Source organism: Eulemur rufifrons, chromosome 29 (assembly GCF_041146395.1).
Source record: "Eulemur rufifrons isolate Redbay chromosome 29, OSU_ERuf_1, whole genome shotgun sequence".
NCBI lineage: Eukaryota > Metazoa > Chordata > Mammalia > Primates > Lemuridae > Eulemur > Eulemur rufifrons.
The window spans coordinates 8782449-9359164 of NC_091011.1; the positions used below are offsets into that span (position 1 = coordinate 8782449).

A 576716-nucleotide genomic window follows, 5' to 3' on the forward strand; every position below is an offset into this window, starting at 1 on the left:
ACCATCACTATGATGTCATTCCAGAACATTTTCGTCACCCTAAAAAAAATCCTGAAGTAACCCATTAACAGTCACTTCCACCCCCTACCCTCACCTCCTGGCAACAACAAACTCATCTACTTTCTGTCATTATGGATTTGACTTTTCTGGACATTTAATATAAATGGGATCATATTAAATATGGTCCTTTGGGTCTGGCTTTGCTCACTTAATGTATTTTCAGGATTTGCCCGCCTTGTAGCATGTGTCAGTGCTCAACTCCTCCTTCTGGCTGAATAATATTCTAATGTATGTATATACTACTTTTTGTTGATCCATTCATCTGTTGATGGACACTTGAGTTGTTTCCACTTTTTGGCTATAAAACTCTCATGTGCAACTTTTTATGTGAACATGTTTTTAATTCAGGGGGGAACATATCTAAGAATGAAATTGCTAGGTCATATGGTAATTATATGTTTAACTTTCTGAGGGACCGCCAGACTGTTTCCACAGTGGTTATACCATTTTACATTTCCACCAGCAGTATGAGGGTTCCAAATTCTCTCTTCATCCTCACTCACCCTTGTTATCGCCTGTCACTTGGATTATAGCCATCCTGTGGGTGTGAAATGGTATCTCATTGTGGTTTGGACTTGATTTTCCTAATGACTAAGGATGTTGAGTATCTTTTCACATGTTTATTGGCCATTTGTATATCTTTTTTGGAGAAATATCTATTAAAATCCTTTGCCTATTTTTAATTAGGTTGTTTGTCTTTTTATTGTTGAGTTGTATGAGTTCTTTTTATGTTATGAATACTAGAGCCTTATCAGATATATGAGTTGCAAATATTTTCTTCCATCCTGTGAGGTGCCTTTTCGCTTTCTTGATAGTGTGCTTTAATGCATAAAGTTTTTAATTTTAATGAAGTTCAATTCATCCATTTTTCTTTGGTTGGTTGTGCATTTGGTGTCATGTTTAAGAAACCATTGCCAAATCCAGGTTTATGAAGATTAAGCCCTATGTTTTATTCTGACAGATTCATAGTTTTAGCTTTTACATACAGGTCTTTTATTCATTTTGAGTTCATTTTTGTATATGGTGTGAAGTACGAGTCCAATTTCATTCTCTTGCATGTGAATATTGGTTGTCCCAGAACCATTTGTTGAAAAGAACAGTCACCGAGTTGTTCCTGCACTCTAATCTTAAATCAATTTGACCACAGATATTCAGGTTTATTTCTGGCCCAGGAATTGTTCTAATTGCTTTTACCTTATAGGGTTGCTGTGATGATTAAATAACAGAAGTGGAGAAAATATTTTGCACACTTCAATACTTATACCCCACACATATGACAAATTGTGGATACTTTCAGATATTTTCTTCACTTTGGCAAAGCATAACATTTCTTACTTTCTACTTTAATTTGTGATAACATTTGGAATTCTTTCAAAATTTTGATAGCTTATATATCAAGAACGATTATTGATATACAATAACTTTGTTATTAAGTGATATTAATTCATTAGTTTTTAAAAAATAGGCCTTTAACAAGTTAAACGTAAATAATTTAGTCCAACATTAATGGAGAAAAAGCTCACAAAGCAGAATAATGATTGGTACACCCCTCCTTTTTCAAGTTAGACATCTGAGACACAGACAGCCAAAGGACTGGCCCATTTCCAGCTGGAGAGCCCGGCACTGAGCCAGAGCCCTTTGCTCCACATCCAGGGTCCTTGTATTTCATCTAAGCAAGCTCTGCCTTCTTGTTTAAAGATGGGAGGCCCAGGAAGTCCTTCTTCACTAGGAGTGACAACGTTGTATATTATTCTCCTTGACTCCAGAGGCATTAGGCCACAGTTTATGATCGTTAGGCAGAGAGAAAACTGGGGCGGAGGATCACTCAGCAATATAGCATGTAAGGAAGGGGTATAGGCAATGGGGTGAGCGGAGGAGTCAATGATTTCTCAGCTGAATATATGATCAAGCACCTTTTGGAAATATACGTTGACATTTAACCTGTCCTACCCCATGCAGCCCCGTCATGTGTCAAAATGGCTATACATATACTTAGGACAAGGTCACAGCCAATGATCTCTGGTTACTGTGACAGTCGCTATGTGCCTCCTTGGGGGTGGGAGAGTACATTGTGTTAGTCCATTAAAAATGAATGGAAAAGATTAGCCATCCTATAGCAAAGAAGGGCTTACTTTAACTGAAGACCTGAGATTGCATCTGCTCTGACCATATTGGATGTTGGTTTGCACGGCTGTAAGGAAAGAAACCCGAAAGAGAAGCCACCAGAATGGCCACCATCCAAGACCACAGCGTCTCCCACAGCCAACCCTTGTATTCATAGGATAGGTGTGTTTTGAGCACACAATGGAACTTCCTCAAAATGCTGAGAAAGGTTTGGTTGTTATTGCTGCTGTATTGTGAGCATTTATGCAGTATCTCCTACACACCGTGCTTACGAATTATTTCTAATTCTTACAATAACTCTACAATTTAGCTATTATTTTTCATTTTACAGTTGAGAGAACTGAGACTCAAAGAAAGTTTTCCAGTGTCACTAAGCTTATAGGAGGCAGGACAGGGCTTGTACCTGTCTACCAAAGCGCAGGGTTTTCACCTTCTGTGCTTTGTGTGGTCATCTTGTATTTGGACAGAATTGTTTTGTTTTGGTTAGCTTATAAAACTTGTATTCCTCACACCTGTCTTTGTGTTCCTGGAGAGAAAAGAATGTAAGCATTGAAGGCAACAGGATAGTGACTGGGGAGCAGAAGGAATTTGTGGCTTTCTCCCAGCCAGCTCGTCTAGAGCAGACAAGAAATTCTGCACAGAGTGTGGAGATCTCAGCTGGTCTGTCTGCAGCTGTCTTCTGTGAGTGAACTGACTGGGAAGGATTTCTTTAGGGGAATATAAAACTCTTTGTAATTGGGGTTTTCAGAGCTGGCTTAAGTCTCCTGACTTCTGAGTAAGTAGGTCAAGGCCATTTCAAAATTAGCAGAATTGTGCTCACCCACTAGTAGTATCTAACACTATCCTAGAAATATTAGCTGATTCAGTAAGAGAGAAAAGGAAAGACAAATATTAGAAGTGAATGTGCACAATATTAGTTTAATACTTCTAGATAGCATGTTTACCTAAAAATGTTAAGAGAGTCAAGTAAAGATTAATTGACCAAATAAGAGAATTCAGAGTGTGGTTGGTTACAATATAAATGTTTGGAAATCAAAAGCTTTTTCAGTGTTAGCAAGAGTACATCATTTTTAGAAAGTATTCTATTCACAATAGTGAAAAAAAAATCTAAAATACCCAGGATTAAATTTAAATTTACAGAGGACATAAAATAAACAGCTTGAAGACTAAAGAGTAATATCATAATCCAGGACTTAAAAGCAAATACTACAGAATAAGACAGATAGTAAATATTTCTCAGCTTCATGAATTATGTGATCTGTGTCCCAACTACTCTATTCTGCCATGCCAGCATGAAGGCAGCCATAGACAACACATAAGTGAGTGGACATGGCTGTGTTTTAATAAAACTTTATTGACTAAAACAGCCAGGGGGCCAATTTGGCTCATGGGCCACAGTTTGCCAACTCCTGCTATGAATGATTTTTGTTTCCTCTAGCATAAAATACTGCAATGAGCATTACGCTCCTTCTAAATTGTTCTCTCTTTTGAAATATTTCCTGAGGATAAATTCTTGGAATTTGGATTACTGGGCCAAAGAGAATAAAATATACTTATGATTTGGGACATATACTGCCACATGCATTCTAAAATGCCTGCTACAAAGTGTAGTGTAACCAATTCACGAGGATAATCATTCAACACTGTCACCACTATTACAGAAATTGTTTAAAGCTTGTTAAATTAATCTTTAAAAAGGTTTCAAATAGAACTTCCATGATAATTACTGAGGGGAAATGTTTTCTTTCCTGTCAATAATTCCCCTCAATGTTTTCTGAATTATCAGGTTATATACTTTGCACCCTTACCCACTGAAGTTGAAGCATTTTTAAGAGCAAATGTGCTGTGGTGTTCTTGTCAACGTTTGCTGTATCATCTATTTTGGGCCTCCTCAAATATTTCAGTTCTTGTGCTATTTAAAGATGATCTTTTTATGTTTACTTTAAGGGATTTTCTTTGATGATTTTAATTTAGCCAAGACAGAGAGTTTGTAGACTAGCTGCTATGAAGTTTATGGACATAATTGAAGTCAGAGTTCCCTAAGCAATGTCTCCTGGCAATTCACTTTCTAGATACTTTAGAACACAGCTCTCTCTAGTCCTTGTCAAATTGTTTCCTTAGTCTTCCATTTGGCAGGTCACATGGGCTGAGCACGGGGAAATTGCCCATCGCTCTATGCCACTCAGAGTCATTACACTTATTGAGACTATTTTGATGTCTCAAGCTCAATTTTAAATGTAATTACTTACCTGTGACACCGACACGAATCCTTAGGTGATAGGAATAAGTGTTCCCTATTTCATTTCTGAGTCGTCTGTGTAGAATGAATAGGCCCATGAAAAGGACCATCATGGGAAAAAGTAACTCAAAGAAAATGTGCCCAAAATAGCTCATGTTTTTTTGAAATAAATGTAAACCGATTTAAAAATGTTGGGATTATTGGAGTAAAGTGTTACTCGTCCAGCGCCCATGAAAAGATCACTTTCCTAAAGCGCTAATGAATTACCATTGTAAGTGTCAGGTGGTGGCTGGGTTTTTTTAACCCGTTTGGGTGGAAGCATGTTGAAGTGCACCAAGTCTGAGGGTGTCTTTCCTTGGTGACTCTGTGACAGTCACAGTCATTGCTGACATCTAAAGAGGGTGCAGCTCTTGCTGCACACAGGATCTGCACAAAAGCCTATAAGGGAGACTGTTACTCACACGGCCATGTTACAGTGAAGAGCTTGAGGCAGGGAAGATAGTACCAGTCACTGTCCTGAGAGGACCACTTAGGCAGGGGCAGGCCTGGCCCAGAGCCTCACTCCTGCCCACCCCGCCATATGGCACCCTGCGGTCATCCACGGGCCGGGGGCTGTGAGGATGTGAGGGCCTCCCTGCAGGGCCCCTGCCCTGAGTCCATGGAATGTGATCTTCCTCCTCCTCCATCTGAACCTGTTGGTCCTGACCTTCTTTCAGTGGGAAAATCACATAATCCAGTTTTTTTTTAATTGTGTTTTTAAGGGGAGCATATAAATTCCCCCCTTGTGAGAGTCTGTGGCCTCCACCCAGGAGTCACAGCCAGCGGACAATAGTCTCTAGTGCGTATGACATCTATTTTTGATGCTGAAAGATATTTTTGACTCAGAACTTAATTCTCAACTCTGTCTTCAGCACAGCAGAAAGTTCTGTGTTAATTGCACTCATTCAGTGTTTCCTCCCATTAAATTTAGCTTTTTCGTGGATGTCGATATTATACAAAAGACTCAGGGTTTACCTGTCCGAGGCCCTTGCACTGAGCTACTGCGTACGGCCCCAGGGTGAGCCCTCTCCACTTCCCAGGTCTCCCCACTCCTCTGGGTCCTCAGCTGGCTTCCTCCTGGGGTGGGGCCCACTTGAACTTGTTAAGACCACCAAGACCTTCGGGTCCCACACAGGCCCAGGCTCATCTCTGTCAGGAGCCTTTCTGGGGTTCCCAGGGGCCGCCCAAGCCTTGTCCCAGGACACACAGTCGGTGGGGGCGGGGGGGGGGGTGCTGCCTCCAGGACCTCAGACGGGCTGAGCACAGCTTTGTCTGGAGTCTCTTTGGCACACAGAGAGGCCGCCCAGCTCTGATTTCAGGGAGTAATTTATCTCCAGCCCATTCCATATTTTGGATGGAGTCCCAGTTTTTTCTCTTTGGCACACTGTACTGCTTACTTGGACACCAGGGCCTGTTTTCCTTCACCTTGCTGGAGACTGGGGGGGGGTCCATTTCTCTGACCTGTGGCCCCTCAGTGGGTGCTGCAGGGCCCTGTCGGGGCCCCTCTCACCAACAGTGTGATGCAGAGGTGGGTCTCCACCCCGACTGTGGGCAACACTCCTGGGGAGAGTTCCAAAGACCTGGAGGTACCAGTCTCACTCCCATCCCCATTTCTTACTGAATTGCTCGGGGTGGCACCTAGCAATGGTACCTTTGCCGTTAGAGATGGTAGCGAGGGCGGGGACTCTATGGCAGTTTTGCAGTGGTAGCTGCGCCCATTTGCTTGCTGGTCCTGCCCTGCTTACCTGGGGCCCGGGCCAACCTTTGTTCCTGGCCCAACAGGAAGTGGAGAAGGCTGTCCTGCTTTGCCAAGTCTTTCCTGGAGTTGGACACCCCTGGAGAGCTCCTTTGGGGTGATCACCCACGATGACAGTAGTGCATATCCACCCCACTGCCAATGATTGCCTGTCCCTCACCTAGGGGGCTGCGCTCATCCCTTCCTCCCATACATGCTGGCTGGCCACTGGCTGCAGGAGGGTGGCTGGTTCAGGGACCCAATGGTCCCCCAGGTAAGTGATACCTGTCCCGTCTCAGGGAGTGCAGTGTCCAGTGGGGGCAGACTGACCACACACAGATCAGCCGAAGGGGATGAGGAGTGGGGCAGAGTCCTGTCCGAGGAGGGGGAGAGGCCAGAGAGGGGCTCAGGGAGAGGCCCAGGAGCCAGGCCTCCATGGGTATGGGCAGCTAGAGGTGGCAGCAATCAGCAATGTCACGTGCAAAGCCATGGGGGCTTTGGAGAGTGGGACACCTGTGTGGGAGCCAGGAGACCATAGTCCCCGCAGCCCGAGGGTGAGGACATAGGTGGCCAGAAGGCTGGGGGAGGCAGGACACAGGCCGGACTCAGGACCTACCACACTCATCATTTCTGCGGGATCTTCGCTCCATCTGGCCACTGGAAAAAAGGAATGGTGCACTCCTTTTCCTGGGAATTGCTCTATTCACACTCATATAAAATAAAACCACCTTTCTTTGTATCTTTCCCTCTGTGCCTTTATCATATGTCTAAGTTCCTCCAACCTGCAAAGCTCTTTGTCTACTCGGGGTTCCCAGGGATCACTCTTCACAAGCTCCTGGCTCTGTCTTGTCTCTGATTCCTGGATCCCAGCTCTTCCTCTTCCATCATGGGATCCATCTTCAGGGACATCCTCCAAAAACATTTGTGGGTCCTTCAGTGTCTAAAAGATTCTGTTCTCCCCTCATACCTGACTGATAGTTTCTCTGAGTATAGAATTTGGAAAGATTTTTCCCTCTGAACTTTGAAAGATTTGTTCCTTATCTTCTAACATACAAAATTGATAATGAAAAGTCTCATGTCAATAACATTCTTGTTATTTATGAGTGACTTTTGTCCTCTCTAGAAGATTTTACCACATTTTCTTCACTCCTGGTGTTCTGATATTTCACCATGAAGTGTAAATGTGCTGATTAAATAAGTTAAAATATGGGAAGAACTTGAAACAGTGCCTGGAGCATAACAAGTGCTCATAAATAGGTGTTACTGTTCCTGGTGGTGAGCATGGTGGTCATGGTGGTGATGGAGGTGGTAGTGATGATGATGGCGATGGTGGAGGAGGTGCTGGTTATGATGGCAGAACTGGTGATGGTGGTTGTGGTGGCAGTGGAAATGGTGATAATGGTGGTACTGGTGATGGTGATGGTGACAGTGGTGGTGATGATGGTGATGATAGTGATAGTGGTGGTGGTGATGGTAGTGATGTGGTTGTGATGTGGTGGTGGTGGTGGCGATGGAGATGATAATTGTGATGATTATGGTGGTGGTGGTGGTGGTGATGATAGTGGTGATGGTGATGCTAAGGGCGGTGGTGTGGTTGTGATGCTGGTGATTGTGGTGGTGATGGAGATGATAATGGTGATGGTTGTGGTTGTGGTGATGGTGATGTTGGTGGTGAGGGTAGTGATATAGTTGTGATGATGGTGGCAGTGGTGGTGATGGTTATGTTGGTGGTGATGACGGTGGTGGTGGTGGTGGTGATGGAGATGATGATGGTGATGATTATGGTGGTAGTGGTGGTGGTGATGTTGGTGGTGAGGGTGGTGGTGATGGCACTGATGTGGTTGTGATTATGGTGGCAGTGTTGGTGATGGTGGTAGTGACGGTGATGATGTTGGTGGTGATGATGGTGGTGAGGGTGGTGGTGGTGATGGTTATGTTGGTGGTGATGATAGTGGTTAGTGGTGAGGGTGGTGGTGGTGATGGTTATGTTGGTGGTGATGATAGTGGTTAGTGGTGAGGGTGGTGGTGGTGATGGTTATGTTGGTGGTGATGATAGTGGTTAGTGGTGAGGGTGGTGGTGGTGATGGTAGTGGTTACTTTTAGGAGTGAGACTTAATTCACACTGCTTGAAACTAGATGTTTATGTCTCTGTTTACAACAGAAATTTTCTTTTATAATGAATTTAATAATTTCATATTGGCTCTACTTTGTCTTTTATTTTTAGAAATCCTATCAACCAGCTAATAGACTCCTGGATTAATCCTTAGTATTTCTTATATTCTTATTTATATTTTTAATTAATTAATTTTTGTTCTACATTCCAAAAATTCCTTGACTTTATCTTCCAACACTTGTATTAAATTTTATTCTTTTGGCAATCTTTTTTTTTTTAATTTCCAAGAGTCTTTCTTATTCTCTGGTCTTTACTATAGTATTCTTCCATTACTTTACAGATGCAGTTCTGAGGGGGCAGTACTTAAAACTTTGTGGTTGATAATTCTTTTTCTATTCCCCTGAGTTATCCCTTTTCATCTTGTTTGTCTGATTCATCCTGCAGATTTTCCTTAAGTGACTGGTGGTGCTCGGTAGCTGTTTATATCTAAGAACCAGACAGAACAGTCGGCAACTGTGTAAGTGAGCTCTTTGTCAATTTGCAAAGTCTACCTTAGGTCAAGAAACTGACTGATTTGGAGGGGGTCAGCCAATGCCAAAATGAGCAGGGCTTGCTCAGAGTGTCGGCCTCCACAGCAGCTGCTCCAACTTTGCACACAGATTGGATCAGGTTATTTAGAGAAAGAAGCTTTCATTTGCCAATGTCTAGGGAGCACCTGCTTGGTAGAGGAAGGTGCAGTGTCAATCCTCTGACCGTGGGCCCCTCGATCACTTTCCCTACTTTGGCTGTGTACCTTCCTGTCTTCCCACTCTGCTCCTGCAGGGCTCTGTGGCCAGGGCAGCACGTCTACCTCTACCTGCCTGCCTGGCACGTGCTAGGCTGGGTTCCTCACCTCGCTGCACCAGGCAACACCCTTCCAACAGGATACCATTTTCCAGAAATGTATTGGTGTTTCCTGGCGGGTGGTGATCCAGCCCCACCTGTTCTCCACATTCCCTCCCACCATCTTAAAGAGATTTAGGATCGGGGGACAGTGGGTGGGTGTCCAGTCCTTCATTCTGAGTCAGATCCATCAAAGGGACATCTTCAAGGCTGTTTGGAATACTAGGCGATTCCACCCTAAAATTCACCTCTGAATGCTGGTTTGATACATGAGGTCTACACAGCTGAGCGACTGACCTAAGATCCTGTCTTTTCTCAGTGTACTTGTTCATGGACAGCCTGATCTGCAGTCCCTGGCACTCAGGAGGGCATCATCCAAGGCACCTGCCAGAGAGAAAGACGCAAATCATTCACTGGCCCTTAACACCTCTACCTGGACATGACCCTCATTATTTCTGCCACCTTTAAATGGGAGAGTCATGAGGCACTATCCACCCTCAAATGGTACGAGGGAGGTGCAACCTCCCTGTGCACAGAAGGAAGAAAGCTGGTAAATGCTCATCCTCTTCAGCCAGGTCCCCGTCAAAAAATTCCCCGGGTTGACTCCACATCTGGCCACGGCAATTCATGCCTTCCCCACTCCATCAGTGGGAATCCAGCATCCTCCTGCTATGACCTGCTCTTCAAGGCTGTAGCCAGCTCCTCACCTTGGATGTTTTCCGGTGAGAATCAGGAATGAGACTTCAATTGTTCTGAATGCCTGGGGTCACATGCACAGCTCTCCCAGTGACTCTCTGGAATGGTCCAGCACTCGGCTGGCAGGTTGAGATTGTGGAGAAGTACATTATCGCTCCCCTGGTAGGGGAGACAGCATGCGCGGTACACCAACATTCTCTCCAAAAACGTCTCCACCAATGTCCTCCGCTCTCCTTATGTATCCTGGAGGAGTATGAGTTAAGGGTCTCAAAACAGATTTCAGAATGTGTAGTCTTTTACCCACTACTTTCAGCCTTTGAGCATCTCTATGTGGACATCAAGGTAACAGGAAAAGTCTCACTTAATGCCCTGTTATACTTAGAATCTCAGAGAGAAGGGGCTGGAATCTCCAACTCATCTTTTCCAGGTTTCTAGAATCCTTGAATACTATCATTTCCTCCACCAAGCAAATCCCAGATTTTATAGTTCTCTTCCCTGAGCAACATATGTACATATACATACACACATAAATTAAGTCCCACCTAATCAGATATCCGACCCACCTCATGGACTGTGGAAAGATTGCTCTGGTGGGTTTGGAAGCTGAGTTGACAGAAGACAGTCTGGATGCAAAGGGTCCAAAAAGAAAGATGAACTTATCCTGGTTAGAGACTACGAGGGTCTGAGCCACGTGACAGGAGCGATGGAAACGCAGAGGGTCCAGAGAAAGGGCATGAGGGCCAGGATTTATTGGTCCTCTTAAGTGAAAACTGCAGCTTTGTAAAAATACAAGGGTAAAAACCAGAAGGTAATAATCAAAATATAAAAAGGCATTATGTTGAGCACTGATGGTCTTCCAAGTACCACACACACCTGGGAGTCCTGTGGGCTGTTAGAGAATAAACAGGGCAATAGTGTCTCATGGGAGTCAAAGAAGAGAATCCATTTAGAGGGAGCAAAAGGGGTTCCTGGTGTCAGGCAGCAGAGCTAAGCAGTTTACAGTTCCTGAGTAATGGATCTGGTTCCCAGCTTTCTAGCACTTAAAGGCAAAGGAGACCCTGGGTTACACTGATTTAAATTTTTGACAACAGAAAACAGATGCCTCCAACTGCAGAGACTAAATATTTCCTGAAATGGAACTCACACAGGAATTTATTGCATGGCTCCTTGTAGTAGACAATAAATTCCACCATGATTTTACATGAAATGCTATTGAACTTCCCAGTGCAGAACTCCATATGTGCAGAGGATGCGCCAGTGAGCACACTCGCTAGCTGTATTGGTTAGACACTCAGCCCTGTGAAGTCTGACATGCGGGATAAATCTCAGAGAGCCCAGGGAGGGGCAGTCGACATTCCCATCAGCCTGGATCTCCCAGCTTCAGCGTCCCAGAGCCCAGCTCCTACCCAGACGGGAAAGGCTGACATTGCTCAAAGGGCCTTCTCTGTTCATCAGATCCAGAAGTGCCGCCTTCCCTCTGTGAGATGGAGCCTTCGACCATTTTAATTAGAGGAAAGATAGGATCAGATATGTTTTAGGAGGATCTCTGGTTGTATCATAGATTATTAATTGGGGCAGGAAGGAGAAATCTGGAAGAAGAGAAAGCAGTTAAGCAGCTATGTTAAAAGAGGAGGTAAGAGATAGTGAGAAAAGTCTGAACTAAGGTATAGGGTTGGGATAGAGAGGAGTGGATGGATTTGCACAGAATTTAGGAAATAAAGTCAACAGGACAGAAACCAGTGGCTCATTGGATGAGTCAATGATGGAGTCGAAGTAGACAAACTAGGTGAAGTGTGTGGTCCGCAGTTAACAGAGAATGGATGCATGGTATGAGTTAGTTCATCCAGTGCGGTATTAATAGTGCAACATGAAGGAGTTGAACAGAGGTGCCTAAGGTTAAGGAGAGAGACCAGCTGAAGGTAAACTCCCTGGTGCATTGGCAACTGGCCGATGATGGCTGCAACCTTGGAAGTTGAGGCCACCCTGGGCACATGTGAAGAAAGACAAGGGCTGAGTGTGGGGGACCAGCCCTGGGAACCTGGAGCGACCAGATCAATAGGCAGTGTCGCAGCTGAGGCGGGGTCCCCAACATCCAGGAAGGCTGGAGTGTCAGGAGGGAGTACACACATGCCAAACTGCTCAAATGAGGACTGAAAAGTCAGCAGTGTGTCCTCCCCAAGGACAGATGCCCAGTGGGTTCCCAGACCCGGGCGGCGGGAGATGTTTGGTGCTGTGCTCTGTTAGGGCCGTCCACGTGGGCAGTCTCTTCCCAGTCACACCTTCCATAACTCCATGGCTTAGACACAGCTTCTCCTAACTACTGCCTCGCCCAACCTGCCACGCCTTCCTCTTTTCATTTTCCAGAGACTAATTCCACAGTAAGGGAAAGGTCTTTAAAGTAGAACGTTATATTAATTCATCAGTTCTTTGAAATGGCTCATTAAAAATATTATGATGAATTTCTTTTCAAATGATTTCATTTAATAACAATGAGATGTTAAAATCTTCAAAATTTGAAAGGAAGGGAAAAAATCATATTCTTAGACTCAAGAACAAAGTTTTGCTTTTCTGCTTACGAGATTTCTATAATGAAAGATGATAAAAATATCCAAAGAAAAATGACCATGAACGAATGCTCCTTCTGCCAATCCTCACCTTGATTTTTCTAAAAAATAAGAACTAGCGTTATGGGTTTTCTAAAAACCATAAGTTATTTTTGATATTTTTCAGTAATGCAGTAACCACATGATTAATATGAGTAAAATATGACTAAAAATTATGTGCTGCTCTTCAAAAAAGTTGAATTTTCTACTTGTATCCTAACATAAGCCAGATATCTTTTTAAATATAAGATCCCAAAAGGTCCTATTTAGTATTCCAAAATTACACATCAAAGATATAAGTAAATAATCATATCATTTGTCTTAAAAATATTTTCCATTTAATAGCTCTGTATAATCTAAATTAGATTCAAATGAAACCATTTAATCTTCAAGCGTTTCCATCTGGCCACAGGCCCAGCCACTCGGCAACCTCACAGCAGGGGCTGCGGCCCCGCCGTCCTGGGATGGTCACACGTCTTAAAAGTCAGCCTCCCCAAACGCTGCAGGGTAAGCAATGATGGGTGACTTATGAGTTATTTGGTAACACTCATTAAAAAATGCTTTTGAAAATAAAGTAACACAGAGAGAGAGAGGTTATCATAGTTTTCTTAAAAGAAAATGGACTTTTTAATTAGATGATGAAATCCACTAGATTATAGTGATTCGAAGCACATAAATGACAAGGGACCTCCCTTATCTAAATTTTAAATAATCAGAAAACTCAGAGAAGCAGACATTTCAGCAATGTTCTACAATTATTATTTAAGGGAAGGAAATGAACATTTATTAGAACTTTTACTGTGTACCAGAAATCCATCTGATCGCTCTTTTAATTCTTATAACAACTCTATAAGGCAGGGATTATTAACCCCATTTCCCAAATGAAAACAATCTGCAGAGAGCCAAAGCAGGCTGTCCATGTTAACTAAAATACTTTAGCTACCCCAAATAACCAATCATATTGCTAACATGTATCACCGACAAACAACTAATATGTAATTAATAACAAATAAAATTATATGTAGTTATTTATATAGCATATACAGTTAAGTTACTAACATATAGCCAAATTATAATTATATAATATATACATTTAATAAGATATAAGTAATTACATAACAAATTACATTCACAATAAATAGAGCTGCAAGATTCCTTAAAAATTATCTGGTCCAACATTTTTTAATACAATCACTCCACAAACAGTACTAAATTTCACAAGTCAGATATTTCTGCATGCCCCATAATGAGATACTCTTAGAAACCTCCCAGATGTCTGGCAGCACCAAATGTTGGGGAGGATGAGGAGCATCCAGAACATAAATTGGTGCAACCATTTGGAAACCACCTTAGCATTGTCGTTTTGGGGTACCTCTTGACACAATACTTCTCATCCCAGTGATGCACACGAGAAGTCCAGGCACAGGGGTCACTGAAACCAGAGGAGCACTGTGTCTAAAAATCCAACGCCGGCAAGAACCCGAATGTCCACAAGCAATAAATTGATAAACAGGCTGGATGCGGTGGCTCATGCCTGTAATCCTAGTACTCTAGGAGGTCAAGGTGGGAGGATCCTTGCAGCCAGGAGTTCAAGACCAGCTTGTGCAAGAAAAATCAGCCGGGCGTGGTGGCATGTACCTGTAGTCCCCGCTACTCAGGAGGCTGAGGCAGGAGGATCTCTCTAGCCCAGGAGTTTGAGGTTGCAGTGAGCTATGATGGCACCACTGCACTGTAGCCCAGGTGACAGAGTGAGACCATGTCTCAAAAAAAAAAAAAAATTGATAAACAAAAAGTGGCATGTTCATGCAAAGGCATACTCTTCAGCCATGAGGATGAACAAACCGCACTCAACAACATAGATGAATTCATCTTCCAAATAAAACTGAGCAAAAGACACTAGAAACAAAGGTATATAAATGAGAGAGTTCTGTTGATACACACAGTTCAAAAATAAGCTAAATTACTAAATTAAATGCTTAGGGATACATACGAAGGTAGTAAACCACAAAGAAAAACAAGAGGGTATGTATCCCCCAAATCAGGAAACTGGTTACTGCTAGGGCAAAGTCAGGAGGGGACACTCAGAAGAAACTGTTTCAGGGGGTCTCTGGCGGCACAGACAGTGTCATGGGATTCACTTGATAATTATTTGTTAAACTGCACAGCTTATGTTAATGCACTATAAGTGTGCTGTATTTCACAATAAAAAGATTGACAAAACACTAATCCTGCCCCACTCAAATATATATATTAATATATATGATATGTATATATGTACACATGTGTGTATATATGCATATATGTGTATGTATTCAGTAATATAGATATTATATATGATTTTTGTTTTCAGTTGATTTCTGTAGTTTCCAAACTTTCCCCACTGAGCAATGACTATTACCGTCAACTGAGAAGTCATTTCTACAAATGAAGGAGAATAAGCCTACCTTGAACTTACCCCGCTGGTTGTGGCTTTCAGGCTGGGATGCTGAAAGGGGGCAGCCAGCATTCCAGAGGGGGATTTATGACTGTGCCTGGACTAATAAAACTGCTCCCGGGCCAGGACTAGCCTCTGTGTGCTGTGTTAGCTGAGGAATGTTCCCTCTGTTTTGACAACCATGAGAGCCCGGCAGGCGGAGGGGTGCCCTGGAGCCCGAGGAACAGAGCCCCTTTGTGCACCCCTGCCCGGCACCAGGACGCAGTTTCCATCTCCCTCCCTTTCTGTCTGGAAGCCTTTTAGGACCGTGCCTTGATCCAACTACAGCCTTGTGGCTTCCCTTACACTCGTAGCTTCCTTCTCCCGGCTTCAGTGGCCTCAAGATCTCGCACATGGATCAGCCTCTTGGCAGCTCTGAGACCCTCGGATGCCTTTTCCTGCTCTGAGGGGAGCCTGGAGCGCCGAGGCCAGGTCTCTCAGACGACAAGGACAGAACATAAGGCACCAGAGCCACAGCTTTTCTTGACAACAAACACGCTTTTAAGAGCAACACCAAAGACTAAGCTGCTGCCACTAGTGGTTTCAGGTTTAGTTTGGGTTTCCTTAAAAATCTGAAGCATGTGTGTGTTTCAGAAATCTTTTCTCAAGTCATCCCAATAATAAGCTTAATAAAATTATCAGTAGTTTGCCCCACATTTTATAGTGGAAGCCATGAGCTAAGATATACTGAATGATGGTCTCTTAAATGCTCATCCTTGCGCATCAATTGCTAAAAAGAAACAAAATCCTAGAGTTATGAACTACATAACAGCATTTGATCAACGACAGACCACATATGTGACAGTGGTTTCATAATATCCTCAGAGAGGTGAAAAATTCCTATTGCCTAGATTTTACTCTACTACATTTTTTATTGTTATTTTAGAGTATACTCCTACTTGCACACACACATACAAAAGTGAACTGTAAAACAGCCTCAGGCAGGTCCTTCAGGAGGTGCTCCAGAAGAAGGTATTGTTATCACAAGAGATGACAGCTCTATGCGTGTTATTGAAGACCCTCCAGTGGGACAAGATGTGGGGGTGGAAGACAGTGATATTGATGATCCTGATCCTGTATAGGCCTAAGCTGATGTGTGTGTGTCTTAGTGTTTAACAAAAATGTTTAAAAACTAAATAAAAAATAAAAATTTAAAAATACAAAAAAGCTTATAGAATAAGGCTACAAAGAAAGAAAATATTTTTGCACAGCTGTACAACATTTTTGTGTTCTAAGCTAAGTGTTATTACAAGAGTCAAAAGTTAAAAACGTAAAAAGATTATAAAGTAAAAATGCTACAGTAAGCTAAGGTTAATTTATGATTCAAAAAGAAATTTTTTAAAATAAATTTAGTGTAGCCTAAGTGTACAGTGTTCATTAAGCCTACAGTAGTGTTCAGCAATGTCCTGGGCCTTCACATTTACTCACCACTCACTCGCTGACTAACCCAGAGCAACTTCCAGTCGTGCAAGCTCCATTCATGGTAAATACCCTGTACAAGTAAGTATACCATTATTTGTCTTTCATATTATATTTTTACTGTATCTTTTCTATGTTTAGATATGTATAGATACACAAACACCACTATGTTACAATTGCCTACAGCATTCAGTACAACAACATGCTGTACAGATTTGTAGCCTAGGAGCAATAGACTACATCATACAGCCTAGGTATGTACTAGGCTATACCATCTAGGTTTGTGTAAGTACACACTATGATGTTTGCACAATGATGAAATTGCTTAACAATGTCTCAGAACATATCCCGATCATGAAGGGATGCATGACTGTATATCCAAGACTGGCATACATAGTAATTTCCCCTTATACAAGAACCCCAGTAGATGTCTGAAATCACAGATAGTACCAAACCCAATTGCCATTAATCAAAACATGTTTCTGTTTATGTCTTCCACCCACCAATTTAATGCCTTTTTCACCTTACACTAGCACACACTATGACCATAACTTTTGCAGTTTGAGGTTTGACAGCAAAACTAGCACAAATTTCTTTTACTTTCATCACAATTTTATGGATAGAAAATTTGTTTTTACTATAGATCTTAGCAACTTCAGCATATGATTTTTTTTCTTTCTGCATTAAGTTGAGAGCTTTCACCTTTTTACCTAAAGGAAGAACTTTAAAGATTCTCTTTGGCGTATCCAAATTGCCAGCATAACTACGCTTGCTCTTTGGGGCCATTATCAATAATAAGGGTTACTTGAACATAAGTACTCTGTGTAATACTGTGATAGTTGATCTATTAACCAAGATGGCAACCACATGCCTTACAGATGGGCAACATATATAGTGTGGATATGCTGAACAACAGGATTATTCATACCTCAGGCAGGGTGGAGCATGATTTCATGTAAAAATGTTACAGTAAGCTAAGGTTCATTTATGATTGAAAAAGAAAAACTTTTTATAAATTTAGTGTAGCCTAAATGTACAGTGTTCATAAAGTCTACAGTAGTGTACAGTACTGAGCATGCTTAGAACAGCATGCAATTTAAAACTTATGAATTCTTTATTTCTGGAATTTTCTATTCAATGTTTTAAATTGTGGTTGACAATGAGTGACTGAAAGTACATAAAGCAAAACCATGGGTGGGAAAAGGACTACTATATTTCTATAAATAAACATAAAATACTGGAATCATTGTATTCTTCTACCTGAGTCTATTGGCTTTAATCATATTTTAAATATTTTCAGACAATTCACTCTTGAACAATCCATGGGTCAGAGAAGAAATCAAAAGGAAAATAAAAAAACATATATTCAGGATGTCATCAAGATGGCAGAGTAGGAAGTTGTGGCTTCTATTCCTCTACATAAATATTGATTATAGAAATAAAATTGGTACCAAAATACTTAAAGGAAAATTCAGAATTCAGCTAAGAATTAAAAGCATACCAGAGGAACACAAACTAAAAGCAGTGAAATTTATGTGAGTAAGAAGAGCTATTTCACTTCACTCATGTCAGTTTATTCCCCAGACTGGCTTAGTTCAGAGCCAAGAAAATCACTTTGGCCTGTGATTTCTCCTTGGCATATGGGAACAGGGAAGGGCAAGATTGGAATGTGCCCCCAGCTGCCTGGCCACCTGGTTTTTCAGGGAACCCTCAGTGAGATCAGTTTCTCTTATTTATTTATTTAGCCTCAGACCAAACAGTAAACAATTTGCAGAACTTAGTTTCCTGTAACATTTAGAAAAAAATAAAAGTGGCAGGCATCCTCTTATAGCCAATATTGCTCTCCATGATAAAGGAAAAGCACAGACCTAAGGCTCTTCCTCCAGGAGGGAGGGAAGGAAGTGAAGGGTGCATTGGCCCTAGCCACATAGTATGCTCCCCAGGGGATTGGTCTCTATCTTGCCTCATATCAAGTACCACTGACTGGTGAAGGTCTCTAACAGTCAAAACCAGTCAATAAAGATGGAGAGAAGTAGCCAGCTGCCCCTTGCACAGAAAATGTACAAGGAACATGAAAATCAAGAAAACATTACACAATCAAAGGAAGAAAATAAATCTTTAGTAACCAACTCAAAAGAAATGGAAATCTGTGAATTGCCTAACAAAGAATTCAAAATTATCATCATGAAGAAGCTCAACGAGTTATGAGAGAACACAGATAGACAAGTAAACAAAATCAGGCAAATGATACATGAACAAAATGAGAATATCAACAAAGAGATACAAACTGATTTAAAAAAAAAAACAAAACAGAAATACTGAACTGTAAGACTACAACATCTGAACTGAAAATTTACTAGATGTGTTCAAAAGCAGGCTTGATCAAGTATTACAGGAGTTTCAGAAGAAAAAGAGTAAGAGAAAAGGATAGAAAGCCTATTTAGAGAACTAATGGCTGGAAATTTCCCAAATCAGGGGAGGGAAATAGACATCCAGATTTCTGAATTTCAAAGAAGCCCAAATAGGTTGAACATAAATATATCTATGCAAGACATATTATAATAAAATTATCAAGTCAAAGATAAAGAGAATTTTGAAGCAGCAAGGGAAAAGCAACTTATTATTGTATACAAGGGAAATTCTATAAGGCTGTCAGTGTATTTCTCTACAGAAACTTTGTAGGGAAGAAAATAAAATCATATATTCAATGTACTGCAAGAGAAAAAACTACCACCAAGAAGATTATGCCCAGCAAGACTATCCTTCAGAAATAAAAGAGAAATAAAGATTTTCTCAGACAAAAGAAAGTTCATCACCACTAGACTTGCTTCACAAGAAATGCTAAAGTGAATTCTTTAAGCTGAAACATAAAGCCACTAATTAGCAGCATGAAAACATAAAAAAAGTATAAAACTCATTGATAAAGGTAATAGAGCCAAATACAGAATACTAGTACTGTAATGGTGATGTATATATTACTTTAAATTTTAGTATAAAAGGTAAAGGACAAAAGTATTAAAAACAACTGTAACTACAAGAATTTGTTAGTGGATACACAATAGGAAAATATTTAAATTATGGTATCAATAACAGAGTGTGAGGAGGAAAAGTAAAAATGTAGAGTTTTTGTATGTGATCAAAGTTAGTTGTTATCAGCTTAAAATAACTGTTATAACTGTAAGATGTTTATGTAACTCTCATGGTAGTCACAAATTCATAAAAACCTATAGTAGATACACAAAACATATAGAGAAAGAAATCAAAACATATGCTACAAAAATCATCATATCACAAAGGAATATAGCAAGAGACTAAGAAAAGAAAAAAGAAATTACCAGTCATAAAATAATAAATGAAATGGCAATAATAGATCCTTTCCTGTTGATAAATACTTTAAATGTAAATGGATAAAATTCCTCAATCAAAAGATATATAGTGGCTGAGTGGATAAAAAAAAATCTTACAATATGCTGCCTACAAGAAACATAATTTAGCTTTGAAGACACACATACTCTGAGAGTAAAGGGTTAGAAAAAGATATTCCATGCACATGATAACCAAAATAGAGCAAGCATAGTAATCTTATATCAGAGAAGATAGATGTTAAGTCAAAAACTGTCACAAGAAGTTTGTGACTTCTTACATAAAGGTTTTTTTATAATGATAAAAGGTCAATTCATCAAAATGATAAAACAATTTTAAATATATACGCATCAAACATTGAAGCTCCTAAATACATAAAGAAAATATTAACAGAGATGAAGTGATAAGAGACAGCAATACAAAAATATACAAGGACTTCAGTACCCCACTTTCAACAATGGAAAGAACATCCACACAGAAAATCAGCAAACGTGAACAAACTATAGATCAAATGAACCTAATAGATATATACTTATTATTCAATCCAACAGAAGCCAGAATATACATTCTTCTCAGGCATGCTCAGAACATTAACTAAGATAGATCATATATTAGGTCATAAAACAAGTCTTAATAAATTTAAAATCATTGAAATCATATCAATTATATCAATTATCTTTTCTGACCATACTGGTATAAAACCAGAAATCAATAACTGGAGAGAAACTGAAAATTTCACAATTACATGGAAATTAAACAAAACCCTCCTGAATAAACCAACGGGTCAAAGAGGAAATCAAATGGGAAATTAAAAAGTATATTTTGAGACAAATGCAAAAGAAAACACAGCACACCAAAATTCATGGATGCAGCAAAAGCAGTTCTAAGGGAAAATTTCATAGCAATAAATGCCTACATTAAGAAAAAAAAGAAAGATCTCAAATAAAAAACCTAACTTAACACAGGGGAAAGAAAAAAACAACCTAAGAACAAAGTTAACAGGGGAAATCAACAAAATAGAGACTAGAAAAGATAAAAATGACAAACCCTTAGATAGATTTACTAAGAGAAAAAGAGAGAAGACTCAAATAAATAAAACTAGAAATGAAAGAGAAGACATTACAAGTAATGCCACAGAAATAAAAAGTATCATAAGAAAATACTATGAACAATTATCTGCCAACAAACTGGATAGACTGGAAGAAATGAATAAATTCCTAGAAACATACAACCTACCAAAACTGAGTCAAGAAAAAATAGAAAACCTGAATAGACATATGACAAATAAGGGATTAAATCAGTAATTAACAATTTCCCAACGAAGTAAAGCTCAGGACCATTTGGCTGCATTGGTGAGTTAACACCAATCCTTCCTAAACTTTTCCAAAAAATAGAAGAAGAGGAAATACTTCATGAGGCTATATCACCCTGATTCCAAAGCCAGACTACAATACTCTAAAAAAAGAAAATAAATATCTAGACACAAAAATTCTCAATAAAATACTAGCAAGCTCAATTCCATAGCACATTAAAAGGATTATCCCATCATAACCAAGTTGGATTTATCCTTAAGATGCAGAGAAGGTTCAACATACACAAATCAATCAATGTGAAATACCACATTAACAGAATTTTTTAAAAGATCATCTCAATAGACATGGAAAAAGCATTTGGCAAAGTTCAACATCCAGTTATGATTGAAACTCTCAATAAGCCAGGTATGGAAGGAACTTACCTCCACATGGTAAAGACCATATATGAAAAGCCCACAGCTAACATCATAATCAGTGGTGAAAGCTTTCCCTCTAAGATCTGGTACAAAGCAAGGATGCCCACTTTCTCCACTTCTATGCAACATAGTACTGGAAGTCCTGGCCAGAGCAATTAGATAAGAAAATAAAAAGTCATCCAATACAGAAAGGAAGAAGTAAAAATATCTCTTTTTGCAGATGATGTGATTGTATACGTAGAAAGCCCTAAAGACTCAATGACAACAAAACACTGTTGGAACTAATAAACAAATTAAGTAAAGTTGCAGGATACAAAACCAATATTGAAAAATCAGTTGCAAGCCTATAAACAAACAACAAACTATCCAAAAAGGAAAAATTAAGGAAGCAATTCCATTTACAATAGCAACAAAATATTAAAGTGCTTAAGAATAAAATTAACCAAAGAGATGAAAGATCTGTACACTGAAAGCCACTGATGAAGAAAAAATGTAGAAGATGCAGATAAATAGAAAGACATTCAGTGTTCATAGATTAGAAGAATTAGTATTGCTAAAATGTCCATACTACCCAAAGTGATCTACAGATTCAATGCAATCCCTATCAAATTCACAATGGCATTCTTCACAAAACAGAGAAAAAAGTTCTAAAATTCTTACCGAACCACAAAAGACTCTGATTTCCAAAGCAATCTTGAGCAAGAAGAGCTGGAGGCATCACACTTCCAGATTTCAAAATATATTACAAAGCTACTATAATCAAAATGGTATAGTATAGCATAAAACAGACACACATACCAATAGAACAGAGTAGAGAGCTAGAAATAAATCAATGCATCTACATTCAACTGATCTTCAACACGTTTGTCAAGAACAAATAATGGGGAAAAGACAGTGTCTTCAATAAATGGCGTGAGGAAAATTGTATATCCCCATGCAAGAGAATGAAATTGGGCTCTTATCTCACACCACATACAAAAATAAAGGAGTTAAAGACTTAAATGTAAACTGTAAAATTTCTAGAAGAAAACTGCAGAAGCTTTTTGACATTGACCTGGGCAATAATTTTTTGGATATGACACCAAAAGCACAGGCAACAAAAGCCAAAATAGACAGGTGGGATAACATCCAATTAAAAAGCTTCTGAACAACAAAGAAAACAATCAACAGAGTGACTAGATAACCTACAGATCAGAAAAAGTATTTGCAAACCTTATGTCTGATAAGGGGTTACTATCCAAAATATATAAGATACTCAAACAACTCAATGCTAAAGAAACAATAAATAAATAAACAAATTACCTGATTAAAAAATGGGCTAAGGACTTGAATAGATATTTCTTAAAAAAGGCGTACAAATGGCCAACAGATGTATGAAGACGTGCTTAACATCACCAATCATCAGGAAATGTAAATCAAAATCAGAGTGAGATATCACTTCACACCTATTAGAATGTCTATCATCAAAAAGACAAAATATAACAGGGGTTGGCTGACAAAATTGAACCTTAGTTAAATCAATAGATTTCAAAGAAATATTTCTCCTATACCATTTAAACTGATCGTGCAAGTTGGTCGTCTCTAATATGCTGACATTGGCATGCAACACACCTGAGTGAATGAGGTTTTATTACTGTCTTTAAGTTATTAAAATATTTAACTAAATTATTTACATATACTGTGTGAAGAATTTTATATGTGCGTGTAGTCCAAATCCTTCTTTTCCCAAATGAACAATCTAAACAAGATGTGGAAGGAGCCAGGAGAAAAGATCTTCCTATCCTCTTTTCCCTGCCTTAGTCAGCTCAGCTGTTACAGCAAAACAACATACACCAGCTGGCTTAAACTATAGGCATTCTCACAGTTTTGGAGGCTGGGAAGTCCAAGATCAAGGTGCCTTCAGATTTGGTTCCTGGTGAAGGCTCTCTTCCTGGTTTTTAAACAGCCACCTTTTTACTGTGTCCTCACATGGTATGGGGAGAAAGAGCTCTCATCTCTCTTCCTCTTATTCTAAGGGCATTACTCCCATCACTGGGGGCTCTATCCTAATGACCTAATTACTTCCAAAGGCATCACCTCCAAATACTATCACATTATGGATTAGGGCTTCAATGTATGAATTTTGGAGGGGCACAGGCATTCAGCTCATAACCCCCTAAGCGCAACTGCCCAGGTACCCTGACATTTAGGGTTCTTCCCTAACCTGTGTCCTGAACATGTTTTTGGCTCTAGTTGCTTGTATGGGGGACAGAATGCCTTATCTGACCAGTGAAAATTGTTTTCTCTAGTCAGGGCTTTTTTTGGTTTGGGTTTTTATTTACAATCACCAATTTAGTCAAAGGGAACCCAGGGCTCACTGGGTCTTCCAGGACTCTTAGGGAGCTAGCTCTGCATGCACCAAACCCCAACTCCATGGCTCATGATAGTCCAAAATCTTGTGATTTCTGTGAGTTCCTGTGTGTAAATTCTCATAGCTCTGCTTCATGCCCTTTACCCATCACACTCTCTCTTCTGACCTCAAATGTCTCTAGGAGAAAAGCAGGGCTTTCCCCTCCAATGTGTCCTGTAAGTCTACCGACTATACTGCTGATTTACCAAGGAGTCTTCTACATCTTCACTACCTCCATCCTCTCTACCTCACTCTTCCTCTCTAATATCTCCTCCCACTTGAAAAAGAATTCCACTTTCTGTTTAATGTAGACCACTTCTGCCTATATGCAGGTCTCTGGGTGTCTCAACTATGGCACTTACCAAGTTTATTCAGGACTTTTCTCCCAAAGATTCAGGAGCCCTATGCAGAACTCTCAGATCAGTTGCTAAGACAATTAAAAAAAAAAAAAAAGTTTCCATCTTATTACATGGTAAACTTTAAACATACTCCATCTTACCTACTTTTTCTATTTTTTCACTTCTAAATGAATCATAAATATGAGAGTTGTGTCTCATGCTGCAAAGTAGAATGGCCAGAACCTTGAATTATTGAATCCAAGAGTAGCTGGTCACCTGCTGTCATCCCGTAAGATCCTGAGAACATTCCCGCACAGAAAAATACTTGACCAACTGGAGCTTTGGAAAAACTCATCTGCATGCTGCCTGCTACCAGGTGTTAGAGACCAGTGCACATGGGAACTGAGCATCTCCCTGTCCCTGGGGGCTAAATCCAGCCCCTCAGACCTTCTCTCCTTGGCCTTCATACTGTATTGTACCTCTCTAGGTTGGGTGCAAAGAGACGAGGACTTGGGAAAGAGTCAGAGCCATTTTCCCCAAGCCCTGACTAAGCCACTGCCACTGCTGAGCCCTGCTCAGGACCAGCAGGAATTCCAAGGGTGGGAAATCTAGCAGTTTATTACTACATTAGCCACGTGGGTGGGAAGGGAGTGAAGAAAAGGGCATGACCCGGTGAGAATACACAGTGGTAAGGAGAAGATACCTACCAGGGCCAAGAGGGCCCAGGGCTACCTCCAGGTCTAGTTACGACACCTTTTCGTCCTGCTCTGAGCTCTAATTTAGTTTCTTTCAAGACTGCGCTTGTCCATGAGCCCAAGCCCAAGAAGTGGAACTGTGGAAAATTCTGGGAGTGGCACAAATCCAATCTCCCAGCATCTTGTGAGAGAGCATCCAGATACCTAAACGGTTTCCAGAAGCCCCTCCAAGACTAAGCATGCATCCTTAGTGCTAAATGCTGACTTTAGTCTTCATCAGCATGGAGGGAGCCACAGCCTCCCATTGCAGGGCTCCTTGGAGAGCTGTGAGGCTTGCCCCCGAACAAACCATGGAGGTGTCCCATCTTCACAAAAATTCGGAAACTTTACAAGAGGGTCTGTGAATAAATCCATGGACAATTTTTTTCATAGGAGAATTAAGCCATGAGTCATAAAATTACAGGACTTGCCAGAGGCTGAGCAGCTAAGAAAGGGCAGCACCAGAATGCAATTCCAGGCATTCATAGACTGATTCCATTAATAATGTTTAAAAATATATTGTTAGAAACAAAAAAATGAAATGCTTTGAGGCTGGGTGTGGCGGCTCACACTTGTAATCCCAGCACTGTGGGAGGCCAAGGTGGGAGGATCGTCTGAGCTCAGGAGTTCGAGACCAGCCTGAGCAAGAGCCAGACTCCGTCTCTCCTAAAAATAGAAAGAAATTAGCTGGACAACTAAAATATACCGAAAAAATTAGTTGGGCATGGTGGCGTGTGCCTGTAGTCTCAGCTACTTGGGAGGCTGAAGCAGGAGGATCGCTTGAGCCCAAGAGTTTGAGGTTGCTGTGAGTTAGGCTGACACCACGGCACTCTAGCCTGGGCAACAGAGCGAGACTCTGTCTCAAAAAAAAAAAGAAATGCTTTGGTATAATACAATTGTATGCCCAGGAGAAGCCACGGGGACCTGGTAGTGGCCCATGTCTCCAGCTAGAAAGGCAGATGGACGAGTGGCAGCTGTAAAGGGCGGGCATGAAGGGGGACAATGTGTGGCCACATGGAATAAAAGAAGCCTTATCTCATCGTCCGTCAACTGCTCCCCTCCAGCTCAAGAAGAGAAAGAGAATTTGCCCTTCCTCTGCCTTTTTGTCCTAGCTGGGTCCTCCATGGACTGGGTGATGTCCACCCACACTGGGGAGGGTAGATCTGCTCTACTCAGTCCATGGATTCAAATGCTAGTCTCTTCCAGAAACACCCTCACAGACACGCCAGAAATAACGTCTTACCAGCTGTCTGGGCATCCCTAGCCCAGTCAAGTTGACACATAAAACTAACCATCACGGGTTGAGACCACATCTGTCTCTCTGATTGCTTTTTTCCTAGGCACCTAGCACTGTACTTATGTAGAAAATATATTCAACATATACTTGCTCTATAAAATGGAAATGAATATTGAATCAGACAGTTCACTCAGGGGTTCCATATCCGGTACGTAATTCCCTCGGTTTGTGTCATCGTGAAAGATCACTGTTGTTGTACCCATGAATATACAGGCATGCTGAAACTCTGCAAGGGCAAGACTTGAATCCAAGAGTGAGAGTTGAGGAACTGAGGCAGTTTTGTTCTTCCGTGCTGTTTTAGTTTTTGGTAATGGACATGAAAGACATCGATATGGATCAGATTTCCTCTAAATGGTGGAGAATGACAGGGTTTGAATTTCTCAGTGAACTTGGAAATATCTGATGGCTTGAATGATTAAGCTTATGATATCTTTTTTTAGGCAACATATTTACTCCTATGCCATAAATTAAGCCTATTAAATATTCCAACTATCCCAGGAAAAAAGACCACATCAAGCTAACAATTTTCCACGCCACTTAAAAATCGCACTGAAAGGTGTATATTGTCTTGTCTCTCAGCTAAGTGTGTGAAGTGTGTCTCGCACTCAGAGTGTGAAGCCCACAGCATCGGGGCCCCTCTCTCCTCAGCCACTGTGTCCTTGCCCTGCTCGTCATAGACAGAGGCAGCTACTGGGCAGCCCATCGTGTCCCGAGGCCGAACTTGGAGCACACACCCATCATGGTGCCATTTCTCCCCTTTGTGACAGTGTGCACAGCCACTGCCCCGGTCCGCCACCATCAGGGTATGTGTGAGTGTGTGTTTATGAGTGTATGTGAGTGGATGTGTGTGTGTTTCTGTGAGTGTGTGAGAGTATAAGAAAGTGTATTTGGGAGCGTGTGGGTGTGAGTGTGAAAGCGTACAGAGTGTTGAGCGTGTGAGTGTTCGGTATGTGTGAGCACATGCGTGTGTGTGCGAGTGTGTATGATTGTGGGTGTGTGAGTTTGAGAGTGTTTGGAAGTGTGTGGGTGTCAGTGGATATAAACGTGTGAGAGTGTGAGTATATGTGAGGATGGGGGCGTGTGACAGTATGTGTGTGCATGTGTGAGTGTGTACACAGGTGTGAGAGTGTGAGTATATGTGAGGATGGGGCAGTGTGACAGTATGTGTGTGCATGTGTGAGTGTGTACACAGGTGTGAGAGTGTGAGTATATGTGAGGATGGGGGCATGTGACAGTACGTGTGTGCATGTGTGAGTGTGTACACAGGTGTGAGAGTGTGAGTATATGTGAGGATGGGGGCATGTGACAGTACGTGTGTGCATGTGTGAGTGTGTACACAGGTGTGAGAGTGTGAGTATATGTGAGGATGGGGGCATGTGACAGTACGTGTGTGCATGTGTGAGTGTGTACACAGGTGTGAGAGTGTGAGTATATGTGAGGATGGGGCAGTGTGACAGTATGTGTGTGCATGTGTGAGTGTGTACACAGGTGTGAGAGTGTGAGTATATGTGAGGATGGGGGCATGTGACAGTATGTGTGTGCATGTGTGAGTGTGTACACAGGTGTGAGAGTGTGAGTATATGTGAGGATGGGGGCGTGTGACATACGTGTGTGCATGTGTGAGTGTGTACACAGGTGTGAGAGTGTGAGTATATGTGAGGATGGGGGCGTGTGACAGTATGTGTGTGCATGTGTGAGTGTGTACACAGGTGTGAGAGTGTGAGTATATGTGAGGATGGGGGCGTGTGACAGTATGTGTGTGCATGTGTGAGTGTGTACACAGGTGTGAGAGTGTGAGTATATGGAGGATGGGGCAGTGTGACAGTATGTGTGTGCATGTGTGAGTGTGTACACAGGTGTGAGAGTGTGAGTATATGTGAGGATGGGGGCATGTGACAGTATGTGTGTGCATGTGTGAGTGTGTACACAGGTGTGAGAGTGTGAGTATATGTGAGGATGGGGGCGTGTGACAGTATGTGTGTGCATGTGTGAGTGTGTACACAGGTGTGAGAGTGTGAGTATATGTGAGGATGGGGCAGTGTGACAGTACGTGTGTGCATGTGTGAGTGTGTACACAGGTGTGAGAGTGTGAGTATATGTGAGGATGGGGGCATGTGACAGTATGTGTGTGCATGTGTGAGTGTGTACACAGGTGTGAGAGTGTGAGTATATGTGAGGATGGGGGCATGTGACAGTATGTGTGTGCATGTGTGAGTGTGTACACAGGTGTGAGAGTGTGAGTATATGTGAGGATGGGGGCGTGTGACAGTACGTGTGTGCATGTGTGAGTGTGTACACAGGTGTGAGAGTGTGAGTATATGTGAGGATGGGGGCGTGTGACAGTACGTGTGTGCATGTGTGAGTGTGTACACAGGTGTGAGAGTGTGAGTATATGTGAGGATGGGGGCGTGTGACAGTACGTGTGTGCATGTGTGAGTGTGTACACAGGTGTGAGAGTGTGAGTATATGTGAGGATGGGGGCGTGTGACAGTACGTGTGTGCATGTGTGAGTGTGTACACAGGTGTGAGAGTGTGAGTATATGGAGGATGGGGCAGTGTGACAGTACGTGTGTGCATGTGTGAGTGTGTACACAGGTGTGAGAGTGTGAGTATATGTGAGGATGGGGGCGTGTGACAGTACGTGTGTGCATGTGTGAGTGTGTACACATGTGTGAGAGTGTGAGTATATGTGAGGATGGGGGCATGTGACAGTACGTGTGTGCATGTGTGAGTGTGTACACAGGTGTGAGAGTGTGAGTATATGGAGGATGGGGCAGTGTGACAGTATGTTTGTGCATGTGTGAGTGTGTACACAGGTGTGAGAGTGTGAGTATATGGAGGATGGGGCAGTGTGACAGTATGTGTGTGCATGTGTGAGTGTGTACACAGGTGTGAGAGTGTGAGTATATGTGAGGATGGGGGCATGTGACAGTACGTGTGTGCATGTGTGTGTACACAGGTGTGAGAGTGTGAGTATATGTGAGGATGGGGGCATGTGACAGTACGTGTGTGCATGTGTGAGTGTGTACACAGGTGTGAGAGTGTGAGTATATGTGAGGATGGGGGCATGTGACAGTACGTGTGTGCATGTGTGAGTGTGTACACAGGTGTGAGAGTGTGAGTATATGTGAGGATGGGGGCATGTGACAGTACGTGTGTGCATGTGTGAGTGTGTACACATGTGTGAGAGTGTGAGTATATGTGAGGATGGGGGCGTGTGACAGTATGTGTGTGCATGTGTGAGTGTGTACACAGGTGTGAGAGTGTGAGTATATGTGAGGATGGGGGCATGGGACAGTACGTGTGTGCATGTGTGAGTGTGTACACAGGTGTGAGAGTGTGAGTATATGTGAGGATGGGGGCGTGGGACAGTATGTGTGTGCATGTGTGAGTGTGTACACAGGTGTGAGAGTGTGAGTATATGTGAGGATGGGGGCATGGGACAGTACGTGTGTGCATGTGTGAGTGTGTACACAGGTGTGAGAGTGTGAGTATATGTGAGGATGGGGGCATGTGACAGTATGTGTGTGCATGTGTGAGTGTGTACACAGGTGTGAGAGTGTGAGTATATGTGAGGATGGGGGCATGGGACAGTACGTGTGTGCATGTGTGAGTGTGTACACAGGTGTGAGAGTGTGAGTATATGGAGGATGGGGCAGTGTGACAGTATGTGTGTGCATGTGTGAGTGTGTACACAGGTGTGAGAGTGTGAGTATATGGAGGATGGGGCAGTGTGACAGTATGTGTGTGCATGTGTGAGTGTGTACACAGGTGTGAGAGTGTGTGCATGTGTGAGTGTAAATGTGTGAGCACATGTGTGTTCTCTGCTCTGCTCTGATCACTTTCTTTCTGGTCTCTCCCTCCACATCTGCCCTTCCCCGATCCTTTCTCCACACAGCGTTGAGCCTCTATTTGTAGAGCTGAGAACATCCTATCACTGTCCTGCCTAAAATCCCGCAACGGCCCTCCCCTGAGCTCAGCATAAAACCCAGCTGCTCACCACGGCCCTCACACCCACTCGGGAAGGTGAGTCCTGCCTGCTGCTCTCAGCCGCCTCTGCCCCTCTCCCTCCTTCTTGCCCCAGCCACAGTGGACTCGTGTCCAGCCCAGGGTGGGCCAAGCTCTGTGGCACTGCGAGGACTTTGTATTTCCTCCCTGCAGTCCCCCGGAGCACCCCGTGCCCTGGCAGGTGTGGACGTCAGGAAAGCCCTTAAATTCAGGAGGCCTTTGGTCTCGTCAGCCTGGACAGTCTCCCCCACTTCCAGAAGGTACGCTCATGAGGCAGAGCCTGGGGGTCCTGCCCCCCCAGGATACCCCCAGGTCCTGGCATACAGCAGGCCCCCAGCAGGCCCCGAGAATCTGCAGGAAGGTGAGTGATGTGTGCAGCTGGCTGGGGACCGGGTCTGCCCATGGGAAGTGCCCTTGGCCAGCATCTTAGCCCCTCTGAGCCTCGGTTGTCCCATTTTTCATCCTCCCACACCCTCCAGGTGCCTCCTCTGCCCAGGCCCTGGCACTGCAGGAGCCAAGGTGTGCAGGCCTGTGGGGTAGTTATGGGGTAGAATCCCATAACATCAGGGGCTACAGCAAAAACAGAGCGAATAGACTGCCCAAACGTGTCCCTCCACAGGCTTCTAAAGCACCAAATTTCCGTCAGGTAAATGGTGCAATGCTTAATTTCATTCCCACTGTGCTTGCACTTGGGCTAGTTCAGTATGCACAGAAACGCACCTGCATCCACCGCATTGATCCGTCACCACCCATGCCCACTGGAGGGGAGCAGTTGACGGACGATGAGATAAGGCTTCTTTTATTCCATGTGGCCACACATTGTCCCCCTTCATGTCTGCCCTTTACAGCTGCCACTCGTCCATCTGCCTTTCTAGCTGGAGACATGGGCCACTACCAGGTCCCCGTGGCTTCTACTGGGCCTTTGTCAGCTGCCCCTTTGATGTGCTCTTTCTCATCTGTCTAAACAGCACCGGCTGCAATCCAGAGACCAGCTGGGTGGCCTTGCTTTCTTATGCAGAAGTGTTGAGAAAGACCTGTCAAGCTCCGGGCATAATTAGCCTTTATGGCTTTTCATTAAGACGCAGAGTGTCACTCAGCACGAGGTGGGGACAGGGATGGGGCAGCTGCTTCTCTGGCCTCCTGCACCTCTCTGTTACCTGGTGGGGAAAATCCAATTTCCATCTCCACATTCCTTAGGTGAAATGTAACAATAGTTCCCCACGTGATGAGTTTATGTATTTCCTTCAGGGAACTTAGAACCTAAATGCTAAATAATGTGGTTTGGCTGTTTGAGGATAAACAACTGTCAACTGGGGGCAGAAGGTAAAATAATAATTATAGGTTTACAAACCTCCTATGGTCAGACTGATTGGTACTGACTTTTCCTTTTAGCTTTTTATCTGGAGATAATTATAGATCCACAGGAACTTGCAAAGATAGTACAGAAATGTCCCACGCACCCTCCCCCAGTTTCCTCCAATCTTCTCTAACTGTAGCATAATATCAACACGGGAAATGGTCACTGGCTCGGCCTGTGTGTGTGGCTGTGTCATCCTGCCTCACGTGACTGACGCAGCACCACACGGATCTCCCTCTTGCTTCCTCCTTAAGGTCTACCCCTCTACTGCCCTCCCAGCCGGAACCCCTGGCCACCACTAAGGTGTTTTCCAAATATCACTATGAAGAAAAGGAAAAGGAACACTCAGTGTGGCCAAAAGGCATGAAGAGGCATCCCACCAAAGAGGACATGCAGGTGGCAAACAGGCACATGAAAAGATGTCAGCATCCTTGGCCATTAGGGAAGGGCAAGGTGAGACCACATGAGGCATCCCCTCTGACCCGTCAGACTGGCTGAAATAAAGAACAGGGACAGCAGCGACACTGGATCCCTTGTGCCTTGTCCGTGGGATGCCAAACCGTGCAGCCCCTCTGGGATTTACTTCCTAGCTTTCATTCTGTTACACAAATCTCCAAATCTCGGGTAATTCAGCCTTGTCTATGACCAGTGCTCCTCTGGATTCAAGAGCATCAACAAAAAAGTCCCCACACCATCCCGGGCTGGTCTCGCACTGATTGTCAGGCCCTTCAGGGTCCTGCGGTGCAGCCGGAGCTGGCACCACAGGTGGCGGCAGCTGAGTTTGATGCCTGAGGCTCGAGGAGCCAGGCGCCTGCCCTCGTTCCCTGCCCCACAGACGTGTGCTCCGTGGACTCTGTGCCTGGCGCCGGCGAGTTTGTGCTGGTCCCCAAACGCCACGGCTGCTCACCCTTCCATGCCGTCCACACCACTGTGACATTCAGAAGCCCCCAGCCCCTGCCTCAGCAGACTCCAGCCCATCTGCCCCTGCCCGGAGCAGTGTGTCCCATGCCCCGCAGAAAGCGTGTGGCCACCTCCTGTGCCTGCTCCCAGAGCACACCCCTCACTTTCCCACTGCACCTGCCACTTGGAATTTTGGTTCCTGTGGGAGCTCCTCTCTTCCCCGCTGGACCCTCGAGGGCAGGGTCTACACCTGACTCCTCCCGTGCGCAACCTCAGGCACACGGACGGTGCTCAGCACTGTAGGTGAGCCAAGGGAGCTGCCGAGGAGAGTAGGAAGCAGGTGGAGAGCTGAACCCTGGATCTACAAGGAAGACTTTTCTCATGCCGAGAAAATGCCTGCCCGTTGTGGAAAACTCAGAAATACACCCCAGAAAGTGACAGAACATTTAACCCTACACAATCCCACCACCACTGCCAATACATCACGTGTTGTAACTTTCCAGATGTCTGTGTCAGCCTTCAATTTGCGTGTTGCTGTTTAGGCTAAGAATAAAAAGAACACCGAAAATGCAAGTTCGGGCCCAGGTGTGAGTCCTGCTCAGCACTCACGTGGGCTGCACCTGCCTGCACGGCCGCTCGTGTCTGCATCCTGGAGAGCCCGCTCGGCCCCTCCCTGATGTCACATATCTAGAAAAAACACCCACTCTGTCTGGAAGGGGAAAGAAGAATAGAAAACAAACACTGGGAGTGTTCCTGGCTGAACTATATGGACGCTAAGGGCTTTAGGGGTAAGAAATGAGACATAGCATCCAAACAGGAGTCTATAGACCTTTTCTCTGATGGTCAGGGAGTAAATGGACTCCATGAACCAGGCAGTCTCTGCTGAAAATACTCAACTTGGCCACTTTCGTGGAACGAAGTCCATGGCCAGCATGCAGATGAATGAGTCAGCGCTTCCAGCAAGGCTGCATCTTAGCAGGAGAACTGGAAGCAGAGTTAGAGCCGCTTTCAGACACCCGGGTTGGCACAGCAGCAGAAATCATCAAAGTAATGTGTACTCCAAACTTTCCGGACTCTAAAAAGATGGAATAAATTTACTCACCTGCTCACTCTGATGGTATGCGCTCTCTATTTCTTATAGAGGACTTTTCTGGGAACTTGTGTCACTTCAGTGTCACCCAGGCCTTGGCACGGATACTTTGAGCACACGTTTTATAGAGTGTGACGGCCCCTTTGGCCTGGGAGGGCCTGGGGCAGGGAATATAACCTTGAAGGGAAAATGCAAGTCCAGGAAGATGGCACCAAGTGTGATAGCATTTCTAGAAAGCCCCACACAAACCTGACTAAGCAATTGGTTATTTGGGGGGACAAATGCATGTTGCACCTTTTTTTAGCGAATATCAACGATAAACACAGATTTCAGGCCGGGAGCAGCTGTGAGAGCAGCTGGCGGCGGGTGCTAAGGGCCCCTCAGGCTCAGGCCGCAGGCTGGCTTCCCTGCTGGGCCTTGTGATGCACACGTGCTTCGTATGGTCCTTTACCCGTCTTCCGAAAGGACACGATGTCCTGTGAAACCCAGCTCGACGTGCCCGTGCAGTTTCTGTAAGAGGAGAAACTGCAACCTGTGCTCTTACCTTGTATCTTTCAGCAAGGCTGTGCACTCTTCGCCCCACTGCCCCGTCCCCCTGTTTCTGCTCTGCAACACTCTGCATGCAGGTGTCTTTCGGGAGGCCAGGTGGGCACCAAGGTCCTTGAAAAGCAAAGCAAAGGGAAGCTCAGCGCTCCACGGCTGGTACCAGAGAAGGCTAAGCTGTGTGCCAGCTTTGGAGGGTGTGCAGACAAAACTGTGCACTGACTCAACTGGTTTTTCTTAACAAGGTATGGGCTGTGTCACCCATTCCTGCTGCCTCCTCTGGGAAGGCTTCCTGGACAGCCCCAGGCTGCATTGGTGTTCTAGACTGAACTGTGTCCCCCCAAATTCCAATCTTGAAATCCTAATCCCCAGGAACTCAGAATGTGACCTTATTTGTAGGAGGGCCTTTCCACAGGTAATTAAGGTAAAATGAAGTCATCAGGGTGGACCCTAAGCCAATGACTGGTGTCCTTATACTGGAGGAGATTAGGACACACACACACACACACACACACACACACAGGGAAGACACGGGGAGAAGGCAGCTGTCTCCAAGCCCAGAAGAGCCTCAGGAGAGACCAGCCCCGCTCAGGCCTTGAGCTCAGACTTCCAGCCCCCAGGCCAGTGGGAGAACACGTTTCTGTTGGCGAAGCCCCCGTCTGTCATACTTCCTTATGGCAGACCCAGGAAACTAGACATGCAGTTGCCTTTCCCCCCTCTCCTGGGGGGCAGGGACAGACCCGAGCCACGGTTCAAGCAGGCCAGGGCTAGAATCGTCACCCCACTGCTTCCTGCGTGGCCTTCACTACATTCTTCAAGCTTTCAGGGCCTCAGTTTCCTCATCTGTAAAATTGGAATAATATGACTGCCCTCATGAGGGTTGTGACGAAGATTAAGTGAGTTAATGTGAATTTTAAGACAGTGCCTGACACAGAGAGACACTCAAAAATTATGTTGGCTGTTATTACATGAAGACTTTTATTCAGTAAGCAAATATGTATTGAGTATCTGCTATGCCCTAGGGACAAACAGGCCTAGGTGAGTCTCCCTCTGCATTTAGTCACGTGAGTCTGGCAGACCCAGCCCTAGGTGCTACATGGCCTAGAAGGGACCTGTCAGCATCCTCCTGGCTCCGGGACACCTCGAGGCAAGGACACCTAGCTTTATCCGTCGCTGCACCCCAAGGGTCTGGTATACATTAGGTGCTCAACACTTGTATGGTGAATGAAAGATGGAGGGTTGATCCGCCTTCGCAGAGTCCAGCCCTTTCCTCCCTGTTGTCCATACAGGGTTCAGGACCACCCACAGAGCTGCAACCCCTGCTCCCTCGGCCCCCAGGGCTGAGTGGTCCCCACCCCCATGCCTTCTTCCTCTCGAGAGGACCACGGCCCGGGGGAAATGAGCCCCCATTCCTGGTCTTTGCTACATTCCTTTATCCATTTGGCTCACTTGTTTAAGGGAAAGTGGCCCTGTGCTTCCTGTATGAGCAGCTCATTCCCTCAGCAAATCCTGCTGAGGACCTGCCAGGCGCCTCACCAACCCGAGAAGCAAGGCCTGGCGCTGAGGGCTGCCGGTCGCAGGGGTCACGGACACAGCGCCCTACGTGACTCCGGGGCTGAAGTCTCCTCAGGACGGCGAAAGCCCTGGGAGCAGGGCTGGGGGGGGCCTCCTCGTACTCAGGCAGTGGGAAGATCTGCACCCGTCACCCAAGGGTGATGTTTGGTCTGGCCTGGAGGGAGGGGCTGTCTGGGTTGGAGACATGGAGAATCTTCCACAGAGGGGCGCAGGCCAGGGAAGCCTGAGAAAGCCCGGGCTGTTCTGGGGAGCAGAGGCTGACTGGCTGGGTCTGCAGGGGCTGTGGTCGCTGTGTCTGCTGGGGCTGGGGGGGTTAGGCTGTTTGTGATCTAGTCTCTGGTCAAACCTGGCAGGCGGGCGTGTGCGGACTGCTGTAATCTACATCCTAGCACAGATAGTTGGCATTTGGCTAATCAAGACGTCCACGTTCCGGGGCGGTTCATACGGTGGCATTTAGAAGGCCCTGAGCAGGAGCCGTCTCGGAGGCAGCATTGCAAGCCATCCAGTCATTGCCTTTCAATTCACTCTGGAGTGTCTGTTCGCTCATGTGTTAGAAATACTTTTCTGCTGGTGACGCGGTGCTGTTTCAGACGTGCGCAGGGGCTGGACATACTCTCAGGCAGCCCCAACCCTTGCAGGGACAAGGAGGGGCTGGGTGAGGCTGACGCTGTGGAAGGGCCTGGGATTCCCACAGGGCCTGCACACACCCTCAGTAGGGGAGGCGGACCCAGGCTCTAACTAGAAGGTTAGCTCATCCTGCAGCAAAAGTGTTGCAACCTCCTTGAGCGAGCCTGCTCACAAGGACACGTGGGAGCACCTGCAGGACAGAGCCGTAGCTGGGGCTTCCGGGACCAGCACGTGCTGTTTAGGGCCTGCTTGGGAGTGTCTGTGCCCCGGAACCCAAGGCCCTTGCTGCGAGGCCCTGTTACTCATCAAAAAAGAGACTCATGGGTGGGAATGGCCAGCATGGTTTATTCAGGTCTGTGCTGCAAGGCTGACAGCCACGTCCCACCTTCAGCCAAGCTGGGCCGGGCCCAGGTCTCCACGTGAGGAAACCAGAAGAACCAGTGCCCTGGGCTCCTGGGAGTCGAACCTACCATGGGACCGCCCGGGCCTGGGTCTGCCCTCACGGTGGGTGCGCTGGATTGCAGCCTGCAGAGCTCACTACTGCACCGGCCGAATAACAACCACGGCCACTGCCACAACCTGAGCTCGGACTAGTTTCAAGAATGGCTCTTATTTTTCAAAGGCTTTTTAAAGTGTGATTTTTTTAAGGCTTGGGTCATTGATAAGTTTGTCATGAGATGACAAAAATAAATAAGCAAAAAAAGAAACATCTTATTTTTAGAGAACTGTACCCTCTTTGTACCTTAATGTCTTACCAGAGCTGGTTGAAACACTGAAACCCCTTCAAATATGTGCACTGTTCAGAATATTTTGCCAGAATGTATAACTGACATTCAGATGGAGCCAACATTTCCACAGGCCCCTCTGGCCTCAGCCACATTACGCACACGCGTTACAAAGGGCCCATTCAGCAGGGAGAGCCCCGGCCTGGCAGCCGGTGGGAGGCCCGCAGCAGGTGAGGGGGTTCGTTCTGGTCTGATTTTGTTCCGCTGCCAATCTAGTGCTTTCTATTCGAAAGAAGAAGCAAATTTCCCAAAAGAAAACCAGAGAATCAATTAGCTAAAGGTTATATTTTTCTTTAGAAGCAATTTCCTATCCTTTCTGGAACAAAGTGGGCACACATACCTACGTGTATGGTAATGTGCTTTGGCTGGTGAATTATGGTGGTCAGTTTCTCTCACTTCTTTTCCATCAGGCAAACTATAATCGTTCTCATCAAATTTGTTACAGAAGAAATTGGTTCAGTGGGAAAGTTTGTTGCTGTTGCTGTTTTTACCGTTGAGTGGGCAGGTCTTTGGAGGAGGCCTGGAGAGGACAGGCGGGCAGAGGTGGCCCCTCGGTCCTTCTGCTGGTCCCGCCAGAGTGAGCATTTCGCAACGGGTTGGGCTATGCTCACCTGGGCGTATCCCTGGGGATCCGCCCGTGTCTGGCCCTTAGTAACTGCTCATACTGTCGATGAATGAGTGCATTGATGAAGGAAGGAATCGGAAAACTCAGTTTCCCCAGTCCCACCAAATGCCACTTTCCAGGCCTCTTCAGCCCCTGTCCAGACCATCAAAGAGCAGGACTTGAGCCACAGATGGTGACTCGGATTTGGGCAGCCTGGCCCTATGAAAGGCTCCAGCTCCCATTCAGAGCTGGCATAGGTGAAGCGAGAAGTCCCAGCAAAGTCCTTCTCGATAAATTAACCTGTTTATTGAGACACCTATGCCCAGTTAGTTCCATCTCTTTCTTCTTTAAATAAATAAACATGCAGAGAGAAATGAGGCTGGGAGAAATGGCTCACGTGCTGGCTGATGATGTCCCTGTAAGTCTCCCTGGACCACTGAGACCTCCCCCAGTGCACAGTTCAAGGTCAGGGAGGCCCCAACTTCCCCACGCTGCCCACACGGCCTTGCCTGCATTGCCATAGTGACTTGTGCCCCAACACTTGCTCCTCCTAAGCTCCTTGGAGGTATCGAGCACAGCCTTGACCCGACATCCCTGTGTCTTTGTGCGATGTCTGGCAGAGTGAAAATTTAATAAGTGACCATTAAATGATAGGATGAGTATCTATTCGTTGGATTGTGTTGTGAGGGAGATGAAGGTCTCCATTCTCCATTGACATAAGAACTGTGCTTAGTCAACTTGATACTGTTAGCACCTAGAAAACCACCTGGCTCAGAGTTGGTCTTCAATAAATAGTAAATAAATACATTCATCTAATAAACACTTATCAATGCCTTAAAAGTGGGGAGAACTTTAGGGAATAAACCCTAAAACCCAAAAAACCTAGGTTAAAAATCTCATTTCTTTGTGGGAACTCGGTCACATTGTAAGACTCAGCCTCCCCAGCTCAGAGCTGGACAGAGCAAGGTTGGGAGAGCCCCGGAGAGGCTGTTCCATGGAAAGTGAGCATCTGAGTATCTGGAGGAATTCAGCAAACTTCTCGGAGTTTTAGTTTTCTCCTGTGTAAAATAATTCCTACTATTGTCCATGCAAGAAGCAGTGGGTTTGCACAGCTGGCAACAGGCACAGCAGAAATGTAATTCCTCCCGGGCTGAGTTTCAGTCTCCTCAAGTTAAAATAATGAGTTTGGACCAGATGGTCTCTAACAGTCATTCCAGCTCAACAATCTCTGATTTCCTAAGAACTGAAGAAAGGAGCTTGGAGTGGGCTTGGGGGCGATGTCTTGCAGGACAGAGGGGTGTGTGTTGGAGGGGGTGTCTCCAGAATATCAGATGTAGTCCCTGGGGAGTCAAGGTCAGGCCTCAGTTGTATTCTTGCCCGTCTCTGCCCTCTGCCTCCGCCAACTATACATATTAAAATGAACACCCTGTGGGTCTGTTCCCAAGCTGGATATGCTCATTTTGGGAGCTCTGACTACCTGAGATGTGGCTCTGGTGACCCCGTCTCCAGAAGTGCTCCAACTCACCAAAATCTAATAGCTGCTAGCAACCGGTATTATAAAAATTAGATTCAATTTCAACCGAAAGCAGATATTTGATACTTTAATGGGATATCATCACATTTATGAGTTCCAACATGCTTTTAAAAGTATTTCTTAAGGAGTTTAAGAGATCTTTTTTTACTTTTATGGACCCATAAGTGTATGTGTTAGCTACTCATGCCCTGGCAGTTCACTGACTCAGCAAAGCACGTGACATCGTGGAAAGAATTTAGACCTGCCGTGTGAAGGAAAACCCCAGGTTCAAACTTCACTCTTTCTCCCACTGATTCATTACCACTGATAATGGTTCATTACCACTCTTTCTCCCACTGATTCATTCAGGTCAGTTTCTTCACCATGGAAACAGACCTTACACAGCACACCTGTAGGATGCCCTGTGGCTTCAAGGTGACACTGGTCACACACCCAGCCTCAGGCCTGGCACATCACCAGAGCTCTGGAGTGTAACTGTGAGTTCTGCTGCCTGTAATTGTGCTGTTCTCTGCTCATAAAAATATCTGTTATCACTGTGCAAAATAAGTGCAAAAATAAACAAGAAAATGGTAATTGCTATAATATGAGCATCCATATTCCAAGAGTGTTAATATTTCAGTTAATATGCTTTCAGCCTTAGCAGAGATTTTTTTAATAGCTTGAATTGTGTTCTATGGACAATTTTTTCACTTTATGTTGTGGGAGGAATATTTGTCCATATGATTAAGAGCATTTATGAGCATCACTCTGATAACTGGGTACATCTTATCTTGTCCTACCATCCTTATACCATGATGACTGAGGTGATCATTCTCCTATTGTTGAACATTTAGCTCTCAATTTTTAAAAATCTTGGATTTTGTGAATAACTCTACAAGAATTTTCTTATAGATAGATCTCTGAGCACAGTTTTTATTATTTTCAGATTTGCATGAAACTCATTGTTCAGTCAGAGTTAAAGCCTTGGACACCAGTTGCCATGTTGTTTTTCAGAAATGAAAAGCCAGTGTTTGCTCCCCCTTAAGGTTACTAAGATGCACAGTAACTCTAAAAATCTTTGTTAAAAGTATAGGGAAAACACGATAGCTCATCGACACTTTTAACTTGCCTCTTTTTGAATCCTATGCTTCCTGACTTCCTCTGCCGTTTAATTGCTAAGTTTATAAACTGGCATCACGCCCTAGTTTGGACAAGAAGAATCAGCCTCCTGGTCAGGAAGTTCCTTTCCCTGTGGGTTCATGGGGTGGCCAAGGACTCTCCAGATGGTCTAGTTAAAAATAGAACACTGCCATTCTGTGCAACACATTTCCTATCCGTATTTAGGATGTTGCAAAAGCGTCACTATTTATATCCAATGGACCAAGCTCTGGAAATGGTCCATCAAATTAATCAGTCATTTAATTTGCTTGGGATATAGTTTTCATGATCACATCCTCCTGAATAAATTCAGGACTAAAGAAAGTCTGAGCATGCACAAATTTTCAATCAACATAGCAAGTGCTGTAAAGTATTAAATATTTTTAATAGCGGGATCCCATTCAAGTGCCAGGAGACTGTAAAGGGGGTAATATGTGTTGTGTATCTTGGTGCATTCTAAATGCAGTGAAGGTTTTTTTTTTAAACAGGAGAGTAATATGATCAGATTTACATTGCGGAATGATAATTCTAGCAGCTGTGTTGGGGAAGGATTAGGGGACTAGATGAAAAGGAGAGGCCAGTTGTGAGTTCATGGCAGTAACAGAGACAAGAGGTTACAAGGACTCTAACTCAGATGGAGGCAGGAGAATTCAGTGTAGATTTGCTATGTCACCAGGAGGCAGAACTGGGGGGTCTGCTGGATGACTTGAGAAGGGACCGAGAATGAGCACTCCGGCTTTCTGGTGGGGCTCCTGAGAGGCTGCGCCGTTCACCAAGAAAATGAACCTCGGGCAAAGAAGAGGAGTGGTCCCCAAAGGAGGGCTTGTAGGATGGAAGGGAGCCGAATAGGTCATGGGCGAAAAGACAGCGTCAGTAACACAGAGAGGGAGGAGAGGGAGGGCAGATGGGAAGCAAGGAGGGTCACAGAGCAGGTCCTCGAGAAGGGAAGAAGGGCGGAATCCAGCTCAGGGTCTGGGAGAGGCTGCACCAGGCCCAGTAGCAACAGGGACGGGGAGGGAAGGTGGCCAAATCTGCCAAAGGGACAGGCGAGCCTCCCCAAGGAGAAGGCCCTGGGCTGGGCGCCCGAGCTTGGAGAGACCCTAAAGGCAGAGAGCAGGTGGGTGAGTGTGCACGGTCCCAGCTGGGAACAAACCAGCCCCAAGGCCGAGGTGCAGAGAAGTGTGTAGACAGAGGGGACTGCAGCCCAGGCGCTGGGCAAACTCTAGATTGTGGGGAAGGCAGAGTCATAGCCCCCCAAAGATGCCCACGTCCCAACCTCTGGAATCTGTAAATATGTTCTTGCGTGTGGCAATGGGACTTTGTGGATTTGACTAAGTTAGGGATTTTGCAATGGGGAGAGTATCCCGGACTCTCCGTGTGGGCCCTGTGTAGCTGTAAGGGTCCTTACATGTGCAAGAGGAAGCCAAGGGGTCAGAGTAGATGTGACAATGGAAGCAGAGGGCAGAGTGGGGCTATTGTTGGCTTTGAAGATGGAGGAAGGGACCACAAGCCAAGGGACACAGGTGGCCTCTAGAAGCCAGAAAAGCCAAGGAAATGGATTATTCCCTAGAGCCCTAAGAAGACACACACACACACACACAGTCTTGCCAACACCATGATTTGAACTTCATGAGATCCATGTCAGACTTCTGACCTGCACAACTATAAAGTAATAAATCCGCGGGGTTTTGTGAGCCACTACATTTGTGATAATTTGTTGTAGCAGCCACAGGAAACTAGTATATTGCCCAAGGTCAAGACCTACTAGGTTAGAGAGAGTACAGGCATGTGAATTTTTAAACAAATTACGAGCATTTCCGATGGGCCCTCTGGAAGAAGCCCTGGGACTGCTGAGCTGCCAGGAGGGTGTGCAGGGGGCAGGAACGAAGGCCACTCTGGGGGGTATAAAGGCAGAGGACCTCCAGGGACCACACAGCACAGACTTGCCTATCAGGGCCCCGCTGCAGGAGGAGGCCCTCTCCAGAGCATTACTCATGACAGAAAACTTTTTTTTAGCCACTTTTTTTGTTACTATTTCTATAACTTATTAGTATCCTTCAGGCAAGAAGATAAGGTGTAAAGTCGTGGGTTGGACTGCCTGGTCTGGAATATGCCCGCCTACGCGGGTTGGTGAATTTTGGCATTACCTGAAGCCCCTGGGAGTGCACTAAAAGCCCAGCTGTTTACATCCAGTTCAGACAACGAGGGATTACATGGCTTAAAAAAAAGAAAAAAGAAAATTACGCATTATTTCCCATCTTGTGAAACAGTCACTGAACACGTTTGTGGGCTACACTCGAGGAATAATACAGCCAGAATAACCAGTTTCTTAGTAAGAACATCATTCTTCAGAGGTGCCGTCTAGCTCAGTAGCAGGATTAGAGCTGCATGATCCTAGGGAAATCTATCTCCTGGGGCTCAACCCCTCCCAAAAGAAAACCCTGCCCCCAAGCTAGTCTGCAGGGAGGGGCGCTTGGCAGCGAAAGAGGACAGCTTACAGGCAGGAAGGAATGTTCACGTTGCTGGGGAGACCGTGACCCACACAGTGAGTACCGGGCGGTGGCACGGCTGCTCACAGCACATTTGGGAGTCCGTTTCTGCATTCATTCAACACGTATTTAGTGCACACCTACTAGGTGCCAGATGTGGATGCTGCAGATGGAATTCTGAACCCAGCCCACTTGCTTCCCACCCTCCTCTAGGGAAGTGGGGGACCCAGAACCCAAATTCTCAGGTGTGGCCCCTGCATCCCTCCCACCCACCTCCCCAGCCCAGAGCCTGCAGGAAGCCGGTGTGTGGAATGATCACCCCTCCCAGCCCCGTGTGTTCTAAGCTCACTTGCATTCCCAGCACCTGCTCAATCCATTTCAATTTAACTGAGCAGGATTTGAATGCAGATAGGTTTTAGACAATCACTTTAGTTGGGAGCAATAATATTTATTTGATGGGACCTCTGTGCCTAACTGTGAGCTCATGCAGATGAGTTTCTGCTGGCGTCTGGGAGGGAGAGAACCACGTGAAGACGTGACTTGACAGAGTCTTATGAAGGATGTAGGAGGGGAAGGACAGTGGGGCCCGGTCCCTCCTGAAGGGGACAGAGCAGTGCTCCAAGCTGAGTCTAGAGGTGTGAGCAGGGCACTTCAATAATGTAAACCTTTTCCATGTCTCAGAAAGTCAAAGTGTCAAGGTGCTACTCTCCCTAAATTATTTTCAGGATTGTTTGTCATTAGCTGTGTACTATGGATTTGAATTCTCTCCATAAATAAAATAAACTCCAATAACCAAAATACATTCTTTAAAAAACTGAAAATGATGAGAAAAGGCTTTGAACTGAAAGGAAACAAAACTGGAAAACCGTGGGACTGAAACGAGCACTTTCCCGTGAGTTAATGGGGCAGTGCTTGCAGACGCTAGAAAAAGCAGGCCCTCGCCACCTGCACACACCTTTTAAAAGACGTTTCAGGTCATCTCCTTCTGGGGTGTCATAGGCGAGCCAGCCCAGGCCACCCCACTCCGGTCTTCCTCTGGGGCTCGGCACCCCAGTGAGCAGATCGCTGAGGCTGGGGTACGCCCTTTCCAGCCTAGACCGTCATCTCCCCTGCACTGTCAGAGCAGGGCAAGTGCGACTCTGCACCCTCCCTGACCTCAGGGAGGCCACCAGCAAGGAAGCTGCAATTGCAGGGGCAGGGCAGAGGCTGCCTTTTCCAAACAGGCAAATAGGACAGCCTGGCTTCTGGCAAACCCACCCTTGGGTGAGGTAAATGGCCTGTTCCACCTGTTGTCTGGCAACTCCACCATGGCAGAGTGAAGAAACGTCTCCCTTCCCAGACAATGCAAATACCAACTGCCTTGAAAAGTAGTAAAATGGATATTCCGTTTGGTGACAAATAGAGAAAGCATTTTCAGTGCCTGGGATTCACTCAGGAACTCTGAGTCCAGCAGTGAGCAAAGCTTCACAGTGGTGCTTTCTCTGTACCATGGGTATAACAGTGAATACATAAAACAAGCTAGGTGTCAACAGCAGGGAAGGGAAATAAGGAAACTATGGAAATTCTACACACTGAAAGTTTATGCCTTAGCTAAAAATGATCGTGGTGCCACGACCTCTAGCAATAGAGGAAAACACTCAGGATAAAAGTAACGACAAATGAATAGTACACCTGCCTAGGAACAGGTCTGAAAGGAGAGGTGGCAAAATTTCTCCCCTTGGTAACATATGGGTGATGAGAATCTGGGTGAACCTTCTTCTATTAATATTATCTGAACTTTCAGTGCATTTATTAGACTGTTCTTACATCTAATGAGCAGGGAGAGGAAGCTGCAAGGACACTGCAGAACTCTGCCTTTACGGTATGTGCACGTCACAGGAATTAACGTAATCTGCCTCCCTTATGTAGTCAAATGAGAATTGTGCTTCATGTATATGTTTGAAAAGATGTATAGGAATGTATTTTTTTAAAGTGCTGCCAACATCAGCTGCCCCTGTTTTTCAATGTGCACCTTGCCTGTCCCCCCTCATACACACCCCGACCCCACCCTTTAGGCTGCCCCCATTTCACAGTCCTCTGGGGACCACCCTGGAGTCCGTGTGCAGGGTCCTGGGTGGGCAGAGTCAACTGAGACTGCTTGAGAGACAGGGCAAAGGGGCAGGAGTCCGCGCCCCTCCTGGGTCCTGGGTCCCCGGTCCCCGTCCTTGTCACCACCCACGCTGCCGAGAAGCCTCCTTCCTGTGGTCGGTCTGGGCAGGGCCCCTGGGAGGGAGGCCGCGCTGCGTCCTGCGAGCTCCCACCGGCCAAGGTCTGCTTGAACTGGGGTGGCGGCTGGGGCAGGCACAGGAGCACCAGAGGATGGGGCTCAGGCAGTGCTCAGGGGAGGACTGTGGAGGGGGCCCAACGAGGGTCCAGATACCCCTGGGTTGGGGCATGGCTGGGCGCAGAGGGGGGGATGCTGCAGGGGGTGCAAGGGGCCGTGGCTTCCTGGAGAGCAAGCGCTGCGCTTGGTGGCTCCAGCTTATCAGGCCCGGAGAGCCAGAGGCCAGCGTGGCCATGACTCGCGTAAGCAGGAGGCATCTCCTGGGTGGGCAGGGGTGGGGGCTGCTGCCTTCTGCACCGTCTGGGCTCTGCACGGCTGCACAGGAGCAAGCCCTGCGGGAGCTGACTGCCTGGGCTCCAGGAAGGAGGGTATGTGCTGTGGGAGCATCTGTCCGGTCCTACAGAGTGTCCCGGCTCCAGGCTGAGCCAGGATATCAGTGGCCGTGGGGGTGGGCCGTAAGCAGCCAGGGAGCCTCGTGCACCAGGGGACCCTGCCATCCCGGAATCAGGAACTGAGTGCCCAGCCAGTCTGCAGATTGTGGTCACCCTCGCCCAGCTCAGCCACAGAGTTGTCCCTACCCAAGTGCCCAGGGCATGGAAAGTGCGTGGGATCCGAGGGCACTTGCCCAGAGTTAGACACCTGGGCTTCTGCGAGAGCCACTCTGAAGAAAGTGGCCTCAGGACACCACCTTGGGCTCCTGGGAGCTGGTGGGGAAGCCTGGGCTCAGACTCAAGAGGGTTTGGCTGTAGCTCCACACCCCCTGGCCAGGGCCCTCATTTCTTCCCTCCCCCTCAGGGCCCCCCTTTCCTTGTGTGTAACTCACAGTGAAAGTGTCCCATCCCAGGCATTCTTCCAGGGACCAGTGAAAGGACTTGTGTGAAGCACTTGCACTGTGCCCGTCCGAACCCCGGCCTTCCCTGAGTGGTTCCATGTGAATTCTAGGCGAGCCCAGCCTCTGTGATTGCCTTGAACAGAAACAGCGGCTCCCTGGTTCCCCACCAGGCTTTGAACACTAATTGGGTTTTTTAAATGCTGCCTGCCTTCCTCTGAAGAACTTCAGCATCATGTGTGAGGCAAGAAGAGGTATGATAAATCCCTAACCTCGCCACCCCCTCCAGGACATGTCCTCTGCCCCCCATGGAATTTACAAGCAATGAGTAACAAGAAAGAAAGAGTGCTGGCTTTGGGGGCCCCTAGCCCTGGACCCAAATGTTACCACTTTGATGGATAGCTGGGTGACCTTGGACAAGTTGCTTAACTTTGCTGAAGCTGTTTGCTTACCTGCACAATGACAAGCAAAGCATTTAGAAGAAGGTTAAATGGAATAACATACATTCCACTGGAAAGGACTAGGTATAATGCCTGGTGATCATGACCTTCCTCCCTCTGAGACCAGGGTAGCCTTTCCTGTAATCTCCAAATGGGAATATTTGGGATAAGCCAGTTGAGGATTCTTATTTCCATTAGACCATGAAGGGAGCACACTGATGGCCTGGGACAAGACTGCCCGTTCATCAGCCACATTCAAGGGGAACCTCTTATGTGCCAAGCCCTGGATGTTGCACTGGGAATACACAATGAATATGGCTTCTGCTCTCAGGTAGTTAAAGGTCTAGCGGTGTGGGATGGGGACACAAAAAGGTAAAAACCAACTAGAACACAAGGAGATAAATGCAGTAATGACAGCCGTACTCACCTTGTGCTTAACTTGTGCCAAGTGTTAAATACTTCCCGTAAATTGACTCAGTTAATGATCACAACAAACTTACAAGGAACCCATGATTATTAATCCCATTTCACAGATAAGAAGAGTGAGGCACAGACATGTTCCAAGTTGGACAGCCCGAGTGGCAGAGTCAGGTACAGACCAGGCCACCCTGCCCTTGGCCACTTGTACCAAATGCACTTCATTAGGTCAATAAGCAGGTCCACAGACCTCCAGAGGAGGAAGGTTTAATTCTACCTGGTAACCTGCCGGCTGCGTTTAGGAAAGTGGATAGGACTTTGATGGACAGAGAAGGTGGGAGAGGCACTCCAGAGAGAACGCACCATTGAGCAAAGACGTAGTGTCCAGAAGCTGGAAGGCCTAAGGCCAAGTGGAGGGGTAGGTGTGGAGGGGATGTGAGGAAGTCAGGACGGGGTGACATGGGAGTGGAGGCTTCCCGCATTCAGCTCCCTTCATTATGGGAAAAGCAGAAGACATATCCTTGGAAATGCATGTTTCTGGGAAGCCATTTCTCTCTGGCACCAGAGACCCCAATTAAAAGTTCAAATCCTGTTACAGGAGCCCAGCCTCCCGACTCCAAGCTCCTCTAGCTGAACAGCCGACAACTTGCCAAGAATTCCCTTTTCCCTAGACTTATCTCAGAGCTCCTGAACCGACTTTACCGGATTCGGTTTGATGTCTGTAGATGAAATCACAGTTCAGCCAGTCAGAGATAAAGAAGTCTGAGAAGGAAAGTAATTACTCACAGTCACAGAGAAAGTGGGTGGTAAAGACAAGACTGCAAGGGACAAACCTCCTCCGCATGCCTTCTGAGCAACAGTTTGGTGTTTCGAGCACAGGAAGTGGAAGCATTAGAAATGTTAGTGTAATTTCTGTTCCAATTTTTTGGATTAGTGTGGTTTTTTGATAGTGGGCAAAGCCATAAAAATTTTTTAAAAAATCCAACATGAGTAGTTTTAACCAAATAAACCTCCTGGTGTCTCTAGCCTTGCCTTGCAGAGCTTGAGCCTTGCATAGCAGGGTTATTGTGCTGGAGGTTTTGGAGGACCAGACACTTTGCTTTTAATGCCCACAACAATCCTACCCAGTAGGAATGTCACTAATGGGACACTGATGAAGAGATCACATCTATGAGTGGCCAAGTAACTTTCCCAAGGTGGCTCAGCTTATAGCGGCTAAGCAGGAGTAAGAAGGCAGGTCTGCGGACTTCCAAAGCCCAGGTTCCGTCCAGGACGCCAGTCTGCCTCTCCTAAAGGAGCACATCCTCTACTCAAGGGAGAAATGGAACCCTGACTCCTGGTGAGCAACCCATTGCAGTGCAGGTGTGTTTGTAGGACTCCCTAAATCAACCGGCCGCCAGATGCATTTCTTCTCCTTCTCTCCTTAGCACTTCCCTCACCGTACCAGGCGGCCCATGTACCTCCCTGAGCTACCACGCATTTCTTATCTCACTGAGCACTGGACTAAATCAGAACTTCTAAATCACCTGTGGAGAAGGGCTGGTCCCTCTTTTAGTTTTCAGTCCATCGCATATCAATATTGTTATAATATAATAAATTTCCAGAGAAATAAAATGAATGAAAAGCAAAAACATACAACATACCAGGCCAACATGTTTAAATTAATTACTTTTTGAGATCACTATAGATTCATAGGCAGTTGTGAGAAATAACGCAGGGAGACTTCATGTACCCTTTACGCATGTCTCCAGTGGTAACATCTCACAAAGGGTAATATAATATGTCAACTGGGATATTGGCAGTGGTACAGTCAAGATACAGAACATTTTTGTGACCACAGGGATCACTCCTATTGTTCTTTTCTGGTCACACCCACCTATCTCCCTTCCCCTTCTTCCCTAAGTCCTGGCAACCACAAATCTGTTCTCTGTTTCTATAATTTTGTCATTGCAAGAGTCTTACATACTATCCAGAGAAATTGGGCAAGATAAAAAATAAAAGGCATCCAAATTGGAAAGGAAGAAGTAAAAAAAATCTCTTTGCGAATGATGTGATCTTATATGTAAAAAACACTTTCTCTCCCATACACACATATACATGAACTGTTAGAACTAATAAACAAACTCAGCAACCTTATAGGATACAGAACCAACACACAAAAATTAGTTGCATTTCTATACACTATCAATGAACCATCCAAAACAGAAATTAGGGAAACAATTCCATTTATAATAGTATCAAAAAAATAAAATATTTAGAAATGAATTTAACCAAAGAGGTAAAAAGACTTGTATACTTAAAACTACAAAATATTGCTGGAAGAAATTAAAGACACAGATAAATGCAAAGACATCCCATGTTCATGGATTGAAAGACTTAATATTGTTAAGATAGCAATACTACCGAAAGCCATGTACAGCTTTAATGCAATTAAAATATAATGTTTTTTGCAGAAATATAAATATAAATCCTAAAATTAATATGCGGTATTGAAGTACCCAGAATAGCCAAAATAATCTTGAAAAAGAACAAAGTTGGATAAGTCACACTTTCTGATTTTAAAAGTTCCTGCAAAGCTACACTTAATCTTAAAAGTTAGTACAAAGCTACACTAATTAAAACATTGAGAAATTGACATAACGACAGACATTTATACCAATAGGATGTAATAGACAACCCATCAATAAACCCTCACGTGTATGGTCAAATGATTTTTTACAAGGAAGCCAAGACCATTCAATGGGGAAAGGATCATTTTTTCAACAAATGGTGTTGGAAAAACTAAATATCCACATGCAAAAGAATAAAGTTGGAACCTTACCTAACAGCATATACAAAATGAACTCAAAATGGATCAAAAGCCTAAATGTCAGAGCTAGAATTATAAAACTCATAGAAGAAACCATAGGGCAAAATATTGATGATATTGGATTTGCTATGATTTTTTGGATATGATACCAAAAGCACAGGAAACAAAAGAAAAAATAGACAAACTGGACTTCATCAAAATTTAAAACTTTTGTGCATCAAAAGACACTATCAACAGAGTAAAAAGGCAACCACAGAATGGAAGAAAATATTTACAAATCACATATTTGAAAATGGGTAATCTACTCCCCGAGAACCTGTGAGACCCCAGATGTCAGGCCAGTTCTCATCCCTTTGTCTGACATGTCCAGTTTCTTTACTCCTTTAAGCAAATTAAATACAACTCTGAGGCCTCCTTGGGAAACCTGGTCTTGCCATGCTGGGGTCTCCCTCTACCCACCTGGACATTACTCAGGCCCTGGGAGTTTTCCAAACCCTGGTGGATATGGTACATACAAAGAAGGGCACAAAATATCATAAATTATCACGAAATGGACACATGCATGTAACCACCTGCCAGGCCCAGGAAGACTATGAACAGCTGTCCAGGACCACCGCACAGCCCTCCAGCATCCACCACTCCCGGTCCCCACAGATGACCACCGTCCCGACCACCGCATCTCTCCCGGAGGCCTGGCCGGAGCCACCGTCCTGTTGCTGATTCTGTCAGCACCCTCCTCATCCTGCTGCCTGGACGGCCCATCTGCCAAACGCGAGAATTGAACAGGAGATGGGTCTAGGGCACTGCATCCCAGCCACAAACCGCAAACCCTGAAGCAGGGGCTTGGGACACACAGATCTGGGTTTGCCCAGGGTTTCTTGGGTGTCCTTCCTGGGGCATAGGCTGCTGGTGGTGAGAACCCTGCCTGGGTGTCGGGCGAGCTGTACTTCTGCTCCCAGGAGGGACAAACCCCCGGGTTCGCCTGTGCGTAGGGAGCGCAGGGGTACTTCCCACACTCAAGCATTCCCCGAGCCAGGGCTGGGAGCCTGTGGGAACCTCAGCAGTCCTACAATTTCACTCAAGTCCTGTAATTTTCAGTGCCCCACATCTATTTTAGGGACCCGTTGCTCAGAAGGTGGAAACGCGAATGTCGGCTCACTGTGTTGCCAACACTCCCGCGACCTGCAGGGCAGTGATTATGGATTCCGTGGGTCGTAGGGGTGGCAAACTGGATCTATAGCATACTTTTAGCTTACTTCTAAATCAGGAACAGCATTAATAAAAATCCTGTGCCTTTCCATTCATTTTAACTTTTTTTTTCCCCCACCGGAAAAAAGAATATTGTACTTCCTAACAATTTGTGGCTGGAGCAAGAAGAAAAGAGAGATCATTTCAATAGTCAATGTGTGAGGAATGTCAGAGGGATCTTAGAAAGGACCAGTGTCCAGACCATCTCTGGCTCTTTCCTAGCAGTGGCCCTACTCTTCCCCCCAATTTGGGACATTTTAATATGTTAATATGCTCACTTTGTCCATTCAACTCCGTCATTCCCAAAGATACAAATATCATTCAGATACTGCTCTGATTCATGTGGTAAGACAATGTGCTTTAGATACAAAGTGCTTGAAATCCACAAACTTGTCTTACGTAGCCCCCATGGGCTGAGCAGGGCAGCAGGGCTGGAGGGCAGGGTGGCTGAGTCAGTGTTCCTTCCCGGAGCACCTGTGCAAAAATTAACTGCAATGTTCTCCTAGATGGGACAGAGACCGAGGAGCCCAGAGTTGGCTTAAAGGACATCAGTGTGTGCCCAGTGGGTGACGTGAGTGAGGCTGGTAGCACTTCACATTTGTGCTGCATCTTGCCAAGAGTCCTGGCTTCTCAGCCAAGCCGCCTCAGGGCAGCTCCACCCAGGCCAGGTGGTCACCCGGAAGGAGAGCACAGGACCTGGGGCCGAGGAGGACAGAAGCCCTAGGAGAGGGCAGGCTCTGGAGTCCGGGAGACTGGAGGGAGACTGGAGTTTTCTCTGTGGAATGAGTGTGTTGGAGAGTACTGATGGGCTGGACCAGATAAGAGAGTCTCCAGGTATAAGGAGTAGGCGTGTCTGGTTGGGGCAGCAGAAAAGGACGCCGGCCAGGCCAGGCCGAGCTGAAGCCACCACTCTGACCTGAATCCAGAGGGTCCAGGGCACATGGTGGAGACTGCTCGCATGGCTGAAAGGTGTGAAGTTGGAAATAAAATATAAGAAATTAGATAATCAGAGAAAAGAATGAGTAGTTTTCCGAGGACTATGCCTGTTTATTCTTGTTCAGTTTAACCTGGCATGGAACTGGCTCATTTGTAGGTGAAAGTGCAAATGCAAGAAACTCCAGAGGACTGGGAATTCCATAGTGGCCACTGTCTGCCTCTTAGGATCCACCGAACACCGTATGCAGAAAAGGCGGTCCCATCCTTTACTGTACATCTCCATTTCAACATGCTCAAGCTTGGCAACAAGGCAAAGGCCAAGAAAGAAAAATGGGAAGTTGCCTATTTTAGAAAAAGAAGGAAGAATCCATATTTGTGGCGAGCTTCACGTGCATTTGAAAAAAATTGAAACCTCACAAGTACCCTTTGAAAAGAGCCTTGTTACTCTGCTTATAGATGAGAAAATTGAGCCTCAGAGATTCTAAACAACTTCCTCAGGGCCAGAGACATGAGTGACGCTCGAATTTGAACCCAGCATCGCCTCAAGTTCCACGCTCAGCCTCAACCCCATTCCACCTTTTAAGCTTCGGTCTGATCATCAAACTTTTCCCGCAGAGAACCCCTGGTTCCCGAGGCTCTGGGGACGGAACTGAGCGTGCAACTCAGCTCTGTCCTCCACACGCATGAAATACTTTAGACAACGCACGCTTCACTTTACAAAATTCTTGTGAATTGGGCATTTAGTCTATAATTCATGTGGGTTTATTTTGAGGTTTTGTGTTGAAATGCTTATCTTAATGGTTGGTGTTCTGAGAAAAGTTGCAAGTGTTCAGACGTGACATTCTGGAGCCTGCTCTCTCTAGGGGGCAATTGGGGGGGAACTGGCAAGGGTAACAGGGGTCATCCCAGGGCCCTGGGCACCCGTGGGACACACTGAGATGGCCAGTCTCAGGCCCAGAGGGGAAGCCCATTTGGAGGACGAGGGGCACAGTGGCTGTGTGTCCTGTGGCCCAGCCCCTGGGAGCTTTGTGACCCTGGATGAGTTGCTCTGTGAATCTCAGTTTCTAATCTGTTAAATGGGGCTAATTACCCTGCCCATATCTTGAGTTTTTGAGCAGGTTAAAATGAGATGGCATGTGTAAAACGACCTCAGACACAAAGATAGTATACCTTTGATTATGACCCCATGGGGTGACGGGAGCCTCTAGTCACTCAGAGTAGGCGACAGAGGCACCAGTCCTGCTGGGAAGCTGGCCACAGGCACGTCCCACTGAGCCTCACAGTGGGGGCAACAGGCAGGAGTGCTCCTCCCAGGGTTTGCGCGGGCCCTGGGCAAGGTGAGGTGATGCCACCCCCTATACTGTTGGCTGGGTAAGGGTCCCCACCCAGGAGGGTATGACAGCAAGTGGGGTGGAGGGGAAGGAGCAGCCTGAGATAAACTCAACAGAGCTGAACCTGGTTCCTAAGGCCCCTGGTGTAAGGAAGGAAGGGAAGCCGATTAAGTGCCTACTTGATGCCGTCCCCTTCCTAATTGTCACAGCACTTATGAAAAAGGTACCTTTGTCACCTTTTTAAGCTGATGATGCAGAGATTCAGAGCGACTGTTACTCACGCAGGGCATGTGGCCCTTCTGGGTCTCAGCTCCATGTATTCAGCTCAGCTGGAGATGCGTACGGCCGTGAGCGAGCCGGTATCTGGCTCAGATGGGATACATGGGGGCATGTGCCCCCTGCTCTCCAGGGGCCCCCACAACAGGAGGCTGAGGGGATCCCACCCCTCTCACTGCACCCCACCCTTCCTTGGAGTGGGACCGGCACCTGGACAGTGAACCTGGTCCCCAACCAGAAGCCTCCAAGGCCTCTCTAGGCCCAGACCCAGCCCCCTTCTCCAAGGAGCAATGTGTAACTGGAGACCCTGCTGGGACCAGACCAGTCTGGCCAAACGAGAGAGAGCAGACTGCGCAGGATGGGGTAGCTGTGGGGCTGGAGAGCACAGCATGTGGGGCTGCTTACAGCGTCAGGAAGCTGGGAGCGTCACCAGTCACCTGAGATGGGAGATGAGGGACTCTAGCCTCAGGGTGAGGGCAAAGGTGCCCCGGTGATCCCAGTGGTTTATGAGGGTGTGCACCAGCCAGGCCTCTGTAGTGAGGATTTGGAGCTGACCCTTCCCTCAAATAGGCCCAGGTAATTATGACTATGGAGGGACATTTGTGCTGATGGAGAAATGCCTCATCCTCTTGATTTAACTGCACTAAGCCCTTGCAAGGCTTGGAGGGGCTGCTGTTAGGACCAAAGACAAGTAGGACGTGTCCCGCACCTGGAGGAGCAAAAGTCCCGCTGTGGTCAGCCAGAGGGGAAGGCAGGGTACACGCATGATTCCCCACTTACAATGTGTTGGTTCCCAGCACCCTTCCAGGTGACAATGAGTTTCATTTCTTGTCATGATGAACTCATGAATTTTAATGTTATTGACATGCCCTAGTCCAGAGCTGGTTTTTTTTTTTTTTTTCTTTTTTGATGCTCAAACAAATCTTTGGCCATCATGAGCTCTTTCAAGTTGAGTTTTCAATCTTTTGACATGCCCCTGGGAGTCCCAGAGAGCATCCTTTTTCACTCATAGTACAGGATGTTCCAGGCTCAACTCAGGTCTGGAACCAGCCGTTCTTTAAGGTGTTGTGGTGCTCGTTAATGGGAAATGGCAACTGGAGAGCATGGCTGACTGCAGCCCGGCCCACCTGGAGACCAAACCCACCCGGACACCTTCACACCCGCAATTCTCAAAGTTTTCGGACTAAGTCCCTGTAGGAAAACCACTTAAAAATGCACAGTATTGGGTTCCCCTCAGAAACTCTAATTCAGAGGGTTGGTACCCAGGATCTGTGTTTTGAACGTGCTCCTAACTCATTCTAGTGGACTATCAAGAGAAATTATCTTCAGCAAGAAAGACCCTCCGGAACCATTCAAGGCTGTTGGTGAGGGAGCATGTCAGGGTTTTGCTTTCGACCTTTCAAAGGAGCACAAACCTCAGGAGATTATTAATAGTTACCGTGTATGACATTATACGCTGGACCCTGGAGTCAGCATTTCAAAAGGTTTTCTCCCCCCTCCTTAGATAATTTTCTGTTTCCATGTTCCTGGGGTGTTGAAAGAAGTGGATAATTTATCTATTTCTTATAAAACCCAATTTTCTCATCATCTCAAAACACCCTGAATGTATTTCTGAATTAGGTGGCAATCTTCAGATATAGACACAGATATATTTTTTAAACTTTAGTACAACTTTCTCAACAAAAATAAGAGAGAAATCTTGGAATGAAAACCCATCTGTCTCCTGTGGTTTGGTTTGATGGAGTCGCTCTGAAATACTAAACCCACACATCTGTCTTGGGTGAAGCACGGCCACAGGACCCGGAGTCCCTGCCAGCCTGTCCGAGCCTTTCCCATGACTCTGGTGTCTCCAGATCTGCCTGGAAATTAGGGATTTGTAGCCATTTCTGTTTTCAGTGGGTTTTCTTGTTTTGTTTTTTGCTATTTCATAATCCAGAAACATGCCAGCTACTCTCCTCTTGTGTGGTATTGTCTAGAGGATTCGTATGGGGCCAACTGGGACCTTCTAATTATGAAACTTCACTGGCACAAACAAGATTTTAGAGACTAAAATAGGCCGCTGGAAGACGACCCGAAGAGGATGGCCCCTCCCCTCTCTTCCCTAAAACACGTTCCCTGGGGCCTGGCACATCCTGGGTGACCCGCTTCATCTGTTATTAAGTCAATAAATGAATCTGGCCCTGAGACCCTCTCATAACCCAATGTCCACTCAGCTCAGTCATGGATACTCACTTCACCTGGGATCCTGCGCTGTGCATAGTGTTTGTTTTTAATAAAGGTGTCTTAACACCCTATTTCCAAATTTCTCATGGTAACAAACACTATTTAGACAGGGCCCTCCCGATACGGGGCATGATCAGGTGAAGAAAGGCAATGCTAAGGAAGGGAAGGCCCCCGCCCTGGGCTGCTTGGAAGGGAGCAGCAGGGCTCGGTCTCCTGGATGGGGCCATGACCTTCCGTTTGCTGTCGTTCCCTGGTCCTGGGCTGGGTAAGAGGCAGGAATGACAACTGCTTTCCTGTGATCACTGACACTGGCTATCAACTCCTTTTGCACATCCCATGGACTTAGCTGGTCTAGAGGAAGAACATTTTTCCAAATCAAAGCCACACTGGCAGACCCTTCAGCCCAGGGACAGACTAGTGTGCTGTGTGTGGCAACTCCCTGCCCCGTGGGTGGTCAGAGACCAAGCTGCTGACTCGACATGCCTGCGGCTGAGCAGAGGAAATGCAGCTTTTCACTCAGAGTGCACCTGTGGATCCTCTGTTCCCAGCCTCACCCAGCCCCTGCTCCACCCTCAGACCCTCACACTCTTCTCACAAGCACAACCCAGACACCCATTCTTGGCTGGCTGACTCCTGGGAGCCGTACAAGGACAGCTTCATGCAGGAACAGAGGACTTTCTGGTGCCTACTCTGACACTTACTATTTTGGCCTCCACCCTGCAGTACCTCTTCCGTCTCACTTGACTGATTGACTTACAGATGGACACACATTCCTGCGGGAGGCTATTCTCTGCTCCTCTGAGGGCACTGCATGGGAGAGACCCTTCTTCAATAGTCACTTCAGATTGGCTGCCTTTGCAGGGCTGAGCAGGACAGCTCCAGCATTTGTTATTCAAGGCACAGCTTGAATAACTTAAAATCGTTTCTAATGAGGGGTGCTCTAGGATTCCAAGTATTAGCCTGAGGTTTTGGAATGCCTTGAGAGAGTCTAGGAGTTGCATTTAAACTCAGGGTGTCTTCATTATGAAGGGAAAGTGCCTAGAAACCCTGTGCCTCTAGTCTTTGTATCTTTAGTTCTAGATTAAGATTTTTTCCCCCCTCAGCCTCATAATATAGGAAAGGAAGCACATAGCTTCACATTCAGAAGACACTAACCAGAGATCACTTTGAGCTGGTCGTCTCCCAACCTTGAGGCTATTATGATCACCATCAGAACATACTCAAGTCGTGGTCCACAGACCAGCAGCATCCATTTCACTTCAGTGCTTGTGAGAAATTCAATATGTCAGGTCCCACTCCAGATCTCTTGAATGATAATTTGCATTTTAACAAGATCTCCAGGGGATTGATGTGAATGTCAAGTTTGAAGAGCACTGCCTTAAAGGACACAAAGAATTAGACTTGGACAACTTGGGCTCAAGTTTCAGGTCATCCACTTTTTCGCTGTGCACATTGGGTACTATAATCTCTCTAAGATTGAATTTTATTACCTAAATAATAAGGGAATTTATCAGGGCTCTTTAAGTTTGCAACAGATGAAACAAAACTCAAACAGGCACAAGCAGGGAGTGAAGTAAGCAAGATGGCAGACTGGGTGGCTCCAGGCCCTTTTTCCCATATGGAAACATCAAAATAACACCTAGAGACTGGCTAAAATAACTTCACACGAGCTCTGGGAAACATGCAAAGGTCTTCAGCAACCAAGTGAATGCCCAGTCAAGAAAAAAACCACATTCAAAACAGCAGGAGGTTTTGTGGAATGTTTACTTGCCTTTGTCCCACAGCCTTCCTGGCACAGTATGTTTGAAGAAAACCACAGCCCAGCTCCCAAGTCCATCCATCAGACTGGAGGGGGCAGAGAAGACTTTATTTGCAATGTTTTAACATGTCTGGGGACTGCCTGAAGGACTGGTCTCTGTTTTACCTAACTCACAGCTCAGATACAGGAAAGTGGACTAGCTTGGATGCCAGGCTGGGAAAAGCCACAAGAAGTGGCAAGCACTGCTCATGAAAACTGGAAGGGGACTGCATACCTACAGATGCACAGAGTGAGGGGAGGGGAGGTTATGGATAAGGGAATACACTAGGACATCTAAGAGCCTGAGAAGAAGCTGGGGTAAGACTCCTTGGGAAATTAAGACATTTAAGAGCAGTCGTGCATATGGGGCAATCAGGGAAAAAGCACACACATGAGAGACCCAGGGCAGACACAAGCCCAGAAAAGGCCTGAGATAACCTTATGCCTTCACCCTGGATCCCCAAACTCAGAACTTACCTTGTTAATTAGTGAAGGACTCCTCATTCTGCAAATCTGGGAGAAATGGCTCTTTTAAAGAATTCCCATTTAAAAAAAAAAAAAAGGCTTACAAAGTAACAGGAAATCATAGCCCATTCAATGGAAGAAAATAAAGTGTCAGAATCCATCCCTGAAGAAACATTGGCACCAGATTTACTAGATAAAGACAACAACTCTCTTAAATATGCTGAATGAGCTAATAGAAAATGCAGAACAATGAGCTAAAGAAAATTGGGGAAACAGTATAGAAAAAATAACAATAACAGCAAAGAGAGAAATTATAAAAAGAAACTAAATAAAAATTCTGGAGCTAAAAAATACAATGCCTGAATAAAAAAATTTACTAGAGATGTTCAGCTGCAGACTCAAACAGGCAGAAGAAAGAATCTATGAATTTGAAGACAGGTCGTTTGACATTATTGAATCTGATGAACAAAAAGAAAAGGAATAAAGAAAACTGAACAGAGCTTATAGAACCCATGGGACATTGAGCAGATCAATACACTGCTATGGGAGTCCCAGAAGGAAAGATAGAGAAAAAGGGACAGAGAAATTGAAGAAGTAATGGCCAAAAAAATGTCCCAAATTTGAAGAAACATAGGAATATACAAATACAAAAAACTCAGTGAACTCCGGATAGGATACTCTCAAAAAGGCCCACACTGAGACACATTACAATCAAACTGCAAAGGCAAATACAAGACAATCTTGAAAGCAGCAAAAGAAAAGTGATTCATCCCATACAAGGGATGTTGATAAGATCATCAAAGGATTTCTTAGCAGAAATCTTGTAAGCCAGAAGATAGTGGAAATATATATTTAAAGTGATAAAAGAAAAAAAACAAAAACAAAAAAATGTCAACCAAAAATTCTAAATCTAGTAAAACTGACCTTCAAAAATGAGACATAAATATAAAAATTCCCAAATAAACAAAAGCTGAGGAAGTTCATTTTTATTAAACCTGCCCTACAAAAAATGTTAAAGGAAGTTCTTTAGGTTGAAATGAAAGGACACTGGACAGTAACTGCAAACCATATGAAAATGTAAAGTTCTTTGGGAAAGGTAAATATGTGGGCAATTATAAAAGCTACTATGATTGTACTTTTAGGTTAGAACTCTACTTTTTATTCTTTTATAGGATTTAAGAAACAAAAGCATGAAAAATAATTTAAAATCTGTGCTAATGGCTACACAATATGTAGAGATGTAACATGTAACATCAATAAGATAAGGAGGGGAGGGCAGGGCTGTAAGTAAAGAGTAAACTTTTTGTATGTTAAGTTAAATTGGTATCAATTTCAAATAGATTGTTATAACTTCAGCATGTTATATTTAATCACCATGAGATAACCACAAAGAAAATGTTAAATATATGCAGAATATATATGAAAGGAAAGGAGAAAGGAATAAAAATGTATCACTACAAAAAATAAACTAAACACCCAGGAAAGCAGTAATAGAAGAAATAAGAGACACAAAAGCTATGACTTGTGTAAAACAAATTATAAAATAGTAATCTAAGTTGTTCTCTATAAATAATTGCTTTAATTTAAATGGATTAAGCTCCTCAGACAAAAGAAAAGATATGGATTGGCTGAATAGATTAATTTGAACAAAAGTGAACAAAAACCACATGTTGTCTATAAGAGCACGTCATATCTAAGGACAGGCATAAGTTCAAATTGGAAGTATAGAAAAAGATATTCCACACAAATAGTAACTAGAAAAGAACAAAGATGGCAATATTAATATTAGACAAGATAGAATCTAAGTCAAAAACTATAACAAAAGACAATGAACAGTATCATGTATTGACTTTTTAAAAGTTAATTCACCAACAAGATACAATAATTGTAAATATATGTGTGCCACACATCAGAGACTCAAAATATATGAACTAAACATAAAGAGAATTGAAGGGAGAAATAGCTCTTCAATGATAGTAGGAGATTTCAGTACTCATTATTTTCAATAATGAATAGAATGACTACACAAAAGATCAATAAAGAAACAGAGGACTTGAACACTATAGACCAATTGGACCTACCACATACAGAGACAACACCCACCTACAAAAGCATACACATTTTTCTCAAGCGCACATAGAATATTCTTCAGAATAAATTATGTCTTAGGCTACAAAACAAGTCCCAATAAATGTTAAAAGATTTATAGTATTTTTTCTCATGAAAATTGTATGAAACTAGAAATCAGGGCTGAAGGAAAATTGAAAAATCCACAAATATGTGAAAATTAAACAACACACCCTTAAACAACCAATAGGTCAAAGAAGAAATTTTAAAATATTTAGAGACAAATGAAAATATAACATAACAAAACATATAGGATGCAGTGAAAGCAGTACTAAGAGGGAATTTTATGGCCATAAAAGCTTACATTGAAAAAAGAAGAAAAACCTCAAATCAACAACCTTACTTTATATCTTAAGGAACTAGAAAAAAAACATCAAATACATAAAATTTCACGAGATCCTCATCACACTTAAAAAAACATTGGTAGTTTCTAGGACAACTCATTCCTCTGAAATTTGATAACGTAAAGAATTAAAGCATATTGCTTATATATCAAGATAATGAAATACTTGATGAAAGGAAGTTCTTCATTATACATAGATGCAGAAAGCATGATATATTAAAAGTAGCTATTTTACAATGAATGCCTAATAAAATAATAGATCTAGGCAGTCATGATCAACAGTTGCCAAAAGCCATTAGGCTGACTAGGAAAAGGAGTCATCAGGCTGACACCACCTGAAGCTTCTTATCAATCTTAGAGTGTGCAACAGCCAGATGCTATGTACTCAACAATGTCATGTGGTAGGAAGTACATGCCATCGCCTTTGAGGTGGTGTCCAAAACATCAATTCTAAATTTCATCTCTAGATCCATCTGTTAGTTTTCAAGAAAGACAGAAAGTTGAGGGACAATTAAATGTCACAGGAAGAAGTCATTAGCTAACTCTAGAATGAAGGATTTTCCATGGGACAAATGATCTGGGATTTTCAGCAAATCAACGGCAGGGAAATTAACAGTGATTTTCAGGTCCAATCATAAAATAGAACCCACTCAAATAAGTTCAATGGAGGTAATTTAATACGACAACTGTTAAAAGGTGTGGAAAAGCTAAAAGGGATAATAGAGAGTAGTAACATCAGGAAGATACCTCCATCTATAGTGGTGCAGCAGAGCCCAGGAGTGGGGAAGGAGAGATGATGGGCCACCTGTTAAGAGAAGAGCCACCTCCTACGAGGCAATTGTGTAGCCACCAGTTAGAAGTTAGAACCATCATTTACTTTCTTATTCAATTCCAGAATAATAGCTATTTGCACCAGTACTTTGAAGACATTACACTATTGTTTTCAGGATCTTTTGTTGCCGTTGAGAGGTCTCTTGTTAATCTAATTATATATTCTTTATCTCCAGTAGCTTATAAGATGTTTCATTGTCTTGGATGCTCTAGGTATGACTTTTCTAGGTATGAATTATTTATATATGTTTTTCAGCTTGGTAATTCAATTCTGGAAAATTCTCAGCCCTTTGAATTCTTCTTTTAAATATTCTTCTCTTGCATTCCTTTTAGCTCTCATTCTAGAATTCCTGTTATATGTAATGAGAATATTCATGATGTTCAACTGTGCTTTCATATTCTCCATGTCTCTATCTTCCTCTTTGCTATAGTCTGTGTGATTTCCTCAGATGTATTCTTCACTTTGCTAAATCTCTTATCAGCTGTGTTTAAACTACTATTTATTCCTCTCCTTGGATTTTTAATCAAGAACTATATTTTTAGTTTTCAGAAGTTTTATATGGTTTTTTTCTCAAATCCTACTTTCAAATAATACTTCCCTGTTCTTTCCTTATGTTATCTCTCCCTTTTTTTATCTCTTTTTTTATAACATCAAGCACACTAATTTTTATCTCCATTTCTAGATTATCATATTATTTCCAGTTATTGGAACACCAGTTCTGATGCTGATTTTCCCTTCTGGTGGTTCAATTCCTAAGGTGGTTGTGATGGTTAATTTTAGGTGTCTCCTTAACTGGATTAAGGGATACCTTGATAGCTGGTAAAGTGCTATTTCTGGGCATGTTTATGAGGGTGTTTCTGGAGGAGACTGGCATGTGAGTTGGTGGACTGAGTGAGGAAGAGTCACGCTCAATGTGAATGGGCCCCATCCAATCACCTGCGGCCCAGACAGAAAAAAAGGCAGAGAAAGGTGAATTTGTTCTCTGTCTTGAAGCTGAGGCACCTTTCTTCTCTTGCCCTTGGACACATCAGAACTCCAAATTTTCTGGCCTTTGGACTCCAGATCCAGCACCAGCACCCACTCCACCCACTCCCTAGTTCTCAGCCCTTCACCATCTGACTAAGAGTCACACCATTGGCTTCCCTACTTCTAAGGCTTTCGGACTTGGGCTGAGCCACGCTGCCAGTATCCCTAGGTCTCCACTTGCAGACAGCCTATCGTGGGAATTCTCACCTTCTATAATCATGCCAGCCAATTCTCCTAATAAATCCCCTCTCATATATCTATATCTATATCTATATCTATGTATTGAGATGGAAAGAGAGAGAGAGAGAGATCCTAGTTGTTTTGTCTCACTAAAGATCCCTGAATAATACAGTAATCCAAATACCTTTTTAATTTTAAACTCGTCTTCAGTGGGGTTGTTCATTCCTTGTGAGTTCTGTGTGCCTTGGGTAGTAAAATTGCCTCTACATAGCCATACGGGGCTTGCTTCTGTCCAGAGCCCCAGGGGACTTAAAGGTTTTGCTCCTGTTTTTATGTTAGTGTCTCAGGTTAGAAGTTCCTCTATTGTGCAATAATATAAATTCAGACCTCACACCCTGTGCAGTGTAGACCAAAGTGGTAACTTCTCAAGGGTGAGTTTTAAGCTAAAATCCACAGAAAGACTGCCAGTTTTTTCTCCATTCATTTGTCATCTATGAGGACAGGGTATACCACAAGTCTCCAGGCTTCATGTAAGGTGGTTGCTGCTCCTCTGGCCTGTCCAAGGATAGATAATGTCTCTTCGTCTCACACGAGCCTTGTAACTCCTATCATCAGATCCTGGGGCCACTGCTGGGTGACCTTTCTCTTATAGCTTTGGCTTTACTGTGTCATCTTTGCTTCCATCTCAAAGAGATGCACCTTTATTTTCAGACACTTGGCTATGAAGCTGTTTTATAATATTTTATCTATTATTTCTATATGCTTGTATCCATAGAGTAGCATCAGCTCAATCTACCATGCTACTGGGAGTTTCCAAAAATAGATACTTTAAGATAAAGAAATGCAATGAAGAGTAGAATATTTGCATAAATGTATATATATTCTTAATTAATCAGATATTCAGTGAGATGTGTAGCTACTTATTTGCTACTTACTCTCAGTGTTGTTGGAGTGAGTGAGAAATTGTCCTTGCCCTCATCACCTTGTAATGAAGGAAGACAGACATGCACACAAATGGCGAGGGAGCAAATAAATAGGAAGGAAGAAAAATGTGCAGATTGTGGGTATGAGACTCAAATCTCAGCACAGCTCATGGTGAAACCTTTCCTTTGAGTGGTATAGACACGGGAGGTGTTGAGATTCCTGTAGAAGGAGGGCAACTGACAGAGGCTCCAACCCAGGTCCAGAGGGTATAAAATGAAATCATTCTGTTGGCTCCTGCATTATGCACGTCCACCTCAGTCTGTGCAGATGAATTTCTAAAGAAGTTGCATGCAAATGCTGTTCTCAAACTTAATCATACTTTAAATGGCAGAAGCATTTGGGCTCCAAGGCAGCTCTCGTCCATGGCAGCTGTGTTGTCCACTGTGCAGCTCTGGCCTATCCCTGGTCACTGATTTTATTCCTGTACCCCTAAGAGCTGACATAGGATGTGACACACAATACACGCTCAGTAGACAGTTGCTGATCGACAAAACGACCACTCTCTGGGTGCTCATGCCTGGCTTCATGTGCCAGGGACTCCTCAAACACAATTTGTTAGAAGGCCCTGTCACTTTCTGTCCTACAGAACACACAGGAAAATATCTTTTCCTATGGACAGCCCAAGGCCCTGATGGCTTCCCATAGAAGCTGCTGAGAGACAGCAGGGATTGGGGTCTCCAGATTTTCCACACCCCACCCCTACTATTTTTCCCAATCGGATGCTACCAAAGTAAAGAGGAGTCATTGCATTCACATGGTCCCCATGCACTGTCCTGCACTGCAGAGGATGCCCAGGTTAGAGTGGGAGGTGGGGGCTTGTTGCTGGGCCAAATGGAGCAAGTGCGCTATGGAAGGGGTGTGCCAAAGCCAGGCCATGAGCCAGGGACAGGGGGCTCAGAAAAATGAGGAGTGCACACTTGTACACACACACACACACACACACACACGTACGCACACATGGGGGAAAGGGGGATATAGCAGGAGGTTTATTAGCCCCCTCCTCTGTGCCAGACTCCACTACGTGCTTTACTAGTGTTGTCATTTCCTTGTCTTGGCAGTCCTTCAACATGCATGCTATGAACGCCTATTGTGCAGTTTAGGCTCAGGCTCCAGGTCCCAAAACAGTGAGTGACAGCTCTGGGCTTCACCCAGCTCTCTTACCTGGCTCTCTTTTCTGTATCTGCAGCTCCAAAGTCTTATGCTTTATAAATGTACATTTTGCCAGTATCTTGAGTCTCTCTGCCAGTTGTTCAGATGTGTGCTGCCCGTTTTTAGAGAGTGGCTCCTTGACATCGAGATCATTGGGCTGGTGTTGGTGCCAGCCTATTCCAGAAGGAATGTTTTTGCAATTTATGCAGAACAATCATCTTTACTCAGAAACGGGCTTCCCCCACTGGGCAACCATCAGACTCAGGCCATCATGATCTCACATCTGTGGCCAGGACGAGCTGTCACACGGTGGGCACACAGCTCGGGAAGCTCGGCTCCCCTCTGGCCCAGCATTCAGGCCGCTGCAGCCCCACCTCAGCCTACTCTGTTGGCTCCCGTCCTGCTAATGTCCCGTGCTTGCCCCTTCGGGCCAGCTGAACAGAAGCGTTCCTTGCTTCCCACGCAATTCCAGCTCCTTCCCATGGCTCCTATTTTTTCATCTGCATGAAGTGGACACAAAGAGGCAGAGGGACCAGGAGGACCTTCACTCTATATTTATAGATCCCTGAAGGGCTTCAGAGTTACCCTCCTCAACAGGTGCCATCAGACACACGCCGCCCATTGAGAGCGGCCATCTCCCTCCGACTGGCCACTCTCTCCAAAAACACGACTCTTGCCTGCACTGATTGAAAAACAGTAAGTCAGAATCTAAGGAAAAGAAATTTAAATCACAACCACTGGATAGGTTTGTTTTTGGTTTTGTTTTTGTTGTTGTTATTTTCTGAGACAGGGACTTGCTCTATTGCCCAGGCTGGAGTGCAGTGGCATCATCATAGCTCACTGCAACCTCAAACCCTGAGCTCAAGGGATCCTCCCACCTCAGTGTCCAGAGTAGCTGGGACTACAGGCTCACACCAACATGCCTGGTTAGTTTTATTTTATTTTTTATTTTCTGGTAAAGATGGGGATCTCACTATGTTGCTCAGTCTGATCTTGAACTCTTGGCCTCAAACCTCAGCCTCCCAAAGTGCTAGGATTCCAGGCCTGAGCAACTGTGCCCAGCCTATGGGGTAGTTTTGAACTCCTAGACCTTGGTGGTGAACCTTCACCATCACACACCCCCTGACCTCCACCACCACACACACGTGACCTCCACCACCACACACACGTGACCTCCACCATCACACACACATGACCTCCATCATCACACACACGTGACCTCCACCATCACACACTCATTGAGCTATAGTTTCTTGAGCAGCTGCCATATTTCAGCCTGTCATGAGGAACCAGGACACCAAAGCAAACCACATTCTGACCTCCTTCTGAAGAAGGGAAATTGCCTGAAAGGAAAATGAACAGGGGACTCTGCATAGGAAGGCTGAATTGCCAGGAAAATATGGAAGATGCCCAGCTTCCCGTTAATCCAGGGAAAAGTATACGGACATCACGGTGTGATACCTTTCACGTCCATCAGCCCGGCAAACGTTTAGCACGTGGTAATGCTAGAAGCTGATCCCACGTGGATAAACAGGCACCCAACACAGTGGTGAGGTGCACAGCAGAACACGCAGCGAGATCTGCTCAGCATCACCTTGAAACAGGAAGAGGGTTGCGGGGTCCCCATTCTTCCACTCCTGTGTGCCCCGGGACTCCGGCGTGCCTGCTCAGGGAGGCGGGTCCGCGAACGCGTCCTGCAGCACTGCCTCTGAGAAAACCAACCAGCCTCTCGTGGTCCGCAGGGAGATGCGCGTGAGCAGAACAAGGGAAGCGTGCCGCAATGTGCTGCAACAGGAGACACGCTGCACTGAACGCGAGAAAGAGGCCCGGCTGACAACTGGGTTAGAAAAAGCAAATGCAGCTCTGCCAAGAGAAAGAGGAAAGAAGAGTGTCCCAGAACAGGGAGCCGTGACTGTCAACAGAGGGAGGCATGAAAGAGCTCGTTTCAGGGCAAGTTCAGTGTGGCTGTGTTACCCGGGATACGAGGGAGGACGTAGGAGATGAGGCAAGACAGAGGGGGTGACAGGGGATGTCAGGGGATGGTGACAGCTGGGATGCCAGACCTCACCCTGCAGCCTCAGTGCTAGGATTTCCTAGGTTTCAAGGTGAAATCCTCAGGGGGTTGTTTAAGAGAAATCGTTCTGGGGGCAGGGGAGGGTGACCAGCTGCAGATGGAGCCAGCGGGGCCCATGGTGTGGACAGAGGCCGTGAGAGCAGAGCAGGAACAGCTGGGGTGCTCGGGAGCACAGCAGACTGCAGGTGGGACCTCTTCCTGGGCGAGCAAATGGCAAGGATGCCAGGGCTGGTGTCTCGGAAACCCAGTGTCACAGGGAGGGTGCCGGGCACGGAGACTCCGAAAAGGGAAAACCACCAGCTCCTGTGTGAATGTTGTGAGATGCTGCTCCACGGGGAAACACCGACTCTAGTAGACATTTTGCGTGCTATCGGGAAATTTGAATATGGCAGGAGAGTGGATAATATTAGGGGAGTGTGGTTAATTGTTTATGTATGATGACATTATTTTGGCCATGTAAGAGAATGTCTTTATTCTCAGAAAGGGTATGTTGAAATATTTAGGTCTGTAGTGTCACGAACTCAGTAGTTTAGTTTCCAATGGTTCAGGAAAAAAAAAAAAAAAAAAAAAAAAAGGATCACTGGGGCACAGTGGCTCACGCCTGTAATCCCAGCACTTTGGGAGGACCAGGCAGGAGGACCGCTTGAGGCCAGGAGTTCAATACCAGCCTGGGCAACATAGTGAGACTACGTATCTACAAAAAATAATTTTAAAAAATAGCCGAGTGTGGTGGCACGAGTGCTGTGGTCCCCATGCTTTGGGAGGCTGAGGGGGGTGGAGCTCTTATGCCCAGGAGTGTGAGGCTGCAGTGAGCTATGATCACGCCACTGCACTCCAGCCTGGGCTACAGAGCAAGACTTTATCTCAAAAAAAAGAAAAGAAAGAAAGAAAGAAAGAGCGAGCAAAAGAAAATAGAGAATGATAGTGGAAAAAGATATGGCACAATGTTATTAACTGGGGAATCTAGGTAGAAGGTATAATGGTACATATTGTGCTATTATTTCACATTTTCCGTATGTTGCAGTTATCATAATTTAAAAAATGGAGGGAAAATGACTGAAGAATGCAGTATCATGCATTTAAGGATATAAAATTAAACAGACGTTGGCTGTTTTCATTCCTGACTGGGCTTAGGTCTCCACAATTTGTTTGTTACTATACAGTTTCCTTAGGAGTAATTTTAAAAGCTCTTTTGGGGCTCGGCTGGGAGTGGCAGAAAGTGGCAGGAAGGTGGCGGTGCTGGCCCCGTGGGAGCAGGCGCCTGCCCAGGGACGCTGGAGCCGCCACACACAGAACGCGTAACCATAGACGTTTAAATGGCATCTCTATCTCTAAACTTGGCTCTTTCTATTTTTGAAACTTTTGAACATAAAAGAGTTGGATTTTAAATGGGCTGTTCTAAGTCGGCTGAGCCCGCCCGGCCCCAAATCCAGCACAAACACAGCCAGCGCCTGGGGGAATCAGACACAGAGATTTCCATTTGCCTCTAAGTGACAGCCATAGCTAATGCCAGGGCGGGGAAGAGGATGCATTCCATGCCACCGGGCGGCCAGGGACGTGGAAAATGTTTCTGCTTGACATCACCATGAAAAAAAAGAATGGAAACGTCTTGGCCTATACAGGCCCAAGCGGGAATGGGAGCAGAGGGCTGCTTTTTAGCTCCGACACCGTTTGGCGTTGCTTTGCTTGGATGACTGACTGTATTAAAAACTGTTTCCCCTCAGATGCAGTTCTTGGATGACACCAAGGGGGGCTCCCCAGCCAGAATTCCTGGGCTCCAGGTCCCCAGCCTGGGATCAGAGGACCAGAAAGGTGTCCCTGCAGTGGGGTGGGCAGCTGGCGGGGAGGTGAGTGGACGGAGATGGCCCACCCAGCACTGAGGAAAGTCCCCGACACTGTGACCGCTCTGTGGCTTCCAGGATGGCCGGCGGTCTGGCCTCGGCTCTCAGCCGAGTGTGCTGGACCCAGCGCACCTCAGAGGCCGGGCGGCTGCTCCGCTGCAGGGAGTGTGGGCCACGGGGGGCCAGAATGTCCTGTGTAGAAACAGAGGCCGACGATCCCTGGCTGTGTGTAAAGTCTCTTGATGTTTAAAGGTTGACATTTAACTGGACTAAAAACAAAAACACCTCAAGATTGCAGGGCCAAACCTCGTCCACAGGCTGGATGCAACTGAGGGCCACTGGCTTGCTCCCTCTTCAGCTGTGACCAACCGGCTAGAGTCCCCTTTCTGCCACTTTTCAGCCTCTTTTTTTCACTTGAACAAAATGGCACTAACACTGCCTCCCCAGTGGGGCTCCTGCGGGGACTAGGATCACTCCGGAGGGTGCCTGGCCTGGGGCTGGGGCTCCCCGGCTCCTCTCCTCCCCTTTCCCCTCTCCTGTCTGGGCCCTGAGCCTTCTCCCTGGACTCCCAAGCCCCACTCAGCCTCCCCCAGCCCCAGTCTCCGTCTTCTCAGATAACCCAGCACAGCCCTGGAACCGCCTTCCACAGAGGCAGCTGCCCTTGTCAGCTCCCTGTCAAGGGGCCGCAGGCCTTTCCAGGTCAGCTCACTAATGGTGGTGCACTTCAGCTCCTCTGTGTCAAAAACAAACACCCTCCCCCTGGCCAGCCTGCTTCTGGCCGGCTGCCCCGCCCCTCTGCCAGGCTTTTCCCAGAGGACAAGACCTAATGAGCTCATCGGTCCTCGTCCTCATCAGCCGGATTCCAGGCAGACTGTGTGGGTGGGGTGGGGGAAACCTGGGCTCAGAGACAGTGCAGAGACAGCTGTCTTCCTCTCTTTCCTGGGGCACCCAAGACCTGGTCCCAGCTGGGGGCCAGTGCATGGGCTGCTCCTAGCAAGCATGAAGTTCGAGGATGAGAAATGTATCTGCCACTAGCCTGCTGCAGAGCAGGTTCATGGAGCACATCGTGCCCGGTGCTCTCTGGCAGTGGAGGAGCAGGGAAGGAAGGAGCCCTGAACTTGCATGCAGAGCTCCAGGCTCAATTCAGGCCTGCTTCTGCCCCTCCCCAGCCGTGTCCTCTGGGCATGCCACTTCCCCTCCCTGAGCCGCTCTCCTCCTGGAGGAAGTGGGGTCATAGCAGCATCATCATACAGGAGCGTGGAGGGGTCTAAATAGCCATGCACAGGACACACTGCACACAGAAGACACAGGGTCAATGGCGCCCATGCAGAGAGCTTCAAGCTGAACATCATTCTACCTGCACATTCACTTCCTCAGAGACTTTATTTGTTCTTGAGAAATAGAATGCCCGATACTGGATGCCTGTGTTTCCCCCAAAATTCTTATGTTGAAGCCCTAACTCCTGATGTGATAGCAACTGGAGACAGTTTGGATGGGATTAGGGTTAGATGAGGTCAAGGGAGTGGGGCTCCCATGACAGGATTAGTGCCCTTATAAAGAGAGAAAGAGGGAAGAGGTGTCTCCCTCCCTCTCTCCCTCACTCCCTCACTCCCCACAGCACAGAAGAAAAGCCGTGCAAGGACGCAGTAAGAACGCAGCCATCCACAAGCCACGAAGAGAGTTCTCACCAGACCCCACCGTGCTGGCTCCCTGTTCTTGGACTCCTGGCCTCCAGAACTGTGGGAAATAAATTTCAGTTGCTGAAGCCATCTGTGTATTTTGCTATGGCAGCCCAGGCAGACTAAGATAGTACCTAAACACACGTCGTTTAAGCAGTAGCTGGCATGTCTGACTTACCAAGATGAGCTGAGTGCACACTTGGCTAAACTGACCCTTCATCCCGGCTAGGCCCCTCCCCCAGCGACCACCGCCTGAACTGACCACTAGTGGCAGTGCTTGGTCCTGTCATCTTAAAGGAGCTTCCCCAGGAGCAATGAGAGGGCCAGCAAGTGTCAGAGTTGATAATATCGGTAATAACAACTACAGTGCTCTGTATGGAGCAGCTATGATGAGCCAGGGCTGGGGCTGAGTGCTTTGCATTCATTATCTTGTTTAATCTCCACCGTGACCTTGTGGATAAGGTCGTATTATCTCTATTTCACAAAAGAGGAAACTAGAACTCAGAGAGATAAAATTCCTTGTCCAAGTTCACCCTGCAAGTGCCAGATGACCCAACCTTTGTCTCTCTGACTTCAAGCCTTATGCATTCAACAAAAATGGAAGGAAAAAAGTCATTGACCAAGGTCTTATTCCTGTCTTTCTTTATTTCTTTATTTCTTTCCTTCCTTCTTTTGATTTATTTGGTTGGTGGTCATGGTGGTTTTTTTTTTAAAGAGGAGGCAAAAATGAACGTTAAACACAAAGAAACAGAAAACGCTGTTTTACCATTTTGGAGAGAACAAGCTTAGGGACAGAAGGTTTGAAGCTCTGGAGGAAGAGGTGAGAGCGCTGCGGGGGTGGGCGCAGATCTCTGCCATGGGAAGAGGCTTCAGGGATTCTTCCCCAGGTGAATCCCCAAGCACCTCCCGCCGGCCTCACTTCTGCCCTCATGGCGCTTGAGAGCTGCCTCCTGTAAAAACCCTGTCAGAGAATAGAAGCTCCGCTGTCACTGTCACTTAGAATTCAGCAGCTTTTTTCCACTGCCTCCTGCTCTTTCAAAGAAGTGACTGCTGAACCCAGAGCCCGGGCCCACACGGCAGCCCCAGTGCTGGAGCCTGGCAGAGCTGGCTTACATTCAAGAGAAAAGGTAGGAAAAGCTCTTCTGGATATTGGCCTAGGCAAAGAATTTATGATTAAGACCCCAAACGCAAACATAGCAATGACAAAAATAAATAAATAGGTCTCAATTAAACTAAAAAGTTTCTGCACAGCAAAGGAAATAATCAGCAGAGTAAATCAACAACCTACAGAATGGGAAAAAATATTGGCAAACCATACATTCGACAAAGGGCTAATATCCAGAATCTACAAAGAACTCAAACAAATCAGCAAGTGAAAAACAAATAACCCCATTGAAAAGTGGGCAGGAGACATGAGCAGATTTTTTTCAAAAGAAGACATACAGATGGCCAACAAACGTATGAAAACATGCTCAACATCGCTAATCATCAGGGAAATGCAAATTAAAACCACAGTGAAATACCACCTTAGCCCTGGCAGAATGGCTATTATTAAAAAGTCAAAAAACAACAGATGTTGGTGCAGATGTGGCAAAAAGGGACACTCATGCACTGTTGGTGGGAATGTAAATTAGTACAACCTCCATGGAAAACAGTATGGGGATTCCTCAAAGAAATAAATGTAGATCTACCATTTGGTCCAGCACTCCCACTACTCGGTATCTACCCAAAGGAAAAGAAATCAAAAAGACACCTGCACCCGAATGTTTATCACAGCATAATTCATAATTGCAAAGATATGGAACCAACCCAAGCGCCCATCAGCTGAGGAGTGCATAAAGACACTGTGGTATATGTACACCACGGAGTGCTACTCAGCCATAAAAAGGAATGAAATAATGTCTTTTGTAGCAATTTGGATAGAACTGGAGACCATTATCCTAAGTGAAGCGAATGGAAAAACATACCACATGTTCTCACTTATAAGTTGGAGCTAAACAATGGGTATATCTGGTCATAAAGTGGCATAAGGACATCAAAAACCAAGGAAGGGGGAGAGTGAGAGGAGGAGGAGGGATAAAATATTACCTGTCAGGTACGATGTACACTATTCTGGTGACAGGTACCCTAAAACTCTGACTTCAGCCTTATACAATTCAGCCATGTAACAAAAAGCACATGTATCCCCTAAATCTGTTGAAATAATTAAAAATATATAAACATTTCAAAGCTCCCTGTGAACAAAGAAAAAAAAGAGGAAAAAATATATATGAACAAAAAACAAATAAATAAATTTGCCCTCCCGCTCTGCCCCTGCTCCTCTCTGAAGCTGATCTGCGAAGTGGGCAAATGGGCTGGAAGCAGCCACCACCGCGTCCAGAGCGTACGGAGCCTTCCCAAGACACCAGTTTATTGCTCTCTTTTGGATGGTGCCTTCCTCAGCTTGGTGTGGAAGGCGGGGGATGTGGGGAGGTCTGCATCTTCCAGGGAGCATTTTGTCATAGACGGGAGGGGTGGGGAGAGGCGTTTGTATATGAACCCAAAGTTGAAACCTGCCCATTTCATGATTGTTGCCCATAGGATTAGGTGTTATTCTTCGTTCCCTCCCCGTCCTCACCCCTGGCCCGCCCTGTGCAGCCCACCCCCGTCTGGCTATCTTCAGTCTGTTCTTAAAACATCCTTCTGGCTCCAAGCACTCTGATGGCTGCCGTCACCCAGGCATGAAGCTCTCAGCCTCCACTGGCCCAGTGCCCCCTGCGCAGCCCAGGTGGCCTTTCCAGCCTCCCTCCCACCCCCACACACCCTGAACTGTCCCCTCCTCTGGGGAGGCCTCCCCACCTTGTCTCTTCCCCACCCAAAGACATCACAGACTTGAAAGCTCCCCAAGGCACCTAACCCAGGGGACTTCAGTCACTTCCTCCTCAGTGTCCCCTCGCAGTTTGTACATCCCTCAACCAAGCATTCATAGCACTGTGTTGTTTACCCACCTGTCTCCCGGTGAGCTGAAGGTCAGAGATCGTCTTCAGGCGGTGTTCATCACGTAGCAGGTGTGCAGATGATGCGTGCAGGAGAACAGCCGGTGAAGGGTCTGCCCAGCCACCCTGCCCAGTGCCTGGTGGCCAGGCCAGCCTAGACCCTGATTCCTGGTTCCTGCTGGTACCTGTGTCCCTCACTCCACATTTCCTCTTCCCTAAGAAACACTTCAATGTGCTGAGTCTCTTCAGGTGTTAGCATAAGTGGGTAGATAAAGTACAGCTTGGGTGTATATCCTGCCTTCTGTGCATATAGTCATGTGTCACTTAACAGTGGGGATACGATCTGAGATCTTGTTGCGTGAGGCTCGCTGGTGGTTCTAGCTTGGATTCTCTCCTGAGACTGCGGTCAAGCCATGAGCAGGAGCTGCCGTCGGCTGGAGGATTGCCTGGCACTGGAGAATCTGCTTCCGAGCTCACGCTCGTGGCTGTTGGCTAGAGGCCTCAGTTCCTTGCTGCACGATTCTCTCCGCAGAGACCCCTTGGTGTGGAGGCTGGCTCCCCCAGAGGTGGCAACCCAAGAGGAAGAGCGACCAGGACGGAAGCCACATGCCCTCTTCTGACCCACTCTCCAAAGTCACACACTGCTGCCTCTGCCAGAGTCCTTTCTTTACAAGTGAGTCACCAAGTCCAGCCCCTCCTCAAGGTATGGGAAATTAGGTTCCACCTTTTAAGGAAAGAATATCGAAGAAGTCATGTGCCTACATTTATATCCACCACCACTAGTTCTCCTGGAAAAAGCGAATGTGTGTTGAGTGAATTAATGACTTCATACTTTAAACTTACTGAGCTCCGGCTGTGTTTCATGGATTTCAAAAACATGCCTTTTTGCCACATTTGAACACCTCTGAAATCAGGAGGCATCTTTCACTGGTGCAGTGAAATGCAGTACTGCGGGCCCCCCCGCCCTGCATGGCTGCACTTGACCCTGTGGCAACACTAAGAGTTAGATATTAACACGACCACATTGCATATGGGATCCCTGGGTGTTTGCTGGAGAGAGAGGGTGACTTGTCCGTGTCCAACGCATGGACCAGGTTAGAGCCAAGGGTTCAAACCCCTCGGGCTGACCTCCATGGCCATCTTAGCACTGTGCTGTCATTACTCAGTGAAGTGAAAAGATAAATTGCATTTTGAAGGCTTCGTTTCAAACACTGCTTCCTATCTTGCTCTTTCAACCTCCCTTTTGCATCTCGTGGCAATATTTGGGCATATTCTGTTAGCTTTCTGGCCACTTTCACTTACTCAATTGTGGATTTCAAACTCAATGACATCTCATCTCTTCCCTTCCCCTAGAGCAGATGACTGGTGGCTTGAGAAAGGTGCGGGGTCAGGACAAGGGGGAGAAATGTTGTTCCACACTCCCCACAGGAACCCTGGACTTGGGTGCTCAGAGGCAGGGCCGTGGTTCTGAAACAGCTCATCCCACGTGTGTTCTGGATCCAGCTCTTCCCAGAAGAATGGAAGAGGAGAAACATCTCTTTTTCAACCCCCTGGGTGCTGGGACATCCTCCCTCTCTGTTCTCACTGCGTCTCTGAGCAGTGCTCTTGGCAGTTGATTCTCTATGTGCAGCAGGCGTCCCAGGGCTGGCTGTCTCCCTGCACCCGCTCGTCCCATCGGGGGGGTCACCCCTACAATGGGGCCCCTGCTCAGCAGTGCCTCAGCAAGCCCGGGGTCGGGGGCAAGGATCCTTCAGCCCATGCCCCTCCACTCCCAGCCCTCGTCCCTCTCACTGTCCTTCTCCCCCAGGGACCAGAAGGGGTGGCCTTCCCTCCTTCCTGTGGGTCACATCCTCCTCTGACCAGAGCAGAAACCCTCAAAGACTCAGGACAGAAGGAAGGACCATTATCCTCCAGGTAAAAGGGGTCAGGGCATCCTCTCTCTGTACCAAGCCCCTTTCTCCTGCCAAGCCTCATGGCTCAGCCTAGAAGGACAAAGCCCGCCAGGCTGCCAGGCTGCAGGGGTCAGTGGAGAATTATTAAATAAGTGCTACAATTTAATATTTGCAAACTGTGGTCCCCTTTCAGATGTAGACTGTGAAGAATAACTGCTTGTAATGGTTAGTGAAACCCCTCAAGCTAGTAAAGTTCAGCACAAACTTTCCTGTTTGAACACTGGGATTGTGACTGGTGACACCGGTAAGGGAGAAAAGTGAGCCCGGATCATCTCGCACGGGTTCCTGTTAGTGCATATTCAAGATGGACCTCGAAAATACGTAAGGCTGTAACCCAACCCTCAGCACATGAAATCTCCCCAAATCTACAAACTTGTCTCTGGGTGTGAGACCAAGGGAGAAATCTTTTCCTTCTTTCTTCTCTTCGGGCATTCCAAATGTTCTATAATAAACGTGGTTTGTTTTTAAATTGGGGGGAAAAAAACTCATCATCAACTTATTGAACACGAGTGTAAGAAAAAGCCCTCTGCATGATTTATAGGGAGTTTTACTGTTTTGTCATCAGAACTCGGGTTGCAGGGAAAGCATCACTTCCTGATCTGGGGACGGCCAGCCCAGCGCCTGGGAAATGGCAAGGGCTGGGGTGCACTTCCTTTCCTCCCCTCCTGCCACCCCCACTGTCACTCTGCACCACCTCACCCACCTGGCTGGCCTCTGGGTGCAGCTGCTACAAATTTCAAAGGCAAATGGGGGTACATTTCCCAAGGCTGTTCCTGCATCCCCAGGAGGAACTGGCAGGGATGGCCAAGGGACCGAGCTATCAAGATGGTCCTAGGTTTTAGGAGGAGCACCACTGTCTGTGGGCAGCCCCACTGCACTGCCTCACGGAGTCTCACTGTGGGGCCAAGCCAGTGAAGCCTCTAAGAAATGTAAACAGTTGCTGTGAAGCCACGTGATTTACTCTATGCTGGAAAGTGAGGCCGCTTAGGCAGGGACTGTCAGGCTCCGAGGTTCCTGCTGTGAGCCTGTGGAACTCAGCCTAATGGTTACATGAGATAAGACAGCCGCTTTTGATTACAGAAATGTCCCCAAGCCCAGCTGCAACCAAAGCGAATGGAAGTTCAGGCCGAGCTGCATTTTCTCAGACACCCAGAGCATGTTCACGGCAGCTTCGTTTCTTCCACAGCCTTCGCCTCCTGTTTCCTGCAGAAACCGAGCCCTGAGTATTAATCCACACGGATCTCTTCTCAGGCACTTCCTGACCTCATCTGCGGAAAAAAACCAAGATGTTTTTAAAATCCTCAAAGTTTGAGAGAAAGATCTAAAAGGGTCTGCGTCTGACAAATTCCCAGCACTGAAAGGAATTAATGTAACTTTGCTTCCGTGTTAACCCTTGGCAGTCTGCGTGGGCTTGGACGGAGAGAGGAGAAAGAGACACTGGGGTGGGTGGCAGCAGAGAGAAAGAAAGAAAAGAAAGAAAAGGAAGAAGGAAGGAGAAGGAAGGAAGGGAGGGATGGAAGGAGGGAGGAGGAGCTGAACTCTGTAGGCACCACCCGTGTGAGGCCAGGACTTGCCCGTGGAGCCCTCTGCCCAGATAAACTTTCTCCGCTCAGCCCAGAATCCTCTTGCTCCCCCACCTGCTCAGCCAGTGGGAAATAAATCTTTCCTTCTCTGGGGGGATTTCAGGAGCTCTGGCACCACCCCCTGGGCCTTGTTCAGGTAACCAAGCTGGGCTGCAGGGGGCCTGAGACCCCCATCTCCTGCCATGACCTCTGGCCCCACAGCCCTGCCTGGCTCCACTGTCCCCAGCGTTGTTAATGCAACAGCCATGCCCTCCTTCCCTGCTAAGAGAGCCCAGTTTTGTACAGGAACCTGCCCTCCTGTGCCTCAGGGGGAGTGGGGCTCCCTGCACATGGCAGATCTGGTCAGATCCCCTGCTGTAGGGACCTCTGGGGACACTTTCCTCACCCTGACTGTGTTTCCAAGGACAGACACATCTTCTGCAGCCTTTGCCCATTACTGCCAGTGTGGGAAGACCAGAGCAGCTGCTCGGACTTCCCAGTGACCATGAGGGGACCAGCCCAGGATGCTCAAAGAGAACCAGGGAAAGATCCCCACGTCTTGAGTCACCAACCTCCAGAGCTCCTGGTATAATTCTGCACATGGAACAGGCAACTGCCTCCTATTGCCTCTTACTCAGATGAGTCTGTAAACCAACAGTAAATCTACTGTTCAGTGCAGACCAGCCGGAGCCCGGGAGGTGGGCATCCATTTCACCTGTGGGGTGGGAAAGGGGAGCTGGAGTCCGGTGTCTAACGGAGACTGGAAATTGGCTGAACACAGTGGAGTGGGCGCCCCTGCGTTCCAGCGGGGGCCGGCTTGTGGGCAGGTAAGGAGGCAGGGCAGTGCACAGTGTTCTCGAGGCTGAAGCGGACGGAGGGAACATGGGGAGAGGAAGCTCGGAAATAGACACCGTCAGACCAGCAGGGCTCATGGCATTCTCATCCCCCAACCCGGCTGTGGGAAGCTCCACACAAGTTAGTCAGTTATCAAAAAGCAGGCATATTTATGTCTTTAACAGATGTCTGCTTTAGTTTTTATTATTTGCTTTTATTTACAAAGACAAACACGTGCTCAGGAAAAGCATTACCCACCTGCAGACCTAGCAGAGATGATGCCTTCACACCCACAATAAAAGAATATCACCCCCAAGTTGATGTTGGAGATTCCTGCAACTGGAAGTATTGCAGCTTGGTGTGCCCCAGTATCTCCAGTTTCTTAAACAACCTGAGGCCTCCATTGGCTGCTTCGGGTGAGCTTCAAGATATCTAGGAAATTTTTTTTTATTATTATTCATTAGAAACTTGTTAAGTACATAGCTTGTATGCAAGGCTTTGGGGACACAAATGAATAACTAAGATGTACACTTTTCCTTCAAGTGGTTTCCTGTCTTAGTTTCTTCTGGCTGTTATAACAAACTACTACGGACCTACAGGTGAAGTTTACTGCTCACAGTTTTGGAGGCTGAAAGTCCAAGATCAAGGTGCCAGCAGATTTGCTGTCTGGGGAGGGCCGCATTTCTCGTTCCCAGACGGTGCCTCTCCCTGCGTCCTCACATGGCGGGAGGGGCAGGGTGCTCTCCAGCATCTCTTTCTAAGGGCACTAATCTGCTCCATGAGGGCTCCTCCCTCATGACCTAATCACCTCCCAAAGGCCCTGTCTCCCAGTACCAGCACTTTGGAGGTTAGGATTCCAACATACAAACTTTGAGGGGACACAAACATTCGTGCCATTTAGTGGTGGTAAATAGGCATGTGGAAGGGCCCCTCCTACAGGGGTTTTTCTGCCACACTAAATAGAGATGTTTAGGTATTTTCTTAGTTTGTTCAGGCTGCTGTAACAAAATACCTTAGACTGTGTAATTTATAAATAACAGAAATATATTTCTTGTAATTCTGGAGGCTGGAAAGTCCGAGATCAAGACACCAGCGGATCTGGTGCCTGGTGAGGGCTCATTTTCTGGTTCAAAGAAAGCATCTTCTGGCTGTGCCCTCACCCGGCAGGAGGGGAAGGCCGCGCTCCGGGGCCTCTTTGTAAGGGCACTGGTCCCATTCACGAGGGCAGAGCCCTCGGGACCTAATCACCTTCCAAAGACTCCACCTTCTGATACCATAACCTTGTGATTGGGTTTAAACATGTTAATTCTGGGGGGACACAAACATTCAGACCGTAGCAGGTATGTAAAAATAGTGGCTATCATTTATTGAGGAGTTAAATTCCTGGTGCTAAGTGAAACCCTTTCCACAAACTGTGTCTAATCTTCACTACACTCCTTCCGTCATCCCCGCAGCAGGTTGTATTTTCCAAAGAGGACGGCTCCAATATAGTTATCCTGCCCACGTGTGCTCGTACCACGTGACCACAGTCCTCCACACAGGACTTCCTTTGCATCTGGAAAGTAATGACCACTCCAACTAGCAGAGAGTGGGCCAACGGGTACTAGTAAATGTTTGACAACTGGCTCTCTGGAAAAAAATTTTAAAATCTTGACTTGTACACGTGTCACTCCCTGTGGTGTAAATATGCCAATGGCAGGTTTCAAGCTACTATGGTGATGTCACTGAAGGCACCGTTGGGAAGAGATGTGCCCGAGCACGTCATTATATGGCAGCTCCACCCTCCAGATACAACAGACGTAGGTAACCCCAAGTGCGTACGTAATGGTAATACATAGTAAAAATAACTGGGAAGTGATAGGTTCTGAGAACTTACTGTCTTTGTCTTTACAATGATGCATTTAACTGTCAGTTCTTACGAAATCTTAATGAAACCTGTGTTTAATAACCAGCTGACAAAATCCTCGAAAATTTAACGATTGGCTCATTTGGCTCTTGGGGGCTCACCCTGTCTGGCTTGGGTGTGCCCCCCCCCCCAGGCGAGATCATGGGAACACTGTGTCCACACAGCTCGGTCTCGCTCAGGGCGTGTGCTCTGAGCCTACCGTCTTCCTCTCAAGCCCAGTTTCTCTGAAGCCACCATGCCGAGGGGCCACATGGAGAGAGAGAGAGAGAGAGAGAGAGGCGCCTAAAAATCCCCAGCTGTTGGAGTCTTCCTGTCCAGGTACCACACAGGGAGGGGTGAGCCTTTGATAGGGCCCAGCCCCGGCCCCAGCCCCGCTCTGAGTGCAGCCACTAAACGACCAGAGACCTGAGAGCGACCTACGTGCCTACCTGAGTCCACCAGCACCTGGGACTAGGAGAGAGAGTGTTAATAAATTGCTGTTATTATTTACAGCCACAAAGTTTGGGGTTGGTTTTGTTACTAAGCAATAGATAACCAGAACAATCTTGGGCTCACAGACGTGGAAACAGAGTCTCAAGGTGAACACGAACCCTTCCCTCAGCAGTGAGTGGTGAGAGCCACGTTCCCATGAAGTCCAATGACACTGTTGTCCCGACCTGTGGCCGCTGGGCTACCACCTTAAGGCAGCATAACACGTTCAAACGCTAGGTGAGGTTATTGCAAACGTTACATTAGGCTGCCGGGGACTGAGCGGGGCATGCGTCCTCACTCTTTAGAACACTCAGAGAGAATGCTGGTCTGTGCAACCTCAGACAGAAAGAAAGAGCCTCCAACCTTCACAATTTCTACTTTTTCCATTTATTCATCTTTTTTTTTTTTTTTTTTTGAGACAGAGTCTCACTCTGTTGCCCAGGCTAGAGTGAGTGCCGTGGCGTCAGCCTAGCTCACAGCAACCTCAAACTCCTGAGCTCAAGCGATCCTACTGTCTCAGCCTCCCGAGTAGCTGGGACTACAGGCATGCGCCACCAAGCCCGGCTAATTTTTTGTATATATATATTTTAGTTGGCCAGATAATTTCTTTCTATTTTTAGTAGAGACGGGGTCTCGCTCTTGCTCAGGCTGGTCTTGAACTCCTGACCTCGAGCGATCCACCCGCCTCGGCCTCCCAGAGTGCTAGGATTACAGGCGTGAGCCACCACGCCCGGCCAAGATGTCCATCTTTGAAAGTGGGCAAAGCCATGGAAGATGTCCGGGACAGGGGTGACGCTAAAACCCAACGTAACTGTACGTGGAGCTGGTGTCGGGGCTGAGGCGGGTCTGACCTCTGCTGTCCTGGAAAAAAACAAACTTCATCTCTTTCAAGTGTTTTTTGAGATTTTACATAAGGTTTGTCCTAGTAATCTTCCACGGGGAAAGAAAGTATTCTCAAACGCAATCCAAAAAATGGCAGGGCGTGGGACGTGCCCTTTAGAGCAAGACAGTCACCAGGGTATCACGTGCAGTATTGAGAGAAATCAGCAAACGCCCACCATGAGAGAAGCCGGTCGGCGGCTGCTGTGCTGGAGGATTGTGCTCCGTTAAAGGATGTTTACAAAGAGCCTGTTTATGTTACATTGGGTGAAAAAGCAAGATTCAAAAATCAAACACACATTAAGCTCAACAGAGTCCCAGGCAGCAAACTTGGATGTTCACTGCTGTTTAATCTCTGTGTGGTGTGAATATGAGCAATTGTTATACTGTCTGCGTTTGCCCCATTTTCCATTATTATTAAAACCAATCTCCCAGACATGGCAGCAGAGAGACTTCTGTGGAGCCCTGAGAACAGGCTGATGAGCTGACAGTGCTGTCCGAGTGGGCTTCCTGGCCTGGGATACCCCGGGCCCGGGCCTGTCTCACAGAATGAGGGGTCCCGCACCAGACTCCCAATCTGTGTCTGCCATGGGCTCGCCATTCCAGTCTCCCTCTCCCTCTTGCCATCCAAAAGCTTAGATGACTTTTGTCTCTAGGGAAAGCTATTACCCTTTAACTACCAATTTACAATTCTTCGACACACCCATCAGATAGCAAACTAATATCTAGAGAATTTGCCTCTTCAAGGACAAACCTTGAGGACTCCGTGCAAACATTAGGCCTCCTCTGCAGACAGACCCCGCTGCCCGGACTTGGCTGATGGTCCTGTGTGCATTTGGCCTGTCCTGTGTGCTGTCACCCATTGCTGGGAATTGTTCCTGACGGTGGCATTGTAAAACATCAGAACATTATAGAGTTGGAGAAACGCAGTGCCTAGGACAGGACGGGCAGCTTTCTCCCGAGGAACAACCACTTGGAGTGTTCTAGGACTGGAAGGGGCCGGGGTGGGGCAGGTTGCAGTAGCTGCCTGTCCTCGGGGCCCGGGGGCACAGGAGTGGGGGCGCCCACTAGAGACGACGAACTGCACACATTTCCAGATTGCTCCTTAGAACCACAAAACTGAAGGTGGTGTGCACCACTAGCTGGAAACAGTTTATGTCCAGGACAGCCAGGAGTCCAGAAAGATGGTGCAGGCAAAATCACGTGGACAGGGAAGAGACTGGCCTGGCAGAGAGAGCAGCTGGTTAAGGAAATCCAGCCTGCAGTGAGATTCATCTCAGTAAACAATCCCCAGCTAGGAGATCATAACCCCGCTCTGCAAACAGAGCTGCTGTTTTCTACTGTTGCATAATTACAGAGATCACCCCACTGTTTGGGAGAGACCACACATTACTCTTCCTGTTGTGTAAATATAAAGGAGCCGGCAGCAGTTAACAGAGCTCCTGGGGGTATGAAGGAGAAGAGGAGGGATGGTGAGGGGTGGACCTGCGCCCGGGGAGGGGCGAGGAGGCTGCTGCCTCTGTGTGGAGAGCCCCGCAGCCTGCTTGTGGATCTGAAAGGAGTGATGGGGTTTTGTTTTGTTTTTTTTTTTTTTCTCTCTCTTTCTTTCTCCTCTCTCTCCCTGCTTGGGGCTTTGGAAGAATTAGATCAGTTGTGGAAATGGTGGCCCTTTTTCCCTGTCCCCAGTATGCACAGAGAGGGAAGCAGAGCGCTCAACCTTCTTCCCAAGGTTCAAGCAGGGCAGTTGGTGCCTGGCTCGCCCACCCCGACGGGGCTCCACACAGTCCCAGCCCTTCTGCGAAACCCTCTGCTTAACGAAAGCCTCGCTCACAGTGTTTCGTCGGATGCATCCGAGCTCTCTGTGCAGGTCAGGCCGTGCGAGCTCTGCTGACAGACGGAAGCAGACGGGGTTGCTCTGGAGTCACCCTGAGTGCCCTGGCCACGTCCACGTCAGGGCGGGAAAGGGATTTCTTTCTGTTCCCCATCTTCGGGTGATCGTCAGACATGAGCAACTGTAGTGTAGGTATTGATGACCATTTGACCTTGGGCAGGTTAGGAAATTTGAGGAAGGGAGATGCGGGGGGCATGTGGTGGCTTGGGCTGCGGAGTCAGCCTCCACCTCCGTACCCCAGGTCTGCTCCCGTCACCTGCAGGGCTCTGGTAAGTACCTGCCTCTGCACTGTAGTCTCCCAGCCATAGCTCGGGGCACGGTAAGAGGCCCCTCTTCACAGGGGTTATGAAGGCCGGAGCAGCTGATGCACACAAGCACCTAAGCAGTGCAGTCGTCCAGTATGCTCATAGTGATCAGTAATCGTTTCTCTGGGATTCCGTTTAATCACTACGTAGGGTTAGGGGCAGAGTTAGGTGAGATAAATCCCATATGGAGCCAGGTAGAAATGAGCACATAAAGATGGTCATTCCCAATTACTTCTTGCCACAGAATGGTTTGCTCCTGTTATTAATAGATCAATTAATAAAATTTTGAAGTGCCCCATATGGAGTCTGGCATGGGAAAATTGACTAATAAATATTCATTTACCCTGCCTTTAAGAGAAAGGAGACCGAGAAACCTATTTTAGTTCCCAGAAAACATTTGTGGAAAAAAAATCTAAACAAAGAATTCCAAATTTCTGAATGTTACAAGTTTCAGCAGCATTATAAATTGACCTTCTTACTCTTTCACCTATTGATTTTTCTGACTTAATTAAATAATTTACCATTTTCAAATAGAGGGCCTGCAAAACTTTTGATCATGTAAATGCTTAACATCTAGATTTTAACAGTCTACAAACTTGAAAAATATCTGGAGCAAAACCCTCCACTTCCACTCCCATAGAATGTGCTCTTCAGACTGATGGCGTTCTTGCATGGACACAGTGCCCACGTCCAGACTCGCCACTGAGTGAGTCAACGAGAGGCCTGACGATTCGGGGTTGGCCTGCTCGCACCAGGGCTTGGACCGGCTTCCACCTGTACACTTTGCTCACCCATCATGGAGCCGCTTGCTGAACACTCAGGGAGAGAGAGGAGTGGACAAACATTTGCCCTGCCTATGACCATCTTGGCTCCCTGATGTAGCTGTTCTGAGGGTGATTCTGCTCTGATCACTGGTGAGCTAGCACAGGTAAAGGTTTTACCTTCACGTGGTTGAACTGGCTTTCCCACCCAGGCCAGGTTGTCTAGGGATGATCAGAAAGGTTAAGGACCTTCCTCGAGGGCGCTAGCTGCACGCCGCTGGTTAGGTGATGGGTGACATCCACTCTGAGATGGCATGCTCAGCAAATGCACCACTCGGGCTGGGTCACTTGAGGACATGTGTACAGCAGATTCAGATGAGAGACTCCTGGCTCTGGGACCCCAAAGACAACTGTCCCTGAGAGTGACTCAGGTGCTTGGATCTCTATACTCATATGTTGAATGTCACAGTACAGGCCTGCAGGCTGGGGAACATCACTTTAAAGTAGTAAATGGTAGGTGTGGCATGGAGCAAACATACAGAGGATTTAAAGAAAATGCATATTTTATGCTTCATGTTTGTATTTTTTGCTTCATGTTTGTAGTCTGCTAAGGCTGCTGTAACAAAGTGCCACGAACGGGCTGGCTCAAACAACAGGAACTTACTCTCTGATCGTTCCGGAGGCTCAAGTCCAAGAACAAGGGGTCAGCAGGGTTGGGTCCTTCTGAGGTCTCTCTCCTGGCCTTATAGGTGGCTGCCTTCTCCAGGCGTCCTCCCTCTGTGTGTGTCTGTGTCCTAATCTCCTCCTGTTGTAAGGACACTAGTCAGATTAGATTAGGACCCACTCTAATGACCTCATTTAACTTTACCCCCTTTAAAGATCCTATCTCAAATTCAGTCCCATACTAAGGCACAGGGGGCAGGACTTCAACATACAAAATTGAGGGGACACAACTCAGCACAGAGCAATGTTCCAGTTCTCTCTCTCTCTCTCTCTTTTTTTTTTCTGGAAAATGCCATTTATAGATTTAAAAAGTGAGTAAGCACATGACAGGCGACAGGAACCTGGGGCAGAATCCTGGCTTATCTGTCTCTGTCTTAGTCAGAGACACGACTTACCCACAGGCGCTGGCCATCTGACCATCACAACTGCGATCAGCCCAGGCCCGCGGCTCAGGCTGGTCCATATTCAGCAAGAGGACTGAAACACAGCAGGAAACGAAGCTGACCAGCCTGGTCACTGTGCCGTCCTGGACGTTTCTCCTGCCTGCGGGGTCTTCCCTCCCCCACCCCCGCCCAAAGCCCTCTTCATCTTCACGCTTTGACGAGCCCTGCCCTGCCGCCCTCAGACCCCCGACGGCATCTGGGCTCCTCCACCAGGAGTGCCCTGAGCTCCCTGACCCAGCCGATCCACCCAGGCAAAGACGCCACCCCAGGTCCTCAGCGCGATGCCGTTTTATTTTACACACAGCACTGGAGAAAGTAGCCTCCTTTCTCGATGTTTAATTTAATAGTTGGAATTCTCAAGCGTTCAATCCACCGCAGCACACAGGATGGAGGACTGCCGCGCTCCCCGGGCCAGACTCAGGGTTGGGAGCGATTTCACCCTTGACTTCCGCCCAAGCACACACATTAACGTGAAAGGGAGCGAGAGGCCCCTGGCTCGAGAAATCACTTGGACTTGGCTGTTTCATTATTGTTCAAGTAAACTTCCCTCATCTCCAGTAGTTTCTTATTTGTAACAAACGGCACTGCTTAAACTCACACCAAGGGCACCATGAGGGAGTCTGGAGCCGGGATCCCCAATGTCACATACGTGCACTGTTCACTGCAGGGCCACACTGGAATGACTCTGTGCAGAGTTTATAGACTGAGTAGCATGAAGAAGTTGGAAGGCTCACCCCAGAAAGGAATGTTGGCAAGGGAAATTATTTACTTAGAGGTTGAAATCTAGGTTGGTTGTTGGGACTTTCCATGCTATTTGAAAGAATTTTGGTATCTCAAATATGTGGCAAGAGCTGACCAGGGTGAAAAAGCTGCTTCATGTCACTTTTGTTTAGAGAAGTGAAATTTGCTTTTCTTGGAAACAGTGTCCACATTGAAGTCAAGCAGGGATTAGAGAAGGTTTCGTGGGGACAGCAAAATCTAGAGTAGCCCCTTCCGTGATCTTCCAAGAAGTTCAGAAGCTGATGGGTCCAGTACTACAATATATCATTTAAAAACATTGGCAAGTATCATGGGTTTTTTCACATTATCAAAGTAATATAAACCCATGGCGAAATATTAGAAAACCAAAGAAAAGTCTAACATGAGATTAACAGTTGTCAGTAATCCCACCACCCAGAGATAACCCTGGTTATCTTCGTTAATGTCTTTCCTTCTTCCAAGCTTCCTTCTAAGCATGTTTTTATATATGAGAGCATGTCTTTTCTGCACGACTTTGGAGAGTTTGAGCAAAATCTCATGCTGAGAAAAAGATCTCCAAAGCCATCATTTTACATGGGTACTCAGCATTCTAATCACACGCGGCTAAGTTCAAACCCACCTCCTGGAGTTCCAGCCCCCACCTGCCCCGTGAAATAGGGGCAATAATGGTACCGATCTCACAGGCCCTGTCTTAGCTCCTTTCTGCTGCTGTAACAAAATACCTGAGACAGGATAATTTATAAAGAACAGAAATTCATTTTCTCACAGTTCTGGAGGCTGGGAATTCCAAGGCTGGGGAGATCAAGGCTCCGGCGGGTTCAGCGTCTGCTGACAGCCCGGTCTCTGCTTCCAAATGGTGCCCTGCAGCAGCGAGCTCCAGAGAGGAGGGAGGCTGTGTTCTTCCAAGGCAGAAGTGACAGAAGGAGTGAAAGGGGGAGCGAACTCTCTCCGTTAGGCCCTTTTACAAGCGTACCTAATCCTATTCATGACTCAACCACTTAATACAGGCCACACCTCCAAACACTGTTGCGCTAGAGATTAATTTCAACATGAATTTTAGAGGGGACACAAGCATTCAAACCACAACAGGCTATTAAGATAATAAATGAGTTTATTCCTTTAAAGCACATAAACTGCTCCTTGCCCATAGTGTATCTTTGGAAAATGTTTACCCATTGTTATATTTATCATAATTATAAACAATGCTGCTATGAACATCTTTGCAGTTAAATTCAGGCTGTCTCTCTGCTAACTTTATTGGGATTGAATCCTGGCTGCAGTTTCATGGAGGTCCTGTATAGGATTCAAAGCAGGAAATGGCCTCATTCTTCCAGATGTCAAAATGATAGACAAAATGGAAGAGGAAGTGGCTTAATTCAGGAGAGCAAGTGCCAGAGGGCAGACCTGCGGCTCCCTGGAGGTCATGGGGCCCTGTGGTGTCCTGAAGGGGCCCTGTTTCAGGAGCAAGTGGGGGGACTGGGCATCGGACCACGCTACCCTCCGTCCAGCTCAGGCTGTGGGTCTCACTCCTGCCTTGTTTCTGGGACAAGCAGCAACAACAGGACACCCACCTTTGCCTTCCCCCCGGACCACGATGTGATGAGGGTCCATCAACCCCGGGACCTACTTCCCCTTACTCTCCCCAGCTCATGTCCTTGTAGGTGGCTTCTCCCACAGCTCATGGAGTCCATACCCCACTCTGACATCTCTCCTGGGCAGGTGTAAGAACGCAGACTGCAGGACCAGAGCGTTGGGGCTGGCAGCTCCTAGAAGGTTTGTGCCATGCAGAATCTGTCCTCGGTCAGGTCTGGGCTGTCCCCAGAGGATCCCTTGATGGTAGGAAGCTTCATGGTGTTTCGAACCAGCTGGTAATTTGGGCAAAGGTCTCCAAAGGCAGCTCAGACATCACCATCTCCATGGCTATATCTCTAAACCCATCCCAGTATTGGTCACTCCCTTCTCTGGGCCACGCTGCACCTGGATTTTACCTCCATGTCAAAGTACACCTCTTCCCTCCTGGGCCATCTCCTCCCCTGGGTGGATGGTCTCCTGCAGGCATGGATGAGAGTCATCTTGATTCGCCCAACCTGCATGCTCACGTGTAGAGCCACTAGCCCACACTCCTGTCCCAGGGGCAGGCGGCATGCACACGCCATTCCACGCTAATCATGCTCCCTGCAGTTGGGCAACAGGGGAAGCACTGATTTTAGTGCTCAATAAACAATTTGTTAAACTGAAATGAAATTAAAGAGAAGTCTTATTCACCTCTTGCCCTTCCCCTTGAGGGTGGAAGTTAGACCCATTCAAGGGGAAAGGCCCTGTCATATTACAACCACTTCCACTTTTTTCTTTCACTCAACACTTTTAGGTTGTGACCAAGGGGGCACAAAAGCAGTGTCCCCTTGCAGAAGGTCTGCAGGAGTTATCATTGAATCCCTCAGAGTGTGACACTCAGAAGTGTGGCTTTAATCACTGTCAACAGTGACCAGTGGCATCAGCAATAAACGCCCAGGCCTCGCCCTGGGCGAATGATCAGAAACCGAGTCAGGAAAGAGGCTGGTGGTGGAGGGAGGAGCTTGCTCTAACCTGGAGAAGGAACCCAGAGCCCGTCTTGGCTTGGCACTCCTGTCCTGAGGCCCCAGTTTTCTCACCTGTGGATCACGCCAAAAGAGCCATAGATTCGCAGTTTCTAGACATTTTAAAAAACAGAACCTTTTAATCAACCAAATTAATACATACAAGAACTCCAGTATTGGAAAGACAAATCTGTCATTCATGTATATAAACATATATGTTCAATTCAAAACATTTCTTCTGGGCCAGGCGCAGTAGCTCACACCTGTAATCCCAGTACTCTGGGAGGCCCAGGAGGGAGGATCGCTTGAGCCCAGGAGTTTGAGGTTGCTGTGAGCTATGATGACTCCACAGCACTCAGCCTGGGCAACAGAGCGAGACTCTGTCTCAAAAAAACAAACAAACAAAAAAAAAGTCTGCTCGGGCTGAGCCCATGAAGAGGGGTGAGGGTGTTTGGCCAAACACAGATGCAGGCGACCTGGGGAGAGGACGGCTGCAGGCAGCTTGGCCACTAATTCATCCCTCCTTTTTGTTCTGGTAGCTGCAATTTTGAAAGGTAAACTGCAGCAGGTTCGGAGTTAGCTGTTTTTACTTTCTGTGGCTTTCCTTTGCTTTCCTTTTGGCTTTTCCTTTCTGAGACTTTCCTTTCCCTCCACTCAAAATGAATCCTGAAGCTTGCAAACTTATGAAGAAAGTTTTATTTTCATCGTCAATGCTATCCAATGGCTTGAGTTTCTTTTAAAAAACATTTGACTCGTGAGAGTCTCACAGTATCAGCCAGAGGTCCACAGAGAGCTTTGGCACTGCAGGGGTGCGTGGCCGTGGGTGACCCTGCTGTGTCTGGATTCCTTGGCCCTTGCCTTACTTGCTCCAGGGAGCCAAGGGCAAGGGCAAGCTTACTCTTTTGTAAGTGCTGATGGGCATTTGGTAGGTGCCTGGTTCCGAGAAATTATTACTGCTCTTCTTGACTGGGGCTTTGGACAGGGGAGGGGGAGGTGGGTCAGAGGTGGGGGTACTGTGATGTTTCTTCACGCTGGACTCTGAAGAGTTTGAAAGTGGAAGGAAAGCAGTGACGTAGCTGGGTGTTTATCTGCTTATTGAGAAATAAAATGAATGCTGCTGAGGAAACACCCACCCCGACAGCAGCAGTGCACCAGCATCAAAAAGGCCAGGATGGCGTTCGGCCTCCTCATCAGTGACTTGCTTCCAGGGAGTTCAAAGACACACAGAGAGACAGCAAGAGGGGCTTTCATTTGGGGTCCGCAGAGTGTAAAAGTTGGCAATGGACACGTGGGAGGGTGATGCTATTTTTTATCACGATAGTAAAAATATAATCCACAAAATAATCTGAGTTCGCCCTGGAGGGAGCCTGGGGCTTCTCAGGGTGCCGTTTTGCAGCCTCGAAGCCTCGGAAATGACTTTGCTCATTCTGACCAGGGGGCTCCGAAGGCCCCTGAGGCTGGTCCTAGGGGGTACTGTGAGTGGCGGGTGTGTGAGGAGACAGCAGCACTTCCACAGGGACTCAGCCTGGGCCACGCACGGGGGAGACTCTTCTGCCCTTTGTGGAGAATGTGGACTTTCAGTGGAGCGCCTTCAAAATCTCTTCTTTGAAAACTAACGCATTGTCTCTGGTTTAACGTTTTCGATGCCTCTCGGATTGTAACAATCTATTCCATTGCTGGAAGTTCGATCCCAAATCCATCCTGAGGTCCAGGCGCGTGAGTCTTGCAGTGAGTGCAGCCAGCACTGTGATCTCAGAGCACCCAGCACAGCTAAGGAATTTGGCAGATCTGAATTCTCTCTTTCGAACTGCTGGGAATATGTCCAGCTACATTCTCCAACTAGTTTAGAAGCTGCAGATTTTTCTCCCCAATGAAAGACGGTGGAGGTGGGTTAGTGAAGCTTCAGGATAACAAAGCACTCCTCTTAAACATACACATGTTCCTTTCCTATGCAGTAATGACAAAAACACGGAGGCTTTTTTTTTTTTTTTAGCACATTCCTGGACCCAGCCCTGGAATTTAGAGGACCTGGGCTCAGGAATCTGAATGTTTAACCGCCCCTTCCCCCCAAGTGATTTTGATGAGGAGCCAGGTTTGGAATCCACACCTGAGGCAGATTTTTTTGGCTTGGGGAGGAGCAGCTTCAATTAGTGTGAAGTGAAGCCAACTTCTTGTACTAGGAGATTGCTTGCTGCTCTGCTCCCTTGACAACCGTAAATGAGTGTCCCCAGGTTCGGGGTCTGGGCTTGTCCCAGGGGAGCTCTGAGGGTGAGACAGAGTCACAATGGCTAGCATCTGCACCAAGTGCTGGACACGCTCCCTCTAACACGCATCGATGAACTTATTTAGTGTTCCCAACAGCCCGATAGAATCGATTCTGTTGTCATCTCCATGTTTTACAGAAGAAGCTGAGACACAGAGAAGTTAATGAACTTGCCAAAGGCACGCAGTGAGTAAATGGCCACTGTAGCATTTCAAATACAGGCAGGCATCCCGGCCCCCGGCTGTGCACCCGGGGAGCTCACAGTCAGGTGGAGGAAACAGACCTGGGGCCAGAGCTGATTGACATGCCCAGGGCCAGGAGGGGATGCAGGTGCTCACAGCTCTGCAGAGAGCACTTGAGCACAGGAAGGCTGAGCTGCCTTTACTGTAGGCGTAGGTGTGCCCATCAGCCACCACAGGGAGGGCCTCAAGCCTCACAAGCCAAAGCCACCGGAGGCGCAATGCCTGGGGTCAGGGAAGTGTCCACGGGCAGTCTGTGAGCAAGGTCCCCAGATGCATTCCTGAGATGTTGCGTGTGCATTTTTTTACACACAAATCATATGCCATATTTTCAAAGGAATATATATTTAGAGGTAATCTTACATTGACTAACACTTTGTAAACTGGTACCATTTTATAAATAATTCCTGGAACATTGTGTGTGTGTGCGTGTGTGTGTGTGTGTGTGTGTACATGCGTGTAAATCCACAATTGTGTATACTGGGAGCCTGAAAGCAAAACACATCTGCATCGCTTCCCTGTTTAAAGAGATCTCTACTAAGGAGAATATATTCATCTCTATAATGCACCTCTGAGGACGATTATTTAGTCATTTAATTCCCTGCCTTCCTCCTTCCTTTTGTCTTCCCCAAAGCATTCCAAAATTTAAGACCGTCCCTCTGAAGACAGAACAGCAGGGCAGAGGCCCAGGGTAAGGCAGGATCAGAGGGGCCGGTGGTGGGAATGCTCTCGGCAGAGCACAGCGAAGCGCCCTGGCTGGTGTCTGGAGATGGGGTCATGGGACGAATCCTTGACAGGTTTACTAAGGAGGATTTGGGATCTTAAGTAAAACACCGTATGTAATAACACTGTAAAGAAAGCCCTACTCAAATATTTATTGTCATTGTTCATGTGCAAGACCCCAGTCAGATTATTATATTGTCACAGCTTATTTATCTGTGTTTCATAGATTGCTTTGGCCGTGTTATCTCTTATTCATCACAACCTGCATGATGAGCGAGGGACAGGCATTTTTCTCCTCAATATCATAACTGAGGCCACTGGCTCGGGGGGGAAAGGGAGGGTCCTGCTCACTGCCAGAGACTGGCTGAGCTGGGGCTTGAACTCAGATCTGTCCACCAAGAGCCAGGGGGAGACCAGGCAAGGTTGCTGTCCCTTAAGACCTCAAATAAAGATGACACACAATGTGTCCTCTGAGAAGTAATTCCTATCATTGTCATCCAGTTTTTATCTGAGTCCTATAGCTCTTTGGGTAAGTGTTCTAAGAGAAAGGAAAAGAGAGAATGAGAGAGCGGGGGAGAGGGAGAGACAAAATGAGAGGGGACAGAGAGAGAGAGAAGTAGAGAGAAAGAGACAGGGAGAGAGGAGGAGAAAGAGAGAGGAGGAGGAAGGAGGAGAGAGAGCGAGCGCCCGCTCATGTAGGTGCCCCACGCCAGCGCCCACTCTGGTCTCGTCTCTGCTCTCAGGCTCCGAGGTGCTCGCTCCTGCCGCCCAGGCTGTGCCAGCGGGGTCCCTGGCTGAAGTTTGGGAGTGAGTGGGATGCTGACCCATCGCCACAGAGTCTTCTTCTCCAAGTCTGGCCACAGCAGCGAAGGTTCTGGAATCCCACCCTGAAAAACCTGAAGTTGGGTCTTGCTAATTTCTTTTGATGGTACTTAGGGAATAAAATCTGGATGAGTCTAGATGATAGTGTTTACTTGATTCAAGGAGTTTTTTTAGCTCTCAGTGTATATGAGGAAAACTTACGCAGATGCAGAATTGAGAGAAGTTTAAAATAAATTATCATGGTGCCCGCATCAATATTAGAATAGGACCTGAGCCCCCCGCAAGCTCTGGGTGGGCGGGCATCTCAGGCACTTGGTCCCAGGGGGGTGGGCAGTTGCTGGACTCCCCAATCCTAGGATTCATTTCTCGGCAGAAGATGGCATCGTTTCCCTGAAAGGTATGCAACTATAGTCTAATTTTTAGAAACCATGTTATGTTGTGCAAAAGACATACAGCATGAGAGGTGGGAAGGAGTGATTCAGGGATGAAAATCACTCCCAAAATGTGTTGGGCTCTGAGTTGGGGCCGGTGTAGGCCAGGAGGAGAAGACATACTAGTGAGAAGTGGGGAGCGGCCAGGCAGGCTCCGAGCCCGAACCTGGCATAAGGGGAGAAGAGGCCCTTCTGGGCACAGCGGCAGAGGGACCCCGCAGGGCTGGCTCTTACACGGGCCCAGCTGACACGTAGCCACAAAGTGCTTTAGGGTCTTGGTGGACAGACATGCAACATCTGTGAGGATGTTCCCTTCTGTAACTCATAATTATTTAAATGCAAAAATCAAAGCAAAACCACACAGCCCCAAGCCAATGGCCTGGCTGCTTTGGTCTATATTTCTGTGTGTTCCCCCAAGGCACCAGCCACCTGCCCCCCTTCACCCCCCAGGGCCAGCAGTTGTTCTCAGACCAGGGCCTCACTGGAGGCTGGCTGGCGAGGCTGGCTGGCGAGGCTGGCCGCTCTCAGTCTCGCCTCCAAACGCTGTGTGGTTGGGATCGGCTCAGCTCTCCCTATGCCTCAGGCACTGCGCATAGGGCTTCAGGCGGCAACCTCTCCAGTCCTCATAAAGACAGCGTGACTTTCGTTTTAACAGCCTCATTTTACAGATTAGAAAACTGAAGCCTGCAGAGGTGATTGTGGTGAGGCTACAGGATTTTTACTCAAAACCTACCTGAATTCCAGAGGCCGGGGCATTCCCTGTTTCTCCAGCCCAGGCTCCTCGCAGTCTCCCGTGGGTGCTGCCACCTCCTGTCTCCATCCCTCCAGCCACCTCCTCGCACTCCTGGCACAGGCTCAGGCACTGCCCCTCGTGCCCACACTGTGCTCTCAGGGGGCTTCTCGCGTCGTGCCTGCAGTCCGCCCTGCTGCAGCCACCTTGTCCCAGGAACCTCCGCCCTGCAGGTGCCCCTTGTGCACAGCTCCCCCAGGAGCCTTCCCCATGCTCCTGTGCCCTCACGGCCCTCGGGTGACATGTCCTGGCCTCATGGTAGTATCGCAGCTCTCTGAGAGAGGCCTTCCTGCCAGGCAGAGCTGTTCCTCGGCAGAATGGGCTGATTTTACAAAGCTAGGCCAGCCTTAGCACTGGAAGCACTCAGGCATGCATCAGGGGGAGTGACAGGGACAGCCTGGCATGGAGGGTGGAGGCTGAAGGCTCTTCTAGCTGGAAGGTTCTGGGGTCTAAGATCCACCCAGCACAGCAGACTGTGACCTCACTCAGGCTCTGGTTTCTCACTGCAGAGATCTCAGAAGCAGAACACCTCGGGGCAGGTACAGGCTGAGGGAGGGCTCCTAAACGTTTGCTAGGTGAACACAGCACTCAGGAGGGCGCTGCTCCTGTCTCAGGGCCCACTTCCAGCGAGCCTGACCTGCGCTCTAAGAGGTGAATCTGTGTCCATGCAGTGGGCTCCCAGGGCCCGTGTTGGCGGAAGCTGGCGTGCCAGTGCATTTTTGGGAAACAGGATACCATATTAGCCAGGGTTCTGCAGAGAAACAGAACCAACAGGACATATGTAAATACGTAGAAGAGAAGATTTATTGTAGGAAATGGCTTACGTGATTATGGAGGCCAGGAAGCCCTGCATCTGCTGTCTGCCAGCTGGAGACCCAGGAAGGCTGGTGTGTATAATAACTACCAGTCAGTCCAAAGGCCTGAAGACCAGGAGCACCAATGTTTCAGTGCAGGAGAAAACACACATCTAAGCTCAAGAAGAAAAAGAGAGAATTTGCCCTTCCTCTGCCTTTTTGTTCTATTTGGGCCCTTGAAGGATTGGGTGGTGCCTTCCCACACTGGTGAGGGTGGGTCTACTTTACTCAGTCTACTGGTTCAAATGCTAACCTCTTCCAGAAGCACCCCCACAGACACACCCAGAAATAATGTTTTACCAGCTATCTGGGTATCCCTTAGCTCAGTCAAGTTGACACATAAAATTAACCAACACAGACACCAAGGTTACACAGGTTCACAAAAGGTTCTGGGACACAGAAAATGTGAGGCACTCCTAGCCACGCCTGGCAAGTGTGTGAAGCCCACATCACTGAGTTGCAGGCAAGAATGTGCGTGTTTGGGGAGAGAAGGAAGAGAGGAAAGGCTGAGGTGTTCCAGAAAGAGTCTCAAGGGACTCGGTATCTGAAGGCAAAGCACAGGTGGTGCTCACACTCCAGCTCTCCAGCTCTCCTGCAGCGTTGTAGAGCTACGTCACTCAGCCGGGATAACGTTTCACGCTACTTCTTTCAGTGGGTCTTTGGAGAATACTAGTTTTCAGTGAAAGAAAATAAGAAATAAGAAAAATATTCAAGTCATTGCTCATGTACTTCCCTTGATCTAGGGAAACAAAATTGTCACAGTTTTGCCATGGTGAAAACAATCTTCATGGCAATGACAAGCTTCCAGAAAATCTTCTAGAACTTCTGTGGGGCAGGAGCAAGAATGAATCTGAGGAGAAAGGCTCAGGGTGGTTCCTGCCCTGACTAGCCCCCTCCCCCGCTTGGAGCATTGGGAGGGAGAGGCCACTTTTGGCACATGGCTATGTTTTCTTCAGCTAAATTGGCTTGAGACTTTTGTTTTCAAATTTGAGATATTTCTGGATGGCTAGGGATGGAAAAAATGCACGTTCCGTTTTTCAGATACTCATGCCCTATTTTTGTTTAATTTCTTGGAAACTCAAGGCAGGCCTGTGAAGTAGAGAGGCCCAGGGCCCAGGAAGGCGCCCTGAAGCAGAGCTTTGGGAGGGCTCCAGGTCCAAGCTGGGTGTCCAGAGGCTGCCCTGCATGTGCCTCTGGACAAGGCGTGGCGAACTCGGGGCCAGCCACACAGGCTGACGCAGAGCGCACGGGAATACCGGAGTCCAGTTTTTCTTCTCCTTTCTTGGGACTCTGCCAGGGAGTTTAAGGACAGACACTGCTTGAAAGGGCACCCAAGTCATAATTGTTCCAGAAACAAGGGTGTGGCTGTGCCCAGGGAGGGCAATGGGGGTGGTGGGGCCATCTGGCTTGGGTGAGGGTAGCAGTGTGGTGAGACTTTAGGAGAGGTGACCCGACAGAGGGACAGAGAAGCCCAGCCCTGCAGAGTCTTCCTCACTGCGAGCTCTTAGGCACACTTAACGGTATTAGCTCCTGCAAACAGGTATCCTAACAGCTCGTGAAGTTCAAATTCAGTCATTCAGGCAACATGGATTTTGGCATTGTGACACTTGCTATGATGCAAGCTGATGGCACATGATTGGCTCCAGGTCTGAAGGTCACCATAGCCTAGTGGAAGGGATGTATGAGCACGATTTGGTGCAACCGACTGAGTAGATGGGGTGAGCAGGCAGCTGGGAAGAAGTTAGAGTAGCTTGGAGGCCTGATGGTCCTGGGTCCTTAGCATGTTCTGCCCCAACCAGCTGGCAGATCATGGGTAAGTTACCCAGGGTTTTGGAGCCTGTTTCCTTATTAGTACGAAGGACTGGCCTCACCCCCATCTCTAGGTCGGCTGGCTGTGACCTCCCCCCTCCCTCCCCTATGGCTTCTTTCTTTCCCTCTTTTCTTCAGCTGGTGTCTCCTAGAGGGCAGGAACAATGTCTGCCTCATCTCTGAGCGCCTGGGGCTTGGTGCTCAGGAAGACTTCGCCTCAGGGAAGGAATGGGGATGAGCTCGGTCTTCAGTGAGAAGCAATGCTACCCTCCAGAGCATTGCAGGGGTTGTCCCAAGTCCCCCAAAGCCGCTCTTCTCACTCTTCACATGGTGGGAGCGAGTCAGAGCGTGGTTCACGCTCTGTGTTCCCAGTGATGAGGTGCAGTGTTGGCTGTGTGTCCCCTCCAGCTGACTCTGGATCCAGAGCCTCAGTTTCTGCTGGCTGCTTTTAAAAGTCTTTTCAGGGATGATTTTTCTTGCTCCCTTTCTCTACTATTCGGAAAAGCTGGATTTTCCCTGCTTCCCCAGCTTTCCTGCAGGGGCAGGAGGGGCGGGGCAGGTCCCGAGGGCTGGGGGTGGGTCAGGGCATTATGTTCCTGAATCCAGAACGGTCGTTGGTAACTGCACTCCAAGAATTGCCCTCAGCCCTGCTCCAGATGGGATTCTAAGACCATCTGCTCCAGGTTGCAGAAGAAATCTGTGTCCCTCTTCTGCGGGATGCTGGGGGGTGTGGCGGGGAAATGTCCGCTGATGAAACTTCTGTAACCTCCCAGGAGGAACAGCACTTCCGATTTCTGCAGAACTGTGTGTGTTTTACAAAGAGACCTGCAAGAGCATGTTGTCCATTCCCCAGATTTCACAAAAGGGGAAACTGAGGCTAAGGGCCTGAGTGCACGGCCATCTGAATTTCAGGGATGGACAATCTCTAGGCCTTTCCTCCTCTTAGAATCTCTCTACTCAGGATCTTCTCTCTTGTGTGCCCCCGCCTGCCTAAATTCTGCTCATTTGTCCAGGCTTATTTTAAGAAGTCATGTGACTTCTAAAGTCTTCTCTGACCCCCTCCCCCATTATCTGGACGTGCCAACGGCTTCCAAGGTACCTTGGGCTTTCTTGCCATGGCTGTGCTGCTTTTCTGATGCACGACCCCCACAGACTGTAGGCTACAGGCGGGCGGGTAGGTCTTGCTCCCGGAGAACACCGTTTAACTATAGGCGCTGAAGGAAAGAATGGACTGGTTGTGCAGGAACCAGGACTCGAACCTGTCTCCCCAGGTACTCTCCGCTGCCCTGAAACCTGCGAATCTCCAGAACACTGGAACCTGGGCTGCTCAATGGGTCTAACTCCTGGTCCCCGTCGCAGCCAGCGAAGAGGGGTCCCAGGGGTGCATCTCGGCAGGGCAGGGTGTCCCGGCGACCTGCACCTGGAAGCGCGCCCCACAGTCTGGGTGAGGAGGCCAGGTGACCGGCCGGGCCCCGAGCGCGGGCGCGGGCCGTGGCGATTGCCGGCACCGCCTCGAGGGGGCCCTGCCGCGGGCGCCGGCCGCCAGCCAGGAGGACGGTCCCGCCCGCGCGCTGTTTGCGCCCAGCCTCGCTGCGGCCATCGCCCTGCCGGACCGCGCCGCGGGCTCCCCCAGGTATGGGGCCGGGGAAGCGAGGGACGCGGCCACGCGCCGCCGTCTTCTTTGTTTCGGGCCCGGCGCGGGCGTCTGCGCCCTGGGCCCGGGGACGAGACTCCGGGCGTGAAGGGATCTGGAGCTGGGGCGCAGAAAGCGAGTTCAGGGCGCGCGGGGGCGGGAGCTCGGGGCGCGGGGACAGGGCCATGGGGGGGGGGGGACTGTGGCTGGGGCGCACGGGGACCAGGGCTGAGGGTGCGCAGGCACGGGGTTTGGGGCGCGCAGACGACCGGGACTTGGCTGGAATCCCAGGACAGGGGCTGGGGCGCGGGCTAGCTCGGCTGGAATCTGGGGACCGGGACGCTGACTGGCTAAGCCCGGGCTGGAGAAGGGGCCGGGGCGCGGCGCCCAGGCGCCCTGGACGGCGGGCAGGGGCCGGAGCGGCACTGTTGCGATCTCAGTCGGGGCTGGGCGGACTTCGCTCCCTCGGACGCGGTCCGGGAGTCCAGGGCGGAAAGCCTAGCTACTGGCTGCAGTGAGCACGCTCAAGACCCTCTCTCGCTTTTCCGGCAAACTTCCTGGTGCGTCAGTCTCGTTCCCTTTCCCTTTGGTGGGTGGGAGGCAGGGGGATCCATTTGCGACTCTTTCCTTTTTTTTGATGGAGGAGGAACTGGGGTATCCAAGCTGGGAGCCACCTGTGGCACGTGCCTTCTGGCATGCCGACGCTGTCGTTGACAAGCAAGAGGAGGGAGGGTCCCTGGCGCCCCAGGGGTCCCTTGCTGGTGTGGCCCGCGGCCTGACAAGTGAGCCCGGAACCTCAGCTTGGAGTGATTTGAGAGTCTGTGTGGCGGGAAGAGGCTCGGGAGCTCCACTGGCATTCTTCACACTGTGTGGGAAGGTGACCTGGACTCTCCTACGTGGTTGAAAAACAAAAACCACCATCCAGGCCGTGGGGTCAGCAGAGAGCACGGTTGAGGGTGGTCATAACCCACTGGGAAGCCCGGGGCTCCCCTGGGGCCCATTCACAGCTTTGATCCTCTGAGATGGTTTTTCCCTAATTTGTTTCACTGCTTGCTGCATGAGAACGCTTACAATGTACTGAAAAGTATGACTGCAAAAATTATCATCGTATTGACATTGCCGTCTCAGCTAACTCTTTGACATTTTGGTATATTTTCTTGAGGTTGGTGGTCTGTTCATATGCATTTTTTAAGGTGCTTTAGCTCTTTCCCTTTTGAATGGGATTTGCTTGTCCTTGTGATTTTGGTTCTTCCCTCTTTGGGGCCTGCCAGGTTATATTTGCAAATCAATCAACAAGTATTAAGAAAAGCTCTTCTGTGCTGAGGCCTTGAGGGCCAGGGAGGGGGTGGGGAGCCACTGCCGCTGGGGGGTGGGAGGGCAAGGCCACTACCAGAGAGCGAGGTGCACAGGGCCAAGGGCGGCGTGGCAGCAGGTCTCTGTGCACCGGAGCTGACTGGGGGAGCTGGCAGAAGGCCAGCCTGACTCCCGACCTCCGACAAAGTATTAGTAATAATGACCTCAAAGACAAAGTAACAGGGCTATAAGGTGTGCTGATTGAGTGTGTGCTTGTGCTGAATGCTTTGCATGCATTAATTTCATTTCACCCAAATAACAACCCTTGGAGGGAGTTGGGATTATTACCCCATTTTATAGGTGAGCAAACTAAGGCAAAGAAAGGCTAAGTAACTTGCCCAAGATGATGAAACACAGTGGTGGTGCAGCCCAGGATTCCTGGACAGGACTGTGGGGTTGCAGAGCCCTGTTCTGCTTGCTGCTCCGGAGCACGCCCGGCTGTTGATTGGATTCTAATGCATGTCCAGACAGCAGTTCCTCAGCTGAGGCTGCCAAAGCTATCAGCAGCTCAGTTGAGTTATTTCTTTGAAAACCACAAAGAAGATAGAAAAAGTAGTACCCTCAGGAAACTGCCTATTCCTGAAAGCAAATTGATTGGCTTTTACAAAGTGTCGCTTTAGCACCTAATGTCTTGAAATTGTGCTACCTGCACATGTGACCCTGGAGCTAAAGGGCACAAGGTGAAGGTATGTTCCTGGGCTGCCGGAGGTGTTGCTGATGGGGACAGCCAGGACCTGAGGAGGAAGCAGTGAGGCAAGGACAGTGAGTGGAAGAGGCTGCTCTGGAAGGCTCGGCTTGTGTCTGTCCCGGACTCTGCACAGGAGGACCCATTTTACAGATGAGCAAAATGCCAAGAACATTTCTAAAGTCCAGGAACAGTTAGGGGTCTGAATGGGCTCCGTCGTCTGGCTCTATGTGCCGTGTTCCTTCCTGAGGATCAGCCTGTTCCAAACCACCATGTCCAGGGGAAGCCTCGTGTTGTTCCCTCCCTGTGACCCTGTGTGTGAACTTGCGTGGGAGAGGTGCCTGGCGACCCCATAAGAGAACTTTCTGTTTTTCTGAGGGCTGAAAGCTTTGTTTAGATCCTGCCACCTACTAGGCCAGAGACATTTGCTGACTGAGTGCACTCTTAGAACTGAGGCTTTGAGGCTTCCTTTTGAGATACTTCCCCCCAAGTATCTTTCAGGGAGGGGGCTCCTGTTTTGTGGGTGGGTCTTGTGGGCCTGCTCCATGCAGTGGGGGCTGCAGTGGGGTGCGTGGGTCTGGGCTGATGCTCTCCAGGAGGTGCATGGACCCTGGCCCCCACTTCCTGCAGGACCCCCTTCCTATAGGATCCCGGTAAGCATGGGAGTCATCAGTTAGCCCCTATCAGCAGTGACCGGGGTGACCTAGAGCAGCCCCAGCTACCCAGAGTCCTGTGCAGCTGTCCCTGTTGAGCTAGAATGAGGGGTTCTGGTTAGTCGGTTTATTAAGTAGGTGTTTGGTTAACTTAGAAGTACTCTTTGTTCCTCACAGTTAGCAGAAGTGTTAAAAACAACCAAAACACAGAACACAGTTATTTCTTTTATCCCTCGCGCGGTGAAGCAGAGAGGGAGGTGTTACGTGGTCTCTTAGCAGGATCTCCATGTGGAACTGGCATCTAAACGGCTGACTGTTGCTCACAAGGGGTGTGTTGTTTCCATGCTGCCTCACCGCTTCCAAACACTGCAGTAATAAAAATCGCTTCTGCCCACTGCTGCTGGGCGTGTGTGAACTTCTCTTAGATTCAGAAAGCATTTTGAATCTTAAAGTATGTAGAGTCCCCATACAGGCATATGTCCCACTGTACGGTTGGTTCTTTGTCCGTTTCTTGTAAAAGCAGAAAACTAGAATCTGCAAGTTTCTTGAACTTTCTGTTTGTACTCCGTGAATCAGGAATGAGTTTTGTGTAGTCCCACCATTGCAGTGTGGGACACAGTGCTCAGCTTGGGGGTCCCTTGAGGTGTCTCCGATGTCCAAGTGGTAGGGCCTCCTTGGAGGACATCTCCTGACCTACTGTGAGCTCTCCGGGGACCCCCAGGCCCCCACTGTGCACCTGGCCCTGGCACAGCCCTGTCTAGGGCCCCTCACTTGGTGCCCCAGACTCCCGCTGGGGTCTGCCTCTGCCTGGCAGGAGGGAGGAGGCCAGTGAGGGTGACTGACGGGTGGAGCCCTCAGCTGGGGGATGCAGCACTGCAGGAGCGAGCAGCCCTCAGGGCACCCCACTGTGCAAGGAAGGGGCCCATTCCTGATGGTCCTCATAACGACCCCTAGACACTTAAAGAGAATTATGCTGATTTTCTAAAAAAAGAAGACAGTAATCTAGTATTAATATGTTTTGTCTCAAATGGGCAAAATGAATGAAAGATTATGCTGAAGGATTCTGTGTCAGTGATCTAGAAAATTCCCTCCAGTGGAACATTCCCTGATCGTGCCAGGGAGGTGCTCCTCAGAGCCACCCCACGGGGAGTGAGACCTCTCTCTGTCCCCGTCTCTACCCCGAAGAAGCCCTGGGAGCCCTCTGCAAACAGCCTGCCGGCCCCCAGCCTGATAACATGGCTAAGAATGCCTTCCCTTCGCTACTCTGTTCCCGTGCTGGCTCAGGCATGTTTCTGTCCCTGATCTGTCGCTGAACCTTGCAATCATCCCTTTCCTGGAAGAGGGCGCTGAACTTAAGTAACTTGTCCCTGTTGTGGGGATGGCAAGTTCTGAATTTGAATCCAGGTCTGACAGCAATGCTTGGGTTCTCACCAAGACCAGGGGTGAGTGCGGTTCCCCCGCCCTCGGCGCAGCCCCTGCTGGAGTGGGCCGGCCACGGCCTGGGTGCTGTGAGGCGCCTGCCCTGCACCGCAGCCAGGGCGCCTGCCCAGCTGCTTCCTCGCCCGAGGATGCCTTCCTTTACTCCTCTTCCTTCCTCCCTCAGCTCTAATTATGGCGCATGTAAGTTGCTGCCCTTCCTCTTCCTCTTCTCTTTTGGGGAGAGATAATAGCACTTAATATGTCCTTTGCAGGCCTGGCTTCGTTTCTGTTTTTAAGATATCAGAAGACATCTTCAGGAATCCCTCTTTCAGCTCCCCAAGCAGCAAACTCTCCGCACCGGGGCGGGGGTGTCAGCGCAGGTGCCCCGCTGCCTGCCATGCCACGCCCCCGGCACTGCAGGACACTTCCAGGTAGACGAAAGGTTGTCACCTCCTTCCATTGTGTCTTGGCAGCCACGGAGTGTGGCGGGCGCCTCTTGTGTGTAGAGTTTATGCAGTGGCTCACGGAAAGTAGAAACCAATTCCCTGATGCTTTGAATTCGCCAGAACGCACCAGTTGCAGCAGTGGAAGAAAGAAAGTGCTCTGGGAAGTGGCTGGGCCAAGGCCGTTCAGTGCTGTCTGCAGTTGCTTTTCTTTTTATAGGAGAGCCCGGGCCCTGCTCCAGGGACCCAGAGCCGGAGCTGGTTATTTCTCACCAGAGGATTCAGGAATGTGAGCTCTTCCCGTTACCCTGGATCACAGCTGCAGTGTGTAGCATTTCACTAACTTGGGGCTGCACGATAAACGGTGCAGGCCCACATCTGGCTTTCCGAATTGAGCGGGTGGCGAGTGGGCCCTGGGGCCACGCTTTGCCATTAGCAGGGCGTCTGTGACCCTGGCTGTGCACATTCCTCCCTGGAGCACCCGGGCTGGCTTCAAACAAAGGGCCCCGTCAGCCTGGTCCTGGCATTCTTCTCCACTTTGTAATCCATCACCTTTCTCAGAGATTTCCCTGGGCGCAACCCCCTCCCCTGGCCATTTGGGAGGTAGATCAAAGGTTGGTTCAGGCTGAGAGGCAGCGAAACAGGCCAGGCTCTGGCATCCCACAAACCTGAGGCAAAGCCACTCTTTGTCCCTGGGAGGTTCCCTATGTCACTGTGACGTCTGTGTCATTCCTCACCTGCGGCCTGGGATGTCACACTTCTGTAGGTCCTGAGCTCAGGGTGGGCGCCATGGTGGGGTGTTGTTTCCCTGGTGTCCCTACCTGCTTGCTGGCTCTGGGCCCAGTGCCGCTTTGGTCCTGCTGAATTTCCATGGCCCCAGGGGTCTGAAGAGCGCCTCGTGGTCCTGCTGGAGAACCCCTTCCCCATTCCTGGAGGGAGCCGGTGTGATCGCTGGGTGACCCAGGGGAGGCCGGTGTGATAGATGAGTTTCTCTCGATGACTGGGGACAGGTGTGTTTCCAGTTTGTCTCCTCTGGAGAGACCTGCAGAGGCCAGTGGTGGGGGTGGGGGAAGGGGGCCTGTGTACACATGTCCTGGCAGGGCTGGGTGCTAAGGGAGGCAGGAGGGGCTCTGAGCCCATTAGGAATGCATTTTTCTGGTGTCCTGCACCTGGGAGGGAGGGGAATTTGTAATCTGTATTGCTCAGGGAGTAGCAGAAGGCTCCCCAGTAACGGATGTGTTTTTTCTCCCCAACTTGCTTTTTGACTATTTTTCTGTAAAATAGTTTTCATGTATTATGTGCTCACTGTAGACATGGAAAAGATAGAAAAATGCTAAGGAAGCAGGAAAAATTTCCTTCTCATATCACCACCCCAGAGGCTAATATTTTAGCTGGCTTGTGTGCCATATGTTTTCTGTGAGATCATACCATATGTATTATTTTGTATCCTGCACTTGAAAGTCAATGTGGCAACGTAAGCACTTCCGCATCTACAAATAGCGCTGCATAAACACCACTGCTGATGTCAGTGTGACACTCCAGGGTGTGCGGTACCACCAAGTGTCACTCTTTGTCCATCGGCCACTTACATCCTGTGTAACCTTGCACATGGATCTCTGGGTAATCCTGACTAGTCGTGTTCTTGGAAGGATTTCTAGCAGGCTTTTTGAGGTCAAAGAACACAAGCTTTTTTTTATTGTGGTAAAATACACATAACACGAAGTTTATCATTTTAACCATGTTTCAGTGTACAGCTCTGTGGCATTGAGTTCATCCACATTGCTGTGTGGCCGCCACCGCCATCTGTCTCCAGAACCCTTTTCATCTTGCAGGACGGAAATTCTGTATCCATTAAACACAAACTCTGTTGCCTTCGTCCCCCAGCCTCTGGCCACCACATTCTGCTTTCTTTCACTTAGCATGATGCCCTCAGGGTTCATCCATGTTGCAGTATGTGTCGGAATTTCCCTCCTTTTTAAGGCTGAATACTATTCCATTGTGTGCGTGTGTGTGTGTGTGTGTGTGTGTGTGTGTGATCTTGTTATCCATGCATCTGTTCACGGACACTTGGGTTGCTTCCACCTTTTGGCTATTGTGCTTCGTGCCGCTATGAGCACGGGTGCACCAGCCCCCGCTTTCAGTTCTTCTGAGTGTGTATTCAGAAGTGAACCCACAACTGTTGGAGCCCCTGGGTATATATGGTCAAATTGCGGTTGAGATGTAGGGTGCTCACTGGATTCTCACAGTGTCCACCCACTGTCCCCAAACATGTCCCTAAACATGGTTTTGCCCACAGGGTAAAAACTAGGCCTGCAGGAGAAGGAAGAGGGCGACTTCTTACCGAGCTTTTTTGACAGATTGTGTAAACTCAGTGATTAATGGAATGAGAAAGCAGGAAGAATGTCTTTCATTTAAAAAAAAATAAAGAGCTTTTGGGGTTGCTTGGTTTTATTTTCAATTAAAAGGGCCTGATTTTGTTTCTGGAGAATGGTTTTAATTTGGATAAATGGTTCAGTCTGGGAACCGCATGCCAGAGCCTATGATCTATGAGTGCAATTACTCAGGGTTTCCTCGGCTGCTGCTCTCAGGGAACAGCCCAGAGCCCGGCTTGCTTTGGTTTGAGTCTGTTAAATGGCGATGTGGGCCCCCGGGCGCTTGGAGCGAGGCCGCTTTTCTGATGAGTCCATGAAGCTGGCCAGGCCAGCCGTGGCTGGGGCACAGCCTTGATGCCCTCCCGGGCTGACGCTGGTTAATTTTTACCCTCTGAGAATGTGTTCACAATTCCAGGCCAGGAATGGCAATAAGCAGGCCCTCTCTTTTCCCCTGGGAACACCTTGGACCACAATTACTGGCGTCTTTTCCAACGTGGGCATCTGCAGAACTGGTCAGATTTGGAGGCAGGAGGAGAGAGACTCATCCTTACATTAGCCTGCGATTCCTCAGGGGTTCTGTGGGCTGGGTGGGGCAGAGTCTGCTCTGTGGAGGTGTCTGCCACGGCTTCCAGCCAAGGGGATGCTGGGCAGAAGGCGGTGAGCGCGTAAATCCTGGGGGCCTTCGGAGAGCAGGAGCCGCCTGGGGTGCTCCAGAGTAGCATTGGGTAATTGCAGAAGGTGGAGGGGCAGTGAAAGAGGAGACAGGGCATGTCACACGTTAAACTATTAATAGGCAAACAGTGGCAGAGCCTCAGCCAGCTCTCCATGCTGTTTACAGCAGCAGGGCTTGCAGACCCGCCACCAGCACCTGCTGACTTTGTGGGCTGGTGGGAGCAAGCGTGGGGATGACAGGGGGGTCCCCAGGTGGGAGGTGGAGACAGTCTGCATGGAGAGTTCCTAGACTGCAGCCTGCAAAGGAAAGAGGTTTGCTCGATGAGGTGGCTGAAGCTAGAAAGGATTGCCCCTCTGGCGTGTGGCAGGGTGGTGGGCTCCTGGGCCTCCAACCAAGGGCATGTAAGGCACTTGGCTGGGGTCTGGGAGGAGTGGCAGGGAGGGCTCCAGGGCTGGGGCCCTGGCCCCCCTTTCCTAAGGGAGGGCCGGTGGGTGGGCCTCATTTCTGGAGCCCCAGCCTGCGCTGGGAATGCGTAGTTTGAAAAATGTTCTCCCAAAGCCTGGGCCACACATGCCCCTTGATTTCTAGGGCAGGCCTGATGGCAGCTACCTGTGTATCCCCGGGAGACCTGTCTCGTTTCCCACAGGGAAGAATGCAGTTTTAACCAGATTATGCTGATGAGGACCTGCCTGAGACAGGTAACCAGCAACACACAGAGCTGATAGATGTTGCTCTTTAATCCCCCCCCTTCATTTAAATAGGAATAATCCAAACCGTAGGTGATCACTAAGAGCATACTGCACTTTTAAGGCAGTTTGTTAGTCATTAGATAAAATGATAAAATATAACAACTTGATTGGTGTACTTGATTGGTGTTTGCACTTTTAAGAGGTTTATGCACTTTTAAGAGGCTCACTGTTCTCACACTATAATAAAACACGTGATCATCTTTCCTCTTCCCCTCTAGGTGTTTGCAGGGGTCGGTGTTAGAAGCATAGTGTGTATGCAATTATTAATACCATGCTGATGGTTTTCCCAAACCTGTAGCCCATCCTGAGCATTTCCTGTATTTCTGTATCTTCTTCACATTAATGACTGTAATGACTTCCTAGAATGCCCTAGAGCGATAGCCACACTCTGCACAGTCTTTCGGCTGCTGGGCTGGCTGTTTCTGAGTAAATGATTCTTGTCAATGCTGCTTCTTTCAGAAAATGCCAGGTCCACTTCAGCTCCAGCCTGTAGGTGTCTGGTCGCCTGTTTGATTTTTCAGGTAGCCCTTGGGGGTCTGTGCAGCCTCATACCCAGCAGTGAGGTGGCCCCTCTGCCCTGAGGAGCTGCATTCCTCTCCCGGCTGGGTTCCAAGGGCAAGGGCAAGGGCAGGGCTGCCAGGACCTGCAGGGGCGGGAGACGCTGGGTCTCCTGCCAAGCTAGGTCGTCACAGCCTGGGTTAGTCCTTTTGTCTGCAGTGGCTCCCTGGGACAGCATGCACAAGGGCAAGCACAGCAACCTGTGGCCAGCTGCATGCTGACGGGGCTAGACGTGCTGACCTTGGCCCTGTGAGCCTGTGACCAAGACTCTTGGTGAGTGTCCAGCTGGGACCTGTTGGTGCTGAATTCAGCTCTGCAACCAATGACGTTCCAGCTGAGTTCCAGACAGGCTCGGGCTTCAGTTTTCAGTGCCAAGAGTTGGGCAAATGAGCCCAGAGCTGACAAAGCCTTTTGGCCAGCTGTGATCTCCATTGTCCCGCGTCCCCTTGACCCCCGGGACTTACTGCCTCTCTTTTCATCTGTACATACCGGTTTTTCCGCAGTGTCCTGCCCACAGAGTCCTGCCTCCCCCGTGAGCTTTTCGGTCTCTCATAGTGCCAGATGGTTTTCAGCAAACAAGAGGGAGGACCTCAGCTCGTGCACTGCTGGAGACGCGTTGGTCCTGCCTGCTTCCCCTGGGGGTGAAGCAGAAAGGGAACAGGCTTTGCAGGGACGGAGGTGGCACCCAGTCTTGCCTCTGCTGCTTACTCTCCATGTGGTCCCCCAACTTCTCTGAAGGTGTGCTGAGTGCTGAGTTGATATTAAAGACCTCTCTGAGCTGTCAGGAGTACCCAGTGACTTTATGTGCCTGAGGCCCTCTTGAATAAAAACAAGGTGTCCTTGTTATTCCTTTCCTTTCACCTGTAGTTATTCACCCTTTTGAAGAGCTCTGAATGCAAAAGCAGCATTTTGCATATAGTTCCCCCGCACTCCACCCCGCCCCCTCCCCCTGCAGTCCCCTCAGACCACCGGGGAAGGGGGTGGGGCTGTGGGCCTCCTGAGCCCTTCCTGGGTCCGGTCCCCTCCAGGGTGGCCCACCGGACACTGACCATCCAAGGCCCAACTCTGTCCTGAGGCTCAGATAGGCATGTCCTCCATCTGCTCACGTTCTCTTGCATTGGGTTGTGTAATTTTTGTTTATATCTCTCTGTACTCACTGAAATCTGAATAAATCCAAGGACAAGAACTAAGGTTGCTGCTGCTTTTTTTTTTTTTTTTTTTTTAATATGATGAGAGGTTTGGAAGGAGCTTAGAGTTAGCTATAAGTCCTTGATCAAGGTGTGACATCACTCGGAGCCTCCATTTCACCCTCTGGACAGCGGGGGGCTTGGCCCTCCAGTCTAACACCTGCCCGGCATGCGTCTCGCGGGAGGGGACAGCCCCACACCCTGATGGAGACATTCTAGATGTGGGTTCCCACTAGGAGAGAGGGAGATGCTGGCACATTGTCCCAGGGTTTCGTTGATGCTTTCGGGGCCACCTTTTTCCTTCCTGGAGTCTTGCCGTGCAGCACGCTCCCTTCACTTTCAGCACAGCCCTTCGCACCTTGTCTCAGAGACCTGAGAATCCAGCCTGCTGTCACTTCCCTGGAAGACTGCTGGCCGTGTTTCATGTTGTCACGCTATTGAAAGTTGATGACACCTGCCTGCTAGGAATCCATGCAGGCTCCCAGGCGAGAGCTGCACCTACAGAGCTGTTGCTTTACTGTTCTTGTAGCCAAGAGAATATTCTTTGTGGACAGTGTGTTGTGGGGTTTGTTTCCTTGAAATCCATACTGAAAAATGGCAAGAATTATTTCCTTTGTCTCGTTCTCAGAATGGACCCCAGTCTTGATACAGGCCCAGCAGCGATGTGTAATCCCTTGTCTAATATTTAAATGCAAGTCTTGTTCTTATGACGATGTCGGGCATCCCTCAGACTCGTCCTGAGAAAAGAGTCTTCTGTCCCCCTTATCTGCTTTCCCCGAGGCTCCCCAGATCGTGTTCACGAGTTCTGTGTTTGGGACTGAATGCACAGAAGACTCCGGCCAAGTTTTGGAGAGCTGCGTGGATCTGTGTAATGTAAATGCGTGGTGCCTGGAAGCACATCGACTGCTCAAATGAGCAGCTGCTGAGACAGCCGCTGGATGAGGGATGGGCGCGGTGATAGTGGCCGCGCTGCGGAGACTGCGGGCTTTGTTCGCCGGCCTCGGTGGGGAGATAGTGTGTCCGGACGAGTTATCGCTCTATCCGCAGATCCATCTGTCCTTCCTCAAAGACGCTGCAGCCCACTTCAGGGCCATCGTATCAAGCAGTTGGCATTTGGCCTTGGCCCTGGGTGGAACACACGTCACGGTGTCACGTGGTGGCTGCCAGGACTCCGCACATCTGCTGGCGTTCCCGTAACCCGCTGCTCTGTTTCCAGCTGCCTGAATGAGCAGCGGCCCAGCGCGGCTCCGGAACCTGCGGCTTGTTGCTGTGCACGGGAGGGGCGCACCCGGGGAGGGTGGTGGCAGGGAAGTGGCTGGTGTGAATTACTGACTGCGTGCCAGGCCCTGTGGGGGAGAGTCATTCGTTCCTTCTGTCGTCCATTCACTCACTCACCCCTTTCACGCGGCTGACTTCCCCGAGCGCCAGCTGGGTCCCTGGTACATTCAACCCTCACAGACTGGGGAAACTGAGACGCAGAGGGGGCGAAAGGGCTGCCGCCATCTTAGCCTGCACTAGGCAGGGCAGGGGGTCCAGATCCTGCTTCTCGGACCCAGACTCTGTCCCTTCTGTTTGCTCCTGAGCCCCTTGGGTCTGCCCACTGCACCTCACGGGGTGATCAGATGTCGCCAGCGGCTGCGGTGGCCAGCTCCCCTGCAGCCCGGGCTCAGACCCCCGGCCCTCTGGAGTCCAAGGCACAGTTTTCTGCTGACCGGCCTCTCCTTTGAGTGAGACTGGGCTTCCTGCGCCGACTTTTCAAGGGCTCGATGTCAGGGCAGCGTCCTGGAGGGTCTTGGAGGAGCCCGCAGGGGTGGAGCTTGGCTGAGGCGCTGGTGGGCACAGACAGCAGCAGGGTGGAGGCAGCTTAGAAATAAGCGCAACCCCCGCATCGGGCCAGAGAATCGGGGACACTCCGAGCTTCTCTTGCCATTTTAGGGGGCAGCTGATAGACGAATTCATGTCATGTTCAGAACCACATGTTAGAGATCAACATACCCAGACCTGGCCAGCCTTTGTCCCTCTTCTCGGTGGGCCCTGCCCCGGAGGTGAGGCCCAGCGCCAGTGATCGTGGGCGCTCTGCTCTTCCCCGTTGGTGTCCTCAGACGTGGGCGGATTTCATGCCAAGCTCAGTGCTCTTCATAGATGCAGGGAGGGACTGACTTGGTTGCCGTCTGTGCCCACTTTGCTCTGGTCCCAAATCTCAATCACTTCAGTGAGCAAGGAGGCGGTGTGGCGGTAACGCCACCAGGTTTAGATTCAGGCTTGTGCCTGGGTTCACTGGGGGTCTGTCCTCTGCGTGGCACTGGCCCAGTCCACTGCCCTTCTGATGTCAGTTACGGAGGGAGCTCCTCGGAGCAGTACAGCCAGCGTGGTGAGGACCGAAGAGTTGTGTGTGTGGGGGTCACTCCATCACCGAGGGGTTAGGGGGTCCTGAGACTTGAGGTATCCGGCTGGGGGGCCCCGATGCATGAGGGATCGGGCATCCTGAGGCTCCACAGGCTGGATCAGGGGCTGACCACATTTTTAGGAAAGTTGAAAGAATATAGTGAACCCTCTTGTATACTCTTCAGATCCATTTGATTTTTTTTTTTTTTTTTGCCATTTTTGCCACATTTAGTTTATCCGTCTTTATGTGAAAACAGGTTGTCCACATCAAAAACTGCAGCAGAAATACTTCAGCCTGCATTTCCTCAGGACAAGGACATTTTCCCACACCCTTCAAGATTATGATCACACTGAGAAACGTAAAATTGATTGTGTGACAACAGGTGATATCCAGTCCTTACCCAGATTTTCCCATTTGTTCCCCAGAGTGGTTTATAGCTAGTGTCTTAATCCATTTAGATCCCGTGGTGGTTTACATGGTGCATGGACTACCCATTTATGCTCTGAGATCTGACACAGTCCCCTGCTTTCTTTATTTTAATATTATTATTTTTATCTTATGACATTGACGTTTTTATTTCCAAAGACTTGTTTTAATTAATTTTTAAATTTTGAGACTATTTGCAGACAGTTTTAAGAAATAACACAGAGAGATCTGTGTACCCTTTACCTGTTTTCCTCTAGTGGTAACATCTTGAAAAAGGTCACAGCAGAATATTGACACCGATACAGTCAAGACACAGAACATTCCATGACTGAAAGCATCCCTTGTGTTGCCTTTTTGTAGCCACCCTCACTTCCCTCCCATCCCACCCTCCTTAACCCCTGGCAACCACTAACTGTTCTTCATTTCTATGGTTTTGCCATTTCAAGAATGTTTTATAAGTGGAATCATGCAGTGTGGAACCTTTTGGGTTTGGAGGTTTTTGGTGTTTTTCACTCATTGTTCTCTGGAGACTCACCCAGGTTGTTGTGTATCAGTAGCTTGTTCCTTTTTATTGCAGAGCTGTGTTCCACGTACCACAGTTTGATTAACCACTCACTTGTCCAAGGACATCTTCTATATGTTAAGTCTTTCAATTCATGAACATGGTATGTCTCACCAGTTATTTATTAATAGATCGTCTTTCAGTTCTTTCATCAGCATTATGTAGTTTTCAGCATACCGGTCTGATATGTGTTCTGTTAAGATTTACACCCAAGTGTTTCTTTTTCTTTTCTTTTTTTTTTTTTTTGAGATAGTCTCACTCTGTTGCCTGGGCTAGAGTGCCCTGGTGTCAGCCTAGCTCACAGCAACCTCAGACTCCTCTGCTTAAGTAATCCTTCTGCCTCAGCCTCCCTAGTAGCTGGGACTACAGGCATGTGCCACCATGCCTGGCTAATTTTTCTATATATATTTTTAGTTGTCCAGATAATTTCTTTCTATTTTTAGTAGAAACGGGGTCTCGTTCTTGCTCAGGCTGGTCTTGAACTCCTGACCTTGAGCAATCCGTCCGCCTCGGCCTCCCAGAGTGCTAGAATTACAGGCGTGAGCCACTGCGCCCTGCCCCAAGTGTTTCATTTTTAAGTGATTGTAAATGGCCTTGTATTTTTAATTTTATGTCTATATGTTCATTACTAGTACATAGAAATACAGTTGACTTTTGTATATTTGTCATTTATCTTGCATCCAGTGACCTTGCTAAATTTACTTATTAGTTCTAAAAATTTTATAGGTTCTCTGGGATTTTCTCATGTAGATAATCATGTCGTCTGAAAATAGGGACAATTTTATTTCTTCCTGTACATTGACTTTTTGATAGGCCCAGGCTAGCTTCCTTGCAGGTTGTCATATGGTATGGATTTGTCTGAATTTTTTTTTTTTTTTTTTTGAGACAGGGTTTTGCTCTGTTGCCTAGGCTGGAGTGCAGTGGCTCAATCATAGCTCCCTGCAGCTTGAACTCCTAGGCTCAAGCAATCCTCCTGCCTCAGCCTCCCAGGTAGCTGGGACTACAGGTGCGTGCCACCATGCCCAGATAATTTTTCTTATTTTTTGTAGAGATGGGGTCTTGCTATGTTGCCCAGGCTTGTCTCAAACTGGCCTGAAGTGATCCTCCCACCTCAGCCTCCCAAAGTGCTGGGATTCCAGGCATGAGCCCCTGTGCCAGGGCTGTCTCATTGTTTTCTTGTCATTAGATTCAGGATAAGCAGTTTTTGCAAAAGGATTGCATATGTGTGAGGTACCTCTGCTTGCCTCACATGAGGAGATGTTTGTTCCACTGTTGGCCAGCTAAGTTTGATCACCTGGCTAAGACTATCCGATCCTTTGATGTCAAGGTACAATTTTCCCTTTGTACCTTTGAGACTGTTTCCTAACAACTTTTACTCAGTGATTTTAATGTCCGAGGCTGATCTTTGCCTGAATCTGTTCTCATATCAGGGGTTACGAAATGGTAGCCCGTAACCATTTTTAAGCATTTTAGAAACACATATTGTCTTGCAAATAATCAGATTGTTACTTATCAATCCCTCTTACCTGGGTAGCAAGCTCTTCAGTCTAAAAGGCAGAGTGGAACAGGAGAGAATTTTATTTGTTTGTTTATTCTGTACGTGGTTTGTAAAGCCAAGGAAACAAAAGTGCTTTTCAGTTTGCCTTTCTTGAGACCTTAACTCTGTAACAGTACTCTGAAGTGCTTTTGGGGAGCATCCTGTGCAACCTCCATGGAAATGCTGATGTAGCTGCTGTCACAGCCAAGTGACAGATACCTGCTCCAGGCTCACCTGCCAGGTCAGGCAGCTGTTTGGGAGCCTCTGCTGAGAGGGAGCCCAAGTTTTTGGACATTTGTCTTAGGTCGACGGTTCTCAAAGTGAGGTCCTGAGACCAGCATGGGCTCCTCCTGGGATCTGTTAGAAATACCGGTTTTGGGCTCCACCCCAGATTCTTGCATCAGACACTCCGGCTTGGGGCCCAGCGAGGTTCAGAACCACTCATCTAGGGTAATCCTTTCCTGGTAGGTAAACCCCATCTGAAACCCCAGTGGAGCTGTTGAGTCTTTAAAGGTCTGTGTGGCTTCGCAATAATCCACACATACCATTGTATCAGACTGGCTGGTTGCTCTTCCAAAGCCTCTCCGAGGCCGTGTGAAGAACAAAGCTGTATTTCCCATCCTCTTGCTTAGGAGGACTCCTTTTAGCTCCCTGAACTCCAGAGTGAATTCCTGCCCAAGATTAGGAAACCCAGCAGACTGTAAGATTGGAAACCGAGGTTGATGCTAACAAGGGTAAATTTGTGCATATTTTCAGCATTTGTTCATATTTAACTTTGTCCCCCACTGACTGGTTTATTACCTTAAGGAATGAAAAGGAACATTTTTGGAGGTCAGTGCTTTTATAGCCAGCTCAATTGGTTGAGGATTAGTTCCTCTCCTTCACCGAAGAGATGTAGACTGAACTGCTTCTGTGTGCGAGACAGTGTGTTTTCTTGCAAAGTGGAGTTGAGGTCCTTAGAGCTCAGGAGCAGCAGGTGGCCACATGTACACCTGGCCCTGGGCTGTGAGCAGGCTGCGTGTGCACAGAGCAGAGGAAGGTGGTGTAGAAACTGAGAGCTTAGGGGTGTTCATCAGTCATGGTTCTCCAGGGAGACAAAACCTAGAGGGCATATATTTTATTTTTACATATCTATCTATATCTCTATATATGCATGCATGAATGAATTGGCTCATGTGATTTTGGGGGCTGACAAGTCTGAAACCTGCAGGACGGTCTAGCAGCCCGTTAGGTGCAGTGCGGTGTCTGGAGATGATCTGGAGCACAATCTCTTCCTCTCCTGGGAATCTCAGTGTTTTCTCTTAAGGCCTTCGGCTGATGGGGTGAGGCCCACCCACATTGTGGGGGGCCATTTGCTTTGCTAAGAGTCCACTGGTTTCAGTGTTAATCTCATCTAAAAATACCTTCATAGCAACATCTAGACCCATGTTTGACCAAACAACTGGATACCACGGCCTCGCCAAGGGGACACATAGAATTATCACAGCAGGGCATCTGGGGCAGACTGTGACCGTGGCAGAAGAGTGGGAGATTTACCCAGGCTGGCAAATGGGTGTGGGAAGAGCCACCAACAGTGTTCACCTTGCTTGGCGGCCTCACCCCAGGGCTGTCATGAGAAAACACACTGCCCGCCTCATGGCTAGTGCCACACAAAGGTGCCGTTTCCTGGAGAAGCAGGGCAGGGTTTCTGCATGTCGATTTTGAGGGGCCCCTGGGGGTGATGTCTGGTCACCTCGGGACAGGGCTGGTGTCCTCTGCAGGCAAGGGGCCCGCTGGCAGTAGAGGCAGGCACCTGGTCTTGCCAGTGTGTCCTGTCCCATCACTGGCCCATGACCCAGGAGCTCGTCGCTGGTTTCCCTGTATCTCAGTGCTTTTCTACCTAAAAACCAGTACAAAAGCTTTCAAGGGTCATCTTTCAGAGTGAGCGTCCAAGGAGATGACAGTGAAGGTGTTAGGGTGCCTCTCAGCGAGGGATGCGTTCTTGTGTATTTGTCTCACTGTCCAGCTGGCACAACTATTGGCTTCAGAACCTTTGTCCTTGGCTTAGGTTTGAGAGTCCTTGAAGGAGGACCCATGCAGAAGTGGCTTCTGTGTTTCTGGTGGGTCCCCATGCATCTCCTGGCCTCGAGTCCTCAGTCTGCCTCAGTCACTCTGGGTGACCCTCATGCACCACGGAAGAGGGCCTGGCCCAGGGTGGTGCCCATGAGTTTTGCTGGCTGTCAGCTGGCGTAGCTGTTAGGAAAGCTGTTTATCTTACCCAGGCAAACCAGGGAGAAAAGTCTCTTCCCCGTGCACGGCCAAGAGACTGCCTTGACCTGTTCTGTGTGCAGTTCGGGATTCCACTGAAGAAGACATGGCCATGCCAGATCTCCGTGGATGTCCACACGGCCAGCTTGGAAAATTTTTCCCAGTGGCCCACTGCAGTAGCAGGCACCTGGCCGGGCTGAAGGGTGTGGTCATTCAAGCATTTCTCCTGTCCACCTTTCACCAAATAATTCTAATTCCATTTTTTCAAGTCTATTTGAAATAGCTATAAGTGATAAAGATATTCTTTGTGGAACCCCATTGGAAAATGGGCTGGCCTTTCCATTTCTGAGATGATCTCCAGGTAGGAGACACAAACTGGTCAGCTTGTGGTGGTCCTGCCGTGTGTTGCCCCAGTGGCGGCCACTGCTCCTCCCAGTGGCGGGGCTTACAAGGGATTTTGCCATCATTGCCAAAATGTGTATTTCCATATCGAACTGTATTGCCATCATGCCTCGATTCCTCGCCAGCCTGGGGCTGCCACTGAGTCCTGACTTGGTGATGGAACCAGCATCTATTGTGATGCAAACCACCCCAAGACTTAGTGGTTTAAAGGAAGGTGCGTTCCTTCTTGCACTCCCGTGGGCTGGCTGTGTGGATTTCCAGCCGGCTGGGAGCCGGGCCCAGCTGGGAGGTCCCACAGCCGGGCCTCTCTCTTTGTGTGGCCTGAGTCCTGCGCTGCTTCTGAGAAGGCTGGTCTCGGGTCCCCCAGTGCAGAGGCGGAAGCTGCAGGCAGAACCCGCGGTTCCATTCTATCCATCAAAGCGAGATCCGCTTTGATTCATGGGGTGAGAAATAGACTCCACTTTCTGATGGGAATTGCTAGAAAAATCTTGTGGCCATGTTTTTCATTCTCAATTGTTGCTTGACTCTCCCATTTAGTTATTCAGCAAATTTTGTTTAAAAAACTGGCCTGTTGTTGATACCTTCGGGGTTAGGGCTTCAACATAGGAATTTGGGGGGAACACAAACATTCAGACCATAGCAGTGATGCATAAGAGCTGTCTTAGGATGGGTTGCTCTTGCAGTCCTGGGGGCTGGGTGGGTGTGTGGTCTAGACCCGCTTTCTGCTTTGGAGGCCACGGTTGGCCCTCAGGGCCACATGTAACCCTTCAAACTAGATGTTATGTGTGTGGATTGTCATTTGTACCCTCATCAGACCATCAGGGTGCTCTGCACCCTGAATGTGAAGACCAGGGTTTGCACAAAGGAGCCCGGCGCCAGCGTGGAGGGCCAGTGGTCTCAGGTCTTGTTCCTATGCTGCCTGCCGTAAGCAAGAGCACCGAGGTGTCTGTTACGGTTACTACTACTCTTTGCCAATGTAAGAAAGTCCCACAGGTGGTAGTGAGGCCCCAGCAAGGTATGGCAAGAGCCTCGGGGAGCTCGAGCTGCGTGCACGTGTGAGGGCTGAGTGTTACTGCCTGCCGTAAGGAGTTTGACTTGCTTCCTCTTTACAAAATCTTTCATTGTGAAAATCTTCAAACATGCCCCAAGTAGAAGGAATACAATGGTAAAACTCATTGTCCGGATTGAAGGTTTATTAAGATTCTGCAACACTTGCTTCTTCGTTCCTTCTTCCTTTCCTCCCTGCCTCCAACCCCTTCTCCCGGCCATGATCCTGCACAGCATGTTTTTCCACCTTACACACTTACGTGTATGCACTTTCTAGAAAACACAGAATCTTGGATTTCATAACCACAGTGCCTTCCAGGCACCTGAATGGTGACAATAACTCTTCAGCAGCATTACCCAGTTGCCATTTATCTCAACAATGACTTTGAGCATTGGTTTGTTAGACTCAGGGTCTAACAAGGCCCCACGGGCATGTGTAGCTCTGAGTCCCTTGTCCTACTCTACAGCAGCTCCCTCCTCGCATCTCGTTAAAGAAGGGCTGGAGCTTGGGCCCGGGGTGGGCGAGTGGAAAGAGGCAGGTGCGGAGATAGACAAGGCCCTGGGATGCCCTGGACCTTGACGGAGGCCTCAGAGCTGGTAGAGCTTGGGAGCTGGCCTCCCTCAGGAGGAGATTGGCTTGTTTTGCCCCCAGTTTTAGCCCTGTCCAGCCCTTGTCCCTGCCTCTAGGTCTCCATTCTCTGCGTGGACCTGAAGATGATGTTAGGCAGCTGGGGCACCACCTGTACCAGAAAGTTCCTGGGGCTCACCAGGGGCAGACGTTCCTAAGACTGAATGTTGTGAAGTTGCCTCTACAGTCCCTTGGGGAAGTCATCCACCCCCGTTATTAAAAATCTGAACAGGCATCCAATGTCTATATATTTATTTAAGTATGCATTAAACATGGCACTTGAGGCATGACATAAGAAATCCATATACATGGAAGTTGGGCTCTGGGAGATTTTTGGCTGGTTTTCCCATGCCCAGGTCCATGGACGGGCTCCTGGAGGTCATGTGACACCCCCTTCTCCCTATTCTTGGACATAACCTCAGGCCCGTAAGGAGGGCTTGGGCTGGTGCTCTGAGTTGGATTTTCCTGCATAGGGGAATGTCCTGTAGGATGGCCACCAGGGCAGAGCCTGCCCTGGGGAGGCAGAGCTGGGGCCGGCTGCAGAGGGAGGAGCTGATGGACCCTGTCCTCTCGTCACACGTGGGAAACCTGCCCTGGGAGTCTGGGTTCTTTTGTCCCAGTTTTTCCAGCTAGGAAGCAGGAGTCAGTTGGAATTTGCAAGTATGTGAAGGGAGAGGTGGGCCTTAACCCAAGCCTTTCCTGGTGCCTGCACACACGTGCATCGCTGCAGGGCAGGGAGGAGCTGGGGTCGGCCTCTTTGAAGTAGGGCTGACGGACACCTCTGGGAAGGTGGGGGCACCTACTCCGGGAGGAGGAGAGAGTGGGACCCTCTGCTAGTGTCAAGTCAGCCTGAAAGAAGGCCTAGGTTGGGAGCTTTGCTTTTTGCCCCTGGGTAAGAAAAGAGAAGAAAACAATGCAGGCAGAGGAAGCACTACTGGCAGGATTACCTGGGAGGTGGCGCAGCCTGTTTGATCCTCTGCTGCCGGGCTTGCCGCGGCTTGCTTCCATCAGGACGGCAGATTCCCAGTTTCCTTTCATGTTGGGAACCCACACGGGGCTCTGTCACTGGACGCAGGCTTCCTCGTTCTTGCCCAGTGTCCTGTCTGCAGGGCGGCGGTACCCATAAGGGGGTCCACGGTGGAGGGTCTGCCCCAGCCAGCCCTGTGTGCTCAGGCCTCATCAACAGGGGTGGGCGTGGTCCAGAGGATCCCATCAGATGGATGGAGAGACGCACAGGCAGGCAGGGCGGATGTCCTGGGGCCTGCTCACTGCCTGGCTCCTACCCGGACCTCCTGAAAATAGGCCATGCTTCCAGGTTGTAGACTTCCTCTGGAGAATTCCATGAGACACACTCTCGAGCTGTGGAGGAGATCCCTCACTGCACGGCCCAGGGCATTTTGGGTGGAATAATTCTTTGTTGGAGGAATTGCATAGCCTCCTACCTCCTCCCACTAAACGCTAGTGGCCACCCAGTCCTGGAGGTGATTGAAGAGTCCTTCCATTTCCACATGCCCCCCAGCATTTCCAATCATTAGTAGGCAGAGAACTCAGTCAGTGCTTAAAAATAATGGACTAGAATGAAAAATCCCAGAGAGTATTCTGCCAGTCATCACAGTAAGTATTTTCTGTGAAACTTTTTCAGTATTTAAATATGTACGGGCTTTACTGAGTCACCGGTTAAAACATATTTCTATATATGTTGCAAGGAAAGGCATTGCAGAAAGGACAGGGACATTTTAGTCACTGTACATTGTGAGTATTCCTTTCCTGTGTTTGAGAGAATCACAGCTAGCCTCCCTTGGATGAGGAGGTTGCGGGCTGGGTTAGATAGCCAGTGTTGGGTGAGAAGGTCCTTTGTGAACTCGTCACAGGGGGTGTGACGGTTGTGGTGGGGGTAACTTCTATGGCCCCTAGTTGTCTGAGCCTCTAGGTGTGGTTGTGCGCACCCTCTGTGCCTGTACACTGATGATGAGGGAAGGACAGTCAGTCTGTCTCTTAAATAAGACACTTGGGAACTTTCCCAAATGCATATTTGGCCTCAAGGATCAGTCGGGTTGTGGACATTTGCAGGTCTTGTCCTAGGTAGGTCTGAGCCTCCTGGCCTGTTCTAGGCGGAGACCAGGGTCAGGGGCTGTGTCACTCACTGGCTGGTGGCAGATGGGGACTGGGCCCCTCTGTGCAGCTCCTCACAGCCCCTTGCTCTCTCCTACTCCTGGTCATCCTCCCTGGGTGGCATCTCAGGGCAGAAGCAGGAGGCGGCTGTGGCCTGCCCCCCTGCCAGATGGGGCAGCACCCCTGCACTGAGAACCGCGGGCGCCATTCCTGCCAGGCAGGCTGAGCCCACTGCACCAAAGACTTGTGGAGTTGTGCCTTTTGGGTCGACAGGAGGTAGCATTCACCCCAGGCCTGCCAGGAAGAGTGGGCAGGGTCTGTCCCGGTGCCTGCACTGCAGCCCTGGGAATCTTGGCTGTCACACCTCTGCTTTGGGCTGGAAGTGATTGGGTCTGCTGCTTTCTTCTGTCAGCTCGGGAAGCTTCTTTCACCCCTAACCCAGAGACTGCCTTAGAAACGGTCCCACTGACCAGAGAAGCTTTTTGGTAGCAAGGTACAATTATGAGGTTAAAGAAAAGTCAAAACAATAAAGGAGCTCTCTTGTGGGTTGGACCTGGTTGGTGAGGGAGCCTCTGTCATCCTTGGTTCTCTGCCTCTGAGCCAGACGCCCAGGCTCCGAGTCTCCATGCCTCCTGCCTGCCCTTGGCTGCTGTGGTCTGCGGGGCTGCAGGATGAGCAGAGCACCCATGGCCGTGGGGGCACAGAGTGGCCCCCCAGACAGCCAGGAGAGACCCCTGTCCAGGGGGTGTTGGCCCTCAGTGTGTCTTGGAAAGGGGACTCTCAAATTAATCTGGGGACTTCCTTAGAGTAGCCAACTTTTATTTTATTAAAGAGAATTAAAAAAAGACACTTTTTGATTTAAAATTGTCCCCAGGATCTCCTGCAGTTGACGTCATTTTGACTAGAACCTCTCGGTGCCCAACGGTCAGCGGAGTTTATTTTACAAAAGAGGGCACCAGGGCTCAAGGAGAATCTGATCGCAGGATTCACATGCAGAACTTTACCTGGTCATCGCCGCCTTTGTGTGTGTGTGTGTGTGTGTGTGTATGCATGTGTGTATGTGTGTAATATGCATGTGCCAAGCACACATTTGTGTACATACATGTGTGCACATGGACCTGCAAGTATACTAAGTGTGAAAATAACATTATGTCTAGAAAAACAGTGGACATACCTGAAATAAAAAAATACTTTATTGCTAAAAAATGCTAACAGTCATCTGAGCTTTCACCGAGTTGTAACCCTTTTTGATGGTGGAGGATCTTGCCTCGAAGTTGATGGCTACTGACTGATGAGGGTGCTGGTTACTGGAGGTCGGGGTGGCTGTGGTAATTCCTTAAAATAAGATAACAGTGAAGTTTACCACTTCGATTGGCTCTTCCCTTCCCAAAAGATTTCTCTGTAGGATGCAGTGGTGTATAATAGCATTTGACCCAAAGTAGAACTTTCTTCAAAATAGAGTCAATCCTCTCAAACCCTGCTGTTCTGTATCAACTACATTTATGGAATATTCCCAATCCTTTGTTGTCATTTCAACAATATTCACAGCATCTTCACCAGGCTTACATTCCATTTGAAGAAACTGCTTTCTTTGTTCGTCCATAAGATGCAACTCCTCATCCGTTGAAGTTTTTTCATGCGATTGCAGCAATTCAGTCACATCTTCAGGCTCCACTTCTAATTCTGGTTCTCTTGCTATTTCACCACATCTGCAGTTCCTCCTTCCACTGAAGTCTTAAACCCCTCAAAGTCATCCATAAGGAATCAACTTCTCCCAAACTCCTGTTCATACCGATATTTTGACCTCCTCCCATGAATCATGAATGTTCTTAAATGTGTCTAGAATGGTGAATCCTTTCCAGAAGTTTTTCAGTTTTCTTTGCCCAGATCCATGAGAGGAATCTCTATCATTGGTGGCTATAGCCTTATGAAATGTATTTCTTAAATAATAAGACCGAACATCAAAATTACTGTTTGAATCATGAATTATAGAATGGATGTTGTGAATGCATGAAAAAAATATTCATCTCCTTATACATCGTCGTCAGAGCTCTTGGGTGACCAGGTGCAATGAGCAGTAATATTCTGAAAAAAAAAAATAATAATAATTTTATTCTGAGCAGTAGGTCTCAACAGGGGGCTTAAAATACTCATTAAACCATGGTATAAACCGATGTGCTGTCATGCAGGCTTTGATTTCCACTTCTAGGACATAGGCAGAGTAGAGTTAGCATAATTTGTAAGGGCCCTAAGATTTTCAGAATAGTATATGAGCATGGGCTTTAACTTAAAGTCACCAGATTCATTAACCTCTAATAATAAGAGAGTCAGCCTGTGCTTTGAAGCTTTGAACCTAAGCATTGACTTCTTTTCTCTAGCTGTGAAAGTTCTAGATGACATCTTCTTCCAATAGAAGGCTGTTTCTTCTACACTGAAAATCTATTGTTTAGTGTAGCCACCTTCATCAATGACCTTAGGAAGGTTTTCTGGATAACTTGCTGCAGCATCTATACCAGCACTTGCTGCCTCACCTTGCACTTTTATGTCACGAAGTCAGCTTATTTCCTTAAACGTCATGAACCAACCTCTGCTACCTTCCAACTTTTCTTCTGCAGCTTCCTCACCTCTCTGAGCCTTCATAGAATTGAAAAGAGTTAGGTCTTTGCTCTGGATTAGGCTTTGGCTTAAGGGAATGTTGTGGCTGGTTTGATCTTCTATCTAGACCATTAAAACTTTCTCCATATCAACAATAAGTCTGTTTCACTTTCTTATCATTCATGGTTCACTGGAGTAGTACTTTTAATTTCCTTCAAGAAGTTTTCTTTTGCACTCACAGCTTGGCTAACTGTTTGGCACAAGAAGTCTAGCCTTTGTCCTATCTTGGCTTTCAACACACCTTCCTCACTAAGTTTAATCATTTCTAGCTTTTGATTTAAAGTGAAAGACATGCAACTCTTCCTTTCACTTGAACACTTAGAGGCCATTGTAGGGTTAATAATTAACGTAACTTCAATATTGTTGTGTCTTAGGGAATAGGGATGCCAAGGAGAGGGAGGGAGACAGGTGAATGGCTGGTTGGTGGAGCAGTTAGAACACACACAAGATTAAGTTCACCATCTTATTAATATTCGGGCGCAGTTCAGAACACTCCGAAACAATCACAATAGTGACATCACAGATGGCCATAACAGATATAGTAATAATGAAAAAGTTTGAAATAGAGTGGAAATTACCAAAATGTGACACAGGGGTACGAAGGGAGCACATGCTGTTGGAAAAATAGCACCAAGAGACTTAGTCAACAAAGGGTTCAGTTTATAGAAAACTCAGTATCTAGGAAGTGCATGCAGTACAACAAAGTCCAATAAAACAGGTATGCTTGTGTGTGTCTTGTTGGTTTCTGAAATGGAGGCAGAGAGTGGTTTTTTGTTGTTATTTTTTCTTCTTGTTTCTTCAGGCAAATTGTTTCTCACCCTCACTCATGTGCCAAACTCCAGACTGCTTCCTGGCTTGGCAAGATTACTGGTAAGGCGCCCTTAAGCATTCCTTTTATTTGTCAAATCCCTGTTATTTTGTTAGAATCTCTCTTGCAGCCAAAATAGCCTCAGGAGAAAAATAATGCAAAAAGAAATGAATAAGGTGTGTCAGAAGAATGTGGGCGGGGCTTCTGCAGATAATTATGCGTGGGTAACCACCAGCTCTGTCTAAATGTTTCCATCTTCCTTATAAAAGCACTCTAGCACGTGAGGCGCCTTTGTAGAGAGGCCAAGGACCGCGCCCCAGCACACCCGAAAGGCAGCCTCCGCCATCCTTGCTGGGCTCCTCCGTCCCTCTCCACAAAGACAGTGTTAAAACACACTGTGGAATTTCTGCTTAACTGTGGACATGCTGATTTGTAGCCCCCGGCACCTGTCAACCTGCCTTAGCAGAAACCATTCCTTGTTATTATTTCATGGTCTCTGCAAGTGCAAGAGTTAATGGTTTTACAACAATGTTTCCATCCCATGGGGCCGCTGGCTCCTCACTCTGCCATTCATCTAACACACGTTTGTGGAATGAGGACCTCAGTCCGTGGGCTCGACCTTCCCTGGTGTTGAATGTTGTTTCTCTCCCATTGGTGGACACTTCCTCAGTTGAGATTGACAGATGCGGAATGAGCAGGGTCAGTGGTGTGACCATTTTTGCAGTTCTCATTATAGATCAGCCAGAGACTTTCCAAAGTGCTCCCCAGTTCATGAATCATCTCCCTGGAGTTTTCCTCGCCCGTGGTTGTGGACCAGGGCCTGGACAAAGGCCCCCCTGCTCCCAGTGGCGCTGCTGGAGCCCCCTTCAGCCTGTCCTGAGGCAGCTGTGCCCAGGGCTCTGGCCACGTGGTACTTCATACCCCCACCTGCCTCACCCGTGGTCTCCCCATTTGCTTAGGGAAACACCTGGAGACAGACGGAACCATCCAGTCCATGGCAGAGCTCCGTGGGCCTCCACCTGCAGGATGTGCCCGGGGGCCGGCTGCTCCTGGAGTCCAGCAGCAGGACATGGACATGGGTCTGGCTTTTGCCCAGAGGCGAGGCGGGCGCTTCAGCCTGTCCGCCTGCTGGGCGGCAGGGACCCTGCTGAGACAGACGCAGAGGCACTGTGAAGAGATGCTTCCTGGAGGGACCAGGTGTTTTAGGAAGATTTTCCTGGTGCTCGGAGCTGGTCTGGTGACTGGCATTCACACCAGCTCCCACGAGGCTGGGTCCGTCCTCGCCCCTTTGTGAGTAACTAACTTCATGCTCCTCGGCGGGGTCTCTGTCACCTACAGTGAAGTCTTCCTCCAAGGCTGTTTGGGAATGACCAAAACTTAGATCTGTTTTTTGTTTTGTAACTTTCTTGCTATATCATGGGTATTTTCCACGACAATGAATATGGATCTGATTATTATTTTTATTGACTGCATAGTATTCAAATACCACTCTATGTTAGTACCATAAAACAACCAGAGCCAAGTTGCTGGATATTTTAAAACTTCTTCCAGTTTCTCCTGTTTTGCATAATGCTGCAAAGAGTGTTCTCCCATCTAGATCTGTACATGTGTGCTTATTGCCTTAGAACACGTTTCTTGTAGTGGCATTGAACATTGTAGTGAGTGTTTTGAATGGAAACGTAGGGTTTTGTTTGCATGCATCTTGCCCACTGAGACCCTGCGATAAATGTATTGTGTCTTTGTGCTTCTCTCTCCTGGTTCTAGCCGTTTTGTTGTGGGACAGGGGTCCCCATGGTCTGGCAGCCAACCGGTTGGTTCTACATGTTTAACTTTTGCAAAGGGCTGCACAGTTCACCAAGCTGTCCCCATACATCAAGGCTTACTGTGGATGTTGCTGGCTGCAGAACCCTGGGGCAGTGTCTCTGTTCCCATTTCCTTCCTCCCCCCATCTGTCAGTTCAGCAAACAGGCATGGCATCCTTCTCACTCTCAGTCCCACGGATAGGGGAAGGGCAGGGTGCGGCTGCGAGGCATGGTGGTGATGTGAGCACTGTCATGGCCTGGGGGCCAGAGGACCTTGCTCAGGAAGGAGGAGGGAGGAGGCCCAGGCATAGGGTGGGCACCCCTGTCAGGAACCAAAGGCAGTGGCCGGACTGTGGGGATGGAGGTGGGGAGGGCAGGGACGAGGGGAGATTGATAATGCAGACGTTCTGATGAGGACATGAAGAGCCTTGAATGGGCTGGTAAGGGGTCTGTGTGTTGGGGCCCATCCAGGAGTATCATTCATTCATTCATTCATTCAGCAAGTCCTTAGCCCTGCTCTAGGCATGGGGAAGTCTGTATGAACCAGACATGTCCCTGCCCTTTTGGAGGTGACTTTCCCATATACAATGACTACAGGACATCATTTTAGGTAGTGACAAGGACACTAAAGCAAAACAAGGCAGGGCAAGTGGGGGGGCGAGACCTGGCAGAGGTGGGTGGACTGTTTTCCGTAGGGTGTCATGCAAGGCCTCTTCGAGAAGGTGGTGTTTTGGCAGACATTTGAAGGAACAGAGGATTAAGTTGGGCAAGGGCCTGGGGGAAGTGAGTGACATGTGTAGGGAGCAGCAGGTGCAAATGTCCTGAAATAGCAACCAGTTGAGCAAGTTGGAGAATAGGCCAAAGGTAGGCAGGGGCTAGATCAGGTTGGGCTGTGGGCCCATGAGAAGAACTTTGGATTTTGTTTTTAAAAGATTGTCTTTGTATTGGTGCATGGTGTGGACTGGCAGGGGAAAGGGGGAGAGGAGACCAGGGCACTGGGCCTTTTGGGGGTTTTATTTTGCAGGGCTTGCTGATGGATCGGCTGTGCACTGAAAGAGAAGGAGCCCCCAGGTTTAGCCTTGACTGTGCAGGGAAGCGGGTTCTGCTTGTACCGACAGGGGAGCAGGGGAGAGGCACGTTGGGGAGAAAACTGGGAGTTGTGGTTTGGAGGGTTGAAGCTGGCGATACCTCGGGGACGACGGTGCTGTGGAGGGGGAGCAGGTGGTGCTCGGGTCTGACAGGCCGCAGCTGGCTGGTGACTCATGGGCAGTTTCAGGAGTCAGGGGGTACCGGGGCAGTGACTATCGTCAGCCCTTTGGGGAAATGTCCTAGAAGGAGCAGAGAAGCAGGCCAGGAATGGGGTGGCTGGGTGGGGGTCCAGGGGTGGTTGTTTTTTCAGAGATGGGGTGTGTTACGGCAGGCTGTATGCTGCGGGGAAAGCCAGTGCAGGGAGAAAAAGCTGGAGAAGTCAGGAGCAGGAGAACAAGAGCCAGGGTTGTGGTGGGACTAGGCCAGGCAGCTGCTATGCACCCAGGGTTAGCACGTGACGGTGCCGTGCATGAGCTGGGCCACCCGCAGCGGGTCACTGTGTTCTGGACTGCAGTTTGCTGGGAGGTTTGAGCTCCTGTGTGTTGGTGCACAGAGCACCCATGCACTGATGGGTGAGGACTGTGGAGGGGCGGGCGGCCCTGCAGACGTAGGGCGGCACTGTGGGCTCCTGGTGGGCCCTTCCCGACCTCAGGCAGAGCAGGTACACAGTGTGGACCCAGCCAGCTGATGGGACCATGGCCAGAGGTCTGGGAGGAGCAGCTCCCTGGCCCCTATTATTATAGGTGTCCTCACATCCAGTTTGATACGCCCACATCCCGCCCCCCAATTTCAGCAACATCACCTTGCAAATCTAAAATCTTTATCCACAGGGCTCCACTGAGTGCTGGTTACCCTGGAGGTCCCCGCCTATCCTTTGCCCTCCAAGCCCCCACACTGGCCCCTTATCTCCCTTAATTCCCTGCCCAGTTGGAATCATCACAGGTGCCCACTGAGAATCCGCCCTCAGTTCCTTCCTCTGCCCTCTGTCCCGCCCCAACCCTGTACTCAGGAGGCCTCCAATTCCCTGTTTTCGCCAGGGCTGAGTCTGCTCCTGAGCCTGGCACACAACACCTCCCTCCCTCCTCTCTCAGAGAGGACGTGAGTTTATCTTCTCTCTGCTCCCACCCACACAGTAAACTCTGGAATGAATGAATGGACAGATGAGCCATGCCTGGAATAGTTGTAAACCAGCTAATCAGAAACTCAAAGGGCAGCAGATAGGGCCCACAGCCCAGGGCGTTCCAAAGGCCCAGCCCAGGGTGTGACCTGGGGTGTGGTGGCTGAGAGATAGTGGCCTTAAAACGGGGGACTGTCTTTGTTGATTTACAGGCTCCTTCATTCCATTAGCAATGTTTGTCCAGCACAGCCATGTCCCAGGAGGCTGGTGCCGAGTGCCTGGAGTTTATAGCCTGAGTGGGGGCGTGAGACACAGGAACGCTCGGAGGACAGCAGCGATGGGGAGATGCCCCAGGCCAGAGTCCTGTCCCTGCCAAGCTGGCCGGCAGTGACGGCTGCTGTGGCAAACAGGGGTGACGTGGGACTTGAACTGCCTGTTTCTTTGCTTGAGTAACTTATTTTTGTAAATAAAGGAGGAAAAGGATTGTGAGTACTATGCTATAAATATACCGTAGTGTTTTTTAAATTATAAGGACAATACGATGAGCCTTTCAGGAAGGCGGGAACAGCCCTGTACAAACGGCCCTCTGCCTCACCGTCCCACCCTCCCGGCTGCCCGCGGAGGGGCCTTGCAAGGAAGGCTCTTTCTCTGGGCATGCACAGGGCTGGGAAGCGGGAAGAACGGGCTGAAGCAACTTTCTTCCAGCTACACTCCAGTGCTGGGAGCTCTGTCCAGCTCTGGAACGGCAGGGCCTCCTGTGCGGTGGCCGTGTGTGGGCCCGGGGGTGCCCAATGTGGATGCCTCGCTGGACAGGTGGCTCAGGTACGATGCTTCAGGTCTGAACCTCAGCTCCTTGCCCGGGAAAGGGAAACCAAGTTCTGGCTGATTCTGGGGTTCCTGAGCTCGGAGCCATGGATATGCTCGGAGCACCCCAGGCGGTGAGCTGCGTTTGAGACTAAATTATGAGTGGGTGGAAGAATGGTACAAACCATGCGGGGCCCTCCTTCCTGGCGGAGGTCTCGACCTCCTGCTGCGCCTCCCAGTGTGGTCGGGGCAGTGTCCTGGGCAGTTGGTGGTGGCAGCTTCCGTCTGGAATGGCTTGGGGGTCCTTGGGACTACGTGTGTCCAGCTGGCCCTGCCCAGGGCCTCTGCAGTCTCCTGACAGTGCTGCCAGGCAGGGCCGTCTTTGCATCCTGGAGAGACCGAGGCTGGAGGACACTGGGTCCTGGCCAGGTATGTGGCCGATGGTGAGGACAGACCAGTCCTCTGCCTGTCAGCACAGCCGATTCTGGCTTGCATGTCTATTTTGGTTTTTCCTTTATTCTGAGTAGGAGATGCAGTATTATCTACCGGAAATGTGCTTTTCATGTACTGGACGCTTCTTGGGGTTAGATTTGAGTACAGTAGGGATTACGTCAAGGCAAGGGCATCATTCATTGGTGGCCGGGGAGTCCCTGCTGTGTGGCAGGGCAGGGACACCTTCCACTCAAGTTCAAATCAGAGGCATTTAATTATTAGTTCCTTTGGAGCACTGTGATGGGACCAGAGCCAGCCTGGAGCTTCCACGAGGGCACATCTGCCTGTGCCGGAAGACGGGGTTTCGAAGCTGACCATGTACAAGTGGGGGCCCTGCCCTGTGCCCGGCTTCTCCAGAGCAGGGTCTGACCCGCCTGCCTCACTCCATCCCGGGGATGAAAATACTGACGCACAGTAGCAATGATAACAAAAACAACTCTCACAGCCCCGGTGTGGGGGCTCACGCCTGCAATCCTAGCACTCGGGGAGGGCGAGGTGGGAGGATCGCTTGAGGCTAGGAGTTGAAGACCAGCTTGAGCTGCTTAATGAGACTCTGTCTCTACAAAAAATACAAAAATTGGCTGGATGTGGTCATGTGGGTCTGTAGAGTCGCAGCTACCCAGGAGGTTGAGGAGGGAGGACTGATTGAGCCCAGGAGTTTGAGGTTGCAGTGAGCTCTGATGATGCCACTGCACTCTGGCCTGGGCAACAGAGCCAGACCCTGTCTCAAAAAACAAAACAAAACAATAAAACCCCCAAGCAAACAAACACCCCCCCCAAAACAAGAAACTATTAAAAACCAACTCTTGCATTTTAAAAAACTTTAATAATAAGTAGCTAAAATTTGTTAATGTTAATGGAAATAGCCCAACTTTGTAAGAAACCATATGCTATTTTTCCAATGCTTAGGCAGGGCCTCCTACCTTGGCCCCCAAAGACTTATGGGCTGCATAGGGCCTCTTAGCAGGGAAAGAAGGGATAGCCGGTGGGCATTGTACCAAAGCCCTTTCATGCATATCTGGCATAAGCCTCATAAGAAGTCTTTGAGGTTGGCTGCAGTTTTATCGTCCTCATTAACAGATGCAGAAACTGTGGCCCAGAGTGATTCAGGATAAACCCCCAGACACAATGGCTAGCTGAGCGGGGTCAGGGTCTACCCAGACACTCTGGCCCACTTCTGTCCGGGCCCCTAGGGGGTGCTCCAGGCCATGGGGAGAGTGAGGGCACCTGCCTTTGTCCCCAGGTCCCAGGACCAGTGCTTCTTAACCCAGCTGCAGGCCAGAGCCCCTTGGGGGGTGTGGAGAAACACAAAGGCCCAAGACTGACATGGGGATGGTTAGGGAGGGGTGAAGTTGGGCATGTCTTTAACCAGCTGCTCTGGGGGTGCCGAGGGGCAGTGTTGGTGGAGAACTGCCCAGGCTGCCCCTGGGTGGGACCCCTAAGGCTGTGCTACCCTAAGTTCCAGATGTGGCCCCGCCGTTACCATCTTCTGATCTCAGCCAGAGAACGTTGGGGCAGTTTGGGTCCAGAGGTCCGGGGAGGCATGAAAGGACCGACCCTGATTGAAGGGGTTTCCTCAAGGGCACTGGGCACTGAGGTGGCGCTCTGTGGGGTGACCTGCCTCCCTGCCCCAGTCTTGCCGCGGGAGCCCACAGAACAGGGGAGAGGGGGCCAGGGCAGGTCCCCTCGCCCTCGGCACCCTGCCTGGAGAAGCAGGTCGTTAAACCTCCCGGGCCTCGGTTTCATTGTTTCCCCTAAACTGGGTAACGCAGGGGAGGGCGGAAGGGCTGCAGACCGCCCGGTGTTCACTGCGCTCTCGGGGACCAGGGGCCTGAATGAGGCCTGAACTGCCATCTCATTCTTCCTCAGCGTTCTAGAAAATGTTCTCTTTAAGCCCACCTCAGTGTACCGCTGTCGGGGAAGAGTTTGATAAGGCCAGACACAGCACTGACACCAACTGTTCCGTGCTCTCCGCCCTCGGGAGGAAGTGAAGCTTCCCCCGCTCTGTTTCTAGGGATGGTGGTGCTCAGAGTGGCAGAATAAGTCCCAGGACTGTGGCTCTCTCGCACCTGTGCGGGCTGCTTCTGTTTGGAGTCAACCGGATGGTGAAGAAATGCTTGGCAAGGCGTGGAGAAGTCAGTGGGGGACGTCTTCCACCCAGGCCCCCACTGATGAGGAAGTTTTGCATTTTCTCATTTTCAAGGTGGAATAGGCAGGCTGCTTGCTTGTGGCAGGTCTGGGAAAGCTCTGCTGCCCCTTGCCCAGGTCCCTGGGAAACCTGTCAGTAAGTAGCACTAGAAGGTCTGTGAGCTGGACCTGGGGACTTGAGGGATCTGGGCTTGGGGTTATTTAGGTCCGTGACCCCCGGCAGGGCCCTGAGTGTGAGAGACAAGACACAGTCACCCAGGGCCATGCGGGCTGGAAATTCCCTTCCCCTTGGTCCTCTCAACGTGCAGAGAGAAAATTCCATTTCAATTGACTGTATTTAGTAATTTGATATTTATTGTTTCAACCCCCCATCCCCCTTCCTGCAGATATTTATTTCCCTGGGGAGGGTGAGACTGTGAGTATTTGGTGGCTGTCTTAACCCATATGGGTGGCTACGGCGGCAAATCATAGACTGGTGGCTCAGAAACAACAGACATTTCTTTCTCACAGTCCTGGAGGCTGGAAATCCAAGATCCAGGCTCCAGCGGATTCAGTATCTGGTAAGGGCTGGCTTCCTGGTTCAGAGACCGCATCTTCTCACTGTGTCCTCACGTGGCAGAAGGCTTGACAGATCTCTCTGGGGTTTCTTTCTCTCTTTCTTTCTTTTCTTTTTTTTTTTTTTTTTTTTTTTTTTGAGATAGGATCTCGCTTTATCATCCAGGCTTGAGTGCAGTGGCGTCATAATAGCTCATGGCAACCTCAAACTCCTGGGCTTAAGCGATCCTCCTGCCTCAGCCTCCCGAGTAGCTGGGACTGCAAGGCCCGCACCACCCTGCCTGGCTAGTCTCTGTTTTTTTGTAGCGATGGGGTCTCGCTGTTGCTCCGGCTGGTCTTGAACTCCTGGTATCAAGCAATCCTCCTGCTTGGGTTCCCAAAGTGTTAGGATTACAGGTGTGAGACACTGAGCCCAGCCAGGGTCTCTTTAATAATGACATTAATCCCATTCATGAGGGCTCCACCCTCATGACCTAATCACCTCCCAGATAACCCACCTCCTCACACCATCACCTTGGGGGTGAGGATTTCAACATAGGAATTTGAGTGGGGAACACAAACATTCAGACCACAGCAGACCTTGAAAAAGGGTGAGGTGGGTGGGCCTGGCTCACCTCTCTGGCTGGCACCCTCCCTCTCCCAAGGGGTAGGGGCAGCAGCAGAGATGCTTCTGTTTTCAGGGGTTCCTCCTGCAGCTCCTCCTCTGAAAGGAGGAAGGGGCTGGATCCCACCCAGGGACGGAACTGCCTGGGACTGGGGGTGTAGAGAGGGACCTTCAATTTAACACTTTCTTTTGCTCTGTTCTGCATATTCTTTCATGAAACAGTTGCTGTTTTTGAGCTGGGAAGGGGAAAAAGCATCTACTGGAGGCAAATTTTGTAGGGAAAGCATTTTTTATTTACTTCTCAATGTCAGGGGGAAGGAACTACACGAAGGGCCAGAGAGGAGGGGAAACAGAGAACAAATGCTTGTTTCCTCCACGCTGGCAAAAACATCATGAGAAGGATGTCAGAAGTCACCATCTGTTCCTTAAAATAAGCCTGAGAGGTGACTGTCACAGAATGATACTTGGGTTGGGCTGGGGACTGATAGCCTGAGCCATGCGACCTCTGTGGGCTTTGTGGTGGGGGAGGTTGTGCTCTGTGGGGCGGGGGGAGTGGTCCTGAACTTGGTAGCACATGGAAACATTGTGGTTAAATTGGTGGAATAAACATGCTCCCCTTGAGGCCAGTGGACTCTCATTCATCAGGCCTCTACTGAGTGGCCAGGGTGATTTTTATGAGAAAGGGTGTCATGTAAAGGACAGAGCTGTAATGGGGGGTTGGGACAGCCGAGCTGCAGCCCTGAGTGGATAACTCCTGCCTTGGGACCATCCTCTGAGGGTCAGGCCCCAAGCAAGCAGCCTCTTTCTCCTCATACCAGCCTGTGAAGTGGATGTCTCTGGGTTACGTGACATGCCTGGGCTCCCCTGGGGGACTGTAAGCCACCTCCCTGGCTCTCCAGTCTTGGGGGCCGCCCCCACACCCTGCTTAGCCCCTGAGCCCCTGGGACCTTGTCTCCCCTCTACCCCATCTTTTCTCTCCCAGCTGGCTCCGGGAACAGGTGGGGAGATGCCTCCTGGACCGGCTCTGCCACTCTTAAGTGAGGTGTATGTGTCTCTGAACACCTCCTCTGGATTCGGTATTTCAGAATCAGGAAATACTAACGTGGTTAGGGCCTTGGGAGGCACACTGTGTCCCTTCTGGATGTGGGACGGAGCACAAGCTGGCTACACAGGGAAAGGGAGGAGGAGGAAGGTCTTGAGAGAGGATTTGTCAGAAGTCTGTGCTTGGGCAAGGCCTTGGGGCAAGACCAGCCCCTGCCCTCGTGGTCCCCTCTCCAGCCCTCTTGCTCTCTGAGCTCACCCCTAGCTCTCCTCCTCCTCCCTGGCGTCCCCGGGCGGTGCGTGGGGGGTGCTTTGAGACCAGGTAGACTTTCAGGATGGTCATTTATTTGCTTCTATCAGTAGGAATTCAAGGACTCATGGACTCCTGCTGTATTCAGTGGGTTGTAATCCAATATTATCACTATTTATTTTGATGTCCAAATTGTGCTTTGTCCAGTGGGGGCCTCTTCAGCCTGGCTCCTGTGTCCTTGTCGTTCTCTGAGTGCTCCCTTACTTTCTGGCCAAAAAGAAAAAACTTGGGACTTACTGGGTGTGACCATTGCTATTGGGGCTGCTCCAGGGAACCCCCCCAAACTCCCAGCCTCCGTGGACAGAACTGGGAGTGTCTGCACGTGTGTGCATCTGTGTACGTGCATGTGTGTGTATGTGCACTTGTATGTATACACACACATGCATGTCACCTGGATTCATTATAACGCCCTCCCTTCCCACGGCAGCAAGCCCCTGCCCTACTGTATGAGAACTGGCTCCCACTTTTCTTCCCATAGCCCCTACTGGTCAGTCCTGTATGAAACCAGTCTCCCATCACCTGCCCCCTCCCACGGCCCTCCTCTCCCCTCTATAGTTAGTAGTATTTCCAGGCCAGCCGCTGAGTTTCTGTTTCCACTCCTGCCGCCTGCAAACTGTCCTCCCAGGGCTGCCAAGTGATCCTCTGGGACGCAAACACGTCCATGGTCTCTTTTCTTATTGCTGGTTAGAACCTCCCTCTGTCCTCAGGCCAGCCGGGCTCAGTACTGTGGCCTCTCCCCACCCCCACTGCGTCCTGCACCCTGCTTACCTCCCAGCCTTGCTTCCTGAGCCCTGTCTGCCCCAGCACCCAACACACCCTCACCTTAGCCAGTCATCGTTGGGACATGTCACCAAAAACACCGTGGTTGCCACCCTGGCCTGAGCCCCTCAGCTCTTTTCCTGTCTGGAAAGTGTCTGCTTCTCCAAGTCATACTCCTGGAGCTCTCCCTGTGATTTTTGGACTCCGTGGCCCCCTCCTAAGGCTGTGACACAACCTTTCTCCCTGATGCCTGGTTCGCTGATGGCTGCCTTAGCAGTCTGGACTCTATCTTCTATAGGAAGAACCTCGTTTTGTTCCCAGGCACCAGGTGCAGCCAGCCCAGGGACCAGGTGCAGCCAGAAGCCAAGGTGAGGCAGCCTGGCCAGTAGGAAGCACAGAGGGTTGTGGTGAAGCAGAAAGGAAGCCGGAAGCTGGGCAGAAACACAGAGCTCATTGTGACTTAAAGATGGGGCGAGGCCAGTCTGCCACTCAAGTTTTGGGGTGAGAGTCTCTTAGCGCCTGGAGGGCTGGGCTCCACACCTGCCCTGGCTTCTGGGCACCCCACATCCCCAGACTGTGCTGCCCCCAGACCCTCAGCTTCAGCTTGCTTCTGAGGGGGCTCAGAAGGGTGTGGTCTGAGACTGGTGGGGAATGACCAGCGTGGATGGCATGGAAATAGAGCAAGACAGTGTTTTTATTCCTGCACCAGCATTTATTGCTCCTTCTCGGTGTTGTATGTGGAAAATCCCAGATAAAGGTTATACCTGCCAATTGGAGGCATGAGACAGATGACCACACTAGAGCGTCAGGGCTCCAACCATCCTTGGTCGGTTCAGGGATGAGGAATGATTAACCAGTCTGGGAGGCTGAGTGGGAGGCGAGTCTTCAGCTGAGCCCAGAAGGGCAGTGGTTTTCAGCCTGAAAGGAGAATAAGACAAAGAATGAGACAGCCAGGAGAAGCCCTGAGCGAGCCCTGGGGCACAGAGCAGAAAGAACCTGGAGTGTAAGAGCCCAGGCTGGGTAGCCTGGCAGGAGGGTGTCCATGTTGCAGGGGTTGGGCAGCGGGGCTGGAGAGGCGGCTCCGGAAGTTCACCCATCCAGCAGTGCTCCGACTTCGGGCAAGAGGCTGTGTCTGTGATTGCTTCTCACCACTGAGAAACCAGTTTGTTATTGTCATCTGGGAGGTTATCACAGGCATGTAATTTGTTGCTAGTAATAAAGTGTGAGAGTTTTGTGAATGGTGTACTCTTTTACATAAGTAAGAGCAGAATTCAGGGTATCCCTATAATAAAAAGCCACCTTCCACCATTTGCCTTCCAATATGGCAGGGGTGGGCAATGGAGTGTCTGTGCCCTTGACCCCTGCACTGAGCAGTCCCCGGAGAGTGTGGAGCCTTGCACTTGAGTTCAAGGAGCTTTATCATGTTGGGGGCTATTATCTGTTCAATGCAGGGTTTATATTCCTTCTGCTGGTTTTCCCGGGCACAGTGGTAAGTGTGGCGGTAGATCCACCTGACTCCTGGGAGAAGTGTGGGCACTGTGTGCCCCCTGACAGCAGAGTAGCATGCTCTCAGCCCCGCTTGCAGACTCTCCTGTGTGCCCGGTCTTGTGTTAGACGCGGAGGAATCCAAAATGAATACAATACAGATGTGTTCTCAGGGAGAGATGTTTGAAAAACCTGAAGTTTGAATAAACTGTAGAAAAGAAATGAATGATGATGAATGAATACAGAAAAATGAAGGAATGTGTATAGAAAAAAATGAATAATAAGGTAATTTGAGGAGTGCGGGAAAATGAGAATGCATGTGTGTCTGCCAGGTGATAATTTGGTGAGGAATCTGAATCCAGGATGGTGTGTTTTAGGCGGGAAGGGTTTTTTTTTTTTTTTTTTTTGTAGTTGAAAGTTGAAATGCAGCTTTGCTGTTCCACTGAAGAAACAGAAAGATGGATATTTGGTGCCAGAACCTGAGAGGTTAACATCAGCCAGTTGAATTTGAATTGATGGCTGGAATTTGCACATGTGTCAGCTATAAAGGCCCTGGCTGAGCCCACCCAGACTGCTCTCCAGATTCAAGGCACTGGGAGTTGCGGATCTGAAGTTCTAGAGGGTTAGAGCCACAAAGCTGAGCTCTGGGACATGGCAGGTCTTTAGAACTAACTGCACATGGCTGGGCCTGGAGGGAAGGCCAGTAGGGGCCACTTTCTAGGGGTCCCGGTAAGCTGGCCTGAGGCTCCCTAGTGGTCCCTGCTCTGGGGCAGGGGTCTCCCCCACTATCCCCCATAGACTCCAGGCAGTGGCTTCAATTTGAACATGTCCATGTTTGAATCAGCCTTTTAGTTTTCTTGAAGTTAGACTTGCCACAGAGCTTCTTGTAAACAGCCGAGACCCACTGCCCAGCGAAGGCTGGTGGAAACCCCACAGGCACTGGAAAGGAGCTGTTCCGCCTGCAGGTCATGGCCACCCTCCCCTCCTGGGGTTTCTAAGTGACCCTTCCTTCAGGTTCCTGGCTTGCTACCTTCACCTGCTGAACTCCAGGCTTCTAATTTCCTTCTAACGCCACAGACCTAGAAAGGAAAACGAGACCTGGGATGTGCCCTGATGTGCCAGGCACAAGGTGGCACTAGGACAGGGAGAGGGCGGCCCAGCCCCCAGGTGTGCAAGACCCTAGGCCGTCAGTTGCTCTGCTCTTTGCTTGAAATCCCCATCTGGTCATCGTCCTTCTCTAGCAAGGCCAGGCTTCTTGTTTTTCTTAGTCGAAGTGGCAAATTGGGGCAAAGAAGCCTTTCTGCCTCGGCGTTTTGCTGCTTCCCATTCCCAATGCACTGCCCGCTGGCGGAGGTCACCGGCGCACACTGCCCATCCCAGATGCGGCGTGCCTGGATAATATTCAGGATTTGGAAATTCAGAAAGCCAAGGAGCCTGCGGGTTTTGATTCCTCTAAGTCCGTGGGCCAGCGTTCTTAGAGAGGTCTGAAATCCTAGTAAAGCTGAACCCGGGGCCAAGCGCGTCGCGTCGGTAATTCCAGTCAGATGGCGGCTGCGGGGCTCCGCTCCCCCTGCCTGGAAGGCGTTTCTTCACCCACTTTCCCGGGGTTTGGCTGAGCAGACTTTGCCTCCGCGCTCGGAGCTGCGGTCTGGGGTGGGGGAGGGAGGGCTAATTCGTGTCAGATGGAGGGACGCCGCGCGGGGACCGTGCGCTCGCGCCTGGCTTTTGTTCCCGGCGTCTGACTTCTGACGGGCAGGAGTGGCCGTGGAGGCGGCGGCGCGCGGCTGGGACCTCGGCCCGCGGCAACTAAGAGCCCTTTCGGTCCCCCCGGGGCCGGCCGTTTCCCGGGACTTCTGCACGCAGGGTGCTCAGGAGGCATCTCCTGCCCGGACCGCCGCCGAGAAGGGGTGAGCGCCAGCCCGCAGCCGTCCTCGCCTGGCGGGGCGGAGGCGCCATGCGGCTGCGCGCCCTGACCCCGGGGCCTCCGGGAGGGTTCGCGCGCGGAGCCCGGGCGCGCCGGCGCCGGCACCAGGTGAGTGCTGGTCCGAGCTGGGGCGCTAGGCTGGGGCGCCTTCGGTCTGCACGCACGTGGGCCCAGCTGGGTGAGCGCGCGTGCCCGTGTGCGGACCCGCGTGTGCCCTTGTCAGTGCGCGTATGGCCGTGTGTGATCGCGCGTGTGCGGGTCCGCGCGTGTGTGCACGGGTGTGTGTGCTCGCCCGTGCTAGTGCGCCCATGGGGATTTGTGAGTGCACGTGCGTGTGTACCCTTGTGTGTGTGCGCTCAGAACAAGGAGAGAGAGGGCCAGTGGGGCTTTGCCTGGTTGGGGGCAGCCCCCGGTCAGCGCACATCAAGGTGGGAGACAGCGCAGGCTTAGCTCTTTGTAATCCAACTGCCTCTTGAAAACGCTTCCTTGGTTTCCTTTCCCTGGAATGGAAGTGGGACACGGGCCATTGCGCAGACTCGCTGCCCCGCGTGTGTTTCTTGCAAAGGTAAAGGGTGTTTTCGCTCTGCACTGATGTCCGGGATGCGCTGGGACGCAGGACTAGTACAGGTTCCCTGGGGACCGCAAGGGTTCCTGCGATGCCCTGTGATCCACAGAACCGTCCTCCCTGGTGTTTAAATTAAACCCTGGGTTCAGCCACCCTTTCCCTAAGTCTAACAATTAGGCATTAACTGCATTCATTTTACTGAAACCTCCGTTAAGGTTCTGAGGAGTGAGAAGTGGTCAGAATGTCAGCTAGTTTAGGAGACTTGAGTTGTGCTGTATTCTGATTTAAAGTTTAGCAGCCAAACAAGCTGTTGCTTGGAAGTGTGGGAACATGTTGTGTGTGTGGAGGGTGTCCCTACTGCCCTAGGTTCCCGCCCCCTGTCTGGTGGGAAAGGTCTGGGAAGTGTTTCTGGCTGTGTAATTTCAGAGTTAAAGCTGAACTGGAAATGGGGTTTTGAGCAGTGTCTGCCTCCCTAGAATGCCTCAGAAGGTTTCCCAGGTAGTAAATGCTCACCTAACTCCTGCTACTATGGTGGGCTGAGTAATATTTCCTGAAAGGACAACACAGCTGGGATTGTGCTGATGTAGCTTTGCACTTTTGCGTGTGTAACCATTTTGCCACGGAGACCTTTAGCCAGGAGAACCTATCGGAGGGGTGGGTGCAGTTTTGCATTTCCGCAGAGTGGAGCATTCATCTGGAGTGCCTCCCTGCTCAACCTCGCAGAGGTTTTTCTTGCTCAAAAGAGACTCACAATCAAGACCAGCACTAATTGCTGTGTCCCCCTCAGGGAGTCCTTGTGGAACCAGCAGCCTGCTCTCTTCTCTTCCAATATTTTGCTCCTAACAATTAAGTGCAATTTAGATTCCTGAACTGAGCCTGCTAAATGCTTCAGCATTGCTGCCGCCTCTCCCCCTTTGGGAGAAATGAAAGCACAGTATCAGGTGAAAACAAGGGCAGGCTAATCCCGTCTAGTCTCATTTCACAATAGAGATGTTATGTATAGATGAAGCGTGAGCAGATGTTATTACACTATCTTAAATGAACTCTTCGGGGATCCAGCAATTGAAATGGCTCAGCCCTCCCAACAGTGCCTCTGCTGTTTCCTTTGCTGACTCTTCTAGCTGTGGACCAGTGGGCAAGAAAACTGCAGGAAAACAGTACCTCTTTCTCCCTGGTTGGAATAAAGGTATTTGTAAGGAATAAAAGGTCACAGTATCTGTCCTTGGCCCACAGACTATGGCCAATTCATTTGGTCAACAAATATTAATTGAGGGTCCATGGTCCACTGTCTGCCAGGCACTGGGCAGGGCCTTTGGAGGACAAAGGGGAAAGAGCCTGGTGTCCTGCATCTAGGAAATGGCAGTATAGCACAGGAGAGAAGGCATGTAAGCCAATAACTGCAGTATGACAGAGAGAAAGTATATGCCAACTGTGACATTACAGGAGAGGGATGTGTTTGTCAGATATTTGAATGCCTTCTCCTGAGTGTGAGGCTGGGGGTTGAGGGATATGGGGCCTGAGTCCATCCCTTGGCAGTGTGGGCTCATTCTTGCATCTCACCATGCCTTGTGTAGAACAGTGGTGATTATGGTAATGACACAGAAACACGCTATTAATGTCACGCACTTCATGATTAGTCGCCTCTTTACCCTTCTTTGCAGGGCGTTGAATACACGACCTCTGCTGTCAAAAACTATGTAACCTCTTTTGAAGAAACCAGACACAAACATACGAACAAGTACATAATAACAGTGCCTTCAGTGTACATAGATCCTTATATACCTAGTGTAGTCTGTTATATAGAGTGGTGCTTCTCAGTTTTGGCTGCAGATTAGAATCACCTGGGGTTGTTTGAAAACTTTCCAGTGTTCTGGAATCTACCTCCAGGTAATCTAATTTAATTGGTCTGGGGTGGAGCCTAGGCCAGTGGTTTTAAAAAAAACTGCCCATGTGATTCCTAAGGACATGCCATAGCATTTGGTCATTTACAATAGCTCTGTTAAGAGACAGGAGGGAAGGGTATCCTTTTCATTTAAGAGAGGTTGTGACTTGCCCAGGGCCACAGAGCTTGCACTGCAGGTGACAGAACCCATGTGAAGGCTTTTGCGTGTTTCAGGACACTGTCCTTTATTTGACAGTCTAGACCAGATCAACAAAAAGACAAGGAGATAATTGGTGAAATGACAAGACTGTGATAGGACTGCTGAGGAACCTGAAGTGGTCAGGAAGGGCTGGGGGGAGGTTGGGACTAGAAATGACCACAGTACAAAACTGCCAGTTACCAGAATTGCAGACAGCTTGTATTCAGGGCAAAGATGGAGATGGTCCTGCAGCATGCTTTAATGTTGGAATGGCAGGTGGGAATGAGACCTCTGCTAGTCCCAGTTCATTGGTAGTGGCTCTTGGAGTTCTCCACTGAGAAGGATTCTAAGGCCAACTGAGAACAAGAGCCATGATTGATTAGTTATGTCTGCCATGGGTGAAGCAATAAGGAGCTGTGATCTGTGTGTTTTCCCCTTGAGAGAGTAATCAGATCTCAGGTCAGAGTTTTCTTTGTTGAAAAATCACAATTCAGATATTCACTCAAAACTCCTGTGTTCCTTCATTTTGTAGGATCCCAAGAGAACTTTTTAATTGACACTCAACTGAGTACTAAAGACAGATTGTCAAAATGTATTAGAAACCTTGGTTAAATTATGCTCTTAAATGTGTGCAGTCCTCACAGTTTTGACAATTCTAAGTGCTTTGCATTTATACGTGCGGTTTAGAATCAGTTTGCCAATTTTTATAAAACAAAAATCCTGTTGGGATTTTGATTGAGATTGTGTTGAATCTATAGAATACTTGGGAAGAATTGCATCTTAATTATACTGAGTCTTCCAACCTATGAATATATCTCTCCAATAATTTAGGTCTTCTTTCTTTCAGCAGTTTTCCAGTTTGTACTTTATAGGTCTTTCACATCTTCTGTCAGATTTATCCCTAAGCATTTAATATTTTAATGCTATTATAAATGGTAATGTTTTTTGAATTTCAATTTCTTAATATTGATTGCTAGTATATAGAAACACAATGAGTTTGTATATTGATCTTGTATCCTTCAATTTTGCTAAACTCACTTGTTAGTTCTAGAAGCTTTTTGTAAATTTCATAAGATTTTTCTACATAGGCAATCGTGTCCTCAGTGATGAGACAGTTTTACTTTCTCCTTTCCTAACGGGATGCTTGTTATGTCTTTTTCTTGCCCGATTGCATTGGTTGGCGACTCTAACAATGTTAATTGTTAGAAGTGTTGATTGCAGGCATGTTTGCCTTGTTCCAGAACTTAAGAGGAAAACATTCGGTCTTTCATCATTAAGTATTTTATTTGCTGTAGGTTTTATGTAGATATATTTTATCCAGCTGAGGAAGTCACTTTCTGTTCCTACTTGCCTGAGTGTTTTTATCAGGAAATGAATATTGGATTTTGTCAGTGGTTTTTCTGCATCAACTGAGAAGACCATACAGTTTTCTTTTTTAGTTTATTGATTGATTTTTGAATGTTAAACTGACCTTGCATTCCTGGAATAAACCTGGTTTGTCATGATGTATTATTTAGAAATGTATTATTTAGTTCCCAAATATGTGGGGATTTTCCAGAGATCTCTCTGTTTCTGTTTTCTAGTTTAATCCCACTGTGGCCAGAGAACTTTTTAGTATGACTTGTATATGCTATTTACTTAATTTTATTTTATGTCCTAGAATATGGTCTACCTTGGTAAACACTTGAAAATAATGTGTATTCTATTGCTCTTGGGTTAAATGTTCTATAAGAGTCAGTTAGATGAAGTTATTTGGTAATGCTGTTCAAATCTTCTGTATTCTTGCTTATTTTCTGACTACTTGTTCTATTGGTTATTGGGAGGGTATATTAGTTTTTCAGGGCTGCCATAACAAAATACCACAGACAGGGTGACTCAAAAAATAGAAATTTATTGTCTCAGTGATGGAGGCTGAAAGTCCAAGATCAAGGTGTTGGCAGGGTTGGTTTCTTTTGAGGCCTCTGTCCTTGGCTTGCAGACGGCTGTTTTGTCCCTGGTCCTCACATGGTCTTTCCTCTGCGTGCATGGATCTTTGGTATCTTTTCCTTTTTTTCAGAAATACACCAGTCATATCGTTTTAGGGTCCCACCCTTATAAACTCCTCTAACCTTGATTACCTCTGTAAAGGCCCTGTGTTCAAATCATGTTGGAGGTTAGGGCCTCAACATATGAATGGGGGGAGGGGACAGTGTAGTCCATAGCAAGGAGGAATGCCATTTCTGATGGTATTTACACATTGGTCTATTTCCCTTTGCTTTTCTATCAGTTTCGTTTCATGTATTTTGAAGTTTTGTCATCAGTGTTTAAATATTTAGAATTCTTATGGCCTTTTGATGAATTAATACTTTTATTACTATAAAATGGTGTTCTGTATCCTTGGTAATGTTCTTTGATCTGAAGCCGACTTTGCCTCGAAGTTTTCTTTGATTAACGTCAGCATGGCATTTTTTTTTTAGGCTTTGTCTTTTCTTTTTTAATCTGACAATATTTGACTTCACTGAAGTATTTAGATTAGTCACATGAATGTGATTATTGACATGGTTAAGGTTTGACTCTTGTCACTGTGTTCTGTTTCTCCTGCCTGTTCTTTGTTCTTCCTTTCTTCCTTTTCCTTTTCTTCTGTCACTTTTAGACTAATTGAATATTTTTGATGATTTCATTTTATCTCCTTTGTTGGCATATTACCTATAATTCATTATTTTAGTGGTTATTTTAGGCCTTATAGTATACTTCACTAACTTAGCACAATCTACCTTCAAATAATATATTACTTCATGAATGTTATGGGAGGCTCATAATAGTGTTTTTCTTTTCTTCCTTTCCTGAGCTTTGTGCTATTTTATCATACATTTTACTTTGACATATGTTAAATGTCACATTACATTATTTTTTTTTAAACTGGTAATTCTCTTTTAGTGAGCTTTAAATAATAAAAAAAAATCTTGCATATTTATCTATGTTAGTGCCGTTTCTGGAACTCTGTATTCTTCGGTGTAAAGCCGTGTTTCCATCTACCATTGCCCTTTGATCAAGGACTATGTGTTAGCTGGTGATGAACTTTTTAAACTTTCAGCTTTTGTACATCTTAAGAAGTTTTTGATTCACTTTTAGTTTTTGAAAAATATTTTTGCTGAGTACAGAATTCTAGAGTGATGAGATTTCTTTCAGTATTTTGCATTGTTCCTGACTTCTCACGTACGTTTTTTTTCTTTTTTTTTTTTAAATAAGAAATCTGCTGTTATCCTAATGGTTGGGCCCTGCATGTAATATGTCTTTTTCTCCCCTCTTGCTGTTTTTAAGATTTTGTAACTAGGTTTGAGCAATTTGATTATCATGTGCCTTGGTATAGTTTGTGCCACATTTCTCGTGCTAGGGATTTGTTGAATTTCTTGAATCTGTGGGTTTCCAATTTTCTTCCTGTTTTGGAAAAGTTGAAGACATTATTTCTTCAAATACACTCCCTTCTCTGCCCTTGCTCTTCTCCAAGGACTCCAATTGTATGTGTGTTACGTTGTTTGAAGTTCTCCCATGGCTTACTGATGCTTGTTTGTTTATTTAGGGTGTCTCATCCTGCGCTTTATTTTGGGAAGTTTGTATTGTGATGTCTTTAAGTTCATTCATCTATTCTGCAGTGTCTAATCTGCCAGAAATCCCATCCAGTGTATTTTTCCCTTCATATTTTTACATTTCCTTCTATGGATTTTTAACTTGGATCTTTTTATATCTTTCAGGGTTCTACTTAACTTTTTGAACATACGGGATACAGTTATTAATATAATACTAAATCTCAGTATCCTTGTCTGCTAATTCTGACATCTCCGTCAGTTCTGGTTCAGTTTCAGTTGATTCATTATTCTCTTTATAGATTGTGTTTTGCTGTCTTTTTGAGTGCCTGATAATTTTTGACTGGATCCCAGACATTGTGAATTTTACCTATTGGATACTGGATATTTTTATACTCCTTCAAGTATTCTTGACCTTTGTTCTGGGTTGGAAACAGTTTGATCCTTTTGGGTAGTGCTCTTCAGATAGAGTGAGTGGAATGGGGCAGTGTTAAGTTCAGAGGCTAACTATTCCCCCTCTAGTAAGGCAAGATCCTTCTGTATTTTCTATGAAATACTCTGTGAATTTTGAGGTTTCCTGATCTGGCTGTGGGGATAGGCACTATTCCCAGCTCTCTGTGAGCATTGGGCACTGTTTCCTCTATCTTGTCTGGTGGTCCTTTCCCCAGCCTTGGGTAGTGTACACACACACACACACACACACACACACGTGCTTATCAGTACTCAGCTGAATGCTTGCGAGGGACTTTCTGCAGGTAGATCTAGTAGTTGCATGCAGCTCTCTGTTCTGTGGCACTCTGCCTAGCAAACTTTTGCTGCCTTCTTCTTCCCGGACTCTTAGCTCCTTCTCCTTAATGCGGGCAGTACACTGGACTCAGCCTGGGTTTCCTTCTTCTCTGCAGCCTGAACACTCATTCAGTGCAGTAATCTGGGGCAACTGTAGAGTTCACCTCATTTTTTCTTGTCTCTGAGGGAGGTATCACTATTTTTCATTTCCTGATGTAGTATCTTAAAAGCTGTTGTTTTGTATATTTTGTGCAATTTTTTTTTTTTTTTTTTTTTTGGTTATTTCAGGTGTGAGGATAAATCCAGTCCCTGGTACTACATCTGGATCAAAAGTAGAAGTTCCTATAGATATTTTTTAAAAAATAAAAGTGTGATCACATTGCTTGACATTGTTTTACCAGATCTTTACCAACATTTTTCCAGGATTGTCTCTTTATTAACATGTATATTTTTACCTTACATGTCTTTAGACAGCAAAATGTAAATAAGCACATAGCTTAATGACTTTAAATGTGTTCACGGCTGTAACCACCATGCAGAGTGTGAAGTAGGACCCTCCCTCCACCCAGAGAGGTTTCACACTCCAGCAGTCACTACACCTACCCCTAGAGGTAACCCTCATGACTTCTTTTCGCACAGAGCAGTTTGCCTGTTCGTGAATGTTCTAGAAATAGAATCACTGTGTACTCTTGCGTCTGACATCTTTCAGTCAGTGTCATTAATGCTTTTGATGTTCATCCATGTTGTGATGTGTATTATTTGTGTGTGCTTGTGTATTCCTGAACAGTATTCCATTGCATGAATATACCATTTTTATCCATTCTCTGTATGATGGACATTTGGGCTATTTCCTGTTTGGGGCACTTTTAAATAAGGCTGTTATGACCATTCTTGCACAAGTCTTTTGTTTAGATAGGCATTTATTTTTTTCTTAGTGTATGTAGGAGTGGGATTACTGGGTCATAAGATAGGTGTATATTTGAGTTTATAAGAAATTGTCAAACCTTTTTCCAAGTTCATCGTTTCTTCCACATTCTTGATACCATTTCATCTTCTCAGTAAATTTTAATTGTTCTGATGGGCCATTAATGGCCTCAGTTGAAGCCATGTGGCTATTAGGTCCTGATAGAATACACTGTCACATATCAGCAAACAGGTGTCATGATTGGTATTTGATTTCTGAAAGCAAATTGAATTCTTACAAGGTTATCAGATATAGTATGAGCCTTGATTCTGCAAACATGAATATGGTGGAGGAGTGGTTAATTTCTGCCTAGTTCTAATGCTGGTAACTGTGTTTAAGGAGGAGCCACATGTGTGTCATGGGCTGGTCTCCGACTGTTCCTTATTCTGCAGAGGAGTTCAGAGAGGCTCAGGAACTTAGTGGTGATTGTAGGACACCTTTGAACCAGGAAAACCAGTCAATTTCCTTTTAACATAATGGTTCTGTTTGCTAATCATTTCATCTAGAAGAGAAAGCATTAAGACTCTGGAAGTGTATATGGATTATTTTGTCATGGAAGTAAGTGGTTGTACACCTCTGGTCTGAAAGAGAGTAAATTGTCACGTAGTGTTGATTGACGTGATGCTCCCAGGGCACTCCGTGGTGGGGACTCACAAAGTTGGGCGAGAGTGAACTTCCACCTGGGACTCTGGATTCAAGAATGCTGACAGGGTATCTGTGGCTCGCCGTGGGAATTTTAACGTAGGATGGTTTCTTGTTCTCTGTTTGCTTGGTAAAGTTCCTGTTTTAGTTCTTTACAAACTTAACTAGATTTATCATCTCCTGAAAAGGAAAAAAAAAAAAAAAAAAAGAAACAAACTATAAATTGAAGTGTTGACAGTTTCTTCCTTTACTTTTTCAGCTGGGAGAATTAACCGCGAGTCTGCACAATTTTAAGAAAAAGGCCTTTAAAAAATCCAAAGTCTGTGGAGTCTGCAAACAAATTATTGATGGTCAAGGTATTTCTTGCCGAGGTAAGTCCATGTCTATGATTCTTTTATTGATTAAACCAAAGCAAAACAGACAAAAAACAAAATGAAACATTTTTCTTAGAGTTTCCAGAAGTTAAATCATGGAATTTCCCTTCTTAGCCTATGTCCACCCCCAACCCTGCAACTGGCTGTATGTGTTCTCGGGGCCATTTTTCCAGAAAGAGCAAAGCTACTCAGATGGGAGAGGAGACAGCAATTAGTAATTCACTATTTATTCTCTGGTCTGTTCTGTAGTGTCGGTAGCTCTGTTTATTCAGTTTGACTTTCAGATCTCTTACCAAAGTTTGCAAGTGAATTTCTTTCTGTTCTTTAGAATTTGGGTTCATTTTGGTATGGCCCCTTGCAGATCCGGCCAGCAAACAAAGCTACCCGCTTGGCTACCTGAGGCTCAGACATCACCTAATTAATGGAACTTGCTAATTTTTTTGTGATTGCACATTAGTAAATCTGCGTAATGATCATGTAACTGTAACATCTCGTGTCCCTTGAGTGTGGGCCGGGGGTGCATCACACAGTGGGGGCAGGCTGGCATCGTTGCCTCTGTGGGGTTTGGGATTTCCTCTGTGGAGAATTTGCAGGGTCTTGGCCTGTGGGCTTCTGTGACATTGGGACCTCCACTCGGCCCCCTCTTCCCTGAAGTCCACCTGGCAGTTGGTTCTCGAGGGCTGCTTTGGAGAGGGCGGCTGTGGTGGAAAGATGCGCTAGAGTTAAACCTCTAAGGGTCTCTTGGGAATCTACCAAGTTAAAGGGCCCGAGTTCCCCTGGGGGCCAGTGGGAAGGCTGGGTTGCCCGTCCTCTGATGCGGCCCCTTCCCTCGGCAGTCAGTGCTGTGGAATGTACTCGGTGAGTGGTTGGCACGCCACCCTCTGCCGCCTCTCCTTCCCTCACTGCTTCCCAGTAACTCCCTGGCCCAGGCCTGCCGGACCTCTGCCTCCCTACCTGCCCCTGCAGGGTCTGCGTTGCAGAATCAGCACCTTGAGGCCTTTACCTGCCTCCCAGAGCGCTGGGCGTCTCCTCCTTCTGCCCGGACACAGCCCGGGTGGCAGGGCTGAGGCTCCTAGTCCCCGAGACAGGATGGGCTCAGTTGTGGGCAGCTGAGGAGGTGTGCATCTTAGGCATTGGTCAGGCCCCTCTTCTCCCACCCCAGTGACCTCACACGCACCTACTCTGCTGTGCCCCTCCTGTGGAAGAGCCAGGCTCTTGGCCAGAGGCTCCCCTGCGTCCCCCGGGTGTGAGTGTCGGTCCTGATGACCAGGGGTGCGTGCTGACTCTGAGGCTGACTCCTCCTCTGTGGCACTGTGTGAGCACACTCGGGTGGGCAGGCCCACCCTGCATGGGCAGACTCATGGGTGTGGGAGGACCATGCAGAGATCATGCTGAGAGGCCACTGTGAGCTGTTACCACCCCTTGGCCTAAATAGAAGAGGGAGGGTGCTGGGGAGTCGGGGGTCTTGAGGAGAGCAGGGGCCTCTGGTGGGCCAGCAGCGGTGACCTTGCGAGGAGGGCACCCTCACCATCCTCTGTGACTGTGGCTCCCCCTGGGGCCCCCCCACCCGTGGCTGAATGCAGTGGGATCCAGAGGCCAGGGAGCTGCCTGAGGAATTCATTCAGACCCTTCTCCAGAGCAGAGAACGTGCCCCACAGTCTGCTCTGAGTAAACGGGGGAGACGTCGTGTGATTCAAAACTTCTTAAGCCCGAGTTTGCAAACAGGCTGCACTGGGTGACAGCCCCGTCGCCTACAAGAGCAGTGGCCCGTCACCAGGCCATCCTCCTGCACGGTTGTCCGGTTCAGGAGGGCCGTGTCAGCCACCGCCTTTCTGCTTGCCTGCTCACTGTGGCCCGTAGACACAGGGTGGTGGGAAGGAGCACCGGTGCCCTCCCACTGTTGTCTTCCTCCTCCAGGCCTGCTCCTCGGGACAGCAGCCTCTGTGTCCCACCCTCCGGGGTCTGGGAGGGGCCCTGCACCCCTCTAGGAAGACCGCAGGGATGGGGGGCCCAGGAAGTCTCTCATTTGAACCCCATTCTCATAGTAGTGCTCGTGTTTTGGCTCCCAAATACGGCTCTTACGTGTGGAAAGATGGGAGAGGAAAGCGGTGTTGAATCTGGAGCCGTGGAGCCGGCGCAGCAGAGAGCCTGGGAACGGGAGCTGGCGGGGCTGGGCGTTGACCTGAGAGCCCTGGTCCTGTGCCGGCCGGGCCTCTGGGTGGCATGGGGAGAGCTGCTGTGGAGCCGTGTGGCACTGGCAGGGGCACCGTAGGCCTGTTCTTGGCTTCCTTGCCCCGCAGCGACGTCTGGGGCAAAGGCACAAACCCCAGGGTTCCCTGGGAACTGACACCTGCCTCTTATGTGCTGTGTGGGGACATGTCTGATTTAAGAGCAAAGGCGAGGCCAGGGGAGCTGGGCTTGAGTCCTGGCCCTGCCCCTGACAGTGGCAAAGTCTCCTCCTACTCCAGATCTGGTGGGTATAATGACTTTACCCTGAGGGCTATTGCGAGGACTAAAAGAGGTTGGCGTCCAGTACATGGCCAGCTTTGCGGCATTTGGCTTTGTTGCCCGTGTTTAGGATTGTTTCCTCGGAATGCCCCCTGAAGAAACTGCCCTGGGTGGTTTCATGCGTCTGGCACCACGGGTCTTGGGCTGGCCTCTGTACGCAGGTGGCTTAGCTGTAATGCGGTCGGTCGAGGGCTCTTTGCATTTTCCAAGATTTGCAGCAGTGGCTTGGGTTACCCTATACTGATTATCCTTCTTGAAGAGCAAGTTTTCCTTCTCTTTGCACAAGTGAGGTCTGAGTTTCCCCAGAAGCTATCTCAGACATCCTTTTCAGTACCTCAGTATTCTGCTCTTACCACCTAAAAGTAGTATTTATTATTTTCAAAGTAAATGGAATCAATGACACAGAACAGCTTGGAGAAAACAGCACCCCAGCATCCAGGCCTGTCCCCCTACTCGAACTGGAGGCTGCTCCTTGTCTTGGCACCTTCCCCTGGTCAGGGCTTGTGTCTCCCACTATCCTGCAGTTGCACAGACTCACAGAGGCCGGAGAGGACCCCAGATGGATCCTCCAGTTCCAAACACACTCTTTTGTGGGCATTTTTAATCTGTGGTATGTGAAATACTAAGGAGTGTCAAGGGGGCGTGTCAGAACAGTGTGGATGTGTAGGTGGTTTTGTGTGCCTGAATATGTGTGTGTGCTTGTGTGTGCCTGCATGTGAGTGTGTAGGTGCTACATGCATTCCTGTATGTGTGCACGTGAGCATGTGTGGGCACATGTATGCATGGTCGCATGTGTGCAGTGTGTGCATGCGTGATTGTGTTCGTGCACGGGAGTGCATGTGATTGTGTGAATGCATGTGTGTGTACATGCGTGTTGCTTGGATGCTTTTGCTTGAGCACACAGATACTCGCTGTTGTGAGGGCACGTATGAGAGCATCCCTGCTGTGCAGGGCACTTGGTAGAGTTCAGCTGCTGTACGAGGCCCATTATCTTATCTTAAGAGAGATGGGGCGGGGCGAGGTGACTCACGCCTGTAATCCCAGCATTCTGGGGGACCGAGGCGGGCGGATCCCTTGAGCTCAGGGGTTCAAGACCAGCCTGAGCAAGAGTGAGACCCCGTCTCTACTAAAAATAGAAAAAATTAGCTGGGTGTGGTGGTGTGTGCCTGTAGTCCCAGCTAACTCAGGAGGGTGAGGCAGGAGGATCACTTGAGCCTGGGAGTTTGAGGTTGCTGTGAGCTATGATTGTTTCACTGCACTCTAGCCCAGGCAACAGAGCGAGACTCTGTCTCAAAAAAGAAAAAAAAGAGAGAGACATGGAGAGAGGCAGAGAGCGCGAGTGTGTTTATGGGAGCTGCTTTTCTTCTTGAAAGTGAGGAGGGAACAGTGTTCTCTCTGGACACGGTGCTCAACAGGCTTGTCTTGCTGCGTGTCGTCTCGTTGTTAAGGAAGATGCAGGGCCCAGCAGGACGGCCCGAGGCCCATCCATCTGTGTCAGCGAGTAGTAATTATGATAATAAATAATAACTACTGTTTTTTTTTTTTAAATGTTCAGGAGTCTGTGTTCCAAGAGTCTCTGAGACATGATCTTTTTCATTATCTCTTTAATTATGTCAGTGTATGTGCTAGAGCCTGTGCAGGTGTTCCGGGTGGTCCTGAGCCTGCCTCTGAGAGGTGCGGTGGTCTGCCAAGGACGATGCCACCTGTGACAGGAGACATCATGGCGCGGGTGGAGTGGGCTGACATAAGCCCCCATCATCAGAGCTCTGGGGACGGGAAGTTCCAGGAGGCGATGAGGCTGGCCGGCCAGGCCTAGAGGGTGCGGGTGGAACTGACTTCCTGTGCAGAGGCTTGTGGCTCAGAGGCGGGCAGGTCTGAAATGCGTCAGGAGGACAGGACAGGGAAGGGAGCATCGTACTGCAGGAGCCACTGGACTTTCAAAGGGTGTTGAGGCACAGAGGCTTTAGTTTTCTGACTTAGTGCAAGCGGCAAAGCTAAGTTCCTGCTTTCCTCCAAGGAATCTGGGGGATCCGGCACCGCCACCTCTGCCTCAGAGGGGGCAGGTATCCCAACCTGTTGATACCTGGGACCCAGATCTGCTGCTCCTAACAGAGACAGTGTGACCGGGACAGCTCCCAGCCAAGCTCGGCCCCAGCCCTGCCTGCTGCTCTGCACTTGCTGGCCGCCTCCCTGCAGACTGGGCCCCCACCGCCATTGCCCGACCTGGGGCTTCCCATTTCTCCTTCCTAACCCGGCTTCCCTGGACTGGAGCCTTTGCCCGCCCAGGCTGGGATGCCCATGGGTCCACACTCCCGTTTGCACACTCTCTCCTCTCCTGTGTGTGCTGGGAGAGCAGCTCTGGGAAACCGAGCCAGCCAGCAGGAGGAATCCGCACCTGTGTCCTTCACGGTGGCCCTTCTGAGGCTGGCCCTCCCGTGCGGTCTACCCTGACTCCCCCAGGCACTGTGAGCGGCCAGCCCCACACTCTCCCCCGTGTGCTAGGCTGCGCCTCCCCGGCCAGCTCCCCTCGCCCTGTGGGTTTCAGCTCTAGCACCAGGTCCTCAGGAAGGTGCCTCCCGGCCCCAGCATGTTTCCCCGCACTGTCCTTTTCCCTCCAGAACTGTCAGCAGCCAGCCAGGAGCTAGCTGTCTGGACGTTAGCTGGAGGGACAGAGGTCTTGCCCCTAGCCGGAACCCAGGAGGCCTGAGGGGCAGGCTCTGCCTTGTGGGCCCGGTGCCCCTGGCACAGGCAGATGCCCCTGTCCTCACGCATAGCGCTTGCTTGTCTGACAGCACAGGGTCTGGCAGGCAGGAGCAGTAAGTGGGAGCAGGATCCACGTGAAGAATCCGGGGCAGAGGTGTGTGCAGGTGCCATGTGAGCACAGTGGGGGACTGTTAATTCTGGGGAGGTTGGGGGGACGGGGGCATGGACATTGTCAGGAACTCGCTGTTTGGTTATTTGTTCACGGGTCTGTCTGCTCCCCTGGGCTGACGGCTCTGATGGCTCCTTCGCTGCCCTCTGGTCTCTTGGGTAACCCAGGTTCAGCAAAGGGCCCCGAGCCCAGGAGGTGCCTGGGGCTGCAAGTTGCGTGAAAATCCACACGCGATTGCGCAGATGAATGCCTGGCTCGTCCACCTGTTCTTCTCTGGTAAATCCCTGCGAAGTGGCTCCAGGTGTTACATCCAAACACCTTCCCAGGTGATAAGTCCCCCACCCTGACTCCCGCTGGGCACCAAGCTCAGCCCTCCTGTCAGATCTGCCCCGTCCCGAGAGGGACAGTGTGACAGAATCTTCCAGAAGCTCAAGAAGAGGGAGGAGCACCCAGGCCAAATTCCATGTGCATATTTTCTGGCCGATGGCGGTTATTTGATGGAAAGCAGCCTCCCGTTCTCTGAATCCTGCTCCCCTGTACCACAACGCCACCCTCCTCAGCCGCCTCCGCACAGACCTCAGTCGTGGATTTTGACTGAAATCCTTCCTGTTTTCTGACCTGTGGCTGGAAAGAAGGCCTGGATCCCTCCCAGACGTTTCTCAAAGGTCTGGGTTGTCAGGGTTGAGGTTTCCACATGCCTTGGACGTCTGGGTTGTGCAGTTGATTTTACTGGCAGAATTTGGTTTTTAAAACTCACTGAGTAGGGGAGCCAAGATGATAAACCCAAGTGTTTGTTTTGCAGTAACTGCGATTGGAATTTTTTTAAATTGTGGGACTGTTGTTTTGCATAGTTTTATTTAGGTGGATGTCATGTTGCTCTCTGGGTGTTCGTGGTCTGCCTGGGCCACTGCCTTGGGAACAGACCAAGTGGCAGCCCAGGAAGGGGCAGTGCTCTGCTTCACCGGGTGCACGTGGGGACCGGCAGCGTGGGCATCCGCTGGCCTGGGTGCTGCCGAGGAAGTCGAGGAGCCCTGTTCTGGAAGATGGGATCGAGGCCCGGTCTCCGTGGGACTCACCAGGCTGAGAGTAGACGGGCAGGCTTCCCCATCATCCTCACCCCACTTCCTGTTGTCTCCCTGTGGCCAGCGTGGGGCACCCAGCACCAGGCTGCTGGGCCAGTGAGGACAGAGAGGTCCTGGACAGTCACAGCCACGTGGGTGGGGGACTGGGGCCCTCGGGAGGGTGCCCTTGGCCCCTCCCTGATTGTCTGGTGTTTACGTGGCCATGGGTGGTCCCATCACTGAGCACGGATGTCTGGAGGTCTGCTCACATACACAGAGGTGTGGGGGGCTTGAAATAGACAAGTTCTAACAGGGTTTAGTGAATTAGACTTTAGATTTTTGTGAGGGACTGGTACTGTCTCCTTTCTGACCTTTCATTCTGCAGTGTTTTATAATGTTACACCTTCGGACACCTGATGTAGATGCAAAAAACTCTCCTTTGCACCACGTGTCGTGGGATGGGGGTGTTTTGAGCAGGGAGCAGGTTGAAGTTGGGGATGGGAGTGGCTGCCTGGGGGAAGCAGCAGGTGGGCCCCAGCGGGCCAGGCCATCTGGGCTTCGTTCTGCAGACCAGGAAGTGGGAAGTGGGAGGTGAGGCTGGCCCTGCTCACAGCAGGTAGGAGGAGGATGTGAGTCAAGGGATGTCGAAGTATTTTGTCCACTCCGTAGTGCCATAAAAACATCATTCAGTGCTACAGCTGATCCAGTGACCTGTTCGTGAAGATTGGAGTCACCTTGATTTATTTATGTATTTATTTCTGAGCAGCTCGAAGGTTAAGCCTGTGGTCTTCGTGACCAGACAGATTTGAGTTCAGATCTCAGCTCCACTGCAGGCCATGCTGTGCCTCAGTTTCCTCATCCACAGCATGAAGACAGTGACTGAAGCGCGGGGAGGGGTCGATGTGAGGGTCTCAGCCATGTGGAAGTCTGAGAACCACGCTGACGCTCTGAGAACCCCTGAAGGGGTTAATGATTATTTTCTGAGAAAAGAAAGTCCGTAAGTGGGAAGAATCAGAAAGAAGGCTAAGATGGAATTTCTAGGGATAAAAACGTCGAGTGTTCTGGGGAGTGTCTTGAAGTGTGGCTCAGCATTCTCGGGCAGATCCGGTGCGAGCTGATGATCTGTGATGAGAGTGAGCACAGCAGATAGATAACGGCTTGGACCCGGCTGCCCCATGTCATCTGATGGGGGCTGAGGAGGGTGGGGAGGGTGACCATCCCCTGCTGTCTGTGCCGGGTGGGGGCACACACAGGGCTGGGGGTGGTTTGACTGCAACAGGAGCATCCTGAGCTTCAGCCCTTATCCCCGAGCACATGTTTGACAGAGCATGGTTTTGGGACTTAGCTTCTCTCCTCGGAGGTGCGTCATGCAGTCAGTGACACAGTGGCTCAGGCTGGGCACAGCCAGGAGTCGGGCGTCTGCACAACCTTGAATTGACCTGCCACAAAGCCTTTGCCAGTGCAGGAGTTTATGAGTAGTGTCCATATTGGTTGATTGGTTATTGATTGATCGATTTTGGTTATTGCCCTTGACAGCTCATGCACAGCTGGTCTACCCGAAGCTGCATGATCTGGCTCCAGGTCACCTTCTCACCTGGTTGCTGCCATTTTCCTTCTTGTCCCTTCAGCCCTTTCCTGACCCCCGGTAGAGAATGTGAGTCTGGACCTCTCCCTCCACTCTGGGCTCCCGCTCTGCCTCCCTGGCCCCGTCCTCCTGCAGCTCAAGACATCCTGACTCTCTACACTTCCTGACTTCCCTTCCCTCTCACTGCAGAGGACATTCAGGGATGTTTTCCTTTTTTTTTTTTTTTTTTTTTTTTTTTTTTTTGAGATAGAGTCTCACTCTGTTGCCCAGGCTAGAGTGAGTGCCGTGGCGTTAGCCTAGCTCACAGCAACCTCAAACTCCTGAGCTCAAGCGATCCTCCTGTCTCAGCCTCCCGAGTAGCTGGGACTACAGGCCTGTGCCACCATGCCCGGCTAATTTTTTCTATATATATTTTTAGCTGTCCATATAATTTCTTTCTATTTTTAGTAGAGATGGGGTCTCGCTCTTGCTCAGGCTGGTCTCGAACTCGTGAGCTCAAACGATCCGCCCACCTCGGCCTCCCAGAGTGCTAGGATTACAGGCGTGAGCCACCGCGCCCGGCCCAGGGATGTTTTCCTTGTTCTCAGACGTATCCACGTCCAGATCAGTTCTTTCCCTGTCGTAGGTGCCTAGGACATGTTTATGGAATTAAGGACTGTTTCAGTTATAGGTGTTCCTGAATACCTGTGGAGTTCATGAGGGAATGAAAGGTAGAAAACGTTTGGTGTGGTGCATTTGAACTACTGGTTAGCTTTGCACCTTTAAACAGCTGGCTCGTTGGAGAGGGTGAAGGTCCACTGCAGGTGAGCCACTTCCCCTTACCTTCCCCCGACGAGGTTTACCTGAAGGAGAACACTCTTGTCCTGTGGACAGGTTAACGGGCGAAGATCTGTAGTGACACCTGTTCCCTAGGTTTCCTTGGTCGACTGTGGGGCTGCAGGGCACTGCTGGCCTATGGCCCTGGTAAGGTGAGTGTGACTTGAAGAGGGGCTTGTGAGACCATCCAGGAAGACAGCACAGCAGGGCTTGTGTTGTAAGATTCGGCCTTCTCATCTTTGGAGAATGCTGGCCAGGCTCCACGGGACCACAGAACTGGCACGCCCTGTGGTATTGTGAAGGGAAAAAGGCCTAGGTAAACGTACCAGTCTAAACTGGGATAAAACATTTGAGCCAGATTTTTAATATGTGCTCCGTGTGTGTGTGTCATCATAGGAAATCATTTTAGCTGTTGTTCTTGTCAGCATGCTCTGAGTGGATTGGCCTGGCCTCTCCCCATCTGTGCTGGCCTACGTGTAGACGTCGCTGTGTGTGACTCTGCTCCCTGAGTTGGAGCCGGGCACCAGGCAAAGTCCCGTGGTTGTAGATGGGGCAGGATGCAGGGTGCTGCTCCCTGAGTTGGAATTGGGGTACTGGCGTTCACTGTGGGTGTAGACGAGGCAGGATGTGGGGCCGCTGCTCCCTGAGTTGGAGTTGGGGTACTGGCGTTCACTGTGGGTGTAGACGAGGCAGGATGTGGGGTCGCTGCTCCCTGAGTTGGAGTTGGGGTACTGGCGTTCACTGTGGGTGTAGATAAGACAGGATGTGGGGACGCTGCTCCCTGAGTTGGAATTGGGGTACTGGCGTTCACTGTGGGTGTAGACGAGGCAGGATGTGGGGCCGCTGCTCCCTGAGTTGGAGTTGGGGTACTGGCGTTCACTGTGGGTGTAGACGAGGCAGGATGTGGGGACGCTGCTCCCTGAGTTGGAGTTGGGGTACTGGCGGTCACTGTGGCTATGGACACAGGGAGCCTGGCACAGTCAGGAATTGGCTCCTCTGCAAGCAGCTGTGGCCCTGGACTGTTGAATCCTGCTTCTGTTCCTCAGCGTTGTGATCTTTACGGTTTGCTTAAAGGTTGAGTTAATCTCCAGCATCTTCTCTTTTTCTCAATACACTATATAAAGATCATGAAAAAAACAGACAGTTTCATAGTGTTCTCTACTTACAATTTGCATATATGTCATATACATTTTCATGTTGATCCCTGTGTGTACACGCTACCTAGAGACAGCAAGGTATGCCCTTCAATAGACTATGCAAGTCATCGTGCATAAAAGTGATGTGATGTTTCGGTAGAAGTGTTCTTTGGCTCATTTCTGAAGAAGCAGCAGAGCATGGGGGAGCGTGGACTGTGGAGATGGTCTGCTGGGGTTCCCGCTCTGCCTCTCTCCGCTTGAATTTCCTCTGAGAGTCATTGTGAGGAGGAGCAGAGTAAATACGTGTGGAACACGAAGCACACTGACTAGCTCACTGAAGCATTCGGTAGTGTCAGTGATGGTGATGGTGCTGTTATTGTTATTAGTAATGGTGATAATGGTGACGGTGTGTCATTGATGGTGATAGTGATGACAGTGGTCACACTGGTGATGATGATGGTGATGACAGTGTGATAGTGATGGTGATGGTGTAATTGGTGGTGATGATGGCAACAACGATGGTTTAGTTGATGGTGATGGTGATCACGGCCATGGTGGTGATGGTGACAGTGATGATAATGATGGTGATAGTGAGGACAGTGATGATGATGCTAGTGTGATAGTGACGATGACGGTGGTGATGATGGTGATGACGGTGAACATGATGATGGTGATGGTGTGATTGGTGGTGATAATGATGGTGACGATGGTGATGGTGTTGATGATGGTGATGGTGTGATTGGTGGCGATAATGATGGTGACGATGGTGGTGGTGTTGATGATGGTAGCCATGGCGATGGTGATGGTGGCAGCCATGGCGATGGTGATGGTGGCCATCATGGAGATGGTGATGGAGATAATGATGGAGATGGTAGAGAAGGGTTAGGGGTATATTCTGTGACATAGGCCAATATTTTTATTGTTCCTTTTCTGGTTCATTCTTAACCTTCAGGTCCCCTATTTTCATAAATTACCCTCTTGTTTCAATGCAAATTTCCTGTGTAGCTAAGTTAGAAGAAAACATTTCATGGGTTTTATAAACTATGTTAACATGCAAAGGCTCCTTTATCTGTCCTTGTGGAACTTTAAGAAAGGGAAAGAAAAGGTGGACGCAGCAGTGAGCGCTGGGGGTAAGTGTCTGCTTGTGGCTTCTCTTACCTGCTCAAAACCTCGCTGGCATGCCTGTGCCATCAGTTAGGACTCTGAGGTGGCCTGTCTCACTACATGTCATTGAGTTTTCTTGGGTGGTTTAATATGATCCAGTCGCCGCTGATACCGTTTTATGAACTGAAGTTGGGAGTATTTCAGATAGGGCAGAGGAAGGCACATGGGCCAGTGAATCTTGGAGTTCTGGTGTTAGTAGAGTGAACCTCGAGAGTTGAAGTTCTGAGGAATTTGGTCCCTAGAAGAAGGTGGATCCAGAGAAGATCCAGCGTCAGACCAAGCAGGCGTGCTCCCGAGGGAGAGGAGGTTGCCTGGATCAGTGTTGCAGTAGGAGAGAGCACGGAATGGAATGGAATAGTGCAGAATAAAGAAACGCTGCATGAGAAAGACAACTGTAGGAAAGCCCAGGGGAAATGAAAGTTGAGAAAGGAAGCAAGAAACGAGACCAGAGGGAAAATGGGATGGAGGGAGTTTTATAGGAAAGACTTGGTAATGAATTATTCCACTCAGTTAACCCGGGATTATTAAGCACCTGCTAGGAGAGAAAGACGAGAGTGGTGTGTCCTGTCTTGGAGTCCATTGCAGTAACAATTTGCTAAGTGATGATAGATCAAGGTTTGGAGATGGAAGGGCAGGTTGGTAGGTTTGTGTTGTTGGGGGCTTGCTTTGTGCCAGGTGCTGTATTAGGACTCTAGGACATGGTAGCGATTCAGACTACAAGCCAACATCGGGACAGCGTGGCCAACAGCGACTGTGGGTGTTGAGCAGGCCTTGTATGGCGGCCCTGTGCTGTGGGCATCCCTCTCTCTCCTCCTGCCTCACGGAGCCCATTCCTGGGACACAGAGAGGCTGGTGCACTTGAGGGTGGGCGTGCGGAGAAGCAGAGGGTGACTTTTCAAAGGGGCTCGTTTATGACTTGGTCAATATGTGTAGAGTGTTATATAAAAGGTTCTGACATCTCTGTAAGACAGTGGCCTGGATTCCCAAGGCTCCTGGAGACATTTTGAAGAACAGCAGTTCCAAGACAACATATAAAAATGTTGGGCATTTGCGAGCCAGACGGCTGGACTGTAGCTGCTGCAGAGGGAGCCAGGATTCATAAACATGACTTTGGAAACCTCCATTTGACAAGCGAGCTGATGTGTGGTTTGCAGACCCTCAGCTGTGGAGCGAGTGCTCAGGCAGATGGAATCTGCGAGCCTTCAAGTCCAGGAAAAGCCATGAGTAGCGGCTCACCACACACCCGCTCAGATGCGGGGGTTAAGCTGGGCTGGAGAAGGGGCGGGTTCCTCCCTGGAAGTGCTCTTGGTGGAGTCTGCAGCATTGAAGGTCATTGCCTCTTTCTCATGAGATTCTGTGGCTTTTTCTTTTCGTAAGGTAATGGATGAAAAGTGGCATCTCCTTTTTATTGTATTTTTTTTCATCTGGTGATTGGGTGAGATTGAATATCTAAAAAGATATAGGAAAGCTGTCTGCAACGTTTCTGTTTATTTAGCAAACTAGCCTTTAAAATCCTTTGCTCACTTAAAAATTAGATGATTTTCCCCCTTGATTTCTAAGAATTCATTACATTATGAATACCAAATCTTTTTTATCCATTAGGCAGAATTTTTGCTCATTTTTGACCTCCAACAATGTCCATTTCTTGTTTCTCTACTTTTCTACGTTGCAAACATTCTAGTCAATTGCTTGTCTAATTTTGTTTGTGGTATGTTTGTCATGCAAAAGTTTTGAAGTTTGGTTTGCTCAGATATACCCATATTTTCGTTGAGTTTATGTTCTTGTTCCTTATTTCAGAATGTCTGCTCTTCTCCAAGGTCACAAAGATGTCCTGTGATATTTTATCCTAATACTCATTTTTGCTTTTCCAATTCCAATCCAATTCCATGGTGGATGCATCTGGAGTTCATGTTATTTGTGTTATTATAATTATGTTTTTCATGGAGTAACCCATTTTTCCAGTTCTGCTGTGTGGCCCTCACTTCTGTCTGAGTTGTGACGGAGTTTCTCTCTCACGCATGTTCTGTCCTGTGATGAGCCCACGCAGGGTCTGTCACAAAGTGTGTTTCGTACTGTACTTGGCACTTTATATCTTTTGGCCTTGCCTAGTATAAGCATTTTTACATATTACAGTTTTACAGATCATGATTTTTCAATAGCTACCTATTATTTTATTTGTAGATATTTAATTTTTTCTTTTTATAGCTTAGGTAAACATTCTTTTCTATGTTGGGTAGTACAGGACCATAAATACAACTGAAAGTTGCCCAGCATTGGCTAAAGTCCAGATCTTAAAACAAAGTACGGCAAGCTGCCCGTCGCGGCCTCCGTGAAGGAGGTGAGTCAGAGCTGCGGGGAGTCACAGTGAGCATGTGCGTTTTGTCTCGCGGGGCCTGAGCGCTTTGGGGATGCGTTTGGGTGGGAAGTCCTGCTGTTCTTTGGGAGCTTCCCTTCTCGCCAGCGTCTTCACAGCCCAGAGTCCCCTGGTAGTGCCCAGGTAACGAGGACCCTGCTGTGTGTAGCCCTGCTGGGAGTGGGCTTCTGAAAGCAGACCTGCAGCAGGTCAGGGTCCGTGCACATTGTCTAGTGGATGAGTCCTCAGGTCTCACCCACAAGCCCAGCCTCCATTGGTAAAACAGGCGAGGATGAGTAGCTCCTCCTAGATGCGGTGAGAATTTGGTAACACCTGTGCAATTAAAGCTTTTAGGCGCTGCGTACGTCAGCTCCCTGTTTTTGCTGCTAGTGTTGCTATTGTGAGGACCTCGTGATGCACAGCACAGATATTGTCCCTCGCAGAGCTGGCAGCCACTCGGGAGAGAAGGACACGTGGAGATTGCCCTGCGATAACAAGTGATGGGGTCAATGGCACAGTAGGGTGTGGAGACCTCCAGGCACGGAGGCAGCTAAGCAGGGCCCAGGAGGTGGGCGCAGGGCAGAGTGGAATGCTATGGCGTGGGGGGAAGGGGAGGTGGGGGCTTTCTCCTGTGGGTGGCTGGATTTGAAACTGGGCCTGGACACTGTCCAGTGGGCAGTGAGCGTACTTCTGGATGCAAAGCTGGACCCCAGACAGGGACGGGCTGGAATCCCACTGCACGGGCCATTGCGGCTGCCTTGGCCGAGTCACTCCCCCAGTTTCTCCCTGAGGGGCTACTTGGGAGGAGCGAGTGTGGAACCACACGGGAAAGTATCGTGCCCAGGGCCTGGCACGGTGCTGACCAGAGCTGGCTGCAGGGGCTTGACACCTGACTTGCCACCCTGAGGACAGCCCGTGTTGCTGGCATTCAGGTGTAAAGTTTTAGTCCAAACATCCGTAAAACTTTTAGGGTCATCTGCCTACATAGCAGAAACAATGGCTCCACCTCTTAGGATCACAGCCTCAGCACCTGGGCAATTTATATGATTTCACTATGATTATTGAATTTCACGATTTTGCCCTACCATGGCCAATGGCTCTCTTGTGGCTGAGGAGGCCGTCTGCCATGGATGTGTCACACCAGTGCCACCCTCCACTCACCACTGTCCTCTTTTGGGCTGAATTGGCACGTCGTATTAATATCTTCTGCTGCATGACAAATGACCCCAAAAGTTAGTGCTAAGGCACAACATCTGTTATTTTTCACCATTTCTATGGATCAGGAATTTGGGACTTTGGTGGCTGGGCAGTGAAGGCTCGGCAGAGGCTGGTGGCCCACTGCCAAGGTGGCACACACCAGTGGCTGGCAGGCTGGGGCTGGCTGTTGACGAGAGGCCTCCACAGGGCTGCTTGAGTGTCCTCCCAACATGATGTCTGGCTCTCTGATCCAGGTGACTAGGGCAGAAGCCGTGATACCAGGTTAGCCACACAAATCACATGCCATCCCCTCTGCCATGCAGCGTTGTCACACAGACCAGCTGATTCGCCGTGGGAGGGGACTGCACATGGGCGTGGGGGCCAGGAGGTGAGGCTCACTTAGGCCGTCGCCAGGGCTGGGCGCCGAGTGATGTTGTGGTCCAGTCACATGCTGCTGAGCGTGGTGGGGACGGGAGAATTCTCCCTGTGGGCTCTCACTCACCCAGGGGCAAAGGCCTCCCAACCGCCCTCTCCTTATCTCAGCCTTTCCCGCTGGCCTCTGCCCCGGGCTGGTGTCTGTCTGGGACTTTAATCTTGTGTGGAAACCCCTTTTTTTCCAATGGCAAATCTATCTTGATTCTAAAATCACTGATCACCTTTGTGTGTTGCGCTCATTAGATGATGTATAATAGAATAAATATTTGTCTTTGCAAATAATCTTGCAAACCTCAGAGGCATAGAAAGACAATTCAAACAGTAGATCTCACTGTAAAAGGTGACAACCTCACTGTAAATACCGGAGTCAGGTAACTGCCAGGCACTGGACAAATGACCTTATCTGTCTCATCCTCATTCAGCCCTACACGAACCTTAACGATTTTGGTAGTTCACAGAAAGCAGTGCGGAAGATAGGGAGTGAGAAGTTCGTTAAGCTCACAGGGCTTTGAGTCACAGAGCTGTGACCTGGGACCCGTTGCCCTGGCCTTCGAGCCATGTTCTCTGTGGTCCCACACAGTTCTGCACGTGGACATTGCTCTGTAGTTTCAAAGCAGGGTCCCTTGCGGGACCCCATTTCTCCCATAATAGCTCTGTGGGAGGAAACAGAGGCCCAGAGTCCTGGGGCCCTGCCTGGGGCAGCCCAGCTAGAGGGGCAGAGCCCAGACACGAAGCCCCAGACACGAAGCCCCAGCCACGGCCCCCAGCCTTGGTCTCTTTCCCTCCCCCGCAGCTGCTCTCGTGGGCCGGCCAACGTGGGGAGATGAGGGAACTTGCCAGAGCTCACGTGGGAGACTGTGCTGAGATTATTTGGTGCCGTGGCTTCATTGCAGAGTGTCTCCTGTCCTGCAGGGACTCTTGCAGCACGCCTGGGGCCGTGGTGGCGGCGGTGGTGGCAGCGGTGGCGGTGGGGGGTGGTTTCGTGCCTCAGCATCACAGCTGCAGCCGCGGGGCGGGAGGCCTGTGAAATCCGCATTGGTTCCAGCTCCCCATCCGCATTGTCAGGCCCCGAACTGACACAGGACGCGCTCAGTGCACACAATGCCCCTGTTGAAGGATTCTCCTGTAGGAATTTAGACGTGAATTTATTCTGACAGTCGGTTCTTAGGTTGCCCGGAAGTGGAAGCAGTGCAGAGATCTAACACATGACTTTCTCATTAATTTAAAGGCTCTAGTCTTATCTATTGTTTTCAGTCCTGATTCTTAAGGGGCATTTTAAAAATTTCTCTTTTTTCAGGGATCAGCTATAATTTCTAGGCACACATGAGTGCTTTGAACTGCTCCAATTCCCTGCCTTTCTTGTCCAGCACTCTAATTTGGCCCATAACGCTGCTCCCGAGACGTCTCCACCTGAGCCCTGTTTGCTGTTGCTAACGGAGAGCGGTTGTGACCCAGCTCCTGCTCACCGTGTCCCCACTGCCTGCTGCCCAAATGCTGCCTGTGGCACGAGCGAAAGCCTCCCTCACGTCAGGGAGAGGCCGCCCGTGGGCTCTTCGAGCTGGACTTTGTCACTTTGCCAAGGACGGAGAGAGTTTGGAGATGTTCGGTCTTGCTGCAGAGACTGCTTGACACACACATTCTTTCTCTTTTTTTCCAGCCTGCAAGTATTCCTGCCACAAGAAATGTGAAGCCAAGGTAAGCATGCCGTTGCTTTCCCGTGGGACTTTTTATAGCTGAGTTGGCCTTCGCTGAATGATAGGCGCGGGAGGGGGCCTCTTTGGATGGTGGCCACAGAAAGGAAACACTGAAGGAAAGAAACGGCTGGTAGATACTTTTCGACGGGGTGTATCCTTTTCATCTCGAGAACAAACCAAAGAGCTTTGAAATCTGTGGTTTTAATTATAGAAAATAATTCTACAGAATTTGATTTCAGATAAGAATTCAGTGATTTTCTCCTGGCTGTGTCACTAGCTCCTTCTCTGTGACAGTCAGTCCCTGGTGTCCCATGGCACTGGCACGCTGCTGCTCGGGGCAGGTGGGGTGGGCAGAGGGGGTCCTGGGCATTGCCTGGCCTGGAGGACTTTTCTGACTTCACTTTGAAGATGCTTGTGCAGAGATGGGTTGGAGTTTTCAGCTGTCCTGGAATTCTGGGCACCCGGGGGTAGGGGCAGTTATGCTGAGCCTCTGCGTCCCTGGAGAGGTTGGATTGCCCAACGGCCCCCGGAGTGCTGGACACCTGGCTTTGCCCCACTGGGATTAGGGCGCTGATCAGTGGGGAAGTGAGGTGGCCTGGAAGTGGTGGGTGGCAAGTGGCAGACACCCCAAGGAAGGAGGACGTGGGTTTCTGCCCTGTCACGGTGTCTGCATCCCCGGAGTTTCTAGATCTGGCATCTGTATCCCCAGATATCTTAGGTATGGCATCTGCACCCCCAGATATCCTAGGTATGGCATCTGTACCCCCAGATTTCCTAGGTATGGTGTCTGCACCTCCAGATTTTGTAGGCATGGTTTTGGTCTGCAGTGGGGCCTCAGCGTGTCACCCCATCGACTGTCAGGCCTGTGGGGCCGGCCAGGCGTCCTGGTAGGCGGGCTGCCTGTGGCCACAGGTCCAGGGAGATGGAGTTGTATTGGGATTTTGCTGCTTTGCAGACCTCATGGGTCAGCTGCTGCTGAGAATTCCCAGCCTGTCCTTGGGCTCTGAGCGGAAGGCTGTGATGGAAACGGACTTCATGTTATTATGAACTCGCTGCCTGTGGGTGTGTTTTCCATGTGGGCACTGGGGGCTGGTTTTCTCCACCCTCCCCACCATAGGCACACAACATGTGCACACACACATGTGCACACACAAACACACATATGCACAGACACATGCTCACATACACATATACATACGTGCGGGGGCACACATACAGAAGTTTGGAAGAACTGGGCTAGTCCAGCCCTATTTCTTTTCCCAAGAGATTAAATGGCTTTTCTTTTTACATTCTTCGCTATGGAGACTGCTGAGCAGGTGCAGGAGCAGAGAGGCTGGCACAGGCTCCTCCGCCCTCCCTGCTCCCCTCCTCGGCCTGCCTCTTCCCAGAAGCCACGTGGGTGCCCTCCACAACCTCAAGGGGGCTGCTCGGAGGTTCCTGCTCTCTCCAGCCTGCCTAGAGAAAGCTTCCCCTTTTTCCAGCTGAGGCCGGGTTTCTTGCCCATGCACTCCTAGGCGTGGCTAATTTCCGACCTCGCTTTACTTTAGGTTGTTCTACCCACAGACAGCTGCTCTCTCAGGGGTGCCATGCACCTCTGGTCTAAGGGACCTAGTGGGAGCGGTGCTTTCAAGCGCGGTGGTGAGTGGGGAAGATTCCACCTTGGGGGAGTTTTTCAGACTTGGAGAGGTTCTCCCTCCCCAGGAGGACTGAGGCGTGCCTCTCACCCCTGAGGGTCTCCGTGGCGGTGGCCCCTGCAGGGTGGGAGGAGGGGGTGAGCTGCTTGTCCCAACCGGCTTGCTGGGCCTGGCCACCTCCGAGCTGCAGCTGCGGAGATGAGCCGCTGTTGTTCCTTCCATTTCTTCAGCGGAGCCCCTCGCGGGCTACGTAGGGGATTGAGTTCTTTAGTTCAAAGAATATTCCACAGGCCTTAACTCTCACTGAATATGGAATTTGTAACTGCAGCGATTGCCAGTTTGCTGAGGGACGGATAAGCTTGTACTCCTATCAGATCACAGTGTGGGGGGGAAATGTATCCCTATTCATTTTTTTTTTTTTTTTTTGATAATACAGCTTTGAACGGTAGGCGAGAATGCCGCCGGCAGTAACAAAGCACCTTCTCATTCCAAAACTATAATGCCAGCGTTGTTGGCGATATGAGGGCCATAAATCCTCAGCAGCTCCCGCGGGGTGTGTGGCTGGGGGAGCAGCTTGGTCTTCAGGGAACTGAAATGTGGCTGTGGCTGTTCCCGCGTTACCGCACGCAGGGTTTGGATTTTTGATGACTGTGTGTGCGGGTGTTATCAGGAGGGCTCCCTACGCAGTGCACACCCAGATTCTTGGGCGACTGCGACGCTTTGGTCTCCCGGCAGACCCGTGACAGGGTGAGGGCATGTGCCACATAAACCTTCTCGTCAGCGTCCCCATCTGTCCCCTTGGGAGCACTTGCGCCTGTGTCCGCAGGCCTGAAGGAGTCGTGGAGGCCGGGGCTCTGTGTGCTCCCCAGAGCCTGTGGCCGGCGTGCAGTGGCTAAAGGCCATGGCCACTCATCTGTGGCCATAGTGCCCCCGTCGCAGGCTGCCTTCCAGGCCGTGAGCTGCCCCCTCTGTGGCGCTGAAGTCACGGAGGGACCACCCTGCAGAAATGGGGACTGAGCCATAGGTGGGACTCTGGAAGCCCCGGTAGATGGAGGTCACTCTCTTCCTGAGCCATCGGACAGCATGTCTCCTCAGGCCAGGCTCTGCGGCTCAGTGGGCAGACAGAGCCAGAGACCTGGGCTTTGCTCCCAGTGGGGCCTTTTGGTTGCTGAAGCTAGTCTAGCCCCCCTGGCTGTGGTCTGGATGTTTGTGTCTCCCCTAGATTCACATGTTGGAACTTGACTCCTAACATGATGGTATTTGGAAGTAGGTCCTTTGGGGAGGTGATTAGGTTATGAGGATGGGCCCCCCCTGAGTGGAATTAGTGCCCTTATAAAAGAGGCCCGAGAGAGCTCCCTCACCCCTTCTGCCACTTGGGGACACAGCTAGATGGTGCCGTCTGAGAACCAGGAAGCTGGCCCTCACTGGACACCAGATCCATTGGCATCTTGATCTTAGACGTCCAGCCTCTAGAACTGTGAGAACTAAATTCCTGTTGTTCATAAGCCACCGAGTCTAAGATATTTTGTCACAGCAGCCTGAATGGACTAAGGCCTTGAGCCTCAGTATCTTCATGTGTAAAATAGGCAAATAATAGTTCCCTGTGATACACAGAAAAATGATTTTCTCTTAGCTGTTGATTATGATAACATTAATTATATAAGTTTTAGGGAAGTCAAATAATTTATGTACAATACTTGAAAGTTTTGGATTTAAAATACTTTGCTTAGCAGAGTGCTGTGCTTACTCATTGAGCCACATGGGCTGCTTGGGCATCGTGACTTGTTTTTTTCCCAGCCGTCAGTTGACTCATTGGCAAGACTGAGAAGGGAAGTAGCAGAAATGGGGCAGTTTTAGGAAGCAGATATTGGGAAGAGATACAGGGAGGAAGGGGTGCTGGGCGGTGTCCCCTCGAGGGGAATGAAGGGGGTCTGTGGAGCTTGGGCAAGGGGTGGGGAGCCCCAGGACACGGAACCCCATCCTTGCAACCTGCATCTGCCGCAGCCCCTGTCCCCTGCCACTTCTGCCCACGTGTCTGCTCCTTAGAGGGGTACTTTGTGTGTAGGGTGTTGAGTGTAATCTGGAATCATCAGAGGTTAATATATAGACCTCCAGATAATTTTTTTCAAACTTAAGACCCTGCGTAGGGACCAAACACAAGTTAGCCGAGCTGGAACATGCACACAGGGTAAGATTGAGGGGCCCCTGTAGCGGGTCCTTGCGTGAAGCCAGGAAGAAGGCCAAGCCTCCTGTCCTTTGGGCTGCAGAGGTGCTCTCAGATCCCTCTGGCCCGTCCTCAGCCTTTGCAGCCAGCTGCCGAGGCCCAGCTTGCCGTCCCTCTGTCTGGACGTGCCTTGGTTTGCACCCTGGTTGGACGTGCAGTACAGGAGCACTGGTGCTGCCTCCCGTGGTGAGAGGGAAGCCGCCTTCAGGCTTTGCAGAAGGCGAATGCGGTGCAAGGAGAGAAGTCCTGGGCTCTGTCCAGCTTCTCAGCCCCTGCAGGTGGCCTGTTTTTCCCAGGCCTTGTGTTCCATTTGGGTGGTCGCCCAAGCCAGGAGCCTTCACCTACCCTCCAGCTTGCTGCTCCAGGCAGAGCTCTTTGTGCTAGGCTTGCTGCTCTTTTCCCTGCAGAGAGAGCATGTCAGACAGGCCAAGCCTACCCTGAGGTTCTGGGGAAGCCAGCAGAACCCCCTTCTGCCCCCAAGAGCCGTGCAGGGTGCGCCCTCGTCTCCCGCTGCCGTGGGGGCCTTGCTGGCCTCTTGCATCAGGGATCCCCACGTTCTGGCTGCAGGATCCTCCTTCACTTGTACCGGCCAGGCCTGAGGTGAAGACTGGGTCCTTTGGGTGGTGCCTCTCTGCCATGGAAACTGCAGGACCCAGGGTTTACGGCTTCCTCAGAAACCATCCATAGACATTTGTCCTGGGCATCAGCAGGTATCCAGTGGCTTAGCTGGCAAGTTTTAACCATTGACTTGTATTTCTGATAGTTAACCTTTATCTTCAGGTAGTTCCTCATCTCTGAGTGATCGGCACTACAGCTGCCAGTGTTTGGGGCTGCTGTATCCCGGGGCTGACAGTCTAGGGGACAACCACTGAGACCGGGTCCACGTGTGGCTCCAGCCCACCTCGCTCTTACGCCTTCGGAGCCTGCTGTGCCTCCTGCAGGCTCCAGCGCTCGGCCAGCTTCTCTGAGACGGCAGCGGAGCATCTCCCCCACCTGGCTCAGGGCTGTCCCTGGGCTGTGTCTCAGTTGTTTCTTTCCTGCAAAGGATGCCCAGGGACTTCTCTGACCCCCTCGGGGCTTAGTCTCCTTCTTCCCCCCGAAGGCTGTGCTCATCTTACCTCAGTGGCATCTGTCTGAGACCCCCCCCCACCGCAGCCCTCCGCTGAGACACTGGGCTGGGGCAGCATCTGTCCCCTCTTCCCATAGCTCTTTGTTGACTGTGCTGCGGGCTCCCTCGGCTGTCGCAGGTGTGTGTTTCTGTGTTGGGCGTCCTCACCTGTGTGCCGGGGAGGGAGGCCAGGAGGAGCCTCTGCTTTGTTGAGTGCTGAGGTCTTGGCCACTGGGTGTCCCTGTGCTGCCCGGTCTTACGCGTCCAGACTTTGCTTTCCCCACAGCCCCAACGCCCCACTCTCCAGAATCCCACAAACCGCGCTGTTCTGCTCGGGGCAGGGGCCTGCCTTTCCTGCGGTGGGAGGCAGGCGTCGGGCTGCCATCCTCTCGCCCCCTTCGGCAGTGTCGGTGCACCCCGTGCTCTTGGTGGAGGAACGTCATTGACACTCAGTGCCGCCGCATTTGAAATTGGGGTGTCTGCCTTTACCTCCCCAAGGGCGTAAGTAAGTGGTGGGATTTTTCATGTTTTTTTCCTGGGAACAAACCACCTGAGTTTGTTAGTAAAAAGGAAGGACCAAGAAATTTTTTATAACTAAAAATGCACAGCCTGGCCCTGCATGCATAGAGCTCTTCTGTTGGTGTGTTTGTCACCACCATTCACCTGGCCCCATCCACACCTTCTGTGGCTTCAGGCAGCATAGTTCTTCTCCCCGAGGCTCACCTTCTTCATCTGAACACGGGAGGGGCAGTCACAATTCAGCAGGATGTTTTAGGGGTGACATGGGATGCATATCTCAATGTCTAGTCGTTGACTGGTTCACGATATGTGTGCAGAAGGAATACAAGTCAGCCAGCACTGCTGAGGGATTCCCAGGGACCTGCGGATTGCTTGTCACTCGCCCCACTGAGGGTCCTCTTCTGTCCCCTCTTACAGTGACAGATACGGGACTGAGCAGGTGCACCTCCTGCCTAAGGCCAGCGGTGGTCTTTCCCTGGCCCCACCACCAACTCGGGCTCTGCCTGTCTCTGCCATCTCCATCTCAGCAGATGTTCACACGGTGTCCTTCCGCCTCCCTCCCCACCCCTTGCTCTCGGGGTGGTGGTGGTCAGTTTTAAAGCCGTCTAATTCCACAAACATTTCCTGAGTTTTGCGCTAGGCCAGGCACTGAGAATGGGAGTCTAGTTCTTCCTGAAGAGTGCAGGTCTCCACCTATGTTTGCCAAATTGTGTGCGTGTGTGTTTATGTGCTTAATATTTGACAACTGACTTTTAACACAGTTTTTGAAATTAATAGAGGTTATTTTTAGAGCAGTTTTAGGTTCACAGCAAAACCGAGAGGAAAGTGCAGAGAGCTCACACACACGTGCACACGTCACAGAGACACAGACTGTCCTGCTCTCCGCGTCCCTGCAGCAGAGCAGTGCGTCCGATACAGTCTGTGAGCCAGCTCGACCCATGTTATCACCCGAGGTCCTTGACGGTGGAGTTCACTCTCCGTGTTGTGTGTCCTGTGGGTTTGGACAGGTGTATGTATAGTGACATGCACCTGCCGTTACGTTAATAGTGTCACAGAGTAGTTTTACTGCCCTGAAACCCTCTGTGCTCCACCTTTTCATCCCCCTCCCCCAACACCCAGGTACTGGCAACCGGCGATCTTGTTTCTGCCTCCGTAGTTTTGCCTTTTCCAGAATGCCATGGAGTTGGAATGGTCCAGTGTGGAGCCTTTCAGACTGGCTTCTTTTACTTAGCAATATGCGTTTAAGGTCCTCCATGTCTTTTCATGACTGGATAGCTCATTTTTCTGGATGAATAACCTTCCATTGTCTGTAAGTACCCTGTCACCTGCTGAAGGACGTGGTGGCTTCCATGTCTGTTTTTCTTGGCAAGCTGTCACTGATGCCAGAAGAACCGTTAAGCATCTTTAAATTCTGCTCTTTTGGGGGTGCTTTTGTCCCTTATAAGATGCCATTCTTGGTAGACTGTCTTCGCTTATCTTTTTTTGACCGATTCTAAGTAGAAGACCAAATCACTCCCCCCGTGTCACCTCCCTAGAGATGTGTTTATAGCTGCGTCTGCTTTTCTTCCAGGAATTGTTACTCCCGAGGCTTGGAGTCTGGGGGACGAACGACCCCCAGTGAAAATTCTCACCAGCAGGTGCCGTGACATGGGCTCTGGGTCATGCTCAAAGGCAGCAAGCCCCCTGTGGCTTTTCGTATCAGCAGTTATCGTTTGTATAGGAATTACGGTTTTTAAATCTAAAATAACCTAGGTCCTAGGCAGCAGCACTGATTGTGGACTTAGGGGGTTTCTTGGATTTGAAGGCAGTCAGTGGGACCAAGCTACTGTTAACGGAGTGTGTCACCCAGGTGACCCCAGCTGTCAGTGCCTGCAGCCTTGCCCCTTGAGACACTCCATGAGACGCTCCTTGCAGCGTCTCGGTGGGGCCTTGTGGCAGCCCTGCCGGGCACTGCTGCGAGGCCACTGTGTTCTCTGTTTTACAAGAGACGAAACTGAGCTTTTTGATGCTGGTTATGACATTTGCCCAGGCTGACAGGATGATGTTGGCTTGTCTAGTTGAGTGTAATTTTCACTGCAGGATGATAGATTTGTTTTTTAGTGTGGCATAAAGTTAACCTATATTTGTGTAAGATGTACTAGCTGTGCCCCAAAAAGAGGCCAGAAAGGGAATTATACTATTCTTTTAAAGTCACACATTGGTTTTAACTAAATAATATGATTTAAAAATCTGTCCTGCTTTTAAAAAATTGTCAATTTTTATTCCACATTGTGTTGTAGCAAATGAAGTAGACCGCAACACACACCTGAAAGGAATCTGCACCCATTTGCCATGTCCCTGGACTGCGTGGCGAGTCACCTAATCAGCAACAGCGTCCCTCTCCCGTGCGGGAGGCCGGGCGGTGCAGCCCCCTGCAGGCGTCTGTAAAATGAGGATAACTGTCCATGGCACTGTCCTGTGGTTTACTGGGAGGGTGGGAGGCATAGGACTCTATGGGTAAGAGCACGCTGTGGCTGCAAGTGTCTATTGTTTAAACTAGGACTTTCGAGGTGCCCTTGGAAACATACTGCTGAACTCCATCCCCGTGACTCCAGACCAATTCTAACTTGAAGAAGATGCTTTTCCTGCAGACCCCCCATTGCTCGAGCGATTATTGGAGCAAGGGTGCTCCTTGGTTGAGATCCCCCCAACCTGCCCCGTGGGATGTTGTTGGGCACTGGGAAGGCTCCGGGCTTCTCAGTGGGTCAGTGTCAGCGCCTCTTCCCAGTTCCCTGGCACCAAGTTCTTCTTCCCTGACCCTGCCTCCCCGACTCTGCGGGTTAGGAATCCATTTGTCACAGTGAGTAGGCATGTCCTCACCCCTTTCCCCAGCCTGAGACGGAGGAAGGTGTGCTCCAGTCAGGGAGCCATGAAGATGCCTGTTCTCTTTGGATGTTCTAGATACTATTCACAGTGCCTTTTCTTTAAATTACCAGGCAGGTTTTGACTATGCTTGTCCTTCCACATTAATGCCTTTTGCTCTGCATCTAGCCACGTGCTCCCTGCCAAAGTCCACCTCAGGGACTTCCCTGGCAGTCCTGGGCTGCAGCTCTGCCTGGGAGACTGCGCTCCGTCTCTGAGCCTAAGTTCCCAGCGAGATCTTGTCCCCAAGGTCACCTCTCTACCTCCCAGTCCCTCCATTGCCTTCAGGCAGCTAGAAGCTCACCTTCCCTGTCTGGCTAGGACACCTGGTGGGCTGGAGAGACCTCTGCAGGTCCCATCCCCCCATGCCACTGTGCCTCGTGGTGGCCCCCAGAATCCCCCTCGTGTTGCTAGCATGTGTGTCTGTGGACAGCCACTCCAGCTGGGTCTTAGCCTTCTAGAACACAGGACAGAACTTAGTCCATGGCCATGAACATGGCATGCTTGTGCTTTCTGGTGGCCACACGTGTGTGTCTGGGGTGTTCTGTGCTGGTCTCTGTGAGTGGACCTTCACACCTCTCATTGTGAAACTGCTTCATGTGCTATGTGGAGAACATTTCTAAGCAAGCTGCTGGCTTTATTTTTGTGTGGCTACCTCTGGAGGATAGGTTTCCTATTAAAACCCCCATTTCTCCTTCTTTCAGCCACATTTGTAGCAGCAGGGCCAAAACCCATAACTGAGCATTTGAGCCCCTAGTTCCAAATTTTAATTTGTAAAATAAAACTTGTGTTTACCCATGTGCTCCCCTAAACCTCCTGTAAAGCTTTTAATTTTAGTCAGGGATTCAGGAAGTGCCTACCCCCATTTTGTTTCAAGCACAGAAATAGCTCCTGGAGCCTGCTCTCCGCCTCCTCCCTGGAGCAGCTGGCACGGTTCATTTTTCTGTGTGTCTAGGCGGTTTGACTCCTGCCTTCTCGCGCACGGCTAGTCTGTGTGCCATGCAGCTCTGAATTCCCCTGGAACTTTCTGAAGCCCGCAGGTGTCCCTTCTGTTCTCAATAAAGCCATGTGCAAGGATCTGGGTTGTTAACCCTCTCTGCCACTGGAAACGCCCCCCTGCTCAGAGGGTCTTTAGAATAATAAACTCACAACTGTCTCTTTTGGGGGAGGTGGGGAGGATAGAATGGCTGCAATACTGTGACGTCGGAACTTCTGCTTTCAGAATCTTTATCTGAAACCTTCTGTGTTTTCAGAGGTTTCTTTCCTTTGCTTAAAAAAAAAAAAAAAAGGTTTGGAGGGAAGTCATTGGACTTTAGGAGGTTGGTTAGAAAGCTTAGTGCTGCCCCGTGAGAGCTGAGGGTGGTTTGACCTTGAACAAGGGAAGGGTCAGTAGGCAGCAACCTTGTGGGTGTTTTCCAGGTCAGCCTGTTAGGACTGGGCTACATACAGCACGTGGGTCAGAGGTGGTGCTCCTGGCAATTCTTAGGTTTTTAGTTCAGGACACTGGGAAGAAGGGAATACCATTAGTAGGATTTTGTGAACAGGGGTGGAAGTTTAGCTTTGGATAGCATGAACTGGTTTGGGTTGTGTGGAATATGTTTCTGTGGACATTAGAGTTAGTTGGCCATTTACAGCATAATGCTTAATTTAAACATTTAAAAAAATTGATGATAATTTGTGAACTATTAGGGTTTCTCAATTTTTTCCTTTCTTTTCAGCCTTCCCTAGTTCAAAGGACAGTTGGTGAAAACCAAACTATTCATCCTGCTATTCTTAGACACTTTTGACAAAATGTCTTTGAGGGAAATTTCCTCCAGAGCTCCCTTTGTGGAATTTACCGTTTTCTTCCTCCAATAACTCTTGTATGTTTGTGCCTTTTCTTCCATATTAAACTGCATTCCTGAGACAACTACTAATTCTTTCTCACCTTCGAGTGCCCTGAGGTCTGACGTTTGATTTCGTCATTCTGCAGTGAGTACATGAATGACTTAAGAAGTTGAGACCACTGACCCAAAAAAGAGTTTGGAGAAGTGACCAGCTCACTTATTGCTGCTATTCCTTTTCTTTACTGACAACCACTGAACATTGATATTAATAGCAAGAGACCCACACTTTACTCCGGAAGGGCATTTTTATTTATGAGATCTGCCGTCCCCTCCCTAGGGTATCCACTTTCCCTGCATTGCCATTGGCGAAGTGTCAGGGGAAGTCAGGACTTGGTGTGCAGAGCCTGTTTCGGGTTTCAGGGGGAAACCTCAGATGCTGCGTGGCCTCCTCGGAAGCAGAAGTTGGGGTGATGTTCTGTTTGCTTCCCGTGAGCTCGACGCCATCCTGATGAACTGCCCGGGGAGCAGGACTCACCCCCCACAGGGGCCGGGACCCACCCTGCTCAGAGACCCCTTGACCGAAGCCCCCTTCCTTGGCTTGAAGCCGGCCTGCCTGAAAGTGCACACGTCTGCTCCCTAGCAGGTGCTGTGTGCCCACCACTCACTTTAAAAGCCCCTGAAAACAGTGCTTTCTTGAACATTACTGCCTCCTTGGACCTTTTGCTTTGAAACAAGAACAGAGCGTTATAAAAGTCACAGGGACGGGGGTTGTATCATTTCGATGCTCTACTCTTAAGACCAAAAGCACGTGCTTCGTTTGTCCGGAAACTTTGCAGCAGTCCACCATTCTCTTCCTCCTCACTCTGTTTCCCCGATACAGAGCCTAGGTGGGGGTACCACAGCTGCCCCCGTGGAAAGCCTGAGCGGCTTTGTAGCTCTCTCCTTGTCTGCAAAGAAGCCTCGCCAACACGCTCTTTCATTTAAAGGGTGTGCATGTGCGTTATCACAAGGGAGATTTTAAAAAATTTCGTCATCATTAAAAATGCTGGGCCACATACGTGAATAACCCTCCACAGTGGGGGCTGTGTGGGGGAGGGGGACAGAGGCTGGGTGTGGGGAGAGCACATCTTACTCATGTGTCGCCTGAAGAAGGGGCTTCTCACTGGGCCCTGAGGCAGGGGCCCCTGCCCCAGCAGGAGTGAGCAGGTGGCTTTCTAGCCTCGTGGATAGGGAGGTGGGGTCGGCCTGAGGGAGTTGATCCTGGGCTAGTGTTGGCCGGAAGTGAGGCTGCGTCTCCCGTGAAGGCCTAGGCACCAGGCACGTGGGGCCAAAGTCCAGCCTTCCTGCTGCTGGCCAGGCAGAGTGCCTGGCTGGGGGGGTGGGGTGGGGCCAGGCAGGTTGCTTCCACCATGGGGGTGCCCTTTCTTCCCTGATAGGAAGGCCCCCCACCTTTCCAGGGAGTGACAGGACCAGTCCCTGAGAAAGGTTCATTCGGCTGCTCCGGGAGGTGTTGGTTTGGGTTGGGCAGGGTCGGCCAGAGCATGGGTCAGAGAGCCAGCGTCGGAGTGGGACTAGGAGTTGCTGGCGTGTAGGTGGGAAGGTCGTAGGTTCTGGCGCAGATAATTAAGGTGCCCTTTCAGTAGTCCTCGTGTGCCATCTTGAGAGTCTGGCATTTTAACTTGGATGTTAAATACGAATAAATTGAGGCAAAATACGTTCCTTATTTTGCTTAGACCCCCAGTGAGTGACTTAACTGCTAACTATGTCAAGCATGTCATCTGGACCTGTCCTTCCAGGGGCTTGTAGGGTGGCTCTCAGGAGCTGGCTGTGATGGATGGGGACATGTGGAAGTCAGCGTGATCATGGGGCTATCTCTCTAGGAGTGACTCTCAGGCCCTGGGCCTCCCGGCCTCCTCCCGGTGAGCAGGGAGGTCCAGGGAGATGTCTGCCCTCGCCCTGTTACAGTAGCGTCTCAAGTCAGTCTTGGTGCTGCGGCCCCGTCGTCAGGAGGCTGCCCCGGGAAGCTCCCCGTCTGGATGCTGCTGTGGAGTTTGTGTGTCAGGAGAGACAGGCGACGTCCCCCTGGCCCGTCAAGACTGTTTTCCATCATCCTGCTGTTGTCTTCTGAAGGACGTGGGATCCCCCCCACCCCCGCTGCATAGCGTGCGTTTTACACGCTCACCCTGTCAGAGGCTCTCCTGTGATCCCGAGGTTCACAGCCACCCTGAGGGACTATCATCCCCAGAGATGAGGAGACGTGAGCTCACTGAGGACGGCTCTGTGAGCGGACCTGGGCCAACCTCGAGAGGCAGAGCGCGCTCCGTGATTCCAGTCTCTCCACGCAAAGAGCAGACTCTAGGATGGCGTCAGTGTAGTCCTGAACCGTCCTGACCAGGTGACAGAGGAGCAGAACTGTTCTTTTAAGAACAAGCAGGTGGCCCCAGGTGCTGCAGGTAGAAGTGTGAAGGCCCATCTGTTCTGTAAGGTGACCCTCGCTGGCAAATCCAGCTGTTCCTGTCCCAGGGCGAGTGCGCGGCTGGTTTCCCCCAGGGTCGTGCTGCCTCCGCAGCCAGGGACGCAGCAGGCCCAGCGATGTGCCCCTGCGGCTGCTCCAGCAGCGGCTGCTGTTCCCATAAAGGCCAACAGTGGCAGTTTGGTTTGCCAGGGCTAAAGGTGTCTTGCCCACGAGTGAACAGGTGGTGCTACTTACCTGAAGGAGCCACAGCAGGAGGAGTCTGTTTGAACAGACACCGGAAATCCTCCAAGGGTGTACACCAGTGTTTGTCTCCAGTGTTGTAGTCCTTGTCCGCGGGGACCAGATGAGTTTCACTTTGGTCCTTCTGTGGCTTCACCTGAGAATGATGGATCCAAGTGGGTATCCTGGGACCTTAATAGTGGTTTGGGTAGAAAGTAAGACTGGATAGGGACCTTCCACACCAGGGCTAGCTGGGATGTGGGGGACTCATCCTCCCCCTGTTTGATGAGTGCCCAGTTCCCCGGCTGACAGGACAAGGGGAGGAAGGGTCTCTGGACAGTAGCTTGCATTCGTTCTTGTAACATCTGCAAGAACTGAGCTACTTGAAGGCATGTTGGTGTCTAGCGTTTCCTGTGAAACTAAGGCAGGACCGTTGTCACCATGTGAGGACTGGGGGAGGCTGAAACAAGATATGATGTCCTCCAGAAGTCTTCGGGAAACTTCAGTGGCCTTTTCAAGTCCTATAAGGAAAAGCTTCAACCCAATGAGTAAAAGTGTCAACAAACACTAATAAGTACTTGAATCCTCTGTAGGGAGGCGTTTGGGTGAAATCTGTCTGCCAGTCCTCGCCAGGGTATGCCCCCTTTCATTGGGCCAGAGGGGCAAGTTTTGCCCTTAGAAGCCCCTTGAGGGTTATTGGTTTGGCAGGTGGTACTAAGTGAGGTGACTTGTAAGAGGCTGGGTTCCTCCTGAGGGTAGAAAGAACCCACACTTGCAGTTTGTAAAGTGAGTTGTGGCCTAGCAGGTTGGCAGGACAGGATCACATCCTCCCACCAACAAAGCAAAGGGAGAGTAAAGAATTGTTTGGTAGGGACCCCAGAGACTCTGGTGAGCACAGAGGATTGAGTGCCCAGTTTCGGTGATGGGAGCAGCTCCTTCGTAGTTGTACCATGATCCGGTCTGGGGACCAGGTCCCCTCTTGGGACCATCCCAGGAGTGTGGTCCAGTGACCTGTTTGATGGCACTGACAACAAGGGGACTTGGGTGACCTGTCCTATTGGAGCAGTTCTTGGCCCAATGCCCTTCCCATGGGCAGATGTGGCACTGGACATCCCTTCCTTTGGTGGAGGCTTTGGCCGTTGGTTCTAATGTGGTGCCAACGCTGCCACTAACTGGGCAGGCCCAGCCTCCTTCCTCCACTCCTTCTCCTGAGCTGAGACCCAAGCTCAGAAGTTCTGTTATAGAAAACAGAATTAGTGGCAGCCACTGTGTCGTCCAGGGGGGTGGTAGGGTCCTGGGGAAGCTTCTGGAGCTTTTTCCTAATATCTGGTGCTGCTTGGGTCAAGAACTTGTCTTTTAATATCACTCATCCCTCACAGGAGTTGCGATGGAGACTGCTGTGTCTCTCTGTTGCCTCTGGAGCTGATCCAGGACAGCCGTGGGATTTTCCGTGGGTCCCTGGGCTGCGGCGGTGACCCTGGAATAATTGACCGCCTTTTTGCCTAGCGGCCTTGAGGCCAGCCTGGACGCATGCCAGAAAGTGTTCTCTCGCCCATCTCTCTTCTGAGGAACTATTATTCCACCCTGGGTCAGTCACGGGCAGCGCTGTGTCACCCACTGGACATGTAGGATCTGAAAGGTGTAATCCGGTGGCAAACTTTTGCACCTCCGCTAACACTCTGGATTTCTCAAAATCATTTAAAGTCTGGCTTAGAATAACATGGACATTTTTCCGAGCTAAGTCATAGGCCAGACCAAATGCTGGAATGTCTCTCCATACTTATCAGAGTGATCAGTGTAGCTTCCCAGACCCTGTTTTATTCATTTTAACTCTATTAAACTAAAGGGCTGTGGACCAGGGTTGGTCCAAACTCCCCCGCTGCTTCTGCAAAGGCAGGAGCCCAGCCACTTTTCCTCCTGGTAGACGTACAAACAGCATCACCTCCCCCTTGTAGGGCCCCCTTTAGGCCTTACCGGGTACGGGGCAGCTCGGAACAGGTGGGAACCTGAGGAGGCTGTCTTAACACCATGGTCTTACTTGGCTCTGTGCACACCTGTACCACTGAGAATTTTCCAGTAAGTAAAGAAAAGCTTATATGTATATAAGGTATTTGGCCTGTTCTCCTTCCCTCTTGCAATAAAGGTCCAGCTATAAGATGGGGGGTGATTTAGAGTCCCACGTGGTGGCCACTGTTCTCCGCTGTTCTCCGCTGTTCTCCACTCTACTGTGGCCAGGTGGTTGTGCAGAATAAGATCAAATGTTAGATTGTCTGGATCAAACTTTTCCTAGTTTGAGGAAGAAGATGGGGGACTTTTCTAGCTGTCGTCAGTCAGAGCTGGGTGTCCCCAGGTGACGACCTGGACCACATGGCCGAGGGGCGAAGGAGAAAGGGGAGAAGCTACACCCACTGGGGTCTGTTAGAGCTGGGCATCCCCAGGTAGCAGCCCGGGCCGTGCGGCTGAAGTACTGGTCTCGATGTCTCTTTTCTGATTCGTAGGAAGGGGGCCGAGCACGACCCCTCCAACCTAGGAGCTTCTCACTGTTGCCAGAACAAGGATATCTGTTGGTAAAACAACCTGGTTTGTTTGTAAAAGCAGCAGTGATTGGGTGGCAGCCACAATAAGGAAGGCGCTTCCTGGGACAGAGTGAAAGTAGCTTGAGGGTGAAGGAGAAAGACCCAGTAAAACCAGGGGAGTGGTGTTGACTGTGCCCCACGTGGGAGAGACATGGTGGGGATAGACGCAGAAGTGCTGCCTCAAGGTAAAGGATCTGTCCATGTACAGGCACGTCCACAGGCTGTGCCAACCTCGGGTCCTACAGGGACCCTAGCAAAGGAGGCACCGAGTCCCGCTTTGCTTATGAGCGGGCGTACAAGTTCACTCTGAGTGAACCAGGCAGTGCTGATAAAACCAGGGGTAGAGACATTATTTGCCTTGACATGGGAAGGAGACTGCTCTTTCCCATCAGATCGGAAAGAAAATTCCACTGTCAAAACCAACGCAAAGCCCAGCAACACAAAATTTACAGCACAAAGCCCTCTTCCCTAAAGAGGAACAAAATGAAAGATTTCTCCCCTGCCGCGAGGGACGCGTTCCCAAACTCCTTATCGCACACCCAGGTTTAGCTGAGAGCTGGGCGGTGTGGTCTGAGAAATGGTGAGGGTGCACAAACAAAGGCGAGCACCAGCACCCCTCCATTCTGGCTGCAAGGCGGGAAAGCCCCAAAGCGGGGTGTTATCATGGAGAAAGGCGAGCCGGCTCGTCTGCACAGAAACGCCCCGAGTCGCGGAAATGGCCAGTGTGGAAAAGCGAGAGCAAGGGCAGGAAAACCCAAAGTGAGAGCGCGGCCATGGAGAAAGCCTTGCCTAGGTAGAAACACCCGAGTCACAGCACCAAATATGTCAGGTTTGAGTCTGAAATGTCGGTTCTTGGTGTGCCCATGGCTGAAGAATGACCAGACACTCCAAAGTTAGGCAAGCAGGAAAATGAGGCATATTGAAGAGAGAAAGATAGCATTATAGGGCAAGAGCAAGATACAGGTTTACGTGGTACATACGCCACAGATGACGACCAGACCCATAGTCACAGCAAAGGGAGAGCAAAAGGAAGGGCGCAAAAAGGGGACTTAGTTATGGTCTGCGTCTTGTTTTATAGTGCCCAGGTTGGGACCTCCCTGGTGGCTCAGACGTCACTATGGAACCACTGTGATTGGACAGTTGGGAGTTGCATGACCTGAGGCTTACTGCGCATGCAGATCTCCCATGAGCCTCTCTGAAAGCCCATGTTGGGGAGGTGTGAATTGCAGCAGCTCCCACTTTCGTCCTTAGGGGGCCCAGAATCCCTCGCTATGTACCTATCACAGCCACTTTGAGAATTCCCAGGACATTCTTCCAACAATAGATTTAGGGTTAGGCTCGATTTCTGATCTGGAACAAATAATGGCAACGTAGTGGATGCAGAGCAGTATTGTTTTGTGTTAATTCTATTCTATTCCCTACGAGTGGTGACTTGTTTGCCTGAAGACAAGGCAGACCTGGTCCTGCCTTCCGAGTCCCGTGTCTCAGCTGGGTAGGGGGACCCAGCGCTACACAGTGACACAGCCTGAGTAAATGTGTGAAGGAGAGGGTTCCAGCAGGTCTAGCCAATCCCACTTGGGATAGGTGCACAACTCTTTTCTTTTCTCTAGCGATTATTGCAGTCACAGAGCTGGACTGAAAGGAAACTGAGGCTTCAAGAGATGAGGAGGCTGAGACCAAGAACTGAGAGAGCCTGGGACAGATTTTCTTCTTTCTTTCCTTCTTCCTTTCCCTCCTTCCCTCCCTTCCTTCCTTTCTTCCTCTCTCTCTCTCTGACATGGGCATGATCTTCACTAGCTGCTTATTAAGGAAAAATATAATGACCTAATTCCGGGAATTTTCCTCCTTTTCCTCCTCCGCTCCCTGTCCAGTCGTGGCATGCAGGCTGAGAAGGTCTAATGGCGTCTGCAGGGAGGCATGCTTTCTCATGGGGATTAGAGCAGGCTAAATTGGGCTTTAACGCTTAGCGGGATAACAGAGCTTCCTGAGGAATGTGAACCTAATTAGGGATTTCAGGGTCAAGCTGGACAAAGAGGACACTGAAGCAAAGTTAGGGCGAGCTCTTGAAGGAAGCAAAGAAAGTTAATAAAGTCTCAAATGTCCTCATTTTGCGCCACTATCCTTTGTATAGGTCCATTATTGTTTGCAGGCTTGTGTTGAAAGTCTGACCCCGAGTCTCTCTTCACCCCTCCACCTCTCCCTCCCCCGAGGGACATTTTAGGGGCAGCCGTGACTGCAGAGCAGTGCCACCCCTGCCATGTCGTTACCCCCAGGCCCCGCCTGGAGGACCCAGCCCCTCTCGGTGTCCTGAGAACATTCTGGGTCGACCTTCACTGGTCCTACCTGACCTTTGACTGTCAGTGTTGGGGGCTGAGTTGTTTCCCCCACCCCCAAATTTGTATGTCAAAGTCCTAATCCTCAGGACCTCAGAATGTGACTGTATTTTGAGACAGGGTCTTTAAAGAGGTAATTAAGTTAAAAGAGGGTTATTACTGGCCCCTAATGCAGTATGACTGGTCTTCCTCTAACAAAGGAGACGGGGACACAGACCACACGGAGGGACGGCATGTGAGGACGCAGGGAGAAGGTGGCCGTCTGTAAGCCTAGGAGAGAGGCCGCAGGAGGAACCAGCCCGGATGACGCCTTGGTCTCAGACTCCATCCTCCAGAGCCGTCGGGCATAACGGTCTGCCGTGTGAGCCGCCCACTGCCGTATTTTGTCTGGCGGCCGAGCTGACTAGGACTGCTGGAGCTTGAGCAGGTGGCACCGCTGTCAGAGTGTCAGCACTGGAGACGAGGGAGCTTCCCTCTTCTCATTATTCTGCCCCCATTTGTGATAAATGATAATAATGGTAACCAAACAAATGAACAGTTTATCTTTTCTCAGTCTTATGCAAGGGGTTAATAAAAACATCTTTCTATTTTATTGGTAACATCCACTGTAAGACGTAAAGGCTGTGATGTGATAGACGCGCCCTTCAGAAAAGCCCCTGCCTGCCTTCCGATCTCGCTGCTGCCACATGCAGAGACCAGAGAGCTGTCCTGCCCCTCCACTATATCGCACGGCCCGGCTGGCCGCAAATACTTGGCGTCTGTATGTGTTTCCCCCTGGCCTAGTGCAGGGCCTGGGGGGCAGGTGCCCCCCGACTGCTTTTATGATTTGAGGAAGCAAGTGCTGTCTTGGCTGCATTGTGACGCTTCTTCGTAAAGAATTGCTTTTTTAGAGGTTAAAAAGTACACTTCACTTCCAATGTTGTGCAGCCTATCGTAGAATTCAAATTTTGATTAATTTTGTGTAACCGTAGAACTTGGGCATAAAGCGATGTCTCTTTACTTGGCTTAACTCAGTAACTTGCTCTCGCACCTGTCTGCAAGGCCGGGGTGGTCAGTGGCCTTGTTTGCACTAGTTTTGTGCCTGGATGGCGGCCCATGGATCTGTGTTTGCTCTGTGTGCGCTTTTATTGGATGCATTTTAATTACTGTGGGTTGATACCGTCGAGCTGATCCACTCCTTCCGAGTCCTGGCTTGAGCAGGGTTGGCCCGTGCCTACTCCATCGCGCTGTGGGGAGAGGTCACGTACGGGCTGAATTACCTGGTGTAAGCGGGAAACGGTGGCAGGAGCAGAAGCCGAGTGTCCCACGGTAGCAGCTGCACATGTGAAAATGTCGAGCGTACTCTTTCCACGTCTCACTGCAGATTTCTGGGAGGTTCGAGGAAGCTCATTCATGGGACCCAACACAATTGGAAGTTTTGATGATTCAGAAAAGATTGAACTCAAATTTACCTTTATTCTCTGTATGCAGTGATATATAATGCATCCGTTATACCCAGGCATTTTTAGAAAAACTGGTGGAAAAATGTCACTTTCCATATGGCTTTGTCCAAAGTAAAATTTAATAAAAAACTACAACAAAAGCTGAGTTCATAGTTTTATTATATTAATCAAAGGGAAAATAGTGTCTGTGAAGCACGTGGAGAATTGAATTATTTTCCCTCTCCCAGGACTTTGAGCTCCCGGAAGTAAGCAGAAAGGGACTGGATCAGGTTTTGGGAGCTGGTCTCACCCCTCTGAGGAAGATCTGCCCCTGAGGCCCTGGGTCTCCCCGTCAGCCCCAGTGGTGGTGGTGACAGGCCAGAGCTGCAGTGAACACACCTTCTCAGGCAGACTGTGCTTGCTGGCTAAGCCCCGCCCTTTGCCTCGGGAAGCATAACTGCAGGGCTGGGCTTTAGTTCTCGTGCACACTCACTCACAGAGGGACACACACAGACACAATCCCATGCACAGATATGCACTGTCTCACACAGGCACACACTCACACAGACACACTCACACACACATACACACACAGAAATACTTACACAAACTTAATGACTTCAAACATGCACACTCACACATTCACACAAGGTGTTCACACAAACCCAGCCACTCACTCACCTGCTGATACTCACACATACTCGCAGCACACTCAAATTTATAGTCACTCACACTGTTGCACGAAAGAACACATTTTTATACGTTCACACTTGTGCACACTTAGATACACTGACATGGGTACACTCGCCCGCACGCACACTCACAGTCCCAAGGACGCAGGCGTGACTTGGTGGAATGCCCCCGGCCCCTCTGCCTGCCGTGTAGACCCGCTGGCCCGGAGACAAGGTTGCTGATACCAGGGCAGCCAGGCGCCCACGCAGCCAGATGCGGGGCAGGTGCAGCCTTGTTTGTTTGTGGTTGTCCTTGGTGACGGGAGATTAGGCCCAGATAGAGCCGAGAGAAGGCCATAAAGTGGCTCTCGAGCAGGCTTCTCAGAGGGGCCCTCGCCACTGTCACCAGAGGGATGGGCCCCAGGGGAGCCACAGCCCACCCTTGGCCTGTGGCCCACTCTCCAGTTTTCTGTAGCCACTAGTGGGAGCTGCTTGGCTCCCAGCCCCATCTGCTATTGTCACCTCTTGTCACCCTGACTCCTGACAGGAGCACCCTGTGGTGAGCGAGGAGTATAGCTCCTACCGGGGAGGAGCGCGGAGCTTGGCCCAGCTGGTATCTCTCTCTGTGAGAACCTCGAGGTGGCCACGTGCTCTAAGACTTAGCTCCTCACGCACAGAGCGTGGCTCATCATGAGAGCTCCAGAGAAAGGCCTGCAGACAGGGCACGGGGCCCTGTTACACGTCGTCCCGCTGATCTGAGCCCGCACGCCAGCTGGGCCGGGCCTCCCCTGGGCGCCTTGGCGCAGGGAGCACTGCCCCGTTCTCGTCTCATCCTCTCACTCCCCCGAGCCTCCCTCAGCACCACTTTCCAGGGCAGGCCAAATGCTCGTCTGGGGGCGCCTGCTCAAACACCCAGCCACGCCACGCTTGCCTCCCTGCCACGCTGCCTGTGCACTGCCAGGGCCAGCACAGCCCAGGGGCTCCCGGGCAGGGTGTCTGCAACATGGTCGCGGGAGCTCCAGGACCCTCCCCAGCCCTGTCCACTCCATCTTCAGCTCCCTCGGTCAGTCGGGACTGGCATCTCAAGAACTAAATGTTAAAGAACCATCAGCTCCTTGATGCTCATTAAGGCCAAGCCAACCTAGAGGTCCCGGCCACGGCGTTTCCCTCTGCCCAGTGGAAAGAGCAAAGAAGCCGACAGTGCTCGAAGCATTTGCTCAGATCTGGAGTGGGAGGCATGGAGAGCAGGCAGGTGAGCCCTCGCTGGGTTACCTGGCTCTCCACGTGGGGCAGGGGTGAGTCTGCAGGTCAGAGGTGCAGGCACAGAGGCCACAGTGAGCCCCAGTGCTAAGTGCGCCCCGGTGGGACGCAGCCCTGCCCAGGGAAGCCATGTGCCTCTGCCTGTCTGCTCAGGCTGAAGAGCAAGTGACACTTAAGCGTCCAGCATGTGCAGCTCAGCCCTCACGTGTTCCTTGATGCCGACCAGTTGGTCTGGGATAAGGACACACAAGCACCTGGGCCAGCAGCCTGTCCCATGGGCTAACTGGTCAGCTGCCTGCTACAAGGGTCGGAAAGTACAATGGAAATAGTCTCTTTTTAGGAGGTCCCTGTCCTGGGAGCCACACTGAAGGAACAAGTGCCCAATATGCTCGCTTGGTCAGTTTTTACTAAATTAGATGTTTGCAGTTCTTTGTAGAAATAGGTTTCTCTTTATCAACAGGTGGCTCTGCCTCCAGAGCGTACCTGTTTGTCTGGGTTGGCACTCCCTGTGCATTTTCATTTGCAAGTTCGCTCTCACCTAAGTTTAGTGTCTCACACATTTACTGTCTGCGTTTTATAACAGCCCACCTGAAAACAGACAGCAGGACTGTGGCCCCTGTTCTCAGAGGAGGGGTTCTAGTTGGCAGGATGTGGCCTGGGGGTGCAGGGCGTGGTTTACTGCCATTTGCTCTGCTGAACCAGGGCTGCTCACCCTACCTGTGCCCCCAGCATGCTTTCTTATAAACCAATCGATTGATGCAGGCTGTGTTGTGTGAACCATAAAGCTCTGGGGATGTGGACTGGTCTGTTTACTAAAGTACAGTGAGTCCTGGCAGAAGAGGTGCTCCGTAAAAAGGTGTTAACAAGTGATGGATTAGACAAGGTCGGGCGAGCCATTTGCAATGACATCAGCCGTGGATGGACCGAGGGGCGGTGGGGCATGGGCAGCCCGGCTCACAGAGCTCACCTCCTTTTCTGGAGGATGCCGTCGGGCCAGGCAGGGTGGGCGGTGTTATTGCAGCCCATCTGGCCGCAGGGCGACATGGGACACACGGAACGTACCTGGCTTCTGGACCAAATCCCTAAGTGGCTGCCGTTTTTAAAACTCCAGTTTGTGCTACTGCATAGGGCTTTTCTTCTCATCGTTCAACAAGCACATGCTTCCAGACAATGAACTTTTCTTTTTTTAAATAGGCTTTATTCTTTAGAACAGTTTTAGATTTATAGAGAAACTGAACACAGCCCCTGCCCCTCATATAAAAATGTCTTATTCCTGTGGTACATTTTTACACTTGATGAGCCAATACTGATACCGTACTAATAACCAAAGCCCCTGGTTTACATTTGGGTGCACTCTGGGTGTTGCACATTCTATGGGTTTGGACAAATGCATAATGACAAGTGTCCACCCTTATAGTACCATGCAGAATGCTTTCACTGCCCTCAAAGTCCTCCGTGTCCCTCCCCCAAGCCCTGGCCGTCACTGACCTTTTTACTGTCCTGCAGTTTTGCTTTTTCCGGAGTGCCATAGAGTTAGAATCATACAGTATGTAGCCTTTTCCAACTGGCTTCTTTCACTTAGTAATATGCATTTATTAATACCTCTCCTCCATGTCTTTTCATAGCTTGATAGCTCATTTCTCTTTGTCACTGGATAATTTCCCATCACATGGGATACAGATAATGACTTTGTAAAGGCAGCACTCTGTTTCTTTGCACATTTCTTGCCTGCATGTCACACATGTGGTGAGGCACCATGACGCGTGTGTGTGTGTGTGTGTGTGTGTGTGTGTTGGGTGCGTACCCTGCTTTGGGTGAAATAAATCACAGTGCTCTACTAGCCGTGGGGTCTCCATGTCCGGCTACCACCACCGTCCCACAAGGTTCTGTCTCCAACTGCCTCTATTTCCAAAGCCACTTGTTTGTTTTTTGCTTTATGTTTATTTGTTTACATATTCTCTCATTCACGCGTCAAACTTCAGTGTCTCCACGTGGAGCTGAGGACACACAGGTGAATAGCTGTGTTCCTGCCGGCGGCTGCTGTGTGTGCGTGGAGGGGGCGGCTGGGGGGAGGGGCCGGGTGCCATGAGGCAGGACCCTTGCTCCAGACTCGAATGTGAGTCAGAATCCTGGTGGAGTGATGATATGTCCCAGACAAATGAATGACCGTGTGTCACATTTTCTTTGAGGCACTTACTGCGTAAGATAAGCAAGAAGGCTATAAATAGCCGCCCGGCAAGAACCAAGGTCACGCCGCCGCCCACTCCAAACCACAGGGCCAATTAGTCAGATCCCTGGGATTTCTCTTTCCCTTGCACATTTTCAGAAGACTCTTAGAGAATGGAGCTGTTAGGGGTCGGGAGCAGGGAGCGGCAGGAGCAGGCTAAGGGGTGAGGCTGCTAGGGGGAGCTGGATGCTGTGCGCGGGCGCCAGGGTCCTGGGGGCCCTCAGGCAGCATGAAGCGTCTGCTCCCCTCGGCCGCTCTGCTCAGGGAGGCTGCGTGTTGCTGTGAGCGGGTGCCCTGCCCTGGGCCAGGTACTCTCTGAGCTCACACAGCGTCCCTGAGTCCTTACAGCTACCCTGCAAGGAAGGCACTGTTGTTACCTACAGTTTTCCAGTGGGGAAACTGAGGCCCCGAGAGATTTAAAAGCCAAGGTCCTATAGCCAGCAAGTGGTGGAGCAGCGATCCTACTGAAGGCGGGTGGGGTCTTCAGCTCTGTAGGGTCAGCGGCCCCGCACCTGCATCGCCTCTCCCGACCTGGCTTTGGCTGTCTGTCGTCACCCTGCCTTGTATGTCTGTCTGGGCGAGCTCGCCCTTCTCCAGACGGCTGTGGCAGAGTCGGAGGCAACAACTCTGTGCTGCCCGGGCAACCTCGCTGACATTGCCACATGCAGACTCTGGTTTCAGTTCCACTCGTAGAAACAGTTCTAGAAAAGTCTGCCCATTTGGTAGAGAATGTAGTGCCTGTGTGTGGGTGGGAGGAGCGGGGCAGCCTGAAGGCCCAGGCAGAGCCCCCCACCCCTGCCCGTGGGCTGCTCCCACGCTCCCCAGGGAGGAGGGGCCTGGGCCGGCTCAGAAGTTTCTATCTTGGGAGTCCACCAGTTCTTTGAAATTGGAGGCAAAAGTCTGTATCTGTGGGTGACGTGCATTTTTCTTGAAGGGGGAGGTTCTATGGTTTTCATGAAATTCTCAAAAAGGACTGGGACTTTCCAAAAGTGAACAAAATCCTGGACTCTGTTAACTCTGGGTCTTGTCAGCTTTGTGACCCTGAATGAGGTTAGAGGCAGTTGCAGCCTTTGGGAGTCTGGCTTGATTGTTATGCTAGTTTTTTCTGGAGAATCCATTTGCTTATCTGTTTCTTCTCCCTTTAAGGTGGTGATTCCCTGCTGTGTGCACGTCCAGCTGGAACAGGTGAGTCCTCTGCGTTGCTTTGGGGCCGCTGTGCCATCCTGTGTGACTAGGTCTCTTCCCGCAAGCTGTGCCCCCTCCCTCTGGGATCCACACCCCCCTCTGACCTGGAGCTTTCCCAGAGCAGCTCATGGGGACCTTTGACCACCCCGCACTGGCCATTTGCATGGTTTTCCTTTTCTGTGTTACTAGAAAGGTTTCTTTTTTTATTTCAATAGATTTAGAAGGTGAAGTGGAGTTCTGTTACATGGACATGTTGTAAGATGATGAAGTCTGGGCTTTAGGTGTACCCATCCCCTGAATAGTGTCCCTTGTACCTAGTAGGTAGTTTTTTATCCTTCTCCTCCTGTCCCCCGCACCCACCCTGCTGAGTCTCCAGGATCCATCACATCACTCTGTGTGACCACGCACACCCTAGCTCAGCTCCACTCACGTGAGAACAGGTGCTGTTTGGTGTTCTGTTCCTGAATTACTTAGGATAATGCCCTCCAGTCCCATCCAAGTTGTTGCAAAAGACAATATTATTTCATTCCTTTTTATGGCTGAGTAGTATTTCATGGTATATGTATTTAATACTGTGTCTTCTTTTTTTTTTTTTGAGACAGAGTCTCACTCTGTTGCCCAGGCTAGAGTGAGTGCCGTGGCGTCAGCCTAGCTCACAGCAACCTCAAACTCCTGAGCTCAAGGGATCCTCCTGTCTCAGCCTCCTGAGTAGCTGGGACTACAGGCATGTGCCACCATGCCCGGCTAATTTTTTTTTTTTCTATATATATTTTTAGCTGTCTATATAATTTCTTTCTATTTTTAGTAGAGATGGGATCTCGCTCTTGCTCAGGCTGTTCTCGAACTCCTGAGCTCCAACGATCCGCCCACCTCGGCCTCCCAGAGTGCTAGGATTACAGGCGTGAGCCACCACGCCCGGCCCTGTGTCTTCTTTATCCAGTCCTCGGCTCATGGGCACTTAGGTTGACTCCGTATCTATGAGATTGTGAATTGTGCTGTAATAAACATATGAGTGCAGGTGTCTTTTTGACATGATGGTTTCTTTTCCTTTGAGAAGATACCCAGTAGTGGAATTGCTGGATGGAATGGTAGGTCTACTTTTAGTTCCCTAAGGAATCTCCACACTGCTTTCCATAGAGGTTGTGCTAATTTATATTCCCCAACAGTTGTAAGCATTCCACTTCACTGCATCTGCGACATCTATTTTTTTTTTTTTTTAACATTTTAATAATGTCTGTTCTGATTGGAGTAAAATGTTCTTGTTTTCTGAAGAGGAGAGCCTCCAGCCTCCTTTGCAGGAACCGCCTTTTGGGTCAGTGGTATTATAGTTACCTTCAGGGGTTCGTCTTTCTCAGCCTGAGTTTTCTTGGCTGTAAAGTTTAGACACCACAAGTCCATCATCTTAATGATAAAACATGGACAATAGTGGTGCCTGTGTCACAGGGTGGCTGTGGACAACGTGGTGCAATGGTTTGTGGACATCCAGCTCTGACAAATGCTGTTCTTACCGGATGGAAGGTAAAGGTATGACAGCATTTTGTCTTTGGCTTTTTATTAGGTAAATTTAAATTGCTGTCTGCTTTTCAAATGAAGCTTCTTCAGGTGCCGTGGTGCCTCCTGCCATTTTCTCTGCCCCACCTTTGGGGATGAGGGGTTAATTAAGCCTTGTTTCTGAGGACTTACTAGCAGCTCACAGGATGCCCGTGGGGCTCAGTGTATCATCCAGTCCAAGACAGTAGGATACGGAACCTCCTCTCTCGTTGCAAATCAGAAGCGACTCCCAGGGAGGCAAGTGTGAAACACTCTCTTGCTGCTCGCGGAGTGTGTGCACGTCCCAGCCTCACCTGGGAGGGAAAGAAACAGGTGCGCCTACACCTGTCAGGTGTGTTCCCCATACTTCCCAAACTGGATGGGGCTCCATGCCCTTGGCCCTCCCTGGTTTTGCTGTAACAGAATCCAGAGAGTTCTGCAGGGGATTTTGCCCGTCTTTCTGCCTTCCATGTCTCTGTGGGCTGAGAGCGCAGCGGCCTCCGGACCAGGCTGGTTCTGTCGTGGGGTGCAGGAGAACATGCTCGGAGGGCCTTGGCCGAGGGCCGGCTGCTGCGGCAGCTTCTCTGTTCTGATGAAGCCAAGTTCAGGTCCTGACTTGGCCGCGACTGGCTGGGCACCGTGTGAGCCCCTGCCCACCCTGTACCTCGGTCTCCTCCTTTACGTGGGGTCGGGGGACAGGGGGCTCCCTAACTTAGCTGAGGAGGAAATGAAAGAAAAGGGAGGTACAGGGGATAGGCATGTCACAGGTGCCCTGTCCACAGTCCTGGTGTGGTTGTTATGCTCTTTTAATGCTGTCACGTGCGGTGGCCTGTCTGATTCTGGGCGAGTAAAATATGCATTTGAGGTCATAGGAAGGTTAAGAAATACTCACTCAAAACCTGAAATGTCTACAAGCTGTGATAAACATGTTGTAGCATCAAGAGCTGAGGCCAGCAGGGCCTACCTTCCTTGGGCCTGTCACGGGCCCCAGGGAGCCAGGGGCTGAGGCCCAGGTGGCCCCTGTGCTGTGTGCCCAGGACCTGGCTGAAGCTGTTTCCCCAGCAGCAGCTGCGGTCACTGTCCTCTCAGAGGCACTCTTGTCATCGGACTCGTCGGCGAGCCCTGGACATCGGTCCCACAGGAGTGCCGAGTCTGTGTGCCACGTCTGAAGGCGTGGGCTGCGGGCTGTCAGCAGCCTTGGCAGGCAGAACCCCAAGGGCCCGGCCCGGCTGCTGGGGTGCTGTCACTGTGTCCCCAGAGGAGCCTCACAGGCTCTTGGGGCACAGCCCACCCTGCCATGGGACACTGCCTCAGCATTGCCCTTTCACAGGTGTGGTCACTGAGAGCCTGGCGCCCACACGCTGCGTACGTGCTTATTATGCATGTACTTGTATGTATACGAATAAAAGCATACATGTTATGTATATATTGATAACACAAATACACACGTATGTGTAAAATTGTATGTATATGAAGGTTTGTGTGTTACATATGTAGTTTTTATCTGTATGTGAATGTATATGTGTGTTATGTAATCGTTTGTTTCTGAATGTATATATGTGTGTATTATGTATATAATTGTTATGTGCATATGAATGTGTGTATTATGTATGTATTAATAATTATTATAGTGACTATATGTGTGTTATGTACTTTTTCTATGTATATGAATGTATATATGTGTGTGGATTATGTATGTAACTGTATATATGAATGCCGCATGTGTGTATTATGTAATTGTGATATGTGTGTGAATGTATAGGTGTGTGTTGATATATATATGATTTTTATGCGTATATGAATGTGTGTGTATATTTCCTGAGATGACCTTGCACAAGCCCACTCTGTACTAAGCTCGCTGTGACCTTTGCGAATTGCTTTGACCGGAGGCCCCCAGGGTGGTCCCTGCACAGTGCCGCAATGTGGCGTGGGTGCCCGTTAGCAATGCACATTCCCAGGCCCTCGCCAGTCCTGCTGAATTGGGACCTGGGGGGCTGGAGCCCAGCGGTCTGCGCTGTGGCAAACCCTCTGCAGAGGATGATGCAGCTTGACTGAGACTCGTGGCTGTGAGCTCGAATGGTGCAGGGGCCCAGGCTGTGCCTGCCTTCCTGGGCTGCCCTCCTCCGTGGCAGCCTGGGGGCCCAGAGAGGGCCTTTGTCATCGAGAGACCCAGCTCCCTCACATCTCTGTCCTGCGTGTAGCTTTCTCCCTAAAACAGGGCAGTGGTGTCCTCCTCCAGACTGGAGGGCTGGAGGTGGCAGCCCAGCCCAGCCTGTGCCCCTCCTGCCTCCCTGTGCCAGTGGCCTCGTTTAACAGACCCTCCTCTGCCAGTGGAGCTGAGATGGGGGGTTTCTTGCACAGTGTCGGTTCTCAGGGCAGGTAGCATGGAATCCTTTTTTTTGTCTCCTGGCCCTGCATGGACTGAGAACCTTCCAGCACTTTGAGTGGGCATGGAGGTGCCTTCAGGTAATACTGACATCTTGAATGTCACCTTGGGAATCACGGGGCCCTGGTGGTCCTGGCCAGGCCACCCGAGAGCCATTTTTAATTTTCTCCTTGTTGCTGTTCATTGAGTTCCTACTCTGGGCCAGATGCTCTGCCTGTGAATTCACCACGGGGGCTCAGGAGAGGGAAGAAACTTCCCAGGTCACGCCAGCCCAGTCTTGGCGTCCTTTTTTCTATACTCTCAGAGACCAGACATCTTTGTTGATGTTGCTTCTAATGTTTTCATGGGCCACATTTTAAAATCAAGAATAAGTGGTGTATGAAAAAAAAAAAAATCCTCGCTCTGTTGGTAGAACTTGGGAGGAAGTTAGCCCGTGTTTCAGGGTGGGCTTGGTGTTTCTGGGCCTCTGGGCCTCGTCAGTTCTCAGAACGTCTCTTGATCTGGCCATCATGGGTAGGAGCCGCTGAGCAGCTCCCCACGGGTTGCCTGCTCGTGAGCCAGCAGCAAGTGGAGGTCCTGACTTCAGGCCTCGTCCCTCTGGGCCTCGCCACACCACGCCTGGCCTCTGCACTGCCTGAGCCGTCACGTGCAGGAGTCCCTACACGGTCCCTCTGGTTCCCTTGCCCTCCCATGCCAACCTTCTGTGTTGTTGGAGATCACAGTGACTCTGTTATCCTTGCACTCTGGGACTCCTCAGCCTTCCAGGTTGGGAGCAGGTGGACTGCTTCCTTTGGACGTTCCCCCTGATACGGGGGTTGGTGGTCAGCTCCGAGTTCAGCCCTGCTGTTCTCTGGGGTGTCAGTGCTCCCCCACCCCCCGTGCACCTCTGCGACCTGCCCTCAGCTGGGCTGCTTTTCTACTTTGTCCTGTGTGGTGGCCCCTCCTCCACCTGGCCTTCACCTGGCCCCTGTACTGCCTGGCTCTGCTCTGCAGGTGTAACCTGAGGGCCGTGAGCCCTCTGGAGAGGTTCTAGGATAGTTTCATCCCCGCATGTTTAATGTTGTGAGCTGCCAGGTCTGCCAAAATTCCTGGGGTACCACTGGCCAGGGAATGGTGGTTTTGAAATTCTCAGGTGTGATTCACTGGCAGAGAGAAGGCACGGTGGGTGGAGCTGGCTGCACTTGCTGACAGCCGACAATGGACTGTAGGGACATCTGTCACCATTAAGGTGACATTACACTTTGTGAGGCTTGTTTGTCTTCAGGGACAGGGTGCCTTTGTGACTGCCTGGTGCGGTTAAGGATGAGGGAAGAAACATTTTCCATGTTGCTCGTGCCGCTTGTCTGTGATGCCCATTTTTCTGTTACTTTTCTAGTAGCAGAATCTTCTGCAACGTTTCACAAAGTGGGATGTGAGGTTAGAGTAATTCATGGACTAAAAATGGCACAGTGGGGTTGAGAAAGGAGCTGGGAGGCAAACCTCTTTTGTAAATGTTAACTTAGCCATTGACACATGCACGCAGGGTTTGAGTTTCCTGGGAGCTGATGTGAAAAGGAAATCCAGTTATTGGCATGTGCCTTGTCTGAAAGGAGGGAAAAAACAGGAATCAGCAGAGAAGAGATGTTACGTGGAAATTATGGAGGGTGTGGACTGAGGCATCGTGGGCATCTCCGGAGCCCCAGCTGTTCACAGGTGGAGTGGGATCGTCTTACAGGGAGGTCAGAGAGGAGATGCTATGGTGTGGCTTCATTAACGCCTGTGGCTTTATGTGACCAGGGCCCTGGATGCAGCTTTTAGAACTATAAAGGGACAACTGGGGGCTTTATCTTCTGCTAACATCAGCTGGTGCCACTTCTAGGGGGCGTGTCTGCTGGGCCAAAACGAGGATGCACCACGTTGTTCTAGGGAACTACGATCCTTAGCAGTGGGAGGTGGCCGGGCTCCTCAGGATGGAGTCTTGGCCTGGGATCCAGCTGTTCTGTGATCTCTGTGTACATGTACACGTATGTGCTCACATGTAATAGCAGTTATAGGCACAGACTAGAGTCAGGCTGGGTCCATCCAGGCTGTAACACTAGAGAGTGTGGGACCTTGCACTGCATCCTGTCACTTTTTTTGGGCTCTACCTTCCTCTTCTGTAAAATGGGGACAATACCACCTTCCTCTGGGGGTCACTGCAAGGAGCGAATGAAACGATGTATCTAAATTCTCAGTGCTGGCCCTGGCACGCAGAACCCACACAGTGAGCGGGGAAGCCTGTTTCCCTGTTCTATGAGTTCGAGATCCCAGTAAGGTTTTTTTAGTGCCCCCAGGCTTTGCTGCTGGTTGTTTGTTTTTGATCTTGTTCTCCTGCCATCTAAGGAGAGAGAACCGGTTCCATGAGTTCCAGAGCAAGTCCCCTGCTTCCTAAGGGTGACAGCACTGAGTGACAGATGTAATACATTGACTCCTGTGATCCCGCATTTGGGGAGTTAGAAGGGACCAGTCAGAGCGGGGGGCGGGGCGCGTATGTGAGTTTGTCCTTGGTAGTTTCTGGTTTGCAGAATGTTTTCATGGCACAGTGGCCTGACAGTGGTCTAAGCAGTGGCCTGATGGCTTTTTATTGAAGTTCACAGGCAGAGTGTCAATGGTTTTTTTCTTTCCACCCTACCTCTGCCTTCATACCCTGTCCAAGGACTGGTGCGTAGCAGCGCACCAATGATTCCTGATGGCCTTAGGTGCAGGCGCAGCCTTCACTAGGACACTCTGGGTCCCTGTGTGTGAGCCACTCCCTGGCCAGCCTCCTGGCCAGCCCCTTGGAAGTGCTGCCTGTTTACAGAGGGGCCACTGTCCTTGAGTGGGTCCCATGTCCCTGCCTTCCAGAGGCCATCTCCCTTGGCGTGGGTGGTGTTCAGGGCAGTGATTCAGCTCGGGGCAGGTGCAGAGCCCTCCGTGCTGCTGCACTCGCGCACCGGTTGTTTTTGCTTGGCCGTTGTGATTTCTGACCTTGGAGGAGAGGTTGTATAAGAATAGTTGCTGAGTCATAATGGCTTTATTTCTCTTTGTTTATTAAAATGAAGGCAGTAGGCTGTTTCTGTCAAAGGTGACATCAGGAGCCACATTACACAGTGTGTGACTGGAGCTTTCAAACTGGGTTTTGCTAACTACACTCATATATTACTGTGCACGCATAGGCTGCGTGTGTATGTTGTGTGTCATGGTGTGTGTTGCATGTGCATTTGTGTCGTATGTGTTTTGTGTGTATGCACGGTGTGTTTGTGTTGTATGTGCATGTGTGTTGTGGCATCTGTGAGTTGTGTATCTGTGCATGGTGTGTATGTTGTGTGTCTTGGTGTACGTGTGTTGTATGGATGTGTATTGTGTCTGTTTTGTGTACAATGATGTGTGTTGTATGTGCTTTGTGTGTTTGCTTAAGTGTGTTGTGTGTGCATATGTATTGTGGCATGTGTCATGTGTTGTATATGTGTGTGCACATGTGTTGTGTTTGTCATGATGTATGTGTGCTGTGTTGTAGTGCTGTTGTATGCACGTATATTGTGTTGTATGTGTGTGATGTGTTTGAGTGTGTTGTGTGTGCATGGTGTGTTGTGGTGTGCGCATTGTGTGTGTATGGTGTGTGTATGGGTTATGTGTGTGTTGTGTGTGCATGGCGTGTGTGCGCTTGCACGCGTGTCAGGGCCTTGTTCAGTATGGTTTGCTCAAACTCACAAACCCACTCCGGGGAAGCAAGCTGAGCGACAAGACCCGCACAAGGACAGACCGAGCCTGTCCAGGAAGCCTGCACAGGATCACGTGCTGTCATCCGTGCATCTCCCACCCGTGGCCGTGACAGAGTCTCTCAAAGGCATTGAATTACTTCAGAAAGAAATCTCCTGAGCTGAATCATGCTCACCAAATGGAGCTTCAGATGAATGAAAAGAAATCACTTAAATGGTCTCCCTTTTATTTCAGTGCAAATTTACCAGCAGCGAAACACCCAAACTTCCCATCTGCCAAACACTGGGTTGGGGGTGTTGTGAAAAGGTGCTGAGCATCCGGTGATGCTGGACGGTAGATCTGGGTGACCTGGAGCTCAAGGGCTACATTGGTCTCTTCGGATGGCCCCGACCCATAGTGGCCTGTTTGTGTGAATGTTGTCACAGAAGACTTCACGGAAGTCTCTTGGTGTGAATTTCTTGTCCTTGTAGTCCGTAAATGCAGTATTTGTAATTTTCTGCTCATAGATGGTTTAACTCCAGAAACACACAGACATGGATCTACAGATTGAGGCAGAGTCTTAGCTGAATGTTACCTGCGTGTGTGCACTTGTGCACACACCTGGTGTCTGGACCCACAGCCGCCCCTGCCAGATTCTGTGTGTCTCGTCAGGAGTCTTCACACCAACACATTTGAGCAGAGTCACAATGAAATTGAGTTGTAGCAGGTCCCTTAATCTGTCTGATCTCCAGGAAGCAGAGAAAAACGTCTCAAGAATCCCATTGGTCAGAGGCCAGGTATTCCATGTGGTCAAGAGAGCCAAACACAACATCTATGGCTTTGGCAAAAGCTGGGTGAGAGACAGCAATGAAATGTGAGCCGATGCTGCATTCCCCGAAGCTTCACCTTGCCACTCCGTCATCCCAGAGTGGTGTTTCGGTAACCTGCTTGCAGCACTGGGGCGTCAGGGGGCACTGTGGAGGGTCCTGTTGGAAGGAAACACGTGGGGAGGATGGACCTGTGGACGCTGAGCAGCTCGGGGGGATGAGGGCTGCGTGGGCAGGTGCACTCAGCTCAGAGGGTCGTCATGCATGTGAGGTTGTGCCGCTAGAAAGCAGGGAAGGGATGAGACCAGCAGGGTCAGGCGTCTCCATTGCAGGGGTGGCCCTTCTCTCCCAGCAGTGACTCTGGAGGGCATGTCCCGGCTTGGGGATGACCCTCGGCCTGTTTTGCCAGCTGCTGTGGCCTAGGCAGCCGTGGGTCCTGGTCATGGTCCTGGTCCTGTGTCCTGGCTCTGAGCCCCAGCTTTGGGTGTGGGTGCTGGCGCCGGCCGGTTCTCTGTCTCCTTGGAGCAGGTGCATACCGGCCCGAGTGTCCAGGATTCACTCTGTGGGAGCCAGTAGGACAAGGTGAAGATGGGCTGTGGTGTGGGCTGAGGCTCCTTGGTCCCACAGTTCATCTGCACCCCATGGTCCAGACGCCACCAGCACCCCGGGCGGCCAGAGCAGGCCGTGCTGCCTGGGCTGGGTGATGCCCTTATCCGTTCAGTGCATTTCTCCATTCCTCATTTCCTGCATTCCTCTCAGGAGCTGGCGGGGCACAGGGTTAGAGCCACAGTCCTGGACTGCTCTCAGGTTTGCCTTTTCTTTTTTTTTTTTTTTTTTTGAGACAGAGTCTCACTTTGTTGCCCAGGCTAGAGTGAGTGCCGTGGTGTCAGCCTAGCTCACAGCAACCTCAAACTCCTGAGCTCAAGGGATCTTGCTGTCTCAGCCTCCCGAGTAGCTGGGACTACAGGCATGCACCACCATGCCCGGCTAATTTTTTCTATATATATTTTTAGCTGTCCATATAATTTCTTTCTATTTTTAGTAGAGATGGGGTCTCGCTCTTGCTCAGGCTGGTCTCGAACTCCTGAGCTCCAACGATCCGCCCGCCTCGGCCTCCCAGAGTGCTAGGATTACAGGCGTGAGCCACCGCGCCCGGCCTAGGTTTGCCTTTTCTTAACTCTGTGTTTCACCCCTCTGAAGGTTCTTCTGCTTTATTTCCTTGCACACGTGACTTTGTCTTGACGGGAGCAGAGCAGGTATCGGGGAAGAAGGGCAAGTCCATGGGCACCTTTCACAGTTGAACTCACGCCTGCCTGTTGACCTAAGGAAACAACGTGCAGGGAAGAGAACATTAGGCCCAGAAACAAATACCTGGTGCATCCTTTCTTCTCAGGGACCGCACAGAGCAATCTGTAGGGTAGGTGAAGTTGGTAGAGTCGTGTTCCCCCAAAATTCACACCCACTTGAAACCTCTGTGGAAATATGACCTCTGCATACATAACGATGCAGATGAGGTCATACTGGCTGGATAATGTGAGCCTAAATTCAGTGACTGGTGTACTTAAAGAGGAGAGGACACAGAGACACACAGGGAGAAGGCCATGGGACTACTGAGGCAGAGATGGGAGTACCGTGTCCACAAGATAAGGAACCCAAGCGTGTGGCAGCCGGGAGAAGGTGGGAGAGGCAAGGAAGGATCCTCCCCTAGAGCTGCCAGAGGGGCGTGGCCCTGCTGACACCTGGATGTCCGAGTCTAGCCCCCAGAGCTGGGAAAGAATAAGCGGCTGGTTTTGAGCCGCCCAGTTTGTGGTGCTGTGCTATGGCAGCCTCGGGAAATTAACACCGCGGGCAGCTCCCTTCTCTTTCCTATTGCTCAGTGTTCCCTGGGCATTTCTGGAACTTCTCTTTGGCCCATGGAGTAACGAGGAAGCTGCTGCAGTCTCGTCCGGGCAGTGGGACAGCCCCTCAGGGGAGAGGGTCTGGTCCATAGTGGAGGAGGCTCCCTTCGAGGCTGGCTGTGGCCCCTTCTGTAAATTGTCCCAGATGGAACAGATTTTGAGAATGTGCAGAGGAACAGCATGAGATGTTAGTGGAAATTGTTTAAAAGAGGAACCTCTGTCATTGGATTGGGCAGGATTATGATGTCTCCATCACCCCAAGGCTTTCTCGGCAAAGGGCTGCAGAGCCTTCCTGGCCTGGGGGTGCCCTGGACCAGCCTGCAGTGGCTTGGTACAGTGTCAGTGTGAGCCCCAGGCTGGAGGGGAAGCCCCCCCATTCCTTCCTGAAGGGCTCCATGGTGAGCGGACCCCGGGTGGCCGCAGCTCAGCGCCCAGGACGGTTCTCAGAGACACTTACAGGAAAGGGGCCCTGACCTTTGCCCCCACCTTCTCTCTCCAGCTGTTCCTCAAAGCATTTGCAGAACTGCCCTGTGACCCTGCGGGCACAGGCTTCCTGGGATGTCTGTGGCTTCCTCACCCCTGCTAACCACAAGCTAAACTTTGATCCATACTTTTCTTTGATTTCACCATCCTGTCTCACACCTAAAATAACATCTCGGCCTTAGGCTATTTCCAGCTTTGGAGGGTGGAAATCGCCTGGATTTCTGGGAAAGGTGCCCCAGTGTGGAGGCTTCCGGGCAGCATTTGCATTTCCTTCTGAAGGAACTCCTCCCCCGAGCCAGGAGCCTTTAGGTCTCAGTTCACTGACCAGCTGAGAAAGAGGGAAAACCCTCAGCGAATTAAAAAACACCCAACAATGCTGAGCCTCCCACGAACAGGCTACCTTTGTAGCTGGCTATGAAAGCCCAGGGGCTGGAGACTGTTCCTGAAGCTTTTGTCCCCACCTCTGCAGGTGGAGGGTATTGTGAAGCGTCAACAGCAGGGAACATATTGACACGTGGTGTCAGCTTACATCCCCCGGTGAGCACAAAGCCTTGGCTAATGATTAAAGCGGCCCTGGAGGCCTGGGCTGCAGGCCGGTCACCCCAGCAAGGATTTGTCTGCATCTGTGCCACCAGGTGTGTGGCACACGGCACTGGATCCCCACCCGCCCTGACCGCTACCTGCTTCTGCCGGTTTGGGGTTGCTGCTCTCCGGGCCAGAGAGGTAGGGCCCAGTCAGGGCCGGCAGCTTGAAAGGCACCTTCGGCTTAAATATTGACATGCTGTCCCCAGCGCACACAGGCAGCTTCTCCCCCAGGGACCTGCCCCAAAGCAATGTTTTGAATGAATGAATGCCGCCAAGTCTGACAGCTGGAAGTCCGCAATGGATAAGAAAAATCTGGCTGAGTGGGTTCTATCTTCCCCTTCTGTCCCCTTCCTTTTCTTTCTTTTCTTTCTTAATGGCACAGATTCTATAGCAGTCACATACTTTGAATGTGGAGAGGCCCTCGAAGGCAGTGGCTGTGTGTGATGGGGAGAAAGAGCAGCAACTGCTGAAGGGGAAAATCAAATGCTTATTTTCTGTAAGGCCCTGATTTGAGAGAAGTCAGTGTGTGATGAGGCGGCATTGCACCTCCCAGGTCAGGGGACGCATTGGATTGGCACAGCATTCACATTGCCTGAGTGTGTTTTACCTGCAGGAGGGCACCCAGCAAGAAACCCACACACAACGGCACCCCCATCCCCACCTCAAATCTGCATCCACTCAGGAGGAGGGTGAGCGTGGGGGTGGGGGAGGGAGCTGGCTGTGGGTCGGAGCCAGGACCCCAGTCTCCGGTTCCTCCCTGGGCTAACGTGGCCTTGTTCTCTAGCTTTCCGTTTTATCTTCAAATGTGAGGGTTGCTTGGCTGTGATATGTATGGTCTGTGGCTCAAAAAGTCTCTGTTTAGAGAAGTAGGTGCCTGCAGCAGTTTCCTCAGGTCACTAAAAGCACCTCTGGGGTTTTGGGAGGTGACTCCACTTGTGCTTGCGTGAGGCTGGAGCCCGAGTGTGGGGTCGGCCTGCCAGCAGCACTGCACCTGCATTGGGGCCAGAGGCTTCAGTGGCTCGGGGTCCTCACAGGTGCTGTCACAGGCGTCTGATTCTCCTAGTGCATTTACAACAGGCTCGTTAAAAATCCACTTTCCCTAGAGTATAGCAAACAATTTTTGTAAAAAAAAAAAAAAAAAAAAAAAGTTTTATCCTCTCCTTGCTACAAACGTCACATTTGGAGGCTTAAGTATACAGAAAGAATAAGGAGTCATGTTGAATTGTGTGGGTATGTTCAGTGAAAAGTTTTCTCCATTTACTAATACTTCTTTTCCCAGTGTGTTGGCCATGAACACCCTGACCTGGCCCCTGCTGGCCCTCAGGCACACATGCGGCAGCTGGTGGCCTGTCTTTCCAGAATGAGCCTTCTGGAGGGCAGCCTGGGGTCATGGAGGGTCAGGGACCTCAGGGCAGGGTCGGACTGGATCCAGGTTGTGACACCTGTTAGCTTTGTACTTTGGACTGAGACATAATGTTCTGATCTGTACAACAGACTTTAAAAAGTATTACTTCAAAAGCAACAACAGAACTCCTTAGTTACCTTGGGGGGATGCTGGGGAACCAACTCATTCTGAAAACTGCTAAATAAAGAGCAGCAATTAAACATTTAACCTTCCTTTCTTGTACAAACTGTGTCTCAAGGTTTCCAAACAGAGGAAGAGGGAAAGTGTTATTGAAAGAGGAATTCCGGCTAATAAATATTGAAAATGTGATAGAGTTAAATAAACCATTGCCCCTTTCAAATCCCTGATAAATGAATGGCTCTTGGCCCTGATCCTCAGTGACCTGCATTGTCACAAAGAAGTGGCCACTGGCCACGTGCCTCTTGCTGGAAACACCCGATGCCTCTCAGCCATGTCCTTGGTAGAAATCAAACCAGGATTGGACCCGGCCTCAGATCTGCCTGCAGCTGGCCCGACACCCAGGGCAGAACCATCTGTGCAGCGCTGCTGGGACGTCCGCAAACTCCAGAGTTGGGGAGATTCTACTGGGCAAAAATAGCCCCAGTCTTTTTAAAATGAATTGCAGAAAGAAGACAAAGAATCTGCCCCATAGACGAACTGGAGACAGACATTAAACAAACATCGTAAGACTTTATTTGGATCCCGATTGAAACTGTAAATCAGACTGTAAAAACAAAATTTAAAAAACCCAAAAAATGTGTGACAGAGAAATTTGAACATGAATTGGAGATTATGTGATGTTAAGGAATTGTTGTTCGCAGTCCTGGTAGTTTGTTGTATTTTTTTAAAAAAGTTCTTATTTTTTAAAGATGTATACTGAGATATTTATGGATGAAGTGATGTGGTCTGGGGTTAGCTTTAAAACGGCCCAGTGAGGGGGAGGGTGGGTGTGTGGATGCAGTTCATTTGGGGATGAGTGGGTAACTGGAGGCTGGGTGGGGGTGGCTGGGGCTCGGGTTCTGTGGATCCTCGTCTCTGCTTCACGGGGGGGCAGGGGGGGGGACCACTCTGCAGGATGCGAGGGTGTGTTCGAGCACAGAGCGTGGGCTGGCTGCGGCCGATGCCTAGCGGCCAGATGCTGTTTTATCATCATCACACGAACTGCACACCAGCGTCCCCAAAGCACTGCCCTCTCCTCTCGCACAGTTATCTTCGGTGACCTCATGGCTCAGACTTGCCTGCAAGGCTCCGGCGCGGCCTTGGCCTGTTGACTTCTGGGCAGACGTTCTCTCAGCGGCACTACAATGTATCTTATTTGATGATGTTTCGCTGAAAACCTGCTAGGTTCTCAAAACGTGACACAAAGTTCACAGGCTGTTTTGGAAAATGGCAACATTTGCTTCAGAAAGCCTTTAAAAACAGTCGTTCTCAATAAAGCCTTGTTCCACGCCAGCCAGGTGTATTCTTATTTTTTGCCCTGGGAAAATCCTGCGGCTCCCTTGCCAGAGGGATCGCGATGCCGTGGTATGATTCGCTCATGGAAAGAAACGGGGCCCAGGCGCAGACTTGTAGAGAGCAGATTGTGACTCAATAGAACGAAAAACTTTGGGAAAGTGAGACAGTTAGAAGTGGACTTGGACAGGTATGAGGTTCTGGGCTCCCTGTCGCTGGTGCTGTTCAAGCAGTAGCTGGCGGTGCTGCGGTGTGTGTTCCCAGGGCGGCTGGGGGCCGAGTGTGAAGGACGGCAAGCGTGCTGTCGTGCGGCCGGCATTGTGGTACAAGTGACAAGGCTGCTAGCACGGTCCAAGCTGATGCGCGGATATTTTGGGTCAGTGGATCTTGTACTGTGGTCCCATAGCAGCAGCACCGGCATAAACCTGGGAACATGGCAATACAGATTCTCTGGCCCCACCACAGCCCTATTGAATCAGGAATGCTGGGGTGGGGCCCAAATCTCTCTTCCACCAAGCCCTCTGGTGGTTCTGGTGCAGGCTGAAGTTTGCTGAGCCTGTTCTAGAAGGAGATGTCTTCCGAGGGTGGGGCTGCAGCCCTGGGCCACCTTGAGTAAATATGGGGGTGCCTGAGGGGGCTGGGGATGTGGGGAGTACTGAAGGCTCAGCAGCCTCTGGGGTCTGGGTGACCTGTCACGTACGATTTCCTGCCACCCGAGAGCCTCTCGTTCCCTGGTTGGTGCCTTTCTCCTTTCCATCCTGAGCACAGGACTGTTGGGTTTTCTCATTCATGCTCCAGAAAACCTCTGCGTGCCAGATTCCTCAGCATCTCTGCCTAGAAAATGCTTCAAGCTTCTCCGTGCAAGGCAGTGGCACATCAGTAGAAATCTTGAGGTGGAGAACATCCATCTGGAGGAGAGGTGCATGTCTTTGGAAGCAGAACTTGGCATCCTGAGCTTCCTTCTAAGTGGAAGGATTCCTCCGAGGTTTTGCTTCGGGCAGGAGCATAACCCATCTTAGGTATAAAGAAATAGTCATGTAGTTGACAATTACAAATGGACGAGGCTGTGATTATGATCATTTTAATAATGCTGTAGTGACAGGTTTATTATTTGGGGACATGAGAATTGGCAAGTTTTTGAGGTATTTCTCAAGTGAATAAAATATTCAATGATCTACAAATTTATAGATTACATTGCAGTCGATCCTTGTTATTTATAGATTTTATATTTACAAATTTGCTTACTTGATAAAATAACATTTGTAACCCCAAGATCAATAAGCAGGACATTTTGTGGTCACTTGAGGACACGAGCAGAATGGCCAGAAGTTGGACTTGGCCCGTGCACGGTCTCAGCTGACTGAGCAAGGCGACGCTCCGCCCTCCTTCAGCTCGTACTGTACACAGCTGTCCATTTCGAGGGCTGTTTAGTGCCACATTTTCCCCACCTTTGTGCTTTTGTTGGTGACCTTGCTGTTTAGAATGCCCCCCAGTGCGTTGCTGAAGTGCCGTCCAGTCCCCGAGTGCGCGGAGCCTGTGGCGTGCCTTCCAGAAAAAAGGCGTGTGTTAGAGAAGCTTCGTTCAGGCATGAGTTGCAGCGGTGTTGGCTGTGAATTCAGTGCCGCTGAATCCACAGTATGTATAAAATAAGGTGTCTTTAAGCAGAAACACACATGAAAGTAGGTTGCGTGCTGATCAGTTGATGAAAATGTGGCCAGAGGCTCGTAGGAACCAAGCTCTGTATTTCCCTGGGGGGCAGAAGCCCAGCATTGGCCGAACTGTGCGGCGACTTTATGGAACACAGCTACCTCGAATAAGGAGGTCCAGCTGTCATTGGCTGGGTATTGATTAGGGGTCTGAAAGAATCTGCACCACTGTCAAGTTGTCGCCTTTTGCCTGACCTGGCTACGTGACAGAACAGACCCCAGCCCACTTCCTGGCTGCCTCCCTGCGAGCCTGTTCTCGGACATTCTCCTACAGACCTGAGGGGCAGGGAGAAGAGAGCCCAAGGTGGGAGGATCCCTGGCGGAGGGTGTACCGCTCTTGGCTTTTGGAGTGGTAGGGAGGTAGGAAAGTAGTAAAGTAAGTAGTAGAAGGGAGGTAGGACTTGATGGCCCCTCCCCGTGGTGGAATAAGAGCTCAGACAGGACCTGGTCTCCTTCCAGGGCTCCACTGATGGCCAAGCCAGGACCTCAGCGCCCTTATTCGCCAGGTGGGGATGATGAGGGTTCCCAGCTCAGCAGGCTGCTGTGGGGATGGAGGGAGAACACGCATAAACCACGCTGCATCGTGTCCTCAGTGGCGTGAACGCAGAGTAACTGTGACCACGGTTGTTACTGGTGTGATTACGGCGGCAATGAGTGACTGCCGCTTGCGCGTCACTTGCTACAGACTTGCTTGCACAGCCAGCCAGAACTTGCCGCCTAAACTGATCAGAACTTTACAGGAGGTTATTGAAATATCAGTTAACTTGTGGAATCCCGAAACATTCACTGTAGCATTCATTCCCTTGTGTCTGACAACAGGTGAAAGTAGCCGTCTGTCACTGATGTGCCCCCCGCCCTGTCTGTGAGTTTGGTCCAGGGACTGGGTTCTGCGTCCTGCTTTTACATAATGAACATCCACAGCGAACCCACTTGGTTCTCCTCGAAGCGCAATGAAGCTTAAAGGTACTTATGGAATGATCTGAGCATAGGAATCCTCTGGACCCCCCTTTTTTTAACAGCTGCCTTACATAAGTGTGATTAAATAGTTTTAGTGACTGTGCCTTTCTCAAGGCTCTTGAACACATTGACATCAGCGTTCATAGCAACAACGGATCTCTTTTTTTATCACCACATGTCGTTGGTTTCTGCAGCATTTCATTAAACTCGATACAACTGGCGTAAGCAGGTTTACGAGCAGACTCAGGGATCACTGGTGAGCTTTTAAGTCACAGAGTAAACAGAGTATGGGCTTGTGGAGCGCAGCCGGCTGGCTCGGGGTGCCGTGTGCTCTGGGGAGCAGCCGTCTGCCTCCAGAGTGAACGGGGCGTCCAGCACATCAGTGGGTGGCGGGAAGCCTGCAGAGCAGTTTTGGAGTGACCTCATTTATTTGGTTCTTGGAGGGCAAGACGGAGTTTGATTCCAGTCAGTAAAGCAGACTGATTACTCAGCAGACTCAAATGCTAATGCAGCTTTTGTAAATCCTCCAGCCTCGGCTCACCTTACTCATTCACATGTGCCTGTCCTTTCTGCATGTTCTACATTCCTGGACAGTCAGCATTTCATTCTGCAGTCACCATCTTATGTTTACACGCCTCCCCCCTTCTCTCTCTCTCTGTCCCCCTTTGCCTTTTCTCTCTGTCCCGCTGTAAGCTTCCCGAACGTGGGAAATAGACTCTTTCATGGTTTTTCAACTCCAGCATTTCCAGTGGGGCTATACACATAGCAAGTGCTGGAAAAAAATATTGTTGAAGTTAATTGTTCAATAAATTACCTTCCTCATGGAGGCATCTGTAGACTCTGTGATATTAAATTATATGACGCACATAAAACCTCCTGTGACAGTCTCTGATTTAGCATACATCCTCAATCAACTTTATTAGAATTTACTGGGTGGAGGAAGAGCTGAAACTGGTTGGGTGTCCTGTGTCTGCCACTCCTGTGTTCCTCCTCCAGTATTTTGTGACGTCTGTCAAACGGTCCAATCTTCCTAATTACATTAACCGGTTTCACTTACAGGGTCGTTTTCTCCTAGCGCCCCCTCCTCCGCTTTAAACATACATTCAGGAAGGGGAAGACGACCTTTCACATGGGGGTCAGGGGCCATCTGTGCCCCCTTGCTCTGGTCAGCTGCACACAGTCAGCCCTCGCTTCTGGGGGGAGAGGGTGAGGCCAGGGGCGAGCTGGGCAGTGGCCGGCACCTCTGGGCCACCGGCTCATCCTGGGAGCCCAGGGTCCCCTTGGCAGCAGTTTCTTTCAAACCACGACCAGGCTTCTCAGCCGTCAGATGGTGTCCTAGGCAAATCCGGCTGCCCCAACAAAGTGCCACAGCCTGGGTGGCTTCAACAACAGCTGGTTCTTTCTCACAGTCCTGGAAGCTGGGAGTCCGTGGTCCAGGTGTGGGCAGGGCTGGGTCTCCTGAGGCCTCGCTCCTTGGCCTGCAGACGGCCATCTTCTTGTTGTGTCCTCACGTGGTCCTCCCCTCCGTGTGTGTCTGTGTCCTCATCTCCTCTTAATATAAGGATGCCAGTAAGATCGGATCGGACCCACCCAAAGGACTTCCTCTGAGCCAGATTACCCCTGTGAAGACCCTGTCTCCAGGCGCTGTCACAGTCTGAGGTCGTGGGGGTTAGGACTTCAACATCCCAATGTTTGAGGGAATTAGCAGTTCAGTCCATGGCCCACGGTACCGGGCGCTGTCATTCTTCAGGCGGGAGGGGAATGGTGCCGCGTCTGCCCGGTTCTGAGGGCCATACATCATAATCTTGAAGTTATGGTCTTGATCATGGGAAATGCTGTATAATATTATGACGAGTGCTCCCATCCACTCCCCTGTCCCCCCAACCCCCCCATCAATCCATTCAGTTTGTGAGTATTCGTGGCCTACAAGACGCTACAAGTCCTTCAACTTTGACAAGACAGTTTCGTTTGGGGAAGGGGATCAGATATACTCAAACAGAAAAAACGGGGTGGGCTTCACCTTTCGGATGTTTCCTCTGCTCCGGGGTGATGTGTTTGGTCCTGGAGGTCCCAAGACTTTCTAGAAGTTCTAGTGATGTGGACCCCAAAGCAAATTGCACCTCTGGGTGTTTATCCTGAGGCAGCCACAAGGGATGTTGAGCATTTCGGACTATAGAGTGATTCTCACAGTGTCATTCGTAACGGTGGAAATGGGAGACCGGGTGACATTCAGATACAGGGGCGTTCTGTTCCACTGGGCAGTTTGGCACCACACCACTGTTAAAAATTACAGCGCAGGAGAAAATTCAATGATACAGACATGCAACACCATTTGGCTTTTGAATACGTATGTGTGGAAAAGTCCGGAGGGCTCCGTCCGTGCGGCTGATGTTGGCCATCTTGGGCTGTGGGAGGGAGGGGGAGGCAGATTCCACCGGCTTCTTTTTGTAGGAGTCTACTTTTTAAAATTTTCCACAACAAAATAACTTTTATCATAAGAAGGAAAGTGAGTACTTGTTTTTTAAAAAGTCCCAGCAAGTTCTCGGAGCCAGCCCCCCAGTGACAGGTGGGACCCTGGTCTGCAGCCACAGGGGGCTGCACAGGGCTCCTCAGAGGGCCTGTGTCCCTGTGCCCTGCCTGGGGTCTGGCTCCGGCGCCATCATCGTGTGCCTATAGGAGGGGACGGGGGACGGCTCACTCCGCATGCACAGGCTTCCTTGCGGGCGGCTTTTGCTCGCTAGAGATGGCCCGAGCAGTCCTGCTGTCCACTGCTCATCTCAGTGCAGACTGAGATTCTATTATTTTCAGATCCAGTTTGCACTGGACATCTGACGTCTCTGAGAATAGAAAGGGGGAAGAAAAGGTTGGGGCTTTTAAGAGGCACCTGGGCCACTGACCTGGGAGGCACTCTCAGATTGAAGGCGCAGGGTTTAGAGGACACATCTGACACCTGATCTTAATGTGATGTGAGGTGCCCAGGGCTCAGCTGGTGGTGTCACCCTTTGGCAGAGCTCCAGGTGACCTTCCCACAGGCACGTGTGTGGGGCTGGTGCTGATCTTGGGCAATTGTGGCTTCTGGTGACAAACCAGGTGAGCTTGGACCAGGTCAGTTAGATGCTGAGAATGTTATTTCTACACCTGCCAAAATGGAACATTTCGGTGAGGAATTGAGTAAGATCACTGTGTGATTTTTGTGTGATATACACGTGGTGTACCTGGTGTATTGGCATTATTTTGGGATGAGACTCATTGTGTTGCTGGGTCTCAGCTCTGATCCGAGAAGATGTGTTTCCTGATGTTTATCTTTGTGTCCAGTGCTGTGTCCTCTGCTCAGAGTCTTCCGATCGGCCCTTTCTGTTGTCAGGACAGGGTGGACAAGAGTCGCAGTCAGGGCTCCCTGGGCACAAAAGCCAGCACTAGTCGTAGAAACCAACAGGATGTCTCAGGATAAGCTTCTGTTTGTGGGCTGCTCGGAGCAAATGCTGTGCTCCTCATGACACTCTGGGTCTGTGTTAGTGTCCCGCTTTCTGTAGCCGAGGACACTGACTGGACAGGGCCCACTGTGCAGCCCAGAGCACCCTGCTGGTGGAGACAGAGCTGGGATTTGAGCTGGGTCTCCTGCCTCTGGGTCCTTCCCTGTGGTCTTTGCACTGTGTTCCACTGCCTCTGCAGAAAGGAGGGGGCAGTGGCAGATGAATTGGGGGTGCTGTTTTGGGTGGTGGCTGGAGGGGGATGATTTTGAGCTCCCTAGAAGTAAGAAACCATTCTAGGTTCTTGAGTGGCAGAAAACCATGATGGTGAAAATAAAAAGGAACATGAATTGGGGAGCGGCCACTTCGGGGCTGTTGAAGCTGTTCTGGGTGAGAAGGGCCTGTCCCTGGGGGAGTTTGCTGAGCGGCTCCCGAGCACGTGGGGCGCACATGCCAGCTTTGTCTTCAGTGGCCTCACGCAGTTGACGTCGAATCCACCGCAACGGAGATGTTTTTGCTGCAGGAATGGGCAGGGGCTGCAGATGAAGGTGGTTGGCTTTTCTTCTTGACGCTTTATTTCCTGTAGCGTCTGTTGTTAAGCTTTTGCCAGGACATCTCCAGGGAGCATGACATTGGGAGGAATTGGGCCCACATTGCATATTTTAAGAGACATCTTCATAAAGAAGGGTGAGACTGTCATTTTCTTAAAAGAAAGGAGGTAAGCAGGAGAAAAGGGGAGAAAGTCACTGGTGCTGACTTGTCCTTCACAGTGGGTGTCCTTGGAAGATGGTCTCATTAGTGTCATTCACTGATTGCCGTAACTTCTTGAAAGAGCTGTCAAACACCCGAGGAAGAAGAGTTGAAAGAATCCTTGAGGAACTCTGACCCATCATTGCCTGGGGTGGTTTTTACTCTCAGAGTGTCAGATCTGGGGAGGAGCTGGCCGGAGGGGAGCCGCGGGCACAGGTGCGGTGTGTGTCCTGTGGGCCACGTTGCGTGGTGAGGACATACCGAGTGCCAGACCCGGTGTTAGGCACTTTGCGTGCATCGTCCCATTTGATCTCCCAGCACTGTGCGTCACATGCCCCCACCGTCCTCATTTCGCAAGTGCCGAAACAGGCTTCTGGAGGTCAAATACCAGTGGCATGCTGGTAAATGTTTAGCAAAGACTTTCCGGGGAAAAACCCTGTCTTGCAGTGTTTGCTGATTTCCGTGGTGTAAATACTCCATTGCTGATTTCAACCTCCCCACCTGACGCCGGGGAACCTGGGGCTGGGGGAGGGGTGCACACGTGGCCCCCGGAGCCCGTCAGAGCTGCTGCTGCTGCCCCACGGCTGTGGTCAAGGCCAGCAGCTTCTGTGCTTGTGCCTGACTCGTCCACCCACCTGCCCTGCGTTCCCCTTCGATTACTCTTGCTGCTGCCACCACTACAGCTTGTTAATAAAAACACAGTTGGGATCCTGTCGCCGCCCGCTGCAGAACCTCTGGAGGGCACCTTCAGAAGCAACGTTAATTCATCCTCTAGCGCTTGGGCTCCGTGAGCTGTGACTTGAGCCCCTTTCTCTTGCACCCCGTGGACATGGCACTTGCCTCTGCGTCGCGCCCCCCACTGCTCCACCCAGAGCACGCAGTGTGCGTCCTTCAGTCCCCTGCCCAGACTTGCTCTGGAGGAATTCTCCCCTTCCGCCCTGGCCCCGAGCACCCACTCTGTATCAGACACCCCTCACTCCTCCCAGCATCTCTAAGAACTGCCCTGAGGCATCCCCCAAGTGGCTGCTGTGTCTACAGCTGGAGCTGAGCTCTGCTTCCCCCGTGCTGTGGCCTGTCACCGGCACCTCCGGCACTGCCTCCTGTCACTTTCACGGGGTCTTAAATGTGTGTCTGCCCTACGCCTTCGGCAGGATTTGTCTCCTCATCCCTCCTGTCACACTCACATTCTCCCCATGGTGCCTGAAATGGAGCTGACCCTCCTGTAAGCCTTTGTCTGCATTCGCGGACATGAACGGTAAGCGGGAAGGTGTCTGAACAGGTTGGAGATACAGGAAATTATCTCCAAGGGGCTCGCCCTACAGAGCTTGCCGTGCCCGGCGGTACGACTGCCATCGCTGAGGGTCTCAAGTGTCCTGTGTGTCCCGGCATCGGGGACAGCCTCCAGTGACATGAACTGAAGGCCTGCCCCTGCCAGGCTCCAGGCACTGAGCGTGTGTGGGAGGGTTGGGGGTGCTATGAGAACGTGTGAAATTATTTTTCTGTCTTACCACCTGTGCTTTTCGTGTTGTCTTTTTGTCTAGAAGTTGGAAGATTGGTCCTATTATAAGTACGGGTTGCTGCCTCTCTCGTAGTCGTTGGTATTAAGACATGACAAAAAACTGGGCCCTTGGATTAGAGGGTCAGCCCTGAGCAGCCCGGGCATAAGCGGGGCCATCCGACCCAGCCGGTGCCTCCTGCACCCGCGGGATGCAGGGCCAGCGTCTGCAGCAGCCTTGCTGGGAGGGAGTGACTGCCTGCTGCCTCCCCACCCGGCCCTGCCTGTGCCCAGGGAAGCACGCCCGCCTCCCCCAGAGCCGTGCCGGCTGCTGCATCTCCACCCTGAGCCTCCCAGACCTCAGGGGTCCGGGGGCATGGAAGGGAGCCTTCCTCTCTGCTGAGCAAGCCAAGCTCAGACTGGACTTCTCGCGGTCCGCCCTCCGAGCGCCCAGCCCCTTCCCTCATTCCCATGAACACACCCTGGCGCTATTGGGAGGCCCCAGCTCCAGTGACGCCCCTGCCTGTCTGCAGAACTGGCAGCCGAAAGCCCAGCCGAGCCTGGTTTTGTTCAGAGCCTGCCCGGAGCAGATGCTCGTGGACCGTTGCTGGGTGAACGTGAGGGGCCTGGCACCCCTTGGGGGGCTGGCGTGCAGGGCTGCTTGGAGCCCTGTCTGCTTGTTCCTCCCAGGTCGTCCTGTGAATCTGAGTATTCCAGGCTGAGTTCCAAGTCCAGGCTGCACTGTCTGCGTCATACCGTCCGTTCACTCTTCATTCTAAAGGAAAGGCCCTGCTGTGCCTTCCTGGGGCCAAGGAAGGTGCCGTCCTGGCCTGAATCATGTGAGTTTCAAGACCACCCTCTTGGTGTTCTCTGGGTATCCCCTTCACTCATCGGGGCAGGCCAGCTGGGGGTACCAGGCGCTTCCTCGGCCTCCTGAGCGCTGTGCTCCGGGACAGCTGGCTGTGGGGCCCGGGCCTGCATCTGTGGCCCTTGTTCGCCAGCGTCTGGGTCTCTGACCTCCTCGGAGGCTTTGCGGCCCCCTCGCCCTGACATGCCACATAGACAGGACCTGGTGTCTGCCCGTTCGGGATTTGGTGGGGCCGTCGCAGCGGGGTGCCTGTGCTCTGCCCCGCAGGGCTGGCCTCCGACTCTCTGCAGGGCGATCTGCTTGGATGTCAGGGAAGGACAGGCCGAGGCCTGCAGGGCACACCGGAGGGTGGGCTCAGCTCCAGCACAGAGCTTTCCGACGGCCGGGGAGGCCAGATACTAACACACAGCTGCAAACGTTCTCTGCCTTCAAAGGGAAGCTGCCGCCTCTGGAGCTGCCCTCGGTGCCGTGCTCACCTGGGGCTGGCCAAGCTCCTAACTGGCCACCACCGGCAGTTGAGGACATTCCTGTTGGGAGTGTTTGTGGGGGGGAGCTGGGGGCCCAGGGCTTGGCCCGTTTTCTGCCACCGTGAAATAAGGAGTAAACTGGGCTGTCCTCAGGGTGCCATAGTCTGCCCGGCTGCCGCCCTCCAGAGCGCTCTTCCGCGTTTGTAGTGCAGGGGTTGGGCTGGAACCAAAGCCCAGAGCCTTCCCTCCGTGGGCAGGCTGCAGAGGGTGAGCAGTGCTGGGTCTTGGTGCATCCCTGGCATCTGCTTGGTCCCGCAGGGATCCTGGGAGGCTGGTGTTATGTGCCCATTTCACAGAGGTGGAAGCCAGTGCTCAGCAGAGGTAAAAGTCCTGTTTGGCGTCTCTCAGTCTGACGACTGTGGCCGGTGAAGGGGCAGGTGGTCCTGTTTCGAGCCCACCCTCACTGGTCTGCCTGCCCCTGCCATCCTGAGGTGCTGAGCCGGCCCGAGCAGGGTGACGCGGCTGATCGTTAGCTCAGGGCCCCCCTTCGTGTCCTTCCTGGAAGGAGACACCACCTGCCCCCATGGAGCAGGTGCCCCCGGACACTGTGCCCAGTGATGGGGTTGTGGGGGCCTCCCCTCCGCACCTCCCTGTGGTCTTTTCTACGTGAAAAAATGTTTTTGTTATGAAATAGTTGATGAAAATAAGAGAACATAAGTACACGTAAGACGTCATCATAGGAGTGCACACAAATCTCCCTGCCAACTTAAGGGCTGAGACTGACTGTGCAGTCCCCAGATGCAGTGGAACAGCTGCGGTGTGTGGGCCTGGCGCTGAGGACACGGGCTGGTCTGGGCTGGCCACCCCTCCGCTCCCAGCTCCCAGCGCTCAGTGACCGATTAAACCAGCCTCAGGCAAGCCGGGGGCCTTTGAAGTCCTGTGTCACCAAGATCTGACCAGGAGTGTCCAGCCTCCATCTCCCTTTTTGTTTTGGCCTCCAGGAACTCAGAACCAGTTCTTCGAGCACCTGGCTGTTCTGCAAGCCCCTTTCTATCTCTCTGGCCCGGCCACGCTGTCTTTGACCCTGTTTTTGTGTGTTTGTTTCTTCCCCACCCGCCCCCAGAATTTTATGTGCAGACACACATTTTAGTTACATAATTTGCTTTTGTACAGTTTGAGTCAAAGTTGTAAGTGTGCCCTTCGGCCAGCAGCGTGCATTGTGCATTGTGCCCACCAGGTGTGACTTTACCCCTCCCCTCCGCCCCCCGCCCACCTACTAGAATTCCCTCGAGTTTTACTTCCATATGTGCACATAAGTGCTGATCGCTTAGTTCCAGTTTAATGTTCAGTATGTGTGGTGTTTGTTTTTCCATTCTTGCGATACTTCACTTAGAAGGGTTTATTTCTTGGTTTGGTTTTTGCGTTAAAATTTTTGTTTAATTATATTGAATTCATTTGATGAGTCATCTCCAATTCTATTTGGAATGAGGTAGAACAAAAATGCACTAAGGAAGGAAGGATGGAGGGACAGAGGGAGGGGTGGGAGGAAGCAGGGTGGGTGGGCACCGGGCGCCTGCCATCTGGGATACAGAGGGGGGTGCCTGCCCCCACGGGAACTCACAGCCGGTTTTGTCTCCCAGGGGAACTTTTGAGAAGCTGCTTCTGTGCCTGGCGTTTCTGACCGCTGTGGAGGGCGGGTCTCCCTGGAGGCCGGGTCTGGGCCGGTCCCCAGGAGGGCACAGCCAGCTCAGCTTCCTGGTCATACGGCTCTCCCGGAGAGCGCCGCTCTTGTTCCTGTCCCCGCGGGCCCTTGGCAGGCTGGCTGTCAGCCCAGGCAGACCTGGTCCTGTGAGCTCCGTGCGAGCATGGTGCTCACCTGGGGGCCAGGCACACCTGCCCGCTGCCCCTGGCTGTGCCCTGGAGACTCCCGTGCCCGCCGGGGCACTCCCACCTGCTGAGCTGCTCCAGCTGCCTCCCTCATGCCCAGAGCGGAGACGTTAGCAGGAGGAGGGGTGCCTTTGACTGAAAAGCAGGGAAGCAGCCGTGCAGAGGGAGGAGCTGCTTCTGGAAGGGAGAAGCAGCCCGGGCCACGCAGCCCTGCACAGGCCCAGCACAGTAAGTTCCCGACTCCCCGCCGTGCGGCCTCTCCCCAGGCTGGCACTGAGCGCTCTGTCCCTGGCCGCCCTCCTGTTGGCTCCCGCACGGGCTGCTTTGCGGCTAAGCGGCGTTCCGTGTTGCGTTTACCCCGCGCCTGGGTGCTGCAGATACGTGACGGGCCCTCACACTGCTCCCCGAGGGCCGCGCTTCTGAGGCCCCTCTGCCCTGCCTGCCCCTTGGGAAGTGTATTGCGAGAAGAGCAAAGGGGAGCGTCAGACTTTATTGTAAACCACACGTCGTCCCCTGTCACTGCCTGCCTCTCACCTCTCCCCAGTTGCTTCTTTTCCTCCGTCTCCTCCTTCCATATGGTTCTGAACCAGGCGCAGCTCCTGGCCGGGGAGGCAGGATTCTGCAAACAGTTGGTTACAAATAAACATAGACATGATCTCGGTCTGAATGAGACATTGTTTCTCATGTTCAAACACTGAGGGCAAAATGATGCTATCTCAGTTTCCCAGCCTCCGTCAGGTGGTCAGGTGTGTTTGATTTGGCAATTCCTGATGATTGCCGCTCACGTTTAAAGGAAAATATTAAGCATTGGCAATGCTTATAATTAATCTGTTTCCAGTATTCTAGTTCTGTAAGGGAAAAATGTCTTGTTAACTGTGTGACTTTGGGAAAATCACTTACCCTCTCTGAGCCTTGTTCCTCCTGCTGTTAAGTAGGCGCTGTCACAGCTAGTTTTATGAGGAAACTTGTGAGGAAAATGTGTTTCAGGGTCCCGGCACAGGACTGGCACACAAATAAAATGATGGAATAATATTTATTTGGCACTTATCACTGGCCAGGCACCATTCTAACCCTTTTACGTCTTCCTTTATTTAATCCTGGCAACAATGCTGCTGTTATCTCTCCATTTCAGATGGAGAAACTGAGTCACAGCGAGGGTCCAGCAGTGGAGCTGGCCTCAGCCCGGGCACGAGTGCTCTAAGCGTGTGAGCTCACCCCCAGCCCTGCACGCCAGGTGGTGGAGGAATGAACAAATGAATGTCTTAAGTTTGTCGACTGAACGTGTTTGGTTGTTGCCTTTGAAAAAGGCTTTAAATGTATTTTTTCTCTGTTTGCACAGGGGAAACAAAACAGAATGTGCAGAGGTGTCCCAGCCCGGTTCCTTTAATCGTCCTAACCCCGTCCCCAGCCCAGCAGCTGTGATCTGTGTGCGCGTCACCAGGCCCCGCGCAGTCCTGCTTCCTTGTGGATTTGGCAGCAGCTGTGGTTCTGTTTCACAGAGCTGTTTACGCTGCGGGTTTTCAGTGCTGATCAGGCCACCAGAACAATGCAGGGGCCCTGGCGATGCCGGGGAAGCTGGTGTTCTGCACGCCCAGGCCTGGCTGAGACTCCTAGCAGGGCATCCACGAAAGGGCGTCCTTTACTCACTCTTCACTAAAAGCCAGTGAGGATGAGGAGGGGTGGGAAGTGGCTCCTGTTTCCGTAGCCTGCTCTGGCTCAGGGCTCCGGGTGAGCAGGAGCGAGAGCCGGTGTTGGCTGGTGCTTCTCGGGCCGGCCCGGGCTGGGCCCAGCGGCCTGCGGAGAGTGGAGACCTGCTCCCTGCCAGGGGCAGGGGTCCTCCAGGGCAAGGGGGTACACACGTCTGCTCCAGGCTCCTTGTCCTAAGGAGGCCCGGATGCTAAGGAGACTGCTTCTCGAAGGGTAGCCTTGGGGAATTACAGGAGAAAGTGCTTGCAGGAACACGTGTTACTGTAGCCAGCACCTGGGTAGGCGCAGGATACTGGGCCCAGCTCAGTCAACCAGAGAAACCCACAGCCACGGGGATCCAAGCCACACCGCCAGCATCTACTGAGCTGCCGCAAGTTGGTGCTTAGGCACATCGCTGTTCAGTGGGGGACGTCTTCCTCCATAAGCCCCCGGTTTCCTTTCTGCCACGTGTTATACTCGGGAAGGGGCAGATGCTAATGCTTTTCATCCTGCTCTTCTTTTAGGTAGGTCTGTTAAAGTCACTTAAGTACCTTGATTTTTTTGTTACCCTAAAACTAAAGCTACCTAGATGTCTGTCACCGAAGTGTAAAAGAAGTATCCTCATGTGCCTTACAACAGCCAGATGACTCCTTAGACACTTTGGGGTCGGTGGTTCATTTCTTCCTTTCTTCCTCTCGTGGACTGCTGTGCTCTGTGGCTGCTGCATCCAGGGCGGTGCCCTGAGGGCTGGAGCTGCATCTGGGGGCTGGACCAGCGCCCCTCTGCCTGCTCTGCATGGCGGGCATGGAGAACTCAGGCAAGACTCCACACAACTGGTTCTTTCCATGCAGTTGCAGTCAGCGCAGTAAAGAAGACCAAGGTAAATAGGAGCATAAAGACAGGGCCTCATGCAGGTGAGGCCGGGAGGTCAGGCACCACTCTGCTGGGGAGGTGCCATCCGAGCTGAGAGTCCTAGGAGTTAACCAGGTGGAGCTTGGATACGTGAGTGGGGAATAGTTCAGGCTGTGCGTGGTATGTGCAAGGGCCCTGGGGCAGGAGGAGTGACGTGTGTGAGGCAGGGACAGGGCATGTAGGAGGCACAAGAGGAGGCAGGGGCCAGCTCACCCAGGGCTCTGTGGGGCCGAGTACAAGCCCTTCACCCCACAGCTGTGGGATGTCAGTGAAGGACTCTCCATTCGGAACTCTACCCTAGCATTAGCCGCACAGTGTAGGCTTGGTTTGCTGCAGGCAAGCTGTCTGCTCCAGACTGCCCTCCCTCTGTGGGCACACGCCCCATGCCAGGCCCACAGAGCGTGTGTGACACGTGCTGTTGCATCTGCAGGATGAAGCTCCCAGCCCCACCCCCGCTCCTCCACAGCCTACTGACTGCTTTAGGACACTTCCTCCTGCCTTCTCTTTCCTGTGACGATATCTGATAGATTCCCAGAGAATATGCCGTAGATGCCGGGGATGCATTTGCCCTGTGCCAGGCCTGCACTGCTTTTATTTCCACAATCAACATATGGAGAAGGTTGCTGTAATTATTTGCCCATTTTATGGATGAGGAGGCTGAGGCACAGAGGGTGAGGTGCGTGCCGATGGTCACACAGCTCGTGAGTGGTGGGACACGGATGCAAACCCGGGCTTATGGCTCCAGGTCGCAGGCGCCTCATCACTTGTTCTACCACCGTGTCTGCTATGCCAGGTGGCCCTGCTCTCTAAGGGCCGGGGGTCTGTGTGGTATGTGGTTTCTGGAGGGAAGCTGCTGTGGTCTGGGTCACTGGGGGACTGGAGGCAGCTGATCCTGGCCCTGTGTCCGCAGGCCGTCCCCAGATGGCCCCGCACTCACGGCCTTCAGGGTTGGATGGGACTCCAGGAGGCCCCTGGAGGGTGGGTGTGGTTGAATGGCGTGGGTGGTTGGGTCTGGCCCCACTGCCCACCTGTGGTGTGTCCGGGGCATGCTCTGAGTATCTTCAGCAGGTGGTCCTCCCGGCCCTGCCTGGGCACTCAGGGCCACCAGGACTTGCTCCTGTATCATTCTCATGTTAGATTTTCTTTGAAGCATCGCTTTTCACAGGAGGGTATGGGAAGCACATGGGATGCTGCGCTAGATGGCTGTTGGGAACCCAGAACCTCAGCTGAGACAGACTGTTCTCCTTCTTGGCCTGAACGCTGGTAACTTAGGTGTGATGACAGCACTCTGGTCACACAGGTGTCTTTTCTGTGAAATGAAGGTAGTAGGTAGCCCACAGTACTTTTTGCTTCTTGCAGTAAGATTTTCAGGGTGTTTGTCTCAAGCACCGTATTGACTACACCCTCATGCCTTAAAAAGCACTGGAACACCGTGTCCACTAATAATAGTTGGCATCCTGCTGACGAAGCACAGGTTTGGGTCAGGATTCAAGGCAGTGTAGGACGTTTGACGAGCAAAGGTTTTGGAGTCATCCTGGCGTGGCTCCAACCCCAGCTGCTGGGCCATGCCGTGTGACTTTGGGCCCGTCACGCCGTGTGATTAGAGTGTTTCATGCTTCCTGCTGGGGCTCGGGGCAGGTGGCCGTTGGGATTCCCCCAGCCCCAGTGTCACTGGCTTTGAGCTTCTCCTGCCTGGCCGGCACTTACCTGTCCGAGCTCGCGGTGTTTTAGCTGTGCAGTGGAGACTCGCATCCCTTCATTCCTCCCTCGCAGTTGCCAAACCCCAAACAGTGACTTCCCCAGGGAAGGGCGCTGCTGTGCGGTTCAACGTGGACGTGCCCATAATAACAGCCAGCCCAAGGCGAGGTGAAAATCTACAGTGAGCAAGGCTGCCTTGTCGTTAGCATCAGGCAGGCACCGGACGTTTTTATCTGTATTCCGTGAACAGCCTCACAAGGGGGACATCATTGTCCCATTCGACAGGTGGGCCCATGGATGCCCTGGCCCAAGAGTCTACAACTGGCGGGTGGTGGGACTCGTGACCATACCCAGGTCTACCTGATGGAAGCTTTTGATTTGTCAAAATAATCAGTCAAAAAGGACATAGGTAAAAACAAAACGAAATTCCCACTAGAGTTGGGCTGTCCTTGATGACAAGCTGGCCCCAAAGCTCACCTGCCTGTCAGATCCTCACCTACAGAGAGGTGCAGGAAGGAGCTGGGAGCCCACCCCACCCCGGGGTACCAGAAAGTCTTCCTGGGGCTGCGTGAACTCCCTGGGAAGTTTTGTTGCAGAGGGGATGGTGCCCCCGCCCTCCACCCCACGGCCCAGGTGCCCGCCATGTGCCCCCCATGGGTGAGTGCCATCGACCCTCACGGATGCTTTTGGGGAGTGTGTGCCCCTGCGTGTTCCTGCCGGGTGGCAGCTGATGGCTGTTGAGGTCACAGCCAAGGGTGCAGCTCCGGTGAATGCTGCTTTGGAAATGCTCTTTGGCAGTCGCCCCCGGGGAGTTTCCAGTGACCTTTTCACTCCCCAGAGTCCCCGGGCCCCCCCACCCTTCCCTGCATCACCTGTTGTGCTTGGCTGTCCCCCAGGCCTGCTCCCAGGTGTGCAGAGAGACTGTCTGAACCCCAGGCCATCGTGCTGACTGGGTCGGCCCTTCCGAGAAAGGAGCTCTAGTTGCCAATGGAAAACATTGTTCCTCTGGAGATATTTGCGCTGGTATCACCAAATGTTCTAGAGCTACCCTGCTGCTCTTGGCAAGCGGCACGCTAGGAGGAGGATGTGCGGGGGTGGTGCTGTAGGAGGGCACCGCGGGGCACTGTGCGCGGCAGGTGTTCCCTGGAGTGCTAACCCGGGGTGAGGCAGGGACGTGAGCACTGTCCTGGAAAGAGGCGGGAGATGAGGCTGAGGCGGGTAGAGGGTCTTCCCAAGGCTGCAGGTACAAGGTAGAGCCTGAATTTGGGCCCGGACAGTCCGACACGGAGCCCATGTGCTTTGCCGTAAGTTTAGTCTAGTTTCTCCCAAGGAAAGGTGTCCTCACGTTCCTGCTGTCCAGTCTGTGTGCCCCCACCCTGTGTGTAACATACTACCAAGTGTCTGGTTTAATGTCATGAACTGTGTGTCGACCCACGAAATCTCGTGGTTGACAAGTGGTCATTGTCCCCTCTAGAGAGATGTCCACGTGGGCTTCTATCCCACAGCTGCAAATTGCTATTGCTACATTTGTTTCAAATAATAACAAAGAACCTCTTTAGCAAAATAAATCAATATTAATAATTTCAAAAAGTATGCTGAGCCAGAGAGCCCCTCTGGGCAGTTCATCTAGTCCTTTATCTGAGGGACACTCTTCACTTGTCACTCATGGACTCATGGAGTCCGGGGCTAGGATGGCCTCCAGGCGCTGGGTCCACAGCTGTCATTTTACCGGAAGGGACGACCAGGGAAGTTAGTGACCTCATTGGAGCCTGCCGGGCCACTTTGTCACGGGCCAGGATGAGCTCCCAGGCCCTGCAGGGGGAAACGCCTCCGTGGAACAGCACGGCCCGGACGGGGCGGTCTCTGCCGTTTTCCTTTTGCTGTTTAACCTTAACCACACATTCTGCCGGTGGCTCGTCCCTTTTCCCTTCTTTTCTCTTAGTGCGTGTGGGAGTCGAAGGCTGTGATAAGTGCATGCCAACAGGGACACAGGTGAGGGAGGTGTGGGCTCGGCAGAGGCTGGGCGGGACACGTTGCTGCCTGGATTTTCACCCTGGAAAAGGGAAGAGAACAAAGGAAGCACCGTGTGCTCGTGTCTCGCGGGAACTCTGCTCAGCAAGGACTTGGGTTTCATCGCCCCGGTGATGGGCACAGAGCAGCACAGCACGAGCAGGCTCCCCGAGACGCGAGTGGGCAGTCCTTTCGCAAACACCGAGACACAGTGAGTTCGCAACACAAATCTGCAGCACTGGCGTCCACAAGAAGAGAGAGGTTTTTCTAGACTCACTGCAGGAGAGTAGGATTCAGGGTGTCTCAGGAGCCAGGGCCCTTCTTTAATCAACTTTCAGCAGGTTAGTTTCTCGGTCGCCCTTAAGCTGTGAAATGCATTGTGGCGTACAAGGAGGGGTTTAGATCGTGCTCTCAAGTGTAGGTATAGTCTTTACTTTCACATAAAGACTCACAGCGACATCATGTCCCTGAGTCACCTCTTGACAAGCGTGGTGTTCCAGAAACTGTCCGCTGCCCTTTCAGCTCAGTGTGGGGTTTGGCTCTTGTCTTAGTTCATGTCAGAGCAGCTGAGCGTTGGGTTCTGTCCCAGTGTATCGGGGGCCTGTCTCAGGTACATCCTCCACCTTGTTCCAGCTTTAACCCCTGAATGATTCGGGGGGATTTTGGTGCACAGCAGATCTCGGAAGCAGGCTTGGGAGTGATGGATTAGGCGGCGTTGATCTCTTTGGCACAGGGCTAGACTAGCTCCTCCAAGCGATGGTCCCTTGATGTCATCAAAGATCATCTGATTCAGAGGCTGACCAGAGGGATAGGTTATTGGCCACCTGAAAGCCGGGAGGCTGGAGAGTCCAGAGTTTTGGTGTCAGAAGGTGCTATGGCAGCCTAACTGTGGGATCCTAGACACATCTGTCTTACCCAGTCCTCCTTTCCTAGCCTGCCAGACAGGGATGGTGAGGGCTGCCGCTAGGGTTTCTGCCAGGCTCCGTGAGATGCGCCCCGGGACGTGCCGTGGGAGCTGCCCGGCACCACATGGGCTTTGGGGGTGGCCAGGCCTGTGTTTGCCGTCTGGGCAAGAGTTGTGTGGTGGTCTGGGGCTGGGGGTGCAGTGGGCTCGGGGCTCTCTGTGACCTTGAAGGACGGCCCCAAGATGCTCTGGGTCTCCCCTCAGTTTTACGTGGGTGTGGACTCACACAGAAAGTTGGCTACATGAGGGGGCCAGGCTGAGTTCCTCCTTCCTGCCCCCACTTGTGGCTGCAGAGGTGAAGGAAGGAGTTCCTGTGGCCAGTCTTGGGGTACCGTCCATGAAGCCTGTATTTCTGAACACTTCACATAAGCAACTTGTGCAATTCAATGCTCTTTCTGACTTTTACCGTCTCAGAGGCTAGGGCCTCCATGTGTTGATGACACAGTTTATAGTTTCCTCCTGTTGGCCCTGACCTTGAAAATCATGTAGTTGTATAAGTCTCTATTTTAAAAAAACTTTTGGCAATGGATGCAATTAGCATGATTTCAGGTTTTGAGTGTAGAGTTATTAAATCAAGGTGTGTAATGCTGAATTCGATTCAGAGAGTAGAGTTTGTGCATCTGTCTGTGACTGAGGAAGTGGGCCCTGGGCTCCCTCGGGGACAGCAGTGTCCTCTTGCATCTTGAGACCTTCACTCTGGACCCCCTGCCTCCAGGGCCCTGCCTGAGGGAGGGTGACACCGCACTCTCTCATGTTGGTACAAATATGAGGATTAAATGTCTTTGCCAATGCGTTATCGTAATGCTTGTGTATACGTCGTTATATGACAGTATGCTTCATGGTAAATGAAAAGCGTGACTTCGGTTCTGAAACTACAGAATACGTGCAGGAATCGGGCCCGTGAGTTCCCACATGGCATTGCTGTGTGGCATCTGCAGTCTGGGTGTGCGGTCTGGACAAGATGTAAACACACGGTCAGATCACGGGGTTCCTGTAAGACCCGGGGCCTGGCAGGTCAGACCCCTTGCCGTTTTCCCTTCAGAGGCTGCCTGAATGTGGGAGTACTGAATACTGTGGGAAGTAAGTGGAACTCTTTGTTAAGCTAAGAGTTGCTCTGTGATGGGGTTCGCTCCATTAGGATTGTATCTGTGCTGCTTTAAGTTTAGTCTTTCAAGGACAGATCGTGTGAATTAACCTAAACAGGTTTTCAGTGTGTCATTTTCTTGCTGCCTTGGGGAGTTCGTTTCAGTGCATCCAGTTTGGCCCTGGGGTTATTGTATATGGAATTCTTTTATGCACACTGACAAGTTGTCCTCTGAGGTGTTGAATCAGTTTGCACATCACCAACACTTTTAAAAAATCTTTTTGAAATTTTTAGTTTTGCAGTTCTGATAGGCAAAGGAATAATCTCGTTTCTTGGAGTTCCAGTCTGAGCTGTGGCAGGCTTGGGGGCAGGTTCAGGAGGATCAGTGGCGCAAGTGTGGAGCATCCTGTGGCTTCTCAGGCCCGGGGAGGGGGGGGCGGTGAGCGGGGAGGGGTGGCCCAGAAGTCAGGGGTGGGGAAATGGGGGCTGTACAGACCGTGGGACTTCACTGGGCCAGGTCTGCAGGGCCAGTGGCCCCAGGGTCCAGCCCCGGACCACGCTCTCCAGCACCTGGCCATGTAACTCTAGGGCATGCACTCTAATTCCTGCCCCTGTTTTGAGGCCGAGAGGAGTATCTCTGTGGTTTTGGAATTGTCACTGGGCTCTGTGTTGCTGTGATTTAAGGAAAACAGTCTGTCTTGGTGATCTCTGAAGTATCCGTAGAATTTATTTTCTGTCATTTTATGCTGAGGGAGCCCAGGTGAGCAACATCTGCCTGAGTAGGACCCCAGGTATAAGTCAGGGGTGTCGATACGTCTGAGAAGGGTGCCTGTGGGCCAACATTGACGGGGAGCAGGACTGTGGGAGGCTCTGCCCCAGCCCCCAGCTCTGGGCCTCCTGCCCGCTTTGTCACCTGGTGTCACCTGACTTGGGGTAGGAAGAGCATTCCTTGTAGGGGGATGTCTGGGTTTCTCCTCCTACCTCTGCCATCTCTTGGGAGACCTCTCACCTCTCTGCACCCCACTTTCCTCACTTCCGAAATGCTGGAGATGATTCTGACTCGTAAAGTTGCTGGACGTGTCTCCCAAGATAGCTTATCTGTGTGACCTCAGTGTATGACATAAGCCTGTCATAAGGTGCATGAACGGCCCGTGCCCGCACCACACAGGGGCGTGTAAACTGTAAAGTAATCACAACCTGAGGCTCGTCTCCCTGCTGAATAGGCTCCTAGAAAAAGAGTAGATATAGTTGAGAATTCCTGAAAGTCGTTCATTAATTGATTCTTTCAAGGAAGTAACAACAGCAATGACAGTCACAGCAGCTACTGTGGACTGAGTGTCTTCTGAGTTCGAGAGCATCTGCCAGCCTCGCCCTGACGGGAGGGTGGTTCCGATGTCCCCTTGTGGAAGCCCGTCTTGCTGCTGGCGCATGGAATTGTGTCATTTGGTGACCTGAAACACATGATGGATGTGTCACTTCTGAGCCAGCAGTGACAATGTTTGACTTACCATTTATGATTAAACTGGGACAGCTGTCACTGTTCCCTCTCGGTGGTGAATGTGCCACGTAGATTGGCAGGGAAGGACACTTCAGAATGACCCTGTTTTGTTATTTACAGGCCCCGAGGAGCTCCACGCCGTCTGCTTCCCTCTGCTGTGACAAACCGTCCAGGTGAGTGTCTGTGTGGGTCGCACATGCCTGTGTCTCTGGCTGCGGGTCAGATCCCCACGGAGAGCACTTGGACATGGTGTTGTTTTATTTTTAATTTCTTTTTTGATTTTAAATATTAGTAATCAAAGGTGAGACATATCAGGTTTATATCCATTTTCTATATGTAATCTTAGGCATCAGAAGCCCAATTGTACAAACACGTGGGATTGTCTTTCAGTAACTAATTCCATTGCCGAGGCCGGCTGTGCCAGGGCAGCTTTTGGGGGCGGGCTCCGGGCTGAGCAGAGCGCCGGTGGCAGCGCCCATGAGCAGGTGCCTGCAGGGACCACCCCCGCCAGCGCCCCGCACGCCGGTCTGTCCGGTCTGTCGGACAGTCCGTCTGTGTGCATTGCCATGGCGAAGGAGGCATGTTACTTTTCTAAAACCAGTGTTCAAAAACTCAGATTTTTAAAAATAATCAAAACCCCTTTGCATCCATGCCTGATGAATAAGGTAGAGAGAGAGAGAGAAAAAAAAAAAAAGCCTCTGGGAATTGTTTGGATCCCGATTTGAACAAATCAACTGTAAAAAATAAATTTATGATATCGGATATTTGATGTTATTATTTCTTTGTGAGGTGTGATAAGGGCATTATACATATTTTAATTAAGGAGTGTCCTTATCTCTTAGGAATCAGCACTGCAGGATTGTAAATCAGATGATATGTCTGGGGTCCCTTTAGAGCAGCCGCGCGGGGGAGCTCTGGGGTGTTGACGGGCGAGGGTGGGCCACGTGGCGGTCATCTCGACGTGGGGCGATGTGTACGTGGGGGTTTGCAAAACCACTTTTTATGGTTTTGAATATTTACAAAATTAAGAGAGAGAGAGAGAGACTCATAGTAGTAGTGAAAATAAAGCCCCAGCGCTGGTGGCAGTACTGGACGAGCACTGGAAGCTGCATCCTGTGAACCTGCTGTGTCCCTCCTCTGGCTTCCCCTCGTGGTGTCACTGCAGGGAAGCCGCAGGTGTGATGGCCCTTGTCTCGAGTCCCTGGGCACCTGGCTCCCACACAGCCAGGCCCTGCCAGGTCCTCACCTCCAGCCTGCTGGCTGTGGCCCGGCCAATTCTGCCTTCCCCCCCTCCATGTGTCTTTGTCTCACTCCTGGGTGCCTGGTCAGGCAGCCCGCCCCACCTCCATCCCCCGTGCGTGGGGCTAAGCAGGCGGGGTCCCGCAGAGCCCCCCAGAGCGCTAGGCCTTCTGATAGAAGCCAGCCCAGCTCCACTGCAGTGAATGAAGTGCCGCTTTGGTTACGCAGTGGCTGAAATTCCCCAGCTCATCCGCTCTCCAGGGTGAGCTCCTGCCTTGCTCCCTGGGCCTGTGGGTCCTCCGTGACCCAACCGGCCGCTCAGCATTCCTGTCCTTGGCCGTCCCTGCCCAAGGGGCTGCTTGCTGGTGTCTGGCAGCCATGGCCTCTGCCCACACCATCCTCCCTGCACAAAATGTGCTTCCTCCCAGCTGCCTCGTGCTGGCCCTGACACCTCGGGGCGGGTTGAGGCTCCCCTCAAGGAGTCCAGTCTCAGAGCTGCTCCTGCTCTGGTGGAACCGCCAGGAACCCTCCCACCGACACCCTGCGCCCTCATGCCTTTCTGTCCCAGCCCCTGCATCACTTCTCTGAGCTGCTTTTCTCTACGTGTTCCCCGCTAGAAGCTTGCAGTACCCAGTCATGCCCTGCAAGGAAATTGAGACTCGTGCCCTCCTGTGATTGGAAAACAGTGTAGAGAATGTAGCCGTAGATTCCTGTAGCCTGCCACTTCAGGTGCTGATGTGACAACCTGAGAAGAGGAATGTCCTCTCCCTTCCTGCTCTTTAGCCCATTGGCTGAGCAGCGCTCCCCCCATCTCTCGCAGGCCCGCCGTCCCGAGCCCCGCCATGGAGGAGGGCCACGAGCTCGACCTCACCTACATCACGGAGCGCATCATCGCCGTGTCCTTCCCCGCAGGCTGCTCGGAGGAGTCCTACCTGCGCAACCTGCAGGAAGTCACACGCATGCTCAAGTCCAAGCATGGGGACAACTACCTGGTGAGCGGTGGGGCTGGTTCTCAGCACCTGGGGTGGCCCAGGAGCCTCTGCAGTGGGTGCTGTGTGAGGAAGCAGCTCCGGAGCCTGGACTCACACAGCCATGTGTGGAGGGCGTTAGTCCTTCGCTGCTCTCTGCCACCTGCCGCAGGAGCAGTGTCATGCCTCACCATAGGTAGCTTTCAGGGACACGAGACAGCCGGCCACTGCCTCATCCTGCCCTGAGGGGGCGTCACTCGTCAGTAACGCTGGCTCCATAGTGGCTCAGGACACGGCCCCGCCAGCCACTCCTGCAGGTCTCATGTGGCATCCCTGGTATCAAAAAGCAAACTGACTTTCTTCCTGAACAGGAAATTAGGAAGACAAATTAAGTGGATGTCCAAGAAACCAGGGGCTGCCCTGGAGACCAGTAGGCAGCTCAGTTTTCAAAACACACATGTGTAGTTGGTGGCGGAGCCCCCAGTGGAGGAAAAATACAGAACAGCCTCTCACTAATTCTCACCCTCTGTTGGGGCCCCTCGTTTTTGCTTCCCAGGGTTGCTAGCCCTCCCCGTCCTCCTCTGCTGTTCTGGTCACTACTGGGGTCGAATTACAGCTCCCTAGCACCTTCTCTCTACTGCCTCCTCACCTACAGCAAGGCTGATCTGTCCCTGAAGCCAGCAAGGCTGCTGTTGTCTCCCTTGGGGATCTGTCCCCGCGACCAGACTTGGGCTGCGAGAGGTGGACCCAGGTGGCAGAGTGGGATGCGGCCCCCGTCTGACTCCAGAGCAGCCCTGGCCGAGGCCTCCTTCTCCCCCAGAAGCCCGTCCTGGCTGTGACCTGGACGTGGACAGGGAAGAGGTGTGCAGGCCCTGTCTGGTGGTCACACCTCTCATCCGGGCCCCCCTCGCCCCCAGGGCTTCCTCGTCTGTCGCAGAGGAGGTCTGCTCCATAGGACCATGGCCCTCCTTTGGGAGCCATGTGCACTGTCAGCACGTCCCCAACCCCCCTCTGGCCACCTTTCCCTTGTCCCCTGGCCCACCCTCCCCAAAGAGACCATGCAGAGGGCCCGGACAACACTGGGCTGGGTCTGGGGACAGCTCTTACCCTGACACTGTGTGGGGCCTTGTGAGGGCCAGAGTGCGCCCTGCCAAATGGCTAGGTCAAGGGTCCACTGCTTGTTTTGGGACAAGGACCTTTTTGAAAAACCTGAAGAAAGACCCATGTGCGTGTCTTGTATAGACCCTCAGTTGAGGACCGCAGGGAAGGCTCATCTCTGTTTCTCTGTATTCATCCAGCAATTAGGTATGAAAATAAAATGATGAGCCATTTATGGAGGATGTCAGGGCGATGTGTCTTATCTTGCTGTAGTGTCCTGAGCCCTCGGAGGAAGGGCCACTGTGTCCCTGACAATTCTAACAGGGCTGGGATGGGGCCAGCATCAAGTAGGCACAGGAGACAGCTGGTGCCCGGGTTAAGAATGAACTGTGGGCCAGACACAGTGGCTCACACCTGTAATCCTAGCACTCTGGGAGGCCGAGATGGGAGGATCACTTGAGGTCAGAAGTTGAAGACCAGCCTGAGGAAGAGCGAGACCCCATCTCTACTAAAAATAGAAAAATCAGCTGGGCGTATTGGTGTGTGCCTGTAGTCCCAGCTACTCGGGAGGCTGAGGCAGGAGGATTGCCTAAGCCCAGGAGTTTGAGGTTGCTGTGAGCTAAGCTGACACCACGGCACTCTCGCTGGGGCAACAGAGTGAGACTCTGTCTCAAAAACCTCCAAAAAAGAAAAATGACCTGTGGACCCTGCGCCAGGGCAGGAGCACCCTCCTGTTACAAGCAGGCCTTGCTGGGTGACCGGACAAGCCCCTGCTCTCCTCTTTCCTCACATCCTGTCTCTGAAATGTGAGGGATGTTTAGTTCATTTTTAAGGCCCCTTTCTGCTGAAACATTATTTTTTTCATTTTGCTTTACTTGAGGATTTAGCAAGCAAAAACCAGCTCTGATTGTTCAGTGAAGTTGGGACGTGGCTCTCGGCGGGTCCTGAACTCGGTCCTGTCCAGGCCTGTCCTGCAGCACCGTAGAGGGACTGTCCTTTGCAGCGTGTGCCTCCTCTCCTGAGAAGTCTCTGTGTTCCGGGAGCAAGCTAGGAAAGTTATGGGGTGTGCGTGTGTGTGTCTGTGTGTGTGTGTGTGTATACACATGCACATATACACATGTATATATTCTGTATGCTGGAATATAAGAATAAGACATTAGAGTAAAAAATAACACGGTAACATGCCTATTTTAATGCTAGTTAATATATAGAATTTATGTAGAGTTTGTGCATAAGGATGCAGTATACCATCTTTATCTTTTTTTGTATTAATTATTATTATTATTATTTTTTGGGACAGAGTCTCACTCTGTTGCCCAGGCTAGAGTGCCGTGGCATCAGCCTAGCTCACAGCAAGCTCAAACTCCTGGGCTCAAGCGATCCTCCTGCCTCAGCCTCCTGAGTAGCTGGGACTACAGGCATGTGCCACCATGCCCAGCTAATTTTTTCTATATATTTTTAGTTGTCCAGCTAATTTCTTTCTATTTTTAGTAGAGACAGGGGGTCTCACTCTTGCTCAGGCTGGTCTCGAACTCCTGAGCTCGAAGGATCCACCCACCTCGGCCTCCCAGAGTGCTAGGATTATAGGCATGAGCCACCTCGTCCGCCATCTTTATCTTACTGATTTTGTTTTTTGTTCTGTGATAATGCACGTATCCATCTCCACATTTCAGTGTTTTATTATCATCAATACATTGAAGGTAAATAGTATATAGAAATGGATTGTATTTTCTCCTTTCATCTCTGGGGTTGGATGGTTCATCTAAAAGCTGTATTTCCCCCTCCTTTGTAGGTATTAAACCTTTCGGAAAAGAGATATGACCTTACAAAGCTTAACCCAAAGGTATGGACTTCATCCCTTTATATTCTGAGTTTTGTTAAATGTAAACAATACTCTGCTTGTGCAAAAAGAGTTTGTTACTAGTCTTTGTAAATGGTATTAGAAATTATTCCTATCCGTTGGTTATTTTCTTAAATTAAAACTTTTTTTAGTTTGAAATAATTATAAATTCATAGGAAGCTGCAAAAATAATAAAGAGAGATTTCATGTGTTCCTCACCCAGCCTCCCCCAAGGTTAGCATTTTGCAAAAGTGATAGTAAAATATCTACACTGGGAAATTGACATTGGTACAGTCAGTAGACCTTATTCACACTTCACTAGTTTTGCATACACTGCTGTGTGTGTGTTTCTCTGCCACCTCATCTTGTGTGTAGACCTGTGTAACCACCACAACCAAGACACAGAATGTTCCATCACCAAAGGGATCTCTGTCGTGCCACCTCTTTGTAGCCAACATCCTCCATTCCTTCCACGATTATTTTCAATAGCAAAATTTGGGAGACAATTTTTAAGACTGTGTAAGCATAAGTTATGGTATATAGATGTATATATTCTATATGTTGGAATATTTTGCAGCCATTAGAGTAAAAAAAAAGATGATAAGCTGCCTATTTAGTATGAGTTAACAAAAGTAGAATATAGAATTTATGTATAATAGCATCTCGATTATGCTAAATGTACGTAGAGAAAAAGACCGAGGGACTCATCAAAATGTCACAGTGGTTTTCTCTGCTTTGTGAGAGGGTAGTGACTTTTCCTACTTCCGGGCAGTTTTCTGAAATTTCCAACTACTTTCCACTATGTCTGCTACTATAATAGCAAGTAGTAGCAATAGCTCTGCGTCCTGTCTCCACTTACCAAAAGGAAGTAAAAGGAAAAGCAACATCACCACGTGGCCTGGGGTTGGTGTCAGGATGCTCAGAGGTGCTGTTCTCGTGCACAGAGCCACTGTGTCCTGATCACATGACGGTGATTTTTTTTGTTCATACACCAAACTGAATCGAGGTTTGAAGGTGTTTCCTTCTTCATGGGCACATTCCTGTCTTTTAAGGAGTTTATTGCCCTTTGCCTCTGAAGTGTTGTGTCTGTACAGCGTGTGGGGAGTGGCTAGCTGCATTTCCGAAGCTTTGATTTTTAGCCTGAGTATAGGGATTTTGGCAGCAGCTTGGGGCAAGGACTCCTGTTTCAGATCTCTCTGGGGTTCAGACCCTCCACACGCAGCCCTGTACCATCAGCAACTCTCCAGAGGCCTCTGTGGCATTGTCACCCCAGCTGCAGTGGAACAACTGAGCCCTTGGAAGGAGAGGTGTCACATGTGTACAGCTGTAACTATTTTTTTTCCAGTGAAGGAGGTTGGCCATAATGCAACATCGTACTTTACTGCTAAATGAAGTATGTTGGTGATGAAAGAAGTCGTGAGATGGCCCAGAGGGCGCTAGGAAATGGAAACTAAGGAAGCTCCCCTGTCTCATTGCAGATCATGGACGTGGGCTGGCCGGAGCTGCACGCACCGCCCCTGGATAAGATGTGCACCATATGCAAGGCACAGGAGTCCTGGCTGAACAGCGACCCCCAGCACGTCGTTGTCATCCACTGCAGGGTGAGTGTCTCTGCCTCCCGGCGCTCAGGGGTCTGGGGGTCCGGCTGGGCTTCAGCCGTTGGGGGAAATGAGCTGGAGACCAGTTCTGGTCCTGTGGTGAGCTAACAAGCTTTGTCTCCACGATGTGCTCCCAGTGGGTTCAAGTAGGTTTTCCTACTTGTCCTTAAAAACAGACAAGCAAACAAAAAGTTACCAAACCTCCCCAAGTTTGGCCTTAGGATTTATAGGATTGAGGTCCCTGAATGTGTAGTTGTACATTTTGAAACTGATGGTGTATGGTACTGAGAGCAAATCCTTTTGTTTCTATTTGTTTTTGTTTCTCATGTAAAGCTCTTTTTCAAAAGAGAAAGGCACTTTTCCGACGGGTGGCATCAGACCTGCTGTGATTAGGCCAATAATTAGCTGATGGACCCGTGATGATGTCGTGATGCTCTTTCAGTAAACACTTGGTCCTTTCCAAGCGGAGCCTGCGTGGGGGAGACGTGGCCTGTGCGTCTTCACAGGTGGCCGGTGGCCCAGGTGTGGTCGGCAGGCATTCCTCCCGGCTGCTACCGGCCTCCTTCGTGTTTCTTCCTCTGACCTCCTGCAGTCTCTCCTTTTAACGCTCAGGTTTCGCAGCTGCCTATACTACCCTGATTCCTCAAATGTGATTGGTGTTGAAAGGACCCCTCCCTCCATGAGGCACTTTGTTACAGGAGAATAGCTCTTACCCCAGATACTTGAGGAATCCTTTGAGAAGGGGCATTGCCAGCTGGTGTGGTCTGTCCATCAAGGGACATCCACTGCTTTGTTTGTTCAATACTGCAGGCTTAGGGCCATCAAAACATCTAGGAATGTTGACATTTCAAGGTGGAAGTTTCTTTTTTTCCCCCAAGTCTTTGCACTCATAAGTTGCACAAAAATCCATTGTGTTATGGACTTCAGTTTAAAGGAAAGTTCCCTTTGATGTCATACTTTCAGTATAACTGTCCTACAAAGGCGCTGAGATCTGCCCATAGACTGAGGAAGGACAGCTTGCTAATGTTGTTTACAGCTGCCAGGCTCCGGGCGTTCGGTGATCACTCCACGAGCAGAAATCACCCAGCAGGTGCATCTGGGTGTCATTTGCTTCTCTCTGGTGTCATCTCTTTTCTTGTATCTAATTTGAACACACTCCCCCAAATAGACACATGTACCCATTAGTACTTGTACCAAATTATCTGTGTTAACCTGACCTTTTTAAACCATTGTATTAAACTAAGGAGCCTGCACCCAAATTTGTGTTTTAGTGCAAACCGAAAGAGAGAAAGAGAGAGACTTTTTAACAAATATGAGTCTTGTCAATTACAACAAACTAAGCTCTTCAGGCTTGGCCTGGTGACGTTGACACAGCGAGCCTGATACTGATGGGTCACCATTGCCCACGGTGACTTAGCAAACCATGAAAGCAGCATCGCTCACCTGCGGGCCCAGGACCGGCGGCAGCAGCATCCAGCATGTGTGAGAAGGGCAGGTTCTGGGGGTGTCCACACCTGCCCTCCACCAGCCGCGTCCTCAGAGGACGCACCCTTAGCTGACCATTTCATCTTAGTGGTTCACCTCAATTTTTAAATGAAATTGAAAGAAATTATCTAAAATACATGGGTCCCAGTGATGAAGTTACCGCATAGCGATTTCTAAACTGCATCTTTTCTGTAAGCCACCCCGGGCTCTCTGACAAATCTTGCTAGTGGAATCCTTCGGGAACACGTTGACACTTATCTGAAGCGATGTGCACATCACTTGCACTGTTCTGGTGTCATGTAAACCATTTTTGAAACACTTAGAAAACGTGCCAAGAGAGATAAGCTCTCTTTTAGTTTGAAATTGCTGATGTGGATGTTAACAGAAGTTCATCGTCATCACCGCGGGGTGAAACCGCTGACGTTGGCGGGAATCTGCGTGCTCCGCGGAATGGCGTTTCCTTCCGCTCATGCCGGGAATTACTGGCATAGCTGGGCCCGGCTCGGGCAGGAGCAGGGTGAGGGGCGGTCCTGCCGTGTCCCGGGTCACCTATTTCACGTGAAGGGTTGTGTTCCTGTGGGTGTGTCCTGTCTCCTACTCACCCGTCCATCCCCTGGTTGTTGATTGAGCAGAGATAGCCTTGGTTCTTTTGGAAAATTTCGTCCACACCACACCTTTTACTTCTGAGTCCGTGGTGAAGGATATCCACAGCAAATTGTACAATCAGGGATTTGGGGATTTTTGTTGAAGAGAAGATCCAAACCATTCAAGTCCAAATGAAAGTTGCTTGTCCTAAAATACAAATGCCCTCGGCCAATTGTGCCCACCACCTGTTTTCCTACAACCTGTGAGGCAAGAGTTGTACTTACATGAAAATCCTGTGAAGTTCAAATGTCAGTGTCCGTGCATAGAGTTTGGTGGGAACCCAGCCTCCCCGTTCGTTTATGTTCATCCTCAGCTGCTTCCACCCCGACTGCAGTGGCGGGTTTGAGTATTTGCAGCAAGACCTGGTGGCCTGCAAAACCTAAAGTACTTACGATCTGGCTCTTCTAAGAAAAGACTTCGTATCAGGGTAATGCCTTGTAAAATGAGTTTGGAAGTACTCTCTCCTTTTCATTTTTTTGAAAGAGTTTGTCTTAGTCTGTTTTCTCTTGCTTAAAACAGAATATATGAAATAGGTTAGTTTCTAAGGAAGGGAATTTATTTAATACTTCTTATAGTTATGGAGGCTGAGACGTCCAAGGTCAAGGGCAGCATCTGGTGAGGGCCTCCCTGCTGGTGGGGACCCTGTGCGGAGTCCCAGGGTGGTGCAGGTTATCACAGGGCGAGGGAGCTGAGCATGCTGGCGCAGGTCTCTCTTCCTCTTATCAAGCCACCAGTCCCACTCCCGTGACAGAGGATTAATCCATTCGTGAGGGCTCCGGTGACCTCTTAAAGGCCCCCACCTGCCACATTGAGGCTTAAATTTCAACATTAGTTTTGGAAAAGACAAATATTCACACTGTAGCAGAGTTTGAGAAGGGTTGGTATTCGCCTTTCTATAAATGTTCAGTAGAATTCACCAGTGGGGCCCTCCGGTCCTGGGCTTCTCCTTAAAGGGAGAGTTTTTATTACTGATCGAATCTCCTCTCTTGTTATTCATCTGTTCAGATTTTCCTTTTCTTTATGATTCAGTCTTGGTAGATTGTATGTGTCTAGGAATTTATCTGCTTTTTCTAGGTTATCCAGTTTATTGGTATATGATGTTCATAGTGGTCTCTTGTGATCTTTGTATTTCTGTGACATCATTTATGATGATTTTTCTTTAATTTCTGATTTTATATGAGTCTTCTTTCTTTTTATCTTAGTCTATCTAAAGATCTTTTCAAAAACCCAGCTCTTAGTTTTGTTGATTTTTTTTCTATTGTCTAATGGGACTTTTCTCGTCTCTATTTCATTTATTTCTGCTTTGATCTTTGTTTTTTCCTTCCTTCTGCTAACTTTGGGTTTAGTTCTTCTTTTTCTAGTTCTTTGAAGTGGAGCATTAGGTTTTTTATTTGAGAGCTTTCTTCTTTTTTGACACAGGCATTTAATGCTATAAACTTTCCTCTTGGAACTGCTATTGCTGCATCCCGTGAGTTTGGTATGTTGTGTTTCTTAAGATATGTCCTTAAGATATGTCCACATTTCCCTTTTGATTTCTTCTTTAACCCGATGGTTGTTCAGGAATATGTTGTTTAATTTCCACATACTTGTCAATTTTCCAAGATTCTTCCAGTTATTGATTTATAGTTTCATACCATTGTGTTTGGAAAAGATACTTGATATGATTTCCATTTCCTTACATTTGTTAAGACTTGTTTGTGGCCTAACGTCTGATCTAGCCTAGAGAATGTCTGTGTGTACTTGAAAAGAACGTGTTTCTGCTGCTCCGAGTGGAATGTTCTGTACATGTCTGTGAGGTCCATGAAGTGTAGTGTAAGTACACTGTTTCCTTACTTATTTTCTGTCTGGGTGATCTGTGCATTGCTGGAAGCCGGGTATTGAAGTCCTCTACTGTTACTGTATTACTGTCTCTCCCTTCAGATCTCTTACTGTTTGATTTATAGATCCATAACTAGTGCCTCAGAGGTTATTGATATCGGGGGTGAATGCCACCACCACCTGTGCCTGTTTGGCTGAGGTGTTGCTGTTTCCCTGTAAGTGAATTTCTGTCGATACAGTTTTATGCAAGAGGCATACTGGCGGCCGTACAGCGAATAACTGCGTGTGCCAGGATCCGGTGGCACGGGGCTCATCGAGCGCCTACGCCGAATCTCTGCAAAGGACGCTCTTGACTTTTACCGGAGAGAAGAGTGCTCTGGGTGACATTCACTACAATTGTGGGTTTATCAGAATTTTGGTTTGAATTTGCTCAGTTGTTCCTTTTCAAGAAGTTAGAGAGCTACACACGAGTGGCCCTGCCATTGTGGCTTCGTGTGATTCCAGATCAGAAGTTGGCAAATGTGCTTTAAAAGAGCCAGATAGTGTTTGACACGTTGCCGGCCACATGGTCTTGCTGCAGCTACCCAGACCTGTCCCTGTAGTATGGGCAGCAGCAGCCCTGGAGGTATGAACAAACAGGGGTGGCCGTGTTCCCGTCAGACTTTATGTACGGACACCGAGATTTCAACTTCAGTGAATTTTCACATGCCATGAAATCTTACTCTTTTTTGATTCTTCTTCAGTGATTTAAAAATGACTCTTGGGCACATGTTTAGGAAAACAGGCAGTGGGCAGAACTGGCTCCTGGGCTGTGGTTTGCCGACTAGTGTTATAGGTCACAACCGTATGTTCTAGAAAGTGGCGATCTGTGGTTCTGGGTGAGGGTGGCTTGTCACATAGCTTCCCCTTCTGCTGTTGATATTGTTGGCCTGTGGGCTGGGCTGTGAGTGTCTATGGTTGCAGTCTGAGTGATTCCTTTCCCAAAATGCCTGCCTGGGACAGTGGTCCTGTGTGTCACGAGGGAGGCTGTCAGCAGGCTGGACTCTGCGTCCCATCCCACTCAGCTGCGTGTGCAGCCCCGACCGGCATCAGCCCTGAGCCCTGAGCGGCATTCACTTCCGGCTCACCTGGGCAACTAAGTCATGCTAATTGCTGCCGCTCCCAGCACGACATCTTCCGGCCTAACTGGGTGAACCATGGGCCGCTGCTGTGTCCATCTGCCCGGGAAGACTTCCGGGGCCGCTCCAGTTAGCACTCGCTCCTGCTGTTGGAGCCTGTCATGCAGGTTCCCTGCTGTGGAGGCTTCGGTTGCACTGGGTGCTGACTATTCCGGAACAGGGAAGCCGGGCAGTGGGGGTAACACTGGTCTGCCCTCTAAAACAAGCGCTCTGTCATTCTGTCCAAGGGTGAGCGTTTTCCTGTTCTAATTACACCTCTGCTGTGGGATTCCAGAGAAAACGAGCTCCTCTTTTGTTTCCTGCAGGGCGGGAAAGGACGCATAGGAGTGGTCATATCATCCTACATGCACTTCACCAACGTCTCGGCCAGGTAGGATGAAGATGTCAGCCTGCTGTGTTGAGCTGTTGACAGCTGGGACTGCCCGGGGCGGGAGGCTGTCAGCCTGAGAGCAGCCCTGGATGGAGTCTCAGGGGCGCAGTTGACCTGTGTCCCCCACTCCCCAGTGCCGGGGTGGTTGGGACCCGGAAACCCAGCTTCTAGATAAGGGTTTACACTTGTGAAAAAGACATTTTCCTGGTTGGGCAGCTATGTATGATTGATTCTAAAAACTTCCATGGAGACATTAAAAAAATAAGTGAGCTCACTGTCATTCTCTAATAGAAATAACAGAGTTAAATGTCACCGTTACGAAAAGTAAGAACAGAGTTGTCTCACTGGATCAATTTATACCTTATAAATAATGACGGTGACAGCCACTGTTTTTTGCATGTGCTGGCCCTCTGGGCAGTACACTGAATATTTTCCTTTTCTCCCTGAATTTTCCCAAGTAAGCCATGAGGGGTTGTCGTTGCCGTTGTACAGATGAGGAAACTGAGGCTCGGGGGGCTAAGGCAGCTTGCTCTCCATCTCACAGCCTGTGCACGGGAAGCCAGGTCTGGGCTGGTTCTCACAAGGTAGAATAGTCATTGTAAGGGCCTTCGAGGTACGATTGGGGTCCCCTCAGCCAGGCACAGTGGGCACAGCAGGGCCACGAGGACCGCAGCCCTGTGCCAGCCCTCCTGGCTCTCTGTAGCCGTGGCATCCCCTGATCCGCTTCCTAGAGCACAGATCTGCACTCGCGCTGGGATTCGGTTTGGAGAATACCATTCTTTGTGGGTTTCGCATGTGCGTGCGCCCCGTCTTCTCAATGCCCACTTTGTGCAGCCCGAGCTTCCACTCCGAGGATATAGAAGCCTATTCATAGCAGCCAGTAAACCTTTTCCTTTCTAACACCAAGGAGTGAAATTTGACTTTCCGAGTGTTTTCCCTGGAAACAAATTGGGGAGCTAGTGCCTGCCAGGGCGGAAACCCAACCCCCGACTGCAAATCAGATCCCCTCTGGTGAGAACAGTCGCCTGTGTGTGCGCCAGACAAACTGAGCTTCCCCTTCGCATCCAGCCGCAGTTACACCAGAGACATCGGTTGGGACCAAGCTTAGCCTGGCCCGTTCTGGACAGAGACCCCCTCAGCATTCCTGCCCTAACAAGGCCGTTCTGTCTGAATCAAGGTTCTGTGTGCTGGGACTGGGCCTGGCAGTTTTCGGGAAGATGGGAGTCAGGGCCTGATTCATATAAAGCGCATCTCTGACGCTCTTTCTGGGCGGTCTCCCCTCTCCACGTAGTCAATATGTAGCTGCGTGTGTCAGGCAATTTACCTGAGTCCCTTTACGCCTCAGCGTCCTCACCTGGGAAGTGGGAATAATAGGAGTGTCATTACACCTAAAGCACTTAGAACAGCCTCAGTGCTCAGGTACTGGCCGCTGTTAATGCTGCTGCTGTTGGCAGGAGTGACAGTATTAAGTGCCATTCAACTCAGTGGCTGACACTACACACTCTCTGCAACTTGCCTCTACCCTGACACTGTTCCTGTGCGTCTCCCCCAGCCCAGTCCAGCGGCTGCAGAGCACCCCCTTCGGTGGGTGTGATGGTAGGTATCTAGCACTCACCACCTGTGCCTGTCCAGGTTGCTTCTAGCCTTTCTTTGGAATCTAGGTAGCTTCCGACGATTCTCCACTCCAAAGCTTGCCGTGACGGACACGTTCTTGTATATACATCTGTGATCATTTCTGCAATGTCCCCTCTTAGATCATATTCCAGAAGTAGACTAATCACATGTTTAAGGCCTTTACCACAATCTGCACAAACAGAACAAAACAGAAACTGAAAGTCACAAAGCAAGAAGAACATTCTCGTGTCAGTGCCATAAAAATAAGAGTTCCTAAAGACAAAAAGCCAGCACTCGTGTGAATACTAATGATATTATACGGAACATGACATTGGCCAGAGTGTATTCCCAGCATTTAATAAACAAGTCAATTCCAGACAAACAACTACTTAAAAGTCAGTGAGTGGACATGGGAATCTAGTCGACATGTGAAATGGCCGGTGCCTAAAGGGACCCTCTGTCTGTGACAGCCACCGGCCGGCCCCTGGCTTAGGCAGAGCCAGGCGGCAAGTTACCCATTTTATGGCACTTGATGAAAGTCAGCACACATTAAACTTAATTTTAAATATTTTCCTTTTTTTCTTCTGCCTATCCCTGCATTTTTTTTCTGGGTCTTCATGATGTCAACAATTCTTATATATATCCTTCTGGAGGGACACACACACAGTTTTCTAAGGAAAAGGGCCACACTTCTATCAGAGTTTGAAGGAAGCTTTTGGCCCAAGCAGGTCTGCAATATTAAGACTATTGCACTCAGATTCCACAGTTTATGCTAAAGTGGTATCAGGAAAACCCACGAATGCCCTGCTGTGAGGTTTCTGGAAAGCTCTGCTAAACACTCCATGTGGGCGTTATGGAGCTCGAGTTTAAGGTCAGGCATGTTGCTGGAAGGCAGGGCTACTTTCTGTGGCAGTCACTGCAAGACACAGTTACGCAGCTTGAGGCCTCAGACGCCTTCCCAAGCCCCTATGGCGCTGCCGCGTCCTGCACCTGTCTCAAGTGTGTTCTTAGACGTGACCTCCTGACCGAGGCACGCTGGCCCACGTGTGTTACAGACACGCCACGTGGGACGTGGTGGGTGTGCACTGTCGTGCCCCGGGCTTACTGCCCACATCCTCATGGCCCTGCGACATCTGCAAGCCTGCGTGTCACACGCAGAACCCACCTAAACCGGCCTCCTTTTTTTGGGAGCTGGGCTGGCCAGGGACAATGTTGGACTCTGGCCCTGCTGCCTGCCTGCTGAGAAAGTCCAGCAGTCCTCCTGGGGCCGGGTGTGCGGCGCATGTAAGTGTCACACCCTTAGATAAGGTGCGGGTATTTCAGACGAGAGTTCACATCCTGCAAGTGCGGCTCCCGTTTTGAGTGGGCCACGGTCCTGCAGGGGAGGTGCCGTCTCAGAGGAGATGGACACACTGGGAATGCACAGGTGCAGCAAGACAGGGACGCTCCCTGTGGGAGCTGGTCACGATGAACAGCTGCGGGACACCTGTGCCCTGTCACCCAGCCATGCAGCAGGACTGCCACTTAGCTGATGCCGTTTTTCTTTCTCTCTCTCTCTGCTTCCCCAGCGCCGACCAGGCCCTTGACAGATTTGCAATGAAGAAGTTTTATGATGACAAGGTTTCAGCTTTAATGCAGCCATCCCAGAAAAGGTATGTGTGCATCCTACCTCCCCGGCGCCGGAGTGAAAGGTGAATGGGATTTTACATTTAAACATGTGAAAACAGAAGAGGCAGCTCCTCTGACCTGACCCCAAACGGTGTCCTTGTGTCATGCCAAAGAACATGAGGGAGGGGCTTGTTCACGCCCAGAGGCGAGGAGATGAGCCCTGCTGGGTGTGTGCCGTGAGCCCTCCGCAGGCCGGCTCGCTCCACGAGAGGCAGGCCAGGACTCCTGTCCTCACCCGCAGCAGTTGGGGTCTGGCTCTCTTGCAGTGAGTGAGTTTTGATTTCTCTTATATTGGAACTTGTTTCTATCTGCTAGACCAGGGGTCAGTGAAGTTTTGCTGTAATGGACTAGAGCAATGTGCAGTCCACATGGTCTCTATCACAGCTGTTCTAACATGAAAACAGCCGTAGGCAATACGGACGTCAGTATTGGCTGCATTCCAATAAAACTTTATTGACACAAACACATTAGCAGGTTGCATTTGGCCAAACCTTGCGTTAGCCCATCAGCTCCCTGAGGGAGGGAGCACTTCTCTTTAATACTGCCCATCTCTCCCCTCTTCCCTGCTCGGTGCGGCACCTGCAAGGTGCTTGGTAACTGTCAGGGAACAGCCGTGGGGGAGCAGAGCTGTCTGCTTCTGCCATCTGCCCCATCAGGCTGAGGTCAAGAACTTGAGCAGGGCTGGGTGAGAGACAGTGAGAAGGCAACACCGGGAGCCAAGCAGGTAGCTCTGTTGCATTTTTATTCTAAACCAAACAGCAGGGAATTTGTACAAGAATTACCAAGGCAATTGCCAGATGGTTCTGAGTCTTGAAGGCAAGGTAGTTGCAAGCTGACCCTGTGTTTTCTCTGGTGCATCCCAGGGCTTTGTCAGCAGACATGGGGTAGGCTGAAAGGCTGCCAGAGGCACCTTCTCCCTGTCTTGCTGTTTCCGGTGTCCTGGGTCCGTTTCTGCTCCGACTGGGTGTGTAGGAGGAAGGTGGGCAGAGTGTGGGGCAGTGGGGCAGCGCCTGGTGGGGCCCTGCTCTCAGCAGCCGGCCTCACATGGAATGAAAGTCGCTTGCAGAAACCCCAGCATTTTATTAGTATTGTAGTTAAATGGCCCCTTGCTCTGTTTTGACCATTGTGTTATTTCTCTGTTGAACGGTTTCCAGAATGATGACATTCACACGACCTTCCTCAAGGAAGACGAGGCATAAATAGGGACTAACCCATGCAAAATGCTTAGCTCACGTTGAGGAAGCACAGCTGCTCTTGGTTCCTTCTTTTTGTTCTTGTTACTTACCGTAGCAGCAGCCTGTTAATAGCATTAAAAGACTGTGGGGAAAAGGGGGGAAATCACCTCATTTTAACACGCCCAGGGGTTTCCTGCGCCCTCCCTGTCCCCTGTCGTTGCACATTTGAGGCTGTGGCATTTACATTTTTTAACAGTGTAATTGAATGGATTCCATTTTGCATTCCAAGGTTAATCTCCCTGCACCCAGGATTAGGGAAGTGCCCTGATTGCTTGCTGTTTTCCTGTTCCCCTGCCCCGTGCCTGCATTAAAGGTGCTCACCTAGTGGTCATGAGCGAGTGCACAGCTGAGTGAATGCATGAGGTAGATGTGGAGGAACGCTTGCTTGAGACCGGATGAACGTGCGGTGGCTGCTTTTATGGGAACAGGCTCCGTGATGGCAGCTTCTCTGTTGTCCTGAAGGCCCCGGGTGGGGTGCTCTGGACGCTATATTAGGACTGAGCTCAGAAATCATTTCAAAGTCAAACTTGTAAGATTCACTCTTGAGAGTGATTAGTTAACTTGGAGTTTGTGGCCGAGAAGCTCCAAAGTCTCACAACAACCTTGATGGGAGGTGAGTTCCCTGTTACTTTGTTACATGGAAAAGCCACTGAGCTGTGAGTCCGTGGAGCCAGGTCAGCCACGCCCTGTTGCAATCCCCTGCTTTAGCAAAGCTTCAGAAGCAGCTTGTAGGTGCCCTGGTGTGGCCTTGTGTTGTGCTGCCGTGTTAGGGAGGCGCCCCTGAACGCCCCTGAACTTGGAGGCCTTCCTCTTTGATAAGTAATTTAAAAAAATATATCCTGGTATAGTCTTAGTTGATCATCAGCATAATGAAAGTGATGTATTAAAATCATTGAAGTTACTGACCTCCTCTTTTATTCCTTTTCCACTTTTCCTTCTGAGAAGGAACAGAGACCGCAGCACTCATTTCTTGGCCCCGTCACTTTGAGTGAATGGGGAGAGTGGCAGGTGGCTCGTTCTTTCTGGGAGAGCTGACATCTCCTGAGTGTCAGCTGCAAAAGTGATCCTGGGAGGTCACCTAAGACCACCACGCCTGTCTTCTGGGCACTTGTGGGTATTCCTTTGAGGCGAAGGGAAGAGAGAACAAACAAATGTCTTGGCTTGCAGAAGTTGTAATCCTAGAAATTATCCTAGCATTATAGCATTATTTGGCTTTTGATATTTATGTCATTTTTGACATGATGTCTTGGGTGTCTGAAAGGACACCTGAAAGATGTAAGGGGAGTGGGTGTCCACATTCTCCAAAGGATGCTGCTGCTCAGGGACCACACCCCCTGTGGCGCTTCCTGCCCCTGTGGCCCTCCCCAAGCACCTTCCTCATCACCCCTGGCCTGCAGAAGTGCACACAGAGGAGGGGAGGATTCCTCAGGGAGGCACACACTTTGACTGGGCCTGGCCGTCCCCTCTAGGTCACCAGATTTGTGGGCGAGGCCACATACAGTCTGGCAGTGTCCCCTGGGGAGTGTGGAGGCTGTGACTCCATGTTGTTGTCCACTCTGCCCCTTACATCCAGGCAACTGGCTCATCTTTGCAGCAATCCCAAAGCACAGACCCAAAGGTCTCTAATTCTCCCCAGTACAGGTGAGGGAAGGGGGCACTTGGGACCGTTGAATGGCAGCCCAAGCTTGGTTCTCACCAACAGGGCAAAGCTCACCTCTCCTTGCCAGTTTGTGCGTCCCTGCAGCCGTAGCTGACGCTGAGAGCTGGGAATATGGAAAAATGTCCTGTCATGGTGGCTCCTGTAGCTTAGGCAAGTGGCATTTGAGTGCTGAATTTATATATCCACATTTTCAGAGAAGTTTAAGCTTATGTCCAGTGCAACTCAAATGTATAGGTGTGCAGGGAGATTTATGGGAATTCCAAATGTAAGTTTTTTGCTTTTATAAGTGGTTATAAATAATGCAAGCGGCAACTGGAAATTCCAGGCTGCTCTGGGACATGGCTGAAGCAGGTGCTCTGTGTTGATTCCCTGACAACTTACAGGCAACTCCTCGGTTTTAAAACTTACGCACTAGTTTGAGATGAAGCATGGAAAACATCATCCCCAGGGAGTCAGGGAGTTATTTCCCAAAGAGAAAGAAAAGATCGCAATGGGAATATAATGAAGCTATTTTTATAAAATATCTGGCTTCTAATCTGTGCAGCTGTGAAAACTGTGTTTACTAAGCAGAAACATTTTATTTTTGATAAGGCTTTTGAGACGGTCTTTAGAGGGCGTGTAACACTCTGTTGTTTTTTTCATCCATTCGTTTGTTCCTCTCTGCCTTTAGTGCCATAGGTTAATACCATGTGTAGAAGGTTAAAATCGATTCTTTCCACCGTTGGCTGGATGAAGCTGTGAATCCGTTCCCGTTATTTTTGTCTCCCCTCATTTTCACCCACGGTCTGAATTTTCCTTTCTTTGGTACTGACGGCCACTGTCGGGTGGTCACTCACAAACCCAGGGCTGTGACAGGCGGCCGGTTACCTGTCTGCCGTCTCTACAGCGACAACTACAGCTTATACTTGCTGTGAATTTGTGTAAGGCAGTCCTACTTTTTTATGTCATGTATTTATTTGGGACTTAGAGTAATATTCTTTTTAACAAAATTTTTCCTTATTAAGAAAACATGTGATGGAAGAAATAAGTTGCACTTCCCTTAACATTTTGCCTTTCATTTACCTGAAAATATGAATTCATTAAAAAGTAGTTTTCTAGAAACGACAGATGAGAGTTACATGCCCAGAGGGTATTTTGAAAGTGTTACTTTTCGATTGGTTAAGCTATGAGCTGAGCAGCCCTCTGTGGACTGATGGGGAAGCTGGTGACTGCTGAGAGCCAGTTTTGGGGGGCAAGTCTCCGGAGCCCCGGGTCCCAGGCAGGAGGCGACCTCCTTCCCTTCCTGTCTGCCTACAACTGAGCGTGTGGCCCTGGACTGTGGCCTTCCTTAGGGGCTTGCGGCAAAACAGAATTATCCTGCTGTCACCCTGACCCTCCTGGTCTGCAGGAAACTACGTCTTCTGCTCGCTCTGGTGGCATGGGTGACAATTACGGCCAGACCACATCAGTGGAAATGAAGGCTCTGTGACGAAGTACGGGACAAAACCCGGGTCAGGGAGAGGCCTCAGTTTCCCCATGGACAGCTGTTTGCCCCCCGTGGGACGTTGGCACTCTGGACTCAGCCAAAGTCAGACCCCCGCCCCCATTGACAGGCGCCCTCAGGCACAGCACCGCCTAAAGTTCCATGTTTGCATGACAATGTACACCAATCGCCCAGTCCACCCAAATGCTGGGTCCGGGTGCACGGTGGGCTGAGAACAGCCACGGGGTAAATGACCGGCTCACCTGTGTGGTGCCTGCAGAAGGCCGTGAGCCAGCGGCTGGCGCGGTGGAGTCAGCCTGTCGCCAAGAAGCGGGGCCAGCTGAGGAAGCGAATTCCCAACATCCAGGGCTGCCGGTGCTTGAGGGAGCGAAGACCTGCCCCAGACGGGGTGACGCGGGCTCCTCATCCAAACATCTGCAATTCCTCATCTTTGCTTAATACCAAGGAGCCAAAGAACCTATGAAATCTGTAATATGTAAAATTTAGCTAATGAAAAATAGATGATTCACTCATTCCTCTGTCTACATGCAGCACAGAGAAGGCAGGAAGTCTTGTCAGGGTAGAAGATACCCGGCAGGGAAGGGGTATGGAGCCGTCCGCAGGCTCAGCCATGGTCTGGTCACTGGCCGCCCGGGGCCCGAGAGTGTCCAGGGTGAGTGTCCGGCCTCTGCAGCTCTGCCCCTGGGGGCAATGACTGCCTGTGGCCCGGCTGTGCCGAGCTGTGGCTTCGCTGGACGGGGACAGAGGCCTTCAGGTGTGGGGTGCTTGAGGTCCCAGGAGGTTGCTTGGGCTTCAGTGTGCCTGGTGCCTGGTGCACAGTCAGTGTGGGATGTCCCCACAGATGCGTGGGGGTGGAGTGCCGTGCCGAGACCCGCCTGGTTGTGAGGCAGGACAGGTGCTCTCCCCGAACCCCGGGCGGGGCGGGTCTGTGTTCCTCCCTGACTGCGCCCAGGGCAGGCGCCCAGGCACTCCGGGGAGTCTGAGCCGGCCGTTCCTGTGCAGGTACGTTCAGTTCCTCAGCGGGCTCCTGTCTGGGTCGGTGAAAATGAACGCCTCGCCCCTGTTCCTGCATCTGGTCATCCTCCACGGGACCCCCAACTTCGACACCGGTGGAGGTGAGTGTCCTGCATGACGTGGCGCCTGCGATTTGCTGGTCCAGACTTGGGGCTGGCCCTGCTCCCTCAGTGTAGACCTGGCTCCCTCAGTGTAGACAGGTCTCTTTCCTTTGAGGGCCCAGGATCTGCTCCTCAGCCTCCCTGGTCGTTGACTGTGGCCCCTCTCGAGGACTGAATGCCATCTTTGTGGGGTTGGGCCAAGTTAGGGGAGGGACAGGAGGCCAGTGGGGGAGACGCCAATATCCCTGTGTCCTGTGGACAGTGGCTTGGGCAGGCACAAGTTGTCCTGGGCTGTAGCCCTGGGAGTCCGCTGTGCAGTGGCCTCGAGGTCACAAGTCATGAGAGAAGCGCAGCAAGAGAGGCATGCATGTGACCTCCCTGACTCGTCTCCTGAGCCCATCTCCTGTTCACCTTTAACATGACCCCAGAGGAAAGCACACAGCATGAACCTGGGGTCAGGGCCTGTCCCCTCCTCCCGGTCCCACGCAGGCACAGCACGTTCCTGAGTTCAGGATGTTGTCCCTTCCTGCCCAGTCCCTCACAGCTGCACACGGCACCTAGCTGGGGACAGGACGCCGTCCCCTCCTCTCTAGTCCTGCACCGTTCTCGGTCATCAGTTTCTTTTGTCTGTAAAGTACATCTGTGCCTTCAGGTCCCCCTGGGCATCATGGCCAGAGTGTGACCTTGCTGAGAGGCAAGTTGATCATGAGGTGGCCTGGCTGGATGGTTCAGTGTCCTGTGTCACGCTCTGGACAAAGGTCAGACTGTTGCTCTGCAGGCTCCTAAAAGTGGATTTGGCTTCAAGCTGAGGCCTGCCTTTTCTGCAGCAACGCCGTGCCTCCCTGATCCCGGGTCTGGCTCTGGCCATGGTTTTCCCAGACCTCGGCGACCGCCTGTGTGGTCTCCTGGTACGGGCACCTTTCTCCCTCTCTGTCTGACAAACTCCCGTTTGTTTTGTCCGGGTTACACCTTTACAGACGGTTGTGCCTCTCTTTCAGCGTGCCGGCCCTTTCTGAAGCTCTACCAAGCCATGCAGCCCGTGTACACGTCAGGGATCTAGTAAGTGCTGCTCCTCCCAAGGGACTTGTGCACAGCCGGGCATCGCCCCAGAGCCTCAGCTGCTCCTCCTGCAGGAAGGCGGGGAGGGAGGAGGGCAGAGCATGCCAAGGAGCTAGAGAGGGTCTGGAGGGGAAAGCCATGGGGCGGCCTGCGTTCTGGCATCCCACCTCAACCCTCCCTCCTGCCCTGAGCCGGTGTCTTGTTGCTGTCACAGCAGTCGGCTCCGTTAAGGGGCTTGGGTGCTGGAGCTTGGAGGGGAGAGAGGGCCGTTCCAGGCCCCCCGTGGATACCCCGACCCGCAGATGCTCAAGTCCTTTATTTAAAATGGCGTAGGATCCGCACATAGCCTGCGCACGTCGTCCCCGCACTCATCCCTAGACTAGTTACAGCACATAACACAGTGTAAATGCTACGTGAATAGTTGCTATACTGTGTTTTTTAAATTTTTATTCTTTTCTGTTGTTACTTATTATTTATTTTCCTTGGTATTTTTGATCTCAAGTTGGTTGAGTCGAACCCATGGATAAGAAGGGTCACCCGTAAACGTGTTGGAGAGAGTCCTGGGACTGCGTGTCCTTATGGTGTTTCTTTCTCTCTCTTGGCTTTTTGGGTACAATGGAGCCACAAGTCCTCAGAATTTTTATGAATTTCTGAGGCTTTTGGTTTGCTTTTTTTCCTGTGGATAAGCATTTTATGAGTGTTCATGGAAACTGAGTGAGGGTGACGAAGGTTCTCACCACTCAGAGCTGCTGTCACCTTTCTGGGTTCGAGTTGGACCCTGCACATGCTGACGTCACTTTGGAAGTCGCACCTCCACTTGTGACTGAAGCTGCGGCTGTGCACGCCAGGCCCCCTCCTCTGACTGCAGGGTCCCCGTGCCCGGGCCCTGGGGTCGGACCTTAGTCACTGTGGGTCGGTCACGGACCACGATGATGCTGTGAGGACCCTCCCTGGCCTGGGAGCTTTCCTTTTGATTAATTTCCATAGTGTAGATTCCCAGGAATTGGATTCTGAGTTAAGTGGGACGTTTTGTGTAATTTCTAAATTTTTAATTGTAGTGTTGCATTTCTCAACATGTGCTCTTCCCATGAAATCATGGAGTTGCACAGTGACCACCTTCTTGTTTATCCCAAAGCAATGTTGGCCCAGAAAGCCCCGGCAGGATCTGCATCGCCATAGAGCCGGCCCAGCTCCTGAAGGGGGACGTCATGGTGAGTGCCCGCGTGGCTGGGGCATGGGCCCCACCCTCCCAGGAACAGTGACTCAAAAGGGAAAAATGATTCTATTTTAGAACAATAACCACCCTCCCCCAAAAAACCCTGTAGGAGGAATGAAAAGTACCCTTAACCAATGACCGTAAGGAATTTGGTTAATTTTCTGAGTAAAGCTATTTTAATTAAAGGGACAGAACAAATCTTTGTCCTTGCTTCTCTTGCATCATAGAGCCACTTGACACGTATACATGGGACATTAAAGTCCTAACTCAGCCACTACACTTCTGGGGGTCCCCATTTTCTGGCAATAATTTGCATTCTTAATATGATCATAGGCCTTCTAGGGTGTAGGTGTAGAAATACAATATTTATTTACTAGTAATAGCCAAATTGTGAAATATAAGTGGTGTCATTACAGCTTGATTAATGATCGAAACTGATTTCTTCAGATAATTTTGACTCTTGGGTGTGTTGGTTCTTGGAGGAGATTAGCTGTCGCATCTTTGCCTTTTATTGATCTTGAATACAGAAAAATTCATACATTTAAAATAATTTTAGGAAAGGATTTGTCTAAAATAAGGAAAGCCTTTATTTTTTTATTATTATTTTTTTGTGTGTGTGACAGTCTAGCTCTGTCACCTGGGCTAGAGTTCAATGGCGTCATCACCGCTCACAGCAACCTTCAACTCCTGGGCTCAAGCCATCCTCTGCCTCAGCCTCCTGAGTAGCTGGGACTACAGGCATGCGCCACGATGCCCAGCTAATTTATCCTATTTTTAGTAGAGACGGGGTCTCGCTCTTGCTGAGGGTGGTCTCAGACTCCTGAGCTCAAGCCCTCCTCTCGCCTCGGCCTCCCAGAGTGCTAGGATTACAGGCCTGAGTCACCGCACCCGGCCAAAATAAGGAAAGCTTTTAAAGTGTATGTATGGCTTTCAGCATGCGTAGAATCATTTACTTGCAATCTTTATACTCGCTTTGATAAGAAGATAAGATGATTCAAGAGTTGGATCTCCACTTTATTATAAACAGCCCATCCAAAGTCTTTCCCCTGAAAATTTGGATTTTAAAATGCTCTCTTAGTGGATGGGCAATTCCTCACCTTGCCCATCTTGGATTTGTACAAAAACCTAATCAGGAGGACATGAAGATGGAGACCTGTGGATACAGCCGAACCTGCCGAGTTCCTCTCAGTCCCAGGGCCCCAGGGTCTGTCCTGTGACACGGCTCACGGCCCTGAGGGTGGATTCTGCAGGTTAGTGAGGTGGCCTGGGACCGCGGCCACACGGCTGAGCCCTGCCCTTTGCAAGGCATTGCATTGAGCGCTTCACAAACATCGTGTCTTCTGCTTCACAGGTGGGGAAACTGAGGCTGGGGTGCCTCAGACATTGCTGCAGGCTCTTCCTCAGCGCCCTAGTCCACTGCTCCCCTCTTCAGCGTGCTGTGCTTCCGGGCCTGGTTAGGAGCAGAGGGAGGGTGAGGCGGTGGTGGGGGGCTTCTGCTCCTGGGCTCCTCATGTCTCCTGCCCCTGCTGAGTGTAGCCCTGGCCTGGGTCTTCCAGGACCTCCTAGGGATTTTGGGCAAAGGGCTGAGCCTTTATTGAGCACCACTGTGTGCCAGCACTTCACTCTGCCAGTGGCTCCGGGGCTGGGGCCAGTGTTCTAGCTTTAAGGAGAGGCCACGAGGGGCTGGTGGTGATGCTGGCAGGATTTGGTCTCTACCTGCCCCGGGAGCGGGCTCTGGAGTTGGCATCTCCAACGTGGGTGCTCCCTGTCTTCAGGTCTTCAGTGACGAGTAGTTAGGGCCATGTCCCTTCATGATGACCTTCGGGATTTGGCCAAAAGACTGAGATGTGGATGGTGAGTCTCAGACTGGGGTGCATGGCTCCCCAACCTCTGGAAGAGCACAGGTAGCCTCTCACCTCACCATGTGTGGGCTGGTGGCTGCAGGGTCTTCATGAGGCCAGAGGGGTGGGGGCAGTCGAGAGGCTGAGAGTCCCCTGGGACGCGGCCAGCTGCCCCCTCCCCTGTCCTCCCCCCCTCCCTCCCCCCCTCTTCTTCTTGCCTTTCCTCCCTCCCTTCCCCCTCCTCCCGCCCTTCCCCCTCCCATCACTATTTCGGACCACTGCTCCCTCCTGTCGTCATCCGTCCAGTCGGCCTTTTGTGAGAGTTTGGTGCGTTTCTGAGTCCCTGTGCTTGGCCTTCGCTATGAGAAGGAAGGGAGGGGTGCGTGACATCTTTGTCCTGGAGGAGTCTGGTGGGGACATGGGCTGTTGTAGGAGGGGACACACAGGTGCTGTGAAGCCTACGAGGGCCACGGTGGGATGGGTGGGCCAGGCCAGGTGAGGACTCAGATAGACGTGACCTGTGAGTCGGTGCCAGGCTGGAAAGGGTGTCACACATGGAAGGCACAGTGTCCCAGGCTTCAAGGTCCCTGCTGGAGACCGGTGCCTTTGTTAGGATGCCTCTCTGTGAGGAAAGCCCTCGTCTTGGAAGGTGGAGGCCAGGTTTTGTAGGACTTGGATATTTGTGTAGTTTCTCTTGGGAAGTGTGGACCTCTGCCCAGTGAGGACCCCGCTGAGGGCTTGGGAGGATTAAATGCGCTCACTCACAGGGGTCTCCCAGGACAGCCCTGGCAGAGGGTGGAGCTGCGTCATTGTGAGCCTGGGGCATCACCAAGGCCACTGTCACCCACCAGAGCAGACGATGGCTTGGCCTTGGGGGTGGCCACCACCTCCTCCTGCAGGAGGGTCCCTTGCAGGCCCCCCGTGTGGTCTGTCCCACCCACAGTGGGCACCGCAGCCCGAGCTCGAGTCTGGGCAGACATCACGTGCACCCCCATCGCAGCAGCTGACACGCGGCTTTGAGCAGGGGGTGGCTGTGATCTGGAGGGGACGTGGTGGGAGGTGGCGGTTTGGCACTTGCTAACCGAGGCAGGTCCAGGAATGGGGTGGGGCGGGGAGGAGGCCGTGAGCGGGTGAAGGCGGCGCTTGCCGCCGGGCGTGCTCGGACTCGCCCGTTCCTGCGCGCCGTTGGCTGCGGTGAAGGCCCTGGGAGTTCCGGCGCCTGGAAGCTGTGTGTTGCTCAAGCCCAGGAAGGCACGGTCCTGCGTCTTTGGGTGAAAGACGATGCCTTCTGGGCATCCAGAGGCCACACGAAGGCACCTCTCATGGCGTGTCAGCCAGTGGGCCGTGGTTATTCAGTTATCGGTACAGGTGGTGCTTTGTCCATCCACTAAAGAGGCCATTCCCACTGACGTCCACCGGCCACCCTGTTGATCCACTGAGTTGATCCCGCCCTCTATCCCTAAGCCCTGCTGGTTTCTGGAACTGCCCATCTACCCCGTCCCTGAACTCCAAACTCGAGCTTCGCCCTGGACATCCCCTTGCCCCACGTCTCACCTGCTGTGCAGATTTGACACCCCACGAGTCCTGCCTCTGGCTGCTGTGACGCAGGCTCCATGCAGTCCCCTCCTCCCCCCAGGCCGCTGCCTGTGCCCTGAGCCGTCCTCCAGGCAGTGCAGCCGGAAGCTCCCATCTGGCCTTCTGGTTTCCCCGCTGCAGCCCAGCATCTGTGGGAGGAGGTCCCTGCGCCAGTCCTCCCACCCCCCATCATTCAGCCCAGGGAGCCTGTGCTGATGGTCACTCCGGGCACTGTCCCCTCGTCCTGCTCCTCTGTCTTGCTCAGGCTGCTCACCCACGTCAGAGGGCCAGCTCTGAGCTTCCGTGACTCCCGGGCTATGGCTGTGTCTTCCCCGAGGCTGGGCTCTGTGCCTGTCTGCACTTTGAGACAGGCTGGTTGTCACTTGTTGCAAGCTCTCTAGAGTCTGTCATGCTGCTCCTCAGAGCGGGACGACACTCAGTGGGCATCTGAGATGTTCAAGAAGAACAGTAGGGCCTCCTGATTGGTATGTGCCCTCAGGGGCTGGTGCTGTGCCCGGTGGGTTGTTATTGCCCCCACCCTGCAGACAGGAGCTGTGGCTGAGGCAGAGCACCGCCAGCCAGGGCCACACCCCAGCACGGTGGCCGTGCCAGAGTCTCCAAAACCCACTTAGACAGTGAGCTGTGCGCCCCGGGGGCTGCCGGCTCCTCTGAGAGTGGAGGTGGCTGGCTGGGTACAGCTTGATGTTGTGGTGACACATGTGTCCTGGGTGTGTCCACATCGAAGCCAAAGCCAAACGTGCCGGGAGAATCCGGGAGCGTGGGAGTTCTGGAATTTCGGCATCAGGTTTAGCTCGAGGGGGTCTCTTGAGGGGAATGCTTCCTGCCGTGGGGGCCCCTGGTCCATGAGTGATTTGTTTCCATTAGACATGCCAGCAAATAGAAGATTCCAGATCTTTTCACAAGAGATACTTACTTTGATAAAATAATTTCCTTCCTGCACTTTTATTCCTTCCTCACATGGAATATTTTTAGGATTGCATTTTGATTTGGTTTGTGCTTCCTGTGTTTACCATTCCTTCTTGTACACTCTGCAGTATTTTCGGCAGCGTTATCAGATGGGAGGAGGAAGATGTGGTTAACAGCCGAAAAGCGTATTTTTCCATCGCAGAGGAATGTTTTTCCTTGCCCTGTTCATCGAAGTGATTAGCTAAGAGGTTTAGTGTGGTTCTATATCTCTGAAAAGCCTAAAATACTTTAACCTGCTGTATTTTGCCAGAGCTGCGTAACAGAGTAACCCAGAAGGGGCCTTGGTCTCAGCTTAAACGACAGAAGGTCATTCTCTTGCAGTTCTGGAGGCTGCAAGTCTGGAATCCAGGTGTAGGCAGGGCTGGTTTCTCCGGAGGCCTCTGTCCTAGGCTTGTAGATACCGTCTTCCTCCTGGGTCTTCCCGAGGTTTTCACCTGCATCCTAATTTCTTCTTGAGGAGGGTCAGGATCCCAGTTATAATTCATTCAGTCCCACCCCAATGGCCCAGTCTAACTTAATTACCCTTGTAAAGACCCCATCTCCAAACACAGCCACATCCTGAGGCCTTCAGCCTGTGAATTTTGGAGGGACACAGTTCAGCCCATAACACCTCTGTTCATTAAATGCACCTGTTCTAGAATGTTTGGTAAGATTAGTGACAGAATCGAGTGCAGCTGATCTCCCAGCACGTTTGGCTGTGGTCTTCACCAGTGTGCGCTTGGGAGCAAGTGACCACAGCCTGTGCGTGGCCTGCGCTGGGCACGCAGCCAGTGTGCTGGGTGTGCCAGGGGGCGGTGCACAGGTCCCGTTCCCGGGAGTTGAGGCTCCCGTCGTCCCACTAGACGAGCAGGCAGATCACTGTAGTGCGCACAGAGCTGAGAGCGTTGGGTGTGCACGGAGATAGGACTTGAAGGTCCGGGTGGAAGAGACAGTTTCTGGAGTGTCAGACGAGGACCAGCTTCCAGGCACAGCTGAGGGTGGGGGTGGTCGGCCTGGAGTGCAGAAGCCCAGGTGTCACTGTGACACTCAGATCAGAGTCTATGGAGTCTGCCTTGTGCTGACACCCAAAATCCTGTGCTGTTGACTCCCCCTGAAAATGATCTCAGGGATCCACACAGGAGGAGAAATGCTGTAGCATCGTCCTTGTTCCTGGCAGAGCACCCTGGAGAGGCCGTGAGCGTGCCCTTTCCTACCGTCTAAACTGCCGAGTGTCCTGAGGGTTCGTGACACAGTAGTGCCAGTGCCACATTCCTCTTCTCCCGCCACGGCCCATCTCCAACCGAACCCAAACTGCCACACAGGGCACATGACACCCACGCTGCCTTCACTCTGTCCCTTCCTCCTCCAGTTTTGATCTGTTGGTGCTGGATGTGCACCTTTGCGAGTTCAGGGAGCAAACCTCGGGCGGAGAAGGCTCAGATGGGGCAAGAGGCCACAGGGCCTTCCTGCATAAAGTGCAAATATGCAGGTGGTTTCATTTCTTTTGGCAACACTCTTGCCTTGGAAAGGCTCCTCGGGAGCAGAACACGCTTGCACCGACTTACCGCCCGGGGGCCGCGGGTGTCTCGGCGAGCCCTCTCTCTTAGGCTGCCTCTGTGCCTTCGAAGGTGGAAAGTACCTTCCCAGGCTGGCTCGCCAGCCTTCCTCTTCCTCCTTGGAAAAAAAGCCTCTTGTCCTCCTTAATTTCCCCCTCCTTGGTTTTGGCAAATGTCTGCCTTGTCTTCGGGTACCTCTGCCCGTCCTTCCTCAGGAGGACTGTGCGTGAAGAGACGTGGGCAGAGATAACAGAGGTCGAATTCTTAGAGAAGGAAGGGCCAGAGTGGAGTCTGACCGGCTGGGAGTGCCTTGGGCTGGTGGGACTCTGTTTGCTTTCCTTTGACCCCAGGCACTGGTGGGTGGTGCTGTGACTGGTGACAGCAAAGTTGACACTGACCCGCTGTCTGCCTTTGCCTCAGCAGGGCCAGCCCAGCCCCGCCGGCCCCTCCCAGCTGCGCTCCTGCCCGCCCCATCTCTGCAATGTGCCTCTCGCAGAAGGTCGGATTCTTAAGCCCGCGCCTCTGCAGACGGGCGGGACCTGGAGAGGTTCGGTAAATGCCATGTCGTCGGGCAGGGGGCAGCGCCTTGGTGAGCGCAGCCGAGTCGTTACATAACGCGGCTCAGGACTTCTCGCGGGCAGCAGCCCCTCAGGCGTCTGGCGGGGATCCTGGGGCCTGACCCGGCTTGCCCGCCCCACGGGGCCCCGGGGCTCCGGGTCTGGGGCTTGTAAACACTAAACACCTCTCCGCCCGGCGTGCTCCGTCTTGCTGCCTCACCGGGGCAAACTCACGGCCACTTGAGTCATGTGTTCACGGTTGCTGGCTCTGTGACTTCACTCGGATGACCTGGCTTGTAAACAAAAGTGATGCCTCCTCACGCAGTGCTCACAAATGGCACTCTCGTTTGCTGTTTCTTACTGAGGGCACTTATATAAGGCCGGGGCAAATGAAAGTGACCTGAGACTTTGCCCCAGGCGAGGTCTAGACAGACCTCTGTTGTACCCAGCACAAACATCATCTTGTGGTTGTCTTTCTCCCTTACGATCATGTGAGTCTTCCAGACCTGCGCAGGTCTCAGTCCCTGCTGTCATCTCAGCATGGTGGACTTAGTTGTGTTTTCACTTGCTGCCAATGTCCACTCGCCTTTCAATTGTTTTTAGGTCATGCCTGACAATATTGCGACCATGTGAAATCACGTTCAGCTCCAAGTGAGATCGTGGTTACCGCTGGCCTTGCATGATGTAAGTCTTTGACTTGTGAGGCTTAGTTATCAAACTTTTTAACCTCCAAATTTATGGTTGTAGCCCATTCCTTGAGGAAAGAGATTCACTGAGACTTAGTCAGTAGGGGCTGCCAGCAAAGCACGGAACGAGAGTGTGACTCTCTTTTCTGTTGGGGGTGCTTTGAGGGTTCTGCCATGGTGCTTAGAAATTTTAGGGGAGGTTGGGGCTGAATAGGGTCTGGATAACCCTGACACTAGCTGGTGCAGGGGAGGAGGGCAGGAACCGATGACATTTGAGGGTTGAGTTCTGAATTGGGGGCCGGTGTTCCTGGGGCTGACACCTTAAAGCTTGACACCCTTGGTCCAAGGTGCTTTTTCTTTTGATGATGGAAAGTTTGAAATAGAAACACAGCCATGTGGCCCGAGGATTAAGCAAGTCTATTAGCATGTCATTTATTTTGTAACACCAGAATGATAACTTCTTTGAGAACTCCGTGTGCCTGCCTTTGGACTTGGCCTCCTCCAGGGACAAGTGGGATCAAAGCGTGGCTCATGCTTGGCCACCCATGACTTGTCCCGTCCTGTGGAGGGCACAGGTATATTTTCATGCATCTGTTAGAAAATAAAGTTGGGCCAGTTCTTCTGAATTGGTTCATGAGACTGAAAGAGAAGCGTGCAGAGCTTCCCACTGAGGCCATTGCTCACCCCATAAGGCATTTTTGAGTACCACTGAACCCTCTGTCTGGAAGCTTATACCCTTTAAATAATATATACATATAAACATATCATCTGTTGTTGGATTTACAAATTGTATTAATAGACAGGGCTAATTTAATCTTTAAAACAAAATAGCAAGGTTAATATTATAATACCATTTTGCAGTCAGAGAACATAAACTCCAAAGAGGCTGCAACTTTCCCAAGATCTGAGAGCTCCTCAACAGCCCATGTCCACGTGCTTTTGCTGTGGGCTCTGCCATGGCACAGTGACGGATTCTGTGCATCATTTGGTGCAGTGCTTACTATTTCTTATTTTATTTTTCCATACTACAAAATTGTGACTTCAACTCTTGGAATTGTTGTTTTAAATGCAGATATTCTAAAATCTGAAGGCAAAAGATCAACGTGTTCTAGAAACACTCTGGGGAGACCCAGGTAAATAAAACTACTACAGCCAAAGGGATGAGGGAAAACCACAGACTTCAGTCACTCTAAGCTTTGCAAAATGTGTGCGTTACTCTATATTTTAAAGAGAGCCATTTGGGGCCCTTGTATTAATATCAAGCACAGTGTTTTGACGGTTCTTTCTGTTAGGTGTTAAGAGCATAATTCTGATCTCTGGCCACCAGTACTAAAAAGATTTATTGACATAGGTAATGAACATTTACTGCATGCTCTGGAGGCCCCTGGTGGGTGAGTGGGTCTGGTCTCGAGGTCTGACCTGCTGGACTGATGGTGCCTGCCGGGAGCCCCGTGTTGGGGAAAGTCCTGCCATTTTCCTGTCTTTCTGGGAGCTGGCGTCAGTTCTGAGCTGTCAGGGGGGCTTCATGGGGGGTGTTTGCCTCCTGGATCCATGGGAAAGGCTTTCGGTATGAAGCGGAGGGAGGGGCTAGATCTCAAGCCAGCAAGCAAAGCCATTGTCATAATACCCACAGAAGCCTCTCAGGAGAGGGTGACCGGGTGCAGGGCAGCAATTGTCCCTAGACATGACGTTGGGACAGACCACTCCATTTCATGGACCAGCCCTGGGGTTACTTGAGACCCTGAGCTGTGCAAAACAGGAGTCTTTCACAGGAGAATGGCCTAGGCCCAGAGAGGTCCCTGTGCCCTGAGGGCATTTGGGAGCTGCCCAGCCTGGGACCCGCAGATTCCCGTCTCCTTCCCTCCCTCACCCAGGGCACCAGCATGGCCTCTTCCTCCCCGGCCTGCTGGAGGAGGGTTGGGATTCCTGCCCGCTGAGTCACTGTGTTGTGTGCAGCTGTCGTGAGGAGAGTGGAGCTGAGGCACAGCCTGGGCTCCTGGAGCAGGCGGGCAGGACCTGGCCAACAGGGAGGCCCAGAGTAGGAGTGAGCTGTGCCCATGGTGAGCGCTTTGATAAATTGGGGTGGGTAGGAGAGGAGCTTCCGTCCTGCAGGGGGAAAGCTCCCCGGGAAAGGAAACAGGGGTGGCATTCGCTGCCACCCCCTTCTGCAGCCCTGCGCTGGAGCCCGCAGTGCCCCATGCTCACCTGGGACACTACCTGCCTGTCAGGTGCTCGCCCTCAGGCTGCCGCCCGAGAGGGGACCAGGCTGTTGTCCTTGCCCTTGCGTGGCTGCGCTGGGTCTGCCTCCCTCACCGGCTGTCAGCTGCTTAAGACTTTGTTTTTACTGGTTAAGTCTTCAGTTCCCCTAAGTGTTTATGAAATTTGAGAGGAAGACTGGCTTGAACCTGGGCCTCTCTTCTCCTTTTCCCTCCCTAGTATTTTTTCGTTCCCCACTTTCCCGGTGACTAGTGGGAGAGGACAGACGGGGATGGGGGTGCCCACAACCAGCCTGAAGGGCTTCCTCCTAGAGGTTTCCACTGCAGTATGACCTGGGTCACAGCACTTAGTGGTGGTTAGAGTCGTGCGTGGGGAGCTCAGAGGAGGGGCGAGGGTCCTCTCAGAACATTCTGGAAGCAATGCTGCGAGATTGTCCTTAGCTTGAGTCTTGCTGAGAAGTTGGAGGTTCCCAGACAGGTGGGAGGAGATCTGTGGCCACCGTGCCATTGGCTGTTGGAAAACAAACTGAGGTTTTGACGTTCCTTCCCGATTTCGCATGCAGGCCAGGCCCGGCTCTGGTCCCTGTGTTTACAGCAGCCCCGCCGGCGCCCGGCCGGGCAGCGAAGGCTCAGCATGTGTTTGTCAACAGGGACGTCCCTCTGCGGCCTTCTTTCCATTTATTTATCGGACCATTTCCTTACAGATAGCACAAAGGTAAACAGCTTCCGGGTCTGCCCAAAGGGTCGCAGTTCCCAGCATCCCTGGGCGGAGGCCACTTGGGCCTTGTCATCTGGTGGAACAGTTTCTCTGCCCAGTGGAGGACAGAACCTTCGCTTGGGGAGTCCTCTCGCGTTGCCGGTCTGGGTCCCACTTGCTGCAGCTGCTCCTCGTATACCTTGGTGAAGTGAGTGATATTTTAAGGCCATCTTTCACCAAGAAAAGTCTCTTGCAAAAAGTGGCTACCTCTGAAAGCTGCCCCTTCTCCCAGGCCTGCCGTGGGCACTGTTTGACCTGAGAGCAGAATCCAGCCTATTTCGGGCCCTGGACCCCCTGGGGGCCCTGGAAAGATGCCACCACCTGGGTGCCCTGCCCCTGCTGTCTGAGTGAGGGGTGTCCTGTCCCTGCAGTACTCCCCGACTGTCACCTGAGAGCCTCCATGGCCAGTGCCACACTCAGGCAGGAGACGCAGGGAGGCCCCAGGTGTAAAGATGGGACAGGACGTTCGGGCTCTGCTCTGCCCACCATCCCGGTGCCGAGTGTCTGCCCATTGGCATAGACACCTAGGGCGCTTGAGCTGCACCCCAGGGGCCTAGTGAGCCCCCAGCTCCAAGGCCGGGGCATCACAGCCCGTGTTCAAATCCCACTGGGGTGAGTCTGAACATGTGTCTTAAACAACCACTTCCAGGACCTCCGGACAGCCGGCCATGGGAAATTAAATGCCACCCCCTCTCTCAGCCTCTCTCTCTCTCTCTCTCTCTCCCCCTCCCCCTCCCTCACCCCACCTTCCTCCCTCTCTGTCTCTAAATTATAGCATGCACATATCCCTTAGCATGTCATAGACAGTAATGACCAGCTGCTGCTGCTTTTGTGAAAACAAAGGTTTTAAGTTGAAACATGGAGTGTTTAAATGAAAGAAAAACTTCAGGCCACTGTCATCCCAGCACTTCGGAAGGCCGAGGCAGGAGGACTGCTTCAGGCCAGGAGTTTGAGATCAGCCTGAGCAACATAGGAGGACTCTTTCTCTATAACAAATAAAAAAAAATTAGTCAGGCCTGATCTCTGCAGTCCCAGTTACTTTGGAGGTTGGGGCAGGAGGATCACTTGAGCCCAGGAGTTTGAGGTTGCTGTGAGCTATGATCGCACCACTGCACTCTAGCCTGGATGACGGAGGAAGACCCTGTCTCAAAAAAGGGAAAAACAAACAACAAAGAAACACAATTGATCATCTGTGGCTATACCACCCTGAACACGCCCGATCTCGTCTGAAAAACTTCATCACCATCAGTTGTTAAAATTTAGAAAAAAAGAGGCTGTGGAATTTGATTTTTCAGGTGTCTTCCAAAGCAGGGCACATTCTCGTTCTCGTGGTCTGAAAGGGCTTAGGTGTGGCCCGTCTGCAGGCCAAGCACAGTGGGATTTCAGAACTGTGGTTCCGTGGGGACAACACAAAAGGTCTACTGAGGTGTCTTGTGGAATCACACACCCAGTGGCAGCAGTGTGGTGCCTCGGACTGCCACGGTAGCCATCTCCACAGCCCACGCCAGGGTCAGAGTTCCAGCCCGCGCCGGACTCCTGCCACGTGGCGCCAAAGGGGGGCCCTGCTGCACCTGCCTCCACAGAGCGTGGTCCCTGCCGGGCGGCGTCCCTACCAGGCAGCGTCCCTGCCGGGCGGTGTGCTTGCTCTGCTGCTGCAGCGGCTGTGTTTCTGCCCTCCCTCTCTCCCCCAGGTGAAATGCTACCACAAGAAATACCGCTCGGCCACCCGCGATGTCATTTTCCGCCTGCAGTTTCACACGGGGGCCGTGCAGGGGCACGGGCTGGTGTTTGGAAAGGAGGACCTGGACAACGCCAGCAAAGGTGAGCGCGGCGGTCCTCCTCCTCCTCCTCGGTGGTCCCTTTCGCTGTCCTCCCTTCCCCTCCCCAATATTTAGCCTATTGACAAAATTGTTACCAAATCAAGAAAAATCGATAATCGATCTGGGGAAGAAAAAAAAGTATAGAGAAATAATGAACTACTCATATTTCTGTGTCATTGGGTGTTTCTGTCACACATTTGGCCGTGGTGCCACACTGGTTGGAATGTGAGGACAAAATCAGTCCAAATCATCTATAAACGTGGTGGAATTCATGTTTTGTTTTTTTTCAGATGACCGTTTCCCTGACTACGGGAAGGTTGAGTTAGTCTTCTCTGCCACACCGGAGAAGATTCAAGGTGGGTGGCCGGGCAGAGCGCGGGGCGGTCCCTGTCGGTGCTGTTGGAAGGTGGTGAGGGCTGCCCTGGGGTGGCTGTGCTAGTCTCCCACCTTTGCACACGTCTGGAAATTTTTGTGATTAGTTTTCTTGAAAAATAGGATATTGGACAGGGGAGAGGAGGTGGCTTGGTGACAGGAAGGCCCCGGAGGTAGCGCGACTTGCTCACGGCCCCTCAGCAGAGGAGGGCCGGGAACCTCCGGGACGGTGGCTGCCCACTGGTGTCCCTGAGGGCATCTTCCATCTCCTGCGAGATTGCGCTAAATTTTTATTTCTCCCTTCAACAAACCACCATTTTTTTTAAAGAGAGAGTAGAAGTATATTGGGCTGTGAGTACATTTTGTATAAAACAAATTCTCCTTTCTCCTAAAAATACATATAAAAGTAAATCACTCCCTTTATCGTCAAAGTATATTGTTCAGATCCATCACTGGGGGCCACAAGCATGAAAGGTTTATTTCCATTTTTAATAGCTATAGAAAATAGTCACCTCTTGTCTACGCTCATTGCTGTAGATTTAGGTGAGAACCTTTAAATGCAAGGCTCGTGTGTTCAGAGTCCTCTCGGCATCCTTAGAAAGACTGGCGGGAGGACCGTGGATCTGGGAGCCCGGAGCCTGGGCTCAAATCCGTGGGCCCTGAGACTCAGGGGTCCTCGCTGGCCTTCTGCGTCCTCATCGCTGAGGTGAAGGCTCCTGTTTTGTAGAACTCAGAGTCTGCACCTGGCGCGAGGTGGGCCACAGGCCGATGCTCGCCTTTCCTCGCCCTGAGTGGTTTGAACTACTGTTCGATCTGTGGCAAATCGTCCACACTGTCTCTAACTAGTGCCGCGGCTCGTGGGGGGCGGCAGTGGGTGCAGTGGCTTAGCTGCCCCACTCAGGCAGCTCCCCGCCCGCATGGTGGCGTCGGGGACAGAAGTGCTGGGCTGCACCGGGGCTAACACTGCCGCCTGTGCCCGTGCAGGGTCTGAAGATCTGCACAGCAACCACGGAGTGATCGTGGACTACAACACGGCAGACCCCCTGATCCGCTGGGACTCCTACGAGAACCTCAGTGCAGACGGAGAAGGTGCGTGCAGGTGTCTTGTGTGCGGAGTTGCCGAGGAGAAGGGTGTGGGCAGGACAGCCTGTTCGCAGACCAGAAATGTTCTGCAGGCTACTCAGAAGATGGAAATCTCCCTGTTTTCTCAGGGGTGCTGAGCCACACCTTTGTGTGACAGGGTTGTGAGTTTTGAGGGTGTCCATGAGAATCAGGTATAAATTTGGGTCAGGACTTTTACAGAACTGTGATGGGCAGGTGGCTGGTCGCCGGCGTTCCCTCCAGGAGCTTGTCTGCCAGACGTGAGTGTGTTCACTGCCCGGGTCCGCCCCCCTCCCTCCTTCCTGGCTGCAGTGGGTGTGCCCAGCGCTGCTCCGGCACCCTCCCTGCTGTCCCGCGGCCCCACGGGCAGCAGACATTCTCGTTTCATTCCTGTTTGCTTGTTACCCTGGTGTCCCTATTTTATGACCTGTCATTTTAATTTTGTTTTTATGAGTCCATCTCACTCAAACATGCCCTCTGTCCATCGACAGAATTTACCATTTGGGTCACGTGTAGAAGCATGAGGAGGAGAGACACACAGGGACAGCCATATGTTGGGGTCACCACAGGAAATAGCTGGAGGTTTATTTCAAAGATGGGGAGTCCAGGCTTGTTCCTGGCCCGTAATGCCTGTCTTTAGTCTTTCACAACCCCTGCCTGAGCATCAGATTTGATTTGGGAGAGAAATTAAAATGCCTTTTGTGAAATCAGTACCATCCAGATGTACAATATCTAAAAGCAACTGTGGGCAGTGACATTACCAGCGTCCCAGCTTTGTGGATTGCTGACCTTCCAGTGACTCCCCCAGAGGGGCGGCTGTGGTGGCAGAGAGGGGACACTGATGGTGTGTCCCCAGGCAGCCCGGGCTCCTCTCTGCTTATGCCGGGGGAAAGCATGCTGTTTTGGGGGCCGTGTGGGATGAAATTTCAACTCCAGAAATTATTGGGAGCCCAGATACGCCCGGACGGAGGTGGAGACCCGCAGACTGAATGTTAATGCTGAGGACGGTAAAACTGGGGTGAAGGCTGGGGTCAGGGGCAAGGTGTTGTGGAAGGGGAGAGCCTTTCTCTGGGCTGTGCAGTGAACAGAGGGTTCTTTCCTGGTGTCAGTTCTGCATGGCACCAGTCCTTCACGGTGACCCCCATGTGAAAAGAATTGCAGCTGAAAACTTTTGGAAAAACTGCGCATTGTATCTTAAAAGGTCTGCAGTGCATGTTGGAATCTTAAGGCTGTGAGAATGACCCATTTTAACATTATTCAAACAAGGGTTATCAAACTTTTGGCCAGAGAGCCCTTTCTCCGGTGAGATCTGTGAACTCACTGTGTGGCTGTTTTCTGTTCATCTCACTGTGCTGGAGAGGAGAGGGGGGAAGGGATGGCTCGTGGAGAAGTGGGTGAGTAAGCACCGATGCAAGACGGTTAGCGGAGCTGATTTGGAGAGCTGGACAGCTGACCCGGATCCTGGCTGCCAGGCCCGGGAGTGGAGTTGATTAAAGAAGTCGTGCGCCCTGCGGGCAGTGGCACGCAGATGATGTGATGAGGTGGTGAACTGGCGGCTGTTCGCAGAGTCTACCGCGGACCCAGGGATGTGGCCAGGCAGCCCGGCGGGGCTGTGGCAGTGCTGGACGGACACTCTTGTGGTGGTGGCAGTTTCCTTGCTTGCTGAGGGAGGGGCGAGCCCGGGGTTATTGGCCGTGGGAAGGCAGGGTTTCTAAAACCGTGGGGCACAGGGTGGGTGACCGGTGTGCTGACACCGTGGAGGGGAGCAGGGGAAAGTCCGGGGGTGGCGGGGAGGACCCCAGCTCCTGATAGGAGAGACTGTGCTGAGGGCAGCTCTGTACTCGGCTCCTCTGTGGACACCCCGGCCGTCCCCAGCCAGCTCTGGGCTGAGCCTGTGACCTATCTTTCCCACGTCACAGCCAGGGAGCTGAGGGCCGACAGGTGCCCAGGGCCAGGTACCTCAGAAGTGGTAAAGGATCCATGTTGATTTTACATGGAAACATCAAAACGAAAAAGACAGATGAGTGTTCATCACCCTTTAGGGGTTATGTGTAAGTTTACAGAAAATGTATAGACGTGTGTGTACGAGCATGTGTGTTATAGAGCAGCGGCCCCCAATCTTTTTGGCACCAGGGATTGGTTTCATGGAAGACAATTTTTCCATGGATAGGGGTGGTGCGGAGCTCAGGTGGTGACGCCAGTGATGAGGAGTGGATGTAAATACAGATGAACCTTCGCTGGCCTGCCCGCTGCTCACCTCCTGCTGTCCGCCCCAACCCCCTGCCTTTGGTTCCTAGGTTTCACGGAAGACAATTTTTCCACAGACCGGGTGGAGGGGTGGCAGAGCTCTGCAGCCCGGTCCCTAACATGCTGCAGACTGGTACTGGTCTGCGGCAGGGGGGTTGGGGACCGCAGTTATAAGAGGACTTGCCTTTATAGCAGGTCGAGATAGTCACAGAACACAGGAGAGCGGAATTCAGCATTAAACACCCTGGACCACAGGAGTTGTCGCCCCCTGAAGATATAGAGGGAGATACTTCTTTACTTAGAAACTGTCTCCATCTGTTCAGGCTGCTATAACGGAGTAGCCTGGGTGGCTTAACCAACAAAAACCTGTCTGTCTGTCACAGTTCTGGAGGCCGGGGAGCCCAAGACCAGGGAGCTAGCGTGGTCGGTCGGGTTCTGGCGAGGCCTCTCCTGGTTGCAGGCTGCTCCCTTCTCATGTCCTTGTGTGGTGGCAGTGGGGGAGGAAGCTCTCCAAGTCGTCTTTCATAAGGGCACTAACCCTATTCAGTCGGGCTCCACCCTCATGACATAATCACCCAAAGGCCCCACCTCCTAGTGCTGTCCCATTAGGCTTCAACGTATGAAGTTTGGGGAGATGCAAATATTCATTCCATAGCAGATACTCAATATGCGTTTGTTGAATGAATGGTTAGAGGAACAGTTTGAGCTTTAAATGTCTAAGGCCCTCATGTGACAGATGACAATTTCTGCTGGTGTATTTTTCACTCTGCTTCCTTGAGCTGCGGGGGTGGAGCAGGAGGATGGCCCTGCGCTGCAGTCTTTGCCGTTGGTGGCACCGGGCCACGCGGGTGGACAGTCTGGGCGGCAGGCATCACTCAGGGACTCTGCGCAGCTGAGCGCCAGGTCTGGGCCGAGCAGAGAGGGTCTGGCATTGCCACGCAAGGAAGGGAGCCAGTTGGGGTGGATGCACCAGAGTCCTGGAAAGAAACCGAGAGGAATAAGGAGAGGGCCGGGGGGACACCCGGGAGAGAGTAGTTCCCAGACTGGTGGGCGGGGAGTGTGTCGAGGGCATCAGGCAGCCAGGCACGCTTGCAGCCAGATCTGCAGCTTCCCTGTGATTATTGGAGTCCCTGCTTTAAACTCCACTTTTCCATGAACTAACTTTGCTGTGTGAAAATCATGCGCTTCGGGGGCTGTTGAAGAATGAATCGAGTTCTGTGGCAATCGCCCTGCCTGGCAGTCTCGGGGTTCTCCTGGGCCAGGGCTAGCTTCTGTTGCTCTTTCTTCAAGGTCTCGAATTATCGTCTCCAGCGCAGCCAGGGGCGGGCGCTGCTGGGGACTGCTCTGACTCCAGCAATTTCTGTTAACTTCAGGACATTTGTGGGGGGTGGATTTGTTGGGAGGCGATGGGATGGCTTGCAGAGGGTGGAGGTTTTAGAAAGGACAGCACCCACACCAGCCACTCCGGGCTCTGGGTGGCAGCCCCCAGGGACCCTTGGCAGGGACCAGGAGTAGAATGAGGGGCCGCAGCCACTCAGCCCTGGCGTCTCTCTGTAAGAGGAACTCTGCGTGGCATTGCTTGGCTCATGTGCTCAACTGTGGCCAGGGTGGGCAGGGCACCCCACTCGGCCTGCAAGCAGGGACGGGGCACAGGGCTAGTTTCCCAAAAGGAAATCCAAGTGTCATCCCCGAGCAAGGAGAGGTGGGTGCTGAGCCCGGCACAGTAACAGACGCCCACTTCAGGGAAGCCCACAGCTTCCATTGGCTCACTGGGTGGTCAGCAGCAGGGAACACGGAGCCGTGCTCGTCGTCCCGAGGCGTGGCTGTGTCTGTGGGTTCAGCAGCACCACGGGGATCACAGGCTCTGGGGGCCACGTTCTCTGAGGGCCTCCAGGCTCCGGAAAGCAGCAGGGTCACGCCCAGGCTCCCACAGATGCGGTGAGTGAGAGGGTGGCCCCCGCCGAGTGCCTGATGGGGACGTGTAGCCTCGACAGCCCCCAATCCCATGCACACTCCTGGGGAGCACAGCCAGGGGGCCTCAGAGCCCCCACACAGCACCCCAGTCCTCTCCCAACCCTGGATCTCGAGACCCTGCCCTCGAACGACTGCCCGAGCACTCCTGGGGGTGTCTAACTCCCGCAGACAAGGGGTCTTTCCTGGGAGCTGCACTCTTCCTCCTGAAGACAGAATCAGTCGTTATCAAGCTGTCTGGGCACCTGATGCGATGGAGTGAGTTTTATGGTTGTCTTTTCTTTTTATAAATAAATTTCTGCTTGTATCAGTGGTGTTTGAAAATGCAGACTGTTGAAAAGAAAGAAGGAAAAATTCTGCCCCCATCTTACTATCTAGAGACAAAGCACTCATCTCTGGTGTATTTTAGGCACGATTTCTAAATACCATGTTAATATTTCACAATAGGATCAGCCCAGGCATTGTTTTGTAACCGGAATTTTTCACATAACCCACCGCTTGAGCGTCTGTGCACATCTGCAAACATTTCTTCCTGTGCCCTGCCCGTTGACTACACTGTCTTCCGTTAGAGGGACCATCGAAGTGTGCCTGAGGGCATGGCTGAGCTCCTGTGGGGTCTCCAAGCTCTCACTGTTCCACAGAGCTCGGTGGAATCCCGGGGTTGGGGTCCTCGCGGGAAGCTGTTCTCCAAAGAGAGCAGTGGCCCTCGGAGGGGAAGCTTGTGCTTCTGGATTCCTCTCCTCTCTCCCACTCCCCAGCCCTGCGCGGCCCCAGGCAGGGAGGGAGGGTGGCGGGTGTGTGGGTGAGCTCTTGCTGCAGGCGGCCCTCGCCTTGCCTGTGGCCCGCAGTGCCTGGGTCCCCAGACGGGACACGCCCGTGGGCGGAAGGCAGGCTCCCAGCCACGTTCTCCCCAGCCTGAGACCCCACCCAGCTTCAGTCCTCAGCCGTCCAAAGCTTTGAGGAGTTAAGGAAGGTTTGGCAGCCTCTGAAACGTTTTCTTTTAGCTGGAAAATGATGTATTATGGCACTCTCCACCTCCACCCTCCTCTAGTCCCTGCTGGTTAAAAAAAAACAAAAGTAGAAATGTTGACTTAAGCTGCATTTATCTCTAGAAATCCTTGCCGTCCTGGAAGGGAGCCCTCCGCAGCTGTCTTCAATCAGGGCCCGTGTTAGGAGAGCGCCTGCTTTGATGTGTGAGCGCGACCCCGTTCTGCTTTCTGTGCTAAGAAGGGAGCCGGGGTTGACTCCCTGCCAGTGTGGGCAAGCGATTACCAGCGTCCTGTCTCCGGCTCAGAGGCGCGCATGGTTGTGGTCACACCGTCGCCGTGGGCCTGTGGTCCTGGTGGGACAGTGGCTGCATCAGCATTTCCTGGGGTGGTCGCTGTCCCAGAGGAGGGGGAAGAGTGTCTCCGGGCCCTCAGTGTGGCAGCCTGCCTGAAGCCTCTTGGTGCTATCTTAATCCTCGAAAGAACCTGTGAGCCTGTTTTAGAGATAAAGGTTGCAGCTCCCAAGAAAAAGCAGAAGCTAGCGCTGGTGATGGGCCCTGGTAGCCTTCTAGGGTTGCAGTCTGTGGGTGATGACAGCTGTGGCTCAGTGGGTTGTCATGTGTTCGAGGCCACACAGGACAGAGCTCAGGCTCTTGCCTTTCCTCATTTGGGACTGTGACTGCTCAGAGTTAGGGTGTGGCGCTGGGGGTGGGGAATAGGGGCCTTCTGATACTCAGTAGGCAGATGAGTAAGACTCTGGGACAGATTCAAAGGGAGGGGTGAGGCAGGGAAGCTTCCAGAATGGCTGCGGGTTGGACGTGAGGGCTTGCTCGACCGTTCCTTTGCCCTTGGTTCCCTGCCTTGGCCTAGGACTTCGTGGCCCCAGCCCAACCTCTTGCCCACCCAGGGGTGAGTATCGTAAGGTCATGGCATCGCCAGGTCTGGGCTCTGCCACTGTGAGTGAGCAAACATTCCCCAAGTCCAGGCCCCAGGGCTCCACGGTGCTGCTGGAGCAGGCAGCCTAAGGGGATCAGATTTCCCTGCTCCCTTCGCAATAAGCCATTGTCCTGCAGGGCCTGTCCCACCCTCTCAGGACGCCCTGCCGAGCTCCCAGGAACGGGCTGCAGGGAGCACAGGTTGGCTTAGGAAGCCCTGGCCGTGCGTGGAGTTGGCCAAGAAGTGCTGCAAGTTGCAACCATCCAGGTGTTGCCATTCCAAAATGGATTTGAAAGCTTTCCTCCCCGGAAATCGTTGCTGGATTCTAAGATTTGGAAAAGTGAAGCAAGTTTTGACAATTTAGTGGGAGGAGGGGGCTCCTGGAATCTGACAGGTGAAACCCCACCTCCTGGCTCTGCTCTCTGCCCAGTGCTTGGCACGGCACCTCGTCCGGGGCTCAGACTCCAAGTGGGCCAGATGGGGATACTGCTGCCCGCGGCCAGAACTGCCCTGGGGCACCTCTCACAGTGACTGGTTTGTGCCCCAGACAGCGATATTTCTCTAGATCTTGCCCCCAAACCACTGCTTGCTCAGACAAGTGAAAAGCCGCTGCCGTCAGGCAACTTACGTAGTGTGAAATGCAGATGGGCCAGGTGGGCATCTGGCTGGCCCCACTCTGGGCCTCGGAGCGCCCTCCCTGGGTCTTGGTTGGCTGTGAATTGAGGTTGTAGCTTCTGACCTTCCGGCTGTGATCCCATGACCCAAACAGCGGAGAAGGGATTTCAGGCCTGCCTAAGAGCGCAGTTGGGAAGGAGGGAGCGGCTTCCTTTTGTCTGAAGGAGAGGCTCCTGCTCTGTGCGAAGCCCACGGACAGGACCTGTCAGAAGAGTAAAGGGCAGAGTTGGGGGCAGCAAAGGAGTCATTCCAGGCCCTGAGCCGTCATCTTATTAAGGGCTCGTTACTCTTCTAATCCGAGAGGAGTCAGAAATTGCCTCAAAACGTATGTCATCCTGCACAAGTGTGCTTAAATTAGCCCCCGTGGCTCTCGCGATGGTGGCCCTGGGAGTTAAGTCGCATCAGCCCCTGGGACAGATGGTGAACGGAGGCCCTGAGTGTTGGCTGGCTTTGACTCGGGTCCTCGGGGGTCTCCCAGCCCCCAGCCTGCACACAAACCTTCAGCCTCCTCTGCCTCACAGGAGGAAGCAGGGGAACTGAAGCCATGGGACCCCTCGGGAAGCCCCCTCATCCCACTGGAGGGGTGTCCTGTGCGTGCAGGCGGGCGTCTGGAGGCAGATGACCTGCTCGCATTACTGCAGTTACTGCGTCTTAGAGTCAAGGCGGCCGTGCTGCTTTCTCTCACTTTCCTCGCTGCTGTTCGTGAGCGTATCTCCACTGTTCTGTGATGAGCGCGCCCACTTAGCCAACACGCACACGGTGATTCACACTCCTGCCCTACATGCCACCCCAAAGCTGCAGATCTCTGGACTCCAGTAACCACCTGTGGGGACTGACAGTGTGGTTATCACTGAGACGTGGAGCTGGGAGAGGGCTCCAACCCCACCGTCTCCCTGAGACCCTGAGCCACACAGCCTCACGCGCCCAGGCTGAGCTGCAGGGTGCCTGTGTGGACCCTGGCATGGTGAGACTCGATCCTCATCCTACTTTAAGAGCTTGTGCCCACACCTTTTACCAGGTTATATCTAAGTCAAGCCCCTCTTCTCGGGTATGCTCTTTCCACTGGCCCCTGGTGTGGGCCGGTGCAGTTGGTGCCTAAATGACGCCGGGATCAAACCTGATGAGTTTGCATCTGTGTCCTCGGTGGGGAGAACTTTTCTCTTCATTGCCAAGAAAAGGCAGGGTTGCAATTGCATTTTCTCTCTCTGTGGAGCCTGCAATTGCATTTCTGCTGTGTTGGAGAAAGAGTACCTACTGACTTTAAATATTTGCCAGTCAGAACCAACAGCATGAGGGGCTGGGATTGAAGAAAAGCAGTGCCCCTTCCTCACGTGCACATGCTATGTGTCCCAGCACGCCTGGGTGTCCGCAGCGTCCTCCTCGACCCTTCTGGAGGAGGAAGACTCATGCGTGCCCACTCTCTTCCCTTTCAGGCTTGGAAAACGTCTGGGGAGGCCTTTTAGTTTATGCGTACAAGACTGTCTCATATACTCCTTTCTTTGGCAGGTGCTGTGAAGCAGAGAGGAGCCCGAGCCCCCTAGGGTAGGAAAAGGTTGCCAGTGAATTAAGAGGAAAGGGGGGGGGGCATTCACAAAATAGGGGCACCAGGGATAATGTCTTTGACTTGGGCCTTTTTGTCTCTGGGGGTAGACAGCCCATACACGGAGGGGCTCTCTCTTGCCCTGTGTCTCTGGCCTCGTGCGGGCTGTCTGGGCTAAGACCACCACCGTCCACATGCACATTCCCTTTAAGCAAACAGTTCCCTTGCCATTTGTGGTGATGTTCTCTTGGTGCTGTGTTGATCTCGGCAATGATGATACTCTGCGGTCAGGAGCTTTCGAGCTCTGTGCTGGTCGCTCCAGGATCCCAAGTCGGTTCTGGGGGAGCAGCCCCAGCCTCTCCCCATCCACCCTCTGCCAGAACCCTCCACGCCCCAGCCCTGCCTTGACCTTTTCCTATTTTTCATGTTGGAGTTCTGCATAAAGACTTATTTGAAGATCAAGTTCTGTTATTGAAAGTTGGAAACCCCTACCCTGTATAGCTGTTTCCGGGGCTGTAGATGGCTAACATTGTATTTAAGCTTTGACAAACAAGATATTTGATGTTAAACACACATACAGTTGCATATAAGTAGTCTTTTATTCTCCCGATAGGTCCAAGACAGAGGAGGTGGTAGTTGTTTTACTCTGTTACTGTTCTGCAGGACGTCATGAGGACAAGGTGTATGAAAGTAGAAGGCAAATGTGTGGGACAGCCAGTGGGCTATACCTGACGTAAATTATCTAAAATAGCACAAACTGCAGAGGATATTTTTTGTAAAGCATCCAGCTATTCTTGAAAATCGGGGTCTCTGTAATACAATATGTGCTATTAAATAAGAAAATGAGATTCAAGGAATCTTCAGACTTGGTCGGTTTATCCTGTGGAAAGCAGCAGCTCTGGCCAACTTTGTAGATGAAAGCTGGTTTCCACTGTGCTCTTTCTCCCCGCGGACGCCGCGCCAGATGGAAGAGGCGCTTCAGGAGGGTCAAAGCTGTGGGACCGCCCAGGTTGCTGCCCCGGCACAGCGATGTTCCCAGACCCCCGTCCTCAGTGGGAGCAGCCTGGCACGGAGGTCCGTGGGTGGGAGACAGGCTGGCCACTTGATCACGTGAGCCCAGGGTGTGATCAGAGCAGGCTACAGAGAGGGGCTGACACAGGGCCAGGCAAGGGTGGGCTGGCAGAGCAAGGCAGGTACTCTGACTGGAATTGGGAGCCCAAACTTAAATGGCGAAGGCTTGGGAGGTTGACAGGAACTGCAGGGAAGCCACTGGCCGCAGGACCTGGGAAAACAGGTCTCTGTGGACAAGAGGAGGGAGTCCCAAGCAAATGTCCCATGCACACCCCACCTGCAGTCCGACTGTCGTGGATGCTGGGGGACCTCTGTCCAGTTGACGGGCCGTGAGTGGGGTGGATAGTTGTCCCTAGGAAGTTCTCTTCTACATACCAAGAGCCACAGATGTGTTTGGTATTTTCTTATGTGTACATAGTAATGCTATGTTAACAAAGATGATGACCGTTTGACATAGTGGTCTTTGGGACTTCATTATTTAAAATTGAATTAATTAAGGATTCATGGTGCTAAAGTTCTATGGAAAATTATACCATGAAAATTCAATGGTATTTATTTTTATTAGTATTGAACTAATTTTGAATTAGTGAGCTAATTTGTTACTGGAAATCTATTCTCACTGAAATTAGGCCAAACGGTTAGAGCAATAACAATATTTGATGTTGATTGTGGGAATTCTGCCCAGATTTCTACAGCCATCCTTTGCCATTGGCAGTATCATAGTAATATTTAGCCTTTGGTGGTAACACAGTGAAACTTAGCCATTGGTGGTATCATAATGAAACTTAGCCATTGGTGGAATCACAGTGATACTTAGCCATTGGTGGTATCAGTGGTGATGCTTAGCCATTGGTGGTAGGTATCACAGTGAAACTTAGCCATGGGTGGTATCAGTGATACTTAGCCATCGGTGGTATCACAGTGAAACTTAGCCATTGGTGTTATCATAGTGATACTTAGACATTGGAGGCACTGGCGGTGATACTTTGTCATTGATGGTATCAGTAGCCATGCGTTGCCACTGGACTGGGAGCAGGTCCTGGTGGGCATGGCGTGCTGCTGCACTCTTGCCTGGGGTGAGGCAGGATGGAAAAGAGGAAGGGAGCCACTGAGAGTTAAGACTCAATCTGGGTTCTTCACTGAGTGGAGGGCTATGGCTATGAAGAAACCATCTTCTCTTAGTATCAGAGGCTCATTCTTTGTTGCTGTGCATATAAAATACTGTTCCTCTTTTTAATCCTAAGTCAGAGGATGTGGGCAGGCCATCTGGGGAGTGAAGGCAGAGTGGTCATCTTTTGGGGAGTGCACCAGAGAAAACCGGAGGCTGTGTGTGCCTGTGAGGCGGGCTCTGTAGGACCCTGGACACAGGGTCTTTCTTCCTCCTTTCCTCCCTCGCTCCCTCCATCATTGAGCGTGGGCAGTGCCAGATGTCGCAGATACAGAACTGAATGGGCGGGCACAGCCCCATGCAGGTGCGGGGAACCAGGCTGTGCTGGCCGGTGGCTGTTACCATCAGAGTGCTGGTCCTGAGCTGTACACTGCTCTGAGTGTGTGGCTTGCATTAACACAGTTGATCTTCACCATGACCGCAGGGGTCAGACGACTAGTGGGTGAAGCTGGAGTGGAGGCTTGGCCAGCCGGCTGTGACATTCCTTCCCACCACGTGCAGAGGTCGGTGCAGGCAGGGACTGACCTGACAGCGGCGGGGGGCTGAGGGTGCGCTGGGTGTGTCCAGGGCAGGGCGTGCAGGGCCCAGCTCAGGGGTCAGGATTCAGAGAAGGGAAGGGAGGCCTGGGGATGAGTTCACCTGCAGTGGGCTCTCTTAACCTATGCGCAGCATGGGAGGCCATCTGCTCAGAGGGCAGCAGACAGGGCGGTGGGGGTTTGGGGGCCCAGGAAGGCTTGGAGAAGCCTCCACTGGCAGGGGGCGGTTGGTGGGGTGGCAGCGTGGTGTGCCCAGCAGTGCCATGGCCGCTGCACTGGTAGGGCCTCTGTGTTGGGGGTGTGCACATCAGCACAGGGGCACGGGCAGCAGGTGAGGCGGACAGCCGTGCCCGCGGGTCCAGGCGGGTTAGGGAAGAAGCAGTGGCCCCGAGTGGCTGTTGACGTCCTAAGCACAGTGCTGGAGTTAGATATGGGTAGTCGCCCCAGCTCCCCCGTGCCGAGGGAAGGACCCAGCGTGTGCAGAGAAGAGCGGGAGCGGAGGAGCCGCCGTGGCCGCGTGGGAAGGGCAAGGGCTGGCCGCTGTGCTTGGGGAGCTCGCGGTTTTCAAAGTTTGCTGGGAGTCAATTTCATATCATAAGAAATGCTAAAGTCAAACCAAAGAAACTTCCCTGAAGTCCAGAGAGTCAAGGCCAGGGCCCCAGTCAAATATCGATTGCTTCTCAGGGGACGCCTCAGAAATGCCTGTGATGGGGTGTCTGAGCTCGGACCGAAGCTGGCCGTGGGTCAGGATGGGCTGGTGAGTGGGGGGCATGGGGGAGGGGGCACAGGTTCCCAGGGGGCATGGTTTTGGAGGAGTGGCCTGAGGAGAGGGCAGCTGTGGGGCGGGCAGGGGCTGCCCCCTGGCTGGGTCTGCCCAGGTGGCTGGGGAGGGGTCCGACGTTGGAGCAGGGATCCCATGGGCTCGATGTGGTGGCCCTCAGGGTGTCAGCTTGGCGGGATGAGTCTTGGAGAGAGTCCAGAGAGTTCAAGCAGTGGCCGCAGCGGGGAGGGTGGGTGGTCAGCGGGCCAAGGGGTCTGCACTTGTTTAAAGTCAGTGGTGTCATGTTTCAATGTCAGGGCTTTCTGCCAGAAGCTATGCTTATTTAGACGCCACTTTCATGCGCTCCTCCGTATGACAAGGGACTCTGCAGAGCCCCTGCACGTCCCCTTCTGGCCTGCAGTCCGAGTGCAGCTCCCAGGGAGGTTGAGCCCTGATCCTTCCAGATGAGCGGCTTTCTTTTTGCCTAAAACCCTGCACTGGAGGGGGATCTGTCCCCACCTTTCTCCCTGGCTTCGTTCTGGCGACCAGTGCACAGAATAGAGTGTTTCTCCCTCTGGACGTTGTGTGCCCCAGGCCCTGTTGCAGAATCCCCAGTCTACCTGGGGTTAGAGCTTGCCTCTGTGTCCCCCCGGCTGCTCTGCATCTAACCTGAGCGCTGTGCGTGCTTTGGAACAGTTACCGTTGTTTGCTAAGTGTACCTGCGTCACCATGTGGTTTCTGGCCTTAGGATAATCTTATTTTTTCTTGATTTTTTATTGAGATCAGATTCATTTCACATAAATTCACTATTTTGATCATTTTAAAGTATACAATATACTGATTTTTAGTATGCTCACCAGGTTGTGCAACTGTCACCATTGTCTAATTCTGGAATGTTTTCTTTACCCCCAAATGAAGCCCTGTCCCCATTAATGGTCACTCCCAAGCAGTCCCTCCTCCAGCCCATGGAAGCCACCAATCTGCATGTTTCTCGTAAATGGGGTCGTGCCGCTCATCTAAGTGACTCGCCTCTGTCACTTGGCATAGTTTTCAGGGTTCGTCCCTGCTGCACTTCATTCCTTCCTGTGGCTGGATACTGTGCCGTTGTGTGGATGGACCACGTCTTGTTTATTCACTCGTCACCCGGTGTGCACTTGGGTCACTGCCACCTTTGGCTACTGTGAGTGTCGCTGCCACGGACATTCCTGTGTACCTTTCGACCTCAGGATGTTCTCGTACTGCTCTGATCTCTTCTTCAACTCTTTGAAGTTTCCACATCTTTTACCATCCTTCTAATTGGTTTCCATTTCTGGAAGTTTCTTCTGCCTTTCTGGAGTCCCAAACAGGAGTCACACTAAACAGTGTGCAGGCCTCCTACCCCTCTTGGCCACCTGCTCTCAGAGACGCCATCAAGTCTTCCCTTCATTGGATGTACGGTTGACCCTCGGATGACTCAGGTTTGGACTGCTGGGGTCCACTTCCACGCAGGTGTTTTCAACCAATGCAAATCAAAACTACAGTGTTCGCGGGATGCGAAACCCGTGTCTGTGGGGGCCTGCTTTTGCTACGCTTGCGTTCTGCGTCCTGTAAGACTTAAATATGTGCAGATTTTGGTATACGCAGGGGTCCTGGACGCTGAGGGATGACTGTGTAGCTGTGCACAAAATCACAACTCCTCAGGGTGAAACGTTTGGGGCCTTTCAAGGCACTCTGAGCCACAGTGCTGCCTTCTGGCCAAACATCAGCAAAGCTTCAAAAGACCCTGTTTCAAGACAAGTTAATACCAACAGCCTGAGCAGGCTCCGTGTAATGCAAACCCACTAGCAGGGCACCCGTGGAAAGTGAGCGTGTTCCGAGCGTGCCTGCGCAGTGGCCGGCAGCTACGCAGACAGCAAGGTCTGAAGACCAGGGGGTGCCGTTGCCCTGTATTCCTGACGCTTCTGGCAGCTCATCTGTGATGCCGTCATCCACATGGAGAAAATTCCCCCCAGCCACCAAAACCGCCCCCCAAAACAAAACAAAACAACCCCAAATCTAGCCCAGAGTGATATTAAAGGAAATGCTCCTTTTGAACACATACCTAATCCCACAGCTTCTTTAGAAACAGAGAACAGAAACCACTGGTCAGTGTACAGATGCTTCCGTTCTCTTGCGCATTATTGGCACCACAGCTGTTGCTCTTCTTGCAAAGGTCTGATTGCAAGACTTGTGCCCTGAAGGAGGCTGGGAACTCCCCTCACCCAGCCATCTCTGGGCATAGAATTGAGTACAACTCGGCCAGGCACCAGATGCTCAGGAGAGACACAGACATTCTTTGCAGTCCTCAAACCAGATCCTTCAAATATCTGCTCTTAATCTCTTTTCTTTTGATGTGTCTTCTTTGCAAAACTGTTTTGTGGTAAAGTAGTCACTGCCTTTATTGCAGTGACGATGTCATTTTCATAGTGGGAACAATAATGTTGCTTTGCGGGATAGGATGGTGGGTCAGTCAATACCCTTTACAGGATACCAAGTTTAATAGAACTTCTTGCACAGGAAGTGCATCGTGTCCGTCATAAAAGAGATCGTTTCTCGGGGGGATGAGCTGTCATCTTGGCATCCTGTAGGCAACGTGCGCCTCTGTGGGCGTCTCAGGTGATTCACTGAAGATCTCTTACCCTCTGCCTGCACTCACAGCCCAGTTCTGTCCTGTCAACCCTCAGTGGCTGGTTGAGTAGTGACATTTACAAGGGGTTCCATTCTACTGTGGGAATCTGAAGGCATCAGCGTGGGCTCTGCTTGTTTGCTGTGGTGTGTTCTGTCCATGTAACGAGTAAAAGCATGTGGTGGTGCTGTGACTGCTGTCAGGCGAGGTGAAGGGGACAGTCCTTGGCTGAAGCCCACCTGCATTGAGTGTGAGGAGGCCTGAGATGACACGGATTTGCTGCACGGAACACAGAGGTCTGGGTGTGCAAGGCAACCGCGCCAAGCATGCGTGTGCAGCGAACACGAATGCTGCACTGTCAGCTGCGTGGAGCACGAGGGACAGAAACGTCTCCCAGGGCCGGGAGGTGTGTGTGTGGCAAAGGTGTTTGGTTGAGTATTTTGAAGAAAGCAAATGGAGGCTGGAACAGTGCTTTGTAAACTGTGCAGGTTGATGCTGGCTCCCGACGCCAGCTGAGGAGGTTGGGGAGTGAAAGCAGAAGTCTGGTGAGGGACTCCTTAGAGGAATGCTTTTCCCCGCCTCCCCAGCCTCCAGAGTTCAAATTTCACTAAACCTGATTGCACCAAACCCCACCCTCGTGTTTACATTGCACTGGCTGTTGTGTCGGAATCAAAGTCCCTGCTTAGCCCAAGTCCCTGCGTAGCCAAGAGATCTTTCACGTTCCACACTAGCTGGAGAGGGAGGCCAGGTGCCCTGGGAGGGAGGCGGCACCCCCACCCTGCCCCTGCCCCCGCCCCCGAGTGCTGCTGTCGCGGCTGAAGGCTTTCTCCAAGGAAAACCAGGCTCGTGGCTGTGGCCGCAGAGCAGAGAGCCACTGGGCTGTTTTGAGGGAAGGTAAGCAGGGAGCGTGCGTGTGTACGTGTGTGCGTGTCTGTGTGTGCGGCTTCTGCAAGGCTGTAAAGTCCTGGCACTGAGACATGACACTTGCCACCTTGCCAAGACTGATGTCCAGGGGGAGAGGGACGGACGGTGCTGGCAGGGAGGAGGGGGTCGTGGAATGGAAAATCCGCAGAGTGAATTGTTAACCCTGCAAGAAGGGGTGTCCTTCAGGATTAGTCTAGGAATGCCTTTATGTGTTCGTCAGCTAGGAGTCTAACTTCACCTGCTTCTTTCTGGGGAAGAGCTGGTGATGGTCTGACACGGAGTGTGTGTTGGGAAGCTTGGCCACCTCCAGAGAGCTGGCCGGCTGGCTCGGGTGGCCTCTGAGGAGGCCCACGGGGCCTGCTGTTTTCCTCCTGGCTCAGGCCCGAGTGGCTTTCGCAGCTAGGAGTGCCCGAAAGGGAACTGGGTGGCCTGGTGAGAAGCCTTCCAGGATAGGCGCCTGCTGTATGCCCAGCCCGTGTCGGGGCGCCTGCATGAGGTGTGCCTGCATGAGGTCTGCCCGCAGGGCCGCCCGGCCCGCCTGCTTATTGTGCAGCTGTCAGGGGCACCTTGGGACACGCCTGTCGCAGCCCCACTCGCCTGGCGCTGCTTTATCGCAACATTCCGGAGCCTCGCCCAGGAGACCAAGGGAGCGCCTGGAATCTGGCGGCTCCTGAGCTGCTCCTGCCTTGAAGTGGGACGCTTTCCTTCCCCAGGAGGCGGTCTGTGGCTGGAAGGCTCAGCTCCTGCTCTTGCTTTCGGTATTTCTCTGCCGCTGTTCTCCCAGCGGCCTGCCTCGTCCCCAGCATAGAGCACGGAGCTCAGCCTTGCTCCAAAATGAGGGATTTTCCAGCACTCTCCTGGACGGTCTTGGCAAGGTGTCCTGGAGCCACCACTGCCAGCCTCGTCCTGCCCCCAGAGCCTCCCTGCCTTGCAGCTCAGGGAGTGGTTGTATGTTTGGGGTCTCGGGAACAAACTCACTCTCCAGGTGAGGCTGATGCAGCAAGAGAATGTTTGAGAACAGAGTTATTGCTGGAACTACTGAGCAGATTGCTGAGCAGAGAAACAGAGGCTGCCCAGGCAGAGTAGACGTTTATTACCATCTTTTATTTTTTGTAAAAGCAGAAGATAAGTTAGAGGAAATGGGCACATTTCATTCCACCCAGAAATATATCAAAGTCACAGAGCTTCTGATTTAGGAGATTATGCAGTATTTTGGAAGGCCCACACATAGTCACCATTTCTTAGCTTTGATTTTCTCTGGAGTATAAAATGATCCAACAGAAACTCTGGGGACCCTTAATTAGCACAGAGGCAGAATTTTAATAAAAGGAAACCTTGTTTTAGTGAGAGGTTATAAATGCCATAATTATAAATGTCCACATGGAAAAAGAGTGATTTTCACCTATGTGACGGGCAAGGTGACACCCAACTCCCCTTGAGAAGGAACCGTTTGGCTCAGTCATCTCTTCCTGTCTGTGAGGCCGGGTCCTCCCGTGCCTGTCACCCCCACCAGACCCCTGAGGGAGCAGGTGCTCCTGGGAAAGTGCTGGGGCTTCCGCAGCTCCCTCTCGCCGTAGATGCCAGAAGGCTCATTGCCCTGTTGCTAGCCCCGTTCAGCCTGGTATGTGCTGAGGGCTGCAGCCTTGTTTTCAGCCTGCCTGCCTTGGTGACGGGCTCGCCCACACTGCAGAGGTGGACGCCAGGCACTTGGGCAGCACCCATCCTCACCAGCACCGAGTCACCCTCCGGCTGCTCCACGTCCTGCAGGGCCAGACCCATCAGCTGACGGGGCTGCTGGAAGGTGCATAGGTGCAGTGCATGGCCGTGGCTTCATCTGGCACTGATGCAGCAAGTCCGGGAGAAGCGGTCTCTCCCTGCAGGCGAGAGGTCATGGGACGCAGGGACAGGGCCCCTGGGTGTGCGTCGCAGGATCGCCTGGCCCCTGCTCCTCTTCCTGTGCAACCCGTGCATGCCTCAGTCCCTCTCGGTCCCTTGACCTCGTGTGTTCCACAGAGGGGAATCCTGTGCCGCTTCTGGGTTTGTTTTGAGCCTCAAAGGGGGCAGCTCGTATGAAGTGCTTGCAAGACAGTGGTCGCCCAGCTGGCGTATTCCTGCTGCTTTTGTCATTCTTGTTGTCAGTCACCAAGGAAACAGTCAGAAAAAAGCGTGGGAGTGGACAAGTTTTATAGCTGGTAAGAACTGGGCCGAGGGCTTGCTGTAGAGCTGTGCTGTGTGGATATTTAGCAAAACTGATGCCTGGGACAATTTGAGTCCTGTCAAATGATGACTGATGGAACTTTTGGAAAAATTTTTAGAAATCTGTCTTAACTATAGACTTATATTAGAAAGCAGTTCGTTAATGTAATTCCCAAGATGTGAGGTCAGTGGACCTGAGTTCTTCTTTTTTTTTTTTTTTTTTTTTTTTTATTGAGACAGAGTCTCGCTCTGTTGTCTGGGCCAGAGTGCCGTGGCGTCACCATAGCTCACAGCAACCTCAAACTCCTGGGCTCAAGTGATCATCCTGCCTCTGCCTCCTAGTAGCTGGGACTACAGGAACGCATCATTGCACCTGGCTAGTTTTTTCCATTTTTAGTGGAGACAGGGTCTCATTCTTGCTCATGCTGGTCTCAAACTCTTGATCTCAAGTGATACTTCCACCTCGGCCTCCCAGAGTGCTCGGGTTACAGGCGTGAGCCAGCGCACCTGGCCTGGACCTGAGTTCTGTGCACTAACTAATAAGGTGCTTGTGGAGCACTCCTATCCCCTGGAGCACTCCTATCCCCTGGCTCTGGGCTCAGAGGGGACACAGACGCGAATCAGAAACGAACTGTGGGGATTCTCCACCTGACCAAATAGAGGGAAGTGCAGAGGGAAGGTGTCCCCGGTGCCTGCTGATGCCACCACATCCTTCACGTTGGTCCCATTGAATCGCCACAGTGGTCCTGGGGGATGATATCGTCAAATGCCCCTTCCCCAGGTTACTTCTCTATAGACAGAAAGTAGGCACAGAGAGGTTGAGTAGTTCACGTGAGTTCACACAGCTGTGGGTAAGCCGGGACTCAAGCCCAGAAAGTCTAGACGGGGAGAGAAAAAGTGCACATAAAACCAGTGTCACAGTGAGGCACAAAGGGACCATGACAGTTACCCCAAGGAGAAGAGGGTTTCTGCCACCGCACAGAATCTCCAAAGAAGAGGGAAGAAGGCCTTTAAGAGGTACAGCAGGAGGAAGGGCAGGACGGGAGGCGGAAGAGGGAGCCACAGCAGGGTGGGGCTCATGCCACTGTGAGTGTGTTTCTGTCTCGATCTCATGATGGTTTTAATTGAGGTGTAATTTACATGCAGTAAAATTTAGTGTAGAGTTGTCAGAGTTTGACATACTTTGTGCCAGGACACTCCCACCGCAATCAAGGACAAATATTTTCATTGCCGAAACCATCCCTCCCACCTTTGCAGCCTCCACTCCCCTCCTGTCCCAACCAGGCGCACCTGTGTCCAGACCCCGTTTCTCTGTCACCACGGTGGAGTCCTGCCGTGGGGCTTTTTGGTCTTGAGACCCTCCCACAAGGCAGCCTGTAGGTGAGCACTTGCTCTTGAAAGCGAAGCCCCTCCTCCCCAGCCACTCTTCCTGGGGGGCTGTGGTTGTCCGTCCCGCCATGAGGACCTGTGGTTACCGATGTCGTCCACGGCCTCCAGTTATTGGGGCTGTTTGGATCAGTGAATTGACTCAGCTGGGTGGCTCCAAGTGAGTCATTTGAGGGCGACCTGGAGACAGGACTGTTAGTGGCCGTGTCTGGATGAGATGCCTGTGTTCCCTGTGGTGGTTTAGGCATTGGTGGGACCCTTGTGTGTCCAGGGCTCCTGACCCCGGGGGGCTGGGGGTGCTGTGGGCACATGGGGGACACTGAGGAGTCCACGAGGGGAACAGCACCTGAGTCTGTCAATTGTGAGAACAGAAATGCACCTGCATCACTTAGGAAACGGAACATAGAACCGTGACCGTCAGTACAACTGCTGTGGAAACACAGGGTTCTGTCCCAAATAATGAATCATTTCAGGAGTTAGGGGGAAAAACACAAAGTGCTTAATAGTTTCTGAAGAATGAGCGTGTGTGTGTGTGCGTGTGGCTTGCTCTAGGTATTTTTTCTATGGAAACTACAGGGGAAACATTCAGGTGAATTCTTTCCCAAAGTTAAATTTGTTAATTTCCTATAGAAGTGGTTGGTGAGTATTAGAATTTCATGGTTTTGAAGGAACCTGAAGTATGGGTTTTGGAGTCAGGAAGGTGGGTGTGAATTCCAGATGCTCTATTTACTAGGCTTTTTACAAAATCTTAAAAGTTAGCACAGACTCTCTGAGCCTCTGTTTTCTCAGCTGTAAAATGGATTTTCCATTTCCTGCTTCACAGGATTACTTTGGGGATGGAGACCCCTGGGGTGTGACACTGTGCCTGGCGTATGTCTCACACAGCAGCCTTGTCTTTGCAGTGTCTGCTGGGTGGCAGGAGAGGGGCATTTCCAGAATCCTCTCTGTTTCTCTGGTGATGAAAGTGCTGACTCCTGCAGCCTCACCTGGCTCACCTGTGAGTGTTACTCCTCACGTCCTGCTCCATCTTCCCTGTGCCTCTGCTGATCGATCGGTCTGTCTGGACACTGTGAAATGTGCCCACCACCCCTTGCCTCTCCTGTTCCTCTCTGTCCCCAAGGCTGGCCGTTCCCCGGCACACAGCAGCAACTGTGCTGAATATTCCTTTCCAATCCTCCCAATCACAACTAGCAACTGTAGCAAGTGCTTAGTCCACTCCACTCTCAAGGAGAAGTTTCTGGTTTCTTCTCTGAAGACTTGCAGGGAGGATACTGTTAGCTCTTTTGAAATGAGAAGTTCCTGTTAAGCAAACCTGTCACAAAAATAGAAACGAGATTCCTATGGTCAGTACAGGGGAGAAGGAAAGATTGCACATAGCTTCCTAAATCCGTCACGTGTGTCCTTTCCGCTGGAAGCAGGGCCAGTGGACAGTGATTAATCATTTCATGCCAAGTGGTGACGTTGGAAAGAGGTGACAGGTGAGGTCAGCCTTCCCTTTGGCCCACTGGTTCTTACAACACCTGTGAGCACAGTGGGCATCGGTTATCTGTATTCAGCTGGCACGGGGAGGGATGTTTTCATCTTTTCCTTTTTTTTTTTTTTTTGTTCTTTCTTATTTTCTTGGATTACTTTGGAGATATGTTATGAGTGCCTCTTGCCTGCGTGTTTCCTGGCGGGAAAGCCACCTTTCGGAAGTAGGGCTGGGGTGGCAAGGGAGTGATGGCCCCGCAGGTGGCTGTGGGTGGGGAAGGCTGCCGCTGCCGGTACGGTACTGTCCTCTAACAAGACAAGAATGTCCGCTCTGTATTTTCTTCTTTCTGGTTCTTTTCCAGACGATAAACCTCACTGGTATGTCACGCAGCGGAAGTCGTTCAGAGCCATATTTATCTGTGTTTGATTTTTAACTAGGCTGCAGGGAAATCATTGCCAGACAGTGGCCCTTTGAAAGGGGGGCCCTTGGTCCTGGCTGGCTGGGGTGGCAGGCGTGCAGAGGCAAAGCAGGCGCGGAGTGGGGTGGTTTGCCTTGGACTTGGGAAGGTTCTCATCCTGCATCCGCAGCTGAAAAGCTGGGGGATCCTGCAAGTCAGTTCCCCCAACTCTGGGGTCAGGTTCTGCGTTTGCAGAATGAGGTTGACTCCACCTGCCTCCTGCTGCCTTTGACCCGGAAACAAAAAGTTAAAACATCTCATTTAATTATATGAAAAGATGCAAGGGGGGTGGGTGAATGACTGGTTCTCACCTCTCAAAGCCTCTCTGTCCTGGCTCCCATGGCCCCTTCAGAGCAGCACGTCAGGGTCCAGGGCCAGAGCAGAGCCTCAAGGCCTCCCTCAGCTGAGGGGCTCAGGCTCTCTGCCCCGAGGGGCTGGTCAGGGCAGCTCCTGCCAGCCACAGCCGCGCCAGGGCCCACAGGTGGGAGTTTGGGAGGCCACGTCAGTTTTCTGGTCTAGGGGAAGGAAATGACTTTCTGTGTCACTTTTCTACACTAGAACCATATCGTAAGGAGCAATCTGCCATCAGCTTAAGAAGGGTATCCATTAATGGCAGACCAGAACCTTTGGGGGATTCAAAAACAGGGTGTGGACTCCTGTTTTGTTTTTCGTGTAGAGACTGGCAGTCGGCCATGCAGTGACCCTTCTTCCATGTCCCCCAGTTAAGTTTCATTTCTAGTCACAATTCTCTTTTTATGCTCTTGTCCTGCAGTGTTTGCAGGGGTCCTGGAAAGCAAAGCAATGGCAGAAAGTGTTTAGATGAGGTAGCCCTTGTTCATGTGCACGGTTTAGAGGCAGCAGATTCGCAGGTGAGAAGAGAGATGATACACAGGTAAGAGGCATGGCATGGACCGAGTTCTGCCACTTGGAGCTGCGTGGGTCTGAGCCGCAGGACGTCCACCTCACATGCGGCCCGAGGATAGAGGAGACTGGACGTGGCGGACAGCCTGGTGCCATTTGCTGTGCACCTGCTAGCCAGGGCTCCGTCCTCTCATCTTCATGCCCTGGCTCTGAGCACACTGTGGCCAGGCACTGTTCAGACTGGACCCTGCTTCCTGCTCCATGGACGCGTGGATCACAACTTTTGCTTTCTTTGAAACTTTGGAACCATTAAATTGAATGCTTTTAGATACTTTTCCAATTTTGTTCTGTGTCATTTGAAAACCAGCCAGGTGAGTGAGGAGCAGAGGCCAGCCCTGCTCCTGGCTCTCAGGGATGGCCAGATGTGGTCATGCTGCCTGAGAAGAGGTGGTTTTGATGGCCAGAGAGTAGGGGGACCTGGGGTGCAGGTGGGCAAGGGCTACGGGGCACTTTCACATCCTCGTAGGTGTATGTTTCTGGTTGGTTAGTTTGCCTTTTTTTTTTTTTTTTTTTTTTTTTTGCCAGCTAAGGCAGTGGAGCTTTCCAAAATAGCTCCCCGGGTCTTGTCATGTGAGAAAAAGCTAGAAAACTAGTCCCTCAGTTATGCAGTGTTCACTTGGTGCCAGGGGCCATTCTCTAATGCTGGGCATACCTGAGGGAGCAAAACAGACCTAGACCGATGCCCTAGTGGGGTTTGGGCAGTGCACGACCCCTGGGTGGGTGCACGCTGTGGATAGAGACCTGGCGGCGAAAGGTGAAAGGCGCGTCAGGGGAGGCTTGTGCAGAGGAGGTGCGGGCGCCAGCCACGGTGCAGGGCCCTGGAGGCAGAGATGGCAGGAGCAAAGGCCCCAGGGCAGGTGCAGACCTACAGTGGTCTGGGAGCAATAGGACAGTGAGGAAATGGGTCCAGGGAGGGGACGCACGGCCATGTCCACCCTGGAAAGAACTTTTAATAGTAATTATGGGTACCCTTGTTAGGAGCCTCTGAGCTGATGCTGTACATATATTTTCTCTAGTTCTCATAACTTCATTCAAAGATGGAATAATTGCCTTTTATAAATGAAGAACCAGGGGTCTGAACAGTGTAAACATCATGATTGGGAACACACAGAAGGAATGGCAGGTTGGGAATCCTATCTTTGAGGATAAAGGGAAACTGAAGTATCTCATTTGTCCAAGTGAAGTTCAAGTCCTTCCTCTTGCAAAGTGGTAGCCCCTTATCAGAATGCAGGGGAGGAAGAGTGCGTTCCGGAGGCCCCTCCTCCTCCCTCCCCCTGAGGCTGACTCCTCTGCCCCCCACCTGAGATCATAGACTTATGGGTACAGGGTGAGAGGTGTCTGTGGAGCTTGTGGAATAGCCCCCCTGGAGCTCTGCACCTTGAGAAGATCCGTGCTTCTAAGAAGTGACTCAGAAGCTTGGCTGGTTCTGTCTTGGGAGTCACTTGATTGGTTTCATGTATTTTTCCTGTGGATTAACATTGGTTGGGCATTTTCTTTCTCCCTGCCGCACCCTGCCCAAGGCCAGCTGGACATTTTCTGATGTAGAAAGTTATCTTTGTGCGTAGCGGGAAGTTTAGGAAGAGTCCAGGCTGGTCTTGGGCACTGGACAGGGCTGGATGGGACCCCTCTCTGTCCTGTGGGAGGGTGGCCGTGTGCCACCTGGGCTTTCAGGATTTCATGAGACCCTGCCTAAAATGCCCACAGCTGAGCCTGGCATAGATCTAGTGTTTGATTAATGGTAATGGAAACGGTGTTGTTTTTAATGCATTTATTATTACTTTAAGATTTCTACTATTAGTAAAAGTAATAAGTAGGATGATTGTTAGGAATAACAGGATTGTTCATAACCCCCCAGCCAAGGGACTATCCTGTTCTTTACCGTCTCTCGTACAGGCCCTTCCTTACATACTGTTCTTAGCATGGGACTAGCCAAGGATTCTATCAGAATGATTAGTAAGCACTTTCTGGCAACATTCCAATTTAAGTGAGAAGAATATTTTTACAACGCATTCTTGAGCTCCTTTTTTTTAAGTCATTGTGCTAGTTCATTTTAATTCAGATTTAGGGGGAACAGCATAGAAGTCAGAAATGCACAGTCTTAGCAGCATGAACTCTGTCACTATAATGAGCCGACTCATGCCCTTGGCCGTGTTGCCCAGTGGTCTGTACTCTGCCGGGTGAGATGGGGCTGACAGCCATGGAGTCCCCTCCAACATGGTGGGGCCTCTGTAGAATCATTTATCAGCACCCCCTCCTCTTCTCATGCTCCGCAGAGTATTATAGAAGGACCGATTTCCCAGGTCTTATATTAGTTGAGTTTTTCTGGCAACAGAGGATCTAAACAGAAGCCAAATTAAGCTGGTGTTTACTAGAAAGGCACTCACCTGTGTCCTGTGCCATTTAATTCTCAAGTCGACTTCTATGCAGAAGATCTACCCACACCCGTATTTTTTTTACAGCTGGAAAGTGGAAGGTCAAGGTGAAGGTACCAGCTGGTAGAACTCTGAGGGAGGTTCCAGGGGAGAGCTGGGGATTTGAACTGGCGTCCATCCGATGCCCGAGCTTCTTCAAGAGGCCATTCTACTGCACAGGCCCTGATGATTGAACATGTGGATTGCATTTCACTTTCAAAATCGTTAGAGGTGATATGTGTAAGTGCCTTATAATTTAGGGCAGTCTTCCCAGGTATCCTTTTATTTAATTTGCACAGAGCTGGGTACAGGAGGTGTTTCCGTCTCTGCCTGTTCTGAAGCCTTGCCCAGGGTCACTCACTGATCCCTGGTCAGAGCAATGTGATTTCAGTGCCACCTTCTTGTGGACAGGGCCACTGACGGAGCCCTCTCTGAGCAGGTAGGCGGTGGACAGGCAGGAGCGCACGGGCTTCAGGGCCAGCACTCCTGGGTTCTGGGCCCAGCTCTACCTCCTAGCAGCTGCCTGACCTTGGCAAGTTATTTACTCTCTTTGGGCCTAGTTGTTTATAGATAAACAAGGAATAACAATGCAAGTTAGCTAGTTAGGTCATACTGTGAAAATTAGAGAAAATGTGCTATGTGCCTGCCCTGGCAGGAGGAGGTGCTCAGTAAATAGCAGCTGTCACTGATGCTGTTACCTTAAATCAATCCCATGGCCACATCCAGCAGTCTCTTGTCACCAGTCGTAATGTCTTGAAGACGAGGTCTATTTACAGCATCTTGTGTACCGTTTCTACTCCCAGACCCTCCTTCCCACACGCTCTACTTAGGATGACTGGCGGGGCCATTCCAGACTGGCTCTCCCCTGTGTTCGCTGTCCCCCGCCCCACTTCTCTGCATGCTTCCCTTGGACACAGCTGAAACAAGACAGAAGCCCTGGGTGTGCGTGTTCTCAGCACAGCACCCCATACCTCTCAGGACTCTGTCCCAACACAGTGTCCTGGTGTTTCCAAGAAAGCCAGCAGCCGCTGACCATGGCGGTTGTCCAGCCTGGAGCCCGGGGCCTCAGGGCACATGTTCAGGGCAGATCCCTTCAGGGGGCTCCAGGGCCAGGCTCCCTGGCCAGGAGGTGGTGGCTGAGTCACGTCTCAGATTCCAACCATCAGCAGCTCCCTTATTGTGGAATGTTGTGGAATGCCTGCAATTTCACAGCCCAGAGAGTAGAGGAAGGCGGAGGAGGCATGGGGTGAGGGATGTGCTGACTACAGGAGTCTCGGGAGTCCAGGAACGCTGCAGCCAGGGCGTAATTAATAATAGCAGCAGAGGGTCGGCGCTTCCCACCCACACTTTAGGCCTAATTTTTGTTGTCCTGATATTCCATGTTTGGAAATCAGTGCATGCAGGTCGTCCACAAGTGTCCTGTGGTCCTGACATGCTCATCTCATACCTACTTGGTGCAAAGATGCTAAACTAATGGGAAGGCCCAATATCATTCCTGCGCTTTCTCTTTTCATTGCGTTTAGCAGCTTTTCAGATGCTCAGTTTAACAGCAACGTGCTACATGGCACCTCGCCAGCGTTCAGCCAGCGTGAGACAGGGACCCAGCTGGAAACTCTCCTTTGTCTTAGTCACTTCTTGGAGATTTATGAGCTGAGCTGGGCTCAACCTGCAAAATAATGACAGAATTAACAGTGAGCCCTCAAGGCAAGATGACTCAAGAGGGAAGAATTCCAGAGCTTCTCTAAAGGGTAATTCTTTTTGCACAGAAAGGTAGAAATGATTTCTAGCGCTTTAAGATGTTTGATTATTGGAATTGCTTTTCATTGTCTGGAGTACACACAGCACTTCTCAGTCTTAGAAGAGTGTTTATCCCTGTTTACTGTAAGTCATACTGTGAACTGTGAACTGGCTTATTTGCTCAGACAAAGCTTGTGCCTGTCGAGAGTGCGATGCGCCCTGTCATCCCTGACCTAAAGCCTCTGTCTCCTGTTTCCTCCCCCGCAGTGCTGCACACGCAGGGCCCTGTCGACGGCAGCCTTTACGCTAAGGTGAGGAAGAAAAGCTGCTCGGATCCTGGCATCCCAGGTGGCCCCCAGGCCGTCCCGGCCACCAGCAGCCCAGACCACAGTGACCACACCCTGTCTGTCAGCAGTGACTCTGGCCACTCCACGGCCTCGGTCAGGACCGACAAGACCGAGGAGCGCCTGGCTCCGGGAGCCAAGAGGGGCCTGAGCGCCCAGGAGAAGGCCGAGTTAGACCAGCTGCTCAGCGGCTTTGGCCTGGAAGATTCCGGGAGCTCTCTCAAGGACATGACTGATGCTCGCAGCAAGTACAGCGGGACACGCCACGTGGTGCCGGCCCAGGTCCACGTGAACGGGGACGCGGTCCTGAAGGACCGGGAGACGGACATTCTGGACGACGAGATGCCCCACCACGACCTGCACAGCGTGGACAGCCTCGGGACCCTGTCCTCCTCAGAAGGGCCGCAGTCAGGCCACCTGGGCCCCTTCACCTGCCACAAGAGCAGCCAAAACTCCCTCCTGTCTGACGGTTTCGGCAGCACCGTCGGGGAGGATCAGCAGGGTGCCCTTGCTCCAGACCTGGGCCTCGGCATGGGCCCTCTCTACGAGCAGGAGCGGACTTTCGGGAGCCGAGAGCCCAAGCAGCCCCAGCCCCTGCTGAGGAAGCCCTCGGTGTCGGCCCAGACGCAGGCCTACGGGCAGAGCAGCTACTCCACGCAGACCTGGGTGCGCCAGCAGCAGATGGTGGTGGCCCATCAGTACAGCTTTGCCCCCGACGGGGAGGCCAGGCTCGTCAGCCATGGCCCAGGGGACAATTCGGGCCTTGTCCAAGCTCAACCCAGGGTCCCGGTCACCCCCACCCGCGGGGCCAGCAGCAGAGTGGCTGTCCAGAGGGGCCACAGTGGCAGTGGGCCACCTCCCCCAGACACACAGCAAGCCTCTCCTGGCAAAGCGTTCAAACCCAGGTTCCCAGACGACCAAGTCATGAACGGAGCCAGCCTGGAGCTGAGCGCAGGCCCCTCCCCGGGCTCGCCCACCCTGGACATCGACCAGTCCATCGAGCAGCTCAACAGGCTGATCCTGGAGCTGGACCCCACCTTCGAGCCCATCCCCACCCACATGAGCACCCTGGGCAGCCAGGCCAACGGCTCCGCGTCTCTGGACAGCGTGGGAGGCGGGCTCCGGGCGAGCGGCAGGCTTCCCGACACAGGAGAGGGCCCCGGCAGGGCGCCCGGGCGGCAAGGTGAGCTGGCGTTCCCCAGGGTGCTGACCCGTGACATGAAGTTAGCCTACAGGAGGCTGGCTCTGGTGAAAGCCACAAGGGAGGGACATTTCTCTTACAGTTTCTACTCTCATGAATCTTGACCTAGGATCAAAATGTGCCCATGCTAGCGTGGGCCTTGGTAGCAGGTTTGGAGGGTGGGAAGGAGAGACAGAAGGCTGGCTGTTAAAGTCAGCGCAGAGGCAAGGGCTGGGGCCCCACTGCAAAGAGCCGTGTCTTCGCTTCACACACACTGGTCAGTGTCTGTCTCAGGGTGCAGTGAGCTCATCAAGAGCACAGCTCAGAAGCCAGGCCACCTGGGGTGGACTCCCTTCTGCCATCTCCTACCTCTGCCATTCCAGGCCAGGTACTTAACTTCTGAGCCTCAGTGACCACATCTGCAGAATGGGCTTAACAAGGAAACCTTTTTCACTCTGGCAATGGTAATGGATTAGCCAAGGGGGCATCCTGACCTCTGCCCATGTGGTACAGGTCAGGCACTTCAGTGGCCTGCAGGTTGGGGAATGAAGAGGACAGCTGGGCCCTGAGGCAGCCTTGAGGGGACAGGGAAGTGATTAAGCAGTCACCGTATATGAAATGTCCCCATTACAAATACAGGTGTCCAGGTTGGCCGTGCACAGCGTAGGTAGGCGTTATCTTCTGGCTGCAGCAATGCAGTGGGCGTGTGTTGGGTTCAGGTGACTATAAAATGGTCTTTGTGTTGGGGAGGCCTGATGGCTGAGGGGCCTCAAGAGCTGGCCGTGGGTGGGTAGGCCAGGGAGGAGGCCCAGCAGGCAAAGAGGGGCACTGGCATGGAGCAGGGGTGTCTGAGGCAGGGGCCTGCATGGGCAAGGGCTGCAGGGAGAACGTGTGGGCTGGACGCCCCCGCACAGAGACATGCTGGGACGAGGTAGCCAGGCCACGGCATTTGTGCCTGTGGGACCCCGGGCAGCTACCAGAGGTGGAGAGATGGAGATGCATTTTGGGGATGAAATGCTGCCAGGCAGGGACCAGGACCTGAAAGGCCTGAGAGTGTGGCATCCGAGGGGTGCCAGGCCTCCCATGTTAGCATATTTGGGTGTATTTGCATGGGGGGTTGGCTGGCTCCTTAGGGGGCCCTGCCTCTAAAAGTGAAGACCAGAGAGGTTACAGATGGGAGAGGGCACTCCCAAATGACACCGCAGGTGTCAGATTACCGCTTTGTGCTAGTGATACGGGTGAGAGAAACTGCCATTCATGCCTGGCGTCACTCTGGGGGTTTAGGTGTGGTAGCCCATTTCACTTTCTAGGGACACTTGCTGCAGGGACTGATCCCCATCTTCCGGTGGCATTCACGGAGGTTCAGTGGGATTGCAGGGACCCTGAAGATCAGAGCAGGAGTCGGTGCCCTGCAGTGTGGACCCAGTGTCCCTGCCCTCTTTGGAGTCAAGTGAGGATTGAAGTCCCCCATCACTCAGGTCTAGGATGGGGAAGGAACACACTTTGCAGATACTGGTCCTGGCTTCAGGGCTGAGTGTGCTGCTGGCTGCCTGAGTGACCTTGGCTCGTAAAGGCGGAGCCCCTGTGAATTTCCCTTTGCTCCATCTGTGAGCAGGAAGCCAGATCCCAGTGCCTGACTGAGGGAGCGCTTGCCCACATTCACCTCTCAGGTCTTGGGACTGGGAATGAGCATGCAGGTGGCATCCAGCCTGCCCGAGGGACTCAGACTTCATGTGTCATTAACTGGGAGTTGGAAGGAAGGAGCTCAGAGAGTCTCCCGTGAGTAGATTATCAGACTCTACCATCCAGCCGCATAACAACCACAGCCACCACAACCGTGATCGTAGCAATGACCGAGTACTAGGTGCAGGTCGAAAACTTTATGTATATTAACTCATTAATCAAATACTTTCAGGAAATTCTGACTTTATAAAAAAGGTTTTGGGGGAACAAAACTGTCTGCATTAGAGCATTATCACCCCTGACTTAACCTCACCAAACGTTCTTCAAAGAAATTACTTGGAAAAATTGAAATCAGAAGTTTTTTCTCTTGAATTAAAATATCTCTTTTGAGATTTGGAAGAGGTTGGAGTTGTGTGAGCCCATGTGGAGAAAAGGACTCCAAGGCTCAGGTTAACACACAGTGGCCTCCTTACGTTAATGTGTCATCCAGTTGGCTGAATTCACTCCTCCGTGATCGCTGTCTCAAAACAGTTGTGAAGCAAGGGATTTTAGAAAGTCACTTCATAGCTCCCACCCTCATGTTGGCCATTTTTAAATTACTTGATAAACTCATCACTTTAATAACTAGGATTTTGATTTTAGATCCTTTTAATTAATTCCTTTTGTTATAAAAATAATTGCAATTTTGAAATTAAAGGACTTTTATACTTCAGCAATAGCCCGGTAAAATTCAGTGTGCATATTTGGCTGTTGATCGCACAAATTTAAAGTAGTTATTAAGCCATTCATGTTTGACAGATGTCTTGGACCATTTGTCAATTTCTTTCATACCTTTAGAACTGTAGAGATGTCAGAGATTAGATATAAACAAACTGGATACTAGTCTCCCGAGACCTTTTTAAAATTTGGAGATGCCCTTCTCATAAGAATCCCATTACAAGGGAGCAGCAGTCTGTAAGCAGCAATTAATGGACATTGAAGGTTTAGTCCCAGCCCTGGGGACAGGGCAGAGGAAGCCGCGTCCTGCCTGGGAGCATGGCTCTTCCAGGATGGGCCTTCTGTTCCAGGTGAGTGGGGAAGGGAGGGTTTCTCCACTCCCTGGCAGGTATAGAGAACACTGGAACCCTTTGAGTAACATTTAAATTTCAGTATTTGTATCCTCACTTGGAAGAGGCTAGATTGGCAAGCAACAGAAAACAAAAATCCCTAGACATGAGCAGGGAAATGCACGAAAGTGTGGCAGCTGACCAGCGGGTTCTGAGTTCTGGACCATCGTCAGAAGGTTTGGGGATGCTGGAAGGTGTTCCAGGTCCCCCAGCCCATATCCGACCCCTCTGCTGGCCAGGGGAGGTGAGCGCTGCTGGGCTGGGGTCCCCCACTGCAGCTCTCAGTTCCATGTGCCAAATAGGAAGGGGCCCGGCAGGTCTGAAAGGCTCATGACATGCCTATGATGGTGCCGTCACCACCCCCCCCCCAAGATGCTTCATTCCCACATCTGAAGCATGAGGCTCAGGCCCACAGATGGTGTGACAGTGCCTGACCCACCAGAGTGCACCTCACATCCTACTCACGAGGGGAAAGCGTGGACTGGAAGTTCTGAGAGCACGATGTCATCTACACGAGCCCCTCCTTCCTAGCCTGCCTTCCATCTCATCCCAGACTTAATTCTGCTGTAGATGAAGATTTGTCATAGAGACCTCAGCATCCTGAAGTTATTAAAATCCTTCGCTCGTTGCTGATCATGTCCTTAAAGTGAGAAAGACCACCAGTTGTGGTAGGGAGTTGGGAATGTCCTCCTGGGGCCTGACACGTGTCCTGCAGAGCTCTGCAGCTCACCATTACCAGCTCCGCAGGCAGCAGCACACTCTCCACGGCCTCGTTATTTCTGACATGAAAATTACATGTGAAGGCTGAGCATGTCCTGAGAAAGTCTCTTCCATCAAGCACAATAATAATAATGGTGATGGTGATGGCAGTGACTATGTTGGTGGTGGTGAAGGTTGTGACAGTGATGGAGATGGTGGTGGTGCTGATGCTAACAGTGATGATGGTGATGGAGATGATGGTGGCGGTGGTGGTGATGATGGTGATGGAGATGATCATGATGGAGATGGTGGTGGTGATGCTAACAGTGATGATGGTGATGATGATGATGATGGAGATGGTGGTGGTGGTGATGATGCTGGTGATGCTAACAGTGATGATGGTGATGGTGATGATGATGGAGATGATGGTGGTGGTGATGATGATGGTGATGATGATGAAGATGGTGGTGATGGTGATGATGCAGGTGATGCTGACAGTGATGATGGTGATGATGATGATGGAGATGGTGGTGGTGGTGATGATGCAGGTGACGCTAACAGTGATGATGGTGATGATGATGATGATAGAGATGGTAGTGGTGGTGATGGTGAGGGAGATGGTGGTGGTGGTGATGATGATGGTGATGCTAACAGTGATGATGGTGATGATGATGGAGATGGTGGTGGTGGTGATGATGCAGGTGATGCTGACAGTGATGGTGATGATGATGATGATGATGATGATGACGGTGGTGATGATGCAGGTGATGCTAACAGTGATGATGGTGATGATGATGATGGAGATGGTAGTGGTGGTGACGGTGAGGGAGATGGTGGTGGTGGTGATGATGCAGGTGATGCTAACAGTGATGATGGTGATGATGATGATGGAGATGGTAGTGGTGGTGATGGTGAGGGAGATGGTGGTGGTGGTGATGATGATGGTGATGCTAACAGTGATGATGGTGATGATGGTGGAGATGGTGGTGGTGGTGATGATGGTGGTGATGCTAACAGTGATGATGGTGATGATGGTGGAGATGGTGGTGGTGGTGATGATGGTGGTGATGCTAACAGTGATGATGGTGATGATGGTGGAGATGGTGGTGGTGGTGATGATGGTGGTGATGCTAACAGTGATGATGGTGATGATGGTGGAGATGGTGGTGGTGGTGATGATGGTGGTGATGCTAACAGTGATGATGGTGATGATGATGGAGATGGTGGTGGTGGTGATGATGGTGGTGATGCTAACAGTGATGATGGTGATGATGGTGGAGATGGTGGTGGTGGTGATGATGCTGGTGATGCTGACAGTGATGATGGTGATGGTGGTGATGATAGTAAGAGCTGCCACTCTGAGTGCCTACGGTATGTCAGGGACCTTCACTCCCACCCACATGCCTGGCAGAGCCCCTGTCTGTCTGACTCTGCATCTCATGGTCATGCCCTTATTGCACTGAACTCACACTCTTCCACCAGCCAGAAAATCTCTTGAGGGCAGTGCCTGTGACTTACTTATTTTGTTTGTTGGCAAACAGTAAGAGCTTGATAAATGTTGCAAATAGAGGGGCCTGGGACAGTTGGAAATACACATGATGCTCCCAGCTCCGGAGAGGCTCTGCTGAGTGGGCACTGAGGTGAGCTTTCTCCCCAGAGAGTGTGGAGCAGCCCTTCCCGCCCACAACATGAGAGAAAGGCCATCCAGAGGCGGGTAGGAGGTGGGGGGTGGTGAGAAAGCTTTGGGTGGCCGAGACCTGGGTGCTCTCTGTGCCGCTGAGTGCAGTAGTGTCCTCTTATAAAATGCAGTGAGGTTCAGGAAGTTGGTTTTGGGGCATTTTGCTCCCTTGGAGCCCCGCCTGCCAGGGCGGGCGGCTCCCTCACTCTTCTCTGACACCCTGTGCCCTGTTTCATGGAGGGCCTGGCAGTGCTGCTGTGCTCACTGCCCCGCCCCCGCCGGTCTCCCAGCTTGGCGTCAGCGAGCACGTGGGTGGGTGTTTTGGATCACATTCTTTAAGTGGGGGAAGATTTCAACTGGTGATATCTGAGCAATAAAAGAAATGATTCAACCTGTGAAATTTACAATTCCACAGATGGCAAAAAGCCTGCTCTGTTTTTTTCATACCTTGAGGGCTCCTTGCTTCTTGTTGTCAAAATATTTTATTCATGTTCTGTCAACCTCAACTTCACAAGGGCAGGAGCCTGGCAGGCCTGTTCTGCTTGCAGGGAGCGAGTGTTGTGACATTCCTGCCAGGCATTCAGTGTGCCTCCCAGACTCGGGCGTCTGCTTCAGTAGTGCTAACCCACATCTGATCACCTGTTTATACTGAAGAAAAGTCACAGCATTGGAGAGTGTCAGCTTTTAGTTATTGATAGTGGAAAGCCCATTGAGTTAAATTATGTGTTAAACCCCAACGTAAGGAACCAAAGTGAAGCTGGAAGGGCACGTTAGCATTCAGAAAGCAGCTTGCCCTGCAAGCGCTGACTGCGTGGCGAGAGGCTCATGGACTCGCAGAGAGGAAACGTGCAAACCCCCCACCTCACTTCAACACGGTGCGACCTCTGCTGCCACCCGGCAAGTCAGGGAAGGCGTGAAGGGTGCCCAGCGGGAGCCCCACAGCCAGGCCACAGAGGGCAGAGGGGAGCCTGGAGTCTGGGGCTGGCCAGGGCCGCAGCCAGGCTCGCTTGTTTATTTGCATGGTCACTGGCTCATTGGTGGAGAGGGCAGCTCAGAAGGTGGCACCGTGCCTGGGAGCTCCATAGGGGTCCAGGGATGAGGGAGGGGTGGCATTCGGGGTGGGTGGGATTGCCCTGGGGTGGCACTTGCTCTGCTGTGCGGAGAGAGAATGTCATGAAGGAGGGAGTGAGCAGGCTGCAGTGCCTGTGCCCACAGCAGCCAGGTGTCCGGAGAAATAAGCGCACCTGTTGGATTTGGTCTTTAGTGGTCTGAGAGTGGGGGGTTGTGCTATGCTCGGGACACAGGGCATCTGTGGCACTTTCCAAAGCTCCATGTGCAGTTATTTGTATACTGTGTGTTACAGCTGAGCAGTCCGCAGCTACAGGCTTGACACCGTGAGTGTTGGGCCCTCTGAACGTGGGAGACACCAGCATGCACAGCTTGAGGTGGACGGACGGAGGAGTGGCCGCAGCGCTAGGCATAGGCGCTCCCTGGGGAGCCCACGTGGACTCGGGCGTCAGCAAGATGCCATGGCTCACAGAGAGCCTCCGCCTGTCGGGGGCTGTCTCCGGGTGGCCCTGCTCAGCCCAGGGTCACTTTTTCTCGGAGAGGCTTCCCCTCACTGCCCTGTCCCAGCAGCTGGGTGGGGTCCCGGGACCTGGGTCTTACAAGAGGGACTCCCTTGTCCGCATCAGAGAACCTGGATAAAGGAGTTCTGGGAACCAACAAGCCAAGGCCAAGGGTGCTGGCCGTGTGTCCATGAAGGGCTCTTGCTCTCTGTTGGCTGCCATGGGCAAAACCAGGCTTTTTATCAAACATCAGTGAGCTTTAGTCCCTGAGGTGGTTGAGGAGATGGGATATTTGTGCGTCGTGAGAGCTCTGAAAAGAATCTTGCCCAGGGGCTAGGACTGGCCATGGGTGTGGACAGGCCATGTGTATGTGAGCACACGTTTAACATCTGAGTCAGCCCACTGCGCTGCAGAGAGCTCTGTGCCTTTCCAATTCGGAAAACATTTTAGATTGAGAAACACGGTGTGCACTGGGAAACTGTTGCTGTAATTACTTTCTCTTATCATATAAAACCAACTTCGAAATTTTAGAGTTGATGAGTCATTTCCGTTTGCCCAAAAGGTCCTTATTCTACGAAGCAGGTGGATTCAGGTGGCCCACACTGTCACCTTGACAGGCGCTCTGCAGGTGTTGCTGAGAGGCCAGGGACACAGAGAAGGAGGTGCCTTCCAGGCTTGGATTCCAGACCACTTCCTGCTTAGTCTACACTGCCTGGGTTGACCTTACCAACAGTTCTCAACCTGCTCAGGCCAAAGTTCCGTTTTCTGTAACAAATACCTTCCAATGTCATCTTTTCTATCCTGAAATGAAAGTCGTAACTGATACAAGCTGCTTAACCACATGTTAAAAAATAAATCTAACACCCTAACATTCATGTTAAAGGAGACATAAAGAGAAAGTAAATCGTAATAAAATAATATGCTTTTCAAAATGAAAACTTTTGGTCTGGCCCACCTAGAAAGCAAAAATCACTGAAGATTTAACAAAAATTTATTTTACTTATATATTTTTTTACTGTGGTAAAATACACGTAACATAAACTTTAGCATTTTAACCATCTGTAAGCCTGTAGTTCAGTGGCATTAAGTACATTCGTATTGTCGCACAACCATCAGCACTGTTGAGTGTCAGAAGTTTTCCATCACCCCAAATGGAAACCTCATGCCGTTGGCAGTCAGTCCCCATCCACGCCTGTCCCCAGCCCTGGCACCGCTCAGCTGCTCTCCCTGTGGCCTTGCCTTTCTGGACGTTTCATATAAATGGCCTCATGCAATATGCGCCTTTTGTGGTTGGCTCCTTTGACTTAGTGTGATGTTTTCAGAGTTCATCACTTTACTGCCTGCGTCTAAACGGCATTGCTGTTCGTGGCTGAATATTCCACAATATGGACAGAGCACAGTGAGTTCATCGTTCGTCTCTCGACGCTCCCCCTTTGGTTTTGTGAACGGTGATGCTGTGAACAGGGTGCACACGTGGCTGTTTGAGCACCTGCTTTTAGTCCTTTGGGAACCTGCGAGTGAGATTGCCGGGTCACGTGGCACCTCTTTAACTGTTGAGGAACCGTCCAGCAGATGTTTGAAAGTCACTTTGCAGACTGCCTGGCCTCCAGTATGGGCAGCTCGTCTCCAGAGCTCTGGCTTAGGTGTGGTGGAAACAGAGTGGACTGTCTGACCTCTAACAGCCTCTGTCTTGGCAAGAAGGTCACCCTTGCTCGGGGAGAACTGCAAATTTATCCAATCCTGGGTAGACAGCAGTAAAAGTTTCTCTGTGTCAGGATGGAGAAGATATGACAACTCCACGGTCTCGGGGATGTAAAGCAAGCAACATGGCTTTATTTCTGACCGTGCCACGTGTTCTCTGCATCATGGCTTGATGCAGGCCTCCTGCTGGGACCTTGGCTCAGGACGAGTGCTCCCTGCAGCTACCCGTGCAGGGACAGGGCTGGAATCACGCCCGGCTCCCAGGATGTTTGCCAGAGCCAGAAGTCGAGTGCTGCGTCCCTCCTCACGGTCCACACCTGCACTCGGCGCAGCCCACTGTGGCCCTGGGGGTAGACAGCTCCGTGTCCATCCTGAGGTGCGGGAAATGCTATAGTTGCTGAAAGATGCAGTGTTTGGGGAGGAGGCCAGTAAGATCACGTGACGGAGTGGGTAATACAAAAAGAAAAGAAATTCAAGTAAACAGCAAGGAATTGAGGCTGGGTCCTGAAACCCTCTTGGTGGGGTGTCCAGGGGAGGGGTAGTGTGTGAGGCTAGCAGGGATCGCGCCCTCTTGTGGTTTGCAGCTTTTTACAGCTGCGTTGTAAGTTACGGTTTATATATAAAACATGGGGGAATTGCTAACACTTGTACTGGAAGGGTACGTGTCTTAGTTTTTTGGACTTACCATTTCCCTTTCAAATATGCCTTTTTAGAAGAAATGCCACCACCTAACTAAGTATCTCAGTGTGTCCCACTGGAGAGAATTTCCAATTTTGCAATCTGAAAAGTAGGATTCTGCTTCCTCCACCCGTTCTCTCAGGATTGGGCTTGGAGCCCACCCGTTCTCTCAGGATCAGGGTTAAAATCGGGGGCTCAGCAGAGCACGGTGGCCCTGCGTGGGGAAGGCTCTTCCCGGGGTCATTCTGGTATGTCAGTTGGCCCTGTGCCTAACAATTTCCTACCAGATCCTGTTGTGGAGAGCTGACGTCACAGCTCTTCAAGAATACGCCCCTGGGTGGAAGGCACTGGGGAAACGATTCCTATTTCAGTTTTGGGGGAGAAGCTTAGAACGGTTTCAGAAGCATCTCAGCTGAGCGAGTATCTAGGCCTCCTTGTCTCACTGTCCTGTCTCCTTTCACACTTGCTTGTGAGAAGACACCTGGGTTTATTTGAATTAGCTGAAATCGGGGCCTCAAAGCCAGTGGGAAGCAGGCTTCGCCCTTTCTTTGTGGTCACTCTGAGGAGCACAAGGGTGTTTCCCAGGCACACTGCGCGTGCCTCTGCGGTTCCGCTTCGCTCTTACCTGATCATAGAGCTAAATAAGTGGCTCACGGGTACTGTACTGGCTAGTGGCCCAGATAGAAAATAAAAATCAGGTTTTAAAATAGGTGATGTGCTAGCATGAGTTTTCAACTGTTTAAAATTAATTCATTGTGTATATTTAAAGTGTTCAACGTGATGTTCTGTTATATTAATACATATACACAGTGAAATGATCGCTGTAGTCAAGTACGTTAACATATCCATCACCCCACATAGGGGTGTGTGTGTGTGTGTGTGGTAAGACCACCTAAAGTCTACTCTCTTAACATTGTGTTCTCTACTGAAGATTTGCAAAGAGAGTAGATTCCATCTGTTCTTTAGAGCAGGAGTTTGACATTGTGGTTGCACATTGGTCACCCAGGGAGCTTTAAGAATGCAGATGCTAAAAATGCCCATGCCTGCTTCTACCTCCAGAGGGTGGCCGCTTGGATTGGCTTGGGTGCTGGCCCAGATGTCAGAATTATTTTAAACACTGACCAAGTAACTCGAGTATGAATTCGGGGTTGAGACTGGCCATGGCTCTCCAGCTTGGTCGCATGGTGGAAACGCTGGGGAGTTTAAAAGAAAAAAAATCTGACATCTGGGTCTCACCCCTGGAGGTTCTGATTTCACGAAGGGTAGGGGGTGAGGCCCGAGCTTAGGATTTTAGCAGGTTAATTATGGACAGCCAGCTTTGAGAACCACTGTGCCATGCTTGTAGTTCCCAACTTGGGCGTGTGTCCCAGTCCCCTGGAGAGCTGGCCCTTTGCTCATTGAGGCCGGAACTTTCCCCAGGGTGATTCTGTTGGGACCAGAACTTGTGACCCTGCTGTAGAACTTAGAGGACAGCCAGCAGTCATGCGTCAGTTATCAGAGGTGGGCAGCCCCACGAGCTGCCTCCCACCGTGGGCAGTGGCTTTATTTCACCAGCACACAGTGGGTGACGTGACCCCGTGGTGGAGAGGCTTCAGTGACATGAAGTGCCTGGGTGGGCAGCACAGCGCCTGCTCCTGGGCGCTTAACCCACCTTCCTTCCCTTCCTTTTTCCCGCCTCCCAGCGGCATCTTGCCTGGGTCTGCTGTGTGCCAGCAAAGACCAGACAATCGCCAGGAGAAATCTGAATCACACGTAGCATAATCAGGGAATACGCAAGTCCTTCTGAGCTGTCAGGCAGGGTGTGTTATTTCACACTCTGGATTAGTTTACACAATGGGGAGTTCAGTGCGTTTGGATCAAGGTGCAGAGTTGTCCGGGACCTTTGTGGGTGGCTTTTTTTTTTTTTTTATCACATAATTTTCCGGCTGAGTGGTCCCCTCTCACCCTTGCATCTGCTCAGGGTTGAATCGGTGGTCACAGAGTTGACCCCTGGGCTACCCGGCAGTTGTGGCCTGACTTCCTGATTCTCCAGGGCCCCAAGGGTGACGCGTCCCTTCCCAGGAGGTCTCAGGGTGCCCCTGGACAAGGCCCAGCTCTCCTGCTCTTCCCTCAGAGCACCTGCAGGTTTCCCGTGACCCTCACGCACCCTGTCCCCTGGATAAGGTGCCCTGTAGACTGGGTGTACCTGAGGTCAAAGCTGACTTTTGTCCTGTCTCCACAGTGGCCCCAGAACCCCACGGGGCACCTTCCCTTGTGGGGCCTGAATGGCTGAGCATCCTCCTGTCCCCAGGCTCAGCGTCCTTCTGCGTCCCATGTGCAATCCCAGGTCCTGCTGGGCTGGGCAAGGTCTGGGGTGACCTGGCACAGCCTGCTGGCCCGACAGTGCTCTTTGCCCTTGACCTGAGCCCCAGCTGTGACTGACAGTGGACCTGCTAAATGAGGAAATGTGCTCCTCACTGGGAGTGGCAGGGAGGGCACGTGTCCCATTTTACAGCTTGAGGTCAGGTGCATCCCAAGGCCCTGGGTGGGGAGTGCCCAGTGTCTGCAGGAGAGGAGGCTCCTGTGAGGACATCTGAATGCCTGGCATAGGGACCAGCTGGGGAGGTGGGTGACATCTAGTCGTGTAGCCATCACAGGTCAGGTCAGGCTGCCATGTGTTGGTGGACAAGCCATGTCACCAAGACAAGAGGAGCATGAGACTTTGTCCCTCCCTCCACAGAGACCCAGCTGCGTGGAGTGTGCACAGAATGGGGTTGTGGGCGGGGTTGCCAATCACCTGCAGATACTGCGATCTGTGTTCACTGGGGCTCTACAGGGGCCCGAGATATTTGCACTGGGAACTCACGACCTTTATAACCTCTGGTGTGGGCACAGGTTTTTTACTGGCTGGGACCAGGGGGAAGCAGGTGTAGACCTCCCAGCACCTGGGTGTGAGGTAGGGAGCTGGGAGGGGGCAGGTGCAGGTGGCCCCTCCAGGGCTCCAGGACTGCTCTTTGACCCCACATGTCCCCTCGTGGGAGCTTGGGTTTTGTCCCCTGTCCCCTTGGTTTTTCTCAGAAGGGGCACACTAGGGAGCTGGGGTGGGAGGCTGGGTTCCCCAGAGCCCTGTAGGTGCTCCCCAGTGCTGGCACGGTGCCTCTGGTCACTTGTCGGCCCCGTTCCCAGAGGTGACAGCCCTACTGTGTAGTAGTCTACGTACATGGCCATCAGACGTGGGAGACTTTTCAGAGATCAAAAAGGTTATTGATCAAACACGTGAATTTGTGGAGATAAACGTAGGAACTAATATTAATGCAAAATTAGAGAAGGATTTGGGAAAATTCAGTATAGGCAACACAGAGAACTTCAAAATAAAAGAAGCTTTATTCTTCTCCAATGTAATGTGTCTTGTTTTTCTAATTTTAAAAAGTAATATATGTTAGTGAAAACATTGAAAGATAGAGACATTTATAAAAAAAAATATGAATAGTTCCTAGAATTCCACAACCCAGAGAGAACCTCTTATAAATATTTTGGTACATTTTCTTAGTTTTTTAAATCAAAATGAAATCATACTACATGTGCACTTTTGTACACTGCCTTTTGTCACGTAATGTTTTAGTGTATTGACCCACTTCAAGTTCCTTAAAACTTGCTTTTTAGTGACTAAATCAATAGTCCTTCTTGGATTGTGGCTGGTTTTAACATTTAGCACGTACTGTGCATGTACCGTGTGCTGAGCACTAGCTTTTGCTGCATTGTCAGTTAAATCCTCCAAGCCAGCCTTTGATGTGTCTCCTTGTTCCATCCCCAAGACGGCTCTGGGGACTCGTCTCCCGGGTGCAGGGAGGCAGCATCCACCCCTGGCGGTGGTCCCGGGCTGGCCTCTGAGCAAGCACCTCAGGGCAGCTCCCCCGGCCCAGGCTGTGGGTCAGCCACACTGTGACAAGTCTCCCTCTGACTTCTTGTCTGACCACCCCGGCAGTGCTTCTCAGACAGGAAGGACATGAAAATACCACCCTTCCTTCCTCTAGACTGCTCTGTGCTCAGACCCTCTGGAAATGCGCCCCTCCAGGTTCTGAGCAGACCGGGTGTTTTAGGCGGATTTCCTAAGACTGCAGGAATACATTGTTACATCTCAAATTCGCATGAGAGACAGAAGAACTCGAAATGCCTTTGTTGGCTGCCCCATCCGGTTGTGCCCAGCAGGAAGAGTCCCCTTGCTTGGGGCATGGGTGGCCTTCCTGATACCAGTGGTTCCTTTGTCATCTGCTAATTATTATGCACCAACAGCCACAAGGCTGGGGCAATGCCTCCCAGGGCCCTGGTGGGAACGGAGGGAAGAGGAGGGAAGGCAGTGGTGGGTGAGGGAGAGTGAATCCAAGGAGTACGGTTTCCAGTTGTGGGTTTTAAAGTCAGATGCATGTGGTGACAAATCCTTGCTCTCTGCTGACTTGCTGTGTGGCGTGGGGTGAGTTCCTGCACGTGAGACCCCCATTTTCCTCGTCTGCAGAGTGGCGTGCTGGGCCGCCCTAATTGAGCGACGACAGGCTTTTCTCTAGGAGAGCAGCGCCCAGGCAGGGACTGTCACTGCTGCTGGGTAAAAGTTGGTCTCCGTTCTGCTTTTCTTTCTTCTGTAACTACGTCCTGGGCAGATGTAGGTGCGTCCTGGTACATCATGGTCTTGTGCTGGGTCTTTAAGCCTGTTTTATTTTGCCTTGTTTTGCTGGCGTTTCAGACTTCACATTTACAAGGTCTACAGTCTAAGAGGAAGGCAGGATCTCTGTCGCCCCAGAGAGGCCTGTGCCTTGATGACCTTGTGGGCCTGTGTCTTTTTTCCTTTGTGGATGTAAAGCAGGACGCTGCTGGGCTGAAGTGACGCTTTCTGTGCAGACACGTCCTGGGAGCTGGGCTGTGGGTGGCATTTTTGCAGGTTCCTTGGCTCCCCATTCTTTCTGCTTTTGTGGACCCCTCTGAGGCCATGACCTTGGTGGGTGCCGTTGCTGTGTTCCCTCAGGTGTGGGAACAGCCTTCCTGACCGTGTCGGTGGCAGGACGTTGGGAAGTACGGACCCATCCAGAGGGAGACACACAGCTCCGCCTCACCAGGTGCAGCACACACAGATTTTAGCGCAGGCACTGGGGGTGGCGTTTGATAGTAAGAACATTTTCCAGGAGATATATTTGAATAAAGAAAACCCCATTTTTTATTGTAATCTGTGAGTAAGAGAGAGAGGAAATCGAGAAACAATTGCGAATCCGTGTGTTCAGCAGGGACATTTCTGGGGCCAGCTCACGGAACGTGTGTCCCAGAGCCCCCTCCGGTGGGAGGAGCCCGGGGTGCAGCCGGCTGCCAGCTCCGCAGCAGCTGATGCACAGACCCTATTCCCTAGCTGCCCTGAAACCAAAGTGTTCAAGTTTAGGAGGTGTCTACGCCTCTCGCTCTGCCCTGAGACTCGTGCTTCAGTTCTGTAAATTCCTTTTTGGGTCCTGTGCCCATCTAGACATACTTTACATAGAAGGGCCTTCCAGCTGCACCTGCAGGGCCCTGCTGGTTTTAAACTAACACTGAGGGGGCCTCAGTTTCTGAAGCAGGTTGGTTTCAGCTGCCCACCTATGGCCCACGTGGGCTGAGGTCAGGGCACATTAATGTTTGCTTCCAGGTTGCCTTCCCCAGGTCAAAGGGAACACCTGACACAGTTTCCACACTTTTCTTTGTTATTATTTTTAATTGACACATAATAATTGTACGTGTTTATGGGGTACAGTATGGTATTTCCATACATGTATACGATGTGTAATGCTCAAATCAGGGTAATTAGCATATCCATCTTCTCTGTGTACATCATGCAACAAAGCACATGCAACATCATGTGTTGTCATGATATCAATGTGTCATTTTTGACAAACACCACACATTATCTTGCATATTGAATAGAAGAAGGAAGTAATATTCCTTCTTCTTCCCAAATCACATCTCCAGAAGTGACCTCTGAGTTTCTAGGCTGGGAGTGGACTGTAGGTGTCAGCAAAGGGCAGCAGAGCCCCCAGCACAGGCTGCAGAGAGGTCTGGGCTGGAATTATTTTCCCGATGCTGGCAGTGTGGCTGCCTTTTCCAGGGAGGGGTCAGGCTCTCAGTCACTTGCTCGTGGACACAGCACTTCCTTTCCATCAGTAACACCCGTGGCTGTCGCCTGCCACCTGGACCGCTTTGAGGACAACATCCCACGTCTTAGCGGGGTACCGGGTGGTGCACGGCCAGCCTGCCTTTGCGACCTCACGCCTCCTGCTCTGACCTCTCTACACTCGTTCCTAGAGTGCCTGCAAGTGCATGTCAGGGGCAGACCCATGGCTCTTGCTGCAGTGAGCATGGTCTCCTCCCTGCCCTGTCCCTGGAGGGCGATGAGCATGAGGACAAGGGACCACAAGGTGTAGGACTCCCAGACACACCATTTCACTTTATTTCATCCTCATCGCTGTTTGGGGGGGAAAAGAAACCAGGCATTGCTCTTTGTCTACCCATAAAGAAATGGGTGGAGGATGTCCCACGGCTGGTGAGGGAAGCACAGCAGATCCGGCATCCCGAGTCCTGACATGCTCCTGCTCCGCGTCCCTGGCGCTGTGGAGGGGGCTGCTGGGAACAGCGGCAGGAGGGCAGTAGGAGGTGGAACGAAGCTTGCAGGGACCTGGGTTTGGATCTCGCACGCCCAGTCACGGCTGTGTGGCAGAGCAGGCATCCCGTGGGACAGGGAGGGAGGTGCCCGGTCTGGCTGCAGCCCAGGAGCCAACTCCCTCCAGGTGGTGCCTGGAAGCTGGGAGGGTCGGTCAGTGGAGTCTGTGCTATGGTTGGACACAAGGGCCCTCAAGAGACTCGCATTCCCCCTCTCAGGCAGACAGGCAGGTTGATGCCCTGTCCCTGTCTCTGGTACCTTCCCTTTGTCACGACAACTGCTGCATTCTCCTGAGCTTCGTAAGAGTCTGGATGTGGGAGGAGAGACAGGGAGGTGGGCAGTGGCTCAGCACCACAGCGAATGTGGCTATCACGATATAGTTCCCTTGGGAGAGGGCATCGACCGAACCGGAACAAAGCTGTTCAAAACGGAGCCCTGTGTCTGCCACACACATTGGTAGTTCAAACCCTGCCTTTCAAGGAAACATCACTGTGAACCTCATGCTTATAGGGATTGGGTATTTGTTGTTTAAACTGTAGGGAACGTCACTGTGGAGTCTAATTTTCAGACGACATCATCAGTAAAAACATTCTTTTTTTAATAGCCTGCAGCAGGTTTTTCCTAAATGCCCAATCATAAGAATCACTTGGGGCCAGGAGCATGGCTCACGTCTATAATCCTGGCACTTTGGGAGGCTGAGGCAGGAGGATTGCTTGAGACCAGGAGTTCGATACCAGCCTGGGCAACATAGTAAGCCACCGTCTCTACAAAAAATTTGAAAAAATTAGCTGGTCATCGTGGAGCATGCCTGTAGTGCCAGTGACTCGGGAGGCTGAGGCGGGAGGATCACTGGAGCCCAGGAGTTTGAGGTTGCTGTGAGCTATGATTGTACCACTGTGCTCCACCCTGCATGACAGAGTGAGACCTTATCTCTAATGAAAAAGAAAGAAAAGAAAGGAAAGGAAGAGGGGAAGCAGGGAATAATTTGCAAGAGATTTAAAAAAACTACAGGTTCCAGTCCCTGACCCCCATTTACCTCGAACATAACGAGAAGCAGATTTAGTTGCACGAGGGAACCCTGGGACCGTGTTTCAGGAATAAGCCTTTGGCATATCTGGCAGGGACAGTTTGTGATGACAAATGTTTATTATTGATGCTTGAAATAGAATCTTTTTTTCCCTCTACAATTTCTCCTTGCTAAGGTTCAAACTATCATAGTAGGGCCACAATCTGCCTGGAGTCACCACAAGTGTGTGGCCGTCGGAGTGCTGGGTCCTGAGCAGGGCACTGGGGGCTGACACACACGCCGTGGGGCTCCCTGTAAGCACGGTCACCGTCGGCCCGACCCAGCTCTGCCCTCTTCCCAGCATCGGGCGAGTCCTGATGCTCGTGCCGTCCCCCAGAAGCCTGTTCTGAAGGGAGCACACGGGCCTGCAGGCGCTGCCGGCTTCCGGGGCGGCTGCTCGCTCACCCTGGGAGTCCGAGAAGGCCTCAGGCTTCGAGTCTCTCTGCAGCAGCTGCCGCTCTGCGTGGAGCAACGTGGACCCGTGTGAGATATGGCATGCCTTTGACAAGTCCAACATTCCGGATTTCTTTCAGGGTCACCTCACTCTGCTGTCTCTCTCCCAACAGGCTCCTTGGCTAATGAGCCACTGGGTGGAAGACTCAGGAAGCTGAGCCTCGGACAGTATGACAACGACGCTGGCGGGCAGCTGTCCTTCTCCAAATGTGGGTGGGGAAAGGCCGCTGTGGACCAAGCCCCGAACCTGGCCCCTTTCCCCTCCCCAGCAGATGTCAAAGAGGTACATGCTGTGGCCCCATCCCAATCTCATTCCCACTCGCTGTCCTTCTGGAGCTCAGGGCAAATGGGTGATCGCTGGGCCTGGTCCCTGAATACAGCCCGTGACCCTCAGCACCCACCTCTCCTCCTTGTCTCACAAACATGGTTCCTCCGCGGCAGGCAGGTGGTGTGGTTGGGGGAGAGCCTGTGTTCTGGTCTGTAGAACCGGCATGAAGTGCACAGTATGCAGCTGGGCTGTGAGGGTTCAAGGTGGGCTCCTACTGGCCTAGTCTTAGTGGGGCTGTGCAACTGGACAGCAGCAGCCAGCAGCAAACACAGATGTCCTTCAAGGTCATCACAAGGGCTCAGATCCTCCAGGACCTTCACAGGAGGTGGCCCAGCAGCACTGGCCACGGACAAGAGCTTCTCCTTGCTCTTCCCAGAGACGTAGTTAAGGCTTCTAATCAGAATCAAAGTAAGGTAGGTCAGTGTGCCCAAAGCGATTAACCCTTTTAAGTTCAGTTATCGTTTCTTCTCAAGTTGGAAAAGTTGGAACTTACAGAATAGATGAGAAAAGAAAGTTGTTCACAGTCTTGACTCATGAACAAAACCAGTGCTAGTGTTTGGAATGTGTCCACCCAGCCCTTTTTCTGTGCTGTGTGTTCAATTTACTGTGTATTTTTATGCTGTGATGCTCATTTCTCCTGCTATTGCAAACTCTGCCAACTTCATTTATTAGCTGTATAGTATTATATTAAAAGGACAGCCCATAAGATACTTCCCTCTTCCTTTTCTGTTGAACCCGAAAGCGTTTTCCAGTCTTCTGTGTCTGGGAGAGGCGGGCTGGTTTGTGCTGTGGATCCAGACCTCCTCGTCCCACTCAGAGGAGGGCTGGGCTCCAGGGGCCATGCTCGGGGCACAGCTATTGGGGAGGGGCCTTCCCTTGACTCTGTTCTTATATTCTCCTCCTGTGCTGATTTCAGACGATGACGGCTGCGTATCCCCCCGACCTCAATATGATCGATGGCAGGATTCTAAATAGCAAGGAGTCCATGTGTCCCACACCGGCATTTCCTGTGTCTCCAGAAACACCGTATGGTAAGAAGGCAGTAAAACCCTCTGTGCGCAGCTCGATGCCGCAAGGAGGAGAGTGACAACAACCCCTCGCTCTGCTTTCTTTTCCAGTGAAAACACCCCCGCGTTATCCTCCGTTCAGCCCACCCGAGCCCCAGGTGGGCAGCCCGGCCAGCCTGCGCAAAGGAGGACGCGGTAAGAAATCCACCCGTGTGTCACAGGAGCGAGGCAGCTCGGTACTGCGTCGTGTGGTCGCCGTGTTTACAAAAGTGTCCTCTTAGGCAGAAATATTTCCATTCGTGTGACATCTCAAAAGCCTGGGGTGAGGACAGATCTTGCTGGGGAAGATGGAGGGATGTGACTGTGAATCCACTGGGTGGTGGCGCCCCGTACCCAGCAGTGGTGATAATGACAGCGAGTTTCATCTTCCCTCTTTCTCCAGAGCAAACCACGTTTGTGAGTCATGGAATAGTAGGGCCGTCTTTCTCTTAAAGTTTCCTTTGTGGTTTCGGGACTGTAAATGCCTCTCTTCATACACAGCGAATAGCAATTAAACTGCCCATACTTTTCTGCAGGAGGGACTGAAATTTAAAGTAAGAAAAAATGTGCACAGTGTTGCTGCATTTCCGATTGTGTGTTATGTGAGTGTTATATGAGATGTGTGTTCCAGTGTGCATTAGTATGACAGACTCACACATACAACCTTGCATGTGTTCTTCTGTATATTTATCATTTGATAGAAGCAAAAAGAGGGGCATCCCTTGCACCCCATGCAACCCCCTCGTCCTAATGGAGTTGTCTGCACTGGACCTAACTGGAATGTTGTTATTGGATTTGGACTAAAAACCACTCTGTTCATGGGGTGGAAAACTCAACCTCGTAAAGATGTCAGTTCCCAAATTGATAGACATTTTTACAATTCCTAGGAAAATCCCAGCAAGATTTTTTTGTGGGTATAGACAAGATAATTATAAAGTTTAGAAAGGCAAAGGAACTAGAATAGCCAAAGCAATTCTGAAGAAGAATAAAGTTGGAGGAATGAATTTACTTAATTTCAAGACTTAGTAGGTGGCTACAGCCATCAGGACCTTGTGGTGGTGGAGGAAGGACGGACACACAGGTCAGTGGAACGGAGTAGAGAACCCAGAAACAGACCCACACACATATGCCCAACTGGTGTTTTGACAGAGGGACAAGAGCAAGTCACTAGAGGAAAGACGGCCTTTCAACAAATGGTGCTGGGCAGTTGAGCACCCACAGGTGAAAAAATGAACAGTGACCACAGTCTTACACCTTATAGAAAAATTAACTTAAAGTGGATGATGGACTTAAGTGTAAAACATAAAACTTTAAAATACAGCAATGACAGCTGGGGATTTATAGCCAAACAGCGAGTGAGAGGGTCGGGGTTGATGGAAAATGCAGAGGAGACATTAATGACAGGGGCATCTTTGCTAAATGGGAGCAGCGAGATTCCCACTAAAGGTGGGACCAGGGCTTAGACATGACGGGTGAGGGATGAGGAGCTCCATCAGACGTCAAGCGTGGGGGATGGCTAAGCAGGATTCTGGCTGGAACCCAGGTTGCCAGGGACAGATGTGGATGGCCGAGGTCGAGGCCCTGGTGGAGCAGAGGCTCAGGGGAGCACGGCTAAAGTTTGGTCAGGGAGAGTCCTTGCTGTAGGACAGGCCCGTCGGGTGACTGTGAGTGCAGCGTTGCTTCCGTCAGGCCTCACGTGTTCCTCTGTGGGCATCAGCCAGGTCCCGTGGGGACTTGGTCTAGCCATGAGTGTCCTGGAGCCTGCGGGCCCTGCCTCTGCACGGGCATCCTGTTCCCACCCTTCCCAGGGACAAGCAACTCTGCAACAAACAATAAACAGAGCATACAGAAAGCAAACCAAAGCATCCTCCAGATTTATTAATAGATGGTGAATTAAAGGAGCCTTTTGTGAACAACGTGAAGAACAAGAGTCAAGAGGGATGAACGCCCAGGACCTGCCGCTGCTGCCAGGGCCCAAGAGCGGCTGCCGAGGTGTCGGGAGGTTCGTGAGCCAGTTGACAGGAGTCCGTAGCTTGGGATCTGCCAGGGTGGGAAAGTTTACGCCACAGGGTTTAGCAAATGCTATGAATCAACCCCTCCCCTGGCCCCAAGCTTCTCTGTCCCCCTAGAGTGGTAACGTACTGCCTTCTCGCTGTTCGGTGTTACCTAACGAGTCATGAAGGACAGAGCCTAAACGGACCAAACAGATCTTTCTGCACTTTCGACATTCACATGTTTTGAAACATTTCCAGCGTCTGGCATCTGGATTCTGGTCCCGCTGCCAGGCTCAAGCAGGCTCTGTCAGTGACGTCCTGCTGTTGGAAACCGCTGTCTGAAGCGCTGCTCAGCAGGCAGGGAGGCCTGGGTGCACGTGGCACAGTGGTGGCAGCTGTTTCTCTCCCGACATGCGTCCCTCTCTGGGTGATGCCAGACGCACATGCCCCTCGGCTCTGACGCTTCCTAGCGGGTGAGCTCAGATGGGTCTCGGGTCCTCTCGGAGCCCTGGTCTCACGTCCTGCACAGCAGTCGTCATTCCTGCCACTCGCGGATCCTGTGAAGATTGAACCAGAACGTGGAGCTCGGGGACCTGGCCCACACCCCGTCGGCGTTCAGCAAATAGTGGATGCCGGGACCGTTCGTAGAACAAAGCAGCAAGAGGAAGGGCGATGCTGTAGGTTGGGGAAGACGAGTGTCGGTCGTAACTCGAGGCGGTAGCATGGAGCGTGAGTTGGGGCAGAGAAGGTTCCGGGCGCCAGGCCCTTGGTGAGTGTACTTGTGCCCATCACGCTCACCTTTTAAATCACAGCACCTGCTCCAGGAAAGGGATGGATATTTTAAATATTTGTTCACATAATTAATATCTAAATATGAATTCAAATACTGTTTAGTTCCCTCAAGGGTGTGTTGGAATTTGACAGAGGTCCGGGTAACATGAAGGACTGGGGACAGGTACAGGGTGGCAGAGCAACTGGGGACACTGGGAGGACAGCCGGGGTGGGGAGTCGGACCCGTATTGAGGGTCCCTGAGCGTCCCCTCCGTGTCTGATGTGGTACCTCCGGCTTCGTGAGGACAGGACCAGCCAGGCCTTACCCATCTGGGACCCTCCAGCACGAGCCTGGAAGGGCTGACGTCACGACAGTCTGTCCGTTGACTGCCTCACCCGCACAGCCACGTCACACCCCAGGACGTTGGGGGAGAGTGTCCCCAGGTGTCTCAGAAATGCCAGCTGGGAGCCTCAAGAGGAGACGCTTTTCTTACAGATGAAAACATCTGTAAAAATTTGAATAAAAGGGGTCATTTCATCTCAATCCCCGTACGGGCAAAATAGAGAAAATTATGAAATGTAAGATGTAAATTATTCTGTTGTTTCTTATCAGATACTTAAACCTCCTTGATATTTAAAAAAGAATGGGGAAAAAAGTCATGAGAAATGTTTCATTAAAATAGTCTCATGCTTCTAAGCTATCTCAGCTTCCAAACTATTCCATAAGTTTTTTTTAAGTTGAGGTAAAAATTTGTACGACATAAAATTAGTAAACAGTTGAGTGGCGTGTAGTACATTCACAGTGTCATAAGACCACCACCTCTGTGTAGTTCCAGAAATTGCCATCACATAACAGTGTTACGAGTGGTATTTAGAAAGCATCTGGGGACTTCTGGCGTCAGTAGACATGATTAACAGTTCGTGTTAGTTTACTTCAAGAGAATGTCTGTACGTATTTTGCAGCTTCTATTTTGTGTGCAGTTGTTCTGGAGAGAGCAGGGCGTGGTCACTTTAGGGGCCTGGCTTCCCAGCGTGCGGACTCTCCTTGCCATTGACGGGAGGCTTCGTGAAGGCCTGGGAGAGAAGGTGTTTCCGTCCCGCGCCTGTGCACGAGAGTGACAAGCAAGGAGAACGTGTGAGGTTTTTGTCATTGGCTCAAGAGATTGGACAGAGGGGTTTGCTTGGTGCTGTGTGGACCCCGTGGATTTGGCAGGTTTCAGAGGGCCGTGATGTTTGCCAGAGGGAGGAAGAAAAGGGAGTCCGGAATAGACAGCGAGAGAGCAAGGAAGAGGAGGGAGGGAGACAGATTATTTTGAGGCAATGCTTTATTTCTATTTAAAAAGTTGTCACCCTGGAAAATTTGACAAATTATAAAACACTTCTACCAGTCTTCCCCCTTCCTTCCTGTATCCAACTCCCTTTTCTTTTGAATTTTTATGAACTTTTAATGAGAATGTTTATAACAGGGACAAAAGTATGTACTGAATGTGAGCATGTGTGACGTTTATAGAGGCCCTTGTTTACTTTGAATTTTCTAGAACTTAAAAGGCACGTGCATTTCTATGTGCATTTCTCCATGTGTTTCTGTCTAGGTCCACATGCATATGCAAATGTGTATAGGACCGTCCGTGTCTGGATACGTGCCTGTCATACACTTCGCATTCCAATTTGTGTCAAATGTGTCCTGGTGCACGGTGACCCAAATAACTGGTGTGGGTTCACAAATACCGCAGCCGCCCCTCACCCCGCACCCAGACTCACAACATGAGAAGGGAAAAGCTGACTGCTTCTAAATATATTTAAAGTCAACACCAGTGCTGGTCCGTGGAGGTCAGCGGAAAGCACTGGCCTGTGAATGTGCTCTCGGAGTCTGTTGAGACGAGAACGTGAGTTCACTTGAGGGGGACGCAGCTCAAAACAGAGAAGGTGTTGGCATCTGCACCGACACCTCATCCACACCGCGGGCCACCCGACAGCTTCTTGACCGTGCTGAATGCGCGTTTGTTTGCTTGCTTTGGGTTTAGAGGAATCTTTGTTTTACTAAATTTATTTGTCAGCTCATTCCATTCCCCCCTCCAACTGCTCTTGAACCTTAGCTTGTAAAAGTTATTCTGAAGTGCTGTCAACGGGATTTTTACTTTTATCATGATTCTAAACCCTGCAGGATGGCCCTGGGGCGTGGTGACAGATGTGGCTCAGGCCCTGCCACTCTTATCTCTGTGATCTTGCACAGGTTGCAGAACCTCTTCAATCACCTTCCAGATTTAACCCAGACAAGACTGTGTGTGCTGTGTATTGTGTTGAGGATCGGCCTCTTAACAACGAGGGTAGATTTCGGCTTATGTATATGATAGTGCAACAAAAATTTGTCTTGAAATTTACTTTTTTAATTCAAAATGTGCTTCCTCCTTTCAGCATTTCCAGAGCCCCTTTGTCTATTAAAATTGTACTCTGCCCTGGGATTGGAGAAACAGGGCAGTCCTGGCCGTGGAGCAGCTCTTGGGCTGGGGCCCCTCCTCAGTGGCCTGTGTCCAGCGTGGGCAGTGCAGCCAGGGTAGGGCACCTCTTGTAACTGGGAATGGCTTGGAAGAAAACGCTTGGGAAGCCCCAGCACATAAAACTTTCGAGGATGTGTCCTTTATTGGAAGCATTCACCCAGTGCCTCTTATGTTTTTCACTTTCCTCCATGGCTGTCCCCTTGAAGTCCACCTCACCCAGCCTCGGCCCCAGCCCCTGTAGACAGCAGCCTGCCCTACGGTGGGGTTTGGCCAGTGCCAGATGCCCAGGAGTTTTCTCTGGAGCACCCGCTGCCGCTGCCCCCTCAGGCTGGCCTTCCAAGCCACAACGCTCTCATTGTTCTTGACACACTTGAGAGGATTTGGGATCGTAAAACTTGGAAAGAGCTGGATGTCTCGAGTCACTGAGAAACCTGAAGACTGAACATGCAGTCTGCCTCTCGCCGTTTGTTACTGGGGGGACCAGGCCCAGTCGGAGCCTTTGGAGGTGTTAACAGCGGTACCTGGTGCCCCCAGATGAGGGTCCCTCTTCTACAGAGAGGCATTGGCCAGACCCACCCTGTCATTTGTTTAAATCCTGTCACGTTTTAGTATGTATATGTATCGTGCCCGTATTACATGGCACACGAATGTGTTCTGTGTACATACACATTCATGGTTATGCCTGGATTTAGGTATTCATCATTTTTTGAACAATTCTTACGTGCCATGCACTTACAAATACACACACAGAGAAAGAGCAAGTGAGCAAGTTTACAGAAAAACCAGAAGCCAGGCAAATGAGAATTCCATCATTCAGAAAAAAAATAAAACTCTTCCGATACTCTGGGGCCAGCCAAGCTCCCGATGGGCACCTGATTGTTGGGAGTAGGACTGTCCACAGTTCCCCTTTGTTGTGTGGGCAGCTCGACAGGAGCGTGGGAGGTGATGGAACATGGCCCCCACAGGACCCGTGAGGCCGGTGGGCAGGGAGGGTGGGCCGGCTGGAGGGCTGGCCAAGGAAGAGTCGCGTGCGGCCGATAAGCCCGTGCCTCACGAAGGGCACCCCCTCTACGTTCCCTCCACAGACAGCTCGGCACCCTGATGCTCCTGTCCCTGTTGCTTTCCTGCCACGTCTCTCACATCGCGCTGGTGCCCGAGTCTTCCTGTGTCTTCCTCCTACAGGGAAACTCCATTGCGCCCCCCTCCCCCCATCTGTTTCCCTCCCTGTCTTCCTCGCCCTCACCTGCATTGGTGGGACCGGGCGGGGACTTGCACCCCGGCCTGCCCCCTCAGCCTCAGGACGGTTCCAGGCGAGTGTTCACTGCATTCCCAGCTCCTAGCACAGAGAAGCTGGTGGATGAAGGTGCGTTTTGTTTTCTAAGGAGTGGAAGGAGAGACGGCCCCTCAGGGAGCCCAGCACATCTGTGAAGGGCCTGGGCCCCAGGCGTGTGTGGAGGGAGGGCCCTGCGGCGGCCCAGCGTGGAACCAGCACCCGGACTGCAGAGGGGAAGCAGGCGTCGCCAGCGGGGGCCCAGCTCTTCTCTCCCCGAGTCTGATTGGCACCTCTGCTTGCTCTCAGGATCTCACTAAGGTGCACTGGGTGGTCCCGGCTGGTGCGGACCCCAGTGTGGAGATTCATGGTCCTTCCTCCCTGGGTCCACAGTTTCAGGGAAGGATTTTTCCAAATGTGTCTTTTTATCGGCAGTGACTTGCTGCCATCCAGAGCCCAAGCCCCAAATCACCTGCGTCCACGGCACTGCACCTGAGCAGAGAGAAGAGAGGGAGGAAAGATAAACAGACCTGCAGAAGGTCCTTAAATGTCCGTACAGCTCCACTCAGAAGTGCCAGGTCACAGCTCTGACACCGGCACAGAAGCAGCCAACCCTGCCCCCTCCTCTCCTCCACCCGTCCCTCCCTGTGGGTGTGCCCCAGACCCATGGAGCCCGCAGCACCTGCAGAAGGAAGGGGACCCACCCTCAGGAGCCTGGCTGCAAGTCATGCTACCCCGTGCCACCTTCCGCTGCTCAGGGAGTGACAGGCCACGGGAAAGGCCAGTCCATCCGCCTCCGCTGAGCCTGCTGCAGCTGTGGTCAGGCATTTCCGACAGCGTCCTTTGCAGGAGCTGCTGCCCTGCGAACACAAACAACTGGGGAGGAAGTGCCTACTCAGACCTGTGGGAGGAGGGTCCCGGGGATCTTCCTGGCCATAACTCAGGGAGGTGGCCCCCAGGGTCCCAGGCAAGCCCTGTCTCCTGGTGAAGGGCATTTACCTGTTCACTTTCACCAGGCTGAGAGCGTGCCACGGGGTTGCACAGGGGGCTGGGCAGGCTCAGCGCAGGCCGATCAGCAGGCTGCTCCTGGAGCTGGTGCGTGTGCACGTGCGGGACAGAGTGCCGGGGGCAGAGCCAGCCATGTGCAAGAAAGGAGGCATCCCAGGAGGAGCATGGGCCTCTCTTCCGGGGAGAGCTTTCTGGGGGAAGCAAAGTCAGTACTCACTTTGAGAGTAAGAGGGACTTTGCCAGACCCAGAAGCCAGGAAAGGCCAGGGGGTGAGTGCCCATTCTGCGCTGCCCCTGCTGATACAACCCTGAGTAACGTGCCGTGTCTCAAAGGCTGACACACATGACAGGCCCCTGTGCTTGCTGTGTGGATTATGTTACAGTCAGGTTTCAGGCCACTGAACAGAGCACCTCACTTGACTGAGGGTGATAGTGTTCCAAATCCTGTAGAAATGTGGAGTTGTTTGAAATGGGCTTTGAGGAGTATATAGGAGTTCTTCCCTCGTTGGCTTGGAGGTTGGCCTTTTTAGATAGAGGGAAGCACGTGAGCAGAGCAAAGGGGAAGACGAGACACAGTGTGTGGAGACGGCCAGCAGCCTGTTGGCACGAGAGGCTACCAGCCAGGGGGAACGGGCAGAGGTGTTGGAGATCCGGCTCTGAGAGGGGGTCTGGGCAGGGTGTTGGAGCCGCCTGTGGCCGAAAGGCTGCGGGGTTTGAGCCGGGCAGTACCAGGGTGGGATTTGCACGGGACTGTCCCCTGGGCTGTTTGTGCAGGGGATGCAGTGCAGGGCCTCCAGGCCGGTGGGTGGGCGGGATGAGAGGCAGATGGCCCCCTCCAGGGGAAGGGGACAGGGATGTAGACTCTGGCAGGGGGTGTGCGGGGGAGAGCACTGGCCAGGGACACCCTTGGGCTTCCATTTCCTCTTGGCTCCAGCTGGTTGCTGGAAGCTTCTCCGCACTGTGAGTGTGGGGTCCCAGGGAAATCGGTGTCTGACTTTGGAGGGGCAGATTTTGGGGCACAGTGGGCGGGTGCTGCTGCTCGTGCCTTGGGCTAAGACTAGGCTGTGATGGGTTTCAGCAGGGAGGTTGCAAGAGATTAAAGTGGGGGAAGGAAAAAGAGGGAAAAGAAATGAAAAGGAAGCAAACCGCGGCAGCGAGCGAGGCGGGGCCAGGGCCGTCTGGAGGCACTGACTGGGCAGGCCGCCCGTGACAGCCCGCAGCAGCCCAACAATCCCGGGATTCTTTCCTCGGACGCTCTCCCTGCTGCCCTCTGAATGGGCCTCTTTGGAGGTGGCTGCCCCGCCTCCCGCCCAGCTCCCTCGGGACAGGCCGGAACACAGAGCCCTGCCGGGGTGGGTGGGGGACGCCACAGCTGGGACTGGGACTCAGGACGCTGCTCACCACATAAGGCTGCTGGGCGCAAAGCCCTTGGAGTGCCTTCCATCCGGCCCCCGTCCTTCCAGGCCCTTCCATGGACTGACCAGGGCCCCGGGTGCCCAGGTAAGCTGGACATTGAGAATTGTTGCTTCTTCCTGCTCAGCCCCAGCGCTCCGGTGTCTTCTGTGCTCCTGCTGCCTCTGGCCACGTCCAGTTGCCCGTGCTGAAACCTGATCTTCTGGACGGTGGGGGAGGGGACGGGCTGGGGGTGGGGAGAAGATGAGGTGGGATGCAGAGGCCAAGGGGCCAGGAAGTCTGGAAGGGACTTGGGAGGAGGACTGACTGTACCCAGAGGCCCCTTGTCACTTGGTGACAGTCCTCAAGTCCCCAAGGCTTTGGGACAAAACACCCCAGCCCCTGAGCCTGGAGAGCTTCTTCCAGAAGAAAGTCATGGTTTGTCTTTGCTGAGATTCATTTGGGGCCAACAAAAGCCTGGTTTACAGATGTGCAGCTTTTCTGGAGCGAGACTACTTCCCAGCACAGTCTTTTTTTGCTGAAACTGATAAAGTGAGCCTGCTTCATTCCAGGGCTGTCACCATTCACCCCCGAGCGCCCTGGAGGAATCGTGGGCTGCCCTGGGCACCTTCAGAGGCCCAGAAGGCTGCACATCTGAGCCCAGAGCGAGCGCAGCTTCCTAAGGGAAGCAGTTATTCCTGCTAAATGCTGAAAGCAAGTGTTAGGAGCTGACGTCGGGTTTTAAACTGAAATGTACTGTTGTCTCTTCTCTGGTTGCAGCAGTCAAAGAGAATTTTTCTAAACAAGTCTGTGACTTTGAAACAAAACATGTGCTCACTGAAATAACCTGCTCAGATTATGTTAACAGAGCTTCTGGGCCGAGACGTGTCTGTTTCTTCACTGTTCCTTCCCTCCAAAATCTCCAAACTGGGGCTGAGGCTGCAGCTGCCTCCCCCACACGTGTGGGACCCTGGGGGAGTCAGCCGGGCTCTGGAGATGGTAAGGGCAGGGCCCACGCCCGGGGCTGGTGTGGCCTCCTGGGGCATCCGCTCCATCCTCCCTGTGGCTGCCACAGCGCCCTGTGTGTGCCTCAGCTGGAAGGATGGGGAGGATTACAAGGGAGAGAGAAGAAAACCCAGAACTTCACTGTGGCAAACGTGCTGCAGTGGCCCTAAGACAGGCCCGAGCAGATCAGAGTCCACCTCCTCCACCTTCCCAGGCTAAATGTCTTGTGTGCTGGCCATTCCAGGATGGAGAGATTTTTCTGCAGTTGAATGGAAGATAGTGTCTTTTTGAAGGTTTCTCGTCCATTTAACGTAGCTAACGTACAATAGTAATTTTTCATGATTTCCATATGTATGTTGATATATTAGAAATTGTCTGGTTAGGATGGAAATATTTCTCTAATTCTCAAGGTGAGAGTAAAAGAATCTTGGTCCATGTATGTCTAGTGAGAGGTTATCTTCTCCCTCCCTCAGCCTGTAGCACTGGTGGCTGGTGGGTGTCCTGGGAGCCTCTTCTGCTGGGGCTTCCTAGGCTCTGTGCGGGAGCCGTAGTTAGTGGCTCTGAGTTGCTTACAAAGCACCCCTGTCTTCCCGACACTCAGGGCAGACCTGTGCACACAGTTCCTTGCCCTCTCCAAAGTGAGTATTATATTGTATTTGGGGGAAAAGAGGTAGTTTCAGTAGAGGAGAAGTGATTTTATTAAATTCAGGCTGCTGAACGTGAGACCTTGCTGATGGGAGGCAGGGATGTCTCACGGCAGGGATATAGTCTGTGAGTCCAAGAGAGGAGCTGGCTCCCTCTGAACAAGTTTCTTAACCTCCTCTTTCAGAATCTGTTTCCCAGTCCATAAGAGAGGAGCAATAATTTGCCCATGAAAATGTTTTTATGGGAATTAATCAGGTGTCGACTGTGTGTGGCTCAGCAAGGTGCCTGGTGTGCGGTAGGCACTCAGCAAAGAGCAGCTGTTATTCTCATTGCTATTATTGTTTTCTTTATAAGGAAGGTCCATACATGCAATATAACCAGGATTTTACAACAGTTCTGGAAAATGTGTGATTAAAAGCTGTTAACATTCAGATCCGTGCCTGAAGCTACGGAGCATTGCTCTGCGAGCACAGTGACAGACGGGGTGGAGTCTGGGACTGATCCCTGCGGTTCTAGGTGAGCAGTTTGCACGGCAAGGACTGCGAGTCAGCAGCAGTCCTCCCTGCAGCCCACTACACCTCTCCTCTCCATGCTTCGGCTTCCACCTTCCTGTGTTTTAGAAAACAATAACATCCAAGGTTGTGAAGCTGCCCGGCCGAGATGGGATCAGGACAGGAGGGCTGCTGGTGTGGTACGTGGAAGCCGGTCTCACGGTGTCAGACGCAGGTCTGGGGTAGCTCCCAGTCCTGTGGTCTGTTGAGAACCCCACGTCCACTCCCTCGCCTCTGGCCCACCTGAGACCACCTTTGCTCCACCCGCCCGCCCTCTAGGAAGGACTTGTGATTTTGAGATGATGCAATCCCTTTGCAGCAAGAGCGAAGAGAGCAGAAGGTCCCTGTCACGCAGCACACTGTCTCCTTACTCTGTCCCACTGCCCACTGTGATTTTGCCAGGATATAAGATAAAGATGTAACTTAAGAACACAGGACTAAGAAATCGTTGGAATGCCACCTTCCAGTTCTACCACTAGATAGCAGGGTGGCTTGTGGCATTCCTTGAGCACTGTTCTCTGTTGGACATCTGTTTTTTTCAATTTTTTGTAGAGACAGGGTCTCACTCTATCACTCATGCTGGGGTGCAGTAGCGCCATCATAGCTCACTATAATCTTGAACTCCTGGGCTCAAGTCATCCTCCTGCCTCCACCTCCCGAGTAGCTGCTAAAAGCATGTGCCATGACGCCCAGCTAATTTTTTCAAGTTTTCGTGGAGACGGGGTCTCATGACCTAGCCCAGCTTGGTCTCAAACCCCTGGCCTCAATCGATTCTCCTGCTTCAGCCTCCCAAAGTACCGCGCAAGTACAGGTCTGAGCTACTGCACCCGCCCAGGGCTTCTGAGTTTTGATTAGCCTCAGTTGAGCAGGCAGAAGGCTAGGTGGAAAAGGTGGGTGGGTACCTCTCAACTAGGTAAACAAAAATTGAATAGGATTCTACAAACTCAGGCTCAGAGAGAGAGGAATGAGGGCTCAGCTGGCTGGAGGACCAGGGTCACCAGTGGGACAGCTGGCTTCCTTGGGTGACTGAGTAGAGATAGAAAAGCTTCTGGAATGCTGTGGAACTCCTTTAGAGCACTGAGGAGGTAAGAAAGAAGAGTCCAAAGATAAGGTTTGGTTCTGGAAGATGTGGGTCTTAGGACCGGCTCGTTGGGACTCTCTTGGTAGGAGTAGACCAAAGTCACAGGGTCCACCTGCTTCCAGGTAGACGCCTCCAAGGCTGATTTCCCCCTTGGTCCCGTCAGTTCTGCAGCCTGGTAGACTTTCTGTCCCTCACAAGGTCTCAGTTGCCTTTGTAGCTCATGCTACACTTAGGTTGGAGGAAATGATGTGGGAATATCATGGTGGCAATTGAAAAGAAATTTGTGTAGTAAAGTCACTCACAGATTGTTTAAAATGACATTTTTTCTCAATAGGGAAAATTTTCAAAGTTTATTAAGAGACAGGTTAAAAGATAAATAAGTGGAGAGAGGTGCCATGTTTGTGGATAGGAAGAAAATGTCATAAATATGTTGATTCTTCCAGATTTCACCTATGTATTTAATTCATTTCCAGTCAAAATGCCAACAGATTTTTTCTTTCGTGGAACTTGATAAATTGATTCAAAATTTATACAATAAAGTAAAAATCTTGAGTAACCAGCACACAGCTACCAGATATGAGGGCTTACCATGAAGCTGGAGCATTCAGCAAGTTTGGGTTGGCACAAGGATGTAGAAATAGACCAACAAATAGACAAGGTGCAGAGCAGACCGGCACGTGATTGGAGCTTTGGTGCCAGATAAAAAGGTCCAGGTCATGGCCAGGTCAGCAGAGGAAAGAGGGGCCACCCCAGAAATAGAGCCGAGGAGGCTTCCTATGTGGAACAGGTAGAGTCGACCCCCTTAATGCCACGTGCAAACAGCAGTTCCAGATGGATCAAGGACTTGAACGTCTACTACAGTTCTTAGTAGAAAGTCTGGGTGCATGCTTTTTCTGTCCCCCCACCCCCGCCATTTTCTGCCCCTCTGTTTCTCTTTCTTTCTTTAATAAATCCCTGTGGATTTATTAGATGTGGGGGGGATTCCATCTTGATTTATTGATAGCGCTTTTGAGTATATCCCTTCATGCAGTTTTCTTAGTGGCTGTTGTAGATATTACAACGTGCGTATATGACTTGTCAGTCTGCTGGCATCACGGTTTTATCCCTGGGAGCAAAGTGTACAAACCTTTCTTCAATTTAGGTCCTTTTCCCCTCTCCACTTTTAAAATATAATTGTTTTAATTATTTTGTCTGTTTACATTGAGTACCACATGTGGTGATGATCTACCTTGTGCTTCAGCCGTCAAAGTGATGTAAGAAACTCAGGAGAAGAAGGGTGGGCTACTTCACTTACCCTACTTTGACCATTCCAGTGTTCTACTTTCCTTTTGGATGTTCTAAACCTTAGGATTTTCTTAATGTTTAGAAAATTTCCTTTGGCCATTCCTGAAGGGTAGGTTTGCAAACCTCAAATTCTCTTAGTTTTCCTTCATTTCTAAATGTCTTTATTTTTCTTTCATTCTTGGAGGATATTTTTGTTGGATATAAGAATTCACGGTTGACAGTTCTTTCCTTTCAGTACTTGGAAAATGTTGTGCCAGTTCTTTGGCCTCCTTTGGTTTGGGCCTTTTTTGACCAATCGAAGATGCGTTGATTGTCAGAAAAATTGTCATTTTATGTACTACTAAGAGAGGGGAAACAGTGCCAGGTAAAACATGATGCACCACAAGTGAAAAGATACGCACAGATTTCAGAAATGTGACTTGGTGACAACAGGAGACACAGGATTGGGGTGACAAGGCCTGGAGCAGCAGTACTGCCAGCCCTAGGCCTGCTGCAGGGCCAGCCTGGAATGTGCAGAGCTATGGGTGGGCTGGGGACAGGGTGCCCATCAGGTGCTGAGCCCTCAGCAGGTGACCCTTCCCTGCTGGCCCATTCCCAGGCTGGCTCTGGTGAAGTGACAGTAATGAGACACAGCCTCACCCCTGAGGCATCCCTGCAGTCCCAGTGGAGCACATTACCTGCTGTGTGCTGGGAAGGGCAGGGTTTGCGGCCACTGAGCCTCTATATGGGGGTCGGGGAGCCGCTCTTGGGGCTGCAGGGGGGGGCTCAAGCCCCAGGTGGGGCTTTCTTGGTTATGTGGGCGCTCCAGTCCTTCCAGCCTGGACACTCGACTCATGGGAAATATTATCACCAACTCAGCAAATGTAGCCACTCCCTCAGTCTTATGTTTGTCACACTCAGACTTTCACAAACCCTTTTCTCCTCCTCCTCTTTTTCTTCTTCCTCCTTCAATGTACTGTTCCTGCTGAGTGTGTATGTATGCACTTTTCACCTTGCTGTTTTTGCCCATTCTGTCTCAATCTCACACACTTTCCCAGTGTGTTTGTGTTCTTGCTGTTGCATCCTGCTCCCTTCTGTAGGTCGAGGCTGTGTACTGGACCAAGACCCTGGTCCTGGGGCCAGGGGGCCAGCTCTGAGGGCTGTGTGTTTGGTGCCCTGCACTTCTTTAGGCCGTCATCTCCTCCTCCGTAGACCAGCAATGGGACTGCTCCTTCCAGGAGACCTGGAGGGTCGAGAGGCACTTGGTGAGTGTTCGTCGTCACTGACACACTGGGGACGATGGACAGGAGGAAGCTTCAGCAGTGGGTCTCCCACCCCGAGCCACTAGTTAGAAAGAGGTGGGGTGTTTGGACAAGGAGGTGTTTTATATTCTGCTGTGGATTCTAACTGGCTGGTCTTTTTGGAAAGAAAACATACCGAGTAAGATCAGGTCAGTTTGGTCTGTTTGAGGGGAAGATGTTTCTGCCCCCTTAACTGTTCCCTCCTTCCCCTCAAAGCAAAATGATCATTTCCTGAATTTAGTTCCAGTGGGACAGGAGGATGCTGGGCAGAGGGACTGATGAGAGCTCCAAGCATTGCCGGCTTCTGCCCAGGATGCCCCCGGGAGGGCTGCTGCGGCGGCAACTGGAGACGGCTGTCAGTTACCGTATTAATTGGAACGTCAGCTGTTATGTTTGGAGCGACTTTAATACATTCAGATCTTCGCGGGAAGCCCAGCCAGATTCCTACGTGTGCTGCTCGTGTTCCAGCAGTGCTGGTGGCCTCCGTGGTCATCAGGTTTGGGCTCCAACGAACGGGGCTGAGCTTGGCAGCACTGTTAGAGCCTGGAGCCAGTGGCGTGCCGTGTGACCGTGGAGCTGGGCGCGCCCATGCAGCCGCTCCTGAAGAACATGGAGCCAGCCCAGAGGAGAACGGCACCACCAAAAATGAAGGGGTTGAAATGAAGACCCTTGCGTCTGTCAAAGTGAGTGGCATGGCTTCGAAAGATGAAGAGTTAGAAACCTTAGCGGAAAAACACAGAAACAGAAGCAGCAGGGGTTGGGAAGGCCACAGTGCACCGCTCAGAGCCTCACCAGCTTGCTCCGTAAGCCACCAGGCTGGAGGTCGGGGCATCGGGAGCCCAGAAGGACGCATGCGACACCGTGCCGTCGTCCCTCCTCCTGCTCGAGCCGCGAGACACAGCCTTTCTGGCATAGTCGGCTGCTCCTAGAGTTCTGCCACAGCCTCATCAGAATTGCCGTCCCCCAAGTGTCAGAAGGGACACGTTAGCAATCCTGTGTGGTCCCTGCAAAAGCCACATGCCTCCTGCCAGTTTTCACTTCTCACTCGTTGCGACTGGCCTCTGCAGAGCTTGCTGGGGCCAGTCCCTGCTGTGAGCATGTTTCGTGTCCTAACTCAGTTTTCCTCCTGGGAACCCTGAAGTAGGGCCTTGTCACTGTCCTGCCTCTCCCCAAATCGTACACCTCATGTCAGGGGATGAATTGCAGCCCCTCTTGACCCTGCAGATTCACAGTGAACGAAGCCTTTACCTGAACCTCAGAATGTGACACTATTTGGAGAAAGGGCCTTCACGGGGCTGATTAAAGTGAGTTAAAGTGAGTCCCTAAGGGTGGGCCCTGGTCCAGCAGGACTGGCATCTTTGTAAGAAGAGAAGACTAGGACAAAGAGGAGTAACCATGTGAGGACACAGAGAGGAGATGAGAGACCCCAGACATTTCAACCCTTGATCCCAGACTCCGGCCTCCAGGACTGAGAGGGGTACATTTCCATTGGTGAAGCCACCCAGTCAGTGGTATTTGTCACAGCAGCCGAGCTGACTGATACCACGTTGGTGGAACACCAGGATTCCAACCTGCAGAGCCGTGTAGAGTGAAAAGGAAAGAGGTCGTGCTAATGATGACGAATCATGTGCAAATCGCACTCCAGCGGGCAGATGTGCGTGAGCTCCGCTCCAGGGGCGGGTGAGGGAAGGCTGAGTCCTCAGACACCTCCCGCGTGAGGATGGAGGAGGGCGCACACCTTTACAGGTTGTTCTGAGGGGCAGATAAGCCCGTTAAGTGCCATGCAAATAGTAATTATGAATATATCTTAATAATTTGTGAAGGCGGCTTACTGTTTCTGGAAAAAGATAATGCATTTTTATTCTCCGCTCATGTTGTGAAAGTCCAGCGGAAGTTCATCAGCAAGGGTATGCACTGCAATGGAGTGCATGTTTTTGTTACGCGAGAGAGAGGTTTAACCGAAGCTGAGGTTCTGAATCCCTACCTAAGAGGCAATTCCCAGCGTGGAGTTCGTTATTCCTCACAGGGGATTTAGAAGTACTGGGCAGAGACCACTGTCTGGGGAAGGTCTGCCTTTAGAGTTTGACCAGTGATACTGTCTCAAAAGCAGCAGTCTTTTGGTTTCTGAAACTACACGAGAACCCTCCCATTAGCTGCCTGTGGTCCTGGTTACTTTATGGGGTGTGGGGGGGTGCATAATGGGTGCAGGTCCCCTAGCAGTGCGGAGAGGTGCGGGTGCTCTCAGGAGGTCTTTCCTTCGATTCGTGTCCACTGAAATCTTGCACAGTGAATAAGAGTTCCCAGTCACAGCAGGAGGCTTCTGAAACTGTAGGAGAGGTTTGCACCTGTGGGTCCTTGGTTTGAATGTGATTTAAACCTCCATGGTACAATAATTATAGGAGAAAAGTATTATCTTGGATCAAGACTCCTCAGAGTTTCGTATGTCAAGGGATCTGGCACCAGGCTAAAGTCATCTTTTCTTAGAGGGGCCACAGCAAAATTCAGCATATGTAGCAAGACTTCCTATCCTGTGGACCCATCCAGTTATGGGACTGGGATTATCCTGGGGACTGAAGACTCTGAACCAAACTGGGCATGCTAGGCACAGCCTCTTCATGGACACAGACTCCGCTGGTGTCCTGTCATCGTGAGTAGTCTGTGCCGCCTTGAACAGCCGGCACGTTCCTGTGTAGATCTGGGTGCACTCACGGCTGCCACTGCCACCATCGCAGCCGGCCCAGGGCTCTCACACAGGTTCTCCATCTACTTGGAACATACTTCCTGTGTGTGTGTGTGTGTGTGTGTGCGTGCGTGTGTGTGTGTGTGTGTGTGTGTGTCTGCACGCGTGCGTTTGGCTTGGCACCAGGGAGGCTTCCCTGCGGGGATTCAGACGCCTCCTTCCTTCTCTCCGGTGCCACTCTGCACGTGCTCTGCAGAGCCTGGCCGCCTTCTGATTTAACCCCGTCTACATCCTTCCCCCGGATTGGAAGCAGCTTTGAGACAAGCATCTGGTGTCACTGCGGCCGCTTTCTGTCGCAGGTAACCAGTCCCAACTCAAACTGGCTAAAGGAATAAGAAAAGGGAAATGTAATTACTCGTGATAGTCAAAAGGTGGAAGCTTCTGGGTGTCCACGGACAGGTGAATGGATGAATGAAACAACATGTGGCATAGTTGTACGGTGGAATATGTTCAGCCGTAAGAAGGGAGGAAATTCTGACACAAGCTACAACATGGACGAACTTCGGAGACGCTATGTTCGGTGGAGTAAGCCCGTCACAAAAAGACAAAGCCTGTATGATTCCACTTATGTGAGGTCCCTAGTATCATCCAACTGGTGGAGACAGAAAGGAGAGTGGTGGTTCCCAAGAGCTGGGGGAGGGAAATCAGGAATTATCGTTCAGTGGGGACAGAGTTTCATTTCTGCAGGATGAAAAGCCCTGGAGATGGTTGGTAATGATGGTTGTACAACAGTGTGAATGTACTTAATGCCACTGAACTGTGCTCTTAAAAGTGGTTAAGGTGGTAAATTTTATGTTATGTGTATTTTATTATAATTTGAAAAAAACAATGGAACTGGCCCTGAGCAGCCGTGAGTGGCTGTGGCCTCAGATGTTGTTTCACGAGGACTCCTCAGCAACTGGCGGGTGCGTCCCCCTCTCTCATTTCTCTCCCGCACACCCCGGTTTCCTGTGGCCTCTAGGTTGCCTCAGTAGCTCCGCCCCAGTGTCATCTTTCCTTAAAGTCTAGCAGGAAGGAAGTCACTTGTTTTCCTGGGAACTCAAACCAAAGCACATTTTCTACGCAGCTCATCCCCTGTGGGCTGCTGAGGAGCCTCCTGAGCCCTGGAGGACCCGCCTTGCCAAGTCCATCCCAAGTGCAAAAACCGCTTCGCAAACCCTCTCTGGGAAGAAAAAACTGTTCTCACTGTTTCAACATTAGAATTCTCCACACAGCACCAGCTACATTGGGGAATGCGTTTTCTTTCCGGTCTGTTTGGATCAAAACCTTGAATATCAATGGGACATGCTCAAAGAATAAGAGAAAACAGGCCCTGATTATAATGAGCTATTTTATTTGCATTTTCTGGTTCCTTTTGTATTATTGGTTAAAAGGAAGACTGTGGCGTGTTTCCTTTGAAGGGGATGATTCCAGTTGGGATGAGAACATCACAGGAGGGTCACCTGGCTGTTGGCAGACAGGAATCCCAGCTCCAGCGCTGGCTGGGGGCGGGGGGCTGCTGCCCCACGGGGGCAGTGAGAACCTTGCCTGCTTCAAGAAGGCAGAGCCAGTTTACCCCTGCGAGAGCATTCCTGGCATTTACTGAAAATAGGGACCTTAAGTCATTGGACTAATTTATATTATGTGATTTTGACAGCAGGATTTACAAAAGAAAAGGCTCCACACCAAGAAAGCATCCATTTATCCCTTTTGTCTCTGTCTATAGAGTCTCTTCAGGGCCTGAACTGCAGGACTTTGATTCTCATCAAAAACTATGAAAAGGGCTGTGGGTGGTGGCTCACGCCTGTGATCCTAGCACTCTGGGAGGCCAAGGTGGGAGGATTGCTTGAGCCCAGGCGTTTGAGGTTGCAGTGAGCTATGCTGATGCCACTGCACTCTAGCCTGGGTGACAGAACAAGACTCTTAAAAAAAAAAAAAAAAAAAATGAAAAGGCTTTTTCAGTGTTTCAGGGGTTTTGCTAATTAATTCTCATTATATCTGGCTGCCTGCCTGTTTTTTCCTTGCTTTCAAGGAGATTGGTTAAATGGCCTGTTGTTCATAGACAAATAACAGAAGAATTATAAGGACTCTCTTAAAAAAAAAAAATACACTACTGTGGACCCTCTCATACAATGTCTTGCTTTTTAAAAATAGAATTTTAAAATTCTGAGCTAGGAAATCACCTAATCTGATCTCAACTAAAGGGAGCCGGTAGCTGACGAACATGGAGGCCCAGAGGTTGAGAACGTGCCTGGACCCCGAGCCTGGGGCAGAAGAGCCGGGACTAGAGCTTGGAGATCCGTGCCGCCCCCTCTCCATGGCCCCCGATTCCACACCTGGAAATTCAGGGACAGAAGGAGACAGAAAAGTCACAGACGTTTCAGCTTTTAGAATTCTGTCAAATGATAGATAAGGAAACTTCCTATTTAACTACATAATAATCCTGGGTTATTACCAGGAGAGAAGGAAGGAAGGAGATAGTCAATAGATATCAGAGAGATAGAAATGAAAAATAGATACAGGTGATAGATGCATAGATGGATGCATAGATATTAATACACGGATATGGAAAAAGTTTGTTGTGAATATACCTGTATATTTATGGGCCAAAGATAAAGATTGAATTTTTAGTAGTTAAATAGCAAAACTCAGTCTCCTCCTTGGTAGGAGACTGTAATATTGACCTCAGCTAAATTTATTTTATTTTTCATTAAAGATGATGTAAAAGGTTTAAAGGCAATTTGTAATTATTAACTAATTGACACATAAGTGAATCATTTTTATGCTTTTGTAAGATTTTTTTCCATGGAAATTAGAAAGACAGGAAAATGTTGATGTTATTTATTTATTTATTAATGCCACAAGTCCTGATTTTTGTTTAGTAAGTTGTGGTTCCTGCATCTAAGATAAGAGTCACACCCCAGGGATGACTTTGATGCTTGGCTGCTCATGAATCTTTAATTCGCCTGGCAGTTCCTTCCACATTTAGCTGCAGGTCTCTGGCCAGGCTCCCAGGCTTCGGAGAGTGAGCCTGGCTATCTGTTCTTCCTGGTCACTTGCATGTCGTGTAAATAGTGGCCAGTGGAGAGCGAGTGGTGTCCAGCTTCCCACAGAAGCTTGGACGACTGCATAAAAATAGACCGTTTGGAAAGGGGCCGGTGACCCTCACTCACCCCTGTTCTGGGTAAAGGAAGTACAGGAAACGGGCCGAGAGGAGATGAGAGCAGACATTCCTGAGATCCCAGAAGGACGGGCATGCACCTCCCGGTTCCTGCTGGCCCGGGGCCCTTTCCAGGCACCTCACCTCCACAGGCGCCGGGAGCACCAGCTGGCTTGGGGGCAAACCAGCAAGCAAGACGAGATTGGGTTTCCAAACACACTGACAGTATTATGCCTCTGGGTCTCAGCAGCAAAGGAAAAATGTGAGAATACTGTGCGAACTAAGGACAGAACTGACACCATGCCAGGAGGATGCCGGGGACTAAAAGGAGGGTCTGTTCAGGGCCCGAGGTGGGAGCGGGGCAGCAGGGTGCTGGCAGCATGCGTGCGGGTCTAGAGCAGCGTCCTGGCATTGCCTCCAGGGCCTCCCACGTCGTGGAGACACAGCTTGAGAGGGGAGGGCTGCATGGCCTTGGGAGTGTGGCAGTGGCCTCATAAGAAGTTCGCCTGCCCTGGAAGACCCTCCATGTAGTTGTTTCAAGGGACCATTATCCTCACCGTGGTGTCCTAGAGACAGACTGCCAGAGGCTCCGTGAGGAGGCCCTGACTGTCACATTCCCACTCTGAGGGCCGCAGAGTTAACGCCTCCACAAGTGTCCCTGTCCAAGACGGGGGAGGTCCTGGCTGTTCCTCATCCCGCCCCAGCCATTTCCTGGGCTTATTCTAGGGGCACAGCTAAGGATAGGGGACCGACATTCACTTGTAGTTTAACTGTGAACACATGTACAAGTTAAGCAACAACATTTCTGCCTGCTCTTACAGGGAGCGAATTCCTGGAACCAAAGTGAACCCATGCAGGAGGGTTTGCAGTCTGGATCGTACGCACTTAGCTGGGGCCTTTGTCTGTTCTTGGATTAAGATTTTCCATGTACTTCCCCCTGCCCTGTGGGCTTCCTGGTCTCTGCTCTCTGGATGGCCAGCAGGGGCCACGGACAGGAGCACTTAGAAAGGGGACCCAAACTCTCTCTGCTTCCTCCCTTCAGCTGCCAAGCAGAGGCAACATCTGTGGGGACTGCACAGGCCAGAGGGAAGTGGAGGTGGTGGGGGCCGAGCCCAGAGCCTGCCTGCAGGGTGCAGGCCTTGGGTAAAGTGGAGCTGCCATCAGCGTCCTCCTTGCTGTCTGCCATCCCAGTCATTGGAATTGGCAGTGAGTCCTCTTACCTGAAAATGTCACCTGGGCCCCACTTATGTGTGCATGCCGAGGCCCAACTAATAAGTGGATTAATTGCCGTGGCGTTAAGGTGTTTGGTGTTGCTCGGAGCACAGGCAGGGGCCAGGGCCTGCAGGAGCAATGGCCCAGGAAGCTCAGGTTTCCCTGCGCTGACCTCTTTGGAATAAACAGGGAACCCGATGCTTTGGGCAGCCCCTTCTCCAGATAAAGGGTTAAGTCCTGACACCCGGTCAGGGACTGATCTGACAAGAGGGAACAACACAGCCACAGAGAGTTGGTGCTAATTGAATGATAAACAAAGCCACTTTCATGGGAAGTGCTAGGCTTGCTGTTTTCTGGGACAAGCACTGTGATAACAGGAACAAAGTGGGATTTTATTTTCTTCAGCCTCTTTTCGTTTGATGAACATCCCAGGTGCCATCTGAGTGTGTTCAGGGCTTCTGAGTCGTGGCATGGGTTCCCCTAGAGCCCCGTGGCACTGGGACTAGGCAAACAGATGCGCACCACCGGGGATGGCCCCTGTGGCTGGGTGGGGACCCCAGATAGCAGCATCTCTCGCAGGAACAGGCGCTGCGTGCCATGCTCGGCACACGTTCTCTCTCATGCGATCCCTCTGATGTTCAAACAGCTGTAAGGGGGATGTGTTAGACTAGATTAGCAAACACAGGTTTTTTAAATTCCAGTTCTGTGCTGCTCCTTGGTGCGGGACGCTAGGGGCTGATCAACACTGCCATCTGCCCACTCCTCTGGGCCAGCCCCCCGAGTCATATTTCCACATCATGCTCTGAACTCGCCCCTCTAACCTCTAAGACATTGATAATTCATTCCTTATTTTATAATATGAGTGACCTGGAGCTCCTACAGGTGCCAGCTCAGCGCTGGGGACACAGCAGTGCATGGTGGGGGCAGCCTCTGCCCCATGAACAGAGAGCCCGTGGAGTCATGCTTGTCACATTTGTGACGCATATTTGGTCCATCAGAGTCCCACCCACACTTTCAGGCTTGTAGCACATGCCACTTCCTCCAGGAAGCCTTCCAGGCTCCCTCCAGGCAGAAGCAAGTCCTCCTGTGGGTCTCTCTGCAGCTCGCAGGCCACACCTCACATGCTCCTCGCTGCAGCGTGGTGTCTAAAAAGTCTTTATTTTGCCTTCACTTTTGAAAGATATTTTCACTGGGTACAGAATTCTAGTTTGACAGTACTTATCTGTCAGTACTTGAAAGATGTTGTTCCACTCTATTTTGCTTGCACTGTTTCTGGTGAGAAAGCTGCTGTCCTCCTCATAACAGCTCCTCCAAATGCAGCCTGTCCGTCCCCTCCCCCCCCAACCCCCGACCCCGGCTGCTTTTTAGACTTTCTCTTTATCACTAGCTTTGAGCGGTTTAATTATAATGTGTCTTGGTATGGTTTTGTTTGTGTTTTTTATCCTTGTGGTTGGCTGAACTCATTCTATAGGTTTATACTTTTCATCAAACTTGGACAATTTTGGCCATTATCTCTTCCAATATTTTTTCTGTCCCCTTGATCTTCCTCCTTCATAGATTCTAACTAAATGTCCATTAGATCACTCGGAGTTGTCTCCTGGTGGCGCTCTGATCATTTTTGTTAACTCTCATTTCCCTTTGTTTCATTTTAGATAGTTTCTTTCGCCATGTCTTCATGTTGACTAATCATTTCTTTATAATGGCTAATCTGGACATTATAGATTTCATCTCAGACATTGGAGTTTTCCTCTCTAGAAGTTTGGTTTGGGTCTTTCTTAAGTGTTCTATGACTCTACTTAACTTTTTGTACACATGGAATATAGTTAAAATAACTGTTTTAGTGTCCTTGTCTGATAGCCCCAGCATCAGCGCTGTGTCCTCGTCAGTTCCGATTGATGTGGGTTTTCTCTTTGTGACATTGCATATTTTCCCACTCCGTTGCATACCTGGTAATTTTTTATTGAAAGCCAGACATTGTGAGTTTACCTCATTGGGTGCTGGATATTTTTGTATTCCTACAAATATTCCAGATCTTTATTCTGGGATGCAGTTAAGTGGCTTGGGAACAGTTTAATCTTTTCAGGTCTTGCTCGTCAGGTTGGTTAGGCGGGACTGGGGGTGTGCTCAGTCTAGTGCTATTGTCCCCCACTCCTGAGACAGAGCCTTCCGTGTGTCACTCAGTGCCCCGTGGGTCTGGATGTTTCCCTCTCTTCCTTGTGAGAACAGGCTCCATTCCCAGCCCTGGGTCAGCACGGGGAGCCTCTCCCTCGAACCTTTTCATCTGGGTCTGTCCCTGTTCTGGGCTGTCTCCCTCCTGTGGGTGCCGATCAGTGCTCAGGGACACTCACAGCGGCTCCTCTGCAGGGCTGCACAGCTCTCTCCTGCAGGGGTCCCCTCTCCATCCTGCCTGCCGTCGTGGTCCCTCTGCACGGTCAGCGCCATCCGCCCGAATCCGCCTCCCAGAGTCCACCGAGGTTCCTCTTGCTGCCTGGAAACTCTCTCAAGGTGGTACATTGGGGAGCTGCAGGGCCACTGTGTTCATTTCCTGTGTCCCAGTGATCACCGTCCGTCACTGCTCCATGCCCGTCTGCAAACCGTTGTTCCGTAGGGTTTGTCTGTGTTTTGTTTCTCAGTCAGGGGATAAATGTGGTCTCTGTCACTCCACTCTAGCCTGGAGTGTGTGTCTCTCGTCTTTCATATTTAAAGGAAGAATAATTCACTGAAATGAAAGTTAACTAAATTATAAAATCATTATATAAATTATTAAAGTTACTCTATAAATTAGTATCCCCAAGGCTTAGGGTATTTGAGATGAAAAAGAGCAAAGGACTGGAACATATTCTGTAAGAATCATGTGTAAAATGTAACTATGGAATTATAAAAGCAGCTCAAGATGTGGAGTCAGAAGCTTGTGTCTGAATCTGGGGTTACTGCATTGATTGTATGAATAAGGTAACTTGTTCCACCTTTCTCAGCTTACTGCCTCACCTGCAAGTGGGACTAGTACTGCTACCCACCCCAGAGGGTCACGTGTGGACTAAAAGGGAGGATGAATGACTTACACAAGCATTTGTTGTGATTACAAAATAGGAAGAGGCTGAACAGTCTTTCATACAGAGAGGCAGAGGAGACCTGAATGTTGGATTGTTCGCTGTGGGTCCTCGAGGTGGCAGAAAAGCATGCTTGTCAACAACCTAGAGACTCCATAATTGTATATGCTTGAAGATTTCCATGCTAGCTGCTCTCAAATTATAGCTGGTAATAGAGAGAGAGAGAGAGGGAGAGAGCACGCGTGCGCGCAGTATCACTTTCAGCTACAATGTAGGGGCTAAACTCCCACTGAGAACAATTGTGAAAGCTCTTAGAGAAAGGACTAAAATCAATAGTTTGGAGGCATTTAGATTTCCCAAGGTGGCCCAAGGCTTCTTGGGCCAAAATCTCCAGGGAAGAGGATGGCATTGAAGTGAGTAGGAAACCCACAGCGGTTTCTCCCCTCAGCCCCTGGCCCATTTGGGAGCATGGGGTGTGGAGACCAAACTAGTGGTCAGGGCTGTGATTGACACACATTCTGGGGAGATAAAAATTGGAGTTCAGAGCTGCCAAGGCAGCCAGGACAGAGGGGTCAAGCTCTCAGAGAAATGGGGACTGCAGAGGGGTGGCAAGCTCTCTGAGCATATATCCCCTCGGGGCTTTTCTGGGTCCTGGGCTGCAGAGGCATGGGGCCAAAGGCAGAAGCAGCTGCGGGAAGGTGAAAAGATAAACAGGCATCTTGGCAGTCCCCGGGTGGTGCCAAGTAGCAGAAATCAGCAGTTCAGGATGTACCTAGGAAGGGGCCATGCAGGCACCACAAGGTTCCCAGGTGAGATACTTGAAAGGCTACAGACAGAAACAAGAGCACCAGAGACAGATCACTTTGATGGGCCCTAAATAGTGAGCCTGACAGAAGAACTCTGTCCCCTTGGGGAATATGACTCTCTCCAGAGCCTGCCTCTGTCTGTCTCCCTATATTTTTTTGAAAATACAATTTCAAATATTTAATTAAAAAAATTGATCAGCCATGTCAGGAAACATGACAAGTAAGTAAAAACCAAGACCACACAACGCATACACACACACACACACACACAGACATGGACACACATACGATGAAACAAATTCCCATAGCAGATTCAGAAATTGGAGTTAAACAGATTTTAAAATAACTAAACTTGATATGTTTAAGAAAGCAGAAGAAAAGATAGAGAATTTCACCAGAGAAATGGACTCCATTCAGAATAATCAAATAAAACCCCTAGAACTTAAAAACAAAATAAATGAAATTAAGCATTCAGTTCATGATTTTATTTGTGGACTAGACACAAGAGAAGAAATAATGCGTGAACTGGGAGATAAGTGAGAAGAAAATTTGCAGCCTGAAGCACAGAGAGGCAGAAGGATGGAAAATAGAGAAAAAGCAGAAAACAAAACATACAGACATATGAGACATGATAAAAAAAATTCTAACATATGTATAATTAGAGTCCAAAAAGGGGTGGAGAAATTGAATGAGGTGGAAGTAATATTGGAAACTATATATACTGAGAATTTCCCAAAAAAGACTCAGGAAATCAAGCCACAAATTAAAAAAAAAAATTTTATAAAACCCAAACAGGATAAATAAAAAGAAAACTACCTACAAGCACTTAGTAGTAAAACCTTTGAAAATCAAAGACAAGACCTTAAACACACTGCCTTATCCATTTTGGGGGGAAGGATGGGTCACCAATTTCAGTGTTAATTTTTTCAACACTTAACAAACTTTTCATTATAGAAAAGCCCAGTGCTAATGTTCTATTTGTATAGACTACACTGTAAGACTTTTGGGACTGGCTTGGTAAACAGTCTGTGCCGTAAATATAAGAGCTGTTGTCCATTATCTGTAAATTCCAACAGCAGATGTAGTCGTGTGATCGCTCACAATTGTGCGACTGCCCCTCCTTCCGGTATGACCCACAGTGAAGGTGCTCAAATAAGTGTTTGGTGAATTACTTAACTAACTGCATGGTCTTCAAAGCTTGTCCCTCGATTCTTTCAGTAGAAGCTGGGGTAGAAAAACAAATACACATGGGATTTCAAACCGTCCCTCACACCCTCACTTCTGTTCCTGATAATAAAATGATTTATCTGCATTTATGTTTACGTATACTTACTTTCCATTTAAGATGTCTTTGCTGGTTACCAACTACTTGTCAATATAGTCTAGACATGTGGGAGGGTGAAAAAGAGAAATATATATCCAACCATTCCACTCCTGGGTATTTACCCCAAAGAAATAAAAGTATATGTCAGTACAAAACAGTGTCTATGAATGCCCATAACAGCTTTATATGTAGTAGTTCCATAATGCGAGCAAACCACATGTCCATCCGCAGGTGCCTGGATAAACAAAATGTGGTATATCCATACAATGGAAAAGTACTCACCGCATTGGAGTGAAGTATAGTTTTTAATAATTCCATTTGTGAACTGATAGTACAAATTTTGAAAAGAAATCAATTTTTTAAACAGACATCATATATTGCATGTTGTGTGTGGCAGTCATTCGGGCGAGAGGTCAGTGGATTCCTGTGCTGTGTGGACCTGATTCCTCCCTGGTCTGAATAGCCTGGGCTCTTACTGACACCTGGACTAATGCGAACATCTAGATCTTTCCTTCTTCAGAGGTCACATATGCTGTTGATAATTCCTTTTTCAGAGTTTTCTCAGCAAATGGCATTTCTATAGAGTTTGATTCTGGTGTTAAATTCTATTGTTCATTTTTATTTGAAGAGAAATGAAGGTAGCCTTTATTCGGTATAATTAAAATAACATGTATTTCAAGCATAATCCTCTAGGCAATAATCCTGTGAGCTGGGGGCTTAACACCCTCTTCAGGAACCGAGTAATATGGACTTTTTTCCACTTCATTATTCTTTATCAGTCCTCCCTAGTTTTAAAGCAGAAAGCAAAATGACCTACATTTCTAATAATTTTAGGATATTGACCATGGCAAATTTGTCTGCTTCATAATGGCTAGTTAAAAAAAAAAAAAGAAAGAATAAAAAGCCAAGATTTTTTAAATATCTAGAAGTAATAGAGACACTGGGCAGGACGCGAAGCAGAAATTCCATCAGAGAAACGCGCCTGTGCTCGGTGCTGGGCCTGCGAGGGCGGCTGCTGCCCCTCGCGGTGTGGCAGCCCCAGCAGGAGACCAGAAAGCACACGGCACAGGTGTGCGCACCTGGAGCACCTGACGTGCAGCAGCCGAGTGACCAACTCGGGAGGGTGGGAACAAAGGGGGGCAGAGGACACTGTGGCTGCCTGGGTCCTGCACTTAGGGACAGTGGGTCCTCCGTGGAAGTCGCCTGCTGGTTTGCAGAGCAAAGGCCGTGCCCTTCCTACAGTGAGGAGTGGCCTAGACCATGAGAGTGAAGAGTAATTAGTTACAGTATGTCGGCCTTCAGTTGGTGACAAGCCCAGGAGGACTGGCCTAGTGGTCCAGGGTGCATCTCTCCTGCGTGGCCACAGGGCTACTGCTGCTGGCCAGCTCGTGGTAATGGGTCGGACACTGTGTGTGGGGACTAAATTAGGCGTCTTCCCTTTCGGGAACATCGATGGCCCAGAATAAGCCTGTGCTTTGGGGCCTGGAGCCGCCTGCTACAGCTGTTATGAACAATGTCTTGTTCAGTGTGGCCACAGATGACAGAAAGGCTCAGCAATCAGCACCCTTCCCTGTAGAACACACAGATGAGGTCACGATTGTGACCCCTGGCCCCTGCAACTAAAGTTTCTCTGCTTTCTGTTTTCTCGCTGTAGAACCACGAGGCTGCCCCGAGACTCTCGGTCACGCAGTGGGGATGTCTGAGAGCCCCGTTGGACCCAAATCCGTGATGCTCCGGGCCGACGCGCCCGCGGCGTCTTCCTTCCCCCAGGCCTTTGCGTCTTCCTGCACCATTTCTAGCAACGGCCCCGGGCAGAGGAGAGAGAGGTAAGATGGGTCTTTATACCTGGCACAAGGTCCCCTTAAAGACCCAGAATGCTGAGCTGAGGAGGAAAGAAGGGTTCGAGGGGTCAGCCAGGCCTTTCTCTCCAGAGGTGCCGGAGCCAGGCCCAGGCAGGACTGGCATGGCATTGGGGGCGAGGCAGGACCCCTGGCTGTGTGCAGGACAGTGCTGCCCACGGGGACAGGTGTATGTGCAGGTGTATGGGAAATATAGGCAAACACAGGAAATAGAAGAAAATTGGCCTTATAGGGAATATAAAAATGGACAGAAAGGAAGGGAGGGAGGAGGAGGGGGAGGGGCAGGCTATGGACAGAGCATGATGTCTTGTTTCTGCTTTACAAAGACACTGCCCCTGAGGAAATCCACTGTGGGACGACTCCTCTTGCCCAGAGTAGGAATAAGTCTCCTGTGCTTTACTGTGTGGGCACGTAGCTTTCCATCAACTTCCTTAATTCTGCTCCTCTCTCCTTAAAAGGGGGGTTCTCACCCTAGGACGTGGTATCGCACATAGACTATGTACCCCATAAGTGCTTGCTGATGCAATGTGTGTACGTCGTGTGGGGTGCTTTCCAATGTTGCTCCGTCTTCCTAAATGTGTGGGCATCCCTTAATCAGCTGATTCACCCAGCAAGTATCTACTGGGAGCTGAGCGCATGTCAGGCGCAGGTGCAGGAGATGGGAGGCAGGGCAGGCTCTGGGAGGGGAGCAGGCGCACGGCGAGCAGACAGCCCCGCTGCACAGGGGTGAAGCAGCATGGCGTCCGTGCCGGTGGCTGGGCCCAGAGGCAAGGACACTCCCAGTCCCCAGTGTGCACATGTACGCTGCCACGGGTACTGGACAGGGGCTGGCTGGGAAAAGGCTTCAAAGTTGGAGATGCAGTTGGGCCTGGTCTTGCGGGAAGAAAGGGACTTCACCAGGTGACGGTCGAGGAAGGGCAGGCCTGGGGGCTGTTACCAGAGCTTGGGGAGGACTGTGCGGGGACAGCTTCCTCAGTGCCCCAGATGTGGGGTCGAGCGTCGGGTATGAAGTGGGGGCTCGAAAGGTGAGCAGCATGAGCACAGCAAGGGCCTGAATTCGCATATTCTGGAACACACCTCCTGTGCTACACAGCGAGCCTCAGCACCCACCTCCTGGCCCTGTCTTCCCCATGGGGGGTGGCGCTGCTGATTCCGAGGTGTCTCGTACCTGACGTGCTCTCTCGGTTGTCTTGCCTTCTGAACAGCCCGTCCGCAGAACGCCAGTGGGTGGAGAGCAGCCCCAAAGCCACCATCCCCCTGCTGGGGAGCAGCCGGCCCACAGGAAGTCCCCTCGGTACTGAGTTCTCTGGCCCCGGCAAGAACTCCCCGGTGCTGTCCTGCTTCCCGCCGTCGGAGCTCCAGGCCTCTTTCCACAGCCATGAGCTGTCCCTGGCTGAGCCGCCGGACACTCTGCCCCCCACAAGCAGCCAGGCCTTCCTGGGCTTTGGCCCCACCCCTGTGGGCAGTGGCCTTGCTCCCGAGGAGGACCTGGGGGCCTTGCTGGCTAATTCCCACGGAGTGTCACCAGCCCCCGGCGTCCCGCTGACAGCGACAGGGACTGCTGACAATGGCTTCCTGTCCCACAACTTTCTCACGGTGGCTCCCGGACACGGCAGCCACCACAGTCCAGGCCTGCAGGGCCAGGGAGTGACCCTGCCCGGGCAGCCACCCCTCCCTGAGAAGAAGCGGGCCTCCGAAGGGGACCGTTCTCTGGGCTCCGTCTCTCCCTCCTCCAGTGGCTTCTCCAGCCCCCACAGCGGGAGCACCATCAGCATTCCCTTCCCAAACATCCTTCCGGACTTTTCCAAGGCTTCGGAAACGGCCTCCCCTTCACCAGGTAGGTGTGTTTCCCTCGGGCAGAAGGGCCACTCTGTCCAGTCACTCAGCAGGGGGAGGGCCCGGGATCTGCAGCCGGAGCTGGCGGCGGGCACGTCCCCGCTGCTGGGCTGGGCACCCTGACAGAGAGATCCAGGACCCTCGGGGGTCTGTTCCCCTTTGCTGGCCCAAAGCCAGACACTTGCCTGCTTCCCAGCTACTCTTCTTGGCTTCTGCATTTAGCCACTTTAGATTCATTCCACTTGCAGGAAGTGCAGACATTTCTGGTGGTTCTATTTTCCCTTTCACTTGGGAACATCACTCTTTGAAAATAGCTTTCTTTTTCAAATTAAATGAATTCGTCTGAAATGTAATTATGAAATATTTCAAGTGTATAAGAAGTAATACGACACATGCTGATTAAACAACACAAGCTTTGCTGTTTGCTTCCTACTTTCCTAACTCTATATTTTTAAAATGTGCTGCAAAGTCCTAATCAAAACATCCTGTTGTGTTGTTCTGTTTTACGAAACAGTTGCTGCCTCCATCATTTTGAAAGTAGGGCTCCTTCCCCGTAGAACATTCCCACCCTCGCTCCCCTCTGCGTGGAATTTGGACTCCTAGGATCATTGCGGATGACAGGCGGCAAAGAAAAGCACCACCCTCCACAGCCACTGTTTCTAAATTTTGCTTTACAGATAGTCCGGGTGATAAACTGGTGATCGTGAAATTCGTTCAAGACACTTCCAAGTTCTGGTACAAGGCGGATATTTCAAGAGAACAAGGTACGTGTGGAGGCTGAGGGCCTCGTCGGGCATCGGTCCCACTGAGACTTAGACTCCTGAGTGAGGACAGGCCCTGCAGTGGGGACATCAGGGACCCACGGCCTTGGTGTGGACGGAGTTCGAACAGGGCCCCTGCTTTATTACATGCCTCCTGGGGAAATGCTGTGGCCTGTCCGTTTTCACAGGAAAGCTTAGCACTGTGAGGGATGCGGTGAGGAGGGGGTACCGGCCCTAAGCATTGCAGCGCGTGGGGTGTGACATCTGGCTGATTCCACCCGCCCGTGATGCCAGCCCACAGCTGCTGACTGTGAGGAGCAGACACTCTCTCCTGGCCTCTCCAGAGAGGCCCAGAGCCACAGAGGATGAGATCCCCAAGGAGGGAGATACAGCTTGCCCTGTGAAGTCAGGGACCCCGTGCCTTCGTGAACACCTGCGTTGGTCCAAGTCCGGAAGAAAAGCACTAAATCACGAGCCCCAGTTGTGGAGGTGACCGAGTGCCTCACACACAAACCAGGAAGGGCCTCTCTCTACTTGGTACGGCCTTAAGGCAGTTTTAAAAATTTTGAAATCATTAATATTTTGTAGCAACGGAGTAGGACGTCACTTTTTAGTGGAAAAAGAATAGAAGAGATGTGGGAGAGAGGAAGGGTGGCCGTCCCCCCTGGAGCCAGCCCCAGGCAGTGGCAGAAGTTGAGTCCCCCTGGGGTGTTGCTTTCCACACACAAGGCACTGCCCTCCTCACTGGAGCTGGGAGGCAGCTGAGTGCGTCTTCCCCTGGACGCCGGACCTTCCCGGGACGGGCCTCAGAGGGCTGGTGCGTGCGTGGCTGGGGAGGGGAGGGCTGGACGGCAAACGCAGGGTTCCTAGGAAGGGGGCCCAGTCCCAGCAGCTGCCTGGGCGGTGTGGAGTGAGAAAGGGCGCGGGCTGGTGTAAGCGGTGAGAACGAGTGAGCTGCCCATGGGCCTCAGGAGCCCTCCTTGTCTCAACTTCAGGAGAAAATCATCCCATTCTCTCCTTGTGACGATGTCTTAGAAATGCGACATGACAGTCGAGGGGCTAAGACAGCCCCAGTTCTCTCCTTGTGACGATGTCTTAGAAATGCGACATGACAGTCGAGGGGCTAAGACAGCCCCATCCGACTGTCACTGAAATTCGGCTATTCCATTGTGTAGATAATAGAAAATGATAAGAATGTGCATTTCTGCCCATGAGCTCAAAGAAGCTATTGTCATTTTAAATGGAAGAGAGAAAAAAAAGAAGCCCATGGCCTGGGAAGACTTTGACTTGCCTGAATTGGCCTTTGTGCAGGCTGCTCACCACATCCCGGGGCTCCACTGCGGCAGGATGCCGTGTTCTTGTCGTGACCATCCCGACCCTGCTCCTGTCCCAAGAATCCCCATGACTGTGGCCTCCAGATCCTGGGCACCCCCTCCCCCAGCTGACCAGACCGGGAGGTGCTTATGGAGCACCATGTTCTAGAACATTCTGCACAGCCCCTCCTACTCTGTTGGTACTGTCTTCTAGACCAGTGATGTGTGGGGCTGGGCTGCCCTTTCTCTCTCTGTGCCATGTCCTTGTAGCAGAGTGGCCTCGGGAGCCGGCAGACTTGGGTTGGGACACTGTTGGGATCCCCGGCAGGGCAGAGGCGGTGGAGCCCGCCGCGCAGGGCCCGTGTGGGCAGCAGCTGCCCTTGCCGGCACTGGGCAGATACGCAGTGAGTGGGGGCTGTGCTCACCCCCTGCTGGCCTTCGGCACACATGTTTTAAAAGGTTCGTTTGGGTGACCCCATCTCAGAAGTGCTAATACGTACGTTGGATGTTGATTTTTCCACCTGATCCCTAAAAGTGAAACTTCCTCCGTTTTCTGGATGTTTTGTTTGAAGACACCTGTGCAGAGCCACATCCCACCGGCTGTGCCCACTTCTCCAGGTGGCAGGTGGCTGCCCGTGCATTTTGTTTGTTTTTAACTGTCCGATGTGCCTTTTTCTGGAAAAGCTATGAAGACATTTCAGGGCGATGCAGGAAAAAGAGCCATCCAACCCGATAACGTCTTTGGAGTGTGATTTGTCACACCTTCAGTGCCTTGGGATGTCCTCAGGGAGACATAAAAATACCTTGGGAGGAAAAGGGGAGCCCAGAGCGAAGCAGGGACCCAACGCTGCTGCTCCGGTTGTGCTTTCTCAGGGTGTCCAGGGAGGGCAGCAGTGGGGGGAGGGAGCATGGACCTGCCGCCCCCGCCCCATCGCGTCTTCACGGGGACTGAGTGTGGACGCCCGGCAGAGCGTGCGGCTGCTGTGTGCAGTGTACAAACACTCGGTTTCATAACTTCAGCACAGCGAGCTCCTCAGCTCATTTCTGTTCCAACACACGATGAGTCTGAAATTCTCCCCAGGTTCCCTTTGCCGGTCCGTGAGAACTCGGCACTGCTGTGCCCGTGCAGCCCTGGTTTCTGGGGCTTCTGTGGGACGCGGGGCTGCCCTGGGCCTTGGGGAGAATCGGCCAGAGCAGAGCTGGTGTTCCCGCTGCCGGCCCCGTGTTTAGCCCAATATCTGAGTCCCTCAAGGCTGCGGGGGTTCATTTACCACAGAGAAGTAAGAACACGACTGAACAAAAAACATGCTTTGGTGAGGTATATCACCATTCAAATAGGAATTTCTGTAGGTGATCTTTTCTGCTACTTCAAAAAGCGTAATACATGATCAGGGCCCAAGTTTAGAAAACACACTATGAGGAAAATTGCATTGGCATGTGAGATTGATACCCACCCCAGGAGGCCCCTGTGCCAGCCCTGGGCTGTCCCTGCGTGGGGTGGCTGCTGGCCTGGCTGCCTCTAATGAGGCAGTGCCATCCTGCCCCTGTCCCTGTGAGCTCCTCCCCTGTGGCCTCGTCCTGCACACAGGGCCATGGTGCAGGGCGTTGAGAAGCGCACAGAAGAGCCCATTGGCTTCATCCTGCAGCCAGACAAATGCCACGCCCGTGAGCCAGGACAGTGGCGTGGGGGCCTCTGACAGACGACACCGCGGGGGTGTTTACTGAGGAAGGACGGGGCTTCTGCCACTTACTAATTTACGTTCTGCACCCTGAGCTCTTCCAGACAGAGCTTTGACATTCCAGAAAGGCAGTATTTCCATAGCTATAATTATTTACAACTGTATACTGTAAATCCCTATTTACTCCTTTTTTTAGATAGAGTAAACATCTATAAAAGAAATTCGGAGATTTATTCTAGTTATCAGAGCAACTGGCAACCTCGGTCTGGGCAGCACCAGGTTGAGGTTCTAACACCCTGTCCCGTTCCTCTCTCCTCCTGTACCGTGAGGAAGGACTGGGAAATGCCAGACTCTGACCACGAAGGGGAGGGTTTTTTTTATTTAAAGCAGTGGTTATGATTAGCTAAATGCCTCCCAGCCGTACTGGGAAGATGGGCGATCCACTGTGTCAGGCCCTTGATTGGTGGTGGCCACATGGAGAAGGAGTCCATAGCCCTGTCCAGGCTGGGCTCACCTGGCCACGTCTGCTACGGAGCCACAGACAGAGGGCCACCTGTGGGACACGTTTTTGCCACCCCCTGGGGTGAATCTTAAAATATGTGTTAAATATTCAGTATCTCTTTATGTAGTTACAAAATTCTGTTATTGTGTTGACAGAGTCCATGTTCTAAAATCCTTAAGAAAAATGCCACACTGGAAGACAGCCCCCAAGAGTGGCAACCACAGGGTGTGCTGTGACAGCCCCCTCCCACGTCCTAGTCCACCGCTGTGGGTGTGTTTGGATCTGGTCCTCTTTCCCACGCTGCACGAGCCTTGGTTTCCTGGGCTGTTAGGAAGGGACCGTCATTTGCACGTCACAGGTGCTGTGGGATTAACAGAAATCACATGCTATATCCACGGAAGCGGCCAGGATGTGCCTGACACCTCCATTTGCTAAGGAGAAGGGTGCCCTCGTCCCCTTGGCCTCCTCACAGTCAGGCCCACCCATGAAAAACACACGACACCACAGAGACTTCCTACGGACTGGGCACGTTGTTCCTCCAGCTGAGCAGGGGAACCCTGGCCAGCTCCCCACTGACCCGGTTTGCAAAAGGAATAGGAGAGAACTCATCACAAGGCCATGAGTGGACACAGACCTTTGTCCACCCAGGCAGATGCTCATGTCTTTCCTCCCTTTCTCTAGCCATTGCCATGTTAAAGGACAAGGAGCCAGGATCGTTCATCGTTCGGGACAGTCACTCCTTCCGAGGGGCCTACGGACTGGCCATGAAGGTGGCCACGCCGCCCCCTTCCGTCCTGCAGCTGAACAAGAAAGGTAGGCGCCCGCAGTTGACCTGCTGGTTTGTCATTGTCCTGGTACGACAGACAGCTTATCACCGTACTCACAGGTTTTCTTCTTAGGATATGTATTTTCAGGTATATTTTATTAAGTGTTCTCCTTGTTCAAGAAAGAACGTTATTTTTTTGTAAATATTATTTTCTATTGTTTTGAATAAGTAATTGGTTCCAGTGTTCAAAAATCAGAACAAGAGAACAAGGCATCCGCCAAGGGCATTTTGCTTGCATTTTAGCTGTACTGACATGACAGTCCCCTTCCCTCCCTTGGGTACGTCACATTCGTGAGACCCTCTTGTGTGTCTGTCACCAGTTGTCTGTCCAAATGCAGGCAGCTATGTGGTTGCCTTTTTTCTTACATGAAAAGCAGCACAGTATTGATACACATGCTATTCTTATATCTACCCCCAGTAGACTGTTTTTAGATTGATTAAAAGTGATGATAGTATAAACCTTAGAGTCGTTAAATGGTCACTTCTCAAGGTGAAGACTGTGCCTTCCTGACCCCTGTGAAGTGAGGCCGTAGGGCGCTCTCCTGTCGGGTCTCAGCGCTGGTGAGGACACGTGCCACCCTCCCGTGGGGACCGCGGCTTCCTGACTCCTCGCCCCGACACAGTCCACAAGGCAACAAATCATGTATAGAGTCCCAGTAATATTCTACTTAGTCCTTTTTTACTGCTTTTTGTCATGCAGCATAACCGCACACAGCAAAGTCTGTTACCGCCTCCATGCACAGTGAAACGCAATTGACTATAAAGCAAACACGCGTGTAATTGCAGCTCAGGACAGGGAGCCCTGCCGGGAAGCCCCTGCACACCCCCCGTGCTGTGTTGTCATCCGTCACCACTGTCCCTTCCGTCTTCCAGCAGTCCTAGATTTGTCTCCCTGATGCCCTTTGGGCGGCCCCTGTGTCCTTTTGAGACACCTTCGTCAGTCTGTGAGCAGCTCCAGCTTCTGAAACGGCAGTCGTGTTTCTGGCTTACTTTGTACTTTCCCTGCCCCGGCCGTTTCTCTCCAGATCCTGGTGCTGTTTGCTGGAGAATGGCATCTAGAAGCCAAGGTCTGCTCGCGAGCCAAGGTCTCCCTGCTGTGGAGTATCACTGCTTCTCGCCAGTGAGCAGAGCTAGGGAACATGTCAGTTTTCAAACGTCATGAGCTCATGCTGATACCAACAGTTCAAACACAGCATCACCAGGTTCCTTCCCGCCCTTCCCAGCCCGTCTGTGTATCTCTTCTCTCACACTGCAGACCGTGCTCCCAACCAGATCGTATGTTTACTTTCTTGCTCTATTTCCCAATATGCCCAAAGTAGTTAGAATCGCTCTATCAATACCACTGCAGACAGTAAATAGTAAACTTACTCTGTAAAATGAGAAGTGAACATTTTTAGATTAACCATCAAAATGTGAATCTGTAAACATTATAGTTTTGTCTATTTTTTAACTTGAAATAAGGAAACTAATCGAGTATGTATTCTTTTGTGTCTTGCTTTGGCTCAACATTGTAAGATTCCTTCATCATGTTTCTAAGATTGCCTGTAGCTGTTGTTCTCTTTCCATCCTATACTACAGTCTAGTTGTCTGTTCTATCATTGGTGGACTTTTTGTTCCTTTTTTCTTACCCTGCCGTTTCTGGCCCTGTACATACTCATCTTAGTGTGCTGCTATGCCACAAACTCTAAGGAAAGGGAAAAGATTCTCTCACCCTCGCTTTCCCCCCAAAATGGAAATTGTGGATGGAGGGAACATCACCGGGTCATTGGTTCCCCGTAAGGATATCTGGCTCGCTAGGAATGGGATGAATCGGAAGAAGCGCACATGTTGAACTCCCTGTGTGTACAGAGAAGCGAGACACCCGCCTGGGTCTCTTGTGTTCCATGCCTGGTACCTGCGAGGATTTATCCAAATCCTTGGATGAACCTTTGCTTAAAGCTTCCTGGAGAAAATTGCCTCGCAGAATGTCAGATTTGGTTGCCAGGAGGTCTGGCCTCAGGTATAGCTGCAGTCTCCAGGGAACATGGACGGGTTAATTCTGGCAGAGGTAGCTGTGTGCGTGGAAGGCCTAGCGAATGGGTGGGGAAGGAGCCTGGGCCTCGGCTGGAGCACAGTCCTGACTCGTGGATACTGACTGTGTCTGGAAGCGAAGGGAAGGGAAGGCTGTGTAGCAGAGACGGAGCAGGTGACCCTTAAAAAGTGGCATCTCTCAGCATCCAGAACTCCAGCCTGAAAAGCCCAACAAATTGCTACTTTCAAGTGGAAATGCTGGCTTTTGTGGCGAGAGAGCTGAATCAGACCCGATTGTGGATATTGTTGGAGCCGTATTTGGAAGCAAGCTGGGTAATGATGAGAGCAGGAGAAAGGGTCTCAGAACGAGACGACCTGGTGACTCTGTAGAGATGAGAGATTAACTTGGATGGAGGAACGAGAGATGGCAGCTGTTGGGTTTTGCTCGGCTCCTTGGTGTCCGTCCGTTTAAAGTTTTAAAACAAGGACAACAAAACCTCTGTGTACGTTACCTCCTTGGAAATGCAGATGGTGGTGCCTGACTAGTCTTACCTCCAGCAATGCATCCTGCCTCTCAGGCAGACTTTAGACTCAGTGCTGAGATGAAGGTAACAAAATAGAGGATATTAGAATAGCAGACTTCAGGAAACCCAGCGCTGTTGGTGTCCTCTGGGTGAAATTTTATCGGGCTGCTGTGTCTTCCTGCTCCTGGATTTGACATTTGGATTTTGCGGTCCAAGGATAGATTTGAGAGAAGAGTTCACCAACTAGTAAAGAGCCCCAGAGAGTCACCGCACCACCTCCCGCAACCTGGAGAGGGGACAGCCACAGACATTCATGATGTTGTTCTCCAGGGAATCTCTGCCAGAGGGTTTCTCACTGAGCCACTTCTCACAGGTGGCATCCAGACCCACACTCGGTGTCCCCAGCCTTTCATGGAATCGGATCATCTTTTTCTTCTGCAAGCTTTACTGCCCTTGCGAAATGCTGACACTGTTATTGACATTTGTCACTGTTTATAAACATCCTTTCATAGCTTACTGGGGGCCAGATGCTGAGGACCAACCCAGCTCCAGCAGGTTCTGCCTCCAGGAGGTTTGCAATGTCAGAAATATTGGAAGTTCCAGCAGACACGCTCCCATGGAGGGTGATGAAGGAGGCCGCAGGGGGACAGAAAAGCAGCCCCTTGTGAATGTCTGTTGGATACATCAGCACAGAGCAGTGACTTCGTTTTCTTCATGTTACATATCTGTACTTTTCCACCGTTGGACAGTTCTGCCATGTAGTGGCTTTTTAAGATGCACTCTCTTTGAATTCGTGGGTTGGCCTGAGCGCAGAGGTTGTGCTTACTGGCAGTGTGGCAGAATGCTGTTCCCATGCAGCGGTGCTTGCTCTCTGCAGGGGTTTATGTACCCAGGCTCCTGGCCAAACCTACCCAGGAGACTGACCTCTTTCCAGATCTTTTTAGCAGTTCATTACAAGCTATCATTTCTCACTTCTCTTTGGGAGAAGTCAGAGCTGAAGTCTGTGGTCCTCTCCCTTAGCTACAAGCTCATTCCCTTCGCTAGGGATTCTTGCAGAATGTTTGGGGGTCTCTCCCAAGGACCCCTCCATCCCTGGCATCGTCTCTGCTAGGGTTCCCACTGTCCGTGTGGCTTGTGCCCACCCAGCCATGCTGCAGCCCGGCTACCACTCCTAGAACGGTTCTTGGCAGCCTCCAAGTGCGGTGTGGCTGGACTCCTGCTCGAGGGTAGTTCCTGGCTTCAACAGCTGTTCTCTCTCTCTCTCTCTCATCCTTCCATGCTCTCATCTTTTTTTAAAAAAAAAAAAACAAAAAACAAAAAAAACTTCTTCTTTAATTTCTTACCACAGGTGGAGATTTGGCCAATGAACTCGTTCGGCACTTTTTGATCGAGTGTACCCCGAAGGGAGTGAGGTTGAAAGGGTGCTCGAATGAACCCTATTTCGGTGAGTTGCTTGAGAGGCTGCCATCAGTGAGCTGAATGCAGGAGGTCTGGGGCTCCCTCTGCTCGCCGACCGGAGATTTGGGACCATCACTCTCATGGTGGTTCACTCGTATTTCAGTCCCCAGTTCTGAGATCCCTCTCATCTGAATTATTATCTTTAAGATAAACTGCATATGAAATTGTTCTTAAGAGTTTTGTCAGGATCAAACAAATGAAGAGCACTGTGCCAGGGCTAGAAATCGTAGACGTCAACAAGACCTCATCCTGGTTGGCAGGGAGAGAGGTCCTGACAGGATAGGAGCCCCCATGTGACCCCATCCCACGGGCACAGGGAGGGGCCCAGAGCCCCCAACAGAGCCCCCTTCCCTTCCTCTGAATGCAGAGCCTTCCCTACCTCCCAGGCTTGTTGCAAAGGTGACTTGAGCCAGCCACATAAACCACAGTGTGAACTTAAGGCATCCTCATTATCATAGCCCTTTTAGAAGCATTATGCAAGGTGATAAATGTGGTAAAAGTTATGTTGATCCCAGCCCTCCTAACTTTGAATCAAGCAAACAGTATGGCTTATTCTTTATAATTTGGTAATGATGTGTCTATGCTAAGGATCATCTGCAGTTTCCTTTATTTACCTCTGAATAGTTTTGTTGAACTTCGAAGTTTTACGCCAAGCCCCACAACACTCTAGGATGTTCGCTGCTCACACTGTAATGCTCAGACTCTGCAGCAGTTTCATTTCAGCTGATAAAGTGGCTGAGCACGAAACACAAAGGGCAGTTGTTGACTCTGTGCTGTTTGTCCTTTCCGCAGGGAGCCTGACGGCTCTGGTGTGTCAACATTCCATCACGCCCTTGGCCTTGCCCTGCAAACTGCTCATTCCGGAGAGAGGTACGGGGTCCTCAGTGCTGGTCTGGCTCTGTGTAGGATCACCTGCAATTGCCAAGGCACACTGGCTTTGGGGATTCATAAAGATTCATTGAGAAAAATCAGACTGGTAGTTAGTACTTTGTGAGTAAACCCAAGAAAGGGCTGGAGATCACGCGAGTCAAGGACAGAAGCAGAGATCGGCTACACCTGGCAGCCTCCAGATATCTTTGATTTTGATGAAAGGTTTCCAGAGAGCAAAGCTTCTGTAGCTTAAAAATATAAAACACTCAGACTAAGTGACCTTCTGGATCATTTACATCTAATGTTTATGATTCTAAAAATGGGCAAAATATTGATGCTGTTAACTTAGGTGATGGGCAAACTATCGTTCTTTTTACCTTTATGTTTGTTTGAAAATATCTGTAATAAAACATTTAAAAAAATAACACCCACAGCACATCGGGGTGTTTTGATGTATGTCCCAGCTTTCCTAAGCAGTCTCAATCTCACATCAAGATGATCTAATTTAAAATAGAGGTAAATCTGATTTACCTCTTAAAATTTAATTATTCATACAGAGTAATTCAGAGATCAGAAAATACTTTGTTGAACCGTGTCATCTCTATTTTTGTTCAGAATGTGATCATAATTTCTAGGGGATGGATTGCGTTACCCCAAGAAAAACTCTCAACTCTGCAAAACCAGTACATGTCACTGTCTAGGAATTCTGTCATCGGACCGTCTGACTTTTTCCTGAGGATTCTTTGTTGAGAGCAGGACTCATTTCCGTGTGTTCTTGCCCTTCCTACAGATCCAATGGAGGAAATAGCAGAAAATTCTCCCCAGACTGCAGCCAATTCCGCGGCTGAGCTTTTGAAGCAGGGGGCAGGTGAGTAAAGGCAGCTTCATTTTCACGTCTCCTGGTTACTGGGGAGAAAAAGGAGTCAGTGACACAACTTCCTTTTGCACGGTCATTATGCAGGTTTCCTTTCTTTGTGAGCTTCCGAGGAAGTTTCCTTTTATAGAAGCTTACACAGAGCTGGGTGGGGCACTACTGCTGGGAGGTGGACCAGGGCTCCTCAGGCTGGAAATATTGGTCCGACTTGAACAAGACCAAATTCAGTGGAATAAATGTCAAGTCCTGGATTTAGTTTGGGGAAAGTGTAGTAAGACAGGATGTGGGTGACCTGCCTGGCCAGCTGTAAATGTAAAAATATTCCGGAGATGTGACTCAACAAGTCACTTGACATGAGTCAATGCTTTTGACCCACATGGAAACAGACACCACCCAAGAACCAGCTCTCCAGAAACCGAGTCACTTTTTAAAAATTTTTTTACTAATAGATTTTATTTTTTAGAGCAGTTACATATTCACAGCAAAATCGAGAGGAAGATCCAGAGATATATCATACCTTACTCTCAGCATCTCCCAGCAAAGTGGTTAATTTATTACAATTGATGAACCTGCATTGACACATCATTATCACCCTAGAGTCCATGGTTTGTTTCCATTAGGGTTCACTCTTGGTGTTGTACATTCTGTGGGTTTGGACAATGCATTGTTATGGCAAGTGTTACAGTGAGTGGTCCCGAGGACAAACCGAGTGGCGCACGGAGAGTCAGAGAATCAACGTTTATTCGACAGCGGGCTCAGAGGGGTCTCGCCACCAAATTCTGAGCACTGTCTACCTAATTTTTCCCATTTTTATTAAGTTGGGGTGATCCAAGGGAAGAGGGGTCTCAGGTGACAATGCCCACCAGGTAATAAGTTTAGTGTCTGCACTAGGCAATAGGATTAGTGTTATGCTGATGTGCCAAATGTTAGGTTAGTGATATGTTAATGTACCAGGTGTTAGGTTAGTGATATGCTAATGTGGGTCCTCCGTGAGGGGTGGGGGTCTCAGGCGGCCACTGTGCCAAGTAATAGATGGGAGTTTTCCTTATCAGCATGATGACATGTATCCACCATTACAGTATCATGGTGGATAGTTACACTGCCCTAAAAATCCTCTGTCTCCCATCTGTTCATTCCTCCCTCTCCTCAAACCCAGGCAACCAGTGACCTTTTTACTGTCTCCATATTTGTGCCTTTTCCATATAGTTCAAACCATACAGTATATAGCCTTTTTAGGTCGACTTCCTTCACTTAGTAACATGCATTTAAGTTTCCTCCATGTGTTTTCATGGCTTAATCACTTTTTTTTTTTTTTAGCACTGAATAATATTTCATTGTCTGGATGTACCACAGTTTATTAATCCATTCACCTGCTAAAGGACATCTTAAGTGCTTTCATGTTTTGGCAATTATGAATAAAGCTGCTATAAACATCTATGTGCAGGTTTTTGTGTAGATATGTTTTCAGCTCCTTTGGGTAGATACCAAGGAGTGCAGTTGCTGGATTGTATGATAAGAGTATATTTCAGTTTTATAAGAAACTGACAAACTGTCTTCCACAGCAGCTGTACCATTTTGCATTCCCACCAGGAATGATGTTACTCCACTTCACTGGAATTTGGTGTCTCACTGTTGCTTTAATTTGCCTTGCTCTGATGACTTGTGATGCGGAGCATCTTTTCATATGTTTATACACCATCTGTACCGGGTCATCTTTGGTGAGATGTCTAGTAAAGTCTTTGGCCAACTTTTTAATTTTGTCTTTGTTTTATTATTGAGTTTTAAGAGTTTTTTGTATATTTTTGAAAATAGTTCTTTATCTGATATGTCTTAAAAATATTTTCTTTCTTCTGTGGCTTGTCTTTTCATTCTCTTATACAACAGAAATTTTTAATTTTAATGAAACCTAGCCTATCAATTCTTTCCTTCATGGATTATGCCTTTGGTGTCATATCTCAAAAGTTGTCACCAAACCCAAGTCCATCTTGATTTTCTCCTATGTTACAGATTCATTTTTTTGTGTGCCGATGTCCAGTATTCCTGCATTATTTGTTGAAAAGACTATCTTTTCACCATTGTGTTGCCTTTGCTCCTTTGTCAAACATCAGTTAACTGTATTTATGTGGGTCTATTTCTGGGTTCTGCATTCTGTTCTATTGTCTATTCTTCCACCAGTACCATGCTGTCTTGGTTACTGTAGCTTTGTAGTAATCCTTGAAATTGTGTAGTGTCAGTCCTCCAACGTTGTTTTTCTCCTTCAGTATTGTGCTTGCTATTCTGGGACTTGGCCTTTCTATGTAAACTTTAGAATCAGTTTGTCAGTAATCACAACAAAATTTGCTGGGATTTTGATTGGGATTGCATTGAATCCACAGATAAGTTAAGAACTGACATCTTGACAAAGTTGAGTCTTCTTGTTCATGAACGTAGACTATCTCTCCATGTATTTAGTTCCTTGATATAATATCTTTCATCACAGTTTTGTAGGATTCCTCATATAGATCTTGTATATAGTTTGTTAGATTTATATGTAAGTAATCTTGGGCGTGCTAATGTAAATGGTATTGTGTTTTTAATTTCAAAATCTACTATTCATTGCTGGTATGTAGGAAAGCAATTGACTTTTGTATTATATATTAACCTTGTATCCAGCAACCTTTCTGTAATCACTTATTAGTCCCAGGCCAGGTGACTTTTGCAGCATTAGATGCCGTTCTGGTGGCCCCAGTTTAAGAGGGTTGTGGACAAGCCACACCCCACAGGGCTCTTGTGGTTCCGTGACTGTGAGAGAGGAGCACAGCTAGAGAGGACAGTGGGGCCCACTGACTTCAAAACCAAGTTCCCCCCACTGGAAGTCTTTCATGCAATGCAGATATTTACTGTCAGAAATGTTGGGAAAGGAATTTCTAAGTATAAGATTGGACTAGAAATACCTCCATGTGTACCTCATATCTGTAGAGTATTTTATAGCTATTACTCCACAAAGAAGGTATATGAAATACATAGGCATTTGCTTATTCCCTGTGCACTTTGTATTATTCTTCTACATAGTTTTGCTCTCTAAAGTTATAGATCACTGTGCCTATTAATCTGTTAAAGTAAAATCACTCTGTTTTTTAATGGAATGTTCATAGCATTGAACTCATTTTAGACTCTCCTTAAAGGATAAGTTATCTGAGGCCAAAACACAGATGATAAGAACAGGCCCAAAATAGCAAGTGTGCTAAAATCCAAAGCTCCAAATGAAAAGTGTAGCTGTGGTCATGGGTTTAAGGCCAGGCTCTGCCATTCAGAGTTTTGATCTCTGGCAAATCACTTAGCCGTAGAGACCTGAGGTCTGTATCCGGTCAGTGGGGATACCCACACAGTGGTTGCAAAGACCAAATGGCTAGGACGTTGGAAAACGCTGTGGGAGCTGTTTTCCTGGCCTAAGAGGAATGTCCTTGCCTGGGAAACCAGCCTTGAAATTCTAAGATCCGGATTCTACCTTTTAGTATGGCCTGGTCCCGGGCCAAAACCATGGCGGCTAAGTGAGACAGTGGGCCCCCATGCCAGGGACGAGCTCACAGCCCCCGAGTTTGTTTTAGGTGGCCTTTGGAGCCCACCCTGGCTTGTAGCCTCCGTCTATTAAAGCAACAGTGTGGCTGCTTGTCCCTGGTCCCAGTGTGGTATCCAGGAGGATGTGGGGATTTGCTGCCGGCCTCTGTGGTGAGCAGCTCACCCGCACTCTGGACCTAGGAGATGGGGCTACAAAATCAGGTCCTCTCTGATTGGTTTGTTTCAGTTGTACCTTTTAAATACTGACATTTTGAAAACATCTAATTATTGGCTTTTAAACTGCAACTCACGTATCAGCAACATTCGAGAAAAACCTTGAAAATGATCACGGGGACACTCTCAGAGCTCTTGCTCCTGTGCAGCTCGTTAGCCCGCCCCTCACAGGGCCTCTGCAGGTGGCGTCCCGTCATCCTGCCTCACACACGGAGCACCCAAGGTGGTGGCTCGAGCTCCTAAGTGGCAGAGCCAGGCCCAGCGTCCAGCGCCCGTGTCTGGGCGCGTCTGCGTGGCTCAGGCACACCCTGCCCTCTCAGCCCCACGCGGCCAACGCCAGGGCTCACACACCGATGCGTTCCGCTCTTCTGGCCTAACACCTCGTCGTCACGGACAGCGTTCGTGTTTCCTTAAGCTTCCCAGTTATCCAACGCTCACCCAATAAGTGCTGAATTACTAAATGGATGGGTGAGTTGGTTGGTCATGATAATGTACCATGATAGCCCTTGTTTTTAGATGCTGAAACTTTCACTTCTGTCCTGGCTTATCATTTTTAAGTACACTTTTCCATCTTTTTGAATAACATGAAATGTGTCAATAACCCTAAATGTTTTTATTTATGTGTGGGTCTTCTCAGAGATGAGACTTTATTCAGAACCTTGAGGCTTTATCTAATCATCTGAGTTGGCATTTCTATATGAGTCATAAATTATGAGAGTCTTGAGCTTCTTTCCTTTAAAAATCTCTTATTTCTAAAACACATTAAGAGCTGTGAATTTCCACACATCATCACACTGACAAGACAAGGAAGTGGAATAGCAGATTTGACACCAGAGGAGTGAGGCCATCACGGTGACCACCCTCAGCTAGTGCCTCCTCCACCTGGAAGCCTGGCAGTGGTTGTTTGGAACAAGTGCAAAACAGCCGTTGTAGCAACATAGTGGAACGATTCCAATCCCTGATCGCCTCAATTAAATTGAGTGGTTTTTTTCCTCCTAAACTGAATTTCATTTGTTGTCCTAATTCACTTAGACTTCTGGACATGCAATGGTTCTTTAAGACGATTGTGTACAATGTCCTCATTGTAAAGACGGAGGAAGCCACGACTCAGAAATACTAGCAGAGTCAGACAGCTCACAACAATGGGAATAAACTTTCAGTTCTATTCAGTTTAATCCCTTTTCATTTGATACTAAGGCTATTAAGCCTTTGTTCCAATCTCTAAAACAATTTCTATTTATGTTTTAAGCCTCCGTTCTTAATTGTTTTTTGTTGAAGCAGAGGAATGTAGTATAATCCCAAAAAGAAAGGCTTTTTTTAAAAAAAACGAGACTTCTGATAGATTTCCCAGAAATGTTGTGGTTGTGCTTTTTAACTTAGCATATTGTAGGTATAATTTCTTTATAAACTCACATGTGTTTTTTAAGTTTAAAGAAAGGAAATGGGGGGGTGGGGAGGGAAAGTGAATTGCTCGTAGACCTGTTAGCCTTGCACACCCGAGTGTCGGGAGGAAGAGTGGACAGCAGGCACGATGTCTCCTGCCCAGAGACCATGCGTGGTGGCAGCCAGATTCCTTCACGTGCTCCCTCCAGCCTTGTACGTGGAATGATGCTGCATGTACAGTTCTTTTATATTTCTTTTCTCTCTTAGCATAATTAGTTTACCCATGGTTTTTACAAACATAATGCTAGTCTCATTTTTAACGCCTATATAATGGTTCATCTTGTAATTCAACTCTTTATGTTCATTCATTGTGTTTCTAATGTTTCAATACTACAAACAATGCTTAGAGGATAGTCTTTCTGCATTATTTTTTTTTTTCTGATTCTAGATTGTTGCCTTAGGACCAATTTCCACACATGACATTACTGGGCTAGAACATGTAGACCTAAGACCCTTCTGTGTTGTAAAGTCCCTTTCCCAGAGTTGCCTAGGAATTTGCAGAGCTTCATACCATGAGTGTGAAGAGCACCCTCCTTGGTAATGCCTCGCTGGTCACCAGAGCTCTGAATCTTCACGCCTTGCCAAACGCACTTCCCAAGTGCAGTTGGATGGTCTGGGACGAGGCCCAGTTGGACAACCACAGTGTTGACCCCGCAGGCACAGGCCCATCTGTTTTCTGCAGGACAGAGTGGGGCTTTGGGGCACTTGGTGTTGGAAGACTGAGTTGTCTTCCATAGAACTGCCACCAAATGCAGGTGGCAGCTTTTCCTTCTGTGTTTGGAGCAATAACAGCATAGCTCCTGCATTTGAGAGAGATATTCCCCAAACTCCAGACTGCTACCAGATGCCAGTCAGCAGGACCACTGCGTATCAGAGATCCACCGTGGTGCCTGCAGGAGAGCACAGGTCTGCGCCATGGTTCCATGTGAACCCATCCAGGTTGTGCCAAGTTTGTGGAATTTTCATGGTAGTTAGATCAAAAGTCCCCTTTTCCCCTCTTTATGATGGCATGATCGGCATGACAGTAATACTAATGAAATCAAAGGCAGAATATTCACTCTCCTAAAATCTGTTTAAAGTTTTCCAGGCTTCCAGCCAGGCACAATGGCTCACGCCTGTAATCCTAGCACTCTGGGAGGCCGAGGAGGGAGGATCGCTCAAGGTCAGGGGTTCGAGACCAGCCTGAGCAAGAGCGAGACCCCGTCTCTACTAAAAATGGAAAGAAATTATCTGAATAACTAAAAATATACATATAAAAAATTAGCCTGGCATGGTGGCACATGCCTGTAGTCCCAGCTACTCGGGAGGCTGAGGCAGGAAGATTGCTTGAGCCCAGGAGTTTGAGGTTACTGTGAGCTAGGCTGACGCCACAGCACTCTAGCCAGGGCAACAGAGCGAGACTCTATCTCAACAACAACAAAAAAATTTTCCAGGCTTCCTTTTAGCTCCTCTTCATAGGCACACATGCTTTTTATTTTCTAGTTATAATCATAACAGAGATAGTTTTTATCCTGCCTTCCCAGTTGACTGCTAACAACATTTTTCCATGTTGCTATGTGATTGTCATGATCACAGCTTGCTGGTTGCCTGGTATTCCATCGAGGGGACTAATTTAACCCTTGCCTTATTTTTGGGCATAATCTGTTTCCAGGTTTTCCCACTATAATGAAACTGTGACACACATATCTTCCCCTGTAGGTTAGTTATCCCATGTGGTCATGGAATTTTTCCTTTCTGAACCTTCTCAGAGGTAGTAACTTTAGGCTACTTCTAGGTGTTTCTGATCGGTCTGATAAACATTATCAAGCTTTCATCCACAATGGCTGAGAGGCTCGCATCCTCAAAGCATCTCAAAATTTAAACATCATCTATGAATTATGGCCTTTTCTGTGGCAAGAAGGGATGGCCGAGCTGCTCCTAAGTGGCCTTGCACTCTGATACCTAGGGACATCCTAGCCCACGTGTGGGGCTGTGTGCCAGCACACCCCCCAGCTCACCTACGAGGACATCCACCAGCGCACCTGCCAACACGTCTGCCAGTAGGCAAGGCCTCTGCTCATTCTGCAAAGCCGGAGTCACAGGCAAAGAGCAGGTAGAGCTGCTCCCAGGAGCGTTCTCACCTGAGAGAAAACACCGCCAAGGGAAACAGGACAGTAGACAGCAGACCGTTCATTCGAGTGTTTGGCTGTGTTGGTGTGGAAGCACTCTTTTCTGTTTTGTGAAACTCTAGAGGCCTTTAAACATGGAATCAACACCCACACGCTCACACAGAGAGACTTGCGTAGGGCAGAGACAGGAGCAAGCAAGAGCCGTCCTGTTCCTCGGGAGGAAGCCTCCTTGGTCTCCGGCCGGGCGGGCCTGGTTGCATGCAGGGAGTGAGCTTCCAGCTGGGTGCGAATCCTCATGCACGAACACCCCGACTTTGCCCACACCCCAGAGTCCCACGTGCACTTCAGCTCGAGCTGCAGGGACGCAGGCTAAAAGGGAGAGCAGGATTTTTACAAAGCCTGGTCGTTTTTCTTCCCTCAAGACGGGGTGGCCTGGGAGAAGACGTAAGCCTTTCCTCCACAGACGGGGCGCTGGGATACAGGTGAGGCCGGGCCGTTCCCGGCTCTTTCCAGCCCACGCTCCGAGCGCGCTGCCGGCCACTCCCCCAGCATCCTTCCGGGATGCTCGCCGCTTTCACAGCCCCGTGCAAGGCAGCTACTTGGGATGCCAGAACACATGCTTTTCCCACAGAAGTTTCTCGGGGGCCTCTTGGCCTCCTTACCTATAAAGATAGTCGGGCTTCTGTGCTAACGTGACTGTCATTTAGACCCACACTGAGACCAGCCAAGGTGCCTCAGGCCTCACCAGGACGCCAGGGTTAAACTGCAGCAGGGCAGATACAGCACTTCTTCTGGCTGGTGGGAAGGCAAAGCCACGCTGGGTGGGGTCTGCTTTGCTAACTTGTTCATTCTCACCTTGACATGGGAGCAGGCTCATCCTTGGGGCACTTACTCTCCACATGTTCAGAATTAGGGTCAAAGGCATTTGCCTTTAAATGCACCTGGCACAGTTGTGGCTAACACACATCCCCCTTGGTATCTTGCAGCCTGCAACGTGTGGTACCTGAACTCCGTGGAGATGGAGTCCCTCACTGGCCACCAGGCGGTGCAGAAGGCCCTGAGCATCACCCTGGTCCAGGAGCCACCCCCGGTGTCCACGGTCGTGCACTTCAAGGTGTCAGCCCAGGGGATCACCCTGACGGACAATCAGAGGAAGTGAGTGCCCAGACGGGGATCCTGCAGCAGGGACAGCACTCCTGGTGACAGCAGGGCGTGTGCCCCTCTTGCCCTTCTCTAGTGTGGGTGTCATCTGGGTAAAGCCTCAGCCGCGAGGTCGTGAGGCATCCGGCGTCTGTGTAGGCTCTAGGCTTCTTTCTGCCCGTTCAGTAGGTCCTAGGAACCACATAGAAACTATTAGCATCTGTCCTGAAGGCTTTTTTCTTAGAAATCAGTAAAATTTAAACAAAAAGACATTTGGTGCTTTGAACACACACACACACACACACACGCACACACAATTTGCAAATGCGAAAACCTTTTAAGTTGTTTCTTTAAAAACACTCTGAGACTGATGAGAATTCACTGATCTTTGTTTTATTTAGCATAATTGGGAGCCCTCTCATTTCAGGTGAGAGTATGACCTTAATACAGATTATTTCCTTTGGCCGCTTTTGAATGGCTTTCATCAGAGTTGTTCATGACTCGGTTACGCTGGAGCAGATGTTCCCACCGCAGGTGCTAACTGGACCCCCAGCGTGAGCACAGAATGGCAGCTTGTCCCTCCCACCCCTCGGCCTCCGGAATCAAAGGCATTCCCAGTGCAGTTAGGAGGCACTTGTTAGGGAAGCAGCCTGGGTGGTTAAGGAGGGAAGTCAGTATCAGCCATGGGAACAGTGCAATGGCAGGAGCCTTCGAGGGCAGACGGGCCAGGAGGGCAGCGCCCAGCCCGGCCTGAGCTTCCGCCCACTAGGACGACAGCGCGCCCACCTGCGGGGGCCCCACCCGCTGTGGTACCTGCTCCAGAGCGTGTCCCCTGATGGGGATGTTTTCTTCATCTGCTCCAGCTGCCTGGAAGGCTGAAGGCAGAGTCTGCTCCTGTGTTGCTTTAGGATGAAGCAAGTTTGGGCAGCTTTTGCTCGTAAACCTACACCTGCTAAGAAGAGGAACGTGGGGCAGGACGTGGGCTTTGCTGGTCACATCTGAGTTTGTGCCCCACCCCCAACACTGAGCAGTGGGGTGACCCCGGCCAAGCTCCTTAACCCCACGATGCTCTGTGTCCTCACCTGTCAAACCTGCACCAAAATACCTACCTCAAGATTTAGTGACTCGAATGAGAAGAGCACCCAGTAAGCGCCCTGTGTGGCTCAGCCGCACGGTGGACTCAGGGTCAGGGTCAGGGATGTGGCTCAGCCACAGTGGCTAAGGGTCAGGGTCATGTTTCTTAAAGACTGTCACAATGTTGACTCTTCTCTTCCACGCTGCCCTTGGAGGATCCGTTATTTTTCACAGGATCTTTTTTATGTGCCCTTGTTGAGTGTGTGTTTCTTCTGTAACTCCTTAGTTTCCCTATTTCTTATAGACCCTGGAGATGGGTCATGTCCACATCAGTCTAGATCTTTCATATTGCAAGAGACAGAGTTTGAGTTCAGACTGGCTGATTTTGGACAAATGGGGTATATTCTCACTAACAACCAGCCTTAAAGGGCAGCTGCTTCGGGGTGGGAGGGAGCTGGTGGCTGCAGGGTCACCTCGAACTGATGTACGTCCAGGCTCTGCTCTGCCCTTGCCCATCTGCTGGCTTCTCTCTGCTTCTCCAAGCGGGCTTTCTCCCTGTGCCAGCACAAAGCCACCAGCATCTGGAGGCAGGACTTTACAGGGTAGCGCAGTGTGTTATGATGGGTGTCCCTAGGGTACCACATGAACTGGGTGGGCAGCACTCCCAGGGGAGGAAAGAGGGGCTGGGCAGGTGAGCCCAGACAGAGGACTCCCTGGGGGTGGTATCAGTGACCGTGGGCAGCCCTTCCCCAGGAATGTAACGTGCACAGCCCTTTAGAGTTAGCTCAGTGCTCTGAGATCTGCTACTGTATCTGATCCGGGAGCCTGTCCTGCGAAACGGGTGGGCTGTTGTCATGATCGCCTTTTCACAGGTTAGAAAACCAAGGTTCAGAGGTGGTTTCCCCACGATGTTGCAGCCAACAGGGTCTGGCAGGGCCTGTCTCATGCCCCCCAGCTCCTCCGGTCGGTTAGGGCTCCTTGACCCAGCTCCCGACTTCCACGCGGCTGCAGTTTCAGTCCACGTGGCTGAGCGGTCCTGTTCCGAGGACCGATCTGCACAACTCTGTTGCCTGTGGACTTCTAATGGGCACATGCTTTGTTCTCCTCTCCAAGTTAGGAGTAAAAGTATAAAATAGTTTCCTGCTCCCTGAATCTTAACATGGGGGGAGCCTGCCCCGTGCGTCACCCCAAAACCCCAATAACAGGAACCATCCTCTCTCCCCTGCGTTCCAACAGGCTTTTCTTCCGGAGGCATTACCCCGTGAACAGTGTGATTTTCTGTGCCTTGGACCCACAAGACAGGAAGTAAGAAATTTGCATTTTTATTAAGTAAGGCATATGTTTCGTTTTACCCTTTAATTTTAAAAATTAACATAATTCTCTTCTCTTTAATTTGCAAGGTGGATCAAAGATGGCCCTTCTTCAAAGTAAGTTGCCAGGATTTCCTTACATTCTTTGTTTACAATCATGGTCCAAAGTTGAAATTTTTTCCAGATTTCTATAAAGGATGCCTTATAAGAAAATGACTACGACCTGTCAGTTACTTTTTAAAAAAAAGAGAAAAAAGTAAAAGTGTTCTCACTACATAACGTGGCCAGGGCCTGGACGGTGTTGGCCTTCCCGCTGGCTGTGGCCAGGTGTGCGGCGTTTGCACGAGGCACTGTGGTGTAGACGCAGCGAGGAGGGCGGCTCAGCCCCCGCAGCCATCTGGGAGGGGCTGCAGCGCGGGGTCCGCACAGGCAGAGGAAGAGCTCCCTGTGAGCAGGATGAAGCTGGTGTCCCGAGTCGACCAAATGTGAGGGCGGATGGTTTTCATCACCCCCTTGCTCCGCAGCAGGCCAGGCACCCGCTAGAGGTCCCTCTTCACAAGTGGACCTGTCCCTGGTTCTCCAAGAACCTGTCCGTGGCCATTCCTGGCCCAGTGCTGCCGTTGGCAGGCGGAGGGATTCATCCTACCCTCCCGCTCACAGGCATAACTGGCCGAGTTCCCACAGCTTAGTTTCCTCTGCGTTGTCTAGATTCAGTGACAGAGAGGGTCATCACAGGGTCCTTCCCCAGGGTCCCTGCTTCACACTGGCATGAGTGTCAGGAGCTGGTGCGTGCCCGAAGGGCCTCCCCTCAGCCCCTGTGGGGATAGGCTCTGGGCGCATTCCTGCTCTCTGGCTGGCAGGGAGGACACCGGGTTTCCATCTGCTCGAAATGTGCAACTCCATCGGGATTACTTAGGTGTCATTGGCCGATCCTTTTCATGGTGTGGAAACTGCTAAATTTCAACAACAACAACAAAATCCTTCATTTTTCTAAGAAAAGAGAAGGAAGACCCTTGCCGGGGATTTGGATAGGGATAGTGGTCGTTATCGTGTGAAGTTTAGGATTCATGAAAGCCTGTTAACAGAATGGCTTTAATTCTTCTAAGAGAAGTAATTAGATGTGCTGTTCTTTTTGAACAACTTCCTGAACTTTTCCTAGTCTGCAACCCAGGATTACAAGGCCCGAGAAGAGTCCCTGGTGTATTTTGGGTCCCAGTGGGTGGGAGTGTCCAAGTCCAGGCAGGGATTGGGTGCGTCCGGCATCCCCTCTGGTGTCCCTCCACCCCAGCCCCCCTAGGTGGCTCTGGTCTAGTACATCAGAGCGGGACCCCGAGAGTCTGCACGGGACCCTGAGAGTCTGCACGGACAGGTCCTGAGGGATTCTGGCCCCAGCGTGGGGAGCATCTGTGGAAGTAGCTGAGTCTCCAGAGCTGGGGCTGAGGGCACTCCCCTTCCCCCAGGCTCAGGGCTTACCTGCAGGCCTTGGAAGGCTGGACAGGCGGCCAGCAGGGTGTTCGGTACAAGGTAGATCTTTGACATGTAGGATTTAAAGTTCCTCCTGGCAGTCTGCTGGTGGCCAGAGGAAGCAGACATTGAGTGCTTGGCGGGACACTGACCACTCTAACCTGGATTTTGCCTTTGCAGAGTCTTTGGATTTGTGGCCCGGAAGCAGGGCAGCGCCACAGACAATGTGTGCCACCTGTTTGCGGAGCACGACCCCGAGCAGCCCGCCAGCGCCATCGTCAACTTCGTGTCAAAGGTCATGATCGGCTCCCCAAAGAGGATCTGAGAGCCCCCCTCGCTGCCTGGACCTGCCAACACCTCTAGAGGCTCTGGAGACAGAAGTGGGGTGAGAGCGGGGCCCCACTTCATACAAACTGATAATCCTAACATTCCAGGCCTGGGAGGCAGAGAGGACCTCCGAACTCTACAGAAACGAGAACAAACAGCCTCACCATGGATTGGCCTTTCCTCATCCAACACATGTCTGCAGCCAACTGCTTTTTGGGTAGGAGAAGCTGGGCAGGGTGCTCTCACCCAGAGTCTGCGTGGGAAGGGGACAGGCAAGGGAGCAGCACGGAGCATGCGGAGGTCTCCACGTTCCTGGCACACCAGCATTCGGGGCAGGAGGCATGCGCAGCCCTCGAGGCAGAGGTGCTGAGTGACCGTTTGCTTCACCTTCTGCCAGCGCGCTCCCGCCCAGCTGACACCCAAGGCCGGTGGTCTCTCTCACCTCGGTCTCCCTGAGACAGAGACGCTAATGAAACCGAGAAGGGGGCGCATGTTTGAGGAAGGTTTGTGCAGGTCCGGCCCTTCTGGAACACAGCAGGGTCCGAGGAAGGGGACTTTGCGATGGGCTGCGGGGATGAGGGTGTGGAAGCCTTGTGGCGTTGTGGGAGGAGTGTGCCGCGGCAGAGAGCCAGCCTCGCACGTGGTGCCCATCCGTGCCTCCTGCTCACGAGTGGCCAGCTGGGCCGGGAGGGCTCATGAGGACCCCGAGAGGAGAAACAAGAAGAGGGAATCACGCCATTTCTATATAATTTATATTTTACTTATGCTGAGTTATTTATAACAATTTGCCGTTGCTATACTGTACCAGTGTCAAATGCTGCAGCCTGCCAAGCTGTGATTTCAGGAGGCTCGTCCCCGTGTAGGACGCACCGCAGGCACATGGCTGCAGAGACAGAAGGAGTGTGGCAGGCTGCGGCAGGGCTGTTGAGTCCCCTGCTGCGGTGCCGCCCATGGGGGCTGTGCCTCGAGCAGCTGATCCCTGCGCTTTGCACTACGTGTCGTCCCTGATTGTGGGTGGCTTCCTTGCTGGGCTTAAGCTCACAGCCCCTGCCTCGCTCGGCTCATTCTGGGCCATCTGCAGACCCGACAGGGCATGACCTAAAGTGCTGCTGGCCTGTACAAGCTCTCGTCATGCTTCTCCCTGCCACCCCTGGGCTTCCCGTGGGGACCTGTGTGACGTGATGTGTGTGAGCAGAAAGCAGGATGAGGAAAGAGAGGGCGAGTCCCAGTGCTGACGCGCTGTGGCGGAGTGCCACTGCTCTGCATTATCTCGGCCCCGGAGCGTGTCATTTCATGCGCATGTGAGCACTCCGATGGCGTGGTTTCCCGCCTGGATCTGTCCATGGTAGAGGTTCAGGACAATCTGGTGACGCTGGATCCTCCCCAGAGTGAGATACACGGCTGGGCCACCTCGAATGAAGCCTGGGCCTCCACCCCTCACAGCCCGGGGCGCTCTGCGGGCACCTGGCTGTCCCGACTCTGAGCCACTGGAGGTTCCCGCTCTCCTCTGCTGTCAGGTGTCAGATCTCAGCTCTTAGGCCACCGGGGTATCACAGGCTCCAGTCCCCAGGCTGGACTTTGGAAATGTGCTTTGTGAACTCTGTTTTAAAGTGAGGGAGAGAAGGAGACTTAGCAACGAGCAGAGCTGGGACCAGCCGAATCACAGTGGCGTTTGTGTATGTGTGCATGGGTGCCTGTGTGTGCATGTGTGTGCATGTGTGTGTGTGTGTGTATGTGTCAAGGCAAGTGGACCACTCCACTGTTTAGCTCCTATTGATGCACCAAACGTTAAGTGCCTCATTTCTGTGCCAAATGTTTGCCTTGGTCTTTGCCGACCTCCTTCCCTGACACGCAGTGGCGTGGCTGTTCGAATGTGCTGGTGTTCCTCTCCTGATGTCTTCGGCAGAGGCTTTTAGTGTTGCCGTTTTTCATCCACTGCGGGAATCCAGCTGAGCGGAGCAGAGGCTTGTGCTTCCCCAAGACGAGCCTCATCCCGAGACGGTCTGACCCAAAGATCGCAGGCCAGGTCTCTTCTCCTCCTGAAAGAGGATGAGCAGGCTTGTTTAGAAGTCAGAGCGAGATTGGGGTGCGGTATCAAGAAGCACAACCTGACAGTGAATTACAGAGACATCGGGGCGTCCCACAACCACAGTGGTCCTCGTGGCGAGCATTCAAGAAGCCATGAAAATTTCCTTTCTGAACTGACTGATCAGGTGTGATTTTTACTCAAGGTGAAAGCGGTCAAGGGCATCAGGGAATTTGTCCCGAGCAGATAGCTCCCTCTGAGGAACCAAAGGAAGCGAGTGTCCGTGGTTTCTGAAGAGCTGGTACGACAGGTTTCTTCCTTTCTTGTATGTTACATGTGCATGAAACAGAACAAGACGAGTCCGCGTCGTCACAGACTGTACATGGGCTCAGAAGCCGTGAGTGAGCCCCACCGCCGGCGCAGGCTCGGGGACACGGAGAAGGAACGTTCCCAGGCATTTGCCTCTGGGGCTCCCGTGGGGCAGGCGCGTGCTGTCGGGAGTAAATGCGGCGAGTTCACAGTAGCTGTGCCCAACACCTAGTATAGCCAGGGTCCTACTAACCTACTCAGTAAGCGTATTGTTGTATTCCTCCAGTGTTAAGCTATAACCGTGTTAAAAGTCACACTGCATTTATCCTCAGCATCAAAGACCTTGTAATGTCTTCTTATCTGCCTTACCTTTTAGTGCATATTTTTACTTTTCTGATATTGTAAAGAATATATCCAGTATGTAAATGTTCTATAAATCCTTTGTATAGTCATTTTCTCTGCTCTTTAAATATCATCTCTATTCAGAGTATAATAAAATTATGAACTTGGTAAGCCATTTGTGTGCCCTGAAGTATGTTGTGTGTTTGTATGTGTGCGTACATTAGTGTGTGTGTGTGTGTGTGCATGAGTGGGCATATACATGTTATGTTTGTGTACATGTGTATATCTATGTGCACATTTGTGTGTATGTGTGCATGTGTGTGCATGCACATATGTATGTGTACATGTGTCTGTGTGTGCTCATACACATATATGTGCCTGTGTGTTTATGGATCAGTGCATTCAGTTGTAAATTCACATATGTTTTGCCTTCAGGAATATATTTTAAGATTTCTGCCCAGAGACCTTTTAAAATTTATATTCAGAGATTTTTAAAAATTAATTACAATGCACAGTATTGATGATGGGTACTGATAATTCTGCTATAAATACCTCTGCACACACCCTGGCTACAGGAAGACACTCCTGGAGTGGACCAGCCCTAATGGGACCTCCCAGTTTCTACCCAGGTGGGTACTTAGCCTGATGTTGAGTCTTGTGGATTTACTTTTACTTCAACCGATGCTGAGGGCAGCACTGCTGGGCACTCCAGGCTGTCACGCAGGGCTCATCCCTGCATCTTCCATACCCCCAGCCAAGGCCCTGCCTTGGGGGAGTTTGCTCCTTTTTGCTGGCTTTCTGCCCTCTCTGGGCTGTCTTCCTCCAGAGGTGACAGGACACAGGGACTGCTGCTATCTTGTTCCCTCAGCTCCAAAACAGGAAAGAGCAATATCTGGGGCTCATTTGATCACGGACAGATAATAAAGATTTCGATTAGCTGCCACTGCCCCGAGCACAAAGTTCCTGTCTGCATGGTTAGCCCTGGAGGCTTAAGCCTTCCACTCTGATGAGACACAAAGGAGGGAAGGTTGGGAAGGTGGGTTGAAATAGTCCAGGTGTTAGTGCCCCAGAGCAGAAGGGAGAGTGGGCAGTGCAAGTTAAATCTTGTCCAACAGGAAGTTCCTGACAAGCCTTTGAAGCAAATCATTGCCCAGGTTCTTAACCAGTGTCACAACAAGGTGAAAGGTGGGCGGGACATTGATTTCATAAGAGTTTACAGACTGCGATTTCCAAGAACACAGTTGGCATGCATCACAGTTGCTGGGCTCACAGGGCATGCACATGTCCCTAGGTCCCTGGCCAGAGGCATCCTGGAAGACTGTCATGGAGACCCAGTGACCACAAACCCTCAACTGGACAAGCCCCTGCCACATGCTGCAGGTGGGTGTCACAGGTTCCCTGTTTATCTCTCAGCAATGTTAACATAACGGGTACCTGTGCCCCACCTGCTGGGGTCATCCATCTACTATGCGATGGGCACCTCGGCCCGCCCACTGGGGGGTTATTGATCTATTGTGTGATGGGCACCTTGGGCCCACACACTGGGGGACATCAGGTCTATACCTCATTCGAGCTTGTGTGTCTTGTCCTAGAGATTTGTATTGCCACTAGGGAGGTGAGATGAGCTGCCCCATGGCCTTGGAAGACCATACTTCACAGAGCAGGGGCATTTGAACCAGTCTAAGGGGGTAAATTGGAGTTTTCTAGTTGGACTTGGGGCCTGGGCAGTACCAGGAAAAGACCTTTCATGACACAGGAATTGGCCATATCAGGACACACCTTGCTGCTGGGATGAATCATAAATGGCCTTAAAGTTCCTAGGAAATCAGGTGACTGTGTGAAGCCTGGCCAGAGGCAACAGAAGCGGGGTAGAGGAGAGTTCACCAAGAGCCTGTCACCAACCTAGGTGACCAGGAAGTGGGGGCAGCACAGGGATTCCACCACAACAATTAATCTGGCCCAGGAAGCCTCTGTGTCCCCATAGATCTGAGACTTCCATCCCATCTCAGAGAGTCTGGGGTCGCTAGGGGAACCAGAGCAGTATCCCACCACAACAAGCACCCAGCCCCACCTGGAAAGCACTCTCCATCTCCTGCAGGCAGGGGGAACCTGCCACAGCACATGCTATGCCAAGGAAGCCTCTTCATAGCTGTGGGCCTGCAACTCTCCTCCCTCTCCCCCACCGAGATGCCTCTTACGTCCCTCAGTTACCATCAGCAGGGATCAGTGGGAGCCCCAGAGTCACCAGATAAACCACGCAGACCAAAGTAGCACTGAGGAGCTCTGATGATTAAACCATCAGTGGGACCACAGGCCAGGACCTGCTTGCTAAACACAATCAAGACAACTACTTGCTAAAATAAAAGATTTAAACAGGACCCAGAGTTTCCTAATTTAATAGCTAAAATATCTCAGATACAATAGAACATTACCTGTTATGCCAAGGACCCAGAAATTTGCAGCATGAGTGAGAAAGGCCACGGATGCCAACATCAAGATGAATCAGATGCTGGAATTATCTGGCAAGGATTTTAAAGTATACATCATAAAAATGCTTCAACAAATATAAATAAAGAAATAGAAAAACCAAAGTAAATAAAGTTATGAAGAAAAACTAAATGGAAATTACAGAACTAAAAAGTATAATAACAGATATGAAAAGCTTACTAGATGGATTCAATAGTGGAGTGAAGAGGATAGAGGATAGAATCAGTGAACTTGATGACAACTCAATAGAATTCACTCAATCTGAACAACAGATAAAATAGACTTTTAAAAAATGAACAACCACAGGGACCTATAGAACAATAACAAAAGATCCAACATTTGTATCATTGATGTATCATAAGGAGAAGAGAAAAGGGGGAGCTAAAGAATATTTGAAGAAATAATGGCTTAAAACACCACAAATTTGGCAAAAGACAGACCTGTAGATACAAGCCAATTGAACTCCAAACAGGATCAACAATAACAACAACAAAAATCCATGCCAACAAATAATCATACTTAAACTTCTGAAATCTAAAGACAAAAAGAAAATTGTGAAGGCAACCAGAGAGAAATGATGGACTGTGTACAGGCATACACCAATTTGAATGACAGTGCATTTCTCCTATTAAACCAGGGCAGCCAGAAGGAAGTGACACATTTTTTAAGGGCTGAAAAAAATTATACGTCAACCATGAATTCTATATTCAGTGAAATTGTCCTTTATGAATGAGGGGAAATAAAGAAATTGTCAGATGAAGGAAACTAAAATAATTAGTTGCTACCAAGCCTACATTTAAAGATTAGCAAAGGAAATCATTCAAACAGAAAAGAAATGGTAAAAACAAAACAACAACAACAAACATTGGAGTATCAGGAGGGAAGAAAACAATGGAAAGAAGAGAGTATGGGTCATACAATAATAGACTCTCCTTTTCCTCACAAGTATTATAAATCACATTTGATAATTGAAACAAAAATTATAACACAAACTGATACTCAAGACAATGATATTAAAAAGTGGGTAAGACAGGAACCTAATTGGAGGTGAGATTTCCACACTTCCAACCCAAATAGTAAAATGTCAATAGACAGTAATAAATCACATATTTTATTACAATAACCAGAGCAACCACTATACAAAAGATATACTCAATAAATAAATCAAGATGAAATCTTTAAAAATATTCTAGGTATCCACAGAAAGATAAGTAGATAGAAACAGAAAACCAAAAATGAGACAAATGAAAATAAAATGTCACATTTTATCCCTAACATACTAATAATTCCCTAACCGTAAATATTCAGATTACATCAGTCAAAAGACAGATTGGGGTGTGTCTGTGTGTGTGTGTGTGTGTGTGTGTGTGTTGACAGATGACACAATTATGTGCAGTTTACAAGAAACTTCAAATCCAGTGATATAGGTTGAAAATAAAAGTATACAAAGAGATATGCAAACAACCAAAAACCAAGAGTCAGTATATTAACACTAGATTAAGTGGACTTAGAACAAAGAAAATGACTAGAGTTGAAAAGGGATATTATACGATGAAAAAAAGATCAACAGAAAGACATAAAGATCCTAAATGTATGCTCATGAAACAGAGCCTTTATACAATTAATATTCACTTAACAGCATTGATTGCTTCCTGGAAACAGTCACTTTAAATAAAATAACCTACAGCAAGCCCTAGAATATCATCATTTCTTTACAACACTGGTGAGAAAAAAATGGTTGCTCTATATACCACCATTTTTCGTAAAGCCGCAGTTTTCAAGAACCTAGAGATGACATTAAGTGAGGACTTACTGTACATAAATTAAAACCTGATAGAGTTGAAAGGAGAAATAGACAAATCTACAATTTTAACTGAGGACTTTAACATTCCCCTCTCATCAACTGATAGAACTAAGTTTTGGTTTAAATGTGTGTGCCCCGCCCCCCCAATTCGTATGTTGAAACCTAATCCCCAATGTGATGGTACTAAGAGCCAGGGCCTTGGGGAGATGACTAGGTCATGTGATTGGAGCCATCATAAATGAGATTAGTTCCTTTATAAGAGGCTCAAGGGAGCTTGTTTGCCCCTTGCACCATGTGAAGGAAGACACAGCTAGAAGGCACCATCTATGAGGAATGACCCCTTATCAGACTCTGAATCTGCTGCTGTTTTGATCCTGGATTTCTCAGCTTCTAGAACTATTGGGGGGAAAAAAGCTTGTTTTCTATAAGCCATCCCCTCCATGATATTTTTGTTATAGCAGCCCAAATGCACTAAGACAAAAATTGGTACTAAGGAGTGGGGGTATTGTATAAGAAATACCTTAAAATGTGGAAGCAGCTTTGGAGCTGGGTAATGTTAAGAGGCAGGAAGAATTTTGAGGTGCACGCTAGAAAAGGCTGCATTGCTGTTAATGGACCATTAAGGACGATTCTGGTGAAGGCACAGAAGAGGAGAGCCATAGAGGAAGCTTCAGTCGTCTTACATAATGCCTAAGTGGTCGTGAACAGAATATTGATAGAAATATAGACAGGAAAGGCCATTCTGATGAGGTTTCAGCAATCCCAGACAGGTACAGCCACCAGCATGCACCTCCAGCCTGGGAGAACCCCAGGCATGTGAATCCAGCTCATGAAAACTGCCATGTGGGCTGTGCTCAGCAAAGCCATGGGGTCGGGGCTGCCCAAGGTCTTGGGGGCCCAACACTTGGCCCAGTGTGTCCAAAAGGTGTACACCAAGTTAAAGAAGATTATTCATAAGCCTTAAGATTTAATGTCATTTGCCTTGTTGGATTTCAGATTTAACTTAGAAACTCTTACCCCTTTTTACTTTCCTATTTCTCCATTTTGAACTGGCTATGTCTATCCTATGCCTGTCCCTCCATTGTATTTTGGAAGCATATAACTCGTTTGGTTTCAGAGGTTCACAGCTGGAGAGCAGTGTACCTCAAGATGAAACATACCTTTGAGTCTCACCCATATCTGATTTAGATAATATTCATAGATGAGACTGGACTTTCGACTTTCGAGTTGATACTGGAATTAGTTAAGACTTTTGGGGCTAGGCGGTTGGAATGAATGTATTCTGCATGTATGTGAGGAGGACATAAATTTGGGGGATTCAGGGGTGGAATGCCATGGTTTGAATTTTCCTGTACCCCTAAAATTCATGTGTTGAAACCTAATGCCCAGTGTGATGGCACTAAGAGGTGGGGCCTTTCTGCCCTTATGACCGGGATTAGTGTCCTTATAAAAAAGGCCCAAGGGAGCCTCTTTGCCCCTTCCACAATGTGAGGATACAGCTAGAAGGCACCATCTATGAGGAATGGACCCTCACCAGACACCATTTGATCTTGGACTTTCCAACCTCCAGAACTGTGGGAAACAAAAGTTTGCTTTTTTGATAAATCTATGATATTTTTATTATAGCAACCCCAATGGATTATGACAAATTCCTAGATGGAATATCAAAAAGGATGTAGAAAACTGAACAAACCAAGCAACAAACAGAATCTGATATATAGAATGCTCCACACAATAGCAGAATTATGCATTTTTAAGGTATCCATGGAACATTCACCAAGATCATGTTCTCAGGCATAAAACAAATCTCAACAAATTTAAAAGAATTGATATCATACAGAGGGTGTTCTCTGATTACAGTGAAAATTTTAAATTTGAAATGAATAACAGAATATCAAGAGAAAAAAACTCTAAAAATGTGGAAATTAAACATTCTTCTAAATAATCCATGGTTCAAAAAGGAAGTCTCAAAGGAAATTTTTAAAAATACATAGAACTGAATGAATTCTATAGAAAATAAAACATACCAAAATGCATGGGATGCAGCTAATGCAGTGCTAAGAGGGAAATTTATAGCACTAAATGCTTACACTGGAAATAAGAAAAGGTCTCAAACCAATAACAGAAGGTAGCTTGGATTGAGTCAGTAGCAGTGAGCTTCATTACCTCCTTCTGCCCTGGGCGGCCCAATTGATGGGGCACACAGTACTGGAAGCACTGTGGTGTTTTGGTGCCATGTGATGCCTCAGACGGACTTCCCTATGGTAAGCACGTGTGAAGCACACCTTGGAGAAGGCTTGGAAATGCCTTAACAGGGAGAGGGCTGAGACATGGTGGTCTAGGTGCTATCAGTTTCTACACACAACAACACAGATGGAACTTAGACATAACCATGAGCCAAAAAAGCCAGGTGCTAAAAAGTACTTACTATATAATTTCATTTATATTAATATAAATATCGCAATCAGACAAAATTAACCTAAGGCAGTAGAGTGTAGTAGAATGGCAGTCTTCGGGGAGGAAAGAGATGGTGGTATTTGGGAGGGGACTCTAGAGGGTGGCTTTTGAGGCCTTTCTGTTCTGCTTTTTCATTTGGGTATGTTCACCCTGCAAATTAACTGAGCTGTTCACTTATAATTTGTGCACTTTTTTCTGTATCTATAATGTGGTTTCATTTTATCCTTAAAGGCTGGTGAAATTCCAAGCATCTACTTTTCACTGGGAATGTTTTCCAGACCGACGTGTAAGGAAGCCAGGTTTAGGCTCCAGGGGCACCTGGGCAGGTTCACACCTGACACCTGTCACCCATCACTCACTTGCCGGCTCCACTGCATGGACAGCCCAAGGCTGTCTCCTTGCAGGGACTGGCTCAACACTGAAATGAAGCTGACTGTGGCTGGCTTGTGGTTGAGGGCAGGGAAGGTAGAGGTCGGGAAAATGTCAATCAAGGCATCTCCTTTCAGGCAAAGATCAGAGGGAGACTTGTTACATGCCTCTATCAGCATAGGGTAGATGCTGGGAAAGTGCCTCCTCCTCGGGGAAGCTTCGTGGTTTCACAGGCCATATCAAGTGGCCTGGATTCTGGCACTGTATTGAACGGATCTGGACAGTAAAGCAGACACTGGTTGAGTGCCTACTGTTTGCCAAGTGCAATGCATGCACCTGCCATGTAGCATAGTTTCAAGCTCCCCTCTTCTGAAGGCAGCCCAAGGAATCTCCAGCCCGGGCACAAACCAGGGCGGGTGGTGTCGAAGCATCCTTCCTGCCGCCTGGGCCAGGACGTAGGCCTCAAAGATGAAGTCACGTGAACCACCCTGTGTATCCTGAGCTGATAAGTCTGCAGACAGCCTCACCCTGGCGCCACAGGCGCTGGCTTATGATTAACTTGCGAGAGCTGCAACGGCAGAGCCTACATTTACGGGATGGAGAAGAGTGGGGTGACCTTAGCTGCTTGGAAGTGACCAGTGGTAGGGACCACGGTTCTCACCGCGGGCAGGGGCCTGAAGCCCTGCTGACTGGTGTTCCTCTTCTCTGGGGCTCTCTTGGCAGCGGCCATCCCATTTCACAGATGATGAAGCTCAGGAGCAGAAAGGTTTAGTGGCTTGGCCGCAGCCAGGAGACAGGCATGGAGAAATAGGGAGAATTTGTTGTTTTATGGTCCCCCTCACCCCTGCCTTTCTCCTTTGGTTGAATTTCTTTCTGTCCCAGAGCACCTGGCCAAGCAGCCCAGGCCCAGAACACCGCAAGAACTCAGCGCGCTGGATTCCAGAGCCTTGTCCTTGCTACGGCACGGAGAGGGCTTCTGTGCACGCTCTCCCCCGTCAGCAACTTCCTGTGAAGCGGTTCCCTCCCTCTGCACTTCGCCCTCCATTTTGACAGCAGATTCCCGCGGACCTTCAGTGGTCAGCGCGGGGAGTCCTAGCAAATGGAGGGAGCAGCTGAGAACGCCGTGGGGCAGTGCCTCCCCCTAGTGGCTACCGCTGCTTACTACAGCGGGTCGTGTTGACAAGCTTTATTTGCAAAGACCAGGGCTGCTATGTTAGTGGCCAGCTTAGAAATGGAAAGCTAGTGAAATGCAAAATATTAAGTTGATTTAATGACCAGGAAAGTGGATGCCAGAGCCATGTTGTGTGGCTCCAAATCTGGGCTCTGCTCTGTGTCACTCTAGTACAGTGACAAGTTACTTCACTTCTCCAGTCCCCAGTTCTCCCATTTGTCAAATAGGAAAAGTAATTGTGCTTACATGCCAAGATCGTGGTGAGAATCAAATGAGTTAATACATGTGAAGTGATTAGAATGATGCCTGGCAAGGAATCATTACTTAATAATATCTAGATAGAGTTATCTCTAAAAATTGTTAATAGAGTGAAGTCTATCTACAGTCCCCATTAGGTCGATGGACAGGATTTGTAGGTCGATGGACAGGATTTGTGGGTGTCTGGCATTTCAAACTCTGAGAAATTGATACCAGTTTCCCACAAAGTGACTAGTTATCCTCTGCAGTAGTGATTGCCTAGGACAGGGGTCCGCAAACTTGTCTAAGTGAGGGTAGGGTGCTGTGCTGGCTGCAATGGCAGGGCTGCCGTGAACCCCACACTGCTAGGGCTCATTTTCAGCCCCCAGAACTTGATCCCAGCGGAGGGACGGGGGGGTACTTGGCAGAGACTTGCCTGACCTCATGGTTAGTTGTGGCTCAGGCCTGTCGTGCAGCCCCCATAGAGAGCTGGAGGGCCTGGTGGGGACACTGGGACATGGGCGAGAGAGAATCCCCAGGGCTCCGGAGGGCTCACCAGACAGAGGAGCCCAAGACAACCAGGTTAACTGCAGCCCCACCTCCTGTGGGGCTGAGTCCACTGACAGGCTGCCTTTTCTGGTCACGGCTGCCTTGACCCCTGGCCAGATCTACAGGCCGGGCTCCATGATTTCACCTGGAGGGATTTGGAGGTGGTCAGGTGACCAAATTAGACACAGTCATCCCCTTGCCGGCTGATCTTACATGGTGCTGTTATTTGAGAAGTGAAGTCAAAAGGTCTATTTGCATGTCACGTAATGGTATTAGAAGGTTGACACTGTGTCTACAAAGTCAGCTCCTTAGTATATACCTTCCTTCTCCAGGGGCACACTGGCTGGTTTATCCAACACTGGTTGAGTTTCTCACAGGGCTGGCCTATGACTTAAACTTCATTTGGTGTTGTGCACATTTGTTTATTAATTACTCTCTCCACCAGTTGCCTAGACTTTACTAAGTGCCAGGCATGATGCAAGATGCTGAGAGTGTTACAAAAACAAACATGATTTGTTTCTCACCCTCAAAGGTCTTGTAGCAAAGACAAACACGTAAGTAAATAATGCCAACTCCATGTAGCCAAGGCTGTGCTGATGTTTGCATGGGATCTGTGGCTGTGTACCACAGACAGGAGAGAGCCAGACAGGGGTGTCTTAAATCTTGAACTGTGCTTTACAGCCACTCAGCAGGATAAATGGGTCTCAGCAAGGAGACACCGTAGGCGGCCAGGATTTTTAGGGGCTAAGGAGGGGCAGTGATTTCCAAAAGAGAGAACCTGTGCCCTGGTCCAGGGAGGTGCAAAGTAATGGGGCATAAGCTCCAGACCCAGTAGAAGCCCCCAGAGAAAGTTCTGCCTTTGCCACGGGCCAGGTGAGCTCATAGCGTCTGAGCACTTTTCCCTTCTTTGTTTCCTTTTCCCTTCCAAGACTTCTTCCAAGGGCCCAAGTTCCAGCCAGCTGGAGAGGGGAGGTGCACAGCGCTGAGTCAAGTTGGACACTTGAATTCTTACAGGCCTGCACATCCTCAACACTGAACTGGATTGTTTTCCACAATCAAGAGTGACGTAGAACATGTCATTATTTTAAAATTCCCGGAGAAGTTGTCGGGCCTGCCTGAGGTTTCCCCCAGCAGCTGTTCCCCAGAATAGACCTAAAAGGAGCAAGAGGGACAAAAGCAAGGCTGCTTTGGGGATGTTCCCACGAGTCTTGCATGCTCCATGTTCACTTGCACGCCCTGGCTGTGGCAGGGAGGCGAAGGGCAGGAAAGCCTGTCTCTACCGGCGGGTGCCCCCAGAGGCCCACCGCCTGGCCCGCCTGGCAGGCTGGAGAGCAGGGTGACGGTGGGGAAGGATGGCCTTCCTCTCTAAGATGCAAATATCAAGAAAACCACCTCCCTGGGTTGTGGGGAGGAGCCAACCAAGAAATAGTTGGGAAGGCACCATTGTTCCCCGTGGGCATTTAAGAACAAAGAGAAAGCCAAGTAAGGAAATACAGGTACTTTGAGAGTGTTTAGGTGTCAGTGTTGGAAGGAATGGCTGCTCTGGCTGGTAGAGCACCACATGGCGGCGTGTGTTAGGTCTCTGCACCGATGACCCTCCTTCCCTGCGGCCCTGCATGTGACAGGGGTCAGGCTGGTCGGTCTACACTGTGTGATCATGTACATGGGACTCCATTTCTTCAAAGGGTTGCTGTGAAGATAGAATGAGATTATGTGTAAGAAGAGCCAGCGTAAAGCCCAGGACACAGTGAACTTTCCACAGATGGTGCTATATCTTCATCACCATCATCATCATCACTGCTACAAACAACAAAAACTGACAATACCAAGTGCTACCAGATGCAGAGCAACTGAACTCTTACCCATTGCTGGGAAGGATGCAAAAATGGCGCAGCCACTTAGGAACCAGTCTGGCCTTTTCCTGTAAAGTTAAACATACATTTACCATATGTAATCCGGCAATCTCACCCTTAGGTATTTACCCAGTGGAAATGAAAACTTATGATTTACCCCAAAACTTACTACGTGAATGTTTATGGCAGCCTTATTCGTAATTGCCCAAAATGGAAATAACCTAATGTCCTCAATTAATGAATGTATAAACAAACTGGGGTGCATCCATGTAATGGAATATTGTTCAGGTGAAAAGAGAAAGTTATTGATACACTCAACAACATGAATGAATCTCAGAATTACGCCGAGTGAACGCAGTCAGACTCGAAAGCCTGCACACTATCTGATTCCGTGTATGTGACACTCCGGAAAAGGCGGAGCTGGCGGGATGGGGATCATCCCAGGTTGCAGATCAGGGAAGAGCTGGATTTCAGAGTGATGAGAAAGATTTTTGAGGTTGGGGGAACTTTTCTGTATCTTCATTGTGGTGGTACAAGACTCCATGCGTTTGTCAAAACTCATAGAATTGTGGACCAAAAAAAGAGAAAGGGATTTCTTTGTGTGTATTCATAAATTAAAAAATAAATATAAAATACCCTGGGTTTACTGAATAGAAACCCAATAAATCACGCAAGCAATATTAATAATTAACCCAATTAATAATTAACCTTATTAATAATTAACACAAAGCATTTCCTCTCTGCTAGGCATGATCTCATGAAGTTCTCAAAACTCCCCACTGAGGTAGGTGTTACGGGGCGGGGCCCACTGCAGAGCTGGGAGAGCTGAAGGAGGCTCAGAGAGGCAGTGCTCAGCACAGCCCGAGCCCAGCCCCAGACGGGCGAGGCTGCAGGGCCTGTGCTGGCCCCCGGCTCTACAGGCTGGGGGCTGTAGGCCTCCCTTGCCTCCCTTCTCTCCTCTCTCCCTCCCAGAGCCTCTCCCACCTACGAGCACCTCCCCACCCTGGCCACCTCTACATCCTTCCCAGAAAACCCTTCTTCTCTTTTTGTACTTCTTTGATCTAAATTCCAGGGAATAGGATGATTTGACCAAAGGCATGAAAATGTTTCTGACTTGATAAAATTTCTGTCCCATATCCTTAAATTGATTTGTGACCAGATGGTGTCATACTGAGAGACCTTGGGTGCTCAGGGGGAAGACATCCCTTTATCCAGAAAGGCCCCTTCCTTCACCTGCAACGGGGCATCGCTCCTTCCCACACTCCCATGGGGACAATTCCCCACGTGCAGCCCCTCTGTGCCCTCACCCCGGCTGCCTCTCCTCACTCTGTCCTCAGCTGTCCTTATCTCCCCAATCAGCAGAGTGGATCTACAGTCCCATCCCCTCCTCCCTGCTCCCCACCTCCCTCTCCTGGCCCCCCAGTTCTCAGCCTTTCCTTGGCCCTCACTCTTTCTGTCGGCTGGTGTCTCCCAAAGGACACTCCTTGCATAAGTTTGATGGTGACTCCTTTGAGAGGAAGGGACCTACAGCTGGGAAAAGGGGCTCCTCACAGGGGGAGGCAGCAGATTCCCAGAGCCACCGACCTTGGGGACGACCCAGGCAAACACCCACCAAGCCACCATGTCACGAGGCATCCTTCCCCAGGGAGGTGAGGAAGGCACATGTTCATGCCAAGTACAAGACAGGGAGGGTGTAGTCTGCATAAACGCAAACATTACCAGGGTAAGAGCGTGGAAGGAGATCTAGAGGATTGCTTGTGTTTTGTGCTCTATATCTTGGAGAAATCCTTTGTGCTTCCTGTATCATGGGGCATGCAGGGCGGGCAGCAGAGCTGCCGGGAGATGCCTTCGCTTCCTGGCCTCGTGGAGGCCCCTGCTCACAAGGGGGTTGTGTTGTGAGCCTCTGGTTTGGCCTCGAGGTCTCTCTCATGGGGGCGGCTATCAACTCTAGCCCTGTCCTGCCCCAGGGATTTGGTCATGGATGTTTCCAGTGTGACTTTCATGAGATGCTTCTTTATCCTGGCGGATGGACCAATGCCTAAGTGTCACCAGTGACCAGGTGTCCCTCTCACGGGAATCTTGTTTATACCGGCGGACGCCCTTGTGGCTCTTGTCTCACCTGTGTCCAGTTATTCCACCGAGACAGCCGCTCCCTAGGCCGGCCCTGACCAGCAGAGACATTAGGCCCAGGTGTGCGGGGCAGGTGAGACACAGAGGGGCCACTCAGTGAAACACATGACATAACAGAAGCAGGTCCCAGAGAGAGGAGGGCAGCACGCCTCACGGGGCCAAACGGAGGGGACAGCTGCACGGGAAACACACGCTCAGCCAGCAGGCGGGGAGCAAGAGAGAGAGCCAGGGACCTGGGGGCCAAGGCCTTCATGGGGGTCCAGGACATCACCCAAGCAGGTTTCCCAAGAGGACCCCTAACTGGTGTGTTTAGAGCAAGCAGCCACCAGCTCCGTGGAGTCACGCTGTGACTGAGAGAGGGTCACTGTGGCTCAACCGCACAGTCCACGCAGGGTGTGGGGTCAGCGAGGTGCGCTGAGTAGGTTGCATGGAGCTGTCCCTTAGGGAGCTGGTCGGCAGGAGGCCGCTGTGGAAGACAGACATCCGGTCAACCACCTTGAGGAACTGGCAGGAGGCCGAGGACTGGAAACGGAGTCAAGGGTGACTAAGCCCTGCCTCTGGTACGAGAAAGTTAAACCTATATACAAAAAGGATGCCAGGGCAACATGAAATTTTAAGAATTCACTACAAGCTGCATCCCAGACCTATCTTTCTTCTACCCTGGCCACCACAGGGACCTGGTGACCCTGGGCCAGTGGGTCTGCGTGTAGAATTGTGCATTTTCGTGCATGTGCCTGTGTGTGCTGTTTGTGTGTGTATGTATGCATGTGCACGTGTGTGTCTGGGGTCTCCCTTACCACCCTCAGACCCCAGCAGGCTAGTGGTGAGCCACGGGCCTGAGCAGCCGGGGCCTCCAGGCTCCTCAGTGACACAGCAGGGCCCAGGCAGGGTCACGCTGGAGGAACACCTGGGGACCCAAGGACTCCCCTGTGGCCCAGGCAGGCGAGTGGCAGGAGAAGCTAAGGGAGCCTGCACCCAATAAGGACCAGAGGGCGTGGGCTTGAGGTCACACTCACCTCGATTTAAAGAAAATAAAGTGCATGACGTCTTCTGCCCAGTGGGACTGGTGGCTGCCTGTTCCCGTAGGCTCCCAGGGCCGTCACGGGCTCAGTCTGTCCAGCGTATTGTCTGCGGGGACTCCTTTTGGCCCCAGAGCCGGAAACATTTACTACATGGCCTTTTCCAGAAAAACTGTGCAGGCTCCTGGACTACACTGTCATCATTATTGCCCCTGTGCGGAAGTACAAATACAGAAGGAAGATCTGAGAGAAAACACAACATGGTCATTACAGTTGTGTTAGAGTTGTTAAGAGTGGTAGGACATATTCCTCCTTTTTTTTTTTTTTTTTTTTGTACTTTCAAGAACGGCCATAATGCTAGAATTGTATATTCCAACGAAAACACCTACAAGGAAGCACGGTCTGCGAGGCACTTGCTGTGCGGAGGTCAGGAGGACGGGGTCTCCCCCAGCCGCGCCCCCAACACTGCCCGAGCGCCCTCCGCGGGCGCCGCAGGTCCCGGAATGGCCGGCAGGGGGCGCGCGCGCCCTTCCCAGCTCACCGGCCCGAGCCCTGGCTGGGCAGCTCCATCAGGCCGGGGTTGGGGGAAGTCGCTGCCGCCCCGGCACTGAGCCTGCGGGGCGTGAGTGGGGATGGGGGTGGGGGGGTTCCTGCAGGGGACCCAGGGCCGCGGGCGACGGCGAGACTCAGAAGGAGGACAGGAATAGACAGGACCGTCGGGAGCAGGCGCGGCGGACCAAAGGCCCGCGCCCCCAGGACCCCGGGGCCCCGCGCCCACGCGTCCCGCAGTGCCGCCAGGGGCGAGGACGCGGCGGGCGCCTCCACGCTTCCCGCGCGTGCGAGCTGCTTGGGCGTGCACTGGCTGCTTGCACAACTCACAGCTCCTCTGGATCTGCAAACAGGAGAGGGGCCGCGCGGCCAAAGGGGCAGGCCCGGGAGCTAGAACCCCCTCCCAAGGACAGAGTCTGGTGGGGTCTGCCCCCAGGACGGCCCGACCTGAACCCCACTCGTGCGACTGCTGGCTTCTAGGGAGCTCAGCCCCCCAACTCTGTAGGTGAAGGGCGACAAAAGTGATTCCTGAGAAGTGGTGTGAGTTTTAAATACATACACACAAGGGGAACAGTTGTAAGCAAGCGATGCATTGGTGTAAAGTGGTACGGGGCTCGCTTTCTAGCCAAGAACCAGGAGATGTTATTCTTGCTTCCTCACAGTAAGGGCATTTGTAAATTTGTAAATCTCGCAGAGGCAGCCAGTCCTCGGCCAGTCGCTCGGCATGCGTGTGCTGGCGTGCACACCTCTGTGGGTTGTATGTTGAATGTATGAGGGAGTTGGCGGGATCAGGAAGGGGCCGAGGGCCTGGGCCGGAGCTCCGGGCTCCCCAGCCCCAGCTCTCTTCTGTTTGGATGACGCCTCGCCCTCTCGTGCACAAGACCACACTGCTCAGGAGACACGTGAGCCCTTCTGACCGCGCAACGTCCTTCCTGGGTAGTCCCCTCCTTACCCGGGAGGCGGGCTCAGCTCAGGGATAGCTCAATCAGCGATGGGACCTGGTGTCATGGTGCTGCCCAAGCTGGCCACTGTGGGCGTTCACGGGGGGCTCTGACCCTTCCCCATGAGGACTTTTGTCAAGCCGGATGGCTTGTCCTTAGCCATCCAGTTAAGCGCCCTGAAGTCTTCTCTGCGGAGATGCCACCCAGTGGACTTAGGGTGTCGCCCCTGCTCCCCTATTTCTAGTATTAACACCTGCCCCAGGACACCTTAGACCATTCCTTTTATGAAAAGTAAATACCTCTCGGTATAGTAACTTAGGGGTCACAAAATGACAATCTTCTGTATTTTTCCTCCGCACGGACTGGCTAGAATTACACTATTTGTTTACTTTAGGTGTTCACTTGCTGGAATCATTGATTTTGTGACCCCCAAATGTATAGTTTTTTTTTACAGAAGAATCAGGATAAATTCTTGATTCACTGCCCCCTTTTATTTTTACCGTTTTTAGGATGAGTTTGTTTTTTATAATCCTCCAAAGGTGATCAAGTAGGTTTGTTTGTTAAGGAGTACCTTTCTGAACGCCTCTATTTTTAACATATGTGTTTCAATTCATTGCTGGATTGCTTGATTTTAACCTTACGTAATGTTAAAGACAGCAGAGGACAACTGGGTAGCGAGCCGTGGCAATGGACATCCCTTCCTGCTATGTTTCTGAGAATCAACCCTAAAGAAATCATTAAAAAATGGATTTGCATAAAAGCATTACAAACAAACGTATTGGTTGAAACATTTAAAATAATGAAAGTTTGGGAAAAAAATCTCATTATTCAATAGTTATTCAATAGTTGCTTAGTATAATGTAGCATATCCATTTGATGGAATATTATATAGCAATTAAAATGATAATTCTTAAAACTATGTTAGAGTCCTCTAGCATCTTTTTTGAGGTATAATATCCATACCATAAAATTCATCCAATTGAAAATTTACATTCAATGACCTTTAGTTTTTTATACACTTGTGCAACCATCACAATTCAGTTTTAGAACATTGTCATCATCCCCCAAATTTCCTCCTGCCCATATGCAGTCAATTCCTGTGACCATTTTTGACCCCAGGCAACCACTGACCTGCTTTCTGTCTCTATAGACAGACGTTTCTAGAACTTTCATATAAATGAAATTTTACTACACATTTTCTTTTGTGTAAGTTTATGAAGTTCATCTGCATTTTTGCCTGTATCAGTCAGTATCACCTTCATTCTTATTGTTAACTAGTATTCCATTGGATGGTTATACCATATTTTGTTTATGCGTTCATAAGTTGATGGATGTTTGGATTGTTTTCAGATTTTGGATATTATGAATAATGCTATTATGGAACATTCACATTCAAGTCTTTGTGTGGATGTATGTTTTAATTCCTCTTGGGTATATACCTAGAAGTAGAATTGTTCAGGATATGGTAAGTGGATATCTAACTTTCTAAGAAGGCACCCAACTTTTTGCCAAAGTGGCTGTAGCATTTTATTCCTACCAGCAATGTATGAGGGTTCTAGTTTCTGCATATACTTGCCAGCATTTAGTGTTGTCAATCTTTGGATTTTGGCTATTCTAATAGGTTTGTGGTGGTACCTCATTGTGGTTTTAAGTTACATTTCCCTAATAACTAATGGCACTGAGTACCTTTCGTCTCATTATTTACTCATATATCTTTGGTAAGCATCTATTTAAAACCCATTTTTCATTGGGTTGTTTATCTTAACTATTTTTAAACTGTAAAGGTTTTTCATATATTCTAGACACAAGTACTTTATCAGACATGTGATTTGCAAATATTTTCTTCCAGTCTATGGCTTGTCTTTTCATTCAAAAAGAAGTAATGATATCTTTTGCCGGGAAAATTTTTGTTAATTTTGATAAAGTTCAACTTACTAATTTTTTCTTTAGGGATCATGGCTTTTGGTGCTATGTCAAGAAATCTTTGCCTAACCCAAGATCACAAAGACTTTTTTTTTTTTTTTTTAGAAGTTTTTCATTTCACATTTGGGCCTCCATACCATTTTGAATTAATTTTTGTGTAGGATGAGAAAGAAGTATCTAAATTCTTTTTTTAAAATGTGAATATACAGTGGCTCCTTCAGTATATGTTGAAAAGTGTGCTATTTCCCTATTGAAGTATCTTGGCACTTTTGTCAAAAATCAGTTGACTGTATCTACTTATAGATAACATGAAAGCACAAGCAACAAAATAAAAAACAGACAAGTTGGGCTTCATCTAAATCAAAAGCTCTTGTGCATCAGAAAGCATTATCAAGAGAGTGAAAAGACAATCCAAAGAATAGAAGACAATATTTGCAAATCATATATCTGATGAGGGTCTACTAATATCCAGAATATATAAAGAGCTTCTACACCTCAATAACAGAAAGACAAACTCAGTTAAAGAATGGGCAAAGAACTTGAACAAACATTTCTCCAAAGAAAATACACAAATGAACAATAAACATGTGAAAAGTTGCTTAATGCTATTAGTCATTAGAGAAGTGCAAATCAAACCACAGTTAGATACTGCTTCAAACCCATTAGGATGGCTATTACTTTTTTAAAAAAAATAGAGAATAGTAAGTTTTGGTGAAAATGTGGAGAAATGGAACTCTTGTACATCACTGGTGGAAATGTTAAATGGTGCAACCACTGTTGAAAACAGTTTGGTGGCTCAAGAAGATAAATGACTTACTATATGACCCAGCAATTCCACTCATAAATACTCCAAGGAATTGAAAACAGATGTTAAAACAAAAACTTGTGCGTAAATGTCCATAGCAGAACTATTCATAGTAGCCAAAAGTTGGAGACAACCCAAATGTCCATCAACTGATGAAAAAACAAAAAAAATGTGGTCTATCCATATAATGGAATATTATTCAAACAGAAGAATGAAGCACTGATACATGGTACAATGTGGGTGATCCTCAAAAACATTGTGTCAGTACAAGAAACCAGACACAGAAGATCACATAGTGTATAATTCCATTTATACGAAATGTGCAGAATAGGCCAATCCACACAGACAGAAAGCAGACTGGTGGTTTCCAAGGGCTGGAGTGGGGGGAAATAGGCATGACTGCTTCTGGGTATGAGTGAAAAAGCTCTAAAACTCTAAAAGAGAGGTGATGGGTGCACAAGATTCTAAATGTACTAGATGCCACTGAATTATACACTCCAATGGCTAAAACTGTTAACTTTATGTTCTGTGTATTTTACCACAATAAACAAAATCATAAATGGGTGGGTTTTAATAAAGTCTTTTGAGAGAGAATGCAGGTCAGTGAAAAGACCCAGATTTCAGATGTGGTAAGATTGACTGCAACTCTCCCACTTTCTCACTCTATGGCCTTAGGCTCTTAGAACTGATTTCTATATCTGGAAACCATGGCCAATCGGTGTCATATCATGGATTAAGTGCGATGACATAACTGACGTGTATGCACAGGCACTTGGCACATTTGAAGAGGCCAAGAGTCGTCATTTACAGGAGGCGGAGAAGAAAGAGAAAAAGGACAAACATGCAGGATGGTTCTTTGGGTGGCCTTGGACCAACCCAGTTTTCCTCCCTTTGTTGTAGAATGTAACATCCTGAGAAAGGGAGAGACTGACTGGACCAGTCCTTTCCTAGAGACCAGATGTCCTTCAACCCTTTAGCCCAGCAAGTCATGTAGCCCTTGAGGTGTAAAACCCAGGGCAGGCTGCTTTCCAGGTCCCTCAGCTGCACTGCAAGTGGGGCACAGGCAGAAGAGACTCCATCTGCCCTGGGCAGCTTTCCTGAGCTCTGGGGCATGGCAGGCAATGACTCCTGGGCTCCTGTTGTTTCTTGCTCTCTCTCTGCACTAAGTCTGTGTCAGGTGATTTGCTGTGTGCATGTTCTGTCTCACCAGACTCAGGCAAGCTGGTAATCAATGCACAATGAACCTGCTTTACAATAAATATGGTGCCATGAAAACCGCAAGGCATGAGTGGGGGGTTCTCAATGATTATAGGATTGCAGGTGGTCATGTTGGCTCTGGCCACACCCCCTCAGTCCATCACCCCCATCCCCAGCTGTGTTACTTTGGAAAAGTTGCTTAATTTCACTGTGCCTCAGTTGTCTTAGAAGTATAAAATTGTTCTGATAAATGAGATACTTCCCACAAAATGGTAGCATTGGTATATGCCCATGTGAGTCTCTTTCACAATAATGAAGAAAGGAAAGAAACATACATGTAAAAATGATGACAGCCTCTGGGATGGTGAATGATTTGTTAAACTTTTTATCGACTTAAAAGTTGTTTTAAAATTTCTGAATGACATTCTGGTTGGGAACCATTGAGCCCTTTGGGAGAGCCTTGAGTGCAATGGCCATGGGCCTGAGGTGGGCGCCCATGCTCTGGCTCGGGCTGCCCAGGGCAGCCAGGTTCATGTTCTGGTCCCCCAAGAGGAGAGTTAATGGTGCCCCTTTGATGCTCACAGGGGTCCTGGCCTGGAAAATAAGATATGTGGCCACCCTACTCAGAGTGAGGACAGGAATAAATTATTTTTGTCACCTTCCACTGAAGTTCTACTAAATGTTATTAGAGCCAAAATTGTCTTGAGGGGATTGGTATAGGGCAGCTCCACACCTGGCTGGCCACATAGCTGTGGGAAGGACCCTGTCCCTCCTCAAACTTTCTTGTGTGGAAGGGAAGGAAAACGTGCCACTAATGAGGGAAGATAGTAATAATGATTACCTATTACCTTATTTTTAATAACTTTAACATTAGCCTGCCTCAGGTGGATGATCCCTCCAGCAGGGAGGTGAGCTCTTTACTCTGCCTTCTTCCATGCCACTATGAGGGCTTGTCTGAGCCTTGTCACCTCCCTGCCTGCATTTACACAGGAGACTATTTCTGGGAAACTGGGGAGACGCCCCTTGCATGGTGCTATTCAGGGTCCCAGTGCTCCTAGACGGAGCTCCCTTCCCATCCTCGTGTGCTCATCTGTGCCTGCTGTGTGCCTATCTGTGCCTTCTGTGTGCCTCATGTCATGTCAGGTGCTGGGGACACCCAGGGAAGACCACACAGACCCTGACCCTGGGCCGGAGAGGCCTTGGTTCAGCGAGGGGAAAGGCTGTATTCCACATACTGTACAGTGAGATGCTTTTTCTTTCCTCTTAATTCTTTTCTGGAAATATGAGATAGAGTTGAGGTTTCTCATTTGACTTCCCCATCTCTTACCTTCTCCTTATTTGACATTTTTTAAAATCTCTCTGTGCTCTCTTTCCTCTGTTCTCTTTTCCAATTCACCGATTCTCTCTTCGATTGAGTCCCATCCACTGCTTTTAGGGCATCTATTGCATTTCTAGCCAGTGACTGTATTTGACCATTCTGCAGTTCCACCTGATTCCTCTTTCTCCTCACCCATCCCTTCTGCCTCCTATATCTGCCATTCTACACACCTGCCTCAAGCCTCCTTCACGTTGCTCTGTTACCTGCCTCCTCAGGTATGGTCTTGCCCAGGTGCTGAGGCCTGAGGCTTCCTAATATGCTGTCTCACACTTGTCTGGGAGCCTGTCTCCTGGTGGGCTTCCCTCCCAGGTGTGCCTGGCCTTGGCTGTCTCCCTGTGGGACAGTTTCATGGGCCCCTCGATTTGGGTGATATGATGCTCATTGATTCCAAATCAGTTTTACTTTGGGTTCCCGGGGGTTTGTGCACCATGGCAAGGGTGAGAATTCGGGCCCCACACCGGCTGCTGGTTGGCTGTGCATTTGGTTCTGGGGAGGATCAATGTCTATACTGGGGCATTGTCCCCTGCACCATGAATTCTGGCTTGTCCCAGTCCCCGAGGGCTGGGATGCACTGGCTACATCAGCTTCTGGGGTTTTCACTTTGTTTCTCCTCTTTTGTCTCATATACAGCGCATCTTTTCTTTTTTCTGAACTGAGATAGTATGTCTGATATCAAAAAAGAAATTTTCTCCTACATTTCTATGAATTTGGAAAGGGGTTCATTTTGGAGGAGGGCATTTTGGAATGTGCTCAGTCTTCACTGGGACCTGGCAGCCTTAAGCCACTAGGGCAAGGGGAGCTGTGGGAGGCAGCCAGCAGGGGAATGACAACATCAAACGCGTCACTTAGGAAGAGGGCTGTGCTGGCCTGGCCTGGACATTCAGGGACTGGAGCACCCTCTGGACACCCTCCTGCAGCAGGTCAGCTGTCCTGTTCAAAGTCAGGAACCTCTTCCATGGCTCATAAGTGGTTCTAACTTCAGTTCAGGCTCATGTGGCTGCATTAGACTTGTAGGTTTTCCCTGTACCCCTGAGGCTGCCATAAAGATTGGGATCCACAGTGACCTTCCAAATGAAACCTCCAAAAGCAAAGATCTTAACAGGATCTTTAAGCTACTTTTCCCATAACACAGCTATTCCCTGTTTGGGCTGCTCAGTGCTCTTGCATTTGTTTACACCTTACCCTCATTGGCTCAGGACTTCAAGGCATCGCAGAGAATGTGTTTCCCAGGCTCCTGGTGTGACTGGCTGTGGTAGGACAGCCTCTCCCCCATGGCCCTTGGCCCTTCTGGCCCACTCTCAGTAGGTTCCTGATGTCATTCATCCTAGATGCCTCAAAGTCTCCTCTTGAGCTTTGCACAGTTTGAACCAGGTCCTTGTATTAAATTCCTTCTCATGAAGTACCTGGAGTGGCCCGTTTTTCTGCCTGTACCCTGATTTTAACAAGCTCTTGGTGATTTTTTTTCTTACATCAGCTTCCCCTCCAACTACCTTATCAATAGATTATACTTATTTATAATTTTGTTACTGTTGGCTATAGAGCTACTCAAGTATTTATGATCAATACACAATGCTCATAGTGATTTTATCTACCAGCGCACCAGCTGGGTCAGGTGGGAGGTGGCCCCTCTGGTGGCTCTGTGTGTGAGGGACTCTGGCCATGGTGTGCCTGGTCCATGAACTGACCACAGAACACATGGTAAGAAAATTTATCCAGCTATTTATTGTCCTTTATTCTCTTCGATATAGATACTTTTCCCTCTTCAAACAAAGTAGCCAAACATCTGTGTTCCTGTGCTTAAGGGTATTTTAGATGGTGGAATGGAAAGCAGAACTTGCCAGAATGTGCTCCCTCTGCTGGTTTGTTTTCCAAAGCTTGGGACCATTGAAGGAATGACGTTAAGTGGCCCCAGAGGGGCAAGGAGAGTACATTTGAGGGGTGACCCCAAGACCCAAGGCTTGGTAGAGAGTCTTCATGTTTCCCAGCTGAGCTTGAGGTGGGGACTTGGAAGTGTCCTCGCAGGGCAGGGAGCCAGGCTCAGCACTCCCTGGCCACCCTGCAGGAAGATGTGTGGGCTGCTCTGTGGTTCTCAGCCTGCTGATTATGGCCTGAAGAAGCACCCACATCCCAGCAGCATCCAAGGAACATACGGCCTTGAAGTGCATTCAGCAGAAACCGCCTGTGGGCTCAGGCCAAAGGGCCATTTCTCAGTTGTCTGCACCGCCTAAGCCCTCTGAAATCACTGCATGACATGTGGGGAGGGAATCCCAATATCGATGATGAATTTCTTGCCTGCTTGGTAGGATGGCCCCCAGGCCCTCTGGACACTGCTTCCCACATGGCTTCTTGGCCTGGCTCTCTGGGCCTCCCCTGCACATTCTTCTAGTGAGTGGAGCCACCTTTGTGGAAATAGCTAACAAAGCAGTCCTGTGGGGTGCATGTTGGAGACTGAACTGTGTCCAGAGCTGGGGTCCACACACAGCTGGCTCTCTAGTGGAAGACCCCCTCGGCGTCCCCTTGCCACCTCTTGGGAGTGCATTAAGGGAGGAAGGAGACAGGTATGGTGAGCTCATTCCAGGGACAAGGCCTCCCTGGTGGGGGGTGGGGGATACACTGGGCATGGCAAGGGGTCTGTCTCATGGGCTTTTCTCCAGGCCCACGCACATGTTGTGGCTGCTTCCTAGGGGTGCAGGCAGCACCATGGGTCACAACAGTTGCACTCAGAGCTCTGTGGCAGGGAACACTGGCTCAGGTGACCAAGTGTCACACACAGGGAGGAAGGCATCAGCCGTCTCAGAAACTGGCTATCAAGGATCATCTCTGAGGATCAGAGTGATGGTGACAGTGGTCTCAGAGGGCAGAGCCCAGGAAACCTGGAGGCACCTCGAGGAAACTGCTATAAGGCTTGGTAGGAGCAAGAGACCTAGCACAAGTGGCCATGGGCTTGTGGCAAGAAACTAACTGCCCGTGTGGCCGGGCTTGCTGGTGAAAGTATTTAGGGCATGTCAGGGGACTTTGGGAATAATTGCAGAGATTTGGAGGAGAACTGGGACCCTGAGCCAGTGAGCAAGAGCAAGTTCCAGGAACCCTGGATTATACGGGGTTGGGGGATGTGTGAGGGGGAGAAAGGGTCTGGGTCGCTGCCCTTGGAGCCAAGACCCCGAGAGAGAGAGGGAGAGGGGAGGATGGGTCCCCCCAGAGCAGGGCCAAGCCCTGGGCTCTGCCTCCTCCTCCCTTTGCTTTAGAATCATCACCCCTGCAGGCTGGGCTCTTCCCACAGCAGGTGGCCCCTCCCTCACGTGACCGTCCCTCCTGTCCTGGCAGAGTAACTGGGAGCCACTTAACCCGTCGCCTCCCAGGAAGCTCTCTGGACCCCAGGCTTCTCCACAGTGGGCTCCAGGATTTTGTGTGAGAAGGCGTAGGGAAGAGGACACGAAGAAACTGGTCTCAAAGCTGAGTTTCCATGGAAGAAATTTTAATTAGATTATTTGGGGTGTTTTGGGGCTGTCGGGCAGTTATGAGGAAGGGGCATTTCCATGTCTCAGATACCCTCACCGTAGTGTTCCCCGCTCAGCAGGCTGCACGTGGGACCCGACCCCACAGCTCCAGCAAGATCATCGCCTCACCCGCCAGTGACCAGCAGTTCCTGGGGCCTCACAGGAAAACAGCGCCGACCTCCCAGGAAGAGGTCGTGGAATGTCACCGTGTTTTGAGGCAGGTCGCTGGGGTTTCAGCTCCTCTCTGACCAGGACTTGACTTGTGAGTTTAGGCGGTCTCAGCCCCTCTTTCCTCATCTGTAAAAGATGAAGGCTGGGCTCACTAATCTGCCAGGGGCTCCCCCTCGCGTCCTGGGAGCTTAGCGTGGAGACGAGTGCTGCAAGCTCAGGGCCTTGGAGGAAGCAGGAAGCTCCACACGCGGCCCCGGGGTTTGGAAGAGCCTCTCAGCAGGTCACCACCAGTCCTCCCAGAGCTCCTTGGTGTTTTCAATTCCATTCTGGGGCCAATTATTTTTCTTTTTTAATTCACGAGCCGTAGTTCTTCTGGTGAACCAGCGCTGTTCAGTGTGCTTGCTGGCTCCGTGGCACTTGGCAGCTCTCCAAAGGCCTGTCATTAGCCCGGGAGACATAAAGAGAGACGGCTTCTACTTTTCCTTACCCTAAAGCTTTAGTAACAGGCTTTTCTCGTGTCTTGGCCTCTTTTCTCATGTTTAGCAAACCAATATTTCTCAAAAGCCACCAGTCTGTGGTATTTTTTTCAGTAAGTGCACATTTTAAGATGGCAGCTCTTTCTGTCCTTGATGGAAACACTGAGTTGGAAATAGTGAGGGAAAATGTTTGACCAGTTTCAACTATTTATTTTTTTATGACCTATTTCTGCAAAGTGTTGATTGCTAATGCAGCCAGTGAAGTTAGTTCTGAAAGTGATTTCTGCCGAGACAGGGGAGGCTCTGAGAAAAGCTCTGGCCGCCTTCCTGGCTTTCTCCTCTGGCTGCAAGGAGAGACCCAAGTGGACCGTCATGAGGGGCAAGGCCTGCTCCTCCCGGGTACAGCTGGGGTCTGGATTCGCCAGCTGGTGTTGGCTGACCCAGCGGAAGCCACCCAACGCCCCTGCTCAACAGAGGCGTAGATCTCACCGAGGGTGGCCTGTCAGCTGCAGGGCAGCCACGAGGGCGGCTCCATTCCTTGTGGTCCTGCTCCACACCTCGTGGTTCCAAAGTCAGTGACAGGGGTCCTCTCTGGTCTGGACATTGCATTCCCAGAGCAGAGAGAAAAGACAGCACTGGAACATCCCAGCAAATGCCTTTGACAGAGTCTGCTTGGATTGGTCATGGCAGGTCACCTGGTTCGAACTGTGTCCTGGGGCTGGGAAGCAAACCTTGTCCGTGCTGTCCACGTGGTAGTGGGCAAGGGGTCAGAATCCGCATATACAGAGTGTGGTGGCGGTGAATTATGGAGACAATAATGCAAGCTCCCCCATGCTCTTTCAGGTGCTTCTGACTGAAAGGCCAACCTAAACTGCCTTAAAGAAAAAGGAAAAAAAAAGAAAGCAAAAGGAAAGAAAAAAGAAAAAATAGAGGCACATCCTACTCAAAAGTTATTCTGCCTTTTTGCATGGTTTGACCAGGAATTAATCACTGCCGCCCAGTCACTGCTATTTGCACAGGCCTGTTCCCCACGGCGTCAGTCACATAGACCCAGCATCCTCTCATCTTTGAACTTGCCCAGGACGAGAATCACTTCCCCTAGAGCCCAGAGTCTCTTGGCTTCTCGTTGATGCTGATTGGGTCACCTCTCCCTCTCCTGGACCCATCCGTGGCCAGAGGAAATGATCGGATTAGCAAGGCCCGAGTCACCACCACTGGGACCTGCAGTTGGGCAGGGGTGGGGGGGGGCGTTGGTCTCTGAGCGTAATGTGAGAATAAGGGTGACTGGGTCCCGTGTACCAAGAAAGAAAAGAATGAAACCCACAGCTAGTGTCCTTAGTCCCTGAAGTCAAATGACCCATTTGAAACCGGGCAGCCCACTTCTGACGCATTTAACCATAAATATATCTTTAAAGATTCTGTCTCCAGATACAGTCATATTGGGGGTGAAGGCTTCTGCCTGTGAACTTTGGGGGCACGTGGTTCTGTCCACAGCAGTTATCAGCAACGTGGTACCTTTCGAGCTGGGAGGAGTGCAGGGCTGCAGCTGACCCTAGGGGAAGGCCCCCTGTGGAAGACCAGTGTCCCCCAGTGGAAAGGAAGGGGAGACTGTTTCAGCAGAGGAGCCACGGGTGCTAAAGCGCAAACGAAGGAGTCTGGGCTGCAGGGGAATGGCTGGGATGGGATGAAACTGGGGAGGGAGGGGCCTAGTGTGCTACCTGTGGACACAGGGACACCCCCAGTGTTATACCTCGACAGGGGTGAAAATAATCAGCCAGATCGCTGCAGGGATGGGTCTAAGGTTCCTGGGGAGCCTGAGCATCTACGCATGCGCTTCTGCTAGGCAGCTCCCCCGAGCAAGTCCAGAGCGTGGCAAAAAGAGCTCAGCTCCAGCCCTTCGTGCGGCACCACAACCACCACACCACAATGCTCCGGAACCCTCAGCTGGCAGCAAAGGCCTTGGTCCCCTAGCAGCTTTTCAAAGAAGTTGCAAAATACTGCATCTGCCTGTGGGAACCCAGGCCTCTCCCACCTTTCCTTTTTTGTAAACAAAGAAATTGCCAAAATGGAAACTATCTCCCTTGTCCTTCTTTCAAAGGATGATAATGTGGACCATCCATCATTTTTATTTCATGTGGTGAACGACCACAGCGAGACCCGTGCTCCTTCCTCTGTTGGCCGGTGCACTTTTGTCCCCATCAGCAATTGGATCTGGCATCTGCTAATGTTTATTCCAACTTCATAATTAAAGAAGAATGTTAAGTGTGCAACTCAACTGTATTCCAAATGCTGGAGAGATCTGGAAAAATGTAACCCCTTGAGAAAAGCTTAGAGAGAAGAAACACATTTACAGATAATGAATTTGGAAATAACAGAGCATCTTAGTTTGGGATACATGCAAGTTTCCTAGATTGTCTTTTTTTTTTAAAATAAGGATCTTCTGAAAATCAACAAAAAGAGTTCAGTTGTAGTAACAATTTCAGAATAACCATTAGAAACCAAACAAAGGAAAACATCTGGAGATGATGGATAAGAGGATATAATAATTTGTATAAGTATTCTTTTCAAAGTGACTGATGAAGAAATATAAAATGCAATCTCACAACTATCCCTGTATACTCATGGATGCTCAATTAAAATATTTTACCATAGTATTTTATAGAGAGAGGAGTATTTCTTGCTGTTTATTATGCCCAGCATCATCTCATTAAACTCGGCCACAACCCAGGAAGATTACGTGTCCTGGTATTGCAGAAGTTGAGGAATTCTCCCCAAATTGTGGGGTTGAGGGATCTGGAGCTCACTTCAGCATTTGTCTCTCTGGGCTGCAAAAAACGTACATCTCCCTCCTATTCTACCCTGGACAGCCCTGTCCTGCCAGGGCAGGAAGCAGGCAACACTCCTGGGGGGAGTTCTGGGTGACTTGGGGAAGGCACAGCTTTGCCCTGCGTGCTGACCTCTCTCTGGGGCTGCTCAGGCCCAGGGTTTGGTCCAATGTGGCGACACCTGCCACAGATCCACTCTGCCTGGCTCTCAATGAGTACTAGATGGAAGCCATCTGTTATGAGGGGGAAGTTCTCAGTGAGGTTGCAGTCATGGAGCACGGCACATATTTTCTCCATGCATTTCTCTGTGTATGTTCTAGTTGAAAATATTCTCTTCTCTCGGTGAGATGAATGGTAGTTCAGCCTACTTGACAGCATCACAGCACCATCAAGAAACCAAAACACATTTTCCTCAAGTGAAAGACTGCACAGACACATTCATATTTGAACAATCAATGAGGACCTTGGTCAGTCTGCAAATGCCAGGGGGTGGTGGTGCTAGGGACCAGAACTCCCCTCTTCCCAAGTCAATGTGAACAGTATGAATCCTCCTAGGGAAAAAAGCACAGTGTTAATCCAGGCAGCTTATCCTGACACTCACTGCCATTCTTGTAGCCCCTCCTGCCTACTCTTCTGTGTCAGAAGGTGGAGGGATACAGTATTGCCTCCTGAATCCTCCTTGCTACTGAGGATGACACAGGACTCAGTTCTGGCCCATAAGATGCAAGAGAAAGCCCACAGGTGGGATCCAGGAGAGCCTTCTAGTGGGGCTACCTGGTCTACCTCCCCCTCTGGCCTTTGGGCTGTCTGCCCCTCTCCCCACCTGTACGGAGGGCATGCTGGCTGGAGGTGCCATGCCCAGCTCACATGCACAGTGATTCGTGTGCATGCTGGTGATGCTGAGGCAGGGCACAGAAGGGGCCTTGCCCTTCAAAAATGCCCTTGGCTTCTGGACTTCTAGATTCTGTGTATTTCTGTACACATTTGGACCAGCTTATCAGTTGCTACAGAAGAGCCTTCTGGGATTTTGGCAGGAATTGGATTAAATCTATAGACCAAGTTAGGGAGAATTGCCATCTTTAACAATATTGGGTCTTCCATGTACATGGGATGTTTTTCTATTTATTTATTTAATTTATTTCATCAATATTTTATGGTTTTCATTGCATAGTGTTAAATTTATTCTTAAGTATATTTTTCCTTTGGATGCTATTATAAATTGAACTATTTTCTTAATTTTATTTTCAGATTAGTCATTGTTAGTATGTAAAAATAAAATTGACTTATATATATTGATCTTGTATCTTGTAAGGATAAGCTAGTTTAGTATAATTTTTTTTATTTTTGTGGTATCCTTAGAATTTTTCACATAGATTGGAAGGTTTTTAACAAAAATTTAACTTATTTAATAAATATCATATAAGACTACACAGGTCATTTCTTCTTGACTGGGTATTGGTAGTTTGTGTTTGTTAAGGAATTAGTACATTTCATCTAAATTGTTAAGAATATAGGCAAAGAGTTGATCCTAGTATTTTATTATTACCCTTTTATTGTATGGTCTGAGTGATATATTCTTTTTCATTTCTGATATGGGTAATACATGTCTTCTTTATTCCTCTGTCAGTCTTTTTAGGACTTTATTGATCTTTTCAGAGAATCAGGTTTTGTTCCATTGATTTTTCTCTAAGGTTTAATTTCACTGATTACTACTTTTATCTTATTATTTCCTTATTTTTGTTCAATTTGGGGTTATTTTGCTTTTCCTTTTCTAGATTCTTAAGGCAAAAGCTTAAGTCACTAATTTGAGAATGTTCTTCTTTTCTAATATAGGTGTTTATTTTCCCTCTAAGCAGTGCTTGAGTAGAATACAACAAATATTTATATGTTGTATTTTCAATTTCATTCAATTCAAAATCTTTTCTAATTTCCCTGGAGACTTCTGTTTTGACAATTGCATTGTTTAGAAATGTGTTATTTAATTTCTAAATGTTTGGGGATTTTAACAAATTTCCTTTTGTTTTTGATTTCTAGGTTAACTTCACTTTTGTTAGAGAACATTTTTTGTGTGATTCAGATCTTTTACACTTGTTAATATTTGTTTTATGGAGCTGGATATGTTCTATTTTGGTGAATGTTCCATGTGCTCTTGGAATGTGTATTCTGCTGTTATGAAGTAAATTGTCCTGTAAGTAGCAATTAAGTCAAGTTTGTGGATAGTGTTTGCAAGGCTTTTATATCCTTGATGATTTTCTGTCTCCTATTTCTATTGGTAACTGAGAGTAGAGTGCCAAGTCTCCAAGTTTAACTGTGGATTTGTCTCTCTCTCTCCTCAGTTTTATACACTTTCACTTGATATATTTGGAGCCTGTTGTGAGGTGCATCTGCATTAACGATCATTATATCTCTTGGTAAATTCATCCTTTATTGTTATGTTATGTCCATATTCATCCCCGGCAATTTTCCTTGTTCTGAAGTCTACTTTTCCTAAAGTTAGTATAGTCCGTTCAGCTTTCAATCTTTTAAACTAAACAATTTACTTTGGAATAATTTTAAATCAACAGAAAAGTTGATTATTTATATGTCAACAGCAGTTTTACCACTAACATCCTTTTTTGTTGATGTTCTCAAATCCAGTTCAAGACACCATTTTGCATTTGGTCACCATTTCTCCTTACTCTGATCAGAGACAGCTTCTCACTCTTTCCTTCTTTTTAAAGATATTGGCAGTTTGAGGAATACTGGTCAGGTATTTCGTAGACCGTCCTCCCATTTGAATTTGTCTGGTGTTTTTCTCATGATTAATCTGAGGCTATGAATTCCATTTTTCTTATGATTAGCGTTATTTATATCATTAAATTTTAAATGAGCCCCCCCTCCCAGCTTTCTTGAGGTGAAATTGGCAAATAAAAATTGTATATATTCAAGGTGTGCAACATAATGTTTTGATACACATTACACTGTGACATCAAGCTACTTAATGTATTCATCACCTCACAGTTATCTTCTATAAAATGAGTTACTTGCAGACAGCATGGAATTGGGTCTTATAATCTCTGTCTTATAATTGGTATGTTTCTATAATTTATAGTTAATGAAATCATTGCGATTTAGATTTATCATTTTATTTTTCAGTTTGTCTCCTCTTCTTTTGTTGTAATTATTGTTTTTCCTTTCATTACTTCTTTGAGATTATTTGAATATTTTTGCTGTGCCTTTTAAATTTGTCTGTTGGCTTTTGGGCTCTCTCTCCTCTATTTTAAGTGGTTGTTCTAAAGATATAATACATGCCTAACTTCTCACTGTCTACTTAGGGTTAATTGAAGTAAAATACAGGAGTCTTACAACCACATACTTTCCTTTACAGTCCCCACTTTGTTATAGTTGTCACATAACAATGTTATAATTTTTGCTGTCAATGATTATATAGATTTTTAAAGCATAAGAAGAAAAAATAGCCTGTTACATTTATGCAGATGTTTATGATTTCTGCTTTTCTTCCTCAAGTCCTGAAATTCCAGATTTCCCTTCAGTATCATTTCCATTCAGTATGAAGGACTTTCTCTAGCATTTCTTTTGAACAGGTGGGTGACAAATTCTCTTAGTTCTCCTACATCAGAGAATGTCTTTATTTCTCCTTCATTCCTAAAGGATATTTTCACCAGATGTAGAATTCTGAGTTAGCATTTATTTTCTCTCATTACTTGAAAGATGTTGTTCCACTCTCTTCTGGCCCCCCCTCCCTGGTTTCTGATGAGAAATTTGTAGTCATCTGCATTGTTGTTGCCCTGTATGTAATGTGATTTCTCTCCTCTGCTTTCAAGAAGTTTTCTTTATCTTTGCTTTCCAGCAGTTTGATCATGGTGTGTCTAGGTTAGGCATGGTATTCTTGGAGTTTATCCTCCTTGGAGTTTTCTGAGCATATTAAATCTGTACATTTATGTCTTTCATCAAGTTTGTGAAGTTTTTAGTTCTTATTTCTTTTATTAATTTTCCTGCCCCAATCTGTTTGTACTTCCAGAGACTCTAATGATATGAATGCTATATGTCTTGATATTTTCCCATAGGTCCCCAAAGATCTGTTTATATTTTAATCTTATTTCTCTGTATACTTAAGATTGGTCAATTTCTTCTGCTCTGTCTTCTTTTATTGGCTCCTTTCTTTGTTATCTTCATTCTGTAGTTGAGTCCATTCAGTTAAGATTTTGTTTTAGATGTTATGTTTTTCAGTTCTACCATTTTCATTTGGTTCTTTTAAAGATAGTTTCTATTCTCTGCTGAAAGTTTGTATTTACCTAGTTGTTTCAAGAGTGGTCACCTTTAATCTCATGAATTATGATTATAATGGCTAATAATTCCAACATCTGCATCATCTTGGAGTTGTTCTTTGATTGTTCTTTCCTTTGAGACTTGGCCAGATTTTTCTGGATTTGGTACATCAAGGAATTTTGGATTGTACCCTTAACAATTTGAATTGTTATGGGACTCTGATCCTGTTAGATTTCTCTGGAGAATGTTGGGGTTTTGGTTAGAGCAGGAAATCAACCTAATAAAGTCCAGACTTCGAGTTCTGTCTCAGCTTCTGTGAGTGGTGGTGCCAATATCAGTTCAGATTTCAGTCTTCTCTGTGTTATTTGGGTCTGTCATTCTTATGCCCCATTCAATTGACCTGAAACTTGGGTGGTAGTTTATACTATAGTTAAGTTCCCAAAGTCTTTGCTAAGCTTCTTTGCACATGTATGTCTTCAGGGTGAGCCTGGTGCTTGTGCTGGTTCATGCACAGAATTGGGGTTTCTCTTTTCCGGCTCTCTCTTCTCAGAGTTTTCCCCTATCCTGTCTGGTTCTCAGAGGACTCTTGTCCCAGTTCCTCTGAAGGAATCTAGAAAGATTAGTTTCTTTTAGCTTAAGTTTCCACTTTATTTCTCATTTCTGCCCAGTTGGGCTCACACTTGAGTGGAGAGATAAAAGAGAGAAAGAATAGGGATACCCCACAACTTTTCACATACCGGGGGCCTTTTCTTCCCTGTTCCTCTGTCCAGAGACATGGGCTTTTCCATCAGAATTTTAGGTGATTTTGATGTTGCTACCACTGAGGCAGCAGATCCACAACTGGGCGGTCTTGGGGAGGGAGAGAGAAAAAAAAAATGAAAATAAAGTAAGAATTCTCCTCACACTCTCCAGCTTGCAGGATTTTTTTTTTTTTTTTGTCTTAGTCCTATGGCCAGAAATATGTTCTCCTTTTGGAGTTTTTACTAGCTGTACCCATTACAGTTCTAAATCCAACCTTAAGTTAAGGCTGGAAGGCAAAAGAGGAAACATATCTAGAAGGAAATTGTCACTGTATTGGTCATTCCTCAAATTTTGACTTCCCTTTGGAACCCACCTGCTGTTATTTACTTTATAGTCACCTTTTAACGCTATATACACTGTTGGTGGGAATGTAGAATGGTGAAGCCACCATGGAAGGCCCAAGTGATACAATTGAGTTGATCTCATGGACATCTCTTGGAGGCCAAAGGCACATATTTGCACGGGGGCAAATATCGGAAGTACCATCTGAGCTAATGAGGTGTCCTCTGACCCTCTGCTTCTTCCCATATCAAATGAAAATAATGTCCTTACCACACTGGGCTGTTATGAGTTTTAAATTAGGTAACATGTGTGAAGCAGCTAGCACCATTTGCTTGGCATTTTGTATGGGATAAAAAACGTTTTTAGTTTCATTTCTTCAAGGCATTTGATAGCCTTGTTTATTTCTAGTGAACAGATCCACTGTTGTAATCAGTACACATCGTTCTTGTTTTTAGGTCGTTGTCCCCTGGGTACAAGTATATCTGGACATATGATAAAAAGCCTTCCAGGAAAATCTCTGTCCACAATGTTATGATAGAAATTGCATGAGCATCTGACTGGCCACAAAAGAATATTGTACCTAGAATAGTTCTGATTTACTCAAAATAATTCAAACTTTGAATGTATCAGAATAGGATGGGAATCTGTTCAGATTTCTCTTTCTCAAGTTCTGGCTCTTGTTATTCTGGGGGGAAATACTATGAATATAGCTTCTGATGAAATTTCGACACCTCAGGCTACAGTAATTACTTGGTCTGTGGAAAAATAAACTGCTCCAACTCCCTGGATACTTCTTGCTTTGTTCTTTGCACTCTTAGATGAACTCATCCTTTAAGCAGAGAACAACGGTCAAATGACCACACTGATCTTTTCTTGACTTCTCAGTGTCCCCACTAATACGACTGTTCTCTGATTTTCAGGGGGAGATTGAGCAGAGTGAGGAGATAGACTTTCATTACTGCAATTTGATCATCACTCATCTCAGAGTGTGACTTTTAGTGATTTCTCATTCTCTCAATGGCCTTGCTCTTTGGAATGTCATTATGTCCCTATGTGGAGCTCTCTCTGAAGAATAAATATGGTATTTTGACCCACCAATGTACATTGATAAAATACTGGGGCTAGATGGAAAAGTGAAGTATTTTGCACAAAGTTACAAAGTGTGTTTAGGGATGAGTTAAAACTAAACAAGTTTTCTCTCAATTTGGTTCAAATTTTTAGATATTTTATACCTGAAAATTACTGCCATTAGAACACTTCTACCTGTTCCCTCCCACCACCTGCAGCCAGCAGTAATAGGCAGTCATTGTAGTAGCAGTAGTAGTAATACAGGGAAGCAGGAGACTTGTCTGCCTCATGAAATTTGGGACATTTTCTCATATTATAATATGTATTGGCACCATTGGAGCAGACTATGTGTATCTCAAGCATAGCTCAAAAGGATATGTTTAACTAAGGCTTTTGTAAGTGAAAAATTCTTTCTCTCATTGAAGATTCTATACTATCTTAGCCTATAACAAAACATGGAGGTACTACAGGAAGTCATAAGTATGTCACTAATTTTCCTTTAAATCCAGAATTTTTTTTAACATCTTCTTGGGTTTTTCTCCAAGTCAGGTTTAACAGACCAGACAAGTGTCAGAATTATGGAATTCACATGTCACCTAAGAAAATTATTGCTAATTCATTTATTTATTCTGTATGCTTCATTAATTACATAGTGCCATGATCTCTGCTAGACACTGGGGACAAAATGGTGAGCAAAAGAAGACAAGAAACCATTTACATCCCATGCACTATTATGAACCAAATGTTTGTGTCCTTCAAGTTTGTGTCTTGAAGCCCTAACCCCTAGCATAGCTGTACAGTTGAACAACAGGGTGTCAGGGGCACTGACACCCCCCACCCCTCATGCAGCCTAAAATTCATGTATAATGTTTGACTCCTTAAAACATGACTGATGATAGCCTACTGTTGACTGGAAGCCTTACTGATAACCTAAGCAGTCGATTAACATATATTTTGTTTATTATATGCATTATGCATTGTATTCTTAAAGCAAGCTAGAGCAAAGAAAATGTTATTGATATAATCACAAGGAAGAGAAAATATCTTTACCATTCTCTAAGTGGGAGTGAATCCTCATAAAGTCTTCATCCTCATCCTCTTCACGCTGAGTGGGCTGGGGAGCGGGGGGCGGGGGGCGGGGAATGAGCACGGGTTGGTCTTGCTGTCCGGGTGTAGAGGAGGTGGAAGAAAATCTATGTTATGTACAAGTAGGCCCGCACAGTTCACACCCAAGTTGTTTAGGGTTCAACTGTATTTGGAGATGGAGCCTCCAAGGAAGTAATTCAGGTTAAATGAGGTCATGAGAGTGGGACCCTGATCTGATAGGATTAATGTCCTCACAAAAAGAGCTCACTGTCTCTCTTCTCTTTCCACACGACCACAAAGGAAATGCCACGTGAGGACATAGGGTGGAGGTGGCCGTCTGCAAGCCCTCACCAGAACCTGAGTGTGCTGGGACCCTGATCATTCAGGCTCCAGAACTGAGAAAATGCATTGCTGCTGTTCATGCCACCCAGTTTGTGGCCTTTTGTGATGGCAGCCTCGGCTGACCAATACATGGCCTTAAAGTGCAGCAAGGGTGGTTGGGAGATTGGGTGAGAAGAGTTGAGAGGCTGATAGAAACTTAAACAGCTGTCACTGCAGTTGAGGTAAGAGGCAATGAGAACTAACGCAGCCGGACCACTTCTTCCTCTTCACCTACACGCGAGAAAACTGAGAACCAAGTCACACGCTGGAAAGTAGCACAGTTCAGTGTCCCATGCTTTCCACTGCCTTTGCACACTGCAGCCGACTGTGGCAGCTGCCTCCGTCATTTCTGCCTCTTTCTGCTCTCCAAGGGTATGAGTAAGGGTATGAGTATCAAAAATATTCTCAACAATCTTTCCTCCTAATGTGTTTCATTATTAGTCTTTTGTTTTTACTTTATTAGAAATATGTGAAATGTTTCTTTAAACTAGTGAAAATAGTTGACACTTTGATACAGTCAGAAAGTACAAGTAACAAATAGTTCTGAAAAATCAATGTGCCCCATGCAGAAGGGAAACTAAACAGAAAAATTGGATGTTAAAAAGCAAGCACCTTCTAAGTTGTGGTTTACTTTGGCACAAATTGATTTTGTGCTGAGATTCCTTTAAACACTTTTGACGTGCAAAGCTGGTTCAGTTTGCTGAACACAACATCCCCTGAACAGAACCATCCGATACTTACCTACAAGTGTAGGTGGAGAGGTGGGAATTTTCTGATCCAATATTATTGGTTTTAATGAAAACTCAAATGTTTAAAATTATTTGCTTGTCATTTAAACCTATTTTACTTTTTAAATCAAGGTGCATTCTTTGGTGCATTTTGAGTATTTCTTTGAATTCTCTAAATAATGTTTTAAATCTGCTCAGCTTCCTGTTTTACATTGAAAGTTCTTCAAAATGAGCATACAAAAGTATCAACATGGATCTTGCTAAAGTTCAATAAAATATGCTTAATTTATATTCTTGATGAAATTTAAAGTCCTCATAGCCAAACATGTTTAATATGTTTTCTAACTCAGGGATCAGCAATCTACGGCACATGGGCCAAATCCAGTTTGTTGCCTATTTTTTTAAAGTTTTATTGGGACTTAGTCATGTCCATTTATTTATGTCTTGCCAGTGGCTGCATTTGTGCTGTACTGGCAGAGTTGAGTAGTTGCAATAGAGACTGGATGGCCCTCAGGAGCTTGGATCCTTTCTTTACAAAAAAGGTTTGATGAACTCTGTACTAGAAACATTTGAGAAAAAGCAAGAGAATTTGACGGCCATGTAAGAGTAGCAGCTCTTTGCTAAATGGCTCATATTATTGTGGAGGGTCTTTACATACTTTATTTTTTTTGAAAGATAGTTTATCTTTATTTGGGTTACCAGCTGAACTTGAATGACCACCCTCTCTCTGCACACTTAGCATTCATATTTTCTTTTTTTTTTTTTTTTTTTTGAGACAGAGTCTCGCTCTGTTGCCCAGGCTAGAGTGAGTGCCGTGGCGTCAGCCTAGCTCACAGCAACCTCAAACTCCTGGGCTTAAGCGATCCTACTGCCTCAGCCTCCCGAGTAGCTGGGACTACAGGCATGCACCACCATGCCCGGCTAATTTTTTCTATATATATTTTTAGCTGTCCATATAATTTCTTTCTATTTTTAGTAGAGGTGGGGTCTCGCTCTTGCTCAGGCTGGTCTCGAACTCCTGAGCTCAAACGATCCGCCCACCTCGGCCTCCCAGAGAGCTAGGATTACAGGCGTGAGCCACCGCGCCCGGCCAGCATTCATATTTTCGAAGAGGGGGAACTGACTGGGTTAATTTCATTTGACTGAATGAAGGATCTCTATTGTGGAGAGCTTCATGCCATCTCAGAAAGTTGACCTTTCTCATACTCAGTCTAACCACACAGGGTTGCTGTTGGCTGAGGTATCCATCTAGTTCCAGTTATTAGTGGTTAACACAGCATGGTTGGTTTCACTTAATATACAATGACATGTGCCACAGCTACATTGTGCAGAAAGACCATCTATCCTCACAACAATGTGGTGAGTGTTGCTGGCACTCCCAGGCTTTCAAAATGAATATGGTCCCTTTAGAATAGTTGCTTCATGGGAAGTTGTCTGTATTTGTATTATATTTACATACTTTAAATCATTTAATTGCTCCTTAGAAGAGTTGTGTTGGGTGGTTGTTATTAGCCCCATTTTACAGATGGGCAGACTGAGGCATAGGGTGGGAGTCTACCCAAAGTTATTTAAATAGTATGTGGCAAAGGCAAAATTCAAACCAGAGTTTTCTGGTTTCAAACCTCAAAGCCGTGTGCTGCAGTACGAGGCAGACCTCTATGGGTATTGAATGGACACTTCCCCCATTTTCTATAGGAAGAGACATGATATTTTCCAAGCTGTTTTCAGTTGAATGACATGCACCAGAAGATGTCAGCAGTGTTCCATGAGGGGAAAATGGAGCATGAACATCAGATGCCGATTTGTGTGCCACATTTATTAATTAAGCATTAAATTTAGATTACACCATCTATTGTATCTCAGTATTTAAACACGTACTTGGATTAGCTTGCTGGGACTGCCTTAACAAAGTACCAAAGTGCCGTGCCACAAACTGGGTGGCTCAAACAACAGAAGTTTATTCTCTCGCAGTTCCGGGGGTTGGAAGTCTAAAGTCAGTGAGTCGGCAGAGTCGATCCCTTTGAGGGCTGTGAGGGAGAATCCGTTCCGTGCCTCTGCCCCTCGCTTCTGTGGTTCGCTGGCAATCTTTGGCACTTCTTGGTTTTGGGCAGCATAACTCCAATCTTCGTATGGCATTTTCCTTGTCTCTAGTTCTGTTTTCAAATTGCCCCCTTTTTATAAGGACACAGTCATATCAGATTAGGCCTGACCTATGAACCTCATTTTAACTTGATCATCTGCAAATATCCTATTTCCAAATAAAGTCACATTCACAGGTACTGGGATTAGGACCTTAACATCTTTTGAGAGGACACAATTGAGCCCATAACACTTATTTTTGTGTATAATTTATAAATCATACCAAGCAACTACATTTTTGTAATTTTTTGCAGCCATTTATTCATATGGGCCCTTTAGGTGTTTGTTTCGAGGACTTTACCCCTTTCCCTGCCAGGGTTCTGCCCATTCATTGTCATGAAATAAAGAACTGCCTTGGAATCAGTTACCGCTTTCCCCCTCTTTGGTCTAGTTTGGCTCCTTCCCGGCCCCTCCTAGTTTTCTAGCAAGTGGGCTGGGCTGGCTTCTTTCCCAAATCCTTTGCTGATTTGGAGCTCATCGTGTTATACCCACCTTGGGTCGACAGTACGTCGTCTGGAGGCTCCATGTGCCTCCTGCCTCCTTCCAGCCAAGGTGTTCAGGAAGGAGGGTTGGCCTGTGTCTCCCAGAGAGCTGACCGCCTCCTTGTCCTCCTCTCAGCCTGTGCCAGCCACGTCGGTCCCGGGGGTGGGTAGGAGTGAAGGGTATTTCACACCTGTCCTGCTAATGCTCAAGTGTGGCGTGATCCAGCCAGGGCCATAAGAATTCTGGCTGGTCCTCCTGGGACTGTGCCCGTGACCTATGCTCCCTACCTGGGCTCCTGGAGGGCTGTTTGCTCTGAGCCTTTGGGATGCTGAAGTTACGCCTGTCTGGACAGGTCTTCCATAACAAAAAAGAAGGTGGATCCTGCAGTCAGAGGAGCGCCTTCAAAGCCCAGTTCTGCAAGTGCATCCTCTGACTTGCAGTTTACTCATCTGCAAAATGGGTTTTGCGTGTTTAGTAAGTACCAGACTGAGACTATTATCTGTAAAGCACCTAGCTCTGTTCTGAGCCAGAGCAGACGTCACCACGTGTGAGGGACGCAACTGCGGACATAACCGCGGTCACTTCGTGTGCCGGGAGTCTGCTTTGGGCCTCAGCGCTTGGCCTGTTTCTGGCACCTTGCTGAGATCTGCTAGTTTTTTTCATTTGATATGGCTGATTTTATTTTATTTTTTTTATTTTTATTTTTTACTTTTTTAAAATTATTTCAGTATATTGTGGGGGTACAAAAGTTTAGGTTACTATGGCTAATTTTAGACAACATATTCTGATACTGAGCTAAAACTTACCTCTCCATACCTCACTGTTACTGTGCTTGGAGATGCAAATAATAAACCTAATTATCTTTTTTTATGGCAGTGTGTCTCCTTTAAGATCACTTCTCTGGGTTAACTGTCTCTAGCTTTTAAACTGCTGTGGTTGTAAGATTGCAGATATTCTCATTATGCTAATCCCTCTCTTCAAACGTCATTTGACAATGTCCCCTCATTCCATGGTGCTCCCAAATCAGTGATTCCGACAGGAGGGCTGGAGAACGGGCTCTGGAACACACACACACACTCACACACACACGCATCGGACTCACTGATGATGGTCGCTCCCTTCTCCCTCCTCCTTAGCTGCACCGGCAGCCCAGGTGGGGGCTTCCGTGTGATTTGCAGTCAGGACTGAAGCGCCGGGTCGAGGGGCAGACGGAGGGAAGTTCAGCAGTGCAGCCGCCTGGGGTCCAGGTGGGGTGCCGCTGCACACCCCCCGCGGAGCACAGGGACCCTGCCTACCCACATCAAGTGGCATCTTATTGTTATTTAAATTTGCACTTTCGTGATTACTAATGAATCGGGGTTCTCTTCACATACTTATTATTTTACAGTCACTCAGGTGGCTCCTTCCCTCACTGGACCATTTTTATTTTTTGCTTACTTTTCTACCATATTTCTTCTCTTTCTTTTTTGATTTTTAAGAATTACCTGTGTATTTTAGGTATTGGAAATGTCAACCTAGACGAATAAAGCTGAGGCAAAATTAACACAGAGCGTTTATGCGGGCCACACTTGAGGGCAGCCTGGGCCAGGCTCCCAGCCCTCTGCGGGGAGAGCTCCCCTGGGCTCTGTCACAAGCAGGTTTTAAAGGCAAAGAGGGTACATGGAGTGGGCTGATAAGAAGTTGTTCATCAGGGATTCTCACTGGGGTTTGCAGAAATAACACTGGTTAGTGATTGGTCTACATTGTTGGGCGTGTGGGTTAGTGTCCAGCATGCTGCGTTGTTAGGTCAATCTATAGCGGCTTGTGGCAACAGCAGGCAGTTTTAAGAGATTCTTACGTAGCTCCAGGTGAGTGGGGCAAGTAGGACTTGATCGTGGTCTCATTTTCAAGCCTCTCTGAGCCTGATAATTTAAAAGGGCTCACATTCCTCTGATAAGAAGTATTTATGTTCTTTTCTTTCTCATGTATATCTGAATCTAGATATTAACTGTTTGCTGTAGACATTGAAAATACCATGTCCCAAGCAATCATTTGTTTTCTAATTTTGCTTTTGAACAGATATTTTTAATTTTGATGTGGTGAAATTCATCAGTAAATATCTAGTGTATTGTTAGGTGAGTTCTGAGCTTCTCTATAGTTTTGGTTGGTATTTTGAATGTGTAGCTTATTTCTAAAAGTATTTTCTTTGTTAAAATCAGTGTGGAAAACTGCTATTAATTTTGTATATTGACCTTCTATTCAGAAGCCTTGCTGAACTCTTTTGCTTTTTTCAACAGTTTGTTTGATGATCCTCTTGTGTTTTCAATGTACATGATCATCTCCACACGCTGACAGTTTTGACTTTTTCTTTTTACCTTTTTGTTTTCATAAGGAAGCTGTTTTCCCTTCTCCCTGTTTTTCCCTTTTACCTATCGGCTGGGAAGTGGAGATCAAGGGGCCTAGGGATGCAGGCCACATGCGGAGGAATTTGGAGCTGCCCTAGCAAACCTCCCCTGACCTTGGATTAGACAATGGTTACTTAGATATGACCCCAAAAGTATTAGCAACAACAACAAAAAAGTAAATACATTAGATTCCATCTAAATTAAAAAAATTGTACTTTTAGGACACTGTCAAGAAGGTAAAAAGACAACTCACAAAATGGGAGAAAATAGTTGCAAATCATACGTCTGATAAGGGTTAAATCTCCAGAATATATAAAGAATTCTTACAACTCAACAATACAAAGAAAAATAACCCAATTAAAAAATGGGCTAAGGATTTAAATCAGCATTTTCTAGAGAAGAAATGCAAATGGCCAATAAGCATATGAAAATCTGCTCAACATCATTTGTCATTAAGGAAATGCAAATCTATACCACAATGAGATACCACCTCATATGCCCTAGGATGGCTATAACAAAAAAGACAAACAATAACTAGTGTTGATGAAGATGTGGAGAAATTGGGGGACTCAGCCAGGGCTGGTGGGAATATAAAATGGTGTAGATTGGAAAAGAGTCTGGTAATTCCTTAAAAAGTTCAGTATACAGCTACCATATGACCCCACAATTCCACTCTTAGGCATATATACAAGAGACTTGAAAACAAATATTGATACAAAACCTTGTACATGCATGTTCATAGCAGCATTATTCATAACAGCCCAAACTGGAAACAACCTGAATATCTATCAATTGATGGATACATAAAAAAGTAGTATATCCATCAAATGGAGCTATAAAATTCAGCTATAAAAGGAATAAAGTACTGATACATGCTGCAACATAAATGAACCTCGAAAACACTATACTAAGTGAAAGAAGTCTGACACAAAAGTGTCTTGTATGATTCCATTCACAGGAAACATTCAGAATAGGCAAATCTATACAGAGACAAATTAGATTAGTGGTTTCCAAGGAATTGAAATGGGGAGTAAGTAATGGTGAGTGATTGCTAGTGGGCAGGTGTTTCATTTCAGAGTGATAAAAACATTCTGGAATTAGATAGTGGTGCTGGTTCTACAACTTTGAGACTATACTAGATCATGCACTTTAAAAAGGTAAATTTTATGGGTGTGAATTACATGTCAGTTAAATAAAAAGGAGTTCCAAGAAAAGGAAGATGGAAATATTTTAAGGAAAGACTCAGAACTTAAACTTGAGCCAAATTCTTTTCTGACACGGGTAGAAAACTAACCTAATCATATTAGATTAATTTTTAAATAAAAATAATATTAATACATGACATATCCTTAAGAAAATTAAACATCTTTATCAGCACAATGTGCTGTTTATCAAATGGGTAAAGGGAAGACTGTAACCATCCCTTTCATAACTATTTTTAGAAAGAGATTAGGCATTTCTTTGTCATTTAGGACAGAAACAAATAAAACCAGGGATATATCTCTAGGTCATTGATTCTATATTGGAAACAAGCCTTTTGCTGTTTATTTTCTTCTATGCTTATTAATGAAATTAATGCTAATTATTGAAAATTAAAAAAGCATATAATATGAAAGGAAGTAGAAGATAAATCACTCATAATTTCACTACCCTGAGATAATAATTGTTAATATGATGGTAAATTTACTTCCAGTATTTTTCTATTCCTTTTTTTTTCCTTTATATAGTTGAGGTCATAGTGAATACAGAATTAATGTTCTGCTTACCTAGCTTAATAATGTACCATAAAAATTTTCTAGGCATTTAAAAATTTGTTGTAACTATTATTTAACGGTTTGCATGCTATGTTACCTGGGGGATAGCTATTAGTATTTTTCTGATTATTATTACTGCATAACAAAATGTAGTGTCTTAAAAGAAAAAAATCTGTCATAGTTTTTGTGGATGATTGCATTCAGCTGGGTCGGTTCTTCCCTGTGGTTGCTTAGATGGTGGCTCAGGCTGGTGTCATCTGGAGGTTCAACAGGGTTGGGTGCTGAAGGAGGTTTATTCTCATGTCTGGTATCTGAGTGGTGCTAGTGTGAACAGCTGAAGGGTGGCTGGGCATCATTCCCACTCCTTTCAGCCTTTCATGTGATGCTTTGGCTTCCTCACATTATGGCTGTCTTAGGATAGTCAGACATTGGATATGGCAACTGGTTTTTCCCAGAGTACACCTTCTAAGACATTGAGGAAGATGTTCCAATTCTCCTTATGACCTAGACTGAAAGTCACTGAAATCACTTCAGCCTCACTCTATTGGTTTCACAGGACTGGTCAAGGTTCACTTGGGAAATGATTACACAAGAACACAAATACAACAAAGCATGAGTCATTGATGGACAGCCTTTGAATACTACCTGCCATGTAAATTTAGTTTATTACCTTTATTTTACTTTATTTTCTGCAACAAAATCTTTCTGTGTAAATCTCAGTTTATATTTCTGTTTAGAAACACACTTACTTATAGGATTGTGATCTAGCCATATATTAATTCATCAGAAATTTACTATTGAGTATATTTCAGGCAGTGTATAGACACTAGGGATATGAAGATGAAGATGAATAGGATGCAGTTCAGGTGCTAAAGGACTCATAGTCTAGACAGACACATGCATTTATTTTAACAAAAATTATGCTCCATAAAGCTGGGGACCACATACCTCTGATTTACTGTGGAACCCTGTGTCTAACACAGCATCAGCCAGTACCTCCTCAGTATTTGCTAAAAGAATTAATATGACAAAGTAGCAGGTGTTTGTACAAAGCTGTAGGGGCCCAGATGGAAGCCTGAGGAATCTTCACAGAGAAGAGAAATTTCATAAAGTCCTTGAAGTAGAGCAGAAGTGGAAAGGAGGAGAGAGTGTCCCTTGTGGAGGAAATAGCAATGATACAATTTCCCCCATATTTTTGTTACCCTTTATATTTTCTCCTTTGTTGACTATTTATATCTAATTTTTATGTGTGCATGGATATGTGTGTTTCTTTTGGATATTAGGGTGTAATGAATTTTGTGTGAGATTTCTTTACATAATTAGTGCCTTTTTGATATATGAATAGCAATTTTTTTTCAAAAAAATTTTGGTAGGTATTTATAATATATAAAGATGTTTAAAATTCTTATGACATCCACTGTATCATTTTGTCCCTGTTTGGATTAATTTTATTGTTTTATGGTTAGCATGTCCTTCGCCCACCTGAAAATAGTCACTTTTAGCAAATTCTAATTTGATTGAATGCTTGAACCTATTGGAAATTTATTTTGGAAAAAGATAGAAGAATCTATTTCTTGGTGTTAAAAATTAAAAGTCATTTTCCTAACATAATTTGTCCCATGTTTCATTTTTTTCTAATGTATCCTTTATCATGTGGAACATATCATAAGGTATGCAATAATGCATAATACATGCAAATTCTTATATATATGTATATTAAGGCCTACGCTTTGCCCATTATTCAATTCTATTATTAAAACTTGATATATTGAAAGAAGGGTCTGAGGCTTCTCTTTTTCACTTTTAAATCCCTTTTACAAGAAAGGCTCAAACAATGGGACTTGCACTGTGATTCTAAGACAGCCCCACACACCCCCTCTAAGAGGCCTGTTTGAGAGCCCCTCCTTCACTCCGGTCCTATAAAAACAATCACAGCACTGGCAGATGCAGATTTGTGTTCCCATCCCTGGACAACCCATCTTTCCTGAGGTGGTTTATAGAAGAAGAGTGAGGCTGGAGGTTCTCAGCTCAGCTCTCGTCCCCAACGCCAGGATTGTACTCAAGGGAGAGCCAGAATTAGAGAAGGAGTATTTTTCCAGAGACAGCCGGCTCTAATGCTCACTTTAAAAATAACTTACTAAATGCTAGAAGGGGCTGAAGCTAATTAGGGACAGCATACAAAGCCCTGGGGCTGCGTTCAGAGCTGGGAGCCTGTGCAAAGACACGCAGCTTTCAGTGATATGGCATTGTCATTGTTCTACCACAAATAGTATTCCTGGAATCAAGGCTGAAGTTCCTAGAAATCAGTGGTTTAGGGCAGGCTTCCTTCTTGCTCCAAATTACTGTGATGGGTTATAGCTGCCTGTGGTCAAGTTGCACAAGTATGCAAGGGCCAAGAGGTGGGGGTGGGGTGAGGGGCAGTGCTGTCGCCTGGGGGCGGAAGGGATAGTGCCAAGCATGGCTGTTGGCCAGGTAAGCCATGGGGCTGGAGGCAGGCTCTGCAAATGTGAGTGTTATGTTTCCTTTGCCCCTACCCCCGGCAGCTGTTTGCCCTACCTGGGTCAGGCGTGGCATTAGGCTGTGGGGACCTTGGCAATATCACAGGAGCAAGGACTGGACCTGGAAGGAGGAAGGAGACTGACTTCCTTAGAGGGTGAGGCCCGGCCAAAGGGAGCCCAGAGCATGGAGATGCACAAGCATCTCTCTTTGGAAATTGGAGGGTGGGATGAGGGGATTACTGAACAACCGCAATGTGCAAGATTCTGTGGTGGACACGGCTCATACACTTTCCTCCCCCACTCCATCCAGGAGACATGGGTATGACAACCATGTCATGGTTGAGGAAATGAGGCTCAGAGAATTGAGCTAACTAGTTCAACAGGAGGGAGAGGTGAAGGCTGCTCTCTCCTCTGGGGTGTCTGGCACCGGGGACAGAAAGCTGCCTTATCTGGACCTGCCACCTCCACCAGTGGACTCCTGGGCAGGTCTGCACCCCCTCCGATCTCAGATGCTCCACACCAGTGCTTACTTTTACTGTTTGGTCTTAGCAGGTAACACTTCTCTTTGCTACAGACACCCGCATACCTTGAAGTTTCATTGTAAGGATGGAATGAGCGGCTGAAGGGCTTTGCATCATGACTGACCCATGAGAAGGGGTCCCTAGGTGGGAGGCACTCTCTTGGTGCTCTGGCTATTCCTGATGACCACAAACAAATCTGAGTGGGCCTTTCAGACACTGACGCCTGACAGTGGAACCTGGGAATCTGCTTCTGTCGCCTCTCGACCCTCTTGCTTGGGCAAGCTTGCCCCCTCCTACTGGCTGCTGGGCCCATTGGGGTGCCCTGTGGCCACACTCACCCAGGGGTTAGGACAAGCACCAAAGACCCATGAAGTCACAGGGGGATTCTGCAGAACCACAGTGGGGTGAGGTGGCAGAAGGACAAGAATGGAAGACATTGGCCACCCTGTCCAGAAGTAAGAAACTGCTGAAAAGCGGCTCTACTGCTGAATTTCTGAAATGTAAACTATTCTTGGTCTCTTTAGGAAAAGGCTGGAGGAAATGAATTTCCAAATATCATTTGCAAAAATCCTTAGGATAATGGGCTGGATGCAACATTTCTGGCTATAATGTATGTTAACTGGTGTTGGCCTGTTTAAAAAAATTTTATTTTTAATTATTATGGACACATATTCATTGTACATATTTATGAAGTACATGTGATATTTTAAAACAAGCATACAATGTGTAATGATCAAAGCAGAGTAATTGGGGTATCCATCAACTCAGCATTTATCATTTGTTTGTGTTAGGGACATGCCAATTCCACTCTTTTAATTATTTGGAAATATACCATAAATTATTGTTAAGTATCATCACCCTATTGTGCTACTAAACACTAGATCATATTCCTTCTATGTAAGTGTATTTTTGTACATTAATCATCTTCTGTTCCCCCCCCCCCACTACCCTTTCTAGCCTCTGGTAACCATCATTCTACTCTCTGTCTCTGTGAGTTCAATATTTTTTTAGCTCCCATATATTAGTGAGAACATGTGATATTTGTCTTTCTGTGTCTGGCCTATTTCACTTAACATAATGACCTACAGTTGCACCCATGTTGTTGCAAATGACAAAATTTCATTCTTTTTATTGTTGAATAATATTCCCTTATGTACATATATCAGATTTTCTCTACCCATTCATTCATTGATGGGTACTTGGGTTGATTCTCTATCTTAGCTATTGTGAATAGTGCTGCAATACACTTGGGCATGCAGATAACTCTTTGACGTACTGGTTTCCTTTCTTTTGGATATACACCCAGCAGTGGAATTACTGGGTTATATAGTGGTTCTATTTTCAGTTTTTTGAGGACCCTCTATTCTGTTCCCCATAGTAGTTATATTAATTTACATTCCCACCAACCGTGTACAGGGGTTCCCCTTTCTCCACATCCTCACTAGCATTTATTATTGCCTGTCTTTTGGATAAAAGCCAACTTAACTGAGGTTATATGATATCTGATTGTAGTTTTAATTTGCATTTCTGTGATGATTAGTGATGTTGAGCATCTTTCCATATATCCGTTGGCCATTTATATGTCTTCTTTTGAGAAATGTCTATTTGGATCTTTTGCCAATTTTTAAATCAGATTATTTGCTTCTTTCTGATTGAGTTGTTTGAGCTCCTTATATACTCTAGTTATTAATCTGTTGCCAGATGTGTAGTTTGCAAATATTTTCTCTCACTCTGTGGGTTGCCTCTTCTCTTTGTTGATTGTTTCCTTTGCTGTGCAGAAGCTTTTTAGCTTGATGCAATCCCATTTGTCCATTCTTGCTTTGGGTGCCTGTGCTTTTGAAGTCTTACTCAAGAAATCATTGCTCAGACCAATGTCCTGGAGTGTCTCCCCAATACTTTCTTCTAGTAATTTCATAGTTTCAGGCCTTAGATTTAAGTCTTTAATACATTTTTATTTGATTTTTGCATATGGCAAGAAATCAGGGTCTAATTTCACTCTCCTGTGTATGGATATTGTTTTCCCTGCAACTGCTGTTGGTCTTCAAGAATGCTGTGAATTTCAGTTAAGGCACATTCAAAGGTTTCCTCAGAATTTTTCCTAAGGCAAAATTAATTTGTTCATTTGGGAAAAGGGACCTTGTCATTTTTGTTTTATTTTTATTGGTGTCCAACAGGTGAGAAACTCAAATTGAGAAGTTTTACTTGATAGACTATCTCTCATGTGATGATCACTTTATCACCCAGTGCCCATTTAATGGGTGCCTTTTTGCTAGAGTTTGTGGTTAGGGATAATTTTTTTCTTTGGGTTCTTAGTTTGGAATTTTTAAATAGAAAACTAAAGAAAACATGAAAACAGAAAACAAACACTTCTAAAAGATAATCCCAAAGGAGATAAAAAGGAAGGATGAGGCCAGCACTGTAGGAAAGGCCAGCAGCTTGGAATTGGCCAAGGAAAAGAAGTCATGGAAGAGGGCAAAGAACCAGGAAACACTGGTGCCAGGAGGAGATGGGCCGAGTTCCAAGAGGGACTCTCCCAAAGGGCCTCCCGGACCAGACTGAGTGTGGCACCTGCTCAGTGGAGGTGCTGGATGTGCTTGGGGAATTGAACTCAGACTGAGTCGGTAGAGAATAAATACTATGATTTTGTGTTTGGCACTAGCTATGAGCTAAACCGTGTACGCCCCCAAATTCCTATGTTGGAGTCCCAACCACCAGGACATCAGAATGTGACTGGATTTGGAGATGGGGCCTTTTAAAGAATAATTACTCTTTAATTACTCTGTTATCAGACACACAGAGGGACACCATGTGAAGACACACGGAGAAGACAGACATCTGTAAGCCAAGGAGAGAGGTCTCAGGAGAAACCAACTTTACTGACACCTTGATCTTGGACTTTTCAATCTCCAAAACTGTCAGCGAATGATTATCTGTTGTTGTAGCTGCCCAGCCTGTGGGATTTTGTTGCGCAGTCCCAGCTGACTGAAACAGTGATATAAGGTCATTAATCAACTTTGACCGAGTCTGGGGAGGGTCAGGTTATAGGGAATTAATCCTTATCCCAGGATTTTAGTGAAAGTTATAATTTGAGTAAGAGAATTCTCTTCTCGGGTATGTTGTCGTACAATCTCTCTCTTTTAATCTCATAGTACATCACTGGCATTTTTTTATATCACCCAGCCCCTGGCAAGGCACTCAGTCCAGACCTAAGTCCCAGGACGGGCTTGCAAGCTTTCGGGACGTGCTGCAGAACGGCCAGGTGCCTCTGCAACCGCGGCGGGACCTACTCGGGGTCCTCGAGACTCTCCAGGCCTCGCTGCGTGGTCAGCAGGGCGTTCGGGGGCGCCCCCTCCACTGCGCAGCCTCAGTCGCCCGCTGGCCCTTTCCGGGCCTGGTTAGCCCGTGCGGCTCTCGGAGAGTAACTGGGAAGCCCTCGGGCCTGCGTTTGACACCTGGGGCGGCACGCTTTCCGGGCCTCAAAGGGCTGCGATTTCCTGGGAAAGTGGGTGGGGGCTCTTGTCGGGATGGATGGGGGACAGGGGACAAGCAGGAGGGAAGAGAGGCGTTTTAGATCGAGGCCTTAAACTTGCGATACCCACGAATCTCGACAAGTTCCCTGCGCAGGAGGCAGGGCGGGCGCAGGGACAGCGCTGTCCAGCTGCCTCCCGGGTCCCTTCTGAGAAATGCCACCCGCTGGGCACTTCTGCTAGGGTCTCTGCACCAGGCAGGGGCTTTGTAACCATGCTTTTTTGCCGATTTGCGTGAGGCTCCATCTCTGTAATCTGAGGAGAGTACGATGTATAAAATAGAGACAGAATTTAAGCTGTAAAATACGAAGAAGAATGCGGTTGACGTTAGCGTATGTGCCAACATTCTTACCTGCCCAGGCTACAGTCAAGTTCAAGTCCGAGCTCTCACGTGAGAGAGGCAGACAGGCAGACATGTGAATATACATAGTAAAAAGAAATGTTGATAAAATAATAGAAGTTGGAGAAAAGTTATTAAAGCAAAAGTGCTTTTAGAATTGAGTAGAAAACATGGAAGCACTAAAATACATGACAAAAAGGAGGAATAAAGCACAAAATGTAAGAGAGAATTAGCTAGGTAAACGTCTCCGCAAAAGCAGGGAAGGATGATCTAGTGAGATGGAAAATTGATCTGGAAACAAATCATGCAAGAGAGAGAATTCGAGGGTAGAGGAGAGAGAACATTACCTGTGGGGCTGAAAAAGAGCTCTACGAATGGAAAGAACTGTAAACAAAGGCTAACAAATATGAAGAGAACTTTTGTCATGAATAGATTGAAAAAAAGGAAAAGGAAAGACAGTAAACTTGAAGATTAGCACGATGGATGGCAAAAGGGAAAGCAACTAAAACAGCATAAATCAGAAGCTCAGAGTACACCAAACATGGCAGTGTTACAAAGGGTTGAGTGTTCTTAAAGCAGAATAAATATATCCTCAAGGATTTGGAAAGAAAAACAAACAAATTGAAAGAAAAAAACCCCAAGTTGAAAGCCAGCAAGAGGAGCGTGTCCTCAGCTGGATCTCTGAGCTGGGACAGCTGCTCAGAGCCGGCACAGAGCTGGGGACAGCCCTGCCCAGGTCTCGACCCCAGGGCTCCACCTGGCACATGACGCTAGCTCAGGTAGTGCCTGAAGTTGTCAGAAAACTGAAAGAAAAAGGAGCCCACATGAGCAGAGGAACACTTGCAGCGCCGTTTTGCACTGTCCTCTTAGCACAGGGGCTGTGATGGTTAATGTCACATGTCAACTTGGCCAGACCGCAGTGCCCAGATGTTTGCTCAAACACTGGTCTAAATGTTGCCACGAAGGTATTTTTTAGGTGTGATTAAATTTAAATCCGTGGATCTTGAGTAAAGCATATGACCAGCTCCATAATTGGGTGGGCCTCCTCCGCTCAGTTGGAGGCCTTCGGAGCAAAGACTGAGCTTTCCGGAAGAAGAAGAAATTCTGCTTCAAGACTGCAAGATCAAAACCCTGCCTGTGTTTCTTGCCTAATGGGCCTCCCCTGTGGACTTCAGACTCAGGACCACATGGGCTCTTACCTGAACTTCCAGCCTGCGGGCCTGCCCTAGAGATTTCAAACTAGCTGGCTCCCATGATTGTGTGAGCCAGTTCCTTAAAGTAAATTAATCTCCTCGTGCATGCATGCTCTCTCCCCCACTGCGCCCCCTCACTCTCTGAAAATGAGGCTTGTGGAGCTTCAGAAGGTGCCATGGCGCCCTCAGTCATGGTAGGTTCAGCCGACATTGAATCCTGGCGTCCCAGCGATGGGACCTGTGTTGGTAAGCACTTCCTGAGCAGTCTGCAGGCCTGACTGTGGATCCTGGCTCAGGACTTGCAAGCTTAAGAACTCCTCCCCTTCCAAGCTGCTCTTTACTTACCTATAAAATGGGGATTCCAGCATTCCTGGCTTCCAGGGAATTTGTGAAGATTACAAATACTGTGCTTGACGTGTGTGCTGAATGCCTAAAAGGCTCCCAGTGACAGGTGCCGAGTCTTGTGGCTTTGGATTCTTTTCCCAATGCATTGTAACAAGATGACATCATGAGAGGTTAAAGTAACAGGGCACACCAACTCAAGTTATATTTTCATTGTTCCTTTAGAAGAATCCCTCTGGCCATCGTTGGTGACATCTGAGACCTACTATCCCATTTTTTTTGCCCTCAGGAGTAATTTCAGTGGGGGGTGGGGATTCTCCATTTTCCAGGTCTGTAAGACCCTTTGCAGAAACCCCAAAAAATGGACTCACAGAAGACTGTGATGGTTTTCAAGTAAGAGGAAGTGTAGCCAGACGCTTTGTGCATGATGGGTTCCTCTGGATGGGACAGGAAATGTGGCAGTGGGTTCCACGAGTCCTGGAGTTTGACCTGGGACAGAGCAGAGACAGACGATGCCTGTGGCATCTGTCACAAGCATGTTATTCTAGGAGTAGTAACAGCACATACAATTTGGAAAGAGAGGGTCTCCCCTCAGCCTACCAAGGGCAACAGTGTTTGACCTAGGGTGAGGGAGGGGCTTTGAACAAGCACATTTGGCATCTGGAGATGCCGTGGTCATGAGAGAAGGTCCTACACTTGTCCAGAAGCAACTGAGCCCAAGAGTTCTTGTGCCACCCAATGGAAATCACAAGGAAGACAAGGGTGGTTCTTGCCGACCTTGGAAAAAGGGAGCTCATTTTCCCTTGGAAAATGGGATTCTTTTAGAGTACTAGAGATGAGGTGTGCATGAGCAGGTATCTCCCGGCCCCAGACACTGGCCACAGACTTTAAGTTCTTCTCCCCAGTGTCTTAGTATTGGTGATTGCCGATATAATCTCCCGCACTGATCATGTGCTTGTTGATGAGTGTAAGTAAAAGTGGCTTCCAAATACACTTGTTTTGAAGATCAGGGGACCAGGCTGGTGGCAGAATCCTGGGGGACTGGCAGATCCTTCCAAAATGTGGGAGAATAGGTAAGATAAATGCAAGCCAGAGCCCTGGAGAGGCAGCTGCAGATGCTGGGCTGGACTCTCAAGCCGCAAGCCAAGCACACCCTGGCACCAGAAGGGCTGGACATGGAGGACCATGAAACCAGCCGTAGGGGGAGGAACCCTGGCAGGGGGATTTGCAGATTATCCTTATGGGTAGGTGAGCATGTGGTCAGGAGTGTATCAGGCTGGGTTAAGGTGGAGTTTGGAGATGCACAGGCATCAAATTCTCTGTATTGAGGGTTTCTGTGCAAAACTAACTAGAACTTAGAAGGCTGGAATCTATAATCTGTAACCACATGGCAGGATGTATTTTAGAACTTTTTTTTTTCATTTAACAGTGTTACTACTAAATCAACATAATTACTGTTTTAAAATATCCCTTTTCTTCCAAGTGAATATTAAATGGAGGCCATTCTGTAACCCAAAGAATTAAGTTGCAAAATATGTGAAAAGCAGGCTTTGTTCTGAAACTAAAACCACAAATTAAAATGATAAGGAAAGAAGTGTTAGAGAAATGTTTGACACTCGGCATGCTCATGTCATCAGGGACTAAGCCAAATAAAAGTTTAACTCGTTCGTGTTTGTGGTAGACATCCCAAATGCTCACTTTCTACTTATACTCTTTTCTCCACTCCTTGATGGCTCTTGGATGGCTCCCATTCCCAGCCCCCTTGCAGGTGGATGGTGTCATGTCACTGTCTTTAGCCACCAGGCTGTGAGTGGAATACTCAGGTGTCACTTCTGGCCTGTGGCAGTGAAGAGCTCTTACCCACTGTGGCAGCCACAGGAGTGCCTATTGGGATGACAGACTCATTCTTTGGAAGCTGCCTGGATCTCAGAGTTTCTGCTTGGACAGTGGCCGCACTGTGCCACCAGGCACTCCTGCACTTCTATGGAAGTGATGAATGAATTTTTGTTGTATGACGCCACAGAGATATTGGGGAGCCTTTGTTATCAAGCACAAACTAACCTATCTGAACCAATGCAGTTTGATGAAATGTCAGGGGTGTATGTAACAATCACTGCTCACTACTTAATTGGAATTCATTCTGTTGGCATTCCTTATTCGTCACCTCTTCTTTATTGAATAGACTTCTTAGCAAGACATTCAGGGAACTTTGTACTGTATTCCCAACCTACTTATTTTTTTTTGTCACTCCAACACTAATGCTCCCTAACCCAACTCTGCCACACGCCCTTTCCTTACTGACACATTCACTTTGTCACTCTTTGGATGCCACCTCCGCTTTTCTCCTCCCCTACACACCTTTGCTCTTGTTGTGCCTGGTGCTTAGAATTCTGTCAGTACTTCCTGCAGTGTTTACTGTGTTTACTGAAAAACCATTTCACCTTCGAAGCCAAGTTTAAACATCTGTTCTTCTTTGAAGCTCCCCACCATGCTCAGGATTGATTTCTCAGCTCTTTATGTTCTCTGAGCTATCAAGTTACACTTCCGTTCTGGGATTGATCATACTCCGTGACAGCTGGTTAATGGTCTGTTTCTCTTTTCCACTCTACAGTGTGTTCTGCAAATAAAATAGGAATACCAATAAGTGTAGCATCATGCCTGATCCATGAGGCATTTAATAGTGGTTATATTTAAAGATTTTCTTTTCTTAAGGTTTTAATAAGGTGTAGAAAAGTGGTAGTCATGGGTTTTATCATTATTTTTAGACATCCTTTCTACCCTCAGGTATCTCAGATCAGGTCTTGGAGTTAAGGCTGAGTCAATCGCAAAGTTTAGTTGTGCAATATTGAACAAGTTAGCTTCTGTGAACTTCAGTATTTTAATCCACAAAATGGGGAAAATAATACTGACTTCATAGTATCATTGTAAAGGTTAAATATTCCAACATGGTACTTGGTACATACATTTGTTAAATTGTTATTTTCAATATATTTGACTATGAACCTAGTCTGGAGGTGACAAAAGGGGACCTTGTATGCTGGGGGTGAAGGAGCCCTACTGGGTCAGAGCAGACACAAACCTCTTGGAGTGACAAGTTCCTAACCCACAGATGCCAGAATCTGGGATGACGAGTTAAGTTGTCCTCTGAGTGCGCTGAAATTCTGGACTGCCAAGGTGTTCCTGGGACAATGTACGGAGTTCAGAAGTCAGAGCTGTCCCCTCTGTCTCTTTCTTCCGGGCCAAGCGTACAATGTGGGGTGGGGTAATGTCTGCTCCTCCCTCCCAACTCCAGGCCCCCCATGCTTGTGATTTGTTTCAGCGTGGATTGGGTGGGGATGGCTGGAGAAGGGGACCTTCTAGAACACAGATAAACATCCTGGAGCAGTTATTGCCCTGTGAGCAGCAGCTGTGCTCTTGGGAGTCCTTTCCTCCTTGGAGTCACTGGGAGGACCTTGCCAAGGCGCCTGGGAGGCCCGCTGCCTTCCACGTGGGTTTTGGAGCTAGGACTAGTTGATATCCGTGCTCAAGCCCTGTGATCTTATCCTCTCTTCAGCCTCAGTTTTCTGGATTGTAATGTGAGGATAATACCACCTATTTTGCAGGGTAGACGTACAAATCCAACCAAATAATTCAGAACGTGCCTAATGCATGCCTGGGGGTTGGAGAGGCTGAAACCTCGTGGCCACTTGATCAGCGCTGCGTCTTCTCCCAAGAGTGCTGCTCAGCAGCCCGTGCACACGGTCCTGGGGCCAGCAGGGCTTGGCAGGAGGCTGCTTCTCTTCTCCCTCAAGGCGGACAACATGGGCGGAGAAAAGTTCAGTGAACTTTTTTCTTATCTTGAAGGTTTTCTTTATTCAGTACTAAAGGCTAATCAAATACAAGGTCCCACATAGTATTCTGGGTGATTACAAACTCAGACTGGTGCCATTACTCTTCCATTCCCCATGAGTCTTCCTAAGCTCAACCAAAACTGTACCATAACTGTCAGCAGGGCTACCAGCTCTGTGGTGGTTACTTTTATGTGTCCACCTGGCGAGCTCTGGTGCCCAGGTGTTTCAACACTCGTCTAGATGTTGCTGTGAAGATGTTTTTTAGATGAGAGTAACACTGAGATCAGTAGACTTTAAGGAAAGCAGATAACCTTCCACAATGTGGGTGGGCACCACCCCATCAGTTGAAGGCCTTATAAGAAAAGGCCGTGGTTCTCTGAGGACGAAGGAATTCTGCCTCCAGACTGAAACATAGGTGTCTTGCCTCGATTTCCAGCTTGTTGCCCTGCAGAATTCAGGCTCAAGACTGCAACATCAACTCTTTCCTGAATTTTCAGCCAGCTGGCCGGCCCTATAGACTTTAGACTTGCCAGTCCTGTATCATGGGAGCCGATTTCTCAAAGTCTCTCTCTCTCTCTCTCATACACACACACACACACACACACACACCCCTCCTGTTAGTTCTCTTCCTCTGGAGAACCCTGACTAACACACCATCTCTGCCTTATGTTTTGTCTTATAGCTGCCATTTGCCATTTATTTATTTTTTTTTTCATAAAAAGTTAGTCATTTCCTGCTATCACATGTGGCCTGGACATGGCTGTTTGCCTATCCAGCAACAATTCATGCTTTGCCCTTCTTTGCAACACCCCAATTTCCTTCAGGTGAGCACTGCTCCACCACCAGCCCATGGCCCAGGGAAGCTGGGTCGGTTACCCATGGCCTGGCTGACCAGTCAGCTCATAGTTCCCCCTGACAACCATTCCTGGCTCAGAGGTAGTGACATGTTTTAAGTTGGCCTTATCTAAAAGAAGGAATAGGCACTGCATGGTTCATGGAGAGATTTTCTCTCTGGTGTGTGGAGTGGAGTGTAAAGGATGGAGCACGTGCTGTTGACAGCTATCTGACACTGTGGAGATTCCACCTGAGGATAAAGATGACAAGAAGAGAGGGGCAGGGACAAGGTGTCTGCAGATAAATGGGGCCAGAGTCTGAACCGAACATCTTCTCCCAGCGTGGCCATACTTATCCTGCCTTTGGATTTCTGATGATGTGAAATGATAAGCCCACCTGAATCAGGCTTTCTGTTATTTATGGCCCGAAGTATCCCAACTGATACAACGTGTAAAACCTGGGCCTATGGAGGTACTAGATGTGTGCATATGCTTACTGCTCCATTCTCCCTTCAGTTGTATCTCCTTCCATTCTTGCCCAGACTCATCCTGTCTCCTGCATGTTGTTGCTGCATTAGTAGTCTATTCTTTCTCATTGCTGAATATTATTTCATTGTATGGATATCTTACAATTTGTGTATAAATTTGCCTATTGATGGACATTTGGGTTGTTTTCAAATTTGGACTTTTATGCATAAAGCTACTGTGAACATTCAAGTTCAAATCTTTGTATAAACATATATTTTTATTACTGTCTAATAGAACATATAGGATTGAAATTGCTGGTCAGATGTGTTTTCTAACGTGGCTCTACCATTTTTCCTCTCAATAGCAATGCATGAGATTTCAATTGCTCCATATCCTCACCAGCCCTCAGAATTGTCAGTCCTTTTAATTTGAGACATGCCAGAGGGTGTGGATTTAATTTGCATTTCCCTAAAGATTAATGACGTCTGCTTAAAAGTCAATTGTATGTCTTATTTCATGAAATGTCTATTCAACTCTTTTCCCATATAAACCAAAAATAAAATCCTAAACCCCCAAATGACTGAATAGACCCCCTCTTGGCCAAGGGGATTCCAGAGACACCTGAAAAACTGAGTTCGTGGCCGTGACAGAATGGGAGGTCAGACATAATTCATTATACCCCCTCCCTTTCAGATATAACAACTGATTAGCATTAATATTAAAACAGAGATCATAAAATTGACAGAATGGACTCTTTGCAGCAAGAAGATACCAAATTATAAATAGGACCTAAGGCCATGCCAGGCAAGGATTAAGTCATGCACCCTTGCACTTAAAGAATAATCCACATTCTAACCACCAAAAGGTTTTCCTTTTTCTCTAGCAGCTAAACAAGCACTAACCTCGAAATAATCAATGTTAAAACAATTTGCAGCTTCACTTCCAGATGCTGACCCCTACTCCAGTTCTACAATCCATACCTACAGCTTTGATTAGACAAGAGATTGATTTCAGTAACTTGCTCCTGATTAATAGACCACTGACTATGGGCTGGTTCTGGCTGGTTTTATAGAGGCTGCGTACTTCAGTGCCTTTGTGTCCTTTTGATGTATAGGACCTAACTCTAATACATTTAAATGTCACTTCACCCCAAATTGAACATGGGTCACATGTGACATGTATGTTTATTCAGGACACATGTATCAGGACCACCTTCATAAATATTCATTGCTTCTCCTGTAACCTGCTGAATATGTAAGCTTGGCCCACCTGTTCAGCTCAAATTCCTATATTACCCCTCCTTCCCTGTCTCTGGTCTTTGCTGGAGGCTACGCTGCCCAGCCTTTCAGAATGGCCACCTTGCAGGTTGTAACCCTGTATAAAAATTAAAGCTCTCCCTTTCTAAATTTATAGATCTTGTGATTTTTTAAGTTAACACCCTTTTCTTTAAATCAGGTTGTTTGTCTTATTATTGGTATTCCTTTTTTTAATATTTGGAAGAGAAGTTTTCTATCAGATACATTTTGCAAATATTTGCTTGTGTTCCGTGACTTGGTTTTTAAATAATTCAGTGTCTTTTGACAAGCATAAGTTTTTAATTTTGATGAAATCCAACTTATCCATTTGTCCTTTAATGGATTATGCTTTTTACGTGTATCTAAAAAATTACTGCCTAACCCATGTCACAAAGATTTTTCTGCTGTTTTTCTTTTAGAATTTACATGCAGTTAAGTCTTTGATCCTTTTTTCAGGTAATTTTTTTGTTTATGGAGTGAGATAAGGATTGAAGTTTGTTTGTTGGTCCAAATCTATACCCAATGGATCCAGCATCATTTGTTGAAATCTTCCTAAATTGAATTACCTTGCTCCCCTTTGTTGAAATTAATTCACTTTAAATACATGGGTCGCTCTCTCTCCCCTTCCCCTTGTCTCCCTCTCTCTTTTCTCCTCCTGTGTGAGGACACAGGAAGAAGCTGGCCATTTGCAAGCCAGGAAGAGGGACTTCACCAGAATCCAACCATGTTGGCATTCTGATCTCCAACTTCCAGCCTCCAGAGCTGTGAGGAAATAAATGTCTGTTGCTTAGGCCACTCAGTCTATGGTATTCTGTTATAGTAGCCTGAGTTGACCAAGATAGTTAATTGTAACAACAGCAACATGAATAATAAATAACAGCAGTGAACATTCGTTGAGCACAGGGTTGCCGAACATTAGGATAGCACTTTGTGTGGGTTCACCCACTTAAGCCTCACCACAGCACTGCTCTCTCTGTAGGGTTGAACATCCCTACCCTGAGGTGGTCAGTTGGCCTGAGAGAGTCAAGCTGACTTAAGCTACTAGAGAATCAGATGACACTTCCCAGGAAGAGGTTCCTGAAAGACAACGTGTGTTGATTAGATGAAAAGTGGGTCAAGGTGGAGGACAGTTAGGCTGGAGAGCAGGTGAGAAGCCAAGAGCAAAGAGAGCTTGTATCAGGCCATGGGATGGGTGTGATGGGGATATTGGGAGGGAGGCTACAGACCAGTCAATCTTCCCCTGAAATCTACTGGGCATGATTAAACTGTGCTGAGCAGGAGGGTGGCATCAGAACAGCATTGGAGCTGTTGCCCGGGACTGAATTGGAGCAGAGAATAAGCCCAAGTAGGAGGCCATCACAGTCATCCAGTCCTCAGGGAGAGTGAATTGGGCCAGACCACAGACATTAAGGAAACAGAATAAACACAAGGTGGGGGTCCTCAGGGGTCATCTAGTGCTTTGTTCCTGGTTAACCAGCAGTGTGGAAGTGCTGAGGACTGGGTGGGCAATCAGTCTGAGGGAACAGAGGTGATGTGTTTTGTCCTGGATATTTTTCATTTTCCTGGGGTACTCCTAGGAAGGAGTTGGAAATGCTATTGGGGAGCTGGGAAGGAAGATTGGACTTAAGACATAGATGGTCAGTCATTCATGTGCAGGGGTGGCTGACACTAGGGCAATGATAAGGCAATCGAGGGAGCATGTATAAGAAGATGAGGAGAAGGTCACAGGGAAGCCCATGGAGTGTGACATTTCAGAGCAGGAGGGGCACTGGCTAAGGTATTGGAAGGAAGAGGACACAGGTTTAGGATAAATCAGAAGGGTGTGTGTGATCCTCTCCAGGTGGGCTCTCATGTGCTGCAAAGTAACCCATCTCTTCAGCTGATACAGAATTCCTTTCTTAACCCCCACTGGAATTCCAGACATTTTACCTACTTCCCACACTCCCCCTCTGTCTTAGTGGGCTCAGGTGACTGTAACATAATATCACAGTCCGGGTGGCTTAAACAATAGAAATTTATTTTGTCACAGTTTTGGAGCACAGATGCCCAAGATCAAGGCACCACTGGATTGGTTTCTGGAGAGGGCTCTCTTCCTGCCTTGCAGACGGCACCCTGCTCGCTGTGTCCTCACATGGCCTCTTTTCCGTTCATGTGGGGGGAGGTGGTGGAGAGAGAGATCTCTGGTGTCTCTTCCTCTTTTTATAAGGCCACCAGTCCTAGTGGGTTAGGGCCCCACCCTTATGACCTCATTTAACTTTATTTACCACCATACTGACCCTATCCCCAAATATAGTCACATTGGGGTTTAAGGCTTCACCATGTGAATTTTTGGGGAAATCAATTTAGTCCATAATACCATCCATCTCACTCAATTTTGGTAGGTGGTCCCACCAAAGAATTGATCAAAAGAAATGTCCTGCAGGGATGTAGGAGGAAATAATGTCAACTGTACAGGTGAGTGGAATTAGGCTTGAAAATAAGGGACCGTAACTCCCTGAGACAGGAGGGAAGAGAGGAAGTGAATGAGAACAGGCACACATAAGGAGAGCAGTGAGAAGGGCATTTGGGGGCTTTCAGTTGGGATGACCCTCAACTATGACCACATTGCAAAAGGCCTCCTCTACTCCAGTGAATTTTTTTAAATTAATTGCCTAAATTTTGAGTTTGTAATCCTTCCCTAGCTCTGTATTCACTCATCCTTCATGGTAGATAATTTATCCCGGGAAGGTCTATTCTGTGCCAAGTTCTGTGATTGGAACTTGGGGAGGCACATAGGTGTCTCAGACACATTACACATTTCTTCACATTACAAATTCACAGATTCATGGGAAGAGGGCTCAGACATGTAAAAGTAAATTACAGTATGCTACAATTGGCCCTGTAATACAAGTGTGTTTGGAGAAATGGTATAAATAATTGTTAAAGTCTAATACTAATGGCATACAGTCTCATAATTCAAATAGGAAGAGAGCTTCCAAGGCTGCCTTCACCCTGCTGTCTGACATCATGGTGAAGTTCCATAGCTGTGAATGAAGGAGCACTGGTCCGAATTCCAGGCTGGAAGGTTAGAAGACCTGTTTTCAGATCTGGAGATAATGTCTACTGATAGGATCTTTTCACTTTATCAACTCTTTGAAGAATAATGAAGGCAGGAGAGTTGAAGAGTGCATGTCTCCCCCAGATGGTAGACAAAATCCAGGTAGTTTAGGAATTGTCGACACTTAATGTGGGAAGTCATGGCTCGACTGGAATAGCAAAGAGGAAAAGCCGCTGGAGAAATTCATTGGGGTCCTCCTGTTTGTCCATTTGTCTCTCTCTGTGTGTGTGTATGTGTAGAAACTGGAGGGATGCAGTATATAGAACCTCCAGGAAAATTTTGATTTTGAATTAGACTTATTTCACGACCCTTATTAGACTCTCATAGGCTTTTGGCTGTCACCTGCTAGTGAAATTTCTGAAGCCCGTGAAATCTAAACAGCTCTTGTCTTATTTTACATTGCCCAGGACCCCCAAAGACCACAGCTCCTGGGGACATAGTGGATTGAGTGCTGTGAACATAGGGAGAGGAAAGATCACATGGGGTAAACATGGCAGGCCACCCATGGAAGGCTGTATTTTAATTGTGTGTTCAAGCGTGAGTACCTTACTAAGGCTGAGCTTTGAAATCAGGTGTTCTCTGGCATCTTGACCTTAGCACAAATGGGACTACACTCTGTCAGGTTCATTTCAGTGATTAAAATTCCCATGAGTTATAATAAGATGTTAATGGAAGTTCGCTTGTTCTGGAAGTTTCTCCATGCTTGTTCCCACTAAAAGTGTAGATGAATAAATATAAATGATAAATTGGAACCCAGTTTTTGAGTTCCTTCTTATGAGCAATACCCAAGATGTGTTTTTCTAAAATCAGGACTTAAGCAAATGAAAAAACACACAATAAAGTGCATGATTGATGATAACAGAACCTTCTTTATGGAATGAATTACATACAGTTGTCTCTAAAAGTGGTCCCCATCCTGGAGCTGCTATTCTCTCACAGTATCCTGTAGTTCATCACCCTTCTTAGCTCTGAGCTCCGCAGGGGCAGGAGCCATGTCTCCTTTGCTTTTCCACCCCTGAAAAAACTATCTTTGTAAAAATGAATGAATCAATGGCTAAGTGGATGGATGAGGTGAAAGTGTGGTTTCAGTCTTTCCCACCTCTGTGGCGGTCAGAACCTGAGGGGTGGTGTTCTTGGTTCTCTGTTACCAAAGAGGCTTGTTGCTCCCACCTCTGCTTCCACCAGCGAGACACCCCTGACCAAGGATGTGACCCAGCCTGTGGGTCTCCTGTTTGTCGTCCCCAAAACAAAGATAATAAACATGTTTTCTCAAAGCTGCAGTGAACATGAGAAGTAACACATGTGAAACCCCGAACCCACAGCTTGATAGACGGCAAGTGTTCAGCCACGAGAGACTCATAAACCTCTCACACATCGGGAAAAGTGCAACTTAGAACATGGGGCAGTCTTATCATAGAAGACTTCAGACTGGAGGAATGAAAAAATTTCTGTAGTGTCTGGGCATCTGTATCAGTGCATTTCCAAGTGTACATACAACTCACGTGCTTGCAGGAGGAAGAGGTGGCCAACATGGATAGCGGTGGCTAAGTTGAGTGGTTTCCCGGGGAGTGTACAACATGCAATTCTGTTTCTGAGATCTCATTCCTGCCCCACCACCAGAGGTTTGCTTGAGGAAGGGCTCCCCAGTGCCAAGGTGAGGGGATCCTGGTAGGCCATTTTAAATAGCTCACCTCTGGTTTTGTTTCCATCCCTGACAAGGTTTGGGTTAAACCTAAACCTCTGCCTTCAGCTCAGTACAAACCCCTCCTGCTGCAAGGAGAATGATAATTGCCATAGTTGACATTAGCTGTCCATCTGGAGCCCTGGACATCAGTGACAGCAAGAGGCCTGGGGTCTGGGGATCCTTGGACCTGTGCCAACTCAGAATCGGTATGAGGCTTTTGGAAGGCAAGGCCACCACCTCTGGGGCTGCTCAGCTCAGCACCTGAAATTCTGCAGCCACGATGGGACATCTGCTTGCTCCCATCATCCCCAGGAAGCTTCCAGGCTTCTCCAGTGGTCAAAATGAGGATTAAAGGGCCAATCTCTACCTGTTCATCTAACAGCTGAAACATTAGCTGCCAATATTGTTCCCACTTTTTCTGTACACATCAGAAAAAAACCCACAAACTGAATGTTAGCTGTCATGGAAAATAACTTACATAGTAATAAATAAATATGGCCTTTCTGGTTTAGCAGGAACATGCAAGTTCTTCTAGGCTGCTCAGCCACTCTGAATATAAAATGCATTGAGAGTCAGTTTTGCAACTTGCTTCTTAAAGTCCATGAATTCATCTGTGTTCAGCACAGTACTTTACCATTCTAGCTAATAATGTTTTAAATATATGGAAAGAAAAGTGTTATTTTGATTTTAAAAACGTACGAGTGGCAAATGATACTGATATATCCGGAGAGACTACCAAACCCTCCCACACACTCTACTTGCTATGCCAGGGAGTTTTAGATTTGTTCCTTATTTAATCCACTTCGTAAGAATGTAATTTTTTCCATGTGTCAGATGAAGGAGGCTATATCTTTCTGATTCAAAACCATGAGCTCTTTCCCACATACGAACTGGCCAATGGGATGATGGTATTTAACTTTCTTTCTAAGCCACACTGAGACCAACGTATAGTATCAGTTAGGGTTAGCTTTGGCTGCATATAAAAGGAACCTGAATACAGTGGTCCGAAGAAAAGGTATCTTCACCCATAAGATAAAGTCCAACCCATAAATTGCTTCGGGCCCACAGATAAGTTCTTTTTTAGCTGGAACCATGTTGTTTTGTGATTTACAATTTTTGAATTATCACCACATTTTAACAAAAAAACACATATCTTACATAGAAATATGAGTTTTTAGGCTCCTTCCCAAATAGCAACCACTGGCTGATGCTACCTGCACAGTGACTGCCCTTTTAGCCCGTGCTTAGCCTTATAGGAACCCTTCATTCCTGCTCTGTCACCCCAGTGCTGAGACCTAGGGTCTGTGGCCATTTACCTACTACATCTACTGACCTTGTCAGCCAGAACCCTGCTGGCCTCTGGTTTGCAGCCTCTGGCTTGTGCTTCACTTTCTTCATTATTTTCCTAGGACTTCAATAACAAAACGCCACAAAACTGGGTGGTCTGGAACAACAGAAATGTATTGTCTCACAGTTCTGGAGACTGCAAGTCTGAGATCCAGGTGTTGGCAGGGCATGCTCCCTGTGAAACCTGTAGGGGAACGGTCCTTCCTTGCCTCTTCCAGCTTCTGGTCGCCTGCTGCGTTCCTTGCTTTGCAGATGGCCGTCTTACCCCTGTGTCCTCACATCATCTTCCTCTGTGTATGTCTCTGTGTCTCCATTTCCCCTTTGAGTAAGACACCAGTCCTATCGATTAGGGCCCACCCTAGTGACCTCATTTTAATCAGGTCATCTGCAAAGACCCTATTTCCAAATTAGGTCACATTCTGAGGTAGTGAGAGTTAAGACTTGAATATCCTTTTGGAAGACACAAATAAACCCATAACACCTTCCATGTCTCGTTTGATCTTTTAGTGTTTTAATCATTTCTCCCATTTTAGTATTTTTGAGTATTTTAAATCCTGGCCTTTCTCATGGTTCCAGTTATTTATACCTTATCATTCCCTGTTTGTGGCCGTTCACTTTTCTGTTAAGGAAATTTCAACTACAATGAAAATGGCTTCTATTGGTAACAAAAAAAAGTTTAGCTCCATCTAGGATAGACTTTATTTATCTTCAATAGAACCTTTTGGGTGAGGATGGGAGCCTAACTAACCTAAGGGTAACACATTTGCCTAATCTCATGGTAGTTGCTGCCTGGATCTGTGTGCTGAGAAGGATTTGGAGGTCCTATCTAGTCTTGGTGGCTGGGAGTTCTGTGATTGACTGGTGATGTCTACTTAGGTGCGAAGGAGCAGGGTGGGTAGTTAGGGGAAGGTACTAGGCAGTGCCCATCTTTGGCTTGCTCTATGTTAAGCATTTTCTTGATCAGTAAGGGTTCAGTGATGAATTATAGAAGGGTACCTACAGTTATAGGTAAAGAAAAGACCCTGGATAACAAATAATTATAATATAGTGTATTAAGTGCTATTGTAACATAGGGGCAGACGCAGAAAAATAGAGTGTGGCTCAAATAGCATTCTCTGAAGGAAGCTTCTAAGAAATAAAATTGTCTTGGTCGACATGTTGAAAATCTGAAAGAAGTGACAAAAGTACTCCTGGAACTAATAAGCAATTATAGCAAGATTGCAAGATACAAGGTTAATATTTAAAAGTCATTCACTTTCCCATATATTCACAATGAAAAAGGAGAATTTGAAATTAAGGGCATGATACCATTCAAAATACTTGGAGATTAAACCACGCAATTCTAAATAGAACATGAGTCAAAGAAGAAATCACAAGAGAACTTAAAAAGTATTTTGAACCAAATGAAAATGAAAACACAACTTATCAAAATTTGTGGGATACAATGAAAGCAGTACTTAGAAATTTTAAACAATGAATGCATATATTAGAAAAGAAGAAAGATCTAAAGTCAGCAATCTTAGCTCCCATCTTAAGAAGCTAAAAAAGAAGAGCAAATTTAATGCAAAATAAGCAGAAGAAAGGCAATATTAAAAACTAGAGCAGAAATCAATGAAATTGAAAACAAGAAATCGATAGAAAAAATCAATAAAACCAAGCTGATTATTTGAAAATATCAATAAAAGTGATAAACCTCTAGCCAGGCTAACTAAGGGGAAAAAGAAGAGGGGGCACAAATTATTAATATCAGTAAATAAAGATGAGATCCCATGGAAATTAAAAGGATAGCAAATAAATACTGTGTACAACTCTATGCCCACAAATTTGATAATCTGGATGATATGGACCAATTCCTTGAAAGACACATCTGCCAAAATTTACACAAGAAGAAATAGATAATCTGAATAGGCCTATATCTATTCAAGAAATTGAATCAATAATTAATAACCTTCCAAAATAGAAAGCACCAGGCTCACGTGGGTTCACTAGTGAATTATATCAAACATTTAAAGATGGAAATTATACCAATTCTCCACAATCTCTTTCAGAAGAAGGAAGCAAAGGGAATACTTCCTAACTCATTCTGTGATGCCAGCATTACTCTAATACCAAAACCAGACAAATACATTACAAGAAACTACTGACCAATATAGTTTATCAACATAGATGCAAAAATTCTCAATAAAATATTAGCAAATAAAATCCAACCAAGTATAAAGAGAATTATACCTCACAACAGAGTGGTGTTTATTCCAGGTATGCATGACTGGTTTGGCATTCAAAAATTGTTATTAATATAATCTATCATATCAACGGGTAAAGAAGAAAAAAATCTCATAATTACATTAATAAATCCAAAAAGATTGACAAAATCCAACACCCTTTCATGATAAAAGCTCTTAGTAAACTAGAAATAGAGGGTAAATTTCTTAACTTGATGAAGAACGTCTACAAAAAAACTGCAGCTCACGTCATACTTAATGGTGAAAAACTCAAAGGTTTTCCCAGCAAGATCAGGGACAAGGCAAGAATGTCCCCTCTCAATACTGCTCCTCAACTCATACTGGAAGTCTTAGCTGATGCAATAAGACAAGAAAAGGAAAGAAAAGGTAGACTGGGAAGGAGGAAATAAAGGAAGCTGCTGGCCTGCCTTTCTTTACTTTATCAACTGTGCCTTTTTATCACTATTATTATTTTACTCTACTTGGATCATGTATATCTTTATGGCAGTAGACAGATCATATCTGACTACTTCAGGCATCTGGAGAGCTCCCCTCACTCAATGTGTTAGGAAGGTATCAAAAATGATTTTTTTTTTTTTGAGAAAGAAAATGATTTCATATGGACAGTATCAGTCATTACATGTACATTATAAATGCATTATATAAGGTCTGTATGGAAAATGTCCAGCCATTGTTAATAAAACGAGAATGGTTTGCACTATACTGATGTAAGCTGGTAGCCAAGAAGAGTGGACTGGGATGCACATGCGTGAACAAGAATGACTTCACCTTACTAGTCAGTGGGGCGCTAGACGCCATTGAGTGAGCACGTGCACTATGTGGCCGTCACATTCAAAATGACTGAGCGAGCAGAGCAATGAATCTGCAGCAAATTTTGCATTACACTTGAGCATTTGTCCACAGAAACTATTTGGATGATTCAGAAGACTTTCAGGGATGATGCAACAAGTGCAGCACAAATAAAAGTGTGGCACAAATGCTTCAAAGATGGTCAAGAATCTGTTGAAAGTGATCCACATTCTAGAAGGTCTGCAACAAGCAGAACATCTGAGAATGTTGAATGTGTACAGTTAGGTTAAGAGACGCTCAGAGAGCTGTGTGAGGTCCCAAGGTGCTTACTTTGAAGGGGTCTGAGGCAACATTGTCCTACGTACAATGTTTCTTGTATCTTGTATCTTCTTCAGTAAATGTCTCTATTTTTCATATTACACGGCTGGATACTTTCCAGACAGACCTCCTATATACATATATACATTATATATAGATTATAAATACATTACAGAACGTATTGTGAGCTCTTAATCCAAATTACACTAAAGGCAAGAATGTGGGCACAGGTCCGAGTGTTAAGCCATCACCGAGGACCTGGAAAAGCCCATGCCCGCTGGGCTGGGGGAGCAATACTGCAGATCAGAGGCTCCGTTTCCACAGGCATCCCCTGTGCATCTCAGGTTCTTTTATGCTTTCTGTACTAGAATGTCCATTTCTGCTTTAAGGCCCTTATAATTAAGTCCTGGTGTTTTCTTACCCACTCAAAGCACAGCCTTTAAGCCATGACTTTATACACGGATGTCCCCAGGAAATGTTTCCCTCCTATTTTGTCTGCAAATTTCAGGTTGTCTGCCTTACCTGATAACCTAGGAAAGGCTGTCATTCTGTCCTTTGTCATGTGGCTTCTGTGCATTCCATGGCCACAGGTGGCAGACAGGACATGCTCTGGAGCAGGGTGGGGTGCGGCTGAGACACAGCGTCAGGCCCCAGCATACAGAGCTTCTCCATCTAGAGTTTAAACCCAGGAGAAACAAGGTGAGCAACAGCGCTCAACAGCCACAATCACACATCGCCCTGCTTCTTTGCTTCCTGGGCTGCCCAACAGACCCTCACCACCGGTCTGCTATGTATCCTTCCATCCCTTCTAGGCCTGCCTGAGGCAGCCCCATACTAGCCGCTTGGCATCTAGTGCTCTAGATATAAGCCCTAGGGATTTATAACTGGGTCTGTAACTGGTCCGGGTGCCTTGACAAACATGCCCTTCCCTGGGGCCCTCTCTTAGGTCCCACTGCAGAAAGCCTGGATCCTTGGGGGTATGTGAGGGAGATTGGACCCTACTCACCTGTCTTGGGCTGGTCAGGCCATGGATTTCTTCATGCTGCTGGAAGCAGCTTTATTACAGCTACTGTCAGAACAGCATTGTGTGCCTGGCCTGGGGTCTGAAGCATACGTTATGGTCATAAATAAGAAATGAATAAAGGGGTCAGGACGGGGGATCCAGGACCAGTCAGTGAGGGGTGGGCAAGAGGGTGCCCCATCATCAGCTCCTCCCGGTGACCTCCATCCTGCCAGCACCAGAAGGAACGACCTCTCTGTCCTCCCTGCAGGGTTACAGGGAGGCAGGATGAGAGACCCTCCATGGGAGAAGGTGTTCCTGGATCTGCAGCCACACCCTGGGCTCCTGACTTCAGTCCTGTCGGGAACCTACTGGGAGTCATTAGAGATGTCAGCCTGTGTCCCAGGCTCTCAGCTGGGTGTGGAAACACGGCCTCTCCCTTCATTTCCTACAAAACAGCTCAGAATAAGCTAGAATAAATTAGGCAAGACTTACTGAAAACCCAGAGTTGACATAAAGAACCGCCCAGCAAGTGACCAGAGGCTCAGCCGGCTTTACGGACTTGCAGACTGTGTTCCGCCCTCCCTGCGCAGAGGGAAACGGTTGTAACCAGGCCTGCCCATGTTTCAATTCCTCCACCCTCCTTCCTCACACACCGCCCTTCCAGGGCTAACGCATGGCTCCTTTGGTGACCACATGGGGCGAGCGTTGTGGCTAAGGGGCCTCTCTGAGCTCTCAGAGGGTCTCCTGGCCAAGGACTTCCCCTGACGGCCATTGGTGGTGCTGGCTGTCACACATCGTCATGGCACTTCTTCCTGGGCACCTTGCACGCTGCCCCCACCCACTAGTAGTTGAGCCCCGATACTGACGGCGGGGCTCAGTCGGGTGTCGGCATGCGGCCACTGCTCAGGGTTAAGTCTTGCCTGGTGCTGCGCATCAGCTGGGTTTGCACGAGGCTGACCAGCCACTCCCTGACGGGCCGGCCTCCGGGCTGGTTTGGTCTCCCAGCCCCTGCACCCTCTCTCCTGTGATGCCCCTTCCTCTCCACTGGCCCTTCTCGTTGAACTTCCCTATGCAACAAGTGTTCCGTATACAGAAGAAAAAAAGAAATAACAAAATTGTCTAGATTTGGGGCACTTTGAAATTTTTAAAAAATTATTGAGGTGAAATTCACATAATATAAAATCATCATTTTAATGTGCATGAATAATTCAGTGACATTTTGTGCACTCACAATGTGGGATTTTAATGACATCAATAAGTTAAAATACTGACCCAGGTCCTAGGCCACGTGCTATGAATTTGACATGAGTTGTGTCATTCACTCTTGTCACAGACTCTACAAAAGCAGTCATCACCCCCTGTATTTCACTGATGAGGAAATTAAGACTTAGCCTTGTCCAAAGATGCATGGCTACAAAGATAGAGGAGAAATTTAAACCCAATTCACTGACCTCTAAGTCTTTGCGTTTTTAATTTTTTTCCTACAAGACCATATTGCCTTTTGGGATAAAGAAGCTAATTCTCTGCAGGTTTCCAACCTGAAAGGAGGCAGGGTGCCAGCCAAGGGGAAGAGGACCAAGTCACTTCTCGTCTCTGGCCTTCTGCTGCGCCAGCCTCCCCAACCCCGGGTGGGGCCCAGGCAGCGCCTCTGAGTGCTGAGCACTTTGGGGTTGTGTGGACTCACCTGCCTCAGAATTCTCAGGAGCAGAGCTCTCGAAGGAGCCAGCACCCAACATCTGAGTCCACCCAAGAGTGGGAACCATCCCCGACCCCAACTGTCCAGGCCATTCCCCCTCCATGTGGGAGAGGACGGGGGCAGGGCTCTGCTCAGGGCTACCCTGCCTATTACAGGCCTGGAGGCGCTGGGCTGTCTGTGCAGCTTCTCTTGGCTCTGATGAATTGTAGAACAAAGGTCATTATGGGCCACAGCTGGCCTCTGCCTTGGGCCGAAAGCTTATCTCCGTCCAGTCCCTGAGAGGCTTTCAAGGGGTGCCCCCCCCCCCCCCCCCCCGTGAAATGTCCCCAAGACCAGCAGGCAGCTGATGTTCCTGTGCTGCCTAACCCTGACAGCTCATGCAGATCACCCCTCTGGGAAGAGGCAGCGTTGCCGATGCCGACGTCAGATGGCCGGGCTGACTGCACAGCGGAACAGGCGTGGGGAGGGTCAGATCAGATAAGGAGAGGAGTCGGGGAGGGAAGAAGAGTGTCCTGGGTGTCTCACAACAGAAAACCAATGAAGCCCACGTGGAACCTGGAGCCCCGAGGGCAGTGCTAGTGTGTAGGGGGCACAGTAATGTCATCAGTGGGATCCACTATAGAATAAAGGGGACATTTGACCAAACCTGCCTGAGCAGAGCTGCACCAGCTCTAGGTGGGGTCATGCTGGAATATGGGCCTGCTGTCCTTGTCCACTGAGACCCTAGGTCTTGTCTTTTCTCTTCTTTTCTTTTCCCTCCCCGCTTCCCCCACCACTAGGAGGGAAGGAGTTTGGGGAGGCTCTGCTGTGCTGGGCTGGCAGCTCGCACCTGTTAGGGTACAGCTAATCCCTTCAGCCCATGGCTTTTGTGGCTAATGTAATGCTGCATTTCCAATTATTCTGGAGACAGTGTGAGGGATCCGGGGGCCAGAAACAGATGTCTCCACCTGGGTTGAAGTTCTGGTCCAAGCCGGGAAGCCCATGAGACAGCTGTGGTGGCTTAACACACCAGGAGGCCAAGCTGTGCCCAAAGGCTGGGTAGTGGGGGTGGGTCAGGGAGGGGGTCTGTTTCAAACTTGGTGAGTCACCAGATTTGCTTGGAGGACCCTTGGAAGGAAAACCAAACAATTTCATAGGAAATTGAGGGAACATGAATTTACAGGTGGGAGAATCATCTAGAAACTTGCTGATGAATTTTATGCAACGGTATCTCAATCCATTTTAACTCTTTTTACTAGTAATAAGACAATAGCCATAATCGCAGTAACTCCAGGACTAACCCCAGTGAGCTGTCTGGTCAAGGTCTCATAGCACACAAGGGTGGGTTTCACGCGCGCCCAGTCTTGAGCTCGGACTCCAGCAATATGCCATACACCAAATTCCAAAAAGGATTTTGTGTGAGGTCGATGTGAAAACTAACTGCCCTCCAAACCTAATACCAGTAGTACTAAACGGATGATGATTTAAAAGCCAAGTTTAATTTAGTAGTACGAAATTTCTGCCTCCTCTTATCTGTGGTAGATGTGATACTCTCTGAACTCAAACTTAAGACATGTGGTGTGAAAGACCTTTGTGCTGCTTCCGAGTACAAAATGTAGCACAGAAGATACAATTTAGACATACGATGCTAAAATCTAGGAGACATCCCTGGTACTTAGAGCAAAAATTGCAAGAGTGCCCAGCAGAAATGGCACGTCCTCCACGCAGATGGTGGGTGTACCAACCTGACAGCCAGTAGCTGAGGGGCCAGCTGAGGGGCCATAGGTCTGCCCCAGGGGCTGGGCTGGAGTCCAGACATCATGCAGGTCCCTCTAAGGGATTCAGAGACGGGGCTGAGGCCCTGGAACACACATAAGGGAGAAGGGGAGAACAGAAGCCCTGGGGTTTAAGAAAGAGCTAAGATCCTAGTCAACCATTCGAACCGAGTCACATGGCTGGGGTGGAATTCATAGTGATGGCGCATGGCATGAAACCAGGTCTGATGGGGACACTCGCTCCCTCAGGCCAACCCCTGGGTGAGGGAGGGAGGCAGAGACAGTGGAGAGCTGTGTACTTTGCCCTAGTGGCGGCCCCCTCTTTGTGTGCAGGATCTCATCTTTTTGATTTCCACTTCTGGTGCAAATCAAAAGGGTGGATTTGATTGTGTGAAAAGATGAGTTTGTACTGATTTTCATTTTATAACATGACCCCTTTGCCTTGCCAGCCTCCTGCTCCTAACCCCCTAACTCCATCTCTCTCTCCCTCTCCTCTCTGTCTCTATCATCTCTATCTCTATCTCTGTCTCTACCTGTCTCTGTCTCTATCTCTAATCTGTGGATATTTTTATTGGACCCTGTGACTGTCATGGATTAAACTCAAGTCTTAGATGAGGCAGTACTTCTTGCTTCTGGAAAAGAAGAGTTCAGGGATTTGAAAGTGCTGGACTTTATAATAGATTCACAGATGTTTTGGTTTAAATTTTCTACTTGTTCTGCCACTTTCCTTATGAGCTTTTTATTACTACTTTTCTTTTTTGGAGTCAGCTGAGAAACAAATAAATGGCAGATGCTTTCTCAGGAGATAAACACATCCACCTCGAGTGAGCGCAGAGCCTCCCGACACTGGGCTTGCGGGCGTCCTTACCCTCAGGGACGCAGGCTGAGAAAGAAAGCAAGCATAATGGAAATGGCAGAGAGACTCCAGCCAGGTCACGGAGTACACCGCAGGAACGGGCCCTTGGATGTGGCGGGTACATTATCTGACGAGGGAACTGGGGAGCGAAGGCCAGAGAGGGAAACTTGCTCACAAAGTCAAGCACTGAGTGCAGGCAGTTGAGCCATAAATTAGGTCTTCTGATCTCTCATCCAGGTTTCTCTCCCACACTATCAGGTTTGTTTACCAAAGCCCAGGCTGGATGTGGTGTGTAGGAGGAGGAGCAGATAATGGTTTGCATAGCTCTAGGGGTGCGGAGAGAGTCGCCATGCTATGTCATTCACGTGTCCATTCACTTGTTCATTCTATCATCCAACAAAATGTCACTAAGCACCTTGTGTGTACTGGATACTGGGGTATCCACTCACCTACGCAAAGGTGAGTGGGATGTAGGGTCATTCCCTAAGGAGGCTGCTCTCGTGGAGCAGGTAGAGATGCAACCAGCCAATGAGAGCACAGTGAGAGAAGTAGCCTGAGGTAGATGTGGAAAAATGTTAAGGTTTCATAGAGCAAGGGAAACTCATTCTTTCAAGGGCTTGGAGGTGATTTTTGCAAAAGGTCTAGAGGTTTGCTGGGTGGGAGATCTGGGGAAGAGAAGACAGAGCCTGGCTGAAAGTCCAGACATTTCCAGAGATGGTCTGCAGAGACCGGAAGTGGTTCACTGGGGCTTTTTGGTGATGAGGCAGGAAATGTACATAGATATTGTGATGCTCAAAGATCACAGTGAGATTTTTATTCCTTTGGCTTGAAGCTGTCTCCTGTATTAAAATGCATTAAGGATATGATATGCACACATCAACAATTTCTATCTCAGGGATAATAAATCTCCGGAGGCTATTTTGAGGCAAGATTTGATAGGTTTAGGGTTAACACAGGTTAGACAAGGAACCTGAGAGATGTGGCCCTGAGAAGGGGAGAGGCTGCATGACAGAAGTTAACCCACGGCCTCCTGAAACCCGGTGCCCCCAAAGCCATGAGCAGAACTGCACCCAGAGGGAAGGAAGAGCTAATGGTGATGGAGAGACCAAGGGACAGTGTGTTCTGCCAGAACACCAAGTTCTGAACATGACCCTCCAGGTCCCAAAATGGGCAGTTTTGTTCACAAAAAAGAGAGTTTTCTGTGTGCGTCATAAGGCAAAAAAGCAGGAGTAAAGTGGCCATCGTTTAACAGTTGAGTTAAGCGTGTGCTGTTGGGATTCTCTTTGACCAGAATGTCCTCCCACCAGTAAGAGGCTGGGGGCTCCCAAAGCCCCCTTCAGTGGCACCTGCTCCGGGAGCCTTTCCCCTCTTCCACGTGCCTGTGGTCCTGCCTCCTGGGCCCCCAGATCTCAAGCCCCTCTCGGCCAGACCTGAGACACGGGCTTTCCATCTGTAGGCTTTGTGCCCAAGGCTTCCAACCCTGCTTGAGCAGATTTCCTCCCAGAACCTGGCCCAGAGAAGCCAATAGCTGTCAGTGAAATGAAATGGACAAGTGGCAGGACATAGAAGTTAACTCTCATGAATCACAGCAGATAATTTCAAAAATCCTGGCAGTTTAGTTCAGCATGTCAAGCTCAGGAGACTCTGAAATGTTACCCAAGTTTCCCCAACGTTCAGGCCAGAAAACATTCTGAGTGCCAGAATATGAAAGCTAATAGAGCAACACAAATACTAAGTAAGAAATGGCAAATGGGGTTATAAAACAAAATAATCTCTGTGTATCTGTGTAGCAGAGCAAGGTTGGGAGCAGATCTGTATGTGGATATGATTTCCATCCCCGCCCCTCAGTCTTTGTTCCTAATTTCCTTTTTGTAGAAGATAATAATTAATCATTGAGTCTTACAAATCTATTTATAGTGTGTTCTGCTTATGTCAGGAATGTTCCAACATGAAGGACTCCAATTACTTTTGTGTTTTTAACTCCTTAAATTGTCAAATGTCTTCTAAAAAGAAGAGTATATAAACATATATGTATTTTTTAAAGAACATGAATACTAACAATGACTAAAATTCATCCCTACAGAATTCCCCACACAATATTCGTAAAGCTCTCTGACTGCTCTGCCCCCTGCCCCCCACCCCCAGGTATTCCCGATGTCTTCTCCTCCCCACCCCAAAGGCCCACTACCCTGAATTTCATGTTAATCATATTTCTTTGCTTTGTGGCCAAATGTCATTCATATACCTCTGGAAACAATACATTGCTTAGTTTAGCCTACAGTGAACTTTACGTACCTGGAAACACACTATGTCCATTCTTCTGCAACTTGCTTTTTTTAGTCAATACTATGTGTTTGAAACTTATCCTTGTTGATGTAACCATAGCGCATTTATTTTTCTGCATTGGTTGATTTAGTCTTAGGATTTTTTTCTTTAGCCTGTAGATGTGGTGAGTTAATTTACTTGTATTGTTCTATATTATTTCATGTATGAAGAAGATGCCACAAGCTGTTTATTAATTTTACAGCATTGGGCTGTTTCCTTTTCTCCTTGGTTTCGATTGGGCGGAGGGCTATTCTGCACATTTTGCAGTCTCCCAAGCATGAGGGCATGAATGTTTTTCAGGTGCAATGACTGTGTTCTCAAGTCTGTACATGCTCAGTTTTACTAGATTTTGTCAAATGGATTCCCCAAGGGGTTGGACCAAATTACCCTCCAGGCAGAAATGAATGGGGGTTTCCACCAAACTTTGGTGTTATCAGATTTTTAATATTTTGCCAATTTGACTATTCAAAAAGGCACTGGATGGTGGTTCTAGTTTACATTTCCCTGATTACTAATGAGTCCCTTGAGAGTTGCTGGAGGGACACAAGGAGTGACTGCAATTGTTGGAATTAGAATCTGTGGGATGGGGGAGGAGGGGAAGGCGGCGGCAGGGTGGCGGGGTAGGAGAAGACATGGGTCTGGTGTACACTCTTTCTGCTTTTTTACTCTGTGTTTGTTCCAAGTTCAGCCTCCAAAGATCATATCAATTCTGACTTGTTGTTCTAGTGAGCTCCGTTTTCTAAAATTTTTCTGTGAAAATCTCCTAACCTCAGGAGTTGTGATTTTTCTCCAGGATTAAAGGTGAGCCTTGTTACCTCCTAACAATCCGGTCCAGTAAATGGTAGTGCAGGAGATGCCTAGGGCCTGTGGGTGAGGCTGGGGCACCACCCGGACAGATTCCTAGCTGCAGACATGGGGACGGAATGGGAGGTGCGCTCCGGCACCTGCCTCATGGCCACACCGGCCGCCTGGGACTCACCCACTCCCCTCTGCTCCCATTGCTCCCTGGATCAGGTGGGCACCAGAAGACCCAGCCTGTGGCACCTTATATTCTTATAAAGTTACCTTTGCTTAATCTGTGTTTATGAATGGTACTATTCCAGCTTGATAGACGCTGGCTGTGAGGTTCCTGTCTCCTAGAATTATTCTGAGAACGTCTGATAAGGCATGTGAGCTGATCTGACCACACAATGGGTACTCAGTAAAGGGTAGCTCGTATCAATCAAGGCTTTGTTTTATTCAACAATTATTTATAACTAATTAACATCCTAAGTGCCTGGCATAAAGTGATGGATAAAACAGTCTCTTGTCCCTGGAGCTTACATTCTAGTGAGGCAGAGAGCACATACACAACACATGAACAAAAAAGACAATGTCAGATCACAACCAGCCAAACAAGGAGAACCAAGCCAGAGGCACAGCGGAACACAGGCCGGGAGGGAAGCAGCCCTTGGTGAAAAGGGGAGGGGAGAGAGTGCCCCCGGCAGAGGCAAGAATGCCTGCAAATGCTCCCTGGGCATGAGCTCCGGGCAGCTGGAGCGAGGGTGAAGGTTGGAGGTCACAGAGATGCCTGCACTCCACAAGGTCTGTTCCCAGCTATGGGCCATGACACAGAAAGGGAATGTGCTCTGTTTTTGTCTTAGGTCAACATTCTGTGATGGAATTCAAAGTCATGCTCCCTGAGTGCTCTCACCCCTAGATCCATCAATACGGTGGGTGCTAGGGAGGCGCAGGAACTTCCTCCCTCTAACCTGGGCAGGAAGAACACTTTTGATGTCTGCCAGGGGGCGACCTTGGCCAACTGAGCACACTCCAGCTCCTGCCTCGTGTCCCTGCTTGCATCTCGTCAGTGGGACCCCAAACAGCTCTGGGGACCCTGGAGGGTGATGTGCCCATCACTACTGTGCTGGTCCTCTGGTTGGCACAGAAGTGAACCACTGCCCAGCCTAAAGGAGGACCACCTTTTACCTCTGCCTGTGTCAGGGATCTGGGGCTGAGGTCCCCACCACTGGGCTGGGGCTCACATGAGTCATGCACAACACTGGGCACACACTTAAGGGTGTGTCTTACACATGAATGCTGTATGTGCCCCCGTGGAAACAAAATTAAAAACTTGTTTTAAGTTTTTTAATTCTTTGGATCATTTCACAGCACCTGCATGATAAGCATTGCAATGTTCTCACTGAATGTGCATTAAATAAGGTCATTTTTTGAATATAAGTTTTTTAAAGATGCTGAATTAGAACTTGGCAATAGCAAAGTACTTTTCCCAAATCATCCCCAACTGTCCATGGATGGTGGCTCCCTTCCAATTTGGAATGGCTTCAGTTGAATTTGTTGTTTGCATTGGTCTTTGTGTTCCCAGTCCCTGGCGAAGGTGCTCATGAATTCAAAAGCAGCATTTAGAGAAAGAGAGAGAGAGAGAGAAGAAGGGAGGGAGAGAGAGAGAGGAAGAAGGGAGGGAGAGAGAGAGAGGAAGAAGGAGGGAGGGAGAGGGAGCAAGAGCGAGCTGTACTATGTTCTCTCTCAGAAAGTACCTGGCAAACTGGAAGCAGCTCATGTGCCAATATTTGAAAGCTATAAATAGGGTCCTTTGGGATTGGCTCACATGAATCGGCAGAAACACCAAGCTTGGGAGGCTGGTGGGGGAGGCAACAAGGAACAGTGTGCTCTTCCCAGGGCAGGTGACGCTTCCCTTTGGTGCAGCAGGGAGGGCCCTTGGAAGAATGCAGACAGGAGGGGCTCAGGTAAAGGTACCCTGTCAGGTCAGACATGTCTGTAACCTGGCAGGAAAATTCACGTGTTCAGCTGCATATGGCATTTGGGAAGCAGCTGTTCTCCATGGCAGGAATGACCAGCCCCCTGCAGCTGTGGCGTTCAGGGGAGGACTCTGGGGCAGGGGTGGGAGAAGGCTGAGTAGGGAACTGGACTGAGGGGTAGACTGTGACATCACGGATCTAGGCAACCCTCTTAATTTGATGATGGGGAAACTGAGACTTAGCCTTTTGCTCTTTTTCCTACCCCGCAGCCATCTTTCACAGGGCAAAGACTGGTTTAAAGGCGGTTCACTGAGATTCTTCTGCCTGGAAGTGGATGGGTAGGGGTGGCTGTGGGAGGCCCCGTGCCCAGCTCCCCCGACCTCCGCCGCAGCAGAGAGCGCCCGGCTGGCTTCTCCCCAGCTCCTCAGATGGTAAAATGTCCCACTTGGAGCTGTCCCATGCTTGTCAAAATATGTCAAAGAAAAGCCATGGAGACAAACGACGTGGGCATGCTTCCTTCCACGTGTGAGTGATCCATACTGTTCATCTCATCCTGGGCTGAAGCCACATCATCAAAGAGCTCTGGGGACCACATGGCTTTCTTTTCTTGAAGGACTTTCCTGAACATTCCTAAGATGTAAGCCTACTTTACAGGGGCGTTCTAAGAGACAGCCTGGTGGAACACATCACTTTATTCACCATGAAAACATTGGTGATGCCACCATTGACTATGCTACATCGTGAGCTCTGCATAAAGGCCTGGGGCAGAAATCTCTGACTTCCATCTGACTTGCTGCATTTCTCCTTAAGCAACCAACTAATCTTTACGTTGTGCTCAGTAAGCTGTGTGACTGGTCCTGTGCCCCTGGATGCCTTGGCTGTACTATCAGCCCTGGGCTCCTTGCAAGTGTGTGGTGTCTGTACTCATAGTCAACAGCCGATTTTTTCCTTTCTGGACATTGTGAATCTGTCCAAGGGCTCTGGCTTTATCCTGAGACACTCTGGCGAGGGGGGAGAGTGTTTGGAGGCTAGTTTCCACCACCAACCTTCTTTCCCTCCCTCCCTCCCTCCCTCTTTCCCTCCTTCCTTTCTTTCTTCCCCATTTCCCCTTCCAGGCTCTCACTGCCTCTGACCCATCATGGGGGATCAAGGACCTTTGGTCTGTGATTTAACAATCCAAGAGCCCAGTCCCAGTTCTACCACTTATTAGCTGGGCAACTTTGTGTTTGTGGTTTAGCCTCTCTGAGCCTTAACTGTCTAATCTGTCAATTAAGGCAGACAAGTAAGTGTTCTACTGAGGGCTAACCCAGGGGAAAGCGATAACCCCTAGGCGGATGCCTTAGGGTTGTGCCAGAAATGCCAATTTCCTTGTCCATCAATGCCAAGATCACCCCCTTCTGCATTAATCAGAGCCCACCTGTGCTACTATTTGTTAGGATTCAAAACCAAAATAAAACAAAATGAAATGCGGAAGCCTTTGGCCATCTGCCTGTCCAGCAGATGGCGGTCTCTGACCAGGAATCTCATGGCCTAGCCACCATGGGACACTGCTGCCCTAAAAAGAGAAGATTTGTCCAAGAAAATTCCAATAAAGAAATGTTATATATGATTCTCTGTGGAGAATTGTGCAATGAGAAGGAAACACTTTCTCTCAAGCAACTGAATGTGGATTTCTCTTTGATTTCTGCAAAATGCATGTGATCACCCTTGAGGTGAAACTCCTCTTGTTTTCCTGTTGTATTGCCAAAGTTATAGGGCACACCTACGCTCTCTCGGAAAATCACCCCAAGCAACATTTTATTTAAGGTTATTTAAGAGATGTCTTCTGCTTGTTCTTCCTGATTTTTATCTTGTCATTTTCTTAGAAAAACAAACAAACAAAAAAGGCATTGTGTCTCTGGTTACTGTGACAGCTGTGACTAGGGTCACAGGTGGGGAATGGGTTAGGTTACTTTTCAGAGAAAAAACAGAAAACATCTGGTGCTGACATGCTGATGAATCTGCCCTCAGCTGCACTGGAAAATCTGGGGGTGGGGTGGGGGTGGGGACATTCTCCTGGCTGGTGTAGAGGAGGGAGTGGGGGCTGGGGCTCCTTTCTGGGTAGAACTGGGCTCTTCTGCAGATGGTAGGGCTTCCCTCCTCCCCTCTCCTTCTCCCCTCCTCTCCCTTCCCTGCCCGTGCCCTCCTCTCCCTCCCTCTGTACTCACTCACTTTTCTATCCGCATGCAGTGGGAGCCAGCCAGGTGGCTTCCCCGTACCTGCAGAGTTTATAACTGTAATATTAGCAGTGAAATAGGATTTCTTCAGCGTGGAGTAGGATGCTCAGTTATATCATCTGTTTCCCCCATGGTTGGAGGGGCTATGTGCAGGGGGAGGGGCACCCTTCTAGAGAGTGGCGTGCAGGGTGGCTGTGGCACATACCTGTCTGAAGGGAGTGTACACAGCCTGCTTATGTCACCTGAGCTGCACCTGGCTTGTACAGCTTCCCTGCTGGGAGACGGGCTCTGACTCCCACCAAGATGTGTGTCCGTGTGTGTGTGTGTGTGTGTGTGTGTGTGTGGGAGGTATTCCTCAAACCCCAGAAAGAGGAGCAGAAGCTCCACAACCCCGCACACCCCTCCCCCCACACATAAGAGATCACAGATGTCCTCTACAGGCAGTAAGACACGTCATCTTCGGGCCCAGCCATTCACACCAATTCTGCACTCTTCACTAAAATGGTCTTAATCCAAGCAATGCACTCTAGTCATCTTCCAAATGTGCACATATTTTGTCCCTTGCCTTTTGCTTCTCCTGCAATGACGCAGCCTCTGGGTAGCCACGTTGGTCCTTCCCATCACCTTTCTCTCGGAGGAGTCTTTGAGCTCTCCCTTCCTTCCAGCCACCAGCAAGAGAGATGATATAAAAGTATTTGTTTCCACTCAAAGAACTAAAAGTAGACCTACTATTTAATCCAGCAATCCCACTACTAGGTATTTACCCAAAGGAAAAAAACACATTTTATAAAAAACACACCTGCGCTAGAAAATTTATAGCAGCACAACTCACAATTGCAAAGATGTGGAGACAAGCCAAGTGCCCATCAATACATGAGTGGATTAATAAAATATGGTACGTGCATACCATGGAGTTCTACTCAGCCATAAAAAACAGTGACCTAGTATCTTTTGTAACAACCTGGATGGAACTGGAGACCATTCTTCTAAGTCAAGTATCATAAGAACAGAAAAACAAATGCCACATGTATTGAATACTAAATTAGAACTGATCAATCAACACTCATTTGCACATATGGAAGTAAAACTCAACGGAAATCAAGCAGGTGGGAGGAGGGGATGGGTAAATTCATACCTAATGGGTACAATGTACACTATCTAGTGAAGGGCACACTTATAACTTTGACTCAAACTGTACAAAAGCAAATTATGTAACCAAAACATGTATACCCCTGTAATATTCTGAAATTTAAAAAAAGTCTTGGTTTCCAGATTTTCTGGAGCTTGCAGAACATATCAGGGGTTGGGATCCTGACAAGTGGAAAACAAGGGCAAGGGCAGTTTAGGTTAAGCCTTTCAAGTTTCTTTCTTTTTTTTTTTTTTTTGAGAAGCATGTCTTGGCAAGTATTTTTTATTTAGGAAAAATATATTTTATATGCTTTTTATTTTATTTTTTATTATTTATTTCAGGATATTATGGGGGTACAAACATTTTGGATACATGTTATGACTTTGCCACACCCAAACTATGATTTGGGGTGTGCCTTTTCCCTCCTACAACACTCACCGCGTCCATTAGTTGTGAGTTTACCTACCCCTAACCCCCTAATCCCTGGAGAATATTACTATTGCGTAAGCACCACAGTGTTGATCAGTTAGTGCCAATTTGATGGCGAGTACATGTGGAGCCTATTCTTCCATTCTTGTGATACCTCACTTCAGAGGATGAGCTCAAGCTCTATCCAGGAAAATATAAGGGGTGCTAGATCACCGTTGTTTCTTATAATTGAGTAATATTCCATTGTATACATATACCAAATTTTAATAATCCGCTCATGAATTGACGGGCACTTGGGTTGTTTCCACATCCTTGCAATAGTGAATTGTGCTGCCATAAACATTCGGGTGCAGATGTCTTTGTTATAGAATGACTTTTGCTATTTTGGGTAGATGCCTAATAGTGGTATTGCTGGATCAAATGGTATTTCTATTTTTAGCTCTTTGAGGGATCTCCAAATTCTTTTTCACAGAGGTTGCACTAATTTTCAGTCCCACCAGCAGTGTAAGAGTGTTCCTGTGTCTCCACATCCTCACCAGCATTTGTTGTTTTGGGATTTTTTGATAGGGGCCAATCTCACAGGGGTTAGGTAATATCTCATTGTGGTTTTGATTTGCTTTTCCCTAATGATTAGAGATGTTGAGCATTTTTTTTTTTATATGTTTGCTGGCCATTATTCTGTAACTTCTTTTGAAAAGTTTGTGTTCAAAGCAATCTTAAGTAAAAAGAACAAACTGGGAGGTATTAGTCTACCATACTTCAAGCTGTACTACAAGACTATAGTAACTAGAACAGTGTGGTACTGGCACAAGAACAGAGATATAGACCTTTGGAACAGGACTGAGAATCCAGGGATGAAACCATCCACATATGGTAAACTAATCTTTGACAAAGCAGCCAAAAATACACACTGGGGAAAAGAATCTCTTTTCCAATAAATGGTGCTGGGAAAACTGGATAGCTACATGCAGAATATTGAAACTGGATCCTCACCTCTCACCTCTTACAAAAATCAATTCAAGATGGATAACAGACTTAAACCTAAGGCATGAAACCTTAAGAATCCTAGAAGAAGATGTAGGGAAGACCCTTTCAGACATTGCCCTAGGCAAAGCGTTTTTGAGGAAGACCCCCAAAACAATCACAGCAGCAACAAAAATAAATAAATGGGATCTGATCAAATTAAAAAGCTTTTGCACAGCCAAGGAAACTATCATTAGAGTGAATAGACAACCTACAGAATGGGAGAAAATATTTGCTCTCTACACATCCGATAAAGGGCTGATAACAAGATCTATCTAGAACTTAAAAAAATCCACAACAAAAAATCAAACAACCCCATCAATAAATGAAAAAGGGTCAAGTTTCTTTTTTGATGTGCATGTTTCATTATGAACTCATGGATTTTCATGTATATGCTCTATGTTTTGTAGTTATTTGTCGCGCTGCAGTTGCCAGCAAGTACGACACGACCAGTTGGAGTTCTTCCAGCAGTAGTTTAATGAGGCACCTACAACAGTTACATGGCGAGAGACCTCGAACAGGAAATGCAAGCTGCTTTTATAGCCCCGGATAGGTGTGTCCCACAAGCGTGTCCCACAGGGATAGGTGGAGGGCCTGACTATGCATGTCCTGGGCGGATACACTAGGAGGCCTAGACCGCTCCCCACAGCTCCCCCTTTTGTTTTTGCCTCATGGTGAACGGAAGCCCCAGTCCGGATCTAGGGTCACAGTTCACCAAGGGGCGTATGGTCACCACTCTTCAGTGCAATGAGCGAGAGCTCATGAAGGTGCAAGGGCTGACCACAAAACAGGGGTCGCGCGCCCTTCCCGGTGCAATGGGGACAAGCCCTCGGGGTGCAAGGGCCACGCCATGCTGTCAAGGGGAAAAGCGGTAGTTGCCGTCCGTATGTAACATGCTTATCCACACTCCAGGAGGAGAGCCCTCATGAAGGGCAGCAAAGGCTTGAGCCATGACCACTCGATCCCTTTGTTGCTGCCAACGGACACGCATGAGCATCCAGAACACGAGGCCAAAAAGCAAGACATCCCAGCAGGCCCAGGGATCCAAGACCTGCCCATTCCCGAACCCCGTGTAGAAGCAACAAAAAGGTGGGGAGGAGGCCATCAGTAAGCATAGGATCTAACCGGGTAGAATTAATATGGGTGATTTCTAGTTGTAACTGAGTGGCTAGCTTGGAGAAATTGGCAGACCAAGAGCCCTGTAACAGCCGAGAAAGCTCTTTAGAGAGATTGGCCGCCTGGGAAAGGTTAGAATATGGGATCGAAGTAATACACAATCCCGGCAGTCGTCGCTCGCAACCAAGCTGGGCGAGCTGTACCAAACTGTCCACCTGTTCTTGAACCAAGTCCACACGTTGATTTAGGAGCATAATCCCTCCCGCCAGGTGTGAGTTGATAGAGCTTTGTGTGTCCAAGGCAGTTGCTACCGTTGCTGACAGGTTATTTAGGACCTGTGCCGTTTGTACAGCGCCCGCCGCCGCGATCGAAGCGGCGGTAAGGGCCGCAGCGGAGGCCGCTGCAATAGCAAAGACAAGAGCTGTCACGCCAAAGTCCCTACGATGTCGAAAGAGAACCAACGAATCCGGTGCGTCAACCGGCCAGGGGACGTACCGGGGCATGCGTGCAACCACGGCCATCCTGTGTTCTGAGGCATTCCAGCAACGTGTATACGTGCAGTTTACGGTTGAGCAGTTAAGGGTGGCCGTATGGTTTTCCAGGCGGGCCACAATCCAGATGAATGGAGGCCAGAGACAAACAGGCGTGGGACCGAAGGTCACGTTGGAAAACTGAGCGCCTGACGCAGCGGTCTCAAATGTTCACAGTTTTGTGTAACGCAGGCCACATCCCTGTCACAAAAGTCCCATTAGCAAAGGTCCCGTTGTGGGGACTCGGCCGGTCCACCCAAGCACCCGTCTGGTTGGCAAGAAGTATACAGGACAGGTTGCCGTTAGTCGGGATAATGGTAGTAAAGCACAAGGACCCAGCAAGGATATAGGATTCATTGCCGGGAACCGCTCCAGACTCGTTGGACCACGGGAGGTAGGGAAGTCCTAGGGAAGCATTGGTAATAAAGAACCGGGGGAATATCTGCGAATCATGAGACACCGGCAGGGGTCTCGGGAATACAGGCAGGATGGCCCAACAACGTTTCTCCCTGGACAGCACTCCCAGGGCGAGGAGAGTCATGGTCAGGGAAAGCAGAATCCGCCACAACAGCATCGTCGTCAGGAGCCGGCGAGGAAGCAGCAGGATGACTGAGGCGTCGCGTGAGGCGTGTCGGAACCCAGATAGGGTCCGGGGCGTCCTGTGGAAAAACACAAACAGCTCCCCTGGATCTGCTGAGAATCAGATCCGGTCCTTTCCACTGATTACAAAGCACATCTTTCCACATCACCCGCTCGGAAAGGGGGGGGGCCAGGATCCACGTGGCGATCTGCCACCGAGCGACCACGGTCATCCAGCAGCAAAAAATTTAAAGTATATAGAGTAAGAGATAGGGCAGATTTGGGAGACCTGCCACCGCCCAAAGCCCCAGCCTCCCCCTTTTGTTTTTGTAAGTAGACTTTGATTGTGCCATGGGCGCGTTCTACAATGCCCTGGGCTTGGGGGTTATAGGGCAAGCCAGTGCGATGGGTAACGCCGAGACGGCGGCAAAATTGTTGAAAGGCCCGGGAAGTATAGGCCGGGCCGTTATCAGTCTTAAGGACCTCAGGCTTGCCCCAGGCAGCCCATGCTTCTAGACAGTGCGTGACGACATGACAGGCGCGCTCTCCAGCTAAAGGAGTGGCGTGGATAACCCCAGAACAGGTGTCTACGGACACATGAACATAAGACAACTTACCAAACATGGGAATGTGAGTGACGTCCATCTGCCACAACTGGAGAGGCCGAAGGCCCCGCGGGTTGACGCCCACGGAAGGTTGTGAGCGGAAAGGTGCACAGTCCGCACACTGGAGGACCACTTCCCGCGCAGAGGCACGGGGGAGACCAAATTTAAGGCGTAAAGTACAAGCTGGGACATGGTACAACGAATGGAAGTTGCGGGCACTTTCCAAAGGAGAAGCAAGCCAACATAATTTCGTGGCCCGATCCGCCAGGGCATTGCCGGCAGCCATAGGTCCAGGCAAGAGCGAGTGGGCCCGAATATGAGTGATAAAGAACCTCGCACTGCGCGAGTGGATGGCTGACCGGACAGCACAGAATAAAGAGAATACCGTGCTCCGTGGGTTCAAGGCGTGAGACACCTCCAACAACCGAACAGCCTGAACGACATAGACAGAATCAGAGACAATGTTGAGTGGTCCTGGGAAAGTACGGAGGACCAACTCAACGATGGCACATTCCACATGCTGAGGGGAAGAGTAAGGAAAAGAAGCGGTGAAGGCCTGGCCATTGACAACATAACTACCCGTACTATTAGAGGACCCATCAGTATAAACTGTAGTAGCATTGGGAAGAGGGTCAGAAGACGTGACACGGGGGAAGATAATCTGATGTCGCAGAGCAAACTGAAGAAGAGGGTGCTTGGGGAAATGATTGTCTATAACACCAGAAAAAGAGCATCGAAGGACTGCCCAACTGTCTACCGAGGCACAGAGAATCTGTACTTGAGCTCTAGTATAGGGGCAATGGAGAACAGAAGGATGGGCCCCAAAATGAGTTAAGGAGAGTTTAAGCGCAGACAACGCGAGATCAGCAACCGCGGTAGGATAGTGCTCAATGGCCCGTCGCGGAGAGGTATGCGCGTGAATCCAGAGCAGAGGGCCCTCCTGCCAAAGAACTGCAGTAGGTGTCTCCAAAGAGGGCAAAAGGCAAAGAGAAAAAGGCTGATCAGGCTGGATCCGAACCAACTGGGCGTGCTGTATCGCCTCCTCGACCAGCCGAAGGGCCTGTCGTGCGTACCTCCCCCGCCATCAACTGGTGGGGGAGGGGCGGAGGCATACGGAGGCGGGCGATAACGCTCCGCCTCATACGCCGCCGCCGCCTCCTCCAAGTCCGCCTTATCGGCCGGAGAAAGCTCCGCCTCCCTCTCGTGAGACGAGGAAGAAGAGCGGGACAAAGAAGAGGAAGAAGAAGAAGAAGAAGAAGACAGATGGAGGGCGGCCATTTTACAAGCCACGTCCTCCCTAGATAACGGGCCGGGCAACGGGCGTCCCCGTCGCCTTCCTGAGCGCCCTCCCTTGCGGGCGGCTCCCCGCTTTTCTTCCGACCGGGTTCTCGAACGCCCCGGCCGGTCCGGACCACCCTTATCCCTTTCTGACATACTATCTTGATAGTCACTCAGAGCCTGCTGCCCCTGCTGCACTTGAATACTACAAGGAGAGTCCTCTAGGCAGGTGCGCACCAATGCCCAAATAGGAAGGACGCACTCTCGAAGGAGCCCAGTAGCATGGGCACAGCGAAGGTCCTTCTCTAATTTATCCCAGCTCGGAACGGTGAAAGAGCCCGAGTGGAGAAACCATGGTGCCACACGATCTACTTCCTGCATAAAATGCCGTAAGACACGCTCGGGGATTTTCAACTCTCGTGCAGCCAAAAGCTCCTGTAGAGCACGGAGCAGCTGGGCGCTCGGGGAATTTCCCATAGTGAAGCACGATCAAAGGTGGGGGTCCAACTCTACCTCTACTACTGCGGTTCTGAACTCACCTCTAATGAGGTTGTCTCCGCCTGGTGCGAGAGTTCCCGGGTCTCGGCACCACTTGTTGCGCCGCAGTTGCCAGCAAGTACGACACGACCAGTTGGAGTTCTTCCAGCAGTAGTTTAATGAGGCATCTACAACAGTTACATGGCGAGAGACCTCGAACAGGAAATGCAAGCTGCTTTTATAGCCCCAGATAGGTGTGTCCCACAAGCGTGTCCCACAGGGATAGGTGGAGGGCCTGACTATGCATGTCCTGGGCGGATACACTAGGAGGCCTAGACCGCTCCCCACAGTTATTATTCGTTTGATTCTCAAATTGTTCCATCCTTGGCCAGTTGACTTCCTTTGACATAATCCCAGTAGCTGTGACAGCTCTCATGCTACCTGGGGGACCAGTATGTTCCAGGCTCCTCTTATGCATTTCCTGCATGAGGAAAACTGAGCTTGGTTATTTCTTTCAGGAGACTTGATTGCTTCCGTGGACAAAGGCACTTTTAGACCTGGTCTGGACATGGGGCAAAGACCTCTTCTTGAGTGAGTTGAAGGAGTCTACTGATGAGTCCATGTAGCCACAAATCAAGTAGGCAGAAACAGGAGTGTAAATAGGAGAAACGTAAATAAACAAACAGAATGAAAAGGGGTATGGCAGCATCTGGGAAAGGCACTGGATTGAGACTTGAGAGACGTAGGGTCCAGGCCCAGTCCTGCCACTGACTGATACGATGCCTTCCCATTCCGGAGACTCAGCTCCCTCACTGGGAAATGGTGTGTATGCGAGTGGGGAATGGATTCCACCAGCTCTCCATCCCTTCTGTTCAAAAATTTCTCCAACTTTGCCTCTAGAGTTTTTAGAATAAACTTTATTTTTTATAACAGTTTTACAGAAAAACAGTGAAGATAGTGCAGAGCGTGCTCACAGACTCCACATCTGGTCTCCCTCACTTACGAATACCTTGCATGCATATGGTGCGTCTGTTACAATTAACAAACCAATATTGATTCATCGTTAACTAGAGCTCATCCTTTACTCAGATTTTCTTGGTTTTTCTGTTTTAACATATCATCCAGAATGCCACATTACATTTAGTTATCATGTTTTTTTAGGCTTCTCTTGGCTATGACAATTTCTCAGACTTGTTTCGTTTCTGATGGTCTTGACGTTTTGGGGAGTACTGGTGAACAGTTTTGTGAAATAAGATGTGTCTACTGTTAAAGAACACCACACAAGAAAAATTCCATTTTCATCACATCATATCAAGGGTAACTGCTGTCAACAGGATGTACCATTGATCACTGTTATGTTGACTTTAATCACCAATTGCCAAGTTGTTCTACCACCATTTGTTGAAAAGACTATCACATCCTTTCTGCATTGAATTTCCTTTTTTTTTTTTTTAATGAATCGAAGTATATATATATGGGTCTATTTCTGGGCTCTCTATTCTCTTCCATAAGTCTAGGTTTCACCAGTATCATGCTGTCTTGATGACTGTAGCTTTATGGTAAGTCTTGAAACTGGTACTGTGAGTCTTCCAACTTGCTGTTTTTCAGTATCATATTGGCTTTTCTAGGTCCTTTGTCTTTTTATTAATATATAAACATTAGAGTAGATTTTCTGATATCTACAAAACAGCTTGCTGAAATTTTGGATTGGGATCACATTGAATCTATAGATCAAGTTGGGGAGAACTGACATCTTGGCACTGCTGTACCTTTCAATCTGTGAACGTGAGTATCTCTCCATTTCTTTACATCTTCTTTGATTTCTTTCATCAGAGTTTTGTAGTGTTCTGTATCTAGGTCTTGTTTGTATTTTGTTAGGTTTATATCTACCTATTTTTGGTTGTCATTGTTACTATTATAAATGGTATTGTTTTGTGAATACCAAATTTCCATGGTTCGTTGTTGATATGTAGGAAATCAATTGACTTTTATAAATTAAATTTGTATCCTATGACCTTGCTATACTTGCTTATTAGTTCTAGAAATATTTTTTGTCAATCCTTTGGGATATTATGTGTAGATAATTATGTAATCTATGACTAAAGATAATTTTGTTTTTTCCTTCCCAATCTATACATCTTTTCTTTTCTTTCCTTGTCTTACTTGTATTAACTAGGACTTTCATTAAGATGTTGAATAGTGCAGATGTCTTTTTTATAGAATGTCTTTTGTTCTTTTGGGTATATACACACCTAATGGGTGCGGTGCACACCATCTGGGGGATGGACAAGCTTGAAGCTCTGACTCGGGTGGGGCAAAAGCATTATATTTTACCTAAACATTTGTATCCCCAAAATATCCTGAAATTAAAAAAAAAAGGAAAAAAGGAAAAAGGTAAAAAAAAAAAAGATGTTGAATAGGAATAGGGAGGGAGGACATCCTTGCCTTGCTCCTAATATTAGGGGGAAATTATCTAGTCTCTCATCTTTAGGTATGACATTAGCTGTAGCTTTTTTGTTTTTTAAATGTTCTTTATCAGGTTGAGAAAGTTCTCCTTTACTCTTTTTTGAGAGTTTTTATCATGAATGGGACTTAAATTTTGTTGAATGCTTTTCCTGCATCAATTGATAGGATCATATCATTCTTCATCTTTGGCCTGATATTGTGATAGATTATAATGATTGACTTTCAAATGTTAAACTAATGTTTCATACTTGAAATAAGTCCCACTTGATAATGGAATATTAATCTTTTCATACATTGTTTGATTCAATTTGCTAATATTTTGAAGAGGATTTTGCATCTGTGGACATGAAAGATATTGGTCTGTAGATTTCCTTCCTTGTAATGTCTTAATCTGGTTTTGGCATTAGGATGATACTAGCATCACAGAGTAAGTTAGGAAGTAATTTCTCTGCTCCTACTTTCTGGATGTAATTGTGGAGAATTCATATAATTTTTTCTTTAAATGTTTGGTAAGATTTACCCCTGAAATTATGTGGGCCCAATTTGCTTTGCTTTATTTTGGAAGATTATTAATTATTGATTCAATTTCTTCAATAGATATAAGCCTATTCAGATCATTATCATGTAAGTTTTGGTAGTTTATGTCTTTCAAGGAATTGGTCTATTTTATCTACATTATCAAATAACAAATAGAGTTGTCCAGATATTCCTTTAATTACCCTTTTAATACTCAGGAAATCAATAATGATCGCTCCTCATGGATTTCTGATATGGATAATTTGTGCTCTTTCTTTTGGTTAGGCTGACTGAAATTCTATAAATTTTCATGAATTTTTCAAAGAAACAACTTTGGGTTTCATTGATTTTCTCAATTGTTTTCCTGTTTTCAATTTCAGTTATAAGTGGTCTAAATGTTATTGTTTCCATCTGCTTGCTTTAGGCTTAAGTTGTTCCTCTTTCTTTAGTTTCCTAATGTGAAAGTTGTTTACTATAGGTTTTTCTTCTTTGCGGGTACTACTTTGCTGTTTCCCACAAATCTTGATAAATTATATTTTAATTTGCAATTAGTTCAAAATATTTTTAATTTCTCTTGAGACTTCTTTAATTCATGTGTTACTTAGAAGTATGCTGTTTTATGTCCAAATATTTGAGTATTTTACAGCTATCTTTCTTTTACGTATTTCTAGCTTAATTCAATATTGTCTGAGAACATCCTTTGTGTCATTTGTATTCTTTTATATTTGCTAAAATGTTTTATGAACCAATATGTAGTTTGTCTTGGTAAATGTTCCATGCCAACTTGAGAAGAATGTGCTTTCTGCTATTGGAAGGAGTAGTCTAGAAATGTCGGTCAAATCATGGTTGTTGATAGTACTTTTCAGGAAAATCATGTCCTTGCTGACAGTCTGCCTGCTTGATTCACTGATTATGGAGTGAGGGATCCAAAAGTCTGCAGCTATGTCGACAGAGTTGTCTATTTCTCCTTTCAGTTCCGTTGCTTCATGGATTTGATGCTCTGTTGTTAAGTACATAGACATTAAGGATTTTAATGTCTTCTTGGAGAATGGACCCCTTAATCATTATGTAATATGGTTACCCATGAGCATTTTCCTTGTTCTGGAGTCTGATTTGTCTGAAACTAATATAACTACTCCAGATTCTATTTGTATAGCATAGGCATGGTTTATTTTTTCTTTCTCCTTTTCCATTTCACCTGAGTATACTTAACGTGGGTGGATTTTCTTGTAGACAACAGAGTGAGGTCCTTTTTTTTTTTTTTTTTTCTTTTGAGACAGAGTCTCACTTTGTTGCCCGGGCTAGAGTGAGTGCTATGGCGTTAGCCTAGCTCACAGCAACCTCAAACTCCTGGGCTCAAGCGATCCTACTGCCTCAGCCTCCCGAGTAGCTGGGACTACAGGCATGCGCCACCATACCCGGCTAATTTTTTTCTATATATATTTTAGTTGTCTATATAATTTCTTTCTATTTTTAGTAGAGATGGGGGTCTTGCTCTTGCTCAGGCTGGTCTCGAACTCCTGACCTTGAGCGATCCACCCGCCTCGGCCTCCCAGAGTGCTAGGATTACAGGCGTGAGCCACCTCGCCCGGCCAGGTCTTTTTTAAAAATAGTATTATGGATACATAATAGTTGTATATATTTATAGGATACATGTGACGTTTTGACACAGACACACAATGTGAATTCATCAAATCAGGGTAATTGGGGTATCCATCACCTCAAGCATTTATCATTTCTTTGTATTAGGAACATGCCAATTCCACTCTTTTAGTTATTTTAAAGTTTACTCTAACTTGTTGATTATAGTCACTTTTTTGTGCTATTGAATATTGTTCATTTTATCTAACTATCTAACTATATTTTTGCACCCATTAACCATCCGCAATTTATCCCCCTCTAATACCCATTCTAGCCTCTGGTAACCATCATTCGACTTTCTGCCTCCATGAGATCAATTGTTTTTAATATTCAGGTCGCATGTATTAATGAGAACATGTGAAATTTGTCTTTCTGTTCTTGGCTTATCTCACTTAATACAATGTTCTCCGGTTCCATCCATGTTGTTGCAGATGGCAGGATTTCATTCTTTCTTGTGGCTATGTAATATTCCATTGTGTATATGTACCACAATTTCTTTATCCATGCACCTGTTGATGGACACTTAAGTTGATTTCAAATCTTGGCTATTGTGAATAGTGCTGCAATAAACATGGAAGTGCAGGTATCTTTTAGATATACTGAATTACTTTCCTCTGGATATATACCCAGCAGTGGGATTGCTGAGTCATGTGGTAGTTCTATTTTTAGTTTTGTGAGGAATATCCATGCTGTCCTCCATAGTGTTGCACTAATTTACATTCCCACCAACAGTGTACATGGGTTGCCCTTTCTCCACATCCTCACCAGCACTTGTTATTGCCTGTCTTTTGGATAAGAGCCATCTTAACTAGTGTGAGATGATATCTCATGGTAGTTTTGATTTGTATTTCTGATGACTAATGATGTTGAGCTTTTTTTTCCATATACCTATTGACCATTTGCATGTCTTCTTTTGAGAAATGTCTATTCAGATCCTTTGCCCATTTTTAAATTATTATTTGATTTTTTCCTTGAGTTGTTGTTGGAGTTCCTTGTATATCTAGTTGTTAATCTCTTGTCATATGGATACTTTGTAAATATTTTCTCCCATTCTGTGGGTTGTCTCTTCCCTTTGTTGATTGTTTCCTTTGCTGTGCAGAAGTCTTTTTATCTTGGTATGATCCCATTTGTCCTATTTTGCTTTGGTTACCTGTGCTTTGGGGGTATTACTCAAGAAGTCTTTGCCCAGATCAATGTCCTGAAGGCTTTCTCCAACATTTTTTTTTTTAGTAGTCTCATATTTTCAGGTTTTAGATTTAACTCTTTAATCCATTTTGATTTGATTTTTATATATGGTGAGAGGTAAGGGTCTAGTTTCATTCTTCAGCATATGAATATCCGGTTTTCTCAGCACCATTTCTTCAAGAGATTAGATTGTTCTTTCCCCATTGTATGTTCTTGGCAACTTTGTGGAAGATAAGTTCTCTATAGATGTGTGGATCTATTTTGGGGTTGTCTATTCTGTTGGTTTGATCTATGTGTCTGTTTTTATGCCAGTACCATGCTGTTCTGGTTGTTCAGCTCTGTAGTATAATTTGAAGTTAGGTAATATGATTTCTCCGGTTTTTATCTTTTTGTTCAGGATGGTTTGGCTACTCTGGGTCTTTTGTGGTTTTAAATAAATTTTAGGAGTATTTTTTCTATTTATGTGAAGAATGTCATTGGTATTTTGGTGGGGATTGCATTGAAACTATAGATTGCTTTGGGTAGTATGAACATTTTAGCAATATTGATTCTTCCAATCCATGAGCATGAACTGTCTTTCCATTTTTTTGGTGTCCTCTTCAATTTCTTTCATAAATGTTTAATAGTTTTCATTGTAAAAATATTTCACTTCTTTGGTTAAGTTTATTCCCAGGTATTTTGTTTTATTTGTAGCTATTGTAAATGGGATTACTTTCTTGGTTTCTTTTTGATATTGTTTACTGTTGGCATATAGAAATGCTATTGATTTTTGTATATTGCTTTTGTATCCTGCAACTTTACAGAATTTGTTTATCACTTCTAATAGTTTTTTTTTTTGTGGAGTCTTTAGATTTCCCTAGATATTAGATCATATCACCTGCAAACAAAGATAATTTGACTTCTTCCTTTCCAATTTGGATGCCCTTCTTTTCTTTCTCTCGTCTGATTGCTCTAGCTAGAACTTTCAGCACTATGTTTAATAATAGTAGTGAAAGTGAGCATCCTTATCTTGTTCCAGATCTCACAGGAAAGGTTTTCATTTTTTTCCCCCTTTTGGTGTGATACTCACTGTGGGTTTGTCATATATGGCTTTCATCATGCTGAGGTAAGTTCCTTATATACCCAGTTTTTTTAAAGTTCTTATCATTAAAGATGTTGAATTTTATCAAATACTTTTTCCAGCATCAGTTGAAATGACCATATGGTTTTTGTTCTTCATTCTGTGTATATGGTGTAAAACATTGATTTATGTATGTTGAATCATCCTTGCTTCCCTGGGATGAATTTCACATGATCATGATGAAAGATCTTTTTAATGTGGATTGAATTTGGTTTGCTAATATTTTCTTGAGGATTTTTGGATCTATATTCTCCTTAGATATTGGCCTATAGTTTTCTTTTTTTTGTTGTGCCTTTGTCTGCTTCTGGTATTAGGTTGATATAGACCTCATAGAATAAGTTTGGGAATATCCCCTCCTCCTCAATTTTTGGGATGATTTAAGTAGGATTGGTATTAGCTCTTATTTGAATACTTGTTAGAATTCATAAGTGAAGCCATTGGATACTGAACTTTTCATCAATGGGAGACTTTTTATTACTTCTTCTATCTTGTTATTTGTTATTAATTTATTCAGGTTTTGGATTTCTTCCTGGTTTAATCTTGGTAGGTTGTATGTGTCTAGGAATTTATACATTTCTTCTAGGCTTTCCAATTTGTTGGCATATAGTTGCTCATATTAGTCTCTAATGATCCCTTGGATTTCTGCATTATCAGTTTACATGTATCCTTTTTGATCTCTGATTTTATTTATTTGAGTCTTCTTTTTTTTCTTAATCTGACTAAAGGTGTGTTGATTTTATTGATTTATTCAAAAAACCATCTTTAATTTGGTTGATCTCATATTTTTTATGGTATCAATTACATTTATTTCTGCTTTGATCTTTATTATTTCTTTTCTTCTACTGATTTTTGAGTTTGGTTTGCTCTTGTTTTTCTGTTCATAGTTCTTTGAGATGCATTGTTAGGTCATTTATTTGAAGCGTTCCTACTTTTTCGATGTAGGCACTTATTGCTATAAACTTTCCTCTTTTTTTTATTTTTGTGAGACAGAGTCTTGCTCTGTTGCCCAGGCTAGAGTGCCGAGGCATCAGCCTAGCTCACAGCAACCTCAAACTCCTGGGCTTGAGCAATCCTTCTGCCTCAGCCTCCCGAGTAGCTAGGACTACAGGCATGCGTCACCATGCCCGGCTCATTTTTCTATATATATTTTTAGCTGTCCATATGATTTCTTTCTATTTTTAGTAGAGACGGGGTCTCGCTCTTGCTCAGGCTGGTCTCGAACTCCTGAGCTCAAACAATCCGCCTACCTTGGCCTCCCAGAGTGCTAGGTAAACTTTCCTCTTATTACTGCTTTTACTGTATCCCATAGGTTTTAATAAGTTGTGTTTTCATTTTCATTTTTTTTTTTTTATAAATTTTTAAAGTTCCTTCTTAATCTGTTCATTGACCCACTGGTCATTCAGGAGCACATTGTTTAATTTCCCTTGCTAAATTTTCCAATGCTCCTCTTGTTATTGATTTCTACTTTTATTCCATTGTTGTCAGAGAAAATACTTGGTGTTATTTCAGTTTTTTTGAATTTTTTGAGATTTGTCTATTGGCCTAATACATGGTCTGAGAATGTATCCATGAGCTAAGGAGAGGAACATGTATTCTGGTAGCTGTTGGATAAAACATTTTATAAATATGTATTAGGTCCATTTGGTCTATCATGCAGATTAAGTCGAATGTTTCTTTGTTGATTCTATGTCTGAATGATCTGTCTAATGCTGAAAGTAGAGTGTTGATGTCACCAATGATTATTGTTTTGGGATCTATCTCTCTGTTTAGCTCTGATAATATTTGCTTTATATATCTGAGTGCTCCAGTGTTAAGTGCATATGTATGTGCATATATATTTAGATTTCTTATATCCTCTTGCTGAAATGACCCTTATATTATTATATAATGAACTTTGTGTCTTCTCACAATGTTGTCTTGAAATCTATTTTATCTAATAGAAATATAGCTATTCTTGCTCTTTTATGGTTTCTATTTGTATGGAAAATCTTTTTCCATGCCTTTATTTCCAGTCTATGTGTGTCTTTATAGGTGAAGTGTGTTTCTTGCAGACAACATCTATTTGGCTCTTGCTTTTTTATCCATTCAGCCACTCTATGTCTTTTGATTAGAGAGTTTAGTCCATTCACATTCAGTGTTATTACTGATAAGTAAGGAATTACTCTGGCCATGTTTTTATTTGATTTCTGGTTGTTATGTGGTTCCTTCCTTCCTTCCTTCCTGAGATTTTCTCTGGCAGTGTGTTTTAATTTCTTGCTTTTTTTTTTTTTGTAGGATTTTTGATTTGAGGTTACCATGAGGCTTGCAAAATATATTTTATAACCAATTATTTTAAACATATGATGACTCTGTGACTCTGCTTATAAACAACAAAAAAATAAACAAGTAAAGAGAAATCTTGCAGAAATTCTACACTTTAATTCCACACCCCACTTGTTAATCTTTTTTGTTTCCATCCACATCTTTTTATGCTACCTCTTAAAAACTTGTTGTTGATATTTTTGATATATTTGTCTTTAGTCTTACTACTCAAGATGTAAGTGGTTTACAATCATAATTACAGCAATAGAGTATTCTGTATTTGTATACTTAACTGTTACCAGTGAGTAGTGTACCTTAAGATGATTTTTTATTTTTCATTAATGTCCTTTTCTTTCATATGGAAGAATTCCTTTTAGCATTTCTTGTAGAATAGGTCTGGTGTTGATAAAATCCCCCAGCTTTTGTTTGTCTGGGGAAGTCTTTATTTCTCCTCCATGTTTGAAGGATATTTTGCAAGATATAATATTCTAGGGTTAGGGTTTTTATTCTTTCATTCCTTTGAATATGTCATGCCACTCTTTCCTGGCCTGTAAGATTTCCACTGAGAAGTCTGCTTCCAGACATATTGGAGCTCCTTTATATGTTATTTTTTCTTTTTTCTTGCTTCCCTTAGGGCCTTTTCTTTATCTGTGAACTTTGGGAGCTTGATTATTACATGCTTTGAGGTAGTCTTTTTTGGGGTTAAATCTGCTTGGTGTTCTATGACCTTCTTGTACCTGAATATTTATATCTTTCTCTAGGTATGGAAGGCTCTCTGTTATTATTTCTTTGAAAAAAGCTACTACCCCAATATTTCTGTCTACCTTGTCTTTAAGGTCAATAACTCTTAGGGTTGTCCTTTGGGGACTATTTTCTAGATCTTGAGGCATCTTTCATTCTTTTTTATTCTTTTTTCTTTCTTCTCTTCTGTCTTAAAGCTTACTAATTCTTTCTTCTGCTCAGTCAATTCTACTTTGAGAGTCTTTGATGCATTTCTCAGTTTGTCAATTGATTCTTCAGCTCCAGGTTTTCTACTTGATTTCTTTTTTCATTATTTCAATCTCTTTGATAAATTTCCCTGATAAGGTTCTGAATTCCTTCTCTTTATTGTCTTGGCATTCATTGAGCTTCTTCAGGACAGCCATTTTGAATTTTATGTCATGAGGTCATGATTTCCTGGATGTTCTTATTGCTTATGGATGTTTGTCAATGTCTGGTCATTGAAGAGTTAAGTTTATTTTATTCTTCAGAGTCTGGGCTTTTTTGAACCTGTCCTTCTTGAGAAGACTTTCCAGATATCCAAGGGAATTAAGTGTCGTGATCTAGGTCTTTGGCCACTGCAGCTGTATCAGCATTGGGGGTGCCCCGAGCCTAGTAATGCTGTGACTCTTACAGACTTCTGATGGTGCCACCTTGGTGGACTTGGGTAAGACATGGGAGAATTCCTTGGATTATCAAGCAAAGTCTCTCACTCTCTTCCCTCATTCTCTGTGTTTGGCTGGTGGAGTTGGGGGAGGAGTGATGAGGGCACTCTCTCATGGCCACCAATCCCAGGTTACACCTGAAGCCAGCCTAGTCTCACCTAAAGTTAGTGGTAACTGCTGCCTCACTACCTATGATGCTCAAAGCCCAAGGGCTCGTTAGTCAACAGGTGCTGAATCTTGCCAGGACTAAGTCTTTCCCCTCAGGGCAGCATGGTTTCTTCTGGGCCAGGGTGGATACAGAAATGCCATGCAAGAATTTAAGACTGGACTCAGGGGCTTCAGGGATCTTCTTGGTACTTTATTTTTCTGTAGCTGAGCTGGAACCCAAGTTGCAAAACAAAATCTCTAAACTTTTCCCTTTCCTTTCCCCAAGTGGAAGAAACCTTTCTCTGAGCTGTACTGTCTGATGTTGAGGGAGGGGTGACACAGGCACTGGCTTGACTGCTGTGGCTGGTGTCTCACTGAGTCACCTGCATCCCAAGTCCACTGGATCTGAGCCAGCACAATCATGGAAATTACCCAAGGACTGAAGCCTTTGTGGCCGGACTGTCTCACGAATTTAGTTCAGGCCCCAGTCTTCTTTTTGTCAGCCAGTGGTGGGGCTAGAAGGAATGTGAGTTTCAGGGTGGAGGATTTCCCTCTGGCTGGGCTAGTCTAAATCCTCCCTCTGTGGGCACTAGCAGAATTCTGCCCTGTGCTGTGTTTCCCTGTGCCCAGGGGACCCTGAATTTTAGTGCAAACCCACTCCTACTGTCACTTCACTCTCCCTACCCGCTACTTCTAGGCACACAGATTCTCTCTCTACTGGGTGTGCTGGTGCAGCACTGCAGGGGATTAGAGAGGGATGGCACAGGCAATGTGAGACTGTCATTTTTTCCCTCTCCAATACCTCTTCCCTTAATATAATGTTAAAACCAGGTAGTATGATCACTCACCTGATTTTTGGTTGTTCTCAAGCTGCTTGCTTGCATGGGTAGTTGTTGAATTTTGCATTTCTGCAGAGGGATAATTGCTGGAGGTTTCTATTTGGCCATTTTGCTTCTCTTCCTCTCTCCTAGGTCTGTTTTTAAATCCACTGACAATCTCAGTCTTTTCTTTGGTGTATTAAAATCACTCTCAATTAGAGTGACTATTGGCACAGTATAGTTGGATTAATAGCTACTGTTTATTACTGTCTCCTATTCATTGTACTTGGTTTTTTTAAATTCTTTTTTTCTGCATTCTCTGGTTTTAATTGAGCATTTTCTATGACACTATTTCATCTCTTCTACTTGCATATCATTTATGCTTAATTTTTCTTTTAGTTGTTGCTCTAAAGTTTGTAATGTACACGTTTAACTAATTTAAGTCCACCTTCAAAGAACACTATGACAATTCATACATAGTGCAGGTATCTTGTAACAAAGTACCTCCAATTCCTCCTTCCTGTTTCTTTTAACATTATCCTGCATTTTATTTTTCTATATGCCACAATCACTTGATATATTGTTATTATTACTACTTTAAAGAAGCACTGTTTTTTAGATCAATAAAGAATAAAGAAAATAATTTGCTTTTCGTTCATTTATTCCTTCTATAGTGCACTTTCTTTCTTATGTATATTCGAGTTTCTGGCCTGTGTCATTATCTTTCTGCCTGAAGAACTTCTTTAAACCCTTCTTGCAGGGCAGGTCTGGTGGCCATGAATTCTCTCAGTTTTTGTTTGTCTGAGAATGTCTTTACTTCTCCTTCCTTTCTGAAAGATAATTTCACCAACCTAGAATTCTATAGGTTGGGGGGTGGTTTCCCTTTCAACATTTTAAATATTTCACTTCATTCTCTTCTTGCTTGCATGATTTCTAAAAAGAAGTCCACTGAAATTCTCATCCTTCCTCCTCACAAGGTGTTTTGTGCCTCACCCTGGGCTCCTCAGGCCTGTTTTATTCTAAGATTTTTCTTTTTCTTTGTGGTTTTCCGCAGTTTGAATATGAGATGCTTAGGTGTAGATTTTTTTTATATTTACCCTGTTCATAGTCCTCTGAGCTTTCTAGATCTGTTGTTTTGTCCCTATCATCAATTTTGGAAAATTCTCAGCTATTACTACTGTAGATTTTCTTCTGATCCATTTTTCTCTTCTTTTTCCTTTTGGTGTTCCAATTATGCATATGCTGTACCTTTTGAAATTGTCCCACAGTTCTTGGATGTTCCGGGATTATTTTCTCTCTGCATTTGAGCTTAGGCAGTTTCAGTTCAGCTGTCTTTAGGATCACTGATTCTTGGCCATGTCCACACTCCTGTTGAGCCCACTGAAACCATCTTAAATCTGCCATCCTCTTTCTGATTGCCAGCATTTTTTTTCAATTCTTTCTCAGAGTTTCCATCTCTCTGCTTCCATTCGTCATCTGTGGCATATTGTCTGCTTTTTCTACGAAAGTCTTTAACATATTAATTATATATTTTTATATATAGTTACTTATATATAAATGTCCATATAAAATTATATATTTAAAATCTCTGATAATTCCCAAGTCTGTGTCTTATTCAAGTTGGGCTCTAATGCTTGCTTTGTCTCTTCAGATGTGTTTGTTTCCTTGCCTTTATCAGGCTTCATACTTTTCTTTGTCATTGTGGAAAGCCCAACATGACATATCGAGTCATCAGAAATGAGGTAAATAGGCTGTAATCCACCGTTATGTTGCTGGAGCCCTTCTGGCGTGATGCTAAGGTGTGCCCCTAGCATGTTAAGTCTGACAAGACCCTGGCAGCTGAGGATAAAGAGAGAGACTAGCTCTGCGTGGTGATGTCAAATGGAAAGTGAAGTAGCACCAGGCAAGTGTCAGGACAGAGGATCATGAGCCCAGATCTAACCAGTACCTCCTGTCCTAACTCTGTGCTCTGCTCCTTGATTTTTCAAAGGCACAGGCTCAGGAACTCAGATGATAAAATAATCATGCATGGAGAGAACTGCTTATCTGATATTCTGACATTTTAAAGAAAAACATCTGTTTATGTTGCACATATGAATTTTGAGTCCCTTATGCTTGACAACTCAGGATCTCCTCATGCTACCCACTTTTTTTCTCAGAGGGTGGCCCAGGTCTAATGGCTTGTGATTTTAGTAGTGCTGGTAGCCTCCCAGGCATCCTTAATTCTGCCTATTCTTTGGTGTTGGTACACATGGTTGCAACTATGTCCTTTGTGTTGCTGACCCTTTTCTCATCCTCAGTTTTGACCTTCACTGTGTCTGGGTAAGCTTCTTTATAGTTGCATGCTATTTTGGGGCAGACAGGAAACTGTTTGATATTTCTGCCGCAATCTGTGGCTATAAGAAATTCTTTGATATTGTCCCAGACTATTCTAGCCTGCTCCTCCCTTGCCAGCCTAGAGCAAGAATGTCCTCGAGTCTGTGCTGCCTCCTGGGGCTCCAACAAGACAGGAACGTGAAGGTCCACTCTGTCCTTCCCCAGACCTGTCCAGAATGTTCTCTCTCACACTAGACCGTCGTTGATGAGGGCATGGAGCTCAGACCCCACATCAGTGCCACAGATATATTCAAGCTTCCTGGGCGCACTTGGCTTCCTTGCTTCTATCTTCATCCCATGATTTGGGAAAATTTTTCTATTCTAAAGGGCAGGGAGAGTAATCACATATTTGTTGAATTTCAAGTTTTAATAACCCAAAACTGGCTCTTTTGTGTTTTGTGTTCTACTCTCCAAACCTTTCCATGAGACAGAAATGTATCACCCTTTAACTGGAATGTTAAAAGGGGGTAACAAGGAAATGTCAGAAATGAAATATGCTTCTGTTAATATGAAAAATATTGTTCTGTCATATTTTTCAAATGGATTGCTACAATTCTAAAATCATGGCTGCAGTTTTGATCTATAGATAAATCAAACATTAAAATGCTCAGCATGCCATGCAACTATGGGAACAAAGAGCACAGAAGGTCCTAAGTAGTCATGCATGAAGAAAGTAATGTAGATTGAAATGACGTTGTTGAATTTTTAAAAAATGATTCATTATTTTCATTGCTCAGATGAGTGAGTGTGTGTGGAAAGTTGTTATAAGTGAAGGGCAACAGAAAGCTCCAAGAAATGTTTAAACATCCATAAAAATGATGGGGTGAAAGCTTTTAGACCAAGGAGAAGCTACGTATTCTGGGCTGTGAGTTATGTGGTTAAAACAATGGATTCCATTTCTGTGGATCAACAGTGACCAGGTCCTTCCCCTGGCTCTTCCTATAATGATGACTGAAAATAACATGTATCGAAGCTTGTCATGTGCCAGTCACTTGACTGGATGCTTCACATGGCTCAATTTATTTATTTGTACAACCCGAGAGAGATCAAGTAAGTAACCAAACATCACAGAGCAGGTAGCTGGGGCAGCTGGCTCTGCCCCAGGTCTGTCTGACTCCCTGGCCTGCCTCACTCCTCCGGGGGCTGCCCTCCTGGTTGTTGTCATGGAGATGCGGATGGGTTATCATGTGTGTGGGACCCGTGCACTGTAACAGAGCTACTCCCCATGTCGTACCGGTTTACTTGGATGTGGGGTTTTAACATATCTGCAAAGAGCGCGCCTGGGTTTTCAGGCAGCGGAGACTACACGACTATGTTTAGACAATGCAGGCACTGACTAAAACATCATGTGATAGGGGAGCAAATTGGCTGTTATTTTTACACTGTGACCTTGTAAGTTTTATTTTTAATTAACCATTTTACATCTGAGTAAGGGGTTTTACATTTTTAATGGGAAAATTCTTTCCATCCCTGTTGTAAATTTCACTGAACATTATTAGTCTATTAGCTGCTGCATTTCCTCTTGTTTACAACGAGCTGTTATGTGACAGATCAAAATTGCAGAGTTCCAAGAACTTTACTGCCTCTTGAATGTGAGTTGGAGTTTGCAGTTTTGGAGTATTTTCAACAGTTTTTAATAGTTATGTTGTCCCCATTATTGGGCATATACCCAAAGGAAAAAAGGTCATTCTGTAACAAAGACACATGTACCCGAATGTTTATAACAGCACAATTTACAATAGCAAAGATGTGGAAACAACCCAAATGCCCATCAATACATGATTGGATTAGTAAGCTGTGGTATATGTATACCATGGAATATTACTCAGCTATAAGAAATAATGAAGATACAACATCTCTATGGTTCTCCTGGAAAGAGTTGGAACCCATTATATTAAGTGAAGTATCCCAAGAATGGAAAAACAAGCATCACATGTACTCACCAGAAAATTGGTTTCCCTGATCATCACCTAAATACACATCTGGGAACGACACCAATCGGATGTCAGACTGAGGTGGGGGGTGGGGGAGGGGATGGGGGTATGCCTACACAATGAGTGCATTGCGCACCGTTTGGGGAATGGTAACGCTTGAAAGTGCTGACTTGGGAAGGGGGGTGGGGAAAGGAGGGATATATACCTACATGATGGGTGCAACGTGCACTATCTGGGGAACAGACATGCCTGGAGCTTTGACTTGGGGGGAAAGGCGGTACATGGGCAACGTATGTAACCTGCAATTCTGTATCCCCCATAACAATAAGATGAAATAAAAAAAAAAAAGGAAAAAAAAATAGTTATGTTGTCCCCGTACCCAAATGCCAAGTACATTTGTTAAGAGGTGTTCACATATAAAGGATAGGACCTGGGCACAGTGAAGTCGATGTCACACTATTGTTTTGAATTTATGTTTTCATAACTTTGTTATTAAGCTTGAAGATATTTTCCCTCCTTTATAGTCTCAGAACATCACTAAGCTTTTTTTTAAAATGAAAACATAACATAGCATGTGAAGCAAAATTATATTCAAAATTAATAAAATAATAATAAAAAAGAGCTTGTGTAGTAAAGTGGGAAAAACAATGGTTTAACGTTGGGGCACCTGAATCCCAGGTCTGTCAGTGCCTCACCGTGAGATCTTCATTTTGGACAGGTCAATTCTTTCTTCAGTTACAAAATGAAGGGGATTAACTAGACAATCTGAAACTGAGTTCCTGGTTTTAATATCTATAATTTTCTGAAATGAAATCCACTGGAGAAAGTAGGAAACATTGGAGCGCTGTGTTTCAGAACCAGGCCTCTCATCTTTGGGCTGTGACACTTGGGGCAGGATGTACACTTGACCGCCCTCCAAGCTCATTAACAAAGTGGCAGAGTACAGTGGGCAGGGACGCAGGGGTCTTTGAGAATCCTTTAAATGCTAAAATTGTAAAACGATATTATTCTACCATGGATATTCCATTACTTTTTCTCAGATTTGAACCTTAATTATTATAAAACCATGTTTCTGTAAACTCATGGTCCTTTTAATTTCTGATCAATCTAGAGTCTCTTGCACAGGAATCATGCCATTCCTTTTAGTAGTTATGTAATTTTATATATTTGGATTCACATAATGTCACATATTTTAACTCTATGTTCCACTTTTCAATTGTATGTGTAAGAGTGTGTTTGTGTGTGTGTGTTTGGTAATGAAACAAATTGGACATTTTTATGGTGTGGGTCAAAAACAATTTTTATTGCTATACTTAAAACCAGAAGCTAGTAAAACTCTTGGCATCTAAAAATAGATCTCTTTTTTTTTTTCTGCATTATCCATAAGTAACACTGATGAGTCACTACTCTCTGAGGATTTTTTTTTTTTTTTTTTTGAGACAGAGTCTCACTCTGTTGCCCAGGCTAGCGTGAGTGCCGTGGCGTCAGCCTAGCTCACAGCAACCTCAAACTCCTGGGCTCAAGCAATCCTCCTGCCTCAGCCTCCCGAGTAGCTGGGACTACAGGCATGCACCACCATGCCCGGCTAATTTTTTCTATATATATATTTAGCTGTCTATATAATTTCTTTCTATTTTTAGTAGAGATGGGGTCTCGCTCTTGCTCAGGCTGGTCTCGAACTCCTGAGCTCAAACGATCCGCCCACCTCGGCCTCCCAGAGTGCTAGGATTACAGGCGTGAGCCACCGCGCCCGGCCTCTCTGAGGATTAATAAGAGTAATGCGGTACTAATTTTTATGACTATCCATATGCCACCACAGGGTTGTCATTTATCAAATATTTATAATCTTTAAATAAATAGCAAGTATAGAAACATAGCAGTAAATACCTCAAACATCTTTCTGGGTTTCTTTTCCCTATTTAATAAATGGGTTCAAAGGACACATCTTAGTATATAAAAATTGAAATAATTTCATAATCGATTATCCAGAGGTGGTAACTATTGTACTTTTTTCATCATCACAGTTAGCATTTGTAGTCAAACCCCTAAATCTATGTTTTTCTTGTTAAAAGGGGTTTTTAGGAATAAATCACACAACCAGATGGTGGGCTTTGCCCACTCAGCCTGGCTTTGGGCCCCACTTCCTATGTGCCCTTCCAGGTGGTCCTCTAAGGTACAGTGGTGCTGGTGGGCTGGTGCATCCAGGAGGGCCTTGAGGTCTGCTCCTCACACATCACTGTGCTTCTCCACTGCAATCTACATGAGAGAGAAATTTAACCTGAATCTGTTTTGAATAAAATAATTAAAGAAAATGTATTTTGAGAGAATTTCATTCATGACAACTGGGAACCTATAACATAAACAAATATTTACTGAGTGGCTGTCACTGTTCTAGGAGTTGAAAGTGGAAATTAATAAAATCCCTGACCATGTAAAGCTCACATCTTAGTGGAAATTGTGGCAAACAAAAATCATAAATCACTATTTTAGAACTTGACTTTAAATTATTCATGTTAATTCATGTGTTCTTTTGTTTCTTAACTCATTCAACAAATATTACAAAGGATAGCATAGTTCAGGGTAGGAATGTTTGATGATTGGTGGACAATAGACTTAGATTTCTGCCCAGACTTGAACACATGCTGTTAGTATTAGTGATTTATACATTATTTACAAGTCTAGTGGTTCTGAAAATATGAACTGGGCTCATCAGGGAAGTTCTTCTGCTCCTATGGATCTCTCATGCATGCCTGCTGGCTGACTGGGTATTGGCTTATTTAACATGGCCTCAGTGTTGACAAGTGGCTCTTCCTCTATCAGGCTACCCAGGTATGTTTCATAGAGTGGTGGATAGATTGCAAAAATGGCATCTTTTCTTCATGTTTTTATGGTATCCAAATTGTTTGCAATGTGACTGTGGAGCCTCTTTCCTAAGGAGATCAAATGAATTTTCCCATTTCCTAAGTCTGGACAATAGAATATGAGGAAGTGATGCTGTACAACTTTTGAGCCCTAGGCATCAAGAGGCTGTGCACATGTTTGAGGTCTCTCTTGCTTCTGTGCTTTTACCAGCTTTCCTTGCTGGGTCCCTAGACATGTGAGAGCCAAGTTCAGATCAGCAAAGCCACATAGCCACGCTCCAGTAGACTCACAACTGACACATGAATGAGCCCCCCTGATCCCAGCTCAGACCACCAGAACTGCCCAGCTGGCACACAGTAGCTAATGAAATTAAGTGCTTATTATCTGCCGTTAGGGTAATTTAGCTGTTTTTTACACATCTATCTTATGCAAGAAGATAGGCGAGTCCTCTTCACTGGCGGTGCCTGCCCTTTGACCAAAGACAGCCATGGGGAAGAGGCCCAGGTGAAGGGTCTGTGGTGCACTCAGGGAAAGACCGTGTGGGTATTTACGTGTGTCCTTGTGTCCCTGGAAGCATATAACTTAGTGATAGGATATCAGACTGTAAGGTGCCTGATATCTACTCTTTACAGCAGAGTTTTGGATGGGGAGGGTAGGGGGAATAATAAATTTGTGTGCAACTTCAATAGCACTCTTATTTGTCAGATGGTCACAGCCTCTGTTTGAAGTTATTACTCCTTTAAGTTCTCTCCGAGTAAGAATGAGAGAGACAAAAACCAAAAAGAGGTAGATGGAGAGAAAGAGGAGGGGGCGGTGTGTAGTATTATAATCTGAAATAAACACTGACCGAAATAAACATGAACTTCTCTGGTTTGACCTCTGTGTCCCCACCCACCACAGGCCCGCCAACGCACCATGTGTACAGATCATTCCAGCCTCATTACACCTAGACTCGAAAGTCACACCATCAAGAGAGACACTTTGTGACAGCTCTGACTGGGTAGAAGATTTGATCATACATTACTAGCCAGTGTCCCATGCACAGTGCTCAACCTCATCTTTACAGGGACACAAATAGCAGGGCAAGGACCTCAACATCTTTTCTTCCTTAACATGCTTCCTTGTAATCGGACCTGCAATCTTATTGCTGGCCTGGATTTAATGCTCTGGACTTTGCAGTATCTGATAAGCAACGATTTCCTGGCTCTGATTTGTATTTTTCTTTTTTTCCAGCCTGAGAGAATTCTCTACTCCTTCATTCCAGGAAAACGTGCCCCCTTCTCAGCCTGGTCAGCCTCGTTGTGTTTCTGCCCTGTCAGTCCTTCTTTTTCATGGTGAAATGAGCAAAACAGCACCTGCCTTTCCCAGTATCACAGGGTTATTGCGATGACCAAATGAAGTGATGAAGGTCGAAATGGAATTAATATTTAGCACCAAGACCTCTGCTGCATACTAGGATGATGGGCTGTGGATTTTGTCCTAATAAAGAAAGAAAACATGTACATAATTTATAGATTCATGCTTAGTTTTCCTGTATCTGCCCACCCCATGGAAGTGGATTAATGTGTAACAAGACTGTTTGTGATGGATTCTCTTTGATAACTGCCCCTCACATTATAAAATAGAACCACTGGTCAGACACAATGGGTGAGCAGATTCTTCCTCTAGAAGAATCTTTGCCCATCATCATGATTTGAAAACAGGACTTGCAATTTAAAAAGGGAAAAATGTAATTCCATTAAAGAAAGAAGCATATGTCAAAGGCCTCCCTGACATACTCCAAGGTAACTGGAAGTGACCGAGGAAATTCAGTCGGGACAATTGACAAGGAACATGTGTAATCTTGCCTTGATTTTCCACTCTGTTTTCTATTCTGTTTGATAGAGGGTGGGTAAACGTATTTCCACCTTAAAATTGAAAACACAATTTAGGAATTCTATCTTATCAGTAATGTGCTTGCAAATACCACTTATTATCTGATTTGAAATATTGCTAATTCCTTTGAGCAATCTCATTTATGAAAGGTATGTCAAGGAAATTTGGGGCAATGTACGGGTATATATGTGTAAAATTTTTCTCAGTATTGTTGAAAATAGTAACAAGTTGGAGTCAGCCTAAATATCCAGCAATAAAGAATTGTTAAAATAACGTGTGGCACAACCAAACAATGAAATACTGTTAAGCCTCTAAATAATTTCTGTGGAAGTCTCTGTGTTTTACATTTTTACATGTGTTTTTTCCTGTGTTTCAATATTGGAACACAATGTCAAAAATGTGTTTCTCTGGTGGTGGGATTTTGAGTAATTTTAATGCATTTATTGCATTACTGATAATATTTTCTGTAATTTTAATTTAATAATGTATGCAATATAAAAGTACAAATACCACTAAATATGGGGAAACAATTATTCTTAACAACTTTTAATCGAGAAAAATCACGAAAAAGGCATTAATCTTTTCTGCAGCTCCACTTACTTGCGAAATAAAATAGTTGTTCTATGTAGTAGAAGTGAAGAGAAACAAAGCTTTCATTCTAAACTGAGACAAGCTTGGCCTGTCCCAAACTGCACATACACACCTAGCAACATAGCTTAGTCAGGAAAATCCTGTTGGCATTGTAAATATCACGGTTCTCCTTTCAAGGCCACTCTTTGTGAGGAATACTTTCTTGGCATTGGACATTAAATAATTATTAACTGACATGTTGCACTTAATAGTTTGTGGCCTCAGCTCTAGTTTATATAAAAAATTCGACCACAGCTCTAAAACACCTCATCATTGAGGTGGTGGAATTTGTCATAAGAACTAAGACAGTCATCCTGGTTGACTGGTCACTGCTAGCCCTTACCAGACTCTGTCCCCGCTCACCTCTACAGATCCTTCTACAGGCCCTTCTACAGGCACGAGGTGCTGCTATTAGAGGTGGTCACGGGTAAGGAAAAGTCAGATTTGGCCAGAGCCTCTCAATACATAGAGCCACTTTATGGAGAGAAGTCTCTCGAGGCTCAGGACTATCACGTAAGCAAAAAGTGACTCTTTGCAGGATATTTTTGGGAGTGGCAAAGGGACAAGCAAGAGAAAATAGAATAAGTTATCCCCAAGTGAAAAATATGACTTGCACTAACAAATTATAAATCTTCTAAAATGTTATTGGTAAGTTGAAAATGCCATTGATTAGCTGAAGAACTCCTGTGGATTGTAACAAAACTTTAATAGTGTGATAATCTTTGAAGAGTTTTTTTAAAGGACACATACGGGAGAGAAAGAAAGTTCTCCCATGTTTGACTTGGGTATATCACATGGTGCTACCATTCACTCCTTTATACGCTGGCCTCTATATTTGCTTTGGGCTCCCTGCATTGAATGAACTTTTTTCCATTCTGCTTTTATCTCAACTTATGCTAAACCTCTGGAAGAGCTGCCTACATGTGCTGCCTCTACTAACTGATTTCCTCCTGAATCCTCAGTAAAACTGAGTCTGACCGCTACACCCTGGCACACAACCATGTGACTGAAAATGCTTCCTGAAAGGTAACCAATGACCTTACTATTCTACTTTTCGTTCTTTATCACATTCAACTTCCCTGCATCATTTTACAACTCTGACCATACTTCCCTTCATAAATGTTTCTTTTCCTTTAATATATGAAACTCTGGCCTTGGTTTTTTTTTTTTTGTTTGTTTGTTTTTTTTTCGGTTTTCCTCTTCTTTCTTCCCTGTCATTTCTTTCCTCAACATATACGTCTTAAATGACACTGTCCTCAGATTTTTGGGTCTAGACTTCTTCCCCTCCAACACTGTATATTCTCTCCCAGTTATCTCAGCTTCTCTCTTGATGTCAGCATCCATCTTCATCTCATAACTGATAAATACACATCTGTCCCCTAGGCTCTTTTGTGAGCTCCGGGTTAAAACTTATACCTGCCTTTACGGAAAGCACGGTAATTGTAACATGAAGTTCATGAACATGAAGTGTTCACATCAGAAGAACAGGAACAAGTGGTTTGAGGAGAGGAAAAGAGTTTATTACTTTGCTGGCAAAGGAGGAAAAATGGCAGATCTTTTGGTCTCAAAATCCAAATTTCCTGAACATCAGCAGAAATACAGAGCTTTTAAAGGGAGGGCCCTCAGTTCCTGGCTACAGTGGTTAACTATTCTAATTGTCCCATCTCTGCCAAAGACAAAGACTGTGACCCTCCACCACCACCTGGGCCCACCTGGGGGGCTGGCGCCCAACTGGGATGGCTGAGCCCTCTCCTGTAACACAAAGAACAAAAAAATTACCCTGCCCCTCCCAACCACTGGCCTGAGGCAGGGATGCAGGTTTTAGTTCTCAAAAGGGAGTGGAGGATGTTTTAAAGAGACAGAAAATATGTTTTGCTGTTTTTTTTTTTGTTTGTTTGTTTTTTATAGGCCATTCCCTCTGTTATATATTCCTCATTCTCAATTTTACTCTTTCATATCTATGGGAGGAGAAGCGACTACTCTGTTACATTCAGGATATTTCCACCATGATGTTCCAAAACAGTTCAGCATGGGCTCATCACTGCCCCGGGAAATGCATTGCTTTGCCCAGTCACTGACTCAGTCTATGGCAACCCGTCCAGGAGCACCCCTCCTGCTGAAATGTCCTTCTGCCTCCACACAGCCTTCCCTCTCACTACCCCGTCTGCTCACGGACACTGGCTTATTTCACTATGCCATGTCTCTGGTTGTATCTGTTTCTTTGTTCATCACCACTGCCCTATTTCTACCCGTTATCTGCTTTTATCTGGATTACTACTAAAGCTTTCGATTTCATCTTTCTGCCTATCCTGTCCTCCAATATTAACTGCCCCGATATCTTTCACACGCAGTGTCCTATTTGCTGTCCCCTAACTTGTGTGCAACTTTTGCTCTCTGTTGAAATGCCATTTCCTTTTTCCTCCTTGTTCTAATCCAATTCACCCTTCTTGACCTAGCACACTCAACGAGGGACCAAAGAATACTGGTACTGAGGGAGTGTGGTCTGAGTCCATTTAATATGCTGATTCAGGATCCTTGGCAATTCCTAGAATTGCAAAACTACTTTCTTCAGAAAAACTATTTTCATGATATTTTTCAGCTGTTCCTGTGGGGGAGAGCAGGGAACACCACTGAATAATATGAAAACTGAAGGAAAATAACAGAGAATGACAAAACTAATGTTCCTGAACACGACCATGTGAAATAGAGTATCTTTTGTTATACAATGCATTTTCAAGCACAGTCATGGGGATTGCTATTGTCAACAGAATTCTAAATAGAAATAATTAGAGCCAGTTTTCCTAAGAGTTATTTCCCAAGGAATTTCCATTATTGCAATCCAGGTTTAAAAATAACTCACACAAACAGGCAAAGGGGAATAAAGGAGAAGCTTATCATCCCTAAACAAATGTAAAAACCAACACATTCATAGGAGTAAGTCAACAAAATAGAATTGCAAAGTGGTATGCTAAGTTTGAGTAAGATGCTTGCAGAGAATGGGAGGAAACTGGAAGTTGGTACTCTGAGTCAGACTTACTTCTGTCAATAGCTAATGAAATACATTATTTCATCTCAATGAGCCTCAATTTTGCTATCTAAAACGTAGATGATTTTTAAGGATTCTTTGAGCTCTAACATACCATAAGTAATGACTTTCTTCAATTCAGCTGTATTTCTAGTAGCTGCTGTATTCTCATATTCTCAACTAATATCTGCCTGAGATTGAGAGATAAATGATTCTTGGAACATTTACTTTCAGGTAATTATGCTACAATGAGGGAGAATGGCACACACAAGTTATATTCTCCCACAGAAGGCAGACTGGTTGGTGATGTGTCAGACACAAACACCAGGAGAGGAGCCAGCTGAGATGGCAGAGCATGGATGAATAATGCCATCCTCGGGGCACATCTACTTGTACACCCATGTCTCTGGTAACTGAGGCTCTAGTGGGGAGGTTCAGGACCCTCTCTGGAACAGAGGGAATTGCCTGGAAAAAAAATGGCGAAAATGTTTTTTGTCTCTTTAAAACTTCCCCCACTCTTCTTGGGAACTGAGGCCTGCATCCCTGCCTCGGGGGCAGGTGGTGGGGGCAGGTAGTCAGGAGGGGCTGGTGGGCTGGAGGGGCAGAAGACTGTCTTGTTCTTTGTGTTACAGGAGATAGCTCAGCCCTGTCGGCTCCACCCCAGGCCTGGCACCTGGCCAGCCAGTGTGGGTGGGCCTCCCAGGTGGGTGGAGGTCAGGGCTCTGTCTTTGGCAGAGATGGGACAACTAGAGTCATTAACAACGATAGCCTAAAACTGAGGGCCCTCCCTTTAAAAGCTCTGTATTTCTGCTTATGAGCAGGAATTTGGATTTTGAGATGGTAGCGTCTGCCATTTTCCTCCTTTGTCTGCAAAGTAATAAATTTCTCCTTCCTTCTCAAACCATTTGTTCTCATTCTTCTGATGAGGCCTCGAGGACAAGTGCTGAACTTTCGGTAGCATCTCTCCTGGTCCTTGTTGCACGCAGTCTATTTTTAACCCATGACTTTGGGATGCTGCAGTAATATGGTGGCAGTGTATTAGCTTGCCAGGGCTGCCATGACAAACCTCCACAGCCTGTGTGGCTTAAACAATAGAGATTTATTATTTTTCAGTTCTACTGGCTGGAATTCCAAGATCCAGATGCCAGCAGGTTCCTTCAGAGGCTTCTGTCCTTGGCTTGCAGGTGGCCATCGTCCTGGGTCTTTTCTCACCTTCCCTCTGTACGTATACGTCTAGGGAGCAAGGCCGTTGGCCCCATAAAGGTTCGCTGAAAAATCACTGACATGAGGCAGACTGATTAATAGGAGAAAAGACATACAAATTTATTTAACATGTATACATGGGAGCCTACAGAATGAAGACCCAAAGATACAGGGGAAATTGTCCATTTTTATGCTTAGCTTCAACATAGTATGGACAACCACGTAGAAATGTGATTGAACAAAAAGGGTTTGATCAAATGCTGATAAACTGAGTGGGGAAACCCAGCAAGGCCTGTCTGTCTTGGTTCTTCTTGGCCTTTCTGGGCAGCATCCTTTCTTCTGGGTGTGGGCAGTGCCCTCTCTGAAATGGGGGCCTTATGACCTACAGCCAAATAAGGTATGTAAGATAATTTCTTTATGGCCAGTTTTTACATAGAATAATTTTAGGTTTTATGGCTGGCTTTCAGAAAAAGGGGTTCTGGCTTTTATGTCCCGCCTTGGGGAAGAGGGATTCTAGTTTCCATGGCTAGCCTCAGGGAACAATGGGACCTAGGGACAGGAGGACAGGAGAAGGTCAGAGAAAAACTTTTGCTTCTGGTGCCTTCATTTTGGGATACCATTTTCTGAGCCCAATCACCTAAATTTCCTCTTTTAATATAGATAGTCATACTGGATTAAGGTATACCCTAATAACCTCATTTTAACTTGACTAGCTCTTTAAAGACCCTTTGTCCAAATAAGGTCACATTCTAAGGTACTGGTGGCTATAAATTTAACATATATATGGGGGGGATGTAATTCACCCATAACATCCAGTGTAAGAAGAAATAGACTCATACATTATTCAAAACAAAGGGAGTTTAGTATTCATTACCTTGTAAGTAGCGAGGTGGAATAATTAAACACACCTGGATGCAAATGCCAGCTCTCCACAGGTTAGCTATGTGCCCTGTGATGCTGCTGAGATCGGACACCTTCATCTGTAAAGTGGGAGTAATATTCCTAACCCTAGATGTCTATGAATTTTAAGTCTAACTTCTGAGAAAGCACTAGGAATAAAATACATAGGGTAGCATTTAATGTCCTGTTAACTTAAATAATAAATGACTGGAAACACTGAATTGAGGTTTATTAAGCCAAGATTTTAAAGATGCATCTGGGAAAAGCACAGCCCACAACATATCTGGTATGGACTGGGCTGTCTGTAGAAAACGTTGAGAACTTTGCATTTGAAGGAAAAAAAGAGTGCACAGGAAGAAAAAGGGAGAGCTGAGAGAGGTGAGCAGTGAGGCAGTTGATGGTATTGTTGGAAGGTTCTATTTGGTGCTCAGTAAATCTACAGGAGATAAGATAAACATTCAAAAAGGGAGAGGAGGAAAGAGTCTATGTTGAGATCTTCTCAGGGTGTGCAGAAGAGTGATCATATCTCTTCTTTGATTTGCATCTGTGGAGATAAACTTGTTATCAATATTTAAGAGTTTATTCAGGCTACAGTCCTAAGGTTATAATTGACATACACTCATTTTATAGAGGCTGGATATTTTGAAAGGGTTCTTTTTTAGTGCTGAAGGAAGTAGAAATATTTTAACCCCAAATATATTTCCTTGACATATTTTGAAATGGCTGCGGACAAACAGGAATATGCTGTATGACTGTCTAGGTGGGGAGGCTGGGAGAGCAATTCCTACCTGCAGAGAATCTCTGTTCCAGGCAGCCTGGCCCTGACTATTGGATCTGGGACAGGTTTGCTGAGAGTCTGTCATCCTTAAAGGTCTGAAAAAACATTTCCCTGAGGACTGTTCTTATCTGAAGCTTATTTGCATAACAAGAACACCTTGCCAGCCAGGCCTCCTTTCTCCCTCCCCCACTCTGTAATCCCCAAAAAACCCTGTTCAGTCATTTTCTAAGCTCATACTTTTCTTAAAACAAGATCCCTGTACCTCACAGGTGAGAGGATGGTAGCACTTGTGTGACTCAGTTCTCAGGTTCAGTTCTCCCTTTTGGTATGATGAATTTTGGGGGGTCCTGAGATTTTTATTTTTTCTTTACAGTCCTCATCAAGAAGCACAAAGTAACCCTTTATTTGTTATCTTGGAGGCATAAAATTGAGAATAAGTCAGACATAACAGAGTTAATGACGAAGAAATGGCATAATACAAAAATTTTTCTTGCTTTAATTATTCTTCATTAAAACCTTGCTAAAACTTAATTTTCCTAGATTTTTTTTATGGATGCCTCATGCAAAAGAGCTATTTAGCACTGGTAATGATTCAACACATACCAGCAGGGTGAAAAAAAAAACCCACTGGATTCTTTTTACTTGTCACAGCATTGTGTGTTTGACTCATTCCCAAGGAAATAAACAAGATTTGAGTTGGAAAAAAGGAGAATTTTTAAAAGCCTCAGAGATTGTGATAACTCGCATTCATTTATTTCATTTGGCGTTGCGCTGTTTCCCTAAGAAAGCATTGCACTCCCCCCTGTGTCAGCTGTAGGTGCTTTTCAACCCTGATTCTCACCACTGGTGATTTTGACTGGAATTTTCACGAAGACATTAAGATTCCATTTTTGAAATGCTTCTTGACAAATTGTTTTCTGTTAATGTCATTCCAAATTTTATTTGTCTTCCCCCCTCCCATTCAGAGGCAAAATACCCATACTTAAAATAACATCTAATTTGAACATGTTTTGAAACATATCATTATAAAATTAAGATGCACAATCCACATTGTAGATAGAACCCAGATACTGAAGTCAGGTAGATATTTTTCTTTTTTCAACAATCATGTTCACCATTTATACATTTTTTCCCTATGCAACAGGCAATTTTGAAGGATAGACATTATTCTTTCAATTTTATGTTAGAGAACCAAAGATCTGACAGGTTGTTTGCACCAGTTTGCCAGCCAGGAGGCAGTGTAACAAGGCTCAAATCCACTTTGCTAAATCTAAAGTCGGTGCTCTTTAAACTTTATTTACTTGAAATACTACAGGATTAAAAGTAATTGTGCGAGGGGCTTAGAAGCTTCTGGAAGACAAAAGAAGCCTTTAAAATAAGCCTAACACTGCATAAAAATGTTGGTCTTCAGGCAAGGAGATGATTATGAGTGCAAAACTATCAAATGCAGTTATCTCCCAGATCAGCCCTGTGACACTCAACTCTGAGTATGATGGGGTGTGGAGTGGGTGCAACAGGAGAGAAACATAGAGGAACTCTTTAACTAAAAAATCTCTAGTGCTTTTGAGACAAAAAGCATGGTTTTGTGACATCTCCAGAATAGACAGTGTTTGGGGGGGGGGGGCTGTCCCCTTTGTCACTATCCACCCAGCTGTTGGACAGGAGAGCTTGGCTCTCTTGTCTTTCTAATTCTCCCACCCTTCTTTGCTAAACAACCACGATTTTGTGAGACATGGAAATGCGCCCAGCCCCAGGCAGTGAATCACCATAGGTTTGGAGTAATGATGACTAATAATGGCGGCCTGGTTGCTCTTGCCAGGTTCTTGGTTTTAGAGCTTTCCTGGCAGTCAATAGTCATGCTCAACAATGTGTTTGGTTCTTCTCATTCCAGTCACATTGTCCGTGACTGCTGTATTTGTGTTATTACTTTTATCAAAGCAGGGTCGCATTCTTCACACTACTAAACAATCTTTCCTTACATTTCTTCATGTCTTCTCATAACCACTGCTTACCATCTCCTTGATTTTGTTCTTCTGTATCTTTGTTGTATTTTACCCTTATGTTTTCCATGTCATTTCATTTCATGTATATAGATCTTACACTTAGTAACATACATATTATATATATATATTTGAAATAGTATCTAGCAGAATATAGACCTAATAAAAATATTTATATATTTTACATACCACATATAGTACATTGTGAAATTTTTTTGAATGCAGTTAAGATTCTTTAACCTTTTATACACAGAACTTAAAGCAATTTCTTGATATAATAGATAAAATTGATCACATTTTGGGGAAATAACTTTCTTATAAAGGACAACTAAGCAAAATGCAGTAATATATATTTTAAATTTCATTAAAAATCTAAGATGAAAAAGGTAATGAGGTTGTGTTGAATTCTGTTTTAGGCCAAGGTAAATTAATGGGAAGTGTGTTTACTTCTTGCCTGAAACAAAACAAACTGGCAAAATATATAAACACAATGTTTTTCTAAGATATTGAATATCAGGCAATAAAAGACCATCATCTCTGAGAAACAGGAATAAAACAAGGTGAGTTCTATAATTTCCCTAGCTTACTGCCTTGAGAGAATTTCCAGGATAAGGTGCAGGAAAGGGAAACCCAGACAGAGCCTGGTGGATTTTTGAGTTGAGGAAATGAAGCTGAGAATCCACAGTGACAAGGTAGCTAGAATTTGCACAACAGAGCACTGGAGAGGAGAAAGGGGCACACAGAAAAATTCTAGGAATTTGCAGATGGTACACAATATGTTCAACTGAATACATGATTGCAGAAAACTACCCCAGGCCAACGAAAGAACCATCTGGAAGGATTAGAAGTAACAGTGCCCAATCAATACCCACACCTGGCTGAGAAGAGTGGCCTATTCCATCAGACAGTCTGGGAAGGCTCATCATGACCATTAGGAATTACGTAGAGTACACAAAAAGGCCTTGCCTTAGCAGAGAGGGATATTTTGCCTTAGACTGGGCACTATTCTGGTCACAACTGACAAATATTAAATCCAAAAGTTTTAAACTGTTTCCAAGTAATTTAACCGATCAAAACTTGAGAATACTTATAGGCATACAGATATAGTCAGCACCCAACAAAGTAAAATTCACAATGTATGGAATCCAGTAAAAATTACAAGACATGAAAATAAGTAAGCAAATGTGACTCAGAGTGAGGGAGATAAGCAGAGCATCGGGGAGTTGTGGGACAACTTCAAGTAGCCAAATATACTAATATGTGTAATTGGAGTTCCTGAAGGAGAGGACAGAGAGGTGGAGCTTAGAAATATTGAATAGTCAAAAATTTTCCCACCGAGCACAGTGGCTCATGACTATAATCAAACTTCCTTATCCAGATAGAGTATCTAAATAAACAAAGCACATGCATTCCTGAATGGAGAAGATCTGGAAAGCTTCCCTTTAGATTTTAGAATGAGACAATGCTGCCGACTGTCATCACTTTTATTCCACATCGTGTTAGAATCTCTAGTCAGCACAATCATACAAGTAGGATATTACTTTACAGATTGGAAAGGAGGAACTGAGGATGTTATTATCTGCATATGATACATGTCTATATTGAAAACCCCCAAATTATCAAATTATAAAAAGTTATCAAACATAATAGTAGTGTTTTGCAAATTAACTACATATAAGTATGAAAGTCAGTTGGATCTTTATATTTGTAACAAACAATTAGAAACAACGAAGAGAAGTCATCATTTACAATAGGTCCACAAAATATCAAATACTTAGGGAAAAAAATTTAAATTTAACATAAGATGGGCAAGGCAGTTAATAATACATTAAACTCTTTCTAAGTTTATGTATAGATTAGAAAGCTGTCAGTGTTCTTCAATCAAATTGACAAGCCAATTCTAAAATTTATACAGAAGAATAAACGATAAAGATCATAAAGGCCAATTGTGTCGAAAAACAATCCATGAGGACGTGAAATTCCAGAAAACAGAACTAATCATGTTTACCACGTATTTTGTAGTAATGCAGAAAGTGTGGCAAAATTGTAGGAACAGAATAGACAAATCAAAAATGAAAAGAGAACCCCAAATATCTGATAGAAGTGGTATTAGTGGGAAAAAAATGAAAGCTCAATAAATAAACTTGGAAAATTATGTTACTCATAAAAATTCAAATTGAATGCATATGTCCCTTCATATACATAAATAAACTCTAGTGAAATGAGGATTCAAATATCAAAACTAAACCTGCAGACTTCTGCTTCTGGAGAGATGGAGTAGACACCAATTTTTTCTATTCCCTCCACCAGGTAGAGTTAACAATCCTTGGTGTTATATATAAAATAAACGCAAGAAGACTCTGAAACGTGGAGGGAGGAGGCAGGCTGGCTAGGGACCGCAGGAGCTGAGGAACTGCCTGGTGGTGAGTTCCCTGGGCCCTCTCGTTGCGTCTCATATATCCCAGGCTGGGTGCTGAAGAAGCCAGTAAGCCAGCCAATAGTCACAGATAACAAAGACCTCAAGAAAATCCTGTTCCCTCCAGTCCAAGGATCAGGAGAGGGGTAGCACAGCTGGACAGAGATGTTTAGGCTGTAACCACCTGACTGCAGCCCAAGACCACAGAAAAAAGTATGGCACTGTCCCCTCCCCCACCAACAAAGGCCTAGGGGGACCCTAGAGTGTCACCATCAGGAGGCTGTAATGAAGCCCTTCCCCCTGGGATGGCATCCATCCGAGAAGGCCAAGGAGAGAGCCAGTAATTTCCCCCTGCCAGCCAGTAACCACAGTCCCTCTGTGTCAGTGGAGACTGCCTGTGGCCTACGCTTCCTCCGAACCCATCAGTAATGAACAAACCTTCCCTTCCCACAGCATAGTGTCTGATGAGGCCTAATAGAGGTTCAAGACTTTCACCTTTGTCCAGTGGTAATGAGGCCACCTCTACTGCATTTCAGTGAAGACCATATGGGGAGCAGGGACTTCCAACCATGCCAGCAATAAGGAGGACCCTCTCGCTCAGGTGTCCATGGAAGCCCCCACCTGGTGGGAATGGAGGTGGCGGTGGGGACCCCTACACTCCTCCTGCAGCTGTGCTAGAGAAAGCCTGCTCCAAAGAAGGTTTCAAGAAGATCCAGATTCTCATTCCATAATAAGAAAATGTTCAGGTTTCAACAACAACAACAAAAAAATCACTCATCGGCCGGGCGCGGTGGCTCACGCCTGTAATCCTAGCACTCTGGGAGGCCGAGGTGGGCGGATCGTTTGAGCTCAGGAGTTCGAGACCAGCCTGAGCAAGAGCGAGACCCCATCTCTACTAAAAATAGAAAGAAATTATATGGACAGCTAAAAATATATATAGAAAAAATTAGCCGGGCATGGTGGTGCATGCCTGTAGTCCCAGCTACTCGGGAGGCTGAGACAGGAGGATCCCTTGAGCTCAGGAGTTTGAGGTTGCTGTGAGCTAGGCTAACGCCACGGCACTCACTCTAGCCTGGGCAACAGAGTGAGACTCTGTCTCAAAAAATAAATAAATAAATAAATAAATCACTCATCATATTAAGAACCAGGAAGATCTCAAACTGAAGGATAAAAGACAATGACTATATGGCAACAATGAGATGATAAGGATGTTAGAATTGTCTTTTAAAATAGTGGTGATAAATGTTCTTCCATGTGCAACCATGCACACTCTTGAAACAAATAAAAAAATAAAAATACTCTTCCCAAACAAGTATCAGTCAAGAAATAGAGATATAAAGATGAATCAAATGGGCATAACTGAAAAAAGAATTTCAGTTGATACACTCAACAGCAGAATGGTGGAGACAGAGGAAAAATGAATAAACTGGAAGGTAGAACAAAAAAAAATTACTCAATCAGAACAATAGAGAGAAAAGAGACTGACAAAACTGAGCCAAGCCTCGGGGACTGGTTGACTGTAACAAAAGATATGCCATTTGTGTCATCAGAGCCCCGGAAAGAGAGAACAAAAAGAGTGGACAGAAAAAGTACTCAAAAAAATAATTATAAAAACTTCTGAAATTTGGCAAGGGACAGACATATACTGAAAAATTTAAGAATCTGAGTAAATCTCAAACAAGATAACCCCAAAGTAATCCTCTCCAAGACTCATCATAGCTAGAGTTCTGAAAATTATAGACAAAGAAAGAAATGTGAAAATCAGTAAGGGAGAAATAACACATGACCTACAGGTGAAAAACAATTCAAATGACAGCAGATTTCTCATCAGAAACTAAGAAAGTCAGAAGAAAGTGACACAATACAATAAGTGCTGAAGGAAAAGGCCCGTCAACCTGCACCCAGGGAAAATACCCTTTAGGAATAAAGAGGAAATGAAGAGGTTTTTTGATGAAGGAAGACCAAGAGACTTTGTTGCCAACAGACCTACCCTAAAAGAATGGCTAAAGGAAGTTCTCTAAGCAGAAAGTAAATGACAAAAGAAGGAACCTTGGAACATTAGAGGAAAAAACCATGTAAGAAAGAGTAAAAGAGTCACTATAATAATGAACTTTCTCTCTCCTCTTGAACTTTCCAAATTATTTTCCACAATTAAAGTAAAAATTTTAATACTTTTTGATGCGATCTTCAATGTATGTAGAGAAAATATTTAATGTAATTATATTGTAATTGGGGGAGGGTAGAGAATAATGGTAAGTTTTCCACACTTTGCTCCAAATGCTAAAATGTAGATACCACTAGACTGTTACCAAATACTGATGAGGATGTGCAGAGATGAGGTCTCTTATATTACTATATTGTTGGTATAAATTTAAAATCCTACGGCCACTCTGGAAAGTCATTTGACAGTTTCTTTATAACATGTATATACACTTATGGTTAAATTCGGCATTCACATTCCGGTGCATTTATTTCAAAGAAATGAAATCTTATGTCCATGCAAAAACCTGTATGAGAATGGTTATTGGAACATTATTTGTGATAGCTCAAAACTAAAAACAACAAATATATCCTACAATAGGTGAATAGTTAAAGAAACTGTGGGATGTCTGTAGCATAGCATACTACCAAGCAATAAAAAGCAACAAACTATTGATACACACAACTTGTATGGAACTCAAGGGCAGTAAGCTGAGTAAAAGAGATTGCTCTTAAAATGTCATACACTGTACGACTGCATTTATATAACATTCTCAAAGTGACAAAATGATAAACTTGAAGAATAAATTAGTGTTTGCCAGGAATTCAGGTTGCTTAGGTGGGAAGAGAAATGGGTGAGACAAGATGAGTATGGCCATAAAGACGTGGCCTGAGGAAGATCTTGGTGGTGGTGGGACAGTCTGCACCTTGCTGTAGGGTCACATGAACCTACACATGTGATGAAATGATGTGGAACAGTGTACTTGCATTGTACCTATGCTAATTTACTAATTTTGATATTATACTATAGCTTTGGAAGATGTAAAAATTGGGAGAAATTGGGTGAAGGGTACTGGGTGAGGAGACTTCTCTATAATGTTTGCAAATTCCTATGAATTTATAGTAATTTCAAAATAAAAAAATAAGTAAAACCTTAAAACTTTCAAAAGAAAATATAGGTAAGGATTTTAGTTCTTATGTAGCAAGAGTCTTTTTAAACAAAACACATAAATGTAGGCTATATAATACATAATTAATAAATTTGACTATACTGAAAATTAAAATTTTCGTGTACCATCTGAAAAACATGAAAAGACAGCTGGGTACAGTGGCATACATCTATAGTCCCAGCTACTTGGGAGGCTGAGGTGAGAGGATCTCTTGAGCCCCAGAGTTTGAGGCCAGCCTGGGCAACAGAGTGAGACTCCGTATCAAATTTTTTTTTAAAAATTAAGGAAAACATGAAAAGGCAAGTTAAAAACTGGGAGAAGGTATTTTCAATAAATACAACTAACAAAGAACTAGTATTGAGAATAAATCTTTAAAATTCTGAACATCACTAGGGAATTACAAACCATACAATAAAAAAGTGGGAAAAGCCATGAGTGGTCAACACAGAGAAGAGAATGTACCAATTTTCATAAATGTCTGAAGAAATTAACGTAATTGGTGATACAGGAAATGCAAATCAAAACCACAATGTGACCCTATTTGATACTCATCTGACTGGCAAAAGCTGGAAAGTGTCCCCTTATCAGGGGTGGGGAAGATCTATTATTCATTACTGTTAGGTTGGACATTGTGGAAACATTCTGGAAAATAGGTTAGCGTCAATTCTTAGGGCTGGACATGCACATATCCCACCATACGGGAATTCCACTCCTTCCTAAGAGAAACTCTTGTACACAATATTACATATGCAAAAATTCACAGCAGCACTAATAATAACACTGAAGCATTGGAAATAACCCAAATGTCCTTCTAGAAGAATGGATGAATAAGCTGTGGTCTATTCACACAATAGAATATTATACAGGAGGAAGATGAATAAACTAAGCTATATATTAATACAATACAGTGAATCACAGCAAGTTAAAACAGCTGAAATATTATATACTAATATTCTTTTCATAAAGTTTAAAAGTTAAGATAAAATATACTTTAGGAATATATACTAAACATGAAATATATATGTAAATTAAAATAATATAACTATGCCAAAAAATGAGGAACACGGGGATTGGGATGGTGGTTGTTCTGATGGAGGTTGGGGGAAGAGACAGCAAGAGAGCCAGAGAGCTGGAGACAATATCTCTCTCAGATTGACAGGGAGAAGACTAGGGGGTGAATGGGTGAAGATTTGTCAACGTGAAATCAGACCAGAGCAGGATTTGATTTCCAACCCAGCAGTGTGTGTGTGTGTGTGTGTGTGTGTGTGTAGGGTTTTGAAATATTAAATAAAAATTGACACTGAAGTCAGATTCAACATTTTATTTTTTAACAAAGAACCCAAAACAAAATAGAGGAGATGTGTCACGGAGTTGAACCAGTGCATTTTCAGTTCTGTTCTAGTTTAGGTTCATAAGTTACTGATGTTTATACCAGTTTGGATGGAATTCTAGCTTTGAAGACTCGCACTGGAACATTTTTTTGACTTTTGGTTTACTGAAAAGTTTTAAAAAGTTAAAAAACTTCAAAAGAATTATTCAGGTGTAGTTATAGTTCAATAATTAAGGATTTGGAGGGTTTTCTTAGTGTCATTTAATTCATAGCTAAAAATGAGGTTAGAGGCAGCCAACCTACGTGAACTCACATAAGAAAATAGAAATGGAAAATGGAAAAAATCTGGCCAGAATAAAATTATAATGCTAATATATTGTTGAGTGAGGAAAAGGTAAATTAAAACGACAACAGCAATAAAATAATAATTGTGGTAGACTTCAGTTAAAAGATTCCCATATACGCCACACTCTGTCTCTGACTAAGGGATTTGAAACTGCTGGCACAGATACTACCTGGGATGCCAGGAGTGGTCCAGCAAATTCTGCCATTTCAAACAAATAAACACAACAATATCAAAACCAAACAAGAAATTAAAGAAAATGGCTTTTCCCTACTTATCAGCACTAAAACATAATATGCCCCTTTGTGGATTTCTGGAAAGAGTTTACAGATGTAAAACAAGCACTGGTCAGTAAACTTGTTATTTTAACCAAATGATCAGCCCAGGTGGGAATGTTATTTTGTCTGAGTGGGTTTCACATTATTATATCAGATACCGAGAAAAAAATCTGGCAAAAGATTTGCAAGATAGTGTCACTCCAAAATGATGGTGCTGGTGTTGGCATATTGCATCTGGAAATGATATCATGAGCATTATTTTATTTCTCTGGAAATAAATCATTATGTAAAAATTATCTGTTGGACTGAAATTTCTTATGTTTGGTAATAGTCCAGGAGAGAAAATTTAATTCCAAGGGTGAATTATTCCAATATGAGTTATTATTTAGAAGGCAAGTTTTCATCATAAGCATTCTGAGTTTAAATATGGTATTTATGAGGATAATGGGCAAATGAAACCATTTACAAATAACTGAAATGTGTCTCCCCAACTCTATCCTCACTTGATTGTCTCATGCTTATTTCAGTCCAGTGGGAGTTCACAGCAAGACTCTGCTGTTTGGCATTTCGTTTTGTTATAGCACAAATACCAGTTACAGTGATTGTAGTCTCCCTCCAAATCATTGAGTGAAATCGATACTCTAGACTTGAGCTCCAGAACACGACAGGATGAACTCCTGGGTTGAACTACGTTTAAAGAGCAGGGAGAGACCAGTGAGAAGGAGTCAGAGAATTCGGGGAAAAATGTGAGAGAAATGTGTTCCCAGAAGACAAGGAGTATCAGAGTGTCAGGTAGATCAGAGAAAGTGAGGAAGGCATGAGCTAACACGGGGCCACTGAACTTGACAGTGAAGATATTATTGGGGCTTGTAGAGACAGCTGCTTCTGAAGAATGATTTGGGGGAGAGAAATGTCAAGGGGCTGTAGAAGAGAGAAGTGCAGGCTGATTGACCTCTCTCTAGTGATGAGGAGGAGGCTAAGTGGAACATGAGGAAGGAGAGATGCAGCCAGAACAGGAGTGCTGAGCTGGTTGGCTGCATAAAAGATAGGTTGCATTTTTATATTTGTAGCAAAAAATTAGAAAAGGTGAAGAGAAGTCATCATTGACAAAGGTTTCACATTGTATCAGATACTGAGAAAAATATCTGGCAAAAGATTTGTAAGATATTTACCAGTATATTAACCTCTCCCCAAATTCATGTATTCATAGTTCTCAGTGTTCATTTAGACTGACAAGGTGATTCTAAAATTTATACAAAAGATGTATTCATGGGGGATAATAAGAGGATGAGGGCGGGAAAGACAAAAAATTCTTTGATAGCCTTTATTTCCTCCATAAAGAAAATGGCTTTGTCACCTGCTTTCCTGAGTCCAGTCTCTCCTTCCACTGCCATAGACCCACCACCACCTACTTTGCTGTTGGGCCTTGATCCCTGCCCTCCAGGTCACATTCTGGGGCCTCATTCATCCTGAAGGAGCTTGTGAAACTTCACCCCAAAATACGACTCCTTGGTATAAAGAGTATTTTGAATTAAAGGTCCTTAGAGATTAACAGGCATCGGAAGGCACTTTCCCACTATCTGCTTAAAACTAGACAGGACCCATCAAAAAGAACAATCGACTTCCCTTCCCCTCCCTGTTATCTCAATATATTACAAGAGAGAAGATCAAGAATGCAACAGACCTAGCCCACATCATTTTAAATATAATACCTGTCTCTCAGGTTAAAGAGAATCATTCACAAGTCAATCTGTTTCCCCCATCCATTCTTTCTCCCAAGTATCTATTCATACTCCTGAGTAACCATTTATTGCCCTAAACAGAATACCTATATTCCTCATGTTCGCCTCCTGTCTAGGATGAGGATATATAAATCTCTAGACTCTGTTGGGATACTGGGTAATCACTGTGTGATTCTCCCTGTGTGCATCATAAATAAATCTCTTTCTCTTATTAATCTGCTTTATTGTGAGTTGATCTTTCAGTGAACCCTCCAGGTGAAGGGAAGTTTCCCCTCACCCTCATCATCCCCATGGCTCTACTCCTGCCTTACTTGTAACAGTGGCCTCCTGGGGGCTCCGTTCCATCCTGACCCTCAGGCTCAGACTCTGCTACTCACAGAAGACCCCCAGGACTCCTGGTGCTCACACGGGTGAGTCCTGCTGCTCCCGTGCTTTTTGGTTGCTGTCTGTTTCTTCTGTCTGTCTTACCCTAGTCCTGGGGTGAAGGCTTCATCCATCTGTTTGAACCCCACGGGCAATAGGTCATCCCCTGTCTTTCCCCACCTGCCATGACAGCCCACCTCCCTCACTGGTGAGTGTCAAGGACACCTTGAGACATCCTCTAACTCCTCAGGCACTTTCTCCACTGAACGCAGCCGAAACGAGACAGTGGGCCAGCCCGGATCAGGGCACAGTCACGGGTGCTCAGGAAGGTCTCGAGACAGGAGACTTCCAGGGGAGATGGCTCAGCACAGCCCAGGAATTGCCACCTGCTGTGGCCAAGGCAGGCTTTTGGATAAACAGGTAGTCCGAGACATGGAGGCAAATGCTTCAGTTCGAGAAGAGCTCCGTGTGAAGACAACCCTTCCTCCAGCACCGCTTGGGCCCAGCGGCACAGGTGTGCTCTGCCTGGGGCCTCTGTGCTTGCCCGCGATACACCCCTCCGCGACTGAAGCCCGCGCTCCAGCCGCCACCGTGCCGGATCCCGGAAGGAGACGCAGTGGAGCTGTGGGAGCTCTTCCGGTTCACGTGGAGGCTGGAACCCGCCAACACTAAGTGCCCAGTGTGGTTCAACACCGTCTGCTGGTGTCAGGGGGCCAGGCTTGTTTTGTTCTTTACTTGTTGATTAATTTACATAATATTAGATAATAGTATTATGTAAACCTGATATTAGAATAAATAATCTGTTCATACAGTTCAAACCTAAAACATGCAAGATATGTCTTTGTCCCTCATGTTTCCATTCCGCAGCTCTGCTCCACAGCCCCGGGCTCTCCCTCCCACGCCCCGAGGCTCTGAGCTCATCTCCGTGTCACCTCATCCTGCAGATGCATTGATGGTGAGCCAGACCGCAGTCATCCCTCCGCCGATGCCTGGGGTAGACCCTGACCCAGACTGTGCTTAATAACTCTTGCTGAATGGCTGAATGAATAATGAAATCCAAAGCTTGGTACTGAAAACTAATGGCTATTACTTAACAAGCTTCTCACATACAAAGATTCCCTTCCTCACTGCCCTGTTCAAAGCCATGGTTTTAAAACATTTACATTCTTTATATCTCAGTCCTCCCTCCAAAATCTTGTGGAGAAGGTGGGAGGACAGGCAGTATTTACTGTCTTTGCGCCATAAAATGGATCAGACTTCCTGGGGCTCACAGGCAGTGCCGAGGCCTTTCAATCACCCCATGACTAGCACCCGGCCTGGGAGGTACACGTGTGGAGTGCAGCACAGTTCATTCAATGTGTGCGTCCCATGAGCACTTTCCTTGAGCCCAGTTTGTTTGGTTCAAATAATACAAAGCTGAATAGTGGCGGTCTTCCCATTGAGACCTCTGCAAATCTCTTTCACAAAGCAATGCCATCTTCCCCATAAAGAGCAGTGGAAACTGTGTCTGTGGGGTATGAGAGAGGGAGCAATAGGGGCAGGAATGTTTCAGATGGGGTTCTGATATGTGGCAAGAAGAGGAATAGAAGCTCTTTACCCAAAATGCAGAGGCAAAAAAGAGCATCATGCTAGGGGATGGTTAAGGAGTAATTTTATGTTTTTTAATAATTTTAGAAAGACAACTTTGCAGAGTGGCCAGGACATAAAGCAGTAGGAAGGGAGCAGAGACGACTGCGCTTCCCCTGCAGGTGTGTGTGTGTGTGTGTGTGTGTGTAAGGGTGGAAGCAATTCCTTGTTGGTTTCAGCTCATCCACTTTTTAGCTAAAACAATTTCTGTTTCCAGTTTGGTATTTGTGTTCTCCATGGGAGGTTGCTGCAAGCCAAACCCTATGGCCATATTTGATATTTGAATACAATTTTCCATTGGACGCAACTAGTAGAATTATCTCAATCTCTGCTTTCATTGAGAATCCTAAATGTATTAGGAGAAGCAAGACAATACGTTTAAAGTGAATAGCATGGTACCAAACACATAGGAGTCACTCAATAAACCTGGTGATCTAACTCAGTTTACAGTCTTTGGTACACGTCTGTATAAGTGAAACTTAGAGTAGTGAAGCAGGTCCCCTAAGCTGACTTAGTCAGCCAATCCCAGGGCTAGATAGTGTGAAAATCCAGGGCTCCCACCCCATGGCTTTTATATTATTTATCGATTCACAAGTATTTATTTAGCACCTTCTTTGTGTGAGGCATTATACTCATCCATAATTTTTGAAATTGACCCAGGCCACAATCAAAATGAAATTTGGCACAAGAAAGAGCCACAACTTAATTATTTCTTTTTTTTTTTTTTTAGGGACCTACTTAAACATTGATTATATCCTCAAATAAACTCCAAGAGAGATTTTTTTCCTGATATTGTTCACCATAATTCCACCGTAGCAGTATGAAAGCAGCTATTAGTGCATAGATTCCAGTGGTTATTTGATGGGTTATTTGAAAAATGCTCATGATTCTCTAAATCAAATAACATAAATGTTGGCTTTACAATCTTAACTGACTACAAAACAAGTGTTAACTAAATGGAGTGAGAACCACTCACATTTGATTTGCTTCTGCAGATTTCAGTGAGCAATTGTATTTGGATCAAGTGTGAGAATGATTGTCTTCCTGCTAAAGTTCAGAATGGTGTTCTACAAACCCAATGAAGAATGAGGGTGCATATCCTGCTACAGAACATCATGACTAGCTTGAGGTGAGTCAAAGACCAGTGTATTGGTGTTGGAGTTTGAGCCTCCAGCTTCATCCCCTACTATTGGTGGGACGCTCACTCAGCCATTGCTGTGGCCAAGTCCTTGGCTTTCTTGCATCTGATGGAAATGAATGCCTGCTGGGAGTCTGTTAATTGTGAGTACATGTGTGAACTGAGTTGTGCCATCACCTGCCCCCTCCCAGTGTGCCCACCTCTCTATGCCTCCAGGGCTGTCATTGAGCCCAGTAGAGCACAGACGTGGAGTTTACGCTTCATGAAGGATGCATGAAGGTCAGTGGCACTGAGGAAGTTCAGGGTCACAAAATGCTTTGAAGGATTTCAGCCACAGCAGAAGGGCAACCTCCCTGCTGCTGGTGCCGCTCCTTCAGGTAAGGCAGAGAACACAGTGGCTTAGCACAGGGCCAGAGCCCAGAAAGTCCAAGCCTTGTGTTGGTTCTGTTGGTCCACATTGCATCTTTTCTTCTGTGCCCTGGCCCTGGCAGCCGGGGCCATGGAGGCCTCTGGTGGCCCTGACGAGGTCAGTCCTGTGTTATTCCCCCCGGCAAGAGTGGATAGTTTCTCAACCTGGGCATTGTGGACATTTGGGACAGGACAACTCTATTGTAGGGGCTGCCCTGTGTGATGTAATAGCATCCCTGCTAAACGCCCACTGGATGCCAGAAGCACTTCTCCCATTGTGATCAGTAATGTTTCTAGTCATTGCCAGATGTCCCCTGGGGTCAGAACTAGACCTGGTTGAGAATTGTCCTGATGATGACAAGCATGATTTGGTTTCTATCACCTCCTTTGGCCTCCTGTTTTTGCACATTTGCCTACTATTCCAGCCACAGTCAATTTCCAGATGGTCCCTAAATGCAGGGGCCGGGGCACACTGCTGTCTCTTTACTCCTGCCCTTTCTTCTTCAGGGACTTTCCTTCCTTTCTGGTCCATTTGGAAAACTCATGCTGCTCCTACAACCCTCTCAAGGGTGTCTCTACAAACACTTCCCTGATCAGCTCAAACAGAATCTGTGCCTTTGGGAAGTAATTACATCCTGAGGGTGGAGCCCTCATGAATGGGATTAGTGCCCTCATAAGAAGAGACATGAGAGAGATGATCTCTCCCCATCATGTGAGGACACGGCGAGAAGGCGGCCCTCTGAAATCTAGGAGGGAACCATCAGGAACCAAACTGGCCAGTACCTGGATCTTGAACCTCCAGCCTCCAGAACTGTGAGGAATAAATTTCTGTTCTTTAACACCCCCAGTCTGTGCTATTTTGTTGTAGCATCCTGAGCTGACTAAGACACCTGCTGAAATCACACTTTAATTGAATATGGTATTTGTATAAAATTTACAAAGAATCAAAATGTGCCACATACTAGTTACATATTTTCACATGTATTTCACAGAAACCCTGTGATGTAGAAATTTTCCCCTTTGCAAATGAAGAAATCAACAGCACAAAGGTGAACTTCCTCTAGGAGTCACAGCCAAGAATCAGTGCATACTGCACTCGCACCCTTTGCTGAGTGATGCCCCATCCTATCTGGGTTGCATCAGAGGTCAGAGACACCTGCTGGTGGCCTAGGCAGGGCAGCAGGCAGGTCACAAGGGGGCAGCTTTGGGTTCAGCAGTTATGATATAGCTGCTGGGGACATCTGCCCTTCTGGCCTGGCCAGTTGGCTGTAATGGCTCTGTCCTTGATGAAACCCTGCTGGAAGGAATTAGGAATGTGGAAGGAATTGCCAAAAAAAACACGCTCTGGCCCCTCGGCCTGCCACTCTTCAGCCACTGTCTGGCATGGACTGAGTGTTGATATGGTGCAGTCTCACCATCAGAGAGGAGAAATTTCAACTCTCCTGTGCCCAGGATTCCCGGGGAGAAGGGCACCTGGGCCCAATGTCCCCCATGGCAGGTGCTCCTGTGCCCACACCTTCCACGTCACCTGCAAAAGTTACCCTTTCCAGCAATTCATTTCAAAACTTCTGGGAAAAGAAAAACACATCCAGTCGGATGTGAGACAGATAAGTTGGTTGAATAAGCATGGGTCATGGAACCATAATGATGAGGAAAGAAAAACACAAAAATAAGGTTAGGGTGCCAGGAGTTTGAATGCAGGTAGAAGAAAAACAAGGTCATTAAAAAGTCATATGTTTTCTCAAAGTTTTGGCCTGTGTCCTGGGGTTTTCAAAAAGCAGAATGTGCCCTAACAGTCGGGGCATGCTGGGGTCAAGCCAGCACAATGATTCTGCTGTGTCTCAGACTGTGTGCGTCCTCAGCCAGGCGGTGGCCCCCTGAGAGAGGTGAGGGAGGGCGGGCTCAGGCTTTCTTTTCGCAGGGCTGGGGAGGGAAGGGCCTGCAATCCCACAGGGAACATCGATTCAGCCAGAGAACAATGGAAGTGAACTCACCACATACTGCATTGTGAAATTAGCTGTTTTCTATATAGCTCAACGGCACAAATGCCCTGGCTAGGGTCCCTCTCTTAAAGGCTCATAGTGGCCTCAAAACCAGCTCCTGGCTAATCTGGGCTGATAGTGGCTACATCCCACCTGCCGAGCTGCCATAGGATTTGTTTACTTTGTCAGAAGCCACAGGGTGAGGTGAAGAAAACAACACCTTCCTATTTTTGTACCTATGCATGTACTACCTGCTCTTGCTGGAATGTTCTCTGTTGTTTCCCACTTGGCACATATTCTCTCTCTCACGGACCACAATCTCCAATGTCAACTGAGTCATCCTCAACTCAGTGGCTCCCTTTTTACCCTATGGCATTTAGTACAGCCCATGGGCATTATTGTTTGTGCTCTAAATAGTTCTGCGTGTATGTATATCTTTACTAATAGAAAATGTGGACATTTATCCAGAACTTGTTATGTGCCAGGCACAGCACTAAGCATGCAGCTTATATTATTTTACTTCATTCTTGCAGCAATATAATCGGGCAGGTGTATCATTTTGTAGAAGAGAAATTGACAGCTAGGTATGCACTTGCCCCAGGTCACGCATATAGGAAGGGTCAGAGCCAGAACTGAAACCCAGGCAGTAAATGATCTCACTCATATGTAGAATCTATATTTAAAAAATTCCAGAACTCACAGAAACAGAGAGTAGAACAGATGGTTGAGAGGCGCTGGTGGGGGATGGGGAAATGTTGGTCAAAGGGTACCAGGTTTCAGTTATAAGATGCGTAAGTCCTGGAGACCCATTGTAGAGGATAGTGACCATAGGTGATAATGTATTGTGCACTTGAAGTTTGGTGAGAGAGTAGACCTTAAGTGTTCTCACCACAAAAACAAAAAAACCCAAGTGTGTGGGGTGATGGCTGTGTTAAGGAGCTTGATTGTAAGGATCATTTCACAGTGTGTATGTGTATCAATCATCACGTTGTACACCTTAAATAGATGCTTTTTTAAACCTGTCAGTTGTGCCTCAATAAAGATGGGAAAAAATAAAATAAATCCAAGCAGTCTGATCTGGAGACAAGATGCTCTCCCCCACCCCTTCCTGCTTCCAGGGCTGTGTGTCCCTCCTGCGTGGGCTCAGGACTGACCCGCCGTGACATCTCCCATGCAGACCCGGGTCATCCATCCCGGGATACACTCCTGCCTCTCTCGCAAACGTGGAGGGCGCAGAGAGCCACGCAGCCCAGAAGTGCTTCCACGTGGCCTCTGTGTGCTGTAGCACTCACGCAGTGAGGGCTTCCTTCTCATTCTCTCGTGTGGGCAGAGAGAACCAATCCTAATCTAGTGGTTCTCCAATCTCTTGTTTGCAAGGCTAGTGAGAGGATGTGCCCACAAGCCCCTCACGCATCTTTCTGAGTGGCTGTGTGAGACCACAGGTCTCTGCTGGCCTGAGAACCCGGGGCAGGCAGAGCGTGGTACCAGGTGTGTCCCCGGTGCCCACCCTGCAACGGAGCCCTAGGGAAGCCACTTCCTGCCGGTATGGCTGCTGTGTCTGTAGCCTGTGCCCAAAAGAAAGAGATCATAGCAAACTGAATGTTGCCAGTGAGGGAATGCAGGGTGGGAGAGCAGGACATCCTCCACTGCTTAAATGTAGCATAACAACAGCAGCAACAATAGTAATAAACGACTGGATGCTTGCGTGTGCTGAGTGCTGGGCCTATGGCCTACAGTAGAGCAATTGCTCTTCAGAGCAACCCTGGCTTGCATCCTATTGTCAGGTTTAGTCTGGTTCTGTATTCTCAGTTCTTGTTGCACTCCTGGCTGAAGAATGACCAGACACACCAAAGTAAGGCAAGCATGGGGGGAAATTTATTGACGGGAGCAAGATAGCATTATAGAACAAGAGCAAGACATAGGTTTACAAAGTGAGATACATACATCATAGATGACGACCGGACCCCTTGTCTCAGCAGAAAAAGAGAGTTTGGTTATGATCTGGGTCTTGTTTTATAGTGTCTGGATAGGGACCTTCCCGTGGTTCAAACGTCACCATGGAACCACTTTGATTGGACAGCTGGGAGTTGCATGGCCTGAGTCTTACTATGCATGTGGGTTGTTCTAAGTCACTTTCTGGACTCTATGGTACCTATGCTGCTTGGCCTGGGGACTACAGAGTCCTCTGCATTCTTTTGCAGCTGGTATGCCAAGTTTAGATTGGCAGATTAGTAGGGCATTCCCTCCCCCCCCCCAGGTATGGTAGTAGCTCAGGGCAGGATGAAGGTGGGGCAGGACCAAGATGGGGGCCTGGGCTCTACCCTTGTCCTTCTTCCCAGGTGGGGCAAATGCACCAAGGCAAGGTACAAACGTTCATCCCTAGGATACCCAGAATCCCTTGCTAACTATCTAACGCTATTGCTCCCATTTTATAGATGAGAATACTGAGGCTTAGATATTAAGTAATGTGCCATTGGTTAAAAGGTTAGTGAATGGTTGTTCTGATCTAAATACTATTCTTTTAAAAATAATTGGAAAATGCCTTAATTCATTTGTCTGTTCTGTCTTAGTCCATTTGGGTGGCTATAACAAAATACCATATAGGATGGCTTATAAACAACAGAAATTTATTTCTCACAGTTCTGGAGGCTGGAAGTCCAAGATCAATGCACCTGCAGATTTACTGTCTGGTCAGGATCTGCTTCCTGGCTCAGAGGGCACCTTCTCGCTGTGTCCTCATATGGGGGAAGGGGTGAGGGAATTCTCTGGGATCTCCTCTATGAGGGCACTAATCCCGTTCATGGGGGTTCCGCTGTCATGACCTAGTCATCTCTCAAAGGCACCACCTTCTAATACCATCACCTTGGGGGTTGGGATTTCAACATATGAATTCTGGGGGGAAACAAACATCCAGAGCATAACACATTCCTTCTGCAAGGTGTGCTCCTGGGCCCAGCAGACAGCAAGATGAATGCATTCGTCCTTGAAAGAGCTCCAGTGGAGGAGCACAGCAGGGTCAGGCCCCTGGGAGGCTGCTGTGGGTGGACAGGTGCACAGGTCAGGACAGACCTGGGAGCCGCTGAAGCAATGCCTCCTCCAAGGGAGAGGCCCTGGTGGCCAGATGAAGACCAGGTGGTGGAGAGACTGGGAGGGAAGGTCAGAGCCACAGCCTTGTGGTCTGGATGGGGCTCAGGGCTGGACAGAGCATCAGAGTCAGAAACAAGGCAGCGGCCATCTGAGAAGGACAGCAGGGCCTGAGTTTTCATGGAGGGAGCAGCCCTGAGACCAAAGAGGCTTAAGGCAGAGGGTGAGAATTGGGAATCAGGGCCTTGAGTTTAGTTTGGCCCACAATAATCTTTTACTACAGTCTTTGTTTTGTTAGGCCTTTTAATGGGACCAGCTTTGAAAAACCAACAGATTTTACATACAAAAAAGTATGGATTTTTCTTCTAGTGAGACAGAAGTTTTGTCATGCTGGGCTCTTTCCCAGGGGACAGCAGGTGGCTAGAGGATCTTTGCCCTCCCCTTACCCAGGGCACAGTTGCTGCCTCCTGGGCCTTGCTCAACCTGTACTGCCCCCTCCCCCAGTGGAGGGACCCAGCAACCTGTCTGTGCAGGACACTTTTAAGTTGTGAAAGTTGCAATTTCTGCCCTGAGGCACGGGGGTGGGGTTCTAATGCTCTAGTGTCTTAATGGAGAAGAATGAAGATATGAAGATCTTAGTAGGTAAGAAAATGCAGGTACGTGTCCCGGGATGTTGGCTGTCACCTGCACAGGTACAGAAGTCCTCTAGAATGTGGGCAGGTGATCCCAGCCCTCACCTTGGGTTAAGATCCGTATGTGTGGTGAGAATGGGGACAGGATGAACAGCCACAGGCTTCAAAGGACATTCTCCCCCCTCTGCACCCCCCATGGAAAAGCAAACCCACTTCACAACTTACATTCTCCTCAAATGCAAAAAGACAAATAAAAAGATTTACTGGCGATTAGTGGTTTAATTGGCTAGCAGAGTCACAATGTGTATAAATAAACACTTTGGTTATTTTGTTCCTTTGGATTTTTGGTTAAAAATGCAGTTTGCTTCTCTTAGGGACTTTTAGGGATTTTCCAAGGCCAAAGCAATGGAAGAGCCAATCATATGACAATCTGCTCTCTCTTTATCTCTCCTAAAAGTCATGTAATAGAAATTTAGGGAGCAGACTCAGCAACATAGTAAAATTTGGCTTCTTTAAATTCAATATATAGTTTCTAAATTTCAAGTATGTGAACTTAAATAAAATCTTAAGCCCCCCCCCACCCCACCCCAAGGGGCTGACTGAATGGACCCCCCCTCTTGGCCAAGAGGACCCCAGAAATATTCTAAAGCTGAGCTTCTGGCCAGGAGAAGGGAGGTCAGACATGCCTTGTCATCCCCCTCCCTTCCTGGAGAAGTCCTTTGTGACTCTTATTAGCCTAAGGCTAATAAGACAAAGCTTAAACCACACCTGCAGGTCATCAGTCTACCTAACAGATCACTTGAGTCTGGGTATATTCGGTATGTCTGGTGGCTTGTCCCTTGTCCCAGATTAGCAGACTTCCTTATCTTAAAACCTTCCAGGCCTTTCGACAAAGCTTCATTTCTTCAACCAATCACAAATCAAAGAATCTTCAAACCCACCTGTTAATATAAACTGCCCTGCTTTGAAATGTCTGGCTTTTTCAGGCCAGACCAATGTACATCTTCTGTGTATTAATTTATGACTTTCTCTGTAATTCCTGTGTCCCTGAAATGTATAGAACCAAACTGTAACCCAACCACGGTGAGACCACTTGCTCAAGGCTTCTTGGGCGTGGCTCTCCAGGTCATGTTCGCACATATTCGGCTCAGAATAAACCTCTTGACATTATTTTACGGAGTTTGGGTTCTTTTCTATTGATAAGAATATAATTTCCAGGAAAAGAATGGCTGTAATGGTGCATTTATTTTTATAAAATTAGGCAGACTAAGAGGTTATTTGTAATTGTCATAGAAAATATCTCAATCACAAATGGAAATTACCCAGGCTTTATGCAATAAATAATATCAGTCAACTTCTTTAGCACTGAACTGGTTATCAATCACTGCCCAGTTCCCATAGTCCCGCCAGCCTGTGAGATAAGCCAGCACGTTCTGGGTACCCCCCGTCTTCAGTGGGGGACCCTGCGACCTGATGAGGTCTCTCTAACGTACATTTCACGTGATTGTGCTTCATTCTCTTGAACAGTGTGGTCAGTTAATGAGCTGAGAGAGTGAGAAGTGGAAAAGTGCAAAATCAGGACAGAATGAGGCTGGGACCCGAGCAGGATGAAGCAGCTCACGGCAGGTGTGGGGGGTGAGCCGGGCATGGCCTGCCATGCCCCATTCTCAATACCCATAGCCTCTCTCCAGGGTTACACTCACATGTGGGCTGGGCTAAAACACAGCAAGTTAGAATGAGTCAGATCCCTAGTTTTACATCAAAGTATGTTACAGGGAGCTCCAGAGTGAGGCAGCCTCTTGTTTCTTGTCTCCAAACTCATTCCCACGGTTGTATCATCGTAGGAGTTGATCTTTCAACTGTATGTTTCCCATGTGCCTAAACTCAACCTGTCTCAAACTGAACTCTCTTGGAGATTGTCTTCACTGGAGCTTCCTGAGTTGTCCCCTAGAAGCCCTATGTCCAGGGGGCCAGCCAGTCGTCCCCTCCAAACTCCTAGACGGCTGCCCTGGTCTTGCCAGTCCCAGACCTTTACTCATACACGGGTCATGACACCTTCGCTGTCTCTCAAATAGAAACTCCTGCTTTTCAATTACTTTGGACAAAAGTCCCAGAGTCAGCTCTCAATCCTCAGCCTCCAGAGGCAGCAACACCAGTAGTTCTGATACTTTTCTAACACGATATCCCCAACGAGCACGGGTGAGTAGCAGGCACAATGTGCAAGTGGGATTTTAACCTCAAGTAGTGGCCTCAGCCATAATGTTGCTCTGAAGCTCAGTGTTTTATTTTTAACATCTCATGTCTCTATGCAACATATGCATGTTTGATTCAAAATGTAAATTTAGTTCCATTTGCAGTAATGGGAGACTAAGCAATTCAGATGAGTCCTCCTGGGCAAAATATAAGAAATACTTTATGGAAGGCATCGGAGAACTAATATTAATAATACATCGGGGACAAGGAAGCCAACACCCAGGGGAGGAAGTAGGCCAGGAAGGTGAAACAGAATCAGGGATGACTTTACTCTTCAGTGCCTATCAATTCTAGAAGGGCTGGTGGTTAAGAGCCTGCCCATAGCTGGACACTCCTCCCACCCCAAGCTTGGGCTGTGCTCTCAAGGTCCGGGCCACAGGGGTGAGGGCAAACTCAAAATGGGCTAGTCACCCCTGGGACTGAAATCCATCTTTGAATAATCTCAATCCCTGATTGAAATAGAAGTGTCTGCAGATTGCTAGTGCACTGGCTACTGGCCAAAAGTATGGGCAAATAATCTCTAGAAAACGAAAATTATTGTATAATTTTTTTGTATACGGTATCTGTCACTCAGTCAAAAACAACCAGGTATCTGCAGGCAGGAAACTATGAGGTTTAAAAGCAGAAGACACCACAGAAAAGAGCAAAAGTGATACAAGCAATTAAGATAATGGGATCATAATATACTGACTCAAAATAACTGTGCTAATATGTTCAAGAAAAATTAAAAAAAAACAAACCGAGGACAGAATATTTGAAGAAAGTCCCAGAATATTTTAAGAAAGTCCCAAGTTAAATTCTATAATTTAACAAATCCAGCAAAGAAAATAAGACCTTACAGGATGAGCTTAGCAATGAACCGAACACAGTTAAAGAAAAAAAAACAAGATTACAAAAGTAGAGAAAAGAACATAGGAAACATATTCGTTATGAGAGGAAGATCTAACGTAACTGTAATGGGACCCACACAATGAGGAGGGAGAGAGAGAGAGAGGAGAAGGAAAGAGAGAGAAGGGTAGGGGAAGAGGGAGAACAAAATTCCTGGAAGAAATTTAAGAACCATAAGAGACTATTTTGCTTGTGTCTTTGTATGTACAATTGGAAACCTTGGTGAAATGGATAATTTTTTGGAAAATACAGTTTACCAAAATCAATCTCAATATTAATAGGATCCTTAAACAGATCTATTTCCACAAAAAAACTAGAGAAAGATAACAAGGAATATTTTACATAAAACCATGAGGCCTGAATAGTTCCCCAGGGGAATTCTACTGAACTTTTAGAGACCAGATCAAAACTTCTAAATTCTTTATATAAAGTAAGTATAGCAATGATACTTCAACCTAATAAAAATGCCATATAAAAGAAATTTTTAAACCAATATAAATTTTAAATAATGCAAAAACCTAAATAAAATATTAGCAAACAGTCTCTAACATCGCATTAAGAAATAATTAAGAATACTCTAAGACCAAGTGGCTTTATATGTTAATTAAAGGATAACTCAGTATTAGAAAATCTATTACTATTATTCACCATAGTAATATGTCTAAGAAGAAGAATCATACTATTCTCTCCTTGGATGCTGAATGTCTTTGATAGAAGTCAATATCAATTTCCAGTAAAAACTACTGAATGAAGAGATAATTTCTATTAAGTCAGATAAGTAGATAAAAGTACTTAGGAATACAGTTAAGAAGAAATGCTTCAAATCCCTGTGAAGGAAATTGAGAAATACTCTTGAAAGACAGAAAAATAGACACCTGAAAAACATAGCCATCCCTATACTTGTCTGTGATGTGTAAACCTCATAAAAATGGCAGTTCTCTTGTTTCTTCATAAATTTAATGTAATCCCAATACAAACACCAATAAGCTTTTCCCCCTGGATTTAGTTAACTAAGTTGATACTAAAGTTCATACTGAAAAATAAATGCATGAGACTACAAGGAAAGTGCGGAAAAGGAAGAATTATGAGGGATTAACACTCTTCCAAGCCTTACCACCAAGCCACTGATGGAAACATGGCGACGCTGGCCACACAGAGGGGCAGACTGGGGAGCTGGACAGGAACTGCGGACGCGGATCCGATTATGCGCGGACATCCCGAATATGGTAAGGTAGCGTATCAGATCACCCGGCAAGGTGGAATTTCTTAATCAGTGGTGCTGGGCCAGCAAGATAGCCATTAGGAAAAAGATAACATTGTATCCATTCTCCACTGTGCACATATGAGAGGAAGTCCAAAAGGATCAGAGATAATAATATAAGATTGAAAATACACAGAAAAAGAAAAACGTGAATAACTTCAAAACCTCAGTGTAGGGAAAGACTTCCTAACAATCTTAATCCACAGGCAACAATGAAGGATTAATTAATTTGAATACTTGAAAAAGAAAAATGTTTTCATGACTAAAAACACCAAGAATAATCTTGAATCAATATTTGTAACATGTAACACAAATAAGGAATCAATATTCTCAATATATAAAAGGCATTTTAAAATTATAAAAAAAATCTAAAAACTATATAAAAATGAACACAAAAAAGTTAATTCATAAAAGAAGATATGTAAAAATAGGTCTTAAACCTATAAAAAGATGCTTAAACTGTACACATCATAAGGTAAATGCACATTATAACTATACTGATTGACAACTGCACAGATAGGCTTGACAATACTTGGCAGGTCTGTGGTGAAATGGGTACTCTTACACTTTGCTGGTGGGGAAGCCAAGTGACACACCCTTATGGAAGGGGAGTTGGCAATATCTAAAAAAATTTATATGTATTTGCTCTTTGACCCAGCAATCTCACTTCTAGAAATATGCTCTAAAAACATGCCCCTAACAATACAAAAATGCATATAATCAGATTATTAATTGCAGCATTGCTTGTGCTTTCAAAATATTGGAAATTACCTAAATGTCCAAGTACAGGAGTGGCTGAAAAAAATATGGCACTTACACAAAAAGAAAAATAGGCAATTGTATAAAAGAATAAGAAAGATCTCTAGGAACAATTTTGCAGTGATTTCTGAGAGGTACTGTTAGGTAAAATAGGTGAAGTGTCAAGAGTATACATACAGTGTGCTATCTTTGTAAAGAAAAAAGGAGAAATAATAAAATATACAAATATCTTCGAATTTTGGCAAAAAAAAAAAACATGGAAGAATAAACCAGAAAACAATTAAATTGATTACTAAAACACGTCAGATCAATAGAAGGGCCAGAGTAGGGAGTTAATTTTCTGGGTCTGTCTTGGAGAGTTTTGAGTTTTGGAAATATGTTAATATTCCACATATTCAAAAATAACATTAAATTAACATATAAGAAAACTAAAACTGAATGCAAATAGAAATAAATGAATGTAACTTTATTTCATAATTGCAGTGAAGGGAAAAAGTCAAATGCAAGGAACTTGAACATGGTAGTCCAATTATAAAACTGGTCTTCAGAATAAAACCTGTAGTCAAATCTTGCACACTCAATAGTTGGTTTGTGCTTTGCAGTGATATGTTTTTTATTTATTTATTTATTTTTGGAGACAAAGCCTTGCTCTGTTGCCCAGGCTGGAGTTCAGTAGCTCAATCATAATTCACTTTAACCTCAAATTCCTGGCCTCAAGCAATCCTCTGCCTTGGCCTCCCAAAGTGCTGGGATTATGGGTGTGAGCTCATGGGTGTGAACTCCTGGCCTTGCAGTGATATGTTTACAGCAATTCTGAAACTATTTTAATGCAAAGTAGGGCAAACAATATTAATATTGTTAATATTAGTGTTAATATTGTTGACAGTGAGAATTCTCATTATAAATTGGCTAAAATTGACCGAGGGCACATGACCGAGGGCGTGATAGCCTGAGAATGACACAGCAACACGTTGTGTCAGGTGGGGAATTGGTGAGGATACATCGGATAAGTCAGATGGATAAACATATGAAATAGCTCATCTGTGTTGCTCAAAATGATAATACTATGACAAGGAATTATTCCAGATTAAAGGAGATCAAAGACACATGATAGATAAATGCAATATATCATCCCAGGCTAAATCCTTTGGTAGGGAAAAATATTCTAAAAAGGACAGCTGACAAAATTAAAAATATTGACTATAGATTACTTAATTTTTTATGCCTGTGATAAATTTCCTGAATTTGTAAACTGTATTATAGTTATGTAAGAAAATCCTCATTTAAAAATACACACTGAGTTATTAATGACTTAAGGGGCATAATGAATGTATGTACATGTGAATTATTAAGAAAAAATATTTATCTACAAAGACACAAAAAATGCTAAAAGTGATGTGCTAAAAATGTTAAAATATGGTGAACCTGAATAAAGGGAATACAATATTTCGCTGTACTATTTTTGCAATTTTTTAATAAGTTTAAAAAGTTAAAGACAATAGGTAAACCTCTCTTCAACAATGACAATCAGGAGGCGATAAATGTCATTAAATTATGCAAAGGTCTTTGCATTGCCTGGCAAATGGTTAAAGTACAAATTACCACTAGACATTACTAAGTCAAAAATACATGCTGTAATCTTTTTTTTTTTTTTTTTTTCATGCTGTAATCTTTAGGGTAATCATTAAAAAGATAGAAAAAAATATTTAATTATAAAAATAGCTGCAGGGAAAATAGAATAAAAACACTCAATCCAAAATAAGGCAAGAAAGGAAATTGAAAGTAAGATAAAACAGGTCGAAAATAGTCATATAAAGCAAATAGTAAGACGGCAGATTTAAAATCAACCATATCAATAAATACGCTAATTATAAAGAGACTAAGTCTTTAACACAAGTGCATAGATAAATGAAATCTAACTATATACTGCTTTCTTCAAAGATTGAAAATAAAAAAGATGGAAAAAGCTATGGTTCTGCTGGGTACTGGGAAGTGGATTATAAATTCCAATTAGGTAATTTGTGGAGATTTAATAAAGAAAACATTGGTAACTATTGATGTAGTTAATACATCACAGCAGTTTGATTTATTACAAATGAAAGATGATTTTACATTGGAAAATCAATGATTCACCATATTAACATAATAAAGGAGGAATTACATATTGCTATTTTTATTAAGGAAGAAAAAAATTGATAAAGTTCAATAGTAGTTTATGATAAACTCTTAGAAACTAGGAACAAAAGGAAGCTTTTTTTTTTTGATAGAAGAAACTTAAAAAGTTTTATAGCAACCGTCATTGTTATTGGTGAAATGTTCAAAGCGTTCCCTTGAACACTGGGAAGGAGACAAGGCTGCCCTCTAATACTAATTTTGCTCAATATTTTACTGGGGATTCTAGCAACTGTAATAAGGCAAATAAAAGAGATAATAGGTACAGGGAATGAAAATGAAGAAAGAAATAAATTATTATTCCAGGGTGACACGATTATGGATATAGAAAATCTAGAGGAGACTTCAGGTGAGTTATGAGTATTAATAAGTGAGTTTAGTAATATTTGCTTTGGATCACTGCATTGGATAAAAGGTCACTATAGGAAAATCAACTACATTTCTATATGCCAACAGCAAAAAAATTAGAAAAGGAAAATTAAATTTAGATAGATAACCTACATAATACTGTAAAAATACTACTTTCTCAGGAAAAATTCTAATCAATGATATAAATATCTCTACACAGACAACTGTAATATGATCGCTATTAACCAATACCTACTAAATAATACAAGGATGGTCTATATTTAAGGATTGGGTTATTTTGAAGGTTGAAATATTGGAATATTTTGAAGTTATCCACAAATGATATGCAGAGTCAATATCTCAGTAGGTTTTTGTGCACTGAAAATTAAAAAGCTGATTTTATAATTTGAATAGAAATACAAAGGGCTCAGAGTTGTCAAGAGTACACTAGAAAGAACAAGCTCATTGGAAGGATTTATTCAGTAAATATCAAGATTATAACATACAGTTGTAGTGGTTATGGCAACTGGAAAGCCCAATGGAACAGGATGGAGAGTTTGGAAAAAGACACATACACACATAAGAACACTTTTTGGGTGTTCTTTTTGTGTGGGATTTTTTTTTTTTTTTTGTTATTTACAACAAAAGGGATCATAAAAATCAGTGGAGAAAAAATGTTTCTTAAAAAAATTATGAGTAACTTGATATCCACATGGAGAAGATAGAATAAAACTTTCTTCCTCTCTTACATGAAAATAAATTCCAGCTGGACTGCAGATAAAGGCTTCTAGAAGACAGCCTATGAGAGCATCTTCACATTCTTTGGGTAAGGAAAAATTTCTTAGAGCAATTTGTTATAAACAAATTATAAAGATAGTAAAATTGAGTACATTAAAATTAAGAACATCTGTGTACCAAAAGACATCACTATAAGTAAGTGAAGAGGTGAGTCACATTTATAGCCAATAAATATTTTATATCCAAAATATATAAAGAACAGCTGCAAATTAATAAGGAAGACACATAAACATTTTGAAAACTAGATAATAGGCTTAAGTACATATTTCACACAAGGATGTTCAAATATTCAATAAACATGTGATATTAATCCTTTATAAATTATCAAGAAAATCCATAATTAAAGCGCAATGTGGAACCCACTTGCACACCAGAACGGCCAAAATGAAAAGGCTGAAAAGCAGCAAGTGGGATGTGGAACAACTGGAACTCTCGTACGTGGCTGGTGGGAGTGCAACTCAGCATGAATACTTTGGAGAACTGCTTGGGCATAGCTACTCACTCAGGGTATTCGTATACCCTATGGGCCAGCAATTTCACTCCTACATATATAAGCAGCAGAAATGTGTACATATGTTCAACAGAAGACAAGGATGAAATGTTCCTAGCCAAAAACTGGAAACAAGCCATCTACTCATAGAGAGGAGAATTAATAAGTAACTTCTGGTCTGTTCATACAACTGAACGTTGCATAATGTTGAGAGAAGAGGCCAGACACTGAAGAAGCCATATTGATTCATTTTGTAGAGAGCTCAAACACTAGCCAGGCAATGCACGGTGCTGGGAGGCAGGGTAGTGGTTCTCTTTGGGAACATGGAGGGGGAGGCTAATGATGGGGGGGCATGGACGGCCATTTGGGGTGCTGCTGATATTCTATGATGGCTGCTGTTTTCTGTTTTTATGTTATATTTCAATAAGGAAGAAAAAGATGTTTCCTTCAAAACATTTGAATAAAATTAATGAGCTAAGAAGGTAGGCCCGTATTTAGGGCCCTAAGAGTGGCATGGGCTTCATGTGGTCTGAAGTCTCTCTGGGAACTTTCATACTCCTCTGGCCGTTGCTAGAATGACTGAGTCACGGGATGCTCACACAGCACAGAGCAGCTCACTACCTAGTGTCGGTGTGGGGGCTGCGAGGGACTGGGGCTGCCCATGAGAGCCTCTGTCTGGTTCGTAGGAGTAGAAGGTCAGGCCACAGCATTGAAACCACCTTGAGGTCTACTGTGGGATGACCAGTTCACGGGGCGTCTCTGGAATGAGAACACTTTAAAACTAAATAAATCTTGAGAAACAGCCTCAGCAAAGAGATAATGTGTATTAAGTACATCGAGTGGGAAATGGATTCAGGAGCCAGAGAGAAGACAAACTAGACAACAGTCAAAGGAACAGCTGTATAAGGGCTGCTCATCAGTCACAGGGCACTGAGGTGTCCAGTGTCCTCGCAGGAGAGCTGGAGAGAGGGAGCAGATGGTCTGGCCCACGCCCTCGGTAGGAGATTCATGGCCTTAGAGACCCCACCACCTGTTTACCCCCACGCCAGCATCAGCCACTTTGCAGGCACGCACTGTGCAAAACAACACGCTCTTTTCCAGTTTCCTGACAAGCAAGGCTCACATGTCTCTCTACACAATAGCCCGGAATGGTTCCCTGTTCACTTCAGGGAGTCAACCTTCCCTTCCCTTCTCCTGGCAGAATGAGGCTCCTGCATTCTCCTGAGGAAGCAGGAACTAGCTAGTCAGTGTTCTGCAGTCTAAAAGTAAGTCTTGTTCATTTTTATTTGCTTTCCATCTAGTAGGTGCTCAATGCATGTGTTTGATGAAAGAATATGAATAAGAAAATGAAGAATAGAAGAACATAGAGTTAAATGTTTCATATTAGATTTATAAATTTGTTATTATAGACTATTAATGTCATTATTCATACATAAACATTACTTAGCTTAGAATTTTAAAATTTTTGCCCAAATCATTAGCTGTTTAATCACAATACACTTTCTAAAAGAATTAAATGGGGAAATATTATATTTTCATTTGAAACATTGAACATAATTCTTCATAAAAGAGACATTTGCAATTGTTTTCTATTGAGTAAAGTAGAAATAAAAGTTCATTTTAAGTGTAGGGTTTTAAAACAATTCAAAGCCTAGCACAGGCTAAAAATAATGTGGATTTATTTTATTTCAACAAAATTAGATTAGGGGATTTAGTAATTGTGATGTATTGTAACCCAGATAGGAATTTAGCACCATGAAATAAACTGTTCAGGTGAACGTGAACTCCATAGCCTTAGTGTGACATTGAAAGAGGATGCTTTCACTGGAGCTCCAGGTTTGTGTGTTAAAACCAGCTGTTGCTGAGATACCTAAGCTGAACTTCACATAAACGAACCTGAGACTGTGTGTGCGACTGGAGGTCAGTTGTGGGATAGCCAGTGTATTCCAGCAAAGAAAATATTGCTTTTTCTTAAGGATTAGTTTTGGTTCTAATCTAGTTCTTAGAATATATTTTAAATGCACAAAATATTTCTTAGTTTTTTAAAATGAGTTATTTATCAATAGCCTTGTTGTCTACAGAGGAGGGGATTAATGTATTTATATCGAGTTGTGTGAGGTTTTAGGATTCTCTTACCCCAGAGGATAAATGCGTACCAAGGGCACTGGCGTCGCCCCGGACCTTGGCAGGACTGCCCTCGCTTCTCCCCTCATGGACTCAGGTGTAATCCAGCATGTACTTGGCCTGATTTTTAACTGTGAGGCTCTGTTGCTTCATCCTGGCAGTGGAGCTAGCAGTGCTCACGTGGCAGAGTGTTGGGGAGGGAGACACGCCTGGGTGGGGGCTGGCAGGCTTCTGACTGCTGGGGTGGGCTCCGCAGGGGCCTGGGCTCTCTGCTTCCTCCAACCGTATGTGTGAGTGTGCGGGAGGGTCGGGGAGAGCAAGAGTCCTGCAGCCCCTCCCCCTGCATGCTGGGGCTCAGCTGTGGGCAGATGCAGGAGAGGGTGGGATTCCTTCTGTTGCCGTCTGTCCCTCCACACGAGGGGCTCTGCAGAGGGGACTCACTGCTTAGGGGCAGAGTACACAAGAGAGATCATGCTGTGCTCAGATGCACAAGAGGGGCAAAAGGCACCTCAATTCTCAGGACACCCCAGTTACTGGAGGGGCCCCTGACCGAGGCTTTCCTGTAGGCAGCAGTCGTGGCCCGGGGGTGCTGTAGGCTCACCAATCCCGTTCGCTGCTGCTCTTCCTCGAGTGCGGGGCCCCAGGAACAGAAGGTTAGGACACTTGCTCCAGCGGCTCCACAGCACTTGCAGGCGGGGAGCAGACGCGCCGCCTTTGTGGCTTCCGTAGCGCGGTGAGCCCCGTGGTAAAGCTCCAGCGGCACCCTGCCTGTGTTTAGTCCTTGTCCCCCTTACCAGGGCTGTGACCCCAGGCAAATGACCAGTCCCTCTTGTGTCTCAGCGACGTCCACCTCACTGGGTGGCTTGGAGGCTACGTGAGTGAACACATGCAAGCCTGCAGCCCCGAGCACCTGGAAGGTCACAGACGCGGCGTGGTCAGTGTCAGCCCCTGGATGACGGAAGCAGGAGGGTGTGGGAGCCCCCGCACCCGATATCAGCACAGTGAAGGACTCAGTTCGTGCCGGTGGTTATTTTTATCAATGTGTGCGTTTTAATGGATAGAAAATGTATGATGAATTTAAAAATGATAAGTACACAGTATTATTTTTATAATTGCTTCAGAATATTTAATAGGTGCAACACATGTATTAAGAAGAATATATCTTACCAAAATTTGAATTCAATAGCTATACTTGCGAATAGCAGAGAGATGTAACATTATTCATAAGAGATACGCCCCGTTAGGTCCTAAGGAGGCCCATACCTGAGTTGTCAGACGCAGGTCAGTGGCCTGTCCACAGGTTGGGCACGTGCAGGCTTTACACTCAGAGTGCCGGGCACAGCGCACAGACCAGAGGCACCGAGACCACGAACCGAGGCGCATGGCTCAAGCCCCCAGGTGTGACCTGCCAGGCCAGTGCTGCTGCTGGGGCTCACCTGTGGGCCAGGGGTGGCCAGCACCTGGCCTGGCCACAGGAGCCGTGGGAGATGGGGCAGGGCCCACAGGCTGACACGGAGCCGGGCAGGGATGTTTTATTTCCTTGTTTTGAATGTTGTTTGCTTAATTTCTGCCAGGGAAAAGGGAAATCACAGGCTGATTGCTTATCACTTTTTCTTCTTCCTGCCAAAAATTACATAGCTTGAAAAATGACTCTGGTGGTAACTCATAAACGGCTCAAAAATAGGGCTATGTTTTTGAGAGGGTGAACTTGCTTCCAAATATTTCTGCTCTGAGTGTTTTGACATAGTTATCTATATCTATATATCTGTATCTCTATAATTTTATTCTCTCTATATGTGAATGATTAGATATTTGACTAAAAATTATATAAACATACATTTATATATAATTTTTGTTACATAATCTGCGTTCTAATGTCTACAAATATATGCCATTCATTTTTCATATCATTATAAAATGTTTGTTAAAGTACATGTGACCAGCCACATAATGGTGGGCGCACGGTGATGTGTGTCTCACTGGAATGGGCCTCTCCTCGTGTGAGTGTTTATCCTCCTCCAGTATTTCACTATTACACATGTAAATTCTTTCCTTTTATTTTCTCGGAATTGTCCTAGGATAGAACCACACAAGTTCCACATCGGGAATAAAATAGCGAATGTTGTGGAGGTTCTCCCAGCCTGCAGCTGCAAGTCTTTCCAGAACACAGGCCCCCACTGTCCCTGCTGCCGTCCGTGAGCTCCCCTGTCCCCCCACCGGCACCGCATGCAGGAACTGCAGGAACCGGCGTGGAGAGTCTCCCGGCACAGGGAAGCTGTAACCCCTGCTGTGGATGTCATCACCATGGTCATATTCTCCTGTGAGTCTGTCACCAGCCTGTGGCAGCCCTCCTGTGGTGTGTCCCAGCTCCACCCTGTTGCCAGCTCATTACTGCTTCCCTGGGCTCCGCCTCACCTGACCTACGTCAGTGGAGCCAGGGGGCGAGAACCCACTCGTGCATCCTTCCGACCCCCAGTGGGCTCTGCCAAAGGCCTGGGGAGGGTCCGTGCCAAGCCCTGTCTATCCTCCTGAGCACTTGGCAGCCCTGCCCTGGCCCCTGGGCACGTCCTTCCCTGGCCTGGGCCCTGCCCCAGTGTTCTGTTAACAGACCAGAGAGCTTGCACGAGGCCTCTTGAGGTTGGGCCAGCCCGGTCCCCACACCCTCCCTGCAGGACTTTCATCATCCGCCTGGGCCCACATCAGACCTGTGTCCTCCCTCTCCTTAGACTGGGAGATCCTGGGTGCTCAGGCTGGTCTCCTGCTCCCACCCCACGGGCCCTGACCCATTCCCACCTCCAGGACCTGGTGTGCTTCCTCAGCGCAAAGCCAGTCTCCACCGCCACCCGGGACAGCACAGCACAGGAGAGCACTCAGAAATGGAGGACCCTCGGGAGACACGCTAAACTGAACTGGCAGAATGACAAGGACATCCTTTCCTTGAAAAATAAAAAAGGATTTTATAGCGTCTTGATTATACAGAAAGTCAAAGATATTGTTGAATAAATAAGAGCATTTTCTGTAGGTGTATAGTCTTTATAATCGACACTTGACTTTATCTTATGTTCTTAATTTGCTTTCACCATAATTCTTCAGTTTTTGGCTCTTTAGGTCATTTACAGTTTTTCTCCATTAACCATATGCTGTGAATTAGCATCTTTATGCACATACATTTGCACATTTCACATGTCTTGGAATAGACCACAAGAAGGTGTGATGCCGGGTTAAACGGTGCCGTCCTTCATGCTTACTGCCAGCTTGCTTTCATGACAGTTTGTGCCAACGTAACCTGCCATTCACTCAGCAACGCACGCAGGGCCATTTCCGCTGCACCCGTGAGTGTTGGGATTCCATTTTTAGCATGTTTTGTTAATTTATTTTATGAATGAAGGATACGTTGCTGATTACTAAATTATGAAAAAAAGCCCTCATGAAAGTAAATTTTTAAAGTCCAGTATTGGCCACCTATCAAAGGCATCTATTACATATTTACATTTTCTAGAAATAATCTTGAGATGTTATTTTTATTTTATACCCTTTAATTATTACATCAAATTATACTGTGGTTGTCAGCATGTTTGACACAAAGCACATTTTAAAGTTTGGTGATTTGCTTATGAGGTTTTGGAGGAAAAAACTCTTTAGCTTATAATATAAATGGAAACACGGCACAGCGAAGTGTGAGGAACAATGAATTTCCCGAAAACAGCTTGGAACGACATCGAAAACTTGATCTCGTTTACAGACGACTGCATGGGCTTTCTGGAACTGATTTAGCAGCCTTTGAAATGTTTAGTCCTTACCTTCAGCACACACAGACTTGCCCACGTCAGAAATGCTCGGGCTAGAACAAAGAAGGCAAGGTGCAAAAACAGTGTTCTTGGAGCCGTCCTCCAGGCCAAGCATCACCACATTTGCTTCCAAGTTTATTTTTGCTCAAAGAACTTCTTTTGGGAGGGATCTGGGGTCCTCAGACCCAGTTGTGGATGACGGTCCTTTGCTGCATTTCTTGAGGCTGTTTTACACAAAGGCTGTGTCCTATAGCCTTCTGGGACTTAGCAGTACTCTGGAAATGGAGCAATTCTTCTCCATTTAAGTATTTTCCTTCTTACCTATTTCACCTTCCCGAACACAGTTGCTCCTCTTGGACAGAAGGCACGTCATGCCCCGAGGAGCAGCACAATGGGCAGTGAGTGACCTTTGCCCTGTGACCTTGGCAGGACTGGCCTCGCCTCTCCCCTCCTGGGCTCCAGGGCCAACACCCAAGCTCTCTGAGGATGAGGGCGGGACTTTTCTCCTCCAGTGGCTCCTGTGCTGTTAAATGAGTTTGTGTCTCAGGTCCTAAGTGGAGCCTGTCCCCCTGCGAGTGGGGGGAAGTGGAACAGATAGAAGGGCCCCTGAGAGGCTCACAGGGTGGTGCTGATATCCAGTGAGTCACTGTTCCCCTTGGATCCTTGGTTTCTGGGTTTGAAAGTGTGGAGATTGGATCAGATGACCTTTAATGCCTCTCCTGTCTGTGCCTTTATATAATTACTTTGTTCTTTTAATTACTGAAATCTTTGGTCCTTCTTTACAATTCTTATAGATTTGCATGGAAACATGTAAAAATAGATCATTTTAATTTGTTCATTTGTTCCACAAGCAGTTACTAGGCTTCTGTTTTGTAAAAGGTACTGTGATAATGAATGTGTGCTGGCACGTAACTAAGACTTGATTCCTTTTCCAAAAAGCTCATGGTCCTATGTGGGGAAGAGCCAAGGAAGTTATTTTGGCAGAACGTGGTAAGCTCTATAAGACACACACAAATACGTCTCCGCAGTGCCGGGAGAAAAGCACTGGATTCTGCCGCAATCATTTTAGAATCTCCACCCTTGAAGCGCTTGCATCTGCGGTGACTCTCAAAGAATGGACAGAGCTGCCGATAAGTTGTAGAAGTTACAATAGGCTGACTATTTAGGGGACATTTAGGTTATGTGTAGTTTTTGCTGTTATAAATGATGCCACGATATATGTGTTTATCTATATCAACATCTAAATTTATATCTGTATCCATGCCTATGAGTGGGGAACGGTTTAGACAAAAACAGAAGCCTGAGAAACACGGAATTTTCTGGCCCCTCTGGGGTTGGAGGTCTGGGAGGCAGGCTGAGTAGCAGGCAGGCTGTGGAGGCCCCGAAGTATTGAAGACCAGGGTCCTCCCGCTTTGCTGCACATTACAATAACATAGGGAGCTTTGATAGCCCCGCCCCAGTGTCCAGGCCACACCCACACTAGTGCAACCAGAACTTCCCAGTGACATGTAGACATCAGTACTTTTCAAAATCCCCCGAGTGATTGCAATGCGTAGCCGAACTGGAGAACTCACACCAGACGACAAGGAGCCAATGGGGATGTTGATCCAGTGGACGGTATTTCTGGCGTGTATTTTAGAAGGATCCCCTGGTGATCAGCAGAGAGAGGAACTAAATTGAGAAGAGTCCTGAAGCAGGAACAGTGTCCACAGGAGTCAGCGAGTGAGTGTGGCCACCAGGGTTACAAGTGGTAGAAACCAAGGTGGCGCCATTGGTGGGAATTGGCGAGGAGCTCCGTGAAGGTGAGAAGAAAGCGGAAGGGGGAGAGGGTGGGTTCTAGCCTTGTGGCTGGGGTCCCCGGGTGACTAGCAGTGCCGTTAAGTGAGACAGAATAGAGAGGAGCCTCGGAGAACATGTGGGAGGAGACGTTTGCTAACCTGAGGGGTCTGTGTGAGATGTGTGGCTAGAAGGAAGTGTATGAGGATTGTGGACTACGGGGGGCTTCAAGGCCACACAGGGACATGATCCCCCCCAGTGGCACCTGGGCAGCACCTGTTGAGCTTCTAAAACTGCCAGAACCTGCTTCATCTCAGACCAGTTAGCTCAGAGCCCCTGGTCCAGGTCTTTTTAATGGTCATACACTTTACAACAGGGTTGTACCAACCACTTACTGTGAATTAAAAAATTTATCTTGCACACACAATCCTATCAACACTGCCATTTCACAGATTACGAGGTTGAAGATTAAGAGATTAAGTGACTCAGCCTGGAAGGGGAAGAGAGAGAACATGGAGCCCGGTGCCCACTTTTGATGGCTACACTCTTCGACCGGAAGATGCAGGCAGGAAGGGGAGGAGTCCTCAGCCCAGAGGAGGGCTGGCCAGCACTCGCTGGGACACGAGCATCTGGGTTTCCAAAGCTGCTTGAGTCTCATGAAAGTAGAGCAGTTCTCGACCTGCGGGATGGTGGAGGCCTTGCATCCACCACTCTCTTCCACTATTCCCATCTGCTGTCTTGTCCTCTTCGTTCAAGCTCTTTGGTCTTCATAGCCACAGAAAAAGAGCAAATGGGATTTTAGAGGCAGAATGCCTCCCCCAAAGGTCCATTTTGATGGGCAATAAGTGGATACCAGACTTTCAGAAAGAAATAATCCAAATTTAAAATATTATCATAATCCTATCCCTAAAACATCTAAACCAATAATGGAATTGAATGTGTTTCTGAGTCTCTTTGATTGACTCTCTGGACATTGCTTCCTCACTGAGGAGCTGGGATCACTTAGACATGTGGTGTCTAAGGGCTCCGAGATGGTTTCCCCTGACTGTGGTGCTCAGCTGGGACAAGCTGGCCAGCTGGAACACAAAGTGTAAATTTGCAGCTCTAAATATTGTTTGTTCAGATAACTAACATAGTCTACTTTTTGCATGTGTATCAACTTTATAAGAGTTCTCAGTTGAAGAACAATGAAGCATTGTTGGTTAAAAGCAAAAAATTAGAACAAATCATCTCTGCTAAAATGCTTCCTGTCACAAGAGTTAGACATACTTTGAAATCCCCTCTTTTGAGTCCCTTTTGAGGGGACTGTGTGTGTGTGCATAATATGGATGTCTAATGGGGAGGGTCATACACATTTCAAACAATTGGCATCTTTATTTAGCTGTTAAATTCCATATCCCTGCCAAGATCTATACAATAACCACTCCCTCCAGCATCTGTCTCTCTTTATTAAGGCCCTGTGGAACATACACAATTCCTGGGGTAAGTCAGCATTTTGTAGAGTGCCAGAAGGAATCTTGCATTCCAAATAGACTCCCCCAGAAACATGCTCACAGTCTGAGCCCCCTGTGTCCCATGCCCACAAATCCCAGCACTGGGTTTCATGCCTCTTGTACTACGTGGCCCCCATCACCAGCCACACCCTGGGGGACCGAGAGGGGCTGCAGGAACAGTGTTTTGACAGGGACTCTCCATAGAAGTCTTGCTTTTACCTCTTACAAACTTCCCTCCTGATTGCAAGTTGCCTTTTTTTTCTCTGACCGATGATCTAAATGAAGAAATGTTGTGGAAATTTCACAATTGTACTTAGTTGCCTTAATTTTCCTTTGCAGAATGTTTTCTCTTCCTAACATAGTGCATCCTAAAATTGATCATTGGAATCCATGTTAATTTGTGTAACATTCCAGACATTATAGCCCTAAATGACCTCAGGTAGTATTGACACTTTTATCTTAAAAGCAGGAGTCCTATGCCTGGAGCAATTGCGGCTTGCCCAGGTGCTCACATTTCTACAAGGTGAGAGATTCTTAACATCCAGATTTTCTGACTCCAGTCTAGTGCTTTCCACACTCCCCTCTAGCTCTGTATTCAATTCGAGAGTATAGGAATGAGATGTCATCTGCATTCCAGATGTTCTGTGAGGCAATTTGTTCAATGTAAAACCCAATACTTTGGCTGCTGAATTCCTTCCCCTGGGGAATTAACAATTTATGTTTACACCTGCTAGTGAGGATGGTGAGGTCGATCACCTAGTGTAGGTACGGGAAAGGCCTGGTGCCCTCACTAAGGTTTGTGCCTTATAAACCCCTTCACCCTTGGCTCAGACCTCTTCAGCCTTCTGGGACCTCATGGTAACCTGTTGGAGTCTCTTCAATTAAGAGGAAGATCTGTGACTGCTTCACAAAGAAGCATGATTTTCTCTCTGAAAAATGGGGCCCAATTTGGTACCAGGGAAAGAACCAGAGGCACTAGGGACCAGGGGAGAGGAGGAGCTGAGACTGTTCACAACAGGAAGTTGGATCCTACCAGCAAAATGTGTGTGCGTGTGTGCATGTGTGTGCATGTGTGTGTGTGTGTGCACATGTGTGCATGTTAGTATGTGGCCTAAGAGAAATTCTGAAGCCCCAAGGGATAAATAACTTTTGCTAATTTGTTTAGCTTTAAAATACTTAGATGCTTTAAAATGGAACTGCCTCAGGTAGTTTCCCACGTATGGCTGGGTCTATTTTAGACTTTCTTTGGGGTTTGATACTTCATGATGCCTCAGGGTGACCAGACATAATGACATTTTCTTTCATAGATTTAAATGGTAGAGGATGCCTGAAATAATATATAGAAAAGTGCTCAAGAAATGTTAATTGTTACTTAAATGCATACATCATATAAATGATGGAAAGACCCTTGATTGTATCATAAGTGTCATTTGCTGGGAGCTACCCAGGTGTGCAAATGTGTGTACATACATACAGCTCACACAAACGCATAGCCAATTACATAAATATACATACTCATTTGCACACACATGCACACTCATTTGTACATATTCACAATTCATACATTAGCTCATACACATACATAGTCTCACATACATTCACACATATTCACACACTCACACACATTCACACATACTCACACAAACTCAAATACATACACATACTAACACACACACTTGCTTAGAACATACATACACACACTCACATGCATGCCCACACACGCACACATTGCACCCATAAAAGTACTTACACATATTTGTACACTTGTGCACACTCACACACGTGCACATGCCATGCACACACATACATACCATACATGTGCACACTTATAGCCACATACCCAGAAACACACACTCCCATATACTCACACAACACACACCATCATAAAAGCATGCTCATACACACTCACATATATATGCGCAACACACAGTTGCACAAAGTCAGGCTGAGACCAGGCTTCCTATTTCCGCCATTATGGGTCTTGCAACTACACGTGTGCTGTTTATATTCTGTCAGCTCAGCATATTTAGAAGTAATCGTCAAGTGACGGTTTTTATCAGATGTTTCTATTTTAAACTATCCATACTTCCAAGTAACTTCCCGTCATGTGTATGCAATAAAACCGAAAAGGGATTTCATGGGGAAAGAGAACACTGAAAATTCAAAGTGAGCCAAAGTTAAAGATACCGTGGTGGTCGCTGACCTATGGTTGGGCAGAAAGTCAAATGCAGAGACCACACTGGGGAGAGAGGCCAGAGTCTGTCCTTGGAATTTGTAAGGCAAGAGCCTTGAACCTTTACTAGTCCTAGTCTACAGACTGGGTGCTAGTCTCTTCATTTTGCCAAATCTCCATTTACTAGTTTGTAGCATGGATTTTGTCTCTTTCTAGGGATGCTGTAGGAGTCAAAGATACAATGCATGTTAAGGGAACTTGCCAATAGCAAAGTGCTCACAGGGAGAGAGGAGGGAGGAATCTCACGTAGGAATTATTATTCAAGAGTAAATCTCGGCCAGGCAAGGTGGCTCATGCCTGTAATCCTAGCACTCTGGGAGGCCAAGGCAGGAAGATCGTTTGAGCTCAGGAGTTCGAGACCAGCCTGAGCAAGAGTGAGACTCCGTCTCTACTAAAAATAGAAAGAAATTATATGGACAGCTAAAAATATATATAGAAAAAATTAGCCAGGCATGGTGGCGCATGCCTGTAGTCCCAGCTATTCGGGAGGCTGAGGCAAGAGGATCACTTGAGCCCAGGAGTTTGAGGTTGCTGTGAGCTAGGCTGACGCCACGGCACTCACTCTAGCCCAGGCAACAGAGTGAGACTCTGTCTCAAAAAAAAAAAAAAAAAAAAAAACAAAGAGTAAATCTCAACACCTGTCATTAAAAATGGGCAGTCTTTCACCATTCAATTTAGGGTGAATATTCATTGTCAAATATTTATAGTTCTAAAAATTGTTAAATAAGACAAATTATCAATACTCTTCTGAGTGATGCCTTAAGTGTCTTCCCGTAAAGCTTAGAACACCCCAGAATTCCTCGTGAGTGTCCACTCACATTTTTGACCTACTGTCCTTGCTTGACTATTTCCTTCCACACCAGCCCTAGGAATTGATGAGACATTGATGAAAAATGTTCTTTCCAGGGGACCCGCTCTCAACTTCTGGCTGACGGAAGGCCAGTGGACTGGCCTCCTCAGTAGGTGAAGCGAGGACACGTTTCTATCTAGCTAGCGAGAACATGCTGTTTGAATAACACAGTGCTCAGAAAGAGCGCAGTGTCCAGGAAGCGCCTCCACCACCAAGGAGTGAGTCACGAGCCCAGCAGGCAGCCCTGCTCACCCTGCCAGGCTGATGGTGGGAACCGGCTCCTGGCAGGCAGTTCCAGGAGCCCCTTACCCAGCTCTGTGAGCTCAGTGCCCGAACCTGCAGAGAACGCTCCTGTTCGTCATTTCCACGGGCCTTTCTGGCGGCCTTAGGAATGACTCCCGCAGCCAGGCTGTGAGGTAGGGGAGGCTGCAACTGGCCTCATTTTACAGGTGAGTAGAAAATGACCTGAGGTTTGGGAGTGTGTGTGTGTGTGTGTGTGTGGTCATTGCCAATCCTGCCTGCGGTCACAGAGCCACTGAGCAGGGCAGCTGGCCAGCACCCTGAGGTACTGAGGACTCTGCCCACTGGGTTCGCAGACAGACTCGTTCATGGAGCCCTGAAGCAAGTTCACCAGTGTGTGTTCCTGGCCGAATGCAGACGTTTAGGGGGTCAGCAAATCGGTCACTTCAAGCAGGCGGCTCACAGCGTTCACACCTCAGCTGCCTCTCATAGCAGTGGGTGCATCAGGAGCTCTGGCCAACTCCCCCCACCCAACAATGCAGAATGGGGGAGGCAGCAAGTCCCAGGGGGTTCTAAGTGCCATCCTGAGAAGTCTAGGCTGCAGCCCTGAATTGCAGCTCTAGGATCAAAATGGGACCAAGGAGACTTTCCAGTTTTTATGAAGCCCTGTTTGCCTGTAGACATTAGTCTCAAGTCCTAGAAGTGATAAAAGGCTGGTGTCTCCTCTTGGGAGCAGGAAGGGAGCACAGTGGGGTGAGGCTGCCTTTCAGCCAGGAGATGGAGGAGACCCCCATAGAAGGGTTGGCAATGGCTTTCCCAATGCCCGACCCCTCCTGTTGCCAGCCCTGTGCAGAAGTCGCTAACCACAGCGCCCGGTGCCCCAGAACCAAGTCCTGTAGGCAGACGGCAGGCAAAGCATGAACACTTGTTGAGTGAATAAATGGGTGCTGAAATGCTTGCTGTGTGGAGAGACAAGCCAGGGAGGGAAGGAGACCTTAAACCATGGCAGATCTTGGATGCCGGAGTGAGGGGTTCAGATATGAAAAGAACTGGGAACAATGACAGAATGAACATGTTCTGGGAGGTTTATCCCAGGCACAATTCATAGGCCTTTACATGTAGGATTAGGTTTAATCCTCACCTAGCACCCCCATGAAGGCAGGTGCTGCTGTGCCCACTTCTCAGATGAGAAAGCAGGCCGGAAGGTTTAAGCCCTTGTTCTGAATGACGTGGATAATCGGCAGAGGTGAGGGGATGCCCAGGCCTGCGTTCCAGGGAGTCTTTCGCCCATTCTCTCTCTGACGTCAGGCACGGCGTCTTTCATCTGAGCCATCACTCTGTGCGGTTGTCTCCACTCTGCGGGTGAGAAGCAAGTTCAGAGAAGTGTTGTGTCAGAGCTGGGATCACAGGTCCTGTTCCTGTGACCTTCCTGCCACGTTCTCCGCGGAAGATGAGGCCGGTGGCCTGTGTCAACCCAGGAGAGGCCAGGGCAGTGAGGGCAGCGAGGGGTCTGGAGGAAGGGGAGCTCCGGGGCCATTTCTGAGGAGAGAAGCTCCTGGGCTTGTGACATTGCTGAAGAAGAATAATGGGGTGGCCTGAGCCACGAGGGCCACAGCCACAGAGAACTCGGAGAGAGTGCTTACTGCAAGTGTGAGGTGTCACGTACGGCCACCAAGGAAGTTCAGCCAATGGCAGTTGGTTTGGTTGGTGGGCACTGGAGAGGAGAAGGGATGGAGAGAAAGTAGATAGGGAAGATGATAGACCCTGGGAGACTGTCACGGTCTGGGGTAGGAGGAAGAAAAAACAGGTAAAGGGAAGTGGGTAATTTGGGGCCAGAGGTGCAGGGGACACCCAGAGCCATTGCATGTCAGGGGAGCCAAGAGAGGGCCCTTGTGGGAACAGGCATGGGAGCCGGTGGGCTGAGGCAGGGAGGGGGCTGGGGGATGCTGTGGGGTGCTGCAGGCCTGCTGAGGGAGTCCCCACTCTGCCTCTCTCTGGGGCCCTCACTTCGACTCGGGGCCCCACCCATCACCCGCACTGTCCTGTGGGATGTGTTTCCTGGGGGTCTGTCCCACCCGCTGTGTGCCCGTGAGTGAGGCCCAGCCACACTCTCTGTCCCCCCCACCTGATGCACACATCTTTCAGGAGACGGCAATGAGGAAGGAGAGACTTTTGTTACTGATTCATTTAGCAGAACTGGGTCCAGAAGGGCCAGCGCTCTCACTGAACTGGCTGCGTTAGTGAAGGACAAAAGGATGTTTGCACATGGTGGAGAGTGGGAAAGAGAAGCCGAAAATTAGGAGCAGGCCATAAGTCTACCTGCAAAATCCCTGAAGGATTCCAGATGTGCTGGCCATGTACTGGGAAAAGATATGTTCTAGGAACAAAGACTTATCCCACGGGAAGGTACCTGGGCGGCTCAGGAGAAAAGTACCCTGGATCTGAACCAATCAGCACTTTGAAATCACACAAGTCAGAAGGACCAAGACTTAGAACTGCACTCTAGTCCCTGGAGCTCATGGAAAACGACAGAGTATTTTTATGGAAAATATTCCGTTTTTGACATTTGTTAAGTATTGAAAATACCTTAGACACTACACAAAACATGAACTGCACAGCAAGTGGGCGCTTAGGTCAAGAAAGTGAATGCAGACCCGGTTCAGGAGAGGAAGCCATTACTGTGTCATCAAATGGGCTGCCCTGAAGACGTGTTCTGAGCATTTGTGACACACCAGAGGCCTCTTTGCACGTCACTCTATCCTATGAACAGGTGATGTAACCAAGAGGGAATCGAAGTGCTGAAATGAAGATAAGTTTTCAGTTTCATTGCTCCAGCTAGCAAAAATCTCGTGGTACGTGTTTAATTAAAGCAACAGACTGGGAGTTTCTCCCTGGAGAAAGATGATCTCAAGACTTCTGGCTGGTTAAATCCTGGATGTGATATTTCCCTTGTTATTTGTATGTATTTAGGAGGCTAAAGAGGTCATAAACAAAGTGAAATCTTTACTATGTCTTTTTTAAAAGGGAAAGAGTTTTCTTCAATTTCATTAATTAGAAAAATATTTCTTTTAAAAATTTTCATCCTTTGTGCATTAGGGAAGGAGTGAGATTTGCGCCTTGTCGCCACTAGATGGCAGCGTCTGCGCGCGGAGTCCCGGCGGGCGCAGTGGGCGCCGCGTTCCCCGCCTGGGCTGGCGCCTGCAGTCGGCCCACTGGCCGGCACGTGTTCCCTGATCCGGAAACACACCAAGGAGGATCAAAAGTCCTAACTCATGTTATACACCTCCGAAGCCCAGCTCTACTCAACTTCTCCCCTGCTTGAAGGACTAGCATTGGCTCCCTTTTGCTAAAAGGTTAATGCCACCTACGTCCCATTTATGGATTAGATCCCTGTTTCTTGACTTTCTGTGTGCCCGGTACCTGGGAGTGTGGTGTGCAGGTTCATCAGAGCAGACCCGCCGGCCTGGCAGTGGGGTGTTGGCGTGCCAGGCTTGGGGGCACCCAGGCCTTCCCGGCCATGACGAGCCCCGGCTTCTGTCTCCCCATCCCAGTTTCTTCCTAGCTTGGGCTTCTCCACGTCCCCGCCTTGCCTGCCCACCCCAGACACGGCTAACCTTCTCCCCCCCGTCATCCGTCCCTCCCAGTCTGGCGGAGCCTTGGCTCCCTGGGCTGTCTGCTCCAGGGGGTCCTCTCTGAGCTGTGGGGCTGAATGCGTGGGGCCCTGGACTCTGCAATTGGGGTCTCTGAGTGGCATTCAGGACATGTGCCCGGTGGCACTGAGGTCAACAGAGGTCATGTGGTATTGGCCAATCCTTTCATCCTTCTAATACCCACTTACTCAGCAGCTCACTGCTCCAGATAGGGCACCACATCCTGGTGATGCAATGTGAATGTCTGATTCATGTCTTCCGGAAGCAAAGGACCCAGTCAGGGGGAGAGCAGGAGGTTCCGACATGAGTGTGAGCCTGGGAGTACATGCACCTGCAACGTGAGCTGGGGAGGCAGGGGGAGGGAAGAGCGCCCCGTCTGGGGCCCTTGGGGAAGGGACAACCGCTTCCCTCTACAGTGGCTGAGTTGATGAGGATGAGGCTGTTCTCCCCTTGAGTGAGGAGATCCAGAAACCTCCTTCTTTGACTAATGTCTAGGTCTTCCTTCCTTTATGTAGGGTCTGTGTTGTTCTCCTTGGGAGGAAGTATGGCATTGCTTTCCCTCTCTTTGGCCTGGGACAGGTTGTCTCACCTGGCTGTTGCCTAGGAATCCAGCACATTCACTTTTCACAGTGCCCTTCCCAGACCGGCCTTGGTCCATATGGATAATCCAGAATCTAGCTATGAGTTTGGAAGGGGTTGGGCTATGTAGCCATTGGCTCCTTTGGTTCTAAGCTTTAGGTCTTTAAGCTACATGAAAGTTCTATCCATGGGCTAGTGAGTTCATTAAGTTCCAACTACAGCTGAGAAGACAAGGTCTAATAATAAAGTGTATCCTTTTGCTTGGATTTTTCTCTATGAATATCTTTATCTTAATGAGTCTTATAGCATACTCAGCAAAACATCCTTTCTTCTTTTATACAGTGTGCCATTTCAAAGAAAATTTGTATTTTTTCATTCTTGAATTCAATTTTTCAAATTGTTAGATGGCCAGAAGATTAGCTAGACAGGCATTAATTTGAGGGCTTTGTTGGATGGCGTACAGTTGTGAGTCTGTTACAGGTCTTCACATGACTACATGTTCTGGTCTGGTCAGATATCAGTTCTTTTATAGCTATAAGCTGGCAATTGAAGAACCCAGATGGGGAGACATCTCTCAAGTGTTTGGTCTTATCTTACTTTGTGTTTGTTTTCCCTGCCCTGCATCCCTCCTGTCTTGGTCTGTTCAGGCTGCTACAAAATACCACAGCTGGGTTGTTTATAAACAATGGAAATTTAATTTTTTACAGATCTAGAGGCTGGAAAGTGCAAGATCAAGGCCCTGGCATAACTGGTGTCTGGTGAGGGTCCACTTCCCAGCTCATACGTGACCGTGTCTTGTTGAGTCCTTGCATGGTGGAAGCTGTAAGGAAGCTCTCTGGCACCTCCTCTATAGGGCGCTAATCCCATCCTGAGGGCTCCACCCGCATGACCTAATCCCCTTCCCAACCCCTCCTCCTAATACCATCACCATGGCGATAAGAATCTCCAGGGATGAGTTTTGGGGAGACAACCATTCAAACCACGGCACCTACCGTATGCACCGTGAGGCAGCACCCAGGTATTACGCTTGTCACTACAAGCTGTCCACGCAAAAGTGGGACTCGCCCAATTATCAGAAGAGATTGGAACCCCCTAGAATGGGAATTGCTTTCTGCATGGGTGGAAAGACACAGAGGGTCTTGCTCACAGCTGATGGATGAGCTCGCTGAGGGACTCCCCGTGGACTGTTCCAAAACAGTGTTTTCATTCCTTTCTCAAGAGCGGGAATTGTGGGACCCTGGGGAAATCTCATGCACATTTCTTTTGCCTTATTTGACATAGGAAGAGATTAATTTTTCCCTAATTGTTCTATGGAGGCACCTATAATATATGTAAAAGGGCAAACAAGCAAGGCTTCTAAATAAAGAAAGTTTAAGCAGCAGGTTTCCATTGTTGCTCCATGTGTTCAATCAAAACACGCAGCTGGTCTTGCAGGAACAGGTGCTAGAATCTCTACGTGTCTTGTTAATACCTAACCTCTTCATTCCACCCTCTCCCCAAGGTGGAAAAATCCTTACGTGGTCATGCCCAGGGTTTCAGGTTCCACTTTACATATTCTTTATTTTAATAGGCCCAGTAAAAATAACTGTAACCTTGCGCTATGTATAAACACAATTTGTATGAGTGAGTCGAAGAATCATTGTGCATAACCCGGGCAGTGTCTCAGCAGGTGGACAGAATTCACAGGGGTGTGGCAATCAGGAAGGCCTGAGGAGGCTCTTCAGGGAGGAGTGGGATTTGAGATCAAGGTTTTGAAGTCCAGTCCCACCCCACCCTTACTGTGTCAGCAATCTTGGAAAACTTACTGAACTCCAGTATGTTATCTACACAAAGCAGGCAATTATAGCAAACATATCAATTACAACAAGCTTTTGTGCACTGACTACTGTTCAAGCACCGTGCTAAGTACTTTCTATTCATTCACTTACTTATTGCAAACTTAATTGGTGTATGAGTCACTGGGGGTGTGGGGTGTAATGAAGTTTGAAAGCAGGATATGTTTATCTCATAGGGTAATTTGAATATTTTTCATGTTCATGAAGGTGGCTATAGAGTTGTGTGAAAAGCTACCTGTGAAGGTACAAACACTGCCCGAGGAGAATGGGGTCCACATAAGAGTAAGAGACTCATAGTGTTCATGAAACTGAAGGAAGACCGTGCTATGTACAACAAGACTAGATTGTAAGTAAAATGACCAAGAAATCTCCTGTGAAGAAATTCATTGAAAAGTGAAATCATGTTGCATGATGAACAGCAAACCGTCAGTCATACTAAATGCCAGTGTTCAGGACATGGGGAAATTTCAAGAGGTTGGAAAAGTAAAAACCATAGCTATAGGCCAAAGGAAATGGGAAGACCATATAAAAATGAGTTCAGAAAACCAACTTGAATAAGAGCCCACAAGAAACTGAAATCCCCCTGTAGGTATGCCTGAGGGAGGAAATGACATTTATAGCCCAAGTCTACAAACATTTTTAATCTTTTGCAAATCTTGTAATTTTGCCTAGCTCAACATCTTCCCAGAAGGCTCCAATATAAAGGATGGCAATTGGTTATTTTTTTTTTTAGCTTCTGAATTTTACCTGTAAAACGTGTAATATAGTCTTAACTTGGAGTGTTTTCCTTAATAGGGCATATAAATCTTCTAGTTCCTTTTACAGAAAGTATGTGTGGACATACCTGCCCTACTGATGGATGTGTAGGTTTCTTATAATTTGATGTCCACGATGTAACAATGAACATTCTTGTACATATCTCTGCAAAAAGTATGTGTTTGTGTTAGACAGACTCCTAGAAGCTAAATTATTAAGGGTAATGTGTATTTTGATGGGTTTTGCCAATTTTCTCTCCTGAAAGTCTTTTATAATTTCTACTTTAACCATCATGTGTAAGTGTCCAAGCAATTGTACCATGCATGAATATTATCAATCACTTAAAGTTTTGCATATCTGAGGGAGGAAAACATATCTCATTTTCATTATGATCTGCGTATTCCTAGTTACAAATGAGACGGAGCCTATGTTTTAGGCTTATTTACCACTTACATTTCTTCTTTTATAAATTGTTTATATCCGTTGCCCATTATTCTATATACTGCGTATATTTTTTCTCAGTGATTCATAGATTATCTTTACTCTGCATATCTAGGATGAATTAAGGTTTTGGGTTTTCTGAAGCTTATACAATTCAGGGGGGTCATCTGTAGGAAGCACAACGGAAAACTGAGTGAGAATGTGGAGGATGTGACTGTTTGGTGCTAGGCGCCCACCACAGTCTTGGAATGAACCCGGGCAAGTAGGTGGGCCTGAGCTTAGGCTTCATCAGCTTCACGATGAATCAGACTCTTAGAATTTATCCCTTTCATGCTTGCAGCAAATATTTTTGCTTTAATTTTTGTGTTTGCAGATCTGTCAATCATTTCCATTATGACTTGTCTTCTGGGAAGAGGGATTGCGGCTCCTGTCCATCCCTTTTGGGCTTTGCAGGTTACCTGGGCGTGGCTGTGCCAGCAGGCTGCTGTGAGCACCCCGCTAGGTTAGCACGGGAACAAACGGGGGTGGGTTTCAGTGGTCAAAGGGATGAAATGACAACATATCTGTCCTAAATGCTTGTTCCCAGTCTCCAACCATTAAAACTTCCCCCCCACCCCTCCCACTCCCAGCATCTGCTGAGTCCGAATTCTGAGCGTAGAATTCTCAACATCGTGCCTCAGCCCGACTGTTTGCCTGTGATTGCACCGGACTTGTTTCTCCATAGATCTGTTGGTTGACTTCCAGCAGTGTTGCAAATGTTCTGCTTGGCTAAGGACTTTAGCTTTTATTTCCCAATACTAGTATAGAGTTTTAAAAATATTTTTCTGTCATAATGAGATTTTAGGCAGGGAGAAAGGTGGCTGTCTTAGTCTGTTTTGTGCTATTATGTGTAAGGAACAGAAATTAATATGTCCAAGTTCTGGGGGCTGGGAAATGCAAGATCAAGGCACTAGTAGGTTTGGTGTCTGGTGAGGTCTCTCTCTGCTTCCAAGACGGCGCTGTGAACACTGCAGCCCCTGGAGGGGAGGAGCACTGTTCCTCACAAGGCAGAAGAGAGAAGAAAGCAAACCCACTCCGGAAGCCCTCTTTGTAATGGCATTCGTTCGTCTATGACAGTGCAGCCCCCATAAACCCAAATACTTCCCAGTGGGCCCCACATTCCAACACTGTTGCATTGGGGGGAAGTTTCAACATGAGTTTGGAGGGGGCAAAAACTTTCAAGCCACAGTTAGTGGCTAAACATTTTCAGACTGTCATTAGATCAATCTTCTCTGGATCTGAAATCCTCAGAGAAAGGTGGAGCATCCTGCATTTCCTAAGAAGAGTATTCAAATTAGCCAGGCACCTCACTTCTGCAGTCCCAGCTACTTGGGAGGCTAAAGCGGGAGGATGGCTTGAGCCCAGGAGTTTGAGGTTGCAGTGAGCTGTGATTGAGCCACTGCACTCTAGCCAGGGTGACAGAGTGAGTCCTTGTCTCAAAAGAAAGAAAGAAACGAAGAAAGGAAGAAAGAAAGAAAGAAAGAGAAGAAAGCAAGAAAGGAAAAAAGAAAAAGAGTATTCACTGGCAACGTGTGTGCTAAATCAGTGACTTTAAAACTTCCTTTTACAATAAAACACAGTGTATATTTTTCAAAGAGTTATATTTTATACCACACCCAGTGGTCTTGTTGTCACACATACAGCTGAAATAAACTCGTCCTGGAAGAGGACTTCCCCTCGCCACGTGCAATTTGCTCTCTTGTTTTCCCTTCACTTCCGTCCACATCCTGCCCCTCCTTGTTCTCTTCTCTTCTGTCTTCTCATCATTTCTCTTCTGTTTATTTTACTTCACTTCAAACTGCTGGTTAGGACCCCTTATATTGAGTTTACAACTCACTGAGGGTCAGGTTCTGCAGTGTGGAAAACCGTAGCTCTGTGCAAATAGGGGCTACTGCTGAAGAAGAGAAGCTGCCTGTTGCGGGCAAGTGCCAACACTTGGTGACCCCACGACGCCCTCGTGTCCCCCCTTCTTCTCTGCTTTCTGTCCCTGCACCCCAGTGCTCCCTGCTTCCCCACTGCCTGGCCTGGGGAAGACCTGGACCCACAGTCTGAGCTCTGTATGTGGAAGGGGAGCTTCTTTCTCTTTTTGTGGGTCAACAGGAAATTTACAAAAGAGCCTGGATTTTTTTCTCTTTAATGTAGATTTTTTAAAAACGACGAGGCAGAATTTCCTTTATGAGCTGCAGGACCAGGAGAAATAGCAATTGATATTAAATTAGTTAATAATGCAGAAGACGATGCTCGTGAGGGTGGCAGGAACCAGTGACGCAGGTCAAAGGCTCACGATGTGTCTTGTGTGGTCCCAGGTGCTTCATTTATGTCACAGTCTTCACGACAGTTATTCAAGTACTGAACCCACTTAGAGCAGAGGGCCTGGGACGCAGAGGACCGATGGAGGTTGGGAACTGCAAGATCCATGTAAGGTCCTTAAGGCCAAATGGGGTAAACTCAAGCTCAACTTCATTTTTTAAAGCTTAACACAGCAACGTAAAGCATTTTTATGTTTTATTCTTTCTTCAAAAGAAAATACAGAAAGGGTAACTGAGGGCCGTTTGCAGTTTGCGAAGTGCTTCTGCTGTTTCCTGGCCTTACTCACTGCCTGGCCAGCCTCACCCTCGACCTCTGGTCCCTGACCCCTTCCAGCCAGGTTCTGGACTCCCCTTCCCAGTCTGGCCATTCCCTCCAGCCTCGGCCTGGGGTGTGCGAGAGTGTGTATGGAGAAGGGTTAGGGCGAGGAGTACTTACATTTTTCTGAAAGTCCAAGCTGGAATTCCAACGCTTGTAAATCCAGGGCCGACTTTGTTTGTAGGATTAGGGGGAGTAATGACGGAGTGGAAATGCCACACTGCCACGGGGCTCTGCCTCTCCCTGGCCTGCGATTTGGAGCGAGTCACTCCCACATCCTAAGCCCTCTATGGTTTCTTCCTCTATCAAATACGGGTCATTATCAGGGATCTCCAATGAATTAGATAGGTGAGAGCACCTAGCTCAGGGTCTGCTGTACTACAGACATGAAATTTAAAGCATTGTCCCATTTGTTCTGCAGCCTGCAGGCTTCAGAGACGCCTGGTCACCCAGACCGTGTGGGACTCTGTTCTTGCTCTATCGGGCCACCTTCCGAGTTGCTCTCCCCTGACTGAGTGGGCTCGCTCCTCCTCTGGGGAAGGCTCACGTCAGAGACTTGCCCCAGCAGTGTAATATACCAGCCCATTAGTGCAGAAGTTTGCATATGAACACTCTCGTTTTCAGGCACTATACCACCGAGTACTTGGAGTTTCTGGTGTGCAAAATCAAGTAGGAAACTTATGTTTCATGGACCTGCAACCAAGACAGCCAGGATGCTGCCAGGGAGCATGGCACCGGGCCAGCCACACGAGAGCATCGTGTCCACCCTGGAAGAGCCCAGCTCACATGTCATCACAATCCTCTGGAGTCAGGAGCCATCCAGCTCTAGCTCCAGACCAAACAGATTAGGATGGATGTAAGCAAGACTGCAGGGCATGCCACTGAAGTTCAGGAAAGGCCAAACCTCAGTAGACAAATGTCCGACTCCTCCAGTGTTTATTTAGTTTTACAACATTGGCGGTGCTCAGTGAGGGGCCCAGAGAGGCAGCAGCTGGATGGGATTTTCCTGCCTCTTCCTCTGCCCTCCCCAGGACACTCCGCTCTCTTTGCAGCTCAGTATAAGGGGAAGGACATTGTCTGGACCTTTGGTGCCAGAATAAAATGGAATCATATCCTTAAGGAATAATCATGTTGTAACTAAGATTAAATACATTCTTAAGATTTCTTATGTAGATCAACAACATAAACTCCTATGATAATGTCATTTCCTCATACAAGCAAGATTTAGATTTTAAAAAGCCCTTTCACATGAGTGGATTGGTCCACTCATTTATCACACTTGTCCTGTGTATCCACGACGTGCTGGGCCCCAGGCTATACCCCTGTGATTCAGTGCCTGTCTCCTCACGTAGCTCTGACTGTGGAGTGCCAGGCAGACTTGGAGAACAGGACTACGTTTCAGAGAAATGAACGTGTTTAGAACACAGAAAAGGAAACTACCAACTATCCAGGGTTTAGGGAGGCTCCCAGATCAGGCTGCTGGACTGAGTTTTGAAGAACAGTAGGCATTAGATAGGCGAGGAAAGAGCAGGCACAGTGAGGGTGGCAGAGCAGAGGCCAGGCACAAAGGCACAGGGGTCTGAGGCAAAGGAGCAAGCAACGTTCAGGGAAGGTCTGGCACCTGGTATTCATGGAGCACAGGGTGCATTGGGAGGCGATTTCGATGCTGCAAAGCATCATCGAATATTGTATATCATGACGAAGAACTTTAAGTTTATCCTGAGGGTGATGGAAGATCTAGCTGTAGAAATTGTAGAATTTCAAATAGGCCAAAGGGAGTTTAGGATATGTGTTTTATGAAGGAGGAGCATTCTGATTATAGTACAGATCAAGAAATGAGGCATGCTTGAGCTGGGGGGGTGGTAGAAAGAAAGTAAGGAAAGGGCAAATTTGAGAGACCTTAAAGGTGCCACGTTGACACGTTGACTCAGTTCGGTGGGCGGATGACTGGGGAAGGCAGGGGCCCTGTCTGGGTCTCTGGCTCATGGTCCATTGTCCAGTGAAGCATTTGGAGAACAAGGACAGTTTTGTCTGCTCTTAGGGGTCTTATCCCATCATAATGCTCAGCCCACAGTTGGAGCTCAGGATATGTTGCAAAGATCGTGGATATCTCAGAGGAGTGGAAAATAGAAAGATCAAGTGTGCTAGGGCCTAAAAGAGTGTGAGAAGACATGTGAGAGTTGACCATGCATCTGGCATAGGGCATGTTGATCTCTGCTTTGGAGATCTGGAATGGGGAACCTTAAACATGAAGTGGTATTTATTTTTAGGCTAACCTGGGGTGGAAGGCAGGGAAGAAGAGAGCTCAGACCAGCAAGGGGGCAGGAGGTTTCAGACTTAGCAGCAAGCAGGAAAATTGGAGCGTCCCTAAAAATCTGTCTAAGAAGAGAAACCTGGGAAATAAGATAAAATGAGGGGAGGCCCCTTTCAAAGACCAAGGCAGTGATGGGTCCGTTTGGTTTTCTTGATTCCAAATAAAACAAAAGGCCCCCAAGTCACAAGCATAAATAGAATTGGATGCAATGATGTTGGGTAGCTCAAAAGTGGAAGGAACATCTGGGAAAGCAGACACAGAAAGGGCAGAAGTCAGGTTTAACCCAGTAAGGCCGTCTCCTCAGCGAAGTGGAGAAAAAGACAGATTGCAGCAGATAGAGAGTTGGGTGAGAAGGGAGGTCCTGAGAGTTAACGTACAGCTTTTCAGTGAAGGGAAAGAAGTCAAATTACTAGACAATGACTAAGGTTAATAGAAGTTTCTAAATTTGTAATTAATTAATTTTATTTTTTAAGGTGGTTATTTGAACATGTTCACATTTTGAGAAGCGGCACATGATGCAGGGAAGTGACCGGTGACAAAGTGGCAGAGGGTAAGTGGTTGGGACATCAAGGTCCCAGGACACAGACCCTGGGTGAGGAGCCAGCCTGGGGCACAGGCGGGACATGCCAGGGCAGAAACACACATGGAGGGGACCTGTGTGGAAGAGGGACGTTTATACTTCTTAGTTTCTATCTGATATTCTCTTTACAAATCTATAACTCTTACCCTCATTTTACAGTAAGATTAAAGAATATCCCCAAGATCATGTCGCTGGTAATGACAGAAGTAGGAGAGCCAATTATATGTCCTTTGGCTTCAAATCCAGTGAAGTTTCAGACACTAAAGAGAATGTGAGGGTAATAATTATACCTGTGTGTGTGTGTGCGCACGTGTGTGTGTGTGTGTGCGCACGTGTGTGTGTGTGTGTGTGCATATTAGGTGCATTGTCAATAATTCATGAAAAATCATTTTCTCAGGGCTTATATTTTTAAATTTCTCTTTGAATTCTTCCTTCATGTTTATGCTCAAATTAGCTTTTTAAAACTGCGCTCTGATACGGCCCCTAGATTCTCTCTCATTGTCTGAAGAACTAAGCCCCAAAGGCCTGGCGTGGCCACAGGGCCCCGTGATCTGGCTCCTAACTGACACTTTCAGCCTCACGCTCTGCTGACTCATCCAGCCCTTCTGGGGATTAGAAAAGGCCCCTCTTCCTTAAGATAGCTTACTATGCCTTTTGGCAGAAAACTGTAATAATATGCTGATTTAAAAAATAGCTTTATCGAGACATAATTTACAAGGCAAAGAATTTACCCATTTTAAGTGCACAATGTGATGATTTTAGTGAGTTTATAGAGTTGTGCAACCATCAGCATAATTTGAACACAAGCATTTTAGAATACTTCTGATACCTGAAAAATATCCCTTGTTCATGTTTGCAGTAAATCCCTATTTGCATTTTCTTGTCATTTCCATTTTCCAAAAGGAATCATACGATGTGCAGTCTTGTGTCTGGCATCTAGCAGAATGTTTTGAGGTTTACTCATGTTGTAACATGCATCAGTAGTTCATTCCTACTTTATTGCCAAATAGTATTTCATTATATTTTATTGTATGAATATAGCATACTTTGTTTATCCATTTACCAGATAATAGACATTTGGATTGTTTTCACTTTTTAGCTATTATGACTAATGCTACTCTGATCATTTGCATACAAGTTTTGTGCCTACATAGGTTCATTTCTCTTGGGTGTAAAGAACAATTGCTAGGTCATATGGTAAATTTATGTTTAACATTTTAAGAAATTTCCAAAATGTTTTTCAAAGTGGCTGTACCATTTTGCATTTCCACCAGCAGTGTCTGAGAGCTTGAGTTTCTCCACATCCTCGCCATTACTTGTTATAATCTTTCTTTTTTATTGCAGCCATCCTAATGGGTATGTAGTGTAATTTCCTTGTGATTTTCACTTTCATTTTGATAGAAATTGCATTAAAACTATAGATAGGTTTGGGGAGAACTGTCATCTTTACTATGTTGAATCTTCCAATCCATAAACATGGTATATGTCTTCATTCATTTAGATTTTCTTTGATTTATTTCATCATCATTTTGTAGTTTTCAGCATATAAGCCCTGTACATATTCGTTAGATCTACATCCAACTGTTTTCTTTTTGTTAGTGATTGTAATTGCATTTTGATTTCAGCTTCCATGTGTTTAGTGGATTTGCATAGTATTCATTCTGTTCATGGCACACTCCAGCCTGGGCATCCAAGCTGGGAGGAGGACCTGTAAGCTCTGGAATGGGAGTGAGGAGACATGGGCTGATATAGTTTGGATACTTGTCTCCTCCAAATCTCATGTTGAGATTCCATCCCCAGTGTTGGAGGTGGGACCGAGTGGTAGGTGTCTGGGTCATGGGGCACATCCTTTCATGAATGGCTCGGTGCCATCCTGAGATAATGAGTGAGTTCTTGCTTCATTAGTTCCCGTGAGAGCTGGTTGTGTAAGGGAACCTGGCACCTCCCCCTGTCTTGCTCCTTCTCTTGCCATGTGACACACCTGCCCCCCTTTGCCTTCTGCCTTGATTGGAAGCTCCCTGAAGCCCTCACCACAAGCAGATGCTTCTTGTACAGCCTGCAGAACCTTGAGCCAAATAAACCTCTCTTCTTTATGAATTACCCAGCCTCAGGTATTCCTTTATAGATGGACTAACACATGAATTCAGGTCCTGTCTTTGCCTCTTCCTGGCTCTGGATTCTGGGCAAGGCACTGAGCCTCAGGTGGTGATTAATACATTTACCTCACTGGAGTCGGAACAACTCAAATTCTATTTGACATGTAACTAATTATTGGTGCTTCTGTCTTTAGCATATTTCCACTTTGAAATATATATCCATGTGTTCATCAGAATGCTTTGATAAGCCATTTTGTAAGTGAAGGGCAACATGCGTGGGGCCTGGTTTAAAAGGAGCTTTCTGTTTCCAAATTTATATTTCTTATGCAGATCAGGATACAGATGATTCTGTTTTGCTTTCTTTCTCTCTCTCTCTTTAGCTGTTTAGTGCTTTGTTGTGATTGCCACCGTCACTGAAAACTTTCATTAAATTCTGGACTATATGAATGCTCTATGTAGATGGACGACAGAGCCTGGGTGACTGGGAGGTATTCATGGATGGGATCAGGAACATGAGACCAGGCTCCACATCTGGCTGCACAAGACAGGAGAAGAGCTGCTTCTTGTGAGATGAAAATAAGATAAAACTCCAGTTTAAAAAAATCAGAACTAGATAATGTAAACAACAGGGAAGTGACAGCAATCCTAGAGGATGCAGGGATCCATACCAACCTGAAGTCACTCCTCGGGGACAGACAACACGATGTTAATTGGCATCTGTGTTTTCTAGGAAATGCATGAGAAGCGTGGATGGCCATGTTCCCTGTGTACTTCCTGTAGTGGTGTTGATGGTCACGGCAGTCTGCATGTTGTAGTCCTGAGCTGGGTGATGGTGGCCAGGAGACCAACATCTGTGACTCAGTTTCCTCATCTGTAATATGGGACAGTATGTATACTAACTTTACAGGAGTGTGTTGAGAAATAAACCAGTACAGTGCGTCATACATAATACGTGCTTAAAAACCCTTGAATATGGCTCATATTAAAGTTCGTTTTAAGTGCCGAGACATAGGTTTCTCTGTTGGGTATCTTCCAGCTCACAGAGGCATGCCTGGCACATGGCAGGCAGTAGGAAGTGGGTAGGGAATTGACTGAATGAATTAATGTGGATAATTCCTGCTACACATTAAATCCTCAATACCTTTGTTGAATGACTAAATTTTATCGTTCTAAGTAGGCAATTAAGCTGAATGCTGTAAACACCCCTTTAAAATTCCAAAATCTGTCCAAAGAAACCAGTCAAAATCCCCTGAAGATACATATCTGAGTGATAGAGAAGAATGCTCAGGTTTATCTAAAATTACCTGCAGAATACTGTCCTTAAAATGGGCTCCACCTGCCCGAAATTGCCCCATCCTTTACACAACCTACTCTGCATACAGGTTCCAATAGAACACTCATTTAAAATGTTGCAATTAATTTTAAGCCAGAAATCAATTCTACTTAAGGGGAACTTTTTTATGCATCTTACCATTGTCCTCTTTGCTGACCATACTCTCACATTCCAAGATTCCTGTGCTACCGTCACTGGTAAGGGAGCTGGAGAAGTAAAGCAAAGTAGCCTGTGAGCCCCAGGGGTAAGTGAAGTTGTCTGATGCCAACCAAGACTTTGACACTGGTCATTTAGAGGTTCTTTTGATAGTCAAAATATTTCCTTTTCCTTCAAATGCCTCCCAAGACAGTTTATCTCAAACACACTGAGGCTAGCTGGGATCTTTAGGTTGAATGAAGATTAGAGTCACACAAAGTTGCCTCTGTCTTTCCTTAAACAATTTTTTTTTTTTTTTTCTGATGTAGCAGCTGTAATGCTCTTGCCAGATCATAGAGCCTTGAAATCTAAGTGTGGACTTCAGCAGGCTGTTAGCAAGCCCCTCACACTACTGGGCCTCGGGGACTCCCTGGGAGGACCGGGGAGCCTCTGATTTCTTGTCTATGAGTGTCAGAGTGGAGGAGAGAGAGCAAAGACTGTGATTTGGTGACTGCCTATGGCATGCAGGCTCTCAGCATACGTATATCACATAGTTCTCTAACTTAATTCTTAGAATGCCCTTGGGAAGTAGGTCCTGGTAGCATACTCCTTTTACAGATGAGAGGAGAAGTCACAGGTACCATGGTGGTCAGGGGGCCCAGAATCAGCCATGTTAACACAGAGCCAGGGATTTGGACGCCAACACCAGATAGAAAAAATATCAGAGAGAAATCATTCAACCCTCTTGTCATCAAACCCAAAAGGGGTCCAGTGTAGGTCTCATCACTTGCCGCACAGAGAGCCAATTATTGAGACAACAAGGATTGCCAAGGCAGCAAGGAATTTTAATGTGAAAGATATCTGTGTAGAGAAAAGGAGAAACAGTCTGAAATCTGTCTCCCTGACCAAGGACGAGCGCGTTTATAGAGGGCTGTGGAAGGCAGGTCAGGCTGCGTGGGGGTTAAGTCATGGAGTCTTCAGGTGGTTGGATTCAAGCCAGGTTGGTTGTTAGGCTTGACTGGTAAAGTCTGAGGGAACAAAAAGTAACTTAGGAAGGGGCCATTCTGCAAGGTCAATTACACTCTCAGTTTTTTTTTTCCCTGCGTGTGTGTATACATAATTTTTTAAGGCTCTAATCCAATATGTGCACCTATTGATATGTATACCTGTATGCTGCTTCTTAAGATACACAAATGATAAAGTACTGTTTTGCAATTTGCATTTTAATGTAAAATATGGTAGCTATATTTCCTTGATGATATGTATACATATGTCATTTAAAAAATGATTAATAATCCATTATATGACTGACTATACCTTAATTTATTTATGCCCATATTGAGAGACATTTAAGTTGTTTCTATTTTTGCTTATTTCAAGTAATGATGCCAGAATGCCATCTTTTGCCCATTTTTCTTCTTGCATTGTTCCCTTTTCTCACATTAGCTTGTAAGAAGACTAGTACTACCAAGTAGAACTTTCTGTAATGATAGAAACGTTACTACCTGTGGCTACTGAGCACTTGAAATGTGTCTAGTATTACTGTGTGATGAAATTTTATTGTTATTTAATTTTATTTAATTTTATTTAATTTGAATTTAATTTAAATAGTCACATGTGGCTAATAGCTATCAATTTGGACAAGTATAACTTTATTTTTTTTTCATTTCTAAGAAGGCTTTTATTAAATTGAAGTACAATGACCATAACATGCATGAGCTGCAACCTGCATCTCCTTCTAAGTGGCTAAAGGTTATGCTGTTGACAATTGAACTGGAGTTTTCATGTTTGAAAATGAACTTAAATGATATCATCTTACTTTCCTACAATATGATGTAAATTATTACTTTGCCCAGATATTTTTCTTTTCTGAGACAGAGTCTCACCTCCATTGCCCTGAGTAGAGTGCCTCAAACTCCTGGGCTCAAGTGATCCTCCTGCCTCAGCCTCCTGAGTAGATGGGACTACAGGTGCACACCACAATGCCCGGCTCTTTCTTTTTATACTTTTAGTAGAGACTGGGTCTTGCTCTTGCTCAGGCTGGTCTCAAACTCCTGACCTCAAGTGATCCTCCTGCCTCGGCCTCCCAGAGTGCTAGGATTACAGGTGTGAGCCACCGCGCCCTGCCCCATCTGACAATATTCTCAAGCAGAAGAAAGCACATCCCATCCTTACATTGTTCTTCAGAGCCTGAAATCCTCTATTGATTTCTCAAGGAATCCAAGTGGGCCTCCCAGACCACTGAGTACAGAGTCAGGAAGTTAGGGGAGTGGCAGAGCACAGCATCAAGGCCTTGAGGTCCCACCCCTGCTGGAAGTCACTGCTCCAACCCCACCATCCGGCATATCCAACATTTGCATCTAGTGAGGCAGCATTTGGCTTGGGGGTCGGGGGAGGTTAAAGACAATGCTTCATCTGCTGCAAGCCCACCATAGTGGTTCCCAAATCAGCAAGGCGAGTTAACTGTTTCAGGACACGAGGGCACCTTTGGCCCTTGGCAGCCATAGAACTGAAAAGAAAATCTAAACTTTCAATGTGCCAATTAAAGGATAGAAAAAATATTTATGAGTCTTTGCCTGGGTCTTCAGCTAAGTTATTAAAGCTTGTGGCGTCTCCAATCAAATGCTTAGTTTAAATATGAGAGGGAGGGCAGGTGCCTGGCCAAGAGTAGAAACCGTGCGGCTCTGACACCTGCGTCACATTCCCCGTGTGCTGCGGCGCATGGCAGCCCTCCTGGCGGGAGCGGGCCAGGAACGCTGCCGGCCGGGCCGGGAAATGCACTTTCCACGAGGCTAAAAACTAAAAACACTTGTGTGAGCATAAAATTATCGAACTAGAATTTGAGTCTCATTTTTTATTGGATTTCAAGTGAAACAGAACCGAAAGAACAAAACCAAAAATTACTGAAATTTTATGTCTTTCAACGAAGACACGGGGACATTTTATGTACTTCATGATGTCTGGTGTCATAAGGAAACTAAAACTATACTCCAGAAAATGTCCTGCTTATAAGAAACAGTTAAATCTATTTTACTATTTGAGAAAACCTGGACTAGTATATCATTTTAGAGAATTAAAATATGCAGAGGACTACCTACCTGGCGTAGGTAACAAGGCCAGTGCTTGTAGGTAACGGTTCTTTGCTGGTTGCAGGAGGTTCCTGGGGCCTTGCCGTGCCATGTTCCGGTGGCCCCACAGCCAGGCCCAGGCTTCTTTCCATAAGGATCGGGCTCATTCCGAACTCCCGATTTCAGACACCATGTAGCAATCTCTGAGCCCAAATGTCTGCCCATAATCACAACTGGAAGAGGTTTTAACTTAAGACTTTATGAAGATGAAAAAGAAAAAAAGGAAGGAAGAAAGAAATGAAGGACTGAACTCAATTGAACCCCCATGGTCTTGAGTCCGGAATGTTTATTTGTACAACGTGGTCAGCCCAGGTGGAACTGCGACCACCTCGTGATGGGAACAGGACTTCAGTCCTCTGCCCTTCCTCTGTCAGGGATCTGTGGGAGCCCTTGACCTGTGCACAGGAGATAGCTTCTGTCGTGGCCCAGGAATGTGCCCGACAGCCACAGGCTCGTGCAATCATGCCACAATGCCATTAGGTTCTTACACCTGCAAAAAGCCCGCAGTTGCTACAATGAGTCTAAATTCAAACACGCATTTGATTATCAGTAATAATACGGGGCAGTTTCCCTTCTCAGTCGCTCCTTATTTAATGCCTGTCATGCATTCTGATTACGTGGGGAAACTTCCCCATCGTGGGGAGACACTTGCCTGTCTCTGGGGGCTCAGAGCCCCTGGCTCGGTTCTGTTCTTGCTGCTGCTCTTGGCGTTGCGCAGATGCCAGCGCAGTGACAGTGTTGCCTCTGCCACGTGCAGCTGGGAGAGTCCCCGTCAGATGGGCTCTACGCTGAGGGACAATGGTGCTCAAGACATGTTATTTCCCTCCCCCTGGTGTTCTATCATTGTGATAGATGCGCATATAAATCACCCATGCATGATGTAAACAATACCATGTGCTGGTAATGATCCTAAGCGATCTTATGTTTCTAAAGTATGTACTTATGAAGGGATAGAATCTGTACATTTACTTGGTCTGCTGCTTGCAGTTATGTATCTTCTGGGGTGCCCTTCTCTTAGTGTGGGTTTGGACTGACAGCTTCTGGGTCATTTCCTTTCAGCCTGCAAGACTTCCTTCAGTATTCCTTGCACGGTGGGCCTGCTAGCTCAGAGCCCTGTTGGCCTTGGTTTGTCTGGGGAAGACTTTGTTTTGTTTTCCACCACGAGCATGTTGGAATAGCTAGTGACTGCTACCTCCTGTCTTCCCCACCCTCTTCCTTTTATTCTCAGCTAATCTCACAAGGCACCCAGAGCCAGTCCTGCCTTCCGGGTGCACTCCTGGGAGACCCCCATTTCATGAGGGGTGTGAACAGAGAACCCTCCACGCACTCTCTCCATCGTCACCGCCATTCAGTGCTAGTCAATTCTGTTGTTAATCCAGGCTTTCTTGTCCCCTGCTTTTCTTCCTGGCTCCCTTGGGTTCCTGCTCCCAGAGGCCTCTGTCAGAGTCCCCTGGCGTTGTCCTGGAGGAGGTGTTTGATTTGCGAGGTTAGAGGACTCACAGGTGGGCCAGGTGGCGGGGATTTCTCTTGTCTCACGCACAAATCCAAGCGTGGAAGCTGCGTGCCTTCCGACTACTCGCGCCAGGTCTGCTCCCCTCCCGCAGAGGGCCCTGCTGCGGTGGGTTCTGTTTCTCCGGCTCCAGGGCTCTGCTGTTTACGGCTGGTGCTCTCCTGCTCCCATGTCAGGGCTCATCTGTGTTATTCGTAGGCGAAGTCTCCGGGTTTTTGGTTTGCTGCCTAGTCCCTCTGGATGTGTTCTTTGGGGGATTCTGGGAGACTCAGGAGCTACCTGCTGCTGCCAATATCTCCTCTGATTCTTATCTGCTCCAAAATGTTTTTAGTTTTTGTCTTTGGATTTTTATCTATATAATCAAAGATACAGATAAATTAAGTTTTATTGTTCCTAGTCCAATATTTATATTGAATGTCATATTGTATGACAATAACTTCCTCAACACCGTTGGGTCATCATCGTGGTACCGGGCGTCCCCCTCCCCCCGTCATATTCTTGGTATCAGTAAGAGTCATGTCATGTTTCCAAGTTACAAGCAACTGCTTTGAAATGAGTACTTTGTGTTAGGCAAATGGCATTTTGTTCCCAGTCTTGACATTTGAATTCTATTTATTAGCTATTAATTTAGCATCTCAATCACTATCTTGTGAGACTCGTTCTACAGTTTTCCTTTTCTAGTCTCTATTGTTTATACTATGATATAGGTTAAGTTTGCTTGGTAAAATAAATGTGTTAGTTTTTTGATCTTTTAATATATTCTGAGAAGGTTTTTATGTTGTTTTTTTTTTTTAAGTATGAATGAGTTCAATGTCTTGAACTCTTTGTGGCTATAATCACTTTGGAGCTTAGAGATTTCTTCTTGGATTCCCATCCTCATTCTGGATGTTATTTCTTCTAAATCTTTGAGAATCACCTGATTGCAAGTTACAAAGCTATTAAGAATAATAAGGAGGCAGGGCATTGTTTCCATATCCATAAGGAATTAAACCTAGGAGTAGCCATGCAGTGCAGGTATCTGCTGTGTTACAGATGAGGAAACAGGCTCAGGAGGTTTTAATGACTTATCACAAGTTCATACTGAACAAATTGAGCAAAACCTGTGCTTGAACTTGAACTTTTTGACTGCAAATCTTGTGCTCTAGTTTCTCCTGCATTCAGGCCAGTCCGGTGACTACTGTTTATATTAATTATTATTTCTTCCAAGTTGTTAAAGGAAATAGCTCAAAGAACAGTACATTCTTGACCGTAGAGAAGTTTCCTTCCAAGCCCTTCTCAGCCGTGCGGAATGTTTCCCTGATGTTGCCGCAAGTAAGAGCAGCTCCCAGCAGGTGGCTGCGGACTTGTTCCCGTGTGAACAGTCTGGTTCTGTTTCGTGGGGCTGGTCTAAGTCCTCCCAAGCATTTGTTGTGTCTAAGGCTTCAAAACCAAGTGGCCCATTTCCCAGATATGTTGTTGGCAGTTCCCAATATTTCTTCCCAAAGTCAGAAGTTCTGTCTACAACTTTTTCTGGATTACTTTTCATTGGCATATGTCACAGTATCCTAGTTTTTACTTGCCATAGAAAACCACTGTGGTCAGATGGATTTTCACAACTCTTCCAACTGGTCATGGGCAGGACTTTCCTGGACCAGGGCATTGTTTTCTCATGGCCCATCATTGGCTGGTCATGAGGACCAAGGTCAGGGGGACGTAGGGAGAGCTTTGCAGATTGTAATGGAACGCAGTGGTCAGCAGAGACCCTGGCAGGGGTCACCCCTCCCAGAGGGGCTTGTCTTCCCAGCCACTTCCCAGGCTGCTCACTCCAACTTGTCAAGGCTCCCCAGGCATTGAAACAAGAAACCTTCTCAAGGGTACGAGACTCTTTCACAGCTTCTTTTGCAACTTGTCCAAATACCATGATCAGTGATTTCTAACACACATTCACTCATTTAAAATTGATATTACTTGACATTTCTTGGTAGTAGCTTAAAAAGTACAGAACGTAAAATCAGATGATCTGGCGTCTCAATCTGTTTAGGCTGCTATAACAAAATAGCATAGATGAGGTGGCTTGTAAACATTGGAAATTTATTTCTCACAGTTCTGGAGGCTGGAAGTCCGAGGTCAGGTGCAGCATGATCGGGTTCTGGGTGAAGACTCTCTCCTGGTTTGTAGACTGCTGTCTTCTGGTTGTGTCCTCAAGTGGTGAAAGAGGGCAAGAGAGCTCTCCGGGGCCCTTTTTATAAGGGCACTCATCCCATTACGATGGCTCGACCATCATGACCTAATTATCTCCCAAAGGCCCTGCCTCCTAATGACATTATCTTGGGGTTAGAATTTCAGCATATGAACTCGGGAAGAGCACAGACAGTCTGTAGCATCTAAGATAGGTTTGTCATCAGCTACACTAGCTGTGTGACCTTGAGAAGGTCACGCAAGGTCTCTGAGCACCAGCTTATTAACAAGTGCACTGTGCGTGACACCCAGTAGGTCTGCACTAAATATTAGTTGATGGATGGAAAATAGTCTGCCTCATGGAGTGCTTGTTAAAGTCACATAAAGTGAAACCTGTAGCAGCCTTGGCAAAATGCTTCCCCTGGTAAAGAAGGAAGAGCTGGACAGGGTGCTTTGGGGGACGCCTAATCCTCAGACCTGTGATCTTGCCTTCTCTTTCATATTGACATTAATGCAAACAGTGCAACCAAGAAGTTCATTTGCCTTACTCGTGTGGGGGCCACTTTTGCATGGTTCTTGTGCAGCCAGCCCCCAGCACATGTGAGCTCTGCACACTCTCTTTCCCAACTTCATTGCGGTTCACACAGGTACAGGGTCGGCTACATGATGCAGAACTTCTTCCTTACGTGTTTGCAGCTCAGTCACACTTAGGATTTGAGCCAATGTCTTCAGAATTAAAATATTGTCACATTTACTCACCAAACAAAACAACTCTAAGTGCAACTTCTAGTGATGTTTTACAAAGCATAATATTTTTGTTTCTTTCTTAGGAAGTTCCTGTAATTCTTAAACATTTCAAGGACTTCATGGTTTACTTCTTGTTATTTTGTTAGTTGTGTCCTGGATACAGTTTATATGTGGAGTGTAAACTCAATTGTACACTTCAGTTTATTGATATGTGAACAAAGACTCTCTTGCTGATATGAGGGTTTGTCGGGAATTTATTTACACATTGAGATCTTTATACTGAAAGAGTTGTGAGGTGCCCAAGGGTTCTTTCCTTCCCTCTGACTAATGTACAGGCTGTTTAATAGATTTCAGTTATGTCTGAAAACAAGAATTATGTGTAATTGAGTTTTCTTGTTTCACAGATAATCTAGGAAAAATAGATGAAAGCATTTGAACATTTTTTTAAAAGTTTCTGATACTGCAGACTTTTTATATTAACTTTTTTCTATAATAATTTATTCTATAAATAAAAGTTAAAAGTCAAAATAGTTTTGCTTCTAGGTAAGCATCCTAATATCTTAAAAATATTCCATTTACTCATCTATTTACTATTATGGGTCCTACTCTGGTCCCCTCTGATAACCTCTGGACAAAGAATGTGCATTGTGTGCAGCAGAGAGATGGGAAAAGACGTCAGGCCTGCCCTTGTAGAGTTTGTCATAGTGCTAGCGACATGATCACCCCACCTGCTAGCCTCTCTTGAGAGGTGAGTCACAGGAGAGTTAATTGACTGAATCAGTTGGGATCTCTATTTCCTTGCTCAGTGGGGCGCAGGTGAGCTAGCCCAGTGGAGCTCACAGCTCCACTCTTGGGGCTCTGAGTTGGGTTCTTTACAAGTTCCCCTAGAATAATGGTTAACAGCACAGTCACTGCAGCCAACCGGCAAGGGCTCAAACCTGCGATCAACCCCCACTAGCTGTGTGATGGCGACAGCTTCCTCAACTTCTCTCAGTTTCTTCCTCTGGGCAAGGGGCCTAACAGGGGTCCTGTGCAATTCCGGGAGTTGCTGAGTGTACAGCGCCTTCCTGCAACAAGCACTCTACGAGTGTTAAATACCACAGCCACTGGGCCCCCAGCCACCACTCATGCAGGGGCTCGACCGCGGCAGGGCAGGCTGGGCTCTGTGTGTGCCAGTGTGGTTTGCATGCTCAGCAGACCACTCCTTTGATCTGGCAGGGCATGAAATTGTGCCTGACAGTATTTTTAATGCTCCGTGCTAAGGCCTGCAGACAACTGGATATTTGAGACACATAGCTAACCCTCCCTTACCTCCTAATGTAATGGAAAGTTGGGCAAAGGGAATATTGCTCCCATGTGGGAATGTTCTAGAAAGGGGTAACATCACAACATAGAGTGGGGAGAAAACATAGGAAGGTAAAGGGGGAAAAGGAGAACAGGAGCAGAAAAGCCAGTTTCCCTCTCCTCTTGCACCTTGACTCGTGAAGTAAGTGTACCCAACGAGATGCCAACGTACATGTGTCAGCCTCCAAAGTCATCTGGGGCTTGAACTCCAGAGGAGAATGTTGCAGGGACAAGTCCCTGTTGCTTCTGGAAATACCAAAGCTCATGCTCACTTTCGAGGCTGGCAAATGCAGGACCCGAGATGAACCATCCCACCATCAAGAGTGCCAGTGAAGAACATGCTAAGCCCCAAATTTTGGGGTAATAGGGAAATTCGGTTTCATAAGAAAAGTCTATCTCTGAGAAGAAGGGACAGAGGCAAAAGACAAGAAGGAGGAGAGAGAAAAAATCAACATGCCAGAACTCTGGATTTGGACGTAACGTCAGGATAGGAAATTTGGATGAACCTTCCCTCTGAGGACAAATGAAAAGCTTCACTAAGTATTTAATAAGATCACTCTAGGTGCGGAGTGGAGAATACACTGTAGCAAAACAAGGATGGAAGCCAAGAGATAATGTATGGGCTTATTGCATAGTGACTCGAACCATAATGGTAGCAATGAAAATAAGTATTTGAGAAATAATTGACAAGAGTTGTTAATACTGAATAGAGACTAATCAAGAATTAATCCTAGCTTTTTATTTTGATCAAATAGTTGGATGGTGTGGACATTTAATGAGGAGCAGACCTTTATTATTGTGTATTTCTAAGGTGCACAACATGTTTTGGAATACATACACATGGTGAAATGATTTCTCTAGTCGAGCAAATGAACATATCGGTCTTCTCACATAGTTACATTTTATGTGTGAGTGTGGTAAGAGCATCTGAAAACTGCTCTCTTGGCAAATGTCCAGTATACAGTACAATATTATTAACTATAGTACTTCAGTTGTACATTAGATCTCTAGACATACTCATCTTATATAACTGCAACTTTATAACCTTTGACCTATACCTCTCCTTCCCCCACCTCCTTCCCTCTGGTAACTGCTAATCTACTCTCTGTTTCTATGAGATAAAACTTTTTAGATCCCACATTTAAGTGAGATCATGCAGTATTTTTCTTCCTATGTGTGCTTTATTTCACTTAGCATAATGTCTTCCAGGTTCATCCATGTTGTTTCAAATGGCAGGATTTCCCTTTTTTTTTAAAGGCTGAATAATGTCACTATTTCTTTATCCATTCATCTGTCACAGATTACGAAAGAACATGTTTGGGGAGAATCTCAGTTTGGGACACGTTTATTTTGAGATGCCTGTGGGATCTCCAAGGTAGATGTCAGATAGACAGGTAGACGTTGTATTAGTCAACGCAGGCTGCCACAGCAAAATAGCACGGACTGTGTGGTAACTGTCTTCTCGTAGTTCTGGAGGCCAGAAGTCTGAGATAAAGGTGTTGGCAGGGTTGACTGCTTTGGAGGCCTCTCCCCTTGGCTCGTAGATGATCATCTTCTCCCTGTGTCCTCACCTGGCCTTTCCTCTGTGTGTGCCCATCCCTGGTGTCTCCCTGTGCATCCAAATTTCCTCCTTTATAAGGATACCAGTAATATTGGAATAGGGCCCCACTCTGCCAGCTTCATTTTAACTTAATCACCTCTTTAGAGGCCTATCTCCAAAGCCATGAGAAAGAATACAGTCACCCAAGGAGAGAGAGTTTGGAAGAGGGAGAGGGAGAGGAAAAGGAGAGGAAGAGGAAGAGAGTTGGAATTAAAGGGAGGAGGTGGGGGGAAGAAAATAAGAGTGCGAAGAAAAAGTGAAAAGCTTCAAGAGTTTATTTACGCCCTTGGAGTATAATTGTCATATTTATGATAAAGGAGGAAGATCCCAACTCAGAGACAAAAGAGGAACAATGCAATGCTGTGCTATGAAGTTCAACAGAAGACTCAGGGAAAGTCAAGAGAATGCTCAGAGAAAGTGGCATTGGACAACTGTGTTGAATTCTGCCAAAAGGTCTAGGAAAATATGGTAAAGTTAATAACATGGAAATTTGTGTTGGCCTTGGCCAGAACACTTCTTATAGGATAGTGGACACAAAAACTAGGTCACAAAGGTGAAAAGGATGAACGTGATACAACCATATGGTAGACTGGACATGTGCAAAACACTCCTAGTACAGAATAACTAAAATACTGGTGAAATACGCCTATTTCATTTTAATAATGCCTGAATAGGTAGGCATGTTAAGTAAACCCTTGGAGGCTAAAAAATGCTGAAAAGAAATAGAATCTAAAGAAGCGAGAGGTGAGCGATCCTGGGAGTTTACTTTGGTATACATTTTTGATTCTGGGCCACCACTAGGTGCACATGGGGCAGGAGAAGAAAGGGGACCCCAAGGCTTGCCTGAGTGGAATGGGAAGCCAGAGAGAATAACCCACACAGGCCAGGCCCCTGGAAAGGCAGCGATTGCAGCTGTCAAGTTATAAAAATATCCCACCCTTCAGAGGAAGACTAGGGGATGCTTGCTTGACTTGGTCTTGATTTCCAGACTGGGTGGAAAAAAAATAAGTCAAGAAATTTCAACCACTAGTCTACACCAAAGTGTGTTCGGGTCTGGAATTACACTTGCTGTGGGTCCCAAAAACTAAACTAAAATTCAATTTAAGGCTGTTCTGTGTCAGTAGTGCCTTTCATTAAAAACAAATTTGCTTTGAAGGAAAGCACATTGGCCTCAGGACTCACAGGATTTTTCTACATAGAACTCTAAAGAGTATGATTTTACCATAAAAATCAATCATAAAATGAAGGAAAAAATAAACCACCTTGAGCAAAAGTCAAGAGAAATGTCCATTCACAGAATAAGACCAATGAAAATGTCAGATTTTATAATTTTCTAACATAGAATATAGAATAAATGTGTTTATTTGGTTAAACAAATAATGGGTATTGAAAATATGATAAGTAGAGACAAACGTGACAAGACAAAGGAAGACAAGAAAAGAATATGTAGCGGTGGTGAAATATTCCCTATGCATATTCATAATTCTTCATTAATTCATACACATCTCATCTCAGCCTACTGGTGCTTGTTTTGAAGAGTCCAAAGAAAACTAAAAATACAAAATTTCAAAATCCACAGCTAAAGTATAAAGAGTTTTCTTCCCCACAAAGTGGAGCATTTTCAGGATCTATTCGTTTCTGGATTTTTTCTAGAAATTTTAAAGAAATATATACATCAAGTGAAGCTCTAGTCACATTTTTCCTATTTATTTGCCCTTGAAAGATTTTACTAATTTAAGAGAAACTCTAAGCCTTTTGAGCTTTTTAATGTTTCAAGACTTTTGTCTTAAATAGAAGCTATGTTTTGCCAAAAACAAATAACAAAATAGAAAAATACCCAGATTTTATTCAAGGTTCCAGAAGCAAAAATTGATTGAGGAGATGTACTTTGGTAAAATATGTTTCATTTTCAAGTTTTCATTTCAGTTTAGAAGGGTCACACTGAAAAGCAGGAGTGCCTGTTTGGATGACAGTCTGGAGGACAAGTGTAGAGTCCTTGTCTTCCTCCTTCACACAAAATTCTATTTTTCCCTTAGGAGGTAAAGTCTTTTCTTTAAGATTTATTGCCATTAAAGAATGTCCTTTGATCCATTCTTATTTATTTATTTTCTGTCTTGTTGAAAAATTATTGTTTTGAAGAGGGTGGAGGAAGATGGCCGAATAGAAACCTTCAGTGATTGTCCCTCTGCACGAACACCTAATTCTACAACTACCCACGCAATCAAGCACCTTCAGAAGAACCAAAAATCAGGTGAGTGATCATACTATCTGGTTTTAACATTGTATCAAGGAAAGAGGCACTGAAGAAGGTGGAAAAGACAAGCTTGCATTGCCTACACCACCGTGCCCCGTTCCCCAGCAGTGCTGTGCCAACGAACCAAGTGGAGAGAGAATCTGTGTGCTGGGGGACGGAGAGCGAAGGGATTGTGGGGCTTTGAAACTCAGGGCCACTGTGGCACAGGGGAACACAGCACAGGGCAGAATTCTGCCAGTGTCCATGGAGGGAGCATTTTAATCAGCCTGGCTAGAGGGAAATCCTCCACCTGGAAGCCCAGGTTCCCGCTAACTCCACCACCAGCAGAAAAAAGCAGCCTGGGGCCTGGACTAAATTCTTAAAGCAATTGGGCCACAAGGGCTGCAGTCCTTGGGCAATTCCTGTGTCTGTGCTGGCTCAGAGCCAGTGGACTTGGGGTGCACATGACCCCTTGAGACATCAGCAGCTATGGTCATGCTAGTGCCTATGTCATCCCTCCCCCAACCACAGGCAGTGTGGCTCAGGGAGAGCCTTCTTCCACTTGAGGAAAGGAAAAGGATAGTTCAGAGGAATTTGTTTTGAGCTTGAGAACCAGCTCTGCAACAGTAAAATAAAATACCAAGCAGACTCCTGAGGCCCCTGAGTCCAGGCCTTAGTTCCTAGATGACATTTCTGGACCCACCTTGGGCAAGAAAGAAACATGCTGTCCTGAAGGGAAGGACCTAGTCCTGGCAGGAGTCACCACCTCCTGACTAAAGAGCCCTTGGGCTTTGAATAAATATCAGAGGTAGCCAGACAACTGTCACCACTGGCTTTGGATGAGACTGGCCTGGCTTCAGGTGTGACCTGGTGCTGGTGGCCACGAGGGAGTGCCCACATCACTTCTCTCCCAACTCCAGCAGCCCAGCACAGAGTGAGGGAAGAAAGTGAGAGACTTTGCCTGGTAATCTGTGGAATTCTCTTGTGTCTTACCCAAGTTCACCAAGTTGGTATGACTAGGAGCCTGTAAGAGTCACAGTATTATTGGGCTTGGAGCACCCCGAGTGCTGATATGGCTACAGTGACCAAAGACTTAGACCACAATGCTCAGTTCCCTTTGAATATCTGGAAAGCATTCTCAAGAAGGACAGGTTCAAACAAGCCCAGACTATGAAGAACAAAATAAATACCTAACTCTTCAATGTCTAGACATCAATGAACATTCACAAGCATCAAGAACACCCAGGAAGACATGACCTCACAAAATGAACTAAATAAGGTACCAGTGACCAATCCCAAAATGATGGAGATAGGTGACCTTTCAGACAAAGAGTTCAAAATAGCTGTCCTGAAGAAGATCAATGAACTTTAAGGCAACACACAGAAGGAATTCAGGAGCCTATCAGAGAAATTTAACAAAGAGATTGAAATAATAATAATAATAAAGGCCAGGTGCAGTGGCTCACGCTTGTAATCCTAGCACTCTGGGAGGCCGAGGCAGGCAGATCGTTTGAGCTCAGGAGTTTGAGACCAGCCTGAGCAAGAGTGAGACCCTGTCTCTAATAAAAAAACACAAAGAAATTAGCTGGACAACTGAAAATATATAGGGAAAAAAATTAGCCAGGCATGGTGGTGTATGCCTGTAATCCCAGCTACTTGAGAGGCTGAGGCAGTGGAATTGCTTGAGCCCAGGAGTTTGAGGTTGCTGTGAGCTAGGCTGATGCCATGGCACTCTAGCCCAGGCAACAGAGTGAGACTCTGTCTCAAAATAATAATAATTATTATAATAATAATAAAAAGAAGCAGAAATTCTGGAGTTTAAGAATTTAAATGACAAACTGAGAAATGCATCAGAGTCTCATAGCAGCAGAATTGACCAAGCAGAAGAAAGAATTAGTGAGCTTGAAGACAGATTATTTGAAAATATATATAGGCATAAGAGAAAAAAGAATAAATAAAAAAGTACACCTACAAGATCTAGAAAATAGCCTTAAAAGAGCAAATATGAGTCATTGGCCTTAAAGATGAGGTAGAGAGAGAGATTGGGTAGAAAGTTTATTCAAAGAAATAACAGAGACTTTTCCAAACCTAGAGAAAGATATCAGTGTTCAGGTACAAGAAGGTCTTAGAATACCAACCAGATTTAATGCAAACAAGACTACCTCAGTCATTTGATAATCAAGCTCCCAAAAGTTTAAGATAAGGAAAAGGTCCTAAGGGTACCAAGAAAAAAGAAAAAGTAATATATAAAGGTGCTCCAATACTTCTGACAGCAGACTTCTCAGTAGAAACCTTACAGGCTGAGAGAGAGAGAGAGAGAGAGAGAGAGATAACATATTCAAAATGCTAAAGGAAAAAACCTTAACCCTCAAATATAATATCAGGTAAAATTTCCTTCAAGCATGAAAGAGCAATAAAGACTTTCCCAGACAAACAAAGACTGAGGGATTTCATAAACACAGACCTGTTCTACAAGAAATGCTAAGAGGATTTCCTCAATCTGAAAGAAAAGGATATTTATGAGCAATTAGAAATCTTTTGAAAGTATACAGAACTCATTGGTAACACTAAGAACACAAATACAAAATACTCTATTGCTATAATTGTGGTGTATAAACCACTTATATCTTGGATAGGAAGACTAAAACACAAACCTCTGAAAAATAAAAATAACAACTTCTTGTAAGATAGTATAAAAAGATATGAATGGAAACAATAAAGAGGTAGAAAGCTGGGAGTGATGGAGTTAAAGTGTAGAATTTCTATTAGATTTCTCTTTGCTTGTTTGTTTGTTTGTAAGTAGAATTGTCATATGTTTAAAATAATTGGCTATAAAATGGTTTTTGCAAGTCTTGTCATCACCTCATGTCAAAAAACCTACAACAGATACACAAAAAATAAAAATAAAGAAATTAAAACACACTATAGAGAAAATTACTTTTAACAAAGAAAGGAAGGAAATAATCAACAGTCATATAAGAGCATTACCTACCAATAATACATTGAATGTGAGTGGACTAAATTCTCTGATCAAAAGACATAGAGTGGCTGAATGGACCAAAAAACAAGAGCCAACTATACGTTGTCTGTAAGAAACATGCTTCACTTGTAAAGACACACATAGATTGAAAATAAAGGCTTGAAAAAGATATTCCATGCGAATAGACCCTCCCCCCCAAAAAAGCAGGAGTAGCTGTACTTCTATCAGATAAAATAGATTTTAAGACAAAAACTGTAATAAGAGATAAAGAAGGCCATTATATAATGATAAAGGGGTCAATTCAGCAAGAGGATATAACAACTCTAAATGTATATTCACCAAACACTGTAGCACCCAGATACATAAAACAAATATCAGAGCAAATGAGAGAGAGATATCCCATTACCATAATTGCTGAAGGCCTCAACACTCCACTTTCAGCATTGAACACATCATCCAGGCAGAAAATCAACAATGAAACATTGGACTTACCTGCACTAAAGACCAAATGGAGCTAATAGATATTTACAGAACATTTCATCTAACAGTTGCAAAATTTACACTCGTCTACTCAGCTCATGGATCATTCTCAAGGATAGACCATATGTTAGACCAGAAAACAAGTCTCAAAAAATTAAAAAAAAATTGAAATCATACCAAGTATTTTCTCTGACCACAAAGGAATAAAAGTAGAACTTAATGATGAGAGAAAGATTGGAAAATATACAAACACATGGAAATTAAACAATATGCTCCTGAATGACCAGTGGATCAATGAATAGATTAAGAAGGAAATTTAAAAATTTCTCAAAACAAATGTAAATTAAAGCACAACATATCAAAACCTACAGGCTACAGCAAAAGCAGTAATAAGAGGTAAGTTTATAGCAACAATATTCCACATCAAAAAAGTAGAAAAGTTTGAAATAAACAATCTAATGATGCATCTCAAAGAAGCAAAAACAAAACAAAAACAAAAACAAAACAAAACAAAAAGGAGCAAACCAAACCCAAAATTAGTGGAAGAAAGTAAATGATGAAGATCAGAGCAGAAATAAATGAAATTCAAACAAAAATACAAAAAAATCAATGAAACAAAAAGTTGAAATTTTGAAAAGATAAACAAAATAGACACACTTCTAGCCAGACTTAGAAAAAAAAGAAAGAAGATCCAAATAAAATGAGATATGAGAAAGGAGACATTACAACTAATACTGCAGAAATCCAAAGAATCATTGGAGACTACTATAAGCAATGATATGCCAATAAGTTGGAAAATCTAAAATAAGTGGATAAATTCCTAGACACATAAAAACTATCAAGATTGAACCAGGAAGAATTCCAAAACCTGAATAAACCAATAACAAGTAACAAGATAGAAGTAGTAATATAAAGTCTCTCATCAAAGAAAAGCCTACAGGCCAGGTGCAGTGGCTCACGCCTGTAATCCTAGCACTCTGGGAGGCTGAGGTGGGTGGATCGCTCGAGGTCAGGAGTTCGAGACCAGCCTGAGCAAGAGCGAGACCCTGTCTCTACTAAAAATAGAAAGAAATTATCTGGCCAACTAAAAATATATATAGAAAAAAATTAGCTGGGCATGGGGGCACATGCCTGTAGTCCCAGCCACTCGGGAGGCTGAGGCAATAGAACCGCTTAAGCCCAGGAGTTTGAGGTTGCTGTGAGCTAGGCTGATGCCATGGCACTCACTCTAGCCCAGGCAACAAAGCGAGACTCTGTCTCAAAAAAAAAAAAAAAAAAGAAAAAAAAAAAAAGAAAAGAAAAGCCCAGGACTCAATGGCTTCATTGATGAATTCTACCAAACATTTAAAGAGGAACAAATACCAATCCTACTTAAATTATTCCAAAAAGTTGAGGAGGAAGTGATACTCCCAAGTTCGCGCTATAAAGTCTGTATCATCCTAATACCAAAAACCAGTCAAAGACTCAACAAAAAAGGAAAACTATAGGCCAATATCTCAGATGAACATAGATGCAAAAATCCTCAACAAAATACTAGCAAACCAAATTCAACAACACAGTAAAAAGATTATTCATCATGTTAAGTGGGATTCATCCCAGGGATGCAAGGATGGTTCAACATATGTAAATCAAACAATGTGATTCATCATATCAAAAAAACAAAGGACAAAAATCATATGGTCATTTCAATTGATGCTGAAAAAGCACTCAATGAAATTCAACATCCCTTTATGATAAAAATGCTCAAAAAACTGAGTATAGAAGGAACTTGCCACAACATAATAAAAGCCATATATGACAGACTCAGAGTGAGTATCATACTGAATGGGGAAAAACTGAAAGACTTTCCTCTAAGATCTGGGATAAGAAAATTATGCCCACTTTCACCATGTTATTTAACATAGTATTTGATGTTCTAGCTAGAACAATCAGGCATGAGAAAGAAATAAAGGACATCCAAGTTGGAAAGGAAGAAGTCAAAGTATCTTTATTTGCAGATGATATGATCTTATAGATAGAGAAACCTAAAGACTCCATAGAGTTACAATTGATGACCAAAATCAATAAGATTGCAGGATACAAAATCAACATACAAAAATCCATAGCATTTCTATATATCAGAGTAAATAATCTAAAAAAGAAACCAAGGCAGTAATTCCATTTATAAAAGCTAAAAATAAAAGATTAATAACATACCTAGGAATAAACTTAGGCAAAGAAGTGTAAGATCTCTATAATGAAAACTATAAAACATTGATGAAAGAAGTTGAAGAGGACACCAAAAATAATGGAAAGATATTTGATGCTCATAAATTGGAAGAATTAATATTGTTAAAATATCCATGCTATCCAAAGCAATCTACAGATTCAATGCAATCCTCTTCAAAATACCAATGACATTCTTCACAGAAATAGAAAAAAATAATCCTAAAATGTATATGGAATCACAAAAGACCCAGAATAGGCAAAAGCATCCTGAACAAAAAATTCAAAACTGAAGGAATCACATTATCTGACTTCAAATTATACTACAAAGCTGGAGTAACCAAAACAGCATGGTACTGGCATAAAAACAGACACATAGACCAATGGAACAGAATAGAGAATCCCAAAATAGACACACACACACCTATATTGAACTTGTCCTTAACAAAGGTGCCAAGAATATACAATGGGGAAAGGACAGTCTCTTCAATAAATGGTGCTGGGAAAACTGGATATTAACATGTAGAAGAATGAAAGCATACCCTTATCTTTCAATATGTACAAAAATCAAATCAAAATGGGTTAAAGACTTAAAACTAAGCTTAAAAATGTGAAACTACTAAATGAAAACATTGGGGAAATGCTTCGGGACATTCATCTGGTCAAGGACTTCTTGAGTAATACCCCAAAGCACAGGCAACCAAAGCAAAATTGGACAAATGGGATCACATCATGCTAAAAAGTTTCTGCACTGGAAGGGAAACAATCAACAAAGTGAAGAAAGAACCCACAAAATGAGAGAAAATATTTGAAAACTACCCATCTGACAAAGGATTAATAAATATAATATATAAGGAACTCTAAAACTCAATAGGAAAAAGTTAAGTAATCCATTAAAAAATGGGCGAAGGATTGAACAGACATTTCTCAAAAGAAGATATACAAATGGCCAACAGGTATATGAAAAAATGCTCAACATTATTAGTCATCAGAGAAATGTGAAATAAACTACAATAAGATAATTTCACTCCAATAAAATGGCTTTTATCAAAAAGACAGGCAATAATGAACACTGGTAAGGATGTGGAGAAAGAGGAATCCTTATACACTGTGGTGGGAAGGTAAATTAGTGCAACCACTATGGAGCTTACTCAAAGCATCAAAAATAGAACTACTATATGACCCAGTACTCCTACTCCTGGGTATATACCCAAAGGAGGGGAATTCAGAATATCCCAAAGATATCACTCCCATGTTCATTACAGAACTATTCACAATAGCCAAGATATGGAATCAACCTAAGTGTCCATCAGTGGATAAATGGATTAAAAAAAATAGTGATTCATACACACAATGGAATATTAAATAGCCACACAATAATGAAATCCTGCCATTTGCAACAGCATGGATGGAACTGAAGAACATTACGTTAAGTGAAATAAGCCAAGCACAGAAAGACAAATCTCATATTTTCTCACTCATATGTGGGAGCTAAATATTAAAAACAATCAATCTAATGGAGACAAAAAGTAGAATGATGGTTATCAGAGGCTGTGAAGTATAGTGGGGAAGAGGGGATATAGTGGGGATAGTTAATGGGTGAAAAAGTAAAGTTCTATAGTTAGATAGAATGAACAATATTTGATATCACAACAAAGTGACTGTAATCAACAAGTTAGGGTGTACTTTAAAATAAAAATAGTACAATTGGAATGTTCCTAACACAAAGAAATGTTAAATGCCTCAAATGATGGAAACCCCAATTTCCCTGATTTGAATAGTTCACATTGTGTGTCTGTATCAAAACATCACATGTACCCTATAAATATATACAACTATTATGTACTCATAATGATTAAAAATAAAAAATATTGTTTTAAAAATCACTTTTATTTTATTATAGTTTTTAAATGTTTTCCTTCTTTACAAATATATCTGCCTTAGTCCATTTGTGTTTCTCTAAGAACATACCATAAACTGGGTGGCTGAGAATCAACAGAAATTTATTTCTTAGAGTTCTGGAGGCTGTAAAGTCCAAGATGAAGACACCAGCAGTTTTGGTGTTTGGTGAGAGCCCATTTCCTGATTCAAGGATGGTGCCTTTTGCCATGTCCTCACATGGTTGAAAGGCCAAGGCAGCTTTCTGGAGCCCCCTTTATAAGGAACTATTCTTTATCCCATTCCTATTTATCATACTATTAAGCCAAGTTATTTGTCACTCTATAACAAGGATAACTTCTTACCAGTTTCCAATAACATGTTCTTCTTTTCCATCTGAGACTTCATCAGAATGATCTTTACTAATCGTATTTCTACCAACATTTTCCTCATAACTACTTAGGTGGTCTCCAAGGAGATTGATGCTTTCTCTACAGCTCTACTCTTCTTCTGAACCCTCACCAAAATTGCTCTTTATGATTCATTTACAGCAATGCAGGCTTTTTCTAGCATGCATTTCCATTCAGAACTTCAGAATATTACCCAGTTCCCAAACTGGTTCCACTTTTAAGGTATTTGTTTACAGCAGTACCCCCACTTTTTCTACCAACTTTCTTTTTTAATCTGTTCGGCCTTTTATAACAAAATACCGTAGATGGGAGCTTATAAAGAACAGAACTTTATTTCCCACAGTTCTAGAGGCTAGAAAGTCCTAATTTAAGGCACACATAGATTTGAAATCTGGCAAGGGCCTACTTCCTGGTTTATAGTTGGAGTCTTCTCACTGTGTTTGTCAAGGTGAAAGAGACAGGCCAGCTCTCTGGAGTATCTTTTTAAGGGCAGTAATACTATTCATGAAGGCTCTGTCCTTGTGAACTAATAACCTAAACACCCTGCCTCCTAATACCATCACCTTGGGGGTTAGGATTCCGACATATGAATTTTAGGGGGATACTAACATTTAGACCATAGCAATATCCATTTTACACTTAAGTACGAATGTGGTTTTGTTATTGCAGCATTGAATTACCTTCTTATTTTGGGTATTTTATGTTTCTTTCTTTTAATTCTTCTATCCTTCTGCATGTGTTTATTTAATTCTTAAGACATTCATCAGTGGGCAAAAGTTCCAGTAGACTCCATTGCATTTTATTTCCATTACTGCTACAGTCATTAGATGTGCTGTTGTGTGGTTTAAGCATTTAACTGATTCTTACTGATTTCTAATTTTCAGTGAAGACTTGTTCTGCCCACGTGTACTGGTCCCTTATCACTGCAATGGGTCAGTGTTCACAGCTTCCTGACAAACCTCCTGAAAATCAACTCTCCTGAACATTCTCACTAACTATTTACAACAGCTTTAAAAGTTATCCCTGTGTACAATCACATTGATCTGCCAAAGCATCTTCCTTTGATTCATCCAATGAAATGTCCTCATTTTTCACTCAAATCCCAGTGTCTTCTTTCACTTTGCTCACCCTGATGGCTGAGTGTGTTTTAAGCTGCACCCTATAACTTTTGCCTAACAAAAATTAAATTCAATCTTAGGTAAGTAGAAACCGTGTTCAAAAGGATAATTGTAACGGAAGTGGGATCTATTGCAATAGGAGGAAGGGGACTACTCTAACAGGAAGAGGGGACTACAGCAATGGGGAGATTTTCAGCATGAGGTCTGAAAGAGTCTCAAAGATCAGGCAGAAAGGGGCTTTCTTTTACAGGGAGGGTAAAGAAGGCCAGAAAGAACCTGATATAGGTGCATAGGATGAGTGGGTAGTTGGACAATGGACCAGGAAAGGTATTTTCCTGAGATCAGCCAATTCTTGGGAGAGGTTATTAAGGAGGGTTTGTTTCTCATTTCAGTGCTCAACTTGATAAAGAGCATCCACAAAATACCTCCAGCTGACATTATGCTTACAAATGAAAATAATGATTTCTCTTTAAGATCTGAAAGGAGACAAGGATATCTGTTCTCACAACTCAATGAAGTATTGGGAGTTTTAACAATAGGCAATGCAACAATAAATAAAAGGTGTACATATTGGAAAGGAAAAATGAAAATGTTTTTCCTACAGATGATATAATTGGGATAGAAAATCCCAAGGAATCTACTAAAAAATCATAGAAGTAATAAATAAGTTCAACAAGGTTTCAGGAGGCAAGTTCAACACACAAAAAAATGAATCACATTTCTATCTACTAACAATGCACAAGTGGTAAAGGAAATTTAAAACACAATACTATCTACAATTTGTCCAAAAATACTTTGCTATACACTTGATAAAACATGTAATATACAGGATATGTGTGGTGAAAATTACAACATGCCAATGAAAGAAATAAAAAAAAAATAACTAAATGGAGAGATATACCATGTTCATGGATCAAAAGGCTCAACATATTAAAGATGTCAATTCTTATCAAATTGATCTATAGGTTGAATGCAATTCCTGTCATCATTCCAGCAAGGCTTTTTGTAGACATAGATGATATTATTCTAAAATTTATATGGAAAGGCCTTAAAATAGCTAAAACATTTTTGACAAAGAAGAATGAAGAGGGAGGGATTACTTTTCCTATTACTAGGCTTGCTATGTAAATACAGTAGTCAAGACAGTTTTGTATTTGTGCAGGGATAGACACACAGATCACCTGAACAGAATTCAGGATCTAAAAATGGACCTACACAAACATGCTCAACTGATTTTTAACAAAAGTGCAGAATAAATTCAATGAGGAAAGCTAGACTTAACAACAAGTGGTTCTGAAGCAACTGAACATCAACCAGCAAAAAAAAAAAAAAAAAAAAAAAAAAAAAGCCTTGATGTAAATTTCATACTGTATTAAAAAAAAAAAAAAAAAAAACCTCTCAAATTGGATCATGGACCTAGCTTTAAAACATAAAGTTACAATACCTTTATGAAAAACATATGGGAAATAGTCTTCAGGATTCATATCTAGGCAGAATTCTTAGATTTGGCAAAAGAGCATAACCCACAAAAATAAAAATTCATATACTGAACATCATTGAAACTTAAAACTTTTGCTCTGAAGAAGCTCATATGAGAGGATGAAGATGCAAGCTTCAGACTGGGAGAAAATACTTGCAAATCACATATTCAATATAGGACTAGTATGTAAAAAATTCTCAAAACTCAAATGGTAAAACCCCCAAACACTACAATTAGAAAAAGGGCAAAAGACATGCAGAGACATTTTACCAAAGAGGATACGTGGTGGCAAATGAAAAATGTTCAACAATATCACTAATTGTTAAAGAAATGCAAATCTCACAATGAGATATCACTACACATCCACTAGAATAATTAAAATAAAAAATAGTGATGGAACCAAATGCTGATGAGAATGTAGAGAGACTGGGTCATTCACATATTACTCGTGGTAAACTAGAAAACAGTTTGATAGTTTCTTATAAAAGTAAACATCCAACTGTATTCTTGGGCATCTCTTCTAGAATAAGAAAAAAACTTATGTTCACATAAAAACCTGTATGAACATGTTTACTCTTAATAGCTCCAAACTGTATACAATCTCTTAATAGATATTCTTCAGTGAGTGAATTGGTAGACAAACTGTAGTATATTCACACTGTAGAATACTGCTCAGCAATAAAAAGAAATAAAGTATTGATATAACTTTGATGAATTTCCAGGAAATTATACTAAGTGAAAAGAGCCAATATCAAAAGGCTACATGCTGTGATTTCATTATATAATGTTTTTGAAATGGCACATTTTTAGAAATGGAGAATATAATAGCTGTCATGAATTAGGGATGAGGGAGAGAGGAGAAATATTATGGGTGTGATTATAAAAAGGACAAAATTAGGATCCTTGTGGAGACAGAACTGTTCTATATCTTGATTGTGGTGTTAGTCACACAAATCTATACATGTAATAGAATTTTGTAGAACTAAATACATAAACATACATACCACACACATGAGGGCATGTAAAATTTAAGAATTCTGATTGGTGGATTGTGTCAATGTGAATATCCTGATAATAGTAATATTGTGCTATAGTTTCACAAAATGTTGCCAATGGGAGAAACTAGGTAAAAGCTACAGAGGATCTTTCTGTATTATTCCTTGTAACTTCATGTAAATATATAATTATCTTTCATGTAAAATTTCAATTAAAATATTTTGATCTTTGATTTATTTATTTATTTATGGTGGAGTTTCACTCCATCACCCAGGCTGGAGTTCAGTGGCATGTGAACTGCTTACTACAGCCTTGAACTCCTAGGCTGAAGCAATTCTTTTGCCTCAGCTTGCAAAGTAGCTATGATTACAGTTGTGTACCACACAACCAGCTAGTTTTAAAAATTTTTTTTTGTAGTGAGATGTCCAAGATGGCCAGCTAGAGACATTGCTTATTGGACCGTACCAGCAGGAAGGCGGGATACTGAACAGAGAAGAGGGGAGAAGAGTCACAGCTCAGGTGAGGATCACAGAGCTGTGTGATCTGGGCACTTCAGGGAGAAAACTGAAAGGCCAAAAAGGAAGAAGATAAAAAGGAGAAGATTTCAGTGAGGATAAAACCCAAAGAAGCCCAGAGCTCAGCGAAAGGGTAAGGGGGGTTTCCCCTCCTTCTCATTAGTTCCCTCAGCGAACAGTGGGACACTAAGGTTACTGAAAGCTTTTCCACCCTCCATGAGCCCAGGCATGGTGACAAATACGGAATAATGGGGCGAGCTAGCGAGTCCCAGATTGGGCAGTTCATGAGGGGCACAACCTGGAAAGAGTGCCACAAGAAGCTAGAGTGTCGCTTTCTCCCATCCAAACACTTCCTCCCCAGCAGCTCCCCTATTCACTAAAACTGAGAAAGCAGTTGGAGCTGGGGCTGACTGGGAGCTACACTCCCTCCCCCACCCACTACATCTGGAGTGTAGTTTAAGCGGAAAAATTCATGAATGGCTGTGGTGGGTACACATCCCAGGCTGAGGTCTCCTCAGAGAGTGGGACCCACACCTCTTCCCCTCAAGGACTTATGGTGGAACAGGGGTGTATGATTTGGGAACTTCCCACCCCTTTCATGGGGTTGGATGCTGGCAGCTCAGATAAGCAAGCCAGTCCCAGTGCACCACGGATGTGAGAGGGGTGCATGGGGGTTCAGGGAGAAGTGTGGGTGCTGGACTCAAATGGCAAGGAAGCCCATGCAGACATATCGGATGGGAGAGTGCAGTGGGGTGCTGAGGAACGGGGATCTGGGAGTGCACCCATTCGCCCTGCTGGAGAATCACCATATTGAATAAGGTTGTGGCATTTGGACAGGAATAGCCTTGCCCCTGGTTCCATGGCAACTGAATGCCTAGCATTCAGGTGCACCTGCTGACCAGGTGCTGCAGTCCCTCCCCCTACTCATTACAACAGGGAGAGTAGCTTGAGCTGAGGTCTTGACTGGCCATTTCTCTCCTGTGGGTGCTTGATATAGGCCAAGGTCCACACAGATAGTGGGGCTCATACCTCCTTCTCTGAGGACTGGTAGTGGAACAGGGGTGCACAATTTTGGAGCGTCCTGCCTGCCAGCATTTCACAGATATGCTTGCTAGTGGGTCAGACACACAGACCAGGAGGTTTGAGAGCTGAACACGTGTGGTGAGACAGCATGCATGGACTGAACTACTGGGAGTTTGCAGCAGGAATCCAAGGAGTGGCGATTTGGGGGAGCACCCACCCCTCCCTATAGAAAAACTGCACTACTTGATAAGGGCTGAAAGATCCCAGCCTGGAGCCCAGTGTTTAGGCCCTTCCCCCATGAACAGCCCTCCCAGTTTGGAGAGCTGATTCTGACCCTCATACCAATGGCTCCCCTTAGTGGCCAGAAAAGCAACTTCTGAGCCTCAAAGAGGCTTTGTAAAACTTTTCAGGCTCCTGCAACCTAACCATGAACTGCCTTGCTCTTCCCTCCACCTCAGTGGTGGTGGAGATCAAGCAACCCCATGAGAGCTACAGGGTGTCTCCTAAAGCTTGGGGTACTCAAGTACCCCAACACAATTTTCACTTCTGGGAAGAAGTAAAGACAGCAGGACAGAGGCAACCTGAGAGGATCATCAAACCTGCATGAACACCCCATAGACAACTCGGCACCAACACTCTTTCCCCTGGCACAGTCATGGATTGATCTTTGGGGACCCAAGGATAGGCCCACAAGCCAGGCTCAGTATCCCCAGGACTGGATCAAGAGGCCAGATGATAAGGAATCAATGACAGAATCCTGGAAGTATAAAAATATCAGAGCAAAATGTCACCCTCAAAAGGAAACAACAACCCTTTGCTAATGAATACCAACCCAAATGAAAATATCAAAATGATAGATAAAGAATTCCAAATTTGGATTATAAGGAAACTCAACAAAATTACAAGAGAAAATAGAAAACCAGAAGAAATAAACCACAAGGACAATACAGGAAATGAATTAAAAATTCACTAAAGAAATTGAATATTATTAAAAAAAAAACAAATAGAACTTCTGGAGATGAAAAATTCATTCAAGGAAATACAAAACATAATGTTAAGTTTTAAGAACAGAGTTGACCAGGCAGAAGAAAGAATTTCAGAGCTTGAAGACAACACCTTTGAATTAAACAAGTCAGTCAAAGATAAAGAACAGGAGAAAGAAGACGAATGAACAAAGTCTACAAGAAATATGGGATTATGGAAAGAGGCCACACATAAGAATCATAGGCATCCGTGATGGTGAAGAAGAAAACACACAAGGGTTGGAAAACCTATTTGAGGGAATAATTGGGGAAATTTAGATATCCAGGTACAAGAAGCTCAATGAACACCTGGGAGATTCATTGCAAAGAGACAATCATCACAGCACATAATCATCAGACTTGCCAAAGTTGATATGAAGGAGGAACTCTTGTGAGATTTAAGGTAAAACCATTATATAACTTATGAAGGAAAACCCGCCAGGCTAACTGCAGACTTCTTAACGGAGATCTTTCAAGCCAGAAGGGATTAGGACCACATCCTCAGTCTTCTTAAATAGAACAGTGGCCAGCCTAGAATTTTGTATCTTACAAAACTAAGTTTCTTATATGAGGGAGAAATAAAGACTTTCTCAGACAAGGAAATACTGAGGGAATTTGTCAAGAACAGATCTGCCCTACAGGAAGTACTCAGCTCTGCATTGTACATCGATCAGCACAATAGACACCCACTAGACATCACCCAAAAGCTAAATCTCAGAGCCCATATATAATAATAACTCAAGAGGTAAAACAAAACATTAAGTTTCTACCCAACAGTATGAACATAAATATATCATACTTGTTAATTCTTACAATAAACATGAATGGCTTGAATTCCCCACTCAAGAGACATAGGCTGGCTGAATGGATAAAAAAACAAGCCAAGTATCTGTGTACTCCAGGAAACACATCTAACCCAGAAGGACTCATTCAGACTCAATGTGAAGGGATGGAAAAAAATTATTCCATGTAAATGGAAATCAAAAGAAAGTAGGTGTAGCCATTCTCATGTCAGATTACATAGTCTACAAATCAACAATGGTAAAGAAAGAAAAAGATGGTCATTATATAACGTAAAGGGAACACTTGAGCAAGAAGACATACCAATCCTAAATATTTATGCAACTCACACAAGTGATTCATAAAGTAAACCCTACTAGATCTAAACAAAGTGATAAACAACAGCACTGTAATAGCTGTGGACTTCAACACCCCACTGAGAGAACTGGACCGACTCTCCATGCAGAAAATAAACAAAGAAACACTGGACTGAAATGGGAATGTAGAATAAATAGGCCTAACAAACATTTACAGAACATTCTGCCCTGAAACTACTGAATACATTAATATATTCAGTACATGGAACATTCTCTAAGATGGATCACATCTTAGGCCACAAAACATGTCTCAACAAATTAAAAAAGATGAAAATTATATCACGTATCTTCTCAGACCATAGTGGAATAAAATTAGAAATCAACTCTGATGGAAACACTCAATCCTTCATAAACTCATGAAAATTAGACAACCTACTGCTCAACAATTATTAGGTCTAGGAGAAAATTAAGATAGTAATCAAAAGATTCCTCGAACTAAATGACAAAGGGGACACGAGTTATCAAAATCTATGGGATTCAGCAAAAGAAGTCCTAAGGGGAAAAAAATTCTTAACAAAATTCTGGGAAAATGAATTTAGCATCAGATCAAAGAGATAATCCACCATGACCAAGTGGGCTTCATCCCAGGGGTGTAAGGATGTTTCAAAATTTACAAATCCATAAATGTGATTAATCACATAAACAGAAGCAAAAACAAAGATCATATGATCATCTCAGTACATGCAGAAAAAGCATTTAACACACTTTTATGATAAAACTCTTAATAAACAGGCATAGATGAAACTTATCTAAAAATTATAAAAGCTGTATGTGACAAACCCACAGCTAACATCATACTGAATGGGGAAAAGTTGAAAGCATTTCCACTTAGAACTGGAACAAGACAAGGATGCCCACTGTCACCACGTCTGCTCAACAGAGTGCCGGGATTCCTAACCAGAGCAATCAGGCAAGAAAAGGAAATTAAGAAAGAAGAAAGAAGGGGAAAGAAGATGTCAAACTATTGCTCTTTGCTAATCATATGAGCTTATATCTAGAAAATCCCAAAGATTCTGCCAAGAGACTCCTAGAATTGATAAATAAATTAGAGAAAGTCTCAGGTTACAAAATCAGTTTACACAAATCAGTAGCATTACTATATTCCAACAACAGTCAAGCTGATAATCAAATCAAAGACTCAATAACTTTCACAATAGCTACAAAGAAAATAAAATACCTGGGAATATATTTAACCAAGGAGGTGGAAGAGCTCCTTAAAGAGAACTATGAATCATTGATGAAGGAAACTGTAGAAGTTGTAAACAAATGGAAAAACATATTATGATCATGGATTGGCAGAATCAACATTGTTAAAACGTCTGTACTACTCAAAGTGATTTACAGATTCAATTCAATCCCCACCAAAATACTGTCATTTTTCACAGATCTGGAAAAAATAATTCTACTGTTCATTTGGAAACAGAAGAGAGCCCAAATAACGAAAGCAACCTCAAGTAAAAGGAACTAATCTGGAGGCATCACTTTACCAGCTTTTAAGCTATATATTAGGCTATAGTAACCAAAACAATATGGTACTGGCACAAAAATAGAGACATAGACCAATGAAACAGAACAGAGAACCTGATATAAAACCATCCACATATTGTCATCTGATCTTTGACAAAGCTGACAACGATATATACACTGGGGAAAAGAATAGGGATTCATTAATTGTGAATTCAATAATGCAGCATTCAATAAATGGTGCTGCAAGGATTGGATAGCCACATGTACAGGATTGAAAAAGGATCCATATCTCTCACCACTCACTAAAATTAATTCAAGATGGATAACAGACTTAATTCTAAGACATGATACCATAAGAATTCTAGGAGAAAATATTGGAAAAACTCTTCTAGATATCGGCATAGGCAAAGTATTTATGAAGAAGACCCTAATGGCAATCACAGCAACAACAAAAATAATTAAATGGGACTTGATTAAATTAAAAAGTTTCTGCATAGCCAAGGAAATAATCAACAAAACGAATAGACAACCTACAGAGTAGGGGAAAATATTCTCATGCTATACATCTGATAAAAGGCTAATAACCACAATCTACAAAGAAATCAAGCAAATCAGCAAGATAAAATCAAACCCATTAAAATCAGGCAAAAGATGAATAGAAGCTTTTGAAAGAAGATAGACTAATGGCCAATAATCTTATGAAAAAACGCTCAACGTCACTAATCATCAGGGAAGTGCAAATAAAAACCACATTAAGATATCACCTAACCCTGGTGAGAATGACTTTTATCAAAAGTCCCAAAATAACAGATGCTGATATGGACGTGAAGAGAAAGGAACACTTATACACTGTTAGTGGGACTGCAAACTAGTACAACCTGTGTGGAAAATAGTATAGAGATTCATCAAAGAACTAAAACTCGACCTACCATTTGACCCAGCAATCCCACTACTGTGTATTTACCCAAAGGAAAAAAAGTCATTTTGTCAAAAAGACACTTGCACTCGAACATTTATTGCAGCACAATTCACAATTGCAAAGATGTGAAATCAACCCACATGCCCATCAATTCTTGAGTAGATTAATAAAAAGTGGCATATGTATACCATAGAGTTCTATTCAGTCATAAAAAATGAATTAATTCCTTTTGTAACAATCTGGATGGAACTGGAGACCATTCTCCTTAGTGAAGTCTCACAACAATGGACAAACAAACACCTTGTGTCCTCACTATTAAATTGGAACTAAACAAACAGCAGTCATGTGCAGAAATTGAAGTACAACTCAACAGAAATAAAGCAGGTGGGAAGGGGAAAAGGGCATGCTTGACGTCATACCTAATGGGTGCAATATACACTATCAGGGTGATGGGTATACTTATAACTTTGTCTCAAGCAGAACAAAAACAATCCATGTAACCAAAACATTTGTACTCCTGTAATATTCTGAAATACAAAAAGATTATAATTATTTCGTGTTAATTTTTTTTTAATAGAGACAGGGTCTCATTCTGTTGCCTAGGCTGGTCTCAAACTTCTGGCCTCAAGTGATCCTCCCACCTTAGCCTGCCAAAATGCTGGGATTACAGGTGTGAGCCACTATGCCTGGCCTGAAGGCTTTATTTTTAATAGTTAACATTAGGCGCACTAAAAGTTGCGTTGCCTTTAAATGTTTTACAGCAGAAGTAACTGCAGGAACCCATGTTTTTTGCCAAATATAAGATACACATTTTAAAATATGAATATTCTATAAGAAGAGATTAAGAGCAAGCACCTAAAAACCAGGCTGCTTGGGTTTTATTCTAGACTCTATGACTTACTACGAGCTTTGTGGTCTTTGATAAATTACTTATTCTGCCTCCATTTTCGCTCCTGTAATATAATACTATATAGTGGTGCCTGTATGTAGAGTTGTTGTGATAATTAAATGAGTTAATATATTTAAAACACAATTGTATCTGGCACTGACCAAGCATTAGGTACCAAGAAAATACATATTTTTTAAGACTACCGCAGAATTTTAATCTGCTAGCACTTGGTCTTAGATACTTTAGGAAGCTGTGTTATTAATATCTTCTGCATCAACTTATTCCTATTCCTGTATCATTCAACTATCTAATGACTGGAACTATCACTTAAGAGGTAACTGAGCGTCCTGGGTTGAGGAGCCTTGAGGATTATGTTGGGCTCTCACTGGGCTGGGTTATAACCCTCAGGCATCAGGGAGCCTGAGCTCTCTCCCTTGGAAGTTCTCTGCCAGGCCCTTGAGCCTAACCTGGTAAACACAGTTCTTTGCTCAGCCCCTTCCTTCACCCCCCTGCACACTGGGATGGGAGTCCCATTCCCAACCCACGCCTCCTGAACTGATCTCATTGCACTTCAGGACCTTTCTCTTGGGGTCCTGGTCTTGCAACTGGGCAAGTGCTCACTCCGTCCATCCGCGTGACTCGAGGTGATGATGATGTTTTTGCTTATGATCCAAGAGCCCAATATGAGTATGTCTGAGACCAGCAGGGTGATTTTCTGGGCCCTGTGAAATCTGGAAGTTACAATTACCAAGTCTAGTGCGGACAGTAGATAAGGTTTGTGGAAACCAGAGTGCCCTAGCCAGCTAGGGGGAGCAGGAGCTCACTCCTGCTTGAAAAGGCATTTCTCTGGAAAAGAGAATAGGAGAGGAATAAAGGGAACTAGTCAAGTTTCTGTGCTCACTCTGTGCCAAGTTCTTTTCATAAATTATATTATTTTCTGAGCCTACCTGTGTGAGGTCAGCTTAGCACATTTTACAAAAAGGCACAGTGAGGGCCGGATGCTCAGAGGTTCTGGCCAGCACAGATGGTGTCAGAGCGAGGACTGAAACCTACACAGTTTTTATTGCACCCTCCTGCAGTTAATGAAACTTCCTCTGCATACGTTGTGGCCCATATGGGCAGTCAGTGCTGTGCGGTTTCCGAGAGAACCTGTGATACTCAAGAGCCCAAAGGTAGAAAGGTGTTTGAGCATCAGGCATGAGTCAGGTTTCATGGTGACAGCTACTCTGGGAGTCAGGGAATGAAGACATGGGGAGGACCACGGAAGGCCCTGGCTATTTGGGACAGGAGGGAGGGCAGGGTCAGTGACCGGGAAAGGAACAGAAAGTTGGGCAGATTTCCACAGACGCACAGTCGCTGTGTCTTTGGGCTCCTATGGCTCCAGCAAGGGTGTCAGTTAGACACCTGGGAGGCCCTTTAGCCTCCACTAGCCCAGCCCTGAGTTCCCTGTGATGAACAAGGCCTCATCTTTCTTCCTGTGGTCACATCAGTGTGACATTGCCTTCCTATGGGCTCCCGAGTGGCCGATGGCACTCCTGGCCTCCATGGCCAGACAGCTGGGCAGCTGCTATTGCTGCTCTGTCTAGGCGGTGCCATGTTTCCTAACACAGCTGCATGCTGCCTCTGCCACCCTTCCTCCTGCTGCAAAACAACTGAAAGGCACTGATATGAGGGTTACATAAAAGAAGGGGATCCTTGAAAATCTGGGCTGGTTTAGCCTAGAAAAAGTCACATGTCAACTAAAGCAAGAATACAAAAGCTTCTTATACAAGGAATGAAACTAGTCATTCAATAGCTACACTGTGAACAAAGTGCAGTGGAAGAGGCTCAGGTTAGTTTGGTGGATCAGAATGCCTTTAACAGAAACTACTTGCATGAGAGCAGGGCACCAAGAGGTCCAGTAGACTCATTTTCTCTGGATCCCTTTTAAAAAGAAGGTTATTTTCTGCCTCTCCTGGTTTAGAGCAGAGTCTTGCCAAAGTAGGGTGACACCTTCATGGTTTCTCAAGAACTCTTCTTGTTCTCTTAGCCTCCAATTAGCATTTATGTGCTTTCCTAGGGTTCAGTCCAGAAAGCCAAATAAATCGTGTGCTTAACCTTCCCTGTTGAGGTTCCCCTGTAGGCCGGGTGCAAGTATCTTATTAATTTGCTGGCAGTGAGCTCCTCTTAGTTCAGTCTTAGCTCCATCAAGACTCCACAGCTTTTTTCTGGAGGCACACCGGCTCAGAGAGGACAAACATTAAGTAATCATTAACTGTGCGAGCGGGATAACCTTACTTGATCTCTTGAAATGCTTGTTTTCTTTGAAAATTGCTTTTGTGAGAGATTAGCCCCTTCTCGTGTTTTCTGTAAAGAGCATGTGAGTGTTTCTACTTGGGCTTGGCCCCTCCGGGACAAGTTCCCGTCCTGGGCGTGCAGCAGTGACGTAGCTGCAGTGGCTCCCCCGCCTGGTGCTGGTGCCGCCCCCGGGTGCTGCTCTCTCACGGGCCGGGGCATTTAGCATGACCGCCTGCTCTTCTGCCCAGCCCACAGCTCCTGACCAAGCTCCCACCTGGTCCCTGAAGCCAGATTCAAACTTTGTGCTTCTCGAGGATTCTGGATGCTGAGTTTCCAGCCCTGATGTGTCCGGAACTTCGTGAGACTCTGGAAAAGCCACACATCCTCTAAGCCTCAATTCCTCATTATTTTCATGGCATGAGAATCATCCCCCTTGCAGAATTATTGTAAGAATTAAATATTAAAGATTTAATTTATTGATATTGAAAAATAACATGTTGAAAACACGTATACGTCCCATTCTGCAAAGTGTAGAAGCGGAGTAGCTGGGTGCACCTGACTGTGTTGGCTGATTTCCCAGGACCTGAGACCCTGGTCTCTTGGACCTGTCATCAGCCTGTCCTTCTCCACCCTTTTGCTTCCACACCTGGGCTTAATATATTACCTGTCTGAATATATATTGTAAAATCGATTTGATATTTTTCCTGATTCTGAGGGGGACTTGAGGTGTCCATCTTATTATTAGCCTATTCTTGCCCAAAACTCTAGTCCCTGGGTCTGCCCAGCCTCCTGCTTATAAGCTAAGTGCACAGAAGTGTCAGACACAGGACCTGGGAGGAATCCGCAGACACAGGGCAGAACTGGACAAGCAGCTGCGGAGCTCAGCTGGCCCGTCTGGCGTGCTGCATTCAGTGCTGGAAGCTCTTTTATTAGCAACAGAGTTTGGGTGCCCTCATCACTCCCTTGCTACTTTCTTCTTCCACACCCAGATGAGCTGCAATTTTACCAGTTAGCAGAGTACAGTCTGCCACAATTTTTGGTATATAGTTTTCTTTTTGATTATAAGCATCTTAAAAACTTTTTTTCTGCTATGAGATTCATTTCAATGATCAAATACAACTGGGTTAGGAGTAGGGAGTGTTTCCCCAGCCCTGGGAACTTCAAGCTTGGTATTAATCCTGACAAGCTGGGCATTCAACGTACCACTGTGTTCTCAAATGCATGCAAAATGCTCTCTCGCTCTGTCCCGGTCTTCCTCAGTCAAAACCTCTGTTTCTGTGACTCCAGAACTCAACCTTGCACTGGCCCCTGTGTTTAGAAATTGCGTTTGGTTTCTCTGACATCCGGTGCTTTGCAGCCGGCGCTGTGTCTTTCCTAAGCAGGCGGTGTGGAGTAAAAACAGTCACGGCTCAACCCTGAGTGCTACTTGGGTCAAGGCGCTTTTGCTGTGTTATCTCATCCGATCCTCCAGAATACTGTGATTACCGTCCTCATTTTGCAGGTGAGGAAACAGGACGGTCAAATGACCTCAGATGGCAAGAATGAAGTGGAGTCCAGGATCCTAACCCGGGAGCAGGACTCAGGCTGTGCCCTGGGAGCAAAACCTGCCTGGGTTCCGTTTCCAATGCACCTAACAAGCAGCAAGCACTTCCAGGGCTTCTCTATGTCAGCGCCCTGTGTCATGGTACAGCTGGATAGCGGAAGCCCTAGTAAATGTTGCATCATTGCATCCACTTAGATAAAATGATGCCCTGCTTTATTTCTCACAGGAGTCGGGGGAAACAAAACAGAGATAATATGATTTTATGCAATCTGCTCTCCTCATTCCCCTTGCCCTGCAAAATGAATTTCTCAGAGCCAGCAAAGCTGCGAGTCTGGCTGCCAGCGCCTGGCAGGGAACCTCGCTGTGTTTATTTTCTCATATATTCTTCCCTGACCTTCCGTATCTGCCTCTGCCTCCCGGCGTAGTTTCTGGGAAGCAGAAAGCTGGGGCATCTGCTCAAGAGAGCACTGCCCCTGTGTCAAATGGCCAAGGCCTTGGAACTCGGGTTTGTCACTAATTATACACGTGGCATCTTGCCCCGGCTGCAGCCTTTTTGTCTCTTATTTTCCCAAGAAAATGAGAAATTGATGATAAAGCAGACTGTATCCTGTCCCATATTTTGTTCTAGTCATTTCTTGCATAGTGATATTTTATTCCAGAAGTTTTCTTTTTGTGATTCTTTATAAAAATAAGCTATTCAATGCTTGATACATCTGTGCCCAATACATGTTAACACATCAAATATGCATAAATGGCTCAAAATGATTGTTAAAAATCATTACATTGTATAGAGAAATTCTACTAATTATCTTATTTGGTCTTCACAACAGTCAAGTAAAGAAAGCAAAAACTCACTCCACTTAACAGGTAAAATTTTGCTGCACAGAAAGAAACATGGCTTGTAGGTGGCCCAAGGTCTAAGGGAGCCAGCTGGTGGCATCCTCTGCATCAGATGCCCTTGTTAAGTCACAGCTGCCACTGTCCCTGCCCTGGGGGTTAAATCAGAGACCACATCGAAAGATTTGAAGGTGCAGATACACTAATGTGATCATTCCCTGGCTTATTTCTAAGAAACATCAATTGTCTTGACTGACACTTTTAGTAGAAAAGGACATTTGCAGGCCCAGCTGTGGGTGACACAGCTCACCTGGTCTTTCTCCTTGGGGAAGCGACTGGCTTTTCCCTACTGGTTACTTGGTGCCCCAAGCTTGGGTCTTTTTCCTTAGCAACACCTCTGAATGTTGTTAATTAAGGAAATTAAATTATTTGTTTTTTATCCTTTGTTTTATTCAGACAACAACAACAAAAAATAGCTATAAATAACTGAAGGTATAGAATATAGAATAAACCATATATGTGTGTATGCATGCATGCATATTTGTGGCTATGTGTTTGCAGATTTGTACGTTCATGAATTTGTATGTGTGCCTGTTTTTTTGTATTTATGTATATTTGTATGTATGTTTGTGTATATTTTTATGTATATGTTATGCATGTATGTTTGTATGTGTGCATACATGTGTACATACAAAAGGAATGGATTTATCTGCTTTGGTGTTTCTGTTCATATTCTCTACATTATTACTATTACTATTATTTTTTTTTTTTTGTATTGTCCCAGGTCCACTTCTATGGAACATTCCAGGCAGATTGCAGTGGTTCCCCCTGGACAGATGAATTTCTTGACTCTACAGTAATCTCAATTTTTCCACTGTGACTCATAAGAAAGTCTATTTCTTTAGCTCTTTCTTCTCTGATTTGCTCAGGGTTAGATTCTTGTGCCTTCTAAATATCTATCTCCAGCCCTGCCTCCATGCAAAGTCTACGAAATGCTGCGCAACTCTTAAGTCGCTCAGATGTAGATTGCAGCAGCCCCTCCTGCCGCCACGGTCCTGTCTCCCACGGGCTCTTTGAGAAGTCTTAGGGGCCAGTGGGTCACACATTTGATAATCTCTAAAAACTTGTTGCTCATCACAGCCTTGTTGCTACTTGAGCGTGCAAGGAATTTTTCGGTGGCTGGGTCACAACTAACTTTGCACTGCAGAAATACAAGAACTGCTGAGGGGAGAAGTTAACTGTAATAGTCATTTCAGTTATTCATGCTTGGCCTCTTTTTTTGGCCACATTTAATTTCTCTTCCCAGAGGGAGTAGGGAAAAAATGCTTTTATTCCTTGCTGCTATGATTAAAATAACACAGGTTTCTGTGAAAGAGGGGAAGAAAGGAATGGACTGCCCTTTAGTCCACTCGGAACCGTTGCAAACAGCCTTGCTTTAATGCTCACCACGACCCTGTGTAATACATAGGTCCCACCACCGCTCTGCCTACATGAGGGACCTGAGGCCACAGAGTTGCCTCAGCCTGGTACATAGTGCTCAGGACAGGCCAGCTCCCAGCCCCCAAACCAGTGGCCTCCTTGCTCTGGGCACACGGAGGTGGCCTGCAGCGCAGGGCACACTGTGGTGCCTGCAGAGGCCAAGGTCTCGTTTTCTGGGTTGAGGACTGCTGTTCTTCATGGGCGGAGGCAATTCTGACCAAGCAGGTTTATCTGCCCACTTGGAGGGCTCAGCTGGCGAGATGAGAGCGGCAGGAGGGCAAGGGTTTCTGCAGGTTCCCAAATACCTTCTGGCTAAGACTGCGAGGGGAGAATAAGGCTTGGAAACCCCTCAGATCACCTGCTTGTGACCCATGTCCTGACACCGATGCACTCCTAGTGCTGGGACCCTGTGGGGCTCAAACCCCTCCTGGCTCCAACACTGCATCTCCAGCCCTCCCGTTCCTCCTGTCGTGGCTGTGTCACTCACCACGTTCACTGGTTCTTCCCTCCACATTCCCACCTGGGGACCTGTGGCCTATAGCCAGTGGCACTCTTGGAGTTAAGGCTCATCCTGGGGCCCATTGCTCTGACAGTCCCCTCACATGTCACCCCACAGAAGACCTGGGGGTCACAGAGCCGTCAGGAAGCCCCTCAGGACGCTGTTCCCTGTCCTTCCCACATTCCACACTGCCAAATGATAGAGCCCACACCCTGCCCTGGGTGTGCCGGCCGCTTGGTCCCCTGTCCTCATCCACAGCTGTTAACCTTCCTCTGCCTCTCAGCTTGCAAGGCCGCTGGTCTCCATGAACTTTTCTATAGATGACTTTTCTTGTCACATTCCTCAGTCTTTGACAACACACCGTTTGGGTTCCAGTTCTTTTGAGGAATGTTCTCTGACCCTGCAGACTGGAAGAGACTGCGATGCTGACAAGTGCTGAGAATCCCTTCGCATGTGTGCTGTGACCACGTGGCTTCCGGGCAGGACTGGGATCTCTGAGCCAAGGAGAAATCCGGAAACACACTCAGGATTCTTCCTTAATGTGCAAAACTGGCTCCCAAGACGCAGGTCAACAATATGCCTTTCTCGATCGCTTAACTCTATTCTTTGATACATTTCAAACCCTACTGAATATATATTATTAATATTTTAAATATAAAACTCATTTGAAAATCACAGTATTTGCATTCGGGAGAATAGAAGTAAATGAACTGTAAATGTACTGGTGGGAATATTAGTCAGTGTTACAAACAGTAAAATCAACAATAAAACTGTGTTTACTAGGATGTATCTAGAATCCTCCAAAGTGTCCAGGTTCTTTGATCCAGCAATTTAGGTTCTAAAGAGGGAAATAATTAAAAAACCTTTGTGTGAAAGATGTTATTCCTGCAATTTGCATACTAATATCTACCAGGACACAACTTCAAGTTCCGATTACAGACAAAGTGTCCTTAGAATTACCAACCTGTGAAATATAATTTTACTTATTGCATTTATTATTGTAGTTATTAAAATGATAACCATAAAAAGCATTATAAAATATAAAATAATGCTCTTGCTAGAATTTTTGTCTTAAAAAAGCAGATTCACAATATTATATTAAGTATATCTATATCTATATGTCTATCTATATGAATATCTCCAAATATCCATTTATACCTTTTACATTTGTGTGTGTTCATATATGCACAGATCTCATTGATAATATATATATATGCATATCTCCAGTTATATATGGCTAGCTAGAGATATATTAATTCATTTATACATGTGTACCCATGCACACACATATATATATATATATATATATATAAAAAATCTGTTGTCTATCTACATATCTGTATAAATGACTGAATTAAAAAATTCACCAAAAAGTTAATAGTGGTTGTGTTTAGAAAAAGGCCTACGTGGAACTAATTTTTCTCTTTTATACTTTTTGTCTCCAAAATTTACTCTTATGAACATTCATTACTTTTTAAAAATGAAAGCAATGTATTTTTTTCAAAAGTACTTTACCCACCGTTTCACATTTATGACCCTCAAGATGTTCTTAGAGTTGGACTACAATTTAAATAAAAATAGCCACAGCCAAGACAATGGGCATTTTTCCTCTCTGGCAGCCACACAATGAGAATGCATTTGACACGCAGCCCAGAACATTCCGAGTGAACTAACAGCAGGAAACACACTCAAGCTGAGATCATTATAAGTTACTAGATGACAATTTGTTCTAAGTTTCAAAAATTAACCCAGCAAGTATGATTTGGCCACAATAGCAGAATATTAAAAAATCATTTAAGCTCAACTCTTCCAGTGTTGAACAATTTTTTTGCGGTTGCGTTAATATGGCGCAAATGTCTGCATTTGTATTTATCATTTTACTGAGGACTGAGGTAGTGGCAGAGAGGATCTCGCAGCTCATGGATGGTCCGTGTACCCCAGGTCCCAGCAGAGTATTTTTATGCAGTATTTCTCAGTATCACCACAACCCTACAACACAACACAGATGCTGTTTTCTTCTTTTATAAAAGAGAAAACTGAGCTAGAGAGATGTTAAATACCTTCCCAGAGTGTTGTGTTGACGAATGAAATAATTCAGGTAAAGTGCTTGTTTCAATGCCTGGTGCTTGCACAGTAAGTGTTGAACAATGTCAGCTGGTATAATTACAAGGACAGCATTGCTGGTGGGCCATGCCTGAGGGGACCTTTCCACAATAGAGCGTGAGAAGCGCTGTCAACAAGGGCTCCTGGTCAGGGATTCCCACAGATATAAATTACTTCTTTGAGACTCGGGGTCATTTGAATGGGGGACAAGTTTGTACCTGTTTGCCATGGTGATCACTTTGGGACAAAGGCCAGAGAGAATCTGATATTGGAAAAGAGCTTTCACACCAGGAAAGAAAGAATTAGCAGGCAGAAGGGCAGAATTCCCCATTTATAATAAAAAAGGAAAAAAAGGAACTATAGGACAGCAGGGGTTCCTGGTAGGGAAGAGGGTTAGAATTATGTACATGTAATAAAGACCCAGGCATCCACTGGGTGCAACTTCGAGCCTTCTGGAAGGCTTCGTGTCCATGACTATGTCTTCTGGGGCCACCTGCAGCTGGCCTCAACCCCTGCTCCTGGCTTTTTCTTTATTTCTCTCAGGCTCTCTGTCCTCAACACAAATCCACATCTCAACCACTCTGTGGTCAGCATAGGAAATAATTTTATGAGATTCAGGTAGTCTAGTCAAATCTAATGCTCGTTTTTTACATTCTTAGCAGAATATTTTCTCATTGTGATCTACACGGTAAGTCATAATGAAAAAGTGGCATATGTCTCTCTTCCTAAACTGCTGACCTAGATTTTGGAGAAAAGTAGCCTCAGGGGTGTAGCCTGTGGGTAGCTCACAGCTGATCCTTGCAAATTATAACAAGCATTCCCCAGGGGATGCATAACTCTGCAAGCCCGTGCTTCTTCCTCAAGGTAGACCTGCCCTGCCCCAGCAAGGAAGCTTGCATTTTGGCTCTGACTGCCCTCTTTAGCCAGACACCCTGAACAATAACAGTGTACAACCTATACAACTATACCATATTGACCTTAGATGGTAAAAGGCTGAATTTATGAGGTCTGCCCAGAAAGTATCCAGCTATAGAATATGAAAAATAGAGACATTTATTGAAGAAGATACAAGATACAAGAAACATTGTACATAGGAC

The 576716-nt window shown here is 47.7% G+C and overlaps 1 protein-coding gene and 2 long non-coding RNA genes across 8 annotated transcripts; 2 read left to right on the plus strand and 1 right to left on the minus strand.

Moving 5' to 3' along the window:
- The first annotated feature begins 97761 nt into the window (after positions 1-97761).
- Positions 97762-360120, plus strand: TNS3 (tensin 3). 6 transcript variants are annotated; one of them, XM_069461530.1, is made up of 31 exons: positions 97762-97813; positions 145706-145817; positions 162605-162642; positions 187183-187221; positions 223056-223108; positions 224995-225166; positions 228033-228083; positions 229559-229681; positions 235110-235174; positions 238357-238440; positions 243837-243949; positions 244948-245008; positions 246144-246219; positions 258070-258199; positions 258489-258554; positions 259555-259659; positions 285976-287235; positions 304627-304796; positions 305758-305872; positions 305960-306043; positions 334591-334762; positions 336001-336632; positions 337309-337395; positions 341568-341699; positions 345595-345690; positions 346497-346574; positions 347365-347442; positions 355757-355925; positions 358221-358289; positions 358385-358411; positions 359939-360120. In XM_069461530.1, exons 6-31 carry the CDS (start codon positions 225017-225019, stop codon positions 360081-360083), a joined length of 4338 nt encoding a protein of 1445 aa, XP_069317631.1. In that variant the 5' UTR covers positions 97762-97813; positions 145706-145817; positions 162605-162642; positions 187183-187221; positions 223056-223108; positions 224995-225016; the 3' UTR covers positions 360084-360120. The 6 variants fall into 6 exon arrangements, with proteins under 6 accessions (XP_069317631.1, XP_069317627.1, XP_069317630.1 ...); XM_069461526.1 differs by lacking the exon at positions 97762-97813 and adding an exon at positions 136876-136953; XM_069461529.1 differs by lacking the exons at positions 97762-97813; positions 145706-145817; positions 162605-162642; positions 187183-187221 and adding an exon at positions 209604-209621.
- Positions 239166-243760, minus strand: LOC138376896 (uncharacterized). The gene is made up of 3 exons (XR_011231756.1): positions 243077-243760; positions 240013-240188; positions 239166-239773 (listed from the first exon to the last, which is right to left on the minus strand). It is a non-coding gene; the product is annotated as an uncharacterized lncRNA (long non-coding RNA).
- On the plus strand, positions 253328-256223 carry LOC138376897 (uncharacterized). Its single transcript, XR_011231757.1, has 3 exons — positions 253328-253403; positions 254478-254538; positions 256185-256223. It is a non-coding gene; the product is annotated as an uncharacterized lncRNA (long non-coding RNA).
- Positions 360121-576716: the final 216596 nt, after the last annotated feature.

What these genes read in the sequence shown, in the direction of transcription:
- TNS3 (XM_069461526.1), top strand. Translation starts at nt 136,876, where the DNA reads ATGCGGCTGCGCGCCCTGACCCCGGGGCCTCCGGGAGGGTTCGCGCGC. An exon ending in TGCACGTCCAGCTGGAACAG is followed by an intron (nt 187,222 to 223,055) that starts GTGAGTCCTCTG and finishes TGTTATTTACAG; the next exon opens with GCCCCGAGGAGCTCCACGCC. An exon ending in CCCGGGCAGAGGAGAGAGAG is followed by an intron (nt 334,763 to 336,000) that starts GTAAGATGGGTC and finishes CCTTCTGAACAG; the next exon opens with CCCGTCCGCAGAACGCCAGT.